Source organism: Labrus bergylta, chromosome 14, assembly GCF_963930695.1.
Source record: "Labrus bergylta chromosome 14, fLabBer1.1, whole genome shotgun sequence".
In the NCBI taxonomy this organism is placed as follows: Eukaryota; Metazoa; Chordata; class Actinopteri; order Labriformes; family Labridae; genus Labrus; species Labrus bergylta.
In genome coordinates this window covers 19,590,030-20,104,985 of record NC_089208.1, presented here as the reverse complement: position 1 = coordinate 20,104,985, position 514,956 = coordinate 19,590,030, and the positions used below count along the sequence as shown (strand labels likewise).

The 514,956-nt window shown below is 40.3% G+C and overlaps 20 protein-coding genes and 75 non-coding genes across 110 annotated transcripts in view; 81 read left to right on the top strand and 14 right to left on the bottom strand.

The window, feature by feature from the left end:
- Positions 1 to 4,540: 4,540 nt before the first annotated feature.
- On the bottom strand, positions 4,541 to 17,431 carry pygma (phosphorylase, glycogen, muscle A). The gene is made up of 20 exons (XM_020633376.3): positions 17,082 to 17,431; positions 15,096 to 15,197; positions 14,937 to 15,015; positions 14,702 to 14,805; positions 14,331 to 14,462; positions 14,128 to 14,239; positions 13,953 to 14,035; positions 12,490 to 12,633; positions 12,155 to 12,247; positions 11,726 to 11,872; positions 9,033 to 9,196; positions 8,072 to 8,186; positions 7,818 to 7,919; positions 7,177 to 7,324; positions 7,020 to 7,078; positions 6,801 to 6,942; positions 6,404 to 6,611; positions 5,418 to 5,552; positions 5,185 to 5,251; positions 4,541 to 5,058 (listed from the first exon to the last, which is right to left on the bottom strand). Exons 1-20 carry the CDS (start codon positions 17,322 to 17,324, stop codon positions 4,912 to 4,914), a joined length of 2,526 nt encoding a protein of 841 aa, XP_020489032.1. The 5' UTR covers positions 17,325 to 17,431; the 3' UTR covers positions 4,541 to 4,911.
- Positions 17,432 to 28,563: 11,132 nt separating this feature from the next.
- nrxn2a (neurexin 2a) lies at positions 28,564 to 154,743 on the top strand. 5 transcript variants are annotated; one of them, XM_020633392.2, is made up of 22 exons: positions 28,564 to 28,837; positions 57,007 to 58,154; positions 59,929 to 59,949; positions 66,118 to 66,147; positions 66,393 to 66,404; positions 71,124 to 71,425; positions 75,909 to 76,070; positions 82,035 to 82,464; positions 84,507 to 84,890; positions 85,732 to 85,935; positions 89,096 to 89,122; positions 93,827 to 93,946; positions 94,040 to 94,421; positions 95,437 to 95,627; positions 96,457 to 96,630; positions 97,637 to 97,756; positions 134,594 to 134,775; positions 143,519 to 143,690; positions 147,111 to 147,200; positions 148,551 to 148,879; positions 150,884 to 150,968; positions 152,197 to 154,743. In XM_020633392.2, the coding sequence occupies exons 2-22, from the start codon at positions 57,440 to 57,442 to the stop codon at positions 152,997 to 152,999; spliced, it is 4,935 nt and encodes a 1,644-aa protein (XP_020489048.1). In that variant the 5' UTR covers positions 28,564 to 28,837; positions 57,007 to 57,439; the 3' UTR covers positions 153,000 to 154,743. The 5 variants fall into 5 exon arrangements, with proteins under 5 accessions (XP_020489048.1, XP_065818893.1, XP_065818896.1 ...); XM_065962821.1 differs by lacking the exon at positions 89,096 to 89,122; XM_065962823.1 differs by lacking the exon at positions 147,111 to 147,200 and having other exon boundaries at positions 28,565 to 28,837.
- Positions 154,744 to 158,913: 4,170 nt separating this feature from the next.
- Positions 158,914 to 185,711, top strand: LOC109983553 (pecanex 3). 2 transcript variants are annotated; one of them, XM_020633316.3, is made up of 36 exons: positions 158,914 to 159,294; positions 160,199 to 160,686; positions 161,706 to 161,914; positions 161,996 to 162,101; positions 162,399 to 162,438; positions 162,609 to 162,704; positions 163,209 to 164,951; positions 167,573 to 167,702; positions 168,085 to 168,254; positions 168,584 to 168,641; positions 168,760 to 168,901; positions 169,013 to 169,170; positions 170,379 to 170,532; positions 171,238 to 171,270; positions 171,379 to 171,550; positions 171,636 to 171,746; positions 171,861 to 171,952; positions 172,058 to 172,167; positions 173,113 to 173,218; positions 173,319 to 173,411; positions 173,505 to 173,655; positions 173,799 to 173,943; positions 174,328 to 174,505; positions 175,540 to 175,648; positions 175,974 to 176,103; positions 176,182 to 176,240; positions 176,334 to 176,549; positions 176,997 to 177,250; positions 177,367 to 177,597; positions 178,544 to 178,647; positions 179,354 to 179,501; positions 179,610 to 179,840; positions 180,506 to 180,780; positions 180,872 to 181,041; positions 182,067 to 182,479; positions 182,663 to 185,711. In XM_020633316.3, exons 2-36 carry the CDS (start codon positions 160,534 to 160,536, stop codon positions 182,813 to 182,815), a joined length of 6,843 nt encoding a protein of 2,280 aa, XP_020488972.1. In that variant the 5' UTR covers positions 158,914 to 159,294; positions 160,199 to 160,533; the 3' UTR covers positions 182,816 to 185,711. The 2 variants fall into 2 exon arrangements, with proteins under 2 accessions (XP_020488972.1, XP_029133067.1); XM_029277234.2 differs by having other exon boundaries at positions 158,914 to 160,686.
- Positions 185,712 to 186,386: 675 nt separating this feature from the next.
- zgc:165604 (uncharacterized protein LOC792578 homolog) lies at positions 186,387 to 191,436 on the bottom strand. Of its 2 annotated transcripts, none has more exons than XM_065962697.1 (7): positions 191,042 to 191,436; positions 189,900 to 190,054; positions 189,498 to 189,564; positions 189,264 to 189,395; positions 188,030 to 188,185; positions 186,910 to 187,032; positions 186,387 to 186,830 (listed from the first exon to the last, which is right to left on the bottom strand). In XM_065962697.1, the coding sequence occupies exons 1-7, from the start codon at positions 191,103 to 191,105 to the stop codon at positions 186,622 to 186,624; spliced, it is 906 nt and encodes a 301-aa protein (XP_065818769.1). In that variant the 5' UTR covers positions 191,106 to 191,436; the 3' UTR covers positions 186,387 to 186,621. The 2 variants fall into 2 exon arrangements, with proteins under 2 accessions (XP_065818769.1, XP_065818770.1); XM_065962698.1 differs by having other exon boundaries at positions 191,038 to 191,435.
- A 1,833-nt stretch (positions 191,437 to 193,269) lies between these two features.
- On the bottom strand, positions 193,270 to 200,768 carry dlat (dihydrolipoamide S-acetyltransferase (E2 component of pyruvate dehydrogenase complex)). Its single transcript, XM_020633383.3, has 14 exons — positions 200,326 to 200,768; positions 198,838 to 198,939; positions 198,482 to 198,606; positions 198,164 to 198,308; positions 197,435 to 197,561; positions 197,082 to 197,269; positions 196,813 to 196,954; positions 196,601 to 196,668; positions 196,009 to 196,122; positions 195,578 to 195,685; positions 195,353 to 195,471; positions 194,742 to 194,904; positions 194,495 to 194,631; positions 193,270 to 194,409 (listed from the first exon to the last, which is right to left on the bottom strand). Exons 1-14 carry the CDS (start codon positions 200,578 to 200,580, stop codon positions 194,280 to 194,282), a joined length of 1,923 nt encoding a protein of 640 aa, XP_020489039.1. The 5' UTR covers positions 200,581 to 200,768; the 3' UTR covers positions 193,270 to 194,279.
- Positions 200,769 to 201,703: 935 nt separating this feature from the next.
- On the bottom strand, positions 201,704 to 214,429 carry LOC109983530 (dixin). Of its 3 annotated transcripts, none has more exons than XM_020633270.3 (20): positions 214,186 to 214,429; positions 213,332 to 213,461; positions 212,187 to 212,312; positions 211,739 to 211,970; positions 211,389 to 211,490; positions 209,444 to 209,538; positions 209,236 to 209,339; positions 208,160 to 208,243; positions 207,822 to 207,875; positions 207,615 to 207,665; positions 207,410 to 207,514; positions 207,267 to 207,320; positions 207,084 to 207,155; positions 206,486 to 206,551; positions 206,006 to 206,155; positions 204,885 to 204,948; positions 204,693 to 204,789; positions 204,441 to 204,549; positions 203,273 to 203,352; positions 201,704 to 203,189 (listed from the first exon to the last, which is right to left on the bottom strand). In XM_020633270.3, exons 1-20 carry the CDS (start codon positions 214,246 to 214,248, stop codon positions 203,180 to 203,182), a joined length of 1,848 nt encoding a protein of 615 aa, XP_020488926.2. In that variant the 5' UTR covers positions 214,249 to 214,429; the 3' UTR covers positions 201,704 to 203,179. The 3 variants fall into 3 exon arrangements, with proteins under 3 accessions (XP_020488926.2, XP_020488927.2, XP_020488928.2); XM_020633271.3 differs by having other exon boundaries at positions 206,006 to 206,152; XM_020633272.3 differs by having other exon boundaries at positions 213,332 to 213,458.
- A 5,227-nt stretch (positions 214,430 to 219,656) lies between these two features.
- On the top strand, positions 219,657 to 219,728 carry trnah-gug (transfer RNA histidin (anticodon GUG)). Its single transcript has one exon. It is a non-coding gene; the product is annotated as a tRNA-His (tRNA).
- Positions 219,729 to 219,970: 242 nt separating this feature from the next.
- Positions 219,971 to 220,043, top strand: trnar-acg (transfer RNA arginine (anticodon ACG)). Its single transcript has one exon. It is a non-coding gene; the product is annotated as a tRNA-Arg (tRNA).
- Positions 220,044 to 220,351: 308 nt separating this feature from the next.
- Positions 220,352 to 220,423, top strand: trnah-gug (transfer RNA histidin (anticodon GUG)). The gene has a single exon. It is a non-coding gene; the product is annotated as a tRNA-His (tRNA).
- Positions 220,424 to 221,361: 938 nt separating this feature from the next.
- Positions 221,362 to 221,433, top strand: trnah-gug (transfer RNA histidin (anticodon GUG)). The gene has a single exon. It is a non-coding gene; the product is annotated as a tRNA-His (tRNA).
- Positions 221,434 to 221,713: 280 nt separating this feature from the next.
- On the top strand, positions 221,714 to 221,786 carry trnar-acg (transfer RNA arginine (anticodon ACG)). Its single transcript has one exon. It is a non-coding gene; the product is annotated as a tRNA-Arg (tRNA).
- Positions 221,787 to 223,419: 1,633 nt separating this feature from the next.
- Positions 223,420 to 223,492, top strand: trnar-acg (transfer RNA arginine (anticodon ACG)). The gene has a single exon. It is a non-coding gene; the product is annotated as a tRNA-Arg (tRNA).
- A 1,204-nt stretch (positions 223,493 to 224,696) lies between these two features.
- trnah-gug (transfer RNA histidin (anticodon GUG)) lies at positions 224,697 to 224,768 on the top strand. The gene has a single exon. It is a non-coding gene; the product is annotated as a tRNA-His (tRNA).
- A 242-nt stretch (positions 224,769 to 225,010) lies between these two features.
- trnar-acg (transfer RNA arginine (anticodon ACG)) lies at positions 225,011 to 225,083 on the top strand. Its single transcript has one exon. It is a non-coding gene; the product is annotated as a tRNA-Arg (tRNA).
- A 308-nt stretch (positions 225,084 to 225,391) lies between these two features.
- Positions 225,392 to 225,463, top strand: trnah-gug (transfer RNA histidin (anticodon GUG)). The gene has a single exon. It is a non-coding gene; the product is annotated as a tRNA-His (tRNA).
- A 938-nt stretch (positions 225,464 to 226,401) lies between these two features.
- trnah-gug (transfer RNA histidin (anticodon GUG)) lies at positions 226,402 to 226,473 on the top strand. Its single transcript has one exon. It is a non-coding gene; the product is annotated as a tRNA-His (tRNA).
- Positions 226,474 to 226,753: 280 nt separating this feature from the next.
- Positions 226,754 to 226,826, top strand: trnac-aca (transfer RNA cysteine (anticodon ACA)). The gene has a single exon. It is a non-coding gene; the product is annotated as a tRNA-Cys (tRNA).
- Positions 226,827 to 228,459: 1,633 nt separating this feature from the next.
- On the top strand, positions 228,460 to 228,532 carry trnar-acg (transfer RNA arginine (anticodon ACG)). The gene has a single exon. It is a non-coding gene; the product is annotated as a tRNA-Arg (tRNA).
- Positions 228,533 to 229,160: 628 nt separating this feature from the next.
- Positions 229,161 to 229,232, top strand: trnah-gug (transfer RNA histidin (anticodon GUG)). Its single transcript has one exon. It is a non-coding gene; the product is annotated as a tRNA-His (tRNA).
- Positions 229,233 to 229,512: 280 nt separating this feature from the next.
- On the top strand, positions 229,513 to 229,585 carry trnac-aca (transfer RNA cysteine (anticodon ACA)). The gene has a single exon. It is a non-coding gene; the product is annotated as a tRNA-Cys (tRNA).
- Positions 229,586 to 231,218: 1,633 nt separating this feature from the next.
- Positions 231,219 to 231,291, top strand: trnar-acg (transfer RNA arginine (anticodon ACG)). Its single transcript has one exon. It is a non-coding gene; the product is annotated as a tRNA-Arg (tRNA).
- Positions 231,292 to 231,919: 628 nt separating this feature from the next.
- Positions 231,920 to 231,991, top strand: trnah-gug (transfer RNA histidin (anticodon GUG)). Its single transcript has one exon. It is a non-coding gene; the product is annotated as a tRNA-His (tRNA).
- A 280-nt stretch (positions 231,992 to 232,271) lies between these two features.
- trnar-acg (transfer RNA arginine (anticodon ACG)) lies at positions 232,272 to 232,344 on the top strand. Its single transcript has one exon. It is a non-coding gene; the product is annotated as a tRNA-Arg (tRNA).
- A 1,330-nt stretch (positions 232,345 to 233,674) lies between these two features.
- Positions 233,675 to 233,746, top strand: trnah-gug (transfer RNA histidin (anticodon GUG)). The gene has a single exon. It is a non-coding gene; the product is annotated as a tRNA-His (tRNA).
- Positions 233,747 to 234,026: 280 nt separating this feature from the next.
- Positions 234,027 to 234,099, top strand: trnar-acg (transfer RNA arginine (anticodon ACG)). Its single transcript has one exon. It is a non-coding gene; the product is annotated as a tRNA-Arg (tRNA).
- A 1,393-nt stretch (positions 234,100 to 235,492) lies between these two features.
- trnar-acg (transfer RNA arginine (anticodon ACG)) lies at positions 235,493 to 235,565 on the top strand. The gene has a single exon. It is a non-coding gene; the product is annotated as a tRNA-Arg (tRNA).
- A 1,330-nt stretch (positions 235,566 to 236,895) lies between these two features.
- trnah-gug (transfer RNA histidin (anticodon GUG)) lies at positions 236,896 to 236,967 on the top strand. Its single transcript has one exon. It is a non-coding gene; the product is annotated as a tRNA-His (tRNA).
- Positions 236,968 to 237,247: 280 nt separating this feature from the next.
- trnar-acg (transfer RNA arginine (anticodon ACG)) lies at positions 237,248 to 237,320 on the top strand. Its single transcript has one exon. It is a non-coding gene; the product is annotated as a tRNA-Arg (tRNA).
- Positions 237,321 to 238,953: 1,633 nt separating this feature from the next.
- trnar-acg (transfer RNA arginine (anticodon ACG)) lies at positions 238,954 to 239,026 on the top strand. Its single transcript has one exon. It is a non-coding gene; the product is annotated as a tRNA-Arg (tRNA).
- Positions 239,027 to 239,654: 628 nt separating this feature from the next.
- On the top strand, positions 239,655 to 239,726 carry trnah-gug (transfer RNA histidin (anticodon GUG)). The gene has a single exon. It is a non-coding gene; the product is annotated as a tRNA-His (tRNA).
- A 280-nt stretch (positions 239,727 to 240,006) lies between these two features.
- On the top strand, positions 240,007 to 240,079 carry trnar-acg (transfer RNA arginine (anticodon ACG)). Its single transcript has one exon. It is a non-coding gene; the product is annotated as a tRNA-Arg (tRNA).
- A 1,330-nt stretch (positions 240,080 to 241,409) lies between these two features.
- On the top strand, positions 241,410 to 241,481 carry trnah-gug (transfer RNA histidin (anticodon GUG)). The gene has a single exon. It is a non-coding gene; the product is annotated as a tRNA-His (tRNA).
- A 280-nt stretch (positions 241,482 to 241,761) lies between these two features.
- trnar-acg (transfer RNA arginine (anticodon ACG)) lies at positions 241,762 to 241,834 on the top strand. Its single transcript has one exon. It is a non-coding gene; the product is annotated as a tRNA-Arg (tRNA).
- Positions 241,835 to 245,209: 3,375 nt separating this feature from the next.
- On the bottom strand, positions 245,210 to 245,281 carry trnah-gug (transfer RNA histidin (anticodon GUG)). The gene has a single exon. It is a non-coding gene; the product is annotated as a tRNA-His (tRNA).
- A 679-nt stretch (positions 245,282 to 245,960) lies between these two features.
- Positions 245,961 to 246,032, top strand: trnah-gug (transfer RNA histidin (anticodon GUG)). The gene has a single exon. It is a non-coding gene; the product is annotated as a tRNA-His (tRNA).
- A 280-nt stretch (positions 246,033 to 246,312) lies between these two features.
- Positions 246,313 to 246,385, top strand: trnar-acg (transfer RNA arginine (anticodon ACG)). Its single transcript has one exon. It is a non-coding gene; the product is annotated as a tRNA-Arg (tRNA).
- Positions 246,386 to 248,039: 1,654 nt separating this feature from the next.
- trnah-gug (transfer RNA histidin (anticodon GUG)) lies at positions 248,040 to 248,111 on the top strand. Its single transcript has one exon. It is a non-coding gene; the product is annotated as a tRNA-His (tRNA).
- Positions 248,112 to 248,391: 280 nt separating this feature from the next.
- On the top strand, positions 248,392 to 248,464 carry trnar-acg (transfer RNA arginine (anticodon ACG)). The gene has a single exon. It is a non-coding gene; the product is annotated as a tRNA-Arg (tRNA).
- Positions 248,465 to 250,661: 2,197 nt separating this feature from the next.
- trnah-gug (transfer RNA histidin (anticodon GUG)) lies at positions 250,662 to 250,733 on the top strand. The gene has a single exon. It is a non-coding gene; the product is annotated as a tRNA-His (tRNA).
- Positions 250,734 to 253,281: 2,548 nt separating this feature from the next.
- On the top strand, positions 253,282 to 253,353 carry trnah-gug (transfer RNA histidin (anticodon GUG)). The gene has a single exon. It is a non-coding gene; the product is annotated as a tRNA-His (tRNA).
- Positions 253,354 to 258,077: 4,724 nt separating this feature from the next.
- trnar-acg (transfer RNA arginine (anticodon ACG)) lies at positions 258,078 to 258,150 on the top strand. Its single transcript has one exon. It is a non-coding gene; the product is annotated as a tRNA-Arg (tRNA).
- A 269-nt stretch (positions 258,151 to 258,419) lies between these two features.
- Positions 258,420 to 258,491, bottom strand: trnah-gug (transfer RNA histidin (anticodon GUG)). The gene has a single exon. It is a non-coding gene; the product is annotated as a tRNA-His (tRNA).
- Positions 258,492 to 259,817: 1,326 nt separating this feature from the next.
- On the bottom strand, positions 259,818 to 259,890 carry trnar-acg (transfer RNA arginine (anticodon ACG)). The gene has a single exon. It is a non-coding gene; the product is annotated as a tRNA-Arg (tRNA).
- Positions 259,891 to 261,152: 1,262 nt separating this feature from the next.
- Positions 261,153 to 261,225, top strand: trnar-acg (transfer RNA arginine (anticodon ACG)). The gene has a single exon. It is a non-coding gene; the product is annotated as a tRNA-Arg (tRNA).
- A 1,326-nt stretch (positions 261,226 to 262,551) lies between these two features.
- On the top strand, positions 262,552 to 262,623 carry trnah-gug (transfer RNA histidin (anticodon GUG)). Its single transcript has one exon. It is a non-coding gene; the product is annotated as a tRNA-His (tRNA).
- A 199-nt stretch (positions 262,624 to 262,822) lies between these two features.
- trnar-acg (transfer RNA arginine (anticodon ACG)) lies at positions 262,823 to 262,895 on the top strand. The gene has a single exon. It is a non-coding gene; the product is annotated as a tRNA-Arg (tRNA).
- A 1,330-nt stretch (positions 262,896 to 264,225) lies between these two features.
- Positions 264,226 to 264,297, top strand: trnah-gug (transfer RNA histidin (anticodon GUG)). The gene has a single exon. It is a non-coding gene; the product is annotated as a tRNA-His (tRNA).
- Positions 264,298 to 264,563: 266 nt separating this feature from the next.
- trnar-acg (transfer RNA arginine (anticodon ACG)) lies at positions 264,564 to 264,636 on the top strand. The gene has a single exon. It is a non-coding gene; the product is annotated as a tRNA-Arg (tRNA).
- Positions 264,637 to 266,660: 2,024 nt separating this feature from the next.
- On the top strand, positions 266,661 to 266,732 carry trnah-gug (transfer RNA histidin (anticodon GUG)). Its single transcript has one exon. It is a non-coding gene; the product is annotated as a tRNA-His (tRNA).
- A 242-nt stretch (positions 266,733 to 266,974) lies between these two features.
- On the top strand, positions 266,975 to 267,047 carry trnar-acg (transfer RNA arginine (anticodon ACG)). The gene has a single exon. It is a non-coding gene; the product is annotated as a tRNA-Arg (tRNA).
- A 607-nt stretch (positions 267,048 to 267,654) lies between these two features.
- On the top strand, positions 267,655 to 267,727 carry trnar-acg (transfer RNA arginine (anticodon ACG)). Its single transcript has one exon. It is a non-coding gene; the product is annotated as a tRNA-Arg (tRNA).
- An 832-nt stretch (positions 267,728 to 268,559) lies between these two features.
- trnah-gug (transfer RNA histidin (anticodon GUG)) lies at positions 268,560 to 268,631 on the top strand. Its single transcript has one exon. It is a non-coding gene; the product is annotated as a tRNA-His (tRNA).
- A 242-nt stretch (positions 268,632 to 268,873) lies between these two features.
- trnar-acg (transfer RNA arginine (anticodon ACG)) lies at positions 268,874 to 268,946 on the top strand. The gene has a single exon. It is a non-coding gene; the product is annotated as a tRNA-Arg (tRNA).
- Positions 268,947 to 269,618: 672 nt separating this feature from the next.
- On the top strand, positions 269,619 to 269,691 carry trnar-acg (transfer RNA arginine (anticodon ACG)). The gene has a single exon. It is a non-coding gene; the product is annotated as a tRNA-Arg (tRNA).
- A 1,956-nt stretch (positions 269,692 to 271,647) lies between these two features.
- trnah-gug (transfer RNA histidin (anticodon GUG)) lies at positions 271,648 to 271,719 on the top strand. Its single transcript has one exon. It is a non-coding gene; the product is annotated as a tRNA-His (tRNA).
- Positions 271,720 to 271,985: 266 nt separating this feature from the next.
- trnar-acg (transfer RNA arginine (anticodon ACG)) lies at positions 271,986 to 272,058 on the top strand. Its single transcript has one exon. It is a non-coding gene; the product is annotated as a tRNA-Arg (tRNA).
- Positions 272,059 to 274,082: 2,024 nt separating this feature from the next.
- trnah-gug (transfer RNA histidin (anticodon GUG)) lies at positions 274,083 to 274,154 on the top strand. Its single transcript has one exon. It is a non-coding gene; the product is annotated as a tRNA-His (tRNA).
- A 242-nt stretch (positions 274,155 to 274,396) lies between these two features.
- trnar-acg (transfer RNA arginine (anticodon ACG)) lies at positions 274,397 to 274,469 on the top strand. The gene has a single exon. It is a non-coding gene; the product is annotated as a tRNA-Arg (tRNA).
- Positions 274,470 to 275,076: 607 nt separating this feature from the next.
- On the top strand, positions 275,077 to 275,149 carry trnar-acg (transfer RNA arginine (anticodon ACG)). The gene has a single exon. It is a non-coding gene; the product is annotated as a tRNA-Arg (tRNA).
- Positions 275,150 to 276,349: 1,200 nt separating this feature from the next.
- On the top strand, positions 276,350 to 276,422 carry trnar-acg (transfer RNA arginine (anticodon ACG)). Its single transcript has one exon. It is a non-coding gene; the product is annotated as a tRNA-Arg (tRNA).
- Positions 276,423 to 278,066: 1,644 nt separating this feature from the next.
- trnar-acg (transfer RNA arginine (anticodon ACG)) lies at positions 278,067 to 278,139 on the top strand. Its single transcript has one exon. It is a non-coding gene; the product is annotated as a tRNA-Arg (tRNA).
- Positions 278,140 to 278,459: 320 nt separating this feature from the next.
- Positions 278,460 to 278,531, top strand: trnah-gug (transfer RNA histidin (anticodon GUG)). The gene has a single exon. It is a non-coding gene; the product is annotated as a tRNA-His (tRNA).
- Positions 278,532 to 278,811: 280 nt separating this feature from the next.
- On the top strand, positions 278,812 to 278,884 carry trnar-acg (transfer RNA arginine (anticodon ACG)). Its single transcript has one exon. It is a non-coding gene; the product is annotated as a tRNA-Arg (tRNA).
- A 672-nt stretch (positions 278,885 to 279,556) lies between these two features.
- On the top strand, positions 279,557 to 279,629 carry trnar-acg (transfer RNA arginine (anticodon ACG)). The gene has a single exon. It is a non-coding gene; the product is annotated as a tRNA-Arg (tRNA).
- Positions 279,630 to 280,340: 711 nt separating this feature from the next.
- On the top strand, positions 280,341 to 280,413 carry trnar-acg (transfer RNA arginine (anticodon ACG)). The gene has a single exon. It is a non-coding gene; the product is annotated as a tRNA-Arg (tRNA).
- A 1,006-nt stretch (positions 280,414 to 281,419) lies between these two features.
- On the top strand, positions 281,420 to 281,491 carry trnah-gug (transfer RNA histidin (anticodon GUG)). Its single transcript has one exon. It is a non-coding gene; the product is annotated as a tRNA-His (tRNA).
- A 242-nt stretch (positions 281,492 to 281,733) lies between these two features.
- On the top strand, positions 281,734 to 281,806 carry trnar-acg (transfer RNA arginine (anticodon ACG)). The gene has a single exon. It is a non-coding gene; the product is annotated as a tRNA-Arg (tRNA).
- Positions 281,807 to 282,126: 320 nt separating this feature from the next.
- On the top strand, positions 282,127 to 282,198 carry trnah-gug (transfer RNA histidin (anticodon GUG)). Its single transcript has one exon. It is a non-coding gene; the product is annotated as a tRNA-His (tRNA).
- A 280-nt stretch (positions 282,199 to 282,478) lies between these two features.
- Positions 282,479 to 282,551, top strand: trnar-acg (transfer RNA arginine (anticodon ACG)). Its single transcript has one exon. It is a non-coding gene; the product is annotated as a tRNA-Arg (tRNA).
- Positions 282,552 to 285,911: 3,360 nt separating this feature from the next.
- Positions 285,912 to 285,984, top strand: trnar-acg (transfer RNA arginine (anticodon ACG)). The gene has a single exon. It is a non-coding gene; the product is annotated as a tRNA-Arg (tRNA).
- A 3,921-nt stretch (positions 285,985 to 289,905) lies between these two features.
- trnar-acg (transfer RNA arginine (anticodon ACG)) lies at positions 289,906 to 289,978 on the top strand. The gene has a single exon. It is a non-coding gene; the product is annotated as a tRNA-Arg (tRNA).
- Positions 289,979 to 293,338: 3,360 nt separating this feature from the next.
- Positions 293,339 to 293,411, top strand: trnas-acu (transfer RNA serine (anticodon ACU)). The gene has a single exon. It is a non-coding gene; the product is annotated as a tRNA-Ser (tRNA).
- Positions 293,412 to 299,614: 6,203 nt separating this feature from the next.
- On the top strand, positions 299,615 to 299,686 carry trnah-gug (transfer RNA histidin (anticodon GUG)). Its single transcript has one exon. It is a non-coding gene; the product is annotated as a tRNA-His (tRNA).
- A 659-nt stretch (positions 299,687 to 300,345) lies between these two features.
- trnah-gug (transfer RNA histidin (anticodon GUG)) lies at positions 300,346 to 300,417 on the top strand. The gene has a single exon. It is a non-coding gene; the product is annotated as a tRNA-His (tRNA).
- Positions 300,418 to 302,705: 2,288 nt separating this feature from the next.
- Positions 302,706 to 302,777, top strand: trnah-gug (transfer RNA histidin (anticodon GUG)). The gene has a single exon. It is a non-coding gene; the product is annotated as a tRNA-His (tRNA).
- A 266-nt stretch (positions 302,778 to 303,043) lies between these two features.
- trnar-acg (transfer RNA arginine (anticodon ACG)) lies at positions 303,044 to 303,116 on the top strand. The gene has a single exon. It is a non-coding gene; the product is annotated as a tRNA-Arg (tRNA).
- Positions 303,117 to 304,448: 1,332 nt separating this feature from the next.
- trnar-acg (transfer RNA arginine (anticodon ACG)) lies at positions 304,449 to 304,521 on the top strand. Its single transcript has one exon. It is a non-coding gene; the product is annotated as a tRNA-Arg (tRNA).
- Positions 304,522 to 306,541: 2,020 nt separating this feature from the next.
- Positions 306,542 to 306,613, top strand: trnah-gug (transfer RNA histidin (anticodon GUG)). Its single transcript has one exon. It is a non-coding gene; the product is annotated as a tRNA-His (tRNA).
- Positions 306,614 to 306,893: 280 nt separating this feature from the next.
- trnar-acg (transfer RNA arginine (anticodon ACG)) lies at positions 306,894 to 306,966 on the top strand. Its single transcript has one exon. It is a non-coding gene; the product is annotated as a tRNA-Arg (tRNA).
- An 11,828-nt stretch (positions 306,967 to 318,794) lies between these two features.
- Positions 318,795 to 318,867, top strand: trnar-acg (transfer RNA arginine (anticodon ACG)). Its single transcript has one exon. It is a non-coding gene; the product is annotated as a tRNA-Arg (tRNA).
- A 1,086-nt stretch (positions 318,868 to 319,953) lies between these two features.
- Positions 319,954 to 320,026, top strand: trnar-acg (transfer RNA arginine (anticodon ACG)). Its single transcript has one exon. It is a non-coding gene; the product is annotated as a tRNA-Arg (tRNA).
- A 64,686-nt stretch (positions 320,027 to 384,712) lies between these two features.
- LOC109998237 (cilia- and flagella-associated protein 54) lies at positions 384,713 to 413,829 on the bottom strand. 4 transcript variants are annotated; one of them, XM_065963251.1, is made up of 57 exons: positions 413,650 to 413,829; positions 413,127 to 413,232; positions 412,131 to 412,280; positions 411,776 to 411,941; positions 411,378 to 411,436; positions 410,660 to 410,803; positions 410,164 to 410,277; positions 409,750 to 409,851; positions 409,148 to 409,340; positions 408,905 to 408,970; positions 408,675 to 408,787; positions 408,455 to 408,569; positions 408,258 to 408,346; positions 407,968 to 408,096; positions 407,690 to 407,837; positions 407,453 to 407,508; positions 407,203 to 407,331; positions 406,820 to 407,060; positions 406,433 to 406,566; positions 405,272 to 405,469; positions 405,063 to 405,155; positions 404,763 to 404,951; positions 404,232 to 404,350; positions 403,978 to 404,125; positions 403,294 to 403,449; positions 403,033 to 403,155; positions 402,523 to 402,663; positions 402,331 to 402,445; positions 402,136 to 402,225; positions 401,916 to 402,042; positions 401,069 to 401,171; positions 400,507 to 400,598; positions 400,217 to 400,414; positions 399,764 to 399,936; positions 399,519 to 399,673; positions 399,141 to 399,350; positions 398,707 to 398,906; positions 398,261 to 398,396; positions 397,856 to 397,985; positions 397,132 to 397,293; positions 396,272 to 396,481; positions 396,019 to 396,106; positions 395,716 to 395,886; positions 395,543 to 395,609; positions 395,197 to 395,382; positions 395,014 to 395,100; positions 394,789 to 394,908; positions 394,432 to 394,479; positions 391,454 to 391,595; positions 390,933 to 391,042; positions 390,630 to 390,784; positions 390,409 to 390,532; positions 389,234 to 389,393; positions 387,807 to 387,964; positions 385,862 to 386,008; positions 385,643 to 385,763; positions 384,713 to 385,273 (listed from the first exon to the last, which is right to left on the bottom strand). In XM_065963251.1, the coding sequence occupies exons 1-57, from the start codon at positions 413,793 to 413,795 to the stop codon at positions 385,113 to 385,115; spliced, it is 7,713 nt and encodes a 2,570-aa protein (XP_065819323.1). In that variant the 5' UTR covers positions 413,796 to 413,829; the 3' UTR covers positions 384,713 to 385,112. The 4 variants fall into 4 exon arrangements, with proteins under 4 accessions (XP_065819323.1, XP_065819321.1, XP_065819320.1 ...); XM_065963249.1 differs by lacking the exons at positions 409,750 to 409,851; positions 410,164 to 410,277; positions 410,660 to 410,803; ... (3 more) ...; positions 413,127 to 413,232; positions 413,650 to 413,829 and having other exon boundaries at positions 399,519 to 399,670; positions 409,148 to 409,334; XM_065963248.1 differs by lacking the exons at positions 409,750 to 409,851; positions 410,164 to 410,277; positions 410,660 to 410,803; ... (3 more) ...; positions 413,127 to 413,232; positions 413,650 to 413,829 and having other exon boundaries at positions 400,507 to 400,595; positions 409,148 to 409,334.
- Positions 413,830 to 415,332: 1,503 nt separating this feature from the next.
- On the top strand, positions 415,333 to 417,482 carry LOC109998227 (alpha-crystallin B chain). Its single transcript, XM_020652998.2, has 3 exons — positions 415,333 to 415,687; positions 416,274 to 416,396; positions 416,488 to 417,482. The coding sequence occupies exons 1-3, from the start codon at positions 415,508 to 415,510 to the stop codon at positions 416,677 to 416,679; spliced, it is 495 nt and encodes a 164-aa protein (XP_020508654.1). The 5' UTR covers positions 415,333 to 415,507; the 3' UTR covers positions 416,680 to 417,482.
- Positions 417,483 to 417,719: 237 nt separating this feature from the next.
- mia (MIA SH3 domain containing) lies at positions 417,720 to 419,516 on the bottom strand. Its single transcript, XM_020652978.3, has 4 exons — positions 419,163 to 419,516; positions 418,466 to 418,599; positions 418,261 to 418,371; positions 417,720 to 418,174 (listed from the first exon to the last, which is right to left on the bottom strand). The coding sequence occupies exons 1-4, from the start codon at positions 419,278 to 419,280 to the stop codon at positions 418,151 to 418,153; spliced, it is 387 nt and encodes a 128-aa protein (XP_020508634.1). The 5' UTR covers positions 419,281 to 419,516; the 3' UTR covers positions 417,720 to 418,150.
- Positions 419,517 to 419,792: 276 nt separating this feature from the next.
- bicdl2 (BICD family like cargo adaptor 2) lies at positions 419,793 to 426,179 on the top strand. 3 transcript variants are annotated; one of them, XM_065963072.1, is made up of 10 exons: positions 419,793 to 419,927; positions 420,626 to 421,114; positions 422,259 to 422,474; positions 422,803 to 422,919; positions 423,830 to 423,976; positions 424,215 to 424,304; positions 424,570 to 424,644; positions 425,376 to 425,458; positions 425,555 to 425,669; positions 425,787 to 426,179. In XM_065963072.1, the coding sequence occupies exons 2-10, from the start codon at positions 420,869 to 420,871 to the stop codon at positions 425,955 to 425,957; spliced, it is 1,260 nt and encodes a 419-aa protein (XP_065819144.1). In that variant the 5' UTR covers positions 419,793 to 419,927; positions 420,626 to 420,868; the 3' UTR covers positions 425,958 to 426,179. The 3 variants fall into 3 exon arrangements, with proteins under 3 accessions (XP_065819144.1, XP_029136845.2, XP_065819145.1); XM_029281012.2 differs by having other exon boundaries at positions 419,794 to 419,927; positions 424,158 to 424,304; XM_065963073.1 differs by lacking the exon at positions 424,215 to 424,304 and having other exon boundaries at positions 419,794 to 419,927.
- A 780-nt stretch (positions 426,180 to 426,959) lies between these two features.
- si:dkey-71l1.1 (uncharacterized protein LOC569883 homolog) lies at positions 426,960 to 431,318 on the bottom strand. Its single transcript, XM_020652991.3, has 10 exons — positions 431,155 to 431,318; positions 430,550 to 430,749; positions 430,213 to 430,280; positions 430,045 to 430,137; positions 429,790 to 429,891; positions 429,558 to 429,663; positions 429,178 to 429,300; positions 428,990 to 429,066; positions 428,349 to 428,451; positions 426,960 to 428,243 (listed from the first exon to the last, which is right to left on the bottom strand). Exons 2-10 carry the CDS (start codon positions 430,731 to 430,733, stop codon positions 428,104 to 428,106), a joined length of 996 nt encoding a protein of 331 aa, XP_020508647.1. The 5' UTR covers positions 430,734 to 430,749; positions 431,155 to 431,318; the 3' UTR covers positions 426,960 to 428,103.
- A 235-nt stretch (positions 431,319 to 431,553) lies between these two features.
- On the top strand, positions 431,554 to 435,462 carry fdxacb1 (ferredoxin-fold anticodon binding domain containing 1). The gene is made up of 5 exons (XM_020652971.3): positions 431,554 to 432,048; positions 432,140 to 432,296; positions 433,438 to 433,641; positions 433,750 to 433,908; positions 434,016 to 435,462. The coding sequence occupies exons 1-5, from the start codon at positions 431,874 to 431,876 to the stop codon at positions 435,265 to 435,267; spliced, it is 1,947 nt and encodes a 648-aa protein (XP_020508627.2). The 5' UTR covers positions 431,554 to 431,873; the 3' UTR covers positions 435,268 to 435,462.
- Positions 435,463 to 436,702: 1,240 nt separating this feature from the next.
- Positions 436,703 to 443,495, top strand: alg9 (ALG9 alpha-1,2-mannosyltransferase). The gene is made up of 15 exons (XM_020652989.3): positions 436,703 to 436,916; positions 438,544 to 438,679; positions 438,771 to 438,905; positions 439,142 to 439,212; positions 439,317 to 439,405; positions 439,606 to 439,741; positions 439,844 to 439,931; positions 440,251 to 440,356; positions 441,213 to 441,335; positions 441,478 to 441,632; positions 441,724 to 441,853; positions 441,952 to 442,099; positions 442,207 to 442,336; positions 442,430 to 442,560; positions 442,778 to 443,495. Exons 1-15 carry the CDS (start codon positions 436,777 to 436,779, stop codon positions 442,899 to 442,901), a joined length of 1,842 nt encoding a protein of 613 aa, XP_020508645.2. The 5' UTR covers positions 436,703 to 436,776; the 3' UTR covers positions 442,902 to 443,495.
- A 65-nt stretch (positions 443,496 to 443,560) lies between these two features.
- layna (layilin a) lies at positions 443,561 to 449,008 on the bottom strand. Of its 2 annotated transcripts, XM_020652968.3 has the most exons (8): positions 448,653 to 449,008; positions 448,509 to 448,529; positions 447,107 to 447,404; positions 446,558 to 446,715; positions 446,431 to 446,475; positions 446,252 to 446,314; positions 446,030 to 446,126; positions 443,561 to 445,547 (listed from the first exon to the last, which is right to left on the bottom strand). In XM_020652968.3, the coding sequence occupies exons 1-8, from the start codon at positions 448,786 to 448,788 to the stop codon at positions 444,833 to 444,835; spliced, it is 1,533 nt and encodes a 510-aa protein (XP_020508624.3). In that variant the 5' UTR covers positions 448,789 to 449,008; the 3' UTR covers positions 443,561 to 444,832. The 2 variants fall into 2 exon arrangements, with proteins under 2 accessions (XP_020508624.3, XP_065819046.1); XM_065962974.1 differs by lacking the exon at positions 448,509 to 448,529.
- Positions 449,009 to 451,525: 2,517 nt separating this feature from the next.
- On the bottom strand, positions 451,526 to 462,545 carry cfb (complement factor B). The gene is made up of 19 exons (XM_020652967.3): positions 462,463 to 462,545; positions 462,019 to 462,083; positions 460,459 to 460,665; positions 460,190 to 460,375; positions 459,900 to 460,076; positions 459,482 to 459,568; positions 459,036 to 459,175; positions 456,684 to 456,828; positions 456,468 to 456,596; positions 455,959 to 456,069; positions 455,395 to 455,529; positions 455,142 to 455,239; positions 453,947 to 454,073; positions 453,632 to 453,770; positions 453,362 to 453,438; positions 453,054 to 453,154; positions 452,805 to 452,934; positions 452,459 to 452,508; positions 451,526 to 452,295 (listed from the first exon to the last, which is right to left on the bottom strand). The coding sequence occupies exons 1-19, from the start codon at positions 462,528 to 462,530 to the stop codon at positions 452,119 to 452,121; spliced, it is 2,349 nt and encodes a 782-aa protein (XP_020508623.1). The 5' UTR covers positions 462,531 to 462,545; the 3' UTR covers positions 451,526 to 452,118.
- Positions 462,546 to 463,894: 1,349 nt separating this feature from the next.
- On the top strand, positions 463,895 to 470,533 carry chek1 (checkpoint kinase 1). Its single transcript, XM_020652995.3, has 14 exons — positions 463,895 to 464,049; positions 464,279 to 464,344; positions 465,781 to 465,895; positions 466,048 to 466,156; positions 466,887 to 466,951; positions 467,040 to 467,109; positions 467,757 to 467,945; positions 468,503 to 468,607; positions 468,694 to 468,777; positions 468,865 to 468,940; positions 469,030 to 469,198; positions 469,407 to 469,538; positions 469,772 to 469,873; positions 470,118 to 470,533. Exons 1-14 carry the CDS (start codon positions 463,901 to 463,903, stop codon positions 470,199 to 470,201), a joined length of 1,515 nt encoding a protein of 504 aa, XP_020508651.3. The 5' UTR covers positions 463,895 to 463,900; the 3' UTR covers positions 470,202 to 470,533.
- Positions 470,534 to 470,725: 192 nt separating this feature from the next.
- Positions 470,726 to 479,858, bottom strand: LOC114921243 (V-set and immunoglobulin domain-containing protein 10-like 2). The gene is made up of 12 exons (XM_065963232.1): positions 479,595 to 479,858; positions 478,381 to 478,731; positions 476,849 to 477,124; positions 476,434 to 476,709; positions 475,339 to 475,626; positions 474,996 to 475,253; positions 474,622 to 474,912; positions 473,342 to 473,695; positions 472,366 to 472,488; positions 472,237 to 472,261; positions 472,007 to 472,107; positions 470,726 to 471,072 (listed from the first exon to the last, which is right to left on the bottom strand). Exons 1-12 carry the CDS (start codon positions 479,668 to 479,670, stop codon positions 470,954 to 470,956), a joined length of 2,538 nt encoding a protein of 845 aa, XP_065819304.1. The 5' UTR covers positions 479,671 to 479,858; the 3' UTR covers positions 470,726 to 470,953.
- Positions 479,859 to 481,056: 1,198 nt separating this feature from the next.
- On the bottom strand, positions 481,057 to 502,458 carry LOC109998229 (nectin-1-like). 2 transcript variants are annotated; one of them, XM_065963257.1, is made up of 11 exons: positions 501,922 to 502,458; positions 491,461 to 491,573; positions 489,427 to 489,685; positions 488,497 to 488,614; positions 488,143 to 488,324; positions 487,924 to 488,041; positions 487,495 to 487,646; positions 487,218 to 487,350; positions 487,030 to 487,093; positions 485,535 to 485,560; positions 483,304 to 483,497 (listed from the first exon to the last, which is right to left on the bottom strand). In XM_065963257.1, exons 1-11 carry the CDS (start codon positions 501,971 to 501,973, stop codon positions 483,449 to 483,451), a joined length of 1,266 nt encoding a protein of 421 aa, XP_065819329.1. In that variant the 5' UTR covers positions 501,974 to 502,458; the 3' UTR covers positions 483,304 to 483,448. The 2 variants fall into 2 exon arrangements, with proteins under 2 accessions (XP_020508656.2, XP_065819329.1); XM_020653000.3 differs by lacking the exon at positions 485,535 to 485,560 and having other exon boundaries at positions 481,057 to 483,497; positions 501,922 to 502,451.
- A 4,548-nt stretch (positions 502,459 to 507,006) lies between these two features.
- Positions 507,007 to 511,829, top strand: bud13 (BUD13 homolog). The gene is made up of 10 exons (XM_020652973.3): positions 507,007 to 507,302; positions 507,457 to 507,544; positions 508,913 to 508,997; positions 509,084 to 509,332; positions 509,926 to 510,203; positions 510,303 to 510,411; positions 510,547 to 510,685; positions 510,775 to 510,956; positions 511,063 to 511,144; positions 511,422 to 511,829. The coding sequence occupies exons 1-10, from the start codon at positions 507,160 to 507,162 to the stop codon at positions 511,513 to 511,515; spliced, it is 1,449 nt and encodes a 482-aa protein (XP_020508629.2). The 5' UTR covers positions 507,007 to 507,159; the 3' UTR covers positions 511,516 to 511,829.
- A 138-nt stretch (positions 511,830 to 511,967) lies between these two features.
- The window catches only part of snrnp35 (small nuclear ribonucleoprotein 35 (U11/U12)), a 3,278-nt gene continuing 289 nt past the window's right edge, over positions 511,968 to 514,956 (top strand). The window contains exon 1 of the mRNA XM_020652993.3: positions 511,968 to 514,956. This exon is cut by the window's right edge and continues 289 nt beyond it. Coding sequence (XP_020508649.2) covers positions 513,154 to 513,864 — 711 coding nt within the window. The 5' untranslated portion in view covers positions 511,968 to 513,153 and the 3' untranslated portion in view covers positions 513,865 to 514,956.

Sequence of the window (514,956 nt, the reverse complement as noted above, 5' to 3'; positions counted from 1 at the left end):
TAAAGTGAAAAAAGGGAACATAACAGAGTACTTAATAAATAAATACTACTTTGTGATTAGGTGATTTTTTTTCATGTCGTGCTTGTCAGGGTGAGTGTTAAGAAAGCTGCTCAGTCATGTACAGAAATGGGTGGGGGGATTGATGTGAGTCAACTATCAGATTCTTGCTGGTATGTTTCATTGGTTTCAGTTCTGAGTTATGTGCACAAGTGGTATTGTGTAACTGAGAGATTAGGTGGGAAGTCCTGTTAAATAGTTATTATGTGCTGGTTTAACTTTATAGCTGGAGAAAAATATGCAGCAGGAGAAAGAAAAGGAAGGGAAAGGTCTTAAAGTACTACACAAAACTATTTAAACCAGAGTCAGAGGGCGGTCAGTGGTCACTGCAGCAAGGAAAGAAGATGAATGGACTCCTATGGTCATCTAAAGCAAGATATGAAGTTGCTTTGATACTATTCTCAAGAAGCAAACCGACTATGCTTCAAATGGTTTTTTTTAAGTGTATTTTATTTATTCCCTTATAAGAGAAATAAACAGTGGATTAGACTCAGAAATAAGGAAGAGAGAGGCCGAAGGTTGGATTTGAACCCGGGCCTCCCACTTAGAGGACTACAGCCTCCGTACATGGGGCGCTGCACCAACCACTGCGCCGCCAGCGCCCCTCAAATGTTTTGTTTTGATGAGATTATTTAGCGTTCACAGATGAATCATTATTTAATCTAACAGGATAACAAGGATTGTTGTAATGTGATAAGCGGCTTTATTTGGCTTGTTATCTGAATAAATCAAAGATAAATGTATCGGGCTAAGGAGATCATTTATCCCCAATAAAAATCGCTGTTGTTGTCTGGAGTTACAGCTCTGATTATGACAGACTTGATCTGAGCATCAGGTACATGGAGATTGAAGATTTAACCCCTTGAAACAACATCGAGGAGGATTTATAATTACACAGGGATTTGCATAAATTCTTCTGTAATGGGTACAGCCAGATTAAACATTTTCAGCCTCTATCAGTAGTTCAACTTGTCAGGATGCCTTCATGCACCTTGACAAGTGAAGGCGTATAAACATTATAAGACCTGTCTTTGTTTTCACATGATAACTTCTTGGTTATCCTTTTGTCTGGCGCTAACACCATCATGCTAACATGCTCACAAACTTACTTGACAAAGATTAAACACTGAGGTTTAATTTATTGAAATATCATAGCTATGTGTGTGCGCCGTCATGCTAGCATAATGCTTATCAACACTAAATTGTTTTAAGAAAATGTTGAAGAATATGATGATATTGCTGGATGAATAGCAATCTTGTATTAGTTGTTAACAATGGCCAGGAATCTATAAATCTGTATCTACATCAGACTTCATTACAACCTGTCCATTACCTCTTGAAACTCTCAATACAACCAGAAGTTAGAAGCCTGAAAAATACAATCCAAACTATTTCTGGTTATGGTTTCTCAGTTATCTTAAACGGTTGGATGTTTCATTTGAGTTTGGACTTTACACACATGTTTAACTGAGAAACAAGGTGTGAAGAGTTATCTTTGTTATTGCAGCAGTAAAGCCTCAGTTAAACACTGACAACAGTAACACATTGCATATGTTCTCTTGATATGTGTTGCTTTTTTCTGTTAATATTTACAGACAGACACAAGGGAACATATTTGAACTTTGACATTTTGTGTACAAAAGTTTGATTCCAAGAGCAGGGAATGTTTTCTTCTCTTTTTTTTTATCAAAAAGTTAAAGATTTGTCTCTTTGGAGGCTTCTTTGCAGACATCAGGAGAAGTGCATTATTTGAAATGTCAGGAAAGCATAATGTTATTTTACTTATTTAGCGTTCAGATGGGTTTATATGGCTACAGCCAATTCCCATACACTTTACAGCCATCAGCTCATTTGCAGCAGCATCCAATCAGATTAGAGCTAGTGTGCAGTCAGGCTTTTCTAACATGAATAGCAACACTGTAAGTGTACAGTGACACATGCAGGCAGAAAACACCCCTTTAAAACAAAATAAGTCTCTCATGTCTTATTTTTCAATTTTGAGTGCTATTGGCAGTCTGAAATACATTTCCCATAAGGCTTAGATGTAGTTCAAGTACAAGTTAAATCACTCCATAAGATCACATACGGCACTATTATGTCTTTGAAGGACAGATCAGAAGAATATGTATCGGTCAGTTTCTGTCTTTGTTGCAATAACACAGTGTTGTGTTCATTTCTGTATTTTTACCTAAGAAACAGATTTAAAAAAAAAAAAACTAGCTGCATTAGCAGTTATTATTTCCATTCTTTCTCATACAGTGGTCAAGTCTGTACGACCTCGAACAATTGGAAAGTACATTAAATTACATTAAATAGTAGTATGACTATTATTAAGAGTGAACTGCTGCTGTCCTACTTAGTTGTTGTCATGCAGGGGACTTTGGGGTCATGGCTTTATCACAAACTCTTATCCCTCTTGTTTGTTTTTGTTTATGTTGCCCCACTTACCTCTGCTCTACATTAGCCTACTATTTGCTTTATTAAAGCTTCACACTTTGATCCCAAACGGGCCCTTTGTCATCCCCCTATAAATTCCTGCTATTTAACTTTCTTAATTCTTCATCAGCTTAACCCAACCTTTCTCTGCTGGAGTTATGTAATAGGACGAGAAGCACATTTTTTTGTATTTAAAGTGTATTTAACCATGAAAAACCTCATTGAGAATAAGAATCTCCTTTACAACAGTGCAGCAGCACATTTTAACGACAGACATACACCACATAGAAAATAACAAAACACAGGTCAAAATAGTCATGGTCACAGAGCAGTCATCAGTCAAAGCATCTACAACTTGATGCATCATCATCCACTACCTTCAGTACTTTTAAAATGATTAAAAGAGACCAGCTGCCCCAGAAACTAATCCTCCTGTATCAGATTCCAAGTTGCAATAGGAACATTATGACAGATACTGTTTATATAAAGTGTGAATAACAGTGGTCCCAAGACTGACCCCTGTGGCATTCCATTTATGATTTTAAGACATTTGGAGGAAATGCCTTCAGCCTGCACAAACTGATCTGTTGGTAAATAATTTACAAACCAACAGACAGATTGTTCTGATAATCCTTTACTGTGTTTTCTGTGTTTCATAATTACATGGTCAACAGTGTCAAAGGCCTTCGACAAGTCAACGAAGAGGGCAGCACAGTGTTCTTTATTGTCCATGGAATGAATAAAACAGGGGTGAGAACAAATGTAGATTTCCTTAACGGGAATTACTTAGGAGACAAAAGGAATGTTAAAGTTAAGTAATAGGTGTTGCTATAAAATCAGCAGCTTAATTAAAAAAAATAAGGCTCTAAGTTATCGAGACCTGCCAGATTTCTTGTGTCCAAAAGTTTGAGGGTTTGGTTCACCTCAGTGACAGTATCTGGCCTACAACTAAAAGAACTGATGGACAGTTACCTGGTGTGCAGGACGGACAGGGGATTTTGTTTGCACATGGCTTATGGAATCAGAGACCCAACAGCAATAACAGTGCTCATTGAATAAATCCAGCATGGTGGCTTTGTCAGTAACGTTTCAAGACTCTTTGACAATGCAAGGGGGATCTCAATAACTGTTTTATTTTCAGATAATGATTTTATAGTTTTCCAGAACAGCCTTGGGTTGTTAAGGTTGTCAGAAGGAAATACTCAGCTTTAGGTTTTTTTTATTGCAGCTGTGCAGGCACTCCAACATACTGAGATATATTAAAGTAGTCCTCATTATCTGACACTCACATAGAGGAGCCTGCAGCTGTCGACTCAAATGACTGTAAATGTTCTTCATGGTAAGAAAAGTCACTTTCAACAATTTACATGACTCATTTCCTTGTCGGATAATAAAACATTATGTTTTGTTTCATACTAATAGGCAAAAAATTAGTTTCTGTTAATGCAATCATGACAGCAGTAACTACTTCTCCCCGGTATCTTTGCAGTGAGGCTTTTCTGAGATTCTCCTTCATAGAGCGTTCTCAAAGCTTTCACTTCCCTTCCTGAAACTACAACACAACACAAAACAGAAGGATGAGCTTGTCTACACTGACGTCATGTTTCCTCAAATTACAGATGAGACATCAAGCCCTTGTGTAAGGGTGTTTCTTTTTTATTGTTCAACAGTATCACATTAAACTTCAGACATTTTATTGCCCAATCTGTGTGTTCCTCCTGACTGATGACATCATCATTAACTAGCAATGGTTAGCATAGTGTGCTTTAAGATGTATTATTCATGTGGCATTGTTTAACTATTAATACATGTATAGTACATCCCTCTTCTCTGGGGTTTATGTTGTTGTGTTTTTCAGTTGGTTTTCATTTGATTTTTTTTAGATAGTTTCCAGCCGAACTTAACCTCACCGTTGGTTCTGCTTCTCTGTAGAGATAAAACCATCAAGTTCACAGTCCTCACACTACAATAGTTTTGACAGTTATGTAACAGTAGACAGAAGTTCCATAAAAAATACTGCAAGACATTCGCAAAAACCAGGCCGCTATGGTTTAAAAACACTTTTTATTCAGAATGAGTCTGAGTGGAAATACAAGAGTTTATATTGTGAATATAAAAATGTCACGATTAGATTCAAAGCCCACCACAAAGCTCTTTAATCCAGCTGACAGTAGCTTTTATAAACGTCCTATCGTACATCCCTGGTATCTATTAAAACCGTATTGCTCTATTACCATAGATATTGTGAAGACGTTTGAAATATTTCAGCAGTGAGTGCTGACACAGGAAGCATTTAATGCTAGTCTCTTTGGCCGCAGTTTTGTGGTAGCTTTTACCGGTGCACAGTATCTACCATGTACGAAAGGCGTTCATGTTGTGATGCGAGTGAGGAATTATGCGCTGTTGTAAAAGTTTTTTTTACAGGTCATCAGGGGCGGGGAGTTTTTCCAGTGTGGGCTCCATGCCCCAGATCTCGCGAGCATATTGTGTAATGGTACGATCACTGGAGAACTTGCCACACCCGGCAATGTTGTGGATCACCATCTTGGTCCATTCCTTGGGGTTCTGGTTGAAAAAATTTATTGAGTGAGTTAATGGATTTATGAGGATAATTAATTAATAAGAATATTGGCTCTGAGTCTCCCTTAATAAGTAGAGCTTTATGGAACCATTTATTTTTAATGAACATACCTTGTAAAGATTGTTGACTTTCTCCTGGCATTTAATATAGTCTTCATAGTCAGCAAAGACCTTAAATCTGTGCAGGGCAAAATGCAATTAATTTTTGTGTCCATACAAAGACTGTGACTTGCTTTATTTTCTTATTTCTGCATTAAGCATCAGCATTCAAGTTTGCACACGTTCTTATTTGTATGTGTATGCATGCATTCCCCTCAGGCAGCTAATGTTAGATCTGTCTTTACCTGTCATGATGCATCAGCATGTTGACAATTTCTTTAAACAGGTCAGGCTGCTTTGGGCTAAAGTAGCCTCCAGCGATCTGGTCAATAGCCTGTTTCAGCTCTGGCAGACGGTTGTAGTACTCTTCAGCATGGTATCTAAGCAGGGGTAGAAAACAAAGATACACACGTACATGAAAAACACAAGGACACGCCTGTTGCTGTAGTAACGGGCCAGCCGATGAAGCCTATTCAGAAGTATAAACAAGGCCACACCTTTTAGTGTACAAAGTATCAGCAAGGGGGGACAAAACACACTGACTGAAAGGTAAAGTTCAGTGAGTGAGCATGAAGCTGCTGGTTTGACAGAGCGCATGAAGCTCATAATAAAAACTATTTATTGTTGGACTGTATTTCTGTATTTCAGAAATGGCAGCAAATGATGCTTCTACTGTAACACATATTTAAGCTTATATCAACAAGCAGTGCTGTTAAATCATCAACTCATTTTTAAACTTGTAGAGAAACATTTTGAAGCTTACAGCTTTTTATCATCTTACTCTCATGAAAGCAAACAAATGTTTAAGTGTTTAATTATAACTTACATTTATGTAATTGCCAGGCAAATGATAAGTTACAACAACACAAATTTACATTCTAGGCCAATTACTAGGCCTAGAATGTAATTACTAGGTTTTTTGCATCCAATGAAATGTTTACAAAAATCACTGCTTTTGCTCTGCTTCCCAAATCCCCCCCCGGAGATTCATAAAGTATTTTGGATTCTGATTCTCTTGCTCTGCTCTCTGCTCTCAAGGCGTTTTCACTCCTCTGAGTTTTTCTCCCCACCATGATCAAAGTTTATAGAACAGAAACTCTACATGTCACACTTTTTTTAGGAGCTGAGTACGCCTTAAGGTCCGATCCTCAAATCGCTCCTGTTGCAAAGCCAAATTTGTTTGACTTAGAAATTGTGATAGTAACATTTGGACAAATCATTCCCCCCTTACCCTTTCTTGTCGAGTGCATCAACATCATCCACCCTCATGCCGAAGATGAAGAAATTATCCTCGCCGGCCTCCTCGGCCATCTCCACATTGGCTCCGTCCATGGTACCGATGGTTAGAGCGCCGTTCAGCATAAACTTCATGTTGCCAGTGCCGGAGGCCTCAGTGCCAGCTGTGGAGATCTGCTCTGACAGGTCGGCTGCAGGGATGGCTAAGAGATGACAGAAAGAAAAGGGTTGATGACTCTAAATAAGCATTTTTTTGTGTATTTTATGTTGTGTGTAAATACACACGAGTGGAGACATCTGCAGAGGAGAAAAACAGCAGAAGCACGAGCATGAGAACAGATAGAAGCAGCGAAAATGAAAGCCCAGGAGTGTGGCCATGATTTGGTGATTACCTCTCTCTGCCAGTGTGACTCTGTAGTTCTCCAAGAAGATGACTTTGAGGCGGTCTCCAACCACGGGGTCATTGTTGACCACCTCGCCGATAGCTGTGATCAAACGGATGATCATCTTGGCTGTGTGGTACCCAGGAGCCGCCTGCATTAAAAGAAAATGACAGGGCTAAAGCTGTGAGCTTGAATTTCTTTTATGAGCAGGGTTGGGAAACTACAAACCTTTCCTCCAATCATGACAGTTCTTGGAGTCCACTGCTTGTTGGGCTCCTTCTTGATGCCTGGAGGAGAAATAAAGAGATACAAATACTGAGATGTCGGTATTGGAGCCCTGAAAGCACCTTGGAAAATGAATGGAAGATTAAAAATGTGAGCTCACGGTTGTAGTAGGTGATGATGTGCAGACAGTTGAGCAGCTGTCTCTTGTATTCGTGGATTCTTTTGACTTGAATGTCGAACATGGAGTTGGGGTTGATTTTTACCTTGTAGTGCTCCTCCAAGTGCACAGCAAACTTCATCTTGTTTTCCTACATTGTCAACACATCAAGACCAGGACAACTTGAACAATGGTATAAAAGCCAGAAGAAAAAACAACAACATTAAGAATAAATACATGTACCAAGTGTCAAGGAAAACAATTTCAGAGACTTTAATGATGCTGACTGCCGGTGAAGAGGCAGCAGGGAAAGCTGTTAGTGGAGGTTTTGACATTGATCATAGCGAAACAAACAGCTCTGCAGGGCGGCTCTTTGTAAAGAGCTGCTGCGTGATTGTGTGCAGTGTAATATCAAGTATCCTGTGTTTATCTTAAAAGTCACAGATTGCTTAATGTTGAGTATGTGACGTCTCTCCTCAAGACTTTGTGCTGCCGAGCAGCATCTGCATGGATTTACATATCCAGCTATATTAAAGACCACGTCTTATTCTCAAGTACCTGCTTATCTTCATCATGATAGCATTCGTTCTTAAGTGACACATTTACAGAGAAGTTTAGATCAACGCAAACTGTAATTACTCCACCTGCTTCACTTTGGCAATGTCCCTAATGAAAGCCTCGTCGTTAACGTAATTGAGGAGACCTCGCAGCTGGTCCAGGTCACGGATGAATTCCTCACCAATTCTCTGCAAAAGGAAATTGAGAAAGTGTCAGAGGAGATTTTGAGATTTCAATTTGATATGGATGAAGTTAGTTGTTGTTGTTGTTGTTGTGTGTGTGTGTGTGTGTGTGTGTGTGTGTGTGTGTGTGTGTGTGTGTGTGTTAAAAGACAGCTGACCTCGGCAATGACCTCTGCCAGCCCGGGGTTACACATCACCAGCCAGCGGCGGGGAGTGATGCCATTGGTCTTGTTTTGGAATTTATCTGGCTCCATTTCATAGAAGTCCTTGAAACTGCAGACAGAGAAAAACATCACATATAACCCAAAACCCTGAAGGCTGGGGTAAAACAGACTACTACTCAATGAACAACAAACACACATACAGTATATATATGTTAAAGCTCCTGGAAGCAGTGGCTGTTCTAGACCACTTTTACTGAAGGGGCCAAACTTGGGCCAGTTGTTTTGTCAGAGGGGAACAAACCCAGGTGAAAAGTAGACAAAGATGATCGCTTTAAAAAAAAAAATATATATATATATATATATTTTTTTTATATATATTTTTTGTTAATATATACATTAACATATATATATTATGCCAAATAATTGCGCACATCATTAAATATCACAACATAAAATACCATGATATATATTTATTTCAGTAACAGCACTTAATGTAACCCTGTTGGCCCCTGCCTAGAACCGCCCATGCCTGGAGGGGTTGCTGGATGTTTCACTTCCGCTGACAGCTGGGGACTAAGTGGGATGATGTATCCCTTTGCTTATCTTACATGAAGTTTTTTGGATATATTTCGTCCTTATTTGAATTGTCTGATGTGCAACTTTGAGTTCAGCTTTGACGTGGAAACATTTAAAACAACAAATGCTGTTTGAACAGGGTGCTGTTATTCAACCAGCCTGACACCTACCCCAGCTGCAGGGGTGACAGACGAATAATAACAATATGGAAATAAGCAATCTTCTCTCTCATGTTCTGGTTAGCGGTTAGAGGTCCTATAGATGCATCTGTATTAATTTCAGTTTGTTTGAAAAGCACTTAAAAACTCCTCACAGGAGCTTTAACTTTGATTTACACACAAACACATTCTAATAATACGTGTGTGTTTTAGGCACATACACAGTGGCTTTGAGGATGTCAGAGTGGATCTGGGCCACGCCGTTGACAGCATGAGAACCCACAATGCATAAATGAGCCATGTTGATCCTCTTCTGTCCGCCTTCCTCAATGAGAGACATGCGACGCATACGATCAAAATCACCAGGAAATTTGGCTGCAACTCTCTGCAAAGAACAACAATAAAAAGGTTATATTTTATTTTTGTGCTGCACTGACGCTTTGCAACCTTTTGCAAACATTATATGAAGAAATATGAAGCTAGTGCAAACAACAACACAGTAGGCAATATCATTCACGTTAGCTAGTTTGTGAATTAGCTGCTAAGCGGCTGTAACATGCAGAGAGGAGGATTCAACTCTCCTGCTACCATTACGAATATCACTTCAAACTAGGAAATAATCTGAATGTCTGTGGACATCAATTGGGTGGCATTCTCTTAACCTCTGCAAATTACTGAGCCAAGGCTTTCGAGCACACAGATAGAAAAGACAGCTAGACTGTGAGGACATGTTTACATAGCTTGACAAAATTTTATTGGATAAGAATTGCACACCCTACAGTTAAATTGGTTCAAACGGGTTTAAACGACTAGAAGAAACTATTTTCATTACACAATTACCATCGTTACACACCTAGTTAAATGACACTTTAGTGCCATTCTGGTTGATCCCCAGCTCATAACACACTGGAAGTATTTACTTTTATTGAAACGGGGCCAATGAAACTGAATTCTGACAGATTTATTTTGCAAATAAAAGCCGACATCACAGCATGGAGGTCCTATGACGACTCCTCCCACTCTGTGAACCTACTGCTTGCACTAATTTCTTCTAAACTTGCATTAGCCAAGCCTCGTTGGTCACTTGTTGACATACATTTACGAGTCTTTTTAATCCCAGCAGCTACTTAAAACGGTGTTTTACATATCCTTAAATCATTGAGTGGGATAATTGTGACATAATCAGCTGCTTTCAACAGTAAACTGGTAAATAAAGTTAATTTGTGTGCCTATTCACTTTCAGGCACTAACACTCACTCTGTAAGCCTGTCTGTCTTGCACTGCTGCTCGTTTTACAGAAACTGGGAGTCTGTTGGTGAGTGGCCTGAGGACGGTCAGCTGCTCATACCTGTCTCTGGGATACACTTACACATACAGGAACTCTCTAAGAGTCTCACTGTTTCTCACACTTTGCTTTCTGTATCAGCCTAAGACTCTTTTTTTTACATTATTCACTTATCCATACACCTTTAATGTTGGGGGCTTTGACAGGTTTGCCTCAGTAATGGAGTCAATCATTGCCAAATCAGGTCAGAGATTCAATCACCCTCGGGCAAGGCACTGTACCCTAAATTGCTACCAATAGATATAGCCTAAGGAGTATGATTGCATATGTATGTGGTGAAAGAGTTAATGTGACATGAAGTATAAAAAGCACTTTTAGTGGTCAGAGGACAATAAAGCAATATGTAAGTACAGTCAATTTATTCAAGTTTGATAAGTTCTTCTTGGCCTGTTCACCTGTGTGGTCTCCCACTAGGTTGTAAATATTGAGTCTTGGGAGGGAACAAAAGGAGGATTTGAAGTAATGACTGTGGTAATCTGAGGGATTAAAAGGTACTCTAGACTTGGCTTGATGTCATTATTCCAGTTAGTGTTTCGCTCCATATATAGACTCCTGATAGGCGTTGGCAACAAAGGTGAAAGCTCTCTTCTTTCAAGTTTTCTGTTTTAAGTTTGTTTGGTGCATATGGGGTTCACAGCAGTTGCTGAGGTCCATTTCTTGAGCTTTCTGGGTGTATTTTTTAAAACGTGTTGAAAGTCAAATTATCAGGATTGAGTGGATGAACTACTATTTGACCAGAGGGATGGGATGTAAACCATATTTAAAGCAGCTTTTTGCCTTTGTGAGTAAAGAGTTGGAAAGTTTATCTTTGACCTCGGGCATATTTGTGATGTGTTGGTACAGTAAAGCGTTTAGCGCAAGTAGAAAAGTGCTCTTATGGGATGAAATGTCTAACATTAAGCAATGCTCTTTGTGAAGACTTAATTAACTCTCAGGTCAGTTATTGGGGCACTGGTGGCCCAGTGGTTGGTGCGTGCGCACCATGAGTGGAGGCTGTGGTCCTCTAGGTGGGCAGATCCGACCTGTGGCCTTTCCTGCATGACATTACCCATTCTCTCGCCCTGATTTTCTACTCTATCCACCGTCCTATTTCTCCAATAAAAGCACAAAAAGCACAAAAATTAATAAAGAAAAATACGGTCGGTTATTAAAGACGGCTGAAAATAAGTTTAGATTTACTTTTTATCAGAGAAAACTCTAATACCTGTATTTAGATTATAAAATACATTATTTTGATAATAATTTTTATGAAAATGTATATTATTATACGATTTTCTAGCCTGCCTTTTTTCTTTAATGTTTTTTCACCGTTAAGATCTCTCGTTCAATGTTATCCCTTTAAACATTGGTTGACTGCACCAACAATAAACTTAAGTCTAACCTTAGTCCCTTTTGTTCAACAAGGCACATAAAAGTACAGAGAGATATTCATTTGTATATGAAAAGAGCAAATTGGCAGTGGGTGCTTCCTCTGCTATGTTTACTAAGGAGTAATCATACAATATGTCAGAGTATAAGTTAAAAAATGCAGGATGGAGATGGTAAAATGTTGCAATGTGCAGCACTGACCTCCAGGTGGCGACGGTTGATCTCATAGACAATTTCCAGGTGACGAGGCAGCAGATGAGCAAACAGGTCCACTGGCCAGCGCTCCAGAGCTTCAGGAAGGACAGTGTGATTGGTGTATGCACAGGTGCGTACACAGATGTCCCAGGCCTGAACAACAGCAGCACAACATGATTTAAATATATATACGTACATGCAATTCATTTGGAACATACCCCATTAATTTGATTGTAAAAAAAACAAAATACATTTTTCTTTGAGCTGTTGGTTGTTTATTCACTACACTTAAATTAGGATTTCCCCATATCAGTTGAAAATGTATAAAATAAATTTAAGATGGTTAAAAAAAATCATCAAGTTAAATATAGATTTCATAAATCAAACATTTAAAGCAATACAAATTTCAGCTATGCTCGTGTTGCTCCTCATTACCTTATCCCAGTCAAGTTTTTCCTCATCAACTAGGACCCTCATCAGCTCAGGAATAGCCATGGCAGGGTGAGTGTCATTCAGTTGGATGGCAACCTGAACATGCAGAACATTATGAAATGTCACTACAGCATTAAAACACAGTTCAACACATTAAAACATACAGCTCTCTCTGTGGTGACTATTCATTCCAACTGTTCTCATACAATACACTAAAAGCCTGACACAACCTGTTCAACACAATGACTGAGGCAATTTAACGACAGCAAGGGGAGAACATCAGGGGGTAAATCGTTTCATATTTGACAGAATCTATTTTGTTGAGTTTTTCGCTTCACCTTGTCAGGCAGTTTGTTGAAATCTGTGCGAACGATCTCTCTGGAGCCAAACTTGGAGACCTTGAAACGGCGGATGATGTCTTGCAGGGTGGCAGATACCACAAAGTATTCCTGCTTCAGACGGAGCTCCTTTCCTTCAAAGAACTGCAGATAAAGACACGCATTTGACTGATTCTGCTCTGATGGCACACATGAATTGTTTTTTAAATCTTTTGAAATGGCCTTTTGCATTTCTTCTGAGACAACAAACATGCATTCATTTTCTAGTCAAGGAGATAAACATGAGCAATGCATTTATTTAGTAAAATACAACAGAGTTTGTGCTAATAGAGTTTGTGCTAATGAGAAATGAGGGATAATAAATCATTTTATTGTCACAATGATCACAGACAGCTAATTCCCAAATTCAGGATGCTACTTGCTAATGTGGAGACTAATGAAGAAGAGGACTGTCTGACTGAGCATACTACTGTAAGTCTGCACAGTTAGCCCAAACTAAGATACCTCTGTAATGAACTGTGCCTCTGGCCTACATAAGCCACAGCTTGCAGGAAGCTGCTACCTCATGGCAGGCGGCTGCTAGCTAGTTACACTTTGTAACGAGCTATTCAGATAATTGATTGATTACAGTTAGCCTCTTGGTAGCAAGAGATAGCTGCTAGCTAGCAGGAGTTAAAATGATCTCATGGTAACTTGATATTTATCTTATTAGCCATATTTGACAGTAACCGGTGCTACAGTGGTTTGACCTCAAAGGTGAAGCCTTTTTATAAACCACAGATAGTTTTTGTGGTGACTAATATTTTATTGTGCGGTTGTTGCTGTTTAAAAGTTTATTCATGATTTTATTTTATTAAACAGTTTTTTGTATTGAATAAGTTGTAATGTGCATTGTAATCAACTACCTGGGATAGTTGAATTTCATTTTTACCCTGTTTTTCATTTTATTTTGTAATTGACACTTGCTATGAAGAATCTAGCCCTCCCATAGCACAACTGAATGTTGATTGTGCCATGTTGCTACTGGTGATAGACAAGTTTAAGAGGCAGCAGTATAATATATAACAGTGAACTGATTTGTAACAAAGCTGGAATATCTGGTCCAGCTCGGTTTCGGCTCTCACTTGCACAGACATAAATTACCACCCCTGACATGAGTAATAGCTCGGGCTAGATGGTTATCTACCGAATCCTCCACCTTGAGCCTTGACGTCAGCTATAAAAGAGCTCTAAAGGAAGCTGAAAGAGCACACAGATTCAGCTGAAGACAAAGGACACCCGCTTGGGTCAAAAATGTATGGAAATCCATCTCTGTGCTGAGTAAAGATAAATCCTCAAGATATACAGGAGCCCATAGCGTCTAGCACACTGCTCCTATACTGAGCCACCTTCAGCTCTTTCCTCTAATCCAAGTTCACAAATGCATGGCCTTTATATGCAATAATATATTCACAAGTTCTTACATTGTCGTTGGGATACAGCACACGGGAGATGTTCTCAGCCAAGTTTCTGTCCAGCACTGCCTGAATGTAGCCACCAACGTTGACTGTAAGGAAAAAATACATAAACTCCTTTAATTTATTCTTATTTGGCAGCTACTGCGCGACTGAAAATGTTTGATCTCTGCTGGACGCGTACAGTCTTTAAGGTTAAAGTCGCAGGGCGCCTTGGCAGACCACAGCCTCATGGTGTTGACAACGTTGTTTCTGTAGCCAGGGACAGGGGTGTCATATGGCAGAGCCAGAACCACCTGCCAGTACCAACACAGGAAGAGATGCACAGAGATAAATATTTCATCATCCTGTTACTATTACGATCACCTTGTGAAGCCCTTATTTCACCTGAGTGTCGACCCATTTGACACCGTCAGGTTGATGCTCAGTCCTGCCGTAGAAGTGTACAGGACGCATGTACTCAGGACGAGCCTTCTCCCAGGGGTTGCCATAGCGCAGCCAATCATCAGCCTCCTCAACCTGGATAATGACACACACTTATATTGAAGGGAAAAAGCCCTCATTACGCCGCTAAGTGGCTTCTAAGTCGAGCCAGAGACAGAAAATGTCAAGAAACATTGACGTAGGATAATGATAAAGAAAAGGCATCCAGCAGGTGATTTAAGGTGAAGAGAAACACAAGCACCTGTCCCGGCTTCACATGTAGATGAGGTTTATAAAACAAGCAAAAAAAAGAAACAAATTGGTAATTCTTTTACCTGCCAGCCGTTGACGATTTTCTGATTGAAGATACCGAATTCATAACGGATGCCGTAACCGTATGCAGCCAGACCCAGTGAGGCCATGGAGTCTAGGAAACAGGCTGAAACCAGATAGAGAAAGCAGATGAACCTTTGACTAGCTCTGATATAAAATAATGTATCATTTAAGTCAGCCAACAGAGGTTTATAGAACCTTGAGTTTATCTAATATGAAGAGTGAAAAAATGCTCACCAGCAAGACGGCCCAGGCCGCCATTTCCCAAACCCGCATCTTCCTCCATGTCCTCCAGTTCCTCCATGTCCAGACCCAACTACAGACGACAGCAGACCATAACATAGATTTAGAAAACTGTCAAAAGAAAATTACCTTTAACGAATGATCTTTTCTCACCTGGTACGTGGCCTCATCGCAGGCGTTCTCCAGTGCGAGGTTCACCATGGTGTTCTGGAGGGTGCGGCCCATGTAGAACTCAAGGGAGATGTAGTAAACACGCTATAGTGTGGGAGGAAGGTAAAAATAATATCAAACTGAGTGAAGAGCCATACGCTTTCTTTTGCATGCTAACTGGTATTTTTTTATATTATTTTGTGGGAAAGGGTTTTAAAAAAAGCTCCACAGTGAGTCAAAGTAAGAGTTGACTCCAAAAACAAATCAGACACCGAAGGTTCCAAAAAAACACGCCGACTCCAGACTGTCAAAGAACTTTCAAGTTTCATGATTGAGCGTCATGGTGGGGGCTGCATAGAAATGTGCCACCTGAGCCTATGTTTACCCTTTGCCATTTAGTTGTTTTATTTTCCCCCTCCTCTGACATGCAGGGTCAGACCCAGGCGGAGGTGGAAAGGCGGAGGGGAGGAGAGGAGAGAGCCTGGGGGACAGATCGCTTTGGGTGTTACGTAACACCAACATTTTCGTCTGTGCAAAAATAACTCCTGTAGAGGTCGCTGTAAAGGTCAGCCTGAGCCTGATACCCTTCATTGTGGGGTTCAAATCTAAAGTGATACACAAGAAAAGGTGGCACAGGGAAGTAATAATGAATACGACTGACGGAGCCATGTCGGGGTCTAGCTGACAGAGGCTCATGAATTATATATTACCGTATGTTCCAGATTTCATCAGACTTCGTTTTCTGTGTTTGCTCTTTATATCTGTTTTCAATAATGCTGATAAGAAATGCAAAACATCTGGTTGGAATGCTTTATTTGCAGCATGTGATCTTAACATGCAGCACAAAACTTGAGACTGAGATCAGATTCCGTGTGTCTGTACAGGATTTTGACCTTTTAGCCTAGGTCACCAGAACAAGAGAACGTTTCTGATTTGGGGTTTGCAGGACAATAGGATATGACATTAACCAGTTTCTAAAAAAAAAAAAAAAATAGCCAAGTATGAGTAGTTAATATATTCATGCTCTTAAGTTGCGGACCAGTGACCCAGAGGAGAAGCCAGTTGTGCAGGGAAATGTTCTTTTGATATTAAGAGAAGATTAAAAAAAATTTCATTCACTACAGTTATTAATAATCATGAATAATACATTTTCTGTGCTTGGTGAATGCAATCTATTCAGAGTTTCACTCTGTTTCTGAACTGTGGATTGTAATTACACGCAGATTTGTGTGACATTTCCAAGCAATAACGTTGCATGCTTTGCTATCATGACACCGGCTGCCTGTTGTTCTCCCCGTAGCTGTGAGATAATAACACTGCAGGTGCAGAGATCTAACTTCTTTTTCTAACTCTGTGACTTATACATGCACTCACATGTCCTTGGAGGCATGTGCTCATATGACACAAGTAAAGGCTATGTGCTTTATGGTCAGACAGAGTGGGAACAGAAGGTCAGGGAGAGGTTTAATGTTTCAACACACTATAAGACAGGCAGCATACCAACAGAGTGCTAAGAGGAGCCCGCTGAAGTTTAAATGTCAGGACTTGGCATTACACTGACATCAGGCAGTGGAAAGTACAGCTTAGGAATATAAAGAACTTTCTGTTGTGAAGAGGTGTTGTGGCTTTTTTTTTTTTTTTTTAATTATGTGTAGAAGAGCTAGTTATTCCATGAAACAGTGTATATTCAGATTCTTGCACAGTATGTTTATGTAGCATTGTCCAATGTGCTGCAGTAGAAGTGGGCATGCAGGCATGAAGTTCAATAGAGAAGAGTTGCATGCATTTTCTAAATGTATAAACCAGCTCTGTGATTAAATTAAGCTGCAAGTGTGAGACCTGCACATGTTTAAATAAAAAAGTCCTTTATGCTTTCATTGGCATTAAATAATTGCACCTTTTAAGAAAGTAGTCCCCTAGATAGTGAATGCACTTGTATCCATGTAGATGGAGATTCACATTACCATAAGTCTTGTGATTGGAACTTACTTTGGGATCTTTCTCGTAGTAGTGCTGCTGGGTTCTGATCCACCTGCCAATCAAGTGGTCCCGCACTGTGTTGGCAAGAGCAAAGTAGTAATCCCTCCTGGTGGCCACATTTCTGTCCTTGACCAGCGTAAAGTGGAGATGTCTGTTGAAGTTTTGTTTCAGTTCTGCAACGTTTTCGATGCCAGCGAGGCCTCGCACCGAGATCTGTTTCCTTTTATCGTGGTCGGACAGCGGTTTAGACATGGTGGCAGGAGTTGCAGCAACTCTGGGGTGATGTAAACAGTCAGACGGCAGGCACACACAGAACACCGGGACCGAGCACACAGCAAGAAGAGGCGCCCACACTCAGGCTCAGGTTCAGGGAATTTAAAGGCACGGCTATTAATATTAAGAGGAGGGTGGAGCCGAATGGGTATATTCGGCAAAGGGTGGGTCAAATGTTGAGGATAGAGGTTGTGACATTCAATTATGTGGCATGTGAGTAAAAAAGATCAAATATACGACTGACAGAATGGCATGGCATCTTTAAAGGATGACATTTGATTTTCATGCAAACTTTCAAGATCAAAGACTTTCAAACAATTCCTTTTAGTTTTATTATGAAAGAATGTGACATCGTGCAAGACAGCATCCAACCGTGCTTTAACTAATCTTGCAGGATTTATTTTTAATACTTCCAAGAATAACAATAAACCTGTCGAACGTAAAAAAAAAAAAAATTTAAATGACCTTTTCTAGTTCCTTTTTTTTGTTGGTATTATTTCATCATTGTTGCACCGGCCTTTGTAAAGCGTTGGCTGATATTGTGAATAAAACACTTGCTGGTGGTGATAATATTTGGCAGTTACAGTTGCTAACTTGTTTTCCTCCTCTTGGCAGGGTTGCCTTGGCCAGCAGATGCTTACTTTATATTAGATTCTTCTTTAAGTGTCTTTTGCTGCAGCTAAAAAAAGAATGCCAAAATCTGCTCAATATGATGCTGCAGTGTGGTACTGAATTCTTAAGATTCTGCCAGAGTTGTTTGTATTTTCTATTCGATCAGGACTTGTGCACTGGCCTGCTTTGAAGCCCATCAGAATAACTGCAACATTAACCATTGCCATGTATATTGTATTAGTCCACAAGGACTGTGAGTAGTGTATGAGCCAGTGATCCAGAGCCTGTGTGGACCACATCTGTTCGTGTGCCTGCAGCAATAACTGACACAAAATCAGCTGTAGCAGAGCTCTTTAAGCCAACTGTATTCTCAGTTATCACCACAGCAAGCCAAACTATCATGAAGTCCTGGCCTTCTATAAATAGTTCCTATGACCCAGTCCCAAAGGCCATGATATTTGAAAGGCATATCTTGTTAATGTCAGCAAGAGCCGGCAGACAACACCAGTATATGACTATGACTTGGACGCAGCGTGAGGGGGAAGGTGAAGTGTCCTCGGTGGGACACTCTACTGCACACTCATTGTAACCTTGTTCACGAGGTTTCTGTCTGTGGACTGAAATGAGCTAAAAGCTGCAATAAAGAATTACTGTTCCTCCAGTGTCAAGATTTACTGGATTGCTCTGCACTTCACTGGGGTAAAATTATCTTTCTAACCATTTGCCACTCCGTTGCCTGACCGGACATGATCGAAAAAGAAGAAAACAAAAGACGCTTCTGTCAAACAGCACAACATTCAAACAGAGACTTATAGAAATGAAATTGCAGGATGTAGTTGAAGTGTTTGTCAGGCCATTACTGCAGCATTTTGAAGATTTTTTTAGAACATACACAGTGCATAAACACATTTCCTTTTAATGTTCCTACACACCAAATGACCCCCAGAACAGAGTAACCATCACACAGAAGATGACAGAGATTGAAGCTGGCATGCCCCCTATTTGTCCATTATGATGAGCAAATTATGTTCTTACATGTCTACTGGCTGTTCTGTCAAATGGTACATCAAGCATTTCAAGACCACACTCAATGGATGCAACCGTCTGATGGAAGAAAGCACAACAATATTGTTGCCGTGGAGGCTCATTTTCAGCATCGAGGGGAATTGTAGGGACAGCACTGGCCACTGAAACACGCCCATGTGCCAGCACAACGTGACTGAAAGGGTTCTCTTTATTTCCCATTAACGCTATCTGCCAATTTGCCGTTTCCGTTATTTATGATCTCTCCATCATTTAATCAGGAAGAGGCATGGAAGTTTAATTAATTTTAAATTTAATTTTCACTCCCTGGAGATCATGAAGTCAATTAACTGTGATGTTAATGAATGCTCTGATTGGCCAAGAGTAACCACAGTTATGAAGGTGTCTGCGTTGTGCTGCAGGCTTTACGAAAGGGTGTTACTGTTTGCAAGCAAATGGGCTGGTGCAGATTTCCTGTTTTTCCTAATTTTTTCTCTGATTTGTTTAAAATCTGGCTTCAGAAAATAAGTTGACAACATCAAGAACAAGGACTTAATCTACAGAGTGTGTGCAGGTGAAACCAATATTCAAAAGTGGAAGGAAAATACTTTGTGTTCACGAATGTCTTGATGAGTGTTGAGTGTGTGTGTGTGTGTTTTTAATACTTAGATTTTTGGGGGCAGCTATTTTTAAGCTCTTGTTGGCTGATCATAGGGTTTGGGATTATAATGTAGCAAATAATAACATTGAAACATTGCAATTAAAAATATGCGTTATGAAACATTTCTGGATATTTTACCCATGTCATGTATGTGCAAAAAAATAAAAAATATATTTCAAAATGTATTTTTAAAGACAAAAAAACGATCAGGTCTGTTTTCTGCTTTCGCTCTCTCGGAGCTCTTGCACTGCCAACAAAAGTGGATGTGAATTGACTTTTTTTATATTTTTGAGTACCTTACTCTTCAAAATAAGAAGCTTACATTAAAGACCAGCCTTCACACTGCGCTGAATGTGTCTGAAAGCTGTCACAGAATAATGTGTTACATTTGCAGGTGCTATCTATGTCTCACACCTTCATGTCCAAACATCACGTTGCACTGCGGCCTTTTTCTTATAAGCACTCGACTTTTGTCTTGATGCTTTTTTTTTTTTTTTTTTTTCTCAGTTTCTTTGGGTTTGACCAGCTGCTGTATTTAGCTGTTTACTAGGTGAGGGAAGGAATAAATGTTTTATTTCCATGACAGCAGGATTGAGGAGTCATGGGATTGGCTCTGGAGGAAGCAGAGCATGAAAGAAAAAGAAATGAGACTTGTCAGAATTTTGCAGGGGGTAAAAAACAGGTTGATATGGGTGAGTTCTCTTGAAGTTTCATTAGTTCAATATATTGACGTGAGATTCAGACACAAACCAGGTGGCAGAAAACATGTGGTTCAGCGGGAACGTATTGGACACACTTTGAATATGGTCAGAAGGCAATTCAGAAAAAAATTACAAATGTTCTTCATTCAATAAAAACATCTAACACGACTTTTCCCCAGCTAGGGAGCCAAATAATAACATCTCGTGTTTTTCTGGCTGTACTTTTCTTTAACTCGCTCTAATGCTTCATTCACACGTTGACTCCCAGCTTTCCGCATTGTTCCACACAGTCTGTCTGTGTGAGCGGTTTACCCTCCTTTGCCTGAGAAAAAATAAGCATCTTTGTTTACATCACACCAAAAAGTAAAAAACTTTTTTCACACCTTCTACTTGGCAAGCAGTCATCTGTGCACATGCGGCTGCAGCGAGGACTTGTTACAGTTACTACTAATCCACAGTATTTCATTTAACCTATGCTAAATTAAATACATTACAGAATAGATGTTTGATTCGTTTATCTGCAGATTTCCCTGCAATGACTCCAAATAGTAACAGACATGATAAGTATTATTGTAAAACAATTTCAGCTCTGATATTTTGGGGGAAAAGCATTTAATCACAGCCACACTGAACATTACTGTTGTGTCGTGCTAACACGGTGTTGTGTTTGCTGAATACTAATGAACTGATTTGCATTTTTTTTTCTCCCTAGCAATGCATCAAGAAACAGTTAGTCTACAGTATAAAGATGGTGTGAAGTCCTGCTGCTGTATTCTGGTCAAAAGCTTCATAACCTCCATCTGTGAAGCTGTGGACATCATGAGGCCCACACAGGATGAACACTGTCACCTGGTGGTTGATCTAGTAATGTCTCATTGAGAACAGGCAGCTTTGTTCTGCAGTGAGCTGGCTGGAGAGGAACAATCAGTGCTGCTAAAGTAGCACTAATAAAGTAAGTAAGTAAGGCCAAGAAAATGAGCCTGATGTTGTCCAATGAATGACTCTGTTGGATTTAGCCTTCTCTGTTTCTTGTTTTGTTTTGTTTTTTTCGATTTATTTTTGGGTCTTTTATGCTGTTATTAGAGAGACAGGACAGTGGATAGAGTTGGATAGGAGAGAGTTATAAAGGACATTGGGGTGTCTTAATTGAAGCTCGCTTTTGGAGCTACGGCCTCCGTAAACACTAGACCACTTGCACCCCTGCTTCATTTTTTTTTCCTTACCTATTTTTTCTCTTGAGTCACCCAGTGAACTGAAAGTACGATAATAAATCATGAGCACATCTCTAGCACTTTAACCAATAGGCAATCGAGACCTCCATCATATGGGACAATTCAATACGTGATACGTAGCACATGATAATCAATCAATCAAACTTTATTTGTATAGCACATTTCATACAACACAGTATGTATCACAAAGTGCTTTTACATCAACATAAATCAAACAGCAACAACATGACTGCCTCCCCCACCCCTACCCCACAATCCAAAAACTAAGGTAAAATAACTAGATGAAAACAGGTACTGACGGACTGAGGAAACGCGATCATTAATTCTTAATGTCAAGCTACAGCGATTCTGCGATAATTGATATATTGAGAGACAATCACATGATGACAATATTTGGTTAACTGAAGAATACAAAATGCTTCTAAAAAGGTCAATTGCAGGACTATTGTATTTATTTACGACACTTGAATGTCAGTTTCACCTCTCACCATGCTTAATCTCTGTGCTTCTCTTCATCGTTGACCAACAATGCCTCAACAATGTCTTTTTCTTCTCCTTCTTTTTCCCCAGCAACCACTTCTTTGTCCGATTAACTTCCTTTCACGTTACCCTCATCATGTCATAAGTGCCACTGTGAGGAGTCAGGAAGTGGTCATGTTTTTTTGTATATCAAAATATCAATATTTGAAACTAGCGACTCAACAATTGTGCCACGGGACTCAAGACGTCGGTAAATTGGTGTATCGATAATTGGTCCCACTCCTATTCAACAATGAGTAATACTGTATTTAAAGGCATGATATCTGAAAATATAATGGAGTAATGTTTAAAGCCTTTTTTCCTGTTGTTGCTTTAGTGAAGAAACGTTATATTTTCTCAATATCACAATCATTGAATTCTATTCCACACTTTGATAATTATCTAATTCTTGTCTAAGGAACACAGAAAATGAGATTTATCTAAAAAAAAATGAAGGGAATGTGACAATTCTCTGTTAATTGCTTATCTAATCTGTATTCACTTTTATGGCCGAATCACACACACAGGTGTTTTCAGTTTTCCCTGATTGGCTCCCTCACCTACCTGTTGCACTGTAAGGGCATCTTAGCACCATATCACCAAATCTTAGCTTCAGCTGTCTAATGCAACAAAGGTCAAACAAACAGAATCATTCAAATGACCTGAGCGTGTGCGGAGGCCGAGCAGCTCAGGTTTAAAAGTGGAAATTTTATGTTTCAAGAAATGGCGGAGGTGTTACAAAGTTAGTTAATTTCCAGTGGACAACATGTCAGTGTGAGTGTTAATTTCCATCAGCCTCACTTTGTCATTCTGCCGGGTCTTTCCTGCATAACAACAATCACTCACTAGATAGCTCAATTCAGAGCCATTGTTGTTTTTGACTTTGACAGTTCTGTTAATTTGGCGTTCACGCTACCACTGCCTGTAGTATTATCCCGACAAACGCCAAGCGTATTGTGTACAAGACTTCTCATGTCATGAAAGGAAGTTAATGACTTCCATTTGACGGAAGCAACTGTCAAACATTTTACAAATATGAAATTAAAGCATTGGAGCTGATTCATGTGCCATTTATTGCCCTTTATCTAATGATTCTAGCAGATATTATTCGCTGACTCATACATTTTTTCACAATGGACATTTTGAGTTGTCAAAACATATTTCTATTGGGATGTCTCAGTAAACTGTGACAAAGTGACAGAAAGCCATCATAGCAGGAGCCTCAAACTCAAACTGGGTTCAACCGTCCTTAATCTTATTCAGTATACCTGTTGTTTCAAAATGTCTCCATAAAAAGAGGCTCTCAATTTGCTTCCTTTATTGCCCTTGTGGGATTAGTCCTGTCAATTAGAGCCCTGGCTCTCTGAGAGGCTCTTGATTAAGGTTTAACTGCGGGAGGTTGATGCTGCACATCCCCGGTTTCCATTGACGTCGTAATACTACTAATTTCTTGTTTATAGCATGATGATGCTGATGATGATGTGGATGATGTACATCAAGTTATTTCTTTGTTCATTTATTTTTTGTGGCTTTGTATTCCTTTTCCTCTTTCTTTCCACTCTGATTTCCATCCAGAATCTCCATAGCGTTCATCAGAGCGAGCATATTAATCACACACGCGCACACACACACGCGCACACACACCACACCTCCACGCATGCAGTAAACCTAATTCTGTTCTCTTAACATGTGAAATATGAGTTTGGGTCACAGTAAAACATGAATGTGCCCCCTTTTTCTGGCCTATACTCATTGTAATTGTCTCTAGTGTTTTTTTGTAAGTGCATTGCCTATTGTCTTGCAACAATAATAAAAAAAAAATGCTACCTTAATTTGTCTATGATGAAGTCACAGGATACATGTTTTTTTCTCATTTAAAAAAAGAAGCCAGCGTGAATACTGTTGAATGAGAATAAACCAACAATAATCTATAATTCATAGTATGGATTACAAAATATTGTTCCTTTAAACATGATCTGATAAAAATAAATCCAGAATAACCAGAAATTAATGATTTCATATTGATGATGATGATTAATATTGCAACACACACCCTTTAATCAACATTGCACTGTGTTGCAGAGCGGATTATATAAACAGTTTAGTTTTTTCGTCAGTCGGGTCCTATGAGACCTCGTTTACTTGTGCTTCTCTTCTGCTGACTCCATGTTATCTGGTTTGTTTGGAATATTAACTGCTTAATTGTGCTGAGAAAACTGCTTAAAGTGCACAACAGAGTGTGGCACCATGAACTGCATAAGCCACAGAAGTGTTGTGAGCGGCTGGACCAGTGTTGTTCACAAACAAAACCAATAAGATGCAGTCTGCTGCTGAATCCCAAAGAGCAGGTTCAGTAACATACATGCTTTACTTAAGTCCCCGGGGCTTTCTCATAATACATGGCTTTGCCAATATTCTGGTGCGACTGTAGATATGTATCCCTCTGCACAACAGAGAGCACCTCTATTTCCTCACTGAGGCCACAGAGTTTCTGTCTGCCATTGACCACAACAAAAATCAATAATTGTCAGAGAAAAGTCATTAAAACACAAACACAACTGTTAGGTAAGGTGTTAGGGGGCAGGAATGCCACTGATGTTCACAATAAAAGCTTGTGTCGGACAAAGAATGATGACTGTATCTAAAAGAGGAGTCAAAAGATGACAACTCAGTGACAAATAAACGTGTTTGACTTCATTTGAATAGAGCAACATCTATTCCTTTTGTACTCTTAGTGCATAGACACCTAATGTAACAAGTTATGTTGAAGATTTTAAAAAGAATGTTGTTAACATAGAGGTGTAGAAAACTCTGGTGCCAGGACTGGCCACTTTCTATTCTTTTGAGTTACATGTTTGTTTTTAGGGTGCCACTTTCTGACTATCACTGGAGATGTGAGTGAGCAAACAGCAAGTTCTAAACACTCCACAAGCTCTCTAACCTCATAGTCTAAAAAAATAAACAGCTCTGCCCGGCCACAAGTAGAATCTCATCTTGTAGGAAATAGTGTGATATGACTAACTACACAGCTAACAAATTAGCATTGAGAGTAAAATGTGTAACTGTATAACATAGCATTTGCCAACCTTTCGCTCCTCATCCTCCGTCTTCTAATCATAATATGGATACTTTTGGCTCTTGTAGGAGGAATTGGTGTGATTCCCATGCATGAACTCATTTCATGTACACATGGCTCGCAATTATACTACAAGCACTCATTAGCTTGGTGAGTTGACTGACAGGTGGACGCATTGCAGCTGTTTGCCAGGAGGTTCACGGACCGCCTCAGCTCTACTTCTTTGCCTGTTTCTAGGTTGATAGTTAGGTTGAGGCAGCACGTCCAAGGTGGTGACTGCCTTGATGGGCTTAATAACACATCTTCAGAAACCAGGGGGTGATGTCACTGAGACTGCATCCATGTTTTATACTGTCAATGGTCTGGACCCACAGACCCTCCCAGTGACATTCGAACCACAAGGCTACACAGCGAGCAGGGCTAAGAATAAGGAGACAGATGGCCACATGTCTGGGACTGTCTCAGAATCTGAATGGTTTAGAAAGAAGAGTTACTGTTGAATAAACAGTTGGCAATGTTTTGACCAAAAAAAACTTTCTACCCAATCTTCAAAAACACAGCAGATACAGGGAAGTGTTCAATATTTAAACCAGCCCGCATTTCTGCAACACATACTATTACAACCAATGATCGCTAACATTTACACAAGCTGTGTCTAGCTATACTATGGCTTCACCATACGCCTACTGTATACCTACAGGAATATGAAAGGATATCAACTTACACTCAATCTGTATAAAGCACTTCCACCACATAAATCATCATAAACATACATCAGCATGACGGTGTACATATCAATCATCTGTATGTCTCTTAACTCCATTCTCGCCTCTCAAGTTGATGGTCGAACTGTAAAAAATGAACATTATACAGAAAAGGATTCTAATTCTTATTCTAAATGTCCTGTACGGCCAAATCCCGCTTTAGCCAGATGCCCAGAAAAGTTGCCAGCTGCTCCAACAGGCTGTGTTAGCCAGTGGTTTCCAAGATTGGTACTACATCAACATTCTGTAAGTGTGATGGCTTAATTTGTGTTAAACACGTACGATGGTTATTTTCCACTTGTAGACTTCATTAACAATTTCTTGCAAGGGAAACTCATGTGGTATTCTGGCAGACAAAGCCTGTACTCTGCACTGCCAAATGGTGACACAGAGCCAAAAGTTGCAGCTAAATCATCATTCAGATATGGCAACGCAATAGGCTGAAGGTAAGATGATGACAAGCCAGAGCTTTACAACTAATGATCGCTAACATTTACACAAGCAGAACATTCATGGACATTCGAGCTCTTAAGATGTATATGAACTTTATCTGAAAAGGATGTTTTGAAACAATTAGCCTGTGTCTAGCAGGCTCATGTGTTCTAATCAAAGACTAGATGTAGACTGAGTGATGTCACCCATTGGTTTCTGGAGAGGCGTTATGATTACGGTCGCCATATTGGAAATGCTTTCTCCGCCTCATTTTGAATCAATCTAGCAACAGGCAAAAAGTTTGACCTGAGGTGGACCTTTAGCTTTCTGCAAACAGCTCAAGCCCACCTGTCAGTCAACCAAGCCACGCCCCTCTAACAGATTTATGAGCAACTCTTGGCCTTAATATAATCCAAACATTTGGCTTTTAAAAATAACTCATCCCTTGTCTAGTTTTAAGAATAATGACTTGAGATACTACTGGACTGTAAATGTGTTTATTTGTGCTTTAGAAAGTGGGCATCATAACATAGTACCACACGTGGATTCCTTTTTTGTTGCAGCCAGCCTCAAGTGGACACTCAAGGAACTCAAGGAAAGTTTTTGCAATTGGCTTTATTTTTTCAGTGTTTGTATGTGATACTTTTTACTTTATTTTTATATTTAACCTACACACGGTTGCTAAACTCTTACATAATCTTTTGTTACCAAGTCTTTTTTCTTCTAGATATTTCCATTTGGTACATAACTGATACATATATGTGTTTTTGTAGGCTACTACACGGAAAGTGCTCTTCTCTTTCCCATTAATTACTTCATTCCCATAGGTGTTAAATTATAAACATCAGTAGCGTTGATTCATAGCAGTGAGGATTTTGAAACGTCGATGTAAAAGTATTCAAACCCATCTGCTCACTCAGGCTGAATTGTTTTGCAGGCAAAAACATTTCAGAACATACATTATTCATAATTCATCCTCAGATTCAAGATTGCTATGATTTTATCTCTCCTGCATGAAAGGCTTGGCCCCGTGCCGTTTCACCTTTACAGGCTTTAAGGGGTCTGTACGGGTGAGCCAACTGTCACTGATAAGTCAAATATTCTACACTGATCCTTATCCTATTCTCGGTTCTGTTTTTAATGTCTTATTTCCCATTTTCTGAACGACTTAAATTCTTATCAAGTGCTTTTGTGATTGACATGTACAGTAAATAAGATTTACTTGCTTCATGAATTAATTAGAGTTTGAGCTATTAAAAAAAATTTCAACGACCTTTTTCAATTTAAGTCTTCCGGTTATAACTTTAGAAATATATATTTTTTTAAAGAATTTAAAACAAAATGATGAAAAATAATTTGAATATATGATTAAACTTGTGACAACAAATGAACATTCCCTGGTGCATTTAAAGCACTCAGGGCTATAATGAAAAACAAAAACAAACAAAAGCAGTTTAAGTGGTGTGCTGCCAAATAAAAACTTATTCATCTGCAAATGATGATGGCACACAGTATTGGAGAATATCTTAAAGCTTCTGTTTCCGTCGTCCCGCATTGATGTGATTTTCTTTGAACTTCTAACTAAATAGATAAACTTGAATTCAACATTTAGTCCCCGGAGAAATGAAAGTCTTCTTTATAATAGGCCAATTAGCCAAAGGAAATATGAGAGGTGCTACTGTAGGGAATGACATGTGGGGTTATATTGTTCTTACATGATGAAACAAACATGGCATCCAGAGGAGTAAGCTTGGAGACACACCTTGTAATAAAGGTTGTTTTTTTTTTAGCTGCAAAATGACTCATTGAAGAATAATGAATACATATGTTGTTGGGTTTTTGAACAGCTGGGGTAGCTTGCCCTGAGTTTTGCTTGAGGGCACTTTGGCAGCATGAGGGTGGGGTTGATGATGGGGGGGCTTGAACCTGAGGGTCTCTCTCTCTGCACTCTTAGCTGTCAAGAAGAAGCCACTCTTATGTTCATGTGTTTCTTCTTTTTTTGTGATTCCAAATAAACTCTTGACTACATCTCAGGTTATGATTGTGTGTTTTAACACCGTTTAATCCTCCATGGCAACGCTGCTGTTAGTTTGATGGGGAGCACCATTGGTCAACAGCAGCTGACCGCGCCCTCAACCCATATAAGCTACCTACCAAACTATTACCATCAAGTGTCGGGGGAATGACGGCTGCTGCTGCTGCTGCTGCTGCTCTCGGTGCGGCGGAGGAGAGAAAGCATCTTTGTCTGTGTAGAGAAGGAGCTCCGGGCTTCCCTCTCTGCCTGCCTCCATCGGCACAGAAACATCTAGAGATAAGGAAGGAGAGCAGTATATTCTGAAGGAAGAGGTCGAGTATTCATCTGCCGCATTCAATTCAGGATTTTTCCCCCCTTTTTTTTTGTCTTTTGTGCCTGGCTGGAATAAGCAGACCCCCTCGCTGTCTCCATGTGTCGGATCGCCGGATGATGCTCAGGTAAATGACACCGCACACCTCCCACACACAGACGACCTTATGCGCGGAGGTAATTAGCTTTAAAGCGTGCTGCGGTAGAAAGAAAGCGCGCTGTTTCTTTGTGTTTATGAGTGTGTGTAGGCTCTGTGCGTGTGTGTGTGTGTGTTTCAATGTCAGTGGTGGTAAGGAATTGTTTGTATCCCTATTCGGCTGTGTTCGGCTGCTGTTCACCAATTACTGGCACTTCTCATGAGGTGTTTTTTTTTTTTTTTTGGAGGTTTCTCCTAAGAGGAAATGCTTTAAAAATCAACCATCTTTTGTTGACGGTGTCTACAGTCACTTGAGGTGGGTGGAGGAAGAGGTGTATGCTTTCCAAATCCAACACGGTTGCAGATGAGATGAGGTCGCCTAATTGCGTGCCTTAAGACATGTCCTGTGGTTGAGCTACAGCACACTCGGTGCTGGCTTTACCCTGTGAATAAAAAAGGCTGCAGCCCCGGCACAAATATGGAAACTAGCGAGATCTATTGTTTGATTTCGCCACATGCCGGGTTGGCACGGTATTCATTTTTTATGAGGCTAAAAGTGAAGTTAAGGTGGTCTTTGAGTCATGCAGCATGCAGGGCCCTTGTCTCTGAAATGCTGGAGGTATAGCCTATTTATTATTGAGAGGGATTTCTTGTTCTGTGGCTAAGCATTGGGTAGTTTAAAGATAGGAATGAGCAGAGAGAGAGAGAGAGTGAGAGAGAGGTAACTGTAAAGTCAGGAAGCTGCCACATCACCTGCAACAAAGGAGGCTTCACCATCAGCTCTAGATAGCCGATTATCTAGAGCCACCAAATCAGGGGGGTGGTGGTGGGGGGGTTGTGAACTGGAAAAGGATTTTTTTTTAAAAATTTTAATTTTTTTTTTACCTGTGATAAGAAAATGTTTGCTGAAACATGCAGCCCAGAATCCAAGCCTCCAGAGGAAGCTGCTGCCTCCACACAGCACATTATGTGGCACCAGTTCAGCAGGGGTGAGCACTGGAGGAGGTGGTTTGGCTTAAATTAAAGTCTAAAAAAACGAAGTTATTAAAAAAGAACACACGTTTTTTTAGTATGCCTAACAATGCTGATTTGAAGTGCATGAATGGATGAACACACAGTTTATTTATTAATTGCCTATTTATCCTTGAATAATAATACACATGTATTCAAGGGTGTGTTAGTTTCATTTATTGACTTTGATTTCGTAGGCTCAGAACATAAAAATACCAACAATTATTTGATAACTTTGTCAAAAAAAAAAAAAAAAGGCAGGGAGTGGCCCAAAACTCTTCTGTTTCCCTTCCTGCTTTGCTTGTAAACCCATTTGTTTTGCAAATTCTCCACCAACTGCAGCTACATTTTGTTACTGAGTGTTGTGAGTGTAGTGTAACTGAAATCGGTGTGTTCACAGAGCAGGCAGGCCAGCAAAGGCATCACTATAGCTCAGATTTCCCGTGCACCTGAATGAGGGGACCACCTCTGCCTGGCTACTGTTGCACTCCACCTTTCAGCACCTCGCCCTCGGACAGCACAAAGTGTTGCATCTCAGATCTGCTGCGCGGTCTCTCGTTACCACACGCTGGTTGGCTGCACTCTTAAAACCCCGCTGGTCCAGCTGACAGACTTAATTGAAATGATATTGCATTCTTTAGCAAGAGCAAGGCTGCTTGCAACGCTCAAAACATGTATGACTTTTAGAGGATATAATGTGGTTTTGTTTGTGTTTTATGCAGCAAGCAGTTGTATCCGGCTTTAACCTTTTGTTTACTTTTTGTTATACTGCATTTTCCTTTTGCTGCCATTATAAATCTTTTATAATGGCAGCTTAGTTCAATTCACATGTTTTTTATTACTCATTATCTTGACACAGGCAACACCTCTGCCAAGATTTTACTCACCAACTGTTATTTTTGGGGCCTTCAGTGCCATCTTTACCCCACTTGTGTTAATGTCTGAATCACGAGACATCTGTCTGTTTCCCTGCATCCAATGAGATTTAAGGGTTTGGGTAAAGAGTTAGCATTAAATATAAGCATGCCAGTAATGGTGACATTAATATATTAAACTGTTGCAAATAAAATGATTCTGCATTGTAGATCCTGTTACTTTAAATTCGGCTTAAAACGTATGGGAATGAAATGTTAGCATGGCAGCAGCAGCTGCTGAATATGAACAAGAAAAAAAAACATTAGGAATTAGGACATCTTGTACAAAGTACCAGCCAATATGCAAAAAAAAGAAGGATGACATGAAGGGGGAGACTGGTTGAAATAATGACAGTGCACAGTTGACATGGTGTGTGTATGTTTTAGTGTGTGGGTCTGTGTGTGTTTATGTGTCACAGCTCAGTAGCCTCAGCATGCATACTGGGGTAGTGGAAGGTTACAGATATTGTGTGGCATTGGGAATCGTGTCGCTTCCTCTCTATCATACCCCATCAAGGTCACATCCACAGACTGAGAGTGGTGGCCCTGGCCTTTTCCACTCCTGGCTCTGGCAGAGGAACGGGGCCCGCGGACCACTGCTGCTTCTAATCAGGGCTGACGCGTGACTCAGTTGCATGCCAGCTGCAGAGCCAAACAAGGGATTATGTCCCTGGATGGTGAAGACAAAAAAAAAGGTCATTGTTTAGATCTTTGTCTCTCTCTACACCTTCGGCAAGTTTTGGTTTATCTCATTATTTGTGTGTTAGCTCTAATGAAAATGGAATAGAAAGGAAATCTTTCACCAAGTCGGAGGCGTATCGCTGCGAGCCTTATATTTAGAGTCGTGACACCAGCAGCACACTGTTGGTTAACTCACAATCTGGGTCATTGTGCCACTTGTTTTTAAAAGTAGCTGGAAGGTTGTAAAACAGTATTACAGTCCAGAAACGGACATGTCTAAAAAAGCACGCACAAAAAAAAAAACCTAACTCCGCTCTGCATTTACATAGGCAACAGAGTTGAAAAGCTTGATTGATACAGTGATATATCCGTGTAATAATAGTCGGTGAAATTGCCAGTTATTTTCCCCACAGGTGGTAAAGTAGGTGGATTGGAAGGGAAGGTGGTCTATAATTTTCTGGAAGCAAAATGCTGCTCAGGATTCAGGAAAGGTACACTGCAGCCTGTCACACTGACAGAAATGTTATTTGAACAGCTCAGCTGTGATTCATTAAGTATGTGCATGACAAAAAATACAGCCGAGCACATGCCGAGCACAAGCTTGATGACCATGCGGCCATTGTGAAAAGAAAGAAAGTTATTGAGTGTATCAGGTTTTAGTTCAACCGGTTTTCCTGAAGGTTCAAACTACGGTACAATTAGTGAACAAGCTTTTCCTTTTAGGAACATTGGTGCACTTTCTGTTGCTTAATTGACAGTGTAACTACGTTTAAAAGCTCAGTCGGGTCCAGTTAAAAACATGTTTTTTTTTCTCTTTCATGTAGAAGAAGATTGATGTGCTCCATGGTCTCCCATTAGCCTCTGGTCTTGATTCAGAAGCATTTTTAGACCAGTAATAACAAAGAAATATGAAGTAATGCAAGTGTTCATAATCACACAGTTTAACATTGCACACTTCTATTGTAATTGGACCAAAATAGCATACAGAATAATGAGCTCTAAGAGTGCAGATAAAAGCCCCTGAAGCTGGTATTTATAATAAGCATTCACTTTTAAACTGTGAGATATGTGAGCCAGCAGTTTAAAGCAAAGCAGGTTCGTTTCCCTGTTCCATTCAGGTGTCTCATGCACACTCACAAGTATTCGCATTGCATTGCAAATGTAAGTATTCCAGCTCATCCATTGTGGTTACTGTGTGACAGCACGAGAAAGGGAAGCTGAAACTGCACGGTTAACTAAAATGTGCCCAGGCAGCATAATCAGTGCCCTTAGAGATATAAAACACAATATCACTCTGTCAGGATATACATTATGCAGTTACAGTGCTCAGAAGATGGCAACGAAACGAGGCCCAAATCTACTACTTAGAGCAGAGAGGGAGAATTTAAGATGGTAAAGAATAACTTCTCCTTATGCTCCGGTTACTTTCTTATTGTGAGTCTGCTTTTTAACTCCTTTACAAGTAGAGCTGGGCAAAGTCACTTTCAGTAGAGCAGCATTCAATACAATTTTGTGTCTTTTAAGCAGGTGACACAAATTGGGTGGCATAATTGCCTGTGATAGAACTAGTCTTTCCTATCAAATTACTGTGAATTGATACACACATTGATGCACTCATGGTAGGAGTTTTGTTCAGTTTCAGAGATATTTGGATCTAGCAAGTTTGTATTGGTGTTCTCTATCCCTAAATAGCAAATAATGCTTTGAATATACATTTCCACTGCCAAAAATCAATCACAAGTCTAACAACAGACTGAATCAATACTGCAGTATATTTATGATAGCACTACACTTAGCTCCCTTTACAGTCCATCAGTGTCATCCTTTAAAAAAAGCGTGCATAAGCAAGTCTCTCGTGTTGAACCACTGGCAATGTAAGGAAGGTCAAATCCTCACCTTAGCTGACAGTCAGCCTGATAATCTACCTCACCTTGGCAGACTCTTACTTTGAAATTAAGAAAATCCTGAGTGCAGTTTGGCCACTTGAAAGATTCTGATTGAACTTGCATCAGATCTGTTGCCACCTGAGACGTCTTGACGGAGGCAGCCGAGGTCTTACACTATCTGCGTCTGCAGATCGCTCAATGAATCTTTCTCTTTCATTCCTGGCGTTACTCTCACCGGCAGCGCATTCATCTTTTGGAGGTAATATCTGCGGGAATCTGCCACGGGGGAATGTGAGATGTGATGATGAAAGGTATAGCTTGTGTGGGGGGAAAACCTGGTCAGCCATTGTTGATTTTATTACGCTGTCAGATTTGTGGAAAAGGATCACAGCCATGCCAGGGATGGGTCCAGGGGACTTCGGTGGCAGGGAGTCCCATCTGAAATCTGACTGGGCATCCAAAAGTGCCACTCCATAATTCTGAATTATGATTGGCTATCTGCAGGTGTGAATACTTAACCTTGTTCAAAACTGTTCAAAACCATTTTTTGGGCTATGTAGCAACCAAATGCCAGAAGCTTTTGCTCCTTTTGGTTCTTCATACTGTTATTTTTTTTTTTATACATCTACGAGTACTTAATGCTCTGTGAGGTTTTTACACTGGTAATGAAAAAGACTGAAATGAATACTGATGCTTCTGTATGAGCTACAAAAGCAGACAAACCTTCAGCGACAAGATTGATTCATTTTAAACATTCAATTTTCAATGCTTGAAACTACTACTGGAACTACTTCAGTGTGTCAGACGCTGTGAGTTGTAGCGCGCGGCCTTAACACTGTTTTTTTGTATTTTCCACAGCAAATATTCAGTTAATCCTTTAAAGAATAATGCATGCATGCAGAGTTTTTTAATCAATTGAATTAAACCTATAAACAGAAATGTAACAATTGTACCTTAATACCTTAATCTTGGGCAGCTGTGGCTCAGTAGAAGTCGAGTCTGAAGCCTCGCAACCTGAAGGTTGGGGGTTTGATCCCCACCTCTTGCAGCTGTGTCCTGGGGCAAGACATTTAACCCCAAGCTGCTCCTGATGCTTCGTCGTAGGTGTGTAAATGTTTATGAATGGATAAGTTGATACTGGTGGACACTCTACATAGCAAGCTCTGCCATCAGTGTGTGAATGGGCATGAATAAGTAGGTGTGACCCACGGTGTAAAAAGCACTTTGAGTAGTCAGAAGACTAGAAAAGCACTATACAAGCTCAAGTCCATTTACAATTTATACAAGCTGAAATCTTTTTATTACAATAAAAAAAATAATATGTAGGCATGGAACAGGGTATCAAAGTTCTGATTTCCCTTTGCATTTCCAACAGTATAGTCCACTTGCATTTCTACAGGCTTTTGAATGTAAAATGGGAAAAACTTTCCATGTGGAGAGTAGACAAATGAATGGGATACTGGGTAGTGCAATCCAGAAACCTGTTGGCAGATGCCTGACATCTATATGCAGCTAATAATCGCCTCTTTGTTTCTAAACACCTAATTTAATCTTGCTTTTCTAGTTTCTAGTTGGACTATAAGCATTGCAACTCACATTACTTTTACTGCTAACTGCTGGCTACATTTGAAGCCCCAATAAGTTTCCAATCTCAGAAGCACCTCGACCTTAGATGACATCTACGATGATACCTTTGTATTCTGACATGTCTGTTCAAACACTTCATGCCACCCCATAAGTCAGTCCCTAAGTCTAGACGCGCCCCTGAGCCCTGCACACTTTCTTTTTTCAGTCGGCAGATTTACGTGGATGCAATTGATCAGTGAGTGACATATCAGCCTGGGCGCGATTCAAGAGATTTTTAGCAGCTGCCTGGCTGTCCATCCATCACGCTGGTCTCTGCTGTGCCTGAACCGGGCTTGTCACACTCAGATGGCCAACTGACTGCAGCATAGGGAGGGGGGGGGGGACAGCCATTTATTTCAATTCACCCTGTGTATGTAGGCATCGCTCATGGGGAACAGACTCATGCTAATTTGTTATAGTATGCATGGGAAATCTCATCTAAAGCCGCACTGCAAACTCAATCTCATCCTTGCCCGAGGCTGCTTCATCTCTTAAGGTGTTTGTCTCGTGTGTCCTACCTGCATGAGGAGGCTCCACGGCGTATCAATGTCAGCATTCATCAGGTCTAGGTGCAGCTCTCTGATCCAGGCCAAGAAGCTGTTACCCAAAATTAACCCGTGGCTGTTCTGTTGCACACTGAAGCTAGAGAAGTGGAGATGTTTGTGTGTGTGTGTGTGTGTGTGTGTGTGTGTGTGTGTGTGTGTGTGTGTGTGTGTGTGTGTGTGTGTGTGTGTGTGTGTGTGTGTGTGTGTGTGTGTGTGTGTGTGTGTGTGTGTGTGTGTGTGTGTGTGTGTTTTTTTTCATGTCAGTGTGCTTTTAAAAAAGAGAGTATAAGGGAGTAGGCTTGCTCCCACTCTTGGTTTTGTCTGGTGGTGTCCTCCTCAGGATGGGATGTGACAGCTCTGGATGATCTAATCATGGATGTCATAGCAGAGCTGCTTATTAACTGAGATTTCAAGGGCAAACATTTCCATCATTAGCAGTGTACTGTAGAGATGGACAGGCTCAGAGTGTGAGTGCTGCACTGAAATGATGGCTCCTGGTAATGTCACTTAGGCACAGGAGGGACCGGTTGTCTCATTAAATTTTTTGTGCATATATTTTACCAAGCGTCTTTATGGGGAGCTAATTTACAGAACACAAGTTGATATGTGAAGAGGACGAGGTCTCAGCGGCAATTGAAGTCTTCTTTGAGAGTTGAGGGGGAAGGAGCTGTCATTTAGAGTAAAAATCACTTGGGTTGCTTTCTTGGTTATGTAGTAGACTATTTGCATATTCAGACCAGGCAGTTCCAAAGATGTGCGAATGTATGAAGTTTTCGCAGTTGCAGAAGGGCTTCATTGATCTTTGATACACACACTGTAAATGTTAACTCCCTGACTGAGGATTTTCTCTTTATTGCTTTTAGATCAGTGTTTGTTTCTCACTGTTTGTGTGTGTAGTCTGTGTCTTTCCTCTTTAAAAGCTTTAGGGATCTTCACACTGCTGCACTGCTGATGTGGCTTTATAGACATTGTATGTTGGTTCAGCTCTTTTACATAATCTAAAATTGTAATGAAAATAAAATTGTGCAGAGATGATAGTAGCTACACGACAGTACATGAGAGATGATAGTTACAGGTTCTTGGATGCTGAATGAACTGTTTTCAATCAGCCTCCGTTGAAGTTAATGATAGGAAATTACGTCATCTTTGATTTAGATATATTGTGGTGGGATTTAAACAATCTTTCAACTAGAGAGAAATCAGTAAGGCACATCCAACCATAGCAAAAAAACAACTCTACATACTTTTTTTTAGACTATTTGATAAAATGTCCTTGAATTTTGGTACAGACCGATTGGTTCCCCTGGGAATCATGTCAAGCTGAGTCTAAGATTTCCAATTTGATCAGTGCACAGAGGATAAACTGTTTGCTTAAGTTAGATCGTGGCCCTTCTTCTGGTACCACCCTTACTTCAAACCTTCATACTTTAGCCACGCTAGAAGTAAGATTTAAGAATGGATGCTGTCTATCCATCTGGTGTGTAATAAGAATATAAGCCTGATATGTAAGCATGAGTTGTTTTAGACTGTTTTAGATTGTTTTTTTAGGCTTCCTGTGTGTACAACAGGGGAATAAAATGCCAGCTCCCAACTGATAAGCAAATGATGAACATTAAACCATCCCCTCAGTTGTTTAAAAGCGGCTGGTCTGTAGTCTGACAGCACAGCAGTGCTGCAGAAATGTGAACCTACTTCCACTTTTGCAAAAACACAGTGGCCTTTGTAATTTAAAGGCTTTATTTAAATAGTTAACATATGAGCATTTAGACTAGGTATAACATCTTACTGTGGTGATAGTCATTCAGAGTTTTAAAATGCAGTCTCTTTGTATTATAAAAGCACTCTGCTGTGTTTTGGCATCTGAGAAGCCTTTAAATTCATGGATCTATTACTCAGGCGTCTAACATTGTATTTCAGACTTGAAGCATCACACCCCCACCATCGCAGTGCCTTGCTGTGTTTTAACGCAGGGCTGATTTTTGGTCTGAACACCCGCTTAGACAGGAAGCATTTTGCTAAAACATCAGCAGCACAGTGAGAGCCTTCACTTTATCATCAGAATATCAAATGTATTTATGAGGCTGAAAGATTTTCCCACTCCTTCCTGCTTTGGCTTACCTGTGTGAGATTGACAGCGTCTGACTAAATGGCGCCCCACGCCATGCTTTGCTCGTCCACACACATCAGTCATGTCATTATGCGCTGAAACAGAGTAGAGTGGGTGGCAAGCGACAACGTCAGTCTTTGCACAAAATAAGGCAAAGACAACATTTCTTTTCAGCGACGATCATGTTCTGTGTGCCAGTTTTTTCCCCCCAAACACTGAAGTACGAGTGAGAAGATTTAATGTCGACAGTAGATATGCCAGGGCTAAGCTCTGCCTAATGATGTTTGGGAGCTTTTCTGCCTCAGCTGAGGCCCTGATGGCCACAGCCCGACCTCCACCTCTGAAAATGATAAGAGGCGCCCTCTGATCCTGCTGGATTGGAAGGAAACGGTGATTATAGCAGGTTCATTTTGCAGTGTGCAAACGAATTTAGATGCTGCCTGCTGTCTTGCCATTCAAATCAGATTTTTTGCTGTGGGAACCCAACCAAATTGCATCTCTGAGGAAAGCGTTTCAGATGATTTTACAGTTATAGCTATGTAGCGAGCAGATGTGCATGCATTTTATCCTCTACTATGCATACACCAGATTTACATTAATTTAATGAGGGTACTGTGCACAGTACCATGTTTATGCTTGTAGCTTGTTACATAGTTAGCTACCTAATTACCTGGTTTGCTGGTTTGTGAAAATGTCAGCTGTGCCTTTTGCCACTGAAAACATACAAGCTCTGGTTCTGTCGACAAGCACTCACTGTTTGGCCCACATACTGATCGTTCAGGTAAAGAAATGGTTTAAATTGGATGTTGTGTCTGCGTGTTGTTCAAGTCACCACAGCATATCTTCTCATATTTATCACAGCTGAATTTACAGGTGCTGTAAAAAAAACCCACAGTTTTTCTCTCCATACCTGTTTCAGTAAGAGCTCTCCCTGCAAGACAAATTGGCATTTTCTAAAGAAAATAAAGAGGACAAACACAAACAGCACATACATGGCCACAGATGTTGCAAATAGAGTTTACACAATTATTATTGTGGCATGTTTACACCAAAAATCCATATTTTCAGAAGGATGCTTTCATGTCACTGATAAAAAAAATATAATGTATGCAGTACACAGAGTGAAGAGAGTGCAAGTACAAACATTTCATTTTCAGCACTAAAGATATTTGAGGGTTTCTTGTCTGTGAATTATGCAACATAAACATAATCAGGATAACAGCTGATGCCGAGATATGAGCAACAGTCAAGAATAGGATCAAGTAGATGATGAGGAAGAGGATAATGATGTCTGTGCTGGTGATGAAGTCAGTCTGGGCTGTGTGTTTGACGCAAGGGTGATGATTCTGCTGATGTTGATGAGCTCAGTGATTATATCTCTTAAGCTCGCAGCTAAAGTAAAAAGCTTCCCATAAATGCAAAACATCTGTGAATATAAACACAGAGAAAACAACAACTACAAGTAAATGTTTCAGCCGGGTATGGTTTGAATTTTAAAGTACTGGTGCTGCTGTGATTCTTAGTATCACCTACAAAATGATACATTTTTCAATACCTTTGTTCTTGTAGTTAAAAAATGTTTTCGACAAAATAGGTCAAGATACCACTGCAGCAGTGTTAAAGAAAAGTCAAATGTTTTTGGAAAATATGTTCATTTGCTGTCTTGCTGAGCGTTACATAAAAGATTGATGATTCACTTTCATGTCTGTCCAGAATATGAAGCTACTGGCATCAGCTAGCTAACATGGCTTAGCCTAGAGAACGGAAGCATCTGGACGCTGCTAGCCTGACAACTTACGCCACAAAAAGCCAAAGAATGAATTATCAAGTGAATATTTTAAAGGGAATTATGTGCTGAACTTTTTCCTCGTCAGAATCTCAAACCCAGCAACCTGTTAAAACTCAGAAAAAAGGCTGGTCTCGACCCAGAAATAGTCCTGCTCCAATGTTTCAAATCTTTGTTCTAAGCTGTGTTAGCTAGCTGCTACTTTTAGCTCCATGTTTACTGTGAAAACACAAGTGTAACACCCATGTTCTTCTCTAACTCTTGGAAACGTATTAGAACACGTTTTCCCCCAAATTTCTAACATTTCATTTAATTGTTGTTTGAATAATATAAATTACACAAGAGCGTTTAATGATGATACCTGCAAAGATTAGCTACTAAATCAATAGATAGGAAGGATCTAACCAACTCACTTTCAGTTGGCCTAACACAAATTAAGCCCCAAAATTCATCTTAACATTTGAAGACGCTGTTTTTCAAGAGGAAAGTGATTTATCTTCCATTTAAAATGCTGAAAAGGCACTGACCAGGGTAACAAATAATCTTTGATTTTCTATTATGTGAATGTCCATCTTTAAAAGCTTGCACTGGCCAGCTCTTTTCATCCAACCCACAAAGATCTCACATCATCTGCAAAGAAATAGATGTGTCATTTATGAGTAATTCAAGGCCCAGGTCTCACACCGGCCACCATAGATGATTGCATGCCCATCATAAAATATTGAGTTATTTACTATAAATGTGCCAACAAAAAAGGCTAAGGACTGAGCAGAAAGCAGAAAGGAATACAATGTAAGATTTATAAAGCAAATAGAAGAAAAGGGTGTTGTTTGCAGCATGACATTTGAAGTGGGGACACTGTCATGCACTGAGTAAAATGTGCTTCTCTTCACGAGCACTGAGAGCCTGAGCTGCACGGCAGATGCCCACAGGAATCATGAAGCCACATCAGTATGTTCAAATTATGACTTTCACAAAATAATCAGAGTTCCCTACATGTCAGGTGCAAAGGCGGGATGTGTTTTCCCAGTGAGTCACAGCGCAAAAAAAACAACAAAGCCTGCATGATTAAAAATCAAGGTGACACATGAAGCGGAAGAGCATCACCTCTGTGTTTCATGTGCACACTGCTGGAGGGAAACCTGGATCTGATATTTGGATTATGCTAAATTTAAAGCTGGCTCTAGTTATGCTTGTGTCACACATTATGAATGGGAAGTGAGCTTGTCATGAGCATGTGACCATTTAATACAGATAGAAACAAATAAGCTCTTAAGTGTTCATTTTATTTTTTTAAAGATTAAATACATTCTTACCATGAGGAGTATTGGGCTAGCCTGAAGAAAGTAAGCATTACCTAACACAAAGACTTGAATAGCCAGATTCTAAAGTTTAAAAAATTCAAGGGATTAAAAAATCTGTAATGGTCCATTACTCAAATGCCCATCAGTGGCAGTCACCATGTTGGAAATGCTCTCTCAAACTTTCTTTCGGTCAACCTAAAAACAGGGAAAGAGCTGGGGCTGAGGCATGCCTAGAGCCTCCTGACAAACGGCTATAACACATCCGCACCAAACTATCTCATGCACACCAGTAACTATATCATGCTCATTAGAAAGTTTTACGTTTGCATGAGAATGTGAACTTGTAATATTTTCTCTTGAGCATCAGAGAGTATTTCAGGTGCTCGCAATACCTTATTTTGCTCACGGGTAGGTATGGGTACAGAAAATCTGTACTTTTTTGGACCGGTACGTGATTGGCCAATACCAATAGTACCGTTAAGCTCATGGATAAATGGTGCTTTTTGGTATTGACGTTAATCCCTCTTATTTAATGCAGGGCTTTCCATAAGCATTGGCTATCAGCCACGCTATGGACTAGTCGCTTTATTACAGCCTTCTTCTTTTTCTGTTGTTGGGTCTAATAAAATAGTTTAGATTAACAAGCTGTGGATTGCTTTTCCTGTACATTTTTAGAGGCAAGCCCCTCTGTTTCAAATCAATGTCGTTATACATTATGAGCATCTTAAGAATGTCTGTCAGTGTGTGCCGACCCGCCCCTCTGTGTGTCTGTGCGTAGAGGCTCAGCTGAGAGGAGACTTCAGTTCAATAAATATGAGCGAAATAATTGAAGGAAAGAAAAATATATGTAATTGACTGCACAGAACCGCTCACCTTTACAGTTGTCTGCTTCAGAGTACACCAGAAACACCGGTCTCGCATCATGACACGTGCACAGTAATCATTCAAATGTTTTCCAATAAGCTACACAGGCATGTATGTGCCTGATGATGAATCAACAAGTCAGTGAATTATCTTTATACATAGCATCACATTTGTAAATGGATAAGGGCATAATTCTGATCATTTTCTGCTCCAAATAATACGGGGGAACATGTGTATGTGTCTCCCTGTGATACTTGATAAACTGCCGCTGCATTGGCTTCATTTTTCAACACTGGAGGTGTCCGCTTGGTCAAAACAGTTGAAGCTCCCCCTACTGGCTGGCTGCAGTATAAGTCATAAGTACCACCTCCTCCATCGTAACAGATGGGACATGCGTCAAGAAAATCAAAGTACATGTCCATTTTCTTCCCAAACATGGTTTCTATCCTAAAAGTTAGTTCTTTTTGTACTTATTTAGTCTTCATTTCTAAGAAGTTTAGTTATAATTAGTTATTTGATGATAAAGTTAGTACAATTTCATGATTGACAGCTCTAATGACAAATTTAATTGACCGTTTAGTAAATTGGGTTGGCATCTCTGGTAGTGCGCTATCATACCTGTCTGACAGACTTTTCAGTGTTTACATTAACAATATTGTGTCCTCTCCTCCCCTGTGGAGTTCCACAAGGGTCAATTCAAGGTCCAATCCTATTCTCATTATATATTATTATATTATGTTAACCCAGGAAGATCGGCTCCATTCTGCCTGTAACACCACTACACATTTATAAACTAAATCATCTCAACAATATTGCCACCCCCTGTTTCTAACAGTATGTCCCCCATCTACCCAGATTGAACAGAACTGAGGTCCTTGTAACCGTTCCTGATCATGTTAGTAAGAAGGTCAGCCGTTATATCGGACCCCTCTCCTTTAACATCAGGTTATCAACTCTAAGAACCTTGGTGTTGTTTTTAACCAACATGTAAACTTTAAAAGCCATATCATTAAACGGGTTCAATCCTGCTTCTTTTATCAAAGGAACATTGCAAAAATCTAAGCTATGCTAACAGCCAAACATGCTGAACCCTTAATACACACCATAATCTTATCCTGATTAGAATACTGGAACTCTCTCTTCACAGGCATCACTTACTGTAGTCCTCAATATCACCTCTATAGTTGGTATAAAATGCAGCAGCTAGGTTGTTAACACACACTGGTCGTCATTCCCATATCACTCTAATTCTTGCCTCCCTTCATTGGCTGGCAGTTCTGCTTAAAATCAATCTCAACATTTTATTAATTACATACAAAGCCCTGCATAGCATGGCTCCTACTTACATAACTGAATAACTGTGCCCTTGTTCTAGCAGCCGCCTTTCTCCGATCTTCTGATCAGGGTCTTTATAATATTTGCAGTGGCAGCTCCCAAATTCTGAATAGTCTTCCCCATAACGTGAGCTCTGCCAAATCTGTGGATTCTTTCAAACGGCTGCTTAAAACTTAGTTTTGTTAATCATAATTTTAATAACTTCTGTTCCTATGGTACTGTGTGCACTGAATAAGCAGTGGAGAGGAGGAACAGTGAGAGATAACAAATACTTACAGAAGGGTCAATGAACTTTCATTAAGTACAAGTGTCCACTTCCAACAAACAAAAGAATCTGTTCTGCTGTGGATAGTACTGACTTCAGAGATTTTTTGCAGTTTTTGAAACGTGTGCCTTCAGTCTTCTGTGCAGACAAATACAATATTTCAGTGCCTGTATTTTGGCTTTTCTTTTGTACAAACGAAGATAAAGACAAATTGTGCATCTTTACAGTCAGTGGGCTGAATCATATCTTTCATGTCTGTGCAGGTATCATGATTAACACTCACAGAAGATTACATACAGGTAGATAATGTATCTATTCTTTTAATTTGTGAGTAGTATCTAAACAATTTGATGGTTATTTTGTTTTTTTTACACAAGCTTTGTCAAATTTTGGGATTAATTCATAGCTTCAGCATCCTCATTGTCTCTAATCTCAGCCTCTAAGGCTCCTCTCATTTCCTCTAAATCTGCCGCCATTGAGGGTGAGGAAATAAGGAATTATACATTTTTAGATGTTTCCTCTTTGAGAAAAACACTTTAAATTTTGTTGGTCAGTTTGAAAAAAAAGTTTATGCAGAGATGACATCATATCCAATGACCTTGAAAGTATGGATTGTGAGAATCACATTAAGCAGAGAATTCAAAGAAAATGACTTATTATTTTTTTAAAAGCTGACATCACAGACTGATAGACATGTCAGGTTTGAAAGGGTGGAGTTCTAACATTTATTATCCAAACTGCTTTTCAGGTTTCAGATCACACTAAAAACCCAGGTGGTAAGGCTTTTTAGTTGCTTTACCACAGTGCTGCTAACAGCTGAATTTAGAAATGGAAAATCCAAGCTTTTCAAACACAGTGAAATACTTCAGAGCTTTATAAATTCTCCCTCTTTAGACCTGCTGTCAGCACAAACCTGCGAGATTTTACCCATCACACGAGGAAAATAGTTTCACAAAGTTATCAGAGACTTGCAGTGGGTGTTGTGTCCTCCAAAATTCATTTTGAAGGCCACATTTTTTTGGCTATATTGGAAGAAATGTTTGAAATAATGCAGCCTGGTTGAGCTATTATGACGTATCTGGCCTTGAGATGTGGACTTGAAAAGAAGTGGGACACAGCTTTCAATAATGTATCAGACAGAAGAGACAAATGAGTAAAACTTGTATGGCATGGTGTGGATCAGAATTATTCTTTAATCACCAGCAGATGTGGAAAAATTATGATGATGAAGTCATGTATGTAAGGGTTTCACAAAATCTGTTGTCATTTGGGTCAAACCATCGTAGTAAAATATTTCTTAAGAGATTATTCATTCAGTAATTTTATATTGAGCATATATCTACTATAAGTTGTTCCATATTCATAGCAGAAAAACATTATTTTAGCATTGTGATTTGAGACAATCATTCAGCCAAATTTTCCCATCATAACTCCTGCTCTTGTTTCGGTAAATGTTCAACCCCTTTTATGCTTGTTGGATAATTTAAACGGTCCAGGTTGAATGTCTCACAAGTCAACTCTTAGGGTAATTAAGTTAAGGAAATCTCCTCGGCTGGTTTAGTATTCACTGAGAGTCTCTGGCACGGAGAGCACGGACAGAATTTATTCCAGTCTTAAACCAAAAGCTCAGTGAGGCCACTTTTTCTCGCAAACAGTGCAAGAAGCTTCAGCTGGGCCAGACTGAGGTAGCAGCTTGTTACAGGGATCCCACACAGCTGAGCAGCCTTCTGTGCCTGCGTCCTGGGTGCTGCAGGGTGGAGGGCGGGTGCTGTCCTTGTAGCTGTGCTGTAGGTCCCCCGGCAGTCTCAGCTTGTGAGTGACAACCCCATGCTGCCTTCCTCTCCTTTTATTTGCATGCATATCCTATTTTTATACTCCAGTTTCAATGCAGCAGAATGCATGCCTTTTTTTTCTTCAAATGACCAAAACCTGAAGAAGATTGAGATACTTTATATGTCCATGATAAAAGAATAACATCTTTATACTGTTATTTTTATGCCATAAATAAGATGAGAGATAAGATGAATATTTTTTTTTAGCCCTGGTCTGGAAATTCACTTGATGCAGCAGCACAATAAGAAAATGTTAATGAAGAACTAAATAATAAAATAAAAGGAACTATAAGAGTACAGCCATTGTTTAGATTTTCAGTATTTATTTGTTGGCCTTTGTGGCCTTTAGTGATTAGATAATAAAAAATGGCTATCAAATTTCAGAAATAGTACAAATAAAAAAGTAAAAACAGTGCTGTTCATGATATCTTAAGGTCTCCAAATAGTCCATAATCACACAGTTGTCATGAGTTTATCTTCTTTGGTTGAGTATTTTATTTATATCATTGTTCTCTGTGGACTTTCCATGTGGCATCTACTTGTGTTATCTCCCTTGTTTGTTGCAAATTGATACCTGCCTCTTTTTTCTGAGCTTAAAGAAAAATTGGACAAGTGTGAGTTCTCAAATTAGACTCAACATGAACCAAACAAAAGAAAACACTAAAGTAATGTCATTCTTATCTTATAAATCTTACCATCACTTGGCCATAATTACACCAAGATGATTCATTCATGCGATTCACACGATGAATGTTTTATTTACAGGAAGTCTGTGAAACCCACAGAATACAATCACTAGTTTTTCAAAAGCTGAATCATTGTTTGATTTACTTTCTAAACTGGATTGAAGAATCTTTTGTTGTTGATGATCACAAAATCATTTGACTATGTTGCCTTGAGCTCTGTCTGAGAGAGACGTTGAAGAAAACCTTGAAAATGTAAGTGGTACTTTATTCAGCGTCTCATAATCTTCTAACACTGAATTATGTTTGGAGTCTGCGGCGTGGATGAGAAAGCGTATTACCTAAGAAGAAAATAAGACAATAAATGAACACAGATAAGATCTCCAATAAAGATCATCTTCTGATTTTGGTTTCATGAAATTCTATTGAGACAAATTGAGACAAATAAAAGATCCCTCATTTTAAAATAAACACAAGCTACTTGTGCCCCAATGAAACGATAGACGAAAAAAACCCTGATCCCAATTATGCCACTATGCCCTTCTGATGAGCTCCATACCCTATGGCCCGCAGTTGCCAACGCAACCAAAACAGCAATGTCACCATCAACAGACCCAGGCTTCATTGACGCTAGCTCCAGGTAGTGACAACACCGATACTACCTACCCTACCACACGGCCCCTTCTGGCCCCATTAACTCAAACGTGTTGACTGATCGGCAGCGAGGTCAGAATTGATTTATTGATTTCCTCAATTCTGTCACGTTTGTCTTATTGATGCCTCTTCTATTTTACAACTGATCTTTAAGAGCAGATAATCAGACACAATAAGACAAAAATGAGATTCACAAGTTTTTGGACTTTCATAAGACAAGAATGAGCAATAGATTTTTTTTAGCTTTGGGTATTAACCTCAGTCCACTTACTGAATCTATTTTTTAATCCTTTTTGGGACCCTGAAAAATTCCTCAGCCTGATGGTTGATTTATTCGAAAGAAGGGTCTGGTATACAAGGAGGATGTCTTGTCCACGAAGCCATTTTCAGACAGACTTCACCAAACACTGCTGTCCAACCATCAGAGTGATGTCACTGCGTTTATTTCTTCTATTGCTATTTCTTTATAGTGAATAGTCTAAAATCTGAAATTGTTCAGTTTAATATCATATAAGAGGACGACTTTCTTGAAAAACTTAAACTATCAACCAACTCATTGATCCATGGACTTAACTGTTAGTGCTTTAACGCATTTGTTGGTAAGGCTACGTTCTCCTGTGTACTATCAAAACCTTTGTTCAAATCAATCACATTTTCTTCGCACACCAAGCTGCTATGTTTCACCTCATTGGCTCCACTAATAGACAGATTATTATGGAGTCATATGCAAACTCCTGCTGGTTGTGACTTGGTGTGATGACTGAATATGGCGGTGTGGGAGGAAGAGGACTTTGACGACGGGTAGCGGTGCCCAGGGGAGACATATTGGGCTCATCCATTAAGGAACACAAACTGTGACCTGCCAGAGAGAGAGAGAGAGAGAGAGAGAGAGAGTTGATGATTCAGATCACATTTACGGCATCAATCTGCTGCTTCCTTGTTATAATCTCTGTGTCGTGTTCCTGCGCCTTTAAAAGCATTAATGAGCTTATAGCAGCCACGTCTATAATCTTTTCTATCTATTTATATATGCCTGTGTGTCTATTTGTACTTTATTAATCCGCACTGAGCACAATACAACAATATAATGACACACGTATATATTAACATGATGATAAATGAATACTCTGTCACTGTGGTAAGGTACATTTTTAAGCCGCCCTGCTGTACTTCATTGACATTTCTGCAATGTCCGAACTATGCAAATTTCCACTAAAAGTGACAGTTTTCCTTTTGGAAGCCAAAGTGCTGACATGCTGTGGACTCGGGGTTTGATGGAGCGTTGAAAATCTCCTGGTCACTCTCTTTGTCTGCCATGCATCAGTAGCTCTCAGTATGCTGACCTGTGGTCCCTCTGGAGGACAACAAGCTGCAAAACTCAAGAGATTACACATTTACTCAACGACATTCATCATGACTGTTGTGTCTTTTATTTGAAATATTCATGACTAACTTTATTTGTACTCTATTTTTGTCCACAAAGAGGAAAACATATGCAATTAAAGGGACCCCGATGAACCCCTTGTGTACCGTCTCACTGGGAACTCATAAAATATGAATAAGTAAATACATTCTCAACTGATTTAGAGGCAGAGAAATGTCTGATTTCTGTATTATCAGCAGGACTCTTTCATGCCCTCGTGCGTTGTCCTCTCTGAAAAAAAAAAGGCATTTATCATTTTCTCTGGGTTGTTTGAAGAAATCAACTCCCAGTTAGCCTCGGTAATTACTTAAACATGCAACTAGACAGACGCATAAATGATTCATTATGAGACAGCAAACAAAGCAAAACATTTTTGGTCTTGCATCAGATCTGTGGTTCATGAACACATGAGCTATGAATTGTTGAAGCAAAAGAAAACAAAATCTTTTTTAAAAACAAAGAAATCATTTTAGCTTGTAGACAGAAGAAAACTTACATATGTCATTATTCTCTGAAGCATACTTTCTATTAAAGTTAATGTCCCTTTGTAAGCAGATCCAGTCCATATCCATTACTCGTTTTTATTAATATAGAGAAGTATCATAACAAGAGGTGTCACAGGACAATTTACAATAAGATCAGATCTAGATCATACTCTTATTTATATATATATTATATATATTTAGAGTGACTCAACATGAATCAACCATGAGCAACAGCAACACCAAAGAGGAAAATCTTTTGCAGAAACCTTGATGGAACCAGGCCCATTGGTGTCCAGCCTGCTGGGACTGTGTGAGCTGAGGAAGTGAGATAGAGCGAGACTCAGAATGTAAGAAACTGATCGAGACAAAGACAGAGCAACAGATAATACAGACTAATAACTTAAAAAGTAATAAATACAGTAATCATGTATTATTTTAGCAATAACAGTATAAAGCAATGATATTTTAAGTATAAATGTGAATCATTTTAACAGCTGAAATATATATATATAGTATATAAGTATAACAATATCAGCTATATTACTGATTATTTAACTTTGTCTTCCCATAGAGGTACAACCCAATCTATTTTACAAGACATAGAGTCAAAGACTTCTACACCAAAGGTTTTTAACATGGATTAAGATCTTTCGCTGGTAAAACATGAGTGTACACCGGTCAAATTATCCTCAATCCTTTGAAAAAATGATTCCTAGCAAATACATGTCCTTATCTTAAGGGGACTCTGGATCCTACTAAAACTTGTGTAATTATATAAGATAAACCTTTTATTCATCCCACAATGAAGATATTTACAGAAATCACAGGATAATTGACAGTGTTTGTGACATGCCCATCAAGTAAGACTGATAATAATAGCAGCAGCAATTGTAGTCAGGCATGTCCACAGCAACAGGAAGTCCGCACCTCGATCCAACAAAACCTTGCAAGACAGGGGAGCGGAAAAAAGAAAAAAAAACTCCCTGGGAGATATAAAAATGGCACTGTCTTGATCTCAGCAGTCCAGAGCTACAATAGCAGCCTTTGCAGTCGCTTGAGAGCCGATCAAAAGTTGTGTCTCACCCTGTCAGAGATTTTTCTTATTTTCTGTTACATTATCATGGCCATAGGGAACCTTGCACTCATATATGTACTGTACCCAGATGCTCTAGAGGCTGCTTTAGATTTGTGTGTATATTCAATGTTTTTCTTCAGGCATCAGTCAGACTCTAAGCACTAAGGCTGAGGGGGTAAAAGATTACAGCAGTGCAGCGAAAAGTCGTTACTTGCAGCACAGCTTTTACTCAACGCACAGACCCATGACAGACCCAGGCCTCTGCTAGATTGGGCGTGCATATTGAGCACAGTTTTCCCTATGCTTACTCCTATAGGCCTGTTTGAATTGCTTTCATAGTATTGCAGGCTCCATTTGGAGAATGACGGGGTGTTCAACCTCTGCTGGTCCTCTAATAGGAAAACTGATGGGTAAAGAAAAACAAGCTAAACAGCAGGAGAACAATATTGATGTGGTACATTGGAGTGCAAATGCTGCATTTCTGAACTATGTGAAACCTGTAGGTAAGACAGATGATTTCAGAGTACTTGCAGGTAATAAAAGCATTAAAATAAAGCAAAGAATGCAACAACACATGGAGATATTGTGCTCTGTCTCATATGCAAAGTCAGTCATCATCAGCTAAAACGCCTCTGTAGCAGGCAATTATAGATCTCATATAATCCCAAATTGAACATACTGCACCCAGGCACTTAGCAGAGGTCAAACAGACAATTACTGCCACAGCAGCATATGTAAACACTGTCACTTTAAATCCTTTTAAACCTACATGAAAAAAACCTACAACAAAAAAAGAAGAAAAAAAAAAACGATTGGTAAACAAAAAATCATAGGAGAGTTTGTAGAACTGCAAAATCTTTCAAAACAGTTCACAGCAAATGTCTGTCAGCGTTCCCATCTGTTTGGTGGATAATTTGGTTTGAACCTGTTAATGGAGGTTTGTGTAGTAAATTAACAACTAAGTAGGAAATAAGAAAGCAACAAGAAAATGAACAGTTAACCAATACAACAATGTTAACTGCAAAATTCGAGACAAAGAAAATAGTATGTGTTTGAAAAGGATACGGCAACATTTGTCTACAACTCAACTACTAATCCATATTAACAGTTTATGGACCGCCTTTTAAAAATTACACTTGTGTCAGTATAGGAGAAACTTCACCTATCCGAAGTATTTTTCTTTCTTTCACAGAATATATTTAAGTGCTATGTTTGAGCTCAGTATTCAGACTGTGTTTGATATCCACACCACAGACTCTGGTACACACACATTGCTGTACAAGCTGACTTTATTTGCCTAAGCTTTCCCTCCAAAGTAAAGCTCCCTTTCTCAGTCAAAGAACATTTTTCAAAGAAAAAAACATTTTCAAGCGTCGTCGAGGCAGCTGAGTGAGTTGTGTCATTTCGTTCAGTCCTGTTTTGCTCTTTCACCTGTTTATCCACTCGATTTCAAGGTGAGTTACTTTAAGATCACCGCTGTGTTCACTCAAACATCCCTGAGTATCACACTATGATCCCTGTTGTTCTGTGTCAGCCGTGGATTCAAGCGCAAACTGTTTACTCCGTCTCCCTGCGGCGTGGAGTCTGTGGGATATCTGCACAGCCACAATCAGGAGCAGTGGGACCTCCAGCCCCTCTGCCGGCCCCTCCGTCCATCCCCAGGGTTGCAGGTTGACTCTTTTGTTGCAGCGACTCATTCATGCTGAATGTTTCCATCAGTGTAATGCTGTTGCTGAACTAGACCCTGAAGATTTTCCATTTAGGAGAATATGTATTGATTGAGCGGAGTGGGAGAGTTGAAAGGGTTTTAGGTGGAGAGAGGCTTACACTCACAATTTTTCAGCGACCAATTCTTCTATATACTTAAATTTGACTGCAGGGCCTATGCTTTGCTTTTGTGAAGCAGTTGGAAGAAATCACTGTTCCTGTAGAGTATTACAGTAGAAGTGTGCATGGCCTCTCAATCCATTATAATGTCTTTTATTTTTTTTAAAGGTTCAAATGAATTACATTAACAAATCACATCACATGTGGCCTGTTTCTGCCTCTTTCTTTTTATTAATGCCCCTCATCTAAATGTATCTGACATTTTGTTGTTTTGTAACTAGGCCAGTGTTGAGTGTATTGAAACAAAACGGCTAATATTTATCTTTTAACAGGCTCAGGAGTTGTTGGAGGTGATATTTTGATCCCTGTCTTCTGCAGTTGTCTTTATGTCAAAAAGTCCTTACAAGATACAGAACCTTGATGAATGTGTGTGAATGTGATTCAGCTCGATTTTGATGGGCAGGTCTGAACTTTGTGTCCAAACCTCTCCCATCAACGTGTGAATGTCAATGTGAATGGGTGGATGTTGATACGTTGTGTAAAGCTCTTTAAGTGGTGCAAACTTTAGAAAGGTGCGATTTGCAGACGACTTACAATTTGTACCAAAGTGGGCTAGAGAAAAAAGAAATCAAAACAGTTCTTGTATATAAAAAAAAGATTACCAGACATACACTAGTACCTTAAATAACAGTAACATAAAACTGCAATGCTTTGACAAATGATGGAAAGACAAATGTAGAGGTTGGGCAGAATATCAATAAGTCAATATATCATCTTCCAGGCTCCTGTGATAAAATAATTGAATCACTGGTGCCAAATATCCGCCTTTTAATTTAAAAAATACAGCACTCTCAACACATTTTCCTGGCAATTTAACTCTCTGCTTCATGACTCCTCACGGTGGCACTTCTGACATGAGGGAGGTTGATGTGAACTGAAGTTTCCCAAAGAAGAAGTTGACAGCAGGATAGAGGAGACAGCGAGATAATGTCAAACAGAAATGAAAAGAAGTTAAGAGATGACGCGTGACTGGGGATGGGGAAAATTTATTTATATTAATATCGATATCCCTTCTTAAGCTTCTTGACGATCCGATTCCTTATTGATACCACTATCGATCATTTTTATATAATTTGGTGGAAAGATGAGAAGACAATATTTTTTAAACCAAACTTCTATATATATTTTATATTGCTGGGAAAAACACATCATAGAGCACATTGATAGCATGGTTGATAAGCTTACACATTATTGATTTTCAGGTTTTGAAAAATGTAAAATCAGGTCCTTATGGAACCAGGTTTCAGTGTCCGTCCTTAAGCATGAAGAGGGCTGAAACTGAAACCAAACTGCAGTGAGTAAATACAATAATCCTTAATCCTGCACTTAACCTTTTAGAGACATTTCATACTATACAGTCAAACAAATATTTTTATTGTCTTACAATATATCATCTATCACAGAATTGCTGTATTTTGATTGACTGATTGTTGCTTTTGGCCACAAAGTGCATTATGATACCGTATCGTTTCATGAGTCACCCTGCGATTCCCACCCTTAAATAATGTCACCTCAGAAACTGTTTGTTCGCAGCACTATTGGTAATCATACCTCAGGTATTATGTGTCAGTACCGAAGCACTGAACTGTTGTGCAGGTATGTGCATGCATGTCTCTGCATGTTCATTGACAGTGATGACAAAATCTTAATTCTAGGAGTATGGGGTCTCACACCTGAAGGCCCGATAATTTCCACATTTTTTTTTATCCACTATATCCGGGCCATATTTTATGATTCACTGATTTTTCATTACAGTTCTTGAGACCCTGAAACAGTAACCAAGTAATGTTTTCTGTACACAATGGTATTAAAAGCAGAACTAAAGCAGATTAAGACGTTAGGTAAAAAAAAATAGGGCAGATGAAATATAAGCCATGATTCTGCGAGAGAAAGCCCACAACCAAGCCAACAGACCTCCACGCATTTGTGATTATAGGAATCCGTCTTTTTCAAAGATAGAGGAGGAGGGTAGACTGAAGTGTGAATATGGGGGAGGAGTGGGGTAGGCACACTGAAATGTAATTAATTGCCTACCTATGGCGCCCCCCTCCCCACACACACACAAACACACACACTAGATTCAACCATGATTTGTAATTAGCCTGTTTGTTTTCAATGAAGAAATAACATGTTACCCAGTGAGAAAAGCTATTAAATATGGAGGGGGCTATGTTACGCGTTACAATAACGACTACCTTACTTACAACTTGATTTATGTATGTCATTACTGAGGGATCAATAGTAAGTCCTCAGAGGACAGGGAATTAGGTGACCCCGGGTCGACACACACCTAGGACCCCAATTTGAGCTCAGTATTGGATTTTCATTACTCGTGCAATGCCTGCTCTATCAATTTAGTCAGCTAAACAATCCTGTTAGAGTCAAGAAACATTAAAAAGCTTGTAGTAGACAGTCCAGCATTTCCTTTCCTCTTCTATAGAGATACTACAATAAATCAAAAATATTTGTTACAAGGGTTACTGTATCTATATTTTCTTCAGAAATCGAAATGTTATTGGGGCCTGAAAATAAAAATGTCTTCAAAAATCTCATTACAAGGCAGCTTGTACTTAAGATGAGGATGTGTGCTGAGTCAGCTGAAAAGTATATTTTTTTCAAGTGCAGAGAAACGACATTGCCAGAGTAGCATCACAGAGAGCCCCAATGGGAAACAGGCAGCTGTATGTTTCATCTGCCCTACCCTGTGTGTATTAGCCTAATAGTCCCTGAGATAGTTTGTGTCTGTAAAATTGATGTTGGCACCAAAAAAAACAAACCACAACCAAAACAGGAGTGGGTGATGAACACTGGAAACACAGGGGGATTTCACAGATGAAAGCAAAAATATATAGAAACATGAAGAATACAACACAGCGCAAGAGGTCTTCTTGTTTTAGATCAGGCAGTGTGGTCGTTTGACTTCATTAGACATCTTTGTATTCATCTGAGTTATTAGCTTTTTCAACCTGGCCATGCACAAAATAACTGTTAAACTAGGGTTATCTTAACTACTCATTTACATCCATGGCTGGTGGACAGGGAGCTAATTTGAACATAGCTTACCTTATTTAGTTCAACTTAAAAAGCATCCTTAACTATATGAATGTAGCAAGTGGCAAGCTGTGTCCAGTCATATACAGGTATGTTATTAAAATATGTGGCTCGTACCAAATTGGCCCAAAGTTAGCTTAGTTGCTTTTATTTTACCTTTGTTTATCCAGGTTAGTCCCATTGAGATTAGAGATCTCCTTTTTCAAGGGAGACCTGGCCAAGAATAGCAGCAACTCAGAGTTTCAACAACTAAAACACTCAAACACATGCAGCACACATTTCATAATAATAAGCGAAAAAAATTGCATACAGAAAATTAGCTAACTCTGCTTTTCAGTTCTTTAGGCTAAATTAGCACCAATATGACTTGATGTGAATTTTTGTCTTTAAGCTCTTCTCAAGAAAAAGAGAAAAATAAAAATTCCATTAATGAGATTGCTGTTGTTGTATAATTAGCATTCTTAACAGATGAAGTGAATTATATATCGTCACCACCCATGTGGATGTATCTCTTCCCACATTAGGGTGCTTTTGTGTCATACAAGGTCATGCTGCAGCACACGTCGCTCCTGATGAGTGTTAATGAGAGTTGCTGCAGAACAGTTTTAGCATGTGGTGAGGCCATGAAGCTGAAAGCACCACATGCCTCTTTCCCTTTTTCATGCACAAGAATACTAAGGTGTTGTTGGTGTAAGTCAAAGCTAGCTGAAGTCAACCACGTTTGCGGAGCTGCAGCAGGTTCTGAAAAGCGTCTCACACAGCATACCTGACCCTGGAAAATTGCAATTCATCGTGTGAGGAGGGTGTCAGATTTTATGACCTTCCACCATACAGCTATTCCCATGATAAAGCCGTCTATCAGAAGGGTTTTCTCCCAGCCTGAAGCTTTTCCAGACTTTGGGGGAGAAACTTTGATTTATTTGTCGTGTTGCACTCCTTGCGACATCTACACCAATAGAGGAGGACCCAATAGAGGCTTCTATTCCCTGCGGACTCAAACACATATTATATTTCTCTCAGTGGCAGAGATGAAACTGGGCCAAACTTGCATGAAATGTCTCTGCTCCTGGTGGAGAAACCTCTATAAATGACAAGGAACTCAGTTTGCCACAACATAAAGATTATTTCTTGCTTTGGAAAATTGTTCACAAAGAGCTTAACTTGAAATATTAACAACACTTAATACTTATTTTTGGCCTGATTGATTTTGTTGGGTGGATCAATAATTGTGTGTACACCACTACAGTATCTGTATTCCTTTCTGTTTCTCAGGAGACGGGGTGACATTGGCACATTTTGTGATGTTAAGAGTAGAATTCGTTGTAAACCCTGCCTCTCTGAATCAAACACTTTTGAGTTTGATAAGATGTCCTCTGTATGGCAATGTGTAAAACTGTACAGGCATCCTTGAGATCGGCATTGTTATTATTATTCCGCTCTGTTGTGCAAATTAGTTGTAGTTGTGATAATTTACTGCTGCATATTGTTTTGATCACTTATAACTGGATCACACAACAGTATAACTCCTTTAATGTGTCTTTAACAGGGTTTGGACAGCAGTGAAGTTCTTTGGCACAGAGGAATAGGCTATATTAGACTGTGACTGCTCAGACAGTTCTTCTCTGTAGCATAATTTCATTGTTGGCTTTGTTCTCTGTGGGGGATTTGTTTTTAAGACTGCAATGAAAAGATAAATAAACGGCACCTCCTTTAAGCCTACCGCGAGGAGTTCAAACTAGAATTGAAACAGACTGACAGTAGAACTGATGCCTTTATGACCTGCAAAGGCAAAAAAAAGTAAATCAAGAATAAAACAGATTTTTTTCTGTATGGTTGCATTTACAGTTGGCAGACCAGAGTTCCTTTGTTTACATGTTCTTTCACTATAGAGAGTCACAGAGAGTGATTAGGCTGTTACAATGAAGCAGGATGACATTTATTTGTCAGACAACATTACATACTCATGTACAAGACAAGCTCAGCAATGAGATAAGATGTCTTGCTTTGTTCATAGGGGTCCCTAAAGTAGTCAAAAATTCCCCTCATGTAATAATGAGCAGGAGCAGATAAATGTTTCTAAAAATAAAATAAAAACTGGTGCATTACTTTGTCTCTGTCCTCACTGTAGGCCTGAGAGTTGTGCGTTCTTTGGTTATTTCAAAGTATTGAATATGTTTCTTTGTTTTCTAACAGACCTACTTCTTTCATCACTACCACCCTCTGGCCCGCATGTGTTGTTTAGCTGTTGATGATGTCTTAGTTTGAGCCTTAAGAGCACGGAGGGCTTAAGGGGCTCAAAGTTAGCGAGGCCATGGATCGTACCAAAACATCTGCTCGCAGGGGGGTTGTGAAACAGGCTTTTTTTCCCCCTCACCAGTTTTGGAAATCAGTGCAAGTCTCAGCTAACCAAAGAGGGACTGGCTGTTTCTCTTTCTGCCTGAATGTTGAGACATGAGGTGGGGCTGCCAGGATTGAGATGCTTCTTGGCTCGAACATCTTGTCGAGTTGTTGGAATCTGTAGGAAAGAGCCAAGATGATGGAAAAGCTCGATTAAAAACGACTGAATGAATATTTTATAACCAATAAACATCACTCTGATATCCATGTTTCCCTCAATGCCATTTTAATGATTTGTAAGATTTTGTAATTATTCCTAATGACTACAGATTATTGCCTTTTTTTTGTACAATCAATTGTTCAAGAATTCTTTCCAGCTTCTCATTACTCCTTCTTCTTTTATGTCTCAGGATTCTGGGAGGCTGAGAAGAATGGAGGCTGTACCTAAGCCGCGTGCCTAGCTAACCCATGGGGAACTGACAGGAACAGTGCTGGATGGAGGCCAAGACATTGGATGGCGAAGGCGAGGAAGCGCACTGCATTGTGGATCACTTGTGTTGTTTGTTCTCATTCTCTGCCGATCCAAAGTAGATGCAAAGTATTCTGCAATGTGCCTCGTTTGCTCGCTCTGTCACGTGTCACCCATGGAGAGATGGCAGAAAGAATCAGGGTAGGCAGTCAAGGCTAAAAAAACTATTTTTCTGCATGTGGGAGTTGTTGGCTTATTTCTGCAAATTTTAGACTGAAAACAAAAAACAAAAAAGTGTAGACACTGGGTAACTTTTCCTCTTTAGAACTCTGTTGGATTCTTATGAATTAGAGTCTACACACCAGTAGTTGTAGATGGTAGTCATAATGGGCAGGTGTAAAGGCAACACTTCCTGGTTACTGTTGTTAGCCGGGTTGGTGCTAACAGGGCTAGCTTTGGAATATGAAGGGGTTCCTGGTCAGTGGACACGCTACGCCCAGTGGGACGCTAAAGCCACAGGCGAGCTGAGTTTCATCCTGAAAACAAACATCAGCAAAGCCCTGGTGCTGTATCTGGATGATGGAGGGAACTGTGACTTCCTGGAGCTCCTAATTGCTGACGGAAGGCTCTATTTGCGCTTCACTATCCACTGTGCTGAGCCAGCCTCCCTGCATACTGAGACACGAATCAATGACCAGCGCTGGCACAGAGTCCTTCTCATTCGTAATCACAAGGAGACTAAGCTAGTCGTTGACAACGAGGAGAAAGTGGCCGAGGTAAAGTCAAAGAGGAAAGAGATGGTGGTGGCCAGCGACCTCTATGTAGGTGGAATCTCACCTGATGTACGCCTCTCCGCTCTGACGTCCAGCACGGTTAAATACGAACCGCCATTCCAGGGACTTATAGCCAATTTGAAACTCGGAGAGGCACTACCGCTGCTGCTGGACGGTCAAGCTGTTCTCAGTGATTTGGAGTACATATGTGACATACACTCTCCGTGCGGCAACCAAGGCCTGTGCTCTGTCAGCCAGGGAGAGGTCCTGTGTGACTGTATCAACAGCAGCTACAAGGGGAGGTACTGCCATGAAGGTAAGGTAGCTTTTCTCTTTCTGATGTCATAGAGTTGTTTTGTAGCATTAGCAATTTTGTAATTTTTTTTGTCTGTATAATGTCGGGACAGAATGTTGTCATGTTTTCTGTTAAGTTTGTTGCTTTATAAAAATAATTGTGACCATTTGAAAACTGAATTAGTTTTGTTGTTGTTTATGTTTCTCTGAACAGCAGTTAATATGAGCTCTGAAGCTACAGGCTACTGTAAATGCTAAAATATTAGCATTAGTCTACTAATAGCACTATCAGTGATTACTTGTACTTTCCACTAAATTTAACCTAAATACACAATTTGTAATATTGGAGAAATGCAATTGTGAACTTAACTTTATTTTTTGTTATCTATATTTTTGGTTGGTTAATTTAGTATAACTTTGCTCAAAGAAAATGTTTGTCATGCTCACACTTAGCACCAGCTTATGAATAGATAAAATCTACTATTAATATCCTCTTCGTAGCACATGATCCAAACCTGCATTTAGCTCCAGAGATGAATCAATAAAGACCACTTTGAGGCTGTCCAGGTCAAAGTATACAAGTGCATTTCTACTTAAAGGCTTCTTGGGTGTGTGAGTTCAGCTCTCTCAGCAATTATTGTCACAATTCATCATCGGTATTGGCCTCTTAATGTAACCAATGTGTGAAAGACATGGAAACATGACAGGCTACTACATGGATTTTCCTTTTTCTGGGAAGTCGAAAAATTTTAGCTACTCTTCATGAAGCAGGAATGCCCCACCCAAAGCCAGTTGAATGACTGCTGGGCCAGTCAAGGAATATATCCATATATATTATTTATTTATATTTTAAGAAGGAAAATGAGTAAGGAAAATTAAATGTTGTAAAAGAACGGATCTATAAAATAAATAAATGAAAATGTGAAAAAATCAACTGAAAAAAAATAGATTCTTTGCATAAAATGAAACATTGTGATATATATTTAAATTAAATAAATAAACATAAACACAAATGATGGAAACAAAATGAAAATTATGTTACATGTTTTGCTATTTGTCCTCACATTTCAATATGTACTTATCGGTTCACTTTTTTGTAAAAGTTTCCACATTTATTTTCTTAACAGATATTTTTTTAGCACATCTTTAAATCCATAATGCCGAATATTCCTCCTGGTTAAAGAATAAAGAAGGGTTCTGGCAGGGGTCCCCTCATTAGCCGTGAACTTGCAAGCCAACCGAGCACTTTTTTTTTAGCATGCATTGATACAGCTTATCTCAGATCAGTATGCTGTTATTTAACTATTCATACTGTCTATAATGACAACCTGCATTTCAAATGCCTAACTGTAAAGTCATGAAGAAGTCAAAGAGCTCCAGCAACACTAGTATGAAGATCAACTTTATGAACAAATTAGACTGTCGCGTTTCGGCTCGCTGCCTTCATCAGGCTCATCCTGCACCTTGGTAGTCGGTGAAGTTGTGCCGGAAATCCCACTCTGCTTCTTTACTGCAAAGTAATCGTGTAATCATGCTTTTAAATGTCATAATACCTGCAATCATGAAAATAATATCTCACAGGTAAAGTATTTGTAATAAACATTGTCTGTGCTGTTGACGCTTTAACCATCCTAACAAGACCAAAAGAATGCTTGTTTGGCATAAAATGTTAATTAAGCAAAAAATTAATAGCTACCATTTGCATATGTTCATATGTGGATAATGAACAGGTAGCTGTTAAATATTCAATATCCTGCAGTCATTAAATCTGTCTATTTGTCTTTGCTCTCCTGCAGCTGTCCAGAAAGAAGTGGAAGGTAAGACAATGCATAATATAATGAGCATAATGATGAGCATAATTTGTTTTTCCTGATGCTTTTATTTGCAGAGGCTATTAGCTACCGCAGCCTCGGTGTGTGAGAGTGTGTTTGCTTATTGTTATCAGGTTGTTATTGTCAGTTTGGACTGCAGTTCTGACATCCTACATATTAAGCTGGAAGGAGATATACTATCACTGGTCACAGGGTCACTGAGGAAAAAGCACTTAATGTGCTGAATGCTCATTGTGTGTATAATCAGTGTGCTCAAGGTGACAGGAGAGGTCTGCAGAGTGCGTGGGTGTTGCACAATATGGGGAGCATTCATATACTGCATCACAGAGAAAAAGACTATAGAGATATGCTTTGTTTTATTATTCATAACTCCTGTATTTTCCCTCTTTCTTCAGTGCATATATTCCTCTTCTAAACTCCTGTATAATGGGAAGGTTTATTGAGCCGTTACTGCCTTATATGCCATTATACTCTATGGCTAATACGTGGGCATTTGATGGCATAATTCCTCCTCCTTGAAAATCATCAAATTATAGAAATAAAAGCAAAATTGTGTTTTTACGTGCATTTCAATTATTTTTCTTAAAAAGGAGAAAATCCACTTTTGCAGGAAATGAGACATTTCTCTCATTATTGTCAGTCTTTTAACCGGACACAATTTAACAGGATTGGTTTCTAATGAGCTGCAAAATACTGAACGTGAAGGTGAAGATTGAAAACGAGGAGGGAGATATGTTTAGTCTGCATCAGACCGAGACATCCATCTCCCCAGTAACGACTGCTGGTTCTGGTGAAAGGGCAGCCAACAGGCTCAGGAGACCCGTGCAAGGTGCACTGATCCACTGCACATTATAAATCACTGTTTGCTGGCTCAAAGTGCAGCGGCCGTGCACACCTGTTTTCTGAAATCCTGCATCTGACTGTTTAACATAGAAATGAGCAGAATATAAGAAACTGTTATTTTCCTCCGTGTAGAGCAGTAGACAGACGTGATTGTGGTATATTTCATATAGATAGCATACACTTTCAAAGAAGATTCCTATTTCTAGTAGAAGTTCTCAATTCCATGATAAAAGCAGCACCTAAGTTAGACTAAGTGACTGTGGTAAGTGGTTGTATGCTTCAGTAAAGTTAATAGGTTTCATCTCCGCACTATTTCCAAAAACACGCATTAATCATTCTTAATAAGAGCAAAGATGGCATGGCTCTGCTCCCAGCAAAAAGGCAGGCATTATTAAATGATATGCTGCAAAGAGAGCACATCACAGTGTTTATTGGATTAAAGCTCGACATGGAGACAATCCCCAATGCAGAATGCATGAAGACAACAATGACAGCAGCAGAATCACACTCACCAGATGCCTCTTTTTCCTATCCTTCATACTCCATGTGCTACTCGGCAGTAAGTCTTTGTTGTTCTTCAATCGACGGAAATAGACAAATCGTTGTGTTCACTAAATCGCCTCCTTCCCCCAGAGATGGCAAAGATGGTAACCCATATGCTATATTTGGTTGAGGCTGTGGGTTTTAAGTGGTGCAGGAATTATCTGTATTCGTGTGAGGAAGTGCTTTAAGGCTTTTTCACAGCAGGTGAGTCTTCCCAGTTGTTCCTCTACAGTTCACTGCACGTGGGCTCCCTTCGATCTGAGCGGACAAAGGCCGTGGTGGGAAGTGCTCTAATGCCCAAAGAGTGCAGCATCCTCGGGTGTTTCGTGAGCAAAAAAAAAAAAAATCAGGTCTGTGAATGGGAGATAAGGACAGTCACCTCACAAGGCAGAAGCAGAACACAGAGAAATCTCTCAAACGTAAAAGGAAAAAAAAACTCACAGCACAGACATACCAAGACAACAGACACACTGACATTGTTTATGTTTCTTCAGATTTCCATGTGTAAAGCACACTGTTAGGACATATTAAGATCAACAAAGGGTGACAAAGCAAGCACGGAAAGTGTCAAAAGAAAGGACGCAGCTGGTCCTGGTGGGCTCGCATCTATTCAGCAGCAGTGACCTTGGTCTAATCCCTCATTACTACACGCTCCATAATACTACACTTTTTCATGGAAAAAAAAACAAATTTGGCAAATTCTAATCCTCATAAAAGGGTTCTTTCTTCTTAGATGCTCGCTAATTAATGTCACAATGATGACTGAGAGGTCCTTCAACATCTGCATTCACCTCCCCTGCTGTATTTACTTAAAAATACCTTCAAAAGTTCAAACTGTTGTACGAAATTGCAGAGAAACAAAAAGTATTTAGTATTTATTAAGTCTCAGGGACATAAATCTTTTTCCTTTTTAATTTTTGTAAAAATGTTCTACCCTGAAGTGTTTATAAATGATTTTTCAGGGTTTCCACGGACTAAACTGAATGTTTTGTTTGGACATTAGAGGAGGTAAAGAAAGGTTTCTTTTAGGTCAAAATCAGTTTAAGTAAGGCCTACTACAAAAGGGTGTAGTAGGTTTAAAGTTGCAATACAGTAACATACAGATTATTTGCAGTTTTATTGTGTACTTTTATACTTATTGTTCTTCCCCCTATGAAGCAATACGTATTTACAATATTTTGTTTTATGGCAAAAGTAATTAAGTAATAATAAGTATACAATCATTTGTAATAAACCTTCATGATTCAGGTGTCAAACCAGTGCTTGAATCATTAATTGGGTCGATGTCATCAGTGCAGCACACGGCCTAAGTGGAATCATTATGGATTTGCTCAAGGTCAGCACATAAAGATGAGTAATGTATACATTAAGCACAGCAAACACGTGACTTATAAACATTAGCTGTTCTTTATTCCCTAAAGGAGATCATGTTCCAATAATCATTCAGATGAAATCCACAAAGCAAATTAGCCAATTTACAGTTTCTCCACAGCCGTGACTGACACTGTGGCATTTTGAGTGCATGTTTTTATTTATTACAAAAATAGATACTGAAATATTGTTATATAATGAGGCTGACTCAACTGGATCCTAAAAGCAATATGATAAAATTTTAATAAAACAAGCTCCCGTCACCTGCTTATAAATTTAAGGTTTCCCTGAAACTTGTCTTACATGGTTAAGGTTGCATCTTAATTATAAATAGAAGTCTTGTAGATTTGTAGGAAGGGTGTTTGTTTTTTTGTCTCTCGCAGGCTTTCCTTCTGCAGGTCTTGTTTTATCTCGTTTCCACACACTGAGATTTGGATTTCTAGCTCTGCGCAGCAAGATGAGCGAATTGGTTGGGTGGCTGAACCTATAAAAGGGCAGCAGCAACACACCTCATCCACTTACCTTCAGACTGTCATCTACATAGTCAAAGATGACTCTGTTAGCTCAGGCTCTGGTTAAGTGCTGCCCGCCTTAGCACCAGCATCCATCTCCATTAGGCCGGGATGCATTAGTCAGGCATGCAGGCCCTACTTTCTCGCCTCAGTGCTCGACAAAAATCAGAAGTGTGAGGAGTTATCATAGCATGGGATTTTATTTTTGGGTCAAATCTCCTCAGAAACCACCAAAGTGAAGGGTTAGACCAGGCTTTCCCTTCTTGATAAAGAGATGGCCTCTGGCTCAGTGACTGCTCCTTCTTATTAGTTGGATAATACGAAATCTAGCCCTCCTCCTCCTCCCCACAGGGACAAAAGTCAAAGAAATGGAAAGAGACTTAACCAGACATTCTTCCTGCATGCTGTCTCTGCTGGTGGTGGCTCACAGCCCGGTGCTGCTGGGTGTGTCTGTGTCACTGTTAATGATTAACAAGGCTCCCTTTTAGCCCCTTGTCGGCGCTGCCATGTCATAGTTCTGCTGAGTGATGTGCTTTCTATGGTGGCCTGCAAGGACAAACGTGCTGCACTGGCCCAAAAGACATTCATTAGAAGAAGTCAACTGCAAATTCAGAAGAAATCTAGATTCGAAAAATTTGTATATCCAAACAAAAAACGAGAAGTCATATGTGATGCAAAATGGAAAGAGAAAAAACTGCAGAAACCCCTCCAGATATGCATTAACAGCAAACATGCTGCACATACATTAACAATGCAATAACACACACCTAAAAGATAAAAGAACAGAAAACAATGCATACCCTGAATTTGCTTCTTTTTTTTTTTCCCCCTCTGAAGGACTTGTTTTCAGTTGTTGAAGCACGTTTGCCCTCATGGGCCGCCGTAGATTTCTCTTTTATTGCAGAACACTGGTGCTGAAGATACAGACACAAGGGGAAGATGAGCTCAAGTCCAGGCAGGCCTGGTGAGAATGTGGTGAGAATGAGATCACCTGAGATGTGTCGAGTGGAAGGGCAGCTAACACTGTTCGCGTAGTGTGTACACATCTGGCTTGTCATGTGGAATGCACAGCCATGGCGAGAGTGCACACAGCAGCCCTTTGTCTGCTCTGTACACATGGTCGTGCTTGAATCCTGTCTAAGCAGAGGCTCAGTCACTGCTGCGGTGACACACTGTATCAAAAGCCTACGTGTTGGCAGGCGAGGACGCTCCCGGGGGTAATCATGTCCATTCCACATCGAGAGCTGCAGCGTGAACAGCCTTGCTCAGTCGAACGTGTGCAGGAGATTTGTGCACCAGCAACCTGCCGCTTCATAATTCTTCTTTTTTTTTACCTAATGACTGAGTGGGGACTGTGAGCAGGGGGACTCGCTGTGTGAGTCTTGGAGTGCTGATGCTCTGATGAGGGATGTTTGTGTTGGCTGGTGCAGCAGAGGAGGCTCATGTGCTTAGTAGATGTGTGTGTGTTGTGTCATCCCGGTCTTCTTTTTGGCACGGTGTTAGCACTGGCTGACCTTTTGAGATTGTTTTCTGTGTTTCTCCATCAACTATGCTTAACACACGGCAGGGTGATTAGAGATCCAGGCTGGTGGTGTACGTTCAACAAATCAAATTTGCCTTTTGTTGCTGCATGTTGTTACCGCTTAACTTTTTTGAAGCCATCACCTTTAACTGCCAAGCAATATCGATTGACTTATCTGCAGTGTGGTTTCAGTTTTTTTAAGACTGCAATCCTCAGTCGAGCAATATATGAGGAGCATGCTGTCTGTGCAACTGTGTTTTACATTAGTGATTGTTTAAGTGTTGGCCTCTGAAGCACTGCACATAGGCCTTTAAGGGTCTTTTAGAATTAATAAGTACAAATGTTGATTTTATTTTCTTCTATTTGTACTTATTTTGTTGTTTACGTGTATAAGGAGGGATAATAATTTCCATTGCTTTGGTTATGGCCCACTTTCACAAAGATGTTTTTAGTATATGCAAGAAAAACATTCTGGAAATACTTATTTTTGGTTTAAATGTTTATGTGGAACCTAGAATATTTTTAGATTTCTAATTGGGCCTTGGCTTTCTTTAATGTTGGAATGGCTGTGTTACACCATTAAGCCCTTTATTTTTTTGGCCAGTGCAGGGTGTGTTCAGTGTTGCATCAACTTTATGGGGCTATGTTGGGGTTTTTTTTCTCTTTTGCTTCGGTGGGAATTAAAATATTAGACTATGCAGACCATTAATGACTGACCTGTTACATGATGTTTGCTTTGTCGTTGTATTAGTGTCCTGCCTTCTTAACCACCTGAGCTCCATTAGCTGTTGAATCCTCTGTGAATTACATCGATGGTTGCTTATGATTTAACGGATGAGAAATGGTGTCACTGCCGCCCTTTGATAAAATGCTGCCATATAGAATGTTAAATAGGCTCATCCGCTGTTAGCACTTACATGCAAATATCAGTGTGTGGAGACAAATGGGTAAGCCAGCAGAGCCTTGTGAGAGATTTTAGCATTAATGTAACCACATGTAGCATTAAGTGTCTACACTGCAGAGCAGGATTTGTGTTATCAGACACATCTCCAACACTGTCTGCATCAAGTAAACATACAGTACGTGTTCCATTCAGAAAAAAGCATCTGTGTGAGCAACTGAAGGGTTGCAGCGATCCAGATGTTTTTTTCTCTCCTTGCCTTCCCTCTCCTCCCTTGAGATGTTTGTCTGTTTTCAGTTTGATTCCCTTTTTTATCTTTGAGTTCGACCTTCGACATCCGTACCTTCCCCAGGATGTCTGTCACAAACTGCAGTCCAACATTGTGACAATGCTTTTGTTCTCCCGAACCTCTTTATGAACTTCCTGTTTTTCGTATCCTTTTTTCTGTTCTTTCCCTCAAGGTCTGGCGCACCTGATGTTAAACCGCCAAGGTATGGGGTCTATTGGTTTGCTTTTCCTTCCCAGCCACCGTATCACAACATTCCCCCCCTTTCCCCTGAATTCATTTTAGTTAACTGTGCTGCACTAATATTTCCTCTCCTCTTTTCTCACATACTTGCCTATTCGTTTTTTGCTTCCTGTCATGTTATGCTCACTACTCACTCAATTTGTGTCCGTCAAACCCTTGTCCTGACCACTGACTGAGCTACTGGAACTTCATCTTTGACCTCTGCAGTTTTTCGCCAAGGTAATGCATCTATGCTCATGGTTTCATGGTGTTTTCAGAGGAAATGAGTAGGTATGAATACATTTTAAAAAGATTTGGACCTCAGGCCAAAGATGTCTCTTAGGTCTGCATAAAAGTTCCTTCACCTTTTCTGTAAAAATAAGCAGAAGAATACTAAAACATAATATATTATAACAGGAATTATCATTTATTTTAATCTCAATGCTGTACACAGATTTTACAAATAGGTACAAGATGGTACTGTTTCCTCAAATGTGTGATCATGGAGTTGTTTATGATCACTGCAAAAAACTTGACTTCAAATGATTTCTACTTTGCAGCAGTGCTGATTTGTTGAATATTTATTTAGGCACGGATTGAGGAAAAAAAAAGATTTCAGACTAATGACGGCAGAGTAATTTTTACATGAAGGACATGTTTTTACATAGAAGGGTTTAGAGTTAGAAAGGGACGCTCCTGTGTTTTCCTTGTTTTTTTTTTTCCAAAAAAGAATAATAAAGCATCTAATAAGAAGTAGAGTAAACCTTGGGAGAAAAAACATCTATCCAATTCATATTTGGCAAAACATTTATATTTGACAGAAAGGAAGAAAAAAAAAATGTTTTATTGAATACTATGGGTGGTTCTGACCTACATGAGTCTGCTGTATTTCAGCGTTGTGTTTTCTGAGATCCAGATAAAAGTCACCCTCCTGTCTCCATGGTAATCAGTGTTTTCTCTACACAGAGACTTTGCTTTGATGGCCCACACTGACAATATATTAAAAACAACAAAAATACACTGCTCTTGTTTTCATGTGTCTCTTTGAGTAAATGTAACTTGAGATTATTATCTAGAGATGAAATGTATCCTGGTTGAATTTTGACAGAATGAACACATTATAGGGATATTTCTGGAAAACACATGTTTCTTTTTCAGCACCTGTATTAGTGACTCTGTCTTACAAGATCAAAGAAAGCATACATCCTTTTTATTGTCAGCCAAATAATGCTGAAACATATCTTTACACAATCGCTAAAGGATAGCATGATAAAAACCCTGCATATTCAAACTGAAATAGCTTTGTGTACAATCGTTGAATCATATTTTTCACACTCCTCTGGAACATAAGTTAGTGAGAATGAAAAACAGAGTGTGGCCATATCCTGGGTGTTCTCACATACATTTTCTGGTGTTGGACTGATAACACTCATATTGAGGTCATTTACAGTCGATGAAAAGGCTTAAGTGAACACTTCATAATGTGATAACTGCAGTTTTTCAGCCTCTATAAATGGTGCTGCTGGAGGCTCTACATGACTGTGACATTATAGATTATGGTCTGGATTCTTTGGTAACTCGCTTTGGGACAAACTTGGTCATGTAGTAATCAGTCTTTACTAGGCTTAAAGATAATGTTCAATTAAAGCTCCTACTTTCTGCCAACTGCTGAACAATGTAGCCTCTGTAATGATTACCATTCTCTGTTGTATTATAATAACGCTGCTTTATCAAATATTCAGTAAGTCTAACAGCAATTGTGTCCTAAAGGCCAACAATAATCTGCTCTATCATGAAATGTAAATGCTTCGCCATTTTATCCATCAAAAAGGGGAATTCCCTTAATTGATTGGGGAAATAAGATTTACATGAATAAGCCCCAAAGCAATTCTCGGCTACAATGAGCAACAAAGTACTGTACATGTTATTTCATGGGAAATACATGAGACATCAAAGTTTTATTCAGCATTTTAATTTGGGACAAATGTTTGACAATGTTCCAGCTTTAGCCCGAGGGGAAACTCACGAGCGCTGTCTGATTTGATCAGAATTTATCTGACCACAAATAACGTAGAATATATTTTACGCCACCGTTGTCCCTCCCCGTGGAGAATCCCACTGTTAGAATATAAATGAATTAAAAGCTTTTAGCACACTTTAGGAAGTGGCTTCTTGCGTATGCGCTTGTGTCCTAGAATTATTTGCCTGTGTGAACACACTCAGACAAACAGCAGACACACTCTCAATAAGACTATGCTTGTGCAGGTGTGATTATGGACAACTCATAGTGCTAAAGCATGGCCAGGCCTCCAGACCAAAGTTAAACTGTTGCCCAAAGCACATGCTGTAAATATCTGACTTACATTATTTATCCGACAACTTTTTCCTCCACCTTCAAGCAGGAGACGAGGGGCCATCTGCAACCCAGGCTTTTGGACCACTTTGAAATTAATCACATATAAAGCTCAAAATTAATGAGCAATCCATATGTTGGTGCAGCCACTGCAGCAAAATGTAATTTTAAGAGAGAGATTGGAACAGGTGGGCCACAAGGAAGTACGCCCAGATGATGTTATCCCACCTGATGGCACCTCTCTTCCTCCACAGTATTCCATTGATCATGCTGTGACAGTTAGCAGCTAATGCATGGCTATGGGTGGTGCCTTTACAGATGTGGATGTGTGGCACAGTCGCGACCACAGCTGCTATTAGCTATTTTAAAGCTTACTTGGTCAAGGGGAAGTTTTTTAGGTCCTTTTTTTATTTTTTAAGCGGCAAAGCTACAAGGATTCTCTAGTGTCCTGAATATAGAGGGACATTTAATGGTTTCAAACCATGGGCTGAGAAGAGATAGAAGATTGGATGATGTATAGTAAGACGGAGACAGGGGAAGGGGGGAGGAAAGGCAGCGGTATGTGGCGATGAAAAGAAAAGCAGGAGAGACATGTAGAGATTGTTGCTGCTCTGATATTCTGCTGAGTCTTCTTTTTCTGCTGATACCGGCATTTGGCGAAATGTTCTTAAAGCTGCAGCCAAGGGAGGAGGTCGGCGGCTTTGCCCCCAGTTAGCTGCACCATGCATCAAGTGCTAAACGGCTTCTGCAGTGATGGTAAGGTAGTGCCAAAGTCCTTCTGGTTTTAGACAAAACACAGAACGCCCTTTTGCAAGCCTGCAAACACCTCTCTCGTTAGCGGCGATACGGCCTGCTGCCTTTCCAGCCGCCCACACTCTTCCATTGATCCCTCAAAGGACTTCAGGGTCATCTGCTAGTGACGTCTTCATTACAGAAAGCTGGTAATGACAGACAGATAATTGCACTGGATGTGCTCAGAATATGATGACATTTCTTTACGTATAGACTAACCTCTTTGAAGGTTAGATATTAGATTAGCTGTGCTGGCAGGGTTATTAATGGCACACACAAGCTCTCATGTTCCTTCAAATTAGGCCACAAAGCCTTTTTCTGTCCCATAATTATTTTTCCCAACAGCTACACGTTCTGTATTGACTACCCCTGCAACCTAAGTGAACACTTCACCTACTACATCAGTCAAATGCTGGACTTCACATTGAGGCTAAACAACAACAGCCTAACAAGATCCTGTCTGCACAGCAGTCGAGTACAGCGCTCAGACAATAGAGACTAATGGGGACTGCTGGTCCTGCTGGCTTAAATTGGCCCTGGAGTCCAGGAGCCGACAGTTACTGTACAAGCAAACACGGGCTTAAGGGACAGCTTATCCGTTCAGCTGGAAACAGCTTGCTCAGTAGCTTCGGGGGGCTGAATCTTACAAACAAGCAAAGGAAGAGGTGTCTGAACTGACTTCAAACAGACCATTCATCAGTTCAAGACCTTTCTTATACAGCAGCCGAAATTAATCCTTCAGTTCAATGCTGTACTATGGCTTAATGTTGAGAAGTCTTGACCCTGAATTTCAAAGCAAAATAGTAAACAGTGTGTTTATTATTTAGTCAAGACTGGCATCAGAAAACAACACTAAAAACAAAGCTGTGTGCCCTTTGACTTCTGTGGTGTTGAGGGTTTGTTGCTGTCATCATTATAGCCTTAATATGTAAAATTTGTTACTTAATTGTGTTGATTTCCCAAATTCATATTGCTATTTCTTTGTTTGTTTTTATGTGAGTCAGGTTTCTATGTTAATCAATGTTATTATCGTTCTTTTCGTGTATCTTTCAATTTTTCCAATATCTATATTTATCATTTTATCTATATATAAGGTTGTACTTTTGTAAGTTATCATGCTGCTAACATTAGCAACAAGTGTCAAAAGCTTTACTTTGTGTAGGATGCTTGCCTTAGCATTAATGCTAAATGAACTGTTATGTCAGCCATGGGTTTAGTATTTTGTGCACAAGTGTTTGTCACAACATTTACAGTAATAGAGTTTTTTTGTGCGGCTACACTGCAACAGTTTGGGACTTTAATTTGGTTAAGCTACGTTAACTCAAATAGGAGTGAAATGAAAATTTCTTTGGGACTTTTTCATTTTAGTTGCAAGTTCAGTTTGCAAGCGGGACAGTGTATGTGTTAGATTCATATCAGTGAAGGATCTTTAAACCCAGCATAGCACTGCAAATCACTGGTGTATTTTAATGGAGCTCTGTGGAAGCTATATTAAGCATAATGACAGGAAGAAATATGAGTTTGTTGTTGGTTTTGGTGTTTTTAAGGAATTTCTATGCAAAAGAGAAATATAGTTTATGATAGCACATGAATTTTCATTAACTGGAGAAAAAACATGCAGAATTGTGATCTCCCATGGGCAGCATGCTTTAAGAATGTACAGTGACATTTAAGCAAATCTCAGTAGCTTTACAAATGTACATGTATAATTCAAGTGACAGTGGCATATTGGTTTAATGATAGTAAAACAGACAGTAAATGTAGGCATGTCGACTGAAACAGCTATCTAATATGTGTCTCTCCTCCCCTCTCAGGGCAGGAAGAGTCCATGGCCACCTTCAAAGGCAATGAGTTCTTCAGCTACAACCTGTCCCTGACTCCCATTCAGAGCAGTTTGGACGAGATCACACTGTCCTTCCGTACGCTGCAGAGGAACGGCCTGCTTCTTCACACGGGGAGGTCGGCCGACTACGTCAACCTGTCGCTAAGGAACGGAGCTCTGTGGCTCGTCATCAACCTGGGCTCTGGTGCTTTCGAGGCCCTGGTGGAGCCTGCCAGCGGGAAGTTCAACGACTACGTATGGCATGATGTTCAAGTGACACGTAACCGCCGCCAGGTGTGTATGAATTGATGAATTAGGTCCCAGTAATACTGCTCTGATGCAATTAGTGTTTAGATACAGCAGTCCACAGTCACAGTAAACAACTGCTATGCAGGTTTTGTTGATTCTGTAATATTTCTGCTCTGCCGGACTCCTTATATTCCCCATTTTCTGCATTCTGAAACATATTGCATCTCTTGCATACATACTGTATCGGGTCATTGCCCTCTTTTTCATGGATTGCGTTGGTGGGAGTTTTGAGTCCTTTTAATAATATTAATGGATCCTACAGTCTGGTTTCTTTTCTACCCAAAACATTTTCTTCACAAATGTCTGGCAGGTTTTGACAAAGACTAAACATTTTTTTTTCAGGAGTAACCCACATATTCAGCTTTGAAAAAGTATCTGAGCACTCATGCAAGAAATAGAAGAACATTTTATAACGACTAAGGCCAATGCACTTTTACTGCTGTACCTGCTGTACTGTACTCAGACGAGACGACCCTCAGGTTTCATATTCATTAATTTTGTCCACTGGACATAGCTCAGAGACGAAGTCCCAAACTAATTTACAGACTGCCAAGTTGTGTCTGTTACATTAAATGTTACCCTGCTGGCACTCTTGACTGCAATATTTCTATAATTACTCCCATTTTACTGCACCTTGAAGCGCCACCAATTATTGATTTTCATTTCCAAGAAAATGTGCAGTGTGAATGCGGCTGTAGATAATTGTCCATTCCTGCAGGTCTGTGGAGAGTTGTAAAGTCAAAGTTGGTACAGTCATGTTTAATGTTGGTCTGGTGACAAACTGAGAAGGTAAATACATCTCTGAATGCTAATGTTGATCTGCTGAGATCTTAAAGTGGGCCTTGTCATGCAACTTTAAACCTGCAATGGGTTTTTGTTTTGCAGCTCAGAGCAGTTTCAGCTCTGTTTTTTGTCTACTCAACCAGGGGCATGTCCAGAAGGGTAGCTAGGGGTGGCATGCAGTTGCCACCTCTGATTGGCTATTTGCCTTGCCAGAGGTGGGATTTATGTCGAAATCCACTATTTAAGCTGGGTTGCAACAGACAGCTCATAGTTTTCAGTGTGCAGATGTTTGCTTGTTTGTTTTTTTAATACTTAAATTGTGACTTGAGACAGACATGTGTGTTTGAAGAATTTAACTTAGAAGATGTATATATTGCCATTATCTTGTGTTACTTAGAAGTCGATTTGATTAGTGCAAAGAGAAGGGGAAAATAAATGCTCGTCATTCATGTGTGTGCACACAAACTTCGGGCCACCCCTGCACAAGTCAGTGCGACAGATGGGCCACCCCAGTACAAAAAGTCTGGACACACGCCCTGCCTCCTACGTCTGGGAAAAATAGCTGACTCTGCAGCTTCAAATACAGGATCTATATAATTTTAAAACTGAAGCAGAGGACAGTTTTGTGGGGGAAAAAAAGAAAATATTGGGTTAAGGTTTTCTCCATGCATGTAGTGATCGGAGCCTCAACATGCTTATTATTTGCTTTAAGCTGCATGTTTTTAAGGACATTATTTCCTATTTAATAGTTTAGATTCCATCAAAATGTGTCACATTTTCCTTTTATTGATACTCCAACTTCTGGAAGTATTTGTTTGTGGTATGATTTTTTAAAAACATTTGGCAAAACCTCACAGTTAGTTTTATTTGAAAATTGAAATTTCTTAAAAACAGTTTGACAGAATCATCTAGACATGAAATGTGTGTCTCTTAATTCTGAGGAAGTAGTATGTAGTTGGATTGAGAAAAGCGATAATAGTTGTGCCACCATTACAGTATAAGAAAGTACATCCATACCAGATTATTGCTCTCGGATTCATGCGCAATGATGTTTTGACTTAGTCTATGACATCATGATCAGATGTACGTGATTTCGTCAATGTTTAAATGTCAAATCTGTGCCTAATGAATATTTTTGGAAAATGTAATCCCTGTGATGACACGTTTTCTAACGATGTGCTTTTGTCTTTATCGCTTCAGTCTGCCAATGCACTTGGCACTTATTTGGAAGAGTATCAATCTGTTGAAACTCGCACAATGTATCAATTCAAACAGAGCTGTTATTTCCTTAGCTCAGACAAGCATCAAAAGAATGTGCAGGAGAGAAGTGACACCGCTGAGTCCCACAGAATCTCAGTGGATCTTTTCTATCACATTATTGACACTTGAGGTAATTGGGCTTCTAAAAGTGAAAAGCTGCCAAAACATTCTGTTGAAATAAAAGGAATGCTTTTTAAATTAAGCCACAAACTTAACTTGTCTTTTTTTCTACAATAATAGGTGTACTAATGTAATGCATTCAAAGGTTTTATGTCTCCTCTCATTGTGTTTCTGACTCTGTCATCATGGCTTATATATTCCTAGCCGGTCACATTAACCGGTATATAAAGTTGCAACCTCCTCCACATTTATTTCCTGACTTACCCTGACTTACAGAGGATCGGCAATCCAATGCTTACGACGTCACTCCTGCTTTCCGCCCAGCATTTGATCCCTGTGTAAATTGCTTTCCCCTCAGATAAGTTACCCCTCTGACATGTAGATAGGGAGAACTGTAACTCCCAAGAGAGTGCTGGTGGAAACATTTTATTAGATCCGCTGGTGCTTTTCAGGCTGGAATTCCTCCTATTACCACCACCCACTCCATCTGTCCTTTCTTACTCTGTTGTGGGCTAAATGACTGGTGCTCGGGCTCTCTTTTTCTGACTGTTATTGATGATGCACTCAACTGTTTCTGGGCACATGATTTGTTGTTTATCCTGAACACCGCACTTAAATGTCACTGGAAGGAACAGCCGTAGTTTCCCTTAAATCTGCTCTGCATTACCCTCTGCGTGTAGAAATCCTTTGGGTGCTCTAGCACAGCTAAAGCCGGCATTGGGCCTTTAATTAATGATGTTTTTGCCTAATTCAATAATTACCTTTGAACCCAATTATCCCTTACCCTGCATAACACCAGAAAAGTAACTATCTTGGGATACCATGTAATAGGCATTATCAGAAACTGGCCATGCTTCTGTAGACGTTGTGGAGTGAAACATTAATCAATTCCCAGACATGAAAGCTCTTTGGTTTCCAGAAGTTTCTTTATATGTGCAGCATCATCAACACACAGTCTAGCCCCGCTATTGTCCTCGGTGTAAGCTTAAGATACTGAAGGCTTCACCAGTAGATGGACAGAAATCAATACCTGCCAGCAGCAGAGAATAATACGGCAGGAGCTTGTTTGAGAGAGCTGACACCTGAACACACCGTGTCGGGTCAAGCCTTTGTCTCTTATCTTTTTGCTTTCGACGTACCAGGGTGTTTACCAAATGGAAACACAAGTGAGTCTTTAGGATACGATTAAAAGACTTTGGCTTTTACAATTTAAATGGCTTCTCCATAGGTCGCACATTTTTTTTGAACTATTTGTTTTTTATTTGCGTACTGAAACCTGACACGGTGATATTGATCCATTAGTTCTGCATGACCCTTTGGGACTCTCCTCCAGAAAGGTCGAGGTCTGCTGGATGAGTTGGTGTTATCAGCAATGTAATCATTCTTTAAACTGGTGTCCATATATGCAGCTTTGACTTTTGTTATCTTAATTTTTCAATCACAAATCATCCCATTATTCTCCTTTTTTTTTAAATGTGTTATATCACAACTTCCTCAATGAATTCACATTGATCAGAGAGCTCTGTCCTCTTCTTTTTTTTTACGTACTTTATGAAACTGTGTCTGATATTTGAAAAAACGTTCCCACTTAAGTGCTGCATGTATAAAGTGGTCGGGAATGGCCGTGTGCATGCATGTCCTTGTTGGAGCTTTTATTTCTCAGTTCTAGCTTTAAATGCAAATTATACTGTAACACACAGTGCTGTTTACTAACAAGCCATAAGCTTTTTACTGTAGCATTTCCTGAGAAGGGAACATTTCTCCCCCCCCACAAAAGAAATCCTAATTGTTTTCACTTCCCCAAAGTGGAAGCTAATATATATGTGTGCAGGAATACAATTTAACTGTAGGCTTATTGTCATGGCAACTGGCATATCATTTTTTTCCCTACAGCCCTATTCAGTCATTCGTTTCCTTTGTCTCTGTGTGCTGATGAGACTGATATGGGAATAATCGTTTTTTGTTGCTGCCAATATGAAAAATAATGTAGCTTGCAATCTTGATATCTTTAATCTCATATTCGTCGAGCTTCCTGCAGCATGTATATTATAATATCAGCTGAAGGAATATTTACTGTATGGGTATATTGATTCCACTCCAATTTTGCTAATGTATCAGCAACAGGGATCAGCTGAGATTAGTGAACCAGTCAAAGCTGTTTCTTGTAATAGCCTTCAAGATTTATCATCAAGAAAAGCACAGCTAGAATCAAGCAATGAAGCGTGAAATAATTAGGCCAGTTTTTTTTTTATTTGGCTGAAAATATCTCACAGTCATGTTTTTTTCCCCCCATTTCCTTGTCTAGGTGACAATCTTGGTGGATGGGATCCTCACCACCACCGGATACACCCAGGAGGACTACACCATGCTCGGCTCAGATGATCTCTTCTACATCGGGGGCAGCCAGAACACAGCCGACCTGCCGGGCTCCCCAATCAGCAACAACTTCATGGGCTGCCTCAAAGACGTGAGTATACAGCTTGACCTCTGTCACCAGCAGAGGACTGGAAACACTATCCTGCCCTCCTTAGATAGCACAACCCTGTCCTATAAGCAGAGCGTGTTAGTGCGTATAGAAAATCAGCCCTCACATTCATATTGATTCTCCTGTTGGAGGGTGTTTGTAGGTGAAATATTCAGAGCATGTGTGTTTATAGATTCCTGTGGGAATTCCTTTGTGAAACGATGCCTGATATACATTGGAAACATCTTCTCTTCTAGCGTCTGAACTCACTTTTTCAGCACTATTTTCCACATTTTTGGAGCTATTTGACTGCAGCCTGTACCTGTCACATTGATTATATCGAGCACCCAAGTTAGGATCACGTGTTCAGCATTAGAATTAGTATACACAAATTTTTAATGAAGTGAGCAATCTCATAAAAAGAAAATGGAGTACTCTCTGCTTTTGAAGTGAGAGAAATGCTCTCCCAGACCAACAGAGGATAAGGAGGAGATATGACTCAGACTCAGGCTGTAGATTGAGGTAAAATCGTGACAAAGAAAAGTAGTAAAAGCATTCGAGTGGCAGATGGGTGTTTATATATTTTCTTAGGTTCAATACCCAACACAAACAAAAGAGTTTCCTCTGTCATAGACATCCCTAAACACTTATAAACTGTGATTAGGCTCCATCCTGATCCTCATTAAATCCTGCTTTATAAGATGCAGCTGAGAAAACAATGTGCCAAGGACAAGACACACACTAAGATATAGGATGCATAAAATGAAGGGAAGGAAATGGAGTAGAAATAAACTCACTTAGCCAGTAACAGCAGCAGGAAATTGAAGGAAAACATAACAAGCAGAAGCTTCCTGTGAGAGTTAAAGCTTGGCAGATTGTAAAAAAGTGGCATAGTGTCTTGTTAAATGTTGATTGACGACATATTTGAAAATTGTCGCAGACTTTCGTGCTTGACTTCGCTTCTCCGCCAGAGCCAAAGTAAAGAAGATTTATCCCTCAAACAAAGTCAAAACATTTTGAATAACCCTTGAGTTTTAATCACCAAGTCTTTTTTTTCCTACCCTTGATTTAGACAGATAATCACTTTGAGATATGAGGTCTCAGAAAAAGCCGGCCCTAGTCTCACATAGATATATCTCAACACTTTGCTGTCGCTCTAGCTAATTTAATCCGGTACACGGGCTGACAGAAAAAACATTCCAAATAAAGTCGAGGTGAAAAATTATTTCATTTGGATTCACGCATGCAGCTCACGCATACATTTTGGTGAAATATTCAGGGGTGCAGTTCACGTGTGAAAGGGGCTTTAGGTATAAAGAACATATCTCAACTTCCCCATGTATATTTAATTGAACATAACTCTTAAACTCATTTATCACTTAAAGTGGATACAAATACAGCATCCTAAAGCGTTCAGTTGTCCCTTATAAACACATTCTGTGCATGCACTTAGTGTACTGGAGGCTCTGGCTCCACATCGGTTAACCCCGACTTTTGTAAACACAACTGGTTATATACCATCACAGTGGTGGTGTTTATATCCAGAGACCAGCAAGAAGCTATGTGCCCGAAATGGATTAAACTGTCTCGTTGTCTTTTCTGCATGCCAGGATTCTTTCCCACTATTGCGTTGATAATGTGATTCATGTAAAGGCAAACATTTTCATCATAGCATAAGACTCTACTGCTTTGTCCGGCATCTTGGATATGTTGTAAACATTCAACTGTGACTTCTGCAGCTTTCCTTTTCACATAATGCTCTGCTTCGTGAGAACAAGTCTAATCTGCTGCTATAAGGGACATGCATGTGAAGGTGACACTGGTGGGTCGTTTGTAGTACACTACTTTGGTATAGACAGTTACAACAACTGTCGACTTTGAATAATAATTTGTTGCACCTTAAATTCCCTCTGATAGGTTCACAATGAAGTTAGATGAAAGCCTCACATGTCTCAGGCTCAGGCTTAAGGCTGCCTTTTGCTTCTGTACAAGATGTCAAGGACCATAAAAGAAGTGACAAGATAATATGCAGTTGAAGCTAACAGTTACCTCCATGTTCAGATGATGCAGCCTCTGCGTGTCTAGAAGGGTCCACACGGCATGCTTTTGCCATTCAGAGAAGGATCCTGTTAGTGTTCCTGGTCTTTTCACAATATTTCATACTTTATCGTTGAAAAATGAACATTTTATTCTCAACATGATGCTGCTGCATCTTTCATCTGGCAACACTGCCATTGAATTTAAACTGACATTCAGGGTCCTCCAATGTATGAATCATACAGTCTTTGATCTCCTGACGTTTCCTCTTATACAACCATGAGGTGACAAATGCATTTCATGATCACCTGGATTTTAGTGTGGCGCTTTAATCACATCACAATGTTGAAATCAGTCATTTCTGTTGTTTATGACCAAATACTTGAAAAACTAGTTAGTTTCCCATCAACCTTAGCAGTATTTAATTTTCACATGCCGCTAGCATTTTCTTTAAAACTTGCTCTATTGAGTGCAGCCTCCCACATCCACTAGCTTAAAGTATACATTAGTTTGAATGTTTTTTAGGCTATTCCTTTATTAAATTTCTCATCTCATATTTCCTGCAGCCTACAGATTTATTTTAATCCTTTAAAATCGTTTACAATAACACAGTAAGGACACGTGAAAAATAATTTGTCATAGCATCTGTACTTGTAGTTTCACTGGTTGTATTCATAAATAAGTACACAATATTCTCATTTCAAAGCAATAGTGTTAACTGAATGGTTTCAAACTGAATCTCTACATAACTATCAGCAGTGTGAATACAGTGAAATGAAAATGAGATGTTATTTATGGACAGATTGTTGTCCCAGCACCGCTGCCAATGCTGCAACCTCCGCTCTGTAGGCGGTGCGCCTGGTGGTGGTGTTAAGACCTACTGCTGCTGTGAGTTTTCACACGGATGAACTGTAGGCAAGCATGGAGAGGGTGATGGGGTAAAGATTCATGACGATGGGTGAAAACAGAAAAGTCTTGGTAATGAGGGTGAGCGATGGCAGAAGCAGAACTGATTTAACAGGATCAGCTTTGTCAAGAATTTCAGGAGCCAGGTTCAGAGCCGGGTCAGCCTGAGACACAGCTGTATGAGCAGAGGATCTATGGAGGGAGGAATACGTCTTATAGTAGTGAATGTTGAAAGTGTAGGCCATGACTAATCCCCCTAGACATTACATGATAAGAGATGCGAGCGCTTCTGGGTAGAGGCCATCAGGTTCATCAGATACAGGAAAAATAATGGCCACTTTCAGACAAATGTCACGACTACAACAACCTGCAGGGCGAGATGAATTTGTCTTTGAAGCCACCCGCTTATTGGCCCGTACTATGTGTGCCCACAGGATACCCAGACCTCATCATTAGGTACCTCTACTCTATTGCTTCAAAGATTGAGCCCAATTTGGTTATGAAGAATGTACTAAAGCTGCAGAGAAGATCTTACTCTCAGACTGCTGTTATTCTGCACTTGAGCATGAAAGACATGAGGGCTTTGTAAATCGACACAGAGAGAGCTCTATTCTTGTGTTTTGGGATACTCTGTAATCCTTGTCACATACAACAGGCATCCGAATTTGATGAAATAGGATTCCACTTCCTGTATTGTCCTTTGACTTACATAATAGCCCTGCAGAGGTCACAGTGTGCCTTTTTGTTAGATATGGTTGTAAGCAACGTCTGTATGTAACCACAAACACCCTGTTCACGCTTTATGTGGGTCACTGTTTTGATTGACTGGCTTCCTATTTAAAAATTGCCTGTTACACTTATTTCTCGATGGTCAGTTTCACCATCTGATTTCACTGCTTAATTAGTCACGCTGAGGCAGTGTGAAGTGTGATATTGGCTCAAATTGCCTCTCAGCTCAGCTGTTAGTCCTCTGTGCAGTGTGCTGTGTCACCTCAGGCGGTGATGGGTTTCTGAGCTGTGTGGCAGATAACAGTGGGCTCCGGGTGACTTACAACTGATACAAAATGAGACAAGGACTTTTGTTTCCTGCTGTGCATATTGATGAGCCCAGAATGAAAGAAGAAAAAAAATACAGCCACTATGAAACCACTAAGAAAGTCTGCTCTTAGTTTACAACAGGATATCTAGTTTGGCTCCAATGGTCGCCGGTTCCTGACATCTTGCGCCGGTGATGTCATTTTAAGCCATAATTTGGCAATAGATATCAGCTGGTGGAGCCAAGGTATCTACGTCCTGCCCCTTCTGCTAACCATAACACACATTTAACTTATAGATCAAACGGCTAAGATACCTTCAGTTGGTACAGTCCAACAGAAAAGAGTGTGAAATGTTCAATGACTCCAATCTTTCATTTGTTACATTTTTTCTCTCTGTCCCTCCTTTTCTAGGTAGTAGACTTTCTAGTAGTCACATTTGTAAGCATTAAAATAACTCATTAATTACTAAAAACTTCTCAGAACACTCAGATAAATGTAGCATGTTAACTAACCAAAATGACAGAAACCTTCTTTGAAGAAAAAAATGTATTTGACGTGTGTTTGGGTTTTCTAGTTTGACCCATGTCCCTTCTGGCAACATGGAGGAGGCACAGCTTAGGAATGTTTTGGCTTCATTTTTGAGGAGGTGTCATGTCGTCCATCTTTTTATACAGCCTTTGATTTTGTGTTAAGGCAGAGGGAACGGACCCAAAAGCAGACTGTAAGATGTTTTTAGGTTTTAAAATATCCAAAATAAAACTGCCAATGGTAATTAAAGAGAGGTGAAAACACTAGAAATACCACAATGAAGACATCCACATTAAAATCAAAGCGAGTGGAAAAACTGCCTGAAAATTAAGGGGGAAAGGTCTAAATACACTTGGGAGCTATATTGCAATGAATAAGGCAAGGTTGACTACAATAAGCTCAAACTAAAATAAATGAAATCCATAACTAACAGAGATATTCCATGAGTGTACATCTTGTATTTACAATAAAAATATATCTATAGAAAGGTTTATTATTTTTGTCTGTTTCCTTTGATTGATCTGAAATATCAATCCCATTCTCAGACTTTCCTCAAAGACAGAGGAAGGTTTGTGCATTCACTGCAGCACGAGTGCAAAATCCCCCGTTTAGCAGCTGCAGCATGAGCTCAGCAATGAAAATGAAAAATCTAGTTTATGCCCTCCTACATTTACTTATCTTAGCTCTTAAAATAATAAATTGTGCGTTGTGCTTGTAAATGACTGAGTCCATCTCTCTCCCACCCACCATCTCTGTTCAGACCATTTACTTTGGCTAAAAACACATAATTATTTGTCATTTTGTAGGTGCTCTGTCTGCGATTCCTCCACTTCAAGCTTTAAATCTATTTCACTGTCAGACCCATTGTACGTTCCAGAGAGAAGTATCTAAAGGGCTAAAATGTATGTGTTTGTATTAGCATTCAAATCTAAGAGCGTTTTCCAGTATTTCAACTCATGCTGCTTTCTCATTTCTTGCTGCCATTTGTTCAGTTTCCTTCAGATCTAAAAACAGGCAGACACACTATGTGGTGAAGGAGATTCACTGGTCTCACAAATAATTAAAAACATTCAGCATTTAAACAGAAAAAAAACAATGTGTTCAGTTCTAAAAGCTTCCTCCATTTCTGCATGGATACACGGCAGCAGTCAGTAATATTTTTAGTAGGACAAGTACGATTGATTTTTGTTCTGATAAATGCATCAAGCGCTTCTGCATCAGTATAGTTAATGGTGCAAGTTTATTTGACACAGCTCTGGAAATGAGATCATCAGGACATTTTTTAACCAAGCTCTGAGTCCTTGGATGATTCATTGTGTTTTTTTGCTGCGTGTCCTTGTGAATGCTGCTGTGTCATATCGATTCTAGTACTTATCGATGAGTAATATTCCAACCTTTGCTCTGAATTTATTGCTCTGTCTGGCTGTCATCTCACCATGACATCTCTCTCATTTATTAGGTGGTCTACAAGAATAATGAGTTTAGGCTGGAACTGTCACGGCTGGCTGAACAGCGAGACCCTAAGATCAGTATCCATGGTGACCTGAAATTCAGCTGCGAGAATGTGGAAGCCCAGGAACCGGTTACCTTCGACAAGCCGTCTGCCTACTTGACATTGCCCAGGTGGAACACAAAGAAGACGGGTGCCATATCTTTTGACTTCCGCACCACAGAGCCCAGCGGGCTTCTTCTGTTCAGCCACGGCAGTCTTCAGGGAACGCCACCTGACAAGAAGCCCCGGGCAGACTTCTTTTCCATAGAGCTGCTGGATGGATTTCTTTACTTGGTCATGGATATGGGGTCTGGCAGCATCAAGTTGAAAGCCAGTAACAAGAGGCTGGATGATGGTGAATGGTGCCACGTGGACTTCCAGAGGAAAGGGCGTGACGGTAAGCAAAGAATTTGTATTTGTGAAAGCAGAGCTCATAGCTGTGAAATTGCCCTATTTAGGCAAACACATTTACATGGCTGCTTTTTTTCTTCTCACATCACACTCGAGGCTGGGAGGCTCAAATGTGGTTATGCCAAGGGAAAAGACAATCACTATTAATCCAAATGTCTGTGTAGGTTCTCAGGCTCCAGCTATTCGTAATTCAAAGTGTTATGCAAAGGTAACTTCATTGAAGTCCAGTTGTCATTGGATCAAGCTTTAAATATTATTCCAATTTTACCAGCAACTGAAAAGACAATCAACTGCAAAAATCTTGAAGAATGTTGGACATTATTTAGCCTTCAAGCCACAATTGATTTGCTACCATTGGACAAAAGCAAATGTTAGCATTCAGACACTTCCTTGCTAACTGTTAGCTAGGAGCTGGCTGAATACTTACACCACTTAGTCTTGTACGACACATTAGGAGAGGCGTAAATTCCTATCTCAAGATAAACATTGCAAGGGAGAGGTTGGATACTAATATGAGCTATAGTATGAGGGTAGCTTATAGTTACCATGTTGTTGTTGGTTGTTGTTTTGTCTTTTTTTCTCTTCTTTACTTCTTTTCTCTTCTTGTTTACAATAGTTAACATAAATGTAGCTATTAACTAGCTGAATACCTATCGGCTGATGGTAGCTAATGGGTTGTATCAAGTATGTTTTAGAGTGATGTATAGTGTTGTTTGTTAATAGGGTTCTAAATGCCTTTCCTGTTGTATTACTTTACAAGGTGATGTTGGAATCCAGTCTCTTCCCAGCTAACAATAAGCTATACGTTTGGAAGTAGCTGAATACATTGTGAAAACAGCATGATAAACTCTATACTCAAACAGCAGCTAATATTAGCATTTAACCATTCCCTTGCAATGTTTATCTTAAACTAGGAACTTTGCCTTTATTATTGTATCATAAAGCATGGCTGCTAGGTTTTACCAAAAATTTGGAGTGAGACTTCAGTAGACGGGACCTTCTGCCACTGCCAGAGTAAATGGGGCCGTTTGAAGGCAGATTTAGAGTCTTTTCTCATTTTAAATCAACATTTAAACTGGTGTGATGTCATTATTTGGTCATAACCATCAATTTGCTCATTTTCGCTCTCACCTCCATGCCAGCTTCTCTCTATGCATTGTTGGCCTCCTCCTGCTCTCTCCGTCTCTGCCTTTACTCTGAATATACCCTTGACTGAATATGCAAGAAACATTATCAGCAAATTAGTGACTAAAAGGAAACATGCAACAAAATAGTAGACTGTTGTGATGTTATCATTCAGTCTTTTATTCTGTCATTATTCAGACAGCCCCTCCCCCGCGTATAATTTTAAAAACATTATACGCGTGAAAATAACCCATAAAAACAGTTTCCTGCAATTTTATAGATTGTTCACAATGGACCAGCATAAGTAGAAATAAAATTGTTTGCAAGCCTGTCGCGCCAGTGTAATGTCAAGGAAAAACGGCCTGAATAAATACAGTTATATATAGGCTCTATATGCACTGCAGTGAAACATGCATCCACATCGGCTTTTAATCGCTATGATATTTTTAGTGAGTCATAATTGATGTATGACTTTTTAAAAATCCCTGTTAACTTGTTTCACAGAATTCAAATTGTGGTCAAACACTAAAATGGGCCTTATTGGTACTAAATGTCTGCCTTATTTGTAGAAGACACACAGCTCCTTCCTTATACCCACCTTCAGATTTCTATAAATACATTTATTCCTTCTCAACAGGCTTAGATTTGCAATTTATAATTCTTCACTTTTTGAGTTCAAGTTTTAGTTATAGCCTCTGCTTTTGCTCAAATAATCAACTGCCAAGGACTGGCAGTGCTGTGTCCTAATCCACACTCGTTTTAAGACGAGCAGAGAGTAGTGCCCACTTCCTCAATTTCACAGTTTTTTTTTCTCACTTCTCACTTAGCACAACCCACACACACCTGTCTTCATTTTCTCCAACAAAAACACAGTGTAAGTTGACTCACTGCCTTGCCCTACAGGCTTCATCTCTGTGAACAGCCAGAGCATCCCCTTCTCTGCTAATGAAGGCAGCGAGATCCTTGACCTAGATGGGGACATGTATCTCGGAGGTCTACCAGAGGACCGCCAGGCCCTCATACTCCCCCCTGAGGTCTGGACGGCATCCCTCGGCCTCGGCTACGTGGGCTGTGTAAGGGACCTCTTCATTGACGGTCAGAGCCGTAACCTCTGGAGGCTGGCGGAGATTCAGAGCGCCACAGGTGTAAGCAACCTCTGCACGAGAGAGACGCATGTCAGGTGTGCGAGAGACACGTGTGCCAACGGCGGACTCTGCAGGGAGGGCTGGAACCGACACATTTGTGACTGCAATGGTACTGGCTACCTGGGCCCAAGCTGTGAGAAAGGTAAGAGTTTCTGTGAAGGATGGGAGAGGATAAGTGATTTTAAAATAGTGCTGCAAAGCTCTTAACACACTTTGGCCAGTCTTTTATTTATTAACATGGCTGTGTCCAAGCTGGAGGAGCCTGCTCAGAATGGAAAAATGAAAAACAAAGAAAACTCATTAACAGGCTTTCATGCTCAGACCTTATACTATAACAAAGTCATTAGCAATCACAGCTTGATCACCTACACACTAAATGATGTCATAACTATTCAAATTAGAGCTCTATAACCCTCCAACCCCACCCCCCATTTTTCCACACCCCTGTTCACAATAACACGATGAAAGAAAATTCAGTTTTTATTCATTCAAATCATTCAGGAGTGATTACAGTATTTTCTTACATTATAGTGATTCATTAATGAACTGTCAGTATCACAAGGTTGCCAATGCTGTGAGCATTTCATTAGAAATGTAGTGCTGCTTCGGCTTGAATCACGCTGTGCACACCATGCAGATGGTTTTCTCACTGAGAGACCAAATTACACAGATCTATTGGCAGCTAATAGTACGAGGGATATATGAATATCCCCCTTGTATTGCGCTATGATGGGTATAAATCCTTCATAAATTTGATTGCTGCCGCAATCTTCCTTGTCTGTCTTCGTATGCTCTAGGCTTTTTCTGCCATCTGCTGCAGCTGATGAAAACTGCAATCTCAAATAATATCATGCAGCACCTGAGATAAGCTAAAGCAGAAATCAGGGTTCATCACATAGATTCTGCCTCCTGTTCTTTCATTTTGTGATGGGATTCCCCCTGGGGTTCATTGTCTGATAATGCCTCCTCCTTGTAATCCTTAGAGGCCACGATGGTGAGCTATGACGGCAGCATGTATCTGAAGGTGGTACTTCCAAGGACAATACACACAGAGGCCGAGGACATGTCCCTCCGCTTCATGTCCCAGAGGGCCTTTGGGATGCTGATGGCCACCACCTCCCAGGAATCAGCAGACACCCTGCGTCTGGAGCTGGATGGAGGCAGAGTGAAGCTCACTGTGAATCTGGGTAATGCCGCTGTGGCAATGCGGATAATGCCAGTTGACCTTTTAGGATGTGTCACCTCACGAGCTCCTTATGATATCAGTTTTGTCTCAGACTCTCCCATTCCCATCTTCGTACACAATACTACAGTTGCTTAAACCCAAAGATCAGCACATCCTCGGATTGTTTTTCACGTTGGTACAGTAGATTAGATTTATCCCATGTATTTCAATTTTAATGAAAGTTAGTAAATGTCCCTTTAAATTGAATCATTTAATAATCAGAGTAAAAGTACATGGAAATGCAGACTTAATGTTTTGGGATATAAATTGAACCGTTTCACTTATTCTGTTTTTTTAGCCAAATATGCTGCCGGGGCTTCAAAAAGCTTTTCCAGTGCTTCTTCAGCTTTATGTTGTTACATAGAAGATATGTTATCTTCCTATTAAATTTTAGCTCAAGAATATAATCAATTTAGAGAAAGGAAAAAGAAAAATTCTCTGAAATATAAAAGAATGGTCTCATGAACTGTTTCAGATGCATCTGGAAGGATCATTTCAAATTGAAAAGAGGTTAATCTAATGATTGGATTTGTAGTAAAGATTTAATCTTTTCAGGAAATGTGTTTTGTGCTCTGAAGCAGTAGCCTATAGAATGAGAGAATTGATACCTCTCTCATATATAAAGCTGCAGTGTATTAGCTTACCTTCAGAAAAGCTGTGGGGAAACAGCTATATAAAGCCAGGTTGTGTCAGAAGGTACAAAATAATCTGTATACCACCCCCCCCCCCCCCCCCCCCCCCCCACTGCTCTCATTTTATAATCTGTAAGAAATACTGAGAGGGAAAATACAAGCTTCACTGGTTTGTGGGGTGGCTAGGCATCAGATTGTTATTAGCGATACACTATAATTCCCTGGAATCTTAGTTAGTTGCCTGGCAACCACTTGGGACCTAGAAATGATCTTATTCATACCTCTCTGCCATACACCAAATTGTTTATAATGCTAAAGAAAAATTATAATAATGTCTAATTGGCTTACTTCTTTTTTTTTTCTGGCTGCAGATAGATATGACCGTGGATTTTATATTCTCATCCAATTCTTCTAGAGAGTTTATGGACATTCTTCTATTACTGTATAGTATGTTTTCAAATAGTCCAGCAGGATGCCTAGACAGCTATATTTCTCCTTTTTTAATTTGACTTTAAATTAGAACGGTACCGCTATCGGAAAAAAAACCCACACAGTTTTAATTAAAGTTTGGAGACATTGGAGACAGAGATCAAGAGGTCCTGGGCTGGAATCCAACCTTCTGATAACTCAGTTATAAAGTATGCAGCTCAACCGTTTAGCTACCCAACATAGGCTATGTATTTTAAAAAAGCATTATCACTTTTATTTGATTGTTAGCTATGTTACACAACTGATGAGAAACAAAAATCAAGACGATTCCATCTAAAGTCTAATTTAAAACACACTTTGAAGAAGTCTAGTAGGCTATAAAATGTTTTTTTTCAAAGGGTTTTGATGTGCTATAAGCAACTGTAGGTGTGTATATTCCCCCTCTCTCTCTTTCTCTCTCTCTCTCTCTCAGTTCATCCTATGGTCAGGTCCCATCTGACCCTCTCGGCTCTTTCAGCCCTTCAATGGCTTGTCTGCAGTTCAAGGAGAAGGCAGTCAGAGACCAGATCAGTTTTTTCACTGAGATATTACCATTTTGACTGCTCACACTGTAGATGACCATTGTACTTCCCACCCCTCACATATACTGGCCTGTCCAGGTTAGAGCCGCCTTGCTGAGCAGAGGGCGCAAGGGATGAACACACACACACATGTAAAGAGACACAAACACACAGACACACACCCGCAGTAGAAGGTCTCTCTGGTCTCTGGCTGTCTGTATCCACTGCTCTGTGATGGTTGACAGCTTGAGAGCACTCCGCAGCCACATGACTTACACCAATGTATTCATGTACAGTCACATGATGGCGTTTGATTTTTTCAGGGCATGTAAATAATGAGTGGGTGAATCCATTTTGAGGCCAAAAATGTGAATACTGCCAATGGATTTGGGAAAATTAACTGTTGAGGACATAAGAAAATGTTAGCCAAACATCACAGGTGTGCTCTTGTTATTCACTTTTTTCATGGTGTAAGGATCATTGTGGCTGCAGGATGTGCAAATCGCCCCTTTTCCTCTGTAATAAACTTTGAAAAAATATTTTCGTCAAGCCTGTAGAACAAGTAGGAGACTGCTTTTTTTTTTTTTTTTTTTTTAGTAAACTGATTAGGAGAGTGAAGACAGATCAAAGTTTGGGCTTTAAAGCAGAGTTTTTTAAGGTTTAGTGTTCAAAACAAATTCAGCTTATTAAGCGTATTCAATTCATATTAATGCATGTTTCAGGAGTATTAAAATAACACATGCAGGCTATCTTTAACAAAACGTTGTTATAATTCAGGGGCCAAGAGTTTCATGTATAAAAGGTATTTTGTCTCAAACTATAATTCGTAATGACTGGAGCTTTAATTTACATTTTTCAAACTTCCAGTAATAGCTGTAACTTTAAACGCTCTCTCTCTCTTTTTTTTTGTTTTGTTTTTGCAGTGAATTTATTTTCGTCCTTTCTGGATGAGGTTTGGGATGGTTTAGTCTGTTTCAAATGTAATAACCTTGAAGCAAATCGAGCACAGGTCCCATTTTTTCTTATCTGCTTCAAACAGTTTTCCTCACTGCGTTGCATGTTTGGTGTATTACCCACAAGCACCTGTGAGAGAAAACCAGTGTCTGAAACATTCACATTAATTTACAGACGGTGAATGTAAGCCGCTACATCAGAGCCAATAATGACACTAAAAATAAAACTGCCGCACCTCTACTTTTATGGTCAATAAAACCCTTATTGATCCCTCCTTCGATCTGGTCTATTATACTTCCAGCAGTGCCAGACACATGCTGAGGTTTTTTTTTTCCTTTCACTCACTGTTTCTTTTCTTTAGTGTTATGTACTGTACACTGCAGGGAGGAAAGTGGCGGTTTAGACTCTCGAGGCTGTCCCCGGATGGTGGGCTCTGAAAAGCACTGAACTGTCTGCAGAATGTACCTTGAAGGATGTGAAATATTCTCCTCTTTTGTGCTGTTCCTTTTTTCTTTTAATCTCACCATCTCACTCTTTCTCTCACCAGATTGTATCAGGATAGACTGTAATCTCAGTAAGTGTCTCCTATGTTTATTTACTGTACCATGCTTTACAGAAAAATGCACTGTGGTATCAACATATGCCTCTTCTTTCCCCCTCTGAAACACAACACAGTACATTGATTTTGCCCCACAATTGTCCTTGTTTATTGCCGCTGCTTTACTTCCACTCACAAGCATCATTACAAAGATAAGACCCAGAATTAGACTTTATTGTGGCAAGCAGTTGTAAAGTTCAATATAATTGGATCTACACTCATAAAAGCCCCATTTTGGTAACAATTTAAATTACACATTTTCTCATTATTGCAATCTAATGACATTGTAATCAAATGTAGCTAAATCTGACCTACAGTAGCCCACTGTTTAGCTGCTGTCATTCATTTGCCTGTGACTAATTTCCTCACATAGCTGATGATTAGGAACAGTTCAAGTACAATTAGCAATTAGCTTTAGTGAGAGAAAGTGCTCACACTCTGTTTAGAGGGAAATTTTGATCCTGTTACAGAGTAATCACACTGCAGTGGCAGAGCTGAGCTTCATTTAAGACTTCAGTACAGATCTCTAGATGAGTGTGAGACAAGACAGTCGGTCAGCCAATCAGAACCCTTGTTTGAACTTTGAGAATATGTAAGAGAGCTGCCTGTTGCGTTTATTTCTGCAGATTTTAGGGGAATTTAAAGTTTAATATAATTTATTATTAGTAAAAAAAGAAGTAAATTAAATCACAAGTTGACAGTTTTGAATGACAAATAATTTGTCAGAATGTAACTACCCATCAAACTGTACATCAACAGGGTGTTTTATCATGCTTTGGATACCCTGGTGATAATAGTTAAGGAGGCGTCTTGGACCAGATGTGCTATTAAATTCTGAATGGAAAAACTGGATAGAGGTATAAAGTGTCAAAAAATCCTACAACATGAGACAGTATTTAATATAAACACCCAAGAGAAGACAAGACAAGGACATCCATCAAATATTTCAAGACCCGCGGGTTATTTACATGAGCAACTTGGCTCCAATAATTAAAAGGCAGATGAATGCCTAAGGCTTCCTCTCTATAAACACAATTGATTTTCTGGTATTCTACACTGTAGTGAAATGGAGTGCTACTTTAGGCTGTAATGCGTTGATGCAGGAATTTATGATGTAGATTGTTGCTCTAACCTGATACTGAGAAAAAGGCTATTTAAGTTTTGGTTCAGATGGAGCCGTGCGAGAAATAGATAAAAGCTTCTTTCCAGCGGAGAGGTGAACGGCTCTTTGATATCATCTCATAGAGAGGAGGCTTATGAATGCACATAAACTTTATCTGTATAATCGAGTGTCGGCTGAACGCTCGCTTCCATCCTGTCATGTGTGAATAATTCCTAGACTCTCTTAAATAACAATTTTAACTTTTAACTTCTCAATGATTTGCAAAGCAGCCTTGATATTAGTCATTCTGTTCTATTCATGCAGGCCATTGATGAAAGAACCCGATTGCAACAAACTTTTATGTACTCTCGAACATATTTTAATTTTTAAGCAACCACAAAAGAAAAATCAATAACCTGCAGTCTGCACTGTCATTTGTCTCACATTTATCTATTGATAAGAAAGCTGGATTACAAACTCTTGCCTTCAGCAAAAAAAAGGGTCCCTTTTATTGTCTGACAGATTTACGAGGCATGTATGAGTCTATGCAACAGTCCATTGTGTTTGACGGATTACATTTATGTTCTCTAATCAAGGTGAGTACTGTGTGTAAGTTTGTCATTCATGTCTGAGAGTGGATGGCTGTATAGAAGAGAGGTGTGTCTGCACTGTCACTGTAAAAACAGTTTAAAGACCAAACCTGCAGGAGAGCAATTTATAGCCAAGCTTTTGTATCCAGTGAAAAGTTAAATATGTAGTGTAATAGCTCTGTAAATAGTAAAATATATTTCACAAGGTTTCTTTGTGCTTTATGACTTTAGATATCTTCCCTGAAAATTGCCCTATCTACCAGCAGATGGCAATGTACCATCACGTACCATTAAAATAAAATATTACTGTTTCTGCAATTCAGTAAAAAATCAATGACATTCCTAATCAATTATATTGTTTATAGCTATGCTACATCAGTGACCTCTGAAAAGCTTAAACCTGCTGATGAGTTGATGGATGGCCTGTCAACAGATTTTATTTTTAAAATCAGTGTAAATGTCATAAATAGCCAAACATATATAAAACACAATCACTTGGTTTTTAAATAGCCTATGCCTCTTTTTGACTACTTGAAAGGATAAAACTAGTTTTTGTACAAGCTGAAGAGTTCTGATTTCTAAGGTGAGGATTCTAGCGAGCTCATTTCTGATGAAATCAGAAAGACTGCACATCTGCAGCAGCTGCTTGAAGCTGTCAGTGGGAGGGTAATGGTTGTAAGAACAAATGTTGCTGCAATGCTCTCGATTAATTTGGGGGAATCTGGGGAATAAGCTACACTACACACTTTCATTTCAAAGAGGCATTTGTTCTGCTGAATTACAGAATTAACATAACGTGCTTTAATTGAAACACACATCCTGAGTTCAAAGTACTGGCTTACTCATAATGCTGACCTGTAAAACCACACTACAAATTTGAAGACAGACTTCGGCTAGAAAAAAAAAATCAAATACAATTTATCTTTAACTGTAATCTTAAATAGACCGTGTTTCTGTGCTCTTGAACCTGACAGTGTGAGGGGAAAGGATATCTGAAAGGATCCCACATTTCAAATAGTTATCCGTCAGATGTCAAAGTGAACCCATATTATAATCCACCATTTTCCTTCCCTCTTCAGTGTTAGAGAAGGATTGTTATCTTGTGACTGTTTTCTTTGTGTAGGCTACATAATATTCTTCACATTATATTAACCTACTGAAAGTGTATTTGAGTATGTTTATGCAGAATCTGTTAATAGAAAAGAGTTCAAATGCATTTTAATCAAAGATGCAGACAACTCACATGATTACATGCTGCCTCAACAATACATTAGACTTCTGGTTGAAAGAGAGACCGGTAGCTGCAGGAATGACATTGTGTCAATGTGACCCAATTTTCAACAACAAAAAAAGAAGGCCTACAATCAAAAATAAGACTAGTTGTCAAGATCATACTGCTGGACTCAAGATAGACAGTTTCTTGAGAAGGGAGGCCTACCTGAGAGAAATAACAATTTAAAACAAAAAATTGTCCTTTCTGTTTTGCATTGTCCTTCCCCTAATCTCCGTCCAAAACCATAGTCTGTATGTATTAAATCCAAAACTAAAGCACACATTTCCCAAAATGCAATTAGACCACCAACAGTTGGCAGGATATGCAGGTGTATTATGCAGGCTGCGGCTAATATAGCGTCGAGCTGCTAGAATGAAGAAAGTGCAAGGAGTGGACTTTAAAGGGTTCAAGTAAGCTAACTTCTTTCTGACTTGAAAAACTATTTTACCCCTTAACACTCGTACTAGTCTACACTGACTCAAGTGATGTCATTCTAGGGACTAAAACTTAATTTGTTAAATATCTGGCCATTGTAGGTATGTTATTAAACCTGTAACATGCTTTGAAATGTTACAAAAGTGTAGCTCCCATTCAATGTGTAGCCTATCTTAAAGTTTCTTATAGGCTAATGCCCAGTTATTACAAAGAAATGGCCAGTTTTGTTATCAGGATGTTTTGGACCAAGACGCTCACATTAGATAGCAGGGAAGCTCCCCTTTGAAAAGCACAGATAAGATGAATATGTCCCCGCTAACCAAAACTATTATCTCCACATTCATTACAGAAAACATGTAAGCCACATGTGTTTTAACGATAGGCAATTCGGCTTACAAAGTAAACATTTCTGTTTCGTGTTAGATACGATTTCAGAGTGGTTTGTTTTTCATTACACGAATAAATCCATCAAAAATAGCGAGGGGAGCAGGCTTTGGCTTGATTGATCCGTCTGCTGTGCGTAGTCGATATTCAGCAGGTGGATGGAGGTATCATGCGGCGCGCAGTAGACACTTGATATGCAGCCCCGGACAAGGTCTCCCGTCGCAGATTTATTTCCCCCAGGATGAAAACAGGGGAGTGTTTGGAAACCAGTTGATGTTTTCCATTTATTGCCCTCTGTACGTCCCCTGTAATTCTCATGCACCCTGAGCTCAATTAGACAGACAAACCCCTAAAGGCGCAGTCAGCTTAGGCATGGCCAATTAGTTTCCCAAGCGATGTCAGAACTCCTTTGAACTGCCGTGTCGGCCTGTTGCATAGGCACTGATTTGGGATGACGGTGCTGCAGTGGCAAGCTTCTGCACTGTGACCTATTTTGAAACCAGCGAGAGAGGAGTAAGATAAGAAATTATGAAACTTAGAGCTGTGTGTTTGAGCCCAGCCTCTTGATATTACCCACATGTAGACATCAATGAAATAGCCTTATAAAGGAGAGAAGAAAAAAAAAAAACAGTTTCAGTGCAGAAAAATAATTTCACACCTCAGCAATTCAACATCAAGAAATTAGCTACTACTGCAACTTATTGACGTGTATTGAGTGGAGGCAAATTATTGGTTGCCGGTAAATGTTAATAGTCTGTGTGAGTGATTCTGTTTGCGAATAAACATGCACCCTGGGTAGAGAGTGCTTCTACTGTTGAGAGCTTCGATGTGTATAATAGATTTAGTGCACTGAGCTCATGTGGTATGATTGTCACTTGACGCTTCCCCCCTCTCAGGCAAGGGACCAGAGATACTCCTCGTAGGCGAGAAGATGAATGACAATGAGTGGCACACAGTGAAGGTGGTCCGCCGTGGGAAGAATCTGCAGCTCTCTGTGGACAATGTGACGGTGGAAGGTACTGTTGTAGAAACGAAGTAGAGCGATGTGCTTGAAGAAATACAGATATTGATAGGTATTTGCAATTTAAGCTGTGTCTTTTGTTCCTCAGGCCATATGACCGGGGCGCACACCCGCCTGGAGTTCAATAACATCGAGACGGGGATTATGACAGAGCGGCGTTTCATCTCTGTGATGCCCTCTAACTTCATCGGCCACCTGCAATCTCTCTCGTTCAACGGGATGCTCTATCTAGACCAGTGCAAGAACGGAGACATCTCCTACTGCGAGCTGAATGCTCGATTTGGCATGAGGCATATTGTGGCCAATCCTGTAACTTTTCTTACCCAAGCTAGCTACCTGGCCTTCTCCACCTTGCAGGCCTACGCCTCAATGCACCTTTTCTTCCAGTTTAAGACTACCAGTCCTGACGGCCTGATACTGTACAACTCTGGAGATGGTAGTGACTTCATCGTGGTGGAGCTGGTCAAAGGGTGAGTGCTTAGATGTCAGAAGAAAAGAGAGTGGTGGCGATTTAGGACAAGGGCAAACTATTTGTATATCCCTGATTTTGTAGATGTATAGTCTTTTGCACCTTAACAACAAAACTGAAGGTATATAAACAGTGCTACTCTTTGGTTCAAAATGACCCAATCATGACTCCTATCCTAAATCAATCCGGCTGCAGCACAGTCGAGCAATACAAGACATCTTTAAAACCATTTGTTCTTCATCAATAATTTTGTTAAAGGGAGAGAAGCAAAGAGAAGAAGCATGAGAGCAAATACTCGATCTGACATGAGCCCAGCACTTGTATCATTCTTGCACAACTGCTCTCAGGCACATTTGCCAACAAATTAGGTCCAAATGTTTTATTCAGTGTAAATAATTTTTGTGACGGGAGACTAAGAGGAAAAGGTTGCAGATACAGAGCAAGCATAGCAACAATTGTAGCCACCCACTGTCAAGCCTTGCACAGGCTTTCTCCCAGTTAGCAATTAGTCAGCAGGAGGCCTTGTTCAGCTCTGGAGCCAGCAGCAGAAGCTTGCACAGACAACAAAAATGGCCTCCAACACTTTTGTCACAGTTTTCAGGCTGGGATATGTGTGAAGTGTAGCAGCTCTGTCGTGGATGCTGCTCTACTTTGATTCAAACAAGATTTAGTTTCTGACAGTGCTCTGCCATGCCTTCAGTCTTACTGTGTGTGTTTACTTACCTTTCTATTTTTCAACATCAACATAGCTCCAGTAGATTTCTGACTTTGACCCCCCCCTCTGTGATTGCATCACAAAACTGACTGGCAGGCAGAAGCGCACGCAGCTGCATCACTGTGCTTTCCAGCAGAATAATTTGATACCTGCTGGAGTCACTTAATGCTAATAATTTAATGGATATGAATTATTTAATCACCCAGAACTGGTAATGCCACTTTAAAAATGAAATAGATGTTATGGAGAAGTCATACTCACAACAAAAATTCTAAATGTGAACTTCTGCGTTGTCCTGTAGGTACATTCATTATGTCTTTGACTTGGGAAATGGTCCCTCACTAATGAAGGGAAACTCAGACAAGCAGCTCAGTGACAACCAGTGGCACAATGTGGTGATCTCCCGCGATAACAACAACGTGCACATCCTGAAGATTGACTCCCGTACTGTGACCCAACATGCCAATGGAGCCCGTAACTTGGATTTGAAAGGTAAATAATTGTATCACTTGAAAGCATTTTATTGGTGAACAGTGTAAATTCAAAACAAAGGCTGTTCTTCAAGATAAGACACCTATTCCACTGGGCTGAAAAGCCGCAAAAAAGTCCACCGGCTGAGATACATGCAAAAATAATCGGGTAAAATCTCCAGTGTCGACGCACCCTAGTGAAACGTTTCGTAGACAGTAAACACCTCCTGACATATTCGTTCTTGTAGATGGGCACTAAAAACCAGATTTCAATCACTCCAGTGTCCATGCTGTCACACAGTTCTGAGTAAAATATGTGCTACTTTTTTTGAGTGGGTAATTACTGCAGTTGTATATTGTATTTAGATGTATTTAATGTTTTCATAAATATGGTGGAAATGATTGACAGACACACAGGTGGGTAGCGTTTGCATTCACTAACAGCTAAGTTAAGAGACGGCAACTAATGATATCTCTGAAAATGGAGGACAAGTTGTTAAAATTAGAATCAGCTGTGTTTGTTGACATACTAGTCCTGTGTAAATTAAATTATATGTCAAGGTTTTTCTTATATTTACTCTATTTTATAGAGAATTGTCGTTAATTTTGAATCCTTTCCAAAGAGGAAGGCAACATTTTACAAACACTTCTGAAACACAACCACTAACCAGGACTTTAATGCTCCAACGTGAAGTAGATTTAATAAATAAGACAATAATGTGGCCTTAGTATACTCAGAATTGTACCATACCCACTTCCAGCATTAATAATACCCAGTTTTTATTTATGTACTGCTCATTAATATCCTTGGTTGTGATGAATTAATAAGATTTTCCTCCTGTATCTCACAGGAGAGCTGTACATTGGCGGAGTTGGGAAGAGCATGTACAGCAGCTTGCCCAGGTTAATAGCATCCCGGGAAGGCTACAAAGGCTGCCTGGCATCCATGGACTTGAACGGTAGACTCCCTGACCTTCTGGTTGATGCCCTCCACAAGGTGGGGGAGGTGGAGCGTGGCTGTGGAGGTGAGGCAGGGAACACACAAGCGACAACTGAAACACCCAGTGGATCGTTCCTTTAATCTTTAATCTTTGATCTCCTAATATTTCAAACCACAGAAACTCAGAGCAACTCCTCTTTGAAACGTCATTAATCTGCATTTGTTATAGTATGAAACTGCTTTGTTGAATGCTCCGTTATGATTGGACAGCGAACACATCGTAACCGGTGGTTATATACACTAACAGGTTATAATATCAAAATAGACAATAAGTCATGCCACTCAGTAGGACTTCTTCTTGTAACACCCAGCAGAGCACAGATTTCTGCCAAGGCTTGACAAAATCAAGTAATAACCCCTGGTAGACTTTTTTTTTTTTTTTTTAACAGGAATCGCTGTAACAATTGTGACGAAAGTTATATAAGTGTACCAATTGTTTGGATTGAGGGTGACACTTAAAGGTCATGCAGTCTCTGAAATCAAAAGTTATCCTCCTCTCTGGAGTGTGAATGAGCAAAGTCAGGTTGAGATGTGATGATTAGAAAATGACTGTGGTCTGGCAGTGGTCTCCAAAATAAATACAAAAAAGTATTAATCCCCCTCTTGAGAGAGTGTTTCTGCACAGCATATCGGATTATTACTTTAGAGCCTGTGTGGTTGTAGTGGATTTGGTTTGAGAGAGAGCCAAACATCAGGACTCACATTACCTCCAGTCTCTGCTGTTTTTAAGCTTCCATAAACCTGTCATTACTTGCATGAAACAAAAGCTAGTGAAAGGCTAAACAGCAATCATAACCACCATGTTGTCTTGCTTAACCTGCTTTCTTTGGGAGCTTGTAAAATACATGTACAAGTGATAAAACCACTTCTCCTTAGCATTGTCTGTTAAAAGATTTATATCTTTAGTCATATTTTGCAGTAATGACTTGTCCCATTATTATTAAGTATTTATCCCTTTTGGATAGCATAGACGCTGGTTACTTAAAATGAAGAGACAGCACCTGTTCAAGTCTGCTGTCAACCCCCTGCAGGGCCCAGCACCACCTGCACAGAGGACTCCTGCCACCATCAGGGAGTGTGTCTGCAGCTGTGGGAGGGCTTCTCCTGTGACTGTACCATGACAACCTACGGGGGGCCGTTCTGCAGCGACCGTAAGTGCAGCCCTGTCACGCTTGGCTGGGTAGAATGTTGTGGAACGTCTACTTGAGTTTAGATAGTCCACGAGGCCAAACAGGCTTAATCGTGACAGTGATCGTACTAAAATAAGCATTTCATATAAAAAAATATATAAATATACATTTTAGTGTGTCTTTAATTGGTTTAAAGTCTATGAAACAAAGGTCGGTTTTTACCTTCTATTATTGTATTTTTATTATTCTAAAAACTATTTTCTCACACTAACTGACACGCACTGAGAGCGGACCTGAAAGGACCGCTCTCAGTGCGGACCTGAAAGGACCACTCTCAGTGCGTGTCAGTTAGTTTGGGGGTCTGTCTTTAATAAGTGTCTCTGAGAAAATCTGAGATCCCCAACCTTCGTTGGTTAGGGCTTCTGATGGGATTTTAGGGCCCTTCGTGGGTGAAAGTTACAATTTCACAAACAACATCAAGATATTTCTTTCCCTTTTGGGTATGGGGGGGGGGGGGGGGGGGGTGTAACTGAAATCACTAAAACTTTTTTGATCTGTGACCTTTTGGTGTGGAAGACTGCTCTAACTTGTTTGGATTTTTTGGTTCAATGACCTGCAGACTTTTCAGATTTATCTCTCTCTCTCCTTCTTTTAATACTCCAAGACCAAACACAAGTGACCTTTGACATGAGAAGCAACACAGTCCATTCATATCACTGCAGTTGTCTTTCCATTCAAGCCTAAAACCTCTAGGTTTATTTTTCATGTTTTGGAAATGAATTCAGAGTGTAATAATGCAAACAATGGAACAGTTTTTAGAAACATGAATGCAAAGATTAACGGCTTCTTTGGTATAATTATTTAGTGTTTTTTGACTTTATGGTTTAAACATGAAACATCACTCCTACAGTAAGATACTGTAGTCAGACTGATTTAATCGTTTGTCCCATTTAATTGGCAGATAATGGCCTAATAAAGATATACTAAACGGGTTAAACTTAATGCATATGATTTCATGATATGAACACCTTCTTTAAATAAAGCATGACTGGTGCAGTCCAAATGATGCCATTACTGTTAAATGACAAGCAGGTGGAGGTTATTACTGGCATGTTTCTGTACATGTAGATTAGGGTGCATTAAACCTGACTTTATAATAACTTTACAAGTCCACTCTTATGTTTTAGTAAAATACAGCTTGAGTCAGGAAAATGAATTCACAACACTTTTGACTTTTACCAGCAGGAACCAGAAAGGTCTGAACAGACACGCAACAACAATAACCCAGAGGAAAATTTGCAGTTCACGGCATAAATCAGCAAACTGATTTTAAACTTCATAAACAGTTCAGTCCATTACACTGTAAAAAAAAAAAAAAAAAAAAGTACAGGACATATAGGCTTTAAAATCAACACTGACATCGCTGTCGGCACCTCATGCATTTCTTGGCCGAGCAGTGTTTTTAAATACTTTTCTGAAAAATGTTTAAAAAGAATCCATAACATTATATTCCTGTCCTTGACAACATCACTAATTATGGGTTTGTGTTGCTATGTTAACGTGGAAGCTAGCAAGCTATAGTCTGGCAGTAGAGTTGGTTATGTAACTGAACAGGCGACAGTGCGTGGTGGTGCTTTGATTCTGCAGAGTTTTGACTTCATGCTAGGTTGTTAGGTAGTTGGCAAGATGCAAAGCTGAAAAGTAATATAATAATAATACATTTTATTTATTACACCTTTACATTTGAAGCAAATGTCAAAGTTATATAACAAAATCCCCAAAACTGCCTTTCACTTAGGCTTTTAATCCAGTTCTTGAGTAAGTGTCTAGTGCTCTCTCTCCCAGTTGAAATATACTGACTTTAATTGGCATGAGAAGACTTCATATTGCCAAAGCAAACAGATATTAGAAATGTTATAAGCAGCTGCTTATCTTGTAAAAGCAATATATCACTCCCAGACTTGGGAATCAGCATCAGCCCCAAAAAGATGTTGTTGATTTGAAACAACAAAGGTAATGAAGAAGATGAGCTATTGTTCTTTCTTCAGTGATACGTTAAGGCTCTTCCAATCTGACCAGAGAGCATGCCTTTGTTTGAGCGATACACAATTATTCCCTTGTTATATGAGATTGTACATACTGAAATGATTAAGTTTAGAGCTAACGTACTCAAAAGAATTAGAGAAAGTGAAGGAAACATGTCTTTATGTCTTGGTTCTATGATTTATTTTTACATTTTGACATAAACCGCATAGTGGGATTATTTGCATATTTGAATACTGGTAACAGTTCTGAAGTGCGGCCTCAATTGAATGCAAATTGAAACATTGATAGCAGCAGGTTTCAAAAACCTTGAGTCTGACTGCTGCTCTCTATATAACAGAGCCCTCATTGTCCAAAATAATAGACTTGACTTCTACCAGAAGCTTTCTATACTTATAATAGCAAGAGATTAACATTAGGCTTATTGGTCCAGTGGTCATGACAAGTTAAGCTTCATTTGCTGCAGTCATTAACAATAACTGCAAGAATTGTGCCTTTGTGGTAATCATTATTGAAATGTGCCGCGGTATTGTTTTAAGATAGAAAAAGACATTAGACTCTGCAGGGGGGAAATTTAGGGATAATTTAAAAGTAACAATGACTAAAAAAAAACTTCCATGTTATCAGGGGACAAACATGTGTGAGTGCTTTAAAGTAGATGTCTTATTATACGTATGTAAGATTGATTATTTAGTGGCAGTTATTTACTTTAGCTTGGTATCAAATAAAGTGGTTTTCCCTTCTCATTTTTTCCCCAGCATATTGAAGCATTAACTTGCTTGCTTCCAGTGTTACAAACATATCCGCACAACCAAATGTTCTCGCTGCTGTAATCTATTGATCTAACCTGAGGATCGATACTTTGTCCTCTGTAGTCTTTATCTATTACATCCCAAGACTACAGCCGGATGAAATTTATATTGTGGGGTTCAAGCTGCTCTCTGCGTTTCTCTATGAGCAAGAGGAAAATACATTTGACAACAAAGTTTGCTGCCCCAGTTTAGAGTGTTCTTTTCTGCTTTTTACACAGGATTACCATTAGAACGTGTTAAAAGCAAAGTGTTGTATGGATGTGGATGGGACAAAAATTGTTTTCAGACCTTTCTCAGAAAGCTTTCTACAGTGGTCGCTGATAATAGATGCTGTCTTCTTGCTGTAACATGCTGCTCTTTATCATATTTCCAATAGAATTTAGCAACATAATAAACATCTTTATACATCCTTCTATTTAAATAAAATGCATTTCTATATCTTTGATTATTTAAACTATTTAAATTAAATGCAGCAGCTTCTTAATCAATGATTTCTATGTCCACTTTAATCTCCAGATGTATAGACAGCGAGCTCTTTTTGGTGTTTTGGAGACATTAAACTTGAGTATTAAACTTGATACAGATTATTTTAGAGGGAGATTACATGTTGGCATGCAGTTTCTGAACCCCAATCACAATTCAAAGAGGAGACCATGAAAACTGTTCCCAAGATCATACAAAATACATCTGAGACTTTCTACTTGAATTGCTATATCTTCTGTAATTGTAGCTGCTTTGATGCAAGCTCCATCATCTGAGCAAGAATTTCAAATGGCTGCCTGCGGCTAAACCTTCACAGCACCCTGTCTAACAAGTGGTGCGAACATGAATGTATGTACAGTAATATTTGGTTGCCAGAGTCAGAGGCGAGATCTGGCTGCTTGAAGGGCATTAAATGCAGAATTGTCAAATCCAATGGTGTTAAAATATGGGTCTGTCAATATGACTTGTAAATACCAAATCTTCTGATGAGAGCTGCCAACAGAAATATTTTAAAGTATAATGGCACAACATTTACATCCCTCCTGAAATGTATTCCCATTACTACGATACGATGAACTGCCATGTAAGTTTGTTTCTAAGACAACAAAGCAATACTAAAGCAAGAATGATCTACACAGCATGCAACTTAAGGAGACATTCTGGGTGACACACCTGCCTTCACAAGACTTTTATTGAACAAATAACAGAAAACATACCATTCGCAATACTATTGTGGCAATCTTTGTTTTCATCCAGCAGTGTTCAGGGACGACTCTCCATCATGCAGGTGGTAAATGGCATGGCTGGCATATCTCAAAGGTCAAACCAACACATCAGTCGTAGAGGAAATAACAAGCCTCGAGTTTCACATTAAGCCTTCATCAAAGACATTAAAACAAATGAAAATGTGATAATAATGTGCAAACACAAATAAATATGTAGGCAGGATCATGGTTTTGAAACATCGGCATTTGTTGCTAAAGTCTGTCTCATCCATGCCGCAATCTGCTGCTGTGTTTATCTCGCCAGCATTAAATCCTCACAGAAAAATCCTCCCACTTTTTCTCTTCTTCCATGTATCGGACCAGAAGGTCAGATACACAATCCAAGAAATCCAAATTAAAAGAGAGCTCTTTTTGGATTTTTTTTTACCGTATCAGTCAAAAGCCTTGAAAGAAATGAAGCAGAAGTGAAGAAGCTTGTGCAGAAACCAAGAATCCTTTGGTGGTTTGGACCTCAGTATATTTATATTCACATACAGAAACCAATTTATTATGAACGCTACAAACATCTGTGCTAATTACCTCCAGGTCATTGTTTCATCCCCAATGTCAGAGATATATAATGATGTTCTGCGCTCAATTTTGAGTGCTTCCTTGTAAACATATGGACAGTGTAATTATTGGTTAACCTCTGCAGTTACGGCTGATTGTTTTGTCATATTTATTACCTGCTCATGCTGATGTGTATATCCATTTGAGTAGTGCAATGTAGTGTAATAGCGGATTGTACAGCACAGAACTGTTTGGCTTAACTTCCATCTAGCCAATCAGAACAGTGACAGCTGTGACGAATGTATTTCATCCCATGACATGATACGAACAATGTCGTTTAAAACGTGCAATGGGCAGCCACTGATTTTAAGTAAATGTGACACAACTGTTCCTTAGTCTTGTTCTCTTAACATCTTCTGTGTCCTCCCACCCCGTCTCAACATATGCACCCACACATTTTACAAGAATGTGAGATTCCACCTGACGTGGCTTTATTTAACCACAGTGCTAGCACCCAACAGCGCTCTGCAGACTGGATCCCAGCCTCGCTATTAATCTGTAAGTCAACATTTCCTTTGAATTGTTTAATTCCCGTGGAAGTGAGGCAGACTGAAAATTGAGGCCGTAGCCTCCAGGCATGCAGGCAAGGTACAGTTCCAAGACTCTGCTGAGAAATTGTCTTCCTTTTCTGTTTCATCTGGTAGTTAGTGAGCAAGCATTGTATCTAGCTTTCATTTATTTGTGCCTAAGCTACAATCATATTTCATTTCCTCAAAGGAGCTGGATAGAGTTTGTATATCCAGCAGTAGATGTAGTTATCTAAGGATTCATAGTTTGCAGAGGCTTAATGTATACACATACGCAGGTTGCCAGTACAAATCTAAGGTGACGCATGCTAGAGTTCAGTTTTTTTACTGCTAGTTACAAATAAGAGAACATTTGTATACATGATTTGGCGGTATGAATATTCTGTAAATGTACTACTGTGTGTCTAAATTTGATGTATACGTGCTCAATCAAATCCCATTTTCCTTCAACCTTCCCCTCAGATGGAGTCTTGTCGATTGTGAGCATGTCCCATTTGCCCCAAGGATTATCTAGGATAGAAGTACAGACTTAATCTTTTAGCCTTGGACCAAGGCTCAAGAAAAACGCAGTGATACTCATAACATGGGAACCAACCGAAAAGGCTTAATGGCCTTTTATGCCAATGGTCTGGGCCACTCATGGGCTCGAGCAGCTGGATGGCTCAAAATTACCTCCAGCTTAAAAAGACCAAATCTCAAGTCATTCCTTATTTTCTCACACTGGGTGACATGAAACTGAGGGCCTACCTTTAGCATCTTACTGAGTACCTCAGTGTGATCTTTGACTCTTCCTTTGCATTTCATAATCCGGTAGAAACAGCTGGAAAATCCAGTTTCTTCTTGCTTTATAACTTTCCCAAAGAGGTTGGAGGTGTGTCCCTGGGGCAGAGCGGAGGCTTCAGAATAGCTGAGGTGCTCAACGGTGACATCTAATAGATCAAAAAGTTGCACATTCTTCCTTAAATGAACAGTATGTCAACAACATTTTCTTTAATTTAAAAAAGCGTCCACTTTCTGAGAGGCATAGTCATTAAAACTGACATCCAGTAGATCTGAACTGAAACCTGATATCTTTAACTTTAAAAAAAAAAGTATTATTCTGCACTCTTCCTTCTCTTGTACTTATAATGAAGCTGAGTGTTCAGACTTGGTGTAGATGGATTAACATATTCCACATCAAATCACATCAGGGTTCTTTAATATGGAGTTGTTACAATGAAAGAGATCATACTGTGCTATAAAGAGATGAAGTGTTAGGAAGTGGATTTGGATTCCTGTCCTTCCTATAGGGCTATTAATTTCACAGTCCAACCTACTCCAGTGACAGATTGAGTACAGCTTGCACACATTAGTACATTTATTGAGCCTTTTTCTACCTAGGTGACAGTTTGTTGAAAGCATCATCTAATCACCTGCTGTACTTGACTGCACTCCATGCATGCAGGATTCCATCATGAAAGAGCATTTGACCTTTAGTTAACTCCCTGCATTTAACCTTGGGGGGTCGAGTCCAAGTCCTGACTGTGCTCAGCCTCCTGCTTGCTTTATACAACATACATTCAATTATATCGCACCCACGTAACACATTATCAGACACTTCTATCAGACAATCTGCATATAAAAATGATTGACTTCACTGTGTGTGACCCTATAACACCTCAGAGAGAAATTATCATTAGTTTTTTTTGCAAATATGCACTTGTTGATCCAGTTTTAACCTTTGAACAGACTCTTGTTATTAAAAAAACATCCAGGAAGTGAAGGTTTCAGTCATTTGTCTTGTTAACTGGATGCTTTTTCAGAGTACGGTAATGACTCAATCATAGCTAATTACCTTTTTCAACTGTTAAAAGCTTCTCTAATTCATCTTCATGAATTGAACATGGTATCACTTAACCTTAATTATAATCAGGTATATGAATGTTTTTTTTAACAAGAATACTTTGATTTTCTCCATTGGTTAGCTCAACATTTACGGTCTTGGACACATTGCTTGACATGTAACAGCTGAGCTGTTTTGAGGAGTCTGATGATTAAAGTCTGTTTTAAATAGTCGTTGAGTTTTGGGGCAAAACACTGCATGTGGCCTTCTGGAGTAGATGAAGGATAGATGAATGACAAATGATAGCAAACTTAATATTCTTGTTTTTTACTAAATCCATTGTAATTGAATGCTTAAAGAAATCTTGCATGCTCACCCAATATTTTACTTATTAATTTACATGTTTCTCCATTACTTCCCATTAGCATCATCTTAGCCACATGGCTTTATCAGCTTTACTCAACATAGAGACAGTGTATCCCATCATGATCATATTTCCTGCCAAATCTGTGCTCTGTGTGAGTCATATGGAGACCCAGAGCCCAGGATTGCTGGCGCAGCTCCCCACAGCCACATTACGGAGGAATAAAAAGAATTGTATAATTGACTGGCTAAGCTCGTGGGGTTATAAAAGTTAACTCGTGATAAAGAAGTATTGATTTAATCTCTGTAATTCTTTGCCAAAATAAAAATTCACAAGGTTCATGCTCCAATAAATTCAGCACAGGTCAATGTCTGACCACTCACAGCGTTTTTACAGCTTTGTACCCTTTAAGGCGTGAGTGGAAAACTTTTGACATTTATGTTGATGTGAGGAGAAATCAAGCACCTGAGGGTTAATCCCTCCTTTGACTTATTTTAGCAGTCCTTGCAGCTTCTCACATTAAAACGTCTTTGTTGTCCTTAGGTGAGGTACTTTTTTTCTCTGAAAGGCAGTATTATGCCTTTCATAATAATTGTTAAAATTCTAAGAACATAATTGAGTGACTCGAGAACTGACCTGTGATTTCCTTATTTCTGTTAAACATTTTGTAACAGGATTTCAGAGAAGGGTTATCATGACATCAGATTATCCTCAGTCTTGCAATTTTTGTCAGTACGCATTGTCAGGAGGCTCATACTTGGCATTGACACTCTGACTCATACAGTTTTTAAGACCATTAGGAATTAATGTAGTTAAATGTGGAAAGAAACAAATGATAATTCTGTGACACCAACTGTGCCCCAAAAAATTTTAAGACACTGAAAGAGATTTGAGTCAAATTATTAATTTATTTATTATGATTAAAAAAAAGCAATAAGTGCAGTGTATATAAACCCAAACCAGATCTCTTCTGGGTCCAAAGATAAAGAGAAGTCAAGTGTCATAACAGGTGCAAGGTTTCGACTATATCACTTGATGTTTCATAAGCATTGGATGGTGTTATTAACATTTCCAAACGGCTTTCTAATTGTCTGGCACTTTCTTCTTCATTTTCTAACATTAAACATCACAGTAAACACCCTGAAACCTCGTAGATCAACTATTTCACTCCCATTTTTAGGACACTTTATTGTCTCAAACAAAGCCTGCTGTGGATTTGATGTCAAATCCAATTACTGGTTATGCTAATGATTAGTGTTATTTATTTGTCAAAGGTTGCTATGTGTCCTTGACATTTGGAATTTGAAGCTTTCTCAGTTCATGTCGAGACATCCTCTCAGGATGAGCCTGATGAAGGCCACCAGCCAAAATGCGTCAGTCTAATTTGTTAATAAAGTTGATCTGCATACTACAAGTGTTGCTGGAGCATTTTGACCTCTTCAAGCCTTTTCACTCTTCATGCACCTTGTTAGTTGGTGAAGTTGTGCCAGGAAATCCTGCTTTGCTTCTTCAGACATCCTCCACTCACAAACATTGTTTGTCTTCTTGCTGCAGAAAGTTGGAGCAGTAGTTATGAGAATTTGTCCATGATGTGCTCTTACAAAAACCTTCATGCCACTACTGAAGAAATGCAATACCAGCCAACACCAAGTAGTTCTGACACGGTGTAGTTCACTCAGGGTGTGAGCATCTCTATGGCAGTTGCCTCATGAAGATGTTCTCAACAATCAGGTATTCAAGTTAACGCTGACTGAATTTCTGTTCAGCCAGCAATGCTTGAAGTTCTCCCGCTTTTGTACCCCAAATTATGTTTGTGTTGATTTTAGCCTATATGAAATGATCAGAAAAATGTTTCCCATGTTGCTTTACCACACCTAAATGTTAGAGTTGATGTCTAACTGGCAGTTGTTACACCGTGGGTTGCACTTCTGACCACACTTAAAAGGTGGGAGCAGGGTACCAGAGTCAGATGTTACATCACCTCTTGTGTAGGAACACTGTGGAGAGAAGATTTTTAAGCCTCTACAGCCTTATTATCACTATTTTTATGTAAACTGAATATCTGTTTCTCCTCCTTGGGGTTAAATATGTGTTGAGCAATTCTGTCACTCTTCTGATCTGTTAAAAGTAGGTGATAGCTGCATAAAGCTGTGAACAGAGGTGTTAACTGACATGTGCATCCATAGTACTATTAACCCTTTCATATAACAGGGAGTCAGTTCAGTCTACTGTATAACTGACAAATATTGCTTAAATGAGCTTTAAGTAGACATTGCACCAATGAACAATTAAATTGAAGTCTGATTTTTAACACTGGTTAACAAAAGAAAACTTACAACAATTGTCCTATCAATCTGAAGTTAAGAATATTTTAATCAACACAAGAGCCTTGTTCCCGCAAATCTTCTGAAGATTTCTGGATGAGCCGCATGTGTGAGTACAAACAGTCAAATTTTTCATTGAGACTTTATCCAGCGTTTCTCCTGCCAGCCCCCTACTAAAGAGCTGCTGATCGACTTCGCAAAAATCCACCTGTCAAAGCTAAAACGTTTATTAACAGCACAGCTGTAGAGACAGTGAGTCAATATAAATACTTGGGTACCATCGTCGATGAAAAACTGACTTTTGATGCGAAAATGGATGCCACCTGCAAAAAGGTCATTCAGTGACTGTTCTTCTTGAGAAAGCTGAGGAGTTTTAATATTGACAAATCTCTTCTGAAAATGTTTTATTCATCTTTTATTGAGTCCATTTATGTGATGATCTGCTGGTTTGGTAACCTCAGTATCACTAACAAAAACAGGTTGGGAAATATTGATAAACTTTGCCTAAAGGTAGTTGGCGTTGACTTGAATGATCTTGGCCATATTTTTCCAACAAGTGCCACTCAGAAGGCAAAGGCCATCTTAGAAGACCCTCAGCAGTCCCTGCATGCAGAGTTTAGACTCCTGCAGACAGGGAGGAGGTTCACTTATGTTAGGAGGGCTGAATCAAACAGATACCTGAGATCGTTTGTCCCTTCAGCTGTTGTGTTTTTTAAATAAGCTGTAGGCATTGTTGCCGCTACACTTTTACCATGCACTGTCGGTTTGTATATCCCTTATCTCACTCACGTCCATCATGATGATTTCCATGACAGTTCAATTCAATTCAATTCAATTTATTTTGTATCGCGTCAACTTATAACAAGTGTTATCTCAAGACACTTTACAAAAAGCAGGTAAAATTCCTTACTCTTTGTCTGTTAACATTACAAAAGAGCAGGTAAAAAGACCTTACTCATTGTTATGTTACAAAAAGCAGGTAAAAGACCTTACTCATTGTTATGTTACAAAGACCCGGCCTATCCATCATGAACACTTTAGCAAAGCAGCAAAAGTTACAGTGGTAAGAAAAAACTGCCTTATTAAAAGGCAGAAATCTTCGGCCGGGTTGGAAAGGGATAGGGGGAGAGATGGGATAAGATGCAGGAAGCGGGATAGGGAGCAAGGGGGTGGGGGGAGGCAGACCGTCAGTTATGTTTGAGGGCAAAGACCATTGTTTAATTGTGTATCTCCCAAAAGATATTTCATTTCTTTCCCTTGGGTGATTAAAAAAATGTAGTACTCACGATCTTAAATTTGGCGATCTCTGACTTTAATCTTGCACAATCATTAGTGAATAATCCCCTTTTCTGTGTTTAACCTTTCTAATAGTTTGTTGTTGTTTTTAACAGTGATCACTAGAGTATAACCTCACAGAGCTGCTGGAATAGCCGTTGACTCTTATTTTCAGGGTCAAAATAAAAGGCTTTTTATAAACTACAAACAGTGGACATTCTCAGTGCCTTAATGATCTCATTAGCCAGAAATCAGCAATTTGCTCTTCATAAAAATAAACCTGCTCACCATTTAAATCCACTCGACACAGAATCTCTGACCTCGTCTAACCTTTGGGTGAAGTGTCACGGATCAGGATAATTTAATGCAAGCTGATAGCTCATTAGAATGCAAACAGACACAGGCTTTGCTGGGCTATGTTTAACAGATTGGAAAATACAAGCCATGCTGCCAGTTTCCCTCTGATATGCGACAGGTTATTTCATGATTAGTAACGGTCTCATATGACTCACGCTGCAAACACTGACTGCTGGAGAGGGAGTTCAATCTTCTGCCAATGTCACACTGACTAACAGAGTCAGAGAGAAATATACAAACCTTTATAAAACACTCCACTGACTCTGTCCACCAAGGACTTCAAGCCACTGTTCCATTGTCTGAGATTGGAAGTTACAAGATGCAATCTAACATCACTCTGCAGCAACTGTAAGATGAGAATTGTTTGTTACTATACGAGTTGTACAAATTCATTTTATGGCTTTTGACAGTTTCCTTTTTAAGTTTGTGAACAACAGTGACTTTGTGGACTTCTATAGATAGTGTTATCTTAGACTAACTTTGTATACCAGATGCATTGTGGGTTTCATTTATTTTAAGCTTTACAGCGCTTACAGAACATGGTAATTAACTTCTGCAAAGAAGTGCATCCCAGAGTCTCAAATCAATAGCAAACATTTCTCATCTTAATCTGAAGCATTAGCTGATTTGTTCAAATCTTTCCACGGTTACAGTTTACTTTTTTATCAGGTTTTTTTTGCCTTTACTCTATCCTGTAATCTCAAGCACTAAATAAAGGAGCTCTCAGTTTATAACCTAATTTCATCTAGATCGTCACACAGTTACGTTAAATACTAATGATTGTAGTGTTGTAGTTCCCAAAATCGGTCTTGGTCACTTTTTGAAAGTCTCAGTGTCGTCTCGGAATCCAAAGCATTTTGACTCGGTCTTGTCTCGGTCTCAGACTGGGAGGACTCCAGATTTTAAATCAAGACTGGTCGAGACCACCAGTGATTGGCTATATTTCCATGTCATTACCTTGATTGGAAGGAAAACGCTTTAAAAGAACATATAACTTCAATTCATTCAGAATTAGATTTTTATCCCACTGGCCGTAACCTTTAGGTTGTTACGGTCTTAGTGAGTGACACGCCCGCTGTACTCAAGATGAGGATTTTTCATTTATATTTATGGTATTGGTCTTGTCTCCGTCTTGCCCTGCCTTGGTCTTGGTCTTGACTCGATCCCTTAATTTCTTGGTCTTGTCTCGGCCTCAGAGCACTCTGGTCTCAGGTTTGTCTTGGTCGCAGTAACTGTGGTCTTGACTACAACCCTATTTGATTGTTTAAGTAAATCAATTCACCCCCTTGTCTGAGTTTGCCTAAGGAGTATTCAATAAAACTAAAACACCTCACCAAGGAGAATCCAGCTGTGCCAGGAGGATGTTTTTTTTCCCATGAATATGACACGTATTGAGTGAGTGCACTCATTATAGACTCATTATGTGCGTGTGTTGAGTGTTATCTTCACACGCTGTATTAACTGTCTGTATTGTTAAATGTAACTGGTTCTATTCTATTGTTGATGTCAACATCCTCGGCTGCTCCTTCTTGCAGAAAAGACTCATTTCATGACTGAACTGTGTCTCAAACCTCACACAGATTATTCAGTTCAACACAGGACGCCGCTCCCTGCATCCCTCTTAATGGATTAAAACACGTAATGCCATCAATCAGCGTTGTGCTTCAAATGGGTTTCAGGGAGTAATGCTCTGTAATTGTCACAGGTTCAGAAAATCAGAACTCTTCATTTATTTCCCTGACATTCACATCCTTCTCATAGGAGCTCTGGATTTATTGAAAAGTCCATTTGAAATATAATAATAACAAACCTTGAACAGTTCAAAGACGCGCAATGAGTGCAATCACTTAGTCTTTCAAAAATGAAATAATATAAAAATAATATACGTATATGCAAGACATAGAAAGTTCATAACAGGGCAAGCCAATTCAGGGTTCAGACTCAGAAATGCTCCAGAAAATAAAGAGTTGTGGTTGGAAAGCAATATTTTCAATTAAAAATCCAAAAAGACACGCACATCCGTAAGTGGGAGCTTGTTTAAAAAAGAAAACACGGATAGGTAAGGAAAGCAAAAACAAAATCTGCACACAGACGCTCCCGATTTATTAAGAAACGTTTGGAGCCAACGTGCTCTTCCTCAGACTTGAAGATGTAGTATGTGAGTCGCCATGTTAAATACACAAAGGCACACAGGTGACCCAACAAAGGTAATAAAAAAAGATACATTACCTGAAAAACATCAGTGAAAACATATATCCCGATATAGGAATATACTTAGCAATAGTCACCATTTCCTCAGCGAGATAATGTGAATTAATAATGTAGAACTTGATCATTGGTTTAGGACACAGCTATAGAAAATATAAGTTAGACTTTATGATTTGAAAAGATTTCAAACACATCAGCAGTGTTTATTTGTATTTGCAGTATTTATCCGTCAATCAGGCTGTATCTTATCTGCCAACCTTGCAAATCTCAAACAACTTTAATTTTTGGCCTAACTAAATTGTTGTAAAAAATAAACATACATCAATACATTCTCCCAGCGTTATCTCTCTTTGTGTGTCAGAGGAAGACCGAGGAGACAGTATCCAAAGCAGAATCATAAACAAACAATAAAACTGAAATATTCCCTTTAAAGAGCTACCAGGAAGGCTGTATCTGAGCCTGAAATAGTCCTGCTCTGATGACCAATTTAAACAGCCATAGGCAGTTTTAGACTCCATAATAACAAAGATAAGAGCTGGTCAGAAGGCTGCCTCTCCAGCTAGAACAGAGAGTCATATCCATAGAGGATCCATTTGAATCGCAGAATAGAGTTTCTTTTTAGAATATCAGGCAATTTGTTAAAGAGGATATTTTGCAATCATTTTCATATAAAAGCTACTTATTGAAAGAATGCTGTTTCAAAATTGCTTTGTCCCTAACAAAGAACTGACAGCAATCATAATAAGCCTGCAGGTGAAGTAACAGAGAACGTACGTAATTACAGCAATAAATGGTATAAAAGTGGGGTTAGAAGCTTGCCAAGAGGCTTCGCACTTCAGTACACAATAAGTGCTGTTGGTGGGTAGAGATACAATTCCTGAATTGTTTCACATTGGCAGTTTTTTCATCTGTTCACTCTTCGATTACTAGAATGATATCCCCTAAAGTGGCTCTGAGGCAGTGTCCAGTTTGGGGACTGACATGCAGGGATTGATTACCAAGTGGACTCTCCCGCCCCGCTCTGACTGTCCCTCTGTGCCCCGCTCTGCATGGGAACATGGTGGGTTTCACTTGACACCCAGACCACGCAGCAGCTAAGCCTCAGATGAATGCTAGTCTATGCGGGCTCCCAGGGGGGCCGGGGCTTCCTAGTCCCTGCTGCAGGGGCTGTGTAAGAGGAGAAAGGTTACATTCAGTTTACATCATAAAGGCTCCACGCACACACAGACAGAGGCCTTAAGATGCAGAGTCTGCCTCTCTGCGGCTCCGCGCCTGCCTTTTCCGTCACTCTAACGCTCACAGACACAGTGACACACTCACTTATACATCATTAACTCGCTGTTCCTCTCACAAAGTAAGAGCTTTCTCTCGGTTTGGTGTATGATAAATTATAACCCACTGCGATGAAGAATTTAGACAGAGAGAGTGCATGTGATGTGGCTCTGTCACTGGGGTTGTCTACATAACACTTTGGCAGGGCCTGTGTCTTCACTGTGGAGTTCAAGGAATCACATCAGGTCAAACTCTACATGAGTAACATACATGAGATACATTTCAACAACCTCATAACCCTCATTACTGTTTAGATTGAACTGCATATGTTAGTATATAGGACTGAGACTAGTAATAGACTGCTTTGCTCCAGTGGTTGATCTTATCGTATAAAAAAACAGGTTTGGCTTAGTTTATTCAACTCTACTGTGAGGAGCTTTTAGTTTTGTACATTTTGTCGTGGACAAAGTGGTACATCTGATCTTTTTGCTGATTTTGCTCTGTACATGTGAAATAAGTGCTTTCTTCATGAAACTATGTCCAGCTGTTCTTTGTTATCCTTGATATTATTATTATTATCATTATTGGTTGTTATTTTGCCTTTGCCAATACTAAATTGGACAGTGAGGATAGGAAGGCACTTTTCAGAAGGGAGAGTGGGGATGACATGCACTTAAGGGTCGAGAGTCTGAGTGAAACTGAGGGCTATTACAGTAAAGACTTTTCCTCTCTACATATGGCGCCTGCTCTACTTACCGAGCTGAACTGGTGTCTGTTCCTGCTATCTTTTAACTGTCAAACATACCAATCATTTTGAATCTTTAACTTGAATAATGCAAAGAAAAAGGCAGTTCCTGTCCGTCCCCTCTGTAAATCGCTTTGTCTGACACCTACCCGCTGGAGGAGTTGACAGATTTTTAAAATAACTATATAGACATACTGAGTCATTTTCCTGATGGTCTTGTTTGATTTAGCAGCTAATATGAAGACTTGGATATTCATTTCAGACTGTTTTATAACCAGCTAAAGCTGCTCACTGTAGGTTTATGCAACGTGTGTTGTGTTGATTAAGTCCTCTTTAATAATTCCTTATGATTAGTGATAAAGACAATTTAAACAAGTAATTAATGTAAAATTATAAATTCTATATAATATACGTATATGCATTTTGTGTCACTTCTAAATGTTTCGGTATGAAACAGTACATTTTGCTCCTGGCATTTCCATTTCCATCTATATTAAAAAGGAAATAATCTTCAGAAAAGTTTAACGGGTGGTAATGGATTAGAACTGCCAAAAAATGTAGATTCTATTTGGTAATTTTTGTTTTGGATTTTGAAAATGTTCTGATATTTTTCAACCAATGAGATGTGTTAAATGAAAGATTGTGCAGTGTGGACCCCAGATGGAACAAAGTAACAACACAACAAACATGTTTAAAAGAGATTCATGGACTTTCTTGCATAATTTGATTTTCAAGGCACACATTCTCGACCCACTGATAACGTTTCCAAGACCCACTTTTGGGTCCCGACCCACCAGTTGAGAACCACTGCTTTATTTTAACATGAGGGTAGATTTAGTGCAATAAAGATGTTCCTTCCAGTTGTCATTGTTGATGTCACCTTTAATTATTGCTCTACATACTCACTCACATTGTGCGAGAATAAAAAAGGATGAATTCAGTCAATACAGGGGGGGGGGGGGTGGCTTGCTGTGAACCGCCGTCCATAGATCACTCTTGATACATTTCAACACGAGATGGATTTCTGTATTTGAGGTCATAACTGTCGTCTTTTCCCTTCAGCCATAGCAACATGCTGCTGCTGAAGCCGAAGCCGCCTCTGTGGCCTGATAAAAGCCCGTGTATTAATCTCTCCCTTTCTCTCGGCCCACTTCTGTAACCTATTAAAGTCACGATCCATACAAAATTGACATCCAGCAGATTAGTTTATGGAAACGTGGAATAACAAGGCACTCAGGCTGCTGCAGTATAATGCACAAAGTAATAATAAAAGACATTGTAATATACCAATATAATTAGTAGACTTGTAGATCGAGTGTTTTTCTTGCGTGCAAGATGTCATTGTGACACTAAAAGGCTCTCTTGACTAACAAGTCAGGTTATGCTTTTAGTGCATGTGACGAGGCCAATGTGAGGGATATTGTCATTGGCACTCATCTTCAACTGGACTCCTTCAGTTTCTTACACTTGCAGATATAAGGTTGTTGTTTTTTTTAATCAAAACTTCCTTTTGAGGCTTTTTATGTGCAAATTGATTTTTTAAAATAGCATTGAATCCCAAACTCACAATGCAGCTTATAAATAAGACTTTTTACGTAACTTTCAGTAAAGACGAGGTCATTTTTTATGTAGCACTTTTTATTATAAGTAGATCACAGTGTTTCACATTAATGCCTCATTAATGTGCCTGTCTAAAACTCAGCCATCAAAAGTAATTCTGAGGGACTAGTACTACATATATTATGATTTCTTTTTAAATCCTTATCATAAGTGAAGCATACAGTAGAGTGTACATTAGTACTCTCTCTAGATGTATCTACAGGTACTCAGACTACAGCTAAATTACAACAGAGTAGTACTGTATGTGGGCTGGATACATTTTTCTCGGAAAGCCGGCCATGCATCTAGTATATGTTTTGTAAATGCCCCGGCGATCTCTCCGCTCCTATATCTCTCTCACACACAAACACAAAGTCTCCATTTCCTGTTTTTTTTTTTTTTTTTTATTCCTTTTTATTTCCTCTCCCTCTTCCCTTTGTCACCTCCTCTCTATTCCTGGCTACACTCTTTGGTCACTGGACAACAAAGCCCCACTGTCTGCATGCTCAGCAAAAGAAAAACCCTTTACAATTTCTTCTTTGCTCCCAATTCATTTTGATAGATGGTGCACTCACTTTCCTCTGCGTTCAGTGAATAATAAAAAGATGTGTTCCCCTCCTAAAGTAAAGTAAATAGTCTGTCCCTTATTCATTTTCCTTCAATGCAAATGCATCCTGCCTTTTTTCGACAATGGGCACTTTGTTCATTTGGCACTGATGCAATACTCCCCGAATTCACTGTTATTATATGATACATCCTAAAACTGTTAGCTTTGTAAAAAGAGTTGTGTTTGTAACTTAAGCCTCATCTAATAAATATTTATTTAAGCTAGATTTTTTTTTTTTTCAAAAATGGATTGTTGTGTTGCTGTTTGTTGCTGGAGGCATTATCATGCATCATTAGCACCTAGCAGAGAGGAAATTAGCAGCATGCTAATTTGTGCCTATTTCAATGAGAGTGGATTCACAGCAGGATGTCTCATACCTTTGAAATTGACAAGGGATTTTTCCAGGTTTGTCTGTGGTTGATTATTTGTCTCTACTATAAAGTCTGGGTGTCCCTTTCATTTCTGTGAAGTCTTCATGCAAACCTTTAAAAGCGGTTGGGGGGGTCAGATCATGGGTGTGAGGTCAGGTTGAGACATGGGCAAAGACAGACTGGTATTGAATGTTTCAGCACCATGGAGAGAGACACACTGTGAGACTTCGGTTGCATTTCAAAAGCTTGTTAACGAGCCATTGTCTTCATCTCTATTGTACAACTCAATTGCCATGTTTAGCGCTGTAAAGTATAAAAGATCTGTTTGATTATTCCATTGTATTATAAATGAACTGATAGCGATGTAGACATAGTAAAACAAGGTTTTTACAAGTTCTCACTGAAAAACATTCTTAGACTGCAAATGCGGTGTATCCATTTACAAATGTTTGAATATTGGCTTGGAAATGAAGAGTTTTTAAATTACTCATCTATGCACTCCTCAAACAGCCAAACTGAGAAATTACAGAAAAGATGACTAAAGGCAACAGATTTCAGATGTAATCTTATGTCTCTGAGTAAAATTATTATAACAAAATTCAAGGAACAATTTGTACAGACCTACACCAAAACATGATTTATTCCTTAGTTCGTGGGCAAAACCTTTTTACAACAGTCTTCAATAATAGATTTGGGGGTATTTTGTTAATAAAAAAAACTGATTAATATACTGTCGGCAGAAGTAATGTTAAAAAAACAAGATACAATAGAGGATTTTTTTTCCATTCATACTAAGGTCCAGGCAGAGGGTCAAACGGCCTTGGAAACAAATTAATTTATTAAATTTGTGTCTGACCTTCTTGTGCAAGCAGCTACTCTATTAACATGAAATGACAGCCACGCTTTTCAAAGTAATTGCTGAACTACTGATTTTTGAAATGGCTTGTCTGTGGATATCACATATAATCTTTAATGAAGGGAATCATTAATGTATGAAGTGTTCCTGAGAAGTGGCTTGCTAGGAAAGTAGAAATGAGAAAGACAAAAAAAAGGCAAGAAGTCTGCATTCAGTTTCCTTCAAAGAGAAACATGAAATGTAGGTCTGGGATGAAAGGGATATAAAGTTAAAGGCCCCGTCAATTCTGTATATAAGATCCTCAGGGCACAAAGCAAATAGAACTTTAAACACTTTTAACTGGACACATCTTTCTACGAGACCTATAATCTGTAAAATCATCCCAAATGTAAAAAAAATGCTTCTTCACATTTTCTCAAGTGGTTAAGTTGCAGAAATGTCCATCACGTTTTTTTTTTTTTTTTTTTTGCAGTCATAGCAACAGTAAAATCCATCTTGCAGTTCTGCTGGTGCTTTCTTTAATGTGGATATAATGAGCAAGCAGATAAGTAGATCGACGCAAGCCAATAACAAAAAAGGCTTCCTCTGAGGCCATCCTGCTGATACTTTTTTAGGCTCATCATCAAAATGAGGCTCCAGGGAGACAAGGGAAAACACCTCAGCCAAGCACAAATATGTATGGTCCTCTGTGGTTGCGGCCCACTGCTTTTTCAGGTTTTTAATTTGAAGGCCGGCCAGCACCTTCGATAGGAGGAGGTAGACAGTTGAAGCTGCGTCTCTTGTCCTCATGTCTTTTGCATCAACCCAAAGCACAGTATTTAAGAGTTTAAACTCAAGAGGTTGTTGCACTTTTTCCTCCTCTTGTAAGCCTTGCTGCCTTCTCTTCTTTTTCCAGGAGACATGCTGAGGCCTGTAAGCTCAGCTAAACAAGCAAATGATGTCTATTTTTGCCTGCGCCTTGTGCAGCCAACAATACGCAGCGTACTGTCACATGCAGTGTCTTTGCAGAGGAGAGTGCCCACCGTCTGCCAAAGATGCCAAAGTTGCTTGAATAAGATTTGAAAGGCATGTTGAATCAAGGTGTGAATCTGGAGTACAAAACATCCACCAGGTCCTTCTTAAACAACCACCCTGGACCTTTTTGTGTAGCTAAATGTATCTGATCTCCTTCAGCATCCATGCCCCTCTTTTGATCCACATCTGCACACTGAGGTCACCAGTTTTTGTCAGCTCAAAAACTTAAGGAAAGAAAAAGGCAAATCATTTTCCTTGTGTTAATCAGTTACTAACTTTATACATATTCTTCTATTCCTAGGTGACACAATTGAGCGCTTCCGTGCCTTCATACTTGTCACTTGCTCCTCGCCTTGTGCCTTCTAAGCCCAACTTATTTTAGGTGTTGTCGTTTTTAGCCTAATGAAATCAACCAAACATCACATCTGCAGGCCATGCCTTTCAGAGGTTGCTCGCATTATGAGTAATTAATCTGAAAGTGCTATGATTAATCCTGCTACTTTACCCCCAGGGGCAAGACTGGATGTCTGTGAAAAATCTTCTCTCACAAATCCTCCTGAGAACAAACAGCGAGCGTTTAGGTTTCTTAAGTCTTTCCAACGTCTTATCACATCATGTCGTTTGCAAGTTTGCAGACCCATTGGCTCGTCATTTTTTTTCTTCTAAAGCGACATTTTGGACATTTTATGTTAATAGATATATATTACTCCATGCGAAAATAATTTGATTACATGAATGCATGGAGGTCTGCCAAAGTGCTCTATATGTTGTACAAAAGGTTTAAAATAGCCTGTAGAAAAATGTAAAAATGCAAATCAAAGGTTTATTGGACTGTAGAAGTAGCAGATAAAGGCCAGTCTTTTCCTTTGCACAAGAGAAGAGAAGTTTGAATTCATAGAGGAATAAAGCTCAACATGAGATTTACCATCAGACAGATATGTTTATCCTATGATGCATGTCTGAGTGAGCATTAATAGGAAGAGCTGCGTGGGTTTACTTATGAAGGACAAACACAAGGTTACAATCACCCAGCCTCCTCCCCCCCCCTTTTTGTTGTCCAGATAGCACGGCTTTCATCACGTCGAGCAACCCTCAAGCACGTAAATTGATTAATGCAAGCCTTTCATTCTGGACAGCTCTCACCAAGATATCATCGACGCCTGGAAAGATGCTCACATGCTGAAGAGCTGTACAAGTCAAGTCACCAGCTATAAATCAACCCCCACTCCAACTTCTCATACCCAGTCCTCACAGTAACTAGAAATTAAATGTGGGTTGTGTTTGAATATGATTGTCTCGAAGTGAAAAAGGCATTTCTTATTTGAATCATTGTCAAGACCGTCCTTTTTTCAGACGTTTAAAAACTGAAAGCGAACGCAGCCCTGACGGTACGAATACTGACTTTCCAGTTGACGTAATCGGAGGATTATTCTCTGTGCTTGTCAATGCATTGCCACACCACATTACCATTACTTTAAGTGTGTCTACTTGTTGGAGTGGGGGAAAGCTCAGCGTGATTGTTATTATGTGTTTGTCAAAGCTCAGAGCTCGCAGGTACTCCCCAGCATGGAGATTTATGTATAGAAGCGTGCACACTAAAAAGGATTTAAGTCTCTCTGAGGTTCTGTTAGAAAGACAAGAGTGTTTTCAGATCTCAATGCTTTCTTGTCCATACTACCAGCAGATGAATGTCTACATGTTGTTAGGGCACTTGCCATTCCACAGCGTTATGCGCTCACCCCCCCCCCCCCCCCCCCCCCCCGATCTTCTTTTTGTTCAATCAGCTACGCTCCCCCCACACGCCCCTAGCCCCCCCTCCTCTGCTTGAGTAATGGCCTGCGTCGACTTCTTGTCACTATGAGAGGTGGTGCTGCATGGTTCGCCTCTGTCCTCCTGTTTCCATGCGTGTCCTTTCAACCGACTAGGCAATCCCGGCTGATATCTCCATCGACCGTGATTTAGCTGATATCGCTGCAGTCTCTCCTCTTCCTCTCCCGTTACTTCTCCTCCCTGCCATCTCTCTCTTTCCCTCCCTTCATCTCCTCTCCTTCCTGTTTGGTTCCATCCCATCTTTACCTCTTACTCCCTCCCCTCTTTTCGATAATGTGTTCATCCTTTTCAAGTGTCAATGTATATTCCAATTCATCATCCCGCCATCACATTTCTCCACCACACCCCAAAAGAATAAAATACCTCTATAAAATATGTCAGACTTCAGCTGAACTCAGATCAGCTGAAGGTAGAAATGGGTTCTGCATGGTTAAGCAGCATGAAGCAGGGAGCTACTGAGCTCTAACAGAGAGGTGACTTGTATACAGATGTGAGGTGAACACATCAGGCAGAGGGAATGGCGAGGGAAATTGATTTAGTGTGTAGAAAACAGCCAAGGTAGAGCAAAGCAATGCTGGGGAAAACAGAGGCTTGAGATAAGAGTTTTGATGCAAGTACGTGCTTTCTTTCCAATGGGTAACCGATTGCAGCCTACAGCTTCCTCGTCCTGAGTTAGTGAGCTGTATGATACCGTTCTGACAGGTATTTGTGTTTCTATCATTCTCGGCTCTCAAATCTTTATGTTAGGGAGCACGTCCATACCAGTACCCTTGTGTTCACTCTGTAACAGAGCTGACAGCTCACCTAAATCAGGCTCCTCCTCTGCAGTATGATTCCTACGTGTTACTGCCAGGACCTGCGAGCCAGTGTGCTGTGAATCTGTAGCGTGTATTTATTCACACAACCCATTTTCTCTCCTCACTATTTCCCTGCGTGTTTGCGCCGTGGCTGCCTGTTTTCTCTTTCGCTGTCTCTTCCTGTCTCTCCCTCCCTCCTGCTATCGCTCACCCACCCTCTTTCAAACCCCCCCACCCTCCTCCTCCTCCTCCTCCTCACTCATTTGCTCACAGTCTCTCTTTCTCAGACGCACACACACGCACACAAACACACACAGAGGCACATGCTGTGCCTCACTGGATCAGAGCCTCTGACTACAGTATGCGTTCAGAAAGGGCTCCTTTATCTTGCATTTTGTAGACTTCAACCTCGAAGCCAAGGTTATTTTCACGGGGGTCCAGCCTGTCCTGGAATTTCACCCATCCGGGATTCATTATGTTACGACGGTGCTTTTTAATTAGCATATATTTTGCTGCAGGAGTCCAAGGCAACATCTCAGTCTCTACCATCCAGGCGATCTCATCAGAAGAGAATCACCTGCCCTCCTCCAGAGACTGACACACGCAGCGGTCACGTTAAGCCTCCCTTTCAGAGGCAGAGCAGCAGATCTGGACGAGGGAACGGGAGAGAATAAAGGGGGAAAAAAAAGGAGCAGCAGTGAGGGGAATGCAGCAGCAGTAGTCTTTGCTGCATGAGGCTGAGCAGGTGGAGCACGAGAGACGGATCATACGTTCATTTGAAATAGAAACACTTGTGCTGCATTCCGGCGGATCTCTGCATCACCAGAGGCTACCATTTCGCTGGATTTGCTGCGTCTTTGAGAGAGTGAATTAGGAGCTGCTGAGATATTATTTATTTATTTTCTGGATTTTCTCCTTACCGTGCCGCTGCAGATACTGCTCCCTCTCTCTCTCTCTCTCTCTCTCTCTCTCTCTCCCCCCTTTTCTCTTTCTCTCCCCCTCCCTATCTCTGTTCTCTCCCTTTTTCCGTGGCAAAAAAAAAGGGAACAAAAGCGTTAATTCCTGTATCGCCCTTCATCGCTGCGTCTTCACTTGCGAGTATTTTTATCTCCTTGTCTTTTTAGCTTAATGAAATGATCCAGTTTCCCACAGAAGCTTGTTGTGTTTTCTACTGCGGTGGAGGGTTACTCTTCTTAGTGGGCAGGCTCAGCTGCCCTCCAGCTCTACCTGTGGGCGATGGAGACCCTTATCAGAATTCTTGTCACATGAAGCTCTGTCCTGCTACTTTTTAATGCCTGAATGTCATGGTTCAACAAGATGCCTGCTTGAAACCACAGCTGGATAAATCCATTTTTTTATTTGGATGTGTTTTTGTTTTGCATTTTGGATACTCTCGGCTCACTTCTGAAGAATGTGCTTCAGGATGGTTTTTTAATAATATGTTAACATTAGCTTTCCTGTGCAGCAGACATCTTGCATGGCACAATGTTAGCCAGAAGTAGATAATTTGGCTGCTCTTTATTTTTGCATCAAAAGAACATTAATTGGATTTGGACTGCTTCTTGAAAATTACATGCTGGTTATTTTCTTTGAAGTTTAAGGGGATCTTTTTTCCATCATCGCCGAATTTCCTATCAAAATTAAGGGATTATGAAAGAAATGGACCCAGATCGTCACTGAGATGCCCTGTGGTCCTCAAGTTGAACAGTCAGAGGCCAAAGCTTTGCCAAGGTGTCTGTACTTGGCCCATGTGGATCTAATATACATGGGTAGACGTTTTGCAGCCACTCCTGGGTTGGGACAGAGGAACAGCTGGTCAAGCTTTAGCCTCGGCATGGGCCTAAGTTACTGTTCAAGACTAGCCTTTTGGTTTGCCTTGCTAACTGTACTGCCCATCCAGACTGGAACAGCACGTGTGTCTTCTAGTCTCAGTACCACGCACCATGTTCACCATTTTCACAATAAGCATGGCACCGTACCTATTGCTATCAACAGGATGCCTTTTCTTACCAGAGGGGGCCACGGTAAGTCGACTTACTGCCTCATTAATGGATGGTTTGTGGGCTGATTGCTCTCAGCATCAAGGGTTGTTAATAATGAGAATTAGATATGAGTAGGCTTTTGCCACATGATGTATCTAATTTGGTAGCATGTTTTATAGGCACAAATGTGTTTCGTTGTTCCTATGTATTAGTTGCATTTTTGCTGTCTCTCTTGTGCTGTACACTGGGATCAGTGATCTCATAACCATGAATTCGCTGCAGCTTCTGTGCACCGTTGAACCTCTTTATCTGTCCATTAACATTAGTAGTGGTTACTCTTTATCTATGTTGCTTTTCATGATACGACTGCACCAGAATATCTGTGTTTGTATAAATACACATCAATGGTGTAATGAATCATCACTGCAAATCTCTTTATATCTTTCTATGGGGTTCTTGTTTATTTAAGCAGCGTAATGCACTCCGTGTAACAGAGCCAGTTCTGTGTCAAAGGTGATTGCTACAGTACACTGTAATTAGCGGCGCTTCACAACAGGCATTAAGCAATTACACGTATAGAGCAAGCAATGTGTGAGCAAAGAAATAGAGATGATCTCTTTGGCTTTACATTGCATGCATACAATATATTGCACTCTTATCAGGCATTCTAGAGTTTTTCAATTTCATATCAAATCTGCCTTGAAAATCTTCATTGTTCTCCTTCATAAAATAGTGTGCTCAACCGAGGGATATAAAGTGTTGACCTATCCTCAATAATCTCCATCAAATTTGCCACGCTACTTAAATTGGCTCCTTCAAAACGCTGACACCAGAGTCACTGCTCCCTTTCATATTGGCCTCTGAAAATCCTGTACTGAGACTCACTTTTATGTCCTATAAAAAAGAGGCCCGATGGATTTGTAGTGTCTTTTTCACCCAGCAGTTGCAAAAGGGGCTAAAGATGTGATGAATTACATCTGCGCTATTATAGCCGTATCGTTCTGGACCAGGCTTTTACAGGCACAGCACAGAAGAAGAAGAAAAAAACACTTCAAAGAACTTGCTGATAAATTTTCAATTACCTCTATTGTAGATCCTGTCTTTTAGGTTGTTCTGAAGTGTGTGCTTCAATTTGCTGCTACATACATGATAGAGACGTCACTAAGGATTTACAAGTCATACCAACAATGCCAAAATGTTCTGCAGAGAATGCATATGCAAATTGTGTATAATGTTCACAATAGGACTAGATCATGTAACATAAAACAGCCTTTTACTGAACTATTTAACCTTTTAAAATAACATGTATTTGTCCTTACTTTTGTGTGTGTGTCAAGGCTAAACAAAGACTTCTGTAAGCCCCTGGGCAACAGCTATTTATAGGCCACCTACCATGCTGCAATGCCTCACGCTCCTCATCCTAAACACAGGTTATTGTATCGTCACACTATTGTTACACTGTGATGCAAGAGGCACAATTTTTCACACAGACACTGAATGGATGTAAATCACCTTCCAAAAAAATGTATTCTGAGTGTCTATGAAGAGTCTCACAGGTCACAGAGGAGCAAAGCAAAAGGCCTCCAGCTAAATAGCAGGATCAGTGCCAGTGAATTAGAGCTAAAGTAGTTAAGAATGGCAATTCTTTAAAGCTGAAAGGATTAGTCAGATTGCCAGAAAATGAATTGGATCTGTTCATGTTGTTGACTCCTCTTCTAAGTGATATTGAAGTTATTTTGAAGAAAAACGCCAAACATGCTCGTGTTAACGCTTCTGTTGTGTGAGGTTTGCTAAATTACTCTTTTTGTTTTATATCAAAATAATCTTTTTGGCTTTTGGGCTACTACTCCAACAGACAAAGCATATTAAACACATCACTTTGTATTATGGGAAATCAAGATGCTGATTTTACTGTTTTCTGACATTTTTGAAGTCCAGCTAATGAATTCATTTATGAAGAAAAAAAATATCAATCAATCAAAAATGGAACTAAATATGTTACAGCAAAAACAGTCACCACAAAGAATTGCATTGATTTTTTTTGTCCAATAATCACTAATCCATATTTCTAATGTGGACCTTTACCTTTCAAGAAGATGCAATAACTCCAATCCCAACACAATATTTATGGCTAATTGGCTGTAAGTTTGTGGAAGAGAATTTATTGAGGTTACATTTTCTACTTTCAACGTAATAACTAATGACTCCTTAACTTGAATACCAATCGATTCATGACATTTATGATGAAAACAACTTTGTCTGATTGGTCTGTATTCATATCAAACATACTGATGAAAAAGTCTTGAGGTTGTGTTCCTTTATTTTTGTTTTGAAAGAAAAAAACACCACCACCAGAGCAATGAAAATACTTAAAATGCTTTATTGATGTAATTCCTAATTTGGTATTTTGGCTACTACACTTCCTATATAGCCCAGTTTTCATCTCAACATGAAACCCTGAACAGCCCAAATAAACCTAAATTTCTCGCTTCAACATCAGCAGTGGGGTCTTAAGCCCAAAAATCCTGAAGGCAGTTTTCAGTGAGTGCGGGTCCAGACAGTTTTGGCATTGTATCTGGGTTGTTATAAATAAGAAATGATGTTTTCCTGTGCCAAACAAAATATCCTACATGAGTGCACCAGATATTAAAAGGCAGCCTCTAAGATTGTTAACACATTGACTTGAATGATTTCTCATATCAGGGGAAGCCAAATCCCAACTTGAGACACATTATGTAACTAACATGCTTACTGTCTTCCTCAGTTCATGCTCCAACACTGCACTGCTCTGATAACTCCGAGAGCTTTTTTAAATATTTTTTTTAAAACCATCCTCGACTTGATGTGGGCGTGCTTCTTAAGTGTTGCTGTTTCAAGGCAGGTTTTTATGCAGTGTTTTGTCAACTAACCCGCCAAACCACGAGAGGGCTAGCCTATGCCGTGACCCTCCGTGCCAAAGACCTAGCATTCGCTCAGCTGGAATGCAAGAAAATTTGCACTGTAGCTGACCCCTCACACAGACCCGCATGTTTAACACACTCAGTGAAAATCTGCTGCACCTCGTCCTCCAGGGCCCCTATGTTGGTGTAAAAACTGTCTGGCTGTGGCAAGGCAGAGAGCAGCTAATGCTTTCAGAGGGCTGTCTCAAGTAGAGGAAATGGCCTAGTGAGCTTCTTTGAATCATGATATCTTAGTGCACAATCCAATATTCAAAGACTGAATTCTGCAGAAAGCATCTTAACCCTAGATAAATGCATTAAGTGTAAATAAAAACATGCTTGTCTTGGTTTTTTGCTGCAGATGGATGAAATGCAAGTTTATTTTTCTGCTAGAAGAGCTGCAGATAGGGAGAGCAAAAGAGAGGGGCATCCAAAGATCCATCGCAGAGGGCTCAATTTCCTCCAGTTCACATATTACATTACCCTCAAGGATGATAGTGAGGCAGGCCTGCATACACATACACACTCAAGATCACACATATACACACAGACAAGCTTTAAAAACAAACATAAATGATCTCCCAAAGCTTATATGTCATGTTCAGATACTGCTAGTGAATTCTATAATTGATTTTCTTCTGCAATCAGCGTCTCCTCCACTGTCCTGTCGACTGCAGTTGTCGTTTAAAGGTTTTGGCCGAGACATAGTGTGTTGAAATACTAGACAAGGCAATGGACGGCATGTAAGAGCGTAAAACAATTGAGAGGCCAAGGTAACCCCTGCTCTGCTCCAGATCGTCAGCAAAGCAGAACAAATAGGAGGATGAAAATGTGAAGTGAAGAGAAGAAAGTACTTGCTTAGAAAAAAAAAAAATCAGACACAAAAGAAATGAAATGGCTGCAATTGTTGCAAAATAACCAGGCATGGGATAAATGCTATGATGCTTTACTCAAGTACTGCATTTGTGAAAAGTTCTGCATTTAAAATCACTCTTAGGTAAGAACATAAAGGTGTCATCAGCTAAACATTTTATCACAGTAAAAGTGATGTGCAGAAAATAAATCTCCTGCCATATCTAATCTTAAGAATATTAAACAAGGCCTTAGGGTACAACTGGACATAGATAGTCACTATGTTAATAAGTGCTTATAAAAGGTTTGTGTTTTCTGTAATTTTACACATTGACGTTGAACCCTTTGATTAGCACATAGTTGCATATTCTCCAGTATGGCTGCAGATGTTCATGGAGGACGGTGAGAAACCAGGATGAGCTTGTAGACCCGCCCCTATGTAAGACTTCAAACAGGAATGAGGACTTGAAAGAAACCTTGAATGCATAGAAAATTAACAGCAGAGGACAGGCTTTAGGTTTGTTGTATGAAATATGTATGGAGAGCAGTATAGTGAGGGCAGTCTATTAAAAGAAATACAGGCACGATACAGGAGTCATGTTTTTTTCAGTAACTCAGGGAGCACATTATAGCTCTCGCTGAACCTCTGCTTCCACATCAGCCATCTTAATATTAAGATTTTGACAAGGTTTTTTTTTTTAATGGAGCGGAGTGATCTCTACATTCCAAGATAAATTAAAATATGTTGAAAGTACGACCTTAAGATAAAAATGTATCCGCTTTTACCACATTTTGTTATGAATTGGGTCTAAAATAAGATACTTTTCTTCCATAAAAAAAATCCAAAATGTCGATGAAAATTAGGAGTAAGGTCATTTTTATACTGATTTTTTATTTCCTCATTAACTGTCAACACTGTTTAACACTTCAGTCTAACCCTACAGGCTCTGCTTCTTAACTTAGAAACATGTTAAACGTGTTAGACTTGCAAAAGAAGAAGAACCTGTGTAAAAGCCTTCCTATGGTCTGCCAGGCTTTAATGTTAAAAAGCGGCAGAATAAAATTTTCAGTTTTCATTTGCTCTGTTAAACATGAAACATAGTCTACCTCAAGTGACAAAACTTAGAGCAAAACTCAGCATGGCTCCCACATGGTGTTTCATACTATACTGTGGAACTCCCCAAGACCTGTTATCACACTTCAGGACTGATATGTAAAATCATTACTGGGGAAATGATTGAGTGTGGAAGGCTGACGATGAAACCACTTTTATATAGATTGAGTCAATCACTGAATTTGAGTACACTTTCAGAAGAAATGCTGTCAAGAAAATCTAACAAATAACTTTTAATGAAATACATTACACCTAAAGTACGAACAAGAGAATTCCTGTTCATTTTTAATGACAAATCATGCATCTCTGCTGCAGTACCAGTGGCATGGAAACTGAGGGACATAATTCAGAGAGCTGCAAAAAATTTGAAGGCCACGTGTATAAAACCAGAGAAAACCTAGGGCATTGTATTCTTGTAATAAAAAGCTGTTCTAGTGCTCTCAGAAAATGTCTGTGACTTTTGCAATGGAAGGGAGCATTAATGCAGTATCTCAGAATCACATTTGAGTCGAAACTGTTTCACCACGACCCAAATCATCCCAGAGTAGAGCGGTAGAAAACCTCCAGGTTATTATAGAAGAGTGTGTGGGGGGGGGGGGGGGGGGCACTGTGCGCTCCACACGTTCAATTTGATAGCTGACAGTCTGGATCCATCGCCCTGATAGGAGCAGAAACAGCAACTCAACCAGAACACGGATGATGTATCTGTGTGCCAGCTGCATGTGCGGTTCGTAGAGATGTAACAGATTTCCAGTGTCACTTTTAATTGATCAGATTCAACTTATTAATTGATTGATTTCATTCCAAGAATCTGCATTCACTGCACCAAGCATACGGTGCCACTTTCTAACTTTCACACCAATTTTAACTAGAAAACTGCATGTGTGCTCTGTCAGGATTAAGCCTGCGCTACACTTTTCATCATTTCACTGAGCTGAATTTAATAGACCGTGGAGGAGCGTGTCTCAGACGCTTTAAGTCAGACAACTAATTCAAATATAAAAAATCTCCGAATGCTCCAGTTTTGCAAAAAATGCTCACAGTTTTGAGATTTTTATCAGTTAAAAAAAAAAGGTTTCTTTTCTGAATCACCCTTCTCCTCGACTCACAAGCTATCTTTGCGTGATTTCTAGTGAACTGTACAACAGCTTTGTAATTCGATCCTTCTGGAGGCTTTCAGCTCATGCAAAAATGTCAATCAACTGTGGGGGAAAGAACTACCTCAACTCGTCCATAGGTGCAATCAAGTATGAATAAACATATACACCGTCAGAGGGGTTTGTAATCATCACAAATGTTTTACACAGTGTATGAGTAATTGAGTTTTTTCCACTACTTTGTGTTCATAGTGTTACAGTTGAGCCTAGCTGCCATTTGTATGATTCATGGTTATTTTGCAGCCTTTTAAAAGTCCCGATTAGTAATATTATGAAAGCAAACATACACTTAGGCGACGGGAATTCTCTAACTCTCTACTACGGCAATCTCTGGGGGTGCTTTTAAAACCTTTTTCGCATCTAAAGTGTTGTATGTGATGCAAATTATCAACTGTGTCTCAGTGTGTTTTGCAAGTCCGATGAGCGTGTTGTATCGTCTCTTGCTAATTCAGCGGGCTGAGAGAGTCAAATGGAAAAGGACAGGGTGCTTGAGTGGGTAGCCTGCTTGTTGGCACAAACTAACATTTCATGCTCTTATATTTGTTGCGTTGAGAGCCATCATGCCACCGGGGCGTCAGTATCTCAGTCCGTAGGGTCTTGGGTTGGGAACCGTGTTCAAGTCCCGATACGGACCTTAATATGGAAGTTGGTCAGGTATTTGGAGATGTGCCAGGGCACTTCCCCGGTACTTGCTGAGGTGCCTTTGAGCAAGGCACTGAACCCCCCAACCGCTCTGTGTGTAGCGGCCCCACTCTGACATCTCTCCACTAATGCATGTCCACAGACACAGTGCATGTTTGTGAGAAGTGGACAATGTAGAATCAGTCAGTTATTGCACTGGTCTGTGAAGTGCAGACCCAAATGATTTTCTTTATATTAATTAATTGTCTCGATTATATGGTTCTTTGAGTATCAGAATATATTAATAAAAGCCCATATCAGTTGTTGGTTTGTTGTATTACACCAACAAAAGGGCTTTAATATGCTTACAATTTATTATTACCAGGAAATATGTAAGTACACCACCTATACAATAGCTATGAATAATGTGAGCCCCAGGAGAATTACAGTGTTTGCATATAGTATAATAAGTCAACACAGTTCCAAGGTAATAATGATGTGATATACTGCACAGTTAAGGGACTCCAAAGGAGCCCTATTATTCTAACTCGGGTGCATTGTGTAGCCCAAAGAGACGAGCAGAGCGCTCCTGTGAGATAGTCGTTTGAGAGAGAGAGAAAGTAGAGCTGCTTAAAGGGAGAGAAGTGTGATGTTTACAGTAATAATCTTAACTAGGATGATTAACTGCAGGCCTGCTTTATTTCATGCCGGTACTTCACAGAAAGAAAAGGGAGTGATAGAAGGAGACAGAGCAGGGAGGCAGAGAGATGTAATGAAGTGCTTTAATGCTATGACTAATGCAGGAACTGCTGCTGACTATAGACAGATGCTTCCATGTTTTCCTGCAGGTGTATTAGTGTTCCATATTTCATGCACATTACAAAGGGTGCATGTTCCTCTTTGTACACCCTTTGACTCTCTCTTTGAGTGCACATGTTCTCACAGCTCTGAACAAAACACTACGGTTCCTGTCGTCATGTTGAAACGCAGCGAGGTGTTTCTTTGATGAGACGAAACATTTTAAATGTATAAGAGGTGAACAAGGCGTCATCATTCATTAATGTGTTGACCATGTGATGGTACACATTTCATTGAATACCTGGAACCGGCTTTAAGAAGTCTTGTGTTTTTATCTGTTATTTTAATGGACTCCTAAGTCTGTCAGTAATAATGATGAGGTTGATGATGATGATGATGATTTGCAATATAAGAGCCAACAAGAAGGTTTGAAGAGTTAAAAATGTCCCTGGGTAGGAAGTCAATGGGTCTGACGGACACAAAACTTTCATTCAAGAGACGTGTGTTTGTGTTCCTTGCCATAAGCAAATGTGAACATTAACTACATGTTTCACGAGTTTGCTGCTGGTTCTGTTTAAGAAGTTGATATGGAAGACCTGCTGGAAAAGAAAGAGCTTCCATCTTGTGAATTTTCTTTCACATTCAACACATTTAACATATTTTACTTTCACTCTTTTGATGGGTAGGTCGGTAGATGGACAGGTTGTCCATCTATATACTTCTATAATTTGGCAAGTTTAGTCTATCTGTTCTATGATTGAGAATAAGTCATTTCAGGAACCCTTTGAGAACAGCTTAAAATTGAGGACAAACATCCACTTTGACTCATTGATGAACTAATTTGAATTTAAAAGTCAAAGGTCAAGGTCACTGTGACCTCATGCCCATTCCTTTCTCATGAACACTATGTCTTAACAACACCTGTAAAGGATTCATTGCTTCCGGTTACTTTTTCATATTCACCACCCCATCTGTGATTGATTTGTGGACAATCATCCACTGTCTAATTCCTCTCTAAACTGTATTTTTTTTCCTGTATCAGCAACATAGACTGTATAAAATATGGTTGTAGTCTCAGCGATGTAACTCATTGGCGTCTAAAGAGGTGCTGTGAAGCCCAACGATGGCAGTCGCTAAACTGGAAATCCTGACTGCAGTTTGTTGCACTTTACCATTGGGTTCCTCTTTCAGCATCAGAGGTTTCCTTTTGAGCGACAATCGCTCCTGATGACCTAATACTTTAAGATAGAGAGATTCTATGTTATTAAATCCCTTCTGTAAATTATTGTGATGTGACCTCTCCTGTTGAATAAGGCCTTTGTTTTTAAGAGTAATTTATTCTTACAAATATTCTCATTTTACTAATAAATCTCTTATCCCCCGTCCCTGCCTTGGTTAGAGCTCAGTACCATTAGTGCAAACCGATAGACGTTAACTATAATGTGAAAAGGTTTCTTAGGTCATACACTACAGCAATGGAACGGAAATTATAATTACTCGTTAACCTTTTAAATCAAATCTCTGTCATGAGCTACTAAAACCAGGCTTATGAAATTGGTTCAAAAAGTTCCAAACCTTTGTGTCTCATGTACATTTTGGATTCAGTGTTCTAGGCTATTGTGCAGAGTGAAATTAGAAATGACACTCAATGGTAAATTGGGTCTGAAAATGAGGCTTGAACAAAGGATGGCTTTTCTGCTTGTCTGTTTTGTTTCAGTTGAACAAACAAAGCTAGAAATCTAAACGTGTATGCTGTGTCATAAAACGGCGCTTTATGGCCTTATGGCAAATACGACCTGTGTGAGGCTAAATGCTTGATTTTTGCAGAGGTTGTTTGTGGTGGGGTGATATCCTGACTCCATTAACTACATTATTAAGACACGCTGTCTAATCTGAAGAGGGGCTTCTTTATTACTGTTACAGATTACATTACATTTATGATGATTCATGATGGTGCGTCCGCCCCTGATACAATTCTTAAACACAAAAAAAGGTATTATATTTATTTAAGTTATTCTTTAAAGCAATTGTGTCCCTTTTATAAACATGTAGTGAAACCGAGAAGTTTTATATCTTTCAAACAGAAAGATCAGTGATTTCATTCAGCAGAAACAAGGGCAGACTAAGAGGCCCAGTGCTGAAGACTTTCACAAGAAACCAATAAAACCACTCATCGAGACTCCTTGATGTAACCAATGTCACCTACTCACATTCCCCTGTAAATCCCAGACATTAATTAGGATTACCCCAGGAAGAAATCATTTGGTTTCGAAAACAAACACTCACAACGAACCTTCCCTGTTAATTAAATTCAAAGTTAGAGTCTTTGGAGTGTTGAATGTTATGAAAGCATCCAAGCAGCAGATAGTTGCTGTCAATAAGAAAACCTCAGTGTTGAGTGCCCATTACAAGCCAGCAGCAGAGTACTCAAGACTTGGTACAGAGTTCAAATTGAAGCCGCAATTTTGTCTGAAGTGTTCTCTGTGTTTAGATTAAGAGGTTTGAGTTTGAAAAATATCGGTTGGACACAGAACACTTGTGGTTTAGGTGTTGAAGCATTATTTGAAGTGTACTATTAAAGGTAATTGTGGTCTCTGCTGTACCCTGTGTCAGAATGACTTCATATCTATTGTGACTGAAATTGCTATATCTGAAGACAGCAATTTGTCTTCTTATTGCGAGTCCTTACTCTTCTACAAGGAAATTCACTGCCTTAGACACTTTCCTTTCATTTAAATCAAGATTTGGTTGAAAACTTCAGATGTTGCCATGCCAACAATCCCGCAATTTTGGTAAATTAAATCAACAATCAGAGGTGTCCAAGAGGTTAGGAGTTAATCTTATAAAGAAAAAAGGTGTCTGATTTAAAGGAAAGTGGGTTTTAATACAAGCTATTAAATTCATTATGATGAATTAACAGCCATGTGCCTCATTTATCTCAAGGCGACAGGCCTCTTTGTTTGAGTACACATGAATAACCTACATGATAAAAGTTTAAGGAGACAAGATTGCTTTACCCTGAACCTGGAAGATTCTCTACAAACAGGAGGATGCATGTGATTAAATCTTTGCCTTCTTAAACAGACGCTTCACATGAATCACTTATCTATTCACATTTTATATTAAAGTGAACTGGACTGGTTCATCTTTAAGTGGACACTTGGATAAATCCAATGGTCTGTTATCATGACCAACAAAATATAAAAATGCACATTGAACACCCAGATATGTAGCAGCAACAAACACACAGAGTCAGAACATGTACCCAAGTGAGACCAACCTCAATATATTGAAAGTGTTTTTACAAAATATCTTTCTGAGTCGCAGATGAAGTCAGTCAGGTGAGGAGACTCAGACAAAGATCACTGATATAAATTATAATGTTTTTGTGGTTGTAAAGTGCATTTTCTTTTTTTCTTTTTATTAATCAGTTATTTTGGTGGGAAGGACTCTGTCTTTTTTCAAGGGGTGCCTTGCAGCAACACAAATAAAAACAGAACAAATATATACACATATGAACACAGTTAGAAACAATGCTATAGACACTGAAACATGTTCATACTTGCAAACCAGGTCCATTTAACATTTCAAAGCAGTTGAATTTCAGACATTAGATCTTTAAAAATAAGCCATATGAAACATAGAGGGCAGCTTAGCTGTCCTTTGAAGGTTATTCCACTTAATGGATGCAGCAACACTAAAAGTAGTCTTTCTCCATTCAGTCCTAAATGTTGGTATATTAAAGGTGATCCAGTTTTGAGATCTGGTTGAATGGCTTGAAATGTTCATAGGCAGGGGAGGAGGGAGTTTACCAATGAGAGCCCTGTAAATAAACAAATTAGTGTTGAGCTTCCTTTGAGAGCAAGAGGGTCATCCTACAGATCGACAGAGGTCACAATGATGCGTTTAAAATATGTAGCCTGTGATAAAATGAGGATCACTGTGATGTAAGGCATCTAAAGGCTTCAAGGCAGAAGCAGTGGCATGTGTGTCGAGTGTGTCTCCATATTCCAAAACTGGCAGTTTTGTTTAGACGCTCAAAGAGACGTTATGTGTTCATTCACCTGAGAAGGCAGGCTGTGGTGCTGTCTGTGATAAATAATATGAAATCCTTTGAAGTATATACAGTATATAGTGAGAGAATACCACACATACAGTATGAAAAGATATCGGTCATATATCTCTTTGTCCTCTTCTGGTTTACATATCGTGCTATATTCTTTAAAATCATTGCAGGTCGAAGCTGTGCCTCAGCATTTGCCGTGATTTAGCATCACAAGAGTAAAAGCTGAAGCTTAAACGCTCATCTGTGGCCATTAGTTTCCATCAGTGAATGCAAAGCTTCATCATACTGTAATGTAAATTGGGGGTACTAAGTGTGATTTAAGAGTTAAAAAAAAAGGGGTGTTTCATAAATCTTTCCAGGTTTGAGCTCCTCTCTGCCTGCTGTGTTATTTTGAAAAATGACTGATAGTTTGTGTGAAGAGCAGCATGGTGGAGCGAGTCTGACTCACTGTGGGTTTGTGAGAAAGGGAATTTAAATCAGATTATTAATATTAAGGATGTAACTTTAATAAGATCAGAATAAAAATATTTCAGAATGGCTGTCATTCAGTCAAACTGGTAATTTCTAAAAAGGACCACAAATACTTTGAATACAAACACAGAATTTTTTTTTTTTACTGTTTTAATAAGTTAGTCTTTTATTTCTCTGAATCTGTATTTCATCATAGTTCTGTTTCTGTCTGTGTACAGCTGGGACCACGTACATCTTCGGGAAAGGCGGCGCTCTCATCACATTCACCTGGGCCCCCAACGAGCGACCGAGCACCCGAGCCGACAGGTTAGCCGTCGGCTTCAGCTCCCAGCAGAAGGACGCCATCCTGGTGCGAGTGGAGAGCACCCATGGGCTCGGAGACTACCTTCAGCTACACATAGTAAGGATACCAATCAGAGCTTCTGGGCTTAACATATACATGTCACAACATAAAGAGAGCTCGGTAAAGTTCACTGTTAAGATGAGTAAAAGAAGATGAAATCAAGTTTTTAAGATCTGTAATATATGCCCTTACTCCTTTTCTGTTTTTTTTTAACAGCAGACAGTAAAATAATAAAAGAGGGCAGGTCAGATATGCTGTTAGAAGATTCAGATTTATGCGACAGTTTAATCACAAAAGTTTCGTCCATGGAAACAATTTTTGTTTTTTGTTTGTGATGAGTGCAGATTATTCTCTTGCATAAAGGAGCATTCTTCTGATCTGCTATCATTACGATGTATGCAGTGTCCAAAAAAGTCCTGAAATCTCGTGAAAATCAGGACAATGTGAAGTTTGCAGCTAACTGGAGCAGCGGGAAATGAGTCCACTCTTTCTCTGCAAACATAAGCAACAAACTGAAAGATCCGTTTCCAACTTTGTCCACATATTTACTGCAGCAATCAGGAAACAGCCGTATGAAGTTATGTTAGCCAGTGAATAAAACCAACCTGCTTAGTACTTCAACTGAATGTTTGTTTTTCAGGGTAATAAAGGAGATAATGTATTTTCACATTCTTGTCTCTTCAGCAGTTTAGACTGGCACTAATCAGTCAAGCAAACATTTCCAGTCGCAATCATTGAAATGTTACATCCTTGAAACTAAACTCATCAGAGCCAACATGAAACTGTTATAGCCTCCTTTGTTTGCACACAAGGATGCTCGTGATAAGTGATACTTCTGAACAGTTCTCTAACATATTATTAACAACAATGAAACTGAAATGACTGTAATATAGACAAACCCCTTATGATCTATTTTTAAACTCAAGTTCGAACTTGACGCAGCCATTGTTGTGACATCAGAGTTTGTCCCAGCTTGACTGATCAGCTGATTGACAGCATCTGAGGCCAAATGTTGAGATACAAACAAAGTGGAAACACAAATGCAATACAGTACAGATGAATTATGAGCATAGATGATCAAGATAACAATAAAGCACAAGTCAGTGATCAGAGGTGCCATATGTTTTCTGGTGAGGTGCACATGTCCTTAGCCGGCTGCCAGCGCCTGTCAGTGTCTGTTCTGAAGGGAAATCATCCTTTTTAGCTTGTAGCCACAGGACAGATGTGGCATGATGAAGACCAGAGGGGAGATCTGTCAGACGTCCGCGAGTGGTGTAATAATGAAATTCACACCTGTTGTCAAAGCTCAGGGCAGAAATCACCACTTCTGTGAGACCCTTATTAGCAGACACTCTGTTGTCACCACATTTATTAAGATTTTAATAAAGTTATTCGAAATAATGAAGCCTAAAATCACAAAAGATGTCTTAAAAAGGAAAGCCTTTGAAAGCATTTTGATTATAGCGTTTTACATTTTTGACTTTCTTATCACAATAACAAAATATTTCCAACCTTCAATGTAATGCCAGAATATTTAAAAACCTCTTCATGCATGACAAAGGAAAACAGTTTTTTGGCAGATCTGATAAGAATGAGGAGAACTGACCTTGTATTTACACGTGCAAGACATGAAGTCATTCTACTGAATCAAAGTTTACATCAGACAGTTCAGTCAGGTAAGGAAGCCCCAAGTGGTCACGTGTCCATACATTATATTTACTCTGGGGGTTTGTTTTTCCAGGATAACAAGCCATTTCTGGTCGTTTAAAAAAACAAACTCTTTTAATTAACTCATATTACCCAGAGTTACAAGAGCACAAAACGAAATTCAGTGTTATCACAACAAGATAAAAAGATGAAAGCAACTGAAATTAACCCGTAATCATGAGAAAATGGTAAATAACATGTTTTGATGTATGTCTGCTTATGACTTATGTAATCAGGAACATAGGCTTAGTATTATTCTGTCCACTTTGCTTACTCTTCCATGTGTCTGTTTCTTAATACAGTTTACTCTGACCTTCATAGAGGGCAGTAAAGGAAGTGAAAGAGTATAACCACTAACATGAAAAGAAAATGTCTAAAACATATAAAAAGGATTTGTTTATTTGCAGGAGAGTTTGACTCCTGCAGTACTTCATCAGTTTCTAGATGTGGGTAGTACAAAAGCACAAACCCCCTGAATATTTTTTCAAACTGTCTCGTTTAAATTGTATTTCCAGTTTTAAACTGAAAAGTGTGAAACTGACCTTGCCAGCCTTGGACTGTCGCTAGTGAATGCAAAGACTTCTGTCTGCGTGCAAAGCCAGCTGAAATTTTTTATTTTTTTCCAGCATCTGCCAAGTCCTTGCACCCTGACAGATTGCTTACTTTGACACCTTATTACTGCTCAGCGGAGGGGAATAAAAAAGAGTGCAGAGGGTGTTGAGGTTGTCTTTTTTGGTTTGTCTAACTAAGCCTCATGCTATCACACCTTCCTGCTCAGTGCAAACCGAAGTTGTCATCTCCTGTAAATGTATTTATGTATGTTATTAATTCCACATTTCATCACTTTCTGTTTTATATCTCGGCCTGCCCATTGATGAAAAACGGACAGTAAAATTGGGTGAAGACAGAGAGAAGAAGCAGTGCACTGATTAAAATAAGACTAGGCCACAAGGGAGCGTTGAAAATAGTTGAGGAAACAAATGATGTGAGTTTTAAGAGCTCCAGAGAGGAGGTGCTTTAAAACTAAATTTCACTTTCTATAATCTTCCTGAGATAACAACCATATTTCTATTATGAAATCTAACCTTGTGAAACCATGTAAATCATGCTATCCAGTGAGTCTCCTTATGGAGTTACCCTTAAAGGAAGAATATGCGATTTCTCACACTTAAATGTAATAGAAATCAAGTATATCCTGAAAATAACTATGTGAGTCATGACTGTCTACAATGAGAGTGACACCCGAGTCCCGCTGTCTGTGATGCTTTCCGAGCTTTCTGAGCCGTAGCTACACTTTGTTTACATCGCCAGGACAGCAGGCAGGCTCATCCCCTTGCGTATAAAAGTTGTTTAATTAAAGGACTAGAGAAAAGAAGAATAACATACTATACTCACTGCTTATTTGAATATCACCTAAGCGTTTCTAGATCACGGTCATTTTGTGTAAATTCACGTGCAGTGTGAAGATACGAGCAAACTAAAGATAGCTAGCATTAGCATGCTAACACAACAATGCAGCGCGAGTTGTTTTGGTTTCATGCTGGAGCTCAAGGGCGACATCTGCTGGATCAAAAAATCGCATATTCTTCCTTTAAAGGCACGGTTGGTCATTTTCAAAAACTACCCTCTGTGCTCCCTCAAAAGCTACGCCCCCCCATCACTTACATGCACAAGCGCCGTAGCTTCATAAGCCGACCTCAGCTCATCGCTTACATTGTGTAGAAATTGCGTCGTCCCATGTCTCATTCAGTGGTTAGTAAACAGTAATATTTATCTTAATACATGTATAAAAAAAGGTGACTATTTTACGACTCACAACAGCCAACAACAAACTAACAGTATAAAGTCCATCATCGTTAAGGGTTAGGAGAACGAGTAGGGAGGCGTGATTGGTTCATCAGATTGGTACCTCGTGGCAGACATTGGTCAAAGTTTTTACATGCTCACAACTGCTACTCAGACGGATTTTCTTCGTTATTCATTTCTGTCAGGACCTAAAGACAATTTCGACCAAAATCTTAAAAAGTGTATCTGGTGAAAATTACCAACCCTGCCTTTAACGTCATGATAAATATAAGTGCCTGGTATAGACAGAGCGTCATTGTGATTTGATAACTCAGATTTTCCCATGACTTTAATCGCAATCATGAAGGTTTTACAGCTACAAATTAAACACGATTGTCAGGGATTTAAATGCTGCATAATTAACAATTCTAATTCACAGATAACTCCATATTCAACAAATAAACATGAAGAACTTGTTAAAGGAAATTGCTATATTTATGGTCACATTATTCATCTGAGCTGTGCAAACACTAGCTTTGAAAACCACATGCTCAGTCTGCAGCAGAGAGACAATTAGTTGTTTTAATGAGTGTCTAAACAGATAAAAGATAAAACAAATAGCAAAATATTAGCTATGCTTAAGGAACAATTCTAAACATCGGCGCTTCGACTACAGAAGGATAAACAAAGTGATGGTAACCTGATGTTGTTTGCGTGGACCTCTGTGATTACATTGTTACATTATTTATGCGTTTATATTAGGCAATGGCTTCAGCGATATGGCTTCCAACTGTAAAGTCTGAATAGGAAAATGTCCTCGTCCTGCGCAGGAATGCAAATGCTTCACACAGACCTCATGAATGTATTTATTTCAGGAGAACACTTCGAAAGGCCCACTACTTTTGAGTCTGTGTGTGCGTCAGATTCCTCATTTCACATTTATGATGGATAAGGTAGCCACAAAGTCTGATGTTGTGCGCTGTGGTTCCTAAATACTCATCTTTTTAAATGGTCCTTTTTCTTTTCTTTCTCTTTTTTTCTTTTTTTTTGCAAGCGCAGTTTTCCCCCCACAGCTAAAATACATTTTACAATAACAAGAAGAAATGTTCAGATGGAAGAGAGAATAGGTGCCTTTGATCGTTTGGGAAATGTGAAGCAGTTCAAAGGAATTAAAAAACAGCTTACATGATGGCACAGAAAGCAGTTTGAAGAATTTTGATTATTTATAATGATCTGGGTTTTTTTTCCCATCCAGCCATCTTCTTTTTTTTTTCTTTAAAGAGATAGATGGCTGGTTTCACCCTGAGGATTCAAAAAGTGCTTTGCAGCTGTTTTTATTTACCCGGTTTCTTTTATAATAGCCATACGCACCGATCACTGTGCTGAGTATGACGAGGAGCTACTCTATCATTCCTGTGGGACAAGGAGTGATAGAAAGTGCCGACATTTTCCTGCAGTGTTGATGCAAATTCCCCCCTGCTTGTAAGGTATTCACTGCGGTTAAGAGTCCATGTGTTCAGTGTTGAGAAAGTTAACCTGCAACAAACTGCAACCTGCAGATAAATGAGTCAAATAAGGTTCGCTTTCCAGTGTGTGCCAGTGCATGTCTAAAAATAGAAGAATCATAGTCCTTTTTTATTCATCTCATCCAAGATAAAGCCTTACATCGACATATTCTTACAATAATGAATCCATCTCCTTTAATATGAATTAGCAGAGGCTGCAGCTCAGATCAGGTCTGAGCTCCCTCTGTGAAAGCTGCTTTGGGGAGCGGCTATGCTCAGAGGAAAATGCTCTCTCTGTCAGAGCTGATGTCGAAACAGCTTGGTGGGAGACTACGTGGCTTATTCATGAGGATGTACCTGACTAGCTTTATACCTGAACACATGGGCTTTAAGTTGCTGCTTGCAAAAGAAAAGAGTAACGTGAACTGGAGAGGCCGGGCTGTTGGGCTGTTGTTTTGCCAACTGTCTGGAGGTGCTTTGGGGCTGTTTTGTAATCACGCTCTAATACTGAGTTAGCAAAATGGAAGCAACTCTTTTGTTGAAGCCATATGAAGCCCCCGGCAGACTGTTCAGGGCCCCGGAGATTTTAATTGTTTTTCCAGAGGACGACAGAGGGCTGAACATGACCTTAGGCTGCATTACCATGTAGCTGCCTGATGAATTTGTATCAGTTTGCTTTTTTGGAAAAGTGAAGTGAAAGAAACCTTTTATTAGGCCTGCACAATAAAAAAAACATGCTATGTGAGATAACATTGTTATATATTATACAACAGTTAGTTCCAACCAAGCAATCTGATTGGATAAGAGGAATTCCCAGAACAATATCACTGGGATTTTCCACAATATATATCACTCCTCCTAAGCCAAGGAGTTCTGAATACTTTAACATTTACAGCTGAATGAATTTTTCTTTATGCATCAATCTCATACCCCAGAATCACACAGCAGACTCCAATTTCCCTGGCTTCATGATCAAATTAATTTCTTTTCACATATAATGTGATCATGATATTAGGCACACATGTCACTGCAGTGCCGATATTCAGTACATCACTGCCTCTCGTGTGATATTGCTTAAATCATCAAAAACTGAAGAGCTCTTATTAGCTATTACTCACAGCTCTTACGGCTATCTGCTCATCTTTATGTTTTACACATGTACCTGTGTGTGCAACGTGTCTCTCCTGAATCCAAACAAATCCCCATAGATTTCTGTCTGTTCACCACTTAAATGTCAACAGTTAACCTGAGGGTGGCTGGTAGATAGCTTGGTCTTCATCTGACTGCATCCAAATGCTTTAAAGAGATGGCTGTTGAACCAAGGGATCCAGCCAAAGATGTGCTCATGCTGAGAAAAAGCATTGCTTGTTTAATGAAAATTATATTTCTCATTCATTGCGAAAAATACAGACATTGCAATGTGTTTCTTGCAAAGACATCATAGTGTGATAAGGACAGAGTTAAGTATGCAGCTCTACCTTCTGAAACCAACTTGCATAAGTATTACCAGCCCTCGACTTTTCTGCATATTCACATGAAACAACTGCAAATAAATAAAGACTTCTAGGGTTGAATGATATAGACAATATATAACATTACAAACTACATATTAGGACTCCTTTATTCTTTTTATTTATTTTTTTTACAAATAAGAATGGTCAAAAGCTTTATGTACTTTGATCATAAATCCAATTTGTGCATCTGCTTTTTGAACATACCAATATCTTGTTGTTTGTTAATCAAACAGTTAAAATGATAAGTCTGCTTTAAGTCCAGGTTGTTGCATTGTAAAATGTGGAAAAGTAAGGTTTTGTTTTTTTTTTAAGGCAAGTGTATTTGCAATATGTAGGAATAAATATAAACTATATTAAATCAAATAAATACTCAAGTTCATTGTGGATCATACAATATCTTACAGCAGGATTTTCTAATCTACTGATAGTGACTTACTAAGAGACCCACTGTCCTTAATTAACTTCTAGCTTCATAGTGTGTGGCTATGAGTCAGTAGACATCTGTCATGCTGGGTTTTTATCATGTTTGGCTGGTGTGAATCCGATTATCAAGTTGTAGTTCATGTGTCATAAATCTGCGACACATAGTCGCCTCGTCCTGGGTTCACAAGGTAAGGAAAGATGTCACAGCTGAGTTTGGTGACAGAACTCCTTTAGTAAAGAAATATAATGACAGCTAATTTTTCAAGCTTAAGAGCATATTATAAATGAGACGTTCAAGGTCTCTGAGGACGTAACACTTTCTGTATTTAAAACCAACTGTGACAGCATGAATAATTATGTCAAATTCAAAAGGCTTCTGGAAGGGTTTTACATATGATTATGGGGAGAGAGCAAAGCTCAGGGACAGGTTTTTACATCACACAATAGCAGCCACCATCAAGGCGAGAAAATAAGTATTTCTGTCCACATACTTGACATTTTGTTCTACCAGTGAGTAATGCAATATTTGAGGTATGAAAGAAAGGGAACAGTCAGTTATATTAAATGGCACATGACACGGAGTGAGCTGTGTAAGTGAGTCCTGACAGGAAAGCCATGAAATCTAATGCAAGACCCACAGTGGAAGTTATTTACATCATGTCTATAAGGTCAGTAAATAATGTGCTCATTGTGTGCCATGCAGCCCAGCTGCCTCTGAGATTTTCCTTTCAACGAAACACTACACCAGCCAATTTCTCCGTTTACTTCCTCTGAGGTGGGATATAGTGCAAGCAGATGCTGAAGTGGAGAATAAAAAGTGAATAAATAAAAGTAAATAAAAACCTCCAGACTCTTTTATAGAACACCGCTCAGAGACAAAGGATATGGAGCAAACTACAAAGCTTGAAAGACGCTCTAATATTGATGTTATGTAAGGAGGTTATAGCTTTGTGCAAGCGCGCATGTGAGACATACTATACAGGCATTTGTTGCATAAACACTTCACTATCTGTTATTTGAATTGTTGCTCCCGATCTTCAGGCTTCTCAAATACTTTTTGTCATATTATAATGGTTGATTGACATTCTACATCGAATACTTTTTTTTCTAGTTTTAGTTTTTCTTGTAATTTCGAGGGTAATTGCAGTAAACTTTTTCAAAATCGAGAAATTTAAAAGATTAGAGAGCAGCAAAATAAAAAGAAACTGTTGTAAAAAAAAAGTTAAGAAAAAATATACATTGTAGTTTTTGTACAGTGTGTTTGTTCATGTGCAAATGGCAACAAACCTCTATTCTATCCTCCTTAATGGAGAAGTTAGCAGGGAGTCAGCAGAATAAAGGAGCAAGGTAATCTCTGTGTCATGCTGCAGAATCGTGTACTGTTTCTTAAATACCACCATCGCACTTTGACCTTGTGCTGCATTTAGAAAGAGTACAAGTTAGAGACTTTGCAAAGGCTAGACAGGAACAAGAGACCCCACACAGTGTGTTGGCAGTGTTTCTTATCAGAGCCACCCAAAGGCTGCCTCCTGGAGCAGCTTTGATCTTTGAGGAAGGTTGGCAGGAGCTGGGAGAGGCTGACAAGGAGAGGAGTTGGTCAACCAAAAGAGTAGCGGCAGGATTCTGTCAAGAGTGATCCACATCGAGAAACCTGAGCGGGCTGCTGAAGGAGAATGGCACTGAACCCTAAAGAAAGAACCAAACATACTGTCTGTGTCACTAAAGATATTCTTTTCCTGCTTCAACAAGGGCTCTGGCTAGACACCCCCTAAAGTGTATGGAAACTCTATCGTGTCACACATTAAGAGGGAATATTGCCTCTTTTTTTTTTATCTTCATATAAATTATTTTTTTTTGCATCTGCAGGATCAAGGAAAGATTGGTGTCATCTTCAACGTGGGGACAGATGACATCACCATTGATGAGCCTGCTGTCTTAGTAAACGACGGCAAGTACCATGTTGTACGCTTCACACGCAGCGGTGGCAATGCCACGCTCCAGGTGGACAACCATCCGGTTATTGAGCGTTACCCTCCAGGTAAGACTGATGTGAAAATGTATGTGGATACAAAGATGAAGCATGACGCAACTGGATTAGCGAGAGGATTGCATGGCTGTTTGTTTTTTTTTTAACATGAATCTTCAAATGAGCAGTTGGGAAATATACTGTTTGCAAAAAAAAAAAAAGAAAAAGATTGGAAAATTGCCTTGTGTCTTATTTTAAATCAGTTTTCCCTTCTAGTCATTGCATGGCTCTATAAGATATCCATTAAGTTGGCACACACATACAATTGGACATGGCATATTGGCTGAACAATATCATAATCTGAAATTGATTCATTTGCCCCCAGCTGTCTTCCTAACGATATCTCACATGGTAAAAAAATGTCATCAGCCACTGTTGTTTGTGCTGCCAGTTTGTCAGACCGCCGGTGAAGGATAAGAGACGCAGATTAGAAAAAGGTTTTCTTAAACAGTAAATTTGATCAGCTTCTTCATCCCCCTCTCTTAAAGTGGTGTTTTATGAATATGTTATGGATATGCAGGTTTTCAAAAGAGATAATTCTTTAATTCTTATGTTGTTTATGTCTTATTATAGTTCTTATCTATTTGTTATAAATGAACCAACCTCTGGACCACATTTAAAGAGACAGCGTTGACTTACACCTCTGAATGTGGTGCTATTTATTCAGCTGATAAATTCTTGTTGACAATGGCAGTTTAGTTTTGTATATGCTTAAATTTACATACATCATTCCAGTGGAAAGGTCACCTTAGCATTTTGTCTCATTGACATGCACAGATTGATGGATTTGGCTGAATTTAAACTGTAAACTGTCAGTTATAGGGCTCAGCTCTGTAATGACAAAGTCGCTTTCCTAATGCGTCAGGACCGTTTCTTGACAATAAATATCATCCTGCTATACGTGAACAATCAAATTAATTAGAATCTTTACTGTGGAAAAATATAAACAAGGTCTGTTTGATCAGCGTGCAGCCATTCGCTTTGTCTGACATCTACCCTGCGGCAGTAGTTTCAGACCTTAGAAATAACTATATAGATATAATCAGTCTTGTTGCTGATACTAATAACAGTAATAATACATGTTGTGTATAATGCACTTTAGTTTTAAAACAAATCTCAGACTGATACATAAATGAGCCTGAAAACACTTAAGAACAAAACCGCGGGGTACAAGCATCAAACTGTCACAGCAAGCTGAGTTAATTTACATTTATAAAATCATATGAGCTTGATGTGCCAGGTGAAGTCTGTTCTATGGGGGCAACGCTCTTTTAAAGAGAAATGTTTTCAGTTATTTTTTTGTCTTGTTTGCTTCTGTAGATCTTAAAGAGGCATCAATATTAATTTCAGTCTGTTTCATAACCAGCTAAAAAAATCCTCACAGGAGCTTTCAACCATTCAAAAATATATTAATGATCCCTTCCATAATGAGACATTAAGTTGATATATTTAAATTACATTCCAATGCATTCATTGCTATGCATAGAAAACCAACACTGCAATAAATGCTAACAGACAAAATGGCTGATATAGAAAAACACAAAGACATGTTACATCTTGCCAAACAACAGAGCGAAAGTTGAAAGCTCACAAACTTATGCACCCACCAAACCAAATATACACTGAGTCCAAACATACATAATGTGATCACGGCCAGCTGTGCATTAACCTGTTCTGAACCAATCCACCAATCAACCTTATTTAGAACAGGTGCACCAGCTGGCATAGCGGGAGGAAACCAAATCTCTCCTCTGCCTCCAGCTGGTGCTTCAAGTACACACACATGCACACACATGCTGCAGTCACACATGAATAAAATCTGTCTAATGCTCGCGCTGTGTGTGTCGTGCACGGTTTGCCAGCCCCCTCTGAGTAATCAGTGTGTTTTTTAAACATTTCTGACGAGAATGCATAAAGTGTTAACAGCCGTGATTGAAGAGGGGGAATTAGCTGTAAAGAAAGCGTACACAGAACAGATGACAATATGGTGAATTAGGAAACAGAACAGTTAGACATATTATCAAATGTAACCTAACATTAGTGTTATAAAGGCACCGCCTGCAGCTTCATACCCAGATTAAACCTCCCGTACACTGAAGCCTTTAACTAAAACATTAGCTTCACCTAAAAACTGTCATGTACTTTATTTCTTAGACTTTAATACTTATCCTTTTTTATTTGTTTATTTGTAAGGATCCCCATTAGATGTACCCTAGAGCTCAGCTATTCTACCTGGGTCCTCTTCCTGGGCTTTAGAGGTTTCAAACAACATTGTAAGGGTTTTACTGTAATTTATGTCCTTATTGTTTGCCCAATATGTGGGTTTAACATGTTTCACACTACCTGATTGTATAAACCAGGTACACTACACAGATGCACTTTTTCTAGAATGTCTCTTAATGCATTATACAGCACCCCCCCCCCCCCCCCCCACATGAAAATATTTAAAGAACCTCTCCTGTATACATTTAAGTAGAACACATTGGACAGACAGTGACATTAAGAGTGACAACTTTGCAGATATGTTATAGAAAAACAAGGTACTTAAGACTTTTAGCCAAGTTTGAAATAATACACTATAGATCATTGTTTGAGCAAATCATGAAACTTGGCTGAAACTTTGCCACACATTTGATGTTTAAGTTTTGCCTCCTACAGTATATTTCCCAGGGTACTTTTCATTGGTTAAACAATCTTGTGTGTTTGCATGTCTTCAATAGAGAGCTGAAGTCATGGCCAACTTGAGGGCAGTCTCTGGACTGTTCGCTCTGATTCCACTATGTAGTTTTGCTTTTTCAACAAATCTTCCTTAAGTAGATCAGAAACGGGTGTAAATGCTAAATGTTCAACCAGCACTTCATAATAAAGTCTGACAATCTTGAAAAACAACAGGAGTAAACTTCAGGGGCTCCAATGAGCTTTTGATAAAGAGATGCAGTGGACATCTCATTGGAGTAAGAACATAATGTTCATTTTAAAGTTCATTGTTAAAATACTTTGTGGAACAGAAGTGGGGCAAGACTTTGGCTCCATAATGATTCTATTCAGAGGTTGTAAATGAATGTATTGAAGCCTTTCTTGTTGTGTTTTTTCCTGAAATAACTTCTGTTTTAAATGTGCATTAAATGATTTGATATTTTACTGTAATTGCTTTTTTTCAGAAGATGATGCTTTGATTAAATGAACTAAATGAACTAAATGACACTAACTAGTGTAGCGCATTACAAATAGCCTAAACGTTTCTCTAACTAGCATTGACGCTGTTATTACTTATAACTAGATAACACTGCCGCACAAGTTTCTTTTAACTCACAGCCGAGTTAAAATTGATAACTTGTTAAACCTGTTGGCCATTATAACACTGTATCTAACCATGTGCTCTTTCAGCCTGCAGACTTTAACCTTTAATCTGTCTCTCCAAATTCTTTGAAGGACACTATGATAATGAACGACTGGCTATTGCTAGACAAAGAATCCCATACAGACTCGGTCGGGTAGTTGACGAGTGGCTACTCGATAAAGGTAAAAAATAAATGATTGATTAATTAATCCTTGAAATAACCACTAAATAACCTTCTCCCCATGAGAGGTGCAGAGCCAGAAGACAAGGGGTACAAAGATGCAGTAACAGAGACGTATGCCTTCATTTTTAATTGGAACTTTTTTTTGGTTGTACATTTTGATGATTAAAATAAAGCTTTAACTAGCTCCTTAAAAAAGAAAAGGCCCGTCAAAGGGATGTGGCGTACTTGCTGTTTGCTCTTTGTCATCCTTACATCTTGTGGGAAAAACTGCATCTTAACAAAGATTTTAAACCGATTTTCTAAAAACACATAACCCTTGTCTAACCCTACATAACCCTCTTAACCACTGTGTGTAATTAGACATTGTGTGTAATTACAAAAAACTATTAAAACTGCTGTGTGCCATCAACACCATCAAAACTAACATGTGAGATAATCAATCCTCCTAAACTGGAATTTATCAAAAAAATGAAACATCATAGTAACCTGGATGTGTTTTCTCCCAATGAACTTCCTCTCCCTCCCTGTTCCCTTCAACCTTATGGTGTCTCACCTTGTACTACAACGACCATGTCAGACTCCCGAGCTCAAGACTTTTGCTGTGACAAAACAGCCGTGACAGGCTGTTAAAGTAGATCACTGTTTGCAGCCATTAACTTTGCTAATAAGTATTCCCCTGAGAAGGGCCCATTACTGCAGTCCTCCTCCCGTGATGTAACACTGCTTATCAGTGAAGCCACTGACAATGGTGCCATTAGATATCTTTGAGCAGGTGAAACAATTGGACTAGAGGGAAACCAGAGCAGAGCATGTTTCAAAGAGCTAATGGCCAATGATGGAAGGATGGATGGAGGAAGGAGGGGCTTTTAGTGTCATTCAAAAGTAGATAGTGTTAAGTAAAGGAAAACTGCCATCTTAATTATTTGGCTATTTGAGTAAAAGAAGCCATAAGATTTGCATCCCTGCACCGTCTGCTCTGGAGTTAAGAGATAAATAGATTTCCTTGAAAAACCATCTGTCTCCTTTTTCCCTGCAGACACTCTGTTAAGTCAGTGCCAATTCAAAATGACAATCTCTCCCAACAAAACAATTAAATCGCCTCTTAAACATAGGCTCTACTCTTCACCTGAAAAATGTAAACCTCTGCTAACTACCCTCCCCCCACCTTGAGACTAACATCTAAATCTAAATCTTAAATTTCTAACTATGAATGTTATGATCCCGAATCAAACCTGGTTCAAATGACCTCTCTGTGTAAGCTCTCCCATATGACTCTTCTATGTCTGCTCTACTGTTCTCTCCATTATTCCACCTCTGTCTCTCTCTTCATGTCTATGTCTAACTTTAGGGAGACAGTTGACCATCTTTAATAGCCAGGCGGCCATTAAAATTGGTGGCCAGGACAAGGGCCGGCCCTTCCAGGGTCAGATTTCAGGCCTTTATTACAATGGCCTCCAGGTGCTCAAGCTGGCAGCAGAGAATGATCCCAGCGTGCAGGTGGAGGGAAACCTGCGTCTGGTCGGGGACTCGCTCACCGTGATGACCACCGACACCACCTCTGCCACCCCGCTAGCAGTGTCTGACATGTCCACCACAATCATGGAGACCACCACCACTATGGCTACAACCACCACTCGCAGGCAGAGGTCGCCCAGCCTGAGGGAGAGCATCTCAAAGGTCAGAGAGGAATATTTCCAGAGACAGTTAGAGGTGAAATGTTTTATAACGTAAACCTTCTGTGGGGAGTTTTAAATGAGTTATGAAACAGACTAAAATTAATTCTGATGCCTCTTTATGACCTACGAGCGCAAACAACACCATCAGCAAAAAGATGGACTATTTCTATCGAGTTATTTTTAATGCCAGTCAGTGCTGCCACGGGCATGCCAGACAAAGCGCTTTGCAGCTCCCAGACAGGAAGTGCCTTTATTGACTTTTTCTGCTGAAAAGATTCACATTGAGTGATATGTTTGCAAAGTCTAAGACAGCAGGGGGATTTTTTTGTGTAACAGAATTACTCTTATGCATGTACAGGACAAGATGAGTGAATACACTGGAGGTAACACTCACAGTAGCTTTAAAATTAAGGTTTGATTTCCATTTCCAGAAGGAAAAATTAATGATGTTGAAGTTTTGTAACAGAGGGCAAAAGGCGCAACAGTGTCAGAAAACAAAGCCTATGACTCATCTTTTTATGATGTTGGTGAATGGCAGTTGGGGAGCAGTGCGTTGTTGTTTTTTTCCTTTCGTTGTTGCACATATTCATTTGTAATTTCCTTAAAATTAACACCAGTGTTCTTTTTTCATTAAGGTATTGAAAATGTCTTTGCCCGTTATGTAATACCAATTATAAGAAACAAGACATTTTAGCAAATTATAGTCTTAAAAAGAAGGAAATAAAATATATGTTTTATACAAAACACCTGTAAAATAATTTGGTAATTCCACTAAGTTTACAGAGAGATGGACATCTTAAACAAGTGTCAATGATACTTTGCTTATTAGAGAGCATTCAATTGATTCAATGTCAATCAATATTCTTGTTTATAATTATATTCAGATGTCATTCTCTTCCAAAGTAAAGAAAAAATCAGCAACACAACATACATGTCTCTATGTTCTCTTTGTGTTCTGTTAAGAAGAGAGCTAAAGGTGTAAATACCACACCTGAAATCTCCATAATCTACTCATGTCACTGAACATCCTCATCATAAATATCAAAACTTGTATTAAAAGTCCAATAGCAAAACATTTTCTCCTCTTTGAACAGAAGTCTGTAGTTTGTAAATTCACCGATCACCAAGAGAGGACTGTCATACAACAGGTTTTGTTCTCTGTGTTTTTGAACTCAATAAATGATTCATTTATTTTAAGTGGAAAATGATCACGTTAATGATAACAGCATTCAGGCCTGAATATATTTTTGGATGCCAAAAACAAAAAGGCTTTTTATTGAAAACATTTGAAGAACAGATTTTCACACATCAAGGAGTCACAATGCTACATTTAGACCGGTGAACGTGACAGAGTTGATATGAATCCAGATACTCGAAGCTGCCACTCTGGAAGGATTTCAGCCTTTGTACTAGAATTCCTGATATTTCAGAGAAAATCCTTTTGCCTTTTTGAGGAAAAAGAAAGAGTGCATTGTACATTACCTTTCTCTGCTCCACATTCTCTCAAACTGACTTCTCTGTATATTTAATTTATCCAAGTGGTCCATTAAGTAGCCTCCTTTCCTGCTCCGTTCAGGTATTCTGCACCCTCTGTGCAACTTGAGTCATATTTTGACATGTGGAATTCAGTTTTTGGAGTGATATTTTAATATGTATGAAAAGCAAATTATGAATGCTGACACAAAAACATGGACATATCCCTCTGAGTATTTGCTCTCCATCAGTGTTGCTCCTTCTCTGTTTGTAAACACATAGAGTCAGCCACAGGGCTGAGGGAAAAAAAAAAAAAAAGAAGCTGCATATGGGCACATTTTGGATTTGTAGTCTTGCTAGTGTTGCTCCGAGCAAAAACATTGGAGGAGTACACTGCTGCGTGCTGCAATTTTTCATCAAATAGGACAGCCAACAAACAGAAAACACACTCGTTAAAAAAGAAAGCACAATTCTAGAAGATGGGGATGCGTTGAATGCATGTTTGTTAGAATGTTTCTCTCTTTCCTTTCAGCCCCAGAACTCTGATGATATTCTAGTGGCATCAGCCGAGTGTCCGAGTGATGATGAGGACCTGGAGGAGTGTGAGCCAGGAACAGGTGGGTCAGGCATGGGGAACAAAAAGATTGGTGTACAGCCAGTGATGTTACTTTACCAAGAATTGCAGACACTGAGGCATCATTATTTCCAAACTGTCTCTCTTGTATTTGTTTATGTTTCTGCAGCTATTATACACTCATTTATTCACAGGCTCAGTCAAACAGCTGTCCTCATTTGGATACTTGTTACATACCAGCCTCCATTCATCCTTTGTATTTGCTTTTAAGTCCTGTCTGTATGTTACTAAATGGACAGAAAAACATCTCTATACTGAGCCCAGCAGTCATTAAGGGTGTCTGAGTGTGGACAGCAAATCAGGCTTGTGACAGAAACAAGCTGTGGAACTTAAAAAGGAGTGTGCCCTTATTATGGTAGCTTCAATTATTAATCTGACCTTATCGGAATTGTTTGTTGTTGACCGGCCCTGCAAAGCGTGACTCAAATAATGATGAAAGAGAGCCTAGCAGCCATAAATAACTAAACTCTGCAGACTGAAATATTCCTCCACAACCAGAGGACATTCTGACCTCAGAGTCGGATCTGAGTCAAATTAAAATGCTGTGATGGATCATATTTGTTGGGATATTTATTGTGAACGTACAGCTAGATATATATGGGATTTGTTTTGATTAGGAATCTGTATTCAAGTTGATTTAACATAACAACGCACACACAAGACGCATGGGTTGCTTTCAATATATATTCCACTTGTGCTTCTTTCAATAACCTGTCTGTGATTTCTCTTGTCACCCCCTTGGTCCCTGCTTCCAGACGTGCATACAGCAGCATGGCAATTTCATTTACTGTTCTTCTGTCTGTCATGTTTGTTGTATGCTCTTCGTTCAGCTGCCGCCTTTTATGGGCCATCTTGTATTTTTGTGTCTACATGTGAGCTCTTTAATGTTCTCGCTTTACTGTGTTACATTTGCATAATATTGAAACATTCTTAATCTGTACACCCACACATTGGCTTCATGTAAGAAGCAAAAAACTGCACAAGAAAAAAACAGCGTTTCTTTCTGTTGATGCACACAAGTCCTTTAATGTAAAGATGAGCATTGTGTGATTGGAATTGATATCACTGATAACGAGCTAGCAAATCAAATGTCTGAGTAACAGAGGAATTTTCTTTATAATGAGCAGATTGTGCTTCTGTTTTAATGAGCACAGTCAGAATATGATTCTGTTCTAATTTAGGATCCCCTACCTTTTCTGTTTCCTTTCTAGGAGGTGAATTAGTGTTGCCTATTATTACAGTGGATTCCCTTGAGCCCCCATCCATCGCCACCCGTTACCCCGTCATCCCTCCTCCCCCTACCCTCCTCTCCCCTCTTGAAACCACCAAAGAGTCCCTGATTCTCCCTCCTCACCCTTCCTGCCCCCCGGACCAGGAGGACTGTGGTGACCCTGTGGAGGTCTCGGCCTTCGGCTCTGGGGAGATGACGGAATCAGATGACGAGGACTTTTACAATAATAACTCTCCCATGGTCACTGACAGGACAGTCCTTCCTCCACCTCCCACCTCTGGTGAGGGTGGAGTCCAGAAACCCCGCCCCCTACCTCCTTATGTTCCCACCACCAACCCTGACCAGCTCCACATCCCTGCAGGCAAAATGAACACCCGTGACCAGGTGCTTCTGCCCCCTGCTCCTCCATCCTCCCGAAACACACCAGGACTAACTTACCCCCCCAATTTTCCCCATGTGCCCACAGCCAACCCCACAGTCTCCGACGAAAAGAGCCAACCGGGTGCCGTGGAGGTGATCAGGGAGTCCAGTAGCACCACGGGGATGGTTGTTGGTATTGTGGCTGCTGCTGCTCTCTGCATCCTTATACTCCTCTATGCCATGTACAAGTACCGCAACCGGGACGAGGGCTCCTACCAGTCAGACCAGAGCCACAATTTTGCCAACAATTCCACTGTGGAGGGCAACGGAGCAGTGGTTAAGGACAAAAGCACACCAACGGCCTCCGTGGCCAAGGCAATCACAAAGGGCAAAAAGAACAAGGACAAAGAATATTACGTCTAGAGAACAATGAGGGCAAGTTTGGACTGGGACAAGAGGACGAGAGAAGATGCTTTCATTTTGCTCCCTTGTTTTGTCAGAGAAATTTCACAGGAAACAAAATTCAGCTGCACAAAGAAACTGTATTACTTTAAACAGTGACTTCTTCCTCCAGAGTCAAGGTTGCTCAGCTCCTATTCGTGATAAAAAACCCTCATCAACAGCACGAGATCTGACTCATCCTCTACGTCACAACGTGCACTCAGTCTGCGTTCACCGACTATTTGTTAGCGAACCATTTTTTTTTTTATGTTTAAGAGGCACATCCACATAGGCTTTGTATATAGCATGGTGCAGTGAAGAAAGTGCTGAGAACATCCAGACAGATTTGCCTAAATGTTTTCTTTGTACTTCTTTGTAATGCCCTATCTCAAGTCTCAATGTCCCCATTATGATATATGAGGCAGAACAGGCCAGTTATTGAATTGTTACGGTAGATGAGCAGAGAGCAGCCCAGTAATTCCGACTACACTGCAAAAAGAAATGCCTTTATTTGGATAAGACATCATCTCTGCAGCGTCCCTGTTATGTCATGTGCTTTTAAGATTCCCCAGTCACTCTGCCTCGATCTGTCCACAAGAGATGGTATTATGTTGCTGATTCACCATCACCATCATAAATGAAGCATGATATTTAGCTCTCCTGGTGAAAAGTACAGCATTTTCAAGGGATGATGTCACCACTCAACAAACCGTATAATATGATGGATCATAAGCATTAACTATGTGAGATTTCACAGTTGATCTGCCATGCCATTCCTAGTAGGAATAATTGTGAACAAGTCAGTCTACACCAGTGAAGGTATTTATCCGTAAACATTGCTAGTATGTACATATGAAGGTCAGCAGATATGAAAAGTGTTGTGTATGCAGGGGAACAGGTATGAAGAAGAAGAAGAAGAATCATCTGAGATGCTCTGCCGCCCTCCGACCACCACAGATTCCATGACAACATCAAAACCACCAGAACCTGGACTTCACAGGAATATTGGGGGATTCACTTACGAGAGAGTTTTTCTTCTATTAAAGGGAGAACCAAGGCGCCTCAGCAGAGTCTGGCTCTCTCTCAATGTTTTCCTTACTCCAAACTGTCATGGGATAATTCAAAAGCACACGGAAAATGTAAACATATCTTTGAGACATAGATATTCCTTGTAAAGCAGCCAAACGTATTGTTTTTTTTTTCTATCAGTTACAAAAAGACTTCTATGAGATGAATAATTGAAGGTTTGTGAATTGTATTGATATTTCTCTGATATTGATGTATCTTGTTACCACTCCTCTTAACACGTTACATTTTAGATTGCCTTTGACTTCAATCCAGACGAAGAGCACACTTTCCTCTGATAGCTGCAAACATCTTCTGTTTCTGCATTATTTACGATTTCAGATTGTGCAGAGAAAACACAAGGACAAAGCAAACAGATGTTTGTTGCATTGTGCATTTTATATGTGCTGAATCTGTTACTCAATGGATCTGATAATATAAAGCCATTTTCTGTGTTGAGTTATGTCTACATTTACTTATTCATGCTCTGTGATTCCTTGTTCTTTTTTTTTATGAAAGTGCCATTCAACATGAGCTGCTCAGCACTCAGAAAATATTCCATCCCTCACTCATTGCTATTGTATAGTGTTCATGTGAAATGGATTAATATGTGTACAGAACGTGGATAAATATGAAAATACACTTGATTATATACTTTGTACACACCTGTGTTGTGTGTTGCTTCTTACAGATTCACAAAGAAACACTCTTTCTGTGTCTTTCTTAGTGAAGATATTATTTCACATACTCACTGAAAAAAAAAAAGGGCTATCTAGGTCAGGGGAATTTGAAGTGAGTAAGAATTTCAGGTAGCACTTTTGTGGTAAATGAAGTGCATCCTTTCCCAGCTTCATGCTTTGAAATATTTATACACTGCACTTATTGCATACATTTGTGGACTGATAATTAAGCTTTTGGGACAAAAGAAACGTAATGAATTCACAATGATGTAATTTTACACAGGTCACACTTTGCTAACAAGATAAGTTAACATGTTTAACATGAAGAGATGCCGTTTCACACAAATTGCAGTCCATGATGTGTTTTTATATGCTTCTTACACTTGAGTTTCATCATCATCTCCTCTCTCTCTCTCTCTCTCTCTCTCTCTCTCTCTCTCTCTCTCTCCCTCTCTCAAATGATCTCTCTCCCTTCCTCGCTGGTGTGTTAGTAATGCCTTGATGTCCATTATTTATTATGAAATGAAATGTTTAAGGGTTTTTCTGCACCTTACACTGCTGCTGCCATCTAGTTCATGGCTCCAGTAAAAAAAAAAAAGTTTGAAGTTAGACTGAATCTGACCAGCAATTATATTTTTTTAAAGACAGTGTATTAAAAGCTGTTGGACTTGGACACTGGTTTAACTCAGTTGGTAATACAGAGGCTGCAGCCCTGGGTTGGACTCCAACCCTCAGCCTATTGCTGCATGTCACCTCCCACTCTTTCTTCTCCATTCATCCTGTCATTCTCTGGCAAATCAAAAGGCCAATTAAAATTTAAAAAAATCATGTTCTTTGTCCAAATGATATCCCTTGATGTTGTGGATGAAAAATCAGAAAATTTAAATAGTTAAAAATGTTGTAGCACAAAGCTGTGAGTTTCTTTCAGAAGGATTTATCTTTGAAAAGATGCTAACACCTTGCATGATGGGAAATGAAGCAGCACAGCTTTGAGGGTTTGAATACAGACTGTATATAGGTAGTTGGTATAGCCACTGTTGAGGCATGTATTGAGCGTATTGAGGCCTTGATTTTGGAACTAAAGCCGGTGCCGTCTTGTTTTTTTGGGGGGGTCAGAAGTGAATGTATTTAAATGAGAGGGGGAATAGAGGTCGAGATCATTGTCTGAATTTAGCTGCGGCTACATGTAACTGACAGCGAGATGCACTCATGTGTCACTCCATGCAGCCAGGCTCTTTATTATGCATGACTTAAAGGCTTAATAGAATTTTAAAGGGTTAGTTAACATGTATCTACAACATAGCTGTCATGGGCAGCCACAATGACCAAACCATTTTGCACAATGCTGCAGTTGAGTTAAGCCTTTCTTTATTGACTTAATTTTATGGTCAGCTCAAAAGGGCCATATGCAGTTATTTTGGCACTTCCATGTTAACTTTGTTTTTCATCAGTCACAAGAGAGCTCATATAATGCCAAACATGATATTGGAAGTGGTTTACAACATATCAGCACAAAAATCATATTTTTCACAAGTGCTTTTTATCTGATATGTTCAATTTTTAACAATGTATGTGTTATTTACAGCAGACATTGTGTTTCAAATGCATAATTATACAAAAGCATTGTTGAAATAGAATCGGTTTTGTCCACCACTCTGTTTTAACTGCATGTTCGTTGGCACTTACACAAATTGTGTGTTGTCTGACTACCCCCTGCTGAGGACAAGAGGAACTGTAGGATGAAGAGAAAGGTTAACTCTGGTCCACGTCACTGAGTGCCAGAGTGATGTGCAGCATAGTCACAAATGTAGCCATCAATTTCTTCAAGAACAAAAGAGGTTTAACACAAAAAGACAAGAATTTAGTGAGATTGCATTTCAAACCGGTAGGGTCACCTGTCCCATTAGCCTGCTTGTGCTGAGAGGGATGGCAAACAACCCTGTGGGCTGAGTGAGGAGCGATGTCAGTGCAGGTCTGGTGTAGGTAAGGTCTGATCTGTGCTGACATAAGGTATCAACAAGGTTGGTTACGGGATAGGATAAGCCACTTTTGAGCATTTTTGGGATGTCACAAGCCCAAATAGGCAAAACAACAATGACAAGAGAAGTCCAGATGACAACTGCCAAGTCTTTTCATTCTGACCTGCCTCTTCTCCACCATTCAAGCTGGGATTTCTTTATATCGTAAGTATTAAGAATGTGACTATTTGTCCTATAACTGTCTTTTTTTATCGTAAGGCTTTAAACAGCTATTAATGTTTGTAGTTGTTGCAAATGTAATTACATTGTTAATTGTATAAATTGAAATTTTCTTGGTGAATTTGTCAAGTTATATTGGAGCCTTATTTTATATTTGAATATTTCCCCATTTCCAGAAACCTCCCACACATGTGAATACATGAATATAATGGTAGAGTAAACTTTGGAACATATACAGCTGGAGAGCTTGGACAGAAATTAGACTTTGTTTGACTCTGGTTTGCAGTTGCCAAAGCTTAGTGATTGAATGTTTTGATACCGATGACATGGTGACAAAAAACTGCCCACCAAGGATGGGACAAGATTTTTCTTCGACTTATATCTGTTTCAAGTTGAAATGTAATGATAATAATTGAATAACGCATTAGACTTTTATAGCGATAATATTACTGCTAAGTGATGTTTTTTTTCTAAAGAGTTCCCTTCAACTTCTCAAGACTGTTCAAAGAGCAGGGGAGCAGCAGATGAAGTTGTGTGAGGACTGCAGGATGCACAAAGCAATCTTGAAAATGTAAACAAAATGGAAGAAAAAAAGCAGGAGTCCAACATTGTGAGAAATATACAGAATATCTTAAAGGCTTACAATAAAAAAATATCTGACTTCAACCTTTATTAGAGCTTGTGTGAGGTATATAACACTAACACTAAGCATTAATTTAATCTGTAATAAAAATAGTTGTGGTTTAAAGTGGCATTATGTAACATGAATATTTCAATGGAATGTAGCCAATAGTTGCCACTGCAACCTGTTTGCAACCCAAACATTCTCCTCTTAGAGTCAATGTGATTGGCTTACGTGCAAACCAACCCTGATTGTTTGTTCTGAATTACCTGAATGTTTAAAGGGTAACTAAACCCCACATTTTCAGTTGTACTGCTCTGACAAATACAGATCATACACACATCTATTCAAAGGAATGTGTCAATAAATTTGATATTGTAATATTCCCTTTTAAGTAAAATTCGAATGAAATAATTTTGCATACTGCAACTTTAATTGCACACTGTATTTTTAACATTAACATAGCAACATTTTTAAAATTTAAGAAAACTGTGCTTTAAACTGTTTTGTATCCACCCAGTGACATAATTCAATTGAATTCAGAAAGCTTTATCGGCATCAATGTGACAAGATTGACAAAGCATATATTACAATAATAACATAGTCCTACATTAATAGTAATGATTAATTATTAAATAGTAACAATAATAATTATCAATAATGATATTATGACGAGAGTAATAATCCGATATCTTAAAAAATATATATCTCAAATATAATGCAAAACAAAAATAAATAAATAAATGAGTTAATAAAACAAACAGTTCTTTTTTACTTGTCTATGCCAAATTTGTTTCTGCAACCCCTCGCAAGTATATGCATATTTGGATTTAATATATTTATTCTATACCTGTCACCTGAAAAATTAATTGTATGTTGTATACTATATCGTATTATTTAATTGTATTTCTTATTTGAATATTTGCCTTTAGTATTTGTATATTTGTATATTTTCTGACATTAGGCATCTACAGGCTTGCTCCAACAATATTTCGTTGTACTTATACAGTGACAATAAACATATCTTATCTTATCTTTTTGCCTTGCTTTTATGACGTCATTGTTTATTTTGGGACGTATACTAATTGTATCTATGCTTTATTGGAATAAACACATATATATTTTCTGTCATGTTACTTGTAAAAGTATTATTATTTAAAGTAAAAACAAAATTGTCCTTCCCATGACGTAAGTGCCTAGGACCAATCAGCACCATGGCAATCTCTCTCTCGCTCTCTCTCTCGCTCTCTCTCTCTCTCTCTCTCTCTCTCTCTCTCTCTCTCTCTGCGTGCGTACGTGCGTGCTTGCGTGCTTGCGTCCGTGCGTGCGTGTGTGTGTCAACTAGTTGTTAGCTAGCGCTGGCTACCCAGTCGGCTAGCTCGTTGAAACATTAAAACACAGGGACCAGTTTACGCCAAATAAACAGCTGTCGTTCGTCATGAGAGAGGACCACCGCTCCCACTGCATGTCGGTCAACCTTTGACGGCCGAGGACGAACGAGGGACCGTCCAGAAAACAATGATTAGTTTAGCCAACGCCAACAAAAAAAAAAAAAAAGAAGTGAAGCTACAGTTTGTGGACAGCCTGGCTCGTTAGCATCCTGAGAAGGAGAGCTCTGAGATTTTTTATTTTTTTTTGCTGAGGACTGTGGATGCGGAAGGAAGGAAGGAAGGAAGGAAGATATGAGGCAAGCTGGACAGCTAATGCTAATTGTAAGCTATGCTGGGATCCCAAAATGTGGGGAAACATTTCACTTTGAGCACATTTATTTAACGTATCGAGCCGCGCTAGCACTTAGCTAATGACGAGCAACTTAGAGTCACCTCAGCGATGAGGGGTTAAGCTTGTTGTTGCAAGGATGGTCGTTAACATTTACCCAGTTTACGCTTTTAGGGGACATTACCCAGGTTGAAGTGCTGATACAGGCCTAACTGGCTTTCTCATGGTGTCAAATGTTTGCTGTAGTGTGTGTGTGTGTGTGTGTGTGTGTGCGCTGCTTCTTTTGGGATTGTGTTTTGCAGATTCATCGATGTGATTGTAGGAAGTTGAATGTGAGTCTACCCCACCAGGAGAAAGCTAAGCTAAATATCCTGTTTTAGCCTGCTTAATGTCAAACAGAAAACTTTAATCTTGGTAGCTCAGCATTGGCCTGGGCATGAAAATCTGGACATGTAAATGTTGACTGTGGGATGTAGTTTCATTGTTGTTTTGATACAAGTCAGTCTAGTTTGAATCATCACAGTACGTACAATCTGCTAAAGTAGTTGTTTTAGTGATCTGAGGCATAAATACAGTCTGATATAGCAGCTGTGAATGATAAAGGTCTAAGAAGTGAAGTGTTGGACAAACGCTGTGATGTATTTTCTAAATTAATTCAAGATCAGTTTGAAACTATAAAAAAATAAATAATGTGTCATAGTCACAATGTGGGTTATAGAGAAGTTCCTTCAGTAGAGATAAACCCAAAAGACACTTTGAAAGTGCTGACAGATTTCTAATTTGATATTGCAGATATTTTTTTCCATGAACTGGTGATGGCCTGGCGTCCTCACTGAATGTGATGATCGTTGTGTAGCCTGGAATAATGAAACAAACCAGTTTTGATCTTTCTTACAGATGAATGTGTTTTCATACAGTCAGTGGGTTACCAATGTGCCAAAAAGTCACTCTCCTGATTACTCAACAAGGATTAGGCTAGAGTGTGGCAACATCGGTGCAGAGAGAGAGCACATACTGGCACGAGAATATGCAAGGACTCTTTAATTCAACTGAAGTATACATATCCAAGACGCAAAACTATAATCCTTGATGAACCAGTCTTGGTTAACCTGCCATCCCCAATGGAAGTGCCATCATAGACACAAGTTACTGTGGCTCGAACTACAGCACAGTTTTTTGAGCTACGTCATTGGAGGAAGCATTTCAGCTTCTATTTGAATCTGGAGGTGGAAATGGGTTCCCAAGCTCTTCAGATACTGCGACAGGGGGTATGGGCCTCACTCACAGGTGGATGGTATGTGGACCCCCATCAGAGCACCTTCTCAAACTGCTTCCACCTCTACCTGTGGATATTTCTCCTGGCCTTCCCCTTTCTGCTGTACATGGTAAGCAAAAATTAACAGTATCTTACTGCCAGTTATGCCAAATAAATTAGGGAAACCCCATAATTCAGGTATACATCTTTAGAAAACTTTTATGAAACGTCTCGAGCAGAATAGTTTTTGTTTACTGCACGTGACAGCTGCACAAGGGATTTGTTTTACATACTGGTAATACATGGTTGACAGGTGAAAGGGCGACCATTGCATAAATTACATGTAGTTTAAATATGAAATCTGTATGAGATCATAAAAACATTCATAATTGAAACACACCTTATTCAAAACGGTAGCAAATGAAAAATAAAGTGGGTTTTCTTAATATCTTTTTTCATCACAAAAATAAACTATGCTACATTCACCTGCCGACTTTATACTGTTAATTTGGAGGCAGTAATACTTTGGAGTCCAGTAGGACAAGCAGGTCAATAGAAGGTAAAATGAAAGAAAATGCTGCAAATTTACATTTGAATCATCCATTGAACTTGTATTCAGGGTGTAAGCTAAACAGGATGAAGTGTGGTATGTGATTGTAAGAGCAGGAAACTAGCAACATCTTGAACATGTGAATTTAAAACTGAAAGTGTGGGGGATTCGCTCACATTTGTGTTGTAGCTCAGTTCCAAATTACTTTTGTTAACCCCATAGGAAAGCTCTATTTTTCTTCTTAAACAAAAGCTTAAAATGTGTGGTTCCATGTGCAATCCATTGTTTTTCATGGTTGCTCTGCAGTGGCCAAAAGGATGGCAGAGTCACCATAATCATTTTTTTAATGAGTACAGTTAAATAGCCTTTCCTTTTGTACAACATTATTTTAGAGAAATGTTCTCAATAAGCTTCTTAATTGGAAGGAACAAGGGACATTTGCTACAATAATAGGAATCAAGCACCGTGTGTAGTTCAAGGTTGTTGTATTTTACATTTTTACAGCTATTGTTTAAATAATCACAAACAATAGTTCCTAGCAATAGTCAGCATTGTCCCATTTCTGTATTTCTACTCAGTTTCTTTTATTGTCTTTTCAGGCTCTTCCTCCTAGCTTGGTGGTAGCTGGGGTGTACTCGGCTGTGGTGGCTGTCTTCTTCACCGCCATCAAAGTGGTAAACTATCGGCTTCACGCTATGTTTGACCTGGGGGAGACCGTGGAGAAGAAGCAAGCCTCACTCACAGCGGACGCCCCAAAGATGGAAGATGGAGATGAAGGCTCAGGTGCCCATGATGGGAATCATCACAGGTAAGAAATATTTTCTGGCTGATTTAGTAGAAAGATTAGAAATCCCAGGGATGTTAATGCTTTAATTTTTTTTTCTCACAGGGATAGTCATGTTGGAGTGGAGATGACTGTGTTTCGGAAAGTGAATTCAACACCCCCAGTCCGCTGTAGCTCTCAGCACTCTCTGTTTGGATTGAACCAGGTTTCGGTGAGGATTTCCTTGTTTTCCAGTGGCATTCAGTCCTCACGGTTACTCCTCCACCTTCACTTTTACTTGAGGGAAAATGTGTAAATTTTAACAAGAGTGTGCCTGAACATGAGTGTAGCTAAGACAATGATTAAGAACATTTCTTAAGTCCTCGATACAGACTGCTGGTTACATTTTTTTTTATTAGATCCCAATGTTGTCATGCTATATATTATAATATATCATTACAATGATATTGTTTATACAGTTCATGTTTATGGGTTACCGCTTTTGATTCACTGTGATTTTTCTTTTCAGGAGTTCTTACCTCAGCTGGAGGATTCAGGGGGTACCAAGGGTAAATATCAGATTAGATTTTGTACCCGTTTTTATTTTTAAAAGTTGCTTGCATTTCATAATCTTAAGTCTTTTCCTACACTGTCCTAACAAAATGAACTGTATGTCACAGATAACTGCCAGTTTTGCGTATTTTGAATATCCACAGCTGCTTTTTTTCTTTGACCTTAGATATCAAAGAACTAATGAGGGAACAAGGCAGCAATAATGTGATAGTCACGTCAGCTCACCGTGATATCCTACGCCAGAGTTCCCAGGACACCATTAGTAAGTCTACTTTTCAATAAACATAAACAATACACACAATGAACACCGCCCAAGTTTTCCTGAATGGAAACAAGTAACACTCACAAGCCCTGGCTTTGGGCATAACAATACTGTACAACTTCTTTTGTGTACAGAGCTGTACTTTCATACAGCTTTTTACATATTTATTTCCCGTTGTTAGTCCAGTTACTGTCCACTTACATCTAAAGTGTACTTCTTTCATTTTGTAATATATATTTTGAGTCTACTTTGCACTGGCTGTTCCTGTTTTGTTTTTCATGCTACTGCTCTTTGTTCCCTTGATTTGCCCCCTGGGAACAAATACAGTTTCTTAATTGAATAGAATTCCATTGCAGACATGGCTCTAAATTCTAAATTCTCTCCATTAGATTGAATGGTAGTGCATGCAGCCACAATTTAAGAAAACAATAAATAATAGTTGTGTTTTTCCCCCTGTATTCCAAAGTGCATCTCAATCTGAGTTTGATCTTTCTTAATGTAAAGGGGCTCCTGGTGTGGTCCAGTCCTGCATCGCTGCTGCTCTGGGAGGGGATTTCCCTGCTCTCATGGGAGTGTCAGCTGGGTTTGGAGAACCTGGAGCCTGTATGTCTATCCCCCCTTCACCTTCCAGTCAAGAAGATGGAGGTGAGAAAGAACAGTTGCAGGAAGTGGAGGAGTTACCCGAACAACTCTCTCAACAGAGTCCTGAGGACAATGGGTTGGGGGCTTATTCTCCCCTTGGCCCCTCTGCTGAATCTGAGAGTCTGGGAGATACTCCCCTCAGCCCCCTCATAAAGAGCAGCTTAAGTGAGGAGCTGAGTGAAAATCTCCTGGGTTTGGGCCTTGATCCTGTAGCGTTTGCACCAGGGACTGAGCACCCAGGCAGCCGCAGTGGGGTAGCGCTAGCTGCTGGATCAACAGACAGCTGTTTCAGTGCAGGTGGAGCCACCACAGACCGTGAGACACTAAGTACTGTTAGCAGTTACCGCAGTGAAAAAACTGATTCCACTCAGCTGGAAAGTCCTTCGTTCAGCCAGCCACGGCCTGCAGATGCACAGGCTTCTGGCTCAGCACCAACAATAGGCTCCAGCATCCCTAGACCCACAGAGGATCCGGCAGGACAGGGTGGCAGTGATACTGACAACCTGTCGGACAGTGTGCTACTTCGATCCCCTTCCAAAGATTTCTCCCACAGCCAGGGGCTGGACAGGACGCTTGTTGAAGGAGAGGACTTGCCACCTCTATTTTGTGATATTGCACAGCACCCTCCACTCCAGAACTCTTCCCCTTCAAGTAGTGGTCACTCAGAGGTTTGTGATTTAGACAGAAATGTACAAGTTCCTCCTCTACCCCCACCTAGGCAAGCCAATTCAGTGCCCTCAGGGCTGGCCCTGGGTCTGGTGTGCTCTGAGCCTGCTTTGCCTATATCCTCTACCCCCTTTTTGCTGCCTGACCAATCTGCTCTTCAAGCCCAGCAGGTTGTGCGCCCCAAAGACTTAAAGCTGCTGCGGGCCAGCGGCAGTAGTGTGGGGCACAGGCCAGGCCGAAGGAAAGCTCCAAGAAGGCGAGCTGGAGCGGGGAGTAGTAGTTTTGACTGTGGCTCCTACAGGCGTCATCACAATCACAGACAACACAGAGATTACATCCCAGTAAGAAACCGACTGGGAGCAAAGGCTTACAGTGAAAGTTTGTTTGAAGATTCCAGTGACGAGGACGATGGCAGCGACATGAGCGCTGGTTCTAGTCTGGGCTCTCAGAGGCGATACAGCTCCGACGACGACGATGACGATGATGATGACGACTCGAGTTCCTCTACCTCCTGCTACTCCCCTGACCTCGCTAACACTGGCATTACATCCCCACTCCCTGCTGCTGCTCAATTGCCTTCTCCGAGAGAAGGGGATTTACCTGAACCTACTGGCCCCTCGCATTCTCGTGCTGCTCAGCGCTCCTCAAGCACGGCGAGTGCTAAGACTCATGCTAGAGTGCTCAGTATGGACGGGGCTGGTGGAGGCCAGAGTACCACAGCGGTTTTGCCCTCTACTCTACTTACGATGCCCTCCACCTCCACCCCTGCACCTCGCACTCTCACCATCTCTAAGTCTGATCTGGAAGCTCGCAATATCCACACTGACGGCTTCCCTGGCACTCATCATCATCGGCTGGATTCTCTCGGAGGCTCTTGGACTGGAAACCAGATGGGCTGGAGGACAGAGGAGCTGGTTGAAGAGGGAGCTGTGGGTGGAGGTGAGTCGTGTCCAGAATGTTATAATTATTAGATGACCTATTCGTCTTTTTGGTGTATGTAATGGATGATCCTCCTGGGATGGAGCAATGTTTGTTATGAGTGTTGTATCCAACTATATTGGATTAATTACTTTGTGTTCAACCTTCCAACAGCAAAGTTTTCTCTTTGAAATTGAACACCAAGTGTCTGAAGCTGAAGAAGGATAATACTCATTGAATGTATAAACAGTGCTGACAAACAGTATAATCATATTGGAATGATATTTGCTGCTTAGCACAGTGTTTGACTCTCTGCAAATGTAGTTGTTTGACAGTGTGATTTATCATCACATCATTTTAGGGCTAATATGAGTCATGAAAGTGAAAGTAAGCATATCATTGACCTTAAATCTGAGCTTCTAGATTTATGACTCATCCTTGTAGTTTACAAATGACATGAATAAGTAAGATTTTCAGATGAATAAAAGGAGCTGCTACTTAATGACTTCTTGGTCATATTTCTATAAAGCCACATTAAAGGTGGAGTCAGTAGCGTTGCCCTTTGCAGCTTGTTAACACAACATTCAAACTGGGCCCCTCCTGCTGCACTCATCGCCCCCCAGAAGAGCACACTCACTGTAGGATGCAGTGTGTATGTTTACTGCTTGTACATACATTGCATGCTAGCACATGCTAACCAGCAGTGTTTGACACCTACCTGTCCAACAAAAAGTCGACCAACTCTGCGTCAGCAGATAAAAGCCAACCCAAGGTTCATCCTCGTTTTGGAATGTGTTTTATCCTGATTATATTTCTCTTCTTTGCCCTCAGCCACATCCGTCATATTAGCCGGTTTGATTCGTGTCCAATCACTGTATTGTATCCACACTTAAAAACACCTGCACACTGTGATTGGCCAGGGGAAACACATCAGCTCACTGCCAAGAATAGTCCTGAGTCAGTCAAACCAAAATATTAAATGCAGGCAGAGGACAGGTTCTCTGCAGACACAGTCACCACCACACATGTATGGAGGCCCAAAAGTGATGATTGAGTGGCAGTACTACTAAGTCTGTATTTTAATTTTTAAGAAAAAGCTACTGGCTGTACCTTCTAATACCTCAATGTGTAACAAAAAACAACAGAATGGGGGAAAGCCATGTGGGGTTTACTGTCTTTGGTGGACTAGCGTGTTGAAAACTGGCAATGGGCAGAGAGCTTTTAAAAAAAATCAACTACAAAAAAAACCTGTTCAAATAAATAATTTAATGAGAGAGATGAAAATCAAACTACAGACTCATTTTGTCCTCTACCTCCACTTGATTGATCCCCATGATTTTGTACATCCTGGTGCACTCAACCACTTACAAGTTACTGGTGTGCTTTAGAAGCTGCAACATGTCAAACAGGAGATTTTCATGACTGCAAACATTCTAGCTCGGTTTGTCCAATCACTGAGTGTTTATGTTGGTTTCATTTTCATGTCTTTCAGTAAAAATGCTTAGACACTCTGTTTCTGTATCACTTTAAGTAAGCGTAACATTTATTTAAAAAAAAAAAAATCCATGTTTCACCTTTCACAATCTGCACTGTCCAACACTTTATAAAAGTCAATACACTGTGAGCTCGTGTTAGACTAATGTCAGTCAAGTGTCTAAGGAAGATGTCCAGGTGAGGCATTGTTCCCAAAGGAAGATGAAGTATAGTTGAAGAAACAACTTTGAATCCATTTACAGCCATTGATGACATTTCTAGGAGCATCAACAAATTCATTATTTGTAGTTTCCTATGGAAGCCAGTGCTGGATTTAAACTGTAGCTGTCCTTCAGTCCATTAGAACACAAATATTTGGACAAATCAAATGACTCTTTAAAGGCTTTATATGCGATTTTTCACACTTAAATGTAATATAAATCAAGTATATCCTCTGAAAATAACTTTGAGTCATGACTGTCTACAATGGGTGTAACACCCGAGTCCCACTGTCTGTGATGTTTTCAGAGTTTTCCGAGTCCTATCTTCACTTTGTTTACATCGCCAGGACCGGCCGGCTCATCCCCTCGCGTTTAAAAGTTGTTTAACTGAGGGACTAGAGAAAAGAGGAATAACATACTGTACTCACTGCTTAATTGAACGTCACGTAAGCGTTTCTAGATCACGGTCATTTCGGGTAAATTTACATGCAGTGTGAAGATACGAGCATAATAAAGATCGCTAGCATTAGCATGCTAACACAACAATGCAGCGCAAGTTGTTTTGGTTTCATGCTGGAGCTCAAGGGCGACATCTGCTGGATCAAAAAATCGCATATAAAGCCTTTAACAGAATTGGGCTGTTCTTTGTCTTATTTACTTTAACCTACAGTTGACACAATATTCAAACATGTTGAAACTCAATTCTCATTAACATGTGCCAATGTAGGGTTGTTCTAGCTGACTAAATAGAGAATGGTAAATAGTTTTGGACTATAATGTTGCACAATGCTTCACCTTTTAATACTCATGGACATTTAAAAGTCTAGTTATAAGCTAAGGTAGATTTTGGTGGACATGCAGTATGTGACACTAATTGTACCTTGTATGTTGTACACTGATACTGTAATGTAACCTACTGCACTGATGTAACTGATAACCCTTCTCTAGCTATGGCTGCAGAGGATGGGGGCAAGCATGACTCAGTCAGCAGTGTTAAGAGGACCCAGGCCATCCGCAGGAGACACAATGCTGGGAGCAACCCTACACCGCCCCCGTCCACCATGGGATCCCCTCCCAGGTTCGTCAACTCAGCAGGGTTTTAGCTGATACCCTGCCTCAATTGAGACTTTATCTGCCGTAAAGTCTACAAGGCTTAAAATGATGAAAGCAGTTGTTGAGTAACAGTTTTTTCAGTGTTAGTGTTTTCAGGAATAATGCACCCTCAATTAAAATTCTTACTATTACTACTGTATTGAGAGGACATATTTCAAGGTTGGTAAAAAATAAACAATATTCACAGCAAGTTTTGGAGAATTAACATAAAAAGTCAATAAATCAAACTATCTCTCAGTGAACATATCAGTATCAACAGGATTAATGGATTTTATGCTCAACACTACCAAAATAACATTTTTAAGATGATGCTCAATTTTAAACATTTTGTGGTTTTGCTCCTGTAGCCTGCAGGACCTACAGCGAGCGAGGACTTCCTCTCATTCACGGACGCGCACACTTCCCTCGGCCTTCCAGTTCGCCTCCTCACTCCTACTGCCCCGTAGCGGCATCCACGAGGCCTCCACCTTTGACGACACATCCGAGGGGGCCGTGCACTATTTCTTTGACGAGAGTGGTGAGTTGGTAGCGTTTAACATTCTTTTGAATGTTGAGAGTTAAAATAAGGCTCTCATTTCTGACATTTCAAAACAAAGCAACCACCAGGAGAGGCCTAGCTTAGCATCCTTAAATAAAGGCTAGCATGCATGGGTTATTTGCCTGACTTAGAATCAGGAAAACACTACGCTGAGAGGAGACTAAGGTCGGTCTGGTTGATTCTAGATTGTTCTGTTTTATGTTGATTTTAAAGCTTAAAAAACACATTTTAAAATAAATGTATCATTTATTGAAATGTATCTAGTAAATAACTCTTATGCTTTGAGTTTTCTTTGTGTTGTGTTACAGGAGTGAAGAGGTCCTACACATTCGGACCTGCTGGAGGTGGTTATGAGGATCCAGTTCAGTAAGTAAAGATGTTTTTTTACAAGGTGGCCTTTTTATGAAGACCATAAAATTGAATTTGATGCAAGAAATCAATTACAAAAAGCTATAACTTTATGCCATGAAATCTTTACTTGCAGGGAAAGGGAGAGACAATCCCAGTCCTCAAGCTTCACCTCCACCGAGGTCCAAGAAGGGGCTCCAGTCCTGTCCTTGCTCCAGCCTAGACCTGTGGTTTTACAGGGTATGCAGGTGCGCAGGGTGCCTCTGGAAATGCCCGAGGTTAGGATTTTTAGATTTTTGATGTGGTAGATTATGTAAAAGAGTCGGGATACTCTCTACGTCAGACTGATCTTGTTGTTTCTCTTTCTTGATTTCTCACTTTGTATCTAGTTTGATCTGGATCACGAGTCTCTACAAGAGTCCCAGGAAAACACTCTGATGATTGAGGAGAAAGCCAAACCCAAACAGTACTATCGTTTTTGGGTGCTCCCTGGGAAGTGGCTCAGGGTTCGATATGATCGATTGGCTCTTCTGGCCTTACTGGACAGGTAGGCTAGACTGCTGGAATCAGACAGAGAGAAATAATACTCTGTTCTTTTTCTGGGAAATAAATGAAGTACTTTGTATTTGGTTGTCCCTGATATCATTGACCAATATGTAATAAATTATGTATGGCATTGTTTAATCCCTTTTATCCCTTTGTTTACTTTGTTCTTTAAGAAAAAATGTTTGCCCTGGCAACAAAAAAATCCAAACAGAATGTTTCATTAATTATTAATGTGTTGCCCAAATATTTGTACTATTTTTAGAAAGTGAAGCAATAGTAAACTCTATAAAAAAAATACTAGACACGAAAGTTGACTGCAAACAGTGAACAAAGCAGTGAACGGCGTCCTGATAGTTTGAAAAAATATATTAAAAAATGCAAGCAGAGCAAGTAATCTATGAAGAAGGTGCACAAAGTCTAGTCCAAACCTGTCATACAAACCATTCTTGTTTCTCTAGAACAGTTGAAACCACAGCGCCTCTGTGAAGAGGCCGCTGATTGTTGATGCTGAAGAGGTTATGATCCGTTTATTGACAGCTTTCAAAGCCAAAAGATAACTGAGTGCCACCAGTGTAGTGCATCCTTATTTCAAGTTACAGAAGAAGTCTGTTACTTAAATTCAGAAATCTGAGAAAAATTTAGATGCTTAGGTTGTTTTCTTGTCATCTTAGCTTTTCATTCCTATTACCCTTTCATTAAACAGGTTTTTGAATATAAGTGTTTGCTTTGTATTGTATTGTAGTTAATGTTCAAAGCTCTGTAAAGTTTTGATATTATTTAGAAGTAGTAGTTAGAGGGTTGCCTGTCAGCATTTCGTTTTGTCAGAAGAGTCGGTAGAATAAGTTTAAGCATCCGCCTACACCTTTGTCCGTCAGTAAATAATTTAATAGTTTCTTTATTTTTTGATTATTTTTGTATTCCCTCAATGTACTGTAGAGTAATTTAATACATTATTATCGAGGGAATAAATAGTTCATGCAGACCAAAATGAACTCCTACTTCTACAGATTTACATTTAAGCTCTGTGTCATAGTGCTGAAAGGTCAGTCCTCAACAGTTCATTGTCCCTTAACATTTTACATGTTCAGAAGGTATCATATCATGTAAATTATCTTTATCCAATAATGTGATATTTGTATAGAGCTTATTGACACAGTCGGGTTCCAACATGATTTTCAAGTTATCAATTTCTCTGCTCTCCGTTGACAGGAATCGGCGTGTGGGAGAGAACGTGTTCGCTGTGGTGCTGGCCAGTCTGGTGGCATTCCTGGGGTTCCTACTGCTGCTCCAGGGCTTCTTCAGGGACATCTGGGTCTTCCAGTTCTGCCTGGTCATTGCTAGCTGCCAATACTCTCTACTGAAGGTACTTTTCCTCTGGATATAAAAAACCAAAATGGCTGGAATCTGTGTATTATAATATGTATTTATTTCCGTCTTAGTATTGCATATTAACATTTTAATTCCAAAATAAATAGATACATCCTAAAAGATGTTAACAAAAAGAAAGACACTGTTTTGGCAATTCAACTTTGAATGGAAAGTTTGATTTTTAACCATGAAGTTGATTTGGTCACACTACGGCCTCCGTCAAGACTGCTACATTATTTCATATTTTAATTCTATTACTATTTGCAGCACCTCAGCGGCCATGAGGAAATATTAAATGCAAGATAGCTGCCTTAAGTTTTTTCATGCCAGACATCCGTCCATATACTCAACAGATAGATTGCTGAATATTTGGGCTATAAATCAACTTTACGTCAAGCTTCAGACATCCAGTAGAAATTCTGTCAAACTCCAAAACAAGATGAAGTTTAAGTTTTTTATTGATAAGATTAAATAGGATGGAAGTGTATTAACACAGTCATGCTCCATTTGCACAGTTTGTTCCCTGATTTAAAAAGTTGTATATATTTTTTCCATATAGCAATTCTTTTTTTTATTTAATGTTTGTGTAGAATATAGAGAACTTTTTCAGTATAAAGTATCTGTAAGTATTTCCCCTGTCTAAACTCCTTTGAGTGTTTCCTGTTTTCCTGTGTTAAAAGTTTCTGCCTCTTTGTTTTAGAGTGTACAACCAGATGCAGCTTCTCCCATGCACGTGAGTACTGGTTTCCCCAGTTTAATTTGCTAAAATCCACTCAGCACAAAAAAACCTGATAGTTCTGCTGTAACTATGCCATGTCTTTTCCTTTTTTTTACTGCACAGGGCCATAACTGGATCATCGTGTACAGTCGGCCAGTGTACTTCTGCTTGTGCTGTGTGATGATCTGGATCTTTGACCTATCAGGGCGCTCTGGCAGCCTGCAGCCCTTCTCCCTCTACGGTGTCACCTTCTTCTCTGCACAGTTCCTGCTCTGTGTCAGGGATATGCTCGTTGGTAAGTTTTCACACGTGACTCAAAACATCAGCATTTATTTTGTTTAGTGCGTGTGCCTTACATGTTTCTCTCTTTTGTCCCACAGTGTTTGCCTTGTGTTTCCCCGTCATTTTCCTGTTTGGGTTGCTACCTCAGGTCAACACTTTTGTGATGTGTCTGCTGGAGCAGATCGACATGCATGTCTTTGGTGGAACTGGTAAGAACATGTCTGCACAGTCAGACAGCATGATGTCATATCTTGTGAGGAAATTAGGGAGAAAGTGTTGGAGTGACTAAACACTGACTGATCTCTCTGTTTCCCCCCCCCCAGCCACTACCAGCCCGCTCTCGTCTCTGTTTAGCCTCTTACGCAGCGTGTTGGTGGCTGCTCTGCTGTATGGATTTTGCCTTGGTGCTATCAATGTCAGTCAAACAGAAACATCATGTGTGATAATTGAAGTGTACAGATTATGATTCAGATTAATTGGTTATGGCAGTCCTTAATGTAGTGTTTTTATTTTCCTTTAGGCACCGTGGGGGGATGCCCATGTGCCAGTACTATTCTCTGTGTTTTGTGGCCTCCTCCTGGCTTTATCCTACCACCTCAGCCGCCAAAGCAGTGATCCCATCATCCTTTGGTCAGTATTTGGTTCTACCATAGTCAACATGAGCCTGATTTTATGATGGATTAACAGTTACGTGTGATGTGTTAACTCAAACTGCACACCTGAAGAAGAAACACATCCGAACATGGAGTCTAACAGATACATGTCAGCAACTTTGCAAAAAGACATTTTGACTCAAAATCATTTATTTAGTGTAAAGCTAGTTTGTTCATTTTTGTGTTCTAATTTTGAATCAGTGCTTCACAGTTCGTGTCCACAGATTCTGACCTGAAATGTTAACCCACAAGACTTAAATCATCAATTACAGTGTTTCCCATCACATACACTACATTTGTCACTCGCCTTGCTCTCTACCACTCGCCTAAGTATAGCGAGTAGCGTCTGTTTGCTCTGTTGGGGATCAGAGAGAGATAGATGTCCGCTGTCATGTTCCTCGTTTGTTGCAAAGATTGAGGTGCGATACCATATTCCAAATTTAAACCTTCTATACACCGAGCCTCCTGACAACAGGCTCACCGCGAGTGAAGCTTTATAACTTTATAACAGATTTCAGTTAAACTTAAATTTGAGCACTTCTCCACTGCATGACTATTTGTCCCAGATATTAAACACACTCTGGATGTGCCAACCACATCTCTGTTTAATTGTTGCAGCTGTCTACTGGATCTCAAATGCAGCCTAAAGCATCATTTTAGGTGTAATGTCTATTTTCTTAATTTTATCATCGAAAACGAAGGAAGAATTATGTAATTGCCGATGAGTGATGCCAAAACACAAGTGACCCACGCACATAAGAGAGCCTGAACACACCCTGTTTAGACAGTGATGGAAGACTGATGCTGCTGCTGCTCAGCTGCTGACAAGCTGCTCACACTGCGCAGCCTTTGATGTTACACCTCAGATTTTTCATTGTTCTCATTTTGATTTTTTGGGATATTTTTATACCTCTTCCTTCAGGTCATTGGTCCGGTCTAAGTTATTTCCAGAGTTGGAGAACCGAACACCAGAAGAACCCCCTGTGGAGATCAAGGACCCTCTTCCTGAGAAACTGCGTAACTCTGTGGTAAAGATCAGTGCTCACCCGCCTGCATAAACCGTTTCACTTTTAATTTCATGGCGTCAGTAATTTTAAAGTGTTATGCCTTCTCCACGTCTCTTTGTAGAAAGAAATTCTGCATTCAGATCTCATCATGTGTCCCCTTATGGCTGTGATTACCTTCGCCATCAGTGCCAGCACAGTTTTCATCGCTCTTCAAGTCAGTCCGAGCAGGGTTTATGATCCTTTACCTACAGCACATTTCTGAGACGATAATTTAGCTAATTTCCCTCTTTATTCCCCTGATCCACAGCCTGCTCTCAGCTTTGTCTTGTACATTCTGGCTGGAGTTGTAGGCTTCATCACACACTATCTGCTGCCTCAGCTCCGCAAACAGCTGCCATGGTTCTGCCTGGCTCACCCTGTGCTCCGCTCCAGAGAGTACAGCCAGTTTGAAGTCCGAGGTGGGTGTCTGGCTGTTCTTTTAAAACTTGTCTCACTTGTGTATGGAGGCTATAGTCCTCATCGCAGTTTCAGTGGGTTTGGGTCCGACCTTGGCCCTTTGCTGAATGTCTCATCTCTCTATTCCGAAAAACATTTTCTCCAGATGCTGCTCAGCTGATGTGGTTTGAGAAGCTGTACGCGTGGCTGCAGTGTGTGGAGAAATATTTCATCTACCCGGCGGTGGTGCTGAACTCCCTTACGACTGAAGCTCGGAGTGTGGGACAGTACCATAAAGAGCTGGACATCTAGTAAGCTTTGACTCGAAACATCTCCTAACATTTTCACATTTAGATTCTGTGCAGTTCTCCATCTCTGCTCCCCAATGAAATGTGCTATAGACGGGAACATTAAATTAATGGACTTGCAGAAAAACGGTGTATTGCTTCCTGCATGATGTGCTAGGTGTTAAAGGGTAATAAATCTCTTACCCTTTTCCCCTTCTTAATCTATATATATTAGTTATTCTTTACATGAATCTATGTAAAGGTTGATGTATTTTCCGTTCATCTTTAGCACAGGCAGCCAGAAGCTTGCATCTGGGTTTAGAGATCTCATTTTATTTCTCGCTCTGTGGTTTGAGCCCCTCATGTCTATCTGTGTCACTGATTTCCTCTTCTTCTCGACCCCTCCAGCAGCCGGGCTCTTTTCATCTCGGTAGCGGGCATGAAGCTGCTGCGTTCATCTTTCTGCGCCCCCTCCCACCAGTACGTCACGCTGTGCTTCACCACGCTCTTCTTCCACTTCGACTATCCACACTTCTCAGAAACCTTCCTGATCGACTACTACTTCATGTCCATTCTATTCAGCAAGGTAAGGACACACACCCTGTCATTCCAATATTTGAACACAAATAACATGAAATGATTGCATTTCATTGTTAGGTGCACGTCAGGCTGCTTAATGTGAAAAGGAACACCAAACAAAATTTGACTCTCCTGTCTAGTTGAAAGTTTGATATTTAGATCTGATCACGCTCAACATCACTGATGGATGTGTTTGATTGGAAATGCGTTGCGGCACCTTTAACCACACCCAACACTGATGTCATCTAGTGGACCTGCACAGCAGCTGTAGGCTGATTAGTAAATAGAGTGGTGTTGTCCAATGCCAAGATGTTTTCACACCTTACCTGTTTTTTTCGGTTTAAACGTATCCGAATCCGTTTGCCAAATTAGAGCGGTTAGTTAGCACTTGTGTGAAATCTGTCAATCACTGCAGATCAAACAACTGTTCCAAGACCGCTTGAAAGGTTGGTCTTTTTTGTGGGAGAATATGAACCGACCTATATTTATCATTGCTGAAACTCTGAAGACCACAAGCATATCTGGCGGATCTTTGGAAACAATTTTTGTGGAGGAGAAGGTCATAGTTCAGGAGAAGGTGTACGTTAATTCTCCTGAACCGTCTCGATAAGGGCCTTATTTTTGACCTGCAAAAACTCTATCTTTTGCCTACAGTGATAAATGCAAAAAATATAAAAACCAATGAACAGAGCCAACATCCATCTGTGTAGTTGTCCTTCCATTTTGAAATTGGATAGTGGCTTTGAAGCAGCCACAGCCAGACAGGAGTCAATTAGTCTTTGTTAACTGCCCAGATTTTCCCCCGAAAGAAATTCAGACCAATTAGAGAGCATTTTGCTCAAACATCACACACTTAAGAACGCTTGTAAATATCCCCCTTGTGAACACAGACCAAACTTAAGGTAATTATGCAACAATTTAACAAGTAGGTGTGAAAACGCCCTTGGAGGGAGTGTCTTTAATGTCTCTTGTATAAATAGTTAAGTGTCTATGTCGTCATAAATATTGTATTTTTAATGTTTTTGTCCTTGTCATTCTCAGATGTGGGACCTGCTGTACAAGCTGCGCTTTGTGTTAACATACATCGCCCCCTGGCAGATCACCTGGGGCTCGGCCTTCCACGCATTCGCTCAACCCTTTGCTGTGCCCCGTATCCTTTAGTTTGATTCATTTTATGTCCATGACAATGTATTGTCCACTTAATCTTATTACACAAGCTTATACCAGAGCAAAAGAGACAGAGCTACTGCTTTAGTCTGATTATATTGAGAAACTTTCATTTGCAGAGTTTTAATGTTAAATGGTAATATTGTTCAAGTGTTGTTTTTATTGTATTTTTAATTTTCTCATTCCTCTTATACCTGTATTGTACATTTCCAGAGGAAGTCACCAGGACTGTGAATATTAAGGGGATTAAAGACCTTTCAGCAGATCATTTGATGTCAAGGAGATATCCTTAACTCGTGTTACTTCAGACTCTGCTGTGCTTTTTGTTCAGGCCATCTTCTCAGCCATCTTCTCCACCCCTCTCAATCCTGTCCTAGGCAGTGCTGTGTTCGTCACATCATACACCAGACCTGTGAAATTTTGGGAGCGAGACTACAAGTATGTTTTTAAAAAGTTATGTAAATTTGATATAACAGGATTTACATCCAGGTCTGATTCCATATGTTGTTTTTACAGCACCAAACGTGTCGATCATTCTAACACCAGACTCGCCACTCAGTTGGACCGCAACCCAGGTATGCTCTAACATATGCCCCATGTTCTCAATGTCACTGTTAAACTATTCTTGGTGATCGCTTTATAAATATGGAATTGGGCTACTCTTAAAGGTGCGGACGACAACAATCTGAACTCCATTTTCTACGAGCACCTGACGCGCTCTCTGCAGCACAGCCTCTGCGGAGACCTGCTGCTCGGCCGCTGGGGCAACTACACCACCGGCGACTGCTTCATCCTCGCCTCGGACTACCTCAACGCTCTGGTGCACATCATCGAGATCGGCAACGGCCTGGTCACCTTCCAGCTAAGGGGTCTGGAGTTCAGAGGTCAGCAACATGAAATGATGGGGACTGATGTGTTTATCTTGTGTTTAGAATGATATTGTTTTTCCATACCATTACCATTATTTGTTAAGTTTTTATCTAATACTTCATTTGTGCCAGTTCTCAGTGTATTTTTATCCATCGGAAAATAAAATCAGTTTCATGGCTGCAGGTTTATTTTAAGGTTGTTCAAGAAGCTAAAAAAGATCACTTGCCAGTAAAGACGGACTTTAAAGTCTAAAACAATAAATCTATATCCTCTTATAAAAACATTTGAATTATGCACACACACAGATTGTTTATTCTTAAAGTTCTTAATTTAGCCCAGTCAAATAATTGAAAAAAACAGTGTAATTTATGTTTATTTTGCATCATGTTTTACAGACTAGAGTCCTACAACTTAATACTGGGAGGCTTTTTGTTTAAAACAGTCATTTCTATTCTGTGCAGGTACCTACTGTCAGCAGAGGGAGGTAGAGGCCATCACAGAGGGAGTGGAGGAAGACGAGGGCTGCTGCTGCTGTGAGCCCGGTCACCTCCCACACATGTTGTCATTCAATGCTGCCTTCGGACAGCGCTGGCTGGCCTGGGAGGTGGCCGCCACTAAGTACGTACTAGAGGGCTACAGCATCAGCGACAACAATGCAGCCTCCATGTTGCAAGTATTTGACCTTCGTAAGATCCTCATCACCTATTATGTCAAGGTAAGCCACTGACTTCAATGTATTTAATCTCTTAAAGTATGCCTTTTGCCTTAATTTAACTACGCCATGTTTTCAGCTCAAGGCTCAAATCTCTGTTTTATCATTCCCCTGAATAGAGCATCATCTACTACGTGAGTCGCTCCTCTAAGCTGGAAGAGTGGCTGTCCAATGAAACCATTCAAGAGGCTCTACGACCGTGTCTTGGGCCTAACTACGTAGACAGTGACCCCACCTTCAACCTGAATATTGATGAAGACTACGACCACAGGGCCTCGGGCATTACCCCCTCCTCTTTCTGCATGATTTACCTGGACTGGATTCAGTATTGCAACAGCAGGCGTCAAACGGTCAGTCTACTAGCTAACCATCTTCTGATACTTTGCTGGGCTGAACCAGTGGTCAATAAATTATTGACGTTTTTTGAAACAGAAAAGTGGATATGCACGACACCATGGAGCCAGGAGCTGCTTGTTTGAGTTGCATATGCTACTCTTCTCAGCCTAACACAATTCTTTAATGACAACACAACATGGATTTTCACACTTAGTGTTTCTGACATGAGAATCAACGATTATATATTTCTGATATTGGAACTTTAAAGTGATAGTTCTTGTTTTTTGAAGAAAGGTTGTATGAGGTACTTGGCAGTGGTAGGTGTATCAGCCACAGGAGGGTCCACTTAGCAAAGACTTAAAAAAGAAAACTGACTTATATTCACAAACTTTACAGCAATTTACATGCTCAGTCAGCCGAACAATCTTTATTGCATTTATTGCTTCAGGTAATCTCAAACTGGGATGCAGTTGTATCAAAATTCTAAATATAAAAATCAGTCTAATAGGCAAAATCCAACTTGACTCATACACTATACACCCAGTTCGCTGCAGGCGGAGAAAGAAGTATGTGGTGCGCTGAAGTACTGCTAATACAAAGTTGCTTGCTGACAGCAAAGTAAGGCAATGAAAATATTCTCAAAATAATGTACACTAACACCGTCATTGATTTTCAAGGTTGGTTTTATTATAAAATAAAACACAATAGTACCCTGTCTACAGCTACAAATAGCCTAGCTTCTTTGCCAGCACTCTGATCTGTTTCTCAGTGAAGGAGCTGAGCTTGAAACATCTCCTGTGGCTTTCTATTGACAAGTACCTCATACAACCCCACTTATAAAAATATGATCCATCCCTTTAAGTAATAAGAAGCTCATTCAAAAATCTACTCCTGGTCCAATCTGAAAAGTATTTGTAGAGCAAAAATTGTGTTTATCCTGACCTTTGAATTGTGTTGCAGCCGGTGGCTTGTGAAAGAGATTCTCCGCTGGTCAACATGTGTTTCGGGCTTTGTATCCTGGGAAGAAGAGCTCTGGGAACAGCCTCCCACAGCATGTCTGCAAGGTAAACAACCAGCCCAGACCAGAGTATAAAAAGATGAGTGACATGAGAGCTCCCCAAAAGTGAAGCCAAAACACTTGGAGCTCCCCCTACTGACTAGCTGCAGTATAGGTCATAAGCTCCACCTAAATACATGTCAAATTTTTCTAAAAAATTGTTTCTGTCTTTACAATTAGATTTATTGTGGTGATTTATGTCCAAGTGTTCATTTTTGAGAAGTTAAGTTTTTTTTTTAGTTAATTAAAATTTAAAAAATGGTGTGAAAACACCATGTTTGACAGGCTTGTTGACATATGCAGCTCCTGCAGCGCTGTATGCACTGGATTAGCCCAAAAGAACAGGGATAGGAAAGGTAACGAACACTAACAATGAAGTAATTTAACTTCCTGTAACCATGAGTGTCTGCTTCAAACGAAAAACAGAATCTGTTCTGCTGCTGACTGTCCCTACCTGTGGTATTTCTGTGGTTTTATTTAAGTGAAATAGGTGTTTAAACTTTAGCTCCAAACCAGAGCAGTATGTCAGCGTCCCTCCCAGGTTCAATTTTCCACCTTTGTACAATAGGAGCAAGTGGTGACGTGTCTGTCGTCTTTATATACAGTCAGTGGGACATCTAGTGGACTGTACTCTCATTAACTATAGCTACCTGGCACTGCACATACATGATCTAGTTGTATGCAAGACTCATTTTTTTGTTTTCTGTTTAAAGCCTGGAGCCATTCCTCTACGGCCTCCATGCTCTCTTCAAGGGCGACTTCCGCATCACATCTCCCAGGGATGAATGGGTGTTTGCAGATATGGACCTGCTGAATCGAGTTGTGGCGCCAGGAGTGCGGATGTCCCTCAAATTGCATCAGGTAGCTTTGCCTCTCACAATGTGAAAACAAAAAAAAGCTGTTAGACTTTGTGCAGGGAGTGGGGCAGTTATTATTCTAACCTAACACTGTAATCTGCATTTCCTCCAGGACCACTTTACATCTCCAGATGAGTACGAGGATCCTATGGTTCTGTATGATGCCATCACTGCCAATGAGGAGAAGATGTTGATATCTCATGAGGGTGACCCTGTGTGGCGCAGCGCTATTCTAGCTAACATGCCTTCACTGTTGGCTCTCCGCCACATCATGGATGACGGCAGTGACGAGTACAAGATCATCATGCTCAACAAGAGGTTCCTCAGCTTCAGAGTCATAAAGGTCACAGCGCTTCCTATTTCTTTGGGTCTTATTATTTCAACTTGATTAATGGTTGTTGTGGTTCATTTGTAATTTTTATTTTTTTACAAAATTCAGTTTGCATACATGCTTTTCCTCATCTAAACCACATAAATGTAATCAGTGTTTATCTGAACACACTGAATGAGCATGTTGATTTTTCTTTGGTGAACTAAACGAGCCAATTTGCAACTTAGGTTTGAGAATATAAGCGTAACTCACTTTGGAGACAGTGAACCACTGCTCATGTTCTGAGATGCCATGCACTGTGTGCCAAAGTATGATATGCAGCACGTGGCATGCATCTTACATGGAATGTTTTTTGAAATAGAAGCTTTATCTGTTTTTTTCTGTGATGAGTCTACCTGTGTTGTCACACAATGCTTAATGCTGAAATGTTCGTCTGTAACAGTTACGTAGTGAATAAAGCTTATGCATGCTAAAAATAAATACATAAATGAACGTGAACCAGTCCACTTTTTGGTCTATGAACTTGGTTCAGGATTTTAGAATGGGAACTTTGAACCAGTTCATTCTAATTTGTGTGAACTGAACTTTAAGTAAACTTTTTTGAGTGTGACCTTGTAAAACACTGGATGTAAAGATGTTTATATTAAGTTAATCCATCTTTGTGCTGCCTCCTACAGGTGAACAGAGAGTGTGTGCGTGGGCTCTGGGCAGGGCAACAGCAGGAGCTGGTTTTCCTGCGCAACCGTAACCCTGAGCGTGGCAGCATTCAAAATGCCAAACAGGCACTGAGGAACATGATCAACTCCTCATGTGACCAGCCCATCGGCTACCCAATCTATGTGTCCCCCCTCACCACCTCATATGCAGGGGGGCACAACCAGCTCCGGTCTGTGTGGGGAGGGCCCGTCAGCCCACACAACATTTACACCTGGCTCATCAGCAGCTGGGACAGGTAAGTGGTCTAAACTTTATGAGAAAGACTGCATTCAAAGGACGGAGATGGTTGTTTAAACGTCTCCACTTTGTTACTCGTCTCTCTGCAGGTTACAGAAGGGCTGTGGTGCTGGATGTAACAGCGGAGGAAACATTGAGGACTCAGACTGTGGAGGTGGCTCCACCTCTATCTCCACCAACCCTGCCATTCACACCACCCAGAGCACACCCGCCTCCAGCCTCCCCCAGTCCCACATCACCACTGTCCAGCCCCCCTTGGGTAAGAAACAAAACAAAACACTGTATCCTCAGCCTTTAGTTTCAAATAGTTTTAAATAGTTTTGTGAAAAAAGGAGAATTTCTGGACATCTAAAGACTAAAGTTTGTTATCATATCGTAAGCCTTAGCCACAAGCTAACGGTACAGCAAATTATGTTGTGATAAGTGGTATTCAGGTTGACATCTGCGTGGCATCGTAGCAAAGGCTGTAGCCAGATTCAGTGCTGGCTTATTGTATTTTATTCTGTGCACGCAGCTAGGAGTGTAGCTTAGTCAGTAGCTCAGTGTCGTTCTTTCTTTCACTAGTATGGAGTCAGGTGTGAGCAGGTTGCTATGGTTACCGGGGAAGCTATGTGTCAGCCACTAAAACTCTCTCATGACCTCCTCACCCCAGTTAATCAAAATCAAGATTCTGTTCAAACGAATCTGTTCTGCACTTCATGGCTGCCTGACAAAAGCTTAAGTGCCTATATTTTACTATTTACCGAGACAAAACCAGTAGTTCCAGTCCATGTTTTATAAACCTTCAAATTAACTTACATAGTCTACAGCCTACAGCTATAGATAATGTGCTTTGCTGAAATGTTTCTGTATTGGAGTTGGTTTTTTTTAATGATTGAAGTGTGTGGCAGTGGGGTTTCCTTCTTTTTTTAATTGAATGCCAATCACTTCCCTGTATTTTGGTTTCAGGAGACACAATGCTAAAAACAGATTCTGTATAAAAGGGGAGCTGTAAGTCATAGCTGATGTTTAAAATTTAATATATGTTGATATATATTTTTGCACACAGATTGCCTTTAAGGAATTCAGGCCTGCTGTCCTGTAAATGGCATGACATGCTCTATACTCGGATCAAAAACTGTTATTAAGGTCAAAGTCAGATTAGTTTGCCAAGTTTGAAATAATACAGTAATTGGGTCTTCTTCTGTTTTACTTTGATCACTTATCAAAAACAATACTTTCTGTACCACAGGCTTTATCACATGCCAAATAATAATAGCAGGCTAAACATCTTTTCCCAATTAGGTACAGACAACCCTTTAGGTCCAACCCAGAGCTGGCCTCACCATCCACAGCCTCTCCCCTTAGCTCTTCTCAGCCAGTCAGAGGGCAGGATGGAGGCAGGACTGCTCTCATCCCTCCAGCGAACGTCCTCCATCCAGGGGCTCCTGGGCCATCAACTGTCCAGCTCACAGCTCTCCTTCAGCAGCTCCTTGGCTCCTCCACCTCTGCCAGGCCCAGAGCGCTTCTGCACCGCAACCCTCCTGGAAAGTGCCGGGCACAGAGCAGGCCAGCGGGCTGGCCTCAGCCTCGGCCAGAGCAGCGGACTTCACTATGAGAGCCACTTTGGCAAGTGGAGTTTTTCAAGCAGGAAGGGCTTTAATGGACCAGCTGCAATGGAGCTTGAAGGAGGACCAGTACAGACCATACGCACACAGGTGAGGAGGCTGCTGCTGTGTTTATTGTTCACTCAAATGTAACTTGAACAAAATATGTTTATTTTTGGCTTTTTGTTAAGAGACTCATTAGTATTGAAAGTTCATCTCTGTCAACCCCAATGTCTTTACCTGTGCTGTAATGCTGATTTTGTTGGATACTTTTTTTTGTCTTTTCTCTCTCAGCCTGCTCCTCCGGCACCTCTACAAGAGGTCAGTCTGACACTAGATCCTCTGGGAGCCACACAGAAGCTGGACCCCACCCTGCTGAATGCAGGGGACCCCCCCACCCCTCGAGAGGAATCCACAGAGCTGCCTTTACTCGAGCACCTGCGCTGAGTCTGCACCGGGAGAAACCGAGTGACATTCTCTGCAGCGAAAGCACACTGCGGTCGAATCTGGACCAGACCCCAGACTTATTCCACCCTTTGGGACTCATTCCATCAACCCTTGTTTAACTGAGCTTTACATGATTTTTAAATCCTTTAATGGCCCCTGCAATACCGGATAGATTCAGTCACACACATCATCCCTCTCCTTGTCAGCCAAAGGAGTAAAACATCTGACAGCATGCTGAGCTTATGTAGATCAGATCGTCAAATCCTTTCAGCCAAAGTCAGATTTCATCATGACTCATAGGCTTGAAGATATTCTCCTTTTTCTCTAATGAAGGCGCGCAGTGTTTTTATGGACAACCATGAGGTTGAAATAGTAGTGACAGGCCAGAAAGGCCAGTGCAATTAAAAGGGATATTTTACTTGAGGATTTATTATTTTTCTATACTGGAGAAAAGAGGATCGACTCTGACTTTCTCTCACTTGCCATCTGCAGCAATTTTTTTCTTTGCATAACCAATTAAAAAAGAAACATTATGTTGCTGTATATGCAGGTGAAAGATATGTTGAAACCACGATAAGCCTTGTTTTGTTTTTCCCAATTAGACCACCCTCACTGGACCTTCAGTTGTGTTTCAGACTATATTTGACTGAACATATTGACCAAGTTCAGGAGCCCCTGGGTCATCTTTTCCTTTCCTGCATATTAAACATATTCGAAAAGAAGAAGAAAAAAAACGATCCTCACACCAAAATCATCATCTTTGTGCTCTGGCCTATTTCCTACAGAGGTGCCTGACCACATCAACACTCGACAGGTCTATCTTTGAACAAGTTTCAGGGAATAAAAAAAGAAGACTCCCCTTCATCCCTGCCAACATGTGGTGCTTTTACCGCTAGTTTACAGTTTATGTAGATAGGGACACCAGTCCTGAATCTGGCAAGCAAATTGGAGAGGTGGGATGACTTTGGATGGAACAGTTGCACTCGGATCCCGGTCGAGTGGAGGATAATTCCAATCTGAGAAAATTGTGTTGATCACAAACTAACAAACTGGGAGGGTAAGACACTTAAAGCCTTTTTTTGTTTGGTGAGTGGAATGTTCTTTTTTCTTTTTGACTTTACTTGAAGAGTTCCTCAGTGTGTAAGGTGCACTGAGTTTGTTTCCTTTGGATTACCGATCAACAAGGCCCCCACTGATCAGATACGCTCACTTCATGACTTTCTCGATAGCAGTGACCCAGGCGGCTTTGTGCAGGGAGCTCTATTTTCTCCCTCCTGTTTCTATACTACTGCTTCTGCATCTCCTGCTACTACTAATAAACCACTACACTACTGCTGTCTCTACAACAGGTAATCCAACGTTTTAGTTGGAAATAAACAAGCTGAATAAATACTGAAAGCAAAGGAGGAATATTTATTTGATTAATATTGTCTTACAGATATCTTTGATGGGGTTTGTCAATATTGTATGCTGATGTATTAAATTGGGAATCTGCCTTCTGTCGACTGTACTCCCCACCCCTCCCTCTTCTTAATTTGTTTGGTGTCATCACATTTGTATCATCTCACCAATGGCTGGTATTTTTTTTTTAAAGTGTGTAAAATAACTGGAAGTATTTCCTGAGAAGTCATTTGACATTGGTTTCTTTCCCACTCTTGCACTCTTTTTTTTTTTTGTTTGTTTGTTCCACCACTGTGAAAGGCAAATGAAAAAAATGATTTAAAGGGTTGAAGTCGATCATGCCATGCAAAGAAGCTGGACACAGATGTTTCCCCTTCAGTGCTTTGTCCCAGTGTGCCCAGTCTGAAATGACATCTTCCTTCAAACATGATACAAGAAACCTCCTTTGTGTGCTCGTTCTCTCTGCAAATGTTTTCTAAGAAGTGGAGTTCCCCCTGTGAGAAACTTGAAAAGGAGGCCAGTGTTCTCAGGGTTTATAACGGGGAGAGAAATTGACTTCTCCTGTGGAGCTTTTTGGCCTAAGGGACAAAAAAAACTGAGGCGTGTTGAGTACTGGGTCACACTGACACATTACAAAAGAGGACTCTGTTTGAAATTTCTTGAGGTTTTTTTTATTTTTTATCACTCTATCTTTTGAGCGCCGTTTTGTCCACCACCCCCACCCCCACTCACTCACACATTCAGATTCTGACAAAATCCGAACAAGGTTCACAATTAAAGCCTCTTATCTTTTGTAAAGCGTATTTGCAGCCTTAAGATTTCTGTCAGTCTTGGCTGTGAAGAAGCGACGACAGACAAAAGTGCGTCAGTCTCCCTCTTTAAAAACACACTAGTAACTCCCTCAACTCAGGAAAAACAGAGACTTTCTGATCAGTGCTGTTTTCTGTTTTTCTTTTCCTCCTCATTCATCTTCAATCCAAAGCACCAGGGACTAATATTGTTTTTTTTATTTTTTTTAATGTTTGCTGGGAGTGAGGAAAGCACAAGTTCACAGTCAGACGTGGGTGTCAATAAAAAGGGATTTCTCAATCTCTGATATTATGTACAGCATGTTTGGTATATAAATATATATTTAAAATATAAATCTATTTTATTATTATTGGATTTTTGGGGTTCTTTTACATTTAAGACGCCATGTTGAGGTTTAGGGGAGGGACTCTTGTGTTTACCCGTCAGAGGGGGGGGCTGAGTGGAGAGGGGCAGTCTTCACTTTTAAATGTGCAGTTTGGGAAGAATCAGTTCAAACTTCTTTTGCACAAAATGTATCATACACCATCCCACTTGTTTTTTTTTTATTATTGTAGTTATTTTGGGAGCGGGGTCTTTATTTAAGAACTTTAAGTCGTCGTTTAATGTTCTGTACAGTTTTTTTTTAATGTGATTTTTTTTTCTCCTATTTAAATTAAAGGTTTTTGTGTCTTTGTTTTCAAACGAACAGCTGTGAGTGGCTTCATTTTCTCTTCCTTTGTGCTGTTACTGTCTGGACATTACTTTAATTATTACTTATGTTGAAACCTTAGAAATGATGGTGACACCACAATATCACTTCTGTCCTCTTTCCTCTTCAGTCGAATGATTCAGAGACGCTCTCTAAATTACAAAATGCTTGGGGAATTAGAGTAAGTGTACAAGCAGTTAACCTTGTTTAGCTCTAGCTCACTATGGTCAGTAACTTAAATATGTTGCCACTGATGCAGACTTCTATCCATTCGACAGGAAAATGCTTCAATCCTTGGCAGAAACTTTAATTACATGTCTTTTGATTTTCACAGTTAAGTAAGCCTGCTGACCAAGCTGTATGTTTTGCATCGGTGATTGTTTCTCCTCTGCTAGCAGACGTACCTTCACTCTCTCAGAGGCATATGCTCCTCTGCAGCACGTCAGGATGATTCTGTGGGTCAGAAGCTCCTTTGTGATGTTCTCAGTTTGTTGCAGTATTCAGGTCTGTGTTGAGCTTATAGTCAATACATTCAGAGTATTGTTTTGAGGAGAGGTATTTTATAGAGCATTTGCAATTAAATTAAATTACCACCACGGTGAGCTCGACTGTCTACTCTTACCCCATCTTTTAACTTGTGAGCTGCTTTTACAAAGATCAAAATCATGTCTGATTTCTGCCCGAAAGAGATGTTGTTTTGGATTTTCTGAGTTGATGAAAGGGCTTATGTGTTTAAAGGGCAGGAAACATAAGGTGAAGAAAGGAGGCTTTTTATTTGGTGTATTTCTGGACAGATGTTTATTGCTGTATAGAAATGCAGGGAGTTCTGGCCAGGATGTTACAAAAAAAAAAAAAACATTTGTGAAATACAGATTTTTTTTTTCCTTTTCTCGTTGACGTTAAAAAATTAAACAAATGAACGCTTCATCAGAGATGGGGTGTACCGTATCTCATTGTAACACTCATCCTCCTCCTCTTCTTTCCGCTCCCTCCACCTCCTCCCGTCCTGCCCCGTGCGGTGAAGCCACAACACGAGCACCAGCAGCGCCAGCAGCAGCAGGCTCATGGACAAGGTGAGCAGTACACCCTGCAGCATGCCGGAGGGACTGTCCGGAGCTGCAGAGAGACAGTTGAAATCAGTATATCGGCTGCAGTTTAAGGAGGCAGAGAGGATTATGGATGAAGAGTCACTTACTGCTGTAGACAGACAGGTTGACGTAGCAGTTCTCTGTTCCCAGGAGGTTATTGGCAGAGCAGCGATACAAGCCAGACGTCTGAGATGACACATTGACAATTTGGACAAAGCCTGACAGATCCCCTGAGAAAGAGACAGAGAGAGTCGTTGAACTAAAGATGGTAAGTTTCTGAAAAAGAAGAGGAAGAGATCTCAAGCTTGAAAAAACAGCCCTCTAATAATTCATTTTGTTCACTTGTCACAGGCTGTGAAAACAAAAAGTTCTTTAAAGAGAACATATTATACCCCTTTTCCACCTTTTCAAACAGTCCCCCTGTTGTCTACATGACACATCTGTGCTGTACTTTGGTCAAAATATAACATGAATCAAGCACCAGAGGAGGTTTGTGACCCTGTATAAACCAGCTCTCTCAGAACGCTCCGTTTTGGTGTGTGTGTTTCTTTAAATTCAATGAGACCCCCCTGAGTTTTCCCGGTAGACATCACTCCTCTGTAGCGGGAATAAAAATGGCAGACCTGCGCGAAACGTTTGTTCTAGGCTGGGGGATGGAGTCCATGGGTGGAGATATCAGGGGAGGGAGGGGATGATTTTTTTTCACTTAGAATCCCACTGTGACATCACAAGCTGAGCAAATCTGAAACTGAGCACTTTCCTCTGTGTTTTGAGATGTATGCAGACCACAAACAAAGGACTGGATGGTTTTATTTCACACTTTGTGGGTCAGTAGACACTCAGGTAACCGATATATAGGTTAAAAAAAAAACTAACAGTGGATTTTTCATATTATGTCCCCAATGTGTGGGTCTGGAGGCCCCTGGTGCACTGTAGGAAGTGTATGATTCTAACTTTAAAGAAGTACTGAGGAACTCTCATTCAGTTTTTACTGTGGCAGCCCTGATGACTTCATGTTTTTATTATTGAACGCAAGTAAAGTGAAACAAGATAACTATTACTTCAAATTTTTAATTGCGTAAAGTTCAGACTATTTCATAACCGGTTAAAAACTTCTAACAGGGGAGCAGATGGCCTAGCGCTTAGCATGTCATACTAAACAAGTAAGAATGATACTGAACAAGTAGAAATCAATCCACTGTGTGTATTTGTGTGTGTGTCACTGACCCTCCATGTTGATAGGAAGTGCGATTTCCTCTGGACTGAGTTTATCCCAGTGGATCTCAGGAGTGGGGACACCCTCAGCCACCGAGCAGGACAGCGTGACACTTCCTCCCATATCAACATCTCCATCCCACTGACACACAGGCAGTGAGGGTGGTGCTACGAAATAATCAGATGCATTTATTAAAGCACAGAATGCCAGTACACACAGGCTTTTTAATGTCTAGTAAAGACTGTTTTTTTTTTTTTTGCAGAATCTTTCAGGAACATTTCTTGATGTTTCTACTGGGAGCAGTGTGTCTGTGCAGACCTGAGCCTACATTTCAGTAAAGCTTATTATGTTTCAGTTACATTAAGCTGTTTAAAAAGAACTACTTATAGTTCTATGTGGTTTTATATTCTGAGATAAAGTACATTACATCTGAAATCATGATATTATTAATTGCCCTTAAAGACAAATGGATGTTTGGTTTTTAACCTTCTCAAACGCCTCTGTATGAGTGTTTGTATTTCAAACTTATTTGAACTGTTAGTGTAGCATACTTTCGAATCAGTAAGGCAAAGCTGAAGTGAACAGGAATGTGTGTGGTCAAGTTTTCAGACTCGTTAACAAAAAGAACGTCAAATGAACAGATTGATCTGATGATATCTACTAGACAACAGTGAAGGGATAAGACTACAAATATGAACCTGATGAGGGAGAGTTAGATCACCAACGTTTTCCGGTAATATCAATTGGTCACAATGGCAACATAAATTATTCTAAATTTTGGGTCGAGGTCTTTCGGTCTAGACCGAAATGAACACGGTAAGATAGATAGATAGATAGATAGATAGATCTTTATTGTCATTGCATGCAACAAAACTCTGTTGGAGCAATCCAGTTGCAGCATATAAATATAAAAAAATATCAAATATGTAGGCTGCACATCACACACACAAACACAAGCCAAGCCCATCTTACACATATCTACATACCCACATACACATTCATACCCGTAAAAAACAGCAATACTTGTGGACAGGCTAGAAATTATGTAATTATTAAATGCTGTTAGGGCTTGCTTTGATAAAAAATGAACACTTTTACAGATAACGTTGAGAATAAACGTACTATACGAATTATACTGAAAACTTTAAACAAAGGAACTATATTGAAGTATCCCTAATTCATATGAATTAAACTGGCATTAACCGTTCTTCTGGTAGGTGTGGTCAGTGTGTAACACAAACTCACCCAGGACACTGAGCACCAGCTCTCCTATGCCGGGATCTGCTGTCTCTGGAGGGTTATTGACCATGCAGCGGTAAATCCCAGCGTCTGATACACGTGTGTCATTCAGCACAATGTCTGCACTCCAGGGGATACCTGAAATTATCATGTTTTTTTTTAATCCAGTCTCTTAACTCAGTCTTAAAAAATGTTTTTTAGAATGTTTTCCCACATGTTTTCTTAAAATACTGGTCATACCTGTAAAGCCCACCCTGCCAATGAGGGAGGGGTCTTCTATCACCTGTCCATGGTCGTACACTATCACCTGGAAGTAAGAGCAGCCATTAATAAGAAGTGATTTTTGACATCATGTTTTGAAAAGGCATTATCTAATGCGGTTTCTGGCTTTGTTCCAGTTTGGAAACGTGATTTCAAAAATAGAAGTCATACAACTTTCATGAAAAACAAAATCTCAAACATTTGTTTGAGAAACATTTGTTAATGTCATGCTGCAGCTAAAGGGTTTCAGCTCATGCATCAATGGCGCTTGTAATTAAAAACCTGATATAAAAACTAAAAAAAATTGAGTTCATTTGAAGGCAGCAGCTACACAAGAGTTTCTGTCAGAGGTGTGTGTCATGTTTGTGTGTGTGTTCAGACCTGTATCGGGGTGTCTGGGCTGGAGAAGGGAGCCAGAGTCCAGATGACGTTGAGTCTGGAGAGGGGGCTGGAGGTGAAGAAGGAGCAGGGCAGAATGACAAAATCCCCTTGAACCACACTGAGACTGGACTCCCTCATGGTTACCCTGAGTGCAACTGTGTCAATTATCAAAACAGGAAAGAGACAAAAATGTTACAAGCTATATTTTCCCTTAGTGAAGGATTTATGACTTTATGTTTTCTTTTCCTTTTTGTCTCATCCTGCTTTTGAATTCCCTGGTTGCCCCTGGTTGACGTGCAGACTGCAGCACTCCTCCCTCTCCTCCTTCATTACTGAAATAATGACTCCCCCTCCCTCCACTCCGCATCCTCGCTGTCATCCCCGGGCCTTTTGTGGTGTGTGTGTGGGAATGCGGTATGCATATTAGTTGTTAATTACACTTGACAGCTTTGAGTGTAAGCCAAACCGGTCACAGACTGAGTGGAACAACAGCCTACTTCACTGGGATGAAAACATACCGTCAATAAATGACATTGTCTCTGTGCTGATTACCAGTTTGTAAAATGTCACTGTCTGAGAGTCTTTAAGATAAAACAATTAGTGTGACAAACACAGGCTTTTAGGGAAAAACTGCAATAGATGCATTTTTATTTAGTTCTTGAAATAATGGTTTAAATTTGGGATTAAACCTTGATTTCAGTAAAGCTCGTCACTCTAAAATATGGTTAAAAACCTTTCAGTTTGCTGTCTTTGAATTTACATCATCCAATAATTTTAAATTAAGTTTTAAATCGTCATAAAAGTTACAACAGACACTCTAGGTTTAGTTTTCCAAGGGTGAAAAAACTTGCATCCTCAACATCAAACATAGAGCGTACAGCAATGTCAGTCTACAAAAAGTTCCCTCCGTCAGGTCTGCTGCGGATTTCAAAAGTATTTCATCCATTAATTTACAGCAGAGAATAAAATACACTTTTTATTTCCTCCAATCAATATAATTGTTTATAAGCAAGAGGCAACAAGTAATGTAACATTGCATATCACTTGAAGTTTTAGCAGTGTGAGCATATTTCTCATCTCATTTCTCATCATGTCTCACTGAATTGGTGTCAAAGCTGAAGACGGCACACAGACATACTCACTAATCTCCAGAGTGCTGAAACACACACACAGGGTGAGCAGCATCCATCTCCCAGAAGAGCCCATCACTGAGAGCAAACACACAGACCTGCAGCCCTGTCTCTCCCAGTGCACGGGCTGCAGACAATAAACCAGGCATGCGTGATTAATCTATCGAGCAGAGCCACCAAACAACCCCACCCTCATTTATTTTCACTCTCACCTCTCACTGTCTCTTTGTTCAATTAAAGAGACAGCAGGATTTCACTTTTAAGTTGTTTTAACTTAACGTGTTCAAAAACGCAAATCAGACCGAGTTAGTCTGCAGCAGCAATAGTCATGATGGCAAATTACTGAGTGCAGATTATAGATGCTTCTCTGAACTTATTCTTTGTGAGGAGAATCCCCCCCCCCCCCCCCCTTTTTTTTTTAATATAAAAAAAAAAAAAAAAAAATTCTTGTGTAATTTCTGTTCTGTTGTTGTGTTCTCGAGAAGTTCTTTGGACATTTTATGGCTTTAAAGAGCACTAAGCCACTGTGTACGCCGGTCACTAAGGGCACAAGCATTTTGTGTTATATACATATGTATATTACTTCCTTGCCACTTTATTCTTCCTTTTCCGTGTATTTTAGAGAAAAGTATCTGCCTATTTAATCCACTATAGCTGACAGCTGTAGTCACTGTATGTAGCATGCACTTTACAACTGAATTCATGCGTATGCATGTAGTGGTCAGCAGTGGTGTAGTGCAGGGTATACGCGGGAATATGGAGAAGACCCACTTATTTTTCAGTCTCCATAGGGTATACCCACTTCTAATTATTTTCTGAATTGCACCATTTATTGATTGACAATATTCAGTAGTTTGCTGCATTTTTTTCCTCGGATGGGGAAGGGACATCCTTCCTACACTGTCTCTAATTGACTAGTAGGTACTATCTGAATGTGCATGAGGCCGTCACTCCCAACACATTAAGCCACCACTAAACCACTGGTGGTCACTACAGTCTACAGCAAACTGAAAGGCATTTTGTTGGAGATGTATGATTGGTTTGGGTTGTGAATATGTACAAATTATCCCAGTGAAGCCCCCCCTCCCCCTCCCCCCATAAAAAAATATTTCATTTATGCTTTGTACAGTGACTCATGGATTCCAGGCTGTCAACGCTGAAAGTTTGTCACCAATCTGAGTAAATGTTCAAAGATTAGTTTATGAAACTTGCAGCAGCTCGTCTGGTGATAGAGATATCATCCAGTTATGACCTATGGGCTAAACAAAAAGTCATCATTTCCTCCTTTGGATTGGATTTACATAAAATGTGTTAGTTATTCATGACTCACTGAAGCCCATCTGTCAGCCAAGTCCTCCAGTAATAATGCAAATAAATTCCAGTTTGGTGCTCCTCACCAGTCACAACCCAACGTCACATGTTGGCCAACAGTAAAGCCGCAGGGCTGAAAATAGTCACTCAACATATTTGTCAGGTTAAATGGTCCACATAGAGAAGCACGAGGACATTTTTTTTTTACACCAGGAAGTTTCTCAATGACTGAAATGTCCTTGAGTCAGAATAAATATCAAAAGTCGACTACTTATGAACAATAGTTAGTTTGGTGTAAGAGCAGATAGAAAAAAGGTTCTTATGCTAAGAGTGTTGGCTTTTGAGGTTTTTAAATTTGACCTTTTATGTCAGTATCTTATTGATATGAGTCAATGTCCCAACGTCCCAATTTTGGAGATCTACACCAAAGCAAGACCATTAAAAAGTATTCATTCAGTGTTCATTAAAAAGTAGATCGTTTCAGTCTGGCTTCAGGTGATTTGACTTTTTCCATTGTGTGGGGTCCTCCATGAATCAGCAGTGATATCTGATTTTCTCTGATTAATGTGAAAATACATGAAGAAGGCTGAGTGAAACAACGGATCTTTACTTTCCAATAGTTACGTAGTGTTTATTAAAGAAGTGAGTCAGTAGTTTCTTTGACTCAGTGGTTCAAATTAGAATTATTCTTATTCGGTTTCTCCTTAAAATAATCAAACTTTGAAGCACTGATAGCTTAGCGGTTATGTCACATGCCCCATGTACCGAGGCTTTGTCGCAGCAGCAGTGGGTTCGAATCAGACTTCAGCCCTTTGCTGCGTCAACCCCCTCTCCCTCCTCCCAACATTTCCTGTCTCTTCAGCCGTCCTATCCAGTAAAAGGTCCCCAAAAAAATAAATAAAACTTGAATAACTAAAACCAAGTTGACCCAAGGTTTACTTCTCCCAGTTTATTCAAACAACAAATAACATCCAGCACCAGCCTTGTGCGTGTCAGCTGTGAAATACAGAATATTTCAAGGGTGAGTGTTTTACTCTGAGACTAGAAAATAAAACATTGTCATGGAAGAGAGAATTGGCAAAACCGGTCAGTTACCCCCGTGGGAGCGTGTGTTGTAATTTTTGGACTGTACAAATTTTAAATTATACGGCGAGGCCTCGTCAGAGCTCCGTTATTTCCATTGACACCTCCATATATATATATACAGCACCGTGTTCTTTCCACAGTGAGAAGTATACACACTGTTGCATTCAACAGAAAACACACTAAATGTTTCACTTTATGTGTGTGTGGCCTTTAAACCGGGAAAGGTTTGTGTGTGTGTGTGTGTGTGTGTAGACCTGGACTCTGTGTGTCACCTCAAGTTAACTTACATTTTACTCTTCTCACTGCCTGCAAGCACACAAATTAAAAATCACAACCCTTTTCTTAGAGACTTAGACCCATATATATCTGCTTTGCCTGCTGTCTATCACATCACAAAAATTCATGTTGAAGTTTGACCCAAAAAAACACACACACACACACACACACACACACACACACCCATAGGTTTTAGGATAAATTTGCTCGCTGGTTCGACATGTAACATTTCCCTTTTCAAAACTTTATCACTGTTTAAGTGAGATAAAGCCAGTCTCTATTCTAGGATCAATTATTCTAACTCTGGTCTGTCATGAGAAGGGCCCTCAATAAATAGACATGAGTGAGAGAGAGATAAAGAGCAAGAGGGGAGAGAGAGAGAGAGACAGACAGGAGAGACAGACAGGTAAAGCGGAGTGATGTCTGCCTCTTCCCCATAAGGGTGACTGGGAGTGACCTGGTGATAGGCTGGCAAATCACAGGAGGGTCTAAACCGGTTTAGACCAATCAGATGGAAGTCCATGAGAGGCCTCGGCCTTGTTGCTGCAGTTTTTATTTTCACGGCAGTACAGTCCAATCACAACAGCATGGTGACCGGTTTCTCCAGGAACTTGCGGAATTCTGCAAGCCACTGAGCGCCGACGGCACCGTCCACCACCCGGTGGTCACAGCTCAGCGTCACAGCCATCATGTTGGCTACATCGAACCTGCAAAACCAGAACAGTGCATCAGATTTCTTGTGAAGAGTGCAGCATGTTCAGCTTCTATAGTAAATGTAATCATGACGCTCACCCTTTCTCATTATCAGCGGGCATCAGCCGCTTCTCTGAGCCTCCGACGGCGAGGATACAGGACTGAGGAGGGTTAATAATCGCTGAGAAGTTCTTGACGCCAAACATCCCCAAATTAGAAATTGTGAACGTACCTCCCTGTTGGAAAAAAAAAACAATTAAGAGACTGTTTCATTTTTCTGGCTCATATTTGTTTAACACACCCGACGACAGCTTTAAAACCAAAGCATCTGATCCGGTGTTTGTACCTGAAACTCATGTGGCTGCAGTTTGCCTTCTCTGGCTTTAGCAGCAAGAGATGAAACATCAGAGCTGATGGCAGCCAATCCTTTAGTGTGGGCGTTAAACACTATGGGCGTGATGAGACCGTTGGCTGTGCTCACAGCTACGCTCAGGTCCACCACATGATTCCTGGAAAAAAAAAAAAGAAAATAAAGTCAATAAAAATGGCGGCACAGAAATGCAGCCAAGGCAACAGTTTTGCTTCCAAACTGAGAACAGACAAGAGCATTTCTGTGCATCTAGTGCCTTCTGCTGGTTAAAGAGAACAGCTACATTTTAAGAGTCTTACACCTTACAAAAAGGACAGAAAATTACAAAAAAATATTAAGAATTAAAATGTGAGATGCTTTGATTGATTTTTTTTTTTTTTTTTTTTTTTTTTTTAAACGCAAACAGAGAAAGATTCTGTTGTTGAAGATGGAGGTCAAACAAATTTGCGTCCTTTACAAGGTCAAATCTTTATCTGGGGGATAAGTACATTTACAAACCAACATATTCCCAGTTTACTGTTCGGCATATTGAAACCAAACATCATTAACATGTCTTTGTACACTCCTGTAAAGGTGTGTTTACTCACTGGCGAATCACTGTGTCCATCCAGGAGGAATTACACTCAGGAACCTTGAGGCAGGCCAGAGCACTAGCTTTGATGACGAAGTCATTCACGCTAAGCTTAATATTCTGGGCTTTCACTTCCTGCAGAGAGGAGAGGAGGGGGTTTAAATCTCAAAAAGGAAATCATATCATTCAATCAATGCCATGTTTTTCTTGATTGCGTAAAGATCTACACATAAACACTCACAGCATTGAGCTCTTTCCGAAGCTCGAGCACTTGGTCCATGTTAACATCTACAGAGAGATAATAGTGGGGGATAGTTTGCTTGGACTGCATCAACCTCTGAGCGATGACCTGCAGGAGGGGCACAAACACCTCAGCTTTGATCCAGAATTCATTATAGACAGATGTGAGCTGAGTTTGGAGAGTCAGTAATGGAAATTGTGAGTGATGATCTCTAGGGAAAATATTCAAGCACAGGAAAAGATAACAGCGCTACACTGTTCCAACGGCTCACCGTTTGCTTCACAGCTTTCAATACATCGGCATTAAAAAGTGTGAAAAACAAGCATGGCAGGAATTACACCTGGATACTGTACGAAGGGGTTGGAACATGACAGAAGTCTTCATGTAACAGAATGGGTCACCTAAAGTAAGTTACTGGTGTTTGTTCTCACCTTGCGGATGTTGCTGATAGGGATGTCTGTGAAGGTCCCGGCTGGGGCAGCATGAGCTGCGGCAGGTGCAGGAACAGCTGGAGCTGCGGCTGGAGTGGGAGCAGCAGCTACCGCCTGCCAACACAAATGATTCTATTTCATCAGTAAGAATTACAACACAACTTTGTTGCATGCATATTCAGTATGACATCAGACATTTAGCATGTTCAAAATTAAAGTACATTTTTTTATAAGCATTGTATTTGCGATATTGGATGTCTGAAATCAAATCATTGTGTCAACATCTAGACTACATTTGAAGAAAACAATACAATATTCTGATAAGTGACTGATTTCAAAAAGCTTATGGTCTTTAATTTACTTATTTTGACTGATCAACAGTCCAAATCTCAAATAAAATTAATTCACTTTTTAAGCCAGTATTTAGAAAGATATTCTAGATACCATAATAATTAATAGATTATATAAAAAAGGTTTCAGTATTAAATTTTTCTATTGTTTAAAATGCCAATAAAGTATCATTAGTGAAACTGAAGTTTTGATATATAAACATGCATTGCTTATTGACACATAAGTTGAATCTTTGACTTACAGGCGCAGCCTTTGGTGGAACAAAGCTGTCGATATCTTTCCTAGTAATGCGTCCATCAGGACCAGAGCCTGGACAAACAAAAACAGCTCAATGTAAAGTATTTAACAAATGTAATGTTATTCATTTTCCTACCTCTGTTTTGAGTATGTCATCAAACCTACATAATATTTTACAGTTAAATGTGGCAGAGTACCTGTGTTTTGGTAACTTACCGCTGACCTGTGCTAGGTCAATTCCTTTATCAGCAGCAAGTTTCTTGGCCAGCGGACTTGCAAACACACGACCCTTCCTGGGTGTTGCTGGGGCAGCGGCTGCAGCTGCAGGAGCGGGTGCTGCAACAGCTGGAGCTGCAGCCTGCAACATAGACAAACAAATCTCAGATTTTTCATCATGCTTGAAAAAGCTGTTTAAAATCTGCATGTGGCCTGAGTGGAGTAGAATGTTAACTTATACTTGAAAATAAGCACCACATGAGTCTCACCGGTGTGGGTGCTGGAGCTGGAGCTGGCATCGAAACCTCTGCCACTCCGGTCTCCACGTAATCCTTGAAGGCAGCGATGTCACTTTCTTTCTCTACAATGATGCAGAGCGGTTGTCCCAGTGGAACATCCCGGGTTCCCTCTGCCACCATGATTTTGGCCAGATACCCTTCCTCTTGCACCTCAAAGCCTGCAAGCAAATGCATGAAAGGCACATTTTGAGAAAAGCTAGCTTTACCTGGCATGCCTTCAAATCAGTCGTTGCACATCGCACATGGTTCAATAGATAAGAACAGGAATTAACCATGTTTAAAATAACAGTATAACAATATTCTGCTAGTCAGTTCAGGTTTACCAATGGTTGCCTTGTCAGTCTCAATCTCAGCCAGCAGATCTCCTTCACTCAGCTTCTCTCCGACCTTCTTCTCCCAGCGCTGCACTGTCCCCATCGTCATGGTGGGAGAGAGAGCAGGAAGTGTGATCTGTAACACAGACAAAAAGCATAAACAAAAATGTTCAACAAAGTCAAGGCTGGGGATTTCATCTCCAGAGCATCCAATAATGTAGCTGTCTTGTCCTTGGTCCAATTCTAGCAGAGGACATTTTGTGAGAGAAGCCTCTGACAAATTAAATCTACTCCTGAGCCTCAGACAATGCTCTCTCTGATTAAATGTTTACATTTATTTTCCCAACATAACATATTTATGTGGTGGTTTTATTATTGGCAACAAAATCAATCTAGACAGCCGGACATCTGGAGACGTTTCTAATATTGTCAGAATACAAGTTTCAAAAAAGAAAAATACATGTACTTTTTTCAAACACTCTATACAATGGTTCTCAAACTTTCATTTAAAGAAAAAAATGTGAATGTGACCAAATAAATTAATTCTGCTGCCCTACTCCGACAGTTAGTAGGCACACAATAATCTCTACACATACAGACCATCAGACTAAACAACCCTGATAAAACCACAGGCGTGGCTGCAAGACACTGTTTCTGTAAAAACATCCTCGACACAACTCGACTCAGAAACAAGTCCACTCTCCACACCTGATTTTGTTTATGCGAGAACGCGCCTACCTTCATGTGCGGGGGGTAGGAGCTGCCCGGAGCAGCAGGAGCGGCAGCAGGAGGAGGAGGAGCGGAGGCCGTTGGCGAGGGACCCGCACCTGCCGTTTTAAGTGAGTCCAACGTGACCTCCTTGAAAGCTGAGATGAGATCAGGGCTGCAAGAGGGAATTAAAACACATCTATTAGAAATATACTCACACTAAGCACAACCAGATCTTGACTAAGGGAGGAAAGTGTGTGACAGATAAATAACAGGGAACCCTATTAGGACAACTTTGAATCAGACACTTATTTTGCACATTTCTAGTGAGAGGGCACAAACACTTACCTGTCAACTGTGATGCAGATTACTGATCCAATGCTGACATCTCTGGTCCCTTCTGGAACCAGGATCCTTGCCAGATAGCACTCCTCCATCATCTCAAAACCTACAGTTGCCTTGTCAGTCTCTACCTACGGAAGACAGAAATATTTGAAAATGTGTATGCTCCCCTACAATGTCATGTGTGCACCAGTAATACTTTAATTCAAATAGGATAGTGGATAGAGTTGGAAATCAGGAAAGAGAGAGAGAGAGAGTGGAGAATGACATTCGGGAAAGGAGCCACAGGTCGGACTTGAACCCGGGCCGTCCACTTTGAGGACTATAGCCTCCGTACATGGGTAACCAGCAAGGCTTCTTACTTCAGCTATAAGCTCTCCCTCGCCGATTTTGTCTCCTTCCTTCTTCTCCCAGCGAGCGATCGTTCCTGTTTGCATGGTGGGTGACAGAGCGGGAAGCTCCACCTGACAAACAGAAAACAAATGAAAGGAGTGTTATAACCCTGCCAGATTTATTTTTAAATATCTAGGGTTTAAGATCATAACAGTAACTTTTTTGTGTCATTATTGGGGCTTTATTTCAGGCTTTTGCATATACAGGGAACAATCAGGTGTTGTAACTGCAATTGGTGCAACATCCTCACCTCATTCCCTTGCTCAATAAATGACCCAAATACAGCTGCATTTCACCACATCTGTGATGTTTGAGATATTTTTGTTGAGGTCATAGAACATCTGATAGCAGATTGACACAAATTCTACCTGAGGGGCAGATTAGGCGGCATATCTACATTAACTGCAGTTTTTCTTCATTTTTCCAGCCAGTGAAGAACCTCCAATTCAACTGTGTATATCGTGTGGTCAACAGTAAAATTGTTGACCACATGATATATTTGTATTTTGTACTGTTATCTATGAGTAACCGCTACTTATGCACGTGGACCATCCATACCACTTTTTTTTATCCTGGCTGTGTATTGTGGGCTCATGTTTTTTGTATGGGTGGGATATGTATGTATATATGTGTTGTGTTGTGTGTTTGTATGTATGCTGGCTGCTGGAACACCTACATTTCCCTGCTGGGATGACTAAAGTATATCTTATCTTATCTTATATCAACCGACACTTCAACACTAATCTGGATTTGGGACCAATCTGAAATAAATATACGTGTTTTTATATTTTTACTTCATTTATTTCAATTCATTTAATTTGAATTATTTTTATTTGAACATGTATATGTTCAGATTTAATTTCCTCTGTCGTGATGCTTTTGATTTCTTGTGTGAAGCACTTTGAATTGCCTTGTTGTTGAAATGTGCTTTATAAATAAACTTGCCTTGCCTTGTTGATGTTTGGTAACAAATCATTGTGTTAGAAGTCAGGGACCACAGTTTAGACACATTGGTGTCATTATGATGGAGATAGTACTGATACTCCCTCACCTCATGTGTCCCATTAATAACAGAGACAGACACTGAAGCTCTTTTTTCTTTTTTTTTAAACACACTGAATGACTAATTTTAATAGACTTATATTACAGTAACCATGTTGATTTCAACGGGAACACGGTAAACTCAGAATACCTTTATTCCAATCAAATAAAAGTGATTAAGCCTAGATGCAATCAGTAAAGCAAATGTGTGAGTAATGACTGGTGCATAAGTTGACTAAAATTGAATGCTTGTGTGCAATGTTTTGCTCTTTTCAGGATATTAGACACATGCATCCTGTATTTAACCTTTGAAGGTGTGGGCAGGGGTTGATTGGTACATCACAGTGCTATCTCGTGTTAGCCCGGGGGGAGGTCATGCAGTCGGTGCTGTAGCAAAACCGGTCAGTGAACGTTACCTTCTGGTGCGGCGGCAGGCTGTAGAAGCGCGTGCTCTGACAGCTACCTGTCAGCAGGTGACTCCGCAGCAGGCTCGCTCTGTGGCCGAGGCCGGCTGACAAACACCCCGCCCGGGACCCGGCCCCGCAGTGAAGTCTCCTCAGGCGGCTGGTTCCGGGAACGGTGCGGGAGCTGAGCGCAGCAGGCCCCGCCGGGAGGGCACGGGGGCAGGCGGGCCCGGCTGCAGGCCTGAGCCGCAGGATGAGACGAAGCATTCCGCAGCGATTCAAACACAACACACACACAGCTGTTAAATAATTGATCTTACTCCGGCATTAGAGATACACTGACGCTGAAGGTCTCTGTGCGTTTCGAAGCTGGGCCGGTGTCTACTCCTCACTTTCTAATGACCTCCTCCAGTCCCCAAAACACCGCACTTTACGGCTCGCCTCCTTGTCCTGCCGTCACATCAAAGGAAGTGTCGTAAAGTGAAGGCCATTCAAATTTCCTTTTCGTTCAATCTCCGAATATTAAATAAACATCATCGCCTCTCTTCATTAAAAAAAAACAAAAAAAGATAAAAGAAAACAAATAAGATAACAATAAGAATATGTTTCTTATTATTCAATGCCTAGTGGTTCACTCTGACAACTGCAAGGTTATGTTTTACTTGTAATTGCAATTGGCGACCATATAGGGGCAGTAAAGTAATAATACCATAGACTGATAATACACATTGTAGAGTGAATACAGCATATGGCTACTGCTTTACTTCTGCAGAACTTAAAGTTGTTTTTTGTTATTTTTGGACTGTTGGAGAATAACATCAATCATTCAATCAATATTTGTTTGTGTAGCGCCAATTCAAAAATAAGTTTCTCCTCAAGACACTTTTAAAAAAGAGCAGGTCTACACCAAACTCTTAATTTCATTATTTTCCACCATGAGCACATCACAAAGCAACATTAATCAAAGTAGCAGTGGAAAGAAAAAACTCTTTTAACAGATAGAAACCTCGAGCAGATCCAAACTAGTGTTGAATAGCCATCAGCTGCAGATGTGTTGAGCTTGGAAAGTGGTATAGAGGGACAAACAGAAAGAAAGAGATCAATTCATTAATTTGTATTCGTATAGGCCTAGTTCCAATTAATAACAAAAGTTATCTCAAGACACTTTAGTTTCTTTTATTTACTCATCTAGCTTTAAAAATCCTGATGGGTATCCATGTGTAATTTATCTTTTTTTGTTTATGAAACACATCCAATGGAATGCAGATTAAAATATAGAGGAATGTGAATTTTATTTACAAATGAAATGGAGAACTGTCTGTTAAAGCCCTTTATATGGTAGTTCCCCTGATTAATGACAGCCCACACAAAATAAATGGAAACACAACTGTTAAAAACAAAACAGTTTTAATTGTAACACATGTCTTTCTGAAACTCAACAAAGGCCATTCTTTTTTCTCAAGCAAACAAATCCATGCTCAAAAAATGCATTTCAAAAGCAAATAATACACTTTACAAAGGCAGTCATGGCATTCACATAGGTCATGGTTAAGTAGACTGATGGATATTTTTGTTGGCATGTTGTAAAATGAATCCCAAAATGGGAAGATAGAAGCAGAGTTAAGAAAACATTTATTTGAAGTAGTCTGTTTCTTAATGGTCAAAAAATGTCCTAAAACTAGAGCTGAACATTTTACTGCATCAAGAACAACAGCTGTGATCACTGTTCGTATGGCATTTATAAGTCAAAGGTCCATCCTGATCTCTCTCACACACACACACACCCTCATACACACAGACACAAACAAACAATAAATAGTGATAAAGTCTAGATCTGAGCACAAGTCAGCTTGAATCATTAAGGAAAAAGTCACATCCACAGCATCTATCAAAAAGGAGCAGAGGCATCTCACCTCAAACAAATCTCTCTTCAGTTAAGTGACTAGTTAAAAGAACTGTAAGGGTTAATGTAAAAAATAGTTCACAAAAATGTACTAAATATCTATAAGTAAACAAAATAACAGTGCCTTTTATTTCCACTTCTACGTGAAAACAAACAAGTTCCAGCATCATTTGATTCAGTGACAGCAGTTCACGCTGAGAATGTTAACGCACATTTTTGTTAGACAGACATGTTTGAATTAACTTCTGAATTTTGAGTCCTCAAAAGTAAAACAGGCTTACAAATAAAACCTCCTTTCGCTGCTGTCTTTTAAAACATATTTAAAACAATATGAGGAGGTGGTATCTGGTCAGTGTTTTAGTCAGCAGTTGACCAAAATGAAGATAAAATGAATTCTTGAGAGATTATCCACCCTTATTTTCCCCAAATGTTTTTTTCATTAGATATGTAGTCTTTTTTTTGATAATTTATAAAATACAGGCAAATTACATTATAAAATTCTAAATTCAGATGGGCATTTGCTTGGGCTAAAGATCAATTGAAAATACATATTTCTAGGAAGTAATCTGGTTCTATTTGCTTTACTTATATAAGGACTTTTTTTTTCTTCAGTGCAAACTGAACTGTACTGAACTACAGGTGAAACAACACTATGATATTAGACAATGTTTCTATTTCTTTGATTCCAGTACTGCTCAATCATTGAAATACTAATGACATAATACATTTCCTTTGTAAGGCACTGAGCATTACAATATTCTGGACATCAGTTAGAGAGATCAACTGTTTCCAGAGGGAGTTTGGCTATCAGTCTGGTTTAAAACCAGATGATCAACCCACATCTATTGCTAACAAGTCATGATGAAAATCCAGGAAGGGTCCTCTTGTGCCTTTTGTTCTAAGCAGCTGTGTTGATGTTCCTCCAGGAGCAAAAAGAAAGTGTCACGGCCCATCATCTTGAACCTACACCGGTCTAAAACAGAGAAGATCAGGTGTGCCTTACCACAGAGAGTAAGAAACATTTTGAGAAAATACAAAGAATAAACGTGTTGTTACCTTTCCTCACCGTGGTCCTCTTCAACCCAGGCCACAATCTTTCCTTCCCAGCCTGGAATGATTGCTCCATCCTGGAATACCTGAACAAACACAAAGAAGGACTTTAATCATCATGTATGACTATTACCGGTAAGTTATTTTCTTCAATGTCTTCTATGTAGGAATGCCTCTTGAATAGAACAAAGATGATGGACTTCGTAGTCACAGTCCAGCACAAATCAGGTTAATGCCTAAAGCTGGGAATATCCAGGGAACAGTAACGAGAAGTGTCACATCTTTTTTACACTATTGTACCAGCAATCAATCAATCCTTATTTTTATAGCACCAATTAACAACAAATATTATCTCGAGACACTTTACAAAAAGCAGGTAAAAGATCATAATCTTTATTTATTATTACAAAAGAGCTTGTAAAAGAGCCGGCTGCATGTTGGTGCATTGGTTAGCACAGTTGCCTGCTGTGGTCACAGCAAGAAGGTTCCTGGCTCAAATCCCTGTCGGACAGGGAGGAGTTTGCATGTTCCCACCCGTGCAAGTGTGGGTTTTCTCCTGGTACTCCGGCTTCCTCCCACAGTCCAAAGACAAGCTCGTTAGGTCAACTGGTGACTCTAAATTGTCCGTAGGTGTGAATGTAAACGAATGTGTGGTTGTCTGTCTCTATAGACTGTTTAATCGGACTCTTTAACAACATCACCACCTCATGCTACACACTGTGTGTGTTTTGTTAATAACAAGTTACTGTGTAATTTTACATTTACATTATTGTATTTTTTTATTTTATTTAAATGATGTAAATATGTTTGATCTGTTTTTTAACTTCTATCTTTATTTTTTATAAGTATATTCCCGTCCCCTGTTTTTCTGGAGCTGCTGTAATGCACAAATTTCCCCCACAGGGATCAATAAAGTTTATCTTTATCTTTATCTTTATCTTTATCTTTATATGTCAGCCCTGTGATTGACTGGTGAACAGTCCAGGGGAGTACCCTGCCTCTCGCCCAATGACAGCTGGGATCAACTCCAGCTCCTCCCCGACCCCCAACAGGAAAAGAGGTATAGATAATGGAATGGAGTAAATTACTCATTGCTATATTACAAAGTCCCAATTTTAATCCATCATGAGTGCAGCACTTGGCAACATTAAGCAGAATCACAGCACTTTCTCACCTCTTCTTTCACAGTGCCAAACTCAGGGTCCAGGGCCTTGAAGTGGTACCTGTAGTTCCCCTCTTGATCCACAGCTGCCTTAACATCCTTGAGAGTCACCTCACCAAGCCTGTAAAGTGTGTACAGAAAGGCTTTTATCATGTTCTGTATATCTTATAATCTCTGTACATTTTAGTGTTAGGTTGATAACCAATGCAGTCTGCAAAAGTAAAATATTACAGTGTCCAGATACAGAACACTACACACACGTACCTCTTCGGTATATTGATCATGGAAGGTGTTGAGGATTTTCCAGTAAAATAAAGAATTTTAGTGGACACAGAGGGGACACTGCTGGAGTTACAGACCTCTGTATGACCAAGAAAAAACAGTTAGCAGGAGAAAAATAACCTTGTATGAAAAGATTGCATGTTAATTTGGTGGATGTGTGTTAGAGTAACTTACTTGTACCAGGCCAGGCATCAGAGTCCGGGAGCTGATTTTTGCGTCTTGGAGATTTCCCTCTTCCCTGCAGAAATACAAAAAACTGTTCACATATTTTCCAAAAAAATACCATACATGAGAAGTTTTTTTGTAAAATAAAATCTGCCAATTATATTCCCCTTTTCACAATTAAATCTCTTTCATGGCCTTCACACTTATTTACACAGCAACATTCTAGGAACCTTTCTGCAATCCTTGTTTATCACAGTCTGATAGATGACGATATGTGCCTCTGAGAACACGTTAATGTCTTTGTAATTCCAGCAAAGCCAGCGGTTAGTGATGAACAACTTCAAGACAAGACTTCCTTTTTATGTGCAGGAATGTAAACGCCGTCATTTCATTGCCCATGACATCCCGGAGTAGGGCCTGTTCATCTGTTGAGTCTAACTTCAACAGTAAAGTACGTTATACAGCAGCTTCACCCTGATTCATTCCAGCAGTATGAGCCAGGAGGGGGAGAAAACGATTTTCTCGTGATTTACTTGCGATTAACGGTAATTAAGTTATGTTAAAATTACATTATGAAGCAGATTTGTAAAAGGGTCAGGTCTGTCCTCAACGGAAGAAGAGAACAACTCTTCAAATGTTTTTTTGTTAAAGGGAGGTTGGAACGATCATTTTTCATGTTTTTCAGGAAGTTGGAAAATCTAAACGCCGATTGGCTCTAATTAGACCCAGTGTCAAGCAGATTTGTGGCTGAAGTTGAATTGATTGATCTACAATTGATTGTCAGCAGTTTTATCTTTATATGTGTTTATAGGGACCAATAAATTCTTGTTAGATTACTGCTGATGGGAGCTGGAATGTTAAAACGTTGCACCTTGTTTTTGCCGTACACACATTAATGCTGAAAATCATGACCCTTCGTGAACAGATTCTACAATTCTATGTAGAATCTGTACAGAGAGATTAACACAACAGTTACACAGAAACCTCAACATCACATGACAACACAGTGCTTTGGTTTTTAACCCACAAAAACACACCATTTAAGAGGCTATTTTTATGTTCACTTTGAAATAAAATAACTTTCTTTTTTTTCTTTTAGAAAAATTGCTTTGTGAGACTGATTGTTGTACCCTGTGTGTATGCAGAACATGCAGCCTGTCGATTAGTGATACTATGCCCTGCTCCAGGGTGTCCAGTGTATGGTGCTGTGGGTCGTGGTCTCTGAAGTTGTTCCTCAAACTCCTGAGAGCATCCCTGAGCAGCTGAACCTCCTCTGCCTGCTGACAGGGCACAAACACAAAAAATATTTTTAGTATCAACAGCTAAGTGCATGCTTAAAGTACACAAGTAACTTTTTGTGTATGTTGAGCATGTTCTGCCCCATGCAATGTGCTACACATGCTGTACTTTTCAAAGTAACGTCTCGGTAATCTACTACTTGTGCTGGTCTTATAACCAGCATTTCTTTACAAACATACTGTGGGTTCTTGTGTCTTATCAATAGCCCACATACTGCACACAATAGAATGCAAGAGCATAGCTGTGTGATTTGTTAAAAGCAAGACATGCAGAACTGATTGAGCAGCCTCATTTAAAGAAAAAATACTCACATCTGACATGGAGGGAGCTGGGTTTCCACAGTTAGAATATCCGTTGTTTTCAGTGCCTGTGGGAATCTGAAAAGAGCGACAAAAAAAGAGAAAGGGTCAGCACAGAAATGTTCATATGGATTTCGGACTTCCTCATTCAGACTGAACCTTAAACTCAGCTTTGCAATCAATATGTTAACCAGTAAGAGGCCGTTAAGAAAAAGTTGACCAGAAGCATGCTCTTTTTATGCTCCAACTCTCTTTGCAAATTACTCTACCAAACAAACACTAATACAAACTTCAAGATAAATGAACCTTAAAACAAAAACATTCTTTACCCTAGATTTTTTTAAGTGACCAGTTTTTAGAATACGTGAGCAAATAAATAAATGAATTACTTTAAGTAATACGCCTGAATCAGTCAGTTTGATTATTAATTTGCTGATGGAAGCTGAAGTTAAAAACTGCAAAGCAACACTGATGACAAAAAACCACAAAGGTGAGTCCATGATTAACCTTTGTATGAGATTCTGATACAGCACTGAACAGGATGGACCTTTTTGAGTTCACAGTAGCTTGTTTAATTTCCCTTTACAATCCCAAAACTGGTTATCCATACCTGCGTTTTTTTGCTTTCTTCAAGCTTTTGTTTGAGCTGCTGCAGCTGTCTGTCCTTCTGCCCGACCTCCTTCTGCACTCAGCAGTCAGACAGAAAAGACAAGTTGAGTTTATTTTGTTCAAACTCAGTTAACAGATGATGTGTAATATAAAATTGGATGGGGGGGGGGGGGGGGGGGCTCACCTTACATTCACCCCAGAGCCTGTTACATTCATCCAGCTTCCACTGTAGCTCTGCCTATAACACAGGTTTAACAAGACATAGGGTTTTGAAGATTTAACATTTACTTAAATAAAGATGCGATTGTATGTAAGACTATTTCATACTTTCAGGTTGTTGAGTTCATCCTTTGTCATGCTGCCTCTGAGCAGCTCTTGCTTCATTTGCAGTATCATTGTCTCCTGTGAGCACAGCCTCTGCTGCTGAGCGTCCTGAACAATCAAAGAAAATACAGAAAGTCACCACATTAGCAAGAAATAAAACAACTGCAACTATATGAGATAATAAATTGCAGATACGTCTTTGTCTCACCTTGATTGCCTGCAGGTTTCTCATCTCCTGCCTACAGCGCAACAGTTCCCTCTAAAGCAAACAGCAAACAACCCATTCTGAACGAAATATTTATCTCAGTGTGTGTCCCACATGTTTATTCTCTCAAAAAACAAGACAAGTGATTCTATTGTCCTGACCATGAAAGAAAAAGAACACAACTGTTTAAAAGGAGAACAAATCATTTACCTTCAGCTCCTGAGCCTCCTCCATACTCTGGTCTAAACGACTGCGAATGACTACCTGGAGAGAGAAAGAAAGACGGGATGTGTGTGAGGACAACAATAGACTGAGAAAGAAGGGAAACTGATACCCGTGTCACCCTGTGTACACACAATTGGCTTACACACACACACACACACTTACATTAACCACAGTTAAAAAGGGAAATGTGATCTGTGTTCATATGGAATAGCTTAAACCGACAAAGAGAGTGACACAGAAAAAAAGAGAGAAGAGAGAGGACAAAAGAATTCAAAAAAGAAAAGGATGACGGAATAAAAATAAAAAGGAGAGGCGATCTCTACCAGTTGCTGCTCAGCGCTGCCTTGGTCCAAACTCAAAGACTCGTCCTGTTCATCCTCGGGCAGCGAACCATGTAGTAGCAGCGCCTGGAAACCAGAGTAGGACATGTGACACCAGCGTGTACTTGGACTATAAGTCAGTGTGTTTGGAAAGCTGTGACTAGTTAAAGCTGTAGTAGTTCTAGCTAGGTTGTCTTGCGCATTACATATAACAAGGCAGAGCTCTCAAATAGCTACTCTTAACACCTACCCTGATGGTTTTTTGATGTCAAACAAAGAAAAGTCTATGCTAAATGTTTGCTTCCTCAAGGCTTTACGATGCATTGCCTGCTGTACTTCTTGAAGCATGACAATAGGCTAATGAACAGACCTGAATGTTCTGAATTCTGCTGTGCTATTTCTTTTTGCCTTTTTGTTTTAACATGTGTGTGTTTATTGCTTTGTCATGCATTGCATAGTTCAGGCTATTTTCTCTTTTATGAAAGATAAAAAAAAGAGATGTTTTAAAAAGAAAGCTCAATAAATATGTTAAAAAATGTCACATATCCAAACAGATCCCACTCTGGCAGGAAGTCAACATTAGTCTCTATTTTGCTTTCTCAAACATTCTTATAAAGACAGACCTGAAAAACACACAGCAGGGGAATGCTTTAACTAAAAATACTTTTATTGCTACAAAATTCCATTTCATGCAAGAAGACGATCACATGAGAGGATTTCATAGGACTGTAGTAAAGACACAAAACACATGATGGAGGTTTTTCATGTATCATTTTGATCATGATTCTGATGTTTTTGTCAGCTGATATTATGTGCACATGCTCAAAATGCTTCATGGTCAAATCAACCATGATGTGGTTTGAGCATGTGCAAAGATTGTTTCCAATGCATTTTGCAGCAATCACTTTTTATTCATTTTTTCACCCTCTATTTTACGTTCCACTGATTCTCTGACCTTTAAAAGTGTTTTTAAACACAAATTAAGAAACTTGGTTTTTTTTATTACCAGTGATACATCCTATTGCTTCAAAGTAAGAAGACATTCAGGTTAAAGAAAGGACAATACTATGCATTGTTACCTGCAAAGCTGACACCATTTTACGTGTCTCCTGCACCTCCTTCTCCAAGTTTTCACTGACAGGATCATCCCACGCTGTTTCCACTACAGCATAACATGACTCAGCTACATGCACACAGATGTACACAGACATAACACAGTGTTACACAGGTTCAACCATATATCAAACAAGCTTTATTCATCAAACTGTGTGCAGTTCTTTGTCTCACCAATGGACTCCTGTTGTTGGTGGTCCTCCTGCTGTCCCTCTGAGTGGCTGCTGGGTGGAGCTCTTGGAGATGACAGAGGACTAACAGAGCTGAGGCTGAAGAAGGAAAAAACAATGAATAATGAGTTTACTTCAAAGACGCATGGGGTCGTTTGCATAGCCACTGTGTACATTTTTGTTCATTCAATTCTTTTCTTTTTTTTGTGCTTTGGCCTTTATTTGGATAGGACAGCTGTAGAGTGACGAAATTACGGTATGGAAAAGTATCGAGGTATCAAAATGCTTTAAAAAGCTTTTAAAGATCTACAGACCTTCAGTTATACTTTTAACCAAAAGCTTCTGTAAGCAAAAGAGAAAGAGAGCACTGTCTTCTCACAAATACGTCACACAAATATGTTGGCAACGTTTCAGTACTGAAACACTGCCAACATAACAAAACGGTATCAATATTGTTTGATATTTACTTGTCTCATATTTAAGTTTAAAATGCTTGTATGGTGACAACCCTTCAGTGCATTTAAACATTGATCAGTAAAAAAAAAAAAAAAGAAAAAAAAAGAAATACAATAAGTAATTTAAATATAGTACAATATCTTCCTGCTACTACGTACTATTTCTCACTATTTTCACTGGGCTGTGTTACATAATATTGTGCACGCCAGGTGCTCTTTACATTCTTAAAGAGACACAGAAAAGACACATATTTTCTACGATACTAAATTGTAAAGAGGGGTCCTTGATATTTGCAAACCATGATGCCTTTGTCTATTAAAGCACTTGGAAGAGCACACTGCATACAGATTCAATACTTACTAGACCATCTATTTTCTTGTTACATGTTATACTAAAGAAGCATTCAATCTCACATAGTAGCCAAGAAAGCAACAAACACACAACCAAAATGCCTTAAAGAGCCTGGTCTTACCACTTAACCTGCGTCCCCCCCATCACGGGCTACATGCGGAATATCGTGCATAAAACATTGAACAAGTCTATGTTCCACTCTCCATGTGGAATCTGCATCTCTACATCCTCATGATGATCTCTTTTCTTCCAAAGCAGACACGCCCCTTGCCCCCCAGCTAGCTAGCATGGCAACCAAAGCAGCAAACACATCCAGGCATTTCTCACAAAATGAAAATTACATTATGTGATAGCAACATCAGGTCTATTTATCTCTGCAGGATGTCGTTCTTTCCATTCAAAATCCATGCATACACCTTTCACTTATATACATTGGTAATAAGACCAAAGTCATACGGTCGCACATGTGCACACACGCACACACACAAGTGAACCAAAAATTAGCTTTACTGTTTCAAAAGCTTGGTGTTAGAAGATAAGTTGAATGATAAAAAACTGCCTGCTGGCAAAGAGACAAATATAAATAAAGACAAAGAGGACTTTGTTTTCTCCAAACACTAAATTGTCTGATGTTAAAATACAGTGTGCTGTGCAAAATACTTTTTTTTGCAACATGGTGCACTCATTCTGAGTTTGATTACAAAATGATGCCACTTGTCCTTGGGCCAGCAATCTGCAACAACGTTTTTGATGAATTTAGGCCACGAAAGCCAACTTTCATTTGTTCAGCCTTTTATCTCACTACTGCTTTTTTTAAAACACAACCGCATATCATGATTTGGCTCATATGGAATGTGTTAAGAGTGAATCCTGCCTACATTAATGGAGAGTTTATAAATACTAATAAAATAAACCTCATCCATGTCTGAGTTTCTATTTGAGTGCACTCAAAAAGTACTTAGATGTACCTAAGATGTTTTCACTTAACCAAACAAACACTTTGCTTTATTTTTTTAAATTTAAGGGCATAGAAAGGGACACGAAAAGTGATAATGTGTGCATGTATGCTGCTTTTTCTAATCCTCTAGGGCAATAAGCTGAAAGTGTACAATTTTCTAATTATTAAAAAAACGTGAGTGTACCTGTTAGGCTGAAGATTGTCAGGCTCATCCGGAGCTCCTTTCTCATACTGCTTCACCAGAGCACGAACACACACACTCTTTTCCATATCAAACCCCATGCCACTGAAAAAATGACAAATAAAATAGAGACTAGTCATAAATAAGAAACGGACATGCTATTTTGGTAACAAATATATAGACAAAAGTTCTGTGTCAGCTGCAAGAGATATGACTTGTTTGTCCACCAGAGGACAGCAAGACCTCAGATGAAACTAACAAAAGACTGCTGTGGAAGAGATCGCTCTGCCTGAAGAGAGTAACAATGATTTGAGGTTTAGTGTCTGTGTTTCGGATTACTGTGGTTAACATACCTGTTCATACGTGTTGCACGTGCAGGATGTGAGGCATCATGTCGTGCTGATGCCAGGGCTGCGGCTGCACCTTGTGCTAATGCAACAGTGGAGAGTGGATTGTGATTGTAAGAGCCTCTTGTTAAAGCCCTCCCACTTCCAGAGGCAGCTCTGTGATTGGCAGAGGGTTTGAAGTGGGCAGCCAGCGCCAGAATTACCCTCATTACACATTTCAAATTACCATCCACAATGTCTGCAAACAGAAAGGGGATCTGGTGTGAAACAAGGTTGTCATGCAAATAATGGCTGTTTTTCTGATTAGTAAGATATGTCATATGCAAAATGAGAATAATGATATTGTATTGTAAACATGAGAGTTTTTAATTCTTAAAGCTCTGGCTTCTGACAAATCTTCTGAGTCTTCTAAGTATAGAATCATCGACAAAACAGATTTTTTTTGGTAATTTACCTCTTGCAGTAATGTGTGGCATGCGTATATGTCTGGAGGAAATGAACTGCAAGACTTGCTCCACATTCTTCCGGCTTTCTTCTTTGTTCTGGGGAGTGAGGTAAACTCCCTGCAGGATTTCCCCAGCTGAAAGATTTGAAAGACAGAAAATTAACAATTATAAAAAACGAAGGAGCCCACTAGTTTGGCATTTCCTTCAGCACTGGTTTAGCCATACTCCAGCAAAGTTACGTTACAAATTGTAACCATTAATTATGTTATCATTTTTAAATTGTTGCTATGTCTTTTTCCTCATGTCAAGTGAGCATACAGGCAACTGAAAGAGTGTTACAGATATAAATAAAAACATATCACTGCATTTATCATACACTCAACAAATTCTAGTAGTTGTAAGTATTCCTAACTGATTTGTTAAAAAGAATGGTAAAACAACTTAATCTCCAAGAAAAACAAATACCCCATTGGGCTATCAACTAATACTGCAGCATGCGTGTAATCATGCAGCATAAAAATGAGTGAACATAACCATCTGCTTACTGCAATAATGGAAAGTTAATTTCCATCCAAAAGTATGAAGGGGTAAAATAATTTGCAGTGTTGAATTTAATGGTAAGATTTATTTTGAAAAAAGAATATGAATACAAAAAAAAGTGTTTCTGTTTTGACATTAAAATGTTCAGTTTGTGGTTACAATAAATTCTTAGTCTGAAAAACCACAGACTGTCATACTATGACCAGTCTAATGTAAAATTGTATCTTGAGGGAGCAGGTATTTGAACACGACTTAATGTGCACATGGGGATGGAAATAGCAATCCATATGAAATTTCACATCTTGCATTATCTGTGCACACCAGCGATGACTGGTCTTCATAAAGACAAGCAAACACTGTGAAGCTGTACAGTAAATTTTACTTTTTGATTTAAAAAAAAGAACTTTGAAGGGATGCATCTCAGGAAGAACTCACATTATTAGTGAGCATGTATATTTGGGTTTAATGGAGGGCCAAATGTGAATGTACAAACCGAATGTTTTAACCATACATGCGCATGTAAATAGGCTAATTCATTTATCTGCCTACAACCTCCCTTTACCACATCATGTGAGTCATCTGAGTGTGTGTGGATGTGGAAGTGGGTAATTACCAACTATCTCTATGAGTTGTGTGAGCACAACCCCATCCTGTAGGTCACCCCTGAGGTCTGTGATCAACTTCAGGCCTGGTTTCCTCTTCAGCTGGGAGTTCACCCAGGAAACATACGCTGCCAGCTGCTGCTGCAATCCGTTAGTCAGACACACACAAATCCATCACACCACCACAGAGACACACACACACACACACACACACACACACACACACACACACACACACACACACACACACACACACAAATTAGAGAAAGGGGGCCAAATTAGACTGGCATGACAAATGAGAGCCTTTGTTTATTATGTTGAGACAGAAGAGAGGGGGGCAGGGGCCAGTCCATTGTCCCACCTCCAGATCAATTTTGCTTTTGTTGTGAAGACCTATAACACAATTTGATGTTCTGTCCAGAGTAACAAGGTTTGGGGATGCCTCCACTATTTTTCACACGGTTACTCCACGTTTAGTCACGTGACAGCCCGTTGCCCCGGGATACCTTACAAAAACGTACCTCGTTGTGAAGCAAAGAGGAAAAACTCCTCTTACTGTTGACCTGATGGCGACATATGCTTTGGTTATGCGGACTTAAGAGTCAAAATAAAAACACTTGGGTAATTTTACTCCAGACAACCATTAAACTAAGCGTTTAATAGCGAAACAATTGAGTCACAATAAATCATTGTTTTGTCCTGACAACACATTTGCGTCAACACTAATTGGACAAACTGCGTTAATTTGTTTGATCCAGCCTAAGTTGTGTCTTTATTGTTTCGAACCACTACATCGTTAGCATATCTGTGGTAATTTATTGCTAACCCAATTTGATAACACATTGTATCGAAAGGTAAACGTTACCTCGTTAAAGCCCCCGTGAAGAACCTCATCCAGCAAACTTCCTCTCGAAAGTGAGGCGATCATCTTTTTATTCGAAAACCCATTTAAGCTCGGTAGCTCTGTTACTTCCACACGACGTCCCCGGTAGAACAGGCAGACACCCCCCCCCCGTTACTAACTAACCCTGAAACTCCAGCAAACGTCAACAAACAGAGACAATGAGGGGTCGGAGGAAACGGCTACCGTTACTCTGGCTGGAGACCGGTTGTCAAGTTACTGCACATAAGAGACCTCCGGTTGACGGTTTACGACTTCCGGAGTGTCAATGTGCTTCAACAATAAGGCCGCCATGAGCTTTTGTTTACCAAAATATTGCTTTTATTAATATTAATATTTTTACTTTCTTTAGCCCACTTATTTGATGTGAAAAAAAACAGCGCACTATTTACTTTCTGTCCCATTTTTTTTTTTATTATAAAGTCCCTGATGTCTGGTATTGGTTGAACAAAAACTTGACATTAGCACTCTCAATTAGTATGTGGCCAAAGATACTCGATGTTAGCTCTCCATGTTTTGGTGATTGCATCCCAGTTATTTACTACGATTTGTCAAAAAATAATAATAATAATAATAATAAACTCATTAGCCAAAATATTTGCCATAAACTCTCTTATTTTCAGTCAATAATTTTCTGACATAGCTACAAAACAAAAAAAAACTCATTTATCAACAATGTTTGACATAAGCTAACTGCTTTTCTGTCATTACTTTTCTCCCTTTAATCAAAACTATTCAAAATATGATTTGTTTTCTGTTTTTTTTGTGATTTGTCAAAAAACTGTTGACACTATTGAATTGATTTTTTTTTACCTACCTGCTAAGCTGTCTGTTTAATTAATTAATTTATTTATATCATTAGTCAAAATTATTTGCAATAAGTGCTCTAAATTTGTGTCAGTAATATTTGATACTAACTCTCATTTTGTGCCTGCCAGTAGTCAAAAATACTTTACAATATTGCCTCTAATTTGTGTGATTTTCAGAATTAAAAAAAGCAATATAAGCAATATGAGGGAATATAAGCATGCAAAACATATTGTTGTTGAAAGATTTCCAGCAATTCTCAAAATGTTATTGTATTTATTCTCAAAATCTTTTGTTTAAAATGTTCATTTTGTCTTATTTAACAAAAAAACAAGATTGACCTGAAATGTGTGAATTTGTTACAATACAATAATATTTATGCATGGAAGCATAATCCAATTTTCAAAATGCTTCCTGTTAAATGGTTTATTTGTTGGTCACTGATGTCCATTGTGATCAGAGTGACTATACAGTTCATAATATTACATGAAAAAATAATGGATTAAAGTCAATGAAATTTACTTGCAAGCATTGGATTACAAAAGGGTAAAGTCTTGAACTGCATTTGATGTATTTTCTGAGTTATTGCTGGTATTTCTTCAGTCTATAAAACCACATTATTAATTCTTTCTTAATAATTGTGCTAACATTTGTGAGCTTGGCAAGTTGTCCAGTCTTCACTGGATATTTATATTGTTATGTCTACAAGGTCAGACACCATTTGCGCGCTACTGTTGAGCATAATATAATTTACCGTCTTCATACAGATCCTTAAAAGAAACCAGATATGTCTAGAGTTTACTAACATGTCAATGCTTGTAGTAGAAGAAACCGTAGTGTGAGCATGGTACAACTCCTGCATATTATTCACATGTGGTTGTTTAACCTGTCTAAATTTCTTAACCTGAATTTTCCTCAATAAACACTATCATGTGTTAACTTGTTTCTGCTCCACTTTGTCAAATGACTTGTCCGTTTTGGATAGTGAGTTTTTAACAAAATAAACATAAAAAGAGGCTATGGATTTCATTGATGTTGGTCTTGTTTGTCCAGCAGTTCAAAAAGGTTATAATCCTTAACAACTTGCACAAACTGATATCACATAGTAAGAAAACTCATGTGACAATTGTTCAGTCTCTCATTCTGCAACTATTATGCAATTGATTACGATTGTTTTTTTACAAATATACATTCATGTCTGTAAACAAATGCAGTACTTAATTCATCATTTGTTTATTAATCACAGTTTATAGATAATATAATTATTGCATCAGGTTGGCCACAACATATGTCTCTCTTCAGCCAACAAACAACTGACTAACATGACCTTAAGCGTCCAGCTAGCTTTCTCAGTAGGCACAGAACAGGAAAAGAAGGTGCAATTGTATGGCTGACTGTCTGAGCATTGGGGGTTTATAGGACCAGCGATGCTTAAGTTGCTCAGAGCTGGAATAGGATCTTGACACTCTTTTTCATTCTTGCTTGAACAATGGGATTGCAAGGACTGAGCAGCAAGTGGTGTTTCCATGGCGCCAAGATTATGGATGTTACCTGGGAAAATTACAATACAGAAATATTAAAATAACTTGGTGTAAAGATTACAGGAATCATTGACAAAACAAATGAGAAGCTGCTTTTCTAGCTAAGGGGGTGGGGGGAGGGGGGAGATTAAATCAACTTGTCAATTAATTAATCAAGAAAAATGTCATTGGCATTATTTCTAAAAACTAAAGGGGGAATTTGCCGCTAGGAAGATAGACTTGTCATAAACCTAGACTGAATAGGAAGTAAAAAGGTGAGATTTCTTAAAAATTGGTGCTACATCCAGATAACTTACAGAAAAGTGCCTATGTCATTCCCTTCTGTTCTCAGTCTACACTGAGGGGAATAAACGTAGTGAAACATATAATATCTGTATGAATATGTTGCGCAACTGGTTGAAAATCGGCAAATTTCCCCTTTAATTAATTGTATAAGTCATTTTCATACAGTCAGAAATTCACTACTTCCGGTTCAGTTAACAGTAAATCACCAATTTGCAAAGTGGCCTGATCCAGTAAGTTGAGGTAGGGTAGGTAGATGTTGATGGGTCCAGGAGGAGAAATTTTTTTTTTTCCACCTTCCACCTGGCGAACAGAACACCTTTTTTGTGATTCCTCTTTGCTTCACAAGCCTCTCCTTTGATCATCATAGTTTTAGAATGCACACTACCTGTCCTTTGATCATCATAGTTTTAGAATGCACACTACCTGTCCTTTGATCATCATAGTTTTAGAATGCACACTACCTGTCCTTTGATCATCATAGTAGATCATCATAGTTTTAGAATGCACACTACCCAGGACTCACCCATTTACTTTACTGACATTTTCAACATACCGTTCTACAGAGTACAGACACATTGCCTTTGCATGCAGCACTGTGAAAGGTCATGTCACAGTGGGCTAGTGGCGCAATGGATAATGCGTCTGACTACAGATCAGAAGATTCTAGGTTCGACTCCTGGCTAGCTTGTTGAGAGTTTTAACAAGTGTAAATCAGTTCTTCCTCGTACTTCTCCACAACCGAAAAGAATCAACTGACACAGTTATGCTGTATTCCAACATGTCCCTGTGGATTCTTGACAGCTATCCTAAAACCTCCTCTTGCAACTCCACATTTTGTAAAATGTTTTCCCGGAAGTGCATACAGCATTGCTGGATAAAATGTGCATGGAACTTGACTGATTTTGAGGAAGGGCTTCAGATACAAAGGCATTTGAGATTCAGTGCTGAAAACATTCTACAACAAGAAGCTGTTCTTTCGGTTCTAGGTTGAACTCCTGGCTAGCTCGTTGAGAGTTTTAACAAGTGTAAATCAGTTCTTCCTCGTACTTCTCCACAACCGAAAATAGTCAACTGACACAGTTACGCTGCATTCCAACATGTCCCTGTGGATTCTTGACAGCTATCTTGAAACCTCCTCTTGCAACTCCACATTTTGTGAAAACAAATGTTTTCCCGGAAGTGCATACAGCATTGCTGGATAAACTGTGCATGGAACTTGACTGACTTTGAGGGCTTCAGATACAAAGGCATTTGAGATTCAGTGCTGAAAACATTCTACAACAAGAAGCTGTTCTTTCAGGCATTTGTGTGGCTGTGATAGTATAGTGGTTAGTACTCTGCGTTGTGGCTGCAGAGTTCAAATCCGGGTCATGGCACAAATGGCAAACAGAATACCTTGTTTGTGATTCCTCTTTGCTTCACCAGCCTCTCCTTTGATCATCATAGTTTTAGAATGCACACTACCTGTCCTTTGATCATCATAGGACAGTCATGTCACAACGCGTCTGACGACAGATCAGAAGATTCTAGGTTTGACTCCTGGATAAGGCGTCTGACTACGGATCAGAAGATTCTAGGTTCGACTCCTGGCTAGCTCGTTGAGAGTTTTAACCAGTGTAAATCAGTTCTTCCTCGTACTTTTCCACAACCGAAAAGAATCAACTGACACAGTTATGCTGCATTCCAACATGTCCCTGTGGATTCTTGACAGCTATCCTGAAACCTCCTCTTGCAAGTCCACATTTTGTGAAAACAAATGTTTTCCCAGAAGTGCATACAGCATTGCTGGATAAAATGTGAGTGGAACTTGGCTGACTTTGAGGAAGGGCTTCAGATACAAAGGCATTTGAGATTCAGTGCTGAAAACATTCTACAACAAGAAGCTGTTCTTTCGGTTCTAGGTTCAACTCCTGGCTAGCTCGTTGAGAGTTTTAACAAGTGTAAATCAGTTCTTCCTCATACTTCTCCACAACCGAAAATAGTCAACTGACACAGTTACCCTGCATTCCAACATGTCCCTGTGGATTCTTGACAGCTATCTTGAAACCTCCTCTTGCAACTCCACATTTTGTGAAAACAAATGTTTTCCCGGAAGTGCATACAGCATTGCTGGATAAACTGTGCATGGAACTTGACTGACTTTGAGGGCTTCAGAAACAAATGCATTTGAGATTCAGTGCTGAAAACATTCTACAACAAGAAGCTGTTCTTTCAGTAACCCCGGTTCGAATCCGGGTCATGGCACAAATGGCAAACAGAATACCTTGTTTGTGATTCCTCTTTGCTTCACCAGCCTCTCCTTTGATCATCATAGTTTTAGAATGCACACTACCTGTCCTTTGATCATCATAGTTTTAGAATGCACACTACCTAGGACTCACCCATTTACTTTACTGACATTTTCAACATACCGTTCTACAGAGTACAGACACATTGCCTTTGCATGCAGCACTGTGAAAGATCATGTCACAGTGGGCTAGTGGCGCAATGGAAAATGCATCTGACTACAGATCGGAAGATTCTAGGTTCGACTCCTGGCTAGCTCTTTGAGAGTTTTAACAAGTGTAAATCAGTTCTTCCTCATACTTCTCCACAACCGAAAATAGTCAACTGACACAGTTACGCTGCATTCCAACATGTCCCCTGTGGAAAACAAATGTTTTCCCGGAAGTGCATACAGCATTGCTGGATAAACTGTGCATGGAACTTGACTGACTTTGAGGGCTTCATATACAAAGGCATTTGAGATTCAGTGCTGAAAACATTCTACAACAAGAAGCTGTTCTTTCAGACATTTGTGTGGCTGTGATAGTATAGTGGTTAGTACTCTGCGTTGTGGCCACAGTAACCCTGGTTCGAATCCGGGTCATGGCACAAATGGCAAACAAAATACCTTGTTTGAGATTCCTCTTGGCTTCACCAGCCTCCCCTTTGATCATCATAGTTTTAGAATGCACACTACCTGTCCTTTGATCATCATAGTAGATCATCATAGTTTTAGAATGCACACTACCCAGGACTCACCCATTTACTTTAAAGACATTTTCAACATACCGTTATACAGAGTACAGACACATTGCCTTTGCATGCAGCACTGTGAAAGATCATGTCACAGTGGGCTAGTGGCGCAATGGATAACGTGTCTGACTACGGATCAGAAGATTCTAGGTTCGACTCCTGGCTAGCTCGTTGAGAGTTTTAACCAGTGTAAATCAGTTCTTCCTCGTACTTCTCCACAACCGAAAAGAATCAACTGACACAGATACGCTGCATTCCAACATGTCCCTGTGGATTCTTGACAGCTATCCTGAAACCTCCTCTTGCAAGTCCACATTTCGTGAAAACAAATGTTTTCCCAGAAGTGCATACAGCATTGCTGGATAAAATGTGCGTGGAACTTGACTGACTTTGAGGAAGGGCTTCAGATACAAAGGCATTTGAGAGTCAGTGCTGAAAACATTCTACAACAAGAAGCTGTTCTTTCAGGCATTTGTGTGGCTGTGATAGTATAGTGGTTAGTACTCTGCGTTGTGGCCACAGTAACCCCGGTTCGAATCCGGGTCATGGCACAAATGGCAAACAGAATACCTTGTTTGAGATTCCTCTTGGCTTCACCAGCCTCCCCTTTGATCATCATAGTTTTAGAATGCACACTTCCTGTCCTTTGATCATCATAGTTTTAGAATGCACACTACCTGTCCTTTGATCATCATAGTAGATCGTTCTACAGAGTACAGACGCATTGCCTTTGCATGCAGCACTGTGAAAGCTCATGTCACAACGCGTCTGACTATGGATCAGAAGATTCTAGGTTCGACTCCTGGATAATGCGTCTGACTACGGATCAGAAGATTCTAGGTTCGACTCCTGGCTAGCTCGTTGAGAGTTTTAACCAGTGTAAATCAGTTCTTCCTCGTACTTCTCCACAACCGAAAAGAATCAACTGACACAGTTATGCTGCATTCCAACATGTCCCTGTGGATTCTTGACAGCTATCCTGAAACCTCCTCTTGCAAGTCCACATTTTTTGAAAACAAATGTTTTCCCAGAAGTGCATACAGCATTGCTGGATAAAATGTGCGTGGAACTTGACTGACTTTGAGGAAGGGCTTCAGATACAAAGGCATTTGAGATTCAGTGCTGAAAACATTCTACAACAAGAAGCTGTTCTTTCGGTTCTAGGTTCAACTCCTGGCTAGCTCGTTGAGAGTTTTAACAAGTGTAAATCAGTTCTTCCTCATACTTCTCCACAACCGAAAATAGTCAACTGACACAGTTACGCTGCATTCCAACATGTCCCTGTGGACTCTTGACAGCTATCCTGAAACCTCCTCTTGCAACTCCACATTTTGTGAAAACAAATGTTTTCCTGGAAGTGCATACAGCATTGCTGGATAAACTGTGCATGGAACTTGACTGACTTTGAGGGCTTCAGATACAAAGGCATTTGAGATTCAGTGCTGAAAACATTCTACAACAAGTAGCTGTTCTTTTAGGCATCTGTGTGGCTGTGATAGTATAGTGGTTAGTACTCTGCGTTGTGGCCGCAGTAACCCCGGTTCGAATCCGGGTCATGGCACAAATGGCAAACAGAATACCTTGTTTGAGATTCCTCTTGGCTTCACCAGCCTCCCCTTTGATCATCATAGTTTTAGAATGCACACTACCTGTCCTTTGATCATCATAGTTTTAGAATGCACACTACCTGTCCTTTGATCATCATAGTAGATTATCATAGTTTTAGAATGCACACTACCCAGGACTCACCCATTTACTTTACTGACATTTTCAACATACCGTTCTACAGAGTACAGACACATTGCCTTTGCATGCAGCACTGTGAAAGATCATGTCACAGTGGGCTAGTGGCGCAATGGATAACGCGTCTGACTACGGATCAGAAGATTCTAGGTTCGACTCCTGGCTAGCTCGTTGAGAGTTTTAACCAGTGTAAATCAGTTCTTCCTCGTACTTCTCCACAACCGAAAAGAATCAACTGACACAGTTACGCTGCATTCCAACATGTCCCTGTGTATTCTTGACAGCTATCCTGAAACCTCCTCTTGCAAGTCCACATTTCGTGAAAACAAATGTTTTCCCGGAAGGGAAACTACCCAGGACTCACCCATTGCTGGATAAAATGTGCATGGAACTTGACTGACTTTGAGGAAGGTCTTCAGATACAAATGCATTTGAGATTCAGTGCTGAAAACATTCTACAACAAGAAGCTGTTCTTTCAGGCATTTGTGTGGCTGTGATAGTTTAGTGGTTAGTACTCTGCGTTGTGGCTGCAGTAATCCCGGTTTGAATCCGGGTCATGGCACAAATGGCAAACAGAATACCTTGTTTGAGATTCCTCTTGGCTTCACCAGCCTCCCCTTTGATCATCATAGTTTTAGAATGCACACTTCCTGTCCTTTGATCATCATAGTTTTAGAATGCACACTACCTGTCCTTTGATCATCATAGTAGATCGTTCTACAGAGTACAGACACATTGCCTTTGCATGCAGCACTGTGAAAGCTCATGTCACAACGCGTCTGACTACGGATCAGAAGATTCTAGGTTCGACTCCTGGATAATGCGTCTGACTACGGATCAGAAGATTCTAGGTTCGACTCCTGGCTAGCTCGATGAGAGTTTTAACCAGTGTAAATCAGTTCTTCCTCGTACTTCTCCACAACCGAAAAGAATCAACTGACACAGTTATGCTGCATTCCAACATGTCCCTGTGGATTCTTGACAGCTATCCTGAAACCTCCTCTTGCAAGTCCACATTTTGTGAAAACAAATGTTTTCCCAGAAGTGCATACAGCATTGCTGGATAAAATGTGCGTGGAACTTGACTGACTTTGAGGAAGGGCTTCAGATACAAAGGCATTTGAGATTCAGTGCTGAAAACATTCTACAACAAGAAGCTGTTCTTTCGGTTCTAGGTTCAACTCCTGGCTAGCTCGTTGAGAGTTTTAACAAGTGTAAATCAGTTCTTCCTCATACTTCTCCACAACCGAAAATAGTCAACTGACACAGTTACGCTGCATTCCAACATGTCCCTGTGGATTCTTGACAGCTATCCTGAAACCTCCTCTTGCAATTCCACATTTTGTGAAAACAAATGTTTTCCCGGAAGTGCATACAGCATTGCTGGATAAACTGTGCATGGAACTTGACTGACTTTGAGGGCTTCATATACAAAGGCATTTGAGATTCAGTGCTGAAAACATTCTACAACAAGAAGCTGTTCTTTCAGACATTTGTGTGGCTGTGATAGTATAGTGGTTAGTACTCTGCGTTGTGGCCGCAGTAACTCCGGGTCATGGCACAAATGGCAAACAGAATACCTTGTTTGAGATTCCTCTTGGCTTCACCAGCCTCCCCTTTGATCATCATAGTTTTAGAATGCACACTACCTGTCCTTTGATCATCATAGTAGATCATCATAGTTTTAGAATGCACACTACCCAGGACTCACCCATTTACTTTACTGACATTTTCAACATACCGTTCTACAGAGTACAGACACATTGCCTTTGCATGCAGCACTGTGAAAGATCATGTCACAGTGGGCTAGTGGCGCAATGGATAACGCGTCTGACTACGGATCAGAAGATTCTAGGTTCGACTCCTGGCTAGCTCGTTGAGAATTTTAACCAGTGTAAATCAGTTCTTCCTCGTACTTCTCCACAACCGAAAATAATCAACTGACACAGTTACGCTGCATTCCAACATGTCCCTGTGGATTCTTGACAGCTATCCTGAAACCTCCTCTTGCAAGTCCACATTTTTTGAAAACAAATGTTTTCCCAGAAGTGCATACAGCATTGCTGGATAAAATGTGCGTGGAACTTGACTGACTTTGAGGAAGGGCTTCAGATACAAAGGCATTTGAGATTCAGTGCTGAAAACATTCTACAACAAGAAGCTGTTCTTTCGGTTCTAGGTTCAACTCCTGGCTAGCTCGTTGAGAGTTTTAACAAGTGTAAATCAGTTCTTCCTCATACTTCTCCACAACCGAAAATAGTCAACTGACACAGTTACGCTGCATTCCAACATGTCCCTGTGGACTCTTGACAGCTATCCTGAAACCTCCTCTTGCAACTCCACATTTTGTGAAAACAAATGTTTTCCCGGAAGTGCATACAGCATTGCTGGATAAACTGTGCATGGAACTTGACTGACTTTGAGGGCTTCAGATACAAAGGCATTTGAGATTCAGTGCTGAAAACATTCTACAACAAGAAGCTGTTCTTTCAGTAACCCCGGTTCGAATCCGGGTCATGGCACAAATGGCAAACAGAATACCTTGTTTGTGATTCCTCTTTGCTTCACCAGCCTCTCCTTTGATCATCATAGTTTTAGAATGCACACTACCTGTCCTTTGATCATCATAGTTTTAGAATGCACACTACCTAGGACTCACCCATTTACTTTACTGACATTTTCAACATACCGTTCTACAGAGTACAGACACATTGCCTTTGCATGCAGCACTGTGAAAGATCATGTCACAGTGGGCTAGTGGCGCAATGGAAAATGCATCTGACTACAGATCGGAAGATTCTAGGTTCGACTCCTGGCTAGCTCTTTGAGAGTTTTAACAAGTGTAAATCAGTTCTTCCTCATACTTCTCCACAACCGAAAATAGTCAACTGACACAGTTACGCTGCATTCCAACATGTCCCCTGTGGAAAACAAATGTTTTCCCGGAAGTGCATACAGCATTGCTGGATAAACTGTGCATGGAACTTGACTGACTTTGAGGGCTTCATATACAAAGGCATTTGAGATTCAGTGCTGAAAACATTCTACAACAAGAAGCTGTTCTTTCAGACATTTGTGTTGCTGTGATAGTATAGTGGTTAGTACTCTGCGTTGTGGCCACAGTAACCCTGGTTCGAATCCGGGTCATGGCACAAATGGCAAACAAAATACCTTGTTTGAGATTCCTCTTGGCTTCACCAGCCTCCCCTTTGATCATCATAGTTTTAGAATGCACACTACCTGTCCTTTGATCATCATAGTAGATCATCATAGTTTTAGAATGCACACTACCCAGGACTCACCCATTTACTTTAAAGACATTTTCAACATACCGTTCTACAGAGTACAGACACATTGCCTTTGCATGCAGCACTGTGAAAGGTCATGTCACAGTGGGCTAGTGGCGCAATGGATAACGTGTCTGACTACGGATCAGAAGATTCTAGGTTCGACTCCTGGCTAGCTCGTTGAGAGTTTTAACCAGTGTAAATCAGTTCTTCCTCGTACTTCTCCACAACCGAAAAGAATCAACTGACACAGATACGCTGCATTCCAACATGTCCCTGTGGATTCTTGACAGCTATCCTGAAACCTCCTCTTGCAAGTCCACATTTCGTGAAAACAAATGTTTTCCCAGAAGTGCATACAGCATTGCTGGATAAAATGTGCGTGGAACTTGACTGACTTTGAGGAAGGGCTTCAGATACAAAGGCATTTGAGAGTCAGTGCTGAAAACATTCTACAACAAGAAGCTGTTCTTTCAGGCATTTGTGTGGCTGTGATAGTATAGTGGTTAGTACTCTGCGTTGTGGCCACAGTAACCCCGGTTCGAATCCGGGTCATGGCACAAATGGCAAACAGAATACCTTGTTTGAGATTCCTCTTGGCTTCACCAGCCTCCCCTTTGATCATCATAGTTTTAGAATGCACACTTCCTGTCCTTTGATCATCATAGTTTTAGAATGCACACTACCTGTCCTTTGATCATCATAGTCGATCGTTCTACAGAGTACAGACGCATTGCCTTTGCATGCAGCACTGTGAAAGCTCATGTCACAACGCGTCTGACTATGGATCAGAAGATTCTAGGTTCGACTCCTGGATAATGCGTCTGACTACGGATCAGAAGATTCTAGGTTCGACTCCTGGCTAGCTCGTTGAGAGTTTTAACCAGTGTAAATCAGTTCTTCCTCGTACTTCTCCACAACCGAAAAGAATCAACTGACACAGTTATGCTGCATTCCAACATGTCCCTGTGGATTCTTGACAGCTATCCTGAAACCTCCTCTTGCAAGTCCACATTTTTTGAAAACAAATGTTTTCCCAGAAGTGCATACAGCATTGCTGGATAAAATGTGCGTGGAACTTGACTGACTTTGAGGAAGGGCTTCAGATACAAAGGCATTTGAGATTCAGTGCTGAAAACATTCTACAACAAGAAGCTGTTCTTTCGGTTCTAGGTTCAACTCCTGGCTAGCTCGTTGAGAGTTTTAACAAGTGTAAATCAGTTCTTCCTCATACTTCTCCACAACCGAAAATAGTCAACTGACACAGTTACGCTGCATTCCAACATGTCCCTGTGGACTCTTGACAGCTATCCTGAAACCTCCTCTTGCAACTCCACATTTTGTGAAAACAAATGTTTTCCTGGAAGTGCATACAGCATTGCTGGATAAACTGTGCATGGAACTTGACTGACTTTGAGGGCTTCAGATACAAAGGCATTTGAGATTCAGTGCTGAAAACATTCTACAACAAGTAGCTGTTCTTTTAGGCATCTGTGTGGCTGTGATAGTATAGTGGTTAGTACTCTGCGTTGTGGCCGCAGTAACCCCGGTTCGAATCCGGGTCATGGCACAAATGGCAAACAGAATACCTTGTTTGAGATTCCTCTTGGCTTCACCAGCCTCCCCTTTGATCATCATAGTTTTAGAATGCACACTACCTGTCCTTTGATCATCATAGTTTTAGAATGCACACTACCTGTCCTTTGATCATCATAGTAGATTATCATAGTTTTAGAATGCACACTACCCAGGACTCACCCATTTACTTTACTGACATTTTCAACATACCGTTCTACAGAGTACAGACACATTGCCTTTGCATGCAGCACTGTGAAAGATCATGTCACAGTGGGCTAGTGGCGCAATGGATAACGCGTCTGACTACAGATCAGAAGATTCTAGGTTCGACTCCTGGCTAGCTCGTTGAGAGTTTTAACCAGTGTAAATCAGTTCTTCCTCGTACTTCTCCACAACCGAAAAGAATCAACTGACACAGTTACGCTGCATTCCAACATGTCCCTGTGTATTCTTGACAGCTATCCTGAAACCTCCTCTTGCAAGTCCACATTTCGTGAAAACAAATGTTTTCCCGGAAGGGAAACTACCCAGGACTCACCCATTGCTGGATAAAATGTGCATGGAACTTGACTGACTTTGAGGAAGGTCTTCAGATACAAATGCATTTGAGATTCAGTGCTGAAAACATTCTACAACAAGAAGCTGTTCTTTCAGGCATTTGTGTGGCTGTGATAGTTTAGTGGTTAGTACTCTGCGTTGTGGCTGCAGTAATCCCGGTTTGAATCCGGGTCATGGCACAAATGGCAAACAGAATACCTTGTTTGAGATTCCTCTTGGCTTCACCAGCCTCCCCTTTGATCATCATAGTTTTAGAATGCACACTTCCTGTCCTTTGATCATCATAGTTTTAGAATGCACACTACCTGTCCTTTGATCATCATAGTAGATCGTTCTACAGAGTACAGACACATTGCCTTTGCATGCAGCACTGTGAAAGCTCATGTCACAACGCGTCTGACTACGGATCAGAAGATTCTAGGTTCGACTCCTGGATAATGCGTCTGACTACGGATCAGAAGATTCTAGGTTCGACTCCTGGCTAGCTCGTTGAGAGTTTTAACCAGTGTAAATCAGTTCTTCCTCGTACTTCTCCACAACCGAAAAGAATCAACTGACACAGTTATGCTGCATTCCAACATGTCCCTGTGGATTCTTGACAGCTATCCTGAAACCTCCTCTTGCAAGTCCACATTTTGTGAAAACAAATGTTTTCCCAGAAGTGCATACAGCATTGCTGGATAAAATGTGCGTGGAACTTGACTGACTTTGAGGAAGGGCTTCAGATACAAAGGCATTTGAGATTCAGTGCTGAAAACATTCTACAACAAGAAGCTGTTCTTTCGGTTCTAGGTTCAACTCCTGGCTAGCTCGTTGAGAGTTTTAACAAGTGTAAATCAGTTCTTCCTCATACTTCTCCACAACCGAAAATAGTCAACTGACACAGTTACGCTGCATTCCAACATGTCCCTGTGGATTCTTGACAGCTATCCTGAAACCTCCTCTTGCAATTCCACATTTTGTGAAAACAAATGTTTTCCCGGAAGTGCATACAGCATTGCTGGATAAACTGTGCATGGAACTTGACTGACTTTGAGGGCTTCATATACAAAGGCATTTGAGATTCAGTGCTGAAAACATTCTACAACAAGAAGCTGTTCTTTCAGACATTTGTGTGGCTGTGATAGTATAGTGGTTAGTACTCTGCGTTGTGGCCGCAGTAACTCCGGGTCATGGCACAAATGGCAAACAGAATACCTTGTTTGAGATTCCTCTTGGCTTCACCAGCCTCCCCTTTGATCATCATAGTTTTAGAATGCACACTACCTGTCCTTTGATCATCATAGTAGATCATCATAGTTTTAGAATGCACACTACCCAGGACTCACCCATTTACTTTACTGACATTTTCAACATACCGTTCTACAGAGTACAGACACATTGCCTTTGCATGCAGCACTGTGAAAGATCATGTCACAGTGGGCTAGTGGCGCAATGGATAACGCGTCTGACTACGGATCAGAAGATTCTAGGTTCGACTCCTGGCTAGCTCGTTGAGAATTTTAACCAGTGTAAATCAGTTCTTCCTCGTACTTCTCCACAACCGAAAATAATCAACTGACACAGTTACGCTGCATTCCAACATGTCCCTGTGGATTCTTGACAGCTATCCTGAAACCTCCTCTTGCAAGTCCACATTTTTTGAAAACAAATGTTTTCCCAGAAGTGCATACAGCATTGCTGGATAAAATGTGCGTGGAACTTGACTGACTTTGAGGAAGGGCTTCAGATACAAAGGCATTTGAGATTCAGTGCTGAAAACATTCTACAACAAGAAGCTGTTCTTTCGGTTCTAGGTTCAACTCCTGGCTAGCTCGTTGAGAGTTTTAACAAGTGTAAATCAGTTCTTCCTCATACTTCTCCACAACCGAAAATAGTCAACTGACACAGTTACGCTGCATTCCAACATGTCCCTGTGGACTCTTGACAGCTATCCTGAAACCTCCTCTTGCAACTCCACATTTTGTGAAAACAAATGTTTTCCCGGAAGTGCATACAGCATTGCTGGATAAACTGTGCATGGAACTTGACTGACTTTGAGGGCTTCAGATACAAAGGCATTTGAGATTCAGTGCTGAAAACATTCTACAACAAGAAGCTGTTCTTTTAGGCATTTGTGTGGCTGTGATAGTATAGTGGTTAGTACTCTGCGTTGTGGCCGCAGTAACCCCGGTTCGAATCCGGGTCATGGCACAAATGGCAATCAGAATACCTTGTTTGAGATTCCTCTTGGCTTCACCAGCCTCCCCTTTGATCATCATAGTTTTAGAATACACACTACCTGTCCTTTGATCATCATAGTTTTAGAATGCACACTACCTGTCCTTTGATCATCATAGTAGATTATCATAGTTTTAGAATGCACACTACCCAGGACTCACCCATTTACTTTACTGACATTTTCAACATACCGTTCTACAGAGTACAGACACATTGCCTTTGCATGCAGCACTGTGAAAGATCATGTCACAGTGGGCTAGTGGCGCAATGGATAACGCGTCTGACTACAGATCAGAAGATTCTAGGTTCGACTCCTGGCTAGCTCGTTGAGAGTTTTAACCAGTGTAAATCAGTTCTTCCTCGTACTTCTCCACAACCGAAAAGAATCAACTGACACAGTTACGCTGCATTCCAACATGTCCCTGTGTATTCTTGACAGCTATCCTGAAACCTCCTCTTGCAAGTCCACATTTCGTGAAAACAAATGTTTTCCCGGAAGGGAAACTACCCAGGACTCACCCATTGCTGGATAAAATGTGCATGGAACTTGACTGACTTTGAGGAAGGTCTTCAGATACAAATGCATTTGAGATTCAGTGCTGAAAACATTCTACAACAAGAAGCTGTTCTTTCAGGCATTTGTGTGGCTGTGATAGTTTAGTGGTTAGTACTCTGCGTTGTGGCTGCAGTAATCCCGGTTTGAATCCGGGTCATGGCACAAATGGCAAACAGAATACCTTGTTTGAGATTCCTCTTGGCTTCACCAGCCTCCCCTTTGATCATCATAGTTTTAGAATGCACACTTCCTGTCCTTTGATCATCATAGTTTTAGAATGCACACTACCTGTCCTTTGATCATCATAGTAGATCGTTCTACAGAGTACAGACACATTGCCTTTGCATGCAGCACTGTGAAAGCTCATGTCACAACGCGTCTGACTACGGATCAGAAGATTCTAGGTTCGACTCCTGGATAATGCGTCTGACTACGGATCAGAAGATTCTAGGTTCGACTCCTGGCTAGCTCGTTGAGAGTTTTAACCAGTGTAAATCAGTTCTTCCTCGTACTTCTCCACAACCGAAAAGAATCAACTGACACAGTTATGCTGCATTCCAACATGTCCCTGTGGATTCTTGACAGCTATCCTGAAACCTCCTCTTGCAAGTCCACATTTTGTGAAAACAAATGTTTTCCCAGAAGTGCATACAGCATTGCTGGATAAAATGTGCGTGGAACTTGACTGACTTTGAGGAAGGGCTTCAGATACAAAGGCATTTGAGATTCAGTGCTGAAAACATTCTACAACAAGAAGCTGTTCTTTCGGTTCTAGGTTCAACTCCTGGCTAGCTCGTTGAGAGTTTTAACAAGTGTAAATCAGTTCTTCCTCATACTTCTCCACAACCGAAAATAGTCAACTGACACAGTTACGCTGCATTCCAACATGTCCCTGTGGATTCTTGACAGCTATCCTGAAACCTCCTCTTGCAATTCCACATTTTGTGAAAACAAATGTTTTCCCGGAAGTGCATACAGCATTGCTGGATAAACTGTGCATGGAACTTGACTGACTTTGAGGGCTTCATATACAAAGGCATTTGAGATTCAGTGCTGAAAACATTCTACAACAAGAAGCTGTTCTTTCAGACATTTGTGTGGCTGTGATAGTATAGTGGTTAGTACTCTGCGTTGTGGCCGCAGTAACTCCGGGTCATGGCACAAATGGCAAACAGAATACCTTGTTTGAGATTCCTCTTGGCTTCACCAGCCTCCCCTTTGATCATCATAGTTTTAGAATGCACACTACCTGTCCTTTGATCATCATAGTAGATCATCATAGTTTTAGAATGCACACTACCCAGGACTCACCCATTTACTTTACTGACATTTTCAACATACCGTTCTACAGAGTACAGACACATTGCCTTTGCATGCAGCACTGTGAAAGATCATGTCACAGTGGGCTAGTGGCGCAATGGATAACGCGTCTGACTACGGATCAGAAGATTCTAGGTTCGACTCCTGGCTAGCTCGTTGAGAATTTTAACCAGTGTAAATCAGTTCTTCCTCGTACTTCTCCACAACCGAAAATAATCAACTGACACAGTTACGCTGCATTCCAACATGTCCCTGTGGATTCTTGACAGCTATCCTGAAACCTCCTCTTGCAAGTCCACATTTTTTGAAAACAAATGTTTTCCCAGAAGTGCATACAGCATTGCTGGATAAAATGTGCGTGGAACTTGACTGACTTTGAGGAAGGGCTTCAGATACAAAGGCATTTGAGATTCAGTGCTGAAAACATTCTACAACAAGAAGCTGTTCTTTCGGTTCTAGGTTCAACTCCTGGCTAGCTCGTTGAGAGTTTTAACAAGTGTAAATCAGTTCTTCCTCATACTTCTCCACAACCGAAAATAGTCAACTGACACAGTTACGCTGCATTCCAACATGTCCCTGTGGACTCTTGACAGCTATCCTGAAACCTCCTCTTGCAACTCCACATTTTGTGAAAACAAATGTTTTCCCGGAAGTGCATACAGCATTGCTGGATAAACTGTGCATGGAACTTGACTGACTTTGAGGGCTTCAGATACAAAGGCATTTGAGATTCAGTGCTGAAAACATTCTACAACAAGAAGCTGTTCTTTTAGGCATTTGTGTGGCTGTGATAGTATAGTGGTTAGTACTCTGCGTTGTGGCCGCAGTAACCCCGGTTCGAATCCGGGTCATGGCACAAATGGCAATCAGAATACCTTGTTTGAGATTCCTCTTGGCTTCACCAGCCTCCCCTTTGATCATCATAGTTTTAGAATACACACTACCTGTCCTTTGATCATCATAGTTTTAGAATGCACACTACCTGTCCTTTGATCATCATAGTAGATTATCATAGTTTTAGAATGCACACTACCCAGGACTCACCCATTTACTTTACTGACATTTTCAACATACCGTTCTACAGAGTACAGACACATTGCCTTTGCATGCAGCACTGTGAAAGATCATGTCACAGTGGGCTAGTGGCGCAATGGATAACGCGTCTGACTACGGATCAGAAGATTCTAGGTTCGACTCCTGGCTAGCTCGTTGAGAGTTTTAACCAGTGTAAATCAGTTCTTCCTCGTACTTCTCCACAACCGAAAAGAATCAACTGACACAGTTACGCTGCATTCCAACATGTCCCTGTGTATTCTTGACAGCTATCCTGAAACCTCCTCTTGCAAGTCCACATTTCGTGAAAACAAATGTTTTCCCGGAAGGGAAACTACCCAGGACTCACCCATTGCTGGATAAAATGTGCATGGAACTTGACTGACTTTGAGGAAGGTCTTCAGATACAAATGCATTTGAGATTCAGTGCTGAAAACATTCTACAACAAGAAGCTGTTCTTTCAGGCATTTGTGTGGCTGTGATAGTTTAGTGGTTAGTACTCTGCGTTGTGGCTGCAGTAATCCCGGTTTGAATCCGGGTCATGGCACAAATGGCAAACAGAATACCTTGTTTGAGATTCCTCTTGGCTTCACCAGCCTCCCCTTTGATCATCATAGTTTTAGAATGCACACTTCCTGTCCTTTGATCATCATAGTTTTAGAATGCACACTACCTGTCCTTTGATCATCATAGTAGATCGTTCTACAGAGTACAGACGCATTGCCTTTGCATGCAGCACTGTGAAAGCTCATGTCACAACGCGTCTGACTATGGATCAGAAGATTCTAGGTTCGACTCCTGGATAATGCGTCTGACTACGGATCAGAAGATTCTAGGTTCGACTCCTGGCTAGCTCGTTGAGAGTTTTAACCAGTGTAAATCAGTTCTTCCTCGTACTTCTCCACAACCGAAAAGAATCAACTGACACAGTTATGCTGCATTCCAACATGTCCCTGTGGATTCTTGACAGCTATCCTGAAACCTCCTCTTGCAAGTCCACATTTTTTGAAAACAAATGTTTTCCCAGAAGTGCATACAGCATTGCTGGATAAAATGTGCGTGGAACTTGACTGACTTTGAGGAAGGGCTTCAGATACAAAGGCATTTGAGATTCAGTGCTGAAAACATTCTACAACAAGAAGCTGTTCTTTCGGTTCTAGGTTCAACTCCTGGCTAGCTCGTTGAGAGTTTTAACAAGTGTAAATCAGTTCTTCCTCATACTTCTCCACAACCGAAAATAGTCAACTGACACAGTTACGCTGCATTCCAACATGTCCCTGTGGACTCTTGACAGCTATCCTGAAACCTCCTCTTGCAACTCCACATTTTGTGAAAACAAATGTTTTCCTGGAAGTGCATACAGCATTGCTGGATAAACTGTGCATGGAACTTGACTGACTTTGAGGGCTTCAGATACAAAGGCATTTGAGATTCAGTGCTGAAAACATTCTACAACAAGTAGCTGTTCTTTTAGGCATCTGTGTGGCTGTGATAGTATAGTGGTTAGTACTCTGCGTTGTGGCCGCAGTAACCCCGGTTCGAATCCGGGTCATGGCACAAATGGCAAACAGAATACCTTGTTTGAGATTCCTCTTGGCTTCACCAGCCTCCCCTTTGATCATCATAGTTTTAGAATGCACACTACCTGTCCTTTGATCATCATAGTTTTAGAATGCACACTACCTGTCCTTTGATCATCATAGTAGATTATCATAGTTTTAGAATGCACACTACCCAGGACTCACCCATTTACTTTACTGACATTTTCAACATACCGTTCTACAGAGTACAGACACATTGCCTTTGCATGCAGCACTGTGAAAGATCATGTCACAGTGGGCTAGTGGCGCAATGGATAACGCGTCTGACTACGGATCAGAAGATTCTAGGTTCGACTCCTGGCTAGCTCGTTGAGAGTTTTAACCAGTGTAAATCAGTTCTTCCTCGTACTTCTCCACAACCGAAAAGAATCAACTGACACAGTTACGCTGCATTCCAACATGTCCCTGTGTGTTCTTGACAGCTATCCTGAAACCTCCTCTTGCAAGTCCACATTTCGTGAAAACAAATGTTTTCCCGGAAGGGAAACTACCCAGGACTCACCCATTGCTGGATAAAATGTGCATGGAACTTGACTGACTTTGAGGAAGGTCTTCAGATACAAATGCATTTGAGATTCAGTGCTGAAAACATTCTACAACAAGAAGCTGTTCTTTCAGGCATTTGTGTGGCTGTGATAGTTTAGTGGTTAGTACTCTGCGTTGTGGCTGCAGTAAACCCGGTTTGAATCCGGGTCATGGCACAAATGGCAAACAGAATACCTTGTTTGAGATTCCTCTTGGCTTCACCAGCCTCCCCTTTGATCATCATAGTTTTAGAATGCACACTTCCTGTCCTTTGATCATCATAGTTTTAGAATGCACACTACCTGTCCTTTGATCATCATAGTAGATCGTTCTACAGAGTACAGACACATTGCCTTTGCATGCAGCACTGTGAAAGCTCATGTCACAACGCGTCTGACTACGGATCAGAAGATTCTAGGTTCGACTCCTGGATAATGCGTCTGACTACGGATCAGAAGATTCTAGGTTCGACTCCTGGCTAGGTACAAAGGCATTTGAGATTCAGTGCTGAAAACATTCTACAACAAGAAGCTGTTCTTTCGGTTCTAGGTTCAACTCCTGGCTAGCTCGTTGAGAGTTTTAACAAGTGTAAATCAGTTCTTCCTCATACTTCTCCACAACCGAAAATAGTCAACTGACACAGTTACGCTGCATTCCAACATGTCCCTGTGGATTCTTGACAGCTATCCTGAAACCTCCTCTTGCAATTCCACATTTTGTGAAAACAAATGTTTTCCCGGAAGTGCATACAGCATTGCTGGATAAACTGTGCATGGAACTTGACTGACTTTGAGGGCTTCATATACAAAGGCATTTGAGATTCAGTGCTGAAAACATTCTACAACAAGAAGCTGTTCTTTCAGACATTTGTGTGGCTGTGATAGTATAGTGGTTAGTACTCTGCGTTGTGGCCGCAGTAACTCCGGGTCATGGCACAAATGGCAAACAGAATACCTTGTTTGAGATTCCTCTTGGCTTCACCAGCCTCCCCTTTGATCATCATAGTTTTAGAATGCACACTACCTGTCCTTTGATCATCATAGTAGATCATCATAGTTTTAGAATGCACACTACCCAGGACTCACCCATTTACTTTACTGACATTTTCAACATACCGTTCTACAGAGTACAGACACATTGCCTTTGCATGCAGCACTGTGAAAGATCATGTCACAGTGGGCTAGTGGCGCAATGGATAACGCGTCTGACTACGGATCAGAAGATTCTAGGTTCGACTCCTGGCTAGCTCGTTGAGAGTTTTAACCAGTGTAAATCAGTTCTTCCTCGTACTTCTCCACAACCGAAAAGAATCAACTGACACAGTTACGCTGCATTCCAACATGTCCCTGTGTATTCTTGACAGCTATCCTGAAACCTCCTCTTGCAAGTCCACATTTCGTGAAAACAAATGTTTTCCCGGAAGGGAAACTACCCAGGACTCACCCATTGCTGGATAAAATGTGCATGGAACTTGACTGACTTTGAGGAAGGTCTTCAGATACAAATGCATTTGAGATTCAGTGCTGAAAACATTCTACAACAAGAAGCTGTTCTTTCAGGCATTTGTGTGGCTGTGATAGTTTAGTGGTTAGTACTCTGCGTTGTGGCTGCAGTAATCCCGGTTTGAATCCGGGTCATGGCACAAATGGCAAACAGAATACCTTGTTTGAGATTCCTCTTGGCTTCACCAGCCTCCCCTTTGATCATCATAGTTTTAGAATGCACACTTCCTGTCCTTTGATCATCATAGTTTTAGAATGCACACTACCTGTCCTTTGATCATCATAGTAGATCGTTCTACAGAGTACAGACGCATTGCCTTTGCATGCAGCACTGTGAAAGCTCATGTCACAACGCGTCTGACTATGGATCAGAAGATTCTAGGTTCGACTCCTGGATAATGCGTCTGACTACGGATCAGAAGATTCTAGGTTCGACTCCTGGCTAGCTCGTTGAGAGTTTTAACCAGTGTAAATCAGTTCTTCCTCGTACTTCTCCACAACCGAAAAGAATCAACTGACACAGTTATGCTGCATTCCAACATGTCCCTGTGGATTCTTGACAGCTATCCTGAAACCTCCTCTTGCAAGTCCACATTTTTTGAAAACAAATGTTTTCCCAGAAGTGCATACAGCATTGCTGGATAAAATGTGCGTGGAACTTGACTGACTTTGAGGAAGGGCTTCAGATACAAAGGCATTTGAGATTCAGTGCTGAAAACATTCTACAACAAGAAGCTGTTCTTTCGGTTCTAGGTTCAACTCCTGGCTAGCTCGTTGAGAGTTTTAACAAGTGTAAATCAGTTCTTCCTCATACTTCTCCACAACCGAAAATAGTCAACTGACACAGTTACGCTGCATTCCAACATGTCCCTGTGGACTCTTGACAGCTATCCTGAAACCTCCTCTTGCAACTCCACATTTTGTGAAAACAAATGTTTTCCTGGAAGTGCATACAGCATTGCTGGATAAACTGTGCATGGAACTTGACTGACTTTGAGGGCTTCAGATACAAAGGCATTTGAGATTCAGTGCTGAAAACATTCTACAACAAGTAGCTGTTCTTTTAGGCATCTGTGTGGCTGTGATAGTATAGTGGTTAGTACTCTGCGTTGTGGCCGCAGTAACCCCGGTTCGAATCCGGGTCATGGCACAAATGGCAAACAGAATACCTTGTTTGAGATTCCTCTTGGCTTCACCAGCCTCCCCTTTGATCATCATAGTTTTAGAATGCACACTACCTGTCCTTTGATCATCATAGTTTTAGAATGCACACTACCTGTCCTTTGATCATCATAGTAGATTATCATAGTTTTAGAATGCACACTACCCAGGACTCACCCATTTACTTTACTGACATTTTCAACATACCGTTCTACAGAGTACAGACACATTGCCTTTGCATGCAGCACTGTGAAAGATCATGTCACAGTGGGCTAGTGGCGCAATGGATAACGCGTCTGACTACGGATCAGAAGATTCTAGGTTCGACTCCTGGCTAGCTCGTTGAGAGTTTTAACCAGTGTAAATCAGTTCTTCCTCGTACTTCTCCACAACCGAAAAGAATCAACTGACACAGTTACGCTGCATTCCAACATGTCCCTGTGTATTCTTGACAGCTATCCTGAAACCTCCTCTTGCAAGTCCACATTTCGTGAAAACAAATGTTTTCCCGGAAGGGAAACTACCCAGGACTCACCCATTGCTGGATAAAATGTGCATGGAACTTGACTGACTTTGAGGAAGGTCTTCAGATACAAATGCATTTGAGATTCAGTGCTGAAAACATTCTACAACAAGAAGCTGTTCTTTCAGGCATTTGTGTGGCTGTGATAGTTTAGTGGTTAGTACTCTGCGTTGTGGCTGCAGTAATCCCGGTTTGAATCCGGGTCATGGCACAAATGGCAAACAGAATACCTTGTTTGAGATTCCTCTTGGCTTCACCAGCCTCCCCTTTGATCATCATAGTTTTAGAATGCACACTTCCTGTCCTTTGATCATCATAGTTTTAGAATGCACACTACCTGTCCTTTGATCATCATAGTAGATCGTTCTACAGAGTACAGACACATTGCCTTTGCATGCAGCACTGTGAAAGCTCATGTCACAACGCGTCTGACTACGGATCAGAAGATTCTAGGTTCGACTCCTGGATAATGCGTCTGACTACGGATCAGAAGATTCTAGGTTCGACTCCTGGCTAGCTCGTTGAGAGTTTTAACCAGTGTAAATCAGTTCTTCCTCGTACTTCTCCACAACCGAAAAGAATCAACTGACACAGTTATGCTGCATTCCAACATGTCCCTGTGGATTCTTGACAGCTATCCTGAAACCTCCTCTTGCAAGTCCACATTTTGTGAAAACAAATGTTTTCCCAGAAGTGCATACAGCATTGCTGGATAAAATGTGCGTGGAACTTGACTGACTTTGAGGAAGGGCTTCAGATACAAAGGCATTTGAGATTCAGTGCTGAAAACATTCTACAACAAGAAGCTGTTCTTTCGGTTCTAGGTTCAACTCCTGGCTAGCTCGTTGAGAGTTTTAACAAGTGTAAATCAGTTCTTCCTCATACTTCTCCACAACCGAAAATAGTCAACTGACACAGTTACGCTGCATTCCAACATGTCCCTGTGGATTCTTGACAGCTATCCTGAAACCTCCTCTTGCAATTCCACATTTTGTGAAAACAAATGTTTTCCCGGAAGTGCATACAGCATTGCTGGATAAACTGTGCATGGAACTTGACTGACTTTGAGGGCTTCATATACAAAGGCATTTGAGATTCAGTGCTGAAAACATTCTACAACAAGAAGCTGTTCTTTCAGACATTTGTGTGGCTGTGATAGTATAGTGGTTAGTACTCTGCGTTGTGGCCGCAGTAACTCCGGGTCATGGCACAAATGGCAAACAGAATACCTTGTTTGAGATTCCTCTTGGCTTCACCAGCCTCCCCTTTGATCATCATAGTTTTAGAATGCACACTACCTGTCCTTTGATCATCATAGTAGATCATCATAGTTTTAGAATGCACACTACCCAGGACTCACCCATTTACTTTACTGACATTTTCAACATACCGTTCTACAGAGTACAGACACATTGCCTTTGCATGCAGCACTGTGAAAGATCATGTCACAGTGGGCTAGTGGCGCAATGGATAACGCGTCTGACTACGGATCAGAAGATTCTAGGTTCGACTCCTGGCTAGCTCGTTGAGAATTTTAACCAGTGTAAATCAGTTCTTCCTCGTACTTCTCCACAACCGAAAATAATCAACTGACACAGTTACGCTGCATTCCAACATGTCCCTGTGGATTCTTGACAGCTATCCTGAAACCTCCTCTTGCAAGTCCACATTTTTTGAAAACAAATGTTTTCCCAGAAGTGCATACAGCATTGCTGGATAAAATGTGCGTGGAACTTGACTGACTTTGAGGAAGGGCTTCAGATACAAAGGCATTTGAGATTCAGTGCTGAAAACATTCTACAACAAGAAGCTGTTCTTTCGGTTCTAGGTTCAACTCCTGGCTAGCTCGTTGAGAGTTTTAACAAGTGTAAATCAGTTCTTCCTCATACTTCTCCACAACCGAAAATAGTCAACTGACACAGTTACGCTGCATTCCAACATGTCCCTGTGGACTCTTGACAGCTATCCTGAAACCTCCTCTTGCAACTCCACATTTTGTGAAAACAAATGTTTTCCCGGAAGTGCATACAGCATTGCTGGATAAACTGTGCATGGAACTTGACTGACTTTGAGGGCTTCAGATACAAAGGCATTTGAGATTCAGTGCTGAAAACATTCTACAACAAGAAGCTGTTCTTTTAGGCATTTGTGTGGCTGTGATAGTATAGTGGTTAGTACTCTGCGTTGTGGCCGCAGTAACCCCGGTTCGAATCCGGGTCATGGCACAAATGGCAATCAGAATACCTTGTTTGAGATTCCTCTTGGCTTCACCAGCCTCCCCTTTGATCATCATAGTTTTAGAATACACACTACCTGTCCTTTGATCATCATAGTTTTAGAATGCACACTACCTGTCCTTTGATCATCATAGTAGATTATCATAGTTTTAGAATGCACACTACCCAGGACTCACCCATTTACTTTACTGACATTTTCAACATACCGTTCTACAGAGTACAGACACATTGCCTTTGCATGCAGCACTGTGAAAGATCATGTCACAGTGGGCTAGTGGCGCAATGGATAACGCGTCTGACTACGGATCAGAAGATTCTAGGTTCGACTCCTGGCTAGCTCGTTGAGAGTTTTAACCAGTGTAAATCAGTTCTTCCTCGTACTTCTCCACAACCGAAAAGAATCAACTGACACAGTTACGCTGCATTCCAACATGTCCCTGTGTATTCTTGACAGCTATCCTGAAACCTCCTCTTGCAAGTCCACATTTCGTGAAAACAAATGTTTTCCCGGAAGGGAAACTACCCAGGACTCACCCATTGCTGGATAAAATGTGCATGGAACTTGACTGACTTTGAGGAAGGTCTTCAGATACAAATGCATTTGAGATTCAGTGCTGAAAACATTCTACAACAAGAAGCTGTTCTTTCAGGCATTTGTGTGGCTGTGATAGTTTAGTGGTTAGTACTCTGCGTTGTGGCTGCAGTAATCCCGGTTTGAATCCGGGTCATGGCACAAATGGCAAACAGAATACCTTGTTTGAGATTCCTCTTGGCTTCACCAGCCTCCCCTTTGATCATCATAGTTTTAGAATGCACACTTCCTGTCCTTTGATCATCATAGTTTTAGAATGCACACTACCTGTCCTTTGATCATCATAGTAGATCGTTCTACAGAGTACAGACACATTGCCTTTGCATGCAGCACTGTGAAAGCTCATGTCACAACGCGTCTGACTACGGATCAGAAGATTCTAGGTTCGACTCCTGGATAATGCGTCTGACTACGGATCAGAAGATTCTAGGTTCGACTCCTGGCTAGCTCGTTGAGAGTTTTAACCAGTGTAAATCAGTTCTTCCTCGTACTTCTCCACAACCGAAAAGAATCAACTGACACAGTTATGCTGCATTCCAACATGTCCCTGTGGATTCTTGACAGCTATCCTGAAACCTCCTCTTGCAAGTCCACATTTTGTGAAAACAAATGTTTTCCCAGAAGTGCATACAGCATTGCTGGATAAAATGTGCGTGGAACTTGACTGACTTTGAGGAAGGGCTTCAGATACAAAGGCATTTGAGATTCAGTGCTGAAAACATTCTACAACAAGAAGCTGTTCTTTCGGTTCTAGGTTCAACTCCTGGCTAGCTCGTTGAGAGTTTTAACAAGTGTAAATCAGTTCTTCCTCATACTTCTCCACAACCGAAAATAGTCAACTGACACAGTTACGCTGCATTCCAACATGTCCCTGTGGATTCTTGACAGCTATCCTGAAACCTCCTCTTGCAACTCCACATTTTGTGAAAACAAATGTTTTCCCGGAAGTGCATACAGCATTGCTGGATAAACTGTGCATGGAACTTGACTGACTTTGAGGGCTTCAGATACAAAGGCATTTGAGATTCAGTGCTGAAAACATTCTACAACAAGAAGCTGTTCTTTTAGGCATTTGTGTGGCTGTGATAGTATAGTGGTTAGTACTCTGCGTTGTGGCCGCAGTAACCCCGGTTCGAATCCGGGTCATGGCACAAATGGCAATCAGAATACCTTGTTTGAGATTCCTCTTGGCTTCAGCAGCCTCCCCTTTGATCATCATAGTTTTAGAATGCACACTACCTGTCCTTTGATCATCATAGTTTTAGAATGCACACTACCTGTCCTTTGATCATCATAGTAGATTATCATAGTTTTAGAATGCACACTACCCAGGACTCACCCATTTACTTTACTGACATTTTCAACATACCGTTCTACAGAGTACAGACACATTGCCTTTGCATGCAGCACTGTGAAAGATCATGTCACAGTGGGCTAGTGGCGCAATGGATAAGGCGTCTGACTACGGATCAGAAGATTCTAGGTTCGACTCCTGGCTAGCTCGTTAAGAGTTTTAACCAGTGTAAATCAGTTCTTCCTCGTACTTCTCCACAACCGAAAAGAATCAACTGACACAGTTACGCTGCATTCCAACATGTCCCTGTGTATTCTTGACAGCTATCCTGAAACCTCCTCTTGCAAGTCCACATTTCGTGAAAACAAATGTTTTCCCGGAAGGGAAACTACCCAGGACTCACCCATTGCTGGATAAAATGTGCATGGAACTTGACTGACTTTGAGGAAGGTCTTCAGATACAAATGCATTTGAGATTCAGTGCTGAAAACATTCTACAACAAGAAGCTGTTCTTTCAGGCATTTGTGTGGCTGTGATAGTTTAGTGGTTAGTACTCTGCGTTGTGGCTGCAGTAATCCCGGTTTGAATCCGGGTCATGGCACAAATGGCAAACAGAATACCTTGTTTGAGATTCCTCTTGGCTTCACCAGCCTCCCCTTTGATCATCATAGTTTTAGAATGCACACTTCCTGTCCTTTGATCATCATAGTTTTAGAATGCACACTACCTGTCCTTTGATCATCATAGTAGATCGTTCTACAGAGTACAGACACATTGCCTTTGCATGCAGCACTGTGAAAGCTCATGTCACAACGCGTCTGACTACGGATCAGAAGATTCTAGGTTCGACTCCTGGATAATGCGTCTGACTACGGATCAGAAGATTCTAGGTTCGACTCCTGGCTAGCTCGTTGAGAGTTTTAACCAGTGTAAATCAGTTCTTCCTCATACTTCTCCACAACCGAAAAGAATCAACTGACACAGTTATGCTGCATTCCAACATGTCCCTGTGGATTCTTGACAGCTATCCTGAAACCTCCTCTTGCAAGTCCACATTTTGTGAAAACAAATGTTTTCCCAGAAGTGCATACAGCATTGCTGGATAAAATGTGCGTGGAACTTGACTGACTTTGAGGAAGGGCTTCAGATACAAAGGCATTTGAGATTCAGTGCTGAAAACATTCTACAACAAGAAGCTGTTCTTTCGGTTCTAGGTTCAACTCCTGGCTAGCTCGTTGAGAGTTTTAACAAGTGTAAATCAGTTCTTCCTCATACTTCTCCACAACCGAAAATAGTCAACTGACACAGTTTCGCTGCATTCCAACATGTCCCTGTGGATTCTTGACAGCTATCTTGAAACCTCCTCTTGCAACTCCACATTTTGTGAAAACAAATGTTTTCCCGGAAGGGAAACTACCCAGGACTCACCCATTGCTGGATAAAATGTGCATGGAACTTGACTGACTTTGAGGAAGGGCTTCAGATACAAAGGCATTTGAGATTCAGTGCTGAAAACATTCTACAACAAGAAGCTGTTCTTTCGGTTCTAGGTTCAACTCCTGGCTAGCTCGTTGAGAGTTTTAACAAGTGTAAATCAGTTCTTCCTCATACTTCTCCACAACCGAAAATAGTCAACTGACACAGTTACGCTGCATTCCAACATGTCCCTGTGGATTCTTGACAGCTATCTTGAAACCTCCTCTTGCAACTCCACATTTTGTGAAAACAAATGTTTTCCCGGAAGTGCATACAGCATTGCTGGATAAACTGTGCATGGAACTTGACTGACTTTGAGGGCTTCAGATACAAAGGCATTTGAGATTCAGTGCTGAAAACATTCTACAACAAGAAGCTGTTCTTTCAGGCATTTGTGTGGCTGTGATAGTTTAGTGGTTAGTACTCTGCGTTGTGGCTGCAGTAACCCCGGTTTGAATCCGGGTCATGGCAAACAGAATACCTTGTTTGAGATTCCTCTTGGCTTCACCAGCCTCCCCTTTGATCATCATAGTTTTAGAATGCACACTTCCTGTCCTTTGATCATCATAGTTTTAGAATGCACACTACCTGTCCTTTGATCATCATAGTTTTAGAATGCACACTACCTGTCCTTTGATCATCATAGTAGATCATCATAGTTTTAGAATGCACACTACCCAGGACTCACCCATTTACTTTACTGACATTTTCAACATACCGTTCTACAGAGTACAGACACATTGTCTTTGCATGCAGCACTGTGAAAGGTCATGTCACAATGTGTCTGACTACGGATCAGAAGATTCTAGGTTCGACTCCTGGATAATGCGTCTGACTACGGATCAGAAGATTCTAGGTTCAACTCCTGGCTAGCTCGTTGAGAGTTTTAACCAGTGTAAATCAGTTCTTCCTCGTACTTCTCCACAACCGAAAAGAATCAACTGACACAGTTACGCTGCATTCCAACATGTCCCTGTGGATTCTTGACAGCTATCCTGAAACCTCCTCTTGCAAGTCCACATTTCGTGAAAACAAATGTTTTCCCGGAAGGGAAACTACCCAGGACTCACCCATTGCTGGATAAAATGTGCGTGGAACTTGACTGACTTTGAGGAAGAACTGATTTACACTGGTTAAAACTCTCAACGAGTTAGCCAGGAGTCGAACCTAGAATCTTCTGATCCGTAGTCAGATGCATTATCCAGGAGTCGAACCTAGAATCTTCTGATCCTTAGTCAGACGCGTTGTGACATGACCTTTCACAGTGCTGCATGCAAAGGCAATGTGTCTGTACTCTGTAGAACGATCTACTATGATGATCAAAGGACAGGTAGTGTGCATTCTAAAACTATGATGATCAAAGGACAGGAAGTGTGCATTCTAAAACTATGATGATCAAAGGGGAGGCTGGTGAAGCCAAGAGGAATCTCAAACAAGGTATTCTGTTTGCCATTTGTGCCATGACCCGGATTCAAACCGGGATTACTGCAGCCACAACGCAGAGTACTAACCACTAAACTATCACAGCCACACAAATGCCTGAAAGAACAGCTTCTTGTTGTAGAATGTTTTCAGCACTGAATCTCAAATGCATTTGTATCTGAAGACCTTCCTCAAAGTCAGTCAAGTTCCATGCACAGTTTATCCAGCAATGCTGTATGCACTTCCAGGAAAACATTTGTTTTCACAAAATGTGGAGTTGCAAGAGGAGGTTTCAAGATAGCTGTCAAGAATCCACAGGGACATGTTGGAATGCAGCATAACTGTGTCAGTTGATTCTTTTCGGTTGTGGAGAAGTACGAGGAAGAACTGATTTACACTGGTTAAAACTCTCAACAAGCTAGCCAGGAGTTGAACCTAGAATCTTCTGATCTGTAGTCAGATGCATTATCCAGGAGTCGAACCTAGAATCTTCTGATCCGTAGTCAGATGCGTTGTGACATGAGCTTTCACAGTGCTGCATGCAAAGGCAATGTGTCTGTACTCTGTAGAACGATCTACTATGATGATCAAAGGACAGGTAGTGTGCATTCTAAAACTATGATGATCAAAGGGGAGGCTGGTGAAGCCAAGAGGAATCTCAAACAAGGTATTCTGTTTGCCATTTGTGCCATGACCCGGATTCGAACCGGGGTTACTGCGGCCACAACGCAGAGTACTAACCACTATACTATCACAGCCACACAAATGCCTGAAAGAACAGCTTCTTGTTGTAGAATGTTTTCAGAACTGAATCTCAAATGCATTTGTATCTGAAGCCCTTCCTCGTACTTCTCCACAACCGAAAAGAATCAACTGACACAGATACGCTGCATTCCAACATGTCCCTGTGGATTCTTGACAGCTATACTGAAACCTCCTCTTGCAAGTCCACATTTCGTGAAAACAAATGTTTTCCCAGAAGTGCATACAGCATTGCTGGATAAAATGTGCATGGAACTTGACTGACTTTGAGGAAGGGCTTCAGATACAAAGGCATTTGAGATTCAGTGCTGAAAACATTCTACAACAAGAAGCTGTTCTTTCGGTTCTAGGTTCAACTCCTGGCTAGCTCGTTGAGAGTTTTAACAAGTGTAAATCAGTTCTTCCTCATACTTCTCCACAACCGAAAATAGTCAACTGACACAGTTACGCTGCATTCCAACATGTCCCTGTGGATTCTTGACAGCTATCTTGAAACCTCCTCTTGCAACTCCACATTTTGTGAAAACAAATGTTTTCCCGGAAGTGCATACAGCATTGCTGGATAAACTGTGCATGGAACTTGACTGACTTTGAGGGCTTCAGATACAAAGGCATTTGAGATGCAGTGCTGAAAACATTCTACAACAAGAAGCTGTTCTTTCAGGCATTTGTGTGGCTGTGATAGTATAGTGGTTAGTACTCTGCGTTGTGGCCGCAGTAACCCCGGTTCGAATCCGGGTCATGGCACAAATGGCAAACAGAATACCTTGTTTGTGGTTCCTCTTTGCTTCACCAGCCTCTCCTTTGATCATCATAGTTTTAGAATGCACACTACCTGTCCTTTGATCATCATAGTTTTAGAATGCACACTACCTGTCCTTTGATCATCATAGTAGATCATCATAGTTTTAGAATGCACACTACCCAGGACTCACCCATTTACTTTACTGACATTTTCAACATACCGTTCTACAGAGTACAGACACATTGCCTTTGCATGCAGCACTGTGAAAGATCATGTCACAGTGGGCTAGTGGCACAATGGATAATGCGTCTGACTACGGATCAGAATATTCTAGGTTCGACTCCTGGCTAGCTCGTTGAGAGTTTTAACCAGTGTAAATCAGTTCTTCCTCGTACTTCTCCACAACCGAAAATAATCAACTGACACAGTTACGCTGCATTCCAACATGTCCCTGTGGATTCTTGACAGCTATCTTGAAACCTCCTCTTGCAACTCCACATTTTGTGAAAACAAATGTTTTCCTGGAAGTGCATACAACATTGCTGGATAAACTGTGCATGGAACTTGACTGACTTTGAGGAAGGTCTTCAGATACAAATGCATTTGAGATTCAGTGCTGAAAACATTCTACAACAAGAAGCTGTTCTTTCAGGCATTTGTGTGGCTGTGATAGTTTAGTGGTTAGTACTCTGCGTTGTTGCTGCAGTAATCCCGGTTTGAATCCGGGTCATGGCACAAACGGCAAACAGAATACCTTGTTTGAGATTCCTCTTGGCTTCACCAGCCTCCCCTTTGATCATCATAGTTTTAGAATGCACACTTCCTGTCCTTTGATCATCATAGTTTTAGAATGCACACTACCTGTCCTTTGATCATCATAGTAGATCGTTCTACAGAGTACAGACACATTGCCTTTGCATGCAGCACTGTGAAAGCTCATGTCACAACGCGTCTGACTACGGATCAGAAGATTCTAGGTTCGATTCCTGGATAATGGGTCTGACTACGGATCAGAAGATTCTAGGTTCGACTCCTGGCTAGCTCGTTGAGAGTTTTAACCAGTGTAAATCAGTTCTTCCTCGTACTTCTCCACAACCGAAAAGAATCAACTGACACAGATACGCTGCATTCCAACATGTCCCTGTGGATTCTTGACAGCTATCCTGAAACCTCCTCTTGCAAGTCCACATTTCGTGAAAACAAATGTTTTCCCAGAAGTGCATACAGCATTGCTGGATAAAATGTGCATGGAACTTGACTGACTTTGAGGAAGGGCTTCAGATACAAAGGCATTTGAGATTCAGTGCTGAAAACATTCTACAACAAGAAGCTGTTCTGTCGGTTCTAGGTTCAACTCCTGGCTAGCTCGTTGAGAGTTTTAACAAGTGTAAATCAGTTCTTCCTCATACTTCTCCACAACCGAAAATAGTCAACTGACACAGTTACGCTGCATTCCAACATGTCCCTGTGGATTCTTGACAGCTATCTTGAAACCTCCTCTTGCAACTCCACATTTTGTGAAAACAAATGTTTTCCCGGAAGGGAAACTACCCAGGACTCACCCATTGCTGGATAAAATGTGCATGGAACTTGACTGACTTTGAGGAAGGGCTTCAGATACAAAGGCATTTGAGATTCAGTGCTGAAAACATTCTACAACAAGAAGCTGTTCTTTCGGTTCTAGGTTCAACTCCTGGCTAGCTCGTTGAGAGTTTTAACAAGTGTAAATCAGTTCTTCCTCATACTTCTCCACAACCGAAAATAGTCAACTGACACAGTTACGCTGCATTCCAACATGTCCCTGTGGATTCTTGACAGCTATCTTGAAACCTCCTCTTGCAACTCCACATTTTGTGAAAACAAATGTTTTCCCGGAAGTGCATACAGCATTGCTGGATAAACTGTGCATGGAACTTGACTGACTTTGAGGGCTTCAGATACAAAGGCATTTGAGATGCAGTGCTGAAAACATTCTACAACAAGAAGCTGTTCTTTCAGGCATTTGTGTGGCTGTGATAGTATAGTGGTTAGTACTCTGCGTTGTGGCCGCAGTAACCCCGGTTCGAATCCGGGTCATGGCACAAATGGCAAACAGAATACCTTGTTTGTGGTTCCTCTTTGCTTCACCAGCCTCTCCTTTGATCATCATAGTTTTAGAATGCACACTACCTGTCCTTTGATCATCATAGTTTTAGAATGCACACTACCTGTCCTTTGATCATCATAGTAGATCATCATAGTTTTAGAATGCACACTACCCAGGACTCACCCATTTACTTTACTGACATTTTCAACATACCGTTCTACAGAGTACAGACACATTGCCTTTGCATGCAGCACTGTGAAAGATCATGTCACAGTGGGCTAGTGGCACAATGGATAATGCGTCTGACTACGGATCAGAATATTCTAGGTTCGACTCCTGGCTAGCTCGTTGAGAGTTTTAACCAGTGTAAATCAGTTCTTCCTCGTACTTCTCCACAACCGAAAATAATCAACTGACACAGTTACGCTGCATTCCAACATGTCCCTGTGGATTCTTGACAGCTATCTTGAAACCTCCTCTTGCAACTCCACATTTTGTGAAAACAAATGTTTTCCTGGAAGTGCATACAACATTGCTGGATAAACTGTGCATGGAACTTGACTGACTTTGAGGAAGGTCTTCAGATACAAATGCATTTGAGATTCAGTGCTGAAAACATTCTCCAACAAGAAGCTGTTCTTTCAGGCATTTGTGTGGCTGTGATAGTTTAGTGGTTAGTACTCTGCGTTGTGGCTGCAGTAATCCCGGTTTGAATCCGGGTCATGGCACAAATGGCAAACAGAATACCTTGTTTGAGATTCCTCTTGGCTTCACCAGCCTCCCCTTTGATCATCATAGTTTTAGAATGCACACTTCCTGTCCTTTGATCATCATAGTTTTAGAATGCACACTACCTGTCCTTTGATCATCATAGTAGATCGTTCTACAGAGTACAGACACATTGCCTTTGCATGCAGCACTGTGAAAGCTCATGTCACAACGCGTCAGACTACGGATCAGAAGATTCTAGGTTCGACTCCTGGATAATGTGTCTGACTACAGATCAGAAGATTCTAGGTTCGACTCCTGGCTAGCTCGTTGAGAGTTTTAACCAGTGTAAATCAGTTCTTCCTCGTACTTCTCCACAACCGAAAAGAATCAACTGACACAGTTACGTTGCATTCCAACATGTCCCTGTGGATTCTTGACAGCTATCCTGAAACCTCCTCTTGCAAGTCCACATTTCGTGAAAACAAATGTTTTCCCGGAAGGGAAACTACCCAGGACTCACCCATTGCTGGATAAAATGTGCGTGGAACTTGACTGACTTTGAGGAAGGGCTTCAGATACAAAGGCATTTGAGATTCAGTGCTGAAAACATTCTACAACAAGAAGCTGTTCTTTCGGTTCTAGGTTCAACTCCTGGCTAGCACGTTGAGAGTTTTAACAAGTGTAAATCAGTTCTTCCTCATACTTCTCCACAACCGAAAATAGTCAACTGACACAGTTACGCTGCATTCCAACATGTCCCTGTGGATTCTTGACAGCTATCTTGAAACCTCCTCTTGCAACTCCACATTTTGTGAAAACAAATGTTTTCCCGGAAGGGAAACTACCCAGGACTCACCCATTGCTGGATAAAATGTGCATGGAACTTGACTGACTTTGAGGAAGGGCTTCAGATACAAAGGCATTTGAGATTCAGTGCTGAAAACATTCTACAACAAGAAGCTGTTCTTTCGGTTCTAGGTTCAACTCCTGGCTAGCTCGTTGAGAGTTTTAACAAGTGTAAATCAGTTCTTCCTCATACTTCTCCACAACCGAAAATAGTCAACTGACACAGTTACGCTGCATTCCAACATGTCCCTGTGGATTCTTGACAGCTATCTTGAAACCTCCTCTTGCAACTCCACATTTTGTGAAAACAAATGTTTTCCCGGAAGTGCATACAGCATTGCTGGATAAACTGTGCATGGAACTTGACTGACTTTGAGGGCTTCAGATACAAAGGCATTTGAGATGCAGTGCTGAAAACATTCTACAACAAGAAGCTGTTCTTTCAGGCATTTGTGTGGCTGTGATAGTTTAGTGGTTAGTACTCTGCGTTGTGGCTGCAATAACCTCGGTTCAAATCCGGGTCATGGCACAAATGGCAAACAGAATACCTTGTTTGTGGTTCCTCTTTGCTTCACCAGCCTCTCCTTTGATCATCATAGTTTTAGAATGCACACTACCTGTCCTTTGATCATCATAGTTTTAGAATGCACACTACCTGTCCTTTGATCATCATAGTAGATCATCATAGTTTTAGAATGCACACTACCCAGGACTCACCCATTTACTTTACTGACATTTTCAACATACCGTTCTACAGAGTACAGACACATTGCCTTTGCATGCAGCACTGTGAAAGGTCATGTCACAGTGGGCTAGTGGCGCAATTTTGTGAAAACAAATGTTTTCCCGGAAGTGCATACAGCATTGCTGGATAAACTGTGCATGGAACTTGACTGACTTTGAGGAAGGGCTTCAGATACAAAGGCATTTGAGATTCAGTGCTGAAAACATTCTACAACAAGAAGCTGTTCTTTTAGGCATTTGTGTGGCTGTGATAGTATAGTGGTTAGTACTCTGCGTTGTGGCCGCAGTAACCCCGGTTCGAATCCGGGTCATGGCACAAATGGCAAACAGAATACCTTGTTTGAGATTCCTCTTGGCTTCAGCAGCCTCCCCTTTGATCATCATAGTTTTAGAATGCACACTACCTGTCCTTTGATCATCATAGTAGATCATCATAGTTTTAGAATGCACACTACCCAGGACTCACCCATTTACTTTACTGACATTTTCAACATACCGTTCTACAGAGTACAGACACATTGCCTTTGCATGCAGCACTGTGAAAGGTCATGTCACAATGTGTCTGACTACGGATCAGAAGATTCTAGGTTCGACTCCTGGATAATGCGTCTGACTACGGATCAGAAGATTCTAGGTTCAACTCCTGGCTAGCTCGTTGAGAGTTTTAACCAGTGTAAATCAGTTCTTCCTCGTACTTCTCCACAACCGGAAAGAATCAACTGACACAGTTACGCTGCATTCCAACATGTCCCTGTGGATTCTTGACAGCTATCCTGAAACCTCCTCTTGCAAGTCCACATTTCGTGAAAACAAATGTTTTCCCGGAAGGGAAACTACCCAGGACTCACCCATTGCTGGATAAAATGTGCATGGAACTTGACTGACTTTGAGGAAGGTCTTCAGATACAAATGCATTTGAGATTCAGTGCTGAAAACATTCTCCAACAAGAAGCTGTTCTTTCAGGCATTTGTGTGGCTGTGATAGTTTAGTGGTTAGTACTCTGCGTTGTGGCTGCAGTAATCCCGGTTTGAATCCGGGTCATGGCACAAATGGCAAACAGAATACCTTGTTTGAGATTCCTCTTGGCTTCACCAGCCTCCCCTTTGATCATCATAGTTTTAGAATGCACACTTCCTGTCCTTTGATCATCATAGTTTTAGAATGCACACTACCTGTCCTTTGATCATCATAGTAGATCGTTCTACAGAGTACAGACACATTGCCTTTGCATGCAGCACTGTGAAAGCTCATGTCACAACGCGTCAGACTACGGATCAGAAGATTCTAGGTTCGACTCCTGGATAATGTGTCTGACTACAGATCAGAAGATTCTAGGTTCGACTCCTGGCTAGCTCGTTGAGAGTTTTAACCAGTGTAAATCAGTTCTTCCTCGTACTTCTCCACAACCGAAAAGAATCAACTGACACAGTTACGTTGCATTCCAACATGTCCCTGTGGATTCTTGACAGCTATCCTGAAACCTCCTCTTGCAAGTCCACATTTCGTGAAAACAAATGTTTTCCCGGAAGGGAAACTACCCAGGACTCACCCATTGCTGGATAAAATGTGCGTGGAACTTGACTGACTTTGAGGAAGGGCTTCAGATACAAAGGCATTTGAGATTCAGTGCTGAAAACATTCTACAACAAGAAGCTGTTCTTTCGGTTCTAGGTTCAACTCCTGGCTAGCACGTTGAGAGTTTTAACAAGTGTAAATCAGTTCTTCCTCATACTTCTCCACAACCGAAAATAGTCAACTGACACAGTTACGCTGCATTCCAACATGTCCCTGTGGATTCTTGACAGCTATCTTGAAACCTCCTCTTGCAACTCCACATTTTGTGAAAACAAATGTTTTCCCGGAAGGGAAACTACCCAGGACTCACCCATTGCTGGATAAAATGTGCATGGAACTTGACTGACTTTGAGGAAGGGCTTCAGATACAAAGGCATTTGAGATTCAGTGCTGAAAACATTCTACAACAAGAAGCTGTTCTTTCGGTTCTAGGTTCAACTCCTGGCTAGCTCGTTGAGAGTTTTAACAAGTGTAAATCAGTTCTTCCTCATACTTCTCCACAACCGAAAATAGTCAACTGACACAGTTACGCTGCATTCCAACATGTCCCTGTGGATTCTTGACAGCTATCTTGAAACCTCCTCTTGCAACTCCACATTTTGTGAAAACAAATGTTTTCCCGGAAGTGCATACAGCATTGCTGGATAAACTGTGCATGGAACTTGACTGACTTTGAGGGCTTCAGATACAAAGGCATTTGAGATGCAGTGCTGAAAACATTCTACAACAAGAAGCTGTTCTTTCAGGCATTTGTGTGGCTGTGATAGTTTAGTGGTTAGTACTCTGCGTTGTGGCTGCAATAACCTCGGTTCAAATCCGGGTCATGGCACAAATGGCAAACAGAATACCTTGTTTGTGGTTCCTCTTTGCTTCACCAGCCTCTCCTTTGATCATCATAGTTTTAGAATGCACACTACCTGTCCTTTGATCATCATAGTTTTAGAATGCACACTACCTGTCCTTTGATCATCATAGTAGATCATCATAGTTTTAGAATGCACACTACCCAGGACTCACCCATTTACTTTACTGACATTTTCAACATACCGTTCTACAGAGTACAGACACATTGCCTTTGCATGCAGCACTGTGAAAGGTCATGTCACAGTGGGCTAGTGGCGCAATTTTGTGAAAACAAATGTTTTCCCGGAAGTGCATACAGCATTGCTGGATAAACTGTGCATGGAACTTGACTGACTTTGAGGAAGGGCTTCAGATACAAAGGCATTTGAGATTCAGTGCTGAAAACATTCTACAACAAGAAGCTGTTCTTTTAGGCATTTGTGTGGCTGTGATAGTATAGTGGTTAGTACTCTGCGTTGTGGCCGCAGTAACCCCGGTTCGAATCCGGGTCATGGCACAAATGGCAAACAGAATACCTTGTTTGAGATTCCTCTTGGCTTCAGCAGCCTCCCCTTTGATCATCATAGTTTTAGAATGCACACTACCTGTCCTTTGATCATCATAGTAGATCATCATAGTTTTAGAATGCACACTACCCAGGACTCACCCATTTACTTTACTGACATTTTCAACATACCGTTCTACAGAGTACAGACACATTGCCTTTGCATGCAGCACTGTGAAAGGTCATGTCACAATGTGTCTGACTACGGATCAGAAGATTCTAGGTTCGACTCCTGGATAATGCGTCTGACTACGGATCAGAAGATTCTAGGTTCAACTCCTGGCTAGCTCGTTGAGAGTTTTAACCAGTGTAAATCAGTTCTTCCTCGTACTTCTCCACAACCGAAAAGAATCAACTGACACAGTTACGCTGCATTCCAACATGTCCCTGTGGATTCTTGACAGCTATCCTGAAACCTCCTCTTGCAAGTCCACATTTCGTGAAAACAAATGTTTTCCCGGAAGGGAAACTACCCAGGACTCACCCATTGCTGGATAAAATGTGCGTGGAACTTGACTGACTTTGAGGAAGGGCTTCAGATACAAATGCATTTGAGATTCAGTTCTGAAAACATTCTACAACAAGAAGCTGTTCTTTCAGGCATTTGTGTGGCTGTGATAGTTTAGTGGTTAGTACTCTGCGTTGTGGCTGCAGTAACCCCGGTTTGAATCCGGGTCATAGCACAAATGGCAAACAGAATACCTTGTTTGAGATTCCTCTTGGCTTCACCAGCCTCCCCTTTGATCATCATAGTTTTAGAATGCACACTTCCTGTCAATTGATCATCATAGTTTTAGAATGCACACTACCTGTCCTTTGATCATCATAGTAGATCGTTCTACAGAGTACAGACACATTGCCTTTGCATGCAGCACTGTGAAAGGTCATGTCACAACGCGTCTGACTACAGATCAGAAGATTCTAGGTTCGACTCCTGGATAATGCGTCTGACTACGGATCAGAAGATTCTAGGTTTGACTCCTGGCTAGCTCGTTGAGAGTTTTAACCAGTGTAAATCAGTTCTTCCTCGTACTTCTCCACAACCGAAAAGAATCAACTGACACAGTTATGCTGCATTCCAACATGTCCCTGTGGATTCTTGACAGCTATCTTGAAACCTCCTCTTGCAACTCCACATTTTGTGAAAACAAATGTTTTCCTGGAAGTGCATACAGCATTGCTGGATAAACTGTGCATGGAACTTGACTGACTTTGAGGAAGGTCTTCAGATACAAATGCATTTGAGATTCAGTGCTGAAAACATTCTACAACAAGAAGCTGTTCTTTCAGGCATTTGTGTGGCTGTGATAGTTTAGTGGTTAGTACTCTGCGTTGTGGCTGCAGTAATCCCGGTTTGAATCCGGGTCATGGCACAAATGGCAAACAGAATACCTTGTTTGAGATTCCTCTTGGCTTCACCAGCCTCCCCTTTGATCATCATAGTTTTAGAATGCACACTTCCTGTCCTTTGATCATCATAGTTTTAGAATGCACACTACCTGTCCTTTGATCATCATAGTAGATCGTTCTACAGAGTACAGACACATTGCCTTTGCATGCAGCACTGTGAAAGGTCATGTCACAACGCGTCTGACTACGGATCAGAAGATTCTAGGTTCGACTCCTGGATAATGCGTCTGACTACGGATCAGAAGATTCTAGGTTCGACTCCTGGCTAACTCGTTGAGAGTTTTAACCAGTGTAAATCAGTTCTTCCTCGTACTTCTCCACAACCGAAAAGAATCAACTGACACAGTTATGCTGCATTCCAACATGTCCCTGTGGATTCTTGACAGCTATCCTGAAACCTCCTCTTGCAAGTCCACATTTCGTGAAAACAAATGTTTTCCCGGAAGGGAAACTACCCAGGACTCACCCATTGCTGGATAAAATGTGCATGGAACTTGACTGACTTTGAGGAAGGGCTTCAGATACAAATGCATTTGAGATTCAGTGCTGAAAACATTCTACAACAAGAAGCTGTTCTTTCAGGCATTTGTGTGGCTGTGATAGTTCAGTGGTTAGTACTCTGCGTTGTGGCTGCAGTAACCCCGGTTTGAATCCGGGTCATGGCACAAATGGCAAACAGAATACCTTGTTTGAGATTCCTCTTGGCTTCACCAGCCTCCCCTTTGATCATCATAGTTTTAGAATGCACACTTCCTGTCCTTTGATCATCATAGTTTTAGAATGCACACTACCTGTCCTTTGATCATCATAGTAGATCGTTCTACAGAGTACAGACACATTGCCTTTGCAGGCAGCACTGTGAAAGGTCATGTCACAATGCGTCTGACTACAGATCAGAAGATTCTAGGTTCGACTCCTGGACAATGCGTCTGACTACGGATCAGAAGATTCTAGGTTCGACTCCTGGCTAGCTCATTGAGAGTTTTAACCAGTGTAAATCAGTTCTTCCTCGTACTTCTCCACAACCGAAAAGAATCAACTGACACAGTTATGCTGCATTCCAACATGTCCCTGTGGATTCTTGACAGCTATCCTGAAACCTCCTCTTGCAAGTCCACATTTTGTGAAAACAAATGTTTTCCCAGAAGTGCATACAGCATTGCTGGATAAAATGTGCATGGAACTTGACTGACTTTGAGGAAGGGCTTCAGATACAAATGCATTTGAGATTCAGTGCTGAAAACATTCTACAACAAGAAGCTGTTCTTTCAGGCATTTGTGTGGCTGTGATAGTTTAGTGGTTAGTACTCTGCGTTGTGGCTGCAGTAACCCCGGTTTGAATCCGGGTCGTGGCACAAATGGCAAATAGAATACCTTGTTTGAGATTCCTCTTGGCTTCACCAGCCTCCCCTTTGATCATCATAGTTTTAGAATGCACACTTCCTGTCCTTTGATCATCATAGTTTTAGAATGCACACTACCTGTCCTTTGATCATCATAGTAGATCGTTCTACAGAGTACAGACACATTGCCTTTGCATGCAGCACTGTGAAAGGTCATGTCACAACGCGTCTGACTACAGATCAGAAGATTCTAGGTTCGACTCCTGGATAATGCGTCTGACTACGGATCAGAAGATTCTAGGTTCGACTCCTGGCTAGCTCGTTGAGAGTTTTAACCAGTGTAAATCAGTTCTTCCTCGTACTTCTCCACAACCGAAAAGAATCAACTGACACAGTTATGCTGCCAACATGTCCCTGTGGATTCTTGACAGCTATCCTGAAACCTCCTCTTGCAAGTCCACATTTCGTGAAAACAAATGTTTTCCCAGAAGTGCATACAGCATTGCTGGATAAAATGTGCGTAGAACTTGACTGACTTTGAGGAAGGGCTTCAGATACAAAGGCATTTGAGATTCAGTGCTGAAAACATTCTACAACAAAAAGCTGTTCTTTCGGTTCGAGGTTCAACTCCTGGCTAGCTCGTTGAGAGTTTTAACAAGTGTAAATCAGTTCTTCCTCATACTTCTCCACAACCGAAAATAGTCAACTGACACAGTTACGCTGCATTCCAACATGTCCCTGTGGATTCTTGACAGCTATCTTGAAACCTCCTCTTGCAACTCCACATTTTGTGAAAACAAATGTTTTCCCGGAAGTGCATACAGCATTGCTGGATAAACTGTGCATGGAACTTGACTGACTTTGAGGGCTTCAGATACAAAGGCATTTGAGATTCAGTGCTGAAAACATTCTACAACAAAAAGCTGTTCTTTCGGTTCGAGGTTCAACTCCTGGCTAGCTCGTTGAGAGTTTTAACAAGTGTAAATCAGTTCTTCCTCGTACTTCTCCACAACCGAAAAGAATCAACTGACACAGTTATGCTGCCAACATGTCCCTGTGGATTCTTGACAGCTATCCTGAAACCTCCTCTTGCAAGTCCACATTTCGTGAAAACAAATGTTTTCCCAGAAGTGCATACAGCATTGCTGGATAAAATGTGCGTAGAACTTGACTGACTTTGAGGAAGGGCTTCAGATACAAAGGCATTTGAGATTCAGTGCTGAAAACATTCTACAACAAAAAGCTGTTCTTTCGGTTCGAGGTTCAACTCCTGGCTAGCTCGTTGAGAGTTTTAACAAGTGTAAATCAGTTCTTCCTCATACTTCTCCACAACCGAAAATAGTCAACTGACACAGTTACGCTGCATTCCAACATGTCCCTGTGGATTCTTGACAGCTATCTTGAAACCTCCTCTTGCAACTCCACATTTTGTGAAAACAAATGTTTTCCCGGAAGTGCATACAGCATTGCTGGATAAACTGTGCATGGAACTTGACTGACTTTGAGGGCTTCAGATACAAAGGCATTTGAGATTCAGTGCTGAAAACATTCTACAACAAGAAGCTGTTCTTTCAGGCATTTGTGTGGCTGTGATAGTATAGTGGTTAGTACTCTGCGTTGTGGCCGCAGTAACCCCGCAGTAACCCCGGTCATGGCACAAATGGCAAACAGAATACCTTGTTTGTGGTTCCTCTTTGCTTCACCAGCCTCTCCTTTGATCGTCATAGTTTTAGAATGCACACTACCTGTCCTTTGATCATCATAGTTTTAGAATGCACACTACCTGTCCTTTGATCATCATAGTAGATCATCATAGTTTTAGAATGCACACTACCCAGGACTCACCCATTTACTTTACTGACATTTTCAACATACCGTTCTACAGAGTACAGACACATTGCCTGTGAAAGGTCATGTCACAGTGGGCTAGTGGCGCAATGGATAACGCGTCTGACTACGAATCAGAAGATTCTAGGTTCGACTCCTGGCTAGCTCGTTGAGAGTTTTAACCAGTGTAAATCATTTCTTCCTCGTACTTCTCCACAACCGAAAAGAATCAACTGACACAGTTACGCTGCATTCCAACATGTCCCTGTGGATTCTTGACAGCTATCCTGAAACCTCCTCTTGCAAGTCCACATTTCGTGAAAACAAATGTTTTCCCGGAAGGGAAACTACCCAGGACTCACCCATTGCTGGATAAAATGTGCATGGAACTTGACTGACTTTGAGGAATCTCAAACAAGGTATTCTGTTTGCCATTTGTGCCATGACCCGGATTCGAACCGGGGTTACTGCGGCCACAACGCAGAGTACTAACCACTATACTATCACAGCCACACAAATGCCTGAAAGAACAGCTTCTTGTTGTAGAATGTTTTCAGCACTGAATCTCAAATGCCTTTGTATCTGAAGCCCTCAAAGTCAGTCAAGTTCCATGCACAGTTTATCCAGCAATGCTGTATGCACTTCCGGGAAAACATTTGTTTTCACAAAATGTGGAGTTGCAAGAGGAGGTTTCAAGATAGCTGTCAAGAATCCACAGGGACATGTTGGAATGCAGCGTAACTGTGTCAGTTGACTATTTTCGGTTGTGGAGAAGTATGAGGAAGAACTGATTTACACTGGTTAAAACTCTCAACGAGCTAGCCAGGAGTTGAACCTAGAACCGAAAGAACAGCTTCTTGTTGTAGAATGTTTTCAGCACTGAATCTCAAATGCCTTTGTATCTGAAGCCCTTCCTCAAAGTCAGTCAAGTTCCATGCACATTTTATCCAGCAATGCTGTATGCACTTCTGGGAAAACATTTGTTTTCACGAAATGTGGACTTGCAAGAGGAGGTTTCAGGATAGCTGTCAAGAATCCACAGGGACATGTTGGCAGCATAACTGTGTCAGTTGATTCTTTTCGGTTGTGGAGAAGTACGAGGAAGAACTGATTTACACTGGTTAAAACTCTCAACGAGCTAGCCAGGAGTCGAACCTAGAATCTTCTGATCCGTAGTCAGACGCATTATCCAGGAGTCGAACCTAGAATCTTCTGATCCGTAGTCAGACGCATTGTGACATGACCTTTCACAGTGCTGCATGCAAAGGCAATGTGTCTGTACTCTGTAGAACGATCTACTATGATGATCAAAGGACAGGTAGTGTGCATTCTAAAACTATGATGATCAAAGGACAGGAAGTGTGCATTCTAAAACTATGATGATCAAAGGGGAGGCTGGTGAAGCCAAGAGGAATCTCAAACAAGGTATTCTGTTTGCCATTTGTGCCACGACCCGGATTCAAACCGGGGTTACTGCAGCCACAACGCAGAGTACTAACCACTAAACTATCACAGCCACACAAATGCCTGAAAGAACAGCTTCTTGTTGTAGAATGTTTTCAGCACTGAATCTCAAATGCATTTGTATCTGAAGCCCTTCCTCAAAGTCAGTCAAGTTCCATGCACATTTTATACAGCAATGGGTGAGTCCTGGGTAGTTTCCCTTCCGGGAAAACATTTGTTTTCACGAAATGTGGACTTGCAAGAGGAGGTTTCAGGATAGCTGTCAAGAATCCACAGGGACATGTTGGAATGCAGCGTAACTGTGTCAGTTGATTCTTTTCGGTTGTGGAGAAGTACGAGGAAGAACTGATTTACACTGGTTAAAACTCTCAACGAGCTAGCCAGGAGTCGAACCTAGAATCTTCTGATCCGTAGTCAGACGCGTTATCCATTGCGCCACTAGCCCACTGTGACATGACCTTTCACAGTGCTGCATGCAAAGGCAGTGTGTCTGTACTCTGTAGAACAGTATGTTGAAAATGTCAGTAAAGTAAATGGGTGAGTCCTGGGTAGTGTGCATTCTAAAACTATGATGATCTACTATGATGATCAAAGGACAGGAAGTGTGCATTCTAAAACTATGATGATCAAAGGGGAGGCTGGTGAAGCCAAGAGGAATCTCAAACAAGGTATTCTGTTTGCCATTTGTGCCATGACCCGGATTCAAACCAGGGTTACTGCAGCCACAACGCAGAGTACTAACCACTAAACTATCACAGCCACACAAATGCCTGAAAGAACAGCTTCTTGTTGTAGAATGTTTTCAGCACTGAATCTCAAATGCATTTGTATCTGAAGCCCTTCCTCAAAGTCAGTCAAGTTCCATGCACATTTTATCCAGCAATGGGTGAGTCCTGGGTAGTTTCCCTTCCGGGAAAACATTTGTTTTCACGAAATGTGGACTTGCAAGAGGAGGTTTCAGGATAGCTGTCAAGAATCCACAGGGACATGTTGGCAGCATAACTGTGTCAGTTGATTCTTTTCGGTTGTGGAGAAGTACGAGGAAGAACTGATTTACACTGGTTAAAACTCTCAACGAGCTAGCCAGGAGTCAAACCTAGAATCTTCTGATCCGTAGTCAGACGCATTATCCAGGAGTCGAACCTAGAATCTTATGATCTGTAGTCAGACGCGTTGTGACATGACCTTTCACAGTGCTGCATGCAAAGGCAATGTGTCTGTACTCTGTAGAACGATCTACTATGATGATCAAAGGACAGGTAGTGTGCATTCTAAAACTATGATGATCAATGGACAGGAAGTGTGCATTCTAAAACTATGATGATCAAAGGGGAGGCTGGTGAAGCCAAGAGGAATCTCAAACAAGGTATTCTGTTTGCCATTTGTGCTATGACCCGGATTCAAACCGGGGTTACTGCAGCCACAACGCAGAGTACTAACCACTAAACTATCACAGCCACACAAATGCCTGAAAGAACAGCTTCTTGTTGTAGAATGTTTTCAGCACTGAATCTAAAATGCATTTGTATCTGAAGCCCTTCCTCTTGGCTTCACCAGCCTCCCCTTTGATCATCATAGTTTTAGAATGCACACTTCCTGTCCATTGATCATCATAGTTTTAGAATGCACACTACCTGTCCTTTGATCATCATAGTAGATCGTTCTACAGAGTACAGACACATTGCCTGTGAAAGGTCATGTCACAGTGGGCTAGTGGCGCAATGGATAACGCGTCTGACTACGAATCAGAAGATTCTAGGTTCGACTCCTGGCTAGCTCGTTGAGAGTTTTAACCAGTGTAAATCATTTCTTCCTCGTACTTCTCCACAACCGAAAAGAATCAACTGACACAGTTACGCTGCATTCCAACATGTCCCTGTGGATTCTTGACAGCTATCCTGAAACCTCCTCTTGCAAGTCCACATTTCGTGAAAACAAATGTTTTCCCGGAAGGGAAACTACCCAGGACTCACCCATTGCTGGATAAAATGTGCATGGAACTTGACTGACTTTGAGGAAGGGCTTCAGATACAAATGCATTTGAGATTCAGTGCTGAAAACATTCTACAACAAGAAGCTGTTCTTTCAGGCATTTGTGTGGCTGTGATAGTTTAGTGGTTAGTACTCTGCGTTGTGGCTGCAGTAACCCCGGTTTGAATCCGGGTCGTGGCACAAATGGCAAACAGAATACCTTGTTTGAGATTCCTCTTGGCTTCACCAGCCTCCCCTTTGATCATCATAGTTTTAGAATGCACACTTCCTGTCCTTTGATCATCATAGTTTTAGAATGCACACTACCTGTCCTTTGATCATCATAGTAGATCGTTCTACAGAGTACAGACACATTGCCTTTGCATGCAGCACTGTGAAAGGTCATGTCACAATGCGTCTGACTACGGATCAGAAGATTCTAGGTTCGACTCCTGGATAATGCGTCTGACTACGGATCAGAAGATTCTAGGTTCGACTCCTGGCTAGCTCGTTGAGAGTTTTAACCAGTGTAAATCAGTTCTTCCTCGTACTTCTCCACAACCGAAAAGAATCAACTGACACAGTTATGCTGCCAACATGTCCCTGTGGATTCTTGACAGCTATCCTGAAACCTCCTCTTGCAAGTCCACATTTCGTGAAAACAAATGTTTTCCCAGAAGTGCATACAGCATTGCTGGATAAAATGTGCATGGAACTTGACTGACTTTGAGGAAGGGCTTCAGATACAAAGGCATTTGAGATTCAGTGCTGAAAACATTCTACAACAAGAAGCTGTTCTTTCGGTTCTAGGTTCAACTCCTGGCTAGCTCGTTGAGAGTTTTAACAAGTGTAAATCAGTTCTTCCTCATACTTCTCCACAACCGAAAATAGTCAACTGACACAGTTACGCTGCATTCCAACATGTCCCTGTGGATTCTTGACAGCTATCTTGAAACCTCCTCTTGCAACTCCACATTTTGTGAAAACAAATGTTTTCCCGGAAGTGCATACAGCATTGCTGGATAAACTGTGCATGGAACTTGACTGACTTTGAGGGCTTCAGATACAAAGGCAGTTGAGATTCAGTGCTGAAAACATTCTACAACAAGAAGCTGTTCTTTCAGGCATTTGTGTGGCTGTGATAGTATAGTGGTTAGTACTCTGCGTTGTGGCCGCAGTAACCCCGGTTCGAATCCGGGTCATGGCACAAATGGCAAACAGAATACCTTGTTTGAGATTCCTCTTGGCTTCACCAGCCTCCCCTTTGATCATTATAGTTTTAGAATGCACACTTCCTGTCCATTGATCATCATAGTTTTAGAATGCACACTACCTGTCCTTTGATCATCATAGTAGATCGTTCTACAGAGTACAGACACATTGCCTGTGAAAGGTCATGTCACAGTGGGCTAGTGGCGCAATGGATAACGCATCTGACTACGAATCAGAAGATTCTAGGTTCGACTCCTGGCTAGCTCGTTGAGAGTTTTAACCAGTGTAAATCATTTCTTCCTCGTACTTCTCCACAACCGAAAAGAATCAACTGACACAGTTACGCTGCATTCCAACATGTCCCTGTGGATTCTTGACAGCTATCCTGAAACCTCCTCTTGCAAGTCCACATTTCGTGAAAACAAATGTTTTCCCGGAAGGGAAACTACCCAGGACTCACCCATTGCTGGATAAAATGTGCATGGAACTTGACTGACTTTGAGGAAGGGCTTCAGATACAAATGCATTTGAGATTCAGTGCTGAAAACATTCTACAACAAGAAGCTGTTCTTTCAGGCATTTGTGTGGCTGTGATAGTTTAGTGGTTAGTACTCTGCGTTGTGGCTGCAGTAACCCCGGTTTGAATCCGGGTCATAGCACAAATGGCAAACAGAATACCTTGTTTGAGATTCCTCTTGGCTTCACCAGCCTCCCCTTTGATCATCATAGTTTTAGAATGCACACTTCCTGTCCATTGATCATCATAGTTTTAGAATGCACACTACCTGTCCTTTGATCATCATAGTAGATCGTTCTACAGAGTACAGACACATTGCCTTTGCATGCAGCACTGTGAAAGGTCATGTCACAACGCGTCTGACTACAGATCAGAAGATTCTAGGTTCGACTCCTGGATAATGCGTCTGACTACGGATCAGAAGATTCTAGGTTCGACTCCTGGCTAGCTCGTTGAGAGTTTTAACCAGTGTAAATCAGTTCTTCCTCGTACTTCTCCACAACCGAAAAGAATCAACTGACACAGTTACGCTGCATTCCAACATGTCCCTGTGGATTCTTGACAGCTATCCTGAAACCTCCTCTTGCAAGTCCACATTTCGTGAAAACAAATGTTTTCCCAGAAGTGCATACAGCATTGCTGGATAAAATGTGCATGGAACTTGACTGACTTTGAGGAAGGGCTTCAGATACAAAGGCATTTGAGATTCAGTGCTGAAAACATTCTACAACAAGAAGCTGTTCTTTCGGTTCTAGGTTCAACTCCTGGCTAGCTCGTTGAGAGTTTTAACAAGTGTAAATCAGTTCTTCCTCATACTTCTCCACAACCGAAAATAGTCAACTGACACAGTTACGCTGCATTCCAACATGTCCCTGTGGATTCTTGACAGCTATCTTGAAACCTCCTCTTGCAACTCCACATTTTGTGAAAACAAATGTTTTCCCGGAAGTGCATACAGCATTGCTGGATAAACTGTGCATGGAACTTGACTGACTTTGAGGGCTTCAGATACAAAGGCATTTGAGATTCAGTGCTGAAAACATTCTACAACAAGAAGCTGTTCTTTCAGGCATTTGTGTGGCTGTGATAGTATAGTGGTTAGTACTCTGCGTTGTGGCCGCAGTAACCCCGGTTCGAATCCGGGTCATGGCACAAATGGCAAACAGAATACCTTGTTTGTGGTTCCTCTTTGCTTCACCAGCCTCTCCTTTGATCATCATAGTTTTAGAATGCACACTACCTGTCCTTTGATCATCATAGTTTTAGAATGCACACTACCTGTCCTTTGATCATCATAGTAGATCATCATAGTTTTAGAATGCACACTACCCAGGACTCACCCATTTACTTTACTGACATTTTCAACATACCGTTCTACAGAGTACAGACACATTGCCTGTGAAAGGTCATGTCACAGTGGGCTAGTGGCGCAATGGATAACGCGTCTGACTACGAATCAGAAGATTCTAGGTTCGACTCCTGGCTAGCTCGTTGAGAGTTTTAACCAGTGTAAATCATTTCTTCCTCGTACTTCTCCACAACCGAAAAGAATCAACTGACACAGTTACACTGCATTCCAACATGTCCCTGTGGATTCTTGACAGCTATCCTGAAACCTCCTCTTGCAAGTCCACATTTCGTGAAAACAAATGTTTTCCCGGAAGGGAAACTACCCAGGACTCACCCATTGCTGGATAAAATGTGCATGGAACTTGACTGACTTTGAGGAAGGGCTTCAGATACAAATGCATTTTAGATTCAGTGCTGAAAACATTCTACAACAAGAAGCTGTTCTTTCAGGCATTTGTGTGGCTGTGATAGTTTAGTGGGTAGTACTCTGCGTTGTGGCTGCAGTAACCCCGGTTTGAATCCGGGTCATAGCACAAATGGCAAACAGAATACCTTGTTTGAGATTCCTCTTGGCTTCACCAGCCTCCCCTTTGATCATCATAGTTTTAGAATGCACACTTCCTGTCCATTGATCATCATAGTTTTAGAATGCACACTACCTGTCCTTTGATCATCATAGTAGATCGTTCTACAGAGTACAGACACATTGCCTTTGCATGCAGCACTGTGAAAGGTCATGTCACAACGCGTCTGACTACAGATCAGAAGATTCTAGGTTCGACTCCTGGATAATGCGTCTGACTACGGATCAGAAGATTCTAGGTTCGACTCCTGGCTAGCTCGTTGAGAGTTTTAACCAGTGTAAATCAGTTCTTCCTCGTACTTCTCCACAACCGAAAAGAATCAACTGACACAGTTATGCTGCCAACATGTCCCTGTGGATTCTTGACAGCTATCCTGAAACCTCCTCTTGCAAGTCCACATTTCGTGAAAACAAATGTTTTCCCGGAAGGGAAACTACCCAGGACTCACCCATTGCTGGATAAAATGTGCATGGAACTTGACTGACTTTGAGGAAGGGCTTCAGATACAAATGCATTTGAGATTCAGTGCTGAAAACATTCTACAACAAGAAGCTGTTCTTTCAGGCATTTGTGTGGCTGTGATAGTTTAGTGGTTAGTACTCTGCGTTGTGGCTGCAGTAACCCTGGTTTGAATCCGGGTCATGGCACAAATGGCAAACAGAATACCTTATTTGAGATTCCTCTTGGCTTCACCAGCCTCCCCTTTGATCATCATAGTTTTAGAATGCACACTTCCTGTCCTTTGATCATCATAGTTTTAGAATGCACACTACCTGTCCTTTGATCATCATAGTAGATCGTTCTACAGAGTACAGACACATTGCCTTTGCATGCAGCACTGTGAAAGGTCATGTCACAATGCGTCTGACTACGGATCAGAAGATTCTAGGTTCGACTCCTGGATAATGCGTCTGACTACGGATCAGAAGATTCTAGGTTCGACTCCTGGCTAGCTCGTTGAGAGTTTTAACCAGTGTAAATCAGTTCTTCCTCGTACTTCTCCACAACCGAAAAGAATCAACTGACACAGTTATGCTGCCAACATGTCCCTGTGGATTCTTGACAGCTATCCTGAAACCTCCTCTTGCAAGTCCACATTTCGTGAAAACAAATGTTTTCCCAGAAGTGCATACAGCATTGCTGGATAAAATGTGCATGGAACTTGACTGACTTTGAGGAAGGGCTTCAGATACAAAGGCATTTGAGATTCAGTGCTGAAAACATTCTACAACAAGAAGCTGTTCTTTCGGTTCTAGGTTCAACTCCTGGCTAGCTCGTTGAGAGTTTTAACAAGTGTAAATCAGTTCTTCCTCATACTTCTCCACAACCGAAAAGAATCAACTGACACAGTTACGCTGCATTCCAACATGTCCCTGTGGATTCTTGACAGCTATCTTGAAACCTCCTCTTGCAACTCCACATTTTGTGAAAACAAATGTTTTCCCGGAAGTGCATACAGCATTGCTGGATAAACTGTGCATGGAACTTGACTGACTTTGAGGGCTTCAGATACAAAGGCATTTGAGATTCAGTGCTGAAAACATTCTACAACAAGAAGCTGTTCTTTCAGGCATTTGTGTGGCTGTGATAGTATAGTGGTTAGTACTCTGCGTTGTGGCCGCAGTAACCCCGGTTCGAATCCGGGTCATGGCACAAATGGCAAACAGAATACCTTGTTTGTGGTTCCTCTTTGCTTCACCAGCCTCTCCTTTGATCATCATAGTTTTAGAATGCACACTACCTGTCCTTTGATCATCATAGTAGATCATCATAGTTTTAGAATGCACACTACCCAGGACTCACCCATTTACTTTACTGACATTTTCAACATACCGTTCTACAGAGTACAGACACATTGCCTTTGCATGCAGCACTGTGAAAGGTCATGTCACAGTGGGCTAGTGGCGCAATGGATAACGTGTCTGACTACGGATCAGAAGATTCTAGGTTCGACTCCTGGCTAGCTCGTTGAGAGTTTTAACCAGTGTAAATCAGTTCTTCCTCGTACTTCTCCACAACCGAAAAGAATCAACTGACACAGTTACGCTGCATTCCAACATGTCCCTGTGGATTCTTGACAGCTATCCTGAAACCTCCTCTTGCAACTCCACATTTTGTGAAAACAAATGTTTTCCCGGAAGTGCATACAGCATTGCTGGATAAACTGTGCATGGAACTTGACTGACTTTGAGGGCTTCATATACAAAGGCATTTGAGATTCAGTGCTGAAAACATTCTACAACAAGAAGCTGTTCTTTCAGACATTTGTGTCGCTGTGATAGTATAGTGGTTAGTACTCTGCGTTGTGGCCGCAGTAACTCCGGGTCATGGCACAAATGGCAAACAGAATACCTTGTTTGAGATTCCTCTTGGCTTCACCAGCCTCCCCTTTGATCATCATAGTTTTAGAATGCACACTACCTGTCCTTTGATCATCATAGTAGATCATCATAGTTTTAGAATGCACACTACCCAGGACTCACCCATTTACTTTACTGACATTTTCAACATACCGTTCTACAGAGTACAGACACATTGCCTTTGCATGCAGCACTGTGAAAGGTCATGTCACAGTGGGCTAGTGGCGCAATGGATAACGTGTCTGACTACGGATCAGAAGATTCTAGGTTCGACTCCTGGCTAGCTCGTTGAGAGTTTTAACCAGTGTAAATCAGTTCTTCCTCGTACTTCTCCACAACCGAAAAGAATCAACTGACACAGTTACGCTGCATTCCAACATGTCCCTGTGGACAACGCGTCTGACTACAGATCAGAAGATTCTAGGTTCGACTCCTGGATAATGCGTCTGACTACGGATCAGAAGATTCTAGGTTCGACTCCTGGCTAGCTCGTTGAGAGTTTTAACCAGTGTAAATCAGTTCTTCCTCGTACTTCTCCACAACCGAAAAGAATCAACTGACACAGATATGCTGCATTCCAACATGTCCCTGTGGATTCTTGACAGCTATCCTGAAACCTCCTCTTGCAAGTCCACATTTTGTGAAAACAAATGTTTTCCCAGAAGTGCATACAGCATTGCTGGATAAAATGTGCGTGGAACTTGACTGACTTTGAGGAAGGGCTTCAGATACAAAGGCATTTGAGATTCAGTGCTGAAAACATTCTACAACAAGAAGCTGTTCTTTCGGTTCTAGGTTCAACTCCTGGCTAGCTCGTTGAGAGTTTTAACAAGTGTAAATCAGTTCTTCCTCATACTTCTCCACAACCGAAAATAGTCAACTGACACAGTTACGCTGCATTCCAACATGTCCCTGTGGATTCTTGACAGCTATCTTGAAACCTCCTCTTGCAACTCCACATTTTGTGAAAACAAATGTTTTCCCGGAAGTGCATACAGCATTGCTGGATAAACTGTGCATGGAACTTGACTGACTTTGAGGGCTTCAGATACAAAGGCATTTGAGATGCAGTGCTGAAAACATTCTACAACAAGAAGCTGTTCTTTCAGGCATTTGTGTGGCTGTGATAGTATAGTGGTTAGTACTCTGCGTTGTGGCCGCAGTAACCCCGGTTCGAATCCGGGTCATGGCACAAATGGCAAACAGAATACCTTGTTTGAGATTCCTCTTGGCTTCACCAGCCTCCCCTTTGATCATCATAGTTTTAGAATGCACACTACCTGTCCTTTGATCATCATAGTAGATCATCATAGTTTTAGAATGCACACTACCCAGGACTCACCCATTTACTTTACTGACATTTTCAACATACCGTTCTACAGAGTACAGACACATTGCCTTTGCATGCAGCACTGTGAAAGGTCATGTCACAGTGGGCTAGTGGCGCAATGGAAAACGTGTCTGACTACGGATCAGAAGATTCTAGGTTCGACTCCTGGCTAGCTCGTTGAGAGTTTTAACCAGTGTAAATCAGTTCTTCCTCGTACTTCTCCACAACCGAAAAGAATCAACTGACACAGTTACGCTGCATTCCAACATGTCCCTGTGGATTCTTGACAGCTATCCTGAAACCTCCTCTTGCAAGTCCACATTTCGTGAAAACAAATGTTTTCCCGGAAGGGAAACTACCCAGGACTCACCCATTGCTGGATAAAATGTGCATGGAACTTGACTGACTTTGAGGAAGGTCTTCAGATACAAATGCATTTGAGATTCAGTGCTGAAAACATTCTACAACAAGAAGCTGTTCTTTCAGGCATTTGTGTGGCTGTGATAGTTTAGTGGTTAGTACTCTGCGTTGTGGCCGCAGTAACCCCGGTTCAAATCCTGGTCATGGCACAAATGGCAAACAGAATACCTTGTTTGTGGTTCCTCTTTGCTTCACCAGCCTCTCCTTTGATCATCATAGTTTTAGAATGCACACTACCTGTCCTTTGATCATCATAGTTTTAGAATGCACACTACCTGTCCTTTGATCATCATAGTAGATCATCATAGTTTTAGAATGCACACTACCCAGGACTCACCCATTTACTTTACTGACATTTTCAACATACCGTTCTACAGAGTACAGACACATTGCCTTTGCATGCAGCACTGTGAAAGATCATGTCACGGTGGGCTAGTGGCGCAATGGATAACGCGTCTGACTACGGATCAGAAGATTCTAGGTTCAACTCCTGGCTAGCTCGTTGAGAGTTTTAACCAGTGTAAATCAGTTCTTCCTCGTACTTCTCCACAACCGAAAAGAATCAACTGACACAGTTACGCTGCATTCGAACATGTCCCTGTGGATTCTTGACAGCTATCCTGAAAGCTCCTCTTGCAAGTCCACATTTCGTGAAAACAAATGTTTTCCCGGAAGGGAAACTACCCAGGACTCACCCATTGCTGGATAAAATGTGCATGGAACTTGACTGACTTTGAGGAAGGTCTTCAGATACAAATGCATTTGAGATTCAGTGCTGAAAACATTCTACAACAAGAAGCTGTTCTTTCAGGCATTTGTGTGGCTGTGATAGTTTAGTGGTTAGTACTCTGCGTTGTGGCTGCAGTAATCCCGGTTTGAATCTGGGTCATGGCACAAATGGCAAACAGAATAGCTTGTTTGAGATTCCTCTTGGCTTCACCAGCCTCCCCTTTGATCATCATAGTTTTAGAATGCACACTTCCTGTCCTTTGATCATCATAGTTTTAGAATGCACACTACCTGTCCTTTGATCATCATAGTAGATCGTTCTACAGAGTACAGACACATTGCCTTTGCATGCAGCACTGTGAAAGCTCATGTCACAACGCGTCGGACTACAGATCAGAAGATTCTAGGTTCGACTCCTGGATAATGCGTCTGACTACGGATCAGAAGATTCTAGGTTCGACTCCTGGCTAGCTCGTTGAGAGTTTTAACCAGTGTAAATCAGTTCTTCCTCGTACTTCTCCACAACCGAAAAGAATCAACTGACACAGTTACGCTGCATTCCAACATGTCCCTGTGGATTCTTGACAGCTATCCTGAAACCTCCTCTTGCAAGTCCACATTTCGTGAAAACAAATGTTTTCCCTGAAGGGAAACTACCCAGGACTCACCCATTGCTGGATAAAATGTGCATGGAACTTGACTGACTTTGAGGAAGGTCTTCAGATACAAATGCATTTGAGATTCAGTGCTGAAAACATTCTACAACAAGAAGCTGAATCCGGGTCATAGCACAAATGGCAAACAGAATACCTTGTTTGAGATTCCTCTTGGCTTCACCAGCCTCCCCTTTGATCATCATAGTTTTAGAATGCACACTTCCTGTCCATTGATCATCATAGTTTTAGAATGCACACTACCTGTCCTTTGATCATCATAGTAGATCGTTCTACAGAGTACAGACACATTGCCTTTGCATGCAGCACTGTGAAAGGTCATGTCACAACGCGTCTGACTACAGATCAGAAGATTCTAGGTTCGACTCCTGGATAATGCGTCTGACTACGGATCAGAAGATTCTAGGTTCGACTCCTGGCTAGCTCGTTGAGAGTTTTAACCAGTGTAAATCAGTTCTTCCTCGTACTTCTCCACAACCGAAAAGAATCAACTGACACAGTTACGCTGCATTCCAACATGTCCCTGTGGATTCTTGACAGCTATCCTGAAACCTCCTCTTGCAAGTCCACATTTCGTGAAAACAAATGTTTTCCCAGAAGTGCATACAGCATTGCTGGATAAAATGTGCATGGAACTTGACTGACTTTGAGGAAGGGCTTCAGATACAAAGGCATTTGAGATTCAGTGCTGAAAACATTCTACAACAAGAAGCTGTTCTTTCGGTTCTAGGTTCAACTCCTGGCTAGCTCGTTGAGAGTTTTAACAAGTGTAAATCAGTTCTTCCTCATACTTCTCCACAACCGAAAATAGTCAACTGACACAGTTACGCTGCATTCCAACATGTCCCTGTGGATTCTTGACAGCTATCTTGAAACCTCCTCTTGCAACTCCACATTTTGTGAAAACAAATGTTTTCCCGGAAGTGCATACAGCATTGCTGGATAAACTGTGCATGGAACTTGACTGACTTTGAGGGCTTCAGATACAAAGGCATTTGAGATTCAGTGCTGAAAACATTCTACAACAAGAAGCTGTTCTTTCAGGCATTTGTGTGGCTGTGATAGTATAGTGGTTAGTACTCTGCGTTGTGGCCGCAGTAACCCCGGTTCGAATCCGGGTCATGGCACAAATGGCAAACAGAATACCTTGTTTGTGGTTCCTCTTTGCTTCACCAGCCTCTCCTTTGATCATCATAGTTTTAGAATGCACACTACCTGTCCTTTGATCATCATAGTTTTAGAATGCACACTACCTGTCCTTTGATCATCATAGTAGATCATCATAGTTTTAGAATGCACACTACCCAGGACTCACCCATTTACTTTACTGACATTTTCAACATACCGTTCTACAGAGTACAGACACATTGCCTGTGAAAGGTCATGTCACAGTGGGCTAGTGGCGCAATGGATAACGCGTCTGACTACGAATCAGAAGATTCTAGGTTCGACTCCTGGCTAGCTCGTTGAGAGTTTTAACCAGTGTAAATCATTTCTTCCTCGTACTTCTCCACAACCGAAAAGAATCAACTGACACAGTTACACTGCATTCCAACATGTCCCTGTGGATTCTTGACAGCTATCCTGAAACCTCCTCTTGCAAGTCCACATTTCGTGAAAACAAATGTTTTCCCGGAAGGGAAACTACCCAGGACTCACCCATTGCTGGATAAAATGTGCATGGAACTTGACTGACTTTGAGGAAGGGCTTCAGATACAAATGCATTTTAGATTCAGTGCTGAAAACATTCTACAACAAGAAGCTGTTCTTTCAGGCATTTGTGTGGCTGTGATAGTTTAGTGGGTAGTACTCTGCGTTGTGGCTGCAGTAACCCCGGTTTGAATCCGGGTCATAGCACAAATGGCAAACAGAATACCTTGTTTGAGATTCCTCTTGGCTTCACCAGCCTCCCCTTTGATCATCATAGTTTTAGAATGCACACTTCCTGTCCATTGATCATCATAGTTTTAGAATGCACACTACCTGTCCTTTGATCATCATAGTAGATCGTTCTACAGAGTACAGACACATTGCCTTTGCATGCAGCACTGTGAAAGGTCATGTCACAACGCGTCTGACTACAGATCAGAAGATTCTAGGTTCGACTCCTGGATAATGCGTCTGACTACGGATCAGAAGATTCTAGGTTCGACTCCTGGCTAGCTCGTTGAGAGTTTTAACCAGTGTAAATCAGTTCTTCCTCGTACTTCTCCACAACCGAAAAGAATCAACTGACACAGTTATGCTGCCAACATGTCCCTGTGGATTCTTGACAGCTATCCTGAAACCTCCTCTTGCAAGTCCACATTTCGTGAAAACAAATGTTTTCCCGGAAGGGAAACTACCCAGGACTCACCCATTGCTGGATAAAATGTGCATGGAACTTGACTGACTTTGAGGAAGGGCTTCAGATACAAATGCATTTGAGATTCAGTGCTGAAAACATTCTACAACAAGAAGCTGTTCTTTCAGGCATTTGTGTGGCTGTGATAGTTTAGTGGTTAGTACTCTGCGTTGTGGCTGCAGTAACCCTGGTTTGAATCCGGGTCATGGCACAAATGGCAAACAGAATACCTTGTTTGAGATTCCTCTTGGCTTCACCAGCCTCCCCTTTGATCATCATAGTTTTAGAATGCACACTTCCTGTCCTTTGATCATCATAGTTTTAGAATGCACACTACCTGTCCTTTGATCATCATAGTAGATCGTTCTACAGAGTACAGACACATTGCCTTTGCATGCAGCACTGTGAAAGGTCATGTCACAATGCGTCTGACTACGGATCAGAAGATTCTAGGTTCGACTCCTGGATAATGCGTCTGACTACGGATCAGAAGATTCTAGGTTCGACTCCTGGCTAGCTCGTTGAGAGTTTTAACCAGTGTAAATCAGTTCTTCCTCGTACTTCTCCACAACCGAAAAGAATCAACTGACACAGTTATGCTGCCAACATGTCCCGGTGGATTCTTGACAGCTATCCTGAAACCTCCTCTTGCAAGTCCACATTTCGTGAAAACAAATGTTTTCCCAGAAGTGCATACAGCATTGCTGGATAAAATGTGCATGGAACTTGACTGACTTTGAGGAAGGGCTTCAGATACAAAGGCATTTGAGATTCAGTGCTGAAAACATTCTACAACAAGAAGCTGTTCTTTCGGTTCTAGGTTCAACTCCTGGCTAGCTCGTTGAGAGTTTTAACAAGTGTAAATCAGTTCTTCCTCATACTTCTCCACAACCGAAAATAGTCAACTGACACAGTTACGCTGCATTCCAACATGTCCCTGTGGATTCTTGACAGCTATCTTGAAACCTCCTCTTGCAACTCCACATTTTGTGAAAACAAATGTTTTCCCGGAAGTGCATACAGCATTGCTGGATAAACTGTGCATGGAACTTGACTGACTTTGAGGGCTTCAGATACAAAGGCATTTGAGATTCAGTGCTGAAAACATTCTACAACAAGAAGCTGTTCTTTCAGGCATTTGTGTGGCTGTGATAGTATAGTGGTTAGTACTCTGCGTTGTGGCCGCAGTAACCCCGGTTCGAATCCGGGTCATGGCACAAATGGCAAACAGAATACCTTGTTTGTGGTTCCTCTTTGCTTCACCAGCCTCTCCTTTGATCATCATAGTTTTAGAATGCACACTACCTGTCCTTTGATCATCATAGTAGATCATCATAGTTTTAGAATGCACACTACCCAGGACTCACCCATTTACTTTACTGACATTTTCAACATACCGTTCTACAGAGTACAGACACATTGCCTTTGCATGCAGCACTGTGAAAGGTCATGTCACAGTGGGCTAGTGGCGCAATGGATAACGTGTCTGACTACGGATCAGAAGATTCTAGGTTCGACTCCTGGCTAGCTCGTTGAGAGTTTTAACCAGTGTAAATCAGTTCTTCCTCGTACTTCTCCACAACCGAAAAGAATCAACTGACACAGTTACGCTGCATTCCAACATGTCCCTGTGGATTCTTGACAGCTATCCTGAAACCTCCTCTTGCAACTCCACATTTTGTGAAAACAAATGTTTTCCCAGAAGTGCATACAGCATTGCTGGATAAACTGTGCATGGAACTTGACTGACTTTGAGGGCTTCATATACAAAGGCATTTGAGATTCAGTGCTGAAAACATTCTACAACAAGAAGCTGTTCTTTCAGACATTTGTGTCGCTGTGATAGTATAGTGGTTAGTACTCTGCGTTGTGGCCGCAGTAACTCCGGGTCATGGCACAAATGGCAAACAGAATACCTTGTTTGAGATTCCTCTTGGCTTCACCAGCCTCCCCTTTGATCATCATAGTTTTAGAATGCACACTACCTGTCCTTTGATCATCATAGTAGATCATCATAGTTTTAGAATGCACACTACCCAGGACTCACCCATTTACTTTACTGACATTTTCAACATACCGTTCTACAGAGTACAGACACATTGCCTTTGCATGCAGCACTGTGAAAGGTCATGTCACAGTGGGCTAGTGGCGCAATGGATAACGTGTCTGACTACGGATCAGAAGATTCTAGGTTCGACTCCTGGCTAGCTCGTTGAGAGTTTTAACCAGTGTAAATCAGTTCTTCCTCGTACTTCTCCACAACCGAAAAGAATCAACTGACACAGTTACGCTGCATTCCAACATGTCCCTGTGGACAACGCGTCTGACTACAGATCAGAAGATTCTAGGTTCGACTCCTGGATAATGCGTCTGACTACGGATCAGAAGATTCTAGGTTCGACTCCTGGCTAGCTCGTTGAGAGTTTTAACCAGTGTAAATCAGTTCTTCCTCGTACTTCTCCACAACCGAAAAGAATCAACTGACACAGATATGCTGCATTCCAACATGTCCCTGTGGATTCTTGACAGCTATCCTGAAACCTCCTCTTGCAAGTCCACATTTTGTGAAAACAAATGTTTTCCCAGAAGTGCATACAGCATTGCTGGATAAAATGTGCGTGGAACTTGACTGACTTTGAGGAAGGGCTTCAGATACAAAGGCATTTGAGATTCAGTGCTGAAAACATTCTACAACAAGAAGCTGTTCTTTCGGTTCTAGGTTCAACTCCTGGCTAGCTCGTTGAGAGTTTTAACAAGTGTAAATCAGTTCTTCCTCATACTTCTCCACAACCGAAAATAGTCAACTGACACAGTTACGCTGCATTCCAACATGTCCCTGTGGATTCTTGACAGCTATCCTGAAACCTCCTCTTGCAAGTCCACATTTCGTGAAAACAAATGTTTTCCCGGAAGGGAAACTACCCAGGACTCACCCATTGCTGGATAAAATGTGCATGGAACTTGACTGACTTTGAGGAAGGTCTTCAGATACAAATGCATTTGAGATTCAGTGCTGAAAACATTCTACAACAAGAAGCTGTTCTTTCAGGCATTTGTGTGGCTGTGATAGTTTAGTGGTTAGTACTCTGCGTTGTGGCCGCAGTAACCCCGGTTCAAATCCTGGTCATGGCACAAATGGCAAACAGAATACCTTGTTTGTGGTTCCTCTTTGCTTCACCAGCCTCTCCTTTGATCATCATAGTTTTAGAATGCACACTACCTGTCCTTTGATCATCATAGTTTTAGAATGCACACTACCTGTCCTTTGATCATCATAGTAGATCATCATAGTTTTAGAATGCACACTACCCAGGACTCACCCATTTACTTTACTGACATTTTCAACATACCGTTCTACAGAGTACAGACACATTGCCTTTGCATGCAGCACTGTGAAAGATCATGTCACGGTGGGCTAGTGGCGCAATGGATAACGCGTCTGACTACGGATCAGAAGATTCTAGGTTCAACTCCTGGCTAGCTCGTTGAGAGTTTTAACCAGTGTAAATCAGTTCTTCCTCGTACTTCTCCACAACCGAAAAGAATCAACTGACACAGTTACGCTGCATTCGAACATGTCCCTGTGGATTCTTGACAGCTATCCTGAAAGCTCCTCTTGCAAGTCCACATTTCGTGAAAACAAATGTTTTCCCGGAAGGGAAACTACCCAGGACTCACCCATTGCTGGATAAAATGTGCATGGAACTTGACTGACTTTGAGGAAGGTCTTCAGATACAAATGCATTTGAGATTCAGTGCTGAAAACATTCTACAACAAGAAGCTGTTCTTTCAGGCATTTGTGTGGCTGTGATAGTTTAGTGGTTAGTACTCTGCGTTGTGGCTGCAGTAATCCCGGTTTGAATCTGGGTCATGGCACAAATGGCAAACAGAATAGCTTGTTTGAGATTCCTCTTGGCTTCACCAGCCTCCCCTTTGATCATCATAGTTTTAGAATGCACACTTCCTGTCCTTTGATCATCATAGTTTTAGAATGCACACTACCTGTCCTTTGATCATCATAGTAGATCGTTCTACAGAGTACAGACACATTGCCTTTGCATGCAGCACTGTGAAAGCTCATGTCACAACGCGTCGGACTACAGATCAGAAGATTCTAGGTTCGACTCCTGGATAATGCGTCTGACTACAGATCAGAAGATTCTAGGTTCAACTCCTGGCTAGCTCGTTGAGAGTTTTAACCAGTGTAAATCAGTTCTTCCTCGTACTTCTCCACAACCGAAAAGAATCAACTGACACAGTTATGCTGCATTCCAACATGTCCCTGTGGATTCTTGACAGCTATCCTGAAACCTCCTCTTGCAAGTCCACATTTTGTGAAAACAAATGTTTTCCCAGAAGTGCATACAGCATTGCTGGATAAAATGTGCGTGGAACTTGACTGACTTTGAGGAAGGGCTTCAGATACAAAGGCATTTGAGATTCAGTGCTGAAAACATTCTACAACAAGAAGCTGTTCTTTCGGTTCTAGGTTCAACTCCTGGCTAGCTCGTTGAGAGTTTTAACAAGTGTAAATCAGTTCTTCCTCATACTTCTCCACAACCGAAAATAGTCAACTGACACAGTTTCGCTGCATTCCAACATGTCCCTGTGGATTCTTGACAGCTATCTTGAAACCTCCTCTTGCAACTCCACATTTTGTGAAAACAAATGTTTTCCCGGAAGTGCATACAGCATTGCTGGATAAACTGTGCATGGAACTTGACTGACTTTGAGGGCTTCAGATACAAAGGCATTTGAGATGCAGTGCTGAAAACATTCTACAACAAGAAGCTGTTCTTTCAGGCATTTGTGTGGCTGTGATCGTATAGTGGTTAGTACTCTGCGTTGTGGCCGCAGTAACCCCGGTTCAAATCCAGGTCATGGCACAAATGGCAAACAGAATACCTTGTTTGTGGTTCCTCTTTGCTTCACCAGCCTCTCCTTTGATCATCATAGTTTTAGAATGCACACTACCTGTCCTTTGATCATCATAGTAGATCATCATAGTTTTAGAATGCACACTACCCAGGACTCACCCATTTACTTTACTGACATTTTCAACATACCGTTCTACAGAGTACAGACACATTGCCTTTGCATGCAGCACTGTGAAAGATCATGTCACAGTGGGCTAGTGGCGCAATGGATAACGCGTCTGACTACGGATCAGAAGATTCTAGGTTCGACTCCTGGCTAGCTCGTTGAGAGTTTTAACCAGTGTAAATCAGTTCTTCCTCGTACTTCTCCACAACCGAAAAGAATCAACTGACACGTTTACGCTGCATTCCAACATGTCCCTGTGGATTCTTGACAGCTATCCTGAAACCTCCTCTTGCAAGTCCACATTTCGTGAAAACAAATGTTTTCCCGGAAGGGAAACTACCCAGGACTCACCCATTGCTGGATAAAATGTGCATGGAACTTGACTGACTTTGAGGAAGGTCTTCAGATACAAATGCATTTGAGATTCAGTGCTGAAAACATTCTACAACAAGAAGCTGTTCTTTCAGGCATTTGTGTGGCTGTGATAGTTTAGTGGTTAGTACTCTGCGTTGTGGCCGCAGTAACCCCGGTTCAAATCCGGGTCATGGCACAAATGACAAACAGAATACCTTGTTTGTGGTTCCTCTTTGCTTCACCAGCCTCTCCTTTGATCATCATAGTTTTAGAATGCACACTACCTGTCCTTTGATCATCATAGTTTTAGAATGCACACTACCTGTCCTTTGATCATCATAGTAGATCATCATAGTTTTAGAATGCACACTACCCAGGACTCACCCATTTACTTTACTGACATTTTCAACATACCGTTCTACAGAGTACAGACACATTGCCTTTGCATGCAGCACTGTGAAAGATCATGTCACAGTGGGCTAGTGGCGCAATGGATAACGCGTCTGACTACGGATCAGAAGATTCTAGGTTCGACTCCTGGCTAGCTCGTTGAGAGTTTTAACCAGTGTAAATCAGTTCTTCCTCGTACTTCTCCACAACCGAAAAGAATCAACTGACACAGTTACGCTGCATTCCAACATGTCCCTGTGGATTCTTGACAGCTATCCTGAAACCTCCTCTTGCAAGTCCACATTTCGTGAAAACAAATGTTTTCCCTGAAGGGAAACTACCCAGGACTCACCCATTGCTGGATAAAATGTGCATGGAACTTGACTGACTTTGAGGAAGGTCTTCAGATACAAATGCATTTGAGATTCAGTGCTGAAAACATTCTACAACAAGAAGCTGTTCTTTCAGGCATTTGTGTGGCTGTGATAGTTTAGTGGTTAGTACTCTGCGTTGTGGCTGCAGTAATCCCGGTTTGAATCCGGGTCATGGCACAAATGGCAAACAGAATACCTTGTTTGGGATTCCTCTTGGCTTCACCAGCCTCCCCTTTGATCATCATAGTTTTAGAATGCACACTACCTGTCCTTTGATCATCATAGTTTTAGAATGCACACTACCTGTCCTTTGATCATCATAGTAGATCATCATAGTTTTAGAATGCACACTACCCAGGACTCACCCATTTACTTTACTGACATTTTCAACATACCGTTCTACAGAGTACAGACACATTGCCTTTGCATGCAGCACTGTGAAAGATCATGTCACATTGGGCTAGTGGCGCAATGGATAACGCGTCTGACTACGGATCAGAAGATTCTAGGTTCGACTCCTGGCTAGCTCGTTGAGAGTTTTAACCAGTGTAAATCAGTTCTTCCTCGTACTTCTCCACAACCGAAAAGAATCAACTGACACAGTTACGCTGCATTCCAACATGTCCCTGTGGATTCTTGACAGCTATCCTGAAACCCTCCTCTTGCAAGTCCACATTTCGTGAAAACAAATGTTTTCCCGGAAGGGAAACTACCCAGGACTCACCCATTGCTGGATAAAATGTGCATGGAACTTGACTGACTTTGAGGAAGGTCTTCAGATACAAATGCATTTGAGATTCAGTGCTGAAAACATTCTACAACAAGAAGCTGTTCTTTCAGGCATTTGTGTGGCTGTGATAGTTTAGTGGTTAGTACTCTGCGTTGTGGCCACAGTAACCCCGGTTCAAATCCGGGTCATGGCACAAATGGCAAACAGAATACCTTGTTTGTGGTTCCTCTTTGCTTCACCAGCCTCTCCTTTGATCATCATAGTTTTAGAATGCACACTACCTGTCCTTTAATCATCATAGTTTTAGAATGCACACTACCTGTCCTTTAATCATCATAGTTTTAGAATGCACACTACCTGTCCTTTGATCATCATAGTAGATCATCATAGTTTTAGAATGCACACTACCCAGGACTCACCCATTTACTTTACTGACATTTTCAACATACCGTTCTACAGAGTACAGACACATTGCCTTTGCATGCAGCACTGTGAAAGATCATGTCACAGTGGGCTAGTGGCGCAATGGATAACGCGTCTGACTACGGATCAGAAGATTCTAGGTTCGACTCCTGGCTAGCTCGTTGAGAGTTTTAACCAGTGTAAATCAGTTCTTCCTCGTACTTCTCCACAACCGAAAAGAATCAACTGACACAGTTACGCTGCATTCCAACATGTCCCTGTGGATTCTTGACAGCTATCCTGAAACCTCCTCTTGCAAGTCCACATTTCGTGAAAACAAATGTTTTCCCGGAAGGGAAACTACCCAGGACTCACCCATTGCTGGATAAAATGTGCATGGAACTTGACTGACTTTGAGGAAGGTCTTCAGATACAAATGCATTTGAGATTCAGTGCTGAAAACATTCTACAACAAGAAGCTGTTCTTTCAGGCATTTGTGTGGCTGTGATAGTTTAGTGGTTAGTACTCTGCGTTGTGGCTGCAGTAATCCCGGTTTGAATCCGGGTCATGGCACAAATGGCAAACAGAATACCTTGTTTGAGATTCCTCTTGGCTTCACCAGCCTCCCCTTTGATCATCATAGTTTTAGAATGCACACTTCCTGTCCTTTGATCATCATAGTTTTAGAATGCACACTACCTGTCCTTTGATCATCATAGTAGATCGTTCTACAGAGTACAGATACATTGCCTTTGCATGCAGCACTGTGAAAGCTCATGTCACAACGCGTCGGACTACGGCTCAGAAGATTCTAGGTTCAACTCCTGGATAATGCGTCTGACTACGGATCAGAAGATTCTAGGTTTGACTCCTGGCTAGCTCGTTGAGAGTTTTAACCAGTGTAAATCAGTTCTTCCTCGTACTTCTCCACAACCGAAAAGAATCAACTGACACAGTTATGCTGCATTCCAACATGTCCCTGTGGATTCTTGACAGCTATCCTGAAACCTCCTCTTGCAACTCCACATTTTGTGAAAACAAATGTTTTCCCGGAAGTGTATACAGCATTGCTGGATAAACTGTGCATGGAACTTGACTGACTTTGAGGGCTTCATATACAAAGGCATTTGAGATTCAGTGCTGAAAACAATCTACAACAAGAAGCTATTCTTTCAGACATTTGTGTGGCTGTGATAGTATAGTGGTTAGTACTCTGCGTTGTGGCCGCAGTAACCCCGGTTCGAATCCGGGTCATGGCACAAATGGCAAACAGAATACCTTGTTTGAGATTCCTCTTGGCTTCACCAGCCTCCCCTTTGATCATCATAGTTTTAGAATGCACACTACCTGTCCTTTGATCATCATAGTAGATCATCATAGTTTTAGAATGCACACTACCCAGGACTCACCCATTTACTTTACTGACATTTTCAACATACCGTTCTACAGAGTACAGACACATTGCCTTTGCATGCAGCACTGTGAAAGGTCATGTCACAGTGGGCTAGTGGCGCAATGGAAAACGTGTCTGACTACGGATCAGAAGATTCTAGGTTCGACTCCTGGCTAGCTCGTTGAGAGTTTTAACCAGTGTAAATCAGTTCTTTCTCGTACTTCTCCACAACCGAAAAGAATCAACTGACACAGTTACGCTGCATTCCAACATGTCCCTGTGGATTCTTGACAGCTATCCTGAAACCTCCTCTTGCAAGTCCACATTTCGTGAAAACAAATGTTTTCCCGGAAGGGAAACTACCCAGGACTCACCCATTGCTGGATAAAATGTGCATGGAACTTGACTGACTTTGAGGAAGGTCTTCAGATACAAATGCATTTGAGATTCAGTGCTGAAAACATTCTACAACAAGAAGCTGTTCTTTCAGGCATTTGTGTGGCTGTGATAGTTTAGTGGTTAGTACTCTGCGTTGTGGCCGCAGTAACCCCGGTTCAAATCCGGGTCATGGCACAAATGGCAAACAGAATACCTTGTTTGTGGTTCCTCTTTGCTTCACCAGCCTCTCCTTTGATCATCATAGTTTTAGAATGCACACTACCTGTCCTTTGATCATCATAGTTTTAGAATGCACACTACCTGTCCTTTGATCATCATAGTAGATCATCATAGTTTTAGAATGCACACTACCCAGGACTCACCCATTTACTTTACTGACATTTTCAACATACCGTTCTACAGAGTACAGACACATTGCCTTTGCATGCAGCACTGTGAAAGATCATGTCACAGTGGGCTAGTGGCGCAATGGATAACGCGTCTGACTACGGATCAGAAGATTCTAGGTTCGACTCCTGGCTAGCTCGTTGAGAGTTTTAACCAGTGTAAATCAGTTCTTCCTCGTACTTCTCCACAACCGAAAAGAATCAACTGACACAGTTACGCTGCATTCCAACATGTCCCTGTGGATTCTTGACAGCTATCCTGAAACCTCCTCTTGCAAGTCCACATTTCGTGAAAACAAATGTTTTCCCGGAAGGGAAACTACCCAGGACTCACCCATTGCTGGATAAAATGTGCATGGAACTTGACTGACTTTGAGGAAGGTCTTCAGATACAAATGCATTTGAGATTCAGTGCTGAAAACATTCTACAACAAGAAGCTGTTCTTTCAGGCATTTGTGTGGCTGTGATAGTTTAGTGGTTAGTACTCTGCGTTGTGGCTGCAGTAATCCCGGTTTGAATCCGGGTCATGGCACAAATGGCAAACAGAATACCTTGTTTGAGATTCCTCTTGGCTTCACCAGCCTCCCCTTTGATCATCATAGTTTTAGAATGCACACTTCCTGTCCTTTGATCATCATAGTTTTAGAATGCACACTACCTGTCCTTTGATCATCATAGTAGATCGTTCTACAGAGTACAGACACATTGCCTTTGCATGCAGCACTGTGAAAGCTCATGTCACAACGCGTCGGACTACGGATCAGAAGATTCTAGGTTCAACTCCTGGATAATGCGTCTGACTCCTGGCTAGCTCGTTGAGAGTTTTAACCAGTGTAAATCAGTTCTTCTTCGTACTTCTCCACAACCGAAAAGAATCAACTGACACAGATACGCTGCATTCCAACATGTCCCTGTGGATTCTTGACAGCTATCCTGAAACCTCCTCTTGCAAGTCCACATTTCGTGAAAACAAATGTTTTCCCAGAAGTGCATACAGCATTGCTGGATAAAATGTGCATGGAACTTGACTGACTTTGAGGAAGGGCTTCAGATACAAAGGCATTTGAGATTCAGTGCTGAAAACATTCTACAACAAGAAGCTGTTCTTTCGGTTCTAGGTTCAACTCCTGGCTAGCTCGTTGAGAGTTTTAACAAGTGTAAATCAGTTCTTCCTCATACTTCTCCACAACCGAAAATAGTCAACTGACACAGTTACGCTGCATTCCAACATGTCCCTGTGGATTCTTGACAGCTATCTTGAAACCTCCTCTTGCAACTCCACATTTTGTGAAAACAAATGTTTTCCCGGAAGTGCATACAGCATTGCTGGATAAACTGTGCATGGAACTTGACTGACTTTGAGGGCTTCAGATACAAAGGCATTTGAGATGCAGTGCTGAAAACATTCTACAACAAGAAGCTGTTCTTTCAGGCATTTGTGTGGCTGTTATAGTATAGTGGTTAGTACTCTGCGTTGTGGCAGCAGTAACCCCGGTTCGAATCCGGGTCATGGCACAAATGGCAAACAGAATACCTTGTTTGTGGTTCCTCTTTGCTTCACCAGCCTCTCCTTTGATCATCATAGTTTTAGAATGCACACTACCTGTCCTTTGATCATCATAGTTTTAGAATGCACACTACCTGTCCTTTGATCATCATAGTAGATCATCATAGTTTTAGAATGCACACTACCCAGGACTCACCCATTTACTTTACTGACATTTTCAACATACCGTTCTACAGAGTACAGACACATTGCCTTTGCATGCAGCACTGTGAAAGATCATGTCACAGTGGGCTAGTGGCACAATGGATAACGCGTCTGACTACGGATCAGAATATTCTAGGTTCGACTCCTGGCTAGCTCGTTGAGAGTTTTAACCAGTGTAAATCAGTTCTTCCTCGTACTTCTCCACAACCGAAAATAATCAACTGACACAGTTACGCTGCATTCCAACATGTCCCTGTGGATTCTTGACAGCTATCTTGAAACCTCCTCTTGCAACTCCACATTTTGTGAAAACAAATGTTTTCCTGGAAGTGCATACAACATTGCTGGATAAACTGTGCATGGAACTTGACTGACTTTGAGGAAGGTCTTCAGATACAAATGCATTTGAGATTCAGTGCTGAAAACATTCTACAACAAGAAGCTGTTCTTTCAGGCATTTGTGTGGCTGTGATAGTTTAGTGGTTAGTACTCTGCGTTGTTGCTGCAGTAATCCCGGTTTGAATCCGGGTCATGGCACAAACGGCAAACAGAATACTTTGTTTGAGATTCCTCTTGGCTTCACCAGCCTCCCCTTTGATCATCATAGTTTTAGAATGCACACTTCCTGTCCTTTGATCATCATAGTTTTAGAATGCACACTACCTGTCCTTTGATCATCATAGTAGATCGTTCTACAGAGTACAGACACATTGCCTTTGCATGCAGCACTGTGAAAGCTCATGTCACAACGCGTCTGACTACGGATCAGAAGATTCTAGGTTCGATTCCTGGATAATGGGTCTGACTACGGATCAGAAGATTCTAGGTTCGACTCCTGGCTAGCTCGTTGAGAGTTTTAACCAGTGTAAATCAGTTCTTCCTCGTACTTCTCCACAACCGAAAAGAATCAACTGACACAGATACGCTGCATTCCAACATGTCCCTGTGGATTCTTGACAGCTATCCTGAAACCTCCTCTTGCAAGTCCACATTTCGTGAAAACAAATGTTTTCCCAGAAGTGCATACAGCATTGCTGGATAAAATGTGCATGGAACTTGACTGACTTTGAGGAAGGGCTTCAGATACAAAGGCATTTGAGATTCAGTGCTGAAAACATTCTACAACAAGAAGCTGTTCTGTCGGTTCTAGGTTCAACTCCTGGCTAGCTCGTTGAGAGTTTTAACAAGTGTAAATCAGTTCTTCCTCATACTTCTCCACAACCGAAAATAGTCAACTGACACAGTTACGCTGCATTCCAACATGTCCCTGTGGATTCTTGACAGCTATCTTGAAACCTCCTCTTGCAACTCCACATTTTGTGAAAACAAATGTTTTCCCGGAAGTGCATACAGCATTGCTGGATAAACTGTGCATGGAACTTGACTGACTTTGAGGGCTTCAGATACAAAGGCATTTGAGATGCAGTGCTGAAAACATTCTACAACAAGAAGCTGTTCTTTCAGGCATTTGTGTGGCTGTGATCGTATAGTGGTTAGTACTCTGCGTTGTGGCCGCAGTAACCCCGGTTTGAATCCAGGTCATGGCACAAATGGCAAACAGAATACCTTGTTTGTGGTTCCTCTTTGCTTCACCAGCCTCTCCTTTGATCATCATAGTTTTAGAATGCACACTACCTGTCCTTTGATCATCATAGTAGATCATCATAGTTTTAGAATGCACACTACCCAGGACTCACCCATTTACTTTACTGACATTTTCAACATACCGTTCTACAGAGTACAGACACATTGCCTTTGCATGCAGCACTGTGAAAGATCATGTCACAGTGGGCTAGTGGCGCAATGGATAACGCGTCTGACTACGGATCAGAAGATTCTAGGTTCGACTCCTGGCTAGCTCGTTGAGAGTTTTAACCAGTGTAAATCAGTTCTTCCTCGTACTTCTCCACAACCGAAAAGAATCAACTGACACAGTTACGCTGCATTCCAACATGTCCCTGTGGATTCTTGACAGCTATCCTGAAACCTCCTCTTGCAAGTCCACATTTCGTGAAAACAAATGTTTTCCCGGAAGGGAAACTACCCAGGACTCACCCATTGCTGGATAAAATGTGCATGGAACTTGACTGACTTTGAGGAAGGTCTTCAGATACAAATGCATTTGAGATTCAGTGCTGAAAACATTCTACACCAAGAAGCTGTTCTTTCAGGCATTTGTGTGGCTGTGATAGTTTAGTGGTTAGTACTCTGCGTTGTGGCTGCAGTAATCCCGGTTTGAATCCGGGTCATGGCACAAATGGCAAACAGAATACCTTGTTTGAGATTCCTCTTGGCTTCACCAGCCTCCCCTTTGATCATCATAGTTTTAGAATGCACACTTCCTGTCCTTTGATCATCATAGTTTTAGAATGCACACTACCTGTCCTTTGATCATCATAGTAGATCGTTCTACAGAGTACAGACACATTGCCTTTGCATGCAGCACTGTGAAAGGTCATGTCACAACGCGTCGGACTACGGATCTGAAGATTCTAGGTTCGACTCCTGGATAATGCGTCTGACTACGGATCCGAAGATTCTAGGTTCGACTCCTGGCTAGCTCGTTGAGAGTTTTAACCAGTGTAAATCAGTTCTTCCTCGTACTTCTCCACAACCGAAAAGAATCAACTGACACAGTTATGCTGCATTCCAACATGTCCCTGTGGATTCTTGACAGCTATCCTGAAACCTCCTCTTGCAAGTCCACATTTTGTGAAAACAAATGTTTTCCCAGAAGTGCATACAGCATTGCTGGATAAAATGTGCGTGGAACTTGACTGACTTTGAGGAAGGGCTTCAGATACAAAGGCATTTGAGATTCAGTGCTGAAAACATTCTACAACAAGAAGCTGTTCTTTCGGTTCTAGGTTCAACTCCTGGCTAGCTCGTTGAGAGTTTTAACCAGTGTAAATCAGTTCTTCCTCATACTTCTCCACAACCGAAAAGAATCAACTGACACAGATACACTGCATTCCAACATGTCCCTGTGGATTCTTGACAGCTATCCTGAAACCTCCTCTTGCAAGTCCACATTTCGTGAAAACAAATGTTTTCCCAGAAGTGCATACAGCATTGCTGGATAAAATGTGCATGGAACTTGACTGACTTTGAGGAAGGGCTTCAGATACAAAGGCATTTGAGATTCAGTGCTGAAAACATTCTACAACAAGAAGCTGTTCTTTCGGTTCTAGGTTCAACTCTTGGCTAGCTCGTTGAGAGTTTTAACAAGTGTAAATCAGTTCTTCCTCATACTTCTCCACAACCGAAAATAGTCAACTGACACAGTTACGCTGCATTCCAACATGTCCCTGTGGATTCTTGACAGCTATCTTGAAACCTCCTCTTGCAACTCCACATTTTGTGAAAACAAATGTTTTCCCAGAAGTGCATACAGCATTGCTGGATAAACTGTGCATGGAACTTGACTGACTTTGAGGGCTTCAGATACAAAGGCATTTGAGATGCAGTGCTGAAAACATTCTACAACAAGAAGCTGTTCTTTCAGGCATTTGTGTGGCTGTGATAGTATAGTGGTTAGTACTCTGCGTTGTGGCTGCAGAGTTCAAATCCGGGTCATGGCACAAATGGCAAACAGAATACCTTGTTTGTGATTCCTCTTTGCTTCACCAGCCTCTCCTTTGATCATCATAGTTTTAGAATGCACACTACCTGTCCTTTGATCATCATAGGACAGTCATGTCACAACGCGTCTGACTACGGATCAGAAGATTCTAGGTTCGACTCCTGGATAAGGCGTCTGACTACGGATCAGAAGATTCTAGGTTCGACTCCTGGCTAGCTCATTGAGAGTTTTAACCAGTGTAAATCAGTTCTTCCTCGTACTTTTCCACAACCGAAAAGAATCAACTGACACAGTTATGCTGCATTCCAACATGTCCCTGTGGATTCTTGACAGCTATCCTGAAACCTCCTCTTGCAAGTCCACATTTCGTGAAAACAAATGTTTTCCCGGAAGGGAAACTACCCAGGATTCACCCATTGCTGGATAAAATGTGCATGGAACTTGACTGACTTTGAGGAAGGTCTTCAGATACAAATGCATTTGAGATTCAGTGCTGAAAACATTCTACAACAAGAAGCTGTTCTTTCAGGCATTTGTGTGGCTGTGATAGTTTAGTGGTTAGTACTCTGCGTTGTGGCTGCAGTAATCCCGGTTTGAATCCGGGTCATGGCACAAATGGCAAACAGAATACCTTGTTTGAGATTCCTCTTGGCTTCACCAGCCTCCCCTTTGATCATCATAGTTTTAGAATGCACACTTCCTGTCCTTTGATCATCATAGTAGATCGTTCTACAGAGTACAGACACATTGCCTTTGCATGCAGCACTGTGAAAGGTCATGTCACAATGTGTCTGACTACAGATCAGAAGATTCTAGGTTCAACTCCTGGATAATGTGTCTGACTACGGATCAGAAGATTCTAGGTTCGACTCCTGGCTAGCTCGTTGAGAGTTTTAACCAGTGTAAATCAGTTCTTCCTCGTACTTCTCCACAACCGAAAAGAATCAACTGACACAGTTACGTTGCATTCCAACATGTCCCTGTGGATTCTTGACAGCTATCCTGAAACCTCCTCTTGCAAGTCCACATTTCGTGAAAACAAATGTTTTCCCGGAAGGGAAACTACCCAGGACTCACCCATTGCTGGATAAAATGTGCGTGGAACTTGACTGACTTTGAAGAAGGGCTTCAGATACAAAGGCATTTGAGATTCAGTGCTGAAAACATTCTACAACAAGAAGCTGTTCTTTCGGTTCTAGGTTCAACTCCTGGCTAGCACGTTGAGAGTTTTAACCAGTGTAAATCAGTTCTTCCTCGTACTACTCCACAACCGAAAATAATCAACTGACACAGTTATGCTGCATTCCAACATGTCCCTGTGGATTCTTGACAGCTATCCTGAAACCTCCTCTTGCAAGTCCACATTTTGTGAAAACAAATGTTTTCCCAGAAGTGCATACAGCATTGCTGGATAAAATGTGCGTGGAACTTGAATGACTTTGAGGAAGGGCTTCAGATACAAAGGCATTTGAGATTCAGTGCTGAAAACATTCTACAACAAGAAGCTGTTCTTTCGGTTCTAGGTTCAACTCCTGGCTAGCTCGTTGAGAGTTTTAACAAGTGTAAATCAGTTCTTCCTCATACTTCTCCACAACCGAAAATAGTCAACTGACACAGTTACGCTGCATTCCAACATGTCCCTGTGGATTCTTGACAGCTATCTTGAAACCTCCTCTTGCAACTCCACATTTTGTGAAAACAAATGTTTTCCCGGAAGTGCATACAGCATTGCTGGATAAACTGTGCATGGAACTTGACTGACTTTGAGGGCTTCAGATACAAAGGCATTTGAGATTCAGTGCTGAAAACATTCTACAACAAGAAGCTGTTCTTTCAGGCATTTGTGTGGCTGTGATAGTTTAGTGGTTAGTACTCTGCGTTGTGGCCGCAGTAACCCCGATTCAAATCCGGGTCATGGCACAAATGGCAAACAGAATACCTTGTTTGTGGTTCCTCTTTGCTTCACCAGCCTCTCCTTTGATCATCATAGTTTTAGAATGCACACTACCTGTCCTTTGATCATCATAGTTTTAGAATGCACACTACCTGTCCTTTGATCATCATAGTAGATCATCATAGTTTTAGAATGCACACTACCCAGGACTCACCCATTTACTTTACTGACATTTTCAACATACCGTTCTACAGAGTACAGACACATTGCCTTTGCATGCAGCACTGTGAAAGATCATGTCACAGTGGGCTAGTGGCGCAATGGATAACGCGTCTGACTACGGATCAGAAGATTCTAGGTTCGACTCCTGGCTAGCTCGTTGAGAGTTTTAACCAGTGTAAATCAGTTCTTCCTCGTACTTCTCCACAACCGAAAAGAATCAACTGACACAGTTACGCTGCATTCCAACATGTCCCTGTGGATTCTTGACAGCTATCCTGAAACCTCCTCTTGCAAGTCCACATTTCGTGAAAACAAATGTTTTCCCGGAAGGGAAACTACCCAGGACTCACCCATTGCTGGATAAAATGTGCATGGAACTTGACTGACTTTGAGGAAGGTCTTCAGATACAAATGCATTTGAGATTCAGTGCTGAAAACATTCTACAACAAGAAGCTGTTCTTTCAGGCATTTGTGTGGCTGTGATAGTTTAGTGGTTAGTACTCTGCGTTGTGGCTGCAGTAATCCCGGTTTGAATCCGGGTCATGGCACAAATGGCAAACAGAATACCTTGTTTGAGATTCCTCTTGGCTTCACCAGCCTCCCCTTTGATCATCATAGTTTTAGAATGCACACTTCCTGTCCTTTGATCATCATAGTTTTAGAATGCACACTACCTGTCCTTTGATCATCATAGTAGATCGTTCTACAGAGTACAGACACATTGCCTTTGCATGCAGCACTGTGAAAGCTCATGTCACAACACGTCGGACTACGGATCAGAAGATTCTAGGTTCAACTCCTGGATAATGCGTCTGACTCCTGGCTAGCTCGTTGAGAGTTTTAACCAGTGTAAATCAGTTCTTCTTCGTACTTCTCCACAACCGAAAAGAATCAACTGACACAGATACGCTGCATTCCAACATGTCCCTGTGGATTCTTGACAGCTATCCTGAAACCTCCTCTTGCAAGTCCACATTTCGTGAAAACAAATGTTTTCCCAGAAGTGCATACAGCATTGCTGGATAAAATGTGCATGGAACTTGACTGACTTTGAGGAAGGGCTTCAGATACAAAGGCATTTGAGATTCAGTGCTGAAAACATTCTACAACAAGAAGCTGTTCTTTCGGTTCTAGGTTCAACTCCTGGCTAGCTCGTTGAGAGTTTTAACAAGTGTAAATCAGTTCTTCCTCATACTTCTCCACAACCGAAAATAGTCAACTGACACAGTTACGCTGCATTCCAACATGTCCCTGTGGATTCTTGACAGCTATCTTGAAACCTCCTCTTGCAACTCCACATTTTGTGAAAACAAATGTTTTCCCGGAAGTGCATACAGCATTGCTGGATAAACTGTGCATGGAACTTGACTGACTTTGAGGGCTTCAGATACAAAGGCATTTGAGATGCAGTGCTGAAAACATTCTACAACAAGAAGCTGTTCTTTCAGGCATTTGTGTGGCTGTTATAGTATAGTGGTTAGTACTCTGCGTTGTGGCAGCAGTAACCCCGGTTCGAATCCGGGTCATGGCACAAATGGCAAACAGAATACCTTGTTTGTGGTTCCTCTTTGCTTCACCAGCCTCTCCTTTGATCATCATAGTTTTAGAATGCACACTACCTGTCCTTTGATCATCATAGTTTTAGAATGCACACTACCTGTCCTTTGATCATCATAGTAGATCATCATAGTTTTAGAATGCACACTACCCAGGACTCACCCATTTACTTTACTGACATTTTCAACATACCGTTCTACAGAGTACAGACACATTGCCTTTGCATGCAGCACTGTGAAACATCATGTCACAGTGGGCTAGTGGCACAATGGATAACGCGTCTGACTACGGATCAGAATATTCTAGGTTCGACTCCTGGCTAGCTCGTTGAGAGTTTTAACCAGTGTAAATCAGTTCTTCCTCGTACTTCTCCACAACCGAAAATAATCAACTGACACAGTTACGCTGCATTCCAACATGTCCCTGTGGATTCTTGACAGCTATCTTGAAACCTCCTCTTGCAACTCCACATTTTGTGAAAACAAATGTTTTCCTGGAAGTGCATACAACATTGCTGGATAAACTGTGCATGGAACTTGACTGACTTTGAGGAAGGTCTTCAGATACAAATGCATTTGAGATTCAGTGCTGAAAACATTCTACAACAAGAAGCTGTTCTTTCAGGCATTTGTGTGGCTGTGATAGTTTAGTGGTTAGTACTCTGCGTTGTTGCTGCAGTAATCCCGGTTTGAATCCGGGTCATGGCACAAACGGCAAACAGAATACCTTGTTTGAGATTCCTCTTGGCTTCACCAGCCTCCCCTTTGATCATCATAGTTTTAGAATGCACACTTCCTGTCCTTTGATCATCATAGTTTTAGAATGCACACTACCTGTCCTTTGATCATCATAGTAGATCGTTCTACAGAGTACAGACACATTGCCTTTGCATGCAGCACTGTGAAAGCTCATGTCACAACGCGTCTGACTACGGATCAGAAGATTCTAGGTTCGATTCCTGGATAATGGGTCTGACTACGGATCAGAAGATTCTAGGTTCGACTCCTGGCTAGCTCGTTGAGAGTTTTAACCAGTGTAAATCAGTTCTTCCTCGTACTTCTCCACAACCGAAAAGAATCAACTGACACAGATACGCTGCATTCCAACATGTCCCTGTGGATTCTTGACAGCTATCCTGAAACCTCCTCTTGCAAGTCCACATTTCGTGAAAACAAATGTTTTCCCAGAAGTGCATACAGCATTGCTGGATAAAATGTGCATGGAACTTGACTGACTTTGAGGAAGGGCTTCAGATACAAAGGCATTTGAGATTCAGTGCTGAAAACATTCTACAACAAGAAGCTGTTCTGTCGGTTCTAGGTTCAACTCCTGGCTAGCTCGTTGAGAGTTTTAACAAGTGTAAATCAGTTCTTCCTCATACTTCTCCACAACCGAAAATAGTCAACTGACACAGTTACGCTGCATTCCAACATGTCCCTGTGGATTCTTGACAGCTATCTTGAAACCTCCTCTTGCAACTCCACATTTTGTGAAAACAAATGTTTTCCCGGAAGTGCATACAGCATTGCTGGATAAACTGTGCATGGAACTTGACTGACTTTGAGGGCTTCAGATACAAAGGCATTTGAGATGCAGTGCTGAAAACATTCTACAACAAGAAGCTGTTCTTTCAGGCATTTGTGTGGCTGTGATCGTATAGTGGTTAGTACTCTGCGTTGTGGCCGCAGTAACCCCGGTTCGAATCCAGGTCATGGCACAAATGGCAAACAGAATACCTTGTTTGTGGTTCCTCTTTGCTTCACCAGCCTCTCCTTTGATCATCATAGTTTTAGAATGCACACTACCTGTCCTTTGATCATCATAGTAGATCATCATAGTTTTAGAATGCACACTACCCAGGACTCACCCATTTACTTTACTGACATTTTCAACATACCGTTCTACAGAGTACAGACACATTGCCTTTGCATGCAGCACTGTGAAAGATCATGTCACAGTGGGCTAGTGGCGCAATGGATAATGCGTCTGACTACTGATCAGAAGATTCTAGGTTCGACTCCTGGCTAGCTCATTGAGAGTTTTAACCAGTGTAAATCAGTTCTTCCTCGTACTTCTCCACAACCGAAAAGAATCAACTGACACAGTTACGCTGCATTCCAACATGTCCCTGTGGATTCTTGACAGCTATCCTGAAACCTCCTCTTGCAAGTCCACATTTCGTGAAAACAAATGTTTTCCCGGAAGGGAAACTACCCAGGACTCACCCATTGCTGGATAAAATGTGCATGGAACTTGACTGACTTTGAGGAAGGTCTTCAGATACAAATGCATTTGAGATTCAGTGCTGAAAACATTCTACACCAAGAAGCTGTTCTTTCAGGCATTTGTGTGGCTGTGATAGTTTAGTGGTTAGTACTCTGCGTTGTGGCTGCAGTAATCCCGGTTTGAATCCGGGTCATGGCACAAATGGCAAACAGAATACCTTGTTTGAGATTCCTCTTGGCTTCACCAGCCTCCCCTTTGATCATCATAGTTTTAGAATGCACACTTCCTGTCCTTTGATCATCATAGTTTTAGAATGCACACTACCTGTCCTTTGATCATCATAGTAGATCGTTCTACAGAGTACAGACACATTGCCTTTGCATGCAGCACTGTGAAAGGTCATGTCACAACGCGTCGGACTACGGATCAGAAGATTCTAGGTTCGACTCCTGGATAATGCGTCTGACTACGGATCCGAAGATTCTAGGTTCGACTCCTGGCTAGCTCGTTGAGAGTTTTAACCAGTGTAAATCAGTTCTTCCTCGTACTTCTCCACAACCGAAAAGAATCAACTGACACAGTTATGCTGCATTCCAACATGTCCCTGTGGATTCTTGACAGCTATCCTGAAACCTCCTCTTGCAAGTCCACATTTTGTGAAAACAAATGTTTTCCCAGAAGTGCATACAGCATTGCTGGATAAAATGTGCGTGGAACTTGACTGACTTTGAGGAAGGGCTTCAGATACAAAGGCATTTGAGATTCAGTGCTGAAAACATTCTACAACAAGAAGCTGTTCTTTCGGTTCTAGGTTCAACTCCTGGCTAGCTCGTTGAGAGTTTTAACCAGTGTAAATCAGTTCTTCCTCATACTTCTCCACAACCGAAAAGAATCAACTGACACAGATACACTGCATTCCAACATGTCCCTGTGGATTCTTGACAGCTATCCTGAAACCTCCTCTTGCAAGTCCACATTTCGTGAAAACAAATGTTTTCCCAGAAGTGCATACAGCATTGCTGGATAAAATGTGCATGGAACTTGACTGACTTTGAGGAAGGGCTTCAGATACAAAGGCATTTGAGATTCAGTGCTGAAAACATTCTACAACAAGAAGCTGTTCTTTCGGTTCTAGGTTCAACTCTTGGCTAGCTCGTTGAGAGTTTTAACAAGTGTAAATCAGTTCTTCCTCATACTTCTCCACAACCGAAAATAGTCAACTGACACAGTTACGCTGCATTCCAACATGTCCCTGTGGATTCTTGACAGCTATCTTGAAACCTCCTCTTGCAACTCCACATTTTGTGAAAACAAATGTTTTCCCAGAAGTGCATACAGCATTGCTGGATAAACTGTGCATGGAACTTGACTGACTTTGAGGGCTTCAGATACAAAGGCATTTGAGATGCAGTGCTGAAAACATTCTACAACAAGAAGCTGTTCTTTCAGGCATTTGTGTGGCTGTGATAGTATAGTGGTTAGTACTCTGCGTTGTGGCTGCAGAGTTCAAATCCGGGTCATGGCACAAATGGCAAACAGAATACCTTGTTTGTGATTCCTCTTTGCTTCACCAGCCTCTCCTTTGATCATCATAGTTTTAGAATGCACACTACCTGTCCTTTGATCATCATAGGACAGTCATGTCACAACGCGTCTGACTACGGATCAGAAGATTCTAGGTTCGACTCCTGGATAAGGCGTCTGACTACGGATCAGAAGATTCTAGGTTCGACTCCTGGCTAGCTCATTGAGAGTTTTAACCAGTGTAAATCAGTTCTTCCTCGTACTTTTCCACAACCGAAAAGAATCAACTGACACAGTTATGCTGCATTCCAACATGTCCCTGTGGATTCTTGACAGCTATCCTGAAACCTCCTCTTGCAAGTCCACATTTCGTGAAAACAAATGTTTTCCCGGAAGGGAAACTACCCAGGATTCACCCATTGCTGGATAAAATGTGCATGGAACTTGACTGACTTTGAGGAAGGTCTTCAGATACAAATGCATTTGAGATTCAGTGCTGAAAACATTCTACAACAAGAAGCTGTTCTTTCAGGCATTTGTGTGGCTGTGATAGTTTAGTGGTTAGTACTCTGCGTTGTGGCTGCAGTAATCCCGGTTTGAATCCGGGTCATGGCACAAATGGCAAACAGAATACCTTGTTTGAGATTCCTCTTGGCTTCACCAGCCTCCCCTTTGATCATCATAGTTTTAGAATGCACACTTCCTGTCCTTTGATCATCATAGTAGATCGTTCTACAGAGTACAGACACATTGCCTTTGCATGCAGCACTGTGAAAGGTCATGTCACAATGTGTCTGACTACAGATCAGAAGATTCTAGGTTCAACTCCTGGATAATGTGTCTGACTACGGATCAGAAGATTCTAGGTTCGACTCCTGGCTAGCTCGTTGAGAGTTTTAACCAGTGTAAATCAGTTCTTCCTCGTACTTCTCCACAACCGAAAAGAATCAACTGACACAGTTACGTTGCATTCCAACATGTCCCTGTGGATTCTTGACAGCTATCCTGAAACCTCCTCTTGCAAGTCCACATTTCGTGAAAACAAATGTTTTCCCGGAAGGGAAACTACCCAGGACTCACCCATTGCTGGATAAAATGTGCGTGGAACTTGACTGACTTTGAAGAAGGGCTTCAGATACAAAGGCATTTGAGATTCAGTGCTGAAAACATTCTACAACAAGAAGCTGTTCTTTCGGTTCTAGGTTCAACTCCTGGCTAGCACGTTGAGAGTTTTAACCAGTGTAAATCAGTTCTTCCTCGTACTACTCCACAACCGAAAATAATCAACTGACACAGTTATGCTGCATTCCAACATGTCCCTGTGGATTCTTGACAGCTATCCTGAAACCTCCTCTTGCAAGTCCACATTTTGTGAAAACAAATGTTTTCCCAGAAGTGCATACAGCATTGCTGGATAAAATGTGCGTGGAACTTGAATGACTTTGAGGAAGGGCTTCAGATACAAAGGCATTTGAGATTCAGTGCTGAAAACATTCTACAACAAGAAGCTGTTCTTTCGGTTCTAGGTTCAACTCCTGGCTAGCTCGTTGAGAGTTTTAACAAGTGTAAATCAGTTCTTCCTCATACTTCTCCACAACCGAAAATAGTCAACTGACACAGTTACGCTGCATTCCAACATGTCCCTGTGGATTCTTGACAGCTATCTTGAAACCTCCTCTTGCAACTCCACATTTTGTGAAAACAAATGTTTTCCCGGAAGTGCATACAGCATTGCTGGATAAACTGTGCATGGAACTTGACTGACTTTGAGGGCTTCAGATACAAAGGCATTTGAGATTCAGTGCTGAAAACATTCTACAACAAGAAGCTGTTCTTTCAGGCATTTGTGTGGCTGTGATAGTATAGTGGTTAGTACTCTGCGTTGTGGCGGCAGTAACCCCGGTTCAAATCCGGGTCATGGCACAAATGGCAAACAGAATACCTTGTTTGTGGTTCCTCTTTGCTTCACCAGCCTCTCCTTTGATCATCATAGTTTTAGAATGCACACTACCTGTCCTTTGATCGTCATAGTTTTAGAATGCACACTACCTGTCCTTTGATCATCATAGTAGATCATCATAGTTTTAGAATGCACACTACCCAGGACTCACCCATTTACTTTACTGACATTTTCAACATACCGTTCTACAGAGTACAGACACATTGCCTTTGCATGCAGCACTGTGAAAGGTCATGTCACAGTGGGCTAGTGGCGCAATGGATAAAGCGTCTGACTACGGATCAGAAGATTCTAGGTTCAACTCCTGGCTAGCTCGTTGAGAGTTTTAACCAGTGTAAATCAGTTCTTCCTCGTACTTCTCCACAACCGAAAAGAATCAACTGACACAGTTACGCTGCATTCCAACATGTCCCTGTGGATTCTTGACAGCTATCCTGAAACCTCCTCTTGCAAGTCCACATTTCGTGAAAACAAATGTTTTCCCGGAAGGGAAACTACCCAGGACTCACCCATTGCTGGATAAAATGTGCATGGAACTTGACTGACTTTGAGGAAGGTCTTCAGATACAAATGCATTTGAGATTCAGTGCTGAAAACATTCTCCAACAAGAAGCTGTTCTTTCAGGCATTTGTGTGGCTGTGATAGTTTAGTGGTTAGTACTCTGCGTTGTGGCTGCAGTAATCCCGGTTTGAATCCGGGTCATGGCACAAATGGCAAACAGAATACCTTGTTTGAGATTCCTCTTGGCTTCACCAGCCTCCCCTTTGATCATCATAGTTTTAGAATGCACACTTCCTGTCCTTTGATCATCATAGTTTTAGAATGCACACTACCTGTCCTTTGATCATCATAGTAGATCGTTCTACAGAGTACAGACACATTGCCTTTGCATGCAGCACTGTGAAAGCTCATGTCACAACGCGTCGGACTACGGATCAGAAGATTCTAGGTTCGACTCCTGGATAATGCGTCTGACTACGGATCAGAAGATTCTAGGTTCGACTCCTGGCTAGCTCGTTGAGAGTTTTAACCAGTGTAAATCAGTTCTTCCTCGTACTTCTCCACAACCGAAAAGAATCAACTGACACAGTTACGTTGCATTCCAACATGTCCCTGTGGATTCTTGACAGCTATCCTGAAACCTCCTCTTGCAAGTCCACATTTCGTGAAAACAAATGTTTTCCCGGAAGGGAAACTACCCAGGACTCACCCATTGCTGGATAAAATGTGCGTGGAACTTGACTGACTTTGAGGAAGGGCTTCAGATACAAAGGCATTTGAGATTCAGTGCTGAAAACATTCTACAACAAGAAGCTGTTATTTCGGTTCTAGGTTCAACTCCTGGCTAGCACGTTGAGAGTTTTAACAAGTGTAAATCAGTTCTTCCTCATACTTCTCCACAACCGAAAATAGTCAACTGACACAGTTACGCTGCATTCCAACATGTCCCTGTGGATTCTTGACAGCTATCTTGAAACCTCCTCTTGCAACTCCACATTTTGTGAAAACAAATGTTTTCCCGGAAGGGAAACTACCCAGGACTCACCCATTGCTGGATAAAATGTGCATGGAACTTGACTGACTTTGAGGAAGGGCTTCAGATACAAAGGCATTTGAGATTCAGTGCTGAAAACATTCTACAACAAGAAGCTGTTCTTTCGGTTCTAGGTTCAACTCCTGGCTAGCTCGTTGAGAGTTTTAACAAGTGTAAATCAGTTCTTCCTCATACTTCTCCACAACCGAAAATAGTCAACTGACACAGTTACGCTGCATTCCAACATGTCCCTGTGGATTCTTGACAGCTATCTTGAAACCTCCTCTTGCAACTCCACATTTTGTGAAAACAAATGTTTTCCCGGAAGTGCATACAGCATTGCTGGATAAACTGTGCATGGAACTTGACTGACTTTGAGGGCTTCAGATACAAAGGCATTTGAGATGCAGTGCTGAAAACATTCTACAACAAGAAGCTGTTCTTTCAGACATTTGTGTGGCTGTGATAGTTTAGTGGTTAGTACTCTGCGTTGTGGCTGCAATAACCTCGGTTCGAATCCGGGTCATGGCACAAATGGCAAACAGAATACCTTGTTTGTGGTTCCTCTTTGCTTCACCAGCCTCTCCTTTGATCATCATAGTTTTAGAATGCACACTACCTGTCCTTTGATCATCATAGTTTTAGAATGCACACTACCTGTCCTTTGATCATCATAGTAGATCATCATAGTTTTAGAATGCACACTACCCAGGACTCACCCATTTACTTTACTGACATTTTCAACATACCGTTCTACAGAGTACAGACACATTGCCTTTGCATGCAGCACTGTGAAAGGTCATGTCACAGTGGGCTAGTGGCGCAATTTTGTGAAAACAAATGTTTTCCCGGAAGTGCATACAGCATTGCTGGATAAACTGTGCATGGAACTTGACTGACTTTGAGGAAGGGCTTCAGATACAAAGGCATTTGAGATTCAGTGCTGAAAACATTCTACAACAAGAAGCTGTTCTTTTAGGCATTTGTGTGGCTGTGATAGTATAGTGGTTAGTACTCTGCGTTGTGGCCGCAGTAACCCCGGTTCGAATCCGGGTCATGGCACAAATGGCAAACAGAATACCTTGTTTGAGATTCCTCTTGGCTTCAGCAGCCTCCCCTTTGATCATCATAGTTTTAGAATGCACACTACCTGTCCTTTGATCATCATAGTAGATCATCATAGTTTTAGAATGCACACTACCCAGGACTCACCCATTTACTTTACTGACATTTTCAACATACCGTTCTACAGAGTACAGACACATTGCCTTTGCATGCAGCACTGTGAAAGGTCATGTCACAATGTGTCTGACTACGGATCAGAAGATTCTAGGTTCGACTCCTGGATAATGCGTCTGACTACGGATCAGAAGATTCTAGGTTCAACTCCTGGCTAGCTCGTTGAGAGTTTTAACCAGTGTAAATCAGTTCTTCCTCGTACTTCTCCACAACCGAAAAGAATCAACTGACACAGTTACGCTGCATTCCAACATGTCCCTGTGGATTCTTGACAGCTATCCTGAAACCTCCTCTTGCAAGTCCACATTTCGTGAAAACAAATGTTTTCCCGGAAGGGAAACTACCCAGGACTCACCCATTGCTGGATAAAATGTGCGTGGAACTTGACTGACTTTGAGGAAGGGCTTCAGATACAAATGCATTTGAGATTCAGTTCTGAAAACATTCTACAACAAGAAGCTGTTCTTTCAGGCATTTGTGTGGCTGTGATAGTATAGTGGTTAGTACTCTGCGTTGTGGCCGCAGTAACCCCGGTTCGAATCCGGGTCATGGCACAAATGGCAAACAGAATACCTTGTTTGAGATTCCTCTTGGCTTCACCAGCCTCCCCTTTGATCATCATAGTTTTAGAATGCACACTACCTGTCCTTTGATCATCATAGTAGATCGTTCTACAGAGTACAGACACATTGCCTTTGCATGCAGCACTGTGAAAGCTCATGTCACAACACGTCTGACTACGGATCAGAAGATTCTAGGTTCGACTCCTGGATAATGCATCTGACTACAGATCAGAAGATTCTAGGTTCAACTCCTGGCTAGCTTGTTGAGAGTTTTAACCAGTGTAAATCAGTTCTTCCTCGTACTTCTCCACAACCGAAAAGAATCAACTGACACAGTTATGCTGCATTCCAACATGTCCCTGTGGATTCTTGACAGCTATCTTGAAACCTCCTCTTGCAACTCCACATTTTGTGAAAACAAATGTTTTCCTGGAAGTGCATACAGCATTGCTGGATAAACTGTGCATGGAACTTGACTGACTTTGAGGAAGGTCTTCAGATACAAATGCATTTGAGATTCAGTGCTGAAAACATTCTACAACAAGAAGCTGTTCTTTCAGGCATTTGTGTGGCTGTGATAGTTTAGTGGTTAGTACTCTGCGTTGTGGCTGCAGTAATCCCGGTTTGAATCCGGGTCATGGCACAAATGGCAAACAGAATACCTTGTTTGAGATTCCTCTTGGCTTCACCAGCCTCCCCTTTGATCATCATAGTTTTAGAATGCACACTTCCTGTCCTTTGATCATCATAGTTTTAGAATGCACACTACCTGTCCTTTGATCATCATAGTAGATCGTTCTACAGAGTACAGACACATTGCCTTTGCATGCAGCACTGTGAAAGGTCATGTCACAACGCATCTGACTACGGATCAGAAGATTCTAGGTTCGACTCCTGGATAATGCGTCTGACTACGGATCAGAAGATTCTAGGTTCGACTCCTGGCTAACTCGTTGAGAGTTTTAACCAGTGTAAATCAGTTCTTCCTCGTACTTCTCCACAACCGAAAAGAATCAACTGACACAGTTATGCTGCATTCCAACATGTCCCTGTGGATTCTTGACAGCTATCCTGAAACCTCCTCTTGCAAGTCCACATTTCGTGAAAACAAATGTTTTCCCGGAAGGGAAACTACCCAGGACTCACCCATTGCTGGATAAAATGTGCATGGAACTTGACTGACTTTGAGGAAGGGCTTCAGATACAAATGCATTTGAGATTCAGTGCTGAAAACATTCTACAACAAGAAGCTGTTCTTTCAGGCATTTGTGTGGCTGTGATAGTTTAGTGGTTAGTACTCTGCGTTGTGGCTGCAGTAACCCCGGTTTGAATCCGGGTCGTGGCACAAATGGCAAACAGAATACCTTGTTTGAGATTCCTCTTGGCTTCACCAGCCTCCCCTTTGATCATCATAGTTTTAGAATGCACACTTCCTGTCCTTTGATCATCATAGTTTTAGAATGCACACTACCTGTCCTTTGATCATCATAGTAGATCGTTCTACAGAGTACAGACACATTGCCTTTGCATGCAGCACTGTGAAAGGTCATGTCACAATGCGTCTGACTACGGATCAGAAGATTCTAGGTTCGACTCCTGGATAATGCGTCTGACTACGGATCAGAAGATTCTAGGTTCGACTCCTGGCTAGCTCGTTGAGAGTTTTAACCAGTGTAAATCAGTTCTTCCTCGTACTTCTCCACAACCGAAAAGAATCAACTGACACAGTTATGCTGCCAACATGTCCCTGTGGATTCTTGACAGCTATCCTGAAACCTCCTCTTGCAAGTCCACATTTCGTGAAAACAAATGTTTTCCCAGAAGTGCATACAGCATTGCTGGATAAAATGTGCATGGAACTTGACTGACTTTGAGGAAGGGCTTCAGATACAAAGGCATTTGAGATTCAGTGCTGAAAACATTCTACAACAAGAAGCTGTTCTTTCGGTTCTAGGTTCAACTCCTGGCTAGCTCGTTGAGAGTTTTAACAAGTGTAAATCAGTTCTTCCTCATACTTCTCCACAACCGAAAATAGTCAACTGACACAGTTACGCTGCATTCCAACATGTCCCTGTGGATTCTTGACAGCTATCTTGAAACCTCCTCTTGCAACTCCACATTTTGTGAAAACAAATGTTTTCCCGGAAGTGCATACAGCATTGCTGGATAAACTGTGCATGGAACTTGACTGACTTTGAGGGCTTCAGATACAAAGGCATTTGAGATTCAGTGCTGAAAACATTCTACAACAAGAAGCTGTTCTTTCAGGCATTTGTGTGGCTGTGATAGTATAGTGGTTAGTACTCTGCGTTGTGGCCGCAGTAACCCCGGTTCGAATCCGGGTCATGGCACAAATGGCAAACAGAATACCTTGTTTGTGGTTCCTCTTTGCTTCACCAGCCTCTCCTTTGATCATCATAGTTTTAGAATGCACACTACCTGTCCTTTGATCATCATAGTTTTAGAATGCACACTACCTGTCCTTTGATCATCATAGTAGATCATCATAGTTTTAGAATGCACACTACCCAGGACTCACCCATTTACTTTACTGACATTTTCAACATACCGTTCTACAGAGTACAGACACATTGCCTGTGAAAGGTCATGTCACAGTGGGCTAGTGGCGCAATGGATAACGCGTCTGACTACGAATCAGAAGATTCTAGGTTCGACTCCTGGCTAGCTCGTTGAGAGTTTTAACCAGTGTAAATCATTTCTTCCTCGTACTTCTCCACAACCGAAAAGAATCAACTGACACAGTTACGCTGCATTCCAACATGTCCCTGTGGATTCTTGACAGCTATCCTGAAACCTCCTCTTGCAAGTCCACATTTCGTGAAAACAAATGTTTTCCCGGAAGGGAAACTACCCAGGACTCACCCATTGCTGGATAAAATGTGCATGGAACTTGACTGACTTTGAGGAAGGGCTTCAGATACAAATGCATTTTAGATTCAGTGCTGAAAACATTCTACAACAAGAAGCTGTTCTTTCAGGCATTTGTGTGGCTGTGATAGTTTAGTGGTTAGTACTCTGCGTTGTGGCTGCAGTAACCCCGGTTTGAATCCGGGTCATAGCACAAATGGCAAACAGAATACCTTGTTTGAGATTCCTCTTGGCTTCACTAGCCTCCCCTTTGATCATCATAGTTTTAGAATGCACACTTCCTGTCAATTGATCATCATAGTTTTAGAATGCACACTACCTGTCCTTTGATCATCATAGTAGATCGTTCTACAGAGTACAGACACATTGCCTTTGCATGCAGCACTGTGAAAGGTCATGTCACAACGCGTCTGACTACAGATCAGAAGATTCTAGGTTCGACTCCTGGATAATGCGTCTGACTACGGATCAGAAGATTCTAGGTTCGACTCCTGGCTAGCTCGTTGAGAGTTTTAACCAGTGTAAATCAGTTCTTCCTCGTACTTCTCCACAACCGAAAAGAATCAACTGACACAGTTATGCTGCCAACATGTCCCTGTGGATTCTTGACAGCTATCCTGAAACCTCCTCTTGCAAGTCCACATTTCGTGAAAACAAATGTTTTCCCGGAAGGGAAACTACCCAGGACTCACCCATTGCTGGATAAAATGTGCATGGAACTTGACTGACTTTGAGGAAGGGCTTCAGACACAAATGCATTTTAGATTCAGTGCTGAAAACATTCTACAACAAGAAGCTGTTCTTTCAGGCATTTGTGTGGCTGTGATAGTTTAGTGGTTAGTACTCTGCGTTGTGGCTGCAGTAACCCTGGTTTGAATCCGGGTCATGGCACAAATGGCAAACAGAATACCTTGTTTGAGATTCCTCTTGGCTTCACCAGCCTCCCCTTTGATCATCATAGTTTTAGAATGCACACTTCCTGTCCTTTGATCATCATAGTAGATCATCATAGTTTTAGAATGCACACTACCCAGGACTCACCCATTTACTTAACTGACATTTTCAACATACCGTTCTACAGAGTACAGACACACTGCCTTTGCATGCAGCACTGTGAAAGGTCATGTCACAGTGGGCTAGTGGCGCAATGGATAATGCGTCTGACTACGGATCAGAAGATTCTAGGTTCGACTCCTGGCTAGCTCGTTGAGAGTTTTAACCAGTGTAAATCAGTTCTTCCTCGTACTTCTCCACAACCGAAAAGAATCAACTGACACAGTTACGCTGCATTCCAACATGTCCCTGTGGATTCTTGACAGCTATCCTGAAACCTCCTCTTGCAAGTCCACATTTCGTGAAAACAAATGTTTTCCCGGAAGGGAAACTACCCAGGACTCACCCATTGCTGGATAAAATGTGCATGGAACTTGACTGACTTTGAGGAAGGGCTTCAGATACAAATGCATTTGAGATTCAGTGCTGAAAACATTCTACAACAAGAAGCTGTTCTTTCAGGCATTTGTGTGGCTGTGATAGTTTAGTGGTTAGTACTCTGCGTTGTGGCTGCAGTAACCCCGGTTTGAATCCGGGTCATGGCACAAATGGCAAACAGAATACCTTGTTTGAGATTCCTCTTGGCTTCACCAGCCTCCCCTTTGATCATCATAGTTTTAGAATGCACACTTCCTGTCCTTTGATCATCATAGTTTTAGAATGCACACTACCTGTCCTTTGATCATCATAGTAGATCGTTCTACAGAGTACAGACACATTGCCTTTGCATGCAGCACTGTGAAAGGTCATGTCACAATGCGTCTGACTACGGATCAGAAGATTCTAGGTTTGACTCCTGGATAATGCGTCTGACTACGGATCAGAAGATTCTAGGTTCGACTCCTGGCTAGCTCGTTGAGAGTTTTAACCAGTGTAAATCAGTTCTTTCTCGTACTTCTCCACAACCGAAAAGAATCAACTGACACAGTTATGCTGCATTCCAACATGTCCCTGTGGATTCTTGACAGCTATCCTGAAACCTCCTCTTGCAAGTCCACATTTTGTGAAAACAAATGTTTTCCCAGAAGTGCATACAGCATTGCTGGATAAAATGTGCATGGAACTTGACTGACTTTGAGGAAGGGCTTCAGATACAAATGCATTTGAGATTCAGTTCTGAAAACATTCTACAACAAGAAGCTGTTCTTTCAGGCATTTGTGTGGCTGTGATAGTTTAGTGGTTAGTACTCTGCGTTGTGGCTGCAGTAACCCCGGTTTGAATCCGGGTCGTGGCACAAATGGCAAATAGAATACCTTGTTTGAGATTCCTCTTGGCTTCACCAGCCTCCCCTTTGATCATCATAGTTTTAGAATGCACACTTCCTGTCCTTTGATCATCATAGTTTTAGAATGCACACTACCTGTCCTTTGATCATCATAGTAGATCGTTCTACAGAGTACAGACACATTGCCTTTGCATGCAGCACTGTGAAAGGTCATGTCACAATGCGTCTGACTACGGATCAGAAGATTCTAGGTTCGACTCCTGGATAATGCGTCTGACTACGGATCAGAAGATTCTAGGTTCGACTCCTGGCTAGCTCGTTAAGAGTTTTAACCAGTGTAAATCAGTTCTTCCTCGTACTTCTCCACAACCGAAAAGAATCAACTGACACAGTTATGCTGCATTCCAACATGTCCCTGTGGATTCTTGACAGCTATCCTGAAACCTCCTCTTGCAAGTCCACATTTTGTGAAAACAAATGTTTTCCCAGAAGTGCATACAGCATTGCTGGATAAAATGTGCATGGAACTTGACTGACTTTGAGGAAGGGCTTCAGATACAAAGGCATTTGAGATTCAGTGCTGAAAACATTCTACAACAAGAAGCTGTTCTTTCGGTTCTAGGTTCAACTCCTGGCTAGCTCGTTGAGAGTTTTAACAAGTGTAAATCAGTTCTTCCTCATACTTCTCCACAACCGAAAATAGTCAACTGACACAGTTACGCTGAATTCCAACATGTCCCTGTGGATTCTTGACAGCTATCTTGAAACCTCCTCTTGCAACTCCACATTTTGTGAAAACAAATGTTTTCCCGGAAGTGCATACAGCATTGCTGGATAAACTGTGCATGGAATTTGACTGACTTTGAGGGCCTCAGATACAAAGGCATTTGAGATTCAGTGCTGAAAACATTCTACAACAAGAAGCTGTTCTTTCAGGCATTTGTGTGGCTGTGATAGTATAGTGGTTAGTACTCTGCGTTGTGGCCGCAGTAACCCCGGTTCAAATCCGGGTCATGGCACAAATGGCAAACAGAATACCTTGTTTGTGGTTCCTCTTTGCTTCACCAGCCTCTCCTTTGATCATCATAGTTTTAGAATGCACACTACCTGTCCTTTGATCATCATAGTTTTAGAATGCACACTACCTGTCCTTTGATCATCATAGTAGATCATCATAGTTTTAGAATGCACACTACCCAGGACTCACCCATTTACTTTACTGACATTTTCAACATACCGTTCTACAGAGTACAGACACATTGCCTTTGCATGCAGCACTGTGAAAGGTCATGTCACAGTGGGCTAGTGGCGCAATGGATAATGCGTCTGACTACGGATCAGAAGATTCTAGGTTCGACTCCTGGCTAGCTCATTAAGAGTTTTAACCAGTGTAAATCAGTTCTTCCTCGTACTTCTCCACAACCGAAAAGAATCAACTGACACAGTTATGCTGCATTCCAACATGTCCCTGTGGATTCTTGACAGCTATCCTGAAACCTCCTCTTGCAAGTCCACATTTTGTGAAAACAAATGTTTTCCCAGAAGTGCATACAGCATTGCTGGATAAAATGTGCATGGAACTTGACTGACTTTGAGGAAGGGCTTCAGATACAAAGGTGATGTGGATTTCCTTGTTGTTGATATGTTTGATGATGAAGAAATTCGCCGTTGAGACTGACTTGCTTTCAAAGAGTATAATTTTATTTAAGCAAGAAACAGCATCACTGGTCACGTCTGACCAGGAGGATCAAGAAGCCAATAATGATCTCTCTCGAACACACAGAGACAATTGCTTATATGCATCCAAACATCCGCTTTTCGTCATGGGTCATAAAACATCACGTTACACAACCACATGTGGCAATACTCCTATACAATACCTCAATTTAAACATTCCACCTGAGGGGACTCCTAAATCTCCTTCAGATACTATCACAAGACGCACCCGTTGTAAACTTATATTATCTCTGTCCTAGTTACATCAGACACTTCATAGTCCCCCCTAGCGAGACTATAGTCTCGCAAACGAGATAAATTATACAATTATGATGTTAATTAGCCTCATACGAATCACTTCTGTTCATGCTTAACCTTAGTAATATAGTAAAGTTTTATTTGTGGAGTGTGAGAGCGAAAAACCCATCAAGCAGCTATCTTTCTTTATTATCCATCAAACAATCTAGACAGGAAAACTCTCTTACGGTCCCTCTGCCCCAGGCAACCACCTATAGTACTCCAAACCAATTAAAAAGAAAAGGGTTATGAAAACTTTTTAGGATGATATATAAATGCACACATTCAAAACCTCAGAAATAAAATCTAAAAATTGTCCAAAGTCAGGCTGGTCGACCCATCGCACCTTCCAATGGACCTCTCCCTACCTAACACCACTTTCCCTAAGGATCGATAAAGAAAGAAAACACCTGAGGTCCCAATATATGCATCTTATACAGTTCCAGAAAAATATGTCTTGCTAAAAATATCTACTATAAAGTAAAACATACAAAAATATTTATCAATATTACAAGTTACATTGTAATAAACCCTCAATGATTTTTCAATCGAAATCCCTCATCATGATGTCTTCATTCAGGTTTCCGTTGTCCATTTCCATCCTCCATTTTCTTAAGTTTGGTTGTTTCAACTCCATTAATCTTGAAGGATCTCTGGACAATCAGCCACCCTCACATTGGTCTCCCAAATATCATCCTGGGAAGAAAAATCAACAGCCAGTATCTTTGTACATACAAAACCATCAAAGATATTCATTTTTGTATCATACTTTCACCTTATTCCACTACATGATTAACATATACATGATTAATATATTCAATTCCCCCCTTTTATCAATTCACTTCCAGTTCAAAATAATAGTGAGTCAATGTTGAATTCAGATATTCAAAAATGGATATTTCTCTCCAATCTCTATGACCTCCTCACCTTCACTTAGGTCATTACCACTCAGTAGCGGCATCTGAATGTTTTCTCCTGGCATCACAACTCCTACCCATCTCAATATCATAGCCTTAGCAAAGGTCAACAACAGCGTACAAAAACAAAACATCACACACAGTGATAGAAGGGTAGCCACCAAAATCTGAACCACTATAGCTCCTACTGGTCCTAATTGGTCTTGTAACCAGGTATTCGCAGACCATCCCGCTCTTTCTGATGGACCAAATGAATCCCTAATTAGTTTCAAAGCATCTATGACACTAGTCATATTGTCAGTAGCATCAGGAATCAAAGTGTAACAGGCTTCTCCAGTTAGATTCAAAGCTACACAGAGGCCACCTTGTTTGGCCAAAATGTAATCAAGAGCCATGTCATGTTTCAGCAACGTCAATCGATGACTCCTCTGAGTATTTGACAAATATTCAAAACCTTTTATGGTCTCATTTGCAAAACCTTGCAGGGTATATGTAATATTATCAATATGATCAGCTAAGTATGTAACACCATACCATGGAAACAATCCTATTCCCCATTTCTCTCCCAAACTTATCCTCCAATGATAAGACTCCAAGTTGTGAAATTGTGCCAAATCTCTTTTCTTTCTACTGCTAGAGATTGTCGTAGAGTTATCCTCATCAGACCCTTGTCCCTTCTGAATAACAAAAACATCATACGGAAGTTTCAACTGTGCCATATAACAACATCCAATCCAACCATAAGGTAAAAATAAGTATGCCTTATTGCCACAAATCCACCAGATATCTTTAAATGTTCCTATGGTAAAATTACCCGGTAAAGTTTGATTCTTTACACTTAGAGTTTTACTCAGTCGGCGATGTGGTGCATGGAAGGTCACTGTATACATGTCATCAATAGCCCTTTGATCACGTCGTCCAAATTGCATCATATAGTTATCACATTCTGATATTCCCATAAACATACCATCTCCACCATGAGTACCATTTGAACAAAAACAAAATTTAACCTTCACAGGTGTCACTTCCATAGGATCAGGGACTGCTGTCGTAATATCTTCATACTGATCAAGGAGATTTATATATGATAACTTCTTCAACCAAGCACAATTCCGTTGAGGTGTAAATAGATGCACCGACACGGCCATCCAATAATCATATGGTGCTTGTTGCTTAAATACCAACCACGATAGCGCATAATTTTGACATTTAGAAGTTAAAGGTTCTGGTACCGTCTCTAGAATTGAAGGCCATGTGCCTGGTGCTGGAACTCTCACGACACATGGACCACTCAAATTACTAGCCAATCTAACAGAGTGAGTCAACTGTTGGTACCACATATTTCTACTTGCCCACGGGTCTGCAATTTGCAACACCGAGGAATCAAACCCATAAGCTTTCCATTGGGTTTCACGCTTCTCTAATGCATGAAGATGTTTAGTCATGACTTCTGATGTCCCGTCAGCATCTACAAAATCACCAATCAGATTCGACATAGTCATCTGAATTGTTTCAGCTGCCTTAACTAATGTAGATGTAGCAACAGATGTCAACATCATACCTACAGACTTTGTAGACACCGAAGAACTCATCATTGTTTCGTTGATAGTAGATCCCATCTTTACAACCTCACTTGTAAAATTACTCGCAGCTAGAGTAGTAACCAAAGTTGATACATTAATACTACTAGTTATTCTCTGAGCTACAGTAGTAGACATCATCTGTTCATCAGTCACCCTTGGAGTGACTAGTTGCTTTTGAACCTCTTTAGCCACCGTAACTACTTCAATAGGATCTAGGCCTTCTACCACAAGCATTATCTTACGAGTTCTATACCCTTTTACCCAATAATTGTGATATGGTACAAATTTAAACTCTGGATCCAAATAAGTGCATGTATATTCTCCCTGATCTTCCCCTGTTACATTGATTAGGACAAGTGTACAGTCGTCTACAACCCTAAACAACCTTATGTGATTGTACAAAATATACTTTCTTTGATCATGAGGCACACTATTAATTTCAGGTCCTGTTAGCACTATTTCTTCACCACGGGCATTTTCCAATTAGGGGGATTATTATCATCATTATTCCATTTTCCACATTTACATGGAAGGCGTGCTGAATTCCCTAACGTAGCTTTAATCACAATGTTTACAGGAATTTGAGTTGTAGAAATCATTTGAGGCTCAGCTGTATTTAGACGCAATATCTCTATGACGTCAGTAACCTTCAGTTTTGAAAAGGTGGATGTCTGCTTTATTTTCTCAATCAGCGGAAGAGTTGATATGGTAGTTGATAGTTTTCCTACTTCAACAACCGGGGGTTTTACAATTCTAGTTTCATTTAGTACCACTAAAGTCACAATACTGTTTCTGTAACCTAACCCCGATTGGACACTATGCTCTCCCATATTTACTAATTTTGGGTCATAATATGTACACTTATAGTCACCTTGATCTTCAATCTGAGATCTACGTAAATAAAGACTACAGTCTCCCTCAATCTTTGACCTTCTTCGATCATTAAGCAACACATACTTTTCTAGTGGTGATGTCCCCAATAAATCAATAACCTTACCATGGCTATCTTCCCACTTGACTCGGAATTTCCCTTTCCCATTATTTTCCTTTGTACACTGACATGGGAGCTGAACTGACTTTCCCAAAGTCACTTCTACTCTAGTCCTCGTAACGTTTTGGTCTAACCTTTCTTCGGGTTGGCCTTGGACTCCTTGGCCCAACTGGGTCTGTGGATTTTCCTGTAGAGGCATCACAGTCCTCTGGAGTCTTTGACTCATGCTCTTGAGAAATAGACTCTGTTGTTTCTGGGACATGTTGTAAATCAATGTCACCAAATCGTCTTTCTTGCTCATGGACAGACAAGTCATCCCTGACATCATCAAAAGTGTAATCAAAATCATCATGCATAGCCCCAACATGGTCAATCCCTTCTTCCGGATCTTGACCTTGGGGGTCTGCATGAACCTCTGCTGCTTCTGTAGCTTCTGTTGGCTCTCTTTCGCTTTCAACATCTCGGTTCTGTGATCGTGGAACCTCTTCTGTTGGCGCTTTAACACAATGTGATAAATGATACCAGGTAGGAGACCCTTTAACCTGGACTGCAGTTCCCGTACTGCGGACTACTTCAAATGGTCCTTCGCGGCGTTCATTAAACCACTTCCTCCTAAATACCTTCACGAATACCTTGTCTCCAGGTTGCACTGCATTCGTCTTTTGCTCATCGAGTCTCTCTTGCACCTCCTCTCGTTTTTGCCTGTCAGAGACATATGTGTATATTCTCTTATGTAAAGCAGCCATGTAATTAACATACACTCGCATTTCATCTTCTAAAAGGGCTAAACTTGGACCCTTGCCACTTGTACGCAAACAAGGTGTCGGCATCCGTCTGCCCATTGCCAACTCATGAGGTGTCATGCGCAAATCACGGAGCCCACTTGAACGACACACCATTAACGCCAGTGGAAGCGCTTCCACCCAATTCAAACCTGTGTGTTGGCAGATTTTAACAATGCGGTTTTTTAACACACCATTCATTTTTTCACAAGCACCTTGGCTTTGCGGATGATAAACAGCTCCTAAACGTTGTTTAATTCCCAATTTTTGCAGAATTAGTCTTATTGTTTTATCCACGAACTCTTTCCCATTATCTGAGGATATGCGATCTGGGAGTCCCCACCTGCTTATAACCTCACGACACAAAAACTTGGCAACAGACTGAGCATCTTTCCGCTTAGTTGGACAGGCCTCAGGCCACCTTGAAAATCTGTCCACAACAACTAACATGTATCTTTTACCTCCTACCGGTCTTATCATGTCAACAAAATCCACAACTAACTCACGCATAGGACCTGTTGGCGTCCTAACATTGTTTTTTTAGACAGATAGTACACCTGCTTATGACATAATCAATCTGTTCAAGCAAATACAGTACCCAAAAACCATATTCTTTCTTAATCTTTCTCCTAACTCCCCCCTTGCACACGGGCTAAACCATGTGCTTTCTGGATCATCAGACCTAGCAGGTCTAACAATTTTATTATCTGAGCATTCACTTATCTCTCTACTTCCTGAACCTTCACTATTCTACCTTACAATTCCTTCAACATAAATCTAACTCCTTGACCTTTCCTGTAAACAACAGAAAAGTCCTCTCCAACCTCAACATCTCTCTATACTCCTCTACATCCGACCTCTACTGGCAGCCAACAATTCCGGATCATATACTGCAGTCGCCACATATCTATTAAGGCCTGCCGCCTGTAGGATTTCCTCCATCGCTGGGACCCCAATGAGGCTAGCCAAGAGTCTCTTAATGTCTCCCATGGCAGGCTGTGTTCCCACCAAAACCTCTTCCAACTTCGAAATCCAAGGATGCGCTCCATCTTGAAGAGTGGGTAATTTTTCAAGTATGTTTGACATGTCTGTACTTTGCCAAGGTTTATACTCTAAATTTTGACCTCGCACAATTACTAGACACATTTTATTGAATCTCTTTTCTTTTCTTGGACGTAATTCATACCCCAAAGTGTCAGACCTTTGAGACTTCTTCTGTATTTTCTTCCGTGTTTTTTTCAGTTCCTCTAGTTGCCTTTCCAAGACATGCTGGGTTGCTGGACAGGTAGATTCATTCATTTTCACAAGGCATCTATCTATAGTTCTCTCCACCTCTCTTAAAGCGCTGCATCCATCATCTTCCACCCCTGAACCGGCTGCTAATGGGTGAAGATATGAAGGACCTTCTCTCTCTGAGTCTTCATCATCATTGCTCACATCTGTGTCGTCCTTTCCTGGATCCACTCTTCTTATTGGCTTGTCTCCTTTTTTCTCCGCTTTAGCCAACATCCGTCTTACTGCTGGGTCATATCCACCAACAGCTTCATCCGAATCACTCTCACTGTCATCCTCTATGTCCAGTCGTCTGAACTGCTGACCGCTCCAACTTCTCAAACGGCTCTTTTTGTGTTTGCTGTCGGAGCTTGGGTACATTTCTATGGTCGTTGTAGCCTTTCCCTTCTCGATTATTTGTTCATCCTCGTCTGTGATGTGATAGTTGCCCTTCTGTATAATCACTGGGAGCTGAGGGTAAACATCAGTAAACTTCACTTCCTTCTCATAAGGCGGGGGCTTCTTTACTAAGGCAGTATGTGAGAAGGGTGTGTTAACCTTCTCCATTAACTTACCCACTGCCTTATCATTTTTCTGTATTTCTTGCATACCGCGGCCTCTTTTTTCATTTGCAGCTTCTAACAGTTTCTGTCCTTCATTTTCAAACAACTGCAGAACTCCAAGCTCAGTTTGTCTTTTCTCCATACGCCTTTTTCCTTTTTTCCCCTTCTTCTGCTTTACCTTGTATACAGACACAAGTACCTGTATTGTTTTGATCACATCCGGGTTCAAAGTCCCCTCCACTGGCCAAGGCTGGTCAATGTCAGGCCAACGCTTACTCCATTTTTCTGATATTTTTGGAATATCTTTAACAAGAGGATTAGTCTTCTGTACTACATCAACAGGAGTGATTGATTTTGTAATTTTGGTGTCCATCTTTGACATTACAATGACCCTCTTAGTTCCTCGTATTGTAAGTCAAACTATTTAGAAAGTACTGTTACCACACTTTAAAGTGAATGAATTTGCCAACCCCAAAGGAGACCAAAGCCTTCTTACTATAAAAGCAAAAGCACTTCTTTATCACCTAGTGCATCTAATCACACTTATTTATCTTTAAAATTATGGAAATAATGTCAATGCTCCATCTCAAAATAGCCCAGGTCAAGCTAGACCATACTCAGACAATGAAACCAGCATTCACAGCACTCAACTGCATTTGAATCAAATCAACTTTTCCATAAATGATCAATCAAATCAAAAATACTCCATTATTGACCAAATGCTTCAATTAGTCAGTCTGTTGCCAAGACTTCCTCCTATATAATTGTAATGTGATACATAGAAGAAACAATGTAAGCCTCTATGCGAAAACAGACTAAGCATGTATCAAAGATGTTGACTATAAAAAATGTGTATACACAGATAGAAAAGTTCAGGTGTTTGTTGAAAGAGTTTGTGGATAAAACCGCACTGGCCTTGATCAAGCTGGATTCAGGATCCCTACATGCTGTCATCCGCAAGCTTCCAGTGTTTGTGAAGTACCCCCCAGGTCTCTCCTCATCTGCCTTTTTTAGACTGATCCAGTTCAGACACAATCCATCTGTCTGTCTTCCCTTTAGCTCTCACACAGCATAGTAGAGAGAAACAGAGAAAACAGAAAGAAAACAAAACAAAAGTTTAATCACTCTGAATCCATATAGACAATGCAATAACAATTCAGTAAAATATGCACACATTATCTGTAATCTTTCTCTATTTTTTTTTTTATCTATTGCAAAGGCTGTCTCCCTACTGGGGGTGTGTTTTCCTTCCCTCTGTGTCCCACAGAGAGAAGAGAGAGGAGGAAGGGCTCTCTCTCCACTCCTCTTCAAAAGGAGTAATCTAATTGGCTTTCTATGTGAGGCAACGCCTCTTGGACCCGCCTCCTAATTTTAGCAAGGGCTTCCAGTCTAACCTGGCTGTCAAAGGGTTAACATCGTCTCCAAACCCTATGGTCCAAACCTAGTGCATTTAATGCACAGACAAGCGCATCTCACCCGTGGGTGTTGTGGGTGCTGTGACACCCCTACTTTCACTAAAATGTACACTTTTTACTAGTGGAGTCATTAAAAGAAAACTTATCGGTCAAGTAAGATTTATTAAGTGACAACTAAGCCAATCATATCTATTTGATTACAGTTGAAGCACGGTAAGGTTACATTTGCATTTAATCCTCCTGTCACTCATCACTGAGTCAGAGCTCAGAGCTCACACATGGAAACATGCTGCATGTAGCATCCTTCTGAAAGAGAGTAAGTCACTCAAACAGAGGTTTTTAAGATAAATCCACCTCACAAAACAGCCTAAGTGTAACATTTTCTCCTCTTGGTTGTTATTTTAGCTGTATGTATTTACTCCCATAACTTTACGATGTAGCAGAAGTCCCCTTTGCAGTTTTTCTAAATAAAAGCACATTTTATGTGAAGACCGGAAATAAAGAGACTAAGGCGTAAGGCAATAAGAAAAGCAAAATAATGGCATCACAAAGAACCGTTTTGAATCTGGTTTCTAGAGCTGACTGGGTTACTCACAATGGATGTTCATAAAGTTAGTGTCTAATTATCTTTTGTAACTTTGTCTTGTTATATGATGTTTCAGCTAAACTTAGTTATTGGACATTAAATGAAACAGAATGTGTTGATTTCCTAGAGGGTGGTAATATACTAGCACAGAACACACACACTTTTAAGATCACTGCTCCACCCCTGTGCACAGAGTCTATGCACACACAGAAATCAGCACAATATCCTCCCAATCAACAGCCAAATAGAAAATATATTCTCTCCACCTATTTTAATGTGAACACACACATACGCACAAACAGACAGAAAGAGAAGTTCACACTCCAATCAGCCAGCAGTTCTAAACTTTATCAGGAATTTTTCTGTTCTTTTCTCTAATCTTGCTACCTGAATGTGTACAGACTATCCTCGCTGGTCTCTCCACTTCTTAAAAACAGATACTATATACACTTATGCTATGTATAAACGTCCTTTATTAGGCTCATGTGTATTTATCAGATTAAACAAACATCCTCTGAGGGGCTCATAGATTTTTATCAAATTTAATATATAAAGTCCCCTGAAACAAAGGGCTCATAGGTTTTTAACACTGATGAAGATCAGATAAGTAAAAGTCCTCTGAAACAAAGGCTCATATTTTTTATCACTGATGAAGCAAAAATGTCCCCTCTTATAAGTTACTAAATCGCCTTTTAACCAATCACCTGCTACATATGCCTATTTATTAATACATCTATTCTATTTGTCGATCACACATATACAAGAACATTTCCGGATCAAATACACATCTTCACACCACACAGACCTCTCAAAACCATCCAAATCACAACACAAGAGACAAGACACAGACATAGACAGAGCCCTTCAACAGCCACACACACTTCAGTTCAGATTTTGAAGTCGACTCATTTATAATTTTCCTCTATCAAATCTTTTACTTCTGTCAAACTTTTAACAAATTGTCTTTTAACAAATTACTTCACACTGCATGCTTCAATGCACACTTTTTCCTTTACTCAGCGCTTTTTTCCCACTTTTCTCAAAACTCTTATCTTTATTCCTTATCTTCACTTTTCATCTTTTTACTTCTCATCTTTACACTTCTCATCTTTATTTCTTCTCTTTTATTTTCCTACATTATACGTTTATCATCTATTCAAATACCCTGGCCAGGGATCCCCTTTGTTTTATTTTTACTCAAATTTGACTACTTCTTAAAGCCAACTTTCACTTCAGTGTCTAATTTACACATGACTTACTGTTAAGAGGATACGGGCCCTGTCCTTGTTAAACTTGCATAGTTTTTTAGCTAACTGGTCTCGTTACTAGTTGCGCTTATGCTATCATTACCTTTCAACTTTTTATCTCTTCTTCTCTTATTTATCTCTTCTTTATTTTATTCCCCTTTATCTATATACTTTTTAACTCAATAAACCCCAATTTAGACGGAGAATTACTCCAACATCAACACATCATTGCACTTCAGTTCTTTGACAGTGCGGCCAAAATTGCCGATAGACGACAGAAACAGCTCCGCAATATGTGCAGAAAAAAAAGAAAGAAACACTTACGAAGTGATGGAAATAATAAACAAGCTGTGGTCCCCTGCAGAAGGCCCCAACCGATCCTGTTCCGTGACGCCAAAATTGATGTGGATTTCCTTGTTGTTGATATGTTTGATGATGAAGAAATTCGCCGTTGAGACTGACTTGCTTTCAAAGAGTATAATTTTATTTAAGCAAGAAACAGCATCACTGGTCACGTCTGACCAGGAGGATCAAGAAGCCAATAATGATCTCTCTCGAACACACAGAGACAATTGCTTATATGCATCCAAACATCCGCTTTTCGTCATGGGTCATAAAACATCACGTTACACAACCACATGTGGCAATACTCCTATACAATACCTCAATTTAAACATTCCACCTGAGGGGACTCCTAAATCTCCTTCAGATACTATCACAAGACGCACCCGTTGTAAACTTATATTATCTCTGTCCTAGTTACATCAGACACTTCAAAGGCATTTGAGATTCAGTGCTGAAAACATTCTACAACAAGAAGCTGTTCTTTCGGTTCTAGGTTCAACTCCTGGCTAGCTCGTTGAGAGTTTTAACCAGTGTAAATCAGTTCTTCCTCATACTTCTCCACAACCGAAAATAGTCAACTGACACAGTTACGCTGCATTCCAACATGTCCCTGTGGATTCTTGACAGCTATCTTGAAACCTCCTCTTGCAACTCCACATTTTGTGAAAACAAATGTTTTCCCGGAAGTGCATACAGCATTGCTGGATAAAATGTGCGTGGAACTTGACTGACTTTGAGGAAGGGCTTCAGATACAAAGGCATTTGAGATTCAGTGCTGAAAACATTCTACAACAAGAAGCTGTTCTTTCGGTTCTAGGTTCAACTCCTGGCTAGCTCGTTGAGAGTTTTAACAAGTGTAAATCAGTTCTTCCTCATACTTCTCCACAACCGAAAATAGTCAACTGACACAGTTACGCTGCATTCCAACATGTCCCTGTGGATTCTTGACAGCTATCTTGAAACCTCCTCTTGCAACTCCACATTTTGTGAAAACAAATGTTTTCCCAGAAGTGCATACAGCATTGCTGGATAAACTGTGCATGGAACTTGACTGACTTTGAGGGCTTCAGATACAAAGGCATTTGAGATTCAGTGCTGAAAACATTCTACAACAAGAAGCTGTTCTTTCAGGCATTTGTGTGGCTGTGATAGTATAGTGGTTAGTACTCTGCGTTGTGGCCGCAGTAACCCCAGTTCAAATCCGGGTCATGGCACAAATGGCAAACAGAATACCTTGTTTGTGGTTCCTCTTTGCTTCACCAGCCTCTCCTTTGATCATCATAGTTTTAGAATGCACACTACCTGTCCTTTGATCATCATAGTTTTAGAATGCACACTACCTGTCCTTTGATCATCATAGTAGATCATCATAGTTTTAGAATGCACACTACCCAGGACTCACCCATTTACTTTACTGACATTTTCAACATACAGAGTACAGACACATTGCCTTTGCATGCAGCACTGTGAAAGGTCATGTCACAGTGGGCTAGTGGCGCAATGGATAACGCGTCTGACTACGGATCAGAAGATTCTAGGTTCGACTCCTGGCTAGCTCGTTGAGAGTTTAAACCAGTGTAAATCAGTTCTTCCTCGTACTTCTCCACAACCGAAAAGAATCAACTGACACAGTTACGCTGCATTCCAACATGTCCCTGTGGATTCTTGACAGCTATCCTGAAACCTCCTCTTGCAAGTCCACATTTCGTGAAAACAAATGTTTTCCCAGAAGTGCATACAGCATTGCTGGATAAAATGTGCGTGGAACTTGACTGACTTTGAGGAAGGGCTTCAGATACAAAGGCATTTGAGATTCAGTGCTGAAAACATTCTACAACAAGAAGCTGTACTTTCAGTTCTAGGTTCAACTCCTGGCTAGCTCGTTGAGAGTTTTAACAAGTGTAAATCAGTTCTTCCTCATACTTCTCCACAACCGAAAATAGTCAACTGACACAGTTACGCTGCATTCCAACATGTCCCTGTGGATTCTTGACAGCTATCTTGAAACCTCCTCTTGCAACTCCACATTTTGTGAAAACAAATGTTTTCCCGGAAGTGCATACAGCATTGCTGGATAAACTGTGCATGGAACTTGACTGACTTTGAGGGCTTCAGATACAAAGGCATTTGAGATTCAGTGCTGAAAACATTCTACAACAAGAAGCTGTTCTTTCAGGCATTTGTGTGGCTGTGATAGTATAGTGGTTAGTACTCTGCATTGTGGCCGCAGTAACCCCGATTCAAATCCGGGTCATGGCACAAATGGCAAACAGAATACCTTGTTTGTGATTCCTCTTTGCTTCACCAGCCTCTCCTTTGATCATCATAGTTTTAGAATGCACACTACCTGTCCTTTGATCATCATAGTTTTAGAATGCACACTACCTGTCCTTTGATCATCATAGTTTTAGAATGCACACTACCTGTCCTTTGATCATCATAGTTTTAGAATGCACACTACCTGTCCTTTGATCATCATAGTTTTAGAATGCACACTACCTGTCCTTTGATCATCATAGTAGATCATCATAGTTTTAGAATGCACACTACCCAGGACTCACCCATTTACTTTACTGACATTTTCAACATACAGAGTACAGACACATTGCCTTTGCATGCAGCACTGTGAAAGGTCATGTCACAGTGGGCTAGTGGCGCAATGGATAACGCATCTGACTACGGATCAGAAGATTCTAGGTTCGACTCCTGGCTAGCTCGTTGAGAGTTTTAACCAGTGTAAATCAGTTCTTCCTCGTACTTCTCCACAACCGAAAAGAATCAACTGACACAGTTACGCTGCATTCCAACATGTCCCTGTGGATTCTTGACAGCTATCCTGAAACCTCCTCTTGCAAGTCCACATTTCGTGAAAGCAAATGTTTTCCCGGAAGGGAAACTACCCAGGACTCACCCATTGCTGGATAAAATGTGCATGGAACTTGACTGACTTTGAGGAAGGGCTTCAGATACAAATGCATTTGAGATTCAGTGCTGAAAACATTCTACAACAAGAAGCTGTTCTTTCAGGCATTTGTGTGGCTCTGATAGTTTAGTGGTTAGTACTCTTCGTTGTGGCTGCAGTAACCCCGGTTTGAATCCGGGTCATGGCAAACAGAATACCTTGTTTGAGATTCCTCTTGGCTTCACCAGCCTCCCCTTTGATCATCATAGTTTTAGAATGCACACTTCCTGTCCTTTGATCATCATAGTTTTAGAATGCACACTACCTGTCCTTTGATCATCATAGTTTTAGAATGCACACTACCTGTCCTTTGATCATCATAGTAGATCGTTCTACAGAGTACAGACACATTGCCTTTGCATGCAGCACTGTGAAAGGTTATGTCACAACGCGTCTGACTACGGATCAGAAGATTCTAGGTTCGACTCCTGGATAATGCGTCTGACTACGGATCAGAAGATTCTAGGTTCGACTCCTGGCTAGCTCGTTGAGAGTTTTAACCAGTGTAAATCAGTTCTTCCTCGTATTTCTCCACAACCGAAAAGAATCAACTGACACAGTTTTGCTGCATTCCAACATGTCCCTGTGGATTCTTGACAGCTATCCTGAAACCTCCTCTTGCAAGTCCACATTTTGTGAAAACAAATGTTTTCCCAGAAGTGCATACAGCATTGCTGGATAAAATGTGCGTGGAACTTGACTGACTTTGAGGAAGGGCTTCAGATACAAAGGCTTTTGAGATTCAGTGCTGAAAACATTCTACAACAAGAAGCTGTTCTTTCGGTTCTAGGTTCAACTCCTGGCTAGCTCGTTGAGAGTTTTAACAAGTGTAAATCAGTTCTTCCTCATACTTCTCCACAACCGAAAAGAATCAACTGACACAGTTACGCTGCATTCCAACATGTCCCTGTGGATTCTTGACAGCTATCCTGAAACCTCCTCTTGCAAGTCCACATTTCGTGAAAACAAATGTTTTCCCGGATGGGAAACTACCCAGGACTCACCCATTGCTGGATAAAATGTGCATGGAACTTGACTGACTTTGAGGAAGGGCTTCAGATACAAAGGCATTTGAGATTCAGTGCTGAAGACATTCTACAACAAGAAGCTGGTGTCTCAGGCAAGTAAGTGGCCATGATCGTATAGTGGTCATGTCACAGTGGCGAACAGAACAACTTTTTTGTGATTCCTCTTGGCTTGACCAGCCTCTCCTTTGATCATCATAGTTTTAGAATGCACACTACCTGTCCTTTGATCATCATAGTAGATCATCATAGTTTTAGAATGCACACTACCTGTCCTTTGATCATCATAGTAGATCATCATAGTTTTAGAATGCACACTACCTGTCCTTTGATCATCATAGTAGATCATCATAGTTTTAGAATGCACACTACCTGTCCTTTGATCATCATAGTTTTAGAATGCACACTACCCAGGACTCACCCAGTTATTTTACTGTCATTTTCAACATATCGTTCTACAGAGTACAGACACATTGCCTTTTCATGCAGCACCCTGAAATGTAATGTAAGTTTATGTCACAGTGGGCTAGTGCCGCAATGGATTACGTGTCTGACTACAGATCAGAAGTGTTTAGGTTCGACTCCTGGCTAACTCGTTGAGAGTTTTAACAAGTAAATTCTTCCTCCTACTTCTCCACAACCGAAAAGAGTCAATTGACACAGTTACACTGCATTTCAACTTGTCCCTGTGGATTCTGTACAGCTATCCTGAAACCTCCACTTGCAAGTCTTCGTTTTGTGAAAACAAATGTTCTCCCGGAAGTGCATACAATATTGCTGGATAAACCGTGCGTGGAACTTGACTGACTTTGAGGAAGGGCTTCAGATACAAAGGCATTTGAGATTCAGTGCTGAAGACATTCTACAACAAGAAGCTGGTGTCTCAGGCAAGTAAGTGGACATGATCGTATAGTGGTCATGTCACAGTGGCGAACAGAACAACTTTTTTGTGATTCCTCTTGGCTTGACTAGCCTCTACTTTGATCATCATAGTAGATCATGATAGTTTTAGAATGCACACTACCTGTCCTTTGATCATCATAGTAGATCATCATAGTTTTAGAATGCACACTACCTGTCCTTTGATCATCATAGTAGATCATCATAGTTTTAGAATGCACACTACCTGTCCTTTGATCATCATAGTTTTAGAATGCACACTACCCAGGACTCACCCAGTTATTTTACTGTCATTTTCAACATATCGTTCTACAGAGTACTGACACATTGCCTTTTCATGCAGCACCCTGAAATTTAATGTAAGTTTATGTCACAGTGGGCTAGTGCCGCAATGGATTACGTGTCTGACTACGGATCAGAAGAGTTTAGGTTTGACTCCTGGCTAACTCATTGAGAGTTTTAACAAGTAAATTCTTCCTCCTACTTCTCCACAACCGAAAAGAGTCAATTGACACAGTTACACTTGTTGGGCCTCAGCCATGTGCATGGGACAAGCGACTCAGGCCTGTATCACAGTTCTCAAGCCTGACTAGAGTATTTTGGAGGGAACTGAACAAAGGGGTCTTAGCCCAGCAACCCCCCAACAGAAACCAACAAATAGGTGTGAAAAGTGGGGGGGGTGTCTGAATTCTCTATCCTCATTGGAGGAGGCCTGAGGTAAACCCACAGGCAGCTCCAGGCTTTAAAAGCAATCACCAGGCATTGCTTCCTTCTCTTCAAGTGTGGTCTGCCGACACCAGAGGATACCCTCTCCATATGATGGACTCCAGCATTCGAGACAAAGCCTTTCCTCCTCTTGACTTACATAGGTTAAACTCCAGAGCTGAGGTTAGTCAGTATAGGTAGCTCTTCACATGCTGAATTCAAGCATCAGAGGATTCAGCTGACTACTTCCACTGCATATTTTTAGGAGTTTTGGGCGCAATCAGATGCTATCAGGTTCGAGCAAAAAGAAGAGTTTCTTTCCTTTGATTTTTCGTAAGATGTCATTGAACGCAACTGGACAGGAGCGCTGAAGGAAGCCCACTGATCCCTGAATCCACAAGGACACATAAAGAACTCGGCTCCTGCAACCAGAAGACCCTATAGAGCAGCGCTCTGGTCGAAGATCTGAATCCCGCTACCCTCCTCCTACATCTGCCACGAAGGAAACCTGCCTGAATCTGTTGATTTAACATTCAACAGAGTGACGATCTAACCAACTTTGCAACGATCACCAGGAGTTACCCCAAGTAAGAGCTTTGGTCTGGGCAGAAATAGTTTCAGAAATAGTTATGTTTCTTTTATAACCACTGATAATTATGCATCATTGTTGACGACACGTCACATTCTGTATATTATCTGTTGTAAGCTACTGCATTTGTTCTATTGTAATGAACTGCTGTGTTCGTCTATGTGTTTAATGCTATGCTAGTTTACCTTCAGTCAACAGCTTTCACAATCAGAAAGACCAGTGTACCCGCCGTTGAATCAAAGTCCGGCCACTGGCTTTCTGGTGTTTAAGTAACAGTTACTGAACTCAGCTCAGAGAGCTCAAACTATTTCAAAAGGTAGCCACACGGCTTCCTTTGTTGTCCACCATTTTTGTCACCATGTGATGAAGCCACATGGTGCATTGTCTCTCTCCACCATCTTGTTCTCTCTCTCTCTCTCTCACACATCTACATACATACTCATCTGCACACACACACATTTACACCTCATCCACAAGCCTTTGCTTGATAATGTTTGTTGCTTAGATTAGTTTATAATAGTTATTTGTTTAATTAAGTTACTTGATTTTGGGTTGATGTTGCTTGGTTTAAATAAATTCTGTTATAATTTAAGAGAGCAGTTGTTTGTGGTGACTGGTGTATTTGCATTGTGATATAAGCTGGGTGTGAAGGCTTTGTGTACGGATTTCACGCCTTCAATTTATTAAATATAGTTATTCATTATTAATAATATTAGTAATTAAATAACTAATTTGAGACTGATTTGAGTGATATTTTGGTTAAATTTACCTTATTACAGGTTGGTGCCCCAAAACAAGATTAAACATAGTTTAATGATATATTAATTATATTATTAATATTTAAGTATAATTATTAAAGAATATGACCAAAGTTGACTTGATACAACCCCAACACACTGCATTTCAACTTGTCCCTGTGGATTCTGTACAGCTATCCTGAAACCTCCACTTGCAAGTCTTCATTTTGTGAAAACAAATGTTCTCCCGGAAGTGCATACAGTATTGCTGGATAAACCGTGCGTGGAACTTGACTGACTTTGAGGAAGGGCTTCAGATACAAAGGCATTTGAGATTCAGTGCTGAAGACATTCTACAACAAGAAGCTGGTGTCTCAGGCAAGTAAGTGGCCATGATCGTATAGTGGTCATGTCACAGTGGCGAACAGAACAACTTTTTTGTGATTCCTCTTGGCTTGACCAGCCTCTCCTTTGATCATCATAGTTTTAGAATGCACACTACCTGTCCTTTGATCATCATAGTAGATCATCATAGTTTTAGAATGCACACTACCTGTCCTTTGATCATCATAGTAGATCATCATAGTTTTAGAATGCACACTACCTGTCCTTTGATCATCATAGTTTTAGAATGCACACTACCCAGGACTCACCCAGTTATTTTACTGTCATTTTCAACATATCGTTCTACAGAGTACTGACACATTGCCTTTTCATGCAGCACCCTGAAATTTAATGTAAGTTTATGTCACAGTGGGCTAGTGCCGCAATGGATTACGCGTCTGACTACGGATCAGAAGAGTTTAGGTTTGACTCCTGGCTAACTCGTTGAGAGTTTTAACAAGTAAATTCTTCCTCCTACTTCTCCACAAGCGAAAAGAGTCAATTGACACAGTTACACTGCATTTCAACTTGTCCCTGTGGATTCTGTACAGCTATCCTGAAACCTCCACTTGCAAGTCTTCATTTTGTGAAAACAAATGTTCTCCCGGAAGTGCATACAGTATTGCTGGATAAACCGTGCGTGGAACTTGACTGACTTTGAGGAAGGGCTTCAGATACAAAGGCATTTGAGATTCAGTGCTGAAGACATTCTACAACAAGAAGCTGGTGTCTCAGGCAAGTAAGTGGCCATGATCGTATAGTGGTCATGTCACAGTGGCGAACAGAACAACTTTTTTGTGATTCCTCTTGGCTTGACCAGCCTCTCCTTTGATCATCATAGTTTTAGAATGCACACTACCTGTCCTTTGATCATCATAGTAGATCATCATAGTTTTAGAATGCACACTACCTGTCCTTTGATCATCATAGTTTTAGAATGCACACTACCCAGGACTCACCCAGTTATTTTACTGTCATTTTCAACATATCGTTCTACAGAGTACTGACACATTGCCTTTTCATGCAGCACCCTGAAATTTAATGTAAGTTTATGTCACAGTGGGATAGTGCCGCAATGGATTACGCGTCTGACTACGGATCAGAAGAGTTTAGGTTTGACTCCTGGCTAACTCGTTGAGAGTTTTAACAAGTAAATTCTTCCTCCTACTTCTCCACAAGCGAAAAGAGTCAATTGACACAGTTACACTGCATTTCAACTTGTCCCTGTGGATTCTGTACAGCTATCCTGAAACCTCCACTTGCAAGTCTTCATTTTGTGAAAACAAATGTTCTCCCGGAAGTGCATACAGTATTGCTGGATAAACCGTGCGTGGAACTTGACTGACTTTGAGGAAGGGCTTCAGATACAAAAGCATTTGAGATTCAGTGCTGAAGACATTCTACAACAAGAAGCTGGTGTCTCAGGCAAGTAAGTGGCCATGATCGTATAGTGGTCATGTCACAGTGGCGAACAGAACAACTTTTTTGTGATTCCTCTTGGCTCGACCAGCCTCTCCTTTGATCATCATAGTTTTAGAATGCACACTACCTGTCCTTTGATCATCATAGTAGATCATCATAGTTTTAGAATGCACACTACCTGTCCTTTGATCATCATAGTAGATCATCATAGTTTTAGAATGCACACTACCTGTCCTCTGATCATCATAGTAGATCATCATAGTTTTAGAATGCACACTACCTGTCCTTTGATCATCATAGTTTTAGAATGCACACTACCCAGGACTCACCCAGTTATTTTACTGTCATTTTCAACATATCGTTCTACAGAGTACTGACACATTGCCTTTTCATGCAGCACCCTGAAATTTAATGTAAGTTTATGTCACAGTGGGCTAGTGCCGCAATGGATTACGCGTCTGACTACGGATCAGAAGAGTTTAGGTTTGACTCCTGGCTAACTCGTTAAGAGTTTTAACAAGTAAATTCTTCTTCCTACTTCTCCACAAGCGAAAAGAGTCAATTGACACAGTTACACTGCATTTCAACTTGTCCCTGTGGATTCTGTACAGCTATCCTGAAACCTCCACTTGCAAGTCTTCATTTTGTGAAAACAAATGTTCTCCCGGAAGTGCATACAGTATTGCTGGATAAACCGTGCGTGGAACTTGACTGACTTTGAGGAAGGGCTTCAGATACAAAGGCATTTGAGATTCAGTGCTGAAGACATTCTACAACAAGAAGCTGGTGTCTCAGGCAAGTAAGTGGCCATGATCGTATAGTGGTCATGTCACAGTGGCGAACAGAACAACTTTTTTGTGATTCCTCTTGGCTCGACCAGCCTCTCCTTTGATCATCATAGTTTTAGAATGCACACTACCTGTCCTTTGATCATCATAGTAGATCATCATAGTTTTAGAATGCACACTACCTGTCCTTTGATCATCATAGTAGATCATCATAGTTTTAGAATGCACACTACCTGTCCTCTGATCATCATAGTAGATCATCATAGTTTTAGAATGCACACTACCTGTCCTTTGATCATCATAGTAGATCATCATAGTTTTAGAATGCACACTACCTGTCCTTTGATCATCATAGTTTTAGAATGCACACTACCCAGGACTCACCCAGTTATTTTACTGTCATTTTCAACATATCGTTCTACAGAGTACTGACACATTGCCTTTTCATGCAGCACCCTGAAATAAAATGTAAGTCTATGTCACAGTGGGCTAGTGCCGCAATGGATTACGCGTCTGAGTACGGATCAGAAGAGTTTAGGTTCGACTCCTGGCTAACTCGTTGAGAGTTTTAACAAGTGTAAGTAAATTCTTCCTCCTACTACTCCACAACCGAAAAGAGTCAATTGACACAGTTACACTGCATTTCAACTTGTTCCTGTGTATTCTGTACAGCTATCCTGAAACCTCCACTTGCAAGTCTTCATTTTGTGAAAACAAATGTTCTCCCGGAAGTGCATACAGTATTGCTGGATAAACCGTGCGTGGAACTTGACTGACTTTGAGGAAGGGCTTCAGATGCAAAGGCATTTGAGATTCAGTGCTGAAGACATTCTACAACAAGAAGCTGGTGTCTCAGGCAAGTAAGTGGCCATGATCGTATAGTGGTCATGTCACAGTGGCGAACAGAACAACTTTTTTGTGATTCCTCTTGGCTTGACCAGCCTCTCCTTTGATCATCATAGTTTTAGAATGCACACTACCTGTCCTTTGATCATCATAGTAGATCATCATAGTTTTAGAATGCACACTACCTGTCCTTTGATCATCATAGTAGATCATCATAGTTTTAGAATGCACACTACCTGTCCTTTGATCATCATAGTTTTAGAATGCACACTACCTAGGACTCACCCAGTTATTTTACTGTCATTTTCAACATATCGTTCTACAGAGTACTGACACATTGCCTTTTCATGCAGCACCCTGAAATGTAATGTAAGTTTACGTCACAGTGGGCTAATACCGCAATGGATTACGCGTCTGACTACGGATCAGAAGAGTTTAGGTTTGACTCCTGGCTAACTCGTTGAGAGTTTTAACAAGTAAATTCTTCCTCCTACTTCTCCACAACCGAAAAGAGTCAATTGACACAGATACACTGCATTTCAACTTGTCCCTGTGGATTCTGTACAGCTATCCTGAAACCTCCACTTGCAAGTCTTCATTTTGTGAAAACAAATGTTCTCCCGGAAGTGCATACAGTATTGCTGGATAAACCGTGCGTGGAACTTGACTGACTTTGAGGAAGGGCTTCAGATACAAAGGCATTTGCGATTCAGTGCTGAAGACATTCTACAACAAGAAGCTGGTGTCTCAGGCAAGTAAGTGGCCATGATCGTATAGTGGTCATGTCACAGTGGCGAACAGAACAACTTTTTTGTGATTCCTCTTGGCTTGACCAGCCTCTCCTTTGATCATCATAGTTTTAGAATGCACACTACCTGTCCTTTGATCATCATAGTAGATCATCATAGTTTTAGAATGCACACTACCTGTCCTTTGATCATCATAGTAGATCATCATAGTTTTAGAATGCACACTACCTGTCCTTTGATCATCATAGTTTTAGAATGCACACTACCTAGGACTCACCCAGTTATTTTACTGTCATTTTCAACATATCGTTCTACAGAGTACTGACACATTGCCTTTTCATGCAGCACCCTGAAATGTAATGTAAGTTTACGTCACAGTGGGCTAATGCCGCAATGGATTACGCGTCTGACTACGGATCAGAAGAGTTTAGGTTTGACTCCTGGCTAACTCGTTGAGAGTTTTAACAAGTAAATTCTTCCTCCTACTTCTCCACAACCGAAAAGAGTCAATTGACACAGATACACTGCATTTCAACTTGTCCCTGTGGATTCTGTACAGCTATCCTGAAACCTCCACTTGCAAGTCTTCATTTTGTGAAAACAAATGTTCTCCCGGAAGTGCATACAGTATTGCTGGATAAACCGTGCGTGGAACTTGACTGACTTTGAGGAAGGGCTTCAGATACAAAGGCATTTGAGATTCAGTGCTGAAGACATTCTACAACAAGAAGCTGGTGTCTCAGGCAAGTAAGTGGCCATGATCGTATAGTGGTCATGTCACAGTGGCGAACAGAACAACTTTTTTGTGATTCCTCTTGGCTTGACCAGCCTCTCCTTTGATCATCATAGTTTTAGAATGCACACTACCTGTCCTTTGATCATCATAGTAGATCATCATAGTTTTAGAATGCACACTACCTGTCCTTTGATCATCATAGTTTTAGAATGCACACTACCCAGGACTCACCCAGTTATTTTACTGTCATTTTCAACATATCGTTCTACAGAGTACTGACACATTGCCTTTTCATGCAGCACCCTGAAATTTAATGTAAGTTTATGTCACAGTGGGCTAGTGCCGCAATGGATTACGCGTCTGACTACGGATCAGAAGAGTTTAGGTTTGACTCCTGGCTAACTCGTTGAGAGTTTTAACAAGTAAATTCTTCCTCCTACTTCTCCACAACCGAAAAGAGTCAATTGACACAGTTACACTGCATTTCAACTTGTCCCTGTGGATTCTGTACAGCTATCCTGAAACCTCCACTTGCAAGTCTTCATTTTGTGAAAACAAATGTTCTCCCGGAAGTGCATACAGTATTGCTGGATAAACCGTGCGTGGAACTTGACTGACTTTGAGGAAGGGCTTCAGATACAAAGGCATTTGAGATTCAGTGCTGAAGACATTCTACAACAAGAAGCTGGTGTCTCAGGCAAGTAAGTGGCCATGATCGTATAGTGGTCATGTCACAGTGGCGAACAGAACAACTTTTTTGTGATTCCTCTTGGCTTGACCAGCCTCTCCTTTGATCATCATAGTTTTAGAATGCACACTACCTGTCCTTTGATCATCATAGTAGATCATCATAGTTTTAGAATGCACACTACCTGTCCTTTGATCATCATAGTTTTAGAATGCACACTACCCAGGACTCACCCAGTTATTTTACTGTCATTTTCAACATATCGTTCTACAGAGTACTGACACATTGCCTTTTCATGCAGCACCCTGAAATGTAATGTAAGTTTACGTCACAGTGGGCTAATGCCGCAATGGATTACGCGTCTGACTACGGATCAGAAGAGTTTAGGTTTGACTCCTGGCTAACTCGTTGAGAGTTTTAACAAGTAAATTCTTCCTCCTACTTCTCCACAAGCGAAAAGAGTCAATTGACACAGTTACACTGCATTTCAACTTGTCCCTGTGGATTCTGTACAGCTATCCTGAAACCTCCACTTGCAAGTCTTCATTTTGTGAAAACAAATGTTCTCCCGGAAGTGCATACAGTATTGCTGGATAAACCGTGCGTGGAACTTGACTGACTTTGAGGAAGGGCTTCAGATACAAAGGCATTTGAGATTCAGTGCTGAAGACATTCTACAACAAGAAGCTGGTGTCTCAGGCAAGTAAGTGGCCATGATCGTATAGTGGTCATGTCACAGTGGCGAACAGAACAACTTTTTTGTGATTCCTCTTGGCTTGACCAGCCTCTCCTTTGATCATCATAGTTTTAGAATGCACACTACCTGTCCTTTGATCATCATAGTAGATCATCATAGTTTTAGAATGCACACTACCCAGGACTCACCCAGTTATTTTACTGTCATTTTCAACATATCGTTCTCCAGAGTACTGACACATTGCCTTTTCATGCAGCACCCTGAAATTTAATGTAAGTTTATGTCACAGTGGGCAAGTGCCGCAGTGGATTACGTGTCTGACTACGGATCAGAAGAGTTTAGGTTTGACTCCTGGCTAACTCGTTGAGAGTTTTAACAAGTGTAAGTAAATTCTTCCTCCTACTTCTCCACAACCGAAAAGAGTCAATTGACACAGTTACACTGCATTTCAACTTGTCCCTGTGGATTCTGTACAGCTATCCTGAAACCTCCACTTGCAAGTCTTCATTTTGTGAAAACAAATGTTCTCCCGGAAGTGCATACAGTATTGCTGGATAAACCGTGCGTGGAACTTGACTGACTTTGAGGAAGGGCTTCAGATACAAAGGCATTTGAGATTCAGTGCTGAAGACATTCTACAACAAGAAGCTGGTGTCTCAGGCAAGTAAGTGGCCATGATCGTATAGTGGTCATGTCACAGTGGCGAACAGAACAACTTTTTTGTGATTCCTCTTGGCTTGACCAGCCTCTCCTTTGATCATGATAGTTTTAGAATGCACACTACCTGTCCTTTGATCATCATAGTAGATCATCATAGTTTTAGAATGCACACTACCTGTCCTTTGATCATCATAGTTTTAGAATGCACACTACCCAGGACTCACCCAGTTATTTTACTGTCATTTTCAACATATCGTTCTACAGAGTACTGACACATTGCCTTTTCATGCAGCACCCTGAAATTTAATGTAAGTTTATGTCACAGTGGGCTAGTGCCGCAATGGATTACGCGTCTGACTACGGATCAGAAGAGTTTAGGTTTGACTCCTGGCTAACTTGTTGAGAGTTTTAACAAGTAAATTCTTCCTCCTACTTCTCCACAAGCAAAAAGAGTCAATTGACACAGTTACACTGCATTTCAACTTGTCCCTGTGGATTCTGTACAGCTATCCTGAAACCTCCACTTGCAAGTCTTCATTTTGTGAAAACAAATGTTCTCCCGGAAGTGCATACAGTATTGCTGGATAAACCGTGCGTGGAACTTGACTGACTTTGAGGAAGGGCTTCAGATACAAAGGCATTTGAGATTCAGTGCTGAAGACATTCTACAACAAGAAGCTGGTGTCTCAGGCAAGTAAGTGGCCATGATCGTATAGTGGTCATGTCACAGTGGCGAACAGAACAACTTTTTTGTGATTCCTCTTGGCTCGACCAGCCTCTCCTTTGATCATCATAGTTTTAGAATGCACACTACCTGTCCTTTGATCATCATAGTAGATCATCATAGTTTTAGAATGCACACTACCTGTCCTTTGATCATCATAGTAGATCATCATAGTTTTAGAATGCACACTACCTGTCCTCTGATCATCATAGTAGATCATCATAGTTTTAGAATGCACACTACCTGTCCTTTGATCATCATAGTAGATCATCATAGTTTTAGAATGCACACTACCTGTCCTTTGATCATCATAGTTTTAGAATGCACACTACCCAGGACTCACCCAGTTATTTTGCTGTCATTTTCAACATATCGTTCTACAGAGTACTGACACATTGCCTTTTCATGCAGCACCCTGAAATTTAATGTAAGTTTATGTCACAGTGGGCTAGTGCCGCAATGGATTACGCGTCTGACTACGGATCAGAAGAGTTTAGGTTTGACTCCTGGCTAACTCGTTGAGAGTTTTAACAAGTAAATTCTTCCTCCTACTTCTCCACAACCGAAAAGAGTCAATTGACACAGTTACACTGCATTTCAACTTGTCCCTGTGGATTCTGTACAGCTATCCTGAAACCTCCACTTGCAAGTCTTCATTTTGTGAAAACAAATGTTCTCCCGGAAGTGCATACAGTATTGCTGGATAAACCGTGCGTGGAACTTGACTGACTTTGAGGAAGGGCTTCAGATACAAAGGCATTTGAGATTCAGTGCTGAAGACATTCTACAACAAGAAGCTGGTGTCTCAGGCAAGTAAGTGGCCATGATCGTATAGTGGTCATGTCACAGTGGCGAACAGAACAACTTTTTTGTGATTCCTCTTGGCTTGACCAGCCTCTCCTTTGATCATGATAGTTTTAGAATGCACACTACCTGTCCTTTGATCATCATAGTAGATCATCATAGTTTTAGAATGCACACTACCTGTCCTTTGATCATCATAGTTTTAGAATGCACACTACCCAGGACTCACCCAGTTATTTTACTGTCATTTTCAACATATCGTTCTACAGAGTACTGACACATTGCCTTTTCATGCAGCACCCTGAAATTTAATGTAAGTTTACGTCACAGTGGGCTAGTGCCGCAATGGATTACGCGCCTGACTACGGATCAGAAGAGTTTAGGTTTGACTCCTGGCTAACTCGTTGAGAGTTTTAACAAGTAAATTCTTCCTCCTACTTCTCCACAACCGAAAACAGTCAATTGACACAGTTACACTGCATTTCAACTTGTCCCTGTGGATTCTGTACAGCTATCCTGAAACCTCCACTTGCAAGTCTTCATTTTGTGAAAACAAATGTTCTCCCGGAAGTGCATACAGTATTGCTGGATAAACCGTGCGTGGAACTTGACTGACTTTGAGGAAGGGCTTCAGATACAAAGGCATTTGAGATTCAGTGCTGAAGACATTCTACAACAAGAAGCTGGTGTCTCAGGCAAGTAAGTGGCCATGATCGTATAGTGGTCATGTCACAGTGGCGAACAGAACAACTTTTTTGTGATTCCTCTTGGCTTGACCAGCCTCTCCTTTGATCATCATAGTTTTAGAATGCACACTACCTGTCCTTTGATCATCATAGTAGATCATCATAGTTTTAGAATGCACACTACCTGTCCTTTGATCATCATAGTAGATCATCATAGTTTTAGAATGCACACTACCTGTCCTTTGATCATCATAGTTTTAGAATGCACACCACCCAGGACTCACCCAGTTATTTTACTGTCATTTTCAACATATCGTTCTACAGAGTACTGACACATTGCCTTTTCATGCAGCACCCTGAAATGTAATGTAAGTTTACGTCACAGTGGGCTAATGCCGCAATGGATTACGCGTCTGACTACGGATCAGAAGAGTTTAGGTTTGACTCCTGGCTAACTCGTTGAGAGTTTTAACAAGTAAATTCTTCCTCCTACTTCTCCACAACCGAAAAGAGTCAATTGACACAGTTACACTGCATTTCAACTTGTCCCTGTGGATTCTGTACAGCTATCCTGAAACCTCCACTTGCAAGTCTTCATTTTGTGAAAACAAATGTTCTCCCGGAAGTGCATACAGTATTGCTGGATAAACCGTGCGTGGAACTTGACTGACTTTGAGGAAGGGCTTCAGATACAAAGGCATTTGAGATTCAGTGCTGAAGACATTCTACAACAAGAAGCTGGTGTCTCAGGCAAGTAAGTGGCCATGATCGTATAGTGGTCATGTCACAGTGGCGAACAGAACAACTTTTTTGTGATTCCTCTTGGCTTGACCAGCCTCTCCTTTGATCATCATAGTTTTAGAATGCACACTACCTGTCCTTTGATCATCATAGTAGATCATCATAGTTTTAGAATGCACACTACCTGTCCTTTGATCATCATAGTAGATCATCGTAGTTTTAGAATGCACACTACCTGTCCTTTGATCATCATAGTAGATCATCATAGTTTTAGAATGCACACTACCTGTCCTTTGATCATCATGGTTTTAGAATGCACACTACCCAGGACTCACCCAGTTATTTTACTGTCATTTTCAACATATCGTTCTACAGAGTACTGACACATTGCCTTTTCATGCAGCACCCTGAAATTTAATGTAAGTTTATGTCACAGTGGGCTAGTGCCGCAATGGATTACGCGTCTGACTACGGATCAGAAGAGTTTAGGTTTGACTCCTGGCTAACTCGTTGAGAGTTTTAACAAGTAAATTCTTCCTCCTACTTCTCCACAACCGAAAAGAGTCAATTGACACAGTTACACTGCATTTCAACTTGTCCCTGTGGATTCTGTACAGCTATCCTGAAACCTCCACTTGCAAGTCTTCATTTTGTGAAAACAAATGTTCTCCCGGAAGTGCATACAGTATTGCTGGATAAACCGTGCGTGGAACTTGACTGACTTTGAGGAAGGGCTTCAGATACAAAGGCATTTGAGATTCAGTGCTGAAGACATTCTACAACAAGAAGCTGGTGTCTCAGGCAAGTAAGTGGCCATGATCGTATAGTGGTCATGTCACAGTGGCGAACAGAACAACTTTTTTGTGATTCCTCTTGGCTTGACCAGCCTCTCCTTTGATCATGATAGTAGATCATCATAGTTTTAGAATGCACACTACCTGTCCTTTGATCATCATAGTAGATCATCATAGTTTTAGAATGCACACTACCTGTCCTTTGATCATCATAGTTTTAGAATGCACACTACCCAGGACTCACCCAGTTATTTTACTGTCATTTTCAACATATCGTTCTACAGAGTACTGACACATTGCCTTTTCATGCAGCACCCTGAAATTTAATGTAAGTTTATGTCACAGTGGGCTAGTGCCGCAATGGATTACGCGTCTGACTACGGATCAGAAGAGTTTAGGTTTGACTCCTGGCTAACTCGTTGAGAGTTTTAACAAGTAAATTCTTCTTCCTACTTCTCCACAACCGAAAACAGTCAATTGACACAGTTACACTGCATTTCAACTTGTCCCTGTGGATTCTGTACAGCTATCCTGAAACCTCCACTTGCAAGTCTTCATTTTGTGAAAACAAATGTTCTCCCGGAAGTGCATACAGTATTGCTGGATAAACCGTGCGTGGAACTTGACTGACTTTGAGGAAGGGCTTCAGATACAAAGGCATTTGAGATTCAGTGCTGAAGACATTCTACAACAAGAAGCTGGTGTCTCAGGCAAGTAAGTGGCCATGATCGTATAGTGGTCATGCCACAGTGGCGAACAGAACAACTTTTTTGTGATTCCTCTTGGCTTGACCAGCCTCTCCTTTGATCATCATAGTAGATCATCATAGTTTTAGAATGCACACTACCTGTCCTTTGATCATCATAGTAGATCATCATAGTTTTAGAATGCACACTACCTGTCCTTTGATCATCATAGTTTTAGAATGCACACTACCCAGGACTCACCCAGTTATTTTACTGTCATTTTCAACATATCGTTCTACAGAGTACTGACACATTGCCTTTTCATGCAGCACCCTGAAATTTAATGTAAGTTTATGTCACAGTGGGCTAGTGCCGCAATGGATTACGCGTCTGACTACGGATCAGAAGAGTTTAGGTTTGACTCCTGGCTAACTTGTTGAGAGTTTTAACAAGTAAATTCTTCCTCCTACTTCTCCACAAGCGAAAAGAGTCAATTGACACAGTTACACTGCATTTCAACTTGTCCCTGTGGATTCTGTACAGCTATCCTGAAACCTCCACTTGCAAGTCTTCATTTTGTGAAAACAAATGTTCTCCCGGAAGTGCATACAGTATTGCTGGATAAACCGTGCGTGGAACTTGACTGACTTTGAGGAAGGGCTTCAGATACAAAGGCATTTGAGATTCAGTGCTGAAGACATTCTACAACAAGAAGCTGGTGTCTCAGGCAAGTAAGTGGCCATGATCGTATAGTGGTCATGTCACAGTGGCGAACAGAACAACTTTTTTGTGATTCCTCTTGGCTCGACCAGCCTCTCCTTTGATCATCATAGTTTTAGAATGCACACTACCTGTCCTTTGATCATCATAGTAGATCATCATAGTTTTAGAATGCACACTACCTGTCCTTTGATCATCATAGTTTTAGAATGCACACTACCCAGGACTCACCCAGTTATTTTACTGTCATTTTCAACATATCGTTCTACAGAGTACTGACACATTGCCTTTTCATGCAGCACCCTGAAATTTAATGTAAGTTTACGTCACAGTGGGCAAGTGCCGCAATGGATTACGTGTCTGACTACGGATCAGAAGAGTTTAGGTTTGACTCCTGGCTAACTCGTTGAGAGTTTTAACAAGTAAATTCTTCCTCCTACTTCTCCACAACCGAAAAGAGTCAATTGACACAGTTACACTGCATTTCAACTTGTCCCTGTGGATTCTGTACAGCTATCCTGAAACCTCCACTTGCAAGTCTTCATTTTGTGAAAACAAATGTTCTCCCGGAAGTGCATACAGTATTGCTGGATAAACCGTGCGTGGAACTTGACTGACTTTGAGGAAGGGCTTCAGATACAAAGGCATTTGAGATTCAGTGCTGAAGACATTCTACAACAAGAAGCTGGTGTCTCAGGCAAGTAAGTGGCCATGATCGTATAGTGGTCATGTCACAGTGGCGAACAGAACAACTTTTTTGTGATTCCTCTTGGCTTGACCAGCCTCTCCTTTGATCATCATAGTTTTAGAATGCACACTACCTGTCCTTTGATCATCATAGTAGATCATCATAGTTTTAGAATGCACACTACCTGTCCTTTGATCATCATAGTTTTAGAATGCACACTACCCAGGACTCACCCAGTTATTTTACTGTCATTTTCAACATATCGTTCTACAGAGTACTGACACATTGCCTTTTCATGCAGCACCCTGAAATTTAATGTAAGTTTATGTCACAGTGGGCTAGTGCCGCAATGGATTACGCGTCTGACTACGGATCAGAAGAGTTTAGGTTTGACTCCTGGCTAACTTGTTGAGAGTTTTAACAAGTAAATTCTTCCTCCTACTTCTCCACAACCGAAAAGAGTCAATTGACACAGTTACACTGCATTTCAACTTGTCCCTGTGGATTCTGTACAGCTATCCTGAAACCTCCACTTGCAAGTCTTCATTTTGTGAAAACAAATGTTCTCCCGGAAGTGCATACAGTATTGCTGGATAAACCGTGCGTGGAACTTGACTGACTTTGAGGAAGGGCTTCAGATACAAAGGCATTTGAGATTCAGTGCTGAAGACATTCTACAACAAGAAGCTGGTGTCTCAGGCAAGTAAGTGGCCATGATCGTATAGTGGTCATGTCACAGTGGCGAACAGAACAACTTTTTTGTGATTCCTCTTGGCTTGACCAGCCTCTCCTTTGATCATGATAGTTTTAGAATGCACACTACCTGTCCTTTGATCATCATAGTAGATCATCATAGTTTTAGAATGCACACTACCTGTCCTTTGATCATCATAGTTTTAGAATGCACACTACCCAGGACTCACCCAGTTATTTTACTGTCATTTTCAACATATCGTTCTACAGAGTACTGACACATTGCCTTTTCATGCAGCACCCTGAAATTTAATGTAAGTTTACGTCACAGTGGGCAAGTGCCGCAATGGATTACGTGTCTGACTACGGATCAGAAGAGTTTAGGTTTGACTCCTGGCTAACTCGTTGAGAGTTTTAACAAGTAAATTCTTCCTCCTACTTCTCCACAACCGAAAAGAGTCAATTGACACAGTTACACTGCATTTCAACTTGTCCCTGTGGATTCTGTACAGCTATCCTGAAACCTCCACTTGCAAGTCTTCATTTTGTGAAAACAAATGTTCTCCCGGAAGTGCATACAGTATTGCTGGATAAACCGTGCGTGGAACTTGACTGACTTTGAGGAAGGGCTTCAGATACAAAGGCATTTGAGATTCAGTGCTGAAGACATTCTACAACAAGAAGCTGGTGTCTCAGGCAAGTAAGTGGCCATGATCGTATAGTGGTCATGTCACAGTGGCGAACAGAACAACTTTTTTGTGATTCCTCTTGGCTTGACCAGCCTCTCCTTTGATCATCATAGTTTTAGAATGCACACTACCTGTCCTTTGATCATCATAGTAGATCATCATAGTTTTAGAATGCACACTACCTGTCCTTTGATCATCATAGTTTTAGAATGCACACTACCCAGGACTCACTCAGTTATTTTACTGTCATTTTCAACATATCGTTCTACAGAGTACTGACACATTGCCTTTTCATGCAGCACCCTGAAATGTAATGTAAGTTTACGTCACAGTGGGCTAATGCCGCAATGGATTACGCGTCTGACTACGGATCAGAAGAGTTTAGGTTTGACTCCTGGCTAACTCGTTGAGAGTTTTAACAAGTAAATTCTTCCTCCTACTTCTCCACAAGCGAAAAGAGTCAATTGACACAGTTACACTGCATTTCAACTTGTCCCTGTGGATTCTGTACAGCTATCCTGAAACCTCCACTTGCAAGTCTTCATTTTGTGAAAACAAATGTTCTCCCGGAAGTGCATACAGTATTGCTGGATAAACCGTGCGTGGAACTTGACTGACTTTGAGGAAGGGCTTCAGATACAAAGGCATTTGAGATTCAGTGCTGAAGACATTCTACAACAAGAAGCTGGTGTCTCAGGCAAGTAAGTGGCCATGATCGTATAGTGGTCATGTCACAGTGGCAAACAGAACAACTTTTTTGTGATTCCTCTTGGCTTGACCAGCCTCTCCTTTGATCATCATAGTTTTAGAATGCACACTACCTGTCCTTTGATCATCATAGTAGATCATCATAGTTTTAGAATGCACACTACCCAGGACTCACCCAGTTATTTTACTGTCATTTTCAACATATCGTTCTCCAGAGTACTGACACATTGCCTTTTCATGCAGCACCCTGAAATTTAATGTAAGTTTATGTCACAGTGGGCAAGTGCCGCAGTGGATTACGTGTCTGACTACGGATCAGAAGAGTTTAGGTTTGACTCCTGGCTAACTCGTTGAGAGTTTTAACAAGTGTAAGTAAATTCTTCCTCCTACTTCTCCACAAGCGAAAAGAGTCAATTGACACAGTTACACTGCATTTCAACTTGTCCCTGTGGATTCTGTACAGCTATCCTGAAACCTCCACTTGCAAGTCTTCATTTTGTGAAAACAAATGTTCTCCCGGAAGTGCATACAGTATTGCTGGATAAACCGTGCGTGGAACTTGACTGACTTTGAGGAAGGGCTTCAGATACAAAGGCATTTGAGATTCAGTGCTGAAGACATTCTACAACAAGAAGCTGGTGTCTCAGGCAAGTAAGTGGCCATGATCGTATAGTGGTCATGTCACAGTGGCGAACAGAACAACTTTTTTGTGATTCCTCTTGGCTTGACCAGCCTCTCCTTTGATCATGATAGTTTTAGAATGCACACTACCTGTCCTTTGATCATCATAGTAGATCATCATAGTTTTAGAATGCACACTACCTGTCCTTTGATCATCATAGTAGATCATCATAGTTTTAGAATGCACACTACCTGTCCTTTGATCATCATAGTAGATCATCATAGTTTTAGAATGCACACTACCTGTCCTTTGATCATCATAGTTTTAGAATGCACACTACCTGTCCTTTGATCATCATAGTAGATCATCATAGTTTTAGAATGCACACTACCTGTCCTTTGATCATCATAGTAGATCATCATAGTTTTAGAATGCACACTACCTGTCCTCTGATCATCATAGTAGATCATCATAGTTTTAGAATGCACACTACCTGTCCTTTGATCATCATAGTAGATCATCATAGTTTTAGAATGCACACTACCTGTCCTTTGATCATCATAGTTTTAGAATGCACACTACCCAGGACTCACCCAGTTATTTTGCTGTCATTTTCAACATATCGTTCTACAGAGTACTGACACATTGCCTTTTCATGCAGCACCCTGAAATTTAATGTAAGTTTATGTCACAGTGGGCTAGTGCCGCAATGGATTACGCGTCTGACTACGGATCAGAAGAGTTTAGGTTTGACTCCTGGCTAACTCGTTGAGAGTTTTAACAAGTAAATTCTTCCTCCTACTTCTCCACAACCGAAAACAGTCAATTGACACAGTTACACTGCATTTCAACTTGTCCCTGTGGATTCTGTACAGCTATCCTGAAACCTCCACTTGCAAGTCTTCATTTTGTGAAAACAAATGTTCTCCCGGAAGTGCATACAGTATTGCTGGATAAACCGTGCGTGGAACTTGACTGACTTTGAGGAAGGGCTTCAGATACAAAGGCATTTGAGATTCAGTGCTGAAGACATTCTACAACAAGAAGCTGGTGTCTCAGGCAAGTAAGTGGCCATGATCGTATAGTGGTCATGTCACAGTGGCGAACAGAACAACTTTTTTGTGATTCCTCTTGGCTTGACCAGCCTCTCCTTTGATCATGATAGTTTTAGAATGCACACTACCTGTCCTTTGATCATCATAGTAGATCATCATAGTTTTAGAATGCACACTACCTGTCCTTTGATCATCATAGTTTTAGAATGCACACTACCCAGGACTCACCCAGTTATTTTACTGTCATTTTCAACATATCGTTCTACAGAGTACTGACACATTGCCTTTTCATGCAGCACCCTGAAATTTAATGTAAGTTTACGTCACAGTGGGCTAGTGCCGCAATGGATTACGCGCCTGACTACGGATCAGAAGAGTTTAGGTTTGACTCCTGGCTAACTCGTTGAGAGTTTTAACAAGTAAATTCTTCCTCCTACTTCTCCACAACCGAAAACAGTCAATTGACACAGTTACACTGCATTTCAACTTGTCCCTGTGGATTCTGTACAGCTATCCTGAAACCTCCACTTGCAAGTCTTCATTTTGTGAAAACAAATGTTCTCCCGGAAGTGCATACAGTATTGCTGGATAAACCGTGCGTGGAACTTGACTGACTTTGAGGAAGGGCTTCAGATACAAAGGCATTTGAGATTCAGTGCTGAAGACATTCTACAACAAGAAGCTGGTGTCTCAGGCAAGTAAGTGGCCATGATCGTATAGTGGTCATGTCACAGTGGCGAACAGAACAACTTTTTTGTGATTCCTCTTGGCTTGACCAGCCTCTCCTTTGATCATCATAGTTTTAGAATGCACACTACCTGTCCTTTGATCATCATAGTAGATCATCATAGTTTTAGAATGCACACTACCTGTCCTTTGATCATCATAGTAGATCATCATAGTTTTAGAATGCACACTACCTGTCCTTTGATCATCATAGTTTTAGAATGCACACCACCCAGGACTCACCCAGTTATTTTACTGTCATTTTCAACATATCGTTCTACAGAGTACTGACACATTGCCTTTTCATGCAGCACCCTGAAATGTAATGTAAGTTTACGTCACAGTGGGCTAATGCCGCAATGGATTACGCGTCTGACTACGGATCAGAAGAGTTTAGGTTTGACTCCTGGCTAACTCGTTGAGAGTTTTAACAAGTAAATTCTTCCTCCTACTTCTCCACAACCGAAAAGAGTCAATTGACACAGTTACACTGCATTTCAACTTGTCCCTGTGGATTCTGTACAGCTATCCTGAAACCTCCACTTGCAAGTCTTCATTTTGTGAAAACAAATGTTCTCCCGGAAGTGCATACAGTATTGCTGGATAAACCGTGCGTGGAACTTGACTGACTTTGAGGAAGGGCTTCAGATACAAAGGCATTTGAGATTCAGTGCTGAAGACATTCTACAACAAGAAGCTGGTGTCTCAGGCAAGTAAGTGGCCATGATCGTATAGTGGTCATGTCACAGTGGCGAACAGAACAACTTTTTTGTGATTCCTCTTGGCTTGACCAGCCTCTCCTTTGATCATCATAGTTTTAGAATGCACACTACCTGTCCTTTGATCATCATAGTAGATCATCATAGTTTTAGAATGCACACTACCTGTCCTTTGATCATCATAGTAGATCATCGTAGTTTTAGAATGCACACTACCTGTCCTTTGATCATCATAGTAGATCATCATAGTTTTAGAATGCACACTACCTGTCCTTTGATCATCATGGTTTTAGAATGCACACTACCCAGGACTCACCCAGTTATTTTACTGTCATTTTCAACATATCGTTCTACAGAGTACTGACACATTGCCTTTTCATGCAGCACCCTGAAATTTAATGTAAGTTTATGTCACAGTGGGCTAGTGCCGCAATGGATTACGCGTCTGACTACGGATCAGAAGAGTTTAGGTTTGACTCCTGGCTAACTCGTTGAGAGTTTTAACAAGTAAATTCTTCCTCCTACTTCTCCACAACCGAAAAGAGTCAATTGACACAGTTACACTGCATTTCAACTTGTCCCTGTGGATTCTGTACAGCTATCCTGAAACCTCCACTTGCAAGTCTTCATTTTGTGAAAACAAATGTTCTCCCGGAAGTGCATACAGTATTGCTGGATAAACCGTGCGTGGAACTTGACTGACTTTGAGGAAGGGCTTCAGATACAAAGGCATTTGAGATTCAGTGCTGAAGACATTCTACAACAAGAAGCTGGTGTCTCAGGCAAGTAAGTGGCCATGATCGTATAGTGGTCATGTCACAGTGGCGAACAGAACAACTTTTTTGTGATTCCTCTTGGCTTGACCAGCCTCTCCTTTGATCATGATAGTAGATCATCATAGTTTTAGAATGCACACTACCTGTCCTTTGATCATCATAGTAGATCATCATAGTTTTAGAATGCACACTACCTGTCCTTTGATCATCATAGTTTTAGAATGCACACTACCCAGGACTCACCCAGTTATTTTACTGTCATTTTCAACATATCGTTCTACAGAGTACTGACACATTGCCTTTTCATGCAGCACCCTGAAATTTAATGTAAGTTTATGTCACAGTGGGCTAGTGCCGCAATGGATTACGCGTCTGACTACGGATCAGAAGAGTTTAGGTTTGACTCCTGGCTAACTCGTTGAGAGTTTTAACAAGTAAATTCTTCTTCCTACTTCTCCACAACCGAAAACAGTCAATTGACACAGTTACACTGCATTTCAACTTGTCCCTGTGGATTCTGTACAGCTATCCTGAAACCTCCACTTGCAAGTCTTCATTTTGTGAAAACAAATGTTCTCCCGGAAGTGCATACAGTATTGCTGGATAAACCGTGCGTGGAACTTGACTGACTTTGAGGAAGGGCTTCAGATACAAAGGCATTTGAGATTCAGTGCTGAAGACATTCTACAACAAGAAGCTGGTGTCTCAGGCAAGTAAGTGGCCATGATCGTATAGTGGTCATGTCACAGTGGCGAACAGAACAACTTTTTTGTGATTCCTCTTGGCTTGACCAGCCTCTCCTTTGATCATGATAGTAGATCATCATAGTTTTAGAATGCACACTACCTGTCCTTTGATCATCATAGTAGATCATCATAGTTTTAGAATGCACACTACCTGTCCTTTGATCATCATAGTTTTAGAATGCACACTACCCAGGACTCACCCAGTTATTTTACTGTCATTTTCAACATATCGTTCTACAGAGTACTGACACATTGCCTTTTCATGCAGCACCCTGAAATTTAATGTAAGTTTATGTCACAGTGGGCTAGTGCCGCAATGGATTACGCGTCTGACTACGGATCAGAAGAGTTTAGGTTTGACTCCTGGCTAACTCGTTGAGAGTTTTAACAAGTAAATTCTTCTTCCTACTTCTCCACAACCGAAAACAGTCAATTGACACAGTTACACTGCATTTCAACTTGTCCCTGTGGATTCTGTACAGCTATCCTGAAACCTCCACTTGCAAGTCTTCATTTTGTGAAAACAAATGTTCTCCCGGAAGTGCATACAGTATTGCTGGATAAACCGTGCGTGGAACTTGACTGACTTTGAGGAAGGGCTTCAGATACAAAGGCATTTGAGATTCAGTGCTGAAGACATTCTACAACAAGAAGCTGGTGTCTCAGGCAAGTAAGTGGCCATGATCGTATAGTGGTCATGCCACAGTGGCGAACAGAACAACTTTTTTGTGATTCCTCTTGGCTTGACCAGCCTCTCCTTTGATCATCATAGTAGATCATCATAGTTTTAGAATGCACACTACCTGTCCTTTGATCATCATAGTAGATCATCATAGTTTTAGAATGCACACTACCTGTCCTTTGATCATCATAGTTTTAGAATGCACACTACCCAGGACTCACCCAGTTATTTTACTGTCATTTTCAACATATCGTTCTACAGAGTACTGACACATTGCCTTTTCATGCAGCACCCTGAAATTTAATGTAAGTTTATGTCACAGTGGGCTAGTGCCGCAATGGATTACGCGTCTGACTACGGATCAGAAGAGTTTAGGTTTGACTCCTGGCTAACTCGTTGAGAGTTTTAACAAGTAGATTCTTCCTCCTACTTCTCCACAACCGAAAAGAGTCAATTGACACAGTTACACTGCATTTCAACTTGTCCCTGTGGATTCTGTACAGCTATCCTGAAACCTCCACTTGCAAGTCTTCATTTTGTGAAAACAAATGTTCTCCCGGAAGTGCATACAGTATTGCTGGATAAACCGTGCGTGGAACTTGACTGACTTTGAGGAAGGGCTTCAGATACAAAGGCATTTGAGATTCAGTGCTGAAGACATTCTACAACAAGAAGCTGGTGTCTCAGGCAAGTAAGTGGCCATGATCGTATAGTGGTCATGTCACAATGGCGAACAGAACAACTTTTTTGTGATTCCTCTTGGCTTGACCAGCCTCTCCTTTGATCATCATAGTTTTAGAATGCACACTACCTGTCCTTTGATCATCATAGTAGATCATCATAGTTTTAGAATGCACACTACCTGTCCTTTGATCATCATAGTTTTAGAATGCACACTACCTGTCCTTTGATCATCATAGTAGATCATCATAGTTTTAGAATGCACACTACCTGTCCTTTGATCATCATAGTAGATCATCATAGTTTTAGAATGCACACTACCTGTCCTTTGATCATCATAGTTTTAGAATGCACACTACCTGTCCTTTGATCATCATAGTAGATCATCATAGTTTTAGAATGCACACTACCTGTCCTTTGATCATCATAGTAGATCATCATAGTTTTAGAATGCACACTACCTGTCCTTTGATCATCATAGTTTTAGAATGCACACCACCCAGGACTCACCCAGTTATTTTACTGTCATTTTCAACATATCGTTCTACAGAGTACTGACACATTGCCTTTTCATGCAGCACCCTGAAATTTAATGTAAGTTTATGTCACAGTGGGCTAGTGCCGCAATGGATTACGCGTCTGACTACGGATCAGAAGAGTTTAGGTTTGACTCCTGGCTAACTTGTTGAGAGTTTTAACAAGTAAATTCTTCCTCCTACTTCTCCACAACCGAAAAGAGTCAATTGACACAGTTACACTGCATTTCAACTTGTCCCTGTGGATTCTGTACAGCTATCCTGAAACCTCCACTTGCAAGTCTTCATTTTGTGAAAACAAATGTTCTCCCGGAAGTGCATACAGTATTGCTGGATAAACCGTGCGTGGAACTTGACTGACTTTGAGGAAGGGCTTCAGATACAAAGGCATTTGAGATTCAGTGCTGAAGACATTCTACAACAAGAAGCTGGTGTCTCAGGCAAGTAAGTGGCCATGATCGTATAGTGGTCATGTCACAGTGGCGAACAGAACAACTTTTTTGTGATTCCTCTTGGCTCGACCAGCCTCTCCTTTGATCATCATAGTTTTAGAATGCACACTACCTGTCCTTTGATCATCATAGTAGATCATCATAGTTTTAGAATGCACACTACCTGTCCTTTGATCATCATAGTTTTAGAATGCACACTACCCAGGACTCACCCAGTTATTTTACTGTCATTTTCAACATATCGTTCTACAGAGTACTGACACATTGCCTTTTCATGCAGCACCCTGAAATTTAATGTAAGTTTACGTCACAGTGGGCAAGTGCCGCAATGGATTACGTGTCTGACTACGGATCAGAAGAGTTTAGGTTTGACTCCTGGCTAACTCGTTGAGAGTTTTAACAAGTAAATTCTTCCTCCTACTTCTCCACAACCGAAAAGAGTCAATTGACACAGTTACACTGCATTTCAACTTGTCCCTGTGGATTCTGTACAGCTATCCTGAAACCTCCACTTGCAAGTCTTCATTTTGTGAAAACAAATGTTCTCCCGGAAGTGCATACAGTATTGCTGGATAAACCGTGCGTGGAACTTGACTGACTTTGAGGAAGGGCTTCAGATACAAAGGCATTTGAGATTCAGTGCTGAAGACATTCTACAACAAGAAGCTGGTGTCTCAGGCAAGTAAGTGGCCATGATCGTATAGTGGTCATGTCACAGTGGCGAACAGAACAACTTTTTTGTGATTCCTCTTGGCTTGACCAGCCTCTCCTTTGATCATCATAGTTTTAGAATGCACACTACCTGTCCTTTGATCATCATAGTAGATCATCATAGTTTTAGAATGCACACTACCTGTCCTTTGATCATCATAGTAGATCATCATAGTTTTAGAATGCACACTACCTGTCCTTTGATCATCACAGTAGATCATCATAGTTTTAGAATGCACACTACCTGTCCTCTGATCATCATAGTAGATCATCATAGTTTTAGAATGCACACTACCTGTCCTTTGATCATCATAGTTTTAGAATGCACACTACCCAGGACTCACCCAGTTATTTTACTGTCATTTTCAACATATCGTTCTACAGAGTACTGACACATTGCCTTTTCATGCAGCACCCTGAAATTTAATGTAAGTTTATGTCACAGTGGGCTAGTGCCGCAATGGATTACGCGTCTGACTACGGATCAGAAGAGTTTAGGTTTGACTCCTGGCTAACTGGTTGAGAGTTTTAACAAGTAAATTCTTCCTCCTACTTCTCCACAACCGAAAACAGTCAATTGACACAGTTACACTGCATTTCAACTTGTCCCTGTGGATTCTGTACAGCTATCCTGAAACCTCCACTTGCAAGTCTTCATTTTGTGAAAACAAATGTTCTCCCGGAAGTGCATACAGTATTGCTGGATAAACCATGCGTGGAACTTGACTGACTTTGAGGAAGGGCTTCAGATACAAAGGCATTTGAGATTCAGTGCTGAAGACATTCTACAACAAGAAGCTGGTGTCTCAGGCAAGTAAGTGGCCATGATCGTATAGTGGTCATGTCACAGTGGCGAACAGAACAACTTTTTTGTGATTCCTCTTGGCTCGACCAGCCTCTCCTTTGATCATCATAGTTTTAGAATGCACACTACCTCTCCTTTGATCATCATAGTAGATCATCATAGTTTTAGAATGCACACTACCTGTCCTTTGATCATCACAGTAGATCATCATAGTTTTAGAATGCACACTACCTGTCCTCTGATCATCATAGTAGATCATCATAGTTTTAGAATGTACACTACCTGTCCTTTGATCATCATAGTAGATCATCATAGTTTTAGAATGCACACTACCTGTCCTGTGATCATCATAGTTTTAGAATGCACACTACCCAGGACTCACCCAGTTATTTTGCTGTCATTTTCAACATATCGTTCTACAGAGTACTGACACATTGCCTTTTCATGCAGCACCCTGAAATTTAATGTAAGTTTATGTCACAGTGGGCAAGTGCCGCAATGGATTACGTGTCTGACTACGGATCAGAAGAGTTTAGGTTTGACTCCTGGCTAACTCGTTGAGAGTTTTAACAAGTGTAAGTAAATTCTTCCTCCTACTTCTCCACAAGCGAAAACAGTCAATTGACACAGTTACACTGCATTTCAACTTGTCCCTGTGGATTCTGTACAGCTATCCTGAAACCTCCACTTGCAAGTCTTCATTTTGTGAAAACAAATGTTCTCCCGGAAGTGCATACAGTATTGCTGGATAAACCGTGCGTGGAACTTGACTGACTTTGAGGAAGGGCTTCAGATACAAAGGCATTTGAGATTCAGTGCTGAAGACATTCTACAACAAGAAGCTGGTGTCTCAGGCAAGTAAGTGGCCATGATCGTATAGTGGTCATGTCACAGTGGCGAACAGAACAACTTTTTTGTGATTCCTCTTGGCTCGACCAGCCTCTCCTTTGATCATCATAGTTTTAGAATGCACACTACCTGTCCTTTGATCATCATAGTAGATCATCATAGTTTTAGAATGCACACTACCTGTCCTTTGATCATCACAGTAGATCATCATAGTTTTAGAATGCACACTACCTGTCCTCTGATCATCATAGTAGATCATCATAGTTTTAGAATGTACACTACCTGTCCTTTGATCATCATAGTAGATCATCATAGTTTTAGAATGCACACTACCTGTCCTGTGATCATCATAGTTTTAGAATGCACACTACCCAGGACTCACCCAGTTATTTTGCTGTCATTTTCAACATATCGTTCTACAGAGTACTGACACATTGCCTTTTCATGCAGCACCCTGAAATTTAATGTAAGTTTATGTCACAGTGGGCTAGTGCCGCAATGGATTACGCGTCTGACTACGGATCAGAAGAGTTTAGGTTTGACTCCTGGCTAACTCGTTGAGAGTTTTAACAAGTAAATTCTTCCTCCTACTTCTCCACAACCGAAAAGAGTCAATTGACACAGTTACACTGCATTTCAACTTGTCCCTGTGGATTCTGTACAGCTATCCTGAAACCTCCACTTGCAAGTCTTCATTTTGTGAAAACAAATGTTCTCCCGGAAGTGCATACAGTATTGCTGGATAAACCGTGCGTGGAACTTGACTGACTTTGAGGAAGGGCTTCAGATACAAAGGCATTTGAGATTCAGTGCTGAAGACATTCTACAACAAGAAGCTGGTGTCTCAGGCAAGTAAGTGGCCATGATCGTATAGTGGTCATGTCACAGTGGCGAACAGAACAACTTTTTTGTGATTCCTCTTGGCTTGACCAGCCTCTCCTTTGATCATCATAGTTTTAGAATGCACACTACCTGTCCTTTAATCATCATAGTAGATCATCATAGTTTTAGAATGCACACTACCTGTCCTTTGATCATCATAGTTTTAGAATGCACACTACCCAGGACTCACCCAGTTATTTTACTGTCATTTTCAACATATCGTTCTACAGAGTACTGACACATTGCCTTTTCATGCAGCACCCTGAAATTTAATGTAAGTTTATGTCACAGTGGGCAAGTGCCGCAATGGATTACGTGTCTGACTACGGATCAGAAGAGTTTAGGTTTGACTCCTGGCTAACTCGTTGAGAGTTTTAACAAGTGTAAGTAAATTCTTCCTCCTACTTCTCCACAACCGAAAACAGTCAATTGACACAGTTACACTGCATTTCAACTTGTCCCTGTGGATTCTGTACAGCTATCCTGAAACCTCCACTTGCAAGTCTTCATTTTGTGAAAACAAATGTTCTCCCGGAAGTGCATACAGTATTGCTGGATAAACCGTGCGTGGAACTTGACTGACTTTGAGGAAGGGCTTCAGATACAAAGGCATTTGAGATTCAGTGCTGAAGACATTCTACAACAAGAAGCTGGTGTCTCAGGCAAGTAAGTGGCCATGATCGTATAGTGGTCATGTCACAGTGGCGAACAGAACAACTTTTTTGTGATTCCTCTTGGCTTGACCAGCCTCTCCTTTGATCATCATAGTTTTAGAATGCACACTACCTGTCCTTTGATCATCATAGTAGATCATCATAGTTTTAGAATGCACACTACCTGTCCTTTGATCATCATAGTAGATCATCATAGTTTTAGAATGCACACTACCTGTCCTTTGATCATCATAGTAGATCATCATAGTTTTAGAATGCACACTACCTGTCCTTTGATCATCATAGTTTTAGAATGCACACTACCCAGGACTCACCCAGTTATTTTACTGTCATTTTCAACATATCGTTCTACAGAGTACTGACACATTGCCTTTTCATGCAGCACCCTGAAATTTAATGTAAGTTTATGTCACAGTGGGCTAGTGCCGCAATGGATTACGCGTCTGACTACGGATCAGAAGAGTTTAGGTTTGACTCCTGGCTAACTGGTTGAGAGTTTTAACAAGTAAATTCTTCCTCCTACTTCTCCACAACCGAAAACAGTCAATTGACACAGTTACACTGCATTTCAACTTGTCCCTGTGGATTCTGTACAGCTATCCTGAAACCTCCACTTGCAAGTCTTCATTTTGTGAAAACAAATGTTCTCCCGGAAGTGCATACAGTATTGCTGGATAAACCATGCGTGGAACTTGACTGACTTTGAGGAAGGGCTTCAGATACAAAGGCATTTGAGATTCAGTGCTGAAGACATTCTACAACAAGAAGCTGGTGTCTCAGGCAAGTAAGTGGCCATGATCGTATAGTGGTCATGTCACAGTGGCGAACAGAACAACTTTTTTGTGATTCCTCTTGGCTCGACCAGCCTCTCCTTTGATCATCATAGTTTTAGAATGCACACTACCTCTCCTTTGATCATCATAGTAGATCATCATAGTTTTAGAATGCACACTACCTGTCCTTTGATCATCACAGTAGATCATCATAGTTTTAGAATGCACACTACCTGTCCTCTGATCATCATAGTAGATCATCATAGTTTTAGAATGTACACTACCTGTCCTTTGATCATCATAGTAGATCATCATAGTTTTAGAATGCACACTACCTGTCCTGTGATCATCATAGTTTTAGAATGCACACTACCCAGGACTCACCCAGTTATTTTGCTGTCATTTTCAACATATCGTTCTACAGAGTACTGACACATTGCCTTTTCATGCAGCACCCTGAAATTTAATGTAAGTTTATGTCACAGTGGGCTAGTGCCGCAATGGATTACGCGTCTGACTACGGATCAGAAGAGTTTAGGTTTGACTCCTGGCTAACTCGTTGAGAGTTTTAACAAGTAAATTCTTCCTCCTACTTCTCCACAAGCGAAAAGAGTCAATTGACACAGTTACACTGCATTTCAACTTGTCCCTGTGGATTCTCTACAGCTATCCTGAAACCTCCACTTGCAAGTCTTCATTTTGTGAAAACAAATGTTCTCCCGGAAGTGCATACAGTATTGCTGGATAAACCGTGCGTGGAACTTGACTGACTTTGAGGAAGGGCTTCAGATACAAAGGCATTTGAGATTCAGTGCTGAAGACATTCTACAACAAGAAGCTGGTGTCTCAGGCAAGTAAGTGGCCATGATCGTATAGTGGTCATGTCACAGTGGCGAACAGAACAACTTTTTTGTGATTCCTCTTGGCTCGACCAGCCTCTCCTTTGATCATCATAGTTTTAGAATGCACACTACCTGTCCTTTGATCATCATAGTAGATCATCATAGTTTTAGAATGCACACTACCTGTCCTTTGATCATCACAGTAGATCATCATAGTTTTAGAATGCACACTACCTGTCCTCTGATCATCATAGTAGATCATCATAGTTTTAGAATGTACACTACCTGTCCTTTGATCATCATAGTAGATCATCATAGTTTTAGAATGCACACTACCTGTCCTGTGATCATCATAGTTTTAGAATGCACACTACCCAGGACTCACCCAGTTATTTTGCTGTCATTTTCAACATATCGTTCTACAGAGTACTGACACATTGCCTTTTCATGCAGCACCCTGAAATTTAATGTAAGTTTATGTCACAGTGGGCTAGTGCCGCAATGGATTACGCGTCTGACTACGGATCAGAAGAGTTTAGGTTTGACTCCTGGCTAACTCGTTGAGAGTTTTAACAAGTAAATTCTTCCTCCTACTTCTCCACAAGCGAAAAGAGTCAATTGACACAGTTACACTGCATTTCAACTTGTCCCTGTGGATTCTGTACAGCTATCCTGAAACCTCCACTTGCAAGTCTTCATTTTGTGAAAACAAATGTTCTCCCGGAAGTGCATACAGTATTGCTGGATAAACCGTGCGTGGAACTTGACTGACTTTGAGGAAGGGCTTCAGATACAAAGGCATTTGAGATTCAGTGCTGAAGACATTCTACAACAAGAAGCTGGTGTCTCAGGCAAGTAAGTGGCCATGATCGTATAGTGGTCATGTCACAGTGGCGAACAGAACAACTTTTTTGTGATTCCTCTTGGCTTGACCAGCCTCTCCTTTGATCATCATAGTTTTAGAATGCACACTACCTGTCCTTTGATCATCATAGTAGATCATCATAGTTTTAGAATGCACACTACCTGTCCTTTGATCATCATAGTAGATCATCATAGTTTTAGAATGCACACTACCTGTCCTTTGATCATCATAGTAGATCATCATAGTTTTAGAATGCACACTACCTGTCCTTTGATCATCATAGTTTTAGAATGCACACTACCCAGGACTCACCCAGTTATTTTACTGTCATTTTCAACATATCGTTCTACAGAGTACTGACACATTGCCTTTTCATGCAGCACCCTGAAATTTAATGTAAGTTTACGTCACAGTGGGCAAGTGCCGCAATGGATTACGTGTCTGACTACGGATCAGAAGAGTTTAGGTTTGACTCCTGGCTAACTCGTTGAGAGTTTTAACAAGTAAATTCTTCCTCCTACTTCTCCACAACTGAAAAGAGTCAATTGACACAGTTACACTGCATTTCAACTTGTCCCTGTGGATTCTGTACAGCTATCCTGAAACCTCCACTTGCAAGTCTTCATTTTGTGAAAACAAATGTTCTCCCGGAAGTGCATACAGTATTGCTGGATAAACCGTGCGTGGAACTTGACTGACTTTGAGGAAGGGCTTCAGATACAAAGGCATTTGAGATTCAGTGCTGAAGACATTCTACAACAAGAAGCTGGTGTCTCAGGCAAGTAAGTGGCCATGATCGTATAGTGGTCATGTCACAGTGGCGAACAGAACAACTTTTTTGTGATTCCTCTTGGCTTGACCAGCCTCTCCTTTGATCATCATAGTTTTAGAATGCACACTACCTGTCCTTTGATCATCATAGTAGATCATCATAGTTTTAGAATGCACACTACCTGTCCTTTGATCATCATAGTAGATCATCATAGTTTTAGAATGCACACTACCTGTCCTTTGATCATCATAGTTTTAGAATGCACACTACCCAGGACTCACCCAGTTATTTTACTGTCATTTTCAACATATCGTTCTACAGAGTACTGACACATTGCCTTTTCATGCAGCACCCTGAAATTTAATGTAAGTTTATGTCACAGTGGGCTAGTGCCGCAATGGATTACGCGTCTGACTACGGATCAGAAGAGCTTAGGTTTGACTCCTGGCTAACTCGTTGAGAGTTTTAACAAGTAAATTCTTCCTCCTACTTCTCCACAAGCGAAAAGAGTCAATTGACACAGTTACACTGCATTTCAACTTGTCCCTGTGGATTCTGTACAGCTATCCTGAAACCTCCACTTGCAAGTCTTCATTTTGTGAAAACAAATGTTCTCCCGGAAGTGCATACAGTATTGCTGGATAAACCGTGCGTGGAACTTGACTGACTTTGAGGAAGGGCTTCAGATACAAAGGCATTTGAGATTCAGTGCTGAAGACATTCTACAACAAGAAGCTGGTGTCTCGGGCAAGTAAGTGGCCATGATCGTATAGTGGTCATGTCACAGTGGCGAACAGAACAACTTTTTTGTGATTCCTCTTGGCTTGACCAGCCTCTCCTTTGATCATCATAGTTATAGAATGCACACTACCTGTCCTTTGATCATCATAGTAGATCATCATAGTTTTAGAATGCACACTACCTGTCCTTTGATCATCATAGTAGATCATCATAGTTTTAGAATGCACACTACCTGTCCTTTGATCATCATAGTTTTAGAATGCACACTACCCAGGACTCACCCAGTTATTTTACTGTCATTTTCAACATATCGTTCTACAGAGTACTGACACATTGCCTTTTCATGCAGCACCCTGAAATTTAATGTAAGTTTATGTCACAGTGGGCTAGTGCCGCAATGGATTACGCGTCTGACTACGGATCAGAAGAGTTTAGGTTTGACTCCTGGCTAACTTGTTGAGAGTTTTAACAAGTAAATTCTTCCTCCTACTTCTCCACAACCGAAAAGAGTCAATTGACACAGTTACACTGCATTTCAACTTGTCCCTGTGGATTCTGTACAGCTATCCTGAAACCTCCACTTGCAAGTCTTCATTTTGTGAAAACAAATGTTCTCCCGGAAGTGCATACAGTATTGCTGGATAAACCGTGCGTGGAACTTGACTGACTTTGAGGAAGGGCTTCAGATACAAAGGCATTTGAGATTCAGTGCTGAAGACATTCTACAACAAGAAGCTGGTGTCTCAGGCAAGTAAGTGGCCATGATCGTATAGTGGTCATGTCACAGTGGCGAACAGAACAACTTTTTTGTGATTCCTCTTGGCTCGACCAGCCTCTCCTTTGATCATCATAGTTTTAGAATGCACACTACCTGTCCTTTGATCATCATAGTAGATCATCATAGTTTTAGAATGCACACTACCTGTCCTTTGATCATCACAGTAGATCATCATAGTTTTAGAATGCACACTACCTGTCCTCTGATCATCATAGTAGATCATCATAGTTTTAGAATGCACACTACCTGTCCTTTGATCATCATAGTAGATCGTCATAGTTTTAGAATGCACACTACCTGTCCTGTGATCATCATAGTTTTAGAATGCACACTACCCAGGACTCACCCAGTTATTTTGCTGTCATTTTCAACATATCGTTCTACAGAGTACTGACACATTGCCTTTTCATGCAGCACCCTGAAATTTAATGTAAGTTTATGTCACAGTGGGCTAGTGCCGCAATGGATTACGCGTCTGACTACGGATCAGAAGAGTTTAGGTTTGACTCCTGGCTAACTCGTTGAGAGTTTTAACAAGTAAATTCTTCCTCCTACTTCTCCACAACCGAAAAGAGTCAATTGACACAGTTACACTGCATTTCAACTTGTCCCTGTGGATTCTGTACAGCTATCCTGAAACCTCCACTTGCAAGTCTTCATTTTGTGAAAACAAATGTTCTCCCGGAAGTGCATACAGTATTGCTGGATAAACCGTGCGTGGAACTTGACTGACTTTGAGGAAGGGCTTCAGATACAAAGGCATTTGAGATTCAGTGCTGAAGACATTCTACAACAAGAAGCTGGTGTCTCAGGCAAGTAAGTGGCCATGATCGTATAGTGGTCATGTCACAGTGGCGAACAGAACAACTTTTTTGTGATTCCTCTTGGCTTGACCAGCCTCTCCTTTGATCATGATAGTTTTAGAATGCACACTACCTGTCCTTTGATCATCATAGTAGATCATCATAGTTTTAGAATGCACACTACCTGTCCTTTGATCATCATAGTTTTAGAATGCACACTACCCAGGACTCACCCAGTTATTTTACTGTCATTTTCAACATATCGTTCTACAGAGTACTGACACATTGCCTTTTCATGCAGCACCCTGAAATTTAATGTAAGTTTATGTCACAGTGGGCAAGTGCCGCAATGGATTACGTGTCTGACTACGGATCAGAAGAGTTTAGGTTTGACTCCTGGCTAACTCGTTGAGAGTTTTAACAAGTGTAAGTAAATTCTTCCTCCTACTTCTCCACAAGCGAAAACAGTCAATTGACACAGTTACACTGCATTTCAACTTGTCCCTGTGGATTCTGTACAGCTATCCTGAAACCTCCACTTGCAAGTCTTCATTTTGTGAAAACAAATGTTCTCCCGGAAGTGCATACAGTATTGCTGGATAAACCGTGCGTGGAACTTGACTGACTTTGAGGAAGGGCTTCAGATACAAAGGCATTTGAGATTCAGTGCTGAAGACATTCTACAACAAGAAGCTGGTGTCTCAGGTAAGTAAGTGGCCATGATCGTATAGTGGTCATGTCACAGTGGCGAACAGAACAACTTTTTTGTGATTCCTCTTGGCTTGACCAGCCTCTCCTTTGATCATCATAGTTTTAGAATGCACACTACCTGTCCTTTGATCATCATAGTAGATCATCATAGTTTTAGAATGCACACTACCTGTCCTTTGATCATCATAGTAGATCATCATAGTTTTAGAATGCACACTACCTGTCCTTTGATCATCATAGTAGATCATCATAGTTTTAGAATGCACACTACCTGTCCTTTGATCATCATAGTTTTAGAATGCACACCACCCAGGACTCACCCAGTTATTTTACTGTCATTTTCAACATATCGTTCTACAGAGTACTGACACATTGCCTTTTCATGCAGCACCCTGAAATTTAATGTAAGTTTATGTCACAGTGGGCTAGTGCCGCAATGGATTACGTGTCTGACTACGGATCAGAAGAGTTTAGATTTGACTCCTGGCTAACTCGTTGAGAGTTTTAACAAGTGTAAGTAAATTCTTCCTCCTACTTCTCCACAAGCGAAAAGAGTCAATTGACACAGTTACACTGCATTTCAACTTGTCCCTGTGGATTCTCTACAGCTATCCTGAAACCTCCACTTGCAAGTCTTCATTTTGTGAAAACAAATGTTCTCCCGGAAGTGCATACAGTATTGCTGGATAAACCGTGCGTGGAACTTGACTGACTTTGAGGAAGGGCTTCAGATACAAAGGCATTTGAGATTCAGTGCTGAAGACATTCTACAACAAGAAGCTGGTGTCTCAGGCAAGTAAGTGGCCATGATCGTATAGTGGTCATGTCACAGTGGCGAACAGAACAACTTTTTTGTGATTCCTCTTGGCTTGACCAGCCTCTCCTTTGATCATCATAGTTTTAGAATGCACACTACCTGTCCTTTGATCATCATAGTAGATCATCATAGTTTTAGAATGCAAACTACCTGTCCTTTGATCATCATAGTAGATCATCATAGTTTTAGAATGCACACTACCTGTCCTTTGATCATCATAGTAGATCATCATAGTTTTAGAATGCACACTACCTGTCCTGTGATCATCATAGTTTTAGAATGCACACTACCCAGGACTCACCCAGTTATTTTGCTGTCATTTTCAACATATCGTTCTACAGAGTACTGACACATTGCCTTTTCATGCAGCACCCTGAAATTTAATGTAAGTTTATGTCACAGTGGGCTAGTGCCGCAATGGATTACGCGTCTGACTACGGATCAGAAGAGTTTAGGTTTGACTCCTGGCTAACTCGTTGAGAGTTTTAACAAGTAAATTCTTCCTCCTACTTCTCCACAACCGAAAAGAGTCAATTGACACAGTTACACTGCATTTCAACTTGTCCCTGTGGATTCTGTACAGCTATCCTGAAACCTCCACTTGCAAGTCTTCATTTTGTGAAAACAAATGTTCTCCCGGAAGTGCATACAGTATTGCTGGATAAACCGTGCGCGGAACTTGACTGACTTTGAGGAAGGGCTTCAGATACAAAGGCATTTGAGATTCAGTGCTGAAGACATTCTACAACAAGAAGCTGGTGTCTCAGGCAAGTAAGTGGCCATGATCGTATAGTGGTCATGTCACAGTGGCGAACAGAACAACTTTTTTGTGATTCCTCTTGGCTTGACCAGCCTCTCCTTTGATCATGATAGTTTTAGAATGCACACTACCTGTCCTTTGATCATCATAGTAGATCATCATAGTTTTAGAATGCACACTACCTGTCCTTTGATCATCATAGTTTTAGAATGCACACTACCCAGGACTCACCCAGTTATTTTACTGTCATTTTCAACATATCGTTCTACAGAGTACTGACACATTGCCTTTTCATGCAGCACCCTGAAATTTAATGTAAGTTTATGTCACAGTGGGCAAGTGCCGCAATGGATTACGTGTCTGACTACGGATCAGAAGAGTTTAGGTTTGACTCCTGGCTAACTCGTTGAGAGTTTTAACAAGTGTAAGTAAATTCTTCCTCCTACTTCTCCACAAGCGAAAACAGTCAATTGACACAGTTACACTGCATTTCAACTTGTCCCTGTGGATTCTGTACAGCTATCCTGAAACCTCCACTTGCAAGTCTTCATTTTGTGAAAACAAATGTTCTCCCGGAAGTGCATACAGTATTGCTGGATAAACCGTGCGTGGAACTTGACTGACTTTGAGGAAGGGCTTCAGATACAAAGGCATTTGAGATTCAGTGCTGAAGACATTCTACAACAAGAAGCTGGTGTCTCAGGTAAGTAAGTGGCCATGATCGTATAGTGGTCATGTCACAGTGGCGAACAGAACAACTTTTTTGTGATTCCTCTTGGCTTGACCAGCCTCTCCTTTGATCATCATAGTTTTAGAATGCACACTACCTGTCCTTTGATCATCATAGTAGATCATCATAGTTTTAGAATGCACACTACCTGTCCTTTGATCATCATAGTAGATCATCATAGTTTTAGAATGCACACTACCTGTCCTTTGATCATCATAGTAGATCATCATAGTTTTAGAATGCACACTACCTGTCCTTTGATCATCATAGTTTTAGAATGCACACCACCCAGGACTCACCCAGTTATTTTACTGTCATTTTCAACATATCGTTCTACAGAGTACTGACACATTGCCTTTTCATGCAGCACCCTGAAATTTAATGTAAGTTTATGTCACAGTGGGCTAGTGCTGCAATGGATTACGTGTCTGACTACGGATCAGAAGAGTTTAGGTTTGACTCCTGGCTAACTCGTTGAGAGTTTTAACAAGTAAATTCTTCCTCCTACTTCTCCACAAGCGAAAAGAGTCAATTGACACAGTTACACTGCATTTCAACTTGTCCCTGTGGATTCTGTACAGCTATCCTGAAACCTCCACTTGCAAGTCTTCATTTTGTGAAAACAAATGTTCTCCCGGAAGTGCATACAGTATTGCTGGATAAACCGTGCGTGGAACTTGACTGACTTTGAGGAAGGGCTTCAGATACAAAGGCATTTGAGATTCAGTGCTGAAGACATTCTACAACAAGAAGCTGGTGTCTCAGGCAAGTAAGTGGCCATGATCGTATAGTGGTCATGTCACAGTGGCGAACAGAACAACTTTTTTGTGATTCCTCTTGGCTTGACCAGCCTCTCCTTTGATCATGATAGTTTTAGAATGCACACTACCTGTCCTTTGATCATCATAGTAGATCATCATAGTTTTAGAATGCACACTACCTGTCCTTTGATCATCATAGTTTTAGAATGCACACTACCCAGGACTCACCCAGTTATTTTACTGTCATTTTCAACATATCGTTCTACAGAGTACTGACACATTGCCTTTTCATGCAGCACCCTGAAATTTAATGTAAGTTTATGTCACAGTGGGCAAGTGCCGCAATGGATTACGTGTCTGACTACGGATCAGAAGAGTTTAGGTTTGACTCCTGGCTAACTCGTTGAGAGTTTTAACAAGTGTAAGTAAATTCTTCCTCCTACTTCTCCACAAGCGAAAAGAGTCAATTGACACAGTTACACTGCATTTCAACTTGTCCCTGTGGATTCTGTACAGCTATCCTGAAACCTCCACTTGCAAGTCTTCATTTTGTGAAAACAAATGTTCTCCCGGAAGTGCATACAGTATTGCTGGATAAACCGTGCGTGGAACTTGACTGACTTTGAGGAAGGGCTTCAGATACAAAGGCATTTGAGATTCAGTGCTGAAGACATTCTACAACAAGAAGCTGGTGTCTCAGGCAAGTAAGTGGCCATGATCGTATAGTGGTCATGTCACAGTGGCGAACAGAACAACTTTTTTGTGATTCCTCTTGGCTTGACCAGCCTCTCCTTTGATTATCATAGTTTTAGAATGCACACTACCTGTCCTTTGATCATCATAGTAGATCATCATAGTTTTAGAATGCACACTACCTGTCCTTTGATCATCATAGTAGATCATCATAGTTTTAGAATGCACACTACCTGTCCTTTGATCATCATAGTAGATCATCATAGTTTTAGAATGCACACTACCTGTCCTTTGATCATCATAGTTTTAGAATGCACACTACCCAGGACTCACCCAGTTATTTTACTGTCATTTTCAACATATCGTTCTACAGAGTACTGACACATTGCCTTTTCATGCAGCACCCTGAAATTTAATGTAAGTTTATGTCACAGTGGGCTAGTGCCGCAATGGATTACGCGTCTGACTACGGATCAGAAGAGTTTAGGTTTGACTCCTGGCTAACTCGTTGAGAGTTTTAACAAGTAAATTCTTCCTCCTACTTCTCCACAACCGAAAACAGTCAATTGACACAGTTACACTGCATTTCAACTTGTCCCTGTGGATTCTGTACAGCTATCCTGAAACCTCCACTTGCAAGTCTTCATTTTGTGAAAACAAATGTTCTCCCGGAAGTGCATACAGTATTGCTGGATAAACCGTGCGTGGAACTTGACTGACTTTGAGGAAGGGCTTCAGATACAAAGGCATTTGAGATTCAGTGCTGAAGACATTCTACAACAAGAAGCTGGTGTCTCGGGCAAGTAAGTGGCCATGATCGTATAGTGGTCATGTCACAGTGGCGAACAGAACAACTTTTTTGTGATTCCTCTTGGCTTGACCAGCCTCTCCTTTGATCATCATAGTTATAGAATGCACACTACCTGTCCTTTGATCATCATAGTAGATCATCATAGTTTTAGAATGCACACTACCTGTCCTTTGATCATCATAGTAGATCATCATAGTTTTAGAATGCACACTACCTGTCCTTTGATCATCATAGTTTTAGAATGCACACTACCCAGGACTCACCCAGTTATTTTACTGTCATTTTCAACATATCGTTCTACAGAGTACTGACACATTGCCTTTTCATGCAGCACCCTGAAATTTAATGTAAGTTTATGTCACAGTGGGCTAGTGCCGCAATGGATTACGCGTCTGACTACGGATCAGAAGAGTTTAGGTTTGACTCCTGGCTAACTTGTTGAGAGTTTTAACAAGTAAATTCTTCCTCCTACTTCTCCACAACCGAAAAGAGTCAATTGACACAGTTACACTGCATTTCAACTTGTCCCTGTGGATTCTGTACAGCTATCCTGAAACCTCCACTTGCAAGTCTTCATTTTGTGAAAACAAATGTTCTCCCGGAAGTGCATACAGTATTGCTGGATAAACCGTGCGTGGAACTTGACTGACTTTGAGGAAGGGCTTCAGATACAAAGGCATTTGAGATTCAGTGCTGAAGACATTCTACAACAAGAAGCTGGTGTCTCAGGCAAGTAAGTGGCCATGATCGTATAGTGGTCATGTCACAGTGGCGAACAGAACAACTTTTTTGTGATTCCTCTTGGCTCGACCAGCCTCTCCTTTGATCATCATAGTTTTAGAATGCACACTACCTGTCCTTTGATCATCATAGTAGATCATCATAGTTTTAGAATGCACACTACCTGTCCTTTGATCATCACAGTAGATCATCATAGTTTTAGAATGCACACTACCTGTCCTCTGATCATCATAGTAGATCATCATAGTTTTAGAATGCACACTACCTGTCCTTTGATCATCATAGTAGATCATCATAGTTTTAGAATGCACACTACCTGTCCTGTGATCATCATAGTTTTAGAATGCACACTACCCAGGACTCACCCAGTTATTTTGCTGTCATTTTCAACATATCGTTCTACAGAGTACTGACACATTGCCTTTTCATGCAGCACCCTGAAATTTAATGTAAGTTTATGTCACAGTGGGCTAGTGCCGCAATGGATTACGCGTCTGACTACGGATCAGAAGAGTTTAGGTTTGACTCCTGGCTAACTTGTTGAGAGTTTTAACAAGTAAATTCTTCCTCCTACTTCTCCACAAGCGAAAAGAGTCAATTGACACAGTTACACTGCATTTCAACTTGTCCCTGTGGATTCTGTACAGCTATCCTGAAACCTCCACTTGCAAGTCTTCATTTTGTGAAAACAAATGTTCTCCCGGAAGTGCATACAGTATTGCTGGATAAACCGTGCGTGGAACTTGACTGACTTTGAGGAAGGGCTTCAGATACAAAGGCATTTGAGATTCAGTGCTGAAGACATTCTACAACAAGAAGCTGGTGTCTCAGGCAAGTAAGTAGCCATGATCGTATAGTGGTCATGTCACAGTGGCGAACAGAACAACTTTTTTGTGATTCCTCTTGGCTCGACCAGCCTCTCCTTTGATCATCATAGTTTTAGAATGCACACTACCTGTCCTTTGATCATCATAGTAGATCATCATAGTTTTAGAATGCACACTACCTGTCCTTTGATCATCACAGTAGATCATCATAGTTTTAGAATGCACACTACCTGTCCTCTGATCATCATAGTAGATCATCATAGTTTTAGAATGCACACTACCTGTCCTTTGATCATCATAGTAGATCATCATAGTTTTAGAATGCACACTACCTGTCCTGTGATCATCATAGTTTTAGAATGCACACTACCCAGGACTCACCCAGTTATTTTGCTGTCATTTTCAACATATCGTTCTACAGAGTACTGACACATTGCCTTTTCATGCAGCACCCTGAAATTTAATGTAAGTTTATGTCACAGTGGGCTAGTGCCGCAATGGATTACGTGTCTGACTACGGATCAGAAGAGTTTAGGTTTGACTCCTGGCTAACTCGTTGAGAGTTTTAACAAGTAAATTCTTCCTCCTACTTCTCCACAAGCGAAAAGAGTCAATTGACACAGTTACACTGCATTTCAACTTGTCCCTGTGGATTCTGTACAGCTATCCTGAAACCTCCACTTGCAAGTCTTCATTTTGTGAAAACAAATGTTCTCCCGGAAGTGCATACAGTATTGCTGGATAAACCGTGCGTGGAACTTGACTGACTTTGAGGAAGGGCTTCAGATACAAAGGCATTTGAGATTCAGTGCTGAAGACATTCTACAACAAGAAGCTGGTGTCTCAGGCAAGTAAGTGGCCATGATCGTATAGTGGTCATGTCACAGTGGCGAACAGAACAACTTTTTTGTGATTCCTCTTGGCTTGACCAGCCTCTCCTTTGATCATGATAGTTTTAGAATGCACACTACCTGTCCTTTGATCATCATAGTAGATCATCATAGTTTTAGAATGCACACTACCTGTCCTTTGATCATCATAGTAGATCATCATAGTTTTAGAATGCACACTACCTGTCCTTTGATCATCATAGTAGATCATCATAGTTTTAGAATGCACACTACCTGTCCTGTGATCATCATAGTTTTAGAATGCACACTACCCAGGACTCACCCAGTTATTTTGCTGTCATTTTCAACATATCGTTCTACAGAGTACTGACACATTGCCTTTTCATGCAGCACCCTGAAATTTAATGTAAGTTTATGTCACAGTGGGCTAGTGCCGCAATGGATTACGCGTCTGACTACGGATCAGAAGAGTTTAGGTTTGACTCCTGGCTAACTCGTTGAGAGTTTTAACAAGTAAATTCTTCCTCCTACTTCTCCACAACCGAAAAGAGTCAATTGACACAGTTACACTGCATTTCAACTTGTCCCTGTGGATTCTGTACAGCTATCCTGAAACCTCCACTTGCAAGTCTTCATTTTGTGAAAACAAATGTTCTCCCGGAAGTGCATACAGTATTGCTGGATAAACCGTGCGTGGAACTTGACTGACTTTGAGGAAGGGCTTCAGATACAAAGGCATTTGAGATTCAGTGCTGAAGACATTCTACAACAAGAAGCTGGTGTCTCAGGCAAGTAAGTGGCCATGATCGTATAGTGGTCATGTCACAGTGGCGAACAGAACAACTTTTTTGTGATTCCTCTTGGCTTGACCAGCCTCTCCTTTGATCATGATAGTTTTAGAATGCACACTACCTGTCCTTTGATCATCATAGTAGATCATCATAGTTTTAGAATGCACACTACCTGTCCTTTGATCATCATAGTTTTAGAATGCACACTACCCAGGACTCACCCAGTTATTTTACTGTCATTTTCAACATATCGTTCTACAGAGTACTGACACATTGCCTTTTCATGCAGCACCCTGAAATTTAATGTAAGTTTATGTCACAGTGGGCAAGTGCCGCAATGGATTACGTGTCTGACTACGGATCAGAAGAGTTTAGGTTTGACTCCTGGCTAACTCGTTGAGAGTTTTAACAAGTGTAAGTAAATTCTTCCTCCTACTTCTCCACAAGCGAAAAGAGTCAATTGACACAGTTACACTGCATTTCAACTTGTCCCTGTGGATTCTGTACAGCTATCCTGAAACCTCCACTTGCAAGTCTTCATTTTGTGAAAACAAATGTTCTCCCGGAAGTGCATACAGTATTGCTGGATAAACCGTGCGTGGAACTTGACTGACTTTGAGGAAGGGCTTCAGATACAAAGGCATTTGAGATTCAGTGCTGAAGACATTCTACAACAAGAAGCTGGTGTCTCAGGTAAGTAAGTGGCCATGATCGTATAGTGGTCATGTCACAGTGGCGAACAGAACAACTTTTTTGTGATTCCTCTTGGCTTGACCAGCCTCTCCTTTGATCATCATAGTTTTAGAATGCACACTACCTGTCCTTTGATCATCATAGTAGATCATCATAGTTTTAGAATGCACACTACCTGTCCTTTGATCATCATAGTAGATCATCATAGTTTTAGAATGCACACTACCTGTCCTTTGATCATCATAGTAGATCATCATAGTTTTAGAATGCACACTACCTGTCCTTTGATCATCATAGTTTTAGAATGCACACCATCCAGGACTCACCCAGTTATTTTACTGTCATTTTCAACATATCGTTCTACAGAGTACTGACACATTGCCTTTTCATGCAGCACCCTGAAATTTAATGTAAGTTTATGTCACAGTGGGCTAGTGCCGCAATGGATTACGTGTCTGACTACGGATCAGAAGAGTTTAGGTTTGACTCCTGGCTAACTCGTTGAGAGTTTTAACAAGTAAATTGTTCCTCCTACTTCTCCACAAGCGAAAAGAGTCAATTGACACAGTTACACTGCATTTCAACTTGTCCCTGTGGATTCTGTACAGCTATCCTGAAACCTCCACTTGCAAGTCTTCATTTTGTGAAAACAAATGTTCTCCCGGAAGTGCATACAGTATTGCTGGATAAACCGTGCGTGGAACTTGACTGACTTTGAGGAAGGGCTTCAGATACAAAGGCATTTGAGATTCAGTGCTGAAGACATTCTACAACAAGAAGCTGGTGTCTCAGGCAAGTAAGTGGCCATGATCGTATAGTGGTCATGTCACAGTGGCGAACAGAACAACTTTTTTGTGATTCCTCTTGGCTTGACCAGCCTCTCCTTTGATCATCATAGTTTTAGAATGCACACTACCTGTCCTTTGATCATCATAGTAGATCATCATAGTTTTAGAATGCACACTACCTGTCCTTTGATCATCATAGTAGATCATCATAGTTTTAGAATGCACACTACCTGTCCTTTGATCATCATAGTAGATCATCATAGTTTTAGAATGCACACTACCTGTCCTGTGATCATCATAGTTTTAGAATGCACACTACCCAGGACTCACCCAGTTATTTTGCTGTCATTTTCAACATATCGTTCTACAGAGTACTGACACATTGCCTTTTCATGCAGCACCCTGAAATTTAATGTAAGTTTATGTCACAGTGGGCTAGTGCCGCAATGGATTACGCGTCTGACTACGGATCAGAAGAGTTTAGGTTTGACTCCTGGCTAACTCGTTGAGAGTTTTAACAAGTAAATTCTTCCTCCTACTTCTCCACAAGCGAAAAGAGTCAATTGACACAGTTACACTGCATTTCAACTTGTCCCTGTGGATTCTGTACAGCTATCCTGAAACCTCCACTTGCAAGTCTTCATTTTGTGAAAACAAATGTTCTCCCGGAAGTGCATACAGTATTGTTGGATAAACCGTGCGTGGAACTTGACTGACTTTGAGGAAGGGCTTCAGATACAAAGGCATTTGAGATTCAGTGCTGAAGACATTCTACAACAAGAAGCTGGTGTCTCAGGTAAGTAAGTGGCCATGATCGTATAGTGGTCATGTCACAGTGGCGAACAGAACAACTTTTTTGTGATTCCTCTTGGCTTGACCAGCCTCTCCTTTGATCATCATAGTTTTAGAATGCACACTACCTGTCCTTTGATCATCATAGTAGATCATCATAGTTTTAGAATGCACACTACCTGTCCTTTGATCATCATAGTAGATCATCATAGTTTTAGAATGCACACTACCTGTCCTTTGATCATCATAGTAGATCATCATAGTTTTAGAATGCACACTACCTGTCCTTTGATCATCATAGTTTTAGAATGCACACCACCCAGGACTCACCCAGTTATTTTACTGTCATTTTCAACATATCGTTCTACAGAGTACTAACACATTGCCTTTTCATGCAGCACCCTGAAATTTAATGTAAGTTTATGTCACAGTGGGCTAGTGCCGCAATGGATTACGTGTCTGACTACGGATCAGAAGAGTTTAGGTTTGACTCCTGGCTAACTCGTTGAGAGTTTTAACAAGTAAATTCTTCCTCCTACTTCTCCACAAGCGAAAAGAGTCAATTGACACAGTTACACTGCATTTCAACTTGTCCCTGTGGATTCTGTACAGCTATCCTGAAACCTCCACTTGCAAGTCTTCATTTTGTGAAAACAAATGTTCTCCCGGAAGTGCATACAGTATTGCTGGATAAACCGTGCATGGAACTTGACTGACTTTGAGGAAGGGCTTCAGATACAAAGGCATTTGAGATTCAGTGCTGAAGACATTCTACAACAAGAAGCTGGTGTCTCAGGCAAGTAAGTGGCCATGATCGTATAGTGGTCATGTCACAGTGGCGAACAGAACAACTTTTTTGTGATTCCTCTTGGCTTGACCAGCCTCTCCTTTGATCATCATAGTTTTAGAATGCACACTACCTGTCCTTTGATCATCATAGTAGATCATCATAGTTTTAGAATGCACACTACCTGTCCTTTGATCATCATAGTAGATCATCATAGTTTTAGAATGCACACTACCTGTCCTTTGATCATCATAGTAGATCATCATAGTTTTAGAATGCACACTACCTGTCCTTTGATCATCATAGTTTTAGAATGCACACTACCCAGGACTCACCCAGTTATTTTACTGTCATTTTCAACATATCGTTCTACAGAGTACTGACACATTGCCTTTTCATGCAGCACCCTGAAATTTAATGTAAGTTTATGTCACAGTGGGCAAGTGCCGCAATGGATTACGTGTCTGACTACGGATCAGAAGAGTTTAGGTTTGACTCCTGGCTAACTCGTTGAGAGTTTTAACAAGTAAATTCTTCCTCCTACTTCTCCACAAGCGAAAAGAGTCAATTGACACAGTTACACTGCATTTCAACTTGTCCCTGTGGATTCTGTACAGCTATCCTGAAACCTCCACTTGCAAGTCTTCATTTTGTGAAAACAAATGTTCTCCCGGAAGTGCATACAGTATTGCTGGATAAACCGTGCGTGGAACTTGACTGACTTTGAGGAAGGGCTTCAGATACAAAGGCATTTGAGATTCAGTGCTGAAGACATTCTACAACAAGAAGCTGGTGTCTCGGGCAAGTAAGTGGCCATGATCGTATAGTGGTCATGTCACAGTGGCGAACAGAACAACTTTTTTGTGATTCCTCTTGGCTTGACCAGCCTCTCCTTTGATCATCATAGTTATAGAATGCACACTACCTGTCCTTTGATCATCATAGTAGATCATCATAGTTTTAGAATGCACACTACCTGTCCTTTGATCATCATAGTAGATCATCATAGTTTTAGAATGCACACTACCTGTCCTTTGATCATCATAGTAGATCATCATAGTTTTAGAATGCACACTACCTGTCCTTTGATCATCATAGTTTTAGAATGCACACTACCCAGGACTCACCCAGTTATTTTACTGTCATTTTCAACATATCGTTCTACAGAGTACTGACACATTGCCTTTTCATGCAGCACCCTGAAATTTAATGTAAGTTTATGTCACAGTGGGCAAGTGCCGCAATGGATTACGTGTCTGACTACGGATCAGAAGAGTTTAGGTTTGACTCCTGGCTAACTCGTTGAGAGTTTTAACAAGTAAATTCTTCCTCCTACTTCTCCACAAGCGAAAAGAGTCAATTGACACAGTTACACTGCATTTCAACTTGTCCCTGTGGATTCTGTACAGCTATCCTGAAACCTCCACTTGCAAGTCTTCATTTTGTGAAAACAAATGTTCTCCCGGAAGTGCATACAGTATTGCTGGATAAACCGTGCGTGGAACTTGACTGACTTTGAGGAAGGGCTTCAGATACAAAGGCATTTGAGATTCAGTGCTGAAGACATTCTACAACAAGAAGCTGGTGTCTCGGGCAAGTAAGTGGCCATGATCGTATAGTGGTCATGTCACAGTGGCGAACAGAACAACTTTTTTGTGATTCCTCTTGGCTTGACCAGCCTCTCCTTTGATCATCATAGTTATAGAATGCACACTACCTGTCCTTTGATCATCATAGTAGATCATCATAGTTTTAGAATGCACACTACCTGTCCTTTGATCATCATAGTAGATCATCATAGTTTTAGAATGCACACTACCTGTCCTTTGATCATCATAGTTTTAGAATGCACACTACCCAGGACTCACCCAGTTATTTTACTGTCATTTTCAACATATCGTTCTACAGAGTACTGACACATTGCCTTTTCATGCAGCACCCTGAAATTTAATGCAAGTTTATGTCACAGTGGGCTAGTGCCGCAATGGATTACGCGTCTGACTACGGATCAGAAGAGTTTAGGTTTGACTCCTGGCTAACTTGTTGAGAGTTTTAACAAGTAAATTCTTCCTCCTACTTCTCCACAACCGAAAAGAGTCAATTGACACAGTTACACTGCATTTCAACTTGTCCCTGTGGATTCTGTACAGCTATCCTGAAACCTCCACTTGCAAGTCTTCATTTTGTGAAAACAAATGTTCTCCCGGAAGTGCATACAGTATTGCTGGATAAACCGTGCGTGGAACTTGACTGACTTTGAGGAAGGGCTTCAGATACAAAGGCATTTGAGATTCAGTGCTGAAGACATTCTACAACAAGAAGCTGGTGTCTCAGGCAAGTAAGTGGCCATGATCGTATAGTGGTCATGTCACAGTGGCGAACAGAACAACTTTTTTGTGATTCCTCTTGGCTCGACCAGCCTCTCCTTTGATCATCATAGTTTTAGAATGCACACTACCTGTCCTTTGATCATCATAGTAGATCATCATAGTTTTAGAATGCACACTACCTGTCCTTTGATCATCACAGTAGATCATCATAGTTTTAGAATGCACACTACCTGTCCTCTGATCATCATAGTAGATCATCATAGTTTTAGAATGCACACTACCTGTCCTTTGATCATCATAGTAGATCATCATAGTTTTAGAATGCACACTACCTGTCCTGTGATCATCATAGTTTTAGAATGCACACTACCCAGGACTCACCCAGTTATTTTGCTGTCATTTTCAACATATCGTTCTACAGAGTACTGACACATTGCCTTTTCATGCAGCACCCTGAAATTTAATGTAAGTTTATGTCACAGTGGGCAAGTGCCGCAATGGATTACGCGTCTGACTACGGATCAGAAGAGTTTAGGTTTGACTCCTGGCTAACTCGTTGAGAGTTTTAACAAGTAAATTCTTCCTCCTACTTCTCCACAAGCGAAAAGAGTCAATTGACACAGTTACACTGCATTTCAACTTGTCCCTGTGGATTCTGTACAGCTATCCTGAAACCTCCACTTGCAAGTCTTCATTTTGTGAAAACAAATGTTCTCCCGGAAGTGCATACAGTATTGCTGGATAAACCGTGCGTGGAACTTGACTGACTTTGAGGAAGGGCTTCAGATACAAAGGCATTTGAGATTCAGTGCTGAAGACATTCTACAACAAGAAGCTGGTGTCTCAGGCAAGTAAGTGGCCATGATCGTATAGTGGTCATGTCACAGTGGCGAACAGAACAACTTTTTTGTGATTCCTCTTGGCTTGACCAGCCTCTCCTTTGATCATGATAGTTTTAGAATGCACACTACCTGTCCTTTGATCATCATAGTAGATCATCATAGTTTTAGAATGCACACTACCTGTCCTTTGATCATCATAGTTTTAGAATGCACACTACCCAGGACTCACCCAGTTATTTTACTGTCATTTTCAACATATCGTTCTACAGAGTACTGACACATTGCCTTTTCATGCAGCACCCTGAAATTTAATGTAAGTTTATGTCACAGTGGGCAAGTGCCGCAATGGATTACGTGTCTGACTACGGATCAGAAGAGTTTAGGTTTGACTCCTGGCTAACTCGTTGAGAGTTTTAACAAGTGTAAGTAAATTCTTCCTCCTACTTCTCCACAAGCGAAAAGAGTCAATTGACACAGTTACACTGCATTTCAACTTGTCCCTGTGGATTCTGTACAGCTATCCTGAAACCTCCACTTGCAAGTCTTCATTTTGTGAAAACAAATGTTCTCCCGGAAGTGCATACAGTATTGCTGGATAAACCGTGCGTGGAACTTGACTGACTTTGAGGAAGGGCTTCAGATACAAAGGCATTTGAGATTCAGTGCTGAAGACATTCTACAACAAGAAGCTGGTGTCTCAGGTAAGTAAGTGGCCATGATCGTATAGTGGTCATGTCACAGTGGCGAACAGAACAACTTTTTTGTGATTCCTCTTGGCTTGACCAGCCTCTCCTTTGATCATCATAGTTTTAGAATGCACACTACCTGTCCTTTGATCATCATAGTAGATCATCATAGTTTTAGAATGCACACTACCTGTCCTTTGATCATCATAGTAGATCATCGTAGTTTTAGAATGCACACTACCTGTCCTTTGATCATCATAGTAGATCATCATAGTTTTAGAATGCACACTACCTGTCCTTTGATCATCATAGTTTTAGAATGCACACCACCCAGGACTCACCCAGTTATTTTACTGTCATTTTCAACATATCGTTCTACAGAGTACTGACACATTGCCTTTTCATGCAGCACCCTGAAATTTAATGTAAGTTTATGTCACAGTGGGCTAGTGCCGCAATGGATTACGTGTCTGACTACGGATCAGAAGAGTTTAGGTTTGACTCCTGGCTAACTCGTTGAGAGTTTTAACAAGTAAATTCTTCCTCCTACTTCTCCACAAGCGAAAAGAGTCAATTGACACAGTTACACTGCATTTCAGCTTGTCCCTGTGGATTCTGTACAGCTATCCTGAAACCTCCACTTGCAAGTCTTCATTTTGTGAAAACAAATGTTCTCCCGGAAGTGCATACAGTATTGCTGGATAAACCGTGCGTGGAACTTGACTGACTTTGAGGAAGGGCTTCAGATACAAAGGCATTTGAGATTCAGTGCTGAAGACATTCTACAACAAGAAGCTGGTGTCTCAGGCAAGTAAGTGGCCATGATCGTATAGTGGTCATGTCACAGTGGCGAACAGAACAACTTTTTTGTGATTCCTCTTGGCTTGACCAGCCTCTCCTTTGATCATCATAGTTTTAGAATGCACACTACCTGTCCTTTGATCATCATAGTAGATCATCATAGTTTTAGAATGCACACTACCTGTCCTTTGATCATCATAGTAGATCATCATAGTTTTAGAATGCACACTACCTGTCCTTTGATCATCATAGTAGATCATCATAGTTTTAGAATGCACACTACCTGTCCTTTGATCATCATAGTTTTAGAATGCACACTACCCAGGACTCACCCAGTTATTTTACTGTCATTTTCAACATATCGTTCTACAGAGTACTGACACATTGCCTTTTCATGCAGCACCCTGAAATTTAATGTAAGTTTATGTCACAGTGGGCAAGTGCCGCAATGGATTACGTGTCTGACTACGGATCAGAAGAGTTTAGGTTTGACTCCTGGCTAACTCGTTGAGAGTTTTAACAAGTAAATTCTTCCTCCTACTTCTCCACAAGCGAAAAGAGTCAATTGACACAGTTACACTGCATTTCAACTTGTCCCTGTGGATTCTGTACAGCTATCCTGAAACCTCCACTTGCAAGTCTTCATTTTGTGAAAACAAATGTTCTCCCGGAAGTGCATACAGTATTGCTGGATAAACCGTGCGTGGAACTTGACTGACTTTGAGGAAGGGCTTCAGATACAAAGGCATTTGAGATTCAGTGCTGAAGACATTCTACAACAAGAAGCTGGTGTCTCAGGTAAGTAAGTGGCCATGATCGTATAGTGGTCATGTCACAGTGGCGAACAGAACAACTTTTTTGTGATTCCTCTTGGCTTGACCAGCCTCTCCTTTGATCATCATAGTTTTAGAATGCACACTACCTGTCCTTTGATCATCATAGTAGATCATCATAGTTTTAGAATGCACACTACCTGTCCTTTGATCATCATAGTAGATCATCATAGTTTTAGAATGCACACTACCTGTCCTTTGATCATCATAGTTTTAGAATGCACACCACCCAGGACTCACCCAGTTATTTTACTGTCATTTTCAACATATCGTTCTACAGAGTACTGACACATTGCCTTTTCATGCAGCACCCTGAAATTTAATGTAAGTTTATGTCACAGTGGGCTAGTGCCGCAATGGATTACGTGTCTGACTACGGATCAGAAGAGTTTAGGTTTGACTCCTGGCTAACTCGTTGAGAGTTTTAACAAGTAAATTCTTCCTCCTACTTCTCCACAAGCGAAAAGAGTCAATTGACACAGTTACACTGCATTTCAACTTGTCCCTGTGGATTCTGTACAGCTATCCTGAAACCTCCACTTGCAAGTCTTCATTTTGTGAAAACAAATGTTCTCCCGGAAGTGCATACAGTATTGCTGGATAAACCGTGCGTGGAACTTGACTGACTTTGAGGAAGGGCTTCAGATACAAAGGCATTTGAGATTCAGTGCTGAAGACATTCTACAACAAGAAGCTGGTGTCTCAGGTAAGTAAGTGGCCATGATCGTATAGTGGTCATGTCACAGTGGCGAACAGAACAACTTTTTTGTGATTCCTCTTGGCTTGACCAGCCTCTCCTTTGATCATCATAGTTTTAGAATGCACACTACCTGTCCTTTGATCATCATAGTAGATCATCATAGTTTTAGAATGCACACTACCTGTCCTTTGATCATCATAGTAGATCATCATAGTTTTAGAATGCACACTACCTGTCCTTTGATCATCATAGTAGATCATTATAGTTTTAGAATGCACACTACCTGTCCTTTGATCATCATAGTTTTAGAATGCACACCACCCAGGACTCACCCAGTTATTTTACTGTCATTTTCAACATATCGTTCTACAGAGTACTGACACATTGCCTTTTCATGCAGCACCCTGAAATTTAATGTAAGTTTATGTCACAGTGGGCTAGTGCCGCAATGGATTACGTGTCTGACTACGGATCAGAAGAGTTTAGGTTTGACTCCTGGCTAACTCGTTGAGAGTTTTAACAAGTAAATTCTTCCTCCTACTTCTCCACAAGCGAAAAGAGTCAATTGACACAGTTACACTGCATTTCAACTTGTCCCTGTGGATTCTGTACAGCTATCCTGAAACCTCCACTTGCAAGTCTTCATTTTGTGAAAACAAATGTTCTCCCGGAAGTGCATACAGTATTGCTGGATAAACCGTGCGTGGAACTTGACTGACTTTGAGGAAGGGCTTCAGATACAAAGGCATTTGAGATTCAGTGCTGAAGACATTCTACAACAAGAAGTTGGTGTCTCAGGTAAGTAAGTGGCCATGATCGTATAGTGGTCATGTCACAGTGGCGAACAGAACAACTTTTTTGTGATTCCTCTTGGCTTGACCAGCCTCTCCTTTGATCATCATAGTTTTAGAATGCACACTACCTGTCCTTTGATCATCATAGTAGATCATCATAGTTTTAGAATGCACACTACCTGTCCTTTGATCATCATAGTAGATCATCATAGTTTTAGAATGCACACTACCTGTCCTTTGATCATCATAGTAGATCATCATAGTTTTAGAATGCACACTACCTGTCCTATGATCATCATAGTTTTAGAATGCACACCACCCAGGACTCACCCAGTTATTTTACTGTCATTTTCAACATATCGTTCTACAGAGTACTGACACATTGCCTTTTCATGCAGCACCCTGAAATTTAATGTAAGTTTATGTCACAGTGGGCTAGTGCCGCAATGGATTACGCGTCTGACTACGGATCAGAAGAGTTTAGGTTTGACTCCTGGCTAACTCGTTGAGAGTTTTAACAAGTAAATTCTTCCTCCTACTTCTCCACAACCGAAAAGAGTCAATTGACACAGTTACACTGCATTTCAACTTGTCCCTGTGGATTCTGTACAGCTATCCTGAAACCTCCACTTGCAAGTCTTCATTTTGTGAAAACAAATGTTCTCCCGGAAGTGCATACAGTATTGCTGGATAAACCGTGCGTGGAACTTGACTGACTTTGAGGAAGGGCTTCAGATACAAAGGCATTTGAGATTCAGTGCTGAAGACATTCTACAACAAGAAGCTGGTGTCTCAGGCAAGTAAGTGGCCATGATCGTATAGTGGTCATGTCACAGTGGCGAACAGAACAACTTTTTTGTGATTCCTCTTGGCTTGACCAGCCTCTCCTTTGATCATCATAGTAGATCATCATAGTTTTAGAATGCACACTACCTGTCCTTTGATCATCATAGTAGATCATCATAGTTTTAGAATGCACACTACCTGTCCTTTGATCATCATAGTTTTAGAATGCACACTACCCAGGACTCACCCAGTTATTTTACTGTCATTTTCAACATATCGTTCTACAGAGTACTGACACATTGCCTTTTCATGCAGCACCCTGAAATTTAATGTAAGTTTATGTCACAGTGGGCTAGTGCCGCAATGGATTACGTGTCTGACTACGGATCAGAAGAGTTTAGGTTTGACTCCTGGCTAACTCGTTGAGAGTTTTAACAAGTAAATTCTTCCTCCTACTTCTCCACAAGCGAAAAGAGTCAATTGACACAGTTACACTGCATTTCAACTTGTCCCTGTGGATTCTGTACAGCTATCCTGAAACCTCCACTTGCAAGTCTTCATTTTGTGAAAACAAATGTTCTCCCGGAAGTGCATACAGTATTGCTGGATAAACCGTGCGTGGAACTTGACTGACTTTGAGGAAGGGCTTCAGATACAAAGGCATTTGAGATTCAGTGCTGAAGACATTCTACAACAAGAAGCTGGTGTCTCAGGTAAGTAAGTGGCCATGATCGTATAGTGGTCATGTCACAGTGGCGAACAGAACAACTTTTTTGTGATTCCTCTTGGCTTGACCAGCCTCTCCTTTGATCATCATAGTTTTAGAATGCACACTACCTGTCCTTTGATCATCATAGTAGATCATCATAGTTTTAGAATGCACACTACCTGTCCTTTGATCATCATAGTAGATCATCATAGTTTTAGAATGCACACTACCTGTCCTTTGATCATCATAGTAGATCATTATAGTTTTAGAATGCACACTACCTGTCCTTTGATCATCATAGTTTTAGAATGCACACCACCCAGGACTCACCCAGTTATTTTACTGTCATTTTCAACATATCGTTCTACAGAGTACTGACACATTGCCTTTTCATGCAGCACCCTGAAATTTAATGTAAGTTTATGTCACAGTGGGCTAGTGCCGCAATGGATTACGTGTCTGACTACGGATCAGAAGAGTTTAGGTTTGACTCCTGGCTAACTCGTTGAGAGTTTTAACAAGTAAATTCTTCCTCCTACTTCTCCACAAGCGAAAAGAGTCAATTGACACAGTTACACTGCATTTCAACTTGTCCCTGTGGATTCTGTACAGCTATCCTGAAACCTCCACTTGCAAGTCTTCATTTTGTGAAAACAAATGTTCTCCCGGAAGTGCATACAGTATTGCTGGATAAACCGTGCGTGGAACTTGACTGACTTTGAGGAAGGGCTTCAGATACAAAGGCATTTGAGATTCAGTGCTGAAGACATTCTACAACAAGAAGCTGGTGTCTCAGGCAAGTAAGTGGCCATGATCGTATAGTGGTCATGTCACAGTGGCGAACAGAACAACTTTTTTGTGATTCCTCTTGGCTTGACCAGCCTCTCCTTTGATCATCATAGTTTTAGAATGCACACTACCTGTCCTTTGATCATCATAGTAGATCATCATAGTTTTAGAATGCACACTACCTGTCCTTTGATCATCATAGTAGATCATCATAGTTTTAGAATGCACACTACCTGTCCTTTGATCATCATAGTAGATCATCATAGTTTTAGAATGCACACTACCTGTCCTGTGATCATCATAGTTTTAGAATGCACACTACCCAGGACTCACCCAGTTATTTTGCTGTCATTTTCAACATATCGTTCTACAGAGTACTGACACATTGCCTTTTCATGCAGCACCCTGAAATTTAATGTAAGTTTATGTCACAGTGGGCTAGTGCCGCAATGGATTACGCGTCTGACTATGGATCAGAAGAGTTTAGGTTTGACTCCTGGCTAACTCGTTGAGAGTTTTAACAAGTAAATTCTTCCTCCTACTTCTCCACAAGCGAAAAGAGTCAATTGACACAGTTACACTGCATTTCAACTTGTCCCTGTGGATTCTGTACAGCTATCCTGAAACCTCCACTTGCAAGTCTTCATTTTGTGAAAACAAATGTTCTCCCGGAAGTGCATACAGTATTGTTGGATAAACCGTGCGTGGAACTTGACTGACTTTGAGGAAGGGCTTCAGATACAAAGGCATTTGAGATTCAGTGCTGAAGACATTCTACAACAAGAAGCTGGTGTCTCAGGTAAGTAAGTGGCCATGATCGTATAGTGGTCATGTCACAGTGGCGAACAGAACAACTTTTTTGTGATTCCTCTTGGCTTGACCAGCCTCTCCTTTGATCATCATAGTTTTAGAATGCACACTACCTGTCCTTTGATCATCATAGTAGATCATCATAGTTTTAGAATGCACACTACCTGTCCTTTGATCATCATAGTAGATCATCATAGTTTTAGAATGCACACTACCTGTCCTTTGATCATCATAGTAGATCATTATAGTTTTAGAATGCACACTACCTGTCCTTTGATCATCATAGTTTTAGAATGCACACCACCCAGGACTCACCCAGTTATTTTACTGTCATTTTCAACATATCGTTCTACAGAGTACTGACACATTGCCTTTTCATGCAGCACCCTGAAATGTAATGTAAGTTTACGTCACAGTGGGCTAATGCCGCAATGGATTACGCGTCTGACTACGGATCAGAAGAGTTTAGGTTTGACTCCTGGCTAACTCGTTGAGAGTTTTAACAAGTAAATTCTTCCTCCTACTTCTCCACAACCGAAAAGAGTCAATTGACACAGTTACACTGCATTTCAACTTGTCCCTGTGGATTCTGTACAGCTATCCTGAAACCTCCACTTGCAAGTCTTCATTTTGTGAAAACAAATGTTCTCCCGGAAGTGCATACAGTATTGCTGGATAAACCGTGCGTGGAACTTGACTGACTTTGAGGAAGGGCTTCAGATACAAAGGCATTTGAGATTCAGTGCTGAAGACATTCTACAACAAGAAGCTGGTGTCTCGGGCAAGTAAGTGGCCATGATCGTATAGTGGTCATGTCACAGTGGCGAACAGAACAACTTTTTTGTGATTCCTCTTGGCTTGACCAGCCTCTCCTTTGATCATCATAGTTTTAGAATGCACACTACCTGTCCTTTGATCATCATAGTAGATCATCATAGTTTTAGAGTGCACACTACCTGTCCTGTATCATCATAGTTTTAGAACTTTAGAACGATGAGATGAGATGAGATGAGATGAGATGAGATGAGATTCAACTTTATTGTCATTACACATATACAAGTATAGAGTAACGAAATGAGGTTTGGCATCTCACCAGAAGTGCAAATAAGCAGAAAGTGCAAGAGTCTGTGCTATGTACAGTAATTACAAAATTTACAGATGTAGACTAAAAAAAGTGAATTATTAGGTATATCTGGATGGCTGGATTAATGGGATGCTATAAATATAAATAAATGCTATAAATATAAGTGTATTCTTAGGATTATAATATACAGATTAAGGTGCAGTGAGCATGCTATACTAATAATATACAGATTAAGATGCAGTGAGCATGCTATACTAGTTTACAGATAATATAAAGAATATTGACATAATATGAACATACTATAATACAATAATACAGATGGATGAGAGATGTGTGTGTGTGACCAGGAGGAGTGGTGGGGGGATGATGGGTGTGAGGTGATATGCAGGGGAAAGGGGGGGGTCAGCAGGGGGCAGAGAGAGAGAGGGAGAGAGAGGGAGAGACAGAGTTCAGAGTTCGGGGGGTAGAGTTCAGTAGAGAAACAGCTCTGGGGAAAAAGCTGTTCCTCAGTCTGCTGGTTCTGGTCCGGAGGCTTCTGAAGCGCCTACCGGAGGGCAGGAGGGTAAACAGTCTGTGGGCAGGGTGGGAGGAGTCTTTAAGGATGCCGTGAGCTCGCCGCAGACAGCGTTTTCTTTGGACATCCTCAATGGCAGGAAGTGGACACCTTGTGATGCACTGGGCGGTTTTTACCACCCGCTGTAGCGCCTTACGGTCTGTGACAGAGCAGTTTCCGTACCAGACTGAGACACTGCTGGTCAGGATGCTCTCGATCACACAGCGGTAGAAGTTCATCAGTACAGCTGAAGACAGGTGGTGTCTCTTCAGTGTCCTCAGGAAAAAGAGGCGTTGATGAGCCTTCTTAACCAGACTGGAGGTGTTAGTGGACCAGGAGAGGTCCTCTGTGATGTGGGTCCCCAGGAACAGCCATCCCGTTGATGTGAATGGGGTTGTGCGTGCTTCCTCTTTCTCTCCTGAAGTCCACGATGATCTCCTTCGTCTTGCTGGTGTTGAGGAGCAGGTTGTTGTCAGCACACCAGGCGGCCAGATGCTGTACCTCCTCCCTGTAGGCTGTGTCATCGTTGTTGCTGATGAGGCCAATCACCGCCGTATCGTCTGCAAACTTGATGATGATGTTGGATCCATGTACAGGTCTGCAGTCGTGGGTGAAGAGGGAGTAGAGGAATGGGCTCAGCACACAGCCCTGTGGTACGCCTGTGTTGAGTGTGATGGTGGTGGAGCAGGTGTGTCCTGACCTAACATACTGGGGTCTGTTGGTCAGAAAGTCCATTATCCAGTGACGGAGGGAGGTGTTGAAGCCCAGGTCTCCGAGTTTAGTGTTTAACTTGGAGGGGATGACAGAGTTGAATGCTGAGCTAAAATCAACAAACAGCATTCGTGCGTATGTGTTGTTATTGTCCAGATGTGTGAGCACAGAGTGCAGCGCAGTGGAAACTGCATCCTCTGTACTCCTATTGCTGCGATAGGCAAACTGGTATGGGTCCAGTGTGGGTGGGAGGCAGTTTTTCGGGTGTGCTAGGACCAGTCGCTCAAAGCACTTCATTATGATGGGTGTGAGTGCTACAGGGCGGTAGTCATTCAGGCCTGTCGGGCTGGAGTGTTTCGGCACTGGGACAATGGAGGTGGCTTTGAAGCATGCTGGCACAGCTGCTTGGGCGAGGGACAGGTTGAAGATGTCCGTAAAAACCCCAGTGAGCTGCTCCGCACATGCTCTAAGCACGCGCCCGGGGGTGCCGTCTGGACCAGCAGCCTTTCGAGCTTTGATCCGGCTCAGTGCAGCGTGGACGTCTGTGGAGGTGAGTGAGAGGGGCTGGTTGTCTGCAGGAGGTCTGGTCGTGGTCTGCGTCTCCCTGTTGTCTCTATCGAAACGTGCATAAAAGTGATTTAGCTCGTTCAGGAAGGAGACATCTGTGGTTATCGGGGTGGAGTTTCTGGGTTTATAGTCACTGATGGCCTGGATGCCCTGCCACATGCGTCTGGGGTCGGAGTTGGAGAAGTGTTCCTCTACCTTCAGCTTGTAGCAGTGCTTGGCCTTGATGATGCCCCTCCTCAGGTTTGCCCTGGATACGCTGTAGGCCATTGCATCATCTGATCTGAAGGCGGTGTTGCAGGCCTTCAGCAGGAGACGCACCTCCTTGTTCATCCATGGCTTCTGATTTGGGTACGTGGTGATCTGCTTCCATGTTGTAACACTGTCGATGGTGGTATTGATATAATCCAGCACAGAAGAAGTGTAGGTGTCAATGTCTGTGTGAGAGCCCAAGGTAGCCTGAGAAGCAAACATACTCCAGTCTGTGTGATGGAACTTGTCCTGAAGTACAGAGTCTGTCCCCGCTGGCCACACTTTAATCGTTGTCACTGATGGCTTCACACGTTGGATGAGTGGGGAGTACTTGGGGATGAGGAACAAAGAAAGATGGTCTGACTGTCCCAGGTGGGGGAGGGGGGTCGTGGTGTAGGCTCCTGCGATGTTTGTGTAAACATGGTCCAGAGTTTTGTTTCCTCTTGTATTGCAGGAAACATGCTGGTGAAATTTAGGGAGCACTGTCTTTAAGTTTGAGTGATTAAAATCACCTGCAACTATAAATGCAGCCTCCGGGTGAGCAGTCTGTTGTTTACTGATAGCGGTGTAAAGTTCCTTCATAGCAGCTTTTGCATCGGCATCAGGGGGGATGTAGGCTGCAGTTACAATAGTGGAGCTGAGCTCCCTTGGCTGATAGAAAGGTCTACATTTAACCATGAGAAACTCAATGTTAGCTGAGCAGTGTCTCCCAATAATGACAGAGTCTGTACACCAAGCTTTGTTAATATAGATGCACAGCCCTCCTCCCCTGGTCCTCTGCTGTTCTGTCTGCCCGTGTGTGGCAACCGGCTAGCTTGATAGCATCGTCCGGTACTCCGTTGTTTAGCCATGTTTCCGTGAAGATCATGACATTACAGTCCATAAGTCTCTTGCTGTGGATGATACGAAGTCGTAACTCGTCCATGTTGTTCACCAAAGACCGCACATTAGCGAGGAAAATGCTGGGTAACGGGAGACGGTGCGGTGTTAGCTTTAGCTTAGCTCTTATACCTCCGCGCTTCCCCCGCCTTTGTTTACGGTCTCGACGCCGCCTGCGAGCACTTCCGCCCGGCCGGGTAGAGTGCGTAGCCTCGGGTGTTTTGGCGATCTCGGGTATGAGTCGAAGATTGTTGATTAGATCGTCAGGTAGGTGTATTCCAATATCCAAAAGTTCCTGTCGGGTGTAGGATGTTAAGGCGAGGCTGTTCCGTGCGAACAGACCCGAAATTAACAATAAAATTACTGCAAAATTGCAAATCTGAGAGAGACGCTGGGCCTCGCGATGCGCTCGCGCCGCCATCTTGGTCAAATTCCACGATGAACGATAATCAAAGGACAGGTAGTGTGCATTCTAAAACTATGATGATCCACATATCGTTCTACAGAGTACTGACACATTGCCTTTTCATGCAGCACCGTGAAATTTAATGTAAGGTCATGTCACAGTGGGCTACGGATCAGAAGATTTTAGGTTCGACTCCTGGCTAGCTCGTTGAGAGCTTTAAAAGGTGTAAATCAGTTCTTCCTTGTACTTCTCCACAATTGAAAAGAGTTAACTGACACAGTTACACTACATTTCAACTTGTCCCTGTGGATTCCTTACAGCTATCCTGAAACCTCCACTTGCAAGTCTTCATTTGGTGAAAACAAATATTCTCCCGGAAGTGCATACAGTATTGCTGGATAAACCGTGCGTGGAACTTGACTGACTTTGAGGAAGGGCTTCAGATACAAAGGCATTTGAGATTCAGTGCTGAAGACATTCTACAACAAGAAGCTGGTGTCTCAGGCAAGCAAGTGGCTATGATCGTATAGTGGTCATGTCACAGTGGCGAACAGAACAACTTTTTTGTGATTCCTCTTGGCTTGACCAGCCTCTCCTTTGATCATCATAGTAGATCATGATAGTTTTAGAATGCACACTACCTGCCCTTTGATCATCATAGTAGATCATCATAGTTTTAGAATGCTCACTACCTGTCCTTTGATCATCATAGTAGATCATCATAGTTTTAGAATGCACACTACCTGTCTTTTGATCATCATAGTTTTAGAATGCATACTACCTGTCCTTTGATCATCATAGTTTGAGAATGCACACTACCCAGGACTCACCCAGTTATTTTACTGACATTTTCAACATATCGTTCTACAGAGTACAGACAACCATAAACTAAGCGTTTAACAGCGAAACATCTGAGTCACAATAAATCATTTTTTGTCCTGACAACACATTTGCGTCAAACTAATTGGACAAACTGCATTAATTTGTCTGATCCAGCCTAAGTTGTGTCTTTATTGTTTCGAACCACTACATCATTAGGATATCTGTGGTAATTTATTGCAAACCCAATTTGATAACACATTGTATCGAAAGGTAAACGTTACCTCGTTAAAGCCCCCGTGAAGAACCTCATCCAGCAAACTTCCTCTCGAAAGTGAGGCGATCATCCTTTTATTCGAAAACCCATTTAAGCTCGGTAGCTCTTTTAATTCCACACGACGTCCCCGGTAGAACAGGCAGACACCCCCCCCCCGTTACTAACTAACCCTGAAACTCCAGCAAACGTCAACAAACAGAGACAATGAGGGGTCGGAGGAAACGGCTACCGTTACTCTGGCTGGAGACCGGTTGTCAAGTTACTGCACATAAGAGACCTCCGGTTGACGGTTTACGACTTCCGGAGTGTCAATGTGCTTCAACAATAAGGCCGCCATGAGCTTTTGTTTACCAAAATATTGCTTTTATTAATATTAATATTTTTACTTTCTTTAGCCCATTTATTTGACGTGGAAAAAAAACAGCGCACTATTTACTTTCTGTCCCATTTTTTTTTTTTATTATAAAGTCCCTGATGTCTGGTATTGGTTGAACAAAAACTTGACATTAGCACTCTCAATTAGTATGTGGCCAAAGATACTCGATGTTAGCTCTCCATGTTTTGGTGATTGCATCCCAGTTATTTACTACGATTTGTCAAAAAATAATAATAATAATAATAATAAACTCATTAGCCAAAATATTTGCCATAAACTCTCTTAATTTCAGTCAATAATTTTCTGGCATAGCTACAAAATAAAAAAGGACAGTAACGCTCTAATCTTCAACAAACTCATTTATCAACAATGTTTGACATAAGCTAACTGCTTTTCTGTCATTACTTTTCTCCCGTTAATCAAAAGTATTGAAAATATGATTTATTTTTAGTTATTTTTTTGTGATTTGTCAAAAAACTGTTGACACTATTGAATTGATTTTTTTTGTACCTACCTGCTAAGCTGTCTGTTTAATTAATTAATTAATTTATATCATTAGTCAAAATTATTTGCAATAAGCGCTCTAAATTTTTGTCAGTTATGTTGAAATTCTGGCATAGGTCAGAAATATTTGATACTAACTCTCATTTTGTGCCAGTAGTCAAAAATACTTTACAATATTGCCTCTAATTTGCGTGATTTTCAGAATTAAAAAAAGCAATATAAGCAATATGAGGGAATATAAGCATGCAAAACATATTGTTGTTGAAACATTTCCAGCAATACTCAAAATGTTATTGTATTTATTCTCAAAATCTTTTGTTTAAAATGTTCATTTTGTCTGATTTAACAAAAAAACAAGATTAACCTGAAATGTGTGAATTTGTTACAATACAATAATCATTTATGCATGGAAGCATAATCCAATTTTCGAAATGCTTCCTGTTGAATGGTTTATTTGTTGGTCACTGATGTCCATAGTGATCAGAGTGACTATACAGTTCATAATATTACATGAAAAAATAATGGATTAAAGTCAATTACATTTTCTTGCAAGCATTGGATTACAAAAGGGTAAAGCCTTGAACTGCATTTGATGTATTTTCTGAGTTATTGCTGGTATTTCTTTAGTCTATAAAACCACATTATTAATTCTTTCTTAATAATTGTGCTAACATTTGTGAGCTTGGCAAGTTGTCCAGGCTTCACTGGATATTTATATTGTTATGTCTACAAGGTCAGACACCATTTGTGCACTACTGTTGAGCATAATATAATTTACCGTCTTCATACAGATCCTTAAAAGAAACCAGATATGTCTAGAGTTTACTAACATGTCAATGCTTGTAGTAGAAGAAACCGTAGTATCAGCATGATACAACTCCTGCATATTATTCACATGTGGTTGTTTAACCTGTCTAAATTTCTTAACCTGAATTTTCCTCAATAAACACTATCATGTGTTAACTTGTTTCTGCTCCACTTTGTCAAATGACTTGTCCGTTTTGGATAGTGAGTTTTTAACAAAATAAACATAAAAAGAGGCTATGGATTTTATTGATGTTGGTCTTGTTTGTCCAGCAGTTCAAAAAGGTTATCATCCTTAACAACTTACACAAACTGATATCACATAGTAAGAAAACTCATGTGACAATTGTTCAGTCTCTCATTCTGCAACTATTATGCAATTGATTACAATTGGTTTTTACAACTATACATTCATGTCTGTAAACAAATGCAGTACTTAATTCATAATTTGTTTATTAATCACAGTTTATAGATAATATAATTATTGCATCAGGTTGGCCACAACATATGTCTCTCTTCAGCCAACAAACAACTGACTAACATGACCTTAAGCGTCCAGCTAGCTTTCTCAGTAGGCACAGAACAGGAAAAGAACAGAGAAAATTGCATCACTTAAGGTGTAATTGTATGGCTAACTGTCTGAGCATTGGGGGCTTATAGGACCAGAGATGCTTAAGTTGCTCAGAGCTGGAATGGGATCTTGACACTCTTTTTCATTCTTGCTTGAACAATGGGATTGCAAGGACTGAGCAGCAAGTGGTGTTTCCATCGCGCCAAGATTATCGATGTTACCTGGGAAAATTACAATACAGAAATATTAAAATAACTTGGTGTAAAGATTACAGGAATCATTGACAAAACAAATGAGAATTTGCCGCTAGGAAGATAGACTTGTCATAAACCTAGACTTAATAGGAAGTAAAAAGGTGAGATTTTTTTTAAATTGGTGCTACATCCAGATAACTTCCAGAAAAGTGCCTATGTCATTCCCTTCTGTTCTCAGTCTACACTGAGGGGAATAAACGTAGTGAAACATATAATATCTGTACGAATATGTTGCGCAACTGGTTGAAAATCGGCAAATTTCCCCTTTAATTAATTGTATAAGTCATTTTCATACAGTCAGAAATTCACTACTTCCAGTTCAGTTAAGTAAATCACCAATTTGCAAAGTGGCCTGATCCAGTAAGTTGAGGTAGGGTAGGTAGATGTTGATGGGTCCAGGAGGAGAAAAACAAATTTTTCCACCTTCCAACACCACATTCTCTCCAAAAATACACAGCTAAGAGACATGGAAAGAAAATTATATTATTTTTTTCAAATTTTACCAAATTTGTATATGCTGACAATATCACATATTACAGTATACATTATCCACACCTGCTTTTTCAGTAGTTTCTGGGTAAGTTGCAGAAGTGTGGTGCTGTGCATCCCTCTCAGGTTGCTGAGTAGTAAAGTGGCCCGGGCAAGAGTCACACTTGACTTTGGTGGCATGCAGGACCGTCCTGAGAGCAGGCTGACAGCTTCCTATTCGCAAGCATACACAATCAACACAAAGAAGAACTTTGATGAGTTAAAATGAAACAAATGTTCTCCTGGAAGTGCATACACAGCATTGCTTGATAAACCCTAGACTCCAGGCTAGCTCGTTGAGAGTTTTGACAAGTGTAAATCAGTTCCGATTCGAATCTGGGTCACAGCAAGAGTGGCAAACAGAAAGCCTTTTTTGTGATTCCTCTTGGCTTCACCAGCCTCTCCTTTGATCATCATAGTAGATCATCATAGTTTTAGAATGCACACTACCCAGGACTCACCCATTTACTTTACTGTCACCCAGTTATTTTACTGACATTTTCAACATATCGTTCTACAGAGTACAAACACATTGCCTTTGCATGCAGCACCGTGAAATTTAATATAAGGTCAAGTCACAGTGGGCTAGTGGCGCAATGGCTAATGCATCTGACTACTGATTAGAAGAGTTTAGGTCCGACTCCTGGCTAGCTCGTTGAGAGTTTTAAGAAGTGTAAATCGGTTCTTCCTCGTTTTTCACCACAACCAAAAAGAGTCAACTGATGCAGTTACACTGCATTTCAACTTGTCCCTGTGGATTCTTTACAGCTATTCTGAAACCTCCACTTGCAAGATTTCATTTTGTGACAACAAATGTTCTCCCGGAAGTGCATACAGCATTGCTGGATAAACCGTGCGTGGAACTTGACGGACTTTGACTAAGAGCTTCAAATGCAAAGGCATTTGAGATTCAGTGCTGAAAACATTCTACAACAAGAAGCTGGTGTCTCAGGCAAGTAAGTGGCCATGATCGTATAGTGGTCATGTCACAGTGGCGAACAGAACAACTTTTTTGTGATTCCTCTTGGCTTGACCAGCCTCTCCTTTGAAGAAGCTGTTCGTTCAGGTATTGGTGTGGCTGTGATAGTATAGTGGTTAGTACTCTGCGTTGTGGCCGCAATAACCGCGGTTCGAATCTGGGTCGTGGCACGAGTGGCGAATAGAACACCTTTTTTGTGATTCCTCTTGGCTCTTGGCTCCTTTGATCATCATAGTTTTAGAATGCACACTACCTGTCCTTTGATCATCATAGTTTTAGAATGCACACTACCCAGGACTCACCCAGTTATTTTACTGACATTTTCAACATACCGTTCTACAGAGTACAGAAACATTGCCTTTGCATGCAGCACTGTGAAATTTAATGTAAGGTCTCATCTCAGTGGGCTAGTGGCCCAATGGATAACGTGTCTGACTATGGATCAGGAGATTCTAGGTTCAACTCCTGGTTAGCTTGTTGAGAGTTTTAACATCAGTTCTTCCTTGTACTTCTCCACAATTGAAAAGAGTCAACTGACACAGTTACACTGCATTTCAACTTGTCCCTGTGGATTCCTTACAGCTATCCTGAAACCTCCACTTGCAAGTCAACATTTTGTGAAAACAAATGTTCTCCCGGAAGTGCATACAGCATTGCTGGATAAACCCTACGTGGAACTTGATTGACTTTACGGAAGTCTTTCAGATGATGAAATGCAGTGCAACTGCCATTTGGCACCTTTGGCTGCCCAAGAAACAGTTGTCATAGAAAATGTTCAGCACTATATCTCAAATGCCTTTTGCATGTGGAAGGGAAATAGAAGTCGATCGCTTCTCTTGGAATTTTTCACGGTAAGGTAGTCAAAAGAGAAGTATATTTCTGCTGTAACTAAATTCTTCAAAGTCGTCTATTTAATGGCTATTGTAGTATGTATTTGTTACTCAATAAATGTATCTTGTGGTTGTGTGTGTGTGTTAGTGTGTGGGTTCATACCTGCAGCAATGCCATGCTTTCATCAGTTCTGCCCCTCTGTGCCTCCAAGTTTGCACCCTCAACCATCAAAACAGCTTGAATATCAAGATCTCCCCATCGTTCACATTCACGAAGACACTCCTGCAAGGTCTGAGCTATCTCCTCATTAATATTCTTCCCTAAAAAATGTATTTCATTCCAAAACACACAAACACATTCATACCCAAACAGCCACACAAACACAAAAAGAGATTCAATATACCATAATCATCATCTTTAAACACATTAAAATGTAGCTTATGAAGAACACACTTTTATTTATTTATCAATATTTTGTTTATGCGCTGAAAATGATTCCTATGGTTGCACTAGGCACTCGGTCAATAATATATGATGCCCTGTAATAAGAGCCCGGCCGATTAATCGGCCATCTGATCTAGCGGGCGATATTAGCATATCCAGTGACTATCTGTATCGGCTATTTTTATCGCAGATGTCTGCAGATATTAATTGATTTATTCCCCAGTCAAATAGCATTTCATTTTAGTTTTATCAGATTAAACTAGCAGCAGTCTTTCACCATCTTGACTGTTTTATACTATATATCGTGTATATGTTTGATAACTGCATTTGACGGATCAACACCATAAATGTGTATATCTATAAATACAGATGGAACATAGATCTAAGAAAGATATCGGCTGTTTTATCTGTATCAGATTATTTCTCTCCCCAATATTGTTATCAGTATCAGCCCCAAGAATTCTATATCGATCAAGCCCTAATTGTAATTTAAAGAAAAAGGGAGGAAAAAACACCTGTAAGTATGAATTTTCATGAATTAATTCAACTTGGTAGTTTTGCGGATATATCATTTAAGTCTGTCAACCATCTCAGGGAAATTCTTTATTTAGGTCTGTGAAGCTGTAATATTTAAGTGCAAGACATCTCATAGCAGCAGATTTGGATTGGAGCCAAGTGTATGTTGTGAGCTGAAAAGGAAATTTGATTCTCTGAGGTTGAAGAAATGCATGTCTGACATTTACAAGTCAAGCTAATGTCTTCTTTCTAGCATATTGGAACTCTATCCTAATGGAAATTAATTTGTAGACTGTACATTCTAACAGAATATAAGCAGCACTGTGAAGATGAATACTTTGTCAGCAATTTGTGTTCTGTTGCTATGTTGTCTGATCACGACCGAATAAAATCTCAGATGATTCACAGTCTGTTTCACGATTTCATCATTAAACATTTACTACAGAAACAACCCCCACCTAACAACGTCCCTCGGTTTTTATTTTATTTACCCCAACTACAGTTTGCTTAAAGGGGGAAATTGATTATTTGCATCGACATTTGTTGTCCATGTTATATCATATGTTACCTTTTTTGCCTATAATAAACTACAAATGAAAAAGAAAGAGCAGCACAGCACTGAACCATACCGGGCAAAAGGGACCTGGTATCAGGGTTGTGTGCTGCCAGGCTACGGACCAGAGCAAGGCGACAGAGCAGCCAGAGGGGAACTCCAATTCTCTCACTGGCCTCAACAGCTCTAGGACAATCTCCCTCCGGGTAGACTGGCATTCTGCAGTCTTGAGCACCCTAAAGACAGGATATAGAACACAGAGACACAAGCATTGGCAAACACCTTTAGAACAATTAACCATCCTCATGGCCATTATCGTTAAGTGCATAATTGACTAGGACTTTTTAAAGTTATTTTTCATACTAAACTCATGTTTTTCTAAAACTAATCAAACAAGTAAGTAGAACAGAAGTCAGAATGACTAAACGTTTTATCACTTATTACTGATTAGACACAAAATGTATCAAGTGCCCCAATCATGAATTGTTTTCTCACTATAATGTGTAAACTTTATATTTTAAAGTTTAAATCTAAAAATAAAAATAATGAAAACATAGCATAAACTTTTAACTGGGACAAACAAGCGTGTGTTTTTAATTTCGGTCCTTGATGATCACTATGAAAAACTTGTGCATGGTGATGAAAGAATGAAGGTAAGGCTGAGTGCACAACTTTCTGTAACTACAATATATCGGCTGATCTTGGTCACGGTAGTATCTTGGTTTATAGCCAATACTAGGAATTTATCACATTGTCCAACTTCCCTCTGATACTGGATGTCTGGACATTCTGATCGCCAAATATGCCCGTGAATATTACAAATAATAGAAAAAGGTGTGGTATTGATTGAGAACATGGAGCAAAATGCAGAAGATATTACTGATCAGCACTTTTGTATATTTCTATCTGTAGATATTTAAACAAAATAAAAATCAAATTGTATGCATGTTATGTTTAGTTCTGTATTACATAACTGGGAATATTTTAAATATCATTATGTGCACTTTGAATTCCATTAAACATAAATGACAACTGAGTTGATCCTGAAATGTCTAAGTGTGCTTGTGTTGTGAAGTGAAATCAAACAAGTTTGGAAAGTAAAGAGTTTTTAATGCAACACAACAAGGGTTTTATTACAGAATTAAATTCTGTTTTTTCTAAATTCTATATTGTATACTGTGCAATTCATTGATAGGAATTTGGGATCTTTGGGTTTTGTTCAAAACTCAACTTTTGTGATCCTGTGATTACCTGTTTACTTCCAGTCTTGGCATTTTGGTGCTCAGATATGGGTTGCTGAGAGCCAGGTAAAGATCCATTTACAATTACAGGAGCTTTCTGCAGCAGCATCAAGGAAGACACACTCATCACAGAACTAGAGGGAGAAGTAAGGGTAAAACCTTAAGGATAGTCCAGAAACATAACCATCACCGTGTAAACACCTTGAGAGTACATGTACGAAACTTCTTTACCTAAGTGCAGAATGTCCTTGTTGCAGGTAAAGGTTGGCCTTTAGAAGATTGATCTCGATTTTCAGTTCTAGTTTCTCCATCTTACTACAGCACTGAGGTGGGAGCTGCTGCTCAACAGAGTGCAGCAAGGAGGACGCTCCTTCTAGCAAAAGAAACTACGACAGAAATTTTAGACATGAATATGAACAAGATAGAAAGAGTTGAGGGGACATGCCAAATATCACACAATTAAATGCATATATTACAGATAGTGGCCAATCCCTGAAGTAAAGAGGAATTAGAAAAATGTCAAAATAATCCAACCTTAATCCCCTCCAAACTGAGCTTCTCCTTTTGGATTTCAAGAGTAATTTCTTGTTTGACCTCTTCACTTTGTTTTGTATTTTCTGATCTCCAGTTTCCACAAGCTTCTCCTTCGACAGACATTAGAAGACATTCACAAATTGTATTTAAAAAGCTGTTTGATCCACAGTTACTCTTGGAAAGGAAAAAATAAGATCCATTCAAATGGAATTTTAGCACTTAGGTTCACAAATACAGTACAGGAAAGTATTAATATCATGAAATAAACTTAGCCTTATGCATATCTGGTCTGTGCATATGTGGATGCATACTTGGGATGCAGATATAAAATCTCATAACGCCCCATCAGACCAGTTTAAAAAATAAATTCCCATAAAAATAGCCAATCTAAAAGTTTAATTGCTTATTTTTTCAGGCAATCTAATAAGTCAATTTAATATATTTTGTTTTATACAAACAAACAATACAAACAATAAACTTAACAAAGATAATAGAAAGAAGAGATGTAAGTGTTTACAGACCTGGCACTGGAGGACCGTGTACAGTGTTACTGAGGGCCAGGACAAGTTGAATACGAGCAAGTTTAGAACGAAGGGACAATGTGGAGCCATACACCTTGCAGACCTCCGGAGCCAACTCAGTGTTGAGTAGTTCTTCCAAAGCCTAAATACAAACACCACATACAAAGAGAATATATTCACAATATAGGGTTTCTTGTGCAATTGAAGTGGAAACCTATTAATAAAAACACAACATGTATCTTAATTTGTCATAACATGGCTGAAAAAGTAGCACTGGAATAGAATACAGAGCAATATCACATTTTTGCCTAAAGTATGTGTATGTATATATCTTTCTCAATGCATTGTATAGTCTGTCTTGTTGATTTGGACTGATGCTGAATGTGTTAGGAAGGCTTAATTGCAGGGAGCTGGTTTAGGAGATAAGATGATAAACCACGGCAATGCAGAGTATATGGCACCAAATAAACCTTGGTAGTGTTGGGGGCCAGCCAGACAGATAATTTGATTATTTGTAGGGAAACAAGATAAAGGACTACTACTCCCAGCATGCCTTGCAAAGAAATAGGAGAAATGAAAGAACATTATCTAGACTTAGATTTGGACACACTGGATTAAATAATAAATTGTGTAAAATAGGAAAACATGATACAGGCAGATGTGATTACTGTAGACAAGAGGAGACAGTGGAACATGTCATTTTTACACTGTCAGAAATATAGTTCAAAAAGAAGACGGATGGTGGAAACTTGAAAGAAATTAAATAACACTTAGATTGAATAGATATCTTACTAAAGAACTCAGAAAATGAAGGCTTTAGGATTTTTATTTGACTACCTTAGACAAGTTGATTGAGAGGATATATATATATATATATACAGTGGGTACGGAAAGTATTCAGACCCCTTTACATTTTTCACTCTTTGTTTCATTGCAGCCATTTGCTAAAATCAAAAAAGTTCATTTTATTTCTCATTAATGTACACTCAGCACCCCATCTTGACAGAAAAAAAACAGAAATGTAGACATTTTTGCAAATTTATTAAAAAAGAAAAACTGAAACATCACATGGTCATAAGTATTCAGACCCTTTGCTGTGACACTCATATTTAACTCACATGCTGTCCGTTTCTTCTGATCCTCCTTGAGATGGTTCTGCTCCTTCATTGGAGTCCAGCTGTGTTTAATTAAACTGATTGGACTTGATTAGGAAAGGCACACACCTGTCTATATAAGACCTTACAGCTCACAGTGCACGTCAGAGCAAATGAGAATCATGAAGTCGAAGGAACTGCCCAAGGAGCTCAGAGACAGAATTGTGGCAAGGCACAGATCTGGCCAAGGTTACAAAAGAATTTCTGCAGCACTCAAGGTTCCTAAGAGCACAGTGGCCTCCATAATCCTTAAATGGAAGAAGTTTGGGACAACCAGAACTCTTCCTAGACCTGGCTGTCCAGCCAAACTGAGCAATCGTGGGAGAAGAGCCTTGGTGAGAGAGGTAAAAAGGAACCCAAAGATCACTGTGGCTGAGCTCCAGAGATGCAGTAGGGAGATGGGAGAAAGTTCCACAAAGTCAACTATCACTGTAGCCCTCCACCAGTCAGGGCTTTATGGCAGAGTGGCCCGACGGAAGCCTCTCCTCAGTGCAAGACATATGAAAGCCCGCATAGAGTTTGCCAAAAAACACATGAAGGACTCCCAGACTATGAGAAAGAAGATTCTCTGGTCTGATGAGACCAAGATTGAACTTTTTGGCTTTAATTCTAAGCGGTATGTGTGGAGAAAACCAGGCACTGCTCATCACCTGCCCAATACAATCCCAACAGTGAAACCTGGTGGTGGCAGCATCATGCTATGGGGGTGTTTTTCAGCTGCAGGGACAGGACGACTGGTTGCAATTGAAGGAAAGATGAATGCGGCCAAGTACAGAGATATCCTGGAAGAAAACCTCTTCCAGAGTGCTCAGGACCTCAGACTGGGCCGAAGGTTCACCTTCCAACAAGACAATGACCCTAAGCACACACACGGCTAAAATAACAAAGGAGTGGCTTCGGAACAACTCTGTGACCATTCTTGACTGGCCCAGCCAGAGCCCTGACCTAAACCCAATTGAGCATCTCTGGAGAGACCTGAAAATGGCTGTCCACCAACGTTCATCATCCAACCTGACAGAACTGGAGAGGATCTGCAAGGAAGAATGGTAGAGGATCCCCAAATCCAGGTGTGAAAAACTTGTTGCATCATTCCCAAGAAGACTCATGGCTGTACTAGCTCAAAAGGGTGCTTCTACTCAAGACTGAGCAAAGGGTCTGAATACTTATGACCATGTGATATTTCAGCTTTTCTTTTTTAATAAATTTGCAATAATTTCTACATTTCTGTTTTTTTTCTGTCAAGATGGGGTGCTGAGTGTACATTAATGAGAAATAAAATGAACTTTTTTGATTTTAGCAAATGGCTGCAATGAAACAGAGTGAAAAATGTAAAGGGGTCTAATACTTTCCGTACCTACTGTATATACACATATATTTGACGCAGTTGTTTGTGATTACTGGTGTATGTGCATTGTAATAAAGCTGGGTGCAAAAACTTGTATACGAACCTCAGCCTTCTATTTAGTTAAATACAGATAATTAATATTAGTTTTAATTAATTAATTAAACTGATTTTTGGTTATTTTCCCTGATTTCAGGGTGGTGCCCCGTTTTTATTAACTCAGTTTAATAATATTGTTGATTTATATTAATAATTAATAATATTAATTAACCAAATTTGACTGATATAAAACCCAACGTAATTGTTGCCCGCAAATTAGCTCTGCAAAACCCCAACAGTTGTATGATTATTCTATATGAGAATGATGTTTTTACTGTACTCACCCAAAACAAACACAATTTGGCACCTTAGAAATCATGACAGAATTACACTAATGAAATGCCCCAAGATCTTTGAACATCTAATGGAATAAAATAATGTACCTCAGCATTGTCCAAGAGAGACCTGTTGGTGTAGAATTTCTTCACAGGCTGTACAATAGGAACAAAATGTTACATTGATTCAAATTATGGCATGTTCAATTACACATTACAATCATTTGAATACTAAGAAGAGGTAGCAAAAAGAACAAACATAATACCGTTTAAATTACACAGGAATGTAGCACACATATCCCTGAGAGAGCTTTCAGGTACAATATAAGAAACACAAGTTCAAAAGTGTTGCATGATGCAACAAATGTGTCATTACCAGTATACAGAGGCTAAGGGAGAGAAATGCCAAAAGGAAAATACTGTGTGCGTTTGTTTTTGTGTGTATGTGTGCGTGCATGCGTATACCTGGAGATTGTTTTTGGCAATGTACTGTCCATACGGCAGAAGAACCCCAGTTCCTTGTATTAGTTGAACTGATTCTTTTACAGCTTCAGTGAACAGACAGAGCTCAGAAAGGGTACGTATCTGCATGAGACATCAACTGGGATTTTAAACTCTGCCAGGACCATATGAAGAAAAACATGTACAGTAGGCTACATGTTTTTTATAGAAAACAATACAAATGCTGACCTTAAGTATTTTTGCCTCAACAGTGCGCTGCACATCTCTGCACACAGTCCCCACAAAATGTTGGTATAGAGCTAGTATTGGCAGTAACTGAAATATTAAACGTGAGTTAACACTGAGTGAATTATATACAGTATGTTGAGAATTTAAGGTAAAAATGTGGTTGGACAAAGGTTATGAGTGTACCGTGATGTGGTATCCTGTGGTGAAAAGCCAGCAGCAAATAAAGTTTATGCTTGCCACAGTGGTGCCAAGGTGAAGCCTGTGGGGCTCAGAGAATAGGTCAACTCCAGGAAGAAGTTCATCTCCAATGCTGTGATTGGCATACTGGAGATCAGCCTGAGGCTGGGCTAAGGAGCAAAGTAGCACACACTAGGGAAGTGGGTGACAAAAACACACAGAAACACACAGATAAGCATGCCAAAATGAATGAACAAAAACAAACTAACAGTTAAACTTGTTAGTCATGACTCCTGTCAACATAGCAAATATAAGTGTGAGCAAAGAGATTAAACCCCACTGGAAGTATTACCTTGAAGAGGTGGGCGGACAGAAGACAGCATTTGGTTCTCTGGCTGACATCAGAAGTCAAGATATACCTGAAGATCAAAACATTTACCGGTACCTCAGAAGCAGGCCGGTTTTAAGCCCACAACATATGCTAAAAAGCATCTCAAATCAGTCATGAATGTTACTAAAACCTACTGTGCAATCTTTGCAGCAAGAACAGCAGCCTGAAGACATCCCCATATGCCAGCGTGTTTCATCATTTGTTGCAGGGAGCCACCCCCAAAGGACACACCATCCCATTTCTCTACAGTGCCTAAGCTCTGTAAGGCACAATCTATGGCTTTCCTCCAGTGTGAGTGTGCTGCCCTGGAGATAAAATATAAGGATAAATGAATTTATTTAAAGAGTGGAAGGTAAATCATGAAAAGCCTAACTTACTGACATTTGCTGTACAATTTCAAGTAAATTCACAACATAAACAGCCATAGAAATAATTACCGTGTGTTTCCATTGTAGAACTGCAGGTTTCCCATTTCATGCAGTGCCAGGACTCTGAGGGAGTCATGAGCGTTTGCCTGGAGATACTCTAAAGAACGGTTGGATAGGTATAGGAAAGTAAATAAGAGTTTGGTGACATTGACATACTTCATTCAGATATGCCATGTTATTGTCTTGTCATTAGGGTTGCTGCTACTCTCTATTACACATCAAACTCAGCATTCCCACCTATAGACAACTTATGCTATCTTACTTATGGAGGTGGAGTATGCAGCAGTGACAGTCAGCATCTGGTCAGGGCTGATGGGGAGCCTGTAGAGAGCATTTGAAGAACTGTAGTCTTCCTCTGTCAGGTCGCAAGGTTCGATGTTTGGAGCTGGCATAACTACAGGACTGAAATCAACCAGACTTGCAGAATGGCTCAGATTTCTGCTCTGACAGGGCTTTGACAGTGTGGAAAAGCCTGGACAGAAACACAAGCAGTGCAAATATTGACATTTTAAAGTGGTTTTAGTCTAAGAGCATTTTTGTGTGTTTATCATCAATTATATTACCATATCTGAATTATATGAATGAATTGTGTGGAAGTTTGGGGCAACACTTACAAAAACAACTTAAAACCATTAGTATGATTTAAAAGAGAGAAATGTGGGGTATAGGGAACACAAAAATACACTGTTTTTAGTCATGCATTGTGATTTATAAATCTGGACTGCAATAATTATGGTTAAAGCTAAAAATAATAATCACATCTGGGCAACATTCAATTTAATTAAAAAAAATGTGTTAGTACAACTAAGAGTCTGTATTTCAGGGTATGGAGTGGAGTTGGGTGAGGAGCTGAAACAAAGCAAAAACTATAAAAAAGAAGACAAGTATGTTGAAGAGCAAATGTTTAGGTGTATTTCTATTGATTTTGTAACACTGGTGGATATTAGGATTGTAACTACAATGGGATTGTTATTGATTTATTTTGGATGGCAAATAAACTAGGGATACTTATTTGTATACTAGTTGTAAATAAACTACTTCTGCCTTCTTTTAATATCTTATTTTTACATGTGGTTTGAAATAAAGTAATTTATTCATTCATTCAATCATCACTGAACTCACAGGGCTGTGTGTAAGCCAGAAGCTGTAGCCCCAATGAACGACTATGCTGGAAGACCTGGAGACAATGTGGTCTTCTCTCAAGAGCTTCACGGTAACAGCTCAGTGTGTCTTCTACATCCAGGGGAACGCAAACGAGGGACATGGAGTGCTTCAGCTCCGCACCTTAGACACCAAACATACAGGCATGAAAACTGTATACATGCAAACACAATCTGTAATCATGTTAGGACTTGAGGTCTTATAGTGCTTTTCTAGTCTTCTGACTACTCAAAGCGCTTTTTACACCACAGGTCACACTCACCCACTCACACCACATCAACACACTGATGGCAGAGGCTAATATTTAAAGTGTTCATCTATTCTATTTAATCCAATCATACACATTCACACGTCCCTGTCAAAGCAGCGGGAGCAATTTTGGGAGAAATGTCTTGCCCAGGGCAGAAGCTAGGGATCTAACCCCTGACCTTCCTGTTGACAAATGATCGACTCTACCACTGAGCCTGGGTTTTGTGTATGTTTTTCTTAAAGTGCAATTTTTGATCACTTTACACATCTTATACCAACCGTAGTATCATAGCACTCCACCATTCCTGTTTTTTTTTTAATATATATTTTGATCCTTTCAATTGTTGGCCAGCCATTATCATTTATGTATGCTTACAAACAGTTGTTTTGAGTGAAATATTATAATATTACATCACATAATGGAGTCTTTTCAAACCTTTAATGTCTACTGCCTCTCGAGGAGTGGAGTTTGTCACTGCTGCTTTTTTGCGAAGGGCCGGTTGCTGTGAAGGATGAGGGTTCGATCCAGTGAGAAGCTGGCAAGTGGGATAGCTCCTACAAGTTATCTGAAATACAAAAAAAGGTAACGCCACATAAATATACTCACACAGTACAATACAAAAAATAAACAAGTGTAAAAAAAAAAAAAAGACATTGATTAAAAAAATCCCGGTACTACACTTCTAATGAGGCTAAATCAAATGGTTTGGCAAATTTGTCCTAACTATATGGTGCTGAAGCAAAAAGCACCCACAATAGCAAAAAGAACCCACAATATTTCTTTAAGTTCGTTTTATTAGCTTGTTTTTTATACTTCACATTGTGCGTGGCTATGTCTGACCTCCTTGCCGGTGGCCTTCTTTGTCTTGACATGGTGTGGTTGAGGAACAGCAGGTCCTCCAAAAGAACTAATCCTTTCGAGCAGCCTTCTCTGAGCATGGACTAGTAGAGGAGTTACTACCAAGGCATAACGTTCCCTGGGATAGGCATAGAGATGACACAAACATACAAAACTATGGGCATGTATGGCTAGATCATGTTTCTGTTGACTATCATCTATTTAAAACTGGATTTTTAAGTGGTTATAATGTGCCAAAATACAGCATTTTAAAATAATTAAAACAGCAGTACTTTGTGTGGAAATCAAATTAAAATCTCTGCTATAAGTTCTGTAAATTATATTTCTTGGTGATTGTGAATCTTGGTGAAGGTCTCTGTGTAAAAGCTTTTTGACAACATCTTAGCTGCACTTGTAAATGATTGAAATATGGTAAACGTCCAGTGTACCTAGTGTAGAAGTTGTAAACTAAGGCAAAGTGGGCTAGGCTTTCCCATTTGCCATTTTCATGAAGACGTTCCAGAGTGTGGAACACCAAGGTGCGAACCCAACGCAGGTCCACATGTGTGCTGTCATCCAGTGTTGCTGAGAAGTGCAGACTGGACTCTAGTTCATCCTCAGTTTGATCACTGTCATACAAACTCCACAGCTGGTAAGAACAATGTAGAAGATGAAAGATGAGCGTGATCAGATGGTTTGTCATTTTCCCTTTGATGGTGTTAATTTTTTTTGTTCAGATGACAATTTACTGACTGTGGTGACCGTAGCAATAATTGGCAGCCTACATATTACATTAGACGTTGAAACCTTATTTTATCCTTTAAAAAGGGATAATTATTTTATGACTTTTTAAATGTGTGTGTATAGCTGAGTGTTACTTCACCCCAAGTCTATTCAGCATGTCAATGATGAGATCAGTAGATAGCACCAGTAGTGGAGTAAATGTGGTATTCAGCTGGTCTGCTGTGACAGTGGAGGGAGGTTCAAGCTGTGCAGCTTTCTGCATTAAGTCACTGATTCTACAACTTTGGTCCCACACACTCTGACACACATACTGCAGGTAGGTCCAGTGGCTGCCACGATGGGCCAATACCTGGAAAAATAATACAAAGAGAGATGTAAAATACAGCAGTACAGTATATCAATGAAATAAAATAGATGTAAGATGTAAAATATTCTATAAGTAACCAAAGGCTGGATTTACAGTCTATGATCACATGTGATCACAGCATTTCTTTATCTGTGTGTAATCGTACTGTACCATGGATCTTTGTAGATGTAAAGCAGTTTTGTTTAGAGAGTCCAACAGCAAGGTGGCTGCAAGTCTGTTGATGTCAATCTGCTGTTCTACAGTAAAAGAAGAGTCCTCTCCATCCTCACAGCTCTCCTCTGTGATAGAGCCATCAACTCTCACTGCTAGAAGAAAAGGTTGAGAAAAGTCACAAACACATACAAGATGATAATTTTTCATCCATTCTATCTCAAAGAGTGTGCAATTTTTTTCACCTTTGTCTTTGCTCTTGTCTTTGTGTACAGCCACATAGTGCCTGAGAACAGAATGAGAGGGGTCTTTCTCTGAGACATCCTCATGTTTGGGAGACTGCTGTTGCTGTGAGTTCCTGGGCATCAGGACACCAGAGTAGGCCAGAGAGAAGCTCAATGGATTTAAGTAGCTGTACCTGAAATAAAGCACATGCAGCACATCTTGTAATAGGCATACATGTGAATGAATATTTAGTTTATGTAGATGCTAAATATTTTAACACTTTTTGTAGCAATAATACCAATAACAAAACTATCACTAAAGTGTAAGCTACATGCTCAGGGCCAATAAGCAATATAACATAATTTATGATATGTTATTGTAGTAGCCCTTGTGAAGTAATATATAAATGATCAATAGTTACCAGAATAACACAGAAAAGTTTAAGTAAATTTGCTGTATTTGTTTGAGTGAACCTGTGCTGCAGCGCTTCTCCATGCAGCTTGTCCAGGCTCTGGTAAAGAAGCGCTAAATGAGCTTGAGCCAAGCAGTAATTGAGATGAGCCCTCCACACTCTCTCCTCACAGCACATGCTCCTCAGCTGAAGTTGCTTCTTGCTGCGTTTCACCACAGATGACATCATGGTCAGAAGGTTCTCCACGATCTGCATCTCCCTAGACACAAGTTAAGTGCACATAACGTTCTAAAAACACACACAGACAAACAAAGACATCCAGAAAGTAACACTGCACATACAGTACTGTACCTGTTAGTTCTTATTCTCTGCACTATATCCTTTGGAATTTTCTGCTTCAATTTATTTTTTGGGTCAGTGTGAGAAGTTGTAATCTTGTTCTGCTTTAAAGGGAGAAACAGTATTTATATATTTTTTCAGATAAGGCAAAGGACAGTGCATATATTTTATCTAATAAATTTTACAACAATTAAATAGTAGATTTACATTATCTGTAGTTTTTAATGCATTTCCTTTTAAGTCCAAGTTCCCATAAATGGATTTTGGGAAACTTACCATTACTTACTTATGTAGATAGAGGAAAAATATTTTTGGTCTCTAGTATACAAAAGGCAATCAAATTATGAACCAGCCCCAAGGAATGTCTAAATAATTCTGCTACATAGTTGGTAGCAGCTGCTACTACTTTATCTGTTTCTGGAGATAACTTTTTGCACTATTTTTGTTGGTTTTACAGTATTCAAATAAAACCTGTATGTGTACCAGTATACAGTGTGTGTGTGTGTGTGTGTGTGTGTGTGTGTGTGTGTGTGTGTGTGTGTGTGTGTGTGCGCGTGCGTGCGTGTGTTTTTACCTGGGGCGATTCATTTCCTTTTGCAGCCTGAGCACTGCCTCTTTTGTTACTTTGGCTGTTTCCCTCTAAATATTTTTTGGACAGTCCCAGCACCTTGTCACGCCTGACAAAGAGAGAAGCATTTACATAGTGTTAATTTGCATTGGCAAAACAGATGCATTATATTAAAGTAGAGTATGAGTTGAACTCAACATTAACTGGTATGCATAGCTTGCCATTTTGACTGTGGAAGTAACTATTTGAATATAAAAGTGAAAGCTGCAAATCTTTGGTTTTAGAATTATTATTATTTTTGTAAGATTTATTTTTGGGCTTTCTGTGCCTTTAATTGAGAGACAGGACAGTGGATAGATTCAGAAATCAGGGAGGGAGTCAGGAATGACACGCGGGAAAGGAGCCACAGGTGGAATTTGAACCTGAGCCACCCGCTTCGAGGAGCAAAGAAGAAGAAGAAGAAGATTTACTTTATTGATCCCTGCAAGGGGAAATTCTGTTTTTACACTCTGTTAATGAGTCATGCAACACACACATAGGCTTACATATAGTACAAACAGGATCCTATGGACATGCACTAATGGAGAGATGTCAGAGTGAGGGAGCTGCCCACAGCAGGTGCTCCTGAGCTGGTGGTGGGGGGAGGTTTGGTGCCTTGCTCAAGGGCACCTCGGCAGTGCGCAGGAAGTGATCTGGCACCTCTCCAGCTACCAGGCCAACTTCCAGATTTGATCCGCACCAGGATTTGAACCGGTAAAGCCTCCATACATGGGGCGCACACACTAACCACTGCGCCACCAGCACCCAAATTATTATTTTTTCATATGCAAAGTGGTACACAGTGAAAACTCACCTGGAAAGAAATTCAAGTATATTTTGCCCCCACTTTAGCACAAGGTCGGGGTTGCCTTCCTCCATGGTTCTCTGGAGAAGAATTGCTGCAAACTCAGTAAAATATGCCTTGCGTTTGAGCTTCATCACTATCAAGAATGCATACACAAAACATAGAAGCCAATGATAATGAGTTATTATTAAGTATGTTTGGAAAAAATATAGGAACGTGTCCTACTTACACTCTTGGTAGGCATCCTTTAATGGACTGTTAGAGATTAGATCATACAATATGGTGGGATCTTCACTGCTACTCATTGGGCATGACATTTCTATGGTAAAAAGACAAGAGAAGCCAATCAAATCTCTGTGTACTATCCAAATATGTATTATGTTTGACACAGTGTGATAACTCATCCTAAAACATTTTATTTTACCATTGTCTGCAGAAACAGCTGCTTCAGGTGAGGTGCTTTCCTTGCTCTTTAAATGCAGTGCCTTCAGCTGAAAACTTATCCTATCACCATTGATTGTTCGACCATGTGTTTTAGACTACAAACACAAAAACAGACTTAATTCCCAGAAAGAATTAGAAATGAAACAACATTTCTAATTAAAGAAAGCTTCACCTTTCCAGTGTTTCTCATACCCACAGCCTCATTTGTGAATCTGGTGTTCTGCATCTGGGAATCATAGACCTCTTGGAGAAGCCTTCGACCACAATCCATCATCACAGTAGCCATCTGGGGATCCTGGAGCACACGGTATGTCTGGCCAGGAAGAATAATGGATGACAAATTATTTTTTCTTTTTGGATATTGTGGAATTGAAAGATGATGTGGATGAGTGTGCTTACTAAAACTTAAAAAAAAAACATTGGTACAATACATGTATAATGTAAATGTATGAAAAATGACATTTAAACATATTAAGGTATTTCTTGCAGGAGATAATAATTTAACATGAGGTAAGTGTAATGTTGACTGATTATGTCTTGAACACAAATTTCGAGAAGCAAGCTAATGGCAAGATTGCATTTAGTAGTCATTTCAAAGATGTGGGTCTCTCACACTTAAGATCAAGGAAATTTATACTGCCACAGAAGCAGTGAAGCTGAATATAAAAACATCAAGACATACCTTCGACAGGTAGTAGGTAATGCAGGCTATCATGCGCATGAATGACTCTGCGGTGTTGCCTGTCCTTTTATGTTTAAGAACACCTGAATTCTCCTCCAAAACAATCAAGCATTTTTTGAGCACCTGTATGTAAAAAAACAGATTGAGCAGAATCAGGAGTAAAAATACATTAACAATTATTTGTAGTATGAATTATGCTATTAGCAAGCCATTCTCAGGCAGGTTATTAAGATTTCAAAGTTTTGAAACAGTTTTGATTACCTCTACTACATGGTTACACTTGATCTGATGAAAGATAAGAGGTGCCAAGAGGCCATAACAGCCAACCACAGCTTGCACAGCAGCATCGCCATCATTTAACCACAATGCAACATCTGTGGCCACCAGCATTCGCTCACATTCTGCCAGTCTGGCTTCCTACATAGACACACATGCACAAATCATTCATGATTCATGTTAACTCAAATTATTTAACCTTGGTTAACATAAATACAGTGTTTCCTGCCTTAACAACACACACCCTCCGCCTAAACTACCGGTGTAGAAAAAATTGTCATCGCTATATGACTTCTCAAAGTTTGGGGTTCACTCCCTTGGGGGGCCGCAGAGACACAGGAACATGTGGTGCTCTTTGTCTCCCACCTAGGTGGGCCGACCGGGTTTATTTACGGCCGCCCAGGTATGTTATCGGCTGCCTCGGTCATTTTTCTGCCCAGTGAAACTTTTTAAAACAGGAGTTTTGTTGTGTTGCACAAAGCCCTCGGAGGCTCAGTAAAAAAACCAAAAAAAACACCAAAAAGGAACCATTTTCACAAAGAGAATGCTATAATATAGGTAATAATAATAATAATTTAAAAAAAACTACACTGTTTGGCCCTACTGTCTTTATGTTCCAGTCACCTCCTCTTAAAAATACATACATCCTGTACTTAGAGCAAATAGTACCTTTTCCCAGATAAAGGGTCCATTATGACTGAGTGATTCACTGTAGAGTGATCCCTGCTGAATATTGATCTCTGTCTCAATGAAGATTGACATGAGGAACAACTGAACCAGTTGAGGAGAGGAGCAATGCAGGGTCTGGACACACAGCCTTCAGCATGGTAAATAGAGATAGTGAGAAAAGACGATTAGGAAATGCAAGGCATAAAAAAGTCTTTACTTCAACTATGGTGATGTCTGAATGTTTCCCTCCTCACCCTGTGGCAGCAAGTCTGTCCTGTGAGCTGTGGGACTCAGGGTCGAGGTAAGTAAAGTGGCTCCATAGTTCCATGCAGGCTCTCTTTGCTATGGCATACTGCTCTGTTTGAAATGCCACCTGAGGAACAAGTTTAAAAAGCTAAAATCATAGTGCATACTATAGACTGTAAAAAAAAAAAGATGTATGGCACAACCACTCCCCTAAAGTGAAGCTTAAATATTTGGAGCTCCCCCTGCTAATTAACTGCTGTATAGGTAATAAAAACACTCTGCCTTCTCCATGTTAACAGATGGAATATTGGTCAAACTATGACATTAAAATACATGTGAAATAATGTTTTCTCAAATTTGGTTTTATTATTAGTTCTCATAATGCTGATTTAAGTAAAATTGTTTGTTTTTCACAGATGTTTAGTTTCAGTCTTTATTTGATGCTCAAAAGAGTGGATGTAATGTTTTGACTGACAGCTCCCTCTTGCTCCAAAATACATTATCAGTGCAATATGTCAGCGTACAAGTGTGAAGTTTACCTGTGCCAAGTGGGCCAAAGAGGAAAGTAGTGGTATTGGCATGGATGCCATCAGTGGGAATGTTGTTGCTCCAATTGTGTTGCCCAGTAGCTTGCCTTGTCTGTTGTAAGCTGCAACAGCAAACACATACTTCTGGTTGGGCTCCAGCCCCTCCACCTTCAGCACACATTCACCGGATACTGCTGGTATCTGAAAATGTGCAAAGTAATTTACTATAACGGGCATGTACAAGAACATACAAGATGAATGAAATGTGTGCCAATAGACTTTACACCCCTCTGTCAAAGAGAGTAATTCTACCATATTTCCTGTTCCTGGAAGGCTGCCGTCTCCAAGACGGACTTTCCGGTTAATGCTATCAGCTGCCCGGCCATAGAGCTGGTACCAGAACACCTGGTCAGAAATAAAAGTACAGAGAGATATATTAAAAGTATACTGTACATATTGTGTTGGGTTACTTGCAATTTTTTAATAGAATGGTGAATAAAGACTTCAAAACAAAAACTCACTTGTCCCTCTAATTTATAAGGTGCCGGGGCAAAGGTTAAAGAGCGGTCTGTGCGTGCGAGTAAGACTGGAGGAGGTGGAGAGCTTTCTTCTTCCCCCATCATGCCCTTTTCTTTGTTTTCAGCTGAAGTCTTAAGGGTGGTGGACAAATACAGTTTTCTCTCTTCCAACCCTGCTTTATCAATCATGGTGGCGGCCTCCTGGCAAAAAAAATACAGAAAATCTGAACTCCAAAACCACTCATTTGTAACAGTGCTACAAGATGACGATATTGAGGATGATGCTGATAAAAATATTTGTGATGATGATAATACTGATGATGATGCTGTTGAGTTTGTTGTTGTTGATGATGATTTAAAAAAATTAAAATAAAAAAGACCAATCTGTTCTATACACCCTGAGCATTGCCTCTGTGCTGTACCATGCCTGTCAGCACCTGTGTCCAATTGGAATTTAATATATTTGTTGGCCCTTACTGATATTGTGTCCTCCTATCTAGATCTTTGCTTGTGTATTACCTTCTCTCAGATGCTAAATGAAATTGCAGAATTGTAGAATTTAACTTTAAAAGTCAAGCAGAAATTAAAAGTGCCACTGAGGCCACCTTCAGTCAGAGATACAAACACTGGGTGATATTTTGTTGAAGGTATGTTTTACATGTTTTTTCATTAAATACGTGTTTAATTCCATAGTATATACATGTTCACATTTAAAGACAAACATCAATTCCCGGTGAAGCAGAGAATCTTCTTCAAACTCCTCCTGTACACCTTCAAGGCCATCCACAACCTCGCCCCTCCATATCTGTCTGACCTCCTTCACATCTCCACTCCAGCACGCTCCCTCAGATCCTCCTCCTCCATCCACCTCACTGTGGACCTCACAGCTCTGGAACTCTCTGCCACCTGACATACGTAACATTGACTCTCTCCCCATCTTCAAATCCAGACTCAAAACCCATCTGTTCAAGATCGCCTACTCACTCTAACATTTTAGGTGTAGATTACACTTTCCTACATTTCATTTCTTTTATTGTATGCTGATTTTACCCATCGTCGTTTTTTAAATGTTGATTGTTGTACAGTTTCCTTGTGTGTCTTTAAAGGCGCTTATAAATAAAATGTATTATTATTATTATTATCAATTGTTTGAGCATGAGTTACCTCTAGCAGACTCTTTGTTTTGCTGCTGTTATCTGGTTCCATGTTGTTGTAAACCACCAAGGCTTTCTGGATCAGGAAAAGAGCTTTGGCCACTTTGTTCTTCTTAATCCAATCCAAGTGTTCACACTCCACAACTAGACACAACCAACAAGACAAAAAAACAGTATTTAGGCTCATTATTTGTGTCGACAATTTATGACAATTGATAGCAGATACAGAATTTTTTTAATTCATTTTTTTTCTAAGCCATCAAACAAAGTCAAAGACTTCCTCTTAAATTGAAATATTTGACTATGTTCAAATCAATTTAAAAATGAGTACAAACTCAATGAAGGCAAAGTTAAATAAATCTGAAAAATCCCATCGTAACTAGGTAGTGAGTCTGACCTGCATTTTGCCTCAGTAACTTGAGGAAAGCCCTGTGGTAGATGATGTTTAGCTCATGATGAAGGTCCTTGATTAGCAGGTACACACGGGTTGATTGAGTGTGTTGATGAACTTTAGTGTATGACTCTCCTGTAACTTCCACATCATCTGTCTCCATCGTACTTTCATCTTCTTTATTTACCTCTTCTGATGATGTCAGAAAAGATGGGGAGGGGGTTGATGGAGGCTTGGGACTGAATTTCTATCAGGAGAAAAGAAAAGCATGTTTTCACAGCAGGCAGGACTAATTAATTAATTCTTGGCTTGGCTTGCAATGTGGTAGAATAAAAACACATGCGTTACAAACTTCTTCCAAATGAGTGTTGGACATGTTGACTGTATACCTGCATGAAAGCAGAGTCTATGACTGCTGAGCAATCTTGGGGCAGCAGTGTAACTACACCCTTCGCCAGAGCTTCAAGCCCCCTCACCACCACATCACACACCTTCTTTAGCAGCTCTGTGCTTGAACTCTGCAAGCACACACACACACAAAACACAAGCATTTTGTTTTCAATATTTTTTATTAAGTCTCAAAATTGACACTGTATGTGTCATTTTTTTATCATATGCACATATAAACTATTAACATACCTCACAAAAAGAGAGAGTTCTTTGCTTCAAACCATCAACGTGTGATTCACAAGCAGCTAAACGTAACACGAGAATAAATATAATGTTAAAGCTTTTGTATGGTTTGAAACATGTTTGTTTGCAGTGTGACTGTAGTCAAATGAAAGATTAATATTTGTATGCACACACAAGATCCTGTAGAAAAGATAATTCAGCCATGCCGTGAGAGAGGGCAAACAGGAGAACCGTATTTCTTACCTTGACTTTTGTTTTGACCACTGTGTTCAGCTGCACTCTCAAGCTGTATGGCCAATGTGTGGATCATCTCTGCCATCATTATGCAGTCAACAGCTGCAAGGTCACAGAATAATGCCACCTCAAACAGCAAGGACAGACACCACAGCCACTGCAAACATGTGAAAAAAATACATATAGAAAGCAAGTATAAAAAGGTGGAAGTCATCATTATAATTTGTAAAAGTGAATTTATGTTCATTTTTTTTTTTTGGTCAAACTGATCTTTCCTTTATACATACCTTATCATAATTATCTACCTTCTCAAGGTAATTAGGGTTTCGCATTTGATCCATCTGAAACACCACCTTCACTTGATCCCACAGAAATATCACAGCATCCAAAACCAGGTCCCCATCTGGCTGCACCTCCTACACAAACAGTTACCATCATTATATAAAAACCTTAAAATGACTCCTATCCTGAACTCTACATTTAATTGAATTTGATTCCTTGGTAGATTAACCTCAAACAAACACACAACATGAAAACTAGAGATGCACCGATTGCACCGGCCTTAATAAAAACTTACAAGTGCAGAGCCACAAACAGCCCTGTGCAGGGTGTCCACCAAGTCAGTAAATTCATCACTCATTTGGAAATGTTGCTTGTGTCTGTCTGCTGGAAACATACAACAAACATACAACATCATAATTCAGTGATAACTACCATCAGTATTGAATTATTTGAAATCATAATGTTTAGAGGCATCAGTATCAGTAGTGGTACCATCAATCATGTTTTCCCCTTTAGGATGGTTCCCCTGGGACGAAAGCACACTGTTGAAATTGTGAAGTAGGGAAAGTTCCAGCTCTGCCTTCCTGAATGGCTGACCTTCCACACTCTAACACAGAAAGTCGCAGAAGACACTCAGGATAATTCAGACACAAACCCAAAGACACTTCCCCTTTGATGAATAATGAAACCCACAGTTAAAGCTTGTACTCACAGACAAAACCTGCAGCATCTCTCTGGAAAGTTCAGCGAAAGTATCTGGCTGCTTGTACTGAAACAACAGCTTAATGAACCGCACCGCAGAAATGAGGGGTACTTTGTTTTCTCCTGGCAACACAGCATATTAAATAAAATCACAAAATAATGTATATCAGAAACACCCTGCAGCACTGAAGTGCTTCGATGTTGACATTAATGTGAGAGAAAAAAGAGAAAGGGACTTACCTGTAATGGCTAAGTCCATCAGAGTGGATGTTGGGGTCACATCAAGAGACTCACCAGTAGATATTTCTAAACAGAAGACGTAAAAGTACATTACTCATGACACTATAGGAGTAAACACTCATCTCATATACCAAATAATAATTAATGCATTTAAAAAGTATCAGCATCTTCTAAGTGTTTCCTCTTAAATGTCCTCTTAATTTTATCCTGACAGTGTTTTCTTGTTGAGTTTGTTTTACCAACCAGATACTATACTGATGCCAGCTGACAGGAGTTCCAGAATCACCTCCTGAAGCTCTGGTTCATCTGGTATCCTGGTCTCCAGTGGACGTTTGTTGCTGTCCCAAAGTGCTTCCAAGATCCCCAAAAACTGTGCTGCACTGCTGTCAAACAGGCCCATTAGCACTCGCTCTGTTGTAGTACGAGGCCATGGCGCCTACAGTTAACACAGACAAGCATGCAATCTTAGGTAATTTTACAAGAGTTTAACAATTATTCATAGAGTTAATGTGATGACCATTTGAGTAAACAACCGTCTACTATTGATACTGATATACAATTACTCTGGTTCTAATAAGATACAAAAGGTAGGAAACAGCAACTACAAAAACAATTATATGAATTATTCAAGAGCATTAAAATAAGTCCTGTGAATTTAGGTTAAAAAGTTAACAATAATAGAAAGTGCAGTTATCCATACAGCAGCCTTGCAACTTAACTTTCACAATAATGTGTATTTCAACCTAAAAGGGGTATGTTTGGTAATCGGTATTAAGTGATAGTACACTTCAGGAAGACATTTAAGACTGAAAATAATGAAAATGCAGTAGAGTTGATCTTATTACATTAGGTATGTCCTTCAAGGTGCTCTTGGTTTTGACTCTGAGCATGGATTTGGGTCTCATTCTGTCCTCAAACACAGCCCGCTTGAAAATCATGGCAGCCAGCTGGAAAAAAAAGTTTAAATCTGCTTGAATTTGAATACCAAAAAAGAACATATCAACACTGTAAAGGAAAACAATAAACTGTGAAATGGGGAACAGAGAGTTAAAAAAAAGTCAGACATATACAATCCTTGATGAGTCTTATTCCCACATCCAATGATGACTTAATTTAGTAGATATATGTAGATATGTCGAATCTGTGCTTTATCTGCCTTGCATTCCTCTACTTAATGTGTCACTGATTGCTATGACATAGAACTCTCTAAGATTTCATAAGATTTTCAAGATCATATTTCAATTGGAGAAGTCTCCTGCCTTGATTGAGGCTTCTCTGTAAGCTCTCTGGGTCTCTCTGGTGGCAGGGACTTCATTCTGCTCCTCCATCTTTGCTAGCCCATCGATCTTTCCAAGGGCTCTCCTGGCAAATTCCTGAAAGCATTAGAAAACACACAGAAAACTCTTAGCGGTACTCATCACATGGAATCCATTTAGTTAAAAGGTGTTTATACATTTTAAATATGTTACCAGAAATATTTTTTAACACGTTATAAGCTAAGCATGAGGAATGAATAAATTATTTATTTATTTTGAACAGTCATATCTCATCAAAAAGATACAAATTTGAGCAAAATTAAAGGTAATCTTCTCTAAAGCAAGTTAAACACCAAATATGTTGCTAGCAGGCTGTCTAACAATGAACTGCAAAGGTTGATCAACAACAGCTGACCTTTTCAACTTGTATCTTGTAATCTGTCTACTCATAGGAATGCGTTATTTTGTTATCTAGATGTAGATTATTTTTGTCTTTCACCTCTGCCTGCACCTCCGCCTGGATGTCGTAGTAACAGTGGCAGACAGCACAATAGAGTGTAACAATCCACAACAGATTCTTGGAAGTCATCAGAGGGATGGAGAGCTCTAAGCTAATGCTTGCCCACAGGAGATACTCCAGTGCCTGGATCAAATCATAAAAGGTGGATTATAGGATTGTGACACTTACAGTTATATGACTACTTACTGGTTTGGGGACTTTCATGGACCGAATACTTTCCTGGCACACCAAATAACTTTCAGAAAAGAGTGAATCAATGAAAGCATGCCTTTGACATACATTGTATATTTTTTCCATTCACAATAAGCACAAATCAAATAAACTGGTATTTCACTGGCTATGTAGATCACCATCAGCATCATGGTAAAACACTTTCCACATTTTAAATCCACATCAGATTCACTACATCTGTTTCATACCATCTTGTATCCTCATCCATTTAAGCTCTTATTTTAGGAGTCAATATAACATAACAAAACAATTTAAAAAAAAAGTTTCTTAAAAGATAGATAGATAAATACTTTATTCATCCCCTGGGGGAAATTCAGGAGTTTCTTATAGCTCACAAGTTAGAAAAAATAGAACAAACAGAGAATACCAAACATCAATATTAATTTAAAAATGCATAGATATTAACAGATGATTAAAATAATAATAAATAATAATCTATTGCTAAAAAAGAAATTAAGTTAAGTACCTGTTCACTATAATTCATAGTCATCAGGTAACGACAGATGTTGTAGATGTGTAACGAACCTGGAAAAAATAAAAAGATTAGCTCTACAAAATATCATATACAGTAGAATCTTGTGTTTCACTTAAACTAAAGTAATATACATAATCATTATGCAGTTGCTCACTATTTGTAATTGTCACAACATTATTTCATATCATTCTGGGAATCAAAGTGTACTATTTGGAAATCAACCTCTTTACATGGATATAAAGTGAAACCCCTTCTGCTTTGTACACAAAATGAATTGATAAGAAATGACTTCTTTTTTGGGCAATCTTTGAATTTTACTCTTTGACAACACAACTCCTTGATATTTTTTTTGTCAGAAAAAAAGGTAATTGCTGAAATTATTAATGTACCATTATAAATGTGCCAGCAGAGGTGCTCATGTTCCTGAAAAGCCTGCATCATGACCCTGATGAAGTTTAGCACACAAAGCAGTTTGCTGAGTCCCTTCTGGCTGAGGACTGGGTGCTTTTTTTCCTGCTCAAATATACATAGGGCCCAGCCTTGCATGGCACGGATCTAAATACAAACAAACACACACACACACACACACACACACACAGAGGAAGATACATGACTTACAGTAAATATATTAGGGTTCAGAAATCCTAACACCCCATACCACATCATTTATCCATGTAAAAAACTTTTTGGTAACATGAAAAAACATAGTACAGGAAGTATAGTGTTTTTTCCAGCACATTCTACCTTCATGGTTAAGATATTTTGGTCTGTATCAAATCCGTCAGGGAAGAAGCAGGCCATGTAGTGGTCCACATCTGTGATCTCAGTTATTTCAACTAAACTGAACTGCAGAAGATGGAGACTGTAACCATGCCAAAGAGCCAACTGATATGACTACAGGAGAGGAGGAGAGGGGAGAAACACAGAATGGCAATTGTGAATATGTTCTATTTGCTATTGTTCTTTACATGTACAATTGGTGAAGTTATAGTTTTGCAGGTGTAAACAAACAAAATGCCTTATGGGTTGTACTGAAAATCAGCAAGGCTGTGATTCAGTAATGAGGCAGCAAGCCAAGTGCCGCAAATAATCACAGATTGCAGACATTCAGTACAACATCACAACATTGAGTGCGACAACAGTTCTACACACAACATGTAGTATTTAACAATAATACAAAACAACATATATTCAACAACTAAACTTGTTCCACAACTAACCTGAAACTGGAGTGTTAAAAGGAAACCCAAACACTCCTGTTCACTTTCGCTACTGTGTTTGTGTCCATAGTTACCTTTGACCAGCCACTTTGTATGATGAGAACATTTATGTTCATATTAATTTAACATGCACCAGTTTGAATTTTGAAGACCAACACTGTCTGTCTGTAATTTAACTTTATTCAAAATACATTGCTGACATGAAGTGTTACACATTGTAAATAGAGAGATTTTGTACTCTATATCAACTCTCATGGAATTGCTCTTTTCCAACTACACAGATTTTTTTTATTTTCCAACTCAAAGAATACTTAATTTTTCACTTTATGACATTGATTTACATATTTCTGACCCTGATGCATTTGGTATCAGCTTCCTGTGACTGGCCAATTTCCTAGTAAGCAAACAAGGCACACCACCAAAAAGAGTGTCTTTAAAGGAAATGCAGTCAGAAAAAATACTCTTATCCATTTGGTCAAACCAAATAATCACAGCTATTGCTTTAGCTACAGTGAATTACCTTTATCCCAAAAAGAAAATCTGCAATGTCCAACATGCGCTCCTGGTAGAAATGCAAAGGCAGTCGAGGTTTGTACTTCTCCCATATCTCCACCAGCATTTTAATCCTACAGGAAATAATGTATTACTGACGTGAGCGAATGTTAAAAATTATTTTAAGCACAGACAATGGACGCTGAAGTATTATATTTTCAAAATGCATGCAGTAAAAAATGTGAGTAAAAAAACGTTTTCACGAGCATAGTAACTTTACTGCATAGGCCACATAGTGACAAGACAGCATGACATATTTGAATGATAATTCATGAGCGCAATAAATACTAATAAACTCATGAACCCTTGGCAAGGATGGGATGCCTTTTAGAAAAAAATGGAGGCCCACTGTGATACTCTTTCTCGTGGCCCATATTGCAGTTATCTAATACGACCCTTAAAAAAACACAAGGCTGTTTGCTAATACTGATAAACTCTACAATTACGGTAATATTAACCTTGTAGCTAAACGTTAATTGGTCATATCTCACCCTTTCGCGTAAGAGACGTCATCTTGGCTGCTCGAAGAAGCGACTCGCCTTATCGCTGTTACAAATGAGTTGATGTCTCGTTCAAAAGCTAAAACAACTGGGTTTCTTTTATCAAGTTTCCCGTAATATGAGGCCGTCAATTCCATTTCTGCGGCCAGAGCGTTAATTTGAATCCACAAACAGCTCACTGTCTGTTAGCCATCGACAAAACTGGTCAAAACGACTTGAGGTGAACCACGTCACCATGGTAACGAGTCTAAACAGACAGCTTCCTGTCTCAGCCAAACTCATCACGTTATATCACCAGAGCACTCTCTATTATAAGGCTCTCTGGTTATATCTGATCCCGAAACACCTTCACTTTGCAACTACACATTATGTTGAGATTGATGTAATTTCTCGTGTAGTTTCTACATAGTGAAAAAAAGACGTTGCTAAATTTGTTAATTTGAGCATGGAAGTTGGCAGATTTGATAAAGCAGGAGAATCCAAAATTATCACTTCCCATGATGACTCAGGTAGTTTTATTTATTTTTTTAAAACAAAAAAAAAACAACTGCATTCCAGTCAGGAAAAAATATTTGTTCGAATTTTTCTCAAAAATGTTCTTTTACTAAAATTAATTTGCCTAGTTTTACCTATAATCAATTACCATACAGTTACTTAATTCATAACTTTATGGGTTTTACTGCAAGTTGCAGCATAATAGAAGACTTTAGAGAGATATTTTAGTAGGCTGAAGTCAATTCACTATTATCCTGACACTTAAAATCTTATAATATTACAACATGTTGTAGCTTTAAGCAATTCTGTAACTGAAAGATTAAAGCAATTATACAATTGTACTGCACACAATCTGTTGTTGTTGTTGTTGTTTTAAAGACTGCAGAAAAAAAGGTAAAAGGTCCGCACACTGTTTATTTTGGATTGGGAGCCAAACAGTGTGCAGACCTTTTACCTTTTTCTCTGCAGTTATCTTGTCCTGCACCTGTCTGCATTTTGCCTGGATGTGCGCACTGAAATGTTCTCTTTTTTTGTTGTGAAGGCAAACATTTTCCAAATCAACAAAGCAAGGGCTTAATGTTTGACATCAGATTCACATCTTCATTATTGCAGATAATAAAACACATGTAATCGGTGCAACTATCCCACACTGGAGACAACCTAAGTGGGAGGATGAGAAAGAGACTGAAAGAAATTTGGTTGGCACAACTACAAAAGTTTTTTCATCTGAGCTCATAGCAAAATGATACGAGCTGTGGAGTGTCACCTAATGCTTTCCCATACAAACTCATCAGTTCTCATTCAAGCTCACATCCATTCTGCTCACAAACCTAAAGCTTCTGGCACTCAGAGAACAGCAGGCTAATGCTCTGGCAGCTATTCTTCAAACAAACACACACAATCACACGCAGAGACACACAGAGATCCAGACAGGGGTATTTCCTGGGGAAAGGGTATGGGGGCATCAGCAGTACTTTGAGCCAGGGTCACTCATGACTGGGAGAGGAGTTTGATAGAAACACAGAGTTGTAGAGAGAGAGGGGGGGGGGGAGGGGGGGGTGGCAACCAGTTACAGCCAGACAGCTAAAACAATGAAGCCAATGAAGGGACAAATAGTTGACATCATTGTTCCAGAAAGATCAGCATGTTGGCAGAGTCACTGTGCAAGTGTGCATGACCGGTGGTGGAGGGGAGGGGGATGCAGAGGATGGGAACACTGACAAAGCCCAGATGAGATTTGAGGGAAAGGCCTATAAATGTGCAGCTGGAGAGCATAGCAGCACCCAACTGAAACCAAGACAAACCAAGATACCACCTATCATTGTTTTTTTCACATCCTCTCTGGAACCTCATCATGGATATCCCCATTAAGTATCCCTGGTACCGCTGGGCGTTCCCACATCGCTTCTCTGACCTCTCCTTGGCAGAACCTCTCACTGATTGGCCATTAATCTGGCCCTCACCCTGGTCCTTCCCTTGGAGTCGCCCTTCATTCTGGCGCTGGTTTAACTGGTCTGAGAATGGTCACAGTGAGGTAAAGTAAAATTCATAAGACAATTATGTGATTGTCCTGCATGACATTGCATTGACTACTGAATAAAATAGTATCTTCCGATCCTCTTCTTGATGCTATATCTTAATAACAAAAGATGTTCTGATCATTCTTTTCTTCCCAATATTGATTATGATACCTAGAAAATTGGCTGATACTAAGTACCCTATTTGATGTGAAATTGCAAATAATACAAATTACTGGTGTTTTTAAGTTTGTGCATTACAATACACTCTCAGCTATTAACACACTGCATTAGTTTGTTTGCTCGCTAATTGGACTAATAGATTAAGGTGTCAGATCGATGCACTGCTCACTCCTCCCTGGTACATCACTTAAGGCTGTATTGGAATGTCAAATATTGTGCCAATTGATTTATTGCTTTTAAAATATGAACACATTCCTTTGACATGATGATACTTTTTTTTCTCTCTCTCTTGTTGATGCCAGCCTAATCGTGTAAAAAAAAGTTGAAGTATTGCACTGAAACAACAACAACAAGCTGACTTTAGGCATAAGGCATGCACCTAAATCAGTCCAAAAATTAACAGCTTTGCCATCTGTCTAGATGCGCATTGAAAAGGATCGCTACGTCATTTATCTGGATGTGCAGCATTTCTCACCCGACGAGCTGTCTGTCAGTGTCAGTGATGAGTTCATCACAGTACACGCCAAGCATGAAGACAAACAGGTTACAGAGGCTATATATGCAACTCCAGAAATAGTCATACAGAATTTGGTGGTACATAACATGACTAACATACTGCTAATTCTGCTTCCAGGATGACCATGGCTTTGTATCGAGAGAGTTTGTGAGGAAGTACAGGCTTCCTGCCGGGGTGTCAGGTACTGATGTCACCTCCAGTCTGTCTGTCGATGGTGTGCTGACCATCACTGCACCAAGGTCATCTTCTGGCCCAGAGCGCACTATTCCCATTTCCTGTGAAGTTGGAACTCCCAAACAGAAAATGTAGAGCAGAAGCAAATGCTCACTACTAACAAGTGCTGTCTTTATACTTAACCTGCATGGTACAGTTTTCTTGGCAGTATGACAGAGCATACAAGTGTAGATGTCAATAAGTGCAAGGGCATTCTAAAAGAACGTCTTACTCACTGTTAGTCTTCAAGACAATGGTGCTGTAAACCCAAATGCTAACATATTAAACCTATTAACAGTCATATGACAGCTTGGGGGAAATGTAGTTTTAAGTTAAAATTTACCATGCATTTAAATTGTATGTCTGTCCTGGCCTTGCCATTTTGTGGCAAAATTGTAAACATTTGATGTCTGAAATTAAACTAGCTTGCAGAGCCAATTAATATCACAATGCTGATAAAGATCATTCCCCTCTGAAGATGGAAACAGGCTGAAATTGTTTATCTTAGTTGTATATATATTACTCAGTAATGCGTGAATGGATATAAGTAAGGTGCCAGAAGTCTTTGCGAATAGTTTTTGTATGTGTTAGGGGGATGGAGTCTCTTGAAGCAAAAATAGACTTATTTTGTTTGTTCACTTGCCAGAATGCCAGAAAAGGACTTGAGATGGGTCACTGAAAGGGAAATAGATGGGGAATATTGGGAAGGAACTTCTGGGCCCCTAATGCTGAAGGGGTATTGACTGTGAGCTGCTAGGAAAGTGTGTCAGTGTGGGAGTGAATGCACATGTGCTTTTAGATGCAACAATTACAGCTTTATCATTCCTTCATTAGTAACAGCCCTTAGGCAGATTAACACATAAAACAACAAATACAATAAATGTTGAATCTTGAAATCATTAACCTGATTTGTGTTCTTTTTAAGTCTGTATGTGTGTCAGTGCTCAAAAATATAGTTTTTCTTGTTGTCCCTACCTAAGCAGAATCTAAACCATGGACACATCTTATTCATTGTTTATTCATTCCCATTATTTCATTGTTCAATTTTATTGATTAGATGATTTATAGACTGCTGTGTCCAACAAATTATATAGGTGAGGTTTTCTTGCAGCAGAAATTAAAAAAATTAGCAGACATTGCTTGTTTAGAAGATTTATTTTCTGACAAACAGTCACAGCTGAAATAATTACCTTACAGATTGCTTGAATTAGAGCAGAATCATGCTAAAATTCACATTTGTCTATTTTTCTACAAACATTATTTATCTTTTGTAATTTGATAAAAACATGGAATGGATTCAAAACAGATATAAACAATAGGATAAAGAATAACACAGACGGGTATAAATGGTAAAGCACCAATAGTTCATAATTCAGAGCTTTTGATTATTTAATTATGATATCAGCATACATTGTGGACCTTTTTGTTGTTTTAAGGGATATCTTCTACATGCATGAGTAAAAACAACAGCGGAAATGCTAACCTACTTCTATAATGCTTACCTATATGAAAAATCACATGCCAAAGTTATCTTGTGACGTTGTTGGTTTGAAGATTGTTCTGTTTTTCAGTTACAGTAGAAGTCCCATTTCTGTAAAAGGGGGGGAGGGGGTACAATTAGGGTATTTTTTTTAATCATGCCTACAAATTTGCATGGATGTATGAATGTTCACTTACAGTAGTCTTGACTTCGGTTCCGGCTGGCATGAGAGGATGAGTCTCCTCTACCACACTGCTGGGGAAATGGCCGATGCGAGCCTCCTGTTGTCCGTAGTAGGAATCTTGTACCTACAAACATTTGAGTCAGTGAGTGCTCGTGATGTCATGACTCCCAATAAGACACTGTAAAAGCTTTTAGCCCCTAATTATTTGTCCTACTTACACTGCCAGCCCAGAAAAGGTTCCCTCTGTCCTTAAGCATTGCATACACATAAATGAGCTGCCCTTGTCTGATGGGTATGAATCTGCAGTCTCCAGGGTAGTAGTCCTGCAGTGCACGGGCAATCAGGATAGGATCTGTGCAGGAATATAAGTGTGATGGAAGAAGAAGAGGATATGAAGGACTTTTGAAGTTAAACATAAATGTATTTTGTCTGTTAATGATCAAATAAGTTAAAGCCCCTGTTAAAATTTGTTGCTGGGTTTAAAAAAGAAGACTGGAATTAATAGTTGTGCCACTTTACGTGCTACTTAGCAAACAAAACCATTATTACAAAGATTTGTATTATTTTGTAGTCATTTGTAATGCCTGAAACAGCTGCTGCAAGGGATAGGTGTCAGGCGAGGTGATTAACAGGAGCCTGTCAAATTAAGCCTCTTTTGAAAAAAGATTCTACAGAAAAGATCCAGTGAGTGAAACATTTAACTGTAAAACATGAACTGGATGAATATTTATTGTCAGAAAAAACTACTCCCACAGGTACAGGACAAGATCAGCAAATACCAACAACAGGGGGCACCAAAGTCTGACAGTTCCTTACATGAGCTTTAAGCTGACAGTTCCTTACATGAGCTCCTTACATGAGCTTGAGCATTACATTTATTAGCACCAAAAAGGAGTTGGTCAGTGTGCTACTTACGACTGCATTCGGAGTCAGCGCAGAGTTTCTTGTCTGAGAGTTTGGGCATCTGTCTTCCAGCCTCAGAGGTTGGCAGCAAAAGCAACACTGAAATAGCAACCCAGAGTGTGCAAGGCATAGCTGTGCTGTTTGTGAATGCACCGTATGATCCACTGGTCTTGAGTAACACTTCCTTAATAACTTGCAGGCTTTATGCTCCCTTTCGTGTGTTTGCTGTTTCTGAGACGTGATGGCAGTCCTCCTTTCTACTCTCCCTACCCCCTACCTCATAAATGAACACACACAGAGCTTCTTTCAAACTGTTCAAGCAGGTAAACAGGATGGGGAATGAGGAGGAGGAGGGCCGGATTAGACAGACCCCCGCTTGTGTCCTGACCTTCTTTCTCCCCATCTCTCACCCTGTGTCACCCCCGCTCAAAGAGCAGCGTTAGAAATTTTCAGCAACACATTCCTCAGAGTTTATCTGTATTTTCTCTACTGTGTTCAGCCACTAGATTTCAGAGCAGCTGCAGACTCAACACTTGTCTCTTTCTCTTCTGTGCTCTGCCTCTCAGTGGATTCGTCCCTCTGTTTGATCTCTTTACCTTTCCAGCCACTGGGGGGCAGGGCCAGCCGCTGTATTTACATACTGTATGTTCCACTACCAAGGAAACCAGCTGAGCTTCTCTTGTGCAAACACTCCCACATACAAACACGCACACACACATACACTCACCAAACAGGAAGACCATACCTGTTGGGTGTGAGTCGGCTAAGAACTATCAGGTAAGACAGACTTAATTTTTACTGCATTAGAAGTCAGGGCACACTTGTGTTATGTTTTAAGCATAATTGATCCATATTATGTGACAGAAGAAAATAGTTTAATAGTTTCCTTTTAGTGTTTTTGATGGTGTGGTTTCATAATAGTAAGAGCCATGAACAGGTGAGATTACATATGGTGATGTAAGAAATGTCATGATAGACCGAGACTACAGAGTAAGAACATTTGTAACTAAAACTTTGTCTACAAAAGGAAAAATGAACATAGATACAATCCTGTAGAGACTGGACAAAGGGATATGTGGCACTTACGGCAAAAAAAGTAGCCAGTTAATTTAAGCTTTTAAAACAAGTGTGCTGGATTACTTGCTCAAATGTGCTTTTTTTTAGAGATGTTTAAAGAACTCTTTCTACTACAGACACATTTAAGACGTGAAGGATTTAGTTTTAGCACAATTCCTTTGGAATTTAGGGAGGGGAGAAGAGCAAAGATAATAGCGTGGCTGGTATTTCGGTCAGAGTAACAAAAGCACCTGTCAGACAAAAGACCTCCTTGAAGGTCTTGTGAGATTATATTTCTAGAAACCTACCAGCCAGCTCACATGCACACATCACCATACCTGTTATTTACTTCATAGTTTCTGTTAGAAATCTGTTTAAAGTGTTTTTTTGTTTTTTTAAATGTATTGTCTTGTCCACAGTGTTGTCGGTGATGAAGTGTAGATGAAGCCAGTATAAAGACCACTTGAGCTGAAGAGCAAGTTTGTTAAGACATACTTTGGATTGTACAATTGGAAAGTAAACCAATCAAACGCCTCCAGACCAACGAAGAAAGAAAAAAGTCATGGCTGCCCACCTTCCTCCTGTGTGAGTTTGGATTACAATAACGACAATAAGGACAAGACATGAAGCTTTCAACCTGAAACAGCCAGCAACTGTCAACAATGTTCACCCCCAGGAAAAGCAGTCTTCCATCCCCCAGCCTGGAGGACTCCTTCTTCCCTCTGTCCTCATCCTCCTCGGTGTCTCTCTCCTTTGCTCTCCCCTCATCCACATCCTCTCCTGGCTGCGGTGACAGCGGAGGGGGGATAGAGACTGATTTGATACTCGCTGCAGAGCTGGGACAGGCTTTGCTGGAAAAGAATGAGGAGTTGGCAGCCTCTTTGGAGCAGAGCGAGAGGGAGTTGGAGGTGAGGATTAAGCTGCTGGAAACAGTTTCAATAAACTTTTCACACTTCTAAAACATACAGCAAGGTGTTAACAAAAGAAGCACACACATATTTTTCCAGAAACAACCAAATAAGCTTTAATAATGTTTGCCCTGCAGGCTTGAAATTTTTCAAAGTTGAAAGACTTGTAAGACAGTAACTCATCATTATCATTAATGATTACGGTCTTTAAACTGCTCAACCTGTCTCTGATACAAAATATATATGAACAGGTTAGGTTGTTTTTTAAATTGACATATAACAGAACAGAAATCACAGGTGTATAAGAAAACATTGATCAAATTCTGAGTTGGACTACTTGAACGAGACAGACCCACAACCTCCTGTGCTCCATAATGGTACTCCTATGTGTTTTAAAATAATGTTCCCATGTAATTTATTTTATTCAGCCAAACAACTCACCACAGTTCGAATGAAGTACGCAACAGAGCTCATTTAAAGAAGAAACACAGAAAGCTGTGCCATCAGTGTCTGATTTATTAAACACTCAGCGTGTAACTGAAAAACACAAATTGAGATGAACTGGCTTCATGACACTGATGTCTAACTTCAGAAGCAACAAAGCAAAGAAACAAAAAGGAACTTGAATGTGATAGATTTTGTCACAACATTTGGTATTTTATGATAGTCAATATTTGCATTGATGTATTGGAATATAACGTCTATCATGTGGTTTGTCAAACATATATATGTATTTTTAATTGAACTCTCCAACAATATTCATCCAAAAGATCACTATGGGTACTAATACAACTGTGGCACTGAGGGAGAGCGGTTTGTCCATTAATTGGAAAGCTGATGATGATAATGCCTTCCATGGCACTACATCAGCATGTACACAAAGGATGAGCGGTTACATTAAGTGTAAGTACTTTGAGTGGTCAGATGACTAGAGGGAGGCTTTATAAGTGCACTCCAAGTACCATCAAGTACCCGAGGTGTAAAACCCTGTCCTATAGATATGTAAAAAAGTAATGTGGAGACGTGTAGAGGCACAGACTCTTGTACACAAAGTAACGAGAATACAGACATTGGATAGTCCATATGTTTCAGAATCTGATTGTTTCATGTTGAAGCCACTTAACTTTGTTTTCTAATGTCCCAGGCTTTACAGCAGGAGAAGCATGTTCTTCAGAGGAAGCTGGAAATGAACCAACTGGAGTCTGGGCAGAGGGAGGCAGAGCTGACAGCAGATTTGGGCGTTTTGAGGGAAGAGCTAGCGCGACATCACAGTCATGGGCGTGACCGGCGGAGGGACGAGAGTGATCAGATGACTCAGTTAGCCAATCACAACCAGCGCCTGGTGGAACAGCTATCTGAGGTATACTTCAAAATACCAGCAGGAAACAGGCAACCCTGTCTTACTGAGCCGATCACTTATTAGAAAGCATCACAATAATGCTACATTGCTGTCAAAAAAGACGCATGTGCATGTGACTATTTGTGTGTGGGAACTGTCTCTCTGTGTGTGTGTGTGTGTGTGTGTGTGTGTGTGTGTGTGTGTGTGTGTGTGTGTGTGTGTGTGTGTGTGTGTGTGTGTGTGTGTGTTAAAAAATGAAGACTAGCAGGTTTTGGGACTCCAACCGTTGTGGTGACTCATTGAACAAAAGAAAAAAGGTCTCACGATTTATAATCTTCCTCCCATCTAGGCGGTGACACTGGAACACACCTTGAGGACTGAGCTCCGTTCCCTCAGAGAAGATATGGACGAATCATCTTTTAGCAGAACTATTAACACAACTCAACTAGACAACGTAAAGGGAGAGGTAAATGCAGTCACCACTTGAATCTATAACTGCACTGTAATAGTCACAAACATACTATATTGTGTGCCACAGGATAGGATACATAAGTGTATACACATGTCATAGATGGATAAGTAGTAAATTACTGTATAAACAAGGTAAAGTTAGGAAGAGCTGTTTTCAAGTCATTTTAGGGGAGTCCCAATCAAGTGGCAACTCCTCGATCCACCTCAGAAGCAATTTGCAGGTCACTTCAAAATCTCAAAAGTCTCCATGTGTCTCCAAGCAAGGTGCTTTCACAGATTAATGAGTTAAAGCTACTGAAAATAATGATCATTGCAATCCTGTGGACAATTGATACTTCTTATCACATGCTGAAGAAGCACTCTTTAACATTAATTTTTTTTAGATTTCTTTTACTGTCAAATTTATCCCACACAGTCAACATTTCTGCAGAAAGTGTAAATAAAGGCAATTCCAGTCTCAATGCTGAATTAGTGACAGTAGTAGCAGGCATTAAAAATAACTACCGGTATATACAAAATAATTGACCTTGACCTCAGTCTTGTTGTTAATTGGTGCATGTCATCCTGCACTCTCTTTCAACACATTTCATGTCTTTCATGGATTTATGTATTTTTTCTTCGTTTACTGAGATGAAATTTGAGACTGAGAATTTGAGTCATACAAAAATTCCCAACAAGTGTTTGTTGAAAAGGAGTCTTTAGAGTTTCACTTAACCTAGGTTGAAATCAAATCTCATGTTTCTTGTGTGTGACTGGAGTACATCTCTTTTACATTTATTGAAATGTTCATCAGCCACCCAACAGCCATAGTAAACATTACTTAATCTAAGCATTGACATGATTTGACTCTTCATTTCATAATTTATCAGGTATTTCATGTTTATTCCTTTTTTTTTTTGGTACAGAACAGAGTTTTGCTGGAGCGGCTGTCTCACATGGAGGCACTACTTAGAGCTTCGCAGGAGGACAGCAATCGATATCGTTCGGAGAGAGAGACACTGCGAGAGAGACTGTCAGACCTACAGACCAAGCTGAGAGAGAAAGAAGCAGAGGTGAGGAGCTCTGACTGACTTCTGTTTAACATACACTGTCGCGGTAAAAGATAAGGCCTAAGGGGGAATGGAGACGCAGGATACATAACTAACAAAAGTCACTAACATGACTAATATGAAGCTCTTGATGTGTGTAGGTGTGTATGTGTGTATTTGTCTTACTGTTTGTGTGTCTATGTAGATAGAGCAGGAGCAGGGGGTGGTGTTTGAGTTACGAACCTTGAATCGCTCTCTACAGCAGAAAGATCTGAACATGGGAGAAGAGAGCATTCTGGACAGTACGCACACACAGCCCTTGTCTCTGCTTAGTGAAATTCAGCAAACACAGGTACACACACACACACAGATACACACACACACACACACACACACACACATACACACCCACACAGAAATGTTTTTACGTTTGACCAACTAATTTTGACCCTGCACTGACATTCTTAGTTGGATTGTTTGAGACTAATACTAACTTTCCTAAACCTATACCCAATGCCTTTGAAGACAATAATCACATCAAAGCACAAATAGGCTAACACATTGTTTCACTTCACTGTTCTTTTCTCTCTGTTGTGTTTATCTCTCCTACCAACCAGGCTAGAGAGGCTCTTCTAGCTCACTCAGATGTCCTTCAAGCAAGAGAGGAAGAGATACAAGCACTCAAAGAGGAGGTCAGTTAATCTATACATAACCCTTTCCACATACAAGCAAAGGTTTGTTTTATTAGATGTATAACTTCATTTGAAGAGGGGTTTGACTTAAAAATGGGAGGAGGTGAAGCCCAACATCAGCTTTCCTGCATTACAAAATGTTATCCCACTATCTGTGTGTGGGCAGAGCTGGTAAATAAACAAGGATTAAAAGTGATTTTAATAATTCAGAGCTCCTGTGATGAACTTCTGGTTTGTGTAGATTACATGTTGGCACCTTCTTTGGACACAGCACTACCTCTTATCTCTCTGCTGACTTTCTCCTGTTCCTGCAAAGTGGGTTTTTAAACAACTGATTTATTTCACAGTCAAATCACAGCTCATTTGCAAACAAAGGCTGTTCCAGCAACAGGTAGTTTATCATTTTGTCTGACACCTGCCCCCTGGTAGTGGTTTCAGACATTCAAAATATACAAATAGTAAAAAAAGAAAAGAAATTGGCCATAAAGAGGCATCGATATTTATCTCAATCTGTTTTGTAATCCGCTTAAAACTCCTCACAGGAACTTTAAGAACCAGTTAATTCTTTTTATTTTCTGTTAAAGCATTTTATTCTTCCAGCATTTCGTAAGAGGATCCTATAGACTCACAAATAAAAAGTATTCTGAGTAATATGAGTAGTATTTATAAAGGGAAAATTAAAAGGTTTTGATGAATATGATATATTTGCCTTTCTATTTCACACCTTGCAGGCGCAGTCTCACCGAGAAGAGCTGGAGTCTTTAAGGGAAGAAATCAAGCCATTTAGAAGCAGTCCTGAGAAGCCAAGTTACAGGTAATGCTACACAACAACTTACTTTTTTGACCATAGCAGTTTTTGATTTGAATCCAGAGCAATGCAAGTTTGACTTATTATCACAATATTGTCCAGTTCTTTGGAGAGTGAAGTGGTCACCATGCGCCAAGAAAAGGAAACACTAACACAGCAACTTCTCAATACCATCAAACACAAGGTGGCGCTGTCTCAAGAACTGGAATCATGGCAGGTTCGTGTTTGTGCAGGGATATAAAAGGCAAAATGATTTGAAAGATGCTGATTTAAGAGAAATGCACTTTAAGAACAGATTTCTTTTTGTCCATCTGACCCTCCCTTCTCGTCACAGGAGGACATGCGGCTGGTGATCAATCAACAGGTGCAGCATCAGGAGGAGGAGAGACAGAGGGAAACAAGGCGAGAGAAAGAAAACACTGGAGGACTCCAAAGAAGCAAATCTTTAAGAGTGAGGGGAGAGGGAGGGAAAGGATTCTTCTCTTCCCTGTTCAGAGACAAATGACAAACAGAAGTGGCAGCAGCTTAGACAGATGGTTACATCCTTTATCTTTGCCACTATTGGAGCACATGCTGCCACGTACGTACACCGTACACATGATTTCACCAGCAACACATACAATGTTCACAGACCTCAGATTTGAATATATATTTGTAAATATTTATGAAATGTATAAGAGCAAGATCGGTTAGTTTTTAGGTCTTTATATTAAAAAGTTAAAGCCAATTATGAGTTTCTAATCTGTTTATTGTCCGTCATACAGTTTCTTAAAGCTGCAGTGTTACATTTTGGTTGGTCACTGACTTAATGATGAGACAGAAGGCAGGAAGAGGCCCTATGTGACTAACATACACTTCCTAAAAGACATATTTAGACCCTAAATAGCAGAAGGCTTTGCAAACTGGTCGATTTTTTGAGAAGAAGAAAATGTGTGGGAATATTTAGGCTATGTGAACATGCTTTATAAACATCCAAAAATGAAAAAAATAACATTTGGAATTGCTGTGTCTAGTGCGTTAAAAGAGCAGTAAACAGACCCAGTCTTTGTGTACATTGGAAAGTAAATTGTGGTTTGCATGATAAACAAGGCAAAAAGAAGCCTTTCTTACTCACTGCTAAACTGCTTGGTGACAGACATATGAAGGCCTCATAAAATGATGTTGATCATATAAACAAATTCTGTATTTGCACATCCAGTAGACAAAAAAGTCTCTGGTGTTTCTGGAGTCTTACGCCATCTTAGCTTTGTTTGTCCAGCAGTTCCTGAGAAAACATATCTCTCTCTTTACTCTGTAGGCCTATGCAGAAACAAAAACAATGAGCTGACAGGTTTTAAAGTATCTTAGTGCCGAGTGATCGTGTAAAGTCACTAGTGACCGCTTTTAATCGGTTTAACCATAGCTGATAAAAATATTGATAATTACACATGAAATGCAAGGTGCTTAACCTATAGAACTTTAATGTATCACAAATAATATCTATTGAGAAAAACAAACCAATCAAAAGTGTTACAAATAACATCTTTATTAATAAATTATTCCAAAAAGACAGCTCCACTTCTCTTTGCTTATATTACGTAATTTATAAATAATAGATTTTTAACATTTCTCTGTTACACGGGGCTGAAGAAGCCCAGTAGCCTTGTGAGTAGTGCAGGTTGCATAAAGGTCTCTGTTTCCACATGCCTTCATGTCGGCATATTTTCACACAGTGCAGTCCTGACTCAGCAGTCAGTGCACAGCCCCTCCGACTTCCCTCAGCTGGACACTGTGGAGCAGGCAGCCTCTTTCTGTTTGAGTCAACAGGCTTATTGGTTCATGTCTGTAACTTCACACACTGTTATACGCTGGAAAATAAAGATGCATACACACAATCCAACACACAACCAATTATAGGTTCATACTTGTGTTGTAGCATGTTTTTATCCAACTTACATTTCTGCAAACCATTTTGTTCATGTACAAATCTGGCTTGAGATGAGTGAGCATTTAATTTTTTTTACCCTGTTAGTATCACACGGTAATGCTGAGGGAAATGTAATAAATAACATAAAGAAGTAAGCGCATGTATTGAGGGGAAAAAGTGAATTTGTTCATTTGGATAGCAAAGATGATGCATCAGTTTTACAGACAATGGTCAGCAGAAAGGTAAGTTCAGGCTTACAAGAGTTATAATAAATGGGGTAAAACATGAAAAACAAGACTATCTGTTGGTATATTCTATATACATTACATTTCTGTATGACTACCTACAGTATAAAACTTATTTATTTCCAGTTTGAAGTGCAGTCTTCCTTTTATCCTATATATTTCCATTGACCAGAAGGTCAGAAGGTTTCGGTCCCTTTGAAACCAGAATGGACAGAAAACAAAAGTCTTTATGTATCCATGTCCAAATCAAACCTCTTGTCATCCCAGCAGAAAACATTGCCTCACTTCTGAGAGGTAGGTTGCAAGATGACACGCATCGGTGTAAGGAAACGTTTTGGGCTTCATCACCCAAACAGTCCACGATCCTCAGGTCATGGCAGGAAGTGTTTTTAGTGACTGATAAACCTTGGTATATCAGGTCATTATGAAACCTCTGAAACAGAGCTGTGGATGGATGTCCTGATGGCAGGCTGTAATTCCAGCTGGGATTAAGAGAGGGATTATCCGACATTGACACCTAAACCCACCTGAAGTTTGTCACCTCTGTGATTTACAAAAGCACCCATGATCAGGGTGGCAGGAAGTGGGGTGAGGCGCTTCTCCAGCACGCCTCCTATTATGCAACGACTGTTTATCATACCTGGATACACACAAAAAAAAAATCCTTATTCATTATAGTCTTACTTCATATTGTTCTTCTTTATTGACAATGAAAGTGTAATGAAAGTTGTAGAAAGAAATTCACCTCGAAAGACCATGTTAGCCTCTGGGAGTTCCATCTGGTATCCGAATGAGGTTGTGGTCTCCTGCGTCCTGGTGCTGGCCTCAAACTCAACCCCAACTTGGATCTGGAGAACACAAACACACACTCACACAATTTCATTAACTGAATACAAAGTCCTCACCCTGTTGTGCAAAAGTGAAGCTAAAATAGTTGACTGTGCCGCAGCTGTTTACGTTCAGCTCCTTCCACCAACCAAAACACAAATTTAGTTCAGTGAATCTCATGTTAGTGATCATTCCTAAGATGATGCTAATGATGCTAATCCTAAGAACAGCAGGACTGCATTTGAGCTGTCAGTCATGGCATTTTAACATGTTCATAGCATTAAAAAACAAATAAAATTTAAACTTCTAAGAAAAAAAACTTGTACATGAATCAGCATGATAACAACTAACTATAAACATGATATATGAAATATTTATTTGATGTGTATTTTGATTCTATAGTTTGATCTCACATGAAGGAGGTAGACTTCCTGATCTATACTGCAGCCAGTCAGCAGGTGGAATCTCCAAATGTTTTGATTCCTGTTTGGCACGCTGTAATGTCATCTCTCTTTTATACAGTCTATGGTTTAAACAGAAAGGTTGTATTTGCTTTACCTGTTTGTTGGCTCTATGATAGTAGCTAGCATGAGCTCCTCCTTTCCCAGCATTCAGTGTCGCCACCCAGTTTGGTCCTGCATAAGGGAGACGGAAAATGAGGTGACACTCTGCTGATAAATCTCACATAACAGATCAGAAAAGATACCGAATTCATTATATAAGATTTTTAAAGCAGATTTTTTCACTTGAGTATTGTCCAGCCAAAGTAAGAATTCCTCCCTCCTCCGCTCGGCCCCGATGATAGACCAGCTCCCCTCCTAACACCAGCCCAGAAGACACACTCTGAAGGAAGTGTGCCACAAGGATAACTGTCCAAGACAAACGTAGAAAATACTCAAAAGATTAGACCAACACAAAAAAGTCAGAATTATGTATTTCCAGCTAAATCCCAGATGTCCAAAATTAAATAAAATGTTCAGAAAAACAAACAAAAAAAACCCATTTGACTAGTAACTACAGAACTGTTTCTTATACCAGGGAACAATTTCAGCATGCCAATATGTTGAGCATAGTATCAGTAACTACTAAGAAAAGTTGAAAGAGGCTCTTATAAATCTTTCCCCACCTGACTCTCGGAGGATGTCTGGGTTAGCTACTGTCACAGCAGCTGTGAAGTCGTTCCCTCTGTACTCAGTTTCAAACTGCCACGTCACAAACTGGGACTGCTGGGTCTAAAAAAAAAAATATATATATATATATATATCAATAATTCTAACATTAAGTTGCGCAGCAGCAGATATCATTCATTATGTGCAGAGTTAATGATCAACACAGAGAGAAGGAGATTAGAAATTCACCTGGAACACTGATCTGGCTCGCACACGCTCGGTGAGATGCAGCAGAGCATGAGCGTTCAGACTTCCTGAAGAGTCCATCTCACCGATCAGTGCTGGGGCATCCTAAAATGTAGGATCAAGAGGAAACCTGTCAACTCAATATGAAGCAGTATTATCTGTTTTCAATCACTGTACTCAGCTAGGTACATTAATGATAAAAAAAAAAAAAAAAAAGAAGAAAGAAATTATTTATTTATGTAAAGACTTGTGCTTCACCTTGTCCTTGCTGTAGTCATCAGACTGCAGGTGCTCCACGTGGAATCGATAGTATGAAGGACTAACAGCACTAAGGTGGAGAGCATGACTGACCTGAGAGCAAACAAACAAATTATTATTATCATATTAAAAAATACATTAGGATACGTATCAAGGTAAGAGAGTCACCTTAAAGAAGCTGCTCAGAGTTTTATTGAGGATCATCTTGACTCCCTCAATCTGTTGGGGAAACACGTCTGAAAAGATGGGGAGAAAGAGTAGAATCAAAATACTGATTATACATTTCATGCATTAATATTCATTATAACCAACTTATTATTCCTATTATAAAAGCAGTTCAACTTTATGTCGGATGTATACATTATCAGAGAACCATACAGGTACAATAAAGTTATTGTAGCCAATATAGCCTCAAGAACAACAGCTGCAGCCTTCATACAGGAAGTGTTGTATATCCCACAATCAAAATGTGCAACTGTCTTAATACTTCTCTCGACAGAGATACCTTTGCAACCCCGGTGGAGAGAGTGGAAGCTGCCTGGGTTGGGCAGGCGGCCATCTCTCCTCTCCCAGCGTGGGGGACTGTCCCAGTGAGCAGGATGTGCGTTCCAGTGAGAGGGAGGGGGGTCCGGGGAAAAAGGCCAGTTCTGATGGCCTGGACCAGAAGACAATGCCAAAACGCTGCCCATGTGGGCCCAACACTTCCTAGAAAAGACACAAAAGAGAAATGCATTTGTTATGATGTGAAGACCCTTTTCTTTATCTCACCTGCAGCCGCTACAAGCATCATTTTTAAGACAGACTCTGTGTTGTATTAATAAAACCAGAGGCACAAGATAAGAGCTGCTGTGACACACAAATAAAACACACTCACAGCTTGAGTTACAGAAGAGGTTAAGAATTTACATTTGCAAACACATTTATAGACATGAGTACGTTATATTTATATCAATGGCTTTTGAAAACATTGCATTGGATTTGATTTGCAAGCATGATCACGATCATGCAAAACCCTGTCTGTTGTTTTTATCTGCAGGTGCAGCCAATCCGTTAGCTAGCATGACCTTAGCATAAGCAGTAAGAGACTGAACTGTGGGTTTTTTGTTCTACCTTCTTCCCTTGTTGTGGATGGGCTTTAAAATGTCGAGAGGAGCTGAGAATCGCACATCCCAAGCACTGTCAGGTTATTTATTTTAGAGGTAAACACTAATATGCGAAGGTAGGTGATGCTGGGATGGACTGATGCTGCAAATAGCTCCCTCCTCCAAACCAGATGCAATGCGCTACCGTGCAAATGCATCCGTGTAGAAACATGATCAAATTTTTAATAAAAATGTACGGTTCAAGCTTGTACTCGGATGGGTTTGACAACTGAGTGATAATTTGTTCGAAATAACAACTCCAGCAGTGCAGCTTTGAGTATATTATGTGTGTGCGGTGGGTCTGATGAATGCTCTGGTTACCAGTGGTCAAGAAGTTTTGTTTCTAGTCGGACTACTGTATGTGCAACACCGCATTCAACTCAAGCTGCTGCAGGCTGCCACAGGTATCATTTGGATTTGAGGTACTGCTGCGCTGAGGAGAAGGTCAACTGTTTTTTTTTCTTCTTCTACAGTTCAGTCAAGCTCATCTTTTGTTCATTTCACTGAGCTTGTTTTACACACAGTTTATCAGCGTTACTGGCTAAAATATTACGATTTACTACCCTCATTTTAGACCGCCATGAGAAGGGCAGAAGGTGGCTGGTTCTGTCGCATGTAGGAGCAGATTTTAAGGGATTTAATCTTAATCAGGGAATTAAGGAATTTTGTTTCCCCCCCGTTGCCAACATGAGTCCTTCACGGTCTGTGCTATTGGTGGGAGAAGGGAACTTCTCCTTTTCTGCCTCTGTGAGCCAGTTGTACAGGGAAACAGAAAGCGTGACAGCCACTTGCCTGCAGAGTCAGGAGGAGGCGCTGCGGCACCAAGGTGCTGCCACTAACATTCAGGTGATCGAGGACTCAGGTACGTGCTTCTGAATACTTCTATATCCACCCTGTTTGTTTTACTCTACACGTTGTCATAGCTTTTTTTCATGACTTGTCTTGTTTTTCAGGAGGAACCGTGCTTTTCGAAGTAGACTGCACAAAGCTGGGGGAGTGCGCCTCTCTCCGGGGACGATTGTTTGACCGAGTTGTTTTTAACTTCCCTCACTGTGGGAGGAAGAGTGGGGTCAAAAAGAACAGAGAACTTATCAAAAACTTCTTCCTCAGGTATAAGTGCATCATACCATCAAATGTCTTTATTTACAACATTTTCTGTTGTCAAAAAGCTCTCTACAGCAGTCCTTGTAATAGAAGAGAATTACTTTATTGATCCCAAACTGGGAAATTGTGGCGTTACAGCAGCAGGTTGTCCAAACACACAATATTAGTAAAAAAAAAAAAAAACACAATATTAGCAAATCTAAACATAATATAATATTAAATTCAAAGTAAATAAGTACTAAAAAATATCAGAACTAAGAATGTGAATATATACAACCAGGATTTAACTAAGCATTGCTAGTCTTAAATAGGAAGATTAAATGTAAATGTGCAAAAACAGTTGTAAATGGACAGTATTGACATAAGTTAAAGTGCATGAGTGTAGACATATTATCAGCAGAAACTATACAATATAACAGCGAGTAGACAGACAAATGAAGTGAACATGAGTGCAGGGATAATTTGTAAATTTAACATGTGCAGAACAGATTACAGTTCTGGTGTGTATTGAATGATACAATTATTTGTTAAAGTTCACATTTAGTTTGACCAAATAAGCATCAACCATCGAAAAAGCCTTTCAGGTCGTCTCTAATTTTGCAAGTAGTAAATAAAAACACTTGTCATTGTTTTACACATCACTAAATCCCTTCACACATTTAGGACTCTTCATGTTTTGAACGTTTGTTTCAAATTCGTGTATGTACATTGAGAATCAGGCTTGTTTGTTTTAGATGGTTATATTTTTATTCAATGTCTCTAAGGGCTGCTTTTGTGTATACATAGTTTAACATATATGAACTACTTCAGTTGAATGCAAACAATTCTTTGGAGAACAACATGTTTTGTTTCTCAAGTAAAGTACTTTTGAAAAAAAAAAGGTTCCTCTTTTAACCCAAAAACTCTTATGATTATTCTATGTAAATAAAAATGGGTAAAATATAGTGGTATTTCTGGACATACAAATATAGAAAAACAGGAAGTTAAAAGTGAAGAAGCCTTGCAGATGAGATGGCCGACACCATACCCGACTATAAACAAGTCAGTCACTTGTGACTAGATACAGTATAAAGTGTGCAAGATGAATTATGTATTTTAAGTATGCATGCTAATAACTTTTTGTGTTGTTGAATTCCTGTGCTTCCAGTTGTGTTCAGGTCTTAGCTGAAGACGGGGAGATTCATGTTTCCTTGTGTAACGGGCAGGGGGGGACACCAGCAGACCACCCGAAGCGGGAGTGGCACAACAGCTGGCAGGTGGCTGCCATGGCAGCAGAGGCACGGCTGATCCTTAACGACGTCCGTCCTTTTGAGAGTGGGAACTACCAGAGCTACAAGTGCACTGGATACAGGTAAGCAGTGAAGGTGAGTGCTGCAGTATACAAATAGAAGAAAAAAAAGTGTCCTCTGTATGTATTTGCATGTTGAAGGTGTTTATTGACGTTGTTGCTGTTGTACAGGAGCCAGGATAAGGGCTTTCATGTGGAGAAAGGTTTAGTCCATGTGTTCACTCGCAGCCTCCCCTACACCTCTGCTCAGATATTTACAGTGGAGGAGGTTGTTGAAGGGGAGAAAGTCCAGTACAACATACCGGCTGAGTTCAGTGATCACATCTTCAGGTACAGCAACACAGAAACTCTCATGGTGTCTTAGCAATAAGCTATCAAAGCAATGAAAAAGTTACAAAACCTTCTGCTCAATGTCTCTTCTTTTTTTTTTTTATCAGGGGATTTCTCTGCTCAGGTTCTGTCCACCCGGTCAAGTTGGTGCAAGATTATATTCTCAAAGGCCTCACAGAGAAGTGGTCAGTCTCCATGACAACAGAGATAATTCCCTTCCTCCTCATGGCCACACAGCTGCAGGCGAGTTGCTGTGACATTGACAGTACCCACTGCTACTGGATCAACCTTGTTCAGAAGGACCTCAACGCGAGTGCTGAAATCTCCACAGACAAAGAAAGAGATTTGGTCTTGCACAGTCAGGGACAGATAGACACGCAGGATGTTTCTTCACCAACGCTTGTTACCTCGAATGAAGTGAACAAGGTGAGGAGCAAAGGAGCTGAGAGCTTAAGGTCGGCATGCTCTCTTGATGTCGATCCTGATGAGGAGAATGGACTTTTTCTTCTGCGCCCATCCCTGCTGCCTCAGATGGAAGAGCTTCTAACTAAAAAAGAAGAGTGGATTCAAAATGTGGGGAGTGGTGTTGAGAATGAAGGAAGTTATAAAAGCGTTGAAGGACATGAGAAAGAGGAGCCCTCTGGGGACAATAATGGTGTCACCACCTTTTTATATGGCGTTAGTGGATTGGTGTTCAAGAACATGCACGTTAACCTCTGGGGTCTGCCTGCCTTTCATGAGCTTCTCATTACAGGCACTTTCCCCTCAGAGGTTGAGCCAATGAGATTCATTGGACAAAGGCTGGAAACGCTGCTCGCTCCTTATGGGGTGTCTCTCATTGAAGAAAAGGGAGGTCTGCGTCTGACAGCAGCACCAATGGGTTTGTTAGGAAGGGTGTCTGAAAGTAATGCAAGGCTCAACATAAGCCATATCAACATCACTCTGTCCTTAAATTTGGATCTCCTAGCTGTGCTCCTCTTCTCACTTCCTGATTGGCGGATCCTATGGTCACATGATCCTCGCTTTTTAAAACAGTTTTCGCTCCGCCCTTCACCAGGAGAACCCTTTCAGCCATTCTCCCTGTTCCCTGAACACTTCACCTTTGACATCAGCTTCTGGACAGCGCCCACTTGGGAGGAAAGGAAGTTTCACGCCGTGGTCCGAGAGGCCAGTCGAGGGACTGTGGAGCAGGTTAAACTTATCGACACATTCTCACATCCTGACCTGAGTCAGACCAGTTACTGCTACAGACTCATCTACCGCTCACACACACATGCTCTGTCGCACACACAAGCACTCCAGTTTCATCAGACGCTGGAATCCTTACTCTCCTCTCAGTTGCAAGTCACAATCAGGTAGCCACATTTAAATCTCAAGGAGAAACAGAGCTTGAGTCCTTGTATGTTTGTTACAGCAACAAAAGGTGTGAAGTGAATAATCTGTAAAACTATATGTGAAGAGCTTTACAGTAGTTGAGGCATTGTTTTCTGCTCATGGATTTGAAATGTATAAAATAAACCAGTAATTTAAGATAACAAGTGTGTGGTTATATTGGGAATCATTTGTAATATTACATATAATATTTTCTGTCTCTCTCAAGCTGTCAGAATTAATACATGCAATAAAGCCATATTTATACCTATAATATTTACACACACACACACACATAAAAATGTTATATAAAAAGAAGTAATGGTGTTATAAAAAGGCCATAGTGCGTCTCTAAATTAGAGCCCAACCAATAATCGGCCAGCTGGTAATATCGGCCTAACATTGGGTTAGGGTTACCCTACTCGATTTGTTTTCTCCCCAATATCGATATCAGCCCTAAAAATGTCATATTAGTCGCGCCCTAATCTAAATATCATTGAATTTCATGACATTAATTTTACTTGAGAACAGACTTCTTGGGAGACTCTTTTGCAAGTACAATAAACCACAGCAAGACATTTTGTTTGATTGGTATTTGCATGAAATATTCCCTTACAGGTACAAACTACAGAAAACGACCAGGAGGTTAAGTCAGGTTACTGAGGGGACAACTAACAGGCAGCTCGGTTAATTTAGGCATGCTACCCCCAGTGGTTAATTCGTTTAATTCAATGCTATTTTTGAACATTTTTTATATTTTTTATTTACTCATGGCATACTATGGAAGCCCATTTCTGCCAGTTAAAAAAATTAAAATTAAAATAATAAAGTCATGAGATATAAAGTCAAAATTATGAGATAAAAATTCGAAATTATGAGATAAATAGTCAAAATTATGAGATATAAAGTCATAATAATGAGATAAAAGGTCAAAATTATAAGATAAAAGGTCAAAATTATGAGATAAAAAGTCAAAATTATGAGATATAAAGCCATATTAATGAGATAAAAAGTCAAAATTATGAGATATAAAGCCATAATAATGAGATAAAAAGTTGAAATGAGATAAAAAGTCAAAATTATGAGATATAAAGTCAAAATTATGAGATATAAAGTCATATTAATGAGATAAAAAGTCAAAATTATAAGATAAAAAGTCAAAATCAAAATTATGAGATAATGAAATTATGAGACTTTATTATTTTCATTTATTATTATTTTTTACTGGCGGAAATGGGCTTCCATAGCATTCAGTGTCTTTTTCTGTTATGACATTTCTCCTTCACAATATTTAATAGTGATTGAAAGCAAATAAGAACCTACTAAAAAGGGAGGTCGTTTGAGGCACGACTACCTGCCACTCGGTGACCACGCCCCCTTTTTTTGACACTTCCGCATTGCCTTCATTTCTCCACGCTGTAGGTTTGCTCGGAGTTCGGCGATAATGAACGAAGTCCGACTCGGGAAGCATCGTCGGAAAAAAAAAAAAAAAAAAACATGGCGGCCAAGGCGCTCCGGCAGCGAACCAGACGAGGCAGCAGGCAAGATGTAAACAACGTGAGCGTCCCCAACGACGCCCGGCCATCGAAAGAGGAGAAAGCCGGCGATGATAGTAAAACTACAGAGAGTCGACAAGAGTGAGTACGAGGGGGGAGGGGAGGGGAGGGGGAGAAGAGAGGCAGCTGTGAGGTCCATCCCCGGGCTGAAGCTAACAAGCTACACGCTACTCAGAATCCATAATGAAGTTTTGACCATAACCACACGATAACAGCGGATGATAACGTGCAATTATCAAGCAACGTGGCTGTGTGTTTACTGTACTTTGTTGACTTATGTTTCTGCTCTAGTAACTTACTCGTTGCATGCAGAGTAAAGTAACACAGTGTGTAGTCACCTGCTTCATTCATTCTCCTCAGCTGAGCCTCTGCCAGATTTATGATGCATGAAAAACCAAAGTGTGTTAGTCACCACATGCTCAGTTCAGACGTACAGGCGTGTTTTGTTGTACAGGGGTTGTTATTGTTGATTTCTTGCTATAGGTTGTAAATCATGAACACACTTGAGACCGTCTTAAAGGTGACGTGTCATAACAATACTAAAGGTAACATAAGGATGAATGCTAAGCTTGCAGCTGAGCCTCTAATCTGACTAATCCTGATGATGGGTGTGAGCAGGAGGAAACACTGCCAGAGACCCATCACTGTAACTAAAAAGACTAATGAAGTGGTGATCAGAAACTGTCTGAGTGAACACACAGCTGTCCTCACCTGAGAGGTTGCTTTTTTTTAAATGGGGTTATTGTTATTGTGATTACTCCTGAAATGTTATTTATAGCAGTTCAATCACTGTGACACTACTAGAAACTAAAAGTTACATTTGAGTGCATTCTGGATTCAATAATTAAAAAATAAATTTAGTTTTTTAAGTAAGACAAGGACGGGTGCTTTGATGTATATTTGTAAATTCCTATATAATTGTCGCAGGATTTAAACCTTCGAACCATCCCTAAAGGCCGTACTGGATTAGGAAAAAGGGCGTTCAAGTATGCTGCTCCCTCTTCTTGGAATGTGATCTGTAGGCAGAAATATCTGACTGTAGATGTTTTTAGATAACTTGTTTTGCCCCTTTTTGATCGCTTTGTTGCTGATGACTTCTGACAGATTCTGATGAATCGTTCTTTTTGTGATTCCTGTTTATGTTCATTGTTGTTAAGTGTTTTATGTCGGAAACCCTGTAATTGTGCTGCTGCCTGTCTCGGCCAGGACGCTCTTGTAAAAGAGATTTTTAATCTCAATGAGACTTTTTCCTGGTTAAATAAAGGTTAAATATTTTTTTTTTTTTAAAGTAGGTTAAGAAAAGATTATAATAGTTGTAACAATGACGGTTGCATTGGCTCACAGTTTGACAAAACAAAGCCAATTGAAGCAATATATATAAATATTACTTGTATAACTCTAAAAAGGGCAAACGTGGGAGCTAAATACAAACTGCTTGTTAGAGAACTGAAAATGTGACAGTGGTGGGGCGAGAAAAATTATGCAACTATATTGTACAATTAGTATCTTTCAAAGTAAGTAGTCCTGGTTTGAGCTCAGTTGTTTTTGAATATATTTTTATACTCTTAAAGTACATCACTGCATTTTTTCCCCCTCTTTTGCATTTCTTTGCTGCACCGGTTTCTTATAATAATGAAGATATTTTTGAGAAGTGTATGGCAATTGCTCCTCTGTGTCATTTTTTAAAAAATGTTTTATTTTTTTGAAGGTCGGTAAGTCGTGGAGGGCAGGTGTGGGCTCCAGAAGGTTCGACAGCGTTTAAGTGCCTGCTCTCTGCACGTTTCTGCGCAGCTTTGCTCAGCAACATCTCAGACTGCGACGAGACCTTCAACTACTGGGAGCCTGTGAGTTTTAATCACCCCTCGGAAGAGATCCTAAAGAACAGTGTCCCTTGTTATTTTTGTCAGGAATTAATGTGGCGCGTTGTCTCGACAGATGCACTACCTGCTCTATGGCACAGGAATGCAAACATGGGAGTATTCTCCATTGTACGCCATCAGGTCGTATGCCTACCTTTGGCTACATGCTCTTCCTGCTTGTGTGCATGCCCATGTTCTCCAGACAAATAAGGTAGGTATTCCAAACATGCTGTCTTTTTTATTGTATATTGTTTTCTTGATATTTTACCTCAGCTGACCTACAGCACAATCAGCAGCTTGTTTCACTCATTAACTCATCAGTCATTTTTAAAGGAAGGTTTTTCTCTTAATCTGAACAACAACCATCTCCTGCTGAACTACGTAACAAGAGGTGTGTATATCATAATAGTGTTATAATCACAAAAAGTTTTGGCGTTTGTGTTGCAGGTGTTGGTGTTCTACTTTGTACGATGTGTCTTGGCATTCTCCTGCTGTGTCTGTGAACTCTATTTCTACAAGTGAGTTTGCACTCCTCTAAATTGCATACTAAAGGCTTAAACTTACATATTTGTGATGTAGATTTCTTATACATATTGACTGTATACATGTTGGTGTGGCACAGGGCAGTTTGTAAGAAGTTTGGTTTACATGTGGGTCGTCTCATGTTGGCATTCCTCGTCCTGAGCACGGGAATGTTCTGCTCGTCTGCAGGTTGGTCAGATTTAAACACTGAAAATATTTGTTCCAAACTTTATTTATGACTAAATTAGATATATTTTGGTTTCTTATTGAGCTTAGTTTCTTGCCTCTTAGTTGCAAAATCTGACCACTTAACAAATATTGCTGTTTTTATTTGGCAGTATCATATAAGTATTTATAATATATCTGTTATACTTTCTCTTTCCCCTTAGCATTCTTGCCCTCCTCTTTCTGTATGTACACCACGCTGGTTGCCATGACAGGATGGTTTCAGGACTCGACACCTTTAGCCATCATAGGTGTGGCTGCCGGGGTCATTGTTGGATGGCCGTTCTCTGCTCTGATTGGGTAAGATTTTAAGTAGCCCATATTTAAAATACACTTTTTAAAGACAGACGTGTCGTAGTGTATTACTATTTTCAATAACGCTTACTTTTATTTCCTCTGCAGGGTTCCAATTGCTTTCGATCTGCTGGTGTTAAAGAGGCAGTGGAAAAGCTTTATCATCTGGTCAGCTCTTGCTTTGCTTCTGTTTCTGGTGAGAATATTTATTCAAAAAAGGCATGGGCATTTTCATATTACAGGACAAAGGTGCATGTAGATGAAACTGTTTACAGTGACACCACTGCAGTGTGTGTGCAAACAGAATGGAGGGTTAATCATTATTGTATTGACACAGCCTGATATCACATTCCCTCTAGTTTTTCATTAGTCACAACAAATAAAATGGCAATTATAACATCGACTGTGTCATGGTACATACCCACACTAAACATTATTTAACTTAATAAATTAAATATTAAAATGTTCATATAGCTAGAGATGATGGAAATTTGACCCGTTTATATGTTTCCCAGGTTCCCCTGGTGGCAGTGGACTCTTTCTTTTATGGAAAACTGGTCATTGCTCCACTCAATATTCTTCTTTATAATGTCTTCACACCACATGGACCTGATTTGTACGGTAAGAGCACACATCAAATGTGTCTTTTTATATTATATCGGAAAGGATCATTCATGCACACAGACCTCTGACGTCATGTTGTCCGTTCACTTTCACTTTTTTATAGAATGAATACTTACAGATATTTCAATCTTTAAAGACACACCATAATTATACACAACACAAATATTTTTTCTACTGATTCGTCTTTCTTAGATGAAGTACAATGCATTTTATTATTCAGGATCTTTTTTTTTTTTCATATAGAGGTTTAAAGACCAATAGAACAAAATACAGTAGAGAGGTATGTAGGTAGGTAGAGAGATAGATACTTTATTGATCTTGAGGGTAATTCAAAGTATCCAGTAGCAGGTTACAAGACGTACATGAAATGAAACATTTGTTACAAATTAAACCGCAAAACCGACGCCCCCCCCCCATACATATATATATTAACCCAAAAAAAGATTTGAAGAATACCCCTAGATGAATCAAACTTAAACTGTGCAATTAAAAATAGATTTATACAAGAAATGTACATAACCCGTGCAGGGATAAAAATATATGTGTAATTTAAAGCAAGAACCTATTTAATGCAAGAACCTAGAACCTAGCAAGAACCTAGATTTTAGACACAAATATGACCTGTTCGTGCACTGAGTCTGTCAGACTCTAGAGGGCATACCATCACCATCCACACAGTATGTGAAGCACCTCAGGGCTTGAATGTTCACCATCTTTATTTGAAGCTTGAAGCCCTCTGTGTTTTTCACCCTTTATTTAACTCTTGAAATCATTTTGAACTGAAGATGTTTTATAGTGATTTTCTGTGCACAAGCTCTAATATTTTGCATGTTTTGTCTCACTTTATTTTTAGGTACAGAGCCGTGGCATTTCTACTTTTTTAACGGGCTCCTGAACTTCAACCTGGTGTTTGCTCTGGCACTGTTTTCTCTCCCACTCACTGCTCTCATGGAGACACTGTTACACAGGTTCAATGGTAAGTGCTGTTTGGTTTCAGAAAAATACAGCCCAGAATGTAATCACACACTTGATAAGAGAGCTTATTTTGCTGTGATGTTCATTTTCAAAGCAGTTCCATTTGTGATTTCATGTTCTTTTTTTACTCATTTTTTCTGCAGTGCAGAACCTGGGCCGTCCATACTGGCTAACTCTGTCTCCTATGTATATCTGGATGTTGGTTTTCTTCACCAGACCCCATAAAGAGGAGCGTTTTTTATTTCCCATCTACCCTTTAATCTGCCTTTGTGGAGCAGTAGCCCTCTCATCACTGCAGGTTTGTTTTGTCATTGTTAAACATGGGCAGTAGTCAATTGGTTGAATTTGTCATTTAATTTTTTACCCCACAATTATTTAATTTCTTACAGAAATGCTACCACTTCCTGTTCCAGCGGTACCGTCTGGAGCACTACACTGTCTCTTCCAATTGGTTGGCTCTAAGTGCAGTTGTTGTCTTCTCAGTGCTGTCACTGTCTCGCTCAGTCGCCCTCTTCAGAGGTCTGTGCAAATGCATTCAGTGTTTTCTGAAAAATTAGTGTCAGGCAATAAGACAACAGTTCAAGATGGATGAAATGAAACCTTTTCTTTGTCTACAGGCTACCACGCCCCTTTGGACCTGTACCCAGAGTTCCACCGCATTGCAAAGGACCCAACTCTTCATGCAGTCCCTCCCGGGAGACCTGTTAATGTGTGTGTGGGCAAAGAGTGGTACCGCTTCCCAAGCAGCTTTCTTTTACCGCACAAGTCAGTGTCCAGGATGCCGATACAATGTCTAATGATTGGTGTAACGTGTATTCATAGATATACTACAGTTGTGTCACTGGCTAATAGTTTTTGCTCCTCTTCTTCAGCTGGCAGCTACACTTCATTCAGTCTGAGTTTAAAGGGCAGCTGCCTCAGCCGTATGCCTCTGGACCTCTGGCCACACAGATCATCCCGGCTAATATGAATGACCAGAACCTGGAGGAGCCAACCAGATATGTGAGTCCCTCAAACATGTACACTTTTGTTGACATGTGGAAACTGTATTTAATTAAAATACAATTTTAATTGTGAAATTTCAACCATGGGTAGTTGGATTTACGGCAGTGCCACTACTTAGTAGACCTGGACATAGAAGAAGAATCACCACTTGAGCCAAATTATTCAGCCAACAAAGAGGAGTGGAATGTCATCGCCTTTAAGCCTTTTATTCAAGCATCAAGGTATTTTTCTCAAACTCATTATTAATACAGAAAATATATATTTTTAAATGATTGCATCAGATCTTGGAAAATATTCATTAAAACATGAATGCATGTGGTAGAACAATAGTTATACCAGAAAAGTATGGAATTAAAAAATAAAATGAATAACTGAAGGAATTGAAAGGATAAAAAGAATAACATTTTCACTTTCTTGTGAACCCTTTTTCTCTCTCAGATCATCTCGTCTCCTCAGAGCATTCTACATCCCATTTTTGTCAGACCATCACACCACCTACAGGCGCTACGTCATCTTGAAACCACGGCGGCAAAAGCAGCCTCGTAAAAGGACCCATGGCTGACCTTCGAACCTCATAGCGGCCCAACGTACAACAGAAATCGGTCGCTTCCCCTCAAAGCAGCTGGTATTTGCGTAAGTGTGTGTTCGTGTGTGTGTGTGATTGTTGGACATGCGTACATGCATGTGTTTTAAAGTATGATGAAACACTGCAAGATATCAGACCCTTTAAGGACTTTACGTCTGCTCCAGGACTTGTGTGTGTGTGTGTGTGAGGGAAGTGAAAACTCTTAGTATGTAGATTTTCTTGTCAGGTATCAGCTGGACCTGTTTGTACATTTTGTGTGTGTGTGCTTGTGTGTTAGTGTAAATGAATGTCTTCGTATGAACACTACAAGATTTTAAATGCATATATCCTAGGACAGGCCATTACAGATAAATGTGAGTGTTTTCTTTTCATATTTAACTTGAAGACATGGCCGGAATTGAAAAAAAAAAACAAACAAACCTGAAATGAATCTCAAAAATCTTGTAGTGTTGCCTGCACTTGAACAGTATTTTATTGTGTGCGCTGTTGGCTGTGAGTGATGGAAATGAATGACAGTAAGGTTGTGTTATTAATTTACCTTGGAATGTGAATAAAAAAAACATGATTTAATGCTGTCATAGTTGTACTTTTCTATTGGGATGGTACAATTCCTGCAGTCACAGACAGAGTCAATCTCATTTTAATCTCACTTTATTTCAAGATTTCTTTATGTGACAAACATACAAACAACTCTCACTTACAGGAGAGAGTTCAAGGCATTATACATCCAGAAATCAATAATAATGCTTTATTTTATCATTCTCCTCGATAACATGCTCTTGCTGTGGCCGGGCTGCAGACACTCCAGCTGAATTCACCTTTCCACTCGTAAGCATCAATTTAGGACATCTTTGAATCACCCGAATGCAAACAGGACACAATTGATAAATAGTAAACATGTACAGTATATCAATAAAATAACATTCAAATACTTGACATCTTGCAGTTTAAGGCCATATCAAACACCCCTCCCCCCACCCGCACCCCGCTCACTCAAGCAATGTTAGTTCGAGTTCATCTGATAGAGGTAGCCTGTTATATCAGGTCAAATTGTGTGATTTATAAAGGATTTTGGGTACAGCAAATAAAATGGTGTAAGATCGTTATGGTTATGCTATCAAGCAATGACGGAAGGCCATGGACGTGCAAACATGCTTCTGCTTAACCAACAATGCAACTAAAAAGTTTGAAATTCAGTCTGATGTTTCGGTGTGTTGTGCTTTTAACAGCCAAATTAACCTCAAGCTGAGGTATGTCGAAAACATATTTTAAACTGCCCAACTCCACATTGGTCTCATCATCATACTTGTCTTCCATCTCCAAACGATCCAGACGTAAATGATATTATCAGAGACAAAATACCAGACTTCACTCAGCTCCCTCTGAATCCACACAAGGCTTTGAATAGCAATTTTCATATATGCATTAGCAAACTCCCGTAACTGTAAAGAAAATGTAAACTGAAAAATAATGGAAGTCCTAATTTAATATCTCATCTTAAAGAGATACTTTTTATTTGCTCAATTTTCCTGTCATGGTAGGAAGTTGATTTGTTTTCTAGAGATCTCAACTTGTTTATCTGATGATCACGAGATAACGCTTGTTTTCCAGTGATGACAAGTTAATTTCAGTTTTCTCAAGCTTATCTTCCTTAGGACTTAGGGACTTGGGGCTTCCGTATTAAAGTGTATATTCTTCCAAATGAATGTGACTTCATTTCTTTAAGTTGAGTTAGAAGCCATTCACAGGATATATTCACACCTTACTTCAATCTTATAAAAGGCTACAGAAATATATTGAGCAATCAAATTACAACCAAGAACGTGCACCATTGTCTTTTTTTTGCCATTCTTTCATCTACAGGCACACATACACTGCAGCACACAATACAGGAGCTTTTTACAGGATCAGTAGTTTTCTCTACTATTGATCCAATCTTGTTCATTGAAGTATCTCCTTCCACCATCCAGATTCAGACCATTTCTGTAGCAATCCAGATTAGCTTGGTAGGATTTTCGGTTTCCATAGGTCCCGAGGTTGGTTTGGAAGGAGTCCTCTTTGCCGTTGGTGATGTAAGTCTGATAGAGGTCAGCCTTTACTGTGTGACTTCCAGGCCTCAGTTTAGAGTCATAGAGGTCGCTCCCTCCTCTGATGCTGCCATCATACAACCCGTGGTCACCATAGACGCTGCTGCCGTAATGCTCACTCTTGGTTGTACGACGACCCAAACTCCTGTCGTAAAAGTCTCTGTGTCCGGTGCAGCTCAGGCCGCCGTCCTTCAGATCCCTCTTTCCTGAGCGGCCAAGGCTGGTGTCGTAGAAGTCACGAGTGCCTCGACGCCCCAGGCTGAGGTCATTGAGGTCGAAGTTGAGAAAGCAGCTTTCCGTGCTGGCAAGTGTCACAAAGCCACTCTCTGTGTCCCGGCCCCCCAGGTTGTCATAGTCACCTGTGGGTGTGTCGGGGGAGGAGCAAAGAAAGGAAGTGTTTTTGGTGTTTGGGCGGGCTGAAATCAGGTCATCGTCCTTTTGGGAGCGAATCACGTTGTAGACATCAGTTGGAGTTGTGCTGTTTTCCAACGCTGGCTCTGTCTGGCATACTTCTGATTTCTGCTCTTTCCTCCTTCTGTGAATAACAAGATACCTCAAAAAGTTACGATGAAAGACTCCTGAACTTGATTATACTGCTGACAAACTGTTGAAGATGTAGCAGATTTTTCTAAACTGGCAAACCCTTCAAGTTTTCCTTGTTATGCAATAACAGCTTTTGGTAATTGGTAACACCTTCATGTAGTACTGGTTAACAAGTTCCTTCCTCACAACACATTTAAGAACTGTAGATTATTTTTATGTTGGTACAACCTACATAGTCCTGCTGCTGTACTCACTAGCATGAATTAATCTGCAGCAGGAATTAATCCCAAGCAAATGTAGGCCTACCTTTATTTCTTATTTGAGTAACATTTCCTAAAAACTAACTTAAATCTACTCAATGATGAAAAGTTTGAAGTGCAGGACATCAAGTCTTACTAAAGGAAATGCTTTAAAGGATTGTTCAAAATCTGCATTTCTTTATTTTTAAGTATTTGCCTTTTTAAGGGTCCTCACCGTCTGACAAGCAGTTTGAAGCAGCAGACTCCGGTCACCGTCAGTAAAAGAAGTATGAGGGGAATGGTGGGAATAATGATGTAAACCAGTTTCAGAACTGAAAATGAAAACATGAACAAACATAGTGAAGGTGTGTTAGCATTTGAACGTGACAACATCAGAGCAGTGATCTCTTTAGCAGAGAAATAAGTTATTGTAAAAGTTAAATCTCGGCCCCTCCACCTGTACTTCTGTCCTGGATGTTTTCTCTTGGATTCCACGGCAGCACTGATGAAGGCAAAACATCTGGAAAGAAAAGTAGACTCCATTTTTAACCAGTCAGTTTCAAAATATCCAAAACATCTAAAAAACAAAATTAAGGTTGGATATCTCTTAATGGTCATAACGAGGTATTTCTTTACTTGACTTAGTGGAGTTTGGAGAAGGGGAAGGGTCCTGTGGTTTCTCTGTGGAGAGAATAATTCACAATCAACAGTTTTCCAGTTTTTCATTAAAAAAACCCCCACTAAAATCCTGTTTCATCAGTACCTCCATTGTATTTGCAGATGAAGTTGTTTTTAGTTTCACAGTTGTCATCGTTCCACTGAAACATGTACAGACCCCCCAGACCAGGAGGAGCTGACGGCTGGTGATACATCACCACACACACCTCATAGCCGCATGATGGCTCATCCCAGTGCCAGTTCCTACAGCAAACACATAAGCATGAACGTAAAGTTTAAAGTAAAATCTTTGGTACAACAGATAATAATAATATAAAAAATAAAAGAGCAGTGCAGTCCTAATGAGATTGATGCTTTTTTTTTTATTTAATTAAAATTTGTAAAGATTTGTTGGGGCTTTTTGTGGAGAATGACACGTGGGAAAGGTGCCACAAGTAGGATTTGAACCCGGGCCGCCCGCTTGAAGGACTGTAGCCTCTGTAAATGGAGCGTGCACACTAATAAGTGTCTCATTTTTTAACTCTAAAAGTTGATATCAATAAAGGCCAAAATAAATCGGGTTTACAGCTTGTGAAGATGCCAACATTCAAAATTATGGTACTTCTTAAAATCCAGATAATCCGGATAGCCTCACCTAAAAGTCGACTTGCTGCCGTCCAGCCAGTAGTACTGTGAGGAGCAATCCAGGCTGCTGTCCTCGTTTCCATGGTTACGGCGGAGACCTATCCAGAAGTCTCCATCAGTTGGGCGGAGCTCTGTAATGAGCTGCTCTATGATCTTCTGTTCAGATTCTGACTCCACGCTCAGCAGCTGCCCTCCGTCCCGTCTACAGGCGAGCTCGGCCTCGACAAAGTTCAGCCGGCGCCGGAGCTCGGAGAAATAAGCCAGTTTGTAACACGGCTTGCCTTTTCCTGCCTTGCACACGCGTTGACCTGCATATTGAATACACCTGATTATAAATGATAGATTTGCAATACATTTATTTTCCAATTAATTCTGACTTTGATGAGAGTTTGCTAATTTAGGCTCGTATATTACATCCCTTCCAATGTTACCAGTGGGCGATGTCGGACAAAAACATAACATTCATATCAATTTATATGCCGACGATACTCAACTCTACCTGCTTAATGACAAAGCAAACACAACATGACTCCTTTGTGGCATTCATAGTTGGATGCTGTCAACTTGCACATGCAAAATTACACCTAATCAACTTATATCCTTTTTTTTAAGTTACCAATCATGTTTATAACTTGTGAAATCAAGTTCATGCTTTTATCTCATAACTTCTGCATTATTGCTGCTCTTTGCACACACATCTCTCCCAAAAGTCTCTCCATTGCCTTTGACATGCAGACAATTCTGCAGCTTTGCTTTAACTGGATCCAAAAAATGTAATCCTATTACCCTGCATATTGAACACACCTGATGATAAATGATAGATTTGCAATACATTTATTTTCCAATTCACTCTGACTTTTCATGAGAGTTTGCTAATTTAGGCTCGTATATTACATCCCTTCCAATGTTACCATTGGGCGATGTCGTACAAAAACATAACATTCATATCAATTTATATGCCGACGATACTCAACTCTGCCTGCCTAATGACAAAGAAAACAGAACTTTGAGTATTTAGAAAAACGCTATATAAATCTAATTTATTATTATTATTATTAATTTATTATGACTCCTTTGTGGCATTCATAGTTGGATGCTGTCAACTTGCACATGCAAAATGACACTACTATCTACTTATATTCCTCTTTTTTTCAGTTACCAATCATGTTTACAACTTGTGAAAATCTCTAAATCAAGTTCATGCTTTCATCTCATAACTTCTGCATTATTGCTGCTCTTTGCACACACATCTCTCACAAAAGTCTCTCCATTGTCTTTGACATGCAGACAATTCTGCAGCTTTGCTTTAACTGGATCCAAAAAATGTCATCCTATTAACCCCTTTTTCAGATTTTGTACTTTGGCTTCCCATGTCTTAGAATCCATTTGTGCATAAATTCAAGAGTGTTTACCTCTAGCTTCAAATAAGTCCGCTTGGAAAGTCAAACATCCATCATTGAGTCAGAAGGACCGGCAAAGTGAAAAACAGACATAGATCCACAATTGAATTAAGAATTTGGGTCTTTGTGTTGTGTTTTTTTTTCTGCGCAACTTACCTGTAATTAGGCTTGTGGCTTCAGAGGAATCAAAAAATAAAAGCAGCAGGTGACAGAAAATTATAAGTAGGTCCATCTTTGTCAGTAGTAGTCTGTTCAAGATCAACACTTTTATAATGGTATTATCTTTTTTCATTCCGATGTCTTCTCAACCTGTCATGGATAGAGCCTATAGTTGACACCAGATAACTCCACCTAGACCCAAAGAGGTGATCTGCAGCCAAAGATAGTAGAAAAAGCTTTCAAAAAGACTGAAATTAAAGAGAAAAACTGAAGAAGTGCTTTAGAGGTGATCTCTCATTTCAATAAGAAACAGAGACTATGTGGAATGGAAGGAGCAAGAAGAGGAGGAGAAAAGACTGTGTGTTTGGGAGGGGGCTGTAATCTGTTAAGAGCAGTCTTAATGATTGGAAGAAGAGGCTGCATCGATTGCAAGACATCTAATCATGCAAGTGCTTCACATCGTAAACGCTGACAAGAGGCAGATTTCACTCCTTCCTTTATTACTTAAGGTTTCGCTATTATCATTACAAAAGTGTTACATGAAAATAATCTCCTCTAACTTGATAAGGGCTTTCTTAAAATGTTTTCTCAGACATTGCAGCGTTCCTTCCTTACTGTGTTTCAATACAAAGCAAGACAGATAGCCAAAAGAGCTGATATCTCTAAGAGGGGTGGAAAGGTCTTCTATTTTCTCTTCAATGGTTTATTTCAACTAAAGCGAGTTAACGCAAACACATACTGTATATAGAAAAAAATGCTGTGTACATAACTAATAGACCTTTAGCATCTGCTGGTCTTCAATAAAGTGGTTCATTTTCTCAGTCATTTGACTCAACATAAGACAAAAATAAGATGAAACAGCGCAAATTGACTTAAAAACATTTATTAGTCTGGTGCTCAAGATGACCTTTTTATGGTTACATGATAGTTTTAATGTAAATAAGATTTTATTTTTAAATTAAGAGGAGAAATTAAAACAGGAGAAAAGATTTTGGTTCAACATTTTATTGTTGGTATTGTAGCTTCTTAGCTAAAGTCAGCCGCAATAGAGCAAGTTATGTCTAAATAAACATAATAAACAAGCACTTTAAATGTAGTTTATTAATTTAAGAGTTAGTGGTAGTTGGATTATCTCATCTTTTGACCACACTGGATTAGTTTTTCTTTCTGCTCTCAGTGTCAGACTGGGCTAACTAACCTCCTGCTAAGAACAATTTAGCATGAAGACATGAGAGTGTTGTTAGCATTTATTGGTGTAACTTAATCTTTCATTTTAACTCTTCACAAGTAAGTAGATTTCCAGTAAGTTCAGCTTGTCCTTTTATTTAAAAATACCAAATTGTGTTACTCAGAACTGTAAATGTTTAGTCTATGTCAGAACCAATCATGTAACAAGGTAAACAGTAGAGACCCAAGACAGTTAACGTTAGCTAGCAGGAACAAGAATAAGGTATGCTGAACAGCTCCTTCATGCCACCGTTTTATGTTTTATCTCAGATAAACCATAATTATCTGGTAACTTGTACAAGTTTTTTTTTTTTTTATCTTTGAAAAGAGCCAAGCTAGCTTAAAGTAGCTGTTTATATTATTCCGGTTAATGGTTGACGTTTCAGCGTTGTTACAAGGAGCATATCAATCCTTATAAAACCCTCCATATGATTTCATATTCAAGTGTAAGGATCAGCAGAAGCCAGGAATGCATGTGAGCCTGACCCTCTTTTCTGAGCATAAATGGGGGAAAAGTGTATGTATGCAGTTCTTAATGGTAGTCATTTCTAAAATGGCCTATAAGGTTGATTTAAGGCTCACAAAGAGACAGATCAGCCAGAGTTTAAACAGCAAGATGCTTCATCAGGAATATGCTGAGAGTATCAGCCTTGAAAAAGGAGCGTGGGTGGGGGTTGGGTGGGGCTGCCCAGAATATACTGTCTGTGTGTATGCTGCTGTAACCAAACATTGCTAATCAGTTTAGATGTAACAGATTGTTTTCAGTCAAAGGCTTTGTTTAAATTGAAGAGGAGAAAGGATTTTTTGCATTAGCAGGTGGCGCTCCAAGAAATAAAAGAGCAGACAGAGATGTCTGAGTCTTCCTGAGGGATTTAATGAGGAATGCTCTTCGTTTTAAATTTCCTTCTTGTTTACAGCATCTGAGACCAAGAGAGGGTTTCATTCAATTAAGCCACTCCCTCCTATCAAACAGTCTGTCATCCTCTGCCTCCTCCTCTCATCCCACTGGCCTCCTCCCACTCTCTCTCTATTAGTTAAAGGGAAACCAGATGGATGTTCCCATGGGAAGACTGTACTTCACTGACCTAACGCACAACCTCACACACAAGGAAGGCGGTTCACCATGTCAGAGGGATCTAACGTTGATGTTGAAAATTCACCACTATTCTTTGATATTTGACATTTAGCCAATATGCTGTAGTAAAGAGAATTGCAAAGTGTACATTTCCTCCAAGGCTATCCCTGATAGTGTAATGGTCAACAGATCATAGTTACACAGTAAAATGCTATAATGTGAAGTCATAAAGCTGCTCTGACCACCACAAATCATTTGTAATTCGGTGGCCTCATTTGTTTGTGGGCTGTAAAGACGCAGCAATGAATGACAAACTCAGTTCATCTCCATCATTAATCAGGAATGAAAGAGAAAGAACTTAATTACAACCCCTCTAAAAAAAACCTTAACTTTCAACTATATTCAATTTGAATGCTCTTAGTTGGCCTGTTGCCAGGCTCAGTGTCCGCATTGCGTAGGCCCCGCACAGCGATCTGGAAATTGGCCTTGAGTCACTGACCTGAAGTGGAGCTGGACGGCTCCGTCAGCAGAGCTGAACCATATAAGAATTTTGATGAAACCTTTTCAGTACTGTGGTAATTCTTTTATTCCTTCTTTTCTTGAGCATATTTGAAAATGATCAGAGAAAGGGATGTTATTTAATAACGTGTGATTGTACAAAATGTAGTGCAATATAATTTCTGTTAGCTGTAATTTGGAAGTTTTTGCAGAGTCACTTTTTCTCAAATGGTTATTTATCCTTACTTGCAGAGACACAATGAGCAACCTGCAATTTTCAAAATCGATTTTTCATAACATTAGAAATATATAACTCATGTTCCTGCTGAAATCATACTCAAAACACATCAAGACAAAGTTTAATACTGATTTTTAACTTCTGTACAGGGGGCCTCTAGAAATAGTCTTTAAATGTTTTATTCTTATTTATAAACAAAGAACAGAACGGTACTACTGATTTGCTTGAGCACTATTTTGCATTTCAAACAAAGAATGATGTATTTTCTTTAAATTGTGAAGCGTTGTTTTATATTTAACTTACTCAGTTGAAAAAACAGATTGAATGAGTTAATGGATTACTATCAAACAGCAAAATAACACAACCTGTATTGTATTCACGAATGAAATAGCAATACAACTCATGTTATTTAAATGTATTTAGTTTTAATCTGTCAAGAATGTAAGTGGTACAAAGTCATCCTGGTCCTTATCTTCAAGAATTGATCTGAGAAAAGGAACAACTCTGAAAAGATTGATATGGAAATCTCTGGAAACCTCGTTCGAGTCTATGACATTTCCTGAATTGCAGAGCTCCTTGGTTCCCCAGCTTACCACAGCAACCTGCAATAAAATACAGTGTTGCTTTACACATTTAACAACAACCTTTGAGGACAAGTTACATGGCCTTAATTATTCCAATGGAGTTTAATTTATTTGTGAAAAATATAAGCCCCCAGGAGATGTCCTTACAATATGTATTAGGTTGAGAAGAATGCTAGCTTACCTGTATTGTGCGAAACTGATAGTTTTTAAACACAGCACCTCCAGAGTCACCTGCCCAAGAAAATACACATACACATGATTACACCCAAAATAAACAGCCTCCATAAATGTTTTGAGAAAAAGTTTCTGAAAAAACAGAGGATCCAAAGGATAAAAACCTTTTAGTTTTTAGTTATGAATTTGTTTGTATTTAGACTTTATCTACGGGATATCCGTGTGTTAAATTACAGTAAATACACTGAATCAGGCAAGGACATAATCATTCAATGTTAATTCGCAAAATTTAAGGCTGTGTCAGGGTTTACCAGTAGCTCTTTTAAAAGTAAGGGATAACAGGAACAACATACCTCTGCATGCTATATGATCTCTGAAAGGAATCAAACCACCACTACACAGGAAGTTATCAGTCACTGCATCCTCTGGCTTAACCGTAGTTATGCCTTCTGCTTCTAGTGCGTGTCTGATGCATTCATCTCTCTGAATTGTAGAGTAAGAGAGGAGAATGCAACTTAATATGACACTTGGGTTACGAGTTTACAATAAAGAAAACAAGCAAATGCATATGGCATAACACAGCTCAGTAAGCTAGAACTCACATTATCGCCCAGCTTTGCGTTGACATCTTTTCTACGTACAGCGTTTCCACTTTTGGTCAAAAAAGAAAGACTTTCAAGATGATTCTTTAACAGAAGCTGCTCTGAAATACCAAAAACACAATTAATAGTACCTTTGGCTCTGCAGACATTTTGTTTTAACTGCAAGGTCACAATGAAGAACAATATGTTACTTTGCTCTCCTTTTCAAAGAGGCAATAGGATAGCATAGCTGAATCCACCATAGCTGTTATTAATATGCTTAATAATTTCACAAGCAGTGTGTTGGTGTTACAGCTTATAAATCCCACCTTGTTGCTTGCAGGTTGATTGGCCAACCAGCTTCAGAGCATCACTGGTCTCCTGGGTGCAAGGTATGCAGATAGGTCTGAATGAGATATTAAAAACAGTATAACTTGAAGTGGATTAAGTCCCCAATTAAAAACATAACTCAATAAATAATACATTGCATTTAAAAAAATACAATATTATAATTGGAACTTTATCTCAAGGGTATTAAGATTTGAGGAAAAATTTTATCGATCAGTTACACTGAACATGTTTGTAGGACAAACTATTACCTAACAGTACTGTCGATTGGAACATCATTCTTAAGTTGGATGAGAGCCACATCATAGTCATAAAACTCCTTCACACCTTCTTTCTCTTTTCGACTTATATTGTACTCAGGGTGTAATCGGAAAGTTTTAACTCCTTTCTCTGTAAAAGAGACACCAGAAGTGGTACATATCAGAATAGGTTGTCAGATCTGTATAACATAATTGATAAAGATTGGTTTGATTATTTTTTAACTTAAAGATATACATTACCAAAGCAAATATATGAACCTTATAACACTTGTGTTTCGAAAATATGAAATAAACAAATATATTTACCTGTAATGCCCCCAAGTTCAACAGTGACATCTTCAGGCAAAACTCCATACGGTAAGCAATGAGCTGCAGTCAAGATAAACTGACGAGTCACCAGAGAGCCGAGGCAGTTCTTTGACGTTGCTCCAGTCTAAAGTTTTAATCAGTTAATACGTACGTTAATATAGCATTTACTCAGACCACATCTACCACCACTTTAAAACAAATGCAAAAGGAAAACGGCATTGTAGCAGAAAACAGGCTCTAATTAAATCTGTAATAATTAGGGCTTACAACTGCGATGTATTGCTCCAAATATATCTGAAAAACACATTTATTTTCCTTAGGTAAAAGTATATTCCCTCATTTTTGGTTGTGACTGATTTAGCACTAGAGGTATAACATTTTTGGCCATTAACATGAAATATCTGTTATATAATCCATTTCTCCTTAAACAATATTGCATCATAATTTTCTCATGTGAAATATGGAGTACCCCAGGTCTCTTTGTCTTGGCCATCTGTTTTACTTTTGATACTGTATTTGCCTTCTGGGCCAAATTATACGCAACTCATAAGTGTTGTGTTGCTTTACTAGGTGTGTTTTACCTTACCATGAGTTTTGTTCATATAGGAAAAATATGCTATGTGCAATAATATCTGTTAATATTTTTATACAAGTGTGATAAATAAACAATAATAAAAGATCACACATTAGCTATAGCTCACAGTTACTGTTTCTACCTGCTGTTCTACATGTTTAACACAATGTCTGTGTTTGGAAAAACCAAAATAATCACATTTTTTTACCACTAAATCAGTAACAATTTATCTCAGAGAAGCCAATAGCTATCTTGACCGTCATTGGACTGCATCAAAGGTTCTGAAAACATGACCTGTATACCTCAGTCCAACAGGTAAAATGTGTTCATGGCTGCATGCTAAATGAGAAAGCAGAGCTTGTTTTGTTAAAATAGCCTCCTTGTTCATTGTGATCAATTTAGCCTTTGGTAATGTGTTTATTGCAAATGAAAATGCAATTAATTGCACAGCCCTACACAGCACCTCTTTTTATGAAATTGTGTGGTCTGCATTTATGGTTGTATAGATTTAATTTACTTGACATTAATTGACATGTAAAGGATTGTAGGATTCATACTGCCTTTCAAACATATTTCAAAGATGCATTATGATGTTAAGAAAAATATTGAAACATTCACCTTGACATGAAGGAAAGCCCACCATGGATACATGTCCCTCTGGTTAGCTGTTTCATAGTCCTTGTGAAGACCGCACAGACCCTTCACTTCTTCTTCATCTGTATATAAGATCAAAACCACAACCAAACTATTTGTGGTTATATCAATGTAGTGTTCAAACTAAACAATCAAACTCTTTGATCCAAATCAAATATAATTAGTGTACAGTGTTAAACCTCTTAACTTCATGTCTTTGTAATCAAAGAAACCTTACCAATCATTTTATCAAAAGTCTCTTCTAAGTTCTTAATGTCATCCATTCTGAAGTAATGCCTTTCACCCAATCCTATTGTGAGAGGCTGCAGGTCGTCATCGAAGATCTCAGCACCAATGGCAAAAATATAGATGTCTGCAACAAGGACAAACAGGCACACTAAATAAAGCATGCTTAGTTGTGCATTGTATTGTGTTTCTTAACAAGTTAACAGTGTTTAGTTTGTGGCAAATAGCAGCAAGGTTTCAGATTTTAACAGACGTTCCCCGACCCCAAACCCCCTGTAGCATGTCAGAGAAACAACGGTGGTTGGGAAAGACTTATTGGAGAGCAAAGGTTTGGTTGGTTCATAGAAAGTGTCTGGAGAGACATGGAGAGGCAACTTGGTAGGATCCATTTACAGGTATACATCTTTCCATTTAAGTCAAGAAGAAGTTATTCCCAGGTAATAATAGCAACAAAGTTATTCTCCCCCCAGGTGATTATATACAAGTGAAAAAATCCAATAAACATGATTTTCCATTTCCAAAATATACTTCCCTTAATCTTACACATAAAACTCACCGAGATAATCTTCTCTGTATTTAGACTCTGGATTACTTGTTGGGTCCATGTAAACCATGTTCTTTATTTTTTCCACAGTGGGTGCAGGTGAACCGCCCATATTGTAAGCACCTACAAAAAAACAAAACAATTTTGTTGTATGAACAGCAAAGTCTTAATATTAACATGAATTGTACTTTAGTCAGCAAAGGTTGAAATCCAAATAGGTGGACAGGTGATCAATCATCATTTTCTCCAAACCTAAAATCAATACTTTAGGATTTTTAATAATTATATAGCTCCTTAGTTGTTACTTGATGTTACCAAATGTTTTCACTTGCAACACATCCAACACATTGATATTTAAACATGTTTTACTTATTTTAGCTTAGCTTATTTCTGAAACATATTTACTTTTGAGTTGTTGCAAGTTACATATTTAACTGCACTAGTTGTCTAACATGAATGTAACTGCAACATTGCAGAAGGTTTGTGAAAGTTGGGGAATTATACCAAGAGGCTGAAATTACCATCTGTAAAAAGAAGAAGGACATGACGATGATCCTTAAAACTATCCACTCCGACTTGTTGCTTTATAATGCCCATTCGCTCCAAGAAGGTGTTCAAGACGAGGTTCAGATCTGTTCCGGTGTTTCTGTCTGCCAGTCAAAGTAAGATAAAGGTTAAAGGAAAGATCCAGTTGTGTATTTTACCACATTTTAAAATGTGTGATCTGTTGGACTCACCTTCTATTTCAAAATTACTCAATTTAGTCATGACATCATCTAGTTGTATTTTGCCATCCCAGAAATCAAGAATACTGACAACTTCATAGATATCAGAGGAGAAAAAGATGATTTCATAGTTTGGCGTCACACTAAAGGAAGAAATCTGTGTAAAGACAACATAGCAGTTATGAACAAAACAGATATGCTGTAGTTTTGTACGAAATCTTTGATAGACTTTTGTAAACATATTTAAACTCATTAAAAAACGGTTGATTCTTTTGTTAATGCAACACCTCTGTATGTATGAAGCTGCTTATGGATGTTATTTTGTTGAGTTACTGATTAATTTATCAGCAGAAAAAGAAGCCCGGAGTGTGCATTGACAACAAGCCAAGAGACTCGTGCCAAGAAGCATCAGTCAAGATTATGATGGGTAATTCATAATTAAATTTACTTCTAATGGGATGTTGGCAGCCAAATGGGATGAGCTTCTGTTTGTACATGCTAAGTGTACGGTGTGCCAAATGTGCTTCTAAAAGTGTGTCAGACAACGTAAAAGGCTTCATCTGTCAACTCAGAACAAAAATATGAGCACTTTTCCCAATGGGTTTAGTATTCTCACAGTCAAATTGAAAAATCCAATATGTATGTGGACCCGTAAAACTATGCTGGAAGCAAGGCTAGTATACTGTTGCTTGTTAACGAATGGAATGGACTATTATACTAAACATTTCTAATTGGAGATTTACTGTTGTCCAAGGGGTAATAATAAACAATGTCAACTCCTCAAAAAAAGTTTGGAAACATTATTTTGGTCAATTATTTCGCCACTATAATAATACTAACTGGTGTTGTATTTTATATTGTTGGAAAGCCTCATTAGTCACCTTTACAACGCGGTATAACTTGTAAGGATTGTGCATTTGTGGAATGAGTAACACAGCTAAACGTGTGGGTAGTGCCCTAAAAAAATGTGCCAAAATCCCTTGCAATGTTCTTCTGTTGCTATTCACTCCTGTTTTGAGTTGCTTGGTGGAATTGATGATTGCACTCTCCCACAGTAATAAGTTTTTTACACTGTATACATTTTACACTGTCAGGGACCTCAGTAGCGTGTGGATGATCCATATGAGGCCACAACAGCTTGGCCCCTCCTCCTCATGCTGGTCACCAGCCTGGTAACATTTTTTTAGGGCACTACCCACACGTTTAGCTGTGTTGCCCATTCCACAAATGCACAATCCTTACAAGTTATACCTCATTGTAAAGGTGACTAATCAGGCTTTCCAACGATATAAAATACAACAAACTTTTTTTGAGGAGTTTATATAACACCTGACTAATCAGCATTAAGCATCAGTGCATCCACCCCTTCTGGCTCGCTCCACTTTGGCAGCTGAGTAGGATGATCATGACAGCCATGAACACACTTCATTTTACTCTGTTTTTTTCCCTTCAGATTTCTTGAAGAAATGTGTGCAACTGATTTAAACGACTGACTGGTAATTTATTCTGAAGGGGCAGTTCACAGGCAGATAATTTGTTAAAGTGGCTCAATATCCTCAAAATGTTTGTGACATTTCCAACATCCGATTCTCTTCTTTCCTCTGTCATTTCAAATACAACTCATGTGTAATTTCATTCTTTACAAGATGAAGTCATAAATCAAATGTCCATTCTAGTTACACTAACTGCTTTATTTCAAACATCTTTTAACAACTCTGCAGATTTATTGCCAACATCCATCAATCCCAGTCTGTGCTTTCATCCCATGTGCATCTTTAAAACTGAGCCCACAATCAGCACAAATAGCATATGCTATCATCAAACAAGTATCCCCACTCCCAGCACAATGCTGCTGGCTATTTGCAAATTCTGTGTGAAGTAAGCTCCATCTACATTGCAAAAGCAATCTTAAAATCTGTCATGAACTGTTTTGTCATTTTAGATAAACCTAACTTTTAACCATCCCCTGTTGACCAGGTGTGGTGTCATCCTTGCTTTTGTTGGACACGCCCCTCAATTCAATGTTACCAGGCCAACAAACCTAACCAGTCCACCTTGCATGTGCCCCATTGGCTGATATACATATATGTGGATGCATTTGATTGGTTGTCTCTACCTTTTTGATTTTCTTTTTACCCTTTTTTTCTACGTTGTACCTACTCTATTTAAATTATGTTTGTAATCTGTTTCTTGATGACCCTGATGAAGGCCGTAAGCCGAAACATGTCGGTCTAACTTGTTATTAATAAAGTTGATCTTCATACTGCAAGTGTTGCTGGAGCATTTTGACCTCAGATAAACCTAACTTGTCTGAATTTTGATTACTCACTTTATTAGTCAAGAAAAAAGCTGCTTGTTCCTTACCTTTCTGATGAGTTTTATGACGGCGTCTCTCGCATGACGAAAATATTTCTCTTCAATGCTCTCAGAAATATCCACTGCGATATAGATGTTGAGTGTCCCATTTTTTGAAATCCTGATTGACCTTCCCTCCTGTGTGTCATCTGATCAATCCACAACAAACACATCAAATTTCTTTATGTCAAATTTCTTTTATGGTTTAATAAAAAATAATTGTATTTTACTGTATATAAAGTGTACTAACCACTGAATTATTTCATTATTAATTGAGCCAACTGGAAAGAGACACATTAAAAGAGTATAACTTGATTGTTTTGAATTTAACTAAATGCCTCACTAGAATGTACCATAAAAAAATAGACCTGCAGATGCTCTTGACCTGTATACCACAGAAACTAATGCAACATATAGCATTAAAAACTATGATTAGCAAAGTTTCAGGAACTGACCTGGTGACTGTAAAGTGGTGAGGCTGTTTGTGATTGCACTGCCAAATACCGCTGAAACCTCCAGCGGAGTGTCATAGGTGTGTTTGACTGTCAAAATGAAAATCCACAAAAACAGTTACTTGAAAAATAAAATAGGAAAAAGTTAAGTTATATAAAAAAAACAGTATCACTTGTATGCAAAGCAAGGATCACAAAAGGGTGGCACAACATAGTTTAAACACAGAGAAAGCAGCATGCTATTTTCAGATACTCCACATAAAGACCTTCAACCTATTCACTGTGACATGTTGATAAACAGCAGGTTCGTTGGATAACCAACGTTACCACAGAAAGTATTTCCACCGTAGATGTTTTCAAGATGAAACCTTGCTTAAATGACTTACATAACATACATAACATTTGTAAGTATTATTCTTACAGTAGCATGCTGGTTCTATGCCGGTCCACTGGCCGTTCTCCTGACACACTCTCTCACTCGACCCCACCAAAAACAGCTTGCCAATGCAGCTATATTTCACAGTGTCGTCAATTCCAAATATGCTTCCTTCTCTTGAGGCACCAGCCGGGATACCAGGATCTGCACAATTATTTCCTGCTGTGGTGACAAAACAGAATAAAGGTAATCAAAGTTATAAAACATAGGATGTTGTTCAAACCTGAAAGAAAAAGGAGGGGGAGAAGAATCTCATATTCTTGTTCAGGACTTACAGTCATGGCTACAGATCGGAGTGGAGCCATTCCACTTGCCATTTGGTAAGCAAGTACGGCTTTCTGAGCCTCGCAGTGAGTACCCAGAGTAGCACTCATACGTTGTCACATTGTTCACAAAGTACTTCTCCAGAAGAGGGGAGACATTTCCAGACTCCAGGACACTGGGGTCTGGGCATTCAACAACTGAAAAACAAAAGTGTCAAAGTTGTCATGTAGAGCTAGGCAGCCTGAAGCAAAGTGGAAAAGGTGATTGTCACAACACTCACTCCTGCATCTCTGAGGTGTAAATCTTTTGGGTGGTGGAAGCCATGTGCCATTAGGTTGGCACAGGCGGGACGTAGCAGGATATGGATAGAAGCCCTCCGGGCAGCGGTAGGTCAACAGGCTTCCTCTCTCCAGTTGCTTTGTCAAGGTGTAAAAACCTCCTTGTATTTGCATCTTTGTCTCTGTGCAATCACAACGCACTTCACCTCCTGAAAAATAACACACGGTTTTATGGCGTTGATGTGTTATGATGAACTTAAAGCCAGATTTAAATAGAACAGACTTGGTTTCTTATAGCACCCTGGATTAAACATCACATAAAGCAACTTCTTTTTCGTCCCCTCGTGAAAATACAGATTCAACATTCCTATTTAATGTTATAGCTTGGTGCACTTATGGCCTTGTTATGCATCTGTTTGCATTTTTCCATGTTTAAATGGTATGTAAACACTAAGAATACAGAATATGGGACAATAAAAAGGTGATATTCTCCATCAAAACATCCATTCAAAAGCATAAAGATGCCTCTACCTTGTCACACCAACAGTCTGGACACATGACCATTTTCAGTGTGACTGCATGTGACCATCAATCTCGGGGGTCTTGGATTTAAATGTTTTTGCAAGGAGACTCAGAGAATGAGGCAAATTAGCTTCAATTAAGAAAATTCGTTCTCAGGGTTCACTTCAGAGTCACACAAGACATTACATCTATTTTCAGGAAGTGGACAATACAACGTGTGGATTAACTCCTTTTTATTAAAAAAAAAAATTCAAAGATTGCTCCTGTAATGAATTGGGCTCTATATTCTTTAAAGATGTTGTTAAATGTAACTTTATTTATAAAGCAAACATTGAAAGCAATAGGTAAAATAATAAACAAGACGAGACTGAGAAAAGAAAGGAGATGGAAATGGAAAATTTAAATAATGAGCACAGTAAAACACAGCAAAATATGTGTGAGTCAATACAACAAGTTATTATCAGTGAAAGTTGGATCAAAAAATAAATACCAGAGATAAGCGTAAAGTGAAAGCAACGATAAAAATGTTGAGCAAGGCTAAGAAAGTATACTTTGAAATCACCCAGAAAGCAATTTTAAAATTAAAGTTGTACATTTAAATTTCACAGCATCATTAAATCAAATGAATAGAAGAGATGCTGGTTTAAGATGATACATTACATCTTAGGAAACAAATCATTTTACGCAAATCATCTTTTTTTGTTTTCCATGAAAAATACATGGAAGCTTTGTAAAACTGATCATCCATCTAGTCCTGACTGATTCAGTAAGTTTTAGAGTGGAGATCAAATAAAATACCAGAATTAAAATGCTCATTGCCATAAGAAGCGATGCTGTTAATGTCCTTTACACACTTTGTATGATATAATCTGCTAGGAATTATTCAAAAGAACATTCACAACTTGTGTTACCAAAACTTGACTTGTAGAGACTTTGTATAAATACTTAAAAAATACATTTTTAAACATTACGTTATAGCCAAATCGTTGAAAATAGATATAACATTTTTTAAATCTCCAGTCTAGATTTCAGTATCTTACCCATGCAGAGGAGACATGAAAATGCTGCTAGCAAAATCCAATGGACAGAAAATCCCATGTTGAAGCTTACAATGGAGAAACACAACAAATAAGAGGAATTTTCAGGAGCAGTCGCTTTATTTTAAAAAGAGTTGGATGTTAATAAAAAGGGGCTGGATTAACTAAGAGCATACTGGTACTGATTAACTGCACTGCAAACACAAAAAGATCAATAGTGTGTGTCAAAGAAAAGATTTGTTAAAATGAATCACATCATTGCTCTGGACTAACGTCGTAACAACAAAGTAACTTTTAACTATTTTTTTTTTCATATTTTACAGTTAAACGTTTTACTTTGGTTTTTTTTTTAAAAAGCCCTGTAAAAAAAAAGAAAGTGACATTTCAAATTACTATGAATTTTCTTTTTGAAGACTTTGAACATTTCAATTATTCCGTTCAGCTTACCTGTTTATTCTGTCTGTTGTGTGCCAAATAGCTCTGTTTTGTATAGGGCCTGACCTAATATAGGCCATACCTCTTCTTTTTTTTTTCACCTGGGACTTTCCACCATGTGTAAACACACAGTCACATATTGCATAAAAAGAACATCATTGCGAAATGATGACAAACATTGCCGTCATCATTTCCCAAAAGCTGCTGGCAGTGTTGAGCCCATTTTATTGACATGTTGATTCAGTTATTGATTGACCAACCAGCCTTATGGTAATGCTTTAGTTTCAACTCCCACTGACCCCTACAGTATAATGCATTGTTCTGTTTGTTTTATTACTGTGATCGTTGGCTACATAGCCTTTTTTAATGTCAAATTTCTAATTCAAAGCTAGTGAATCATGAAGAATCTACTGACAAACAGTCATTTAAACAACTTTATATTCCTTCCTACTTATTTTTATTGTCTGTTAAGTAGATTTATAAAAATAAAAATAAAACAACATTTGGATTCAATCTACAAATTTGTATGATTTTTTAAGAAAAGTTATTCCGGGGGTAAGTAACTCAAAATGAAATGTTTGAAAAGTGAGAGGTCAGCTGGGGACAACATGCAAAGTAAAGCAGTAAAACAGTTGTAGTTGTTTTGTGTCTTTTTACGAACATTTGGTGTCATTTTTAGTTGTTTTCTTTATTTGGGGTTGTTTTTGTTCTGTTTAAGCAACTTTTGTATATGTTTCTAGTCTTTCTAGCAAATAAGGCTTGGGGTATTCAAAACCTTACCTTATACCTGTGTGGCCTCCCGTTCTGGTCTCCATTCCTCTGAGCCTTTGGGTTAACTATTTTTTTTGTATTAAGGAGGCAGTCACAGTTATATTTAATTTGTGTCAATGAAATGTAATGATAACAAAATACAGAGGGTAATATTGTAATGATTTGTGTAGCCTAAATGTACTAGCAATGTGCTAAAAACTTCAAATGTTCTCCGTATAATCTATCACAGTTTGTACAGTGTGTCCATTTGTTCAATAACGACAATGCTTTTGTGATTAATTTTCTGTTGCTATTGAAATATATTGTAGGCCAGACCTGCATATTACAAAAACACTTGACTTATTAGAATTTAAGAAATACTGCACCTACATTGCATGCCATTTGAATCTGCATAATTTTCATGTCCTTTAGATTACGAATTTACATTGTATTCTATAATAGTTTTTTTCTGTATCTTCATATTTTATTAATACGATTTTTATAATATTTATAAAATGTGGTGCGCACTTCTGACTTTTCCTCTTGGCGAACAAACATTGAAGTGCCTTTCAAAAAAAAAAAAAAAAAAAAACAGAGACGCGTGATTTCTAAAATGACTGGCACATGGAGGCGATGATTCCAGTATGTTTTCAGGAACCGTCTTTAAAAACCAAAAGCACACGAAGAAGAAAAAGCGGATATGACGACAATGGCGGAAGTTATCGTCGGCGCAACAACAACAACGCGCCAAATTTGTGCACACATTGACTCCTGTCATCGCCTCAGGCGGATGAAAAAGTTTGTCCGGTTTTTAAAAGAACATCAGGAAACGTTGCAGGTGCTGTACAGGTAGGGGAGAGTTTCACGTACGAGTAAAAAAACGACTTCCTTATTGTCTTGTTTTTGGTTTAATGTAAAGTAGTGGCACATAAATAACAGCGTTGTTTTACTTTCGCTTTAAAAGATGAAACACTCGAGTCTGCATGAAGTTAAATATCATATAAGAGTAAAATGCTATGCCATGTATGTGTTTTCTATGAAAGGCTTTTAATGTTTGTGTATTTTTTTTTTTTTTTAGCATGGCTGTGCCTTTTGTCCAAGACTGGGATCTTGTTCAGACACTTGGAGAAGGAGCCTATGGAGAGTATGAACTGTTTTGTTTTTAAATACATCCTTTCTGGCGTTTATTACTATTAATCACAGCTGTGCATCTCCAGTCTCTTTCATACAAACAACAACACAAACATAAGGTTTCAGCCAGGTGTCCTTTGCTTTCACAGGAGAACTGAACTATATGCCAGCAGAATAAAACAAGATGAGATAAGATGTACTTTATTCATCCCAGCAGGGAAATAGGATAGGATAGGATAATACTGTATTGTAATAATATTGATTGATTGATTGAAATTCGGGTGTTACAGCAGCGCAGACAAGAAAGCTCAAAAATACACATTAAACAGAATAGATAGATAAATAAAAACAGGGGGTATATACAAGTACAAAATGAATGATGAAGTTAACTGGGGGGAGTTGTGACAGTATTTGCAGAGAATGACAAGATAAAGTGACAAGTGATGATTAAAGTGACTTGGTATGATTAAAATAGCAGCAAGTGATGTAAACAGCAGAGAAGAGAGGCAGTGTTGTACCACAGTAATGTAGAGTGCAGTTATATAATATAATATAATATAATATAATATATTATAGTGCAATATAGTGTAATATAATGAAATGTTATATAATATAGACTAGTATAATAATATAATAAAATATATAGAATGTACAGTATATATGTGTATATATATATTGATGCTAAATAATAATAATAATAATATAATAATACAATGATAATAATGAAGCAGGTCGTGTTTTATGGGGGTGAAGTTTAGTGTCAAGGACGTTCTGTTATTGTTGTCATAGGCTGCTGTTGTACAGTCTTATGGCAGTGGACACAAAGGAGCGCCTGAATATAGGTGTTCCAGCAGCCAGCATACATACAAACACACAACACAACACATATATACAACACACATATACACATACACATATATACATACATATCCCACCCATACAAAAAACATGAGCCCACTATACTTAGCCAGGATTAAAAAAAAGTGGTATGGATGGTCCGTATATTTGGTCTTTGTATCTATCTGGTTCTATCATTTCTATCTGGTCTATATATGCCAGTTACTGGAAATGTTATCATTATTTTTGGTGCAACTACCAACAAACAATACTTCACCAGTACTTGGAACAGCTTTGTTCCTTCAACTTGATAATAGGCTGACTAGCTCACTTGCAATTGAGTCAGGAACTTTATGGTACGTTGTTTTGCAACAATAATTCACAAAAAAGTTTTTCTGGTCGCTCATGTGTAATCTGCAGTACATTTGACCCTAACCTTGTGTTGTAAGTTGTAAGAGTTCACAAAAGCCACTGCTGTTTTCTTCACACTATACCAGGAAACATACCTGTTTGAACATATTACCACAGTTTCAATTTGTCTTTTGGACCTTTCTTCACCTCTTGTTTTTTTGGGCTGCTGTGCTGCACTTTTTCTCTGTGTTTGTGTTGCAGAGTGAGGCTGCTTGTGAACAGACAGACAGAGGAGGCAGTCGCAGTGAAAGTGATCGACACTTCTCAGGCTAAAGAGTGTGCTGAAAATGTCAAGAAGGAGGTCTGTGTACACAAGGTACGTTGTTCACCCTCACTGCAATTAGTACCGTGTGTGTGTGTGTGTGTGTGTGTGTGTGTGTGTGTGTACTGTGTTACTGGAACCACTATTCTGAATTCTGTGTGATTAAAGATGTAAAATAAAATTATAACGTTTGCCACTGCTTGTAGATGCTTAACCACGCCAACATCGTACGATTTTTTGGCCATCGGAAAGAAGGTCCCACTATGTACCTCTTCCTGGAGTACTGCACCGGAGGGGAACTGTTTGACCGAATTGGTGAGACACATGTCTTCGGGTTGTTGTGACCAATAATTCTTTCATCTGTAAGATTTGATTGGAGTCACCCCTTAAACGTGACAGCGTTCAGGCTGCAATTCTAATTTTAGATTTGTAAAAAATAAGCATCATGAAAAGAGTTTAGTTGAGATGGAACAACACTTTTTCAAATTTTCTTTACTGCAACTTAAAAACAACCGTTAAATCAGCCGTTAGCCGTTAATCATTTTATAATATGGAATTAGACAAGATTGCAAACACTGTCAACAAAGGAAATCTTTTGACACAAGCTTCAACTTTAAACTACCTATTTTTTTGGAAATGACTTTACTGAATTAATGAAAGGTCACCTCAAGTCTGTTGTTGCTTTTTATTTATTGAATTAGGAAAGCACACAATAATCAGCGTATCAGCAATACGGATCTATGTCAATATGCATCTATGTTAATTAGCACAAAAAAGTAAACGTAATCCGTAGTCCTAAAGCGGGTACTCACAAAAACACAACACAAATGTATAGAACAGGACAGCACACTAAAGAACTCACAAGCAGTTTTATATTCAAAATGGACACAATTTACTTTAATTAGAAATAACAGACACCTCCCCTAAAAACACCTGATAACAACTGTCTATGTTTCCACAATTTTCCGGTTTGGGATCAATCAAGTGCATCTGTCTATCTTATCGATCTAATCATTGAAGTTATTCAAATGTTGGATTATTTCAGAGCCTGATGTTGGGATGGCAGAAAAAGATGCTCATAGATTTTTCCAGCAGCTCATAGCCGCTGTGGTGAGTGAAGGAGCTTTCTGTGTTGATTTTACTTCATTCACCTGTTTTCTTCTGCTGTGAAATAATTCTGTGTCTCCTTTTTTTGTAGGAATACCTCCACAGTACTGGCATTACACATAGAGACATAAAACCAGAGAACATTTTGCTGGATGACAAAGGTGACTAAGTTCAATGTGTATGGAGGTGTCAAAGGATTAGCTCTGGTTTGTACGGTGGCTGGGAAGTACAAAGCAAAATTACAAAGTGTTAAACACTTTTACAAAATGTGAGACAAATTTAGATTTTGAAAAACATTTTTACATTTTATGAAACAAAATTACAAAACCAATAACACTTACCAAGGACAAAACAAATTTACAAGATGTGAAACACTTTTACAGTCGCTGAGACAAATTTACAAGAGGCAGAACACTTTTATCTGTCCCCAAACAAATTTACAAACGACAGAATCTTGATGGAAAGGGAATGTACCGCGACAAAACTAACAAAATGACCCCTCAGTCGATCACTTCCGGGTCACTTCCGACATTTTATACATTCCCATTTTGTCAAGATTCTGTCGTTTGTAAATTTGTTTGGGGATTCTAAAAGTGTTTCACATCTTGTAAATTTGTTTTATAAAATGTAAATGTGTTTTTTCCTTAGTATAAGTGTTTTGGTTTTGTAATTTTGTTTTATAAAAATGTAAAAAGGTTTTTCAAAATGTAAATTTGTCTCACATTTGTAATTTTGCTTTGCACTTATCAGCCACCGTAGGTTTGCATGTTCTCTCTTAATCATTTGCTGTTCTCCTTTACCGTATTAGATATCCTGAAGCTGACAGATTTTGGCCTGGCCACCATGTTTCGCTTCAAAGGACGGGAGCGTCGCCTCAATCGACTTTGTGGGACGCTTCCTTATGTGGCTCCTGAGCTTCTCAGCCAGTCAGAGTACAGGGCTCAGCCTGCGGATATTTGGGCCTGTGGGATAGTTCTCACTGCGATGCTGGCTGGAGGTAAGTCGGGGCAAGTGATCATCCTGCCCTCATGAAGGTCAGCATGGCTTAAACATGTTGACTTTATGAATCTGTGAGTGCCTCAGACCTCTTCAAAAGGTTCTAAGCTGGATCCCCACATTGAAGAGCACCAGAAGGACACATTCTTTTCAATCATTTTCAAAACATTTTTTAACACCCATGCAGCACTCTAGCTTTTTGACTGAGCTAAGAACCTCTAATAAGAATATTAGATGAAAAATGTGTTGAAAATCCTGAAACGTTTGGGTGCGCTGCTGAGGACATGATTGAATGGTTGTTTTATATGAATGATCATAATCTGGCTACCTTTGTCTTCTAAAGCCCGTAAGAAACATCGGGATGTGTTTTTTTTTTTTTTTTTAGTATTATTGTAATTGATGTGTCTACCTTTGGTTTTCTTGTCTCTTTGTGTTAATGATTGTGTCTTGTACGCCTGTTTGTGCATATTGTTTATGACGCAATAAAAAAAAAAATAGATCCATGAATAATCAATCAAAGAATGTATTCATGTTCAGTTTCTGTTGCGTCTTTCTCAGAGCTGCCATGGGACCAGCCCTCCGAGAGCTGTCAGGAGTATTCAGACTGGCTTCAGAAGAAAACATACTTACCTCCTTGGAAGAAAATACAACCAATGCCTCTTAGTGAGCCCTTAATTATAAAGAACAGAAAGTTGGCCCAAAGAGGTCTGTGGTGTTTTTTTTTAAAATTCACGTCCAACTCTTTTCAGGTTTGTTGTCAAAGTTACTGCTGGCCTGTCCGGATGCACGCATCACCATCGCAGACATAAAAAAAGACCGCTGGTTTACACAAGGCATGTCTCAAAATCAGTACGATACAAAGAACTCATCTTGAACTTAATCGTTCCCTTGACTGATTTTCTGCATGTGTGTCTCTGCAGGTGTGAAGCAACCACCTCTTGGCTTAGGAAGCAAACATCTTCGATCAGATGGGGGACTCATATCCCGGACCAACAGGTCAGAAATGTGTCTCTTTGTTAATTCCACTCAAAGTGACATTTCTTTAAGTGCCTGTAATCTCTAAAGTACACTCCTCCCCTCCATAGTGATGACAGGATGCAGTTTTCCAGCTCTCAGCCTGATTTTGCGGGAGTTGGCTGGGAGGCCATGATGGTAATCAGTCAAACAGAAGGTCAAGTTAGCTTCTCTCAGCCTACCAAGCCGGAGCACATGTTACTTGGTAGTCAGCTGCTGGGCACGCCTGGAGCCAGTCAGGTAATTCCCACACTTAGTGCTTGAGTTTTATTCCTATCTGACAATGAGTGTGAACTTCCTGCAACACAGGCTACAGATCAGCCATATTGTTTCTTTGTTTTGTCTTCTTATTTACAAAACAGAAACTAACATTTTATGTCATCCAGCCGTAAAATACTTCATTGATGTGTTAATCTTGTCCTAACTTTTTCTTTCCTCGTGTGTGTAGTCGCCATGGCAGAGATTAGTCCGCAGAATGACGCGTTTCTTCACCACAGTGAATGCCGACGCCTCCTTATCTGACCTGAAAGATGCCTGTGACGGCCTGGCATTGGGCTTCAAACTCACCTGCACCAAACAGGTATATCTGTTATGAAGTATACAAGGTCAAAAGATTATTGAGGTTAAAAACACTCTTAAATACAGTATCCAACTTCACAAAACTCCATCTTGTCTCAGGTGATTTAACTGGTCTTTTTACTGTTTAGTGTTAATGAATGGATCTGAGCTGAAGCAGGTTAATTGACATGCTTTTATTTAGCTGCTTGGGACAATAATACATCTCAGTTAAATGAATAAGTATCTGCCTTTTAGGTGACGGTGAGCACGTTGGACAAACGCAATAACAAACTTATCTTCAAAGTCCATTTACTGGAGATGAATCAGAGAGTGCTGCTGGACTTCAGACTGTCAAAGGTGGGTTTTAGTATTTCACAATAGAATCCATTTCAAGATACAAGTGAATATAACAGGTTTACATTAACTGCTACTATTTATTTTGTCATTTTTTATTTCTATTTGCCAGAACGTAAACAACAGTAAAGTAAATTAAATCCAACTTGACTAAACAAAAAGAAAACAGAACCTGGACCTGATAAGCTAATGAGTATAGAGTCACAGTAATGTTAGCTCATCGTGTGACATGTTTCTGTGTTTCCAGGGTGACGGTTTGGAGTTCAAGCGTCTCTTTGTGAAAATAAAACACAAGCTCGGTGACATCATCAGCACTCAGAAGATCACATGAGAGTCCTGGAGAAATGCAAGTACACTGCTCTGGGCACCAGAGAGAGAACCTGTATATATGTAGTTCTAATGATATTTTAGATATGATCTACTGATATTAAATGTACTCTTCTGTTATCTTTGTTTTTTTGTCCTTCTATCCCTGTGAGAACTGATTCAGTGTTACATGTCAGTATGGCAGACGGGGCTTTTTAAAGAGGTTGGTTATCAGGTTTGAGTTTAGTGTTAGAGTAGGAGGATTGTTAGAGAAGTGTCCTTGTGTGTCCCTTTCCTGCATTTGTGAAGACTGATTTTGTTCTGCAAATGTTTGAATAAAACAATTATTAAAAAGCAAAAACAGAAAAACATTTGTTCTTCCATACTTTGCATCTAATGAACTTGACCACTACATTTTTAGATTGTGATATCTTCAGTGGTACCAATACAATTACTAAACTGTCAAACTCACGGTTACTGCAGCCTCTTGCAGAGTTCGGTTTTACTTTACTTTATTATAATGGGACTGTAGTTTACAATATAAAGATCATAATGTGTCTGAGAGGACTTGAGAGCAGAATACTTGACTATGTAATATACCAACGACAGTTTTGTAGCAAACATTTAAAAAGAGCTTGTATTTGTCAGTGTAGATGAGTTAAAATCCACTGTAAGTCCCAGGATACTAGTGATGCCAAAACTGAACAAACTGTCTTAGCTGTCTACAAAAGCATTTCCAAGTTAAATCAAAAATTTAAAAAACTCTGTGATCTCTGACTATGAGCCGATAGCCTGGACTGTGATGGTGACATTAACAGGCTCATTGTCATCTCCAGGGGGAGGGACCGGTGTGGTGGTGAGGGGGGAAGACGCCCGTGGTAAAGCCATAGTTGGACCTGAAACAGAATAGCAGCTAGATTCATTATATAAGAAAAAAAAGTCAATTCATTATTAGTCATTAATGTGCAATTATTAAGTCATTTACTTATTGCTTTTTTAAGTAAAAAATAATTCAGATTTAGTTGTTTCGTTCAGCTTCATTAAAATAAACGTGTGTTCATGTTACTAAGTTGGATAAGGAGGCTAATGTGGTCAAGACTGCCGTGTGGCTCACTGCAAACGTCTGCTATGACTTTGATAAAATAACAGGGACTGCCTTCCTAAATAGAAAACTTGAACCCATTATCACATAAAGATCTAGCAAGAATGTGATTTTTCTGGATTCTTGATTTCCCAACTTTAAAAGTTGACCTACAAGACGTAAACTATCCATGAGGATTTTAGTTGTTGTTCAGTTCAAACCAAACCATATCATTTAAAAAGGTGAGATCTTGGCTGTTAGTGCTGAAAACAGTTAGTCGACAGTTGTGATGAAGGGTTTTACTTCAGGGCTAGAAGTACAAGGACATTTCAAAGGACTGTTTGTACTATGGTTACTATCATGCGCTGGGACTGTCAATGAAACTTCCTGTCTAGTACATTTTTTAAATTCCTATTTCCTACTTTTTTGTGAATTGCTGGCACCATGCCTGATCTAGATAGATAGACTCTTATTGTCATTGTATAAAAGAACACAACAAAACTTTGTATCTAATGGTTAGGGTTGGTTTAACTGGCTCAGGAATCCATCTCAGTGTTACTACTTTTGAGTTTGTAAAGTCCAAGCTAGGTCTAAATCCACTTGGACATGGGACACATTCATGAACTGAAACTGTATACTACATAGAAAAAGTGTGAAATGTATTAAGTCAGCATTAGTTTCATAATCTAGACATGTGAAGTCCATGTTTAGGTTTCTATTATTGTGTATTTCATGTGTGTTTGTTTTACCGGAACTGGCTGATCCACCAATCTCCTCTATCCCACCCTCTGACCCGGCCACCACTTCATCCTCCGGGAAGTTGATATTTTCCCTCGACTGACTGTGATGCCTGGACAAACCAAAAGAAAATACTGGTTTTATTGCTTTTCTGTACACAGAATTCACCGTTAATATTTTTACAAACTGCAAATTCTTCATTTCTGGTGTTTTTAAATATAGATCAAATGCAGATACTCACAAACCAAACAGCAAGTCATGCAGTCCTAGGGGACGAAACATAAAATATGAATGCGACATAATGAGACAATTTCAATGACGGTTTATCATTTAAGCCATTGGGAGGTTAGTGCTTGTCTATGGGACTCACGTGGATTGTTGTTGCGGTTGCGGATAATGAAGATGAGTAGCAGCAACGTGAGGAAGGCTGCCAAGAGCATCCCGCCAAAAGCTGCTCCGATTACAGCAGGTAGGACATTGGAGCTCGGTTCCGCTGCAACACATCACAGTTACATATTGCAAAATAGAACGTCCGACAAAACACAGAATTGCCTCACACTGTTTATTCAACATGTTACACCTCCGTCTGGTGTTTCTCAACCCATGTCAGCGTTGTTTTTAGTTGTTTTTTTATGTATAAGCCAAATTTGTGATTTTCTTTGTAAATGTTTGCTTCCCTGTCTCAAGCAAGATTACATGCATTCTGTGCAGTGTGTCTTTATGATAAAGCAGCAGTAAATGACACACTGTCTTTTAAAATAAAAAGTTAAAGTCAACGGTAATAAATCAACCTCATGTTTAAATGAACAGAAGTTCCTCACAGGGTAACTGATGCATTAAAAGCACATGGGTTGAAAACCACCGTCCTGTTCTAACCTGACCAATAAGCCTTTCTACACTCTCAATCATAACCTGATTTGATAAGAGCAGTCACACCCTAATAAACACTGTACAGTAGAAACATACAGTTTATAAGAAGCACCACAGGCCAGTTAGAGGAAAGGTAAGGAGCAAGCAAGGTAGAGATGAAATGAGTGGTGCAGTGCTGTGATGTGTGTGTAATTGTTTGTGTTTTAGTTTGTGTATGAGTCTTTCACCTAAGTGGATAACAAAAAAAAAAGTTAGACTGTCAGTAAAACAATGAGCAAAACAGCAACATCAACAAAGTTAGAAACATCACCTAACTCACCTGTCACCTTTTGCTTTGCTATTTGTTTTTTTCCCCTGCATTTGTTCATATTTAATTAATTACTATCCAATTATTAAGGCAACACAGACTCTAGGCCCTGTCTTTGCTTACTCATGTATCTAACCACACTAATCCTCACTCTGATCACTTACTATACCTGGAGACTTTGCTGAAGAAGGGTGTCCGACGGTGCGGTGGTTGACAGGTGTGATGCGGAACTGGTAGGTCTCAGTTGGTGTCAGTCTCCCTACTGTCTGTCTCCTGACCTCTGGGTCCTGGATGATGTTCTGGTACCAGACCAGTGGACCGATCTTCGACTTTGTCTCCTCTTTTGAGTCATTGCTGCCGCCTCTCCTTCCTGGTTGCTCTGACATCCATCGGTGCTCCAGGATGAAACCTGTCCAGCCGCTTTCTTCTTCACTCTCTACCAGCCACTCCAGCTCCACCTCGTTACGTTGTCGGCCATTGTACTCCACTTTTACCAGGGTCACATTGGGTGGCATGGGGTGTCCTGATAAAGGAGAAAAAACAACTGGACTGAAATACTGAAATGGACATCAGTAAGCAAGACAAAAGTTTAAGATATTTAAAAGAATGGACATATAATTTTTCTTTCTGACATCCATGTCCTACAAGATTAATTATACTGGTTTTGGTGATACTGACTTTTACTTTCTTGCTAACCATGAGGTCAAAACTTTTGTCCACTAGGATACTTTGTTTAATCACCAAATGCTTGCAAAGCTGATACCACTTCAATCAGCCTCAGCCGTACTTTCTGTTTAGTGCCTACAGTATACTGTATTCAGAATGGTAGAAGTGTAATACTTTAAATATTATAAGAATTGTACCATTTTACGTAGCATGTTAGCATTGTCACTAGAGCTTTGTTTTTACATCGAGTCTGCCACTGCGCCATAACAAAGCTCCTCTGTCACAAAGCCTTTGTACTTTCACATTGGAACCACAATGGCTGACAAAATGCTGGCCCCTCCCTGTGTGTTATTTTTTAGTACCCAAAGGTTGCAGATATATATGGGTAATTAAGACAATAGTCACTTTCTTTTGCTCGCATCAGCTTTTGGTTTAAGATATGGCTGAAGATCTGAAGTGTTTTTTCAAGCCTTAGTACTTTCGATACTATTGTTCATTAAAATAACTGAGATTGTATCATTTTGAATCATTTCATATCAACTATATATGCAATGTCTGGATGCAAAGTAAGGCTCATTGTGCTAATTGCTTAATTAATTGTGGACATGTTGGGGGTGTAACATGAGTCAAACATATTAGTCCATGACTTCTTTCATTCCATTTAAAAGACAGGTTTGTAAGTTAATGGTCTTAGATGTAAAATGCTAAATCAAAATGTAGAGTCAATCCTCTAGCAGGAAGACAATACATATACATAGTTAAAAAAACAGAAACATTTCTTACTCTTGACCACAAGAGTGACATTGATTTCAGTTCCTCCCACTGCATTGGATGTGGAGCATCTGTACTCGCCGCTGTCTTGATTCTCATGTGTGTCTCTCACTGTCAGATTTGCCCATGCAGATGTTCTTTGCAGCCTGTACTTGGAGGTGTCTCGGACGTCCACACCCTGATTGTTAAACCAGGTGATTTCACTGACAGGAAGGTAGTTGGCTCTAAGATTGCAGGTGAGCTGGACATCACTGCCCTCGTACACTGACACGACTTTGCGCTGCGTCAGCAGTACAGGAGCCTCTACGGGTGATAATGTGAAGAAGTCAACAAAGTATTTCTGCTGATGTTTGTTTTGATTGGTGTGTTTGAGAATGTTAACTGACCAAGTGTGAGCCTGCAGGTCTTGGTTTGTGCCAGAAGTGGATGCCTAGCATGGCAGGTGTAGGGTATCCCACCTTGAGCAGTGCCATAGCGGAGGATCAAGATGTTTGAGTTTTCTTCCCCACCGTTCCCCTGTCCCCCCGGGCCCTCCCACCACACCAAGGCCTTTGGGGTTCCCCCATCCCAGGAGCAGGAAAGCAGCAGATACTTTCTGTTGTTAGTTATGTAGGCAAAACACACTGGCTCTGCAGGGGGAATGTCTGATGGAGAAGAGGTTTAAATGAGTTGAAGTTTGAAAGACAGGATAAAAGTGTGAAATGTGAAAAGTAAATGTAACTTTCTTACATGAGCGTGTGCTGCACTCTAATGATTGTTTTAGTGCTATGTGGGAGCCAACGCATGTGAACAAACTGTTATTAGAATTCAAGTCTTCAGATCGCAGCAAGATGGCAGTATTGGTCAAGGGGTAACTTTGCTGCCCTGTGTCAGACTCGTTTTGTGCCACTCGATGCAGGTCCCCGGTCCAGTGGAGGTTGGGGGAGGGGAAACCCCCGGACCAGGAGCAGAGGAGTCTCAGAGAGGTGTGATTGAGAGTCGGCTCCACAGAACAGGATGGGGAGCCATCTGGTGGGTCTGTGGGGATAAGATACAGCGTAACAACAAGGTAGGGATGTGTAAAGTGGGGTTTGTATGAGGTCATTGGAGCCAGGGACAGTGCCTATAGAACTAAAATTTAAAGGCTGTTTGATATGAATCAACTTAGTAAAATTAGATAGGAGATTTTTTTTAAGTCTTGTTACATAGTGTATTATCTCTGACAAATGATCTGAGTGACTTTCAGAAATTCAATAACTTAACAAGAACAAATATTGGAACAGAATGACAAGCGTCCAGTTCTCTAGCCCACCAACGCTTGCCATGGCTGTGAAATCACAGCGAGGTACCTTCCAGAGAGTCCAATCAACTTCCCAGTCGGCCAGAGCAGGAGAATAGGTCTGCAGCATATCCACCACCCTCTGCTGTGAGTGTGTTTGTGTCTGAGTGTGTGTCAGATGTGTATTTGGAGGGCTTATGGTTCTGTTTTGGAGTCTCACAGAGTGTAGGGAGTAAGGGAATTGCAGAGGTGATTGGCTGAGAGAAGCAAGAAATGAAGGAGGTTTTGGTGTAACACTGAAAATAGGACAGGTTTAACTGGAGGTGCAGGGAGTGTTATTTCAGTAGGAGATTAAGTGTTAATACAGATGAAAAATCAAAGGTGATTAAGATCCTGGATTTGTGTTCTCTTAGTCTTGAACTTTAAATGTCAAATCTGAATCTAGGTCTTTGCCATTTGTAGCACCAAGACAGAGGAACACAAGCTGAGACTGATTAAAGAGATTTACTGAAGAGTAGGAGGATTGATGGCGTAGGCCAAGGTGAGAGATCAGAGTTCACACTCACAGTAGACAGTCAGGCTGATGGATTTTTTGGAGCGGGTGTTGAGGTAAGTGTTCTGTGCCAAGCAGGCGTAGTCGCCGGTGTGCATGCGGAAGATCTTAGTGATGGTATAATGTGGCCCGGCGTAGACCTGGGAGTTGTTGTGGAACCAGACGTATTGACTGGCTGGGTTCGACTGGGCTTGACACAGTAAAGAAACTGTCTCTCTTTCCACAGCTGAATATCCTCGCTCTGTTATTGTGTATGGAGACACGTCGATCTGAGGAATGTCCGGGCCAACTGAGGACAACAGGGAGGGTTTAAGAAATCACAAAGTAAATGCATAGCTGCTGTGATATGTGATATAGTGTCTGAAAAGGATTTAACTTCTACTAGATATTAAGTCAGAAAGTGTTTCTCCAAGTGAAAAATGACTTACAGATGGTTTCCAGCAGTAACCGGTTGGAGCTCTCGCTGTTGACAGCATTGCTGGCCACACAGCGGTACCAGCCAGAGTGGTTACGGTTGACATTTGTCACGTTAATAACACTGGTGTTGCTGTGTGCAAAGGTTGTGATATTGCCACCACGGGTTTCATGTTGCCACACATACTGGATTGGTCCAGTCCCATTTTCAAGATTGCAGCGCATCCACATCGTAGAGCCTTCCACTGGAGATGCATCACTCATCAGCAGGAAGGGCCTTGTGATTGGAACTGTATTCAAGAAAAAAAAGTCTCAAAGTAAGTTTGTTTTCTGTCTCATTAACAGAAGAGCATTATTTATGAATAAAATCTATGTATGCTGATGACACATCACACTACCTTTATATATTTAGCCTGAACAGGTATCAACATCCAAGCTGAGTGAGGCTGCAATTGCTTTTAATGGTTTTTTATACACATGGTTGTACTTGTAAAGTACTAGATGGGAAACAATGTGTTTAATTTTAAATTACTTAAAAATACAATCAAATTGGGGCGCTGGTGACACAGTGGTTGGTGCGCGCGCCCCTTGTATGGAGGCTGTGGTCTTCCAGGCCGGCGGCCCGGGTTCGGATCCGGCCTGTGGCTCCTTTCCCGCATGTCATTCCCCACTCTCTCTCCCTGATTTCTGGCTCTATCCACTGTCATATCTCTCAATTAAAGGCACAAAAAGCCCAAAAATAAATCTTACAAAAAAAAAGAAACATTCAAATCTGCAATTTTGTTTTAATTGCTGAAGACTAAAACAAATTCTGATCTAACCATGTTGGTTCATAGTCTTAAAATCCAATTATTATGTTTTTAATGTCAGTATTGGAAGAGATGAAATAAAAAATGTATCTTTGGCCAGAGCAGGGCTTGCTCCGCCCACTTATTTAAGCTAAATGTCTCCTTAATTTCATTTTTAATGTATTAATATAAGAATGGTTTCACTGTCCTATTTCAAAAAGGGTTCCATAATATGTTATGTTTATGTCGCAAAAAGAAGAATACGCTTATATCGTGGATGTTATCTCAGTGACATCAGAGGATATGAAGCCCAACAATGGCAGTCACCATATTGGAACTGCTGACTCCAACTCACTTCCAACAGGCAAAGAGGTGGAGTTGAGACTGATTGAATACCTTGGTTGCTGAAACTCGCCCATCCCGCTTGGCTGGCTTCTCATCTAGCTAGCAAATCCCAACCGACAATTTGAGGTCATTATGTGGGGCTCCCGCTGTGCTGTGCTTCCGAAATGTTGACACATTGTGGATTCACAGACTGGGACGCCAATATTACACTGTTACGGAATCATTAGATCAATATTGGAATATGGATGTTACCTCAGATGTTATTAGAATGGTGGTTTGGTTTGGAGTATAAAAGACAAAAGTATCCCCATCAGCTCCTCATTACACAAACACACACTTCCCACCAACACCCACCCACTCTGCTAACTACACCCCTGTGTGAAGAAGGTGTTTCAGAGAACAGGCGGTCTTACTTCGGACAGTGAGGTGCACGTAGTAGTAGTAGACTTTGGGCTCTAGCTCGATGTCATAGAAGGCCTGGCAGGTGAACAGGCCATGAGCGGCCACAGGCAGGTTCTCGATGCTCACAGCTGCGCTGTTTGAGATGATTGTGATCTTTCCAAGTGTCTCTGCCAGCTTCTGGATCCTCGTTCCTTTGCCCAAATTATACACCACAGCTTTTATAGCTTCAGTGCCTGGCTTGGTGAAGCTCCATATGTACATGTCAGGTAAAGTGGCCCCGCACTCCAGGATCACAGCTTTGCCCACTACCCCATACACACTGGTGTCCTGGTACACCACCTCCCAGTTGTGATTGATCTTCACTGCAAGAGGAGGAAGAGGACACGCAGGTATGCATGCAAAGGAATGGAGTGGAGGAAAATGAGATGGTGGTGTAGTGTGCCCTGACAGTGTTCAGTTACAGGATTGGTTACACTGTACGTTTCAGACACACTGATAGTTTAAAAAGCGATTCAAAACCGAGTAATGGGATTAGTCAAACAGTTTTTCCAGCCACAATTTTTTCATCTTCTGCATCTTATTTCTTTAACTATTTTCTTTATTTTTGTGATGTTCTTACAGACCTTATAGGGCTGAATAATATAATAAAAAATGTAAATGTAGGTATAACCTTTTTTTTTAATCCTAGGATGAAAACTGTTGTGTGACGCAATGAAATATAATAAACACATTAAAATAGCGTTCAGTCCTAATATAATTCAAAGAATATATTGTAGGTCTTTTCTCATAGATTTTGTTTTTAAATGTATCATAACACATCCCCAATAATAAATTGTCCGGGTCGATATATATCCGATATACTGATGTATTGATATATTTAATATTAGCTCATCACAGATACATTGGTATTATAGCATGTCTTATCAAAGAACAATGACATTTTTATTATTTAAAATGTAAAATTGTCTATTTAATAAATGACACTGTAAACTAATTTTTATCCCCCCAAAAATCTTTTGTGTTTTTATTTACAGAGGTTAAACATAATCATGACATACATGATTAAAACTAGCTATCAATTATTGTTGTGATTCACCAAAATCATTGGCTAACTGAAGTAATAGCACATTTTATTCTAATGCTGTTTGACCGTTCAAGTACTCTTATGTAGGGTCACAATCTGCAATTCAAATAGACGAAAATGAATCAAAGACACTGGACTTACCATAAGTCGTAGAAGTGGCCTCAGTACATGTACATTGGAGGAAAAGAAATGCCAGTCCTAGCAGTTGGGCCACCATGGTATCATGATGATCCAGAGTCCAACAACCTTTTTACTCTTTAAAAAATGTTAATATAAAAACGTAGAGCTATGGCCCCCGGAAACAGCCTTTCATAAGTTGCCTCCCCTGAAGTTGTCTCTTTTCTTCTCTCAGATCCAGAGGTAGAATCCCATTGACCGTATGAGACTGAGAGTAGGAAGGGACTGAGGGTCACTAAACTGATTTGGACTCAATTATTCATGTGTTTTTCCTTTCTCTCTACCCCTCCTTCCCTCTTTCTTTCTCCCGCAGGGTTAGAATAACACAACGATACGCAGCTCATCTATTATACAGGTTAGAAGCATAGGAGGACAGGTTAGTCTCCCAAACACACCTGCACATTAACTAATAGCTGATATCAAGGCTCTTCACATGAACATTACTCCACTAGACTTTATATTTCATCTGCACCTTTTCTCCTAATTCACAAGTCAACACTGTCATTTATTTATTGATTTGTACGTTTATATAATTCATTGCCCAAACAATACAATTAAACACATAAATAAAATCTCAAAGCTTGAATTAAATCAATGTTCATTGAGTATATCATAATGATTTTTGGAGTAATCAAAGATTTGTTTAATTCTGCTATGTGGCAGAATGATGAATTCTTCATCCAGATACAAACAATTTTCTTTTCAGCCTGCCTGCAGGGGATGTGCACAAAAATAAGGAATGAAAAACAGGGAGTCAAACAAGGTTTATCCGTATTTCTTTTTCTTTTCTTTTTTCTACAAGCTTAGGGACGTAAAGGTCTTTCAGGCTGCACAAACAATAAAAGTTTGCAATTAATTTTTGAGGCAATGAAAATCTGTTTTTCCCAGTAAAATCAGATCTTGGTTGCGTTGTGAAATTACAAACCTCAGATTTTTAATTTCAGAGGACCAGAGAGCAGAGTAAACTGTACTGATGGGATTAGGATTAAAATAGATTTAGAAATCTGGCATCTCATAGAGTTGGTCTGTGTTTCCTCACAACATGCAACATGCTGTGACCTCGACACTCTGCAAGCCACAGTTTAAAGACATAAAGCGGTGGTGTCCAGTGAATGATGTGCTGATGCTGCACAAACACACACAGTTGTCTATCAAGTTACTGTTGTCCAGTGTTTTTAGATCTACTTGATGTGCGTTTCTGTGTTAATGAAAGAATAAAGAGAGCATGTTAAGTGGAACCATGAGAATGTAATGTGAGATGTGTGTCATGCATGAATGCAGGACAGGGATCGGTTTTCCTCCCTTGGCAAAGACTGAAATGCAATCAAACAAGACAGACAATGACGGAGAAGCCATATCTATTTAAAAATAACACAACAATCAAGTGAAATTACACTATATGTGTGAAACAGTTAAAACAGGAAGATGCTGTCATAAGTATTTATTTATCTTCAATGGTTGATCACAATGGCAGTTTTTTATGTTTATTATCCACTTTAAAAAACGAATATGCAGAACCATTACATTCTCATAATCTTTACACTCTACTCTTATTTTTGTGCTGTAAAACTCAACAACTGAGAAAAAGATTTAAGTAAACACACAGCTCTTAGGTCTACCAGCCTTCTGATAGTGACCCAGATCTTTCCAAGGCTTAGACAATTAAGCATTGCTGCGCAACAGACTGATGCAGCTAAAAATGATGGATTTAAAAAAACAAAAGGACGTTCACAGTCTGTGAGGTCCCACAAACTGGACACTACTTGTTGCTCAAGAAGCTGTGAATTAATTGTCATGAATTTGATCAGCATACGGGCAGCGATAGGCTGACTTTCTAGAATCTATTCATAATAGCAGACTGATGGAGCCTTCCAATAGAACTTGTGCCGGAAAGTGGTAACTGTATGGGAACGGAAACATGGGACACCAAAAGTATGCTTCTTCTCCTCTTTACTTTCTAATTGGACGCACTAGCATTACATTATTTCTTTGTTTTTAAACGTCCATAAAAATATGATCATGACTCCATAGCTTCGGGAAAAAAAAAAGAAAACATTTTTTTTTTCAGTGAATGTAGTTTGCTCATAATAATGACGTTTTGTTTTGTTTTATTTTTTGTGGATAATAAACCATACTCTCAAATTTGTAACACATCATTTTATAATTAAACACCAAATACCAGAGGCTTATGAAGCCACAACAAATCCCTATACTGAACTCTGTTTGACCCTATCAAACAGGAACAGATGATTTATTATGACAGTTTTCAATATAAAAAATGGCAACCAGGCTAATCCTGAATAATTAGTGCCTGTACAGTCAATGGGACACGCAAGTAGGTCTGATACTGTACTGTCACAACAGTGCCTAGAGCTCAAAGCTAAGGTTAGCATGCTACTATGCTCATTTACATAGACAACGGTAACGTGATTAATAAGTTAATAATGTTTGTTGTTTCAGTATTACATGTTAGCAAGGTAGTTGCAAGTTAGCAAATTATAATTGGGAACTTTGACCTACTGGAGGGACTTCTGAAACAATCATCCTCTTAAGGCCATTCACAACAGTACAACATTTAATGACAATCAATCTAACAGTTTAAAAAGGCATATTTCAGTTTGAGCCTAAAAAGAAAACTGACCACCAACATTATGATTTATCTGGCTGATACGGTTACAAATAAACTAACCATCCAAACTACTCTTTAACAACATCAAGAAAAGAGCCCAGAGCAGATTTGTAACTGTTAATGGATATTTCATTGTATACAAAGAGACTTTTAAAGGCAAGAGTGTGGAATAGTAAGTATATGGTTTCATATTTTCAGTCACCATTAACACAAGTTAACATGGTCATTTTTATTTAAATGCTAAAAATTCAAGGCTCATCCAACAACCAATCTCAGTGAAAACTAAAACCATGAATAAAAACATAAATTTCATGAAACAACACCATTTCTTCAGTGTTGTTTTTTTTTCAAATGCAAAGAAAAGCATGATACAAAATACAAAAGGAAATGAAAAGGTGAGTTCCGCTGTTCTACAGTGAAAGGATTATGGGTATGAATGTTGCAGGATAAAAAGAGTGGGCCTCAGAGTTAAAGAATTATATTATATTATTATTATTGTATATTATATATACAATATCAGATAAAGTAAGGGGTGGATCACATCGGAGATCAAGAAATAATAAATAATGTTGTAAGCATTTGCAAATCAAATGTAATACATCCATTCAATATACATTTTTCAAATGACATTAAATCATGGTCCCACAATCTTCCCTTTTCACAAAATAGATTATATAATAAAAGACACAACAAAACAATAAAATATTTAAAAATGGGACTCAATTCAAAGTCTGACATCAGAAGCTGAATTGTCCTTTGCCCCCCGGAGCTGTCCAATAAGATGCAGAGGGTGCAAAGACACCGCCTGATAGTCCAGGGTCAAACAAAATCTCCCTTACAGGAAAGGTTTGGGGAAAAATCGTGTTGTGTCATCTGTCCTCATTGAAGCAGTTTCAGTTTGAGACAAATTCAGTGCCGGTTCAGACATACTGCTCTTTGGGAAAAGTATACGCCCCCACTCCTGGGGGAGGTGAAGATAGGCCTGGTACTGAGGGGTATTTAAAGATAGCTGTGGTGTGCGGAGGAGGAGAGAAAGTGTTTTTTGACATGGTGTTACTACTGCTGCTGCTGGTTGCGGGGGTTGTGTGTGATGAATGGTAAGGGTGCTGGGGCAGAAATGACAGAGGAGGGTTGATGGGAGGGGAGTAGGGCTCAGGATAGTCCTCCTTGTTGCAGGCCAGCCTGTAGCTCACGTAGTCAGCTGTGTTTGGGAGTTCTTCATAAAATCGTCCTGAATGCTGTGAAGAGACGACAGACATGATAAACATGGTGCGCTATGAGAAACAATACAAAGGCTCAATAATTGGAAAAGTATATAAGGTGCACAGTTAATACTAAGGAAAAAAAAATTGATTAGGCAATATATCGTCATCCTGATTTGTATGAAATGATTATAGAATAACTGTTGCCAAATATCAAATATTAACTAAAAAATAGCTCTCTTTTTAACAGATTTCCCAGCCAATTGAATAGATGCGTCACTTCTGCCCAACCCCTCATGGTAGCGTGTATGACCTGCATGAAGGTAACCTGGCTGAAGTTACATGGCCGATAAAGAAGACAAGCGGGTTAAAAGAAGAGGAAGAATCAGAAGAAGACAGGGGGATACAGTCAGAAAACAGTGAAATGATAAGAGATTGAAGCGTGAAAAGAGGTGAAATTGACCTTTTTAGGGGCATTTAATATTCTTTAGTTAATCAAATATTGTGACAAATCATTATAGTATTTTCTTGCAATACGTCAATTATTGCAGAATTGCTGTATCGTCTTTCTTCTAGCTAGGTGTATTGTACTGTGAGAAACATCTTTTATTGTTATTTTAGTCTTTGGGTAAGGGGAGGGTCGGTCTTTGATATTGGACTTCTGTGCTTGTCATGGATTGGCCAAAATGAACACCATGTTTGAGCATAGCGGTGTTCATAAGTGTACTTTGTACCAGAACAGGCTGGGCTAAAGATCGATGTTCAACTTTGTGGTTAATTGGATCAGACGGCAGGGAAGGCTGCTGGACAGACCTGGTAAGCCTTAAAGTGTACTGCGGGGGAACTGGAAACATCTGGCAGAGAACCCTGTCCGTGAGGAACCCTGTCCAATTCCAAAAGAATATCGCTTTCATCCGGGGGAGGTTGGTGACATGGATTCTGAGTGGTTCATGTTCAAAGTCTTTATTGTGGAAGCGGCTTGTAGGAGTGGCAGTCAGTAGACCATTTGTGCCTGTCGTGATGGCAACCTTAGAACCAACTGGTGGAAATTTCGGGCTTGGTTAACCTGACAGGTATCGGGGTTGATTCAAGGGCTGTGGCTTCAGTGTTTGGAAAGCAAAACCCTGGGCATGGGAGTTTACTCATCAAGTCTGCATGTGCTTTGTAGACTTGGAGAAGGCTTATGACAGTGTCCTGTGGAAGGTACAGCAGGAATATGGGGTTCCGGGTCTGTTGCTATACGGGCCATCTGGAACCTGTACAACCAAAGTTGGAGCTGTGTCTGCATCCTCGGCACAAAGTCAGACACGTTACTGGTGTGCTTGCGCAGCCGGGGGGGTGGGGTTTCTAGTTTGAGGGCCTCAAAATCTCATCTCTGCTTTTTGCAGATGATGTGGTTTTGTTGGCTTCCCCATGCTGGGACCTCCAGCAGACATTGGTGCAGTTTGCAGAAGTAACTGGGATGACAGGGATGGGAACTCCAAGACCGAGGCCATGGTTCTCCCCTGGGAAACAGTGCTACCTCCGCATGGGGAGTCCTTTCCCCAAGTGAAGGGATTTAAGTATACTGGGGTCTTGTTTACCCCGGTGTGAGGTTATAAGGGGCCGTGAGATTGACAGGAGGATTGGCTCAGTGTGGGCCGTAATGCGGGCATTGTACCGAAACGTTGTGATGAAGAGAGATCTTAGCCTGAGGGTAAAGCTCTTGATTTAACCTATGGCCATGAGTGATGGGTGGCGACCAAAGGATTAAGATCAAAAATACAAGCAGCCGAAACAAGTTTCCTCCGGAGTGTGGCTGGGCTCAGCCTTAGAGAAAGGGTGAGATGAGATATTTGGGGCAAGCCTGCTACTCCTTTGCATGGAAATGAGCCAGTTGAGGTGGTTCTGGCATCTGATTAGGATGTGTCTCTTCTGAGGTTTTATGGGCACGCCCAACTAAGAGGAGAACGTGGGGTAAACCCAGAGTTCGCTGGTGGGTTCATATACTCCACTTGCCCTTTGAGCGCCTCAAATTCCCAAAAGAGGAGCTGGAAACCGTTGTGACGGTGAGGGTTATCTGGGTTGACTTACTTTTTCTGCTGCCACCGTGACCCAACCTCGGAAAAAAGTGGAAGAAAATGGATGGATGGACAATGTTATGAATGGGGATACATTTTATAGTTTTTTGGCTAATTCAGTTATTCCGCCTTAATTTTATGAGCTAGACTAAATGGCCAATGCAAGAATCTTCAAGGTAGTGGCACCTCTAACACAATGCATCCTGGTATGTGTAGGCACTGACAGCACAAGTAAAAGAGAGCTGTATCATTAAGTATCCCAGTCAATGCAGAATTTATAAATTCAATTGACTACATTTACGGACAACAGTGATTTGACACCAAGATAAAAGTCTTTCATCCTTCAAGCAAGGCTTAAGTCTAATTTATACAGGTTCCCATTGTTAGCACTCATATAAATAAGGTGTAGTGATACACAGCACTACTAAAAATGTCAAGCTTTTTTATACTGATTCAAAGGTAGCAGGAGCATGAAAGGTAACCTTGCATCAATTAAGAAGAGGAGAAGAAGACCATTTAAAAAAAAATGATGTTAACAATGCTGGTTAAAGAATTGTCAGAATGTTTTAGTTTTTGGGGAAAAACATGCATTCAAAACACTGTATATACTGCAGAGTACACACAACCCATTAGTGAAAGTAAACACTTTTTTACTGCTGTGTAACACCATAAAGTTGATCAGTAAAATGCATCTGACATCCTCCCGTTAAATGTGTCAGCTTAACATACCTGTTTCCTGAATGGTTATTTAAACTATAGTCTTTAAAACTGTACAACACAATTAAATTACATTATTGTAAAGCACTTCACCCACAACTCCTCTGATCACACAGATTCCACCTAGAATGAAGCCATTTTGGTCCTACAGTTTGCATCAATTAATTAACAAGCTCTGGTATAGTACAGAGCCTAATTCCACAAAAAAAAAACAGTGTAATGATAAACTGTTGTTCATCTATGTAAAGCAATGCTTATGATAGAGTTACACTACTGAAGCTACCAACACAGGTGTTTATCAGGTCAGTTTTTAACCTCATTAAACCTCTACTAAGGACTATGTGAATGTGTATGGATTGTTTTGCGAACTTTCTCTTATTCTACTGTTACAGCAGGACAAATTCTAAATGTATCCTTCTTATAAGAGCACAGACACCAGTTAAAGTTAATTTATATCATCTACATCATTGTTAATTATAACAGAAACTATTAAAAAAAGGCAAAGATTATGGAACATACTTTGTAATCTTAAACACACTGATAAAAAAATAAGTGGCATTCAAGTTCGTTATTTTTTAGTTTTTTTCCAACCCACTGACATGATGAAACCACTGACCTGTATCAGTAGGTTACCGACTGTGACCAGGTTTAAATTTACTCGTTCGGAGCTTCTTTTAGCCTTCAGGCCTTATGGGATTAATGCCCTTTGGCTTTGGCAGTTTTTGTATTTTCTATTTTGATGCACTTGAGCACACTGGCAACTCTTAGAACATGTGGCATTTCAAAGGTACCTGGATGTCATCGGCTGGTCTTTTCCTTATCGGCTGTGACAGTTTTTTGGACGGAGAGTCATTTCTGATCAAGGAGGAAAAGAGAATAAAAGATGAGGATGGTACTCCAGGGTACAACAGGTCTACAAAGGAATAACCAGCAAACAAAGGAAACAAATGGAGGGAGAAATAATGGACTGTTTACATACGAGGAGTCGTCTTTCCGGCTTCTTATTTTGAGCACCAGGACTGTTATCGTAATGCCCATGAGCACTCCAGCAGCAAGTAATAAGGCAACTACGCTGATGACATCACCTGTTGCAATCTGTGGTAGTGGCTTTTCTAAAAAGAAAACATCAAGCACATTTCATGTTAGCGTTATGATTCCCTATAACTGATGTTTGCATTTAAAGAAACACTTTAATTACAACTATAAGTAACATCAGTAGCAGTCATAGTTTTCGTCCAGAGCCCAGGTAAACATACCTATAATGCTGACCTCCACAGAGGCTGATCGCGTCCCAATGCTGTTGGTGGCATCACACACATAGGTGCCTTGGACCTCATACGTGATTGGCCCTTTAAAGGTAAGGATATTTTCTCGGATCTCTGCATTGCTTGGTATTGTGCCATTTACACTGAAGAATAAATAAGAAAATAACACTTAAAGAAAGTGCAAGTAGGACACAAACTTCAATCCACACTTTGTCCACCTTGCAACTTAATTTTATGATACAGAAAGGGAGGGATTTATTCAGCTTTTGGACATTTCTTTTATACATTTTTTTGTCATATTTTAAAGTCACCCTTTTGAAAGTAGTCTATGCCTTGACAATAACCTCCTTAATCTCATAGTATTAAAATGACCTAACCCTATCATTAAATTTGAACGCATACAAACAGAGTTGTACTCACAGTCGCCACTGATACAGAGAGGCGGCTGGGTTGGCATCAGCTTGGCAGCTCAGCTGGACATTTTCTCTGTTCAGGTACCAGTTTCCATCAAACCCATCCACTGAAACATCTGGCTCATCTGATTAGAAATAAATTTTAAAAAAAAAATTCAGCTTTCATACTTGGTTAAATCTGTATAGCTATGTGCATAATGTTGTCTGTGAGAAAAAAAAAATGTACACTGAATATCCAGGGTGACACTGTCAGTGAAGACCTCCTCGTTGTATGAGGTGACACAGGTGAGTGTCTCCTTGTGTGTATCTTTGCTTGGCACCAAAATGTAGTCGCTTTGAACAGTGAATGTCCCGTCTGAGTTTCTGAATTCTCTGGTTGTCACTTCTCCTGGCACCCTGGTCTCCCACCTGAACACAACATCAACACGGAATCAGTGTCATCACACAGAGATGTGTCCTGATTTGTGATGACAGAGTTAAAAATGAGGAGCTCAAACACTCCTCTTCCTCCACTAAAGCATACATTTTACACTCACACAGACACACACACACACACACACACACACACATAAACACACACCTGATTGTGCCAGGTGGTTTTCCATTGGATGAAACGCAGCTGGCCACTGGTGTTTTCAGATTGGATGAGCGAGCCACAAGGGTTGGCGTGGACAGACTCATCTGAGTTGTGGGGCGAACTGAGGTAGTGAAAAACAACAAAGATATGATGTTGATCTATTTTTAACATACACCTGCCCATTCAAATTCTTGACAGGTTAATCCCATTTAACATTTTCTTTAAAGTACATCTAAACAGCATTTGGTTTGGTAATCGATTTGCTCGCATCAAAGTCATTTAAACTGTTATATTCTGATTTATTTTTGGGCGTTTTGTGCCTTTATTGTAGAGATAGTGGATAGAGTCAGAAATCGGGGAGAGAGAGAGCAGGGAATGACATGCGGGGAAGGAGCCACAGGTCAGATTCGAACCTGGGCCGACCGCTTGGAGGACTACAGCCTCCATAAATGGGGCGTGCGCACTAACCAATGCACCACCAGCGCCCCATTTAAAGCGTTATATTCAATGGAGCTGATTGAATTAAGTCACAATTTTATAAGCTATAATGCCAATATTTGTGTCCTACAGGTATTGTTCATCCTATGCGAGTATAGGTCTGACGTTATCAATTAAAAGAGAATTCTCCTACATAGCATTTTTAAATCATGGGCTGATTTCCTCTATAACCTATAAGCAACATTTTAAAAGTGAATAAATGCACACAAGTAAACATGACGCTAGAGCCTGGAGCTGTTAGTTTTGATTAGAAGCTGGCAGCATTTTCCAAATTCAAGCTTCTGCAAACTCAGTGACTAACTCATTAAATTAAAATGTTTTAATACATACTTAAATCTTGGTGTAAAAACAAAACAAAACAGTTTGAGTATTTTAAGATTAGTGATGTTTCACAGTTTTCAACTTAATGCCGAGAACGTTACACATCCGTCTTACCGAAGACAGTGAGATTTACTGTGTTTTCTCTGTTCCCTGCGGGGAACGTTGTGTATTCACAGATGTAGGTGCATTCATCAGCGAGACGCAGCGAGGAAAAGGTGATAGTGGTGTCTTCTAGATTTGGAGTTCGTCGCCTCACTGCTCCGTTTTTGAAGACCACTCGGTCCCTGTAGGGCGGGGCAACAGACACACCAAGAGAGGGGTTGGCGATCGCCACGTTCTGCTTGGTGCCATTCACCAGTTTCTGCCATGTCACCTTGAGAGAGAAGAATGGAAGTTACTGAAGGGACACAGTGTTATGGTGGTTAGCACTGCTTCTCACAGCCAGAAGCCTCTTGGTTTCAACCAACTGTCTGGATAGGAGCTTTTAGTGTGTAATTCACGTGTTCTCTCTAGGCTAGTGTGGGATCTCTCTAAGTCCTCTGATGTCCTCCCAGATTCCAAAGACATGCTCGTTGGTTTAAATGGTGACTCTGAATTGCCTAACGTTATGTCTATGTGTCAATGTTTGTTTGTCTCTATAGGTCAGCCCTGGGCTTAGGACGTACCCAGCCTCTCGTCCAATGACAGCTAGAATAGGCTACAGCCCTAGAGTATCGTCAGTGGATGGATGGATAGTGTTCGGGTCATTGATAAACAACAAATGAATGTTGACTTCAGTCTGCTATTAAAATACATAATTTTAAGTCCTCAGTTATGCCCCCTCTTATAGTTGCAAAATGACATTTTCCCGTATTTAATTGAATGGAAATTACATGGAGACAAACATGCACTATTTTTTCCTCTCATCATTACATAGTGCTGTTTATTTCATCAGAGACTCTTTCCTGCATTAGATGTAATAACTGACTTTACTTTCCACTTGGCAGGAGCGATTACAAATATGAACATTACACTGACAAACTTTGATCAATTTTTGAAATTAAACCACAGTTGATAATAAACAGTTGTTAGGTTTGGGGTTATATTGTCATATTGTTTCTGCAATGTCATACACAAATTAAATGTAGCATCTTGAAGTAAACAATGCGCCGTACTAGATGTTTAAGAATCAGGTTTTGGAAAGCTACTATTAACAAAGTCATTCATGAGATGAAGCAGTTTATTTATCAAATTGTATTTTAGATCCTTCCCTGTATTTCCAGGTTGCCTTAAACAGACTGTTGACTTATTTCTCAAAGTCAAACAAGGCACAAAAATGTGTTATCAGCTAGATTTCTATTGAACAAGTCAGGCAAAAATAATGTAAACAAAAGTTTTTTTTGAAAAGTTTTTGATCTATTAGGTACATTTATGTGGTTGGCCCACGCGAGCTCGTTTTCTAGTGGTTGAGCCTGTTATCTAGCTGACGTAGCAAAATGTTGTCTCTTATTGCTAATGTCAGCATATTCATCCAGACTCCTCAGGTTGTTCCGGTTTGTATATTTTATAGCTTCCTTTTGCAGATAAGTTTATCAGCTAATGTTACGATGCTAATGTTCGTCCGATTAGATACGCGACAAACAATTGGCTAACTTAAGTTGCTTGCTTATATCATCGCTAGCAATATCTGACTTTGATTTGGTATAGATGCAAACATTTTGTGGAAGTCATGAGACTAACTACAACTAGATAGTTCTGTTTTTTTTTTAAATTGCAAAGCACAAGCGGATTGAGGTCCAGTCATGGATAGCTACATTTCAAGTCACTCTAATTATTATCAAATACTTTCTTATCCTGGTGAACAGTTTAATATGAACACAAATATCTTAGAGTAAACATGTAAAATGTGTTGTTTTATCATCATTACCAGACACAAAAACAAAGCTTCCACTCCAGACCTTAATCCCTTGATCTTTGTCTTGCGTATTTAATTGACGGAGTGATTATCTCGCTGTCTAGGCTATCAACTGAGTATGACATGCGAGGGAAGAACAGTTGTCTTTTCAATCCGGTTTTATCATCAGGTCATTTATTTTATGATGTCATTCTTCAATGTTACAAAAAATTGGGAGTGATTCCCGTGCTCAGGTGGGCCATCGACTGTGTTACCTGTGAGATTTTGACAGGCGGGGAACTATTGATGAACCGACAACGAAGATCCACCTTTGAGCCAACATACCCCCACTTCCCATCATCCATTTCCACAGTCTGGCCATTTATCCCTGGAGGAGAAACACAAGGGTTAAAGATAACCACTTTCACCTATGCCTGGCACACACATACATACTTAAACACATCAGAAATACACACAGACCACAAATAAACACATGTTGGCTGCATCAGACTGGCACTCTCTAAGCTGTTCACAGTCAGCACAGCATGTTGAGCAGATAAAGTGAGCTGATCTGTCAAAGGCGATGCATTTTAGCAGCGTTAGAGGTGAGCTGGGGTCAAAGGTTTCGGATTAGACCGAGGTATAAATAAACATGATTTGTTCGGTTACTGTTCCCACTGACTTACTGATCTCCTTTAACAAATCCACAGCTGCACCACGCCCACTTTCTGAGCGTACGTGAGTCACGTGTGTTTTTGTCCGATAAACTAAAAGCAACAATATATTTAATCTGGCTTCAGGAGGAGTAAAATAATTATTTTTATAGAATAAAGAACGATGATGGTACAATGAACCAAACAGCTCAGGACATTTGCTGCTCTCGTTTTCATACACACATGATCACACACAGACAGATACCTTTGATGCTATTGTACCTCAGTCAGAAACTATAAGCCATCTTTGATCATATTACCCAAAGTCTATTTTATAATATTTTTCTTTATTATTACTAACTTTTTAGAAAAAAAAATGTACACTGAAGAAATCCTTTTATTTTTATACATAATCCTTTTAAAATCCCCTTTTCCCTTTATTGTGGGAAGAGCCAAATTGTATGTTTGCTAAGGGGACAGAAAGGCATGCAGATATTTTCCATTTTAGTTGTTGAAATGACAATCTAAGCCCTTAACCCTTATAAAACCATTTTTTAGTTTCCTTTGTTTACTTACTATATTTAGTTTTAGTAATAGGGACAAATACACTTTTTAAAATGACATTTTAATGAAAAATTTCAACATATCCTCATTGTTATATAAATTATATTAATTCCACAAACAAGATCATCACTAGCCCTTTTTTTTCCTCCTAAGATATATTTATCATCTCTCTTTGAAAGTTTCATCTCTCAGAGCTCACTGTGATATTAGAGTCTAGTAACAGGAAATGAAAGACACCGAGATGTGCATATTGAGTGCTTGCATGTGACACAGCAGCATAATGGTTGCTCACTCAATAGTTATAATTATGGAAACAGCCACTATTTAATGGCAGCCCTGAGTTTGTTCATGGAAAAAATCAAATAGGTGCCTTTTTCGTAACAGACCTTTCCTCATCTGGCTATTTTTACATTTTGTAGACGCTTGTTCCTATAAAGCCGGCAACTGGAAATTTTAATACATGAATATGATGCTGAATTAAATACTCTGACTGTAACCCAGGGGGGAATTCCATGTCTGACATATTGTATTTAAAAAACAAAACAGATATTAGATGCCATAGGTCATCATGTAGTCCAATATTTCCGTGTTATTAATGGATGAATATTGATTGGACCATGAATGTCCTGGTCTCTATCATTGAGCAACAAATCAAAAACACCCCAGGCTGACAGCAAAACTAAAGCCGTTCACATCTCTGAGAGCGTCCTCTGGTTAACCATGAAGTAATATTCATATTTCAACCCAGAGTTGTTTCGAGCAGCTTCCTCGGGAAATGGTTCGACTTGCAATTTCCTGCAGGGATACAATGAACAACAATGAAGTTTAACCTTTTCTTGTGCCATTTATAAAGGTTTACACAGTGAGCATTAGTAAAGGATGTATGACTGCAATGACTCTTGGGATTCATTTTTTTATGCACTGGCACCTTGACTGCAATTCATTGTGAAGATTTTTTTTTTTTATCAGACCCTATAGCAGAAACACATCAATGATACATTTATGAAGAAAATTGAGGGTTTTCTATGGTATTTTTCCACAGGCTGGTTAACCTTAAGCAGAAGTGGGGTCAGTGCTCCTTTGTGCTGGCATTTAAATCTCCTGCTTTTCTGTCATTTTCCTTGCACTCACTTTAAACGGCAGGAAGGTTTAAAGAAGGCAAGATGCGTAGACTTTGTAATGCATGTAATATATAGCTGAACATGCTCTTGCTGCCATACTGGGTATGTTCATGTATAAGTAACAAAGCCCCTAATAGGTCAATTGATACTCCTCTGTCAACAGTTGACAACATATATTGGTGAACACTTTGAATTTTGTCCAAACAGTCAGTGTGTTTCTCTTTAAACACATTGAATACAAAGGTTTCTTAAAACTTATGCAGGTACTTTTTGCACAATCACATCGTCATTGAAAGATCATAATAATCACAAACCTTACAATCTTACAAGAGAAACATCAATTTCAAACACACTGTTTACTGATCTTTGTTAGAACAACTGCACCGGTCTCAAAAGTAGGGGTGGGTATGAGTTCTTGAGTACTCGAGTACTGTAATGCTCATTGACGTCTTTCTAGTAACATTTCAGTACTACTGATGTTTATGGGTTTGTCTTACTGAATATACTTAGTTAGAAAATAATAAAAGGTACACAGAGAGGTTTTACTTAGTACTAGAGGTACTACTTTAAGAGTATAAAAAACAGATCTGCCCCAGCATCTGCAGCACTCTACAGCAGCTACAGTAACACTCAAGGGATACATAATTCCAAAAGGCGAGCGCACATTACAAAAACAAAAGAAGACGATAACGTGCAGATATGCGGCTTTAAATTTCCACATAATAGAAATAATAGTTTGATGTTTAACAACATTTTGGTCCGAGTCAGACCAAAAAAATGTATTGTCTTAATAATGTATCACATTCTCTATTTTTCTTCTTAGGCTTTAGTCTACACATACAATTCTTGAATTATGAATATAATGATAATATAAGCAGTTAGATCAACCAGATCACATGCGGCCAGAGGCATGGCATGTGAAGGGTTGATCTGAACAGATCATGGATCAGTTGTGATTTGTTCACTACTACTTGGTAATATGAGAATTAGCTAGATATGTATTATTTATACATTGTACCGCTTAAGAAAATCTTAAAATAATATGATTCTATCTTGTTGCAGGCTTGAGAACTACATCCCACGACTGGTACGACTGATAGGCATTGCTGAAAGTGTGGTGTACCCCAAGGTTCGACTTTAGGTCCACTTCAACTTTACATCATTGTTGACACCACAGCTTACATCATTCATGTAATCACAACAATTCTGTGAACCTATCAAAGTCCCTCTTAAATATGGGAATCTTACATTTACCGGGATACAGTAACTACACAGAAAAGTCCCAAATCCATTGGTTCTTCAACTAAAATTTTAAAAAGTGCTTTAAAATTTTTTGCCAAAACCTTAGCTCTTTGAATGTTTTCTGATAGCTATCAAATAGCATTGGGATTGAAATATCAGAAGCAGAATCCAATTTCAGAATTCTGATTCTGATACTTTAGTATTATATGAGGCATCGTCTTGCTTAAAACTTTGGAACAACCTTTTTCAAATTCTCAAAGAAACAATATCAGTGAGTGTGGGGAGCGGTAGAATAACATTGTATTTTATTACTGATATTACTAAAGTTACTTTTATATTAGCTTGACTTCCCTCTTATTGCAAAGAGAGTGAAGAAGAGAGACAATCTACTTAAAAAAACACCAACTTTACAAAAATCTAATGTCTGTATTTTAAAGAATTTATTTATATGAAGAGAAACTAAGTTTATTGATCTGTACATGGCTTCTAAAAAACATTAGAGCATGCTTTAAAAGAAACAACCAAGGACGTACTTTTGTATAATTGAAAGTCAACAAACTATAAAATACAGAGAGGAATCCAAACTATGCACAAATAAATCAAGCAGATTGCTTTACATACCAGTGATTCAACTTCCCATGAACTAGGAGGGATATTTCACCTGCCAATGTGTGAGTATATGCTGATAACTTTCCTTGTTGTTGTTTTTTTAAACATTGTACTACAAAATCAGCATTTAAATTAAATTCAACTGATGGCAGACAGAATTTTGATATTCATAGAAAAGCGGCACATCATATTTGTCTCCATTTACAGCAGTTTATATCCTCTTAATGATAGAAAAAGCCTCCATTAGATAATTACTGAAGCATGCACTAATTCCTAACTTCATTTTTTTTGTTTGTTTGTTGTTGTTGTTTTTTTTGTTGTTGTTTTTGTTTTGTTTTTGGGGGGGGGGGGATTTGCAGACAAATAAATTAAAATGCCAAAATGCATTTGGCATACAATTCATATTTTTGCATGCAAACACTTACACACAGATGTCTGCTCTGCTGACATCAATCACCAAAAATATGATGATCATCACATGATAACGTGTACAACTTGAATCTATTTTGTTAGCTCAATGACTTTAATAGTTTCATATTAGAGCAGTTCACTTAGCCTTTCGTGTCCCTTTATATAAACAGCTGTGGGTCGCTGGGATGTAAGAAGGCGAGCGGTGGAAGTAGATTACACCATTAAGGATATTAAAGAGCATCTGCATTAGGTAATTTGTAATAAAATGGTCTGTTTGTTTCAAATTGATATCTCGGAAATATTTTGGATTCAGTCGTCACAAATGTGTTTCTGCATGCTCGTTTTGAACTCCAGAAAGAAAGACCTTTTTGTAGTTTAACATACTATTGTCATTCATACCCAGATAAAAATATGCTAAATCACTTTATCATGGTAGACTTTTTACCATTTACCCTAAGCGCTAATTGTGCTTAAATCACATTACTTCATCAATTTTAGATCTGGCTGCAACGTCAAAAGAGAAAACAAATGAGATCTGGAATACTACATACACCATGGAGCATTTGAATCTTACTCTTCAAATAAATATTACACTTGTAGTCAGAAAATAGCAGCAGATCATTTGTGAGGTTAACTGCTTAGTTTTTTGGCATGAATTGGATAATAAAAATATCAGTGCATAACATTTCTTTATCTTTGAAGCTAAAGCCAGCAGTTAGCTTGGCCATCCTTTGTACAACCTTAAAAAAAAAATCTGCTTTCAGAAGCGGAGCTTAGCGTGACAGGAAGGATTTTGGATGGAGAGCAGGACGTATATTTTTAAAAGTCTTAAATGTTGCCTTATGTTCCACCCTCCCCAAATCAAATTTAGCTTTGATTTCATAGCATGCAACAATGGAGTTTAGAAAGCTCTTTCAAAAAGAGACGGAGAAGTCTTAAAGGTGTACCATTACTGACAAACTAACAGGTTGATATAATATGAAGTGTCAAATAAAGCAGGGCTTTTCATACTATTGACAGGTCAGGATCAGAGGAAACACACAGCTCAATGAGTGGAAATTGTCTACACAATGTAAACTCAGATTCTGGCACCTCTGAATCTCAGTGATAAACACATAATATCCACAAGATTAAAGCTCCTGTGAGGAACTTTAGCTAGGTTTGTGTTATTTGGTGCCCACTGTGAACAAAGTTGTCTTCTTGCAGATCTTGTCCTGTACATTTGCGGTGTAGAAGTCTCTTTTTGAAAATGAAAAATGTATATCTGCTTTCTTTAAACAGTCAAATGTATCATTCAACGAAAATCTTTGCAGTGGAAAAAAAGAAAAGGTTCTGCAAAATGCTGGTTATCCCTTTTACCCTGTGGCAGCTGTTTCGAGCATTAAAAATAAGTATATAAGAACACTCAATCTTGATGCTGATAGTCTCATTTGCTTTTGTAGCTCACAAAGAGGTGTTAATATTAATATCAGACAGTTTCCTAACCTGGTAAAAAAAAATCCTCACAGGAGTTTTAAAATCTATTTTGTAGCATTTAAGTGAAGGGCTATGTCTCGTCTGGATGCAGTGATTTTCTTAAATCTCTGAAAATGTATGGTACATTACCACCCGGCTCTATACTGAGCCGTATGTGGCTGCTGAGCAGATTGTGATACGGGGTAGCAGTTTCCATCTCTTTCCTGTCTTTGTGCTTTGCTGAGCAAAACTGCTGCTGACTTTAAAGCTTCATAAGATAGTGATCTTAATATTCTCATCATATTTTAAGCAAGAAAGTGAATAATAGTATTTCCTTAAATGTCAAGATAAATCTTTAGAGAATATTTTCTAGGAGATTTATTTCCATAGTTAATACAGGAATATCTCAAACCAGTAAATAAATCACAGCTGATGTAGCGATTCAGGTTGTAATTTCGACCAGTTCTGCTCATTTTTAGGGAGGTAAAATCTTGTGCCTGAACCTTCGCCTACAAACACACACTCACACTCGTATCCCTCTCAGTCTACACACTGATCTCTGTTGCTGAGGTTATCAGGGGCTTTAAGTGAGGGCAGAACAGACAGAGAGCCTACTGCTCTAACACAAACATAAACACACAAGCACACTCATATCGCACTGGCCCCCCATCGCTCCCACCTTCCTTTTTCTCCCCTGTCCATTCACATTCTTCTATTGTTGAGTCTATGGGAAATGACCTCAGCAGTCCTCAACAATAATCCATAAACAGCAGCACTCAGGAGAGAGACAGACATGGGAATGTAACAAACAAAAGCAATATTGTTCCACACTTGAATGTGCACCATGCAAAAACAGCAGGTGCATCACAGCGTGATGATGGGCATTTTGTTTATGTCCTGAGAGGATATCCTCCATCTTTCATCATTATATTCATTATGTAGACAGCCATTTATGACCTTTTCTCATGTGTCCAAGTTCAACAGAGGGGCAGAGGCAAGCTTTGCTTTTTTTTTGTAATGAGATTACTGATTGTGTAGTATTCAGATATAAAAAATAATATAAAAATTTTGGCAACACTAGCACATTTATAGGGCTGTCATGATACCAGACTTTTATATTTCTATTAAAAAAACAATGGCAGTGCTTTACAAGCTGTGTGGCACAGAGTGCTGTGAGCCTCCACATTTGTGTCCACTCATCACATTTTAGATGAGTAGTAAACCCACAACCTGAAAGTTTATTAACTTAATCATTTCTGCTACAGTAGCCAAAAATCAAACCTACGGAAGACCTTAGTCCTAATTGTACCAGAAACAGAGATGATTTTATTTTTTACGATGACTTTACATTTTCATGACAACTTGCCTTTGCAAGCTTTTACAAAAGTGTGCCGCAAAACCACATCTATCTGGGAGAAATACAACGGGATCACCATAGACTGTTTCAAAAGATGGGTGACTGGCTGCAGTATACGTCAGAAGCCTCGTCTCCTCCAAGTCAACAGATAGGACATGGGTCGAAACTAAGTAGTTCGTTTTGATGCTGATTAAAATCCAATTGTTTGCACGCTTTGTTTTAATTTACAATTTGTTGTTATAAAAAGGAGTTCAGTGCCATGATTGACAGTTATGTTGACTAACACGGCTTCGCTGTGCACAAGATTAGCAGAGTAGAGGATGTACAAGGAGAGGAAACAAGAGTCATTGAACCTTTCATAACTGTGAGGGTCTATTTGAAACCAAAACAAGAATAATTTCTGCTGTGAACTTTTCAACTGACCTGAGGGATCTTGCAAGTAAGTTAAAGGTGTGTTGTGGTTAGCAGAGGGGCCTGCAAGTGGGGCGGCAGTAGCTCAGTCTGTAGGGACTTTTGGGAATTGGAGGGTCGCCAATTCAAGTCCCAGCATGAACCAAGTCCGGAAAATGGTCTGGTAGCTGGAGAGGTGCCAGTCCACTTCCTGAGCACTGCTGAGGTGCCCTTGAGCAAGACACCAAACCCCAAAACTGCTCTGGTGCACTTTCTGTGGGCAGCCCCCTCACCCTGACCCCCCTCTGCTAATGCATGTCCATAGGATCCTGTTTGTGCATGTGTGTGTATTTCAGCCTATGTGTGTGTAGGATTAATAAAGGATAAATTATTATTATTATTATTATAAAACCCACAGCAGAGTCTACTGTGCAACTTTGGCTCCTCCAGTGCAAAATACCAACACCTGATGCATCATTCATCTTTAGATACAAACAATGGTTCTCACATTAGACTAATTTCCAACGCAAGTAGTTTGTGACACCTCTGGAGGGAGTCTCAGGTAACAGACACATTATGTTATTCAAATAACATTCAAATGAATCTGAGAACTAATTGTCCAATTACATTCCAGCAGGCAATTGTATTACATAGGATGATCATGTGGAGAGGCAAAAGATCTCGATCTCATTATGAGGCCTATAGACAAATGATGAAGCTTAACTCTAAATAGGTTAAAAAATAATAGTAATAATATTTTTTTTAAACACTGGGACAAATTGAGGCCTCTTCTTCATGTGATCTTCAAGTGATCCTAACAATGTGCACATGGATAAAAAGGGAATTTCATCAAAAAATCCAAAACCCCTTGTTTTGGATTTTGTACAGTTTGATCGAATTTTCAAGTACATTGGGGGAAAATGCAGACCAGAATATAAAAGAAGCTAACTGTTCTCTTAAGGCAAATATCATCACTAGAAGTATATTTCCAGAACTACATTTATAAAGCACGCATCATTTTCCTCTTGATCATACTCTTCTGTATGGGAAGTTAAGTAAGTAAAGATGATAACAACACGTTTAAAGCTGACCACACTACATCTACCTTCAGCTTTGCTCACTTGGCCTTAGACCTCTTACAGAGCAGAAAATGAAAAACCCAGAGAGAGAAAGAGGAGAGGGCAGATTAACTGTTTAATCTTTAGGCCATCAAATCTGTGATTGATCGGGGATTACACGCTGTGTTTGAGTCTTTGGCCCTGTGACTTACAATGTAGGGAATCCTGCAGCAGAGTGAAGAGCAACCGCCACCAACACACACACATACACCCACAAAAAATGAAAACACATGACACTTGAACTCAAACCTTGCAAATGCATCGCTGTGCATTGCCTGAAAGACGTCCCACTGCTTTGTGAGATAACAAAATGTCAGTGCCACAACTGGGGTTAATTGCATCTCTCTTATAATTCTTAACCGAAAACTTCTGACTCTGAGGCATCTACTTTGCCAAATTATGTGAGCTCCTTTACAATTTCTCCTGAAATTGATAAAATACTCATTCTACTCTTATTTTCCTCTAAATCGATTTTAATCTCTCATTGTTTTTGATTGAGTTTCCTGATTCTGTGTGCACATGCGTGCTCGAGTGCATGTTTGTGTGGGTGTGTAATCTCTGTGGCACTGCAGAAGCATGGAGTGTGCACTTGGCTGGTGATCAGCGTGCAGCTCACAGGATTATAATGACTGCTGCTGCTGCTGCTGCTGCTGCTGCTGCATCTATGTTTTGGGACATGAGATGAAAATAAAAACCCAAGAGAAGGATGAAGGAGGGAAAATAGTCTGTGGAGGAAGATCAACCATCTGAAAGCCAATGATGGCAAAACATATTGGTTTAAAATAGGCAGACTCTGGAGGAGTGTTATTTAAAGGAACAAATAAATGAGTAGGAGGACAGAAGGGCTGTGTGTTTGTGCTGGATTATATCTGTAGGGGAGCGTCTGTGTGTTCCAGCTTTGGACTCCGGATTATGAAAGAAGTATGAGGATGTCTGTCAGTTTCAGCCAGTTTTTTCTGCGGCTTTCTGTGGCTGAGGATTGCAAACTTTTAAAACATCAGTGGCACGTCAACCTGCAGGGCGCACCTGACAGAGACCTGTGGAGGTGCTCTGAGTGTGCAACAGCCAGCATTAGACAGATACACTGCAGCAGCAGCAGCATCAGCAGCAGTCTGCAGGCTGGGCTGAGACTTGGCAGCAATCATGATGTTACACCCTTCCTGCTCCCTGTACAGCTCTAATCCAGGCTCTGTCCTTCAACATGACAATCCCACATGGTGCAACCTCACACTTAGTTTTTACACATACACACAGCAGCAAATTACTGCTTGACTGGCAAAGGGGGGTTTATCACTTACTGAGTGAAAAAAGCAATCACAGCAGATGTCCCTGCAGCTCTACACATCCATATGTTGCCACAATAGCTTTTGTCATTATATAACACTTTTACGATATCAGAGGATTGATTTGAAGATGGGAGAAGTTTGATACTTCTGGGATGTCAGGATGAAATGGATCAATGAGAATCCATTACAATGAGAATTATTAAATTGTAAAGGGAAAAAATTGAACCCCATAAAACAGCACAAACAGTCAGGATAGATAGACAGATAGATAGATAGATACATACATACATACATACATACATACATACATACATACATATATACATACATACATACATACATACATAAAAACATCTAATTTGTTTTTAATTCCTTTCAGTTATTGATCAGCTTTAACTGTAAACTGAATCCTCAATTTTTCTTTCGCAAAATCGTACTGTTTCCTGTTATGTGAAGGTTTGATTATCTACAAAGAAATCAATTACATAATTATTATTGAACAGGTGTTAAGAAAAGAAAAATCATCCTACCAGGAATTACACAAGTTGTTATCAAGAATATCCAAAATCCAATGTTGTCCATGCCCGAAACACGCGTGCCAGCTTCTTGCTGTGGTTAAAACCCCAGTGTGTACTTGTTGTCTGCCTCCTTCATCCAACACTGCGCACACGGCAACAGGTTCAGCTTCAGCTCTGTCTGTCTGACCTCCAATCAAGTCTCCATGTATGCTAAACAACCACCACACACTGCTCTCATCCACAACCTATCACCCTGAAAAAGATTTCTCAAACTTGTCTCCGCAGCCTGTGTCACTTTTTCTTTCTCTAATTCGGACTTCCCTGTGAGTGGTCACTGAGCTACAGCCGTGTCTGACCGACTGAGGCTTGGCGGGGATAAAGCAGCTTAACGCGTGGGCAGATTATTTCCGAGATAGCCTTCCCCCTCAGTCCAGACCGACAGCTATCTGTCACTGCGTGAAGGGCTGAGCTGAGCAAAGCGCCGGCCGGCTGGTGAGCAAATTTCAAAAAAAGGCGCAGTCAGGCTGTTTTAAGTGAGCAAACTCAATAGACGCAAATATGGCCCAGACAGGGCCGTACATAGAGGATTTAGCGTTCAGTAAAAGACCCCCCCCCCCCCCCCCCATCAATTTATTTTAAGTCATATAGTGAATCATTCAACAGACATAAGAATCCTGGTAAAGTCATTTTTTTAATAATCTTAAAGGTGATACAACTTTGTGTTTATCAACCAATAGCCTACCTACATTAAGTCCATGTGCCTAATTCAAATATAAACATACTGAAGCTGTTACAAGTGCACAGATGTATAATCGGTTTATACCAAGACAATGCTCAATTGTATAATGTATTTGTTGGGAAGCATTATATTTATTGTCAATTATATGCATTTTCTTTCTTTGTGACGCCTCCAGGGTGCTATGATAATGAAAAAAGTAAAGGAGAATGTATTGCTTGAAGTCACATGAGTTGTTGTGTAGCCTGAGATTTGCTAGAAGCTTGAATCCTTGTTTCACGCACAATGGCATGAATCTCATTAATTTATTATCATGTGCATCATAAATTGTAGAAATTTGATGTTAGCATCTGCTTAAAACGACTGGTAAAGAAACCTAATTGCAGTATGACCGAGCTTGCATATGTTGAGGGGTTAAGTGGCAGACTGATTCCCCCATGATGCACCACAGAATGCCACAGGAGGTCGTTCCTGCCTGTTGACATCAAACTCTATAACTCCTCCCTCTGAGAGTCAGACACTGTCTGACCTGTGGACTTATTTCACCGCTATATATACACCATTCATTATTTATTATTTAATTTAAAAAAATCTACTTCATGCACACATGTTCATAGTTTAGACACGCATCTATTCATATTTTATACATGCTACTATATCTGATATCTGTACTTAATGATGTATTTCTTACATTCCTATTTATTCTATATTATTACATTTACATATGTCATCCCTATATCTTGTTTATTCATCTTACCTCTTTGTGTTTAAAATCTGTGTGGAAGCGATTGTAAAGCCCAAATTTACCCCCTGGGAATAAATAAAGTGATTCTGATTCTGGTTCTGATTTATAAAGGAGGTAAATTCAATAGAGAGATACATTTTAGTCAAAACATTTTTTAGATTCCTAGATTTCCTGCTGTAACGGCCCAATAAAGAATTTCTGATACTGATTGTGGGTCTGTAAGAAAATTACTGGCAATGGTAAGATTACAGAACATACTTATAAATGTTGGGTTGTGTGCCTCAAAATGGATGAGAAAAAGGTCATAGCATGCAACGTTTCATTAATTCTTATAAGCTTAATAGAGGTGTTTTCTAGGTTACATTCTTGTTCCATAAAATCTTGTTACTCATGTCCATCCCATGCATTTTCAGCCACCGTGAAAAAATTGTCACGGTCCAATACTGGCACCCTGTGGTGCAGGCTGTGAACTGCATCTAACTGACTGAAATTCTTTTAGTAGCCATTAGATGGAGACACTGAGCAACTGTACATGATTCATGTGGTATAATGACAGTGCTAGAAATGTTTAGTGGGTCAAAGAAAATCACAGTGTGCAAGCAAGATGTCACTAATCTTAAATATCTCTCTGTAGGTGTAGAAATACCACCTTAAAATAGTTCAAGGTAGTCCATCTTTCCACCACAGGAAAGAGAAAATTACAGTAATTTCTTATTAGATGTTACAGTATCAGACTACCATATAGAGAAGGGTAAATCAGGACAGGACACAAAGGTTAAGTGAGAACCAGAAAGAAAAGTGAGAAGGTCACAACAAGCTACTAAATGATGATGCTGACCAAGTTTCTGCCCTGCCTCCCTCCCTCCCTGCATGTCCTGCGTCCTCCGTCAGGCACTGCAGAGGAGAAAGGCGAATCAGCACTCTGCTCTCCATCCTCGTCCCTCCTACCGTCTCTCCACCTCTCTATGTGGCTCCCACCTTGACTCAGAAGTGAGATGGTCTGCATTGCTGCTGCACACTGACGGAGGGGACCACCATCAGCTGTTTATCACCTACAAGACAAGAGCGCAAAGGCAGGAACTGCTTCATCATCCAGAACTGACAGGGGGTAAGGCTGCTGGAAGATGTTCAGCTCCACCTTAAAGAAGCATGCAAGCTTTCAGGGTCACATTAGGAAGCGATCGACTTTGCTAGAACATACAGAGAGACAGGGCAGGATAAGAAAGGGTAGTTATATGTGCAGACATGTTTTAACAGTATTGTTTTTTGTTTTTTTTTGCTTGGGACGATGGTAAATAAAACTGACAAAGGCACTGTGAAATGTGGGGAATAGTGTAACAAACAGAGAAAAGACAGACCAGGGAAAATAATGGTGTAATCTTTCGCTCTGACATCATGTCCCGTTGGACAGAGCAACTCAACCTGGCAACCAACTTCTGTTTGCAATAGCAAAAATAATTATCTCTATTATCAGTTTATGGTTTTAAGAATCACTGGTGAATTTAGTCTCTTTACTGTAAATGATTTCATGACCTCCTCCTAAAATGACCTCACACACATGGAGAGTAAGACCACCTGTTTCAGAAACCCTGATTTGAATGGATCAAAGTTCAGCATTTGGCATGTCAGTGCAAAATTAAAACCTGTCTGAGTTTCATTTTTTAAATTTTACTTGTGTTTGTATGTTGTAATAATGTTCTCTGTCTCACATTCCCTTTTATTACAGTTTGATGTGTGCTACCTCATCATGCTAAAGTCTCTGTTTCTCTATGGCGTACTGGGAGGTAAGAGCTATTTCTGTGAGGTATTTCTACTTTGGTATCTTCTACTTGGGATATCTAGTCCCACCTCTGATATGTCCTTTTGTGTCCAGTCATAGTGTTGCTGATACCAGCACAATGTCAGCAGATCTCTGTGTGTGTGGAAGATGACAATGACCTGAGGGTAGACTGTCGGGTCCCGCCCAAGCCCAACAAGATCAACAGCTATGAGTTCTCCTGGTCGATCGGAACCAAAGAGTCACTCATTAACACCAATGTGTCCGGTTCATCAGCAGAAGGACAGGTCAAAGGCAGCTATGTGGAGGAGCTTGAGCCTCATGGATACAGAATGACCTTGCCAGGCTTCATAGACAAACTGCCATACAACACCACCTACATGTGCCAAGTATCCGGGATAGGTGACAGAATCACTGTGGAGAGAGGTAGGTGTATCGACTGTGAATGTGTGGGAGAAAGTTTCAAGAGGGTTTAGTCCTTTGTTTTCATGCCACTTTTCTTCCTCTGCAGAGCAACTTGCCCCGTGTTCGGCTGTGAGCATGTTTCTGAAGAGCTCCTGCTCCCTGATCATCTGTCTGCTGCTCTCCTTCTATCAAGCACACAGCTAAAAGAACAACAACATCAAAAACAAAGGCTTGCAACTGCACCTTCTCACATCTAACCATGTCTGTGCATCCATCCGCATCTCCAAACATCCCCAGTAACACCCACATGTAAAAGTTGTCAACAACTTGCAAAAGTTACTCCTTCTCTTGTTTTCCTGCAGAGAGCACTGAATTAATGTTTTTCTTAATATGAGTGATAAAGAGTGATGAGGACAAAAAAAAGATTGTTGATTCGAAGCAATGTTTATAGATAAGATTTGCTGCAGAGGAAAAAACAGATGTATGTATTTGAATATGATCATTGATAAGTATCTTGACCTGTAAATATTTTATGGAAGCTGCAGGATTTGTTTTCAATAAAGGGTTGCTAATAGAATCAAACATGGACTTGGTATGAATTTAGTGTTGATACTATATACGATAACATAGTTATCATATAATTACAAATGATTATAAAAAGGATAAACCTTATTCATAATTTTGGAATTTTGGAAATCAGAAGTTTTTCTTAAGATGAGGGTTTATTTAATTGTTATACAAACCTGCTATGAGTCAGCATTTTGATAAGTGAGTGGTAAGACGATGACAATAGGAGAGTGGGAAAGGCAAATACCATCCCTGCCCAAGGACAGAAGATTAAAGCTGCATATGAACAGCTTAAAATGAACAATACTGATATCCTCACAAGTATAATATTCTGTCTAAACCTGGATTAAACTGAGAACTCGTGGCTGCATTTGAAGAGTCAGTCTACTCACTATCCTGCATAGTGCCCTGAGGGCGCGGTCACACTGGACCATACAGACTCAGTGCTGTTATTCTTTTAATTTGATTTGACCTCAAAAGCCAGAGGTATCAAAAAGTCCTCCAGTGCTTCTAAACTCACAATTTATTCTAATTTTACATTTGATCAACCCATATTAAAATAAATGTACTGTGCTGGATTTTAAAGACCTGAGTGATCTATAAATAACGAGGAAAAACAAACTTAGAATTAAAGAGAATACAATTTCTAAATCAAACCATAGATTATGTCAATGATGATCAAAATACAGTATCAGTATTATTATACTATTACATTTTGAATGATGCTTCACTGTATTTCAAACAGATTCTCTTTTATTACAAATTATAATAAGGGGCATTTTCCCCAGATCCATTTGTTTCATTGGAGATGTCAACTGCTGTCAGTTACAAAAAACTTATTTTGAAGCGAGACTTTTCTAAGTTACACACACTTGTTGTTAACATTTATTAAAAAAACAAATATACATTAGTCCTCCAGTCCTTAGCATACGCCGATAGTGAGAGTTTTACTGTAATGTGACGAACTTTGCCACACTTCGCGTTCTTGACCATCGGCGCTTGCCGTAGTTTTTAAAAAACATGATGGCAGCCTCAACTGGTAGCAAAAAGGGAAACGAACTATCCAAAGCGGAATACTTAAAACGTTATTTATCCGCCGGTGAAGGTGATAAGAAGTCAAAGGGGAAGCTTAAAAAGAAACGTCTTAAGGCTCCTGAAAAAGGGTGTGTTACCGAAAACATGTGATTAAAGTTGTAACCTGCAGTGTGCATGGGTTAGCATGCAGCTAGCTGTGTAGCGCCTCTCGGTGACTTCAGGTGTTTGTTTTGTGCATGTAACGCTACTTAACACACTTTATTATTATTTTTTTTTATCAAGTTTGAAAATAGTGGACGATGACATCGACTGGAAGCAGTTGGTCAAACAGGAGGAAGAAGTGGAAGAGGACGAGGAGGAGGCTCCAGTGGTAGGAACTCAACTTGGCTATCATGAGGCTAGCTGGTTAGCTCCCTCCATTCAATCAGTGAGGCTGTGGTCGATCAGCCTCCTTCATTAAAAACATCCCTTTACTTAATATGCATAAACGCAGTTCATTTGTTTGCTAATCTTATATAAAAATATGTTACTGTAACATACTATACCAAGACAAAAGTGATTCTTTGCATTTTTTGAATAAAGCTTTAAATTATAATCAAATATTCTTACAATTTAATACACTTAATTAAGCTTTGTTTACTTAGAGATGTAGTGCGTTCCCCAATAAATACTGTGTACCATCTCAATGGTTTATATAACAATGTAACCCTAAAAAAAATAGCTTATTGATTGCAATAATTGGCTTTAACATTCAAATACAAGATGTGTTAAATGATGTTTACTATGGTGAAGATGGCGTTGAATAATCATTTCATTTTTCATTTCATTATTTAATTTATTTTGCTCAATTCAGTGTATGGTTTCAACACCATAATACACAACAAAAAATATTTTCTCATAATGCTGAAACTCTGTTCATGAGCAAACAGGAGCAGGAAGAAGACAACTTATAATACCTGCCCCCCCCCTTCTCCTAATAACACAAGATTCTGTTTAACAGAATAAGGTGGCTATAACCTGTTGTTCTCTCTTTCTTTCACAAAACAAAAAATAGATCAACAATATAGAAACAATCAGTTAGATTAACTCAATACATTCATAATTTCCCAGAACCTTTTCTTTATACATTCTTTTAAATTGAATGATACTCGAGCAGCGTTTTAAATGATTATCGAGAGAATTTCATAATTTAACTCCATTTACTGAGATACACATTCGTTTTAATGTAGTGCGTGCAAATGGACTTTTAAATATTAAATCTTCGCCTATGATCCTCCTCAATAGATGTAAATACAAACAGCTTCTGTGCATTTTCGGGTAATGATCTATTTCTAGCTTTAAACATGACTAATAATGTTTTCAAGTGAACTAGATCTTGAAATTTCAACACATGTGAGCTAATAAACAGTCTGTCAGTATGTTCTCTAACGTTCACTTTGTTTATGAGTCTGATCGCTCTTTTCTGTAACACAAAGGTTTAGTGTTGGTCACATAAGTGCTGCCCCATTCCTCATTGCAATAAGTGAAATATGGAAGAATAAGCGAACAGTACAACATATGGAGAGAAGCAGAATCCAAACTGTCCTTTGCTCTGTACAAAAACACCAACACATTTACACAATTTTGTCTTTGCATATTCTATGTGAGGTTTCCACGTCAGTTTTTCATCAATTATGACATATAATCAATGATGAGTGTTAAATATTTTTTTTAAACATCTCAGTGTTAATCTGTTCAGATTGCAGAGGTGATCGACGAGAGACCAGACGAAATTAAACAACTGGAAAACTTCAGAACAAGCAATAGATGGAAAATAATTGGAGGTAATTGGTGTTGTTGAACAAATAACTTTAGATTGAAGTGTCTCCAGTGAACAGGGTTACTTACTTTTAGTCTCCTCTACTTAAAGCTGAGGAAAATGAGGACACAGAAGAGTTGATAGAAGGAGGGCCACAGCATTCAGAGGCTGAGCCATCGAGCAGGAGTCGCCATGATTCGCCAGAGATTTCACCGAGGAGAGGTGGCCATGATTCTCCCATCAGAAAGACTAGACATGACTCTCCAGACATATCTCCTCCAAGAAGAGGCCGCCATGACTCCCCTGACCTGTCACCTCAGAGGCAACAGTCAGGAAAATCTGGGAAGGTACAAAGTAAAGGTAAGTGATGAGAAGTCATTTTGAGGCTATACCTGGTGTCTTTCTGTGTAGAGTAAGTTGATCTTACTGAAATAAAAACTGCACACTAATCCAAACAACCTGAATATTTTTGTAAAATATATAAACCTCCTTTTTTTATTTAAGTATTGTATTTTAATCTGACAAGTTGTGTAGAAAATATATAGCAAATGTTGTATCTTGATATTGGCGGGTCAAACTAAAAACTATTTTTTCTAGATCTCTTTAAGCATTAGTGGAAGGAAAATGAGAAGAGACTTTCTCACTAAGTTCCAGTTTGATTTTAACAATATGACAATATAACTGTAGAACATTTAATAATAATAATTGATCCTTTATCAATCCTGTGAGGGGAAATTCAGTTTTTTTTAACATGATTCATAGTATCAATAAACATTTATATGATTTAAGTGAAATGTGATGGATTATAAACCAATGTCACAATATTTGCAAGGTCCACTCTCATCTGAAATTACAACTGGCCTAGTGACTGCTCCTTTTTAAAGGAAAGTTCTTATCGCATAAATGTTTAGTAAGTTAACCGTTTGCCAAACAGTTATGTTTTGCATTTTCAGATTTGTCACCATCCAGAAAGAAACGTTCTCCTGATCCTCGGCGGCCAAAGCTTTCAAAGAAGGCTACGAAAAGGCATGATTCAGACTCGGACCAGTCACCCCCACGGAAAAGGCCTCTAAAGGGACAAGCCTCAGACTCTGACCAGTCTCCTCCAAGGAGGCGCACAAAAACAAGAGCGGGCTCTGATTCTGACCAGTCGCCACCCAGAAGGCGGCCGCAGAGTGCAAAGGACTCGGATGGCGATCTGTCACCACCTCGCCAGCCTGTCCAGTCACATGTGAGTAAATTGTGTTGGAAAAGTGTCATGTAATGTTGTTTGCTTCAAAATTGCTTTTTGTATGCAGTTTCTGATCACTCGCACTTTCACTGTTATTAGGGTCCAAGGATGCTTTCCGGTGGAAAATCCGGTCTAGTTTCAGTAGATGTTTTAAGGAAAGAGCAGGAGGAGAACCGACGCAGAGAAAGACACAACCAGCCACTCGAAGGTGAGCTCAGCTTCCTTCACAAGATCAGCTAAAATAACTTTTACATCTCATATATCAATATAACACCGTTACCTTAAAGTTGAAGAACTCAGTGGAGTAAGATGACATTTATAACAACTTTCCTGTCATTCCTAGATGAATCTCGCAATGCTCAGACGGTGTTCCGAGACAAGAGCGGTAAGAGGAGGGATTTAGATACGGAGAGGGAAGAACAGAAAAAGAAGGCTGGAGAGAAAGCAGCAAAGGATGAGAAATACGCTCAGTGGGGAAAAGGGTAAGTCTGCCTAAAGGTGTTAACACAATAGTGAAGGCCAGAGAATGTGCCTGCTGGTTTCCATGAGTTAAGTAAACATGTGTTTATAGGTTGGCACAGGGCCAGATGCAACAGCAGAAACTCGAGGATGCAGTGCACGAAGCTCACAAGCCGCTGGCACGTCACTGCGATGACGAGGATCTTGACCGCATGTTGAGAGAGCAGGAAAGAGAGGGAGATCCCATGGCTGCCATGCTCAGACGAAAAAAAGTCCGCAATTCAAAAACACAAGGTTTGAAGGGTTACATACATGTTTACCTTGTTCCCCGAATGTACTGATACATTTTTTTAACCACTTATAATGTGTATACTAAGGTTTTTTTTTGCTGTTTTTGCAGATAAACCACGTTATAAGGGTCCACCACCCCCTCCAAATCGCTTCAATATTTCACCAGGCTATCGCTGGGATGGAGTTGACAGGTAAAGTTTGTGAACGTCAGTGACTTGTATTTGTAATGTAAAGAATGCAATCGTATGATGTCCCTGTCTTGACCCCCATGAATACATCTGTAATTCATTAAATTCTCTAAATTCTCTCTGATGGAGTTATTATGTGTAAAATAATTGGGCTTCTTTGTTGAATTAAAACTGATGGCCCTTTATAAAAGGTTTGCTCTGAAGCGTCAAACAAACTGAAGATGAAGTTGGGGATTTGATTGCAAAAGTAACAGTGTTATTTGTTTTGTCTTTCTTGCAGGTCAAATGGTTTTGAACAGAAACGCTACACGCGTATAGCAGATAAGAAGGCCGTCCAGGATGCCGCCTATAAATGGAGCGTGGAGGACATGTAATGGCAAACAGAAACCTGTAGATAAATGGTGGAGCTGAAGACAGAAGCTGAAAAAGAGTATAAATTACATGTTGTTGTCTGCTCAGCAGAAATGACTCTTTGAACTAGAAGCAGGATTTTGTAAAGCAGTTTGACACTGTAAATGGACATAAGATTATAAAGAACTGATAAACTACATTACTGTACATAGAAGTGAAGTGATGTCTATTGACATCTTATGTGACAGTGTCCAGATATTTGGAAGAAAAAAAGCTGATTCAATCTTGAGCCAGAATGATGTTTTTCACTATTTTATTAAAAAATAATTTTTCTGTAGTCCTGTGTCTCAAGAGTTCACCGCCTGCATTGGGATTTGGAATTTAAATGAAAGACTTTGACAATCTGTCATTCCGTGTAAATGGACTTCAGTGTATTGAACCAATATAGAAAAATAAGAGTGTGTTTATTTATACTTTGTGTTTTTAAAAAAAAAACTCTTGTTTATTTTTTATACTTGTGGCTGCACACGTTTGGAGTCGTTTCAATACTGTAATAAGCCTTTTTTTCAACAACCATACAAATGGCTGCCCCAATTAAAATGTAACAGTTTCAACACTTCCAACTCCTTAAAGAATGAACCCCATCATTAGTTTTAATACTTACAGTTGTTTAATTCTTGAATGCGTAATGAGATGAAGGTAATCATATGGTTTTGCTTAAGAAACGGTCTCAAATCCAGAGTAATAATAATCAAGCTATCGGATTCCTGACATCACTAACTAAACAGAAAGTGCTTCTCTTTGCATCAGGATCCATTTCATAGAGGACAAAGCACATTTGTTATTAGAAACAGGAATGACGTTTTAATTGCCTGATTGACCTGTTAGTGAACTAGTGTGGAGTCCATGAACACACGAATGAGAATGAACTGTGTTGGATGTTCACCTTTGATTAAGCCAAGACGTCTTTTAAAAGGAAAAAACTATATCAGGCGTACATGTCTTGGAATGTATAAGTACAACTAGTAAGAGAGCCTTCAAGGGAGGTTGTTTCAAAATACCATTTCAATATTGACCTATCATTTAGCTCCATGATAACTGAGAATACGCCATGCTTCAGTGGAGAAAAAAGGTTTGGTTTTTTGTGAGAGACTTAATTTTTTAAGACTTTTATATTTATAAAAAGTTATACAACCATTATGTGTAAGTTGTGATTGTTAGTATATACTTTGGAGTACACACATGACAACAAGTGTGCTTGAATGGGCAAAGAGATCACAGAGTTTGACCTTGTACTTGCACATGTATGTGTGGGTGTGTACGGCATATTATATTGGGATAATGTAAGATAAGTGGTAAAAAAAACAAAACAATTACTGTCATTGTTTATCAATTTATTTTATTTTATTATAGTTACTTTTTAATTGTATTTATGAAACTTTATTTTGTCCCTATGTGAAAATGATAGTCGATGATCTCAACAACGTACGAACAAAGTATAAGTAGGAACCTTAAAAACGATGACTGACAAAACCTGTTTCTACACGGAATGTTTTTTGTTGAAGAACGCGTTTGCTGCAGGCTGCTTTCTGTCGGCTTATTTCGAAAAATAAAAAGCGGAAAGGTTTCAACTGGACTTTTTCGTTTTTTGTTTTGGTAAAATGGTTGACTGGAGTCCGATAGCGAAGGTGTTCGACCCGCTGAAAGCTGGCAGCATCGACAGCACGGACGTGGAGCCCCATGACCGGGCGGTATGGAGGGCTATGGGGGCCCGGTATAAACCCAACAAAGGTGTTGTTGGGGACCCGCTGCTCACCCTGTTTGTGGCTCGTCTAAACCCGCAGACAACAGAGGCCAAACTGCACCAAGTGTTCTCCAAGTACGGAGACATCCAGCGAGTGCGACTGGTCCGGGATATCGTCACAGGCTTCTCCAAAGGGTATGCCTTCATTGAGTATAAGGAGGAGCGGTCCATCGTCCGAGCCCGCCGGGACGCCAACAAGCTGGTGGTTGACCAGCATGAAGTGTTTGTGGATTATGAACAGGAGAGGACCCTCAAGGGGTGGGTCCCCCGGAGGCTCGGCGGCGGACAGGGAGGGAAGAAAGAGTCCGGACAGCTGCGGTTCGGCGGCCGGGACAGGCCTTTCCGCAAACCCATTAACCTCGGGGTCGGTCCGGTGCAGGAGTGGGGCGGCGGAGGTGGAGGTGGAGGGAGAGAGTGGGACAGACAAGAGGGCAGAGACAGGGAAGACCGGGACCGACACAGAGAGGCCGAGTGGGGCGGCAGAGGGAGGAGAGACGACCGGGACAGAGGCAGAGAGAGGGAGGACCGCAGACAGCGGGACCGGAGCAGGCACCGGGAGAGGAGATGATGACATGAGAATAATCTCATCTGCTTTAGAAGAAAAGTGTGAAACATTCTCAAATCATCTGGCTGTCTCAAAGAATGAGTGTTTAAGTGGACCGAATGCAGCTGGCTATGGAAAGTTTAGCTTTTCAGTTATTGCCTTCTCCTGATATATATCCTCTATGTGGATAATGACAAGTTTTATTGTTTGATTTTAAGAGACTGTGTTGAGGAGTTAACCTGAAGCATCGTTTCATCTTGTAATGTTGTGATTTCTCTGGGAGTTTCTTACCTCTCACACTCCTATGTTATGTACATTTAGCAGTTAATATGTTACAATGAATCATTTTATCACGGTGAATTTGTGTTTTAACCCTGAGACAGCAAAGTGCCTTTCAACAAGTGAATTCAGCCGAAGAGACAACGTGTCCTAATTTTTGTTCTAATAGCTTAAATGCCTCCTAATATTCATTTTACACTGTTCAAGAGCAACATGTTTTTTTTTTTTTAATAAAGGTCAGACACACACTAACAAGCTTGTTTCGTATACTGATCTATAAAACATTTAGCTTAATGCAAATGTTATGGTCTAAAACTTTGTGTTCTAATAAAATTTCAGCTCCATTTGCTTCCATTAAAGCTTCTTATCCTGCTCTTTGTTGGAGCCAATGAAGTTAGGAGATGCAATTAGTTTTTGATAGATCCTGGGAAGTCAATCTCTCAGTAGTTCAAAATGAAAAGATAACAGTCCTATGACTTCTTCTGATCCCTGTTCTGGTCCGATAGAGCAGATGATGTTTCACTTGTGAGTCACAGGGTGGATTGTTTTTTCTCAAGATGACAACAAGTATGGCTGAAGTCATTAATACAACATATTAAAGGATCTGTTGTTAGCATTAGTCCATTAGATGTTTTTCCTGTGACTCCATGCATATCCTGCATCATCAATCCATTTGGTCATCAACCCGACCTGCTGCTGGGAAATTCATCACTGCTACCTGAGAAGAAGCCAAACTAGAGAAAAGAGATTGTGCTGGAAAGATCTGATTGCTTGGTAACTGTATGTAACAGAAAACAACCAAGCAACCAATGGATGTGGTTACATTTATTACTGACT

Bases quoted from the DNA above. Each gene is read 5' to 3' on its own strand.
- pygma (XM_020633376.3), bottom strand. From the start codon at position 17,324: ATGTCTAAACCGCTGTCCGACCACGATAAAAGGAAACAGATCTCGGTG. The intron at 8,187-9,032 runs GTATGTGCCTAA...CTCTGTCTGCAG, and splicing joins GACATCCTCAAAGCCACTGT to TTTCAAGGACTTCTATGAAA. The intron at 5,059-5,184 runs GTATGTTCATTA...TTTTTCAACCAG, and splicing joins AAGTCAACAATCTTTACAAG to AACCCCAAGGAATGGACCAA.
- nrxn2a (XM_020633392.2), top strand. From the start codon at position 57,440: ATGGTAGTCATAATGGGCAGGTGTAAAGGCAACACTTCCTGGTTACTG. The intron at 82,465-84,506 runs GTAAGCAAAGAA...CTTGCCCTACAG, and splicing joins CCAGAGGAAAGGGCGTGACG to GCTTCATCTCTGTGAACAGC. The intron at 150,969-152,196 runs GTGGGTCAGGCA...TTTCCTTTCTAG, and splicing joins GGAGTGTGAGCCAGGAACAG to GAGGTGAATTAGTGTTGCCT.
- LOC109983553 (XM_020633316.3), top strand. From the start codon at position 160,534: ATGGGTTCCCAAGCTCTTCAGATACTGCGACAGGGGGTATGGGCCTCA. The intron at 171,953-172,057 runs GTCAGTCAAACA...ATTTTCCTTTAG, and splicing joins TTTGCCTTGGTGCTATCAAT to GCACCGTGGGGGGATGCCCA. The intron at 176,104-176,181 runs GTATGTTTTTAA...TTGTTTTTACAG, and splicing joins TTTTGGGAGCGAGACTACAA to CACCAAACGTGTCGATCATT.
- zgc:165604 (XM_065962697.1), bottom strand. From the start codon at position 191,105: ATGGGCTCTTCTGGGAGATGGATGCTGCTCACCCTGTGTGTGTGTTTC. The intron at 190,055-191,041 runs GTGAGTATGTCT...TAATTGACACAG, and splicing joins TTTCAGCACTCTGGAGATTA to TTGCACTCAGGGTAACCATG. The intron at 187,033-188,029 runs GTCAGTGACACA...TCTCTTTCTCAG, and splicing joins ACTTCCTATCAACATGGAGG to GGGATCTGTCAGGCTTTGTC.
- dlat (XM_020633383.3), bottom strand. From the start codon at position 200,580: ATGCTTCGTCTCATCCTGCGGCTCAGGCCTGCAGCCGGGCCCGCCTGC. The intron at 196,123-196,600 runs GTAAGTCAAAGA...TTGTGTTGGCAG, and splicing joins TTCCACCAAAGGCTGCGCCT to GCGGTAGCTGCTGCTCCCAC. The intron at 195,686-196,008 runs GTGAGAACAAAC...CCCCTCCTGCAG, and splicing joins CTATCAGCAACATCCGCAAG to GTCATCGCTCAGAGGTTGAT.
- LOC109983530 (XM_020633270.3), bottom strand. From the start codon at position 214,248: ATGATCGCCTCACTTTCGAGAGGAAGTTTGCTGGATGAGGTTCTTCAC. The intron at 209,340-209,443 runs GTGAGACAAAGA...GTGTGCATGTAG, and splicing joins CCAACAACAGGAGTCCATTG to CTGAGTCATGTTATGCTGTA. The intron at 204,949-206,005 runs GTACAACAATCA...GTATTTCTGCAG, and splicing joins ATGTTCTGCATACACACAGG to GGAAGAGGGAAATCTCCAAG.
- LOC109998237 (XM_065963251.1), bottom strand. From the start codon at position 413,795: ATGGAATTGACGGCCTCATATTACGGGAAACTTGATAAAAGAAACCCA. The intron at 407,061-407,202 runs GTATACAGTCAA...TTCTCCTGATAG, and splicing joins TAGACTCTGCTTTCATGCAG to AAATTCAGTCCCAAGCCTCC. The intron at 395,383-395,542 runs GTAATACTTCCA...CCACTTCCCTAG, and splicing joins TGTCCGCCCACCTCTTCAAG to TGTGTGCTACTTTGCTCCTT.
- LOC109998227 (XM_020652998.2), top strand. From the start codon at position 415,508: ATGGATATCCCCATTAAGTATCCCTGGTACCGCTGGGCGTTCCCACAT. The intron at 415,688-416,273 runs GTAAAGTAAAAT...CCATCTGTCTAG, and splicing joins CTGAGAATGGTCACAGTGAG to ATGCGCATTGAAAAGGATCG. The intron at 416,397-416,487 runs GTTACAGAGGCT...TTCTGCTTCCAG, and splicing joins CCAAGCATGAAGACAAACAG to GATGACCATGGCTTTGTATC.
- mia (XM_020652978.3), bottom strand. From the start codon at position 419,280: ATGCCTTGCACACTCTGGGTTGCTATTTCAGTGTTGCTTTTGCTGCCA. The intron at 418,600-419,162 runs GTAAGTAGCACA...ATTCCTGCACAG, and splicing joins CGCTGACTCCGAATGCAGTC to ATCCTATCCTGATTGCCCGT. The intron at 418,372-418,465 runs GTAAGTAGGACA...AAATGTTTGTAG, and splicing joins ACCTTTTCTGGGCTGGCAGT to GTACAAGATTCCTACTACGG.
- bicdl2 (XM_029281012.2), top strand. From the start codon at position 420,869: ATGTTCACCCCCAGGAAAAGCAGTCTTCCATCCCCCAGCCTGGAGGAC. The intron at 421,115-422,258 runs GTGAGGATTAAG...CTAATGTCCCAG, and splicing joins AGAGCGAGAGGGAGTTGGAG to GCTTTACAGCAGGAGAAGCA. The intron at 425,670-425,786 runs GTTCGTGTTTGT...TTCTCGTCACAG, and splicing joins AAGAACTGGAATCATGGCAG to GAGGACATGCGGCTGGTGAT.
- si:dkey-71l1.1 (XM_020652991.3), bottom strand. From the start codon at position 430,733: ATGGGCAGCGTTTTGGCATTGTCTTCTGGTCCAGGCCATCAGAACTGG. The intron at 429,892-430,044 runs GTGAAGCACAAG...CCTACATTTTAG, and splicing joins ATGACTACAGCAAGGACAAG to GATGCCCCAGCACTGATCGG. The intron at 429,664-429,789 runs GTGAATTTCTAA...TTTTTTTTTTAG, and splicing joins GAGCCAGATCAGTGTTCCAG to ACCCAGCAGTCCCAGTTTGT.
- fdxacb1 (XM_020652971.3), top strand. From the start codon at position 431,874: ATGAGTCCTTCACGGTCTGTGCTATTGGTGGGAGAAGGGAACTTCTCC. The intron at 432,049-432,139 runs GTACGTGCTTCT...CTTGTTTTTCAG, and splicing joins TCAGGTGATCGAGGACTCAG to GAGGAACCGTGCTTTTCGAA. The intron at 433,909-434,015 runs GTACAGCAACAC...TTTTTTTATCAG, and splicing joins TTCAGTGATCACATCTTCAG to GGGATTTCTCTGCTCAGGTT.
- alg9 (XM_020652989.3), top strand. From the start codon at position 436,777: ATGGCGGCCAAGGCGCTCCGGCAGCGAACCAGACGAGGCAGCAGGCAA. The intron at 439,932-440,250 runs GTGAGAATATTT...TATGTTTCCCAG, and splicing joins TTGCTTTGCTTCTGTTTCTG to GTTCCCCTGGTGGCAGTGGA. The intron at 441,633-441,723 runs GTTTGTTTTGTC...AATTTCTTACAG, and splicing joins TAGCCCTCTCATCACTGCAG to AAATGCTACCACTTCCTGTT.
- layna (XM_020652968.3), bottom strand. From the start codon at position 448,788: ATGAAAAAAGATAATACCATTATAAAAGTGTTGATCTTGAACAGACTA. The intron at 447,405-448,508 runs GTAAACACTCTT...TTCAATATGCAG, and splicing joins GGACTTATTTGAAGCTAGAG to GTCAACGCGTGTGCAAGGCA. The intron at 446,476-446,557 runs GTACTGATGAAA...TTCTCTCCACAG, and splicing joins CATCTGCAAATACAATGGAG to AGAAACCACAGGACCCTTCC.
- cfb (XM_020652967.3), bottom strand. From the start codon at position 462,530: ATGGCCTATATTAGGTCAGGCCCTATACAAAACAGAGCTATTTGGCAC. The intron at 456,070-456,467 runs GTAATTTCAGCC...GTTTTTTTGTAG, and splicing joins CCTTCTTCTTTTTACAGATG to GTGCTTACAATATGGGCGGT. The intron at 453,439-453,631 runs GTAATAGTTTGT...TATCTCATTCAG, and splicing joins CCAATCGACAGTACTGTTAG to ACCTATCTGCATACCTTGCA.
- chek1 (XM_020652995.3), top strand. From the start codon at position 463,901: ATGACGACAATGGCGGAAGTTATCGTCGGCGCAACAACAACAACGCGC. The intron at 468,608-468,693 runs GTGAGCCCTTAA...AACTCTTTTCAG, and splicing joins AATACAACCAATGCCTCTTA to GTTTGTTGTCAAAGTTACTG. The intron at 469,874-470,117 runs GTGGGTTTTAGT...CTGTGTTTCCAG, and splicing joins TGGACTTCAGACTGTCAAAG to GGTGACGGTTTGGAGTTCAA.
- LOC114921243 (XM_065963232.1), bottom strand. From the start codon at position 479,670: ATGGTGGCCCAACTGCTAGGACTGGCATTTCTTTTCCTCCAATGTACA. The intron at 472,489-473,341 runs GTATAGTAAGTG...GATGTGTTGCAG, and splicing joins TTCTTCAGCAAAGTCTCCAG to CGGAACCGAGCTCCAATGTC. The intron at 472,262-472,365 runs GTGAGTCCCATA...TTCGTCCCCTAG, and splicing joins CAACCGCAACAACAATCCAC to GACTGCATGACTTGCTGTTT.
- LOC109998229 (XM_020653000.3), bottom strand. From the start codon at position 501,973: ATGGACAACATTGGATTTTGGATATTCTTGATAACAACTTGTGTAATT. The intron at 491,574-501,921 runs GTAGGATGATTT...TTTCTCCTCCAG, and splicing joins AACAACTTGTGTAATTCCTG to GGATAAATGGCCAGACTGTG. The intron at 487,647-487,923 runs GTGAGTACAACT...TTTATTCTTCAG, and splicing joins TCTCTGTATCAGTGGCGACT to TGTAAATGGCACAATACCAA.
- bud13 (XM_020652973.3), top strand. From the start codon at position 507,160: ATGATGGCAGCCTCAACTGGTAGCAAAAAGGGAAACGAACTATCCAAA. The intron at 508,998-509,083 runs GTAATTGGTGTT...CTCTACTTAAAG, and splicing joins TAGATGGAAAATAATTGGAG to CTGAGGAAAATGAGGACACA. The intron at 510,957-511,062 runs GTTTGAAGGGTT...CTGTTTTTGCAG, and splicing joins CCGCAATTCAAAAACACAAG to ATAAACCACGTTATAAGGGT.